The sequence below is a fragment of the Pseudopodoces humilis genome, chromosome 8 (genome assembly GCF_049639895.1).
Source record: "Pseudopodoces humilis isolate 2021_Gansu_Grassland_sample_001 chromosome 8, ASM4963989v1, whole genome shotgun sequence".
Lineage (NCBI taxonomy): Eukaryota > Metazoa > Chordata > Aves > Passeriformes > Paridae > Pseudopodoces > Pseudopodoces humilis.
In genome coordinates, this window is record NC_142207.1 from 7,380,278 (window position 1) to 7,956,993 (window position 576,716).

The 576,716-nt window shown below is 38.9% G+C and overlaps 1 protein-coding gene and 1 long non-coding RNA gene across 5 annotated transcripts; one reads left to right on the forward strand and one right to left on the reverse strand.

The window, feature by feature from the left end:
* Positions 1 to 41,514: 41,514 nt before the first annotated feature.
* On the forward strand, positions 41,515 to 477,251 carry DPP10 (dipeptidyl peptidase like 10). 3 transcript variants are annotated; one of them, XM_088058794.1, is made up of 26 exons: positions 41,515 to 41,629; positions 282,098 to 282,212; positions 290,518 to 290,613; positions 351,259 to 351,353; positions 361,684 to 361,758; positions 415,524 to 415,576; positions 415,676 to 415,757; positions 434,871 to 434,991; positions 437,772 to 437,926; positions 440,402 to 440,499; positions 443,584 to 443,707; positions 445,836 to 445,874; positions 446,955 to 447,062; positions 450,516 to 450,607; positions 452,051 to 452,098; positions 452,632 to 452,753; positions 456,475 to 456,522; positions 458,578 to 458,676; positions 458,785 to 458,854; positions 465,314 to 465,508; positions 466,786 to 466,840; positions 470,387 to 470,486; positions 471,215 to 471,273; positions 471,358 to 471,430; positions 472,986 to 473,059; positions 474,445 to 477,250. In XM_088058794.1, the coding sequence occupies exons 1-26, from the start codon at positions 41,570 to 41,572 to the stop codon at positions 474,580 to 474,582; spliced, it is 2,394 nt and encodes a 797-aa protein (XP_087914920.1). In that variant the 5' UTR covers positions 41,515 to 41,569; the 3' UTR covers positions 474,583 to 477,250. The 3 variants fall into 3 exon arrangements, with proteins under 3 accessions (XP_087914920.1, XP_005519681.2, XP_087914921.1); XM_005519624.3 differs by lacking the exon at positions 41,515 to 41,629 and adding an exon at positions 233,596 to 233,729; XM_088058795.1 differs by lacking the exons at positions 41,515 to 41,629; positions 282,098 to 282,212; positions 290,518 to 290,613; positions 351,259 to 351,353 and adding an exon at positions 360,203 to 360,257 and having other exon boundaries at positions 474,445 to 477,251.
* A 2,572-nt stretch (positions 477,252 to 479,823) lies between these two features.
* Positions 479,824 to 484,673, reverse strand: LOC148183832 (uncharacterized). Of its 2 annotated transcripts, none has more exons than XR_015773081.1 (4): positions 484,474 to 484,673; positions 484,092 to 484,187; positions 482,503 to 482,623; positions 479,824 to 482,372 (listed from the first exon to the last, which is right to left on the reverse strand). It is a non-coding gene; the product is annotated as an uncharacterized LOC148183832 (long non-coding RNA). The 2 variants fall into 2 exon arrangements; XR_015773080.1 differs by having other exon boundaries at positions 482,464 to 482,623.
* Positions 484,674 to 576,716: the final 92,043 nt, after the last annotated feature.

The following is a 576,716-nucleotide window of genomic DNA, read 5'->3' on the forward strand; positions in this document are numbered from 1 at the left end:
TTGCTCTAAGTAGCAAAGCCACATGCCAAACTATTTAACTTATGAACAGATCTGATACCAAACCCTTACTTAATTGTTGCACTGAGATTGCATGATCAAACCTGACAATGCTTTTATTTATCTGCTCAGAACTTAGCTTTGCTTGGGCATCAGCCCCCAAACACTCCCCAGCCCTTTTATCAATCCTGAGTGTGCTTTGTGGCAGCACAGGTTTTGGCAGGAGGCTTTTGGAAGCAGAGCCCAAGTACAGGAGATGCGGCTGGACCCCATCTCTGGAGGAGAGGAACTGGAACCAGACAGCAAGTGGGATTTCCTCTTTTGGGCTTCCAGGAGCTGCAATTTGGGACACAAGCTGCATTGTTTATATGTCAAGTAGTCGTGGGCCTGCACCTGTCTTTAGGGATTGCTTTGATATCTGAGATCTTGTAAGCCATTGTGTTTTCAGGTGTAGGTTTAAATCTAAACCATTTTTCTGAGGTGCAGATAGCACCATGCATTCAAAATGAAAGGCCACCTCCTGGAAGTTGCCAAGGATTTTCTAATTTTTGTCAGAATTTTATTTGTCTTGGATTTGTTTTGAAACTCACTAATTCCTGGTAGAATACATTTTTTACCTACTAGCAAATATTAGAATTGGAAAGAACTATTTCTTTTAACTATATTAATATAAACAAATATAAATTAATATAAAGAGTCTGCCTAGAAAGGCATGTAGAAAATGAACATATGAAGAGTTAACACACTTAAAAATCTCTTTGGTTGTCAGAATAATTAATGCTTCCAATAAACATGCTAATTAGTTGACATGGAGAATAATCTTCCTGTGTACATGTTGGACTTTTTCATATTATCCTGAACGCAAACACCACCTTATCATATCCTTACCTTTGAACACTACCTCTACATCATTTCCTGGGTTTAGACACTTGTTATTGACTATACAAAGAGCAGCAAAAAGACTTAATAAAATCTGACAGCAGGCAGCTTTTCCTGCCTGGAAAGATTAAGTGCTTAGCACTTTGCATTTCAATTACCTAAAACTAATGGAAAAAAATATTTTACATTTTAGCCCCTTATTTGGCAAATTGCTTGGAGGAAAAAATATTTCTGATCTACAATTACGTTATTCTTTTAAAACTGGTTGAAAAGTGGATTAATCTATTGGCTGCAATATATAACACTGCTTTTTTAATTAAGCAGATATTATGCAAATTTTAATCAATACTATTGTTTGTCTTCTCTTTGCTAATTCAGACATTGCCAGAATTTTAGCTCTTTCCTAATCTAAAAGTATATTTTAGAGCTGCTTGTATAAATTGTTTCCTATAAGTCATGACTATTCTAATCTTCATAAATTAACTAAAATACTTTCTTATGCTTACCAAGGCCCATAAATGAATGTAATCAGTAGAGACTTTTCTATTTGAATGGTCATTATATGGAATAAAACACCAACTTGAATTCCAGTTCTTCATTTGTTCTGTTTGAACTCTGAGTTTTTCATGCAGAAGAATGGTTATTTAAAGCAGCATATACAAACAACTTGAATCACACTGTTTACTGAATACTCTCTCCATAAATTATAATTATATCCTTCTTTTTCAGTACTGCATATTTCAGTTTTAACAACTGCAACAAATCTCTTGGCTTATGGATAAAGGACTTGCCAATTTAAATATTTGAAGTGCTCTCTTGCAGAGCAATCATGTATTTCCCTGCAGGTACATCTTGGTTTAAATACTGTTAGTAAGAGTAAAAAGATCATTTTCGATCATGAAGGGAATGATGCAGAACATGGCTGGAAATGATATATGAAGTATAGCATAATTTTAAGGGTAAAGGCCTTGATGTTTCTGAGTTACTCTGTCAAATATTCCCCCTGTAGCTGTTGATGACATCTCTTGAGTGATATTGCCCTTTTAGCCTGGGCAGTTGCCAGCATTACCCTCATTTATCCTCTTCCTTTGGGACTAGAAATGATAATAGGGGTGAAGTATTCCTTTGGAGGAACCATATTTATTAACAGATTGCACAAAATCTTCCTCCCTTTGAGTGCAGTGGAGGTGAGCTGCTCTTAGGGATGCCTCAGCAGCAAGTCCTTCACTATAAGGGACAAAATTCAATCTGCTCCACGCTTGCTCTTGCTACTTTCTTAGGTTTTGGCATGTCCTTTCTGCAGAGCTCTGATTATGTCACCAGTGCTGAGCAAAGGCTGCTTGTGGGAACACCAGACAGTTGCCTAAAAACCAAGGTGTTGGGGTCTAAATTCATTTTCTCACTGTAGTACAAGAGAACTGCTTTTCAAGACACAGAGGTCTGAGGGAATCTGATAATTTTGGAGGCATTACTGCATGAGGCTGAAACTCTACATGAAAATGGTTGAGACAACATTCAACCCAAAGTTTCTCTTATCTTTGTGATTATGGAGCTTCCCAAGGGTGTGAGAAAAGGCTCAAGTAGCACAGGAACACAAACCAGTTTATTCTGCTCCTTGATTTCCAAATGCAAGGCACATCCAGCTGCCAGTAATTCATGCATTAAAACAAGAGCAGCATTTTCCTTTATAAATTCCTGACCAGCTTTGTTTTAATTTTTCTGAGAAAAATGCAGATGCAATTTTGTTGCAGATTTATTTTGGTTTCAAGCTAGTGATATGCAGTATAAATACTGTCTGATATCTCCACATTACTTCATGAAGTAGAAAAGTGATTCCATAAGATTTTATAAACTGCCTCACAGGGATGTGAGCAGCAGTCTGTCAGACGACAAGGTGCAGTGGCTCGGGAATAGCTCTGCGCCTGGGAAATGGGTGATGGATCATCCACTCACCAACTCCCTGAACTATCAGGGGATATATTTGACTGATTTTCAGTTAGGGAGCATGTAATCTCAATGATTGTCCTGAAAAAAAATTAGCATAGCTCCAAGTGCAAAATCCATCCCAGGGATGGAGCCCTGTGGTCCATCCCACATTTCCTCATGATGAATACAGGTTTGGAAAAATTACTAAGTGAACCTTTACTGTAACAAGGAGTCAGTTAATGTGTTGTAGCATTGGAGGAAAATTATGATGAGAAAATCATAAAGAGGCATTTTGTAAGAGGGAACTTCTCATTTCTGATTTTTTTTTCTGTTTAAAGTGGAGATATACACTTGAAACTATTTATTTGTTGATGCTGATGAAAGCATTTTTCACCCATTGAACTTTTCTCTATCTCCTCTACTTTGCTACAGTCTAACACAAAATATATGTTTTCAACCCTATGATTTTAATCAGGCAGGCAAAGTTATTTAATTAGTACTTCAGTAGATAAGTTACTCCTCAATGGAAAGGGCTGCATGAAAATTTGTTTGGTAGTGTTTGCTATATGTTTCCCACTATCATGAATGCATTTACTTCAGAGTCTGTATAATCATAATCAACAGTTAGAAATCTGCAGCATGGAGAAGATAATAGAGTAGTTTGAGATTGCTGTTCCTGACAAGATTCTATTCTAATTTTTAAATACCTCTACAGAGGTAAGGGATGGTAAAAGGGGAAAAAGGGGACTTCCTGAGGCAGAAGAGCTCTGGGCAGAAGTTAATGCATGATCTCCAGTATCTCATAAAATGTGCTTATTACCGACAAAAAAAAGAACAGGAAAAGAGTATTGTGGAAGAGAATTATGGCTGCTGTCTCCCCCTTGTCGTGGCAACACAGAAGCATCACCTTTGAGACCACAGCCTTGAAGCAAATAGATAGTTTCAATTATCTAATTTTTACAATGAATGAGACCTGTTTATTGGAAATCTATATGTGGATGGCAATGGCAAATGGTACCTGTGAATATATCCAGTGCAGTGCTGTTTAATTTACAGCCTCCTCTGAACTATAAAGTAGCAATGTTATTTCTAGAAATGAACACAGGCAGTATAAGTAGCTGTGGCAGAATAAGCAAACTTTGTCTTTCTTCTTAATGGCTTTAAGTTGTTTGCATTTATATTTATTTGCAAGTGAGCCATGGCTGGAGATCCTCCTCTAGGGGTCAGGGACTTTTATGCTACAGTGAATAACTGAATACTATTACTGTTTTGCTGAAAGTCTGGACAAAGTTTATAACAAGATGCCACATGTGAAAAACAAGGAAATAAGGGTCACATTTGCAGCAGCAAGAGATTAATAGATCAAACAGACAAGCTGACAGCAGCTCGTGACAGCTTTACCAGGAATTGTTCTCAACGATGCAATGATATTTTACCATTAAACAGCTCATTGCAAGTTTTGCATGTGATTTTGCTCTATAGTCCCTAAGTTATGTACACAAAAAGGATGGCCAAAACCTTGTTCTTGGTCTCTATTTGACAGAGAGGCTTTTATGCAGTGAAATATCTTGCTCAAGTCAGTGAGGGATTGCTGCCCCTGGGTTAGGTAGCCCTTGTGACACAAGGTGTCTTGTCACCTGCAAAACACATTTTGACCATAACCTTAATCCTGCTGCTATGGGGAATCTCTAGGATAAGCAAAGCCCCCGATAACTTGAAGGTTAGGATAAGGGCACTTTCTGAAAAGACACTGGTGAATGAGGAACATCCAGAATGGCTCACTCCTTTGTGTCCTGGGTTCCTGTCCTGGCTATCAATTGCTCCATGTCCAGTTAAATTGTTGCACTGTTGTGACAGACAGGAACAAGTCTAACAAAGGCACACAGGTAGGTGTAAGACTATCTGATAAATGAAATTCTAGTCTACAGGGGCTTATAGAAACTACAAGCTACTGCTTCTGCTGGCTGACAGGAATGGGGACTGTGCTGGGCATCAACCACAGGAGGGGTGAAGTCTGCAAACATTTCACAATTCTTTTTCCTTTACAGTGGTGTAACTCCCTTCTCATGTGAATTCAGCTTTAACTGTTTGATTCTTACTGATGTGTTGAAATTCTTGCAGGAATAGAGAGTTTATCATCCATGTCTCATTGGTAAGAGAATTCAAGTGTTGTTACATTTTCTTTCTATGAAGATATTGACTAGGAGACCAGAAACCGAGCAGGTGTGGCATAAGCACTGTTTCCCTTCATTACACCTAGGAAAGGCATCTTTCAGATTAGGAATCAATTAAAGAAATTAGCCTTTTCCTTGGAATTGAGCTCAGGGAGACATGCAGACTCTCCTGGCCAGCACCACAGACAGGTGAAAGATAAGCCTTAATGTACTCTGGTCTGACAAATGCTCTGGCTCTGGCTTTCTGCCTGCAGAAACAAACCATTAACTAGCAAGAAGGAGAAAGTTTTGGAACTGTGGCTGGATCTTGTGTATCCCTGTAAACCTAAGGACTGAAAAAATCTTAGCCAGAACACATTTTCAGAGTAGTTCTCTTTTATGGCAGATCTTGCAAATATAAGTGTGGAAATCTCCCAGCATGAGATTGGAATGTCTCACCAGCATGGCAGGAGAGTGCATCCCTGAATGCATCTTGTGGATTTATCTACCCTTTGGTCTATAAATGAACATCAAATGGGAGTGGTACTCTTGTAGAAGACCCAACCACCACCCCTTGAGTAGTTGTCATTAAAGCCTGCCAAGGAGCCTATATGAGCTCTGGTAAAAATGCAAAGGCAGTCAAAATCTTTGAGAAAATATTAGAAAGGTGAATAATTAAAACTCTGTGTAAGGTAGTGTAGGGACTATGAGAATGAGGAAAAGCTTTGCAGAGCCTGTACAGCTACCTGCATATATGGGAGTGACACATTGACACGGTGAGCACAAAATAGCTGCACATGAATTGTCACCAACATTTCTGGCTCCCTTTGCAGCACAGCTCAAAGACTACTTCTGACCTTGGTGGGGCTGTTTCTTCCTGCTATCTGCACAACTTAGATATGGTAAAAATACAGCTAGAGCAAGCAATCCCAGGCAATGTGCTTTGGGATCCTGCTTGAGCATGGAGGTTGGACCAGATGATCCACTGTGGTCCCTTCCAACCTAACCCTGTGGTTCTGTCATTCCCTGAAATCAAAACCAGAGATTACATGTGCGCACTTCTGGTACACTAATGGCACAAGGCAATTAGAAAAAGTAGGATTGCATATTATGTTGGACAATTAAAAATGGGACCCTAGAAACTGCATTTGATCTCAAGTTTCAGTAATGGCACTCCATGTGTTTGACTTCAGAACTACTGATCTAAAACTGATCTCTATTTTTCAATGGCAGATAATGACTATTAGAGAGCCATGAAGGAAGCCATGACTGCTGGTGGCCAACATGCTACCCTGGAAAGAGGTATTCTGGAAAGAGGCCTGCATCTATGCTAAGATAGGAAGTCTCTTATTGATATATTCTGACAATTTAGATACAAAGATAATCAGTCTTTCAATAAAATGGCAGCCTAACATCCAGATCAATAACTGGGTCCCTCTCTGGCATATAGAACAGAGTCAACCTTTTGTTGATATTTGGTTAACAGATATAGAGAATGCCAGTCAAAAAGATCACATCTGCATGACTTTTACTGGGTACTGATCAAAGAAGGTCCAGTGTTTATTAACCAGGGAAATGGGCTTGAAGAGAAAGAGAAATGTAAATGTTCTGTTCAAGGCAACAGAAGGCTCAGAAGGGAACCACTCAGTATCAAGTGAATATCCCTCCTTTACTGGGAGCACTGGTGCACAGGCCATTCCTGCTGCTTTTCCCTGGCTCCTGCTGTCTGCCCAGAGTGAGGGTGTGATGGCACATAAAACCTTTCTGCATGAGCACACAACACCCCTTGTATAGCACTCAGCACTTCCTGTGGGCATGGAGAACATAGAACACTGTGTTCTTCCCTTTTGCCTGCAGTGCAGAAGAGAAGAGCTGCTGGGAACTTTTTTGGAATGGAAAATACAAGGAAATCCTTCTGTTCAACAACAGCATGTCTGTGATACTGACCTCAGAAGAACATAACTCTAATGTATTTTCACTAAAGATAAGCCCAAGATTTAATGGAATAGTTGAGCTGAAAACTCTGCAATGTTTGAATCTGGTATTTCTAACTTTGCCTTCCTTTTGCCTTATACAAGCCACAAGATTTATTAAAATTTTGTGTAATTACAGCTTTGACCTGTAAATTGTGCATGGATGATTTCAACATCAAGGATGGTACAGCCTTGAGATACAAACTTTAAGGAGTCTGTGAGTTACATCCTCAGTTATAAATCTTCATGGGATTGGTACTTGATGGAAGAGTGCAGTCTGCCACAGTGCAGGGTGGGATTTGTCACTCTTACTCAAATTTAGTGAGTACATTGCATTCTGAGTCTTCTCACTGAAATCTGAGAGAGATGATGAAACACGGTCGTTTCCAAAGAGCATCCCAGAAAGGTGCATAAATAGGTGCTAGAACCCACTGGAAAATAGGTGTAGGTAATGCTTAAAGGTTTATTTTGTGTCCTGACAAAAAAATGGATACTTTAAGATAATATGAGGGAAGATTTTCCCATGCTATTATGCATTTAATTTCATTTTTATGGCACAGTTTTTCATACTATACATGGTAACTGAATGCAGCACCTGGATTAAAAACATTTATGTCTTGTTTCCTATGGAGGGAAATCAATCCTCTCCATTCCTTGATGTATTTCCTATGGAAGAAAATCAATTTAATGTATTTTCTTTTGTGTGAGTTGGTTAGTGACTGTAGGAGGGGGGGAAATTATAAGCTTTATGTGAGTGTAATGAAAGAAAGTTCTTTTGGCTGGCAATTAAAATAATTAAATTTAGAATGAACACAATTATGCTTTCAAGAAGGATCCAGGAATGCAGTTTCTATGAGGTTTGAAATGGACTTTGTAGTGAGCCAGGACAGTCATGTGTCAGCCACCAGAATTAATTCAAGGAGACTGCAAGGAAATGAGTTTTAGTGAAAGCCAAATTTGATAGGTGACCAAATGCCAGTTCAGCCTCCTGAGAATGTTCCTCTGGTACTCACTAAGGGATGAGAATAAAACCAGCATCACTGAAAAACATCCAGAAGATCTTTAGAAAAAAAAAGATGCTCTTGTCTCTATTGTGTGACTGTTTTGTTTTCTTTTTCCCCAAAGAATTGATGATTGAAAACAGGGAGATAACTCATTGTGGTTTGGTTCAAGGCAAGAAGAGGGGATCATGCAGCAGTGAAAAAATGTATTACAAAATAAAAATAGCCTGATCAAAGTTATCTTGATCTCTGATGGAAACAGAAACTCTGCACCGTGCTGAAGGAAATGAAATATGGAAATTCAAACACCCCAATTTCAGCCTCAGCCTCCCTCTGTCACCCTGGCGAGTGTCCAGCTCTGGGCGTGCACATGAAGCCCAGAGAACGGCAGCGAGGGGCCTCCCTGGGGGGACACGTGGCAGGGGAAATGCTCAGAAGTAATACTCTTAATGGATAGGAAACTGCAAAGAGAAATCCGTGCCTCTGAGGATTTAATAAACCCATGGCAGAGGCCAGAGAAAGACTGGATTTCCATGAACAACCATTTCTTTCATTAGAAATTGTTCTGAAACACAAACTTTCTGTTGAGAAACTGCATTTCTTCAGGAGAAGCTTCCCTAGACAAATTTTAGTATTCTGAAAGAACCAAACAACAAAATTGGGCTTTACTGGTATACTCCTTTGCCAGTGGTGTTGATGTCAGTGATTTTTCAGGCATTCACAGCCATGTTGCTGCTTCAGCCACTGGTAATTATTCAGTCTTAAACAGCAAACTCTTATTTACGTAATGAGGTAATATCCTTTGAAGTAGTTCTCATAAAATGACACTAAACTTTGCTAGCATTTAATATCTTTTAATTTCTTTGTTGCAAATCTGCTGAGCCTAGGAGTAAACATTTTAAACATTTTTCTCTGCAAATCCACAAATCAAGACGCATTCTGCCTGACAGCCCCTCATTTGTAAAGATGTTGTCAGTCAGATCTTGTCTTCAGCATCATCTTTCTTATAAAGCTGTCATTTTGGGGTGTTTTCAGTCAAGAGGAGAGGAAGCATTAGAAATCAGAGCTTGGGATCTGTGTGTAATATATAGATGGGGATAAAATGACCACCAAGAGTGCTCTGCACCCACGACTGGGGCATGTTAGCACCTCCTGCTAAGGTCAGCCAGACTCACAGTTTTCCCTTTGCTTTCTCAGAGCTGCTTTCCCTCCTGCTGCCTTCCACAAGGGCTGGGGGGATGGATCCAGCCTTGGGTGGGCAGGAAGAGGGCAGGGGGTGCTCAGAGAGGTCTCACTTCAGGACAGCATGTCTCCTGGAGAAAGCCTCTCCCATGCTCATGCCCTGTAACTGCTGCTTGCTGCTCCTCAGGGTGAAGCTTCCATTTCCTCCTCTGTTGTGCTTCCCTAGGAGCTGGGAGCTGTGCTTCAGGCACCTGCTGCATGCTCTGGGTGCATTGCTGATACAGTGCCCTCATCAGCTGAAATCTAAAATACCAGTGTGACCGAGGTCAGGAAGGCTCAACAGGCTCTTTTTTTATTTTCACAGGAGCAAATAGCAGTTACAGTTCTTTTTCATGCCCCCAGGCAGTATTTAGCCAGGAAATCTCTGCCTTCTGGGTCCATCCATTCTCTCAGCTGGAAAAAAATGGTTGATGTTTCTGTTTAAACAAGAAGCCCTGAATCAGCTTCAGAGCTGGGGCAGCCCATGAGGGGCATTTAGCAGGTGCAATGTCCTGGGCTGCCTTTTGGTGCTGCTTTGGGCAGCATCTGTGGTGTTCCACCACTGTGAGACCCAGGCACAGCCCTGGGGAGGAGGAGTCCTCTTCCCACTGCCTGTAGCTGGAATTAAACCTGGTGACTGCAGCGATCTCTTTCCTCCCTACCAAGTGAGAGTATGGACAACAGGTAAAGCCCATCTGTGATTTGATTTATGGGAGAAAAGATATTAGAAGAGACAACACAAAAATGAGGATATTGCATGATTTCCTTTATACTATTTTCCCTTGATGTTTGCACCTTTTGCAGAGAACAGCAGGTAAGGTGCAAAGTACCCCAGAGTTTTACGAAGAGGAGGAGGAAATGAGGCAAATACTGCAATATCCATGAAGTTAGTGGCAAAATTTTACTGGTTTCATTCTGTCTCAGACCACCAGAATTTTTTTCAGCACTCACACACTGTATTTAAGTAATTACACTGTAGCCTCATTGGCTCTCAGCACTTCCACTGTGAAATCTTAATTTATCTGGGACTAATGTTTTACATGGTGTATAGAAAATAATTTAAAGTTTTCTCCAACTAAAGGAAGAAAGGAGCTGGCATTAAATAGATGTCTTGGATCATATGGAAACTTTGGTTTATGTCAAGGTTATTGTTCCTCTAGAGTGATAATAGAAATTAAATAACCTGAAGAATTTGTATTTTGGGGAAAAAATCACTCACACCTAACTTATTATTATTAATGACATAGTTCAGATCATTGATTTTACATCCCAAATGGTTTAGCTAATGATTACAGAAAGGCCTTCAAAGGTTGTATATTAATGACATCAATTATCACAAATGATAGTCTTTATGAATTGTCATGAATATCAAGTGACACTTAGCATATGAACAACAATAGCATGTGATATGGGAAGTTATGTGAAACAATTAAGGTCATGAAAACTTTGCTCAGTACCTCTTTTAAAAAAAGGTTATTCAATTATAATAATGGTCAATTCTCAGCAGAAAAAAAATAAATCCTTCATCTGATTTCCTTCTGGGCATTTAGTAATGGAGCTCCCACCTGCTGTGTAACATTTTATCACGTCTTTTCTAGTGAAAACAATTTGCATTGGCAGCACTAATTGAGTGGAAGCTTTTACACAGTATTTTTGAAGGAATAAATACTCTGAGTTTTCCATGCAACCACATTCCTCGCTATCAAATTCCTCACTTGTAACAGGAATTTTTAAAAGTCTAATTTTCCTAATTTTCTAAAGGAAAAGACAAAAAACAAGTGATAAGGAATAAGGAATGAGGGAGTGTGTGATGCTTCACTATATGCCTGTTGCGCCATGTGATGGGTTTTGGTTGTGCTTGTCCCTGACCCTCTGGCTTTGCCAACCTTACACACACAGCTTGTGTAAGGTTTCAGGAGCAGCACACTGCACTTCACAGCTGAGGCAGAGTGACAATTAGTGCTTGTGATTAATTAGTCCATAATGCTTATTTGTGGAGAGCCCAAAGCCCATCAAATCTCCCAGCTCCATGTCCTCTGCCCAGGGAGCTGCCCTGTGGCACGGTTCCCCTCGTGGCAGTGGGGACAGCACGAGGTGTGGCTGCCTCGGGGTTCAGGGCTGGGTGACTCCCTGCCCCCCGTGCTGGGCAGCCCGAGCTTTGGGCTGGGGGAGGGCACTTTTGGGGGACACTGAGCTGGGCAAAAGGCTGGGGGGAGCCACCACCTGTGGGAGGATGCTGCTCCTTAGGGCTGCCCTCTGTGCTGGGCTGTGCATGGGAGTGACCCTGAGTTATCTTCACTGTGAGCTTTGAACAGCTCACAGGTATTGCTGTATTTCACTGTAAAGAAAAAAGGAAGTTAAAACTGAGTCTTTTTTTAGCTGAGAAGATGAACTGTAAGAGTTTTTCTTTTAGTAGGCTTATAAATGCTTATGAGCCCCATGGATCTGTTTAATGCTCTGTTCCACTGCAGTTTCCCTTTGAAGTGAGAGACTTCTGATAAAAGTGATGTACTTTACGCTTAGAGCAGGATTTATATTGTGGTGAGATGTGAAAAGCCTTGGCTAAGGATATGGAGAGCTCGTTGCACAAGTTCCTGTGGACAGGCAGATAAAGGCTCTGTCCTGAGGAACACCCAGGCTGCACCAAATGTCAACAACTTTCTGCTTAACTGGAGAGAACAAATTATGGTTAAGGGCTAGTTCTTCAAAAGAGCTCCTGAAAAATGGAATTCATCTATTCTGCTGCCTTTTCTGCATGGCCTAATAAGAATCCCAGAAAGTACATCAAAGGGGAGGTAAAGGGAACTGCTGTGGTGAGAACAGGGTTTGCTCCAGCTGGGAGAGGACTGAAACCAAATGGGCGTTGGGGAGATTCATACTCCCTCACATATGTGACGTTAGATCATGGGCAGAGGTGAAGATCTGCACTGTTTTTCTTGGAATCATATTATTACTAACATTTTCCTACAGTTTCTGCCTTGGACTGATCCGTTGCCTCCACGTATGCCTGTAGAGATGTGAGCCTGGAGAACGTTTTGCCTGAGCCAAGAATGTGTGGAATTGCACGGGGCAAGTTCCTGGGGGTGGCACTGCCATAAGGATGTTTTTTCACTTCTGCAGACTTCCAAAAGAGTGATTTAAAGTGTTTGCTGACATGGTGCCCAGTGGCATCACGAAGGCCACTGCTCAGTTTAGAAAAGCAGAGAAGTTAAATCACATTTCGGGCTCTGGGATGGTTTCTCTGTGGTTTCAGGAAAGCTGCTTTGCTGCTGTCTGTCTCCTTTGAGGAATGGAGGGCAGTGATGCTTATCAGCTTCACAAAGACTTTGTGATAATTAACATTTTAAGATGAAAAGCTACTTTATTTTGTAACAGGATTTTGGATATTGTGTCTGCTGATTGGAGACAAGAAGAGCAATAGATGAAATTGCTCAAAGACAAATCCAAATAACTTCAAACTCCACTGAGGTTTAAATAAACCCACTGTAGCACATTCATTTTTCTTAGTAATAACGTAGAAATTAATGTAATAACTTAGAAATAGTATTATAATGGACAAATGTAAATTTTAAGTCTCACCAGCTCAGCTCTGCCTCCTTTCTTGTGCAGTGGTGCTATGAATTTTCTTTTCAGATTGCCAGCTACTGGTGCAGCTTCACATCATCTCTTGCCATTAAACTCTGGTTGAGTTCAGTTTTAAAGTAAAACTCTGAAGGGTGGGTGTATAAAGGAAATGGACACTTTGAATTTTGTGTTTGAACTCTGGTTATCCCACTTACCTTTTCAATGTTTATTTCAAGCACAAACTCTTTCTTTGGGCCCTGTGGTCCTGTATATCATCTTGGATCCAAATTAATGAAAGTACCAAAGCCATCTCCAGCTCCCTGGCTTTGACATTTTGGCACCTCCTCATTCCTTATTTGAACTGAGTTTGTGGCTAAAAATTGTAGTGTCATCCACAATGCTGAAAAATAATTTTGTTCAAACAGATTTCAGTCTCTTCAAGGATCAAAAGCGTAATAGATGAAAACAGAGTATGTCAGGGGGTTTGAGTGTTGACTTGAGACATGCCAGACCCAAATTTCCTGCTTCGTCCTTGGAGTTAAAATGAAATGCTAAAGATACACTGGGCAGAATCCAAAGTAAAATAAAAAGTTCTCCTACCATGCTGGTAGAAATCTTGTGCCCTCTGATCCCTTGCCCTGGGTTTCTGATGATAGTTATTTAACACATTTAACACATTTCAGAATACTTTCTTCTGTGTGCATGCAGCTGATGTGAACCAGCCTGCAATAGAAACCTGAGCATTCAGTGCTCTGCCTTGGTAAAGCATGAAAGACATGAAGCAATTTAATGTTATTAATTACTAGCTGGCTGATTAGATTTACAAGAAATTGTTAAACCTTAAACCCCTCAAACAATCATTTCTCACCCCCCCAAAAAAAAAGAATTTATTATGCCATTAACTTTTTTTCCTAGCAGGTTTTTCAAAGTGAAATCACTAACTGCTATAAAATTTTTATTGCACATTTTAATTTATTTTTCACTTCAGTTAGAGAATATCTCAAAGACATATTTTGGTGTTCTCTACTGTTGTGATTTGCTATTCATAAAGAAAATATTTGTAGCTACTTATTCTATCCATTCTAAATTTGAAACCTGTGCCACTTTTGTTTGTTTGTTTGTTTTGGGTTATTTTTTGTGGTTTTTTTTTTTGTTGTTCTGGAAGGTCAGAGACAAGTGATATCACTTGAGAGTTTAGTTTTTAGAGGACTGAATGGGAAGGACCAGATGCCTTTTGCAGACGTGTCAACAGAGGGGAAGGGGATGAAGGTGAAGGCAAAACAGCAACAATTGAAGGCATTTTAGTGCTAAGACTACACAAAAGGAGTATGGATTTACCTTGCTTGAGGCATCCAGGTTAGGAAGGTAATTGCATTGGGATCTCTGCAGTCAGCAGAGAGTCAGAGATTCTTTCAGGGGGAATGATCTTTTTCTGTATATTACATGGGGTCAGCTGCAACTACAATTCTACCCGAGTGCTCTAAAATGCCCCAAGCAAGGCAAAGCCTCGGTGCTTGTTAGTGCTGCTTTAAGTGGTTTATGCTCTGCTTTCTGAAGCAGCTGACGGTGCAGGTGCCTCTACCTAAGCACCCACTTTCAGAAGCTCCAGAATGTAAATTTTCACAGGGGTAAAAGTTTTCCTGCATGGGGGAAAACCATTCTGTGAGAAATATCTGGTGTGAGAATAAAGTACCAGGCTTGAATGTTTACTTTATGTGGATAACTACACAAGGGATCTGGGGAAAGGGACTAAATATTTTAGAATGATACCAACTGCTTTTTGACCTCAGCATAGATTTAATGCTCAGTTCCAGTGCAGGGGGACTCCAAGCTGCTGGAAGCCTGAATTTCTGTAAGGATGTGAAACTTCAGCATCAAAAAGGCAGGCTCTGATACTTGTAAGAGGAGTGTAAAAGTTTTTGACAGAGAAGTACATAAACAGAGACCAAGTCTGGGTGTTGATTGTATGAATAATGAATATTTCCCAAGTGCTTAGTGCAAGGTTCTTATTTCATCCAGTATAAGGGGCATCTCTGTGGATAAAACATCTCAGGTATTTTCAAACCATCAATCCTTTGCAAAATCCCTGGAAGATTTCCATGCAGTTGCAAGTAGTAATTGGCATAGGAGAATACAAAAAAAAGAATCAATATTAAAAACATCTTCATAGCTCAGAAAATCTAGTCTTGGAGTCAGATTAATCTGAGCTTCAGAAATATTTAAACAGTGAAGTGCTAGTTGCCTCTCAGTGGATTTGGCAAATGGACATTTCCACTCTCTGTTGTCCAGGCTGCCAACCCCTTTTTCCTGCTGTGTCTGAATTTGCCCTCCGTGGTGAACCACCCCAGGCCATCAGGACTTCAGTGAGTGTGGCTCTGGGCAGTGTGGCCCCCCACAAGGGGCCATTGTGCTCAGAGGAGGGGATCCAGTTTCAGGGTGCTTTCTACTTCTGCCTGAAAAATTCTGGTTGTCACTTCAGGCTCCCCCCTAGCTCTACAGCACAGGGATGTGTGGCCAGTCACACGACTGTCTGAGCTGTTAGAGCTCCCGTGCTCTTCTTTAGTGGGAACTGCAGCTGGAGCTAGGGAATGCAAAGGGATGAGCATTTCCAGCAGCTGGTACTGTTAGGCTCCAGCACTGCTGAAGAGAGTTTATGGGATTGCCTTTGAAACTTACTGCACAGATGAGACTCAGCCTGTTTTCTCTCTTTCAGCCCTGTCAAATACTGACTGACTGCGCTTTCCCTGCAGCTGATTGTCAGGATGAGACACCAAAACAGGAAGAGCAGACTTTCATTATTTACATGTCAGACAGAGGGGTATGCAGCAAAAGGAGATGATGGGAAGTATTAAATCCCTCAAGCAAAATGCTTAGGAAAACACTAAGGCACTGCTAAAGGCAACTGAGTGCTACATCTTGGTGCACCAGCTCTGCTGACACCCCCTGCACCCACACTGCAGGCAGGAGGTGTTTGTAAGAGATGAAAAATGTGGGCACGGTGTTGAGAGGTCACACATCTCTTAACTGTCACCCCCTTCATCCCATAGTAGATCATCTATAAGACAAACAAAACATAGCATTGCTTTGCCTCCCTGGTGTTCCCAGTCTGGGCCTATATCACTCCATGGGTGGTGGAGAAGGAAAGGTGGGAATTATGCTATTATAGATAATAATAATTTAATACATCTTTAATACATTTAATACATCTTTGATACATTTAATACATCTTTATTTTCCTTTATGTATGTTTTATGTGTATGTATGTATAGTGTAAGTGAAATTCAAGCAAAGTGATGATTTAGGAACTTTATAATAGCCCTTGTGGTGAAAAAATTTGCCAAAGCCTGCTTCTGCACAGGTCCATCTGCAGCTGCTGCACCTCTGCCTGGCATTTCAATGTCCCTCAGAAGGGGCAAACCCAAGTGTCACACAAACTGCACAGCAGGAGACAACTGTAAATGTGTTAAAGCCTGCTCTTCTTGCAGGTTTGGTTTCTGTCTTGGTAAACTTTCATTCTCCTGACCAGCAGAAATGGGCTGGGTGGATGGGTGGGATGAGGATGGCACACAGTTCCTGCACCACATGTGAGCTCATAGGTGTGACTGGGGCTTTCTGAAGGGCCACCCCTGCAAATGGATCCCAGTCTGACTGGGCTACAGGATGGAGTGAGAGCAGCTCTGGAGCCAAATTCAGACCTCACTTTTGCACCCATGCCTGCTATCAGAGTATGCTGGGACAGAACTGAAATGCTGCAGTGTTGAGCCCTTCCCTATAACCATTTTAAGGTTGTTTTGCAGCCACATAAAAAAGCAGAATTTCTTTAAGGAGACAGACTCAGACCATGCTGCGATGCCTGTGTACTGCAGCATGGCAGGTACAGCTGTGTCCCCTCCTCTGACATGTTCCTCAGGTGATTTTTATAAGCAGATGAATTATGAATGAGTTTCAGTTGTCAAGAGAATCCCAAGGAAAACATGACATTGAGCATCACGCCACTCGTGGCATCCAGAAGTTATTTGAAAATTAATGGAAGATTATTTCCCACTCAGCTCACACAGACATCTGAATCTGGGTACTGCCAACTACTGCAATGTTTTACATGAGAGCATGTGCAGAATGTTTTTAAAAGAAGATATATACTTCTGGCTGTGTAAAAAATAATCTTTATGCAGTTGTACAATTAGCAGTTTCAGCAGTGAATCTGCAGTTCATCAGTACAAATGTTTAATGTGCAAACACTGTGAATTCACTGAAAGCTTATTTAATAACATGATGGGAGCAATGCATATATTCTTTAGTGAGAATAAACACACATTTAATTTTATGTCATCGTGAGAGCTGGTTTTAATGTTGTTAATCCTTTTCTAAAGATGAAATGTTGACAACACATATTCCTTGCTATAAGAATAAATTAATATTGATTAATGTGAGTGACTTAATTTAAACTGTATTGTTATATCATGCCACTTACATTTTTTCTAAATTATTTTATAAACAAGAGAAGCTTCAGTCCACAAATAGATGAGTAATTATATTTATTTTAATTTTTTTATGGCTATCTTTTTCAAAGTTTTCCTTGTCTGTATCCATGAAACTTTCAGCCTTGGTAAAACTCTCATGCAGCAGATTTTATCCAACTAAACTTGTCCTTAGTGTAACACAGTAGAACATGTCATTATGGGTATCATTCCTCTCTTTCTATTTGTGTCCATATTTCAATAATTGCATTAACCTTGGCCACACACTACAGGGCTTTCTAGGGGTAGAGTAGTAAATATTTAGTTAAATTCTAAAATCTTTATGGGTTTGATGTGTTCAAGGAATTAAAATATTTATATTAAAGTATTAAAATATTTCAATGCCTGTGCTAAAGTTACTCTATCATGCTTCTCTCAATTGCTTCTTAATGTGTGAATGAAGAAGTTCAAAGCATGAAGGAAAAAGTTCCTAATCTATGTAATTTCTTAACATTTTCCCATCTCTTCACACATATATGAAAGAAAACTGCAGGCTATGTGATCTTTGAAAAAAATCTTCTGAGGTATAGAGGCTGTGAGTGTGGTGTGAACCATTGGTGTGTTTGGGCTCTTTTGAGTGAGTGTTTTGTGGCATCAGGTAATACATGAAGGAGAGAAAAAAAATGGGACAAAAAAAAATGCTGTTTATTAGGATTTTTAGAAAATTGTTGTAAATATCATCATGGCAAAGAAGGTTCTGAATACCTCTAGGATACGGCAGAAAGATTAGAAGGGATGCTGTAGGAAAGTTGTATAATTTCTCCATTTCCAGGGTAAAACTGGCAAGAATGAGAGAATTAGTTGGATAAGAAATCTTAGTGCTGCTGTGTGATTGGCACAGGCAGCCTTGTGGTGCTCTGTAAATCTGCCATGACAATGGCTTTCTACTTTTTGGGTTGCATTTCCCAGATCCCAAATCAGCTATGGAGTGTAATCACATGCTAAGTCTGTCTTTGTTCAAGATGCTCTTGAGGATGCTTATCTTTCAGGGGCTTCAGTGGCACAGAGCCGATGTTCAAAGACAAGCACGTATTTAAGTGCTTTTCCAAAGTGTGCTGCTCTCCTGAGTAAGAGCAGTGCCGCGGAAATGTTTCAGAGAAGGAAACAACTCCCTGCTATCTGCTTCTGCTTGATCACAGCCTTTTTGATCTGCATTGCCTGTACTTTTTAATGGACTGCTTTCCAAGTAGACCCATGAAATGTCACTTATCGCCGCTGAGGAGCAGAACGCTCTGGCGTTGCAGGGAGAGCGGTAATTCGGGAAAGAGGAGGTAGCTGGATAGCTGTGCCCAGGAGGCATCGTGTGGCTCCGTGTAACCCAGATCCCTGCTCCTTTGAATCCTTTCCAAGCACTGCAGTGCAAATAACTAATAATAACAGAGCTGTTGCTGGGGGAAAGAATCATCCTTGTAAGTAAGTTCACATCAGATGGAGTGCAAACTTGAACGTTAGACAGGGCAGAACAAAGCAGGAACCGTAAGCTTCTTAGATTTGCAGAGGCAGTTTTGTATGACTTTTCTCAGCTTCCTGTGAGGAGAAATATTTTCAAAATGGTTCTGATTGCTAATCTGATTATGCCAGCTCAGAAGTTAAATTGAAACATGAAATAAATGAAGGCTTTTGGAGTTATGAATTAATTAAAAAACTAATTAGGACAGATAAAAGAAATGCAAGTCAGGGGATTGTTTTTCTTATCTTGGAATAAGAGCATTTAAATTGAAAAGATGACATTAAACAAAGCCTACAAACAACTGGAAACTGTGTTAGGAGAAAGATAAGTCCTAAAAGGGGATTTTTTTTTTGTTTTACATCATGATACAGCTTTCCAAAACGTATTTCTGAAGGGGGAACAGCAGCTCAGAGGAGAGGATGCCTGTAGACTCAGGGACAGCTGGAAAAGAAATGCTGAATGGAGACTGAGTAGATGGGAGAGATACAGGGCTGGTGAGTCTCAGCTTTCCTGATGTCTGTTAAAGGAGTGGCCATTGGTGGCTGTGCTGCTGTGCATTGGGATTTTAGGGCAGGATCATTTGTGTGGCACTCACTCCCAGCTGGGTGGTGGGGAAATCCCTGGCCCTGGCCCATCCCTGCCTGCAACAGGCACTGGTCCTGCACCATGGGTGGCTGCAGGCCCTTGGAGCACCAAGAGGAAGAGGAGGATGTTTTGGATGTTTTCTAATCACAAGTATGGAAAAGTTGCATTTAGACACTTCTTTTAGAGCAAATTGTACAGGAATGTATAATGAATGCCTCAACCATCTGTCCATAACACCTTTGGTATGAAGACGTTGCTGTGCTGGTTAATATATGCTAACAGTGAATATAAACTGCCATGAAGGATGAAATATCTGTGCACTGACTGGAGGAGTCAGAGATTACTTTCAGACATCAGATGAGAAGAAACTCAAGCACTGGGAAGCAGCTAGAGGGGAACAGCTTGGACAGACTGACACCTCAGTGAGGCCCCCAGTCACCAGATCTTCCCCACTGGGGTTTGCACCGAGAGCATCCTTCACAAATAACCAGGGAGGGCTGCTCAGAAGGTGAGCTCTGCAGGACTGGGGGCTGTGCCACCCCACCCCGAAGGATCTTTGCATGCCACTGCCTTGGAAAGTCCACGAGTGTCTCACACACCCCAGGCACACCAAATTTATGCTGCTTCAAACAGGCCACCAAGTCCATTATTACAGCTCCCTTGAAATGCAAAGACTGTCACTGCTGTAATACATTTTAAAATCAGAAAGAGCTTTAAGCCCAAATGGTCTTACCAGTAAGAAAGATTCCCTGCTCAGAAAAGCTGGAAGCAGCATAAGTATTAAGGAAGTTAAAGCAATCATTAACATTAATATATTTCTCTCCTCACCTACATGAACATGAGAAAGAGAACTATAGAGGTGATCTATAATATTCATATTTCTTAATGCATTACAGGAAACTGTTCAGACAGTGCAGAGGAAAGACAGATAAAAGGACTTGTACAGGGGAGTAAATGTATATGTCCCTGAAATGTGCTGCAGTATTGGGTGATAACTCAGTCTGGAAGACAGAGACTGCATGGCAGTTACCTGGCTGACTTATTGAATTCTCTTGCTAGTAGCTTGGATTGTCTATTCCTGTTAAATTATCTATTAGTAAGCAGCTAAAACCAAACCAGAAAAAACCCAACCAACCAGCCAAACAGAAAGTCCTCCAGAAAAAAAATAAAAATAAAAAAAAGGACAAAAGGGAAGAAAAATAATTTCCTGAAGTAGTTATTGTCCAAGATCACAGTGAGCAACTTAAAAACCACAGCTCAGAAGTGCTAGCCCTGAGCCTGGCCATGAAGTTCAGAGCTAATTTAACTCCCTCTCTCGCTGAGATTTTGACTCTCACAGCTGATTTTAACCTTGGGTGAAATTTCGTTACACTTTAACTGTGTGGTGGTGCAGGGACTCCTGTGATGAAAGCAAGGAGTTAATAATGCTTTCCTGGCTGGCTGTGAGAAAAAGCACGAATGGTCAGGAAGGGAAAAGGGGAAAAGGAAAAGGTCTGTCTGAGGAAAACCCAATATATCCCTGATGCAGAAGATCATAGAGAAAACTCCATCTTGCAGAGTTTTCATAAAACTGTGTTACTACCTTATGAAGCAGTCTAACTCTGCTGTGAGCTAGGAGTTTAAAAATAACAGACAAACTTGAAGGAAAAAAGTAAAAAGAAGAATTACCATAATAAAATATATTGTATGAAGTCTGAGAAACTGAAGCCTGGCTTAACTGACAAAAACTGTCAATGAAAAATGAATGGGGTTCAATAATGGATCTTCTCACATTTTAATATTTTTGTTCTAGTCATATTGTTCAGAAACTGGAAGTAGTGAAATAGTTTTTCTAAACTCTCAGTTTCTTTGAAGTTTATGATAAGTTGATAGTTCAAAACATATTTTTCCATCATTGTAACCTACAGAATGTAGCACAGCTTCATTTGGTTCTAGGAGTTTAATGAGCACAGGAAGGATTTGGATATCTCCCAGAGTGATGAGGTATGTGTCATGTCTAAGTGAAGTAAATCCTATGACTCTACAAAGATATTGCAGGAAAATGTGATCAGAAACTCTCTGGCTCAGTAGGAACAGTAGTGACAGTCAGTGTCAACTACTCAACAATAAAGTTCTGTTCAAGTTAAATTCATTTATGCTCTGTGGAAGAATTCAGACCATATGCATATTGATTGGATGAGAGAAAAATATGAAAAAACAGGATTTAACTTCTGAGTTTATGCTTCTAGGTCATGCAAATCAGCCCTGTCTGATCATAATCTGCACAATAAGTTTGACACTGCTGGAACTTCAAGTTTAAAAGGTAGAAGTGCAGTATGTGGATTGGTCAGATTTTCAAAAATCCCTACAGTTCCTGACACTTTCACTAATGGTAATCTGCAGAAGAACTTGCTAAGTTGCAGTCCTTTAATCTTGGTTTTTTGAAGTTAAAATTCTGAAATAGCCAAAGAACGGACAATTTTCTTAGAGTTTTTGCCTCTGGAATAGATTTTGGCCTTGTTTTGATTATGGGGTAGCCTATTTCATGTCCCCTTTAGAGTGTTTACACCTTTGGGGGACCGAGACACATGACTGGAGCAGCTATGTGTGATGTTATTAACAAGTATTGTCAAAAATATTTAGAAGACCTTTTTCTTTTTGACTGAAATTGTATCCAGCAAGGTTGGGCTCATTGTCTGATAGGAGAGAGACTTTGAAAAAAATAATCAACAGGGACACTTGCCACTGGTTTACTGAGGAGATTAAAAGGAGGTGGGAACTGGTTTTTGAACCACTAGGCTGTCACCTGCCATGTGCACAGGTTTACCACATGGTAAGATGCAAACCTTGGACACAATTTTGTAGGGGCTGTGCTGCATAGAGGCAAGCATGCAATTTCAAATTGATTTTTTGAGACTTTAGAATTACCGTACAGGAGATGGCCTTATTCCACCCTCACTTCACAGATTATTATGCTTTATGTGTGTATATATAAGTATATATAAACCCAAACTGTGTTTGAATAAAGTAACATATGTTAGAAATCAATGCTAAATCTGCTCAGTGTCAAAACAGCCAGAGTGACACTAAACCATCAGCAATTTTCTTTCATTAAACTGATTTAGCACGGTACCAAGGACAGAAACAAGCACTAATTGGATAGCAAACACATTTCAATTATCTATGGTGAATTAGCAAGCAGATAACAAGCACAAGGTGTTACCTTCATTTGTAAGTGTTCCTGCTCCACTCCCTGCCCTTTTTAACTCTGAATCACTCCCGGCTCCTCGGAAGTTTTTTAGAAAGAGGTTTCTGATTACTGTGCAAGGATAAAATACAACAGATATGCACTGATCTGGAGTGATTTGTTTGATAAGCCATATCATCTACCTCTCAAAAATCTTGGAGAATTCAGTGATCTTTTTCTGAAGTGTAATTTAGCTAATAAGCAAGAGCCAGTCTGGTAATCAATAGAATCACTTGTACTACAGATGGCACAAACAAAACCTGTACTAGTTAATAAAACAAAAGGGTTTGCTTACTCAGCTTTAAAAGGCAGAATGACTGGTAGTTTCCAGCTGCTTTACTGAAAGTGCTGTATAATTCTTATGAATAAAATAGGACTCAGTTTAGGAAACTCTTGCCAGGTTCAGAAGTGGTGATAGCAGAGAGACTAATTAGCTTCCACATGTTTTGTGTCTCCAAAGAGAAGAGCATTTTGCAGGCTCACCTTTGCTTTCCTTTCTAACAGCAGCAGAGCTCTGTGATAGAAAATGACACTTTTCAGTGTTCATGTTCTGTGTGTTACATCCATTAACTAACCTGAGAAAAGATACCACACAATCAATATTAAAAAGACATCAGCTAGCAGTATTTAGTCTGGCATCAGCCCCTCTGCAGTTTACATTACACGAATGAATAAAGGATCGGGACTGTTTTCTGTCATCAGCTCCAAAGCAGTAACAAATCAGGCCAAATGTGCTGTCCATGGTCCTAAGCCCAGAATCCTGCCCATGAAAATCCTTGCTCCACTGTTGCCTTGCAGTGGCAACATCTAAACTGCATGCAGCCTTTCTCCTGTGTAGCTGCCCTGGATTCATCAGGAAATGTCCTAAACAGTAGATCATATTTAAATATTTAGAATGTGTATTAAAGATGAACAACCTTGTAAAGTCTGTGCTCATTTTCTGAGTGTTTCAAAGGTACCCAGACATGTGAGAAGTGCTGGGGTCTGCAATGGGCCAGAAAGGTGGTGCTGTATGAGCACACTCACCCACAGGGGTAAAATGTGCTGTGTGCTTTTTGTCAGAAATCCCACTGGAAAGCAGGAGATCACCACTGGTAAATCAAAACTGACATGTTATAAGACAAGAATTAATTTCAACAGACTGGCATTTTTTGATGGATAGCTAGTTTGTTGGAAACTTTATGTCCAGCTGTACCAGCAATCATTTAGCCTGTTTGGATGAGGTGCAAGGGCACAAACGCTGAATGGGCACTCGGGGGGAAATACATCAGCCAAGCACATGCCACCCCTGCAGCTCAGTGATGTACAGATGGATCTGACAGCATCTTTCTGAAAGGAGGCAATCCATGCCGCTGAGATGTTTGGAAATCTGACAACAGCAGCACTTGTAGCTGGATTCTTCAGAATAAAGAAGAAATAAAACTGCAGTATTAAGCAGCAGGTCACGTTGCAAATCACCATCATTTTGTCATCTAGTTTGGGTATGGTATTTGATAACGGGCCCAGTGACTCATGCCTTACATTTGTTTTCAGATCAGGTACTGAAATTTGAGTCAGATCATCCCCAGCAGGAGTATGATAAAGAAACTTTTTTCTGACCGTTCCACAGGCTCAGCCCAGTCCCAGTGCTTGTGAATCCATCTCTAAGGATGCAGCCACCAAAGGGAAAATACAATGATAAAGAACTTTTTCTGCTGGCTTATTTTATATCCATGCTTATGCTGGCCTTTTGAAACGCAGTATTATGCCAGAACTTAATTGCAGTGTTGTTAATTGCATGCAGAGCCATAAACACTGAGTTAATATATTGCATATGACTGTGTGTGCGTAAATGTCAGTCACAGATTACTTGGCTGCCTTTTTTGACATTAAATTTGTGAATGTTTCTTAGGAAAGAAACCTTCACCAATATGAAGCCTCTTGAACCACAGTGAGATTTAAGCCATTTGTGGAGCTGACTGCCCCATCTGGAAACAAATGGCATGGAAAAATTTAACTTTCCAGTCACTGAAAGCTCATCTCTGGGTAAGATTCAAATATATACAACTGTCAAAATCAATGAGGAATATTTCTTATGGGTTAGCAGTAATATTTTAAGAATGCTGGCAAAAATAGTTTCACAGAAAAGGTGTGCTGAGCTACTCCATGTCATAGCCAGATCTAAATATAGCATTTATATAAATTGCTTCTCCTGCAATTTTTACTTCTGTCATCTTTGCAATGTGTTAGTGTCACTCATTCAATGTGCTCTTCTGATCATCACATTTTCAGATGTAATCACAGTGTTGTGCATCCCACTGCCCAAACCCGGGGCAGTTTCTGGTGAGCTGCAGTTCACATCCTGGGTACCAAACTGAAGGTGCTGTGCTTGGGGCAAAGGGAAACTTACTTCACCCTCTAGAGTCTGGAGAAATTTTAAAGTCCACTTTCACTGTGCATGAAGCAGCATGGGGTGGACCAAGTTCTTCTGTCAGAAATCTTTTACTGGCAAATACTAATTAAATAAAGTGTGTGTGTGTGAAAGAAAGAAGTTTCTGCTTTCTGCCAAAACCAAGAGCTTGTTCTTTTTTTTTTTTTCCTTCTCTTTCTTTTAAATCTAGAATTGAAAAATAAAACATTGAAAATGAAAACTTGCAATTAAAATCCTGAAATATTTTTCTTTAGAAATTTTTCCTTTCAGAACAACAGCACAACCAGTAACTGTCTTGTTACTAAATCCTGTTGCTTTAGCAGAGATTTGTATTCAGCGGCTGCTGCTGCTCTTGTAAGCAGCTGCCCATCCCCATGCTGACCTCTGGCCAGCTGCCAGGCTGCCCTTCTGGATTCCCCCAGATCCAACTGCCTTGCTGTGACAGGGGCTTTCCAGGGGGCTCCCCTCCTTCTCGGACCAGGAGGGTGCTGGGCTCAGCTCAGTCTTCCAGTAGTGCCTTTTTAGGGAGCTGCCTTTGAGTACTTGTGTGCCTACAGCTCAGCAGTGTTCATGCATCTGGCTCTTCTCAAAACAAAATGTTATCTCTTGGGATGGAACTGAATATATTCCACTTCAAGTAATTTGTCAGAGAATTGCCATTTTCCATGCAAAAGAGGGATGCATTCTAATAGTCTTCATAATGCATTCAGATCAATCCCATGGAAAGATGGAGCCAAAACAATACAGCAAAACCCTGCTTCCAAATTTCTCAAACACTCTCAAATATTTGTTCACAATTCACTTTGATAATTTTCCTGGATCATTTTAGAGCATTCAAATTTTGTCTGGGAAGTGAATTCTAAAGTTAAAACTCAGAAAAAGGAGTTGATATTTATGTGTGCACACATTCTTAGTATGAATCCTTATGTTTACTCAATATGGGAACAGAAATACAGAAAGGAGGACCTCAAAATACACCTGGTTATACATTTCTTGTTATTCAGGGGAGTTCATACTGTAGTGGATTTGGTAAAATGCAGAAGTAAAGTGAACATAATTATGAGAGAGGTTATTTTCAGGCTCATCATAACAAGCTTCATTTACCTACCTACATCATTTGCTAGTCAAAATCAGATGTAATGAGGCAACTTTAAAACAGCTACTTGCTAAGTGTTGGCATCTTCTGTGTGACCAGGTTTGGCCTGGACAAAATGTCCCAGAGCAAAACCCACCATGCTGGGGCAGCAGCAGTGACAGCACAGCACAGCTCCAAGTGTGGGAATAATTTAGCATATGGATTAGATGATTTTGTTGAAACAGAATGGCAATGCCAAGAAAGCTGCTGCTTCTTGGAAGGTGCTGAGAACTTCTCTTCTGATGAGAGTCCCACAGTATTTAGGTGCAGGAAATTATTATGGTGCTTGGAGGAAGGGGATTTGACAATCACATCAATTTTGCTTCATTTTGTGAGCAATTCCAGGAGCATAATAGGGGTTAGAGAAGAAAAGTGTTGTTCCATAGTATGTTTACTGTGGTGTTGTAGAAATACTTTCCTTTTTCTCCTCCTTCCCCTCAGTTAAAATGAAAAAGCCTCATTAAAACCCAGTAAAAGACACTGAATTTTTTATGCATCCATATATTTGCCACTGCTTTCTGTCTTGCTTGTGAGAGTTCAGACACACTGTAATGATTCAAAACTGTCCTTTCTGTAACGCTATTTTCTTCAGTTAAATTAAACCAGGGGGAATTAGCTCCTTTGATATTTCTCTTCCAAAGCTGGTTGAAAGTGTTGTACATGTGAAAAATGAGATTTTAAATGGAAGGAGAATGACTGACATTAATTTAAAACCCAAACTAAAGAGATAATTGCATACAGTAAAACTCCTGTTACAATGAGGAGTTAGTCATAAGTGATTACATAAATTTTAGAGATTAAATGATTTAAAAAAAAATGTTTAGGATTAAATTCTGTCCTGAGTGGAACAGAAAATGCAGAGGCATCCTCCCTCTTTGGCAGTGATACTGCTGCTGACCAGACTAAAATTTATTGGGATGGACTCAGAGATTTGCTGAGGAAATATTTTGTTGCTTACCCCAGGCCACTCACTTATCCAGCCAGTCTTGATGCATTTTGGGCAGTACAATATTTATTCCTTACTCCTTAGAGTTTCTTAGACTTTGTATCCAGATTTACCCTCTGAAAGCCTAAAAGCTTCCCTAATATTTCCCTCTCCTCTTCTTTTGCACCAAAGATTACCCCTTAATTAAAAAAAACTAACAGTTGCTAATGAGGAATAGCAATATTCACTGTAAATATTTTTCCTATATGAATTGTGGGAGAGATTCCCAATTCTGAGGAGACCTATTTCCTGATTTAATTAGACCAACTGAATTGTTTTGAATTAGTGACAGGATTAGTTAGCAATAGCTATGGGGGAAAAGTTATTCTTTGTATCAGCAAGCCTTTATTCCAAATGCTTTGGTAAAAACAGATAGGTGGCTAAAGCATCATATGGGGATGAATCATGCAGATGGCTGGCAAAATCACAGCAGTGCTACATGCTGGTATTTATTTTGAAGTGTTATATGCTTTGGAGTCTCATTTCATCTTAACACCAATCAGTCTTGCCAGTACTCATGAACAAAGCCTCTTTTCAAATTTAGTGTTTTTTTGAATGCTTATACTTAGATCCTATCAAATTCCAAGTTCTTAAAATAAAACAACAAAGCAACATCTCTCCCCAGCCCAAAGCCTGATGTTTTCTATGTACTAGAGTAATTTTGTTTTAAAAGCAGAGATTAGATTTGAAATATCTCAGTAGAGGGGCAGTTTCTTTTATTGTCTTTACAAAGCTTAGTGCAGCAGCAGCTCAGATTTTTCTTGAGCCTTACTCATATTATTAGAAGCATTTCAGTGCTCTTTACTAAGTTATCCTTTTCAGTCTTGGATCTTCTTGTTTGTGGCAGATACCTCAGGGAAAGAAACAACTGAAAATGTTTCAGTAACTTAGAAGGGCATGTTCCCATCGTTTGGCTTTCAGACCTTCCACTGGCATAAAAAGGAATTTTGCTTTTAGAGAGATGTCAGTGTGACAGCTCTTAAAAAGTAGAACTGATGGGCTGCTGCTGCTGCACGGTTTTGTTTCCTCTAATAGAAAGATTTAGCTCAAATAAGTGTGTCCTGCATGAAATCACATTGCTCAGCTGGGTGTTAGGATGATGACTCACTAGTTTCTCTAGTCAGGGACATTATGGGGCCACGTGTGTCCTTCTCCTTCTGAAAAGGGTCATTTTCCTCCTGTGATACTGTGGCAGGAGCCTTCAGCCTCCCTGCCCAGCATGATGCTGGGCTGAGTGCCAGCTGCTGGCACAGCTCTTGGCAGGGGCCCTCCGAAGGTCCTGTCTCTCTTTTCCAGCCTTTTCTTAGATTTAAGGCAAGGCTACTCTGTTGCTGTGTTTGTGGATGTTGTTTTTAGGAGGTGGGATGGAAACAGTGATGTCCTGGGTTGTGACTGAAATACCAGTCCATCAGAATGGGCAGTTTCTTGGAACTGATGAGTTGTGTGTCCTTTGCCAAAAATTTGCCACCCCCTGAGCTCTGATAAGTATGCTCTTATCCAGTCCAACAGTAAACAGATACATATGTTCATCTCTTTCCTGTTTTCTGTTGCAATTTGTTATACATTAAATTGATTTTTCTTCCTTCTTTTTCCTGCAAATTCTCTCATTAAATTAAATAGTCTGAGAGAAATAACCATTAAACCTTCATATCTAATTAATTAAGTGGTTTAAAATCTAGGTCTTTGAACACTTCCCTAATTAATTGTGTAAAGCTAGATAGAAAGTTAACAGGGAATGAAAGAGTATTACTTTGGGGAAGTGCTTTACAATAATCTATCAAGCTATCTTGGTATCTATACAGCAGAAGCTGTAGGACTTTGCAGTTCTTACAGGCTAGAGGGGAAGTCTCTCTCCAGCAGTAGCCATGATGGGGGTGAAAATTCTCACAGTTAGAGCCTGATTATAAACATATGTGATACCAGGTGAGCTCGGAGTTATTCAGTGCTGATAATCCCTCTGTGTCTTGTCACATTGCACATGTGTACTCTACTGCCTTCAGCCTCTTCTTCTTCCCCTCTCCTTCTCCAGCATTTTCAACAGCTCCTTTAAAAAAACATGAAAAAAAAAATCTCTCCTGAGCATTCTGGGCTCTGCTTTTCATGCAGCCAAATATTTGCTCTGTCCCTTCTCACTTGTGGACATCACATTTCATTGGGGATTTTCTATGACAAGTCCCTTTCATTGCCAGCATGTCCAGCTATTCTGTTTCCCACCTCTTAAGAAACTTTAATACTTGACATTTTTCAGTTTTAAAATGTACGTTACTCTGCCAGTTGATTTACATAATCCAGCAGTTCCCGATATTATTGACTACCTCACTAGTTTTTAATGTTACTGTGAATTTTATTAATGATCACTTATATCTGCTTCTAAATGCAATGTACAGCAGCTCAGAGCTAAGACAGACACTTAAATTAAAATTTATGCTGTAAGATCTATCAGTTCTATAATTTAAATCCATTTAGCATGAACTTTGTTGTGTAGTGTCGTGCTTTTTTCACTTAGAGCATCTTTTGGAACTGAATCAAATGAGATACAGAACTTTGTTCCATCAGCACAGCTACTTTTACAGCCAAGTTTGTACTTTAATGGGAACACAACTTGAATTTCATTTGAGATGGCCTATTTTCCATGCACAGTAAATAAGTATATTCCTAAACCCTAATTCTTTGTTGGTTATGTGACATTGGCTATTTTTTGATCCTGAATTCCTTCCCTCCCTCCCTCCCTGCCTCTTCAATATCCTGAGACTGCAAAATACATTTCTATCAAAAGTGTGCCTGGCACTGACTGAAAGTTTCCGTAACTAGAAATAAAACTACATGACCTGAAATGTCTTCTGACAGAACAAAGCAATCCATCAGGTTACAAAATGGGTTTTATTATTTGGTCACCTGCAATGGCAAGGGACTGGACTGAATACCCCAGGATGTCTTTCCAGGCCAGTGTACTGTGATTAGAAACATAGGAAGCAGCAAGGATGTACTCCCTGACATCAGGTCTCTGCAATGATTCTTTATTGAACTCCAAAGTCAATGCAAGACCTATTGTGTGGGTAATCAAAATCCTTGCTATTTCCAGACCAGCTTCCCACAATAGTTGTGTTCCATGATAGCAGTGAAACCACAGATGAAGATTCGTGGGACCACTGGGGTCATCTAATACACTCCTTACAGTAGCTCCAAGTTATAAAGATTTTTCATAAACATATAAACACAGAAGATAAAAGTGAACTATGGAATTAACTCCTGTTTGCACTAAAGGCAATGACAGAGCCTGTTTTACCCAGAATTAACTATAGAATTCTACTCCTTCAGCCTTTTTTTTTTTCCTTGCCTCTACTTGCTTTTACAAATCCAGTTTTGATGTCAGTTCTGGCTTAGATGCTCTGGAGAGAATGGGAGAAAAAGAGACAGCATTACTGGTGACACTTGGGTAATACATTTCCACATCCAGGCTAGTCCCTTGGCAGTTATATGTCAAGAAATGGGGATGAATGAAACAGATTAGCAGAGAGTGAGATTCCCAGGTGGTATAAATTGACATAGCTTCTTTGGGCAGCTTTTTTACTAACTGAAATTGTTTTTCACCTCTTGAAGATGTGAACCACAAATTGAAGTGATATGAAGATTGAAAAAGAAATAAACCCCATATCTTTGCTGTTTTAGTTTCAGAGTTTAGCCAAATACAGTCTCATTATGAGGTCTGTTATTTCATCACATTTTCTTCTGTGGTACTGAATATTTGCAATTTCTAAGGACATTTTAATTAAAGAAAGTTATTCATTTTTTGACACCTTTGCCCCCTGAAAAGTAATAAGGAAAAGAAATCCAGCCAATACAATCAACCATCTCCAGCACAAGATTGCAAAAACTGGTTGAAGTAGTCACTTGTTTTGAGTGCTGTTGGTGGATCAGCTGTCAGCCCAGGGATCATGAAGAAGTGCAAGAAACTGCCCATACCGTGGTTTCTCTCTGCATTTTCAGAGCAAAGTCCTGTCTCCCTGTTGAGAGGTGCTGCAGCTGCCACCCGGGGGTGAAACAGAAGTGTGGTACCACGCAGGCTGCAAAAACAGTAAAATTTCCCCCTGATGTTACCTTATGTTAAAACAAAAGAAACATTCTGATCCCCAAAACACACTTAGTTTTTCCTCCTTCCTAAGCCAGTAGCACTCCTGAAGGTGCAGTGAGGCCAATGCTTTCAATGATCAGATTGACTGCAGATGCATCAGCCATGCAGAGGAGATGCTGCAGTCCTGTAGTGTGTGCCATTCTCACTCAAAACATTAGAAATCCTGTATTTCCCTTTCAGGCCTATGGACATGTTTGAGTAGAGAAATATATTGCAATGGGCACAGCAAGGGAAAAGAAATTCCTATGCTTAAGACCGAAGCATCCTATGGCATTTTGTTGTTTTGATTCAATGTCCTAGGTTTAAAACATGGTAATAATATCTAGGAATCCCTTAAAATACCGGGGATTGCAGTGATTTCTCTGGATCTGAAGATTGCCAGGGTGACAGCTATTGCTGGTGTCTATAACCCACCTTGCAAAAGAGATTTTTATATTCCTTGAATTTGCCTTTTTGGGATCCTACAAAGTGTACAGTGAATGCTTTCAATGTTTGTGTGCCTGGACTTTGGAGACTGAGGAAAGCCATAACAAAGTCTACGTTTAATAGCCTCTTTCTGTATGAACACAGCTTTGAAAGTGTACATGGATTGGTAATTGTCAGAAATACATATTCCTTCAGTTTCCCAAGCTTCCTCTCACCCAGAATGCCAAGGGCACCTTGGAGGATTAGGGAACCAGCAGCTATTTCACAGCTCTGCTTAAAGACCCATTTGTACCCCTGTGGCCTGGTGCTATTGAGAGCACTGGGACTCCAGCAAGCACCTGTAGGCTGTCTGCTTTAATTTACTGAGCAGCTGGGAGGTAAATGATGATATTTCAGAGCTACCACAGGAGGAGCGGAATTCTGCCTGTAGGCTGGTACTTAACCACTGCCTGGATAGATGAGAATTTAATTCTACAAAGTAAAAGGAAGAAAATGCAGAAGTTTAGGCCTTTTTTCTTTACAGAAGGATGTATTAGCCCTGGCTGTACTTCAGATGAGCACCTTCTGAAGTTGTATATGTCTGCTGGGCAGTGTTGTTTCAAGTCTTTTAATTTCTCAACTTCTCCATATCATTGACTAAAATTAAAGAAAGGTTCAGAACAAGCTTGTCAGTGCTTAGAATAGTCCTTAATTTGAGATGAAAGGTTTTACTAGCTTTGGTTCAAACTGCTGTCAGGATAATGGGTAAGTTTTGGACTGCAAAGATCCGCATGATTTAGACAATGCCTCAATTCCCAAGTAGCTCCTTGGCATTATTGTTTTCATATCAGCCACATCTATATTGTGTATAAATTGCTTTGGGATTCTTGGGGTGAAAGGCTGTAGATAAGTGTAAATTACTGTGTGGCCTGTAATTATTTTGAAGTGGTGATTGCTGGGCTGTGCTTTTTATTTGTATTGCAGGGGATTATGATTCTGGTATAGAGACACGGCAGCTTTGGAACTGGGGGAGAAATATGATCTGAGACTTTGATTTATGTTTTTCTTCTCTATTCTTTGAACATAGGTAGGAGGGCAAGAAGGAGAGCACAGACGTTTAGTGAACGTGCTCCTGCAGTGTAATTCATCTTTGAGGCTGAAACAGCAGGTTTATAAACTTGGTTAAGCAAGCTCCACTCTCTGCTGTTTTTCTTGCACCTCCTGAAAGCGCTTTTGACAAATCACACACTTTAATAAAAAACATATTTTCAAATCAATTTGGAAAACATACTGCAATCAAAATAATGGTTGGATTATGTGTTTGGAGCTGGTTTCCTTTTATTTTGTGTGCTGGATGGCTGTGTTACATTTGTCTCAGAAATTGTGAGTAAATGCAATGAAGAGTGTTTGCCTACAGGTACTAAAGCTATCAGCCTGCATTTGAGGCCTTCAGCATCCCAGTAAGCATAAATTGTGTTATTTTCCTGAGAGCAGGATAATACAATTTCTGGATTTAGTTATCAGGAGATTACACAATTGCTAGAGAATATGTAACTGCATGTGAGACTTGGTTGTTCCCAACAAATTCTTCTCAACACTGTGAGCCCTACAAGTCTTCAACAGCTCTCGGATTTATTAAAAGGCTTACAGCCCAAAAGAAAGAGGAAAGCCTTCTGATCTCACATCTTCCTTGGTTAATTTAAGCCTTGTGATGTTGACTGGAATTTATGCTGAAACAGTTCTTGGTTAGTTGCAAAGTACAGGAGTGGGATCCATACTGTTTTTCCCCACATAATGTTCTACTTTTTTTATAAGCAGAATATAAAATGGCTGTTAAGGCACAAGGAAGTGATTTCTATGCATGTTTACATGATATTGGAATGAGCAGCTGGCAGTAATGTTGTATCTCATTAGCAAGGTAGTATTTTCTAACTGGTTGGATGTGATCCTTGATGTCTGTGTGCAAAGGTACATTGGTACATGCCAGTAGGAGGCAAACATCATTCTAACAAAAGGAAGTAAACAAGTTCCCAATGATTTCTGGGCAGCCAAAACTTTCACAGCTTGTCAGCTGAAGTGCACCAGCAATCTTGGTGGCTGAGCAGCGTGGGCTTGTGACTGACACACTTCTGACTGAACAGAAAAACAGATAAGGGGGGTTTCAGATGCTTTCTTATTGAAAAGGCATCACAAATCTGAAGAGACTGGGAAGTTTTACACTTGGAGGAAGAGAGTTGTCTTCCATGAACACATCAACAGCAGCATTTATGGATGTGAGCAATAGCAATCAAGGGCATGGTCAAGTCTGGTCCTGGACTGCAGCCCCACTTCTGTCTTCATAGCCTGTTGTTAGGGATTATACCTAAAATGTGAGGTTGAGTTTCTCATTTGTTACTGGTGCTTTGGACAAGTTCTCCTTTCAAGTTCCTGTGGTTTGTCTTCCATTTTCATTTAAGTTTTCTTCCTCAACAGCATTTTCTTTGTACCATCTTGCATTTTAATTTCCTAAAGCAGCAATTTGAGATGATGCAGAACCCTTATTTCACCAGGTGGGCTCACTTTCAGCGATAAGCACTACCAGAGCAGCTCTGGCAGCTTGCCTGAGCCTCTGCTGTTCTCAGGGTGCTCTCTCCTGCCTCAGAGGTGAGGAAACATAGCAATGATCTCCTAACAGCCACCTTGGAAATCCAAGTTGTGGTCCTTCTGACTTGTTTGCTATCCCATCTTTCACCCTGTTTGATTAAAATGATGTTTTGCCTCAACAAAGGAACATGTTATGATGGACATTTACTTGGACCTGCTATTGTTTCCCTGATGGCCCAGGCCTGATATCTTAAAATGTTTTCAGGTAAGAGAAAAGGCTGATCTGTTACCCTGCCTCAGAGGTGGTCATAACACATGTACACAGACTAAGCCAAACCGATAAATTCTGTGAGAAAAGAATACATCGGAATATTAATCACTCATTCTTTTTTATACACGTGGCAATGAGTTAGGGCCTTCTTTAGTGCCCCAAGGGTCTTGTAAAAATATTTTTGAAGTGAGCAGACAGGAATGAATGTCTTGTAGGGAAAAAGAGACTGGGGGTTGTCTTCAGAGGTTGAGAAATCCTTTCATTTCTGATGGCAATTGCTCCTTGAGCAAACTGCTCTGCAGTGTTCCAGGGAATGTACTCATTTGATGGTAGATTATCTTTGATTTGTGAAAAAAATTATCATGTTATGTGCTATGAGATTTATACAGAGTAAAGGAAGGGAGAGTTTTTGTCTGTTATTCAGTACCATTGAAGCATAATGGAAATAATTATGGTTTAGGTTTTATTATTTTAATTTTTTTTCTCTTAGTGATAGTACACCTCTGAAATTTTGCTTAGGCTTGTATTAACCCAGATAGATAAAGGAAAATGGTCTATGTAGCCAATTTTTAGGTTTTTTTATTTTTTTCCCTGTTGTTATTGAATTTTTGTGGTTTGTTTAATCTGCAAAGTATCTTTCCTGCAGCCTCTGAGACCTAACATAAAATCCCCTACTTCCCCACTTCAGTCTCCATAGCTACAAACTATTAATTTAAACTTCAAACCTTCTAAATAATTCAAAATTTCCTTTTTTAATTTTTCATTCTGGCTTTACTGGCAGTTGATTTCAGGATGATACCTCTACATACAAATAGTTAAGGGCAAAATTTCTCATCCCAAACAATGGCTCACTGTGAAATTTGCTTTCATGAGATTCATAGTGCAAATATCCCAGAAGCAGAAGGAGCTGTAGGGTAACTTCTTCATGTTGAGGGGAAAAAGAATTTGATCACATAAAGTTCTGCCATAGTAAATTTGGCAAAGTTTTGACAAGTTTTTGGCCTACCTATTGGGTACATAAATACTTAGAATGCTGGGCTGGCTATCAAAGTAGGAATTACACTTTTTCAGAAGTTTAGCTGCTGCCTGATACCTAATCTCTAAAAAAGGAGCTTGCCTCTTTATGATTTATACTATATATTGAAAATAAAGGAAATTATCCTGCTTAGACAAAATACTGGCAGTCTTGCTTGACATTTCATTCAAGTTTGTGTCCTAATCTTGAACCTTCTGTAAATCCCCTCTGGACTGGCTTTTGGCTATGGTCTCAACCCAGAAATCCACTACTCAGGCCTGTCTTCAGTGAGCAAGAAGATCCCTGGACAACCAGCACTGGACAGGGCTGTGATGTTCTTGCAGGGCAAGTGCTCTGCATGGTTCAGTGTTTCCCATGACAAGAGAGATTTTAAGGCATAAAGAAGCACAAACCTGTACAGAAATTTGACTTTACTTGTCACTACTTTTGCCATGTCTCCAGCACTTCGTGGCAGTTCCTGGATGTGGTGCAATGCCCATGGGTAGGGAGATGGGTGGCTGTGCCCCTGTAAATCCTCACACACGCAAAAGCATTACTCAACCTGTAGCTCTTGCATGGTAGAAATGTTGAATCTTGTAGCAGTGTGAGTAATAGTTATGCATGAAATTAAATCTACTTCTCAGATAGGTCAGGTTCACCTTCTTTTTATACTGCAATAGCTTGTGCAAATAGACGGGCTAAATGAACGCAGCGAGATGGAGCAGAGTGCTCCAGGGGTCTACTGTGGAATTCATATGAGACCAAAATAAAAAGATTTCTTCTTTTCTCCTGAAGTTCCTTACCTGTAAAGCGTGTGTATCTGTCAATACACAGTGTGCTAAAGAAAATTAAAATAGCTTGGTGGCTGTGTATGTTGATTTTTTTTTTCTTAATTTTGTTTTGCTTTCTTGGATAGTATTGGCTGTTCCTTTGAAGCCTCACTTGGAAATGAAAAGGGCTCAAGGTTTCTCTTCTCTGTTTAAGCCTGGTGACAGGCACATGCAGGACAGACTGGAGGGATCCTGAAGAAGATACTCTGCCTGTGGTTCATCAGAATTAATTTAGCAGCCCACAGAGACCTGCTAAGAGGTGTCCTGCAAAGTGCTGCTCATAAAGCCACCTCCTGTCTGTGCATGTTTTGTGGGTGACACATCCAGTTCATTCAGGCACAGACCATTTTTTCTTGCCTCTGCTTACAGTTTTATATCTCAAAACCCCTTTGCTTCTCTTCCCTAGTAACAAGGCAGTTATATGCAGGCTGCTTTTTCCATCTCTTCTCACAACATACTCCCTGCATTGAATCAATGATATGTAGACATTACTGGATCTATTTTCATCATATTTCCTGTTTGCAGGCAAAATCTAGTAGAAATAATTCATTATTATTTTAACAGGGAAGATTTTTTTTCATCTTCTGGCTGTAATTCAATACCATTTACCTTCACCTTTACAGAAAATGAAGTGAAGGAATCATTGTGCATCAATGGTTCCTTTGTTCATCCGAACTTTTTAATACACCTTCTGTTTCTAAGAAAGTTGCAAATACTTAATCTGACTATTTTCTATTGAAATAAATGTAGTAAGAACAGAGAGTAATTATAACTAATGTACCCTATTACTTCAGTGGATATTAGCTAGCATAAATGAGGAATGTCTATATTTGCTTCTTCATCCATGCCACATATTAGACTGGATTTTATAAGTTTTGAGCATGTCTTTCAGCAGTGGAGTGGATTCTCCTTGATTTTGTTCAAAATTTCAATTACTGAACCATGCAGAGGTGGTTAGAAATCATCCTGTAAAACCTCAGGACAGTAAGCTGTGAGGGAATTTTGGAGTGCTAAAAGGAGTGGATGTACATATGACAACACCTGGCAGGGATAACATGGTGCTCTCCCAGTAGGAGAGGTGTCCACTCGGAGAAACTCTTCTCTGCAGTAATCAGACATTGTGGGTTAACACAGCAGCAACAGCTCCTGGCACTGCAGCCAGCCTGAAACCCAGCATCCCACTGCTTTATTGAGCCTGCCTGAAGTTGTGCTTTACTTGAGGGAATTTCCTTCACATTCCCTTCAGGAGCTGCAGGCAGATTGAAGGCTGCAGGGTGTGTGGGATCGTGCACATCGGAACACAATGTGTGTGTGGCCACAGTGTCATCCTCCTGGAACAGCTTTTCCTGGGATACCTCGAGCTGTGTGTGAGCTGGCAGGCCATGAGCAGCAGCACATGAGAGCTGCTGACCTTCCCCTAGAGAGCTGCCTGGGTAGAAGATTTTTGGGAAGCTGAGTGGAGGCAGGCTCTGCCCTGTTCTGTTTCACATGACAGCACTGACACACAGCATAGCTCCTGGTGGATAATAATTCTGAGGGAGCTGGAAGCCTTGCAGAGATCCCAAGTCAGCTTCCCTTGTGGGATTAAGACTTCTTCATCCATAAACAGGGAAGTCTGTAATCTGAATATGAAATGGTGTGAGTTTGAAATTGAGTTCACTCATGTCAATAGCTGCCAACATGTGTGAGCACAGAATTAGGCCCTTGGTATGAGGAGCAGCAGTAAGACTAAATTTTATGTACTTGCATAAAACAGAAAAGAGAACAAATATTTCTCTACAGCTAAAGAAAAACATGCTGCCATGAAGTATCTATAATTACCAGTATCCACTTTAATTTTTTATTTCTCAGGATTGTGATTATACATTTCATGTAATGTGACAAAAAAAAAAGAAAAAAGGATTATGGGGATTTTTTTTTGTTTTAAGAACATAAGGCTTAGAAAATAAGAGGCAGGAAAACATGTGGCTGGGGAACTGTATTGGGAGTTTCTAAGAGCAGGTTACTGCAGGACTTGAATAGTGATCAGGAGCTTCTGAAATGCTGCCTCCAGCAGCAGTTCAGCTGCCCACAGCCACTCGCTGCACTTGGATAGTGGGACAGGCAGGCTTTTCTGTCACAGGCAGGGATTTTATTTCCTCTCAAAATTTCTGGATAGCTTAATCAATTTGCCTGGCTGATCATGTTGATTTCTTACTAATTTAAAATATTTTAGGAAGGTTTGTTCTGTGCACTGTGGGGCTGCTCCAACACAGGCAAGTGCCACCTGCTCTATTGCACTGTGTAACGGAGGCATCTGCTCCCAGCTTTAATATTCTCCAGCATATTTTGGTAATCACTGAGTTATTTAATTGCACCTTAAAGGCACTGAAACATTTGAGAGCCTCCTTTCAGGGCTAAGGTGGATGCTTGCATTAGCAGTCAGCAGCCAGGGTGAACTGCATTTTGCTAAGCAGCAGTTCCCAAAGAAGATTACACCTATAGAGGATTAACAGCCACATCAGGGAACAGGAGGCATGGCAGAGAATGACATTACTGGAGAAGCCAGCAGCAGAGTGGTGCTCAGGAGGATTTCAGCAGGCATTTAGTGGAATCCCACTCTATTGATCTGCTTTGTTTCTGGGATATTTTATAATGACAAACCACACACTTATAGAGATTTTACAGCTCCAGCCTGTGTTAGGTTCATCCTCTAATTAGGTCCCACCTTGTGAGAGCAGGAGGTTAATAAGAAAACTATACTTTCTAGGAATAGGTATCTCAAAATTTGTAGTTCATTTAAAAACAATGCCAGCAAATTATTGATCTCATCTCTGTCTTTGGCAACTTTTTAACCCAAGTTGCTTTTTCGTTGTTATTATAAGAGATTTCTCTATTAGCTGAAAGCTGCTTTTGGGGCTCGCGTGGAAGGTCAACTACTGTGAAGCATAAAATCAAGCATGAAAACTTTACACAAAGTTCTTATAGGAGCTTACAAAACCCCACAGATATTTAGTCCAACTGAAATCGTCACGAGTTCATTCTCTTGTCTTAAAGTAGCTCCATGTGAGATTGTTAAACACAAGTATATTTCAAGATGAAGAAAAATGTCTTTGAATCTTCCAGGCTACCTCTACTGGCTTGAGCTCCTGGTGACAATACCCTGAAGTCACAATTTTCTTTTCAGGAAATGTTTGGGCAGAGTATGGTGAAAGTTAGCCTGTTAGCCCTTTACCCAAACAGCCATTACTTGTTCCCTCCTCCTCAACACTCACCTTTGAGTTGAATCATGTCTCATTTTTATGTGAGGGTGTTTTTTTTTCCCCATCTATATCCATTAAGCTTCATTCCTGTCTGCATATGATAGAGAGAGGTGAAAGAGCACTGCTGAGCCTCTGATATGCTAGCTAAATGTGGTTTTTATTGCTCAAAATCCAATAAATCTGCCAAGGTGAAGGAGGCTAATGTGAGCAGTCCTGCAGGCTAGAGACCTGCTTGGATGCCTCACTTGTGGTGCCCAGAGATGATCAAGTCTGGGCCAGGAAGGACCATCTTTCAGTGCCTTTACTTTGCATTTGGCTTGCTTTGGCAATGACATTTTTCTCTGTATCACTGGAGTAAACATTGACTGCTCTCCCCTCTCTGGAGGGGTTGTTTGTACCCAGGGCTACTTTCCCACACAAAGCTGCCTCAGCAGCTTTCTGCAGACAGATCAGACCAGTCTTGTCCTCACCAGCTCCATCTCCAGCAGCGCCTGCCTTTGTGTCCGAGTTAAAGTATGCAAAATTAATTTTGACTTTGGAATACTGTGTGTGAGATGATTTTAAGCAGATTTTATTCCAGGAAATTTAGATCTTCTGAAAATGAACCCCATTTAAAAGAGCTCTGGAAGATGTCTGAGGTCATGATGAGGTTTACAAACACAGATGAGGGTGTCCATGGGCCTCTGTGAGGATGTGTCAAGCTGTGACTGCAGCAAGCTCTCAGCCTTCTCCTTTGCAGAATGGGAAGGACCTTCAAGTAGCAAGACACAGCCTGAAATCTTTAGCAAAACTTTTCTTTTCTTGCATCACTACTTTTTAGACACATGCTTTGTACATTTTCTTCAAATTACTTTTTTTTAAGAAAAAAAAAAAGAGGGAGTGACAGTAGGGGGAGGAAAATGAGACAGAACCATAAAACAAGCTCAACCCAGGGCCTGAATTTTAAAAGTAATTTTATTTTTGAGCAATAACTTCCTGCACTAGGAGTATAACTTTTGGTATGGTAGCAAATACTGCTCAACAGCCACTCTCTTGAAAGAACAGATGCTTCAGAGATGCCTGAAGCTGGAGCCTCATGCAGTGAGAGGTTCCAAATCAGCAGTTTCTTTAGGAGACTTGTGCCATGGCTTCTGGCCATAGTCTGTCCTCGTTCTTTGCTTCCTCTTGAACCAACTTTGCCTGCTCTGGCTGCAGTTTTGTGCACTCCTCAAAGACACCCCAGGAAAGCCTTGGTGTGTGGCACACTCTGTCTTGTTTTACTGGGAGGTTTCTCTAAAGTAAGAGTCATTAAAAGATGTTATGTATATACAAAATATTGCTTGTTCATTATCAGCCTGCGGTGTCACAATCTGCTCACAGAGCTTACCAGCTTCCATCGCCAAATCCTGGCTTTGGCACCGGCTCTGGGTTGGACCCGCAGAAAGAGAATTTGTGTGTTTCTGGCAACTCCTGCTTTGGAGTCTGGAGGGTAAAGATTCTTAGCGTGTACCAGAACCAATCCCCCTGAAAGTTATTTGGGTTAAAGTCTAATTAGAGATACATTTCTTCTGCTCCACGGGGAAGCGCGGAGCTGTTGCGGTACTTAACAAGGCGCGGCGCTTTGGGACAGCCCGTGTGCTCTGGCAGGGGCTGTGAGGCTGGTGCCCGTGCCTCGCACCCGAGTTACACAAGCGTGCCCGTACCCCGGTACCGCAGTGGGCTTTGGAACTGAGAGAAGAGGCGGCAGGAGGGAACGGGAAAGGTAGAAAGGAAAAAAAACCCGCGGAGCACCAAGGAAAGAGCAGCCAGCATAAACTTTCTGCTGCAGTCTTACCCATCTCGGCTGAGAGCACTGGGGAGCTCGGCTTTCGCGGAGCGGGGCTGCTCTCGTTCCGCTCCCCAGCCCTTCTGGGTCCCGCTCGCAGCCGGTCCGGCGGGCGGGGCGGTGCCGGCCGGGGCGGGGCGGAGCGGGCGGAGCTGCCGCGGGGCCCCGGGTGCGGAGCAGCGCAGCCGGAGCCGCGGCCGGAGCCCCCCGGCCGCTCGGAGGCGCCGGGAGGGGACCCCCGGGCGCCCCGTGCCCGCCCGGCAACATGAACCAGACGGCGACCGTGTCCCACCACGTCCACTGCCCCTCGTCCCGGGGCGTCAAGGTAGGGCGGGCGGCAGCGGGGCTCCTCGGCCGCCCCGCGCCTCTCGCTGCCGCCGGCCAGGGTCGGGGGGCGCGGGGAAGTTCAGCGGAGCTCGGGGACAGGCGAGGGACGGCTCCGGCCGCGGGTCCCGGGCAGCGGCGTCTTCCGAGCGAGCCCTGCCGTGCGGGTCCGTGCCCAGAGCTGGCCCCGAGCGAGCCCTGCCGTCCCCGGTCCGTGCCCAGAGCTGGCCCCGAGCGAGCCCTGCCGTGCGGGTCCGTGCCCAGAGCTGGCACCGAGCGAGCCCTGCCGCCCCCGGTCCGTGCCCAGAGCTGGCCCCGAGCGAGCCCTGCCGTGCCGGTGCCTCCCAAAGCGCTGCTCCGCGGTACCGGCACGGCACAGGCTCCGCTCGAGGGAGGCGGTGTGAAATCGACTTGCGAGTGGTGTTTTTGGTATTGTGTGGTCGGAACGATCCGGGACGAGGCGGTGGAGGTTTGTTTGCTGCTGCTGGCGGTGTCCTCAGGAGCGGGAGAGTTGGGTGGGTGCTTTGGCTGGGCACAAAGTGGGGGTGATCGTGCTGGGGGAAGAGCCGAGGGAATAGCGGGCTCTGTCCTCTTGCCCAACCTCTGACACCATCCCGCCTTTGCATTGATTGAAAACTACTTTTTAGCCGAGTTACTGCACTCTAGAGTGATAAAACGAAATCCCTAACCAGATTGGTATTCAGTAGGAAGCATCTCTGCAGAAATAAGCGTTTGGGGTTTTTTTCCTGAAATAAAATAAAAATGCAGTCAGTGACAATATTTGATTAGTGACTTAGTCCTGAAAAAACAACATCGAGAAATTTTAAACTAGCTATTTTGTTTCATAAAATTATGTGAAAGCCAGAAGAGTTCGCTTGAGTGCTTTTCTGTCGGTGCCTAAGGGCAATGGATGCCAGGCTGTGCTCAGGTTTGTGTGGGGTGAGAAAACCTGCTGGGGTTTCACTCCTTGTGCTCAAAGTTGAGGGGTCTGGGGTTTGTTTGTCTTCTCAGAAGGAGCAGCTGAACTTCACATCATTTGGGCCCAATTCTCAGTTGGGCTTTATCCCGTTAGTGCTGGGAATAAAAATCATGACTTACAGCTGAGGCAGGAGGGGATTAAAGGTAGAAATCTTCGATTAGCGCTGTCATTTTTATACAGTCTGCTTAGGCTGTGCAGTGTATGATCAGTAACACGTCTGCAGGCTCAGGGATGGGGCAGAGCTGTGGCTCTAATGATCACTGGTGTAAGATGTAACTGTGTCCATCACACCACAGAACAGCCCCTCAGTTTATGCCCAAATGGGCAAGGTCATGGCAAGTGATGAATTATAATTGCTGTGGCCTACTTCAAAGAGTCAGCAAATCAAATCTAAAATTGCTTAAAACCGTTTCATCCTCTCTAGGTTTATTTCTGAAAGTACTAGAGAACAGAGAGCAGTACTTGCTTTGGGAAGTATTCCCTTGTTACGTTTGGAACAGCCAATGCTAATTTTTCACTGCCAGAAACATTATTAAATTAATTTGACTGGACTTCTAAGCCAAAACAACAACAACCACCAATATCAATATGCCATTAAAAAAAAAAAAAAAGAGCCAGAGGAGTCAATAGTCTTCAAAAAGAGAGAACATGAATCAGAGCCTTCCAGACATGAGTCCATTTTACAACCAACACAGTAATACTGATGCCATTAGAAAACTGTCTCATTTTTCTGCTCTTAATTCTATGTGTCAGGTGTAAAATGTGCTTTATAAATAGTTTTAAGTGCTTCAATGCTGAGCCAGTGGATACTCCATGAAAAAGTATTTGTGACTGTAGAGGAGCAGTAACTTCCCTGTGTTAATGAGGACCTTGTATTGGAAATTACTTTGAAAGTACTTCATTAGTGTCCAGATAAATATAAATTGCATTTTAAGCATGACTTCCCAAGAAACAGTGTTAGTTCTAGCGGTTATGAAGATTCAAGGAAAAAGGTTACAGGAGAATTTCACACCTATTGGAACGAGATCCCTAAAGCCCCTTCTTTTATTCCTCTTATATTTCTCCCCAACACAGAAAGCTGCTGTGGCATCTTGGCTCCTGTGTGTTAATATCAGTGTAATGTTACTTCTGACTGGTTTTTGGATAAGCTGCTCTCTGCTTTTTAACACAACATAAACTTCTGGATTCACAGAACAAGAAGTAGAATGATCCACTTGTGCACTGAATTGAATCCTGCAAACTTCATGCCAGTTCCCTCTCTGAACCACCCTGGGGCTGCAGGAGGGGTGGTGGAGGGACACTCCTGGCCCTTTCTCATGTCCTTCTTTGTTGAGGGATGGGTACAAATTTTGTGTCCGTGACTTGAGTGCACTGCATCCAAAGTAAGTTTAGTGACAGAGAAATAAATTGACAGAGGAAAATGAATATCGAAGAAGAAAAAAAGCCCAAAGATACCAAACTCCTTTGATAAAACATGTAATCTCCTTTTACCTCTAAGACTTTTTATAGTTTGTTTTGAGATGATAGCAAGCCTCATCACCTTGCTGACACTACTGTGAACAATGATCTTTCACTCTGAAAAGTACAACAAAAGCTTTTAGGGTCTAGCTGGGAATGCCAAATATCTGCCTCATTTCTGTATTGTTACATGCTTGACTCCAGGATCCCCCCATGGCTATGAAATTAGTTTTGTTCTTCACATTTTTGGCTCATCTTGTCAACAGAGAAAGAAAATTAGCTCTTCCTGGAGAATCACTGAGTTTTGTGCACTTCCATGTTGTGCTGATGGCCAAATAATTTTTCAACTTTCTTTCTCCTCTGACAGAGAAAAAATCTGTTAAAACATTGTTTGCCTTGCTCAGAGGAAAGAAAGAAAAAAAAAATCCCACAACCTAGAAAATAGAAAATAATAATTATCTTAGCGAGGTAGGAAAACAAAGATCTGTGTGAAATTTACAGGGACTGTGGAATAGAAAAGTTTATGTCCTGCTCTTAATACAGTCGTGACTACAATTTGTTCTTATATTAAAACCAAACAAACAAAAAAGGTGGAGTTAAACTAATATTTCTGTGGCTTTATACATTCTTTAATAATAAAATATTCTTTACCAGATCACGACTCTCTGCTGTTATCAACCTCATATTGATCTGACTGCGAGCTGGATCATGGAAGGAGTTACTAATTGGTATTTCAGAAGCACATAATTACTGTGTAATATAATATGTATGTTATAACCTTTTACTCTTCTTTCTTTCCTCCCTTCCTTTTACTTTTATTTATTCATTAGCTCTTAGATTGTAAACTATAAAAGGAAAATGCAGATATGTCCTTAGAAAAAATTCTGCTGCAAGTTTCATCAGTGTCCAGGGACTGTATCAGCAGTTTTTACATTCAGGTTTATTGTAGTAGTGTTTTGCACCTGCTAATTGATGGTGTACTAATAATAATTTTTTTATTTACAATTAGGTTGAGGAGCAAAGACTTTAAGGGAGTTTGTAGTGTTCCCTTTGGACTTCTATGTGTTTAGAGAAACTAATTTTTTTAAAACCAAATCTGTGCCTTAGCAGGAAACATCTGCCCACTCCTGCAAACTTCAACTGTATCTCCTCCTACAGAGAGAGATTCATATGTAACTGTTCCTGGTCATAAAGGCTGCTCGGTCACACTTTTTGGGTTGAAACTTGAGGTAGCTGGATCTTTGAATGCCCACAGCATGTGCACACACCAGGCCTTGTGCAGATAGGAGAATCACTGCGATCTACCAGCTGCTTAGGAAATAAATCCCTTAAAATGAGAGCAGCATTTCTGAAATCCATTACATCAAAAGCAAGTCACTAACAGATAATCTCAGTGAGTGTTCAATTATGAACTAGCCAGGATACACAGAGAAGGGCACAAGTGATACAGGGCTGTGTCATTGGTAGGAACACAGTCTATGGCAACATAATAATAAAAAAAAACCCACAAAAACAAATAGGTGGTACTATTAAATGGAACAGTTTTGCATGGTATTTTGTTAAAGGCAATATGGAATTTGAGCAGTGTTGTGGCATGTGCCAACATGTTTGTCTTGCTGTGTGAGGAACTGCAGCCCTGGGGGAGCTCAGTGTGGTGGTGGCAGGAGGCAGCCTGGCCATGGGGACACAGATCACTGTCACCTTCAGGATGTGGCCAGCTCTAAATGCATGCTTAGAAAGAAGTAAATATTTCTATTTCCAAAGCACGGAGCAAATGTACAACACTCCTGTGTTTATTCTGTTCTTGAGACTCTGTCTAGAGGTGTACAGTGACCTGTTAGGGGACTCCAAAATTTATAGATTATAGCACTCATCAAAGAGACTGGCTTGGAGCATGATAGAGATACCTTGTTTCCTGAATGCGTTTTTGTTGATTGGAGTTGCTGGTGTGATTTATTTGTATTTTATAGACCAAAACCACCTGCATGATGACACATACGTATGTAGGGGGAAGACAAGCTAGAGGTCTCTAGGTGGAAATTTGAAGAACAAATCACAACTTTTAAATCTTCCCATTTCCATGTTTTACCTTTCTGTATTTTTTCAGTCTCCTTGCCAATATCTGTATTACCAGGGAATAACTGCAGACTTTTCCTATTAAAAACAGTCAGTCCTTCCTAATAAGAAGATGAAGAGGCAGGAAAGAGGAAAAAAACACAAAACATTTGAAATGCTTATGTTTTCCGCTTCCAGTCTATGAATGAAGAATTGCTCCATGTCAAAGGTAACATCAAGATTAGTTAACCAGTACTAGATAAAAACTAAAAGAGAGAGAGAAAGGGAAAGAGTTGCTATCAAATCCCCAGGTGATGCTGTAAGGAGCAGCAACAGTGTCTCCATAAGTCTGGTGCTCAAGCCCAGGGTGTCCCAGCAGCAACTGCCCAGCATTCCACAGCCAAGATAGAAGTGATTTGGGTCTCTCCTTGCAGGGGAACTCAGCCCCATTGCCTGCTGTGACCTTGCTGGTGGCGTGTGTTTGCTGGCACTTCCTTGCATACAAATTGTCAATATGCTTTCAAAACTTTGCACTCTTCATTCCCTGCTCTTTTCATAAAGCTTAAAAGCAATTAGCAAAAAGTGTGAGTACTTTTATATGCGTGAATATGTACTGATTCTGTGGTATAGGTTTGATATATATAATATACAGCCAACATCCCCTCATGTACTCTAATACATAGACAATTCATAGCTTGCAGTGTAATGCTGATCATAGGGATTTAGAAGGCAGTCACTTTAAAAATATTAAACACAAAGATACATGACCGTGGTGGTAAATTAAAATTAATAATGGGTTAGTGCTTTCCTGGATTGTAATCATATTAAAATTTTCCTATGGCCCATCATTACTGTAAGGAATAGGGCATTTTGATTCTCTTTGAAGCCACTTAAGATACAGGTCTGTGAATGTTACATAACACTTTCCTGAATGGATACCACATCATGAGGAATTTAATCTTTCTCATTCTTTAATCCAAAACTATTTTACTGACCATGTGTTAAGAAAGTTTTGTGCTTATTTTGTTCATATTTTATTCTTAAACTTAGCATAGTAAGACCGGCACACAGTCTAATACCTGAGCATTGTTTTGGAATTTGCGTAGGACCTGCCCTGTTTAAAGATTTTTATCTGAGGTCTTCAAATTGAATTATGAATGTTAAGTTATGCAGCATCCAGGTTTGTGACTGTGCTGTGTTAATCATTTGACAGGTTTTTGGATCAGTGACTTTGACTTCTCACGTGCTGACAACACCCAGTGTTACTGGCAGCATGTGCCAGAAGCAAAGCAAAATTAACTTCTGTGATTCTTAAAAATGAGGCACCTGATGTGGCAGAATGCCTTGGGGGCTTTTTGTTTCAAAGAGAGAGAATGAAATAGGCAGGTTTGTTACACTGTGAATGGAACCAAGAGTGATTCACAGCAATATGCGCCAGCCCAAGGGAGTCGAGGGAAGGAACACCTAGAATCAGTCATCAGCTTAATTAAAGACTCTCCATAGTCCTGAGCTGTGAAGCTAATGCAACTGCAGCAGATGAGGGTGTGATTTATTTCATTTTAAATTTAGCCATTGAAATAGTTTGAGTGAATTATGCTTTAAAATGCTGATTTCTCAGTGCTGATGGCAAACGAGCTCAAGCTGACTGGTGGGCGTGTGCTGTGGGTCTCATCCCTACATGAGGAGTGCCAGAGGGAGAGAGGATTCTGGGACCTCAAGGGAAGCAGGATCATGTTCAGAGATGTTTAAAGCTTAGTGATATTGATGCTGGCCTTGAGCTGCTGACGTCTTCCCTGAGGATACGTCAGAAAAATAATCCAAAGTTAGAGTTTAAAAAAGGAAGCGAGTGGAACTGGAGAGAAGGAGATGGCTGTTCAGTTTGAGCTTGTGTGTGACCTTACCAAGGGAAAAGGCTGGGGAAGGCGAGCCTTGGGGAAGTTTTGCAGAAAGCTGAGAAGGAAGCAGAGATGATTTCTGAAGGACACCTTGAGGCAGTGGCGGCAGCTTGGCAGGAGGAGGCAGAGACAAGGGAGTTTCAGGGAGACGGAATCTGAGTGCAACTGGCTGCTGACGGCAGTGGCAAGTCAAGAGAGATCAGAATGGGGTATTGTGTTTTAGCTTCAGCTAAGAAGACGTTACTTGGGTTATTGGCTGTTGGGTTAGATTACTCTGCCAGGTCTGACCTGTCACACAGAAGTTGTTGTAGAAAGTCAAAGCCCTGAAGAGAAACCAAGAGACAGAGATAATGTACTTTTCTGGAGACGTGACAGAGATGAGGTTTGCAAAGTTAATTCACTGTGGAACCCCCAGAAGCAAGGGAGCAGAGTGTCTGCAGGCTTCATGCTTGGGAAAACCCCATAGATATGTGTATATATTTGGAAGAGATATATATGTATGTATTTGGAAGAGTTAGGTATTATGGGGAAAAAGAAAAATATATATACAAGGTTTGCTAAAATTACGTCCACTGTTTTGTATAGTAACATGGAAAAGTAACAAAAAAAAAGCCAAAACCATGAGTTTGTTGGGAAAGTTATGATAATTATGCAAATGCTTCCCCTTTAAGAAAAGGTTTGGGGAGCATACATGGATACTATTTTGGTAATCTTTGTCCAAATTTAGCAATAATGGTTTATCACTGTGGAAGGCAATAACAGTACACCTGTTTCAAATTATTTTTAAAAAATTTAAGTTGTTTTAAGCTTATTTTGTAATGTTTTAATTGTTGTAGATCATAAAAAATGAATATTTCAAGATAGGCCAATTGCTTCCTGTACAGCCTGAGCTGCTTCTGCAAGTAATGGATGTCAGGTATAGTCATTCAGTGACATTTCTGCACAAGGATTTCTAAGAATTTTCATGTTAGCACAATGCTGGCCAAATCAAAATTAAAGCTATTTGTGTAAAAAGAGAGTGCAGTTGTGCAGCAAGTTGCTAAGCACAAAAAAATCAATGATATTATATTAAAGGGTAACACTTAGGTTTTACATTCCTGCAGCTTGAGAAAGTGGTAACATGCTAGTGCTTAATATCAAACTTGCCTTTAAGTTTATATAATTAAAAAGATGGACTTTATCTTCACAGATGGCTGTTTTTAAGGCAGTAATCGTGTTCCTCCTGCTGCTGGGAGAGCAGTGCCTGATCCCATCCTGACTCCTTTTCACCCGTGCTGCTTTTCCTGGGGAAGTCCCTGGCTGGCATCATGTCCTGCAGCTGTTCCTCAGAGAGGAACCTCTGGAGGAGCAGTAGGGAGAGAGTTCCATACCCTGTGGATACGTGAGATGCAAACATTTTCAGCTCTGACCAAGCTGAGACCTGCTGAAGGTTTTTCACGGGGGGAGGGAAGGAGAAAGATGGGGCAGATGTCTGTGCCTGGTGGTCACACTGGTGGCTTTAAATGCTCTTTCATGCTCCTGCAGAAGGTGGAGGAGTTTCTCCAGGGCAGAAGATGGTGCTGGAGCTTTTCCCTGACATCTGCAGCACCGTGCAAGTCAATGCACCAAAGTCCATTAGCTTGAGGGGAGCTGATCTCTTGATGCCTGTGGTGAGAGCTGTGTTCCCCTGGGGACCCCATTCCTCAGCCTCTGCTGCCTGGGCAAACGATCTGTCAGAGATCTGGAACGGTGTCTCTGAATTTGCTCTCCACTGCAACAGTCAAGGAATGAAGAATATTTGTTTAAATACTTGTTTATTAGCCTTATTTATGTTTTTAAAATTGTGGTTTCAGCAGTGTAAAGGCAAGAGTCTATCCTTTGGCTTAGTTTTTCCCTGGGTATTATGGATGAATAGCAGGCTTACATTTTGAAATAAACTTTTTTTTCTTTTGTAAAATCAATTGCTTAGGCAGGAGAGTTCCTGACTTCCCAATTAAGCAATTTATCTAAAAGAAATCTTTTTTTTCCTTCCCTTCAGACATTAAACCCTTACTCAGCTTGAAAGCTGCATCAGTCTGCCAGTGTGGGATTAATGCCACAAACGTTGCTGCTCATATTTGCTGCAGAGATGACCTGCAGACATGACCATCATGTTAAAAAATAGCTTTGATAATTCCTTGTGCCTGATAACAGAGCCAAAAGCAGCCTCTGTTTTCCAGTATTTCTTCTTATTGGTTAGAGGAGGGGAGAAGGCACAAAATGCAGTGCCTGTCCCTGATGGCCCATCCATCCCTGCTGCTCCTGGGGCTTGGGCACTTTCTGGAATTGCTTTCTGGCTTTGCCACGTCCCTGTCTCTGTGGGCACACACAGCTCCACATGGGCTCTGTGTGAGCACTCACAGCCTGAAACCTGCACTAAGGCTGCTCCCATGCCACACCAGGAACACCTGGGGCTTGCTTTGCCTTTTTGGATAAATCTAGGGAAGGGAGGAGACTTTTTCTTTTCCTTTTAACCTGTTTGCCTGTTGTCAGTATAAATAAAGTTTGAACATGCTATGAGATATTAGCACAGCTCCTGAACACTGAAAGGAATCAACCCCTCAAAGCTTTTGAGCTTTCCCATCACTCACATTTTACCTGTACAAGCAAATCCAGTGTGTGTGTGGCACTGAACAGCACAATAGTGTGTTTATTCAATCTCTGTCCTAACCTTGCTCCTCTGAGATGTTGGAAGGAAATTGCTGTGCTTCTGCATTTTCTCCTTGTGGGATGTATTAGTTTCTGCTGCTTGTAAGGATCCTCTCCCCATCTCTCCTGCTAATCCAAACCCCCAAAAAACCATTCTAGTGATGCTGGAATGATTGACTAAAGTTTTTTTTTTGCTATAATTTATACACATATAAATAATTTCATAGGTTTTTTTTTTGTTTGTTCTTGTACAGAACACAACGTCTTATTGCTGGAGCTAGGAACTGGGAAATTGGAGTGGACTCATGAGTTCCTTTTCTTTTGGTGGCAACTGTTTCTGCTGAGCTTTTCGATGGAATGAAAGCTGGCTTTTTAGGTTAACTGTTTCTCTTAGGAGGTGGAGGGAAGCTTTCCATGGCTTAGCAGGCTGACCCAGCTGCCTGAAGGTCAGGGTGACCTCAGCACTGCTGCGAGGGGAGCTCTCACTCACTTTTCCTTTGTGGCTTTCTGTTTTCTTCTGGGTGTGAGTCCTTGTGGGTTGTTTGTCTGGAGAATCACGAGCAAGTGAACCACTGTGGCAGAAAAAGAGATGGTGCTGGGCAGCCTGCAGGGAGCTGGCTCTGGCTTAGTCCCTGTGTCGCTGTGTTCAGCCATGCCCACGGCAGCAGTAATTCTGGGGGGAAAGGAGGTAAAAAGAGTATGGCAGAAAAAGACTGAAGAAAAAGAAGAGAGAGAAAATTTAATCACTCGGAGTGACTCTGGTGGCCTCAGGAGACATATCTGTTGATGGCACATCATACATACCTTGCTCATGTGAGCATCTCTATGGTTTGGGATGATATTTGCTTTCTGAGGTGACAGGACTGTGCTCAGACTAGAAACCTTTTTAACTAATTTTTCACACAATATTATCTTTTTGCTGGGAGTCAATATAACCACGGATTGCTCTGTTTAAAGACCCAATATATACTACCCATGGCTCTCTTTCCTAGTGATGATTTTAAGATGAATTCCCTACATTTGCCTACAGTAAAACCTCAACTGACATCCACAGGTACATATTTTTTGTATAGATTTAGTCTGCAGTTTGAAAAATCTCAGTTTTATAATTCAACAGCTGTAATGTGTTTTCTGGGAACATTAATGTTTCTGAAACTTGATTATGCAAATATTTGCAGAGGGCAAACAAACGCTCAGCAAACAAATCCATAAAATAATTAAGCAAAGATTGGTGGTTTTCTATTTTCATAGTATTTGTGCCTCTCTAAACATTTCCCAGACTCTCTGGATGCCTCTTTCCCCTCAGTGATTTAGAAGTCCCTGGTGACATTAATTACATCCCAAGAGAGGTCACCTTTACTTTTTTGAGATATCTTTACAGATGTTTTATAGATTCAAAGAACTTTACCAGCATCATCAGAATTATAACACTAAGCACTGTTCAAATTTGAGGACTCTTAAAGAATGAAGAAAAAGAATTTTAGGTGATCATTGGCTTTGACAATAACCCCTTGGTTATTGGTGGCCAGCTGTGCTTTTCCACATCCAGTACTTAAATACCAAGTCATTGAGTTTGTGGTTATGCTGTGAAAGAGATTTATTTTCATGAGTCAGAATTTTTGATTTTTAAGTTGTTTCTTGTCATATTGGCTTGAAATTCTGCAGGGTCACTGTAGCAATCCTGAGACAGGCGAGTTCTATTTGGCTTGAGCTCCAGGCAGGTGGAAGTGAGAGGCTCATTCCCTACCAGGCTTTGTGTTCCCAGCATAGCTCTGTCATTTTTGTACTGGATTGAGCAGCAGAAAAGAAATGCATTTATAGTCCCAGGTGGTGTTCAGAATGAATGTTGTGCATGAAATTGCTTGCTGAAGTAACTTGCCTGATGCTGCCAATAGAGAATTTGGGTCACTATACCTAAGTTTTCTGTAATTAAACTGGTTTGCATTTTTACATGAAATAGTTGAAAAAGCTTTAAAGTTTCAACCTATCCCCTTTCGTCCTGAAACATATTGTTATAGCTTCAGCTCTAAATCATTTAGAACCAAATTTTGATAAAGAAAATGAATCATCATTTCAGGATTTTGAAGGACTTACTTCTCCTGTTGAGAAAGATATATAAACATATATTTTTCTTTGTGTGTGACCCTCTGAGTACTCTAGCCTTACAAAATAAAGCTGGCATGGGTTAGAGGCCATGGAACTAAGAAAGAATGAGTTTGAATGAAAAAGAAATAATAACTGATACTCAAGATTTTTATGTTCAATTTTAAAACTGTAATCAAAAAAACAGCGTGCACTCTCGTTTGATGAGTGCTGCACACACTGCAGAAAAAAGTGCACTGCAAGATTTTGGAAAAGTGCCTGCAACTGATACAGTGGGTTTTGGGAAGAATTTTATTTTTTATGGTTTGGTATTTTTCAGAACACTAACAATTCTCAAGCTGCCTTCTTGCTTAGGTCAATTATTTTTTGAGGAGGGATGCAATGTGCTCATTACTTTTCAGTATTCAATGTTGTTACTGCAGAGAAAGCAGACAGTAAAATATCTGAAACCCCAAAGATCAGTCTTTAATGATTTCTGCATTTAGAGCATAGGAATGAAACTACTTACATTACAATTTAACACAAATTTCCGTTTATATTTAATAACTGCTTTGAATGATGATTTGTGTGATTGATCATGCACACTTACACAATCAGCATTTATGATTTAACTTTTTAAATGAAAATGTTGAATATCTACAGGTATAGGCTATAATAGAGTATAATAGTATGTGATAATGTAAGAGTTCCCAGATTAGTACTATGAATGTTTGACAAAGTCTCATAATGTCAAAGTTTAAATTATTGAATAGCTACAGTTCTGCTGTAGAAAGTGCAATGTAGATCATAAGACATAAAAGGAAGCATGTTCCAGATGAAGTAGCTGAGTAAATATATCATCTAAGTGGTTGATAAAGTAGCTAAATTACTGCAAACAAACAATAAAACATCTTAGAGGAAATATCTCAGAGAAATTGCTTATTGAAAGCTTAAAAAGATAAATGCAAATTGTGAGTATGTAAAGGCGGGAGGGCAGTTTTTCCATATAAGCTGTAGGTTCTCTTGGCTGTCTAATGCAGATGATATCCTTGAACAGTAATGACTGTTCCCTCTGACAGAGTAAAGCATAGCAGATGAGAGTTAATATAAGATGGAACAAATCTATTTCTGCCATTAAATACTTACAGAAATACTTCTGGGCATTGTAATATGAAAATGTTCAGTAAAAGGAAAATGTTGAGACTGTATACATCATTAATCAATTATAAGCTATCTTAATGGTTAAGAAATTACTCCCAAGATATTTGTTTTATTAGTGAACTCAGTTCTGCAGAGCATCAATTCACTGCAAACCACACAAACAGCTTTTTTTTTTTTTTTTTTTTTCATTATCTTTGACAATTTTAGTTTCCAAGAAAATATTCAGGCTGGAATTGATTGTTCTCCATCCTTAAGGCTGAAGATGCCAAATATATGATTTTATGCCAAAAGTATTAAAGTATTTGTGGAAGCATCAAAGTTCCAGCCAGTGGCCAGATGCCATCAGCAGCAGAGGGAGCTGGGAGTTTTCAAGCTGGAGCATTGTAAAAGTGTCCAGGGATACCTTAGAGCAGCCTTGCAACACTTAAAGGGCAACACTTTCCCATCTTAGGATGGGAAAAAGCTGGGCCTGTTGGGGTAAGTAAAGGGGTAATTAAAATTTAAAGAGGGTAGATTTAAACTAGATACGAGGATCTATTCTGTAATGACAGTGGTGAAACACTGGAACAGGTTACTCAGAGAGGTGCTAGAAGGCCCATCCCTGGAGACATTGGATGCCAGATTGGATGGGGTCCTGAACAACCTGATCTCATTGAAGATGTCCCTGCTCACTGCAGGGTGGTTGGATTAGATCAACTTTAAAGGTCCCTAACTACTCAAATTATTCCATGATTGTATGAAAAAGGAGAAAATGAAAAGCACTATGAATCACAGCAGAGTTGTCAATATTCCCTCCCATCTAACGGGAGGCAGCCTGGAAGAGCTGGAAGAAATTGTGTTTTGTGCATACATTGCTCTGTGGTAACTTTTTTCCCTTTATATTGTATTTTTCACCGTACTGCCTGTGGACAACTCTCATGTAGATGAAAAGGTAATGAGTTGAGCTGATGAATCTTTCAGAGGAAAAGGGGAGAAAAGATATAAAATATTGCAACTGTTTACAGTAAGGGGGCTTACTTGAAAATACTTAATTTCTGCTTCTCAGTGTTTTCTCAAAATGACATGTAAAAAAGATGATAAAAAGTTTCTAAGATAATGAAGCTAGTTAAGAGGTAATACAAAAATGACACTGATAACCCTTCTGAATTCAGTATTATTTTACATGACTACTTTATTCATTATGATTTACGGAGAATATCCTTGGCTACAAATGCTAGATAATATACGGGTTTTATCTTTTTAATAACAGATCTAATCCCACAGTCATTATTTAATCAAAATTTCTTCTTTTCAGACATTTTCTTGCATGTGTTTTTCTGAGTCAGGTCTGTGATACTTAGCAGTTTCCATAGGTGACAATTTACATTTTCAAAAAACACATCAAGAAATGGCCATGTTCTTGCCTCATGCCACCATGATGAACAATTAAGCACCATTAATTCTCTTCTGTGAAGGATATTGAGACAAAGAAAACTTAAATATCTTGCACAGGGCTGCTGAGGGCTTGGTGTTAGAAGTGATGAGACCTTGAGGATTCCTAGTTCTGGGTATTCAATACCCAGCTGAAACAGAGTATTCAAGAGGAAAAGTACCAGATACTTTTCCTTTTTAAGACAAAGTGGCAGAAGTTCTGTTGATTTTTAAGAGGACAGAGTCCTTGGGTAGGTGACTCTTGATTTCTCTATAGGTCATCTGTAGGCTCTTGGATGGTGCAGAATAAAGGTGCTGTTTTCTTTGGGTTTTTGGGTTTTTGTTGTTGTTTTTTTTTCTTTCAGCCAGGAGGTATTTGTATTCTCCTTTCCTAAAGAGATAGAAGGATCTAAAATTTGGAGGAAACATATTCTGCAGATAAAGAATATTACTATGAACAATGTTTAATTATCTTTGCATTGTTAAAGTAATGAACTAATGTAGTTTTGATCTTCATTGCTGTGTGAAGAGCAGAGGAGGGACACAAAAAAGCTAATGAAAATCTTCCCTGTCCAACCACATTTGATTGATTTGCTTGTCGTTCAGTGAGAAATGCCACAGAGCTGGGAAATCTGTCTGGCTCTGCTGAAGGAGTTTGAGTTATGTTTCTTAATAATGTAGCTTTATATTTAGTGGTGGGTTACGGAGATTTCTGCCCTTCTTTCCTGAAGGCGATATATGATCCAAGTTCATGAGATGAAAACTGGTGGTGTTGAGTGCAATCAACATGCATCAAATGATCTTATGAGGAAACTTGATTGTACAACTTTTTGAGGCAGACTCTAGGGCTTCTTGGGTACATCATTTCTTTGAAGAACATTGAACATGCTGGAGGAATATACAGCATATATAATGCATGCTGTAGCAGCGTGCTGATGAAATGTGGATGGAATCAAATAGTAAATCCAGAGTAATTGTTGAAATCTGCTGCAGATCCCGAGTGTAATTGATAAATAACTACCAATAACCAGAGCAGTAACAGTTTCGCTATGCACACACTCAGAAGCAGTTTGTTTTCAAGGCAAGTTAAAGGATATCTGGGTTTTTCTCAGGTTTCAGTAGCAGGGCTGCAGTGCAGGTGCTCTTTCCATGGCAGCGGCTTCACAGGGCCATGCAGGGAATGAGAACACCCTGCACAGAGACATTTTGTACCCTGGTGGACTCAGATAATCAGATCTGAGTGGGAACATAAAGAGTTCCACTGTCCCACCTGATGACTCTCTCAGCTGCTGGAATGGGATCACACCTGACCATGGGCTTAAACCCTCTGTTACTCGATTTCAAAACAGTTTTGAAATGATATGATTGTGCTGGTAGTGACTACAAGGAGAGCAAGCTTAGACTTGGCCCCTCAGCCACGCTGGAAGATGCCTTGAATGTTCAAGCACATTAAATACACACAGAGTGCCAGGTGACTTCGTGATTTAGTGTGATGATAGGAACTCCCACTGGTCTTCTTCTCCTTAATCCCATTTCAGTAGGTGGCTCTTGGACAGGTAAGATTAGTAGCCTGCCAATGATTATGTGAATTTAATGCTGGCTTCTAAATTTTATTTAATTGCTGCGAGATTCACTTTAGGTTTCTGGTCCAATAACATTTTAGTAATTAGTGACCTAACAGACATACAATACTGCAACAGTCATTTGGATGAAGGTTTTGTTGGTTAAAAGAAGATCAGGCACACTTTCTATAATTAAGCACAAGGCAGCACCGGCAAGGGAAGAGAGCAGATCCTGGCTCTGCAGATGTGCTGGTGGGGCAGTGAGGGCTGCCAGCCAGAGGGACAGGCCAATAGGGAGGTGTCTAAGGAGAAGGGGAAATTGCCATGAGCCATCAAGGCCTTCAGCTGATGAGATTTACCTGCCCTCTGGCTGAGGTCTTCCTGGGAGCTCTCCTAGGGCTGGAAGGGACCTGGGACAGGTCTTTTGAGAGAGGTGTAAGGGTCACTTATCACTTGCACCTGCAGTTGAAACAATAAAAGCTGTTTGTGTGAGCAGGGAGTGATGAAGCTGGATCCTTCTGTGCACTTCTGGCTTTTGAGGACAATTCTGGGACAATTCTGAGGACAGCTGGAAAAGGACACCTTGAAGTCTGGCATAGCCATGGGGCAGAGCTGAAGGTGTAGCCACAAGCTCTGGGAAGAACTGGACACCTTTGAGCAAACTGGTGTCCCTGACCATTGCAGGGGGCTTTGAGTGAGATATCTGTAGGGGCCCTTCCGACCAAAACCATTCTGGGATTCCATGACTCAAATGTCATGTCATGTTTAAACTGGAAATTTGTAGAAGCTTTTTTAAAACAAATGCTTATATTAAATCCCCCCATATCTGTGAGAATTAGAAGTTGCTAGTTTCAATGAGTAGTTTTGTTTCAAAGAAATTTCTTAGGGAATAGAACGAAGATTTTTCTCATTTTTGTATCAATGCTTCAGTTAAATATTTATGAATAGATGCTTCTCTGTTGTACTTTGAAGCCAGCCTGTTTCTCAGATATGTATTAGTGTCCAAATCTGTCACTATAACATCCTGAATCCTTTAATTAGGTTTGCCAGTTCATGAGTAAACCAAAGTTGCTTCATCGGATGTTTGCTTGAGACAGAAAAGATGTTTCCTTGATGTTTTGAGTTATTTACATTTTCTGCAATGCAAATTCTATACACAGGCTTTCAGAAGGCTAAATGAGCTTGAGAAATAGAGGTCATATCAAAGTGATGTAGAGCTGAGTCTTGCTTGTGTTTGCTTTATATTAAGTAAAAAATATTCAGAAATGAGAACTCCTCCTTCAGCTCAAGACTTCATACTGTAGCAATTGCTGAGACTTCCCTCTCTTGTGGCAACAGACCCTTCCCCTTCTCCATCCCCTTCCCCTGAACATTTTTTGTTCCCAGATATTGCAATATAAAATGCCCCATAAACTAATACGAATAACAATATAAAAATATTTAAGTGATATGCTTCTACATTTTTTAGCAGGAACTGTAGCATTTTATGGCAAGACCATCTTCTCTGTGGATGGAAACCTTTTCAGAAGCAGGGTTGTTGCCTGTGGTATGAAACAGCATACCTAATGCCATGGAACAGTCAGAGTCAGTGTGTGGTCTGGCTGCCTTCTCCTGACAGGGCATGAGCCAAAAAACATATAAAATTAAATAAAATATGCAAGTTTTTACACTGTACCTGAGCAAGTACTGTTCCTCTGGTTTCTATTGTGTGTGTTGTTACAAGGAACATTTGAATGAAAAAAAATGCTGTTTTGGCTCATCTGAGGACCCTGAAGGTCCAAAAAATAAGCAGCATTTCTCAACTTGTCTAGATTCAAAGATATTTAAATGGAGTATGTAAAAATTTTAGGTAGACTTCAAAGAAAAAATATTTTTAAAGGACTTGTACGTTTTGCACTTAATCATACTTATAGAAGTGGAAGCTTATTTTTTTTTCCCTAAAGTAGAAATAGAACTTTAAGTAGAAGTACTCATGCTTTGCACAATGATATCCTTTTGCAATCTTTTTTGAGTTATCTGAGGTCAAATTTCCCATGCTAGTAATGAGATTGTGAAGTTGATGATCAGTAACAGCTGATTATGGTAACCAAGTGAAGACTTAAAAAAAAAAATCTTATTATTTTGGAACAGTTTCAGATCACATTTAAAGATGATGTAACCAATTCTTGGTAAAAAAAAACCAAAACCAACTAACAAATGTAGACTATTTTGGCAAAGAATATACAGGCTTAATTAAAAATAAAATGCAACAGAATTCAACTTGAATCCAAGAGGCTTTATATGATTCAACTGAAAGGTTTGATGTTGTCTCCTAGTCTGTAAGGAGATACGAGCTCAGGAAGGACTGAGAAGCATTTATTTTATCAGTAATCCCACATGTGCTTCTCACTGCTAAATTGCAAAAGTATAAAGTTTACAGACCACTCATACCTTAATTTTTTATTAGTATAGATTACAATCTATGCTCAAAAGAAACTGTTTTTTTTTCTCATGTGATTTTCTCTTCATACTTTTGTTTACATTGTATTTTTACCTTGCTTCAGGTCAACAGATAAGCAAAATTTTTTTGGGTCACATTATTCAGCATTTTATTCTGTAAAAATTAAGCTTTTCGTTCTAAAAGAAATATCAAAGCTGGTTCTATAAGTAAAACTTCACAGTCTTCCCCCCCAACTTAAATCAGTGGGGGATGTTAAGACATTTTAAGAGTAAACAAATAAATATTAATTCTCTTTCCACCCCCTAGTTTGTTACTGTTTGTAGGATTAAATAGGTGAGCAGGAGAAGGCTTGTGGGCCTTTCCAAAAGAGGAGCAGAGGGGTTGCAGGCAGAAATCCCTTTGGAAATTGGAAAATGTCAAGTACCTTTTGAAAAAACTCAACCTAATTAAAGTTTATTTGACTGAAACTGGTGATAAAACACCTAGTACACAGTGTGTGAGGGTGCTGGTTTTGACATTAAAGATATTGAGACAAATTTAAAATACCATAACAATTGTAGTGCTTTGTAAACTGTGAATAGAATGACATTTTCCTTCGTCTTCCTGGGACTGTCAGAATCTGACTTCTAAAACTCATGTTACTGCCTTAGAGTTTTTGCAAACACAGCCACCTCATGGGATCCCTTCTGAGGATATCTCTTGGATATGAAAATGATGTTTTCTTTAGAATCAATCCCATGGCAGCCCCGAAGGTATTTTTGGTTAGTTTTCATCAGAAACAGGAGACTTAAAAAGCAAGAAACAACGCTTAGAATTCATTATCTACAAGTGACATAATTTCCAGCTTCCAATGAGAAATTAGCCTCGGGATTGGATGAAATTGGTTTAATGTTTGTCCCTCAGCTGGTTACTCAAGGTTTATGTCAGGAGGAGTTGCTGGTGCTCCAGCTGTATCAACTTCAGCCAGCTCACTACATCACACTGCAGCCCACCCCGTGCAGCCATGTGCTGCCTCTCTTGGATGCCAGGTAAAGAGTCCTGGTCTAATTCTTGGTGTGCAGTGAATTAATAAGTTGAGAGATAAATAAAGTCTAAGAAAATTTTTAAAAAATGAGCAACCTGTGCATGAATATGGATTTTCTCTTCTGTGATAAGAGAATTCACATTTCCAGTTCTGCAAAAGGAGAAACCTCCTCCACTGCCAAGTAATGTATCAGGTGCAGTGAAATGCAGATGGCTGAAATAGTCTAGAGTATTTCAGAAGTAGCCAAAGTTTCTAAAGGCAACAGAATTTGTGTAGAAGCCACTATGGCTGTAGTGGACATGTTTTGGACAGTCCTGTATCACTACTGAGAGTCCAGGAAAGTAAAACTGAAACCAAATTTCTAAAGATGATTAAAAGTAACATATGCATAATCTCTAATAAGCTACAAATTAGAGAGGTGCTTGTGTTTAAAGCATCAACAATTACTGCAAAACCATGCTCTGGAATATCTGCTTATGCCTGAGGTGGCATAGATGGGCTGAGCTGGAGGCAGACTGAAATAGTAGGCACAAAAATTCCTCCAGCGTTTGCATATATGCAAATAATGCATTAGCTTTCCGTGAGGAATTTGTGGGGAAATTAGCATCCAGGTCACCAAACCTCATGTTTTTATCCCAGGTTGATCTGCTGGGGGAAGAGAGGTGGCTGTCACCAGTGCCACCCCCGTGCTGCTCTGTGGATGGTTGTCATTAGTGATTACAACTTTCATGTCTTTAATTACTGAGATGCTTTAATTCAGTCTGATACAAAATGAACTTAAGGCTCAGTGGATTCTCATTTGTGCTTCTTTAAAAACAGAGTTTCGTAACAGAGTCTGAAATTTAGTTCACTCTGAACTTTCTAGAAGTTGACTGTCAGTGAGTTTGGGACCAGTTTTGACCAAGGCAGCTTATGACTTTCTGGTAAACCACATGAAAATTTAAGGATTTGGAGACATTCCCTCTTACTCATTATTTCATGTCTGAAAGAAACCTCAGGGTATTAAACTTTCAGGTTACTGGTTTGGTTTTTTTTGAGTACAAGACAGTAAGTGCTTTTGTCCACAAGGGCCCTCCAAAATAGACATTATCTACATCCTAAACAGCAAAAAAAAAAAGGCATACAGAGAGGAAAGTGATTTATGAAGCTTGTAAGCACTAATTTATTTGTAAATTTGTAATACATCTAAACAAAAAGGTTTTCCTAAATGCATTTTCATGGCATTACCATGTAGGCCAAGAAATGCAAAATAACAATCTGATTATCTTCCTTTTGTCTTGTGGCATTCAGGGTTTGATCCAACACAAAAATGGAAGCCAGATAAAGAGCAGCAGTGAGCTAAGTAATGTAACTTACCTTTGTGGTTAAAAATGCTTATTTGCAGTCAAATCTGCAACTGTCTGGAAATGGCTTAGAGAAATGCCCTTGCTGAAAGCCTTAAAGCATCTGCTTAATTTTAACATATGGATTTGCTTTGAAATGCAAAGAACATATCGTAGCATAAAAGTAATTTTAGAATAATAAAATTGAAAGTGCCCATGTAGTCTTTTTTTGGATGTGATCAACAATGATACTGTGGCCAGACCCCTATTGCTCTTGCCAGGCAAATGGAGAAACGGTAATGGATGGAATTACTGAAAAATGTCAAGAAAAGAGTATTTTTAATGCTTTGAGGGTGTTTCTTCAGGAGGGGAATCTGGGCTTCCACAGGTACTTGAGTGAGAAATCAAAATTATGCTTGGAGTGAGGGACTACCTATAGCTACAGAGGTGGTTTATTAGGAAAGAAGAGTTTTCTCAGAACTTTTGCCATCCCTTGAGAGCTTGTAGGAAGCAACATTCTGTTGCCACCCAGACACTTCCCTGCAATGTGGGCTACGTCCCTGCTGAGCCCCATGTTCTCCTGAAACGGGTCTGTCTCTCTGGGCTCTCTGTTTGCCCCAGTGAAGCCATTTCCTCACCTTCTGAGTGCTCCCAAAGCCCAAAGACAGGTAAAACAGACAATAAAGCATGTGGGCAATCCTTGAATAATTGTGTGCCACCAGAGACTTGTTTCAGGATAACTAACTAGGATTATCAGCATACGAGGTTTTTACTCTCTGCATTTGTAAGTGCCTTACAGGAATTAGCACAGTGTCTTCTGAAACCTAAATGTATGAAAACTGGCTGGCACTGCAGCTTTTGTTCCTGTCAGCAGCAGCAAAAGCAGGAGAGCATGAAAAATGTGGTCTCTGAGCGTTTTCAGGTGAGACAAAGTGGGAGAAGAGGTGCCAAACCTCAGGTGTAGATAAATGATTTCTCCAGTGGTCAGCTGACAGGCTGGCACTACAGTGTATTATAAATCATCCTGCCTATACATTAAATACTGGTTTCAGCTGCTCCTGGTGAAAGCAAAAAGTACAAGCTACCTTACCATGTACAAATAAGCTTTCATTCTGCAGTGGATTAACAATACAGCACAATTTAGTTTCCTATTTTTAACATTACTTAGCTCTGATATTATGCCAGAATCTACTGGAAAAGGAAATATAAATCTCTACACGCTAATGTATAGTCAAATAGGATTTTTGAATATGTAAATTGTAAGCTAGGTGGAACTGGAAGCTCATTAGTTCAGTAAAAGGTTGTTTTCAAGTAATATTTAATAGACTAACCACTAATTATATCAGCAGGTTATACTTGGTACATCTATCAGTGGAATTTAGCAAGGCTGAATGGGACAATGTGTCCTGGGTTGACAAGAGCAACAATGCACTGAAAAAAGAGAAGGTGCAGTTTATAAACCACTACTGCTTACAAGGCAGAGGAGAATAAAACTTTGGTATGGTCAATTAAAATCAGATGAAACCTCTTGAGGAAAGCTGTCAGGTCTTCCCAGCAGGCTGGCCAGTCTCCCAGTGTCTCATGGTCTTTTCCATACAGCCATTTCTGTTCCTTGCTGGGACAAATCAGTACTGTTGTTGCTGTGAGGATGATTTGCTGCCTTTTTGATCTGTGCCAACTATTTTTATATCCTGAAAATGGATAAGTAAAACCACCCAACTTAAATTTTCTACAGCCTTCATTATTTTATCTGTCTTCACTTTTTCAAAATCATATATTCACGTTATTCTGCAGTGTCATAAACGTGATGCTTGGAGGGTCATCCTGTCCCCTCTCCTGTAGGCAGCAGGCTTTGAAATGTGTTTAATTACTTTTGTGTAATGTCTGATGAGTGGGGTCAGGCTGCAGGACAAGGGGTGTGTAAATGCTCAGTTTGGTGTGCACCACCTGGCCCTGTTCCTCTGACCTTACAGCAGTCAGCTGAAATTTTAATCTGCTTTATCCCACAGGCTTCCCCCAGCATCCACCCTCACCTCTTGTGTGGGGTAGGAGTGGATGTGCTGGTGAGACACAGGAGCTACAAAAGCAGGCTGTTAACCCAGAGATAAAAATAGTATCTGTACTGTATGTTGTCTAAAGTGAAACTGTAGAGCACCCCTGCACCAAGATGTTTAATTTTATCTCAGCCGTGCAGTAGTCTGTGCCCTCCAAGACACGTAAATACACCATGAAAATGTATTTAATTTTGATGCCACCAGCCAGATTTCTCTCCTAAAGGCTGGGTTCCTGGGCTGTGCTATAAAGAAAAAGAGAGGAAGAAAGGAGATTTAAAAACCACTTTTTTTTTAGGACTGCTCTCCTGTGAAACTTTAAGGGATTATAAACCATATCAGTAGCTACTGAAATCTTTAGTCATGAGTATTTTTTACAGAAAATGTCAGAAAAGCATCACAGAATGTGTTAACTGTAACTTGCTTTTACCGCCTGATCCTGAGCATACATGCAAGTGTTAAAAAATGAGTATTTTAAAAGAAAACTTGGCAGCAGAACATCCAGCATTTTCAGGAGAAAATGTGCATTTCTTTTGATGTGTATCAAGTGTCAGCAGGGAGGGATAATCAGAAAGTGCCATTACCACTCAATATCATATCATACATAATTCTATTATAAATAATTCTCAGCAGATATGACTAATTTAGCACACTCTGGCACTACCTGTCGATGCTGTGGGATATGCTTGCAGCTGTAATTTCAGGTCTTTAATGTTTATTATGTTACCGTCTCTTTTGGTATTATTAAATCTTGCCTGGTTGTTTCAAAAAGTCTCCGTTCTTTATTTATTTATTCCCATATGTGACTCCCGTTAGACACAGTTTATTAAGAACTCACATAATATTGCATGTTAAATGGTAAAGCATGTGTACTTTTGCTAGAAAGCATGGCAGTAATTGTGTCTAGTAGTTTAGATCCCTTGCCTAGCAGGGGTGTGATCACAGTAGGGATATAAAAGTCTGCTATCTTTGTGTTAGAAAAGCATTCGAAAGTCATTTGGGCAAAACACTTAGCAGAGAGCACAGCCCATTGTACAGGTGAGCACTCCATAAAAGCACTCTCTATATGTAAGCTGAGACACTAAAGAAACACTCGAGAAAAGCTTGAATTATTTATTTCCGCGTGTTACCCGTTAAAAGCACTTTAAGATCACTCCAAAACACTCCTGTCAGCACACAGTAATCTCAGAAACGGAGGAGATGAAAGACACACTGCTTGGGAGAGGCTTTGCAGAGTGGAAGTGCAGATAACTCCTGCTTAAATGGGCCAGCACCGTCTGTCTCCAGTTCTCTAGACACTGTGATAGGCCCCAGACATTTATTTCAATTTTGCAAACAATTTTGCCTTCAAATCCCCAGGCCACAATCACCACATGTCACTCCTGTTTTGATCCACACAGAAAACTTGTCTGCACTGGGAATGGGGCTCAGCTGTGCAGTTAGTTACCCCAAACTTTGCCTCAGGGCTGGATGAGCTAAGGGAGAGTTGTGTTCTTGTCCTAAATGGCTGTGAAAGGGTTTGGGCCTGATCCCAGTTTCTTCCATGAGAGGGGACAGGCAGCATCAGAGGCCCTGAAAGGACACGAGTTATTTCACTGCCTGACAGAGCCCCTCGTTCCCTTGTGCCATTTTCATTTCTCCCTCCTTATGGAGTGACTTAAAACAATTCTCTGCAAAAGGTGAAAAAGCCCCGCAGTTTTACTCCGCTCTAGGTGTTGCTGGGAGTCCCTCTGGATGTGGCAGAAAGGTTTGAAAGGGGATGAAACACAATGCCAAAGGCAGTCCCAAAGGGTCAATCCTGTGGTTGGTGGTCAAGGTTTGTGGCAGCATTTACTGGCATAAGTGCAGAGTCCCTTACCTTGCTCTGGTGGAACCACTGTGGGAGGCTGTGCACATCTGTCACCAATCACTCTTCATGGTTTCTTTGTTTCTTTGCATCAGCTTTGTACTAACATTTGTTTTCTTCCTTAAAAGGATAAAAAGAGTAGATCAGATAATGTATTCCTAACATATTTCTAGATTTATTCTGTCATTTTAAATCAAAAAGAAATTAAGAGAATGAAATTTTTGGAGAGTCAGTTGAATATAAATGTTTATTGCTAGAAAGTGTGGAATTCTACAGCTCTAGTTTCCGATGGTGCATTAACAGGCTTTTTAATAGCACAGAGAGAGTGTTGTCAAAACAATTATTTATCTGGAGCTCCAAAAATCACAGATGTGATTTACACTCTATTGAAAATCAGTGGGATACATTTAAAGTATTGTTGTGCTTTTTAACATCCCACCAAGGATGAGAGCTTCCAGGGGTGCCCAAATACAAATTCAGCTGCTTTGGACTATAACACCATTTTTGAGGTGAGTGTCTTGTTTGCTCTGTGGGGAAGGAAACGCACAGATCTGTCTTTGACAATCTGCACTGCAGGTCTGCAGGCACTGACTGAGCCTGCTGGTCACACTTAAATCTGTCTGGTGTTCAAAAGGAGTCTGTGGCTGTTCTGCCTTTTCTGTCAGAGCATGGTTTGATGACAGGTGATATGGCCAAGGTTGCAGGACAGAATACTGCAAAACTTGGATGGTTTTGTATGGCAATAGAAAAACCATTTCAGAAATATCATTGAAAGCTGATAACATAATTACCATTAACATCTATGATAACAACCCAGTAATATCTATGGCATTTGGTGCTGCTGAAAATTAGATAAAGTACTTGTAACAAGACCTTGTAATTGGAAAATACTCATTTGTCCAAATGGGAAAGGATTCTCTTCAGAGTGTTGCTTGACTCATGACATATGAGGAAAAACTTTGAAACTATGTGACTATTTTATTTAAACAATTTTGTAAAAAAACCCCCATATTTAGTATCCTCTTGTGATTCAGTTTGGGGATTAATATATTACATTAAAAAGTAAACCTAATTCAAATAAAACATTTACAAAATATTGAAAAGAAACACTTGTCTATTAAATGAGTGTGATTCAGTACATAGATAATACCTGGAAGCACTTGAGTTTTTCAACTTTCTTATGCAGAAACATGAAGCCTTAGCATAAAACAAGAACAGAATATGGATTTCCTGGAAATGCTGTTGAGCTAAAGAAAGCAACTCACCTCCTCCCAGCAAAGAACTCTGTGGAAGTCTCTGCAATCACTAAGTCAACAGTGCACTTTAAGTTTTTAGACATGACCTTGCAGAGATTTCTTTTCCCCAGGTTCTCCAGTGACCTCTGCTCATAGGTTAAATGAGATGGTCTGTAATGGAAATATCCAGAAGATAAACCTGACATATTTCTTGCACTTTACTGAAAAGAATTTCAGTATTTCCCTTCTGATAAAATAAAAAGCAGCTGAAATTATTGCATGCGGGATGGTTTATAGAATTTAAAAGATAAATTGTGGAGAAAATTCTGTCCTCCTTTAGGTGAATTTTCATCTAAAAGGAAAGCTACACAAGTAGGTAATGAAGTAAAATAAAATACAATTTGATGTAATTAGAACTTTATTTTTCAGATGTATCAGTCATCTTGTTTGCAAAATTTAGCATTAAACTTTGTGCAAAAAATGTAAATATTCATTAGTATTTTAAATGCAGCCCAACAACTGTGCATTTTTCTAACAAATTAATGCACTACCATTGTCCTTATATGCTCATGCTAAACTTCCTAATTAAAAACTGGATAAACCAAATCTTCTGAGGTTCTGGGATTACTCACTGATTGCATGTGGGTTTTTTACATCAAATTTAGTCACACCTAGATTGGTATCAAAAATCAAAAAGGTTTTTGTGTATCACTATCATCTTCCCTGCCTATGGGTGATTAAATTTTAACTTTTCATGAAATGGGATTAACAGCAAGCAGTAGGAAAAAAGCTAACAAAATTACTAAAAAGTGCTGAAGTACATCTATTCTTCTTGGTGTAAATTGAGGTCTCTGAACTCAGTGAAGACTTTTCTGGCTTAACCAGATGAAAATTTGGCTCACTGAATTTCATGTTTTGTCTTGGATTCCATCTGTTTCACTAGTTTTTAAATATGGAAAATCTGTGGGGCTTATGGCTACCTGATCCTTGGGCAGCACGTCAGAGCAGGTGAATGTTTCCTGGAGAAACACCTTCAAATTTCAGGCTACATGGCTCCTGCTCTCCCTGCCACAGAGTGTGAACGCTGTGTTAATATTTGGGAAAAAAATAACAGAAGTCACGTGGGAATTTGATTTTCATTAGAAATTCCAACATTTTCTACAAAACGAAAAGCAGCTCCACTTTGGCTGACAGCTCCAGGGGAGGCACCAACAATGCAATTAATATGCTCAATATTCTTTGAGAAGAGCAACAGGCTCTGCTTGAGTCTCAGCAGGCCAGAGATTGCCTAAGTGGGCTTCTCTGCAGGCAGTGTTGGCCCTTTTATGAAACCGTAAATCTTTAATGGCAGCTCTGCTCCTTTGCTTTTGCTGCCCAGTTCTTTTTCACGTGTTTGAGTGTGTCTCTCGATTCTGTGAGGTGATTTACATGTGTTAGCTTAGGAAATAATACTTTGAAAGGTAAGGGTGTCCTCCCCTAGCTGGAACATTTCTTTTTACCCATGAAGGACAGCATTTTCTCTTTTATAAATGTGTCTGTGGTTCAGTGCTCTGCAAAAAGAAGGAGCAGGGAAGAGCATTTAGCAGTCTTACCACCTGCTCACCCACCTTTGAACACACATCAAAGAAGAGGCTCAAGGGGGAAGGAATAACTACTTTATTTCTGTGGAATAAGTTTGGACATAAGATGACTAAGGACAAGTTAGTCATCTGGTAACTGTAGCAACAAGGGAATGTGCTTTCTTTCATGTGGATTGGAATAAAAGGAAATAGTTTCTTCTAGTGAAAATGTGGGGAGTTTTTTCTTCTTTTCTGTTGACAAAATTAGGGAAATTGTGCAAACAGAGCTGCTAAAAATGCTTTCATTCATTATACCACATTGTAACTAGCACATTCATGCAATGTTTTCTTAACATGTGATAGTTCTGGAATTTTATTGAAAAACAGTGTAAATACAAGGTGGTTTGTTGGTTTGCTTGTTTGTTTTTGTGTAATTGAAATCAGGAGAGCATGGAGTGATAGGGCAAGGAGGAATGACTTCAAACTCAAAGGAAATAAGTTTAGATTGGATATAAGAACAAATTCTCACTGTGATGGAGGTGAGGCCCTGGCACAGGCTGCTCAGAGAAGCTGTGGCTGCCTCATCCCTGGAAATTTTCATGGCCAGGTTGGATGGGGTTTAGAGAAACCTGGAATAGTGGAAGATGTCCCTTCCCGTGGCAGGGGGTTAGAACTGGATGAGGTTTAGGATCCCCTCCAATCTAAAGAATTCTTAAATTCTATGATTTATTTTGACTTAATTAGGAACTCTTCAAATTTTTAAGTAAATTCTACCTGGTAATTTAGAGGAATGCTCTGGCTAACTTGCTTCAGAATTTTCTAAAAGTTGACAAAAGAACATTGCTCTTTTATGCTATACTGTGAATAAATATTGCAGATTAAGGTCATTGTTATTATGGTATTCAGGGCTTGTTTGTGTGAAATTCCTTGTCTTTTGATACTGAACTAGAAGTGGGAAAAAATAACCAATTTAAATGCAACTATGGAAATAATTTTTAGCTTAAATGTGCTTAGAATTTTGTGAATGCATATTGTGGAGGCTGGGTGTCATTTAAAAATGCAGTGACAGAGGAATAGGATTTCTGGTAGCTAAGCCAAACTTCTGTCACTAATATTGATATGTTTAAGAGGCAATGGGAAAAATCCAGTTCTTTGTGGTATCTTATAGAGGCCTACGATAAGGAAGATAGCAAGGACAGCTTATTATATATAAACTTGATGCTTCCAGCTTGGAAAAAAATTCTCATAAAACCAAGTAAGATTATCTGGCTGCTGAAGAGATAAGGTGTCTGTTTTTTGGTTGTGGGTCATATAAAAAGATAGCAGAATTGAACATTAGATTTACTGAAAACTCCAACTTTTGCTTTAGTTCCGAAGGGAAAATCTTGCATTTAAATATTCTTTCTCAAGAGTTTGTGTGCTTTAACCCATAATATAATGTTAATTTTACTTTGAACTATAGACTAATTCAGGGAAGGACAGGGCCCTTTGGCAGGGCCAGGTGTTTGCTGTTTTAACTCCTGGTGTAGCTTCACACCTAACTCTCTGAAAATCCAGATACCAGTAAATTTATCTGCTGCTCTTTATTTCTCAAGTTTTAAAATCAAAGTTTTTTTATGATTGGTACTTGCTAGGAGCCAAGAAAGGACAAAGCTTCTCTGTAGTGTTCTAGTATAGCTGCAGTCTGAAACAAGTTCAGTGTAGTTTTGTAGGAAGATTTAGGTTCATATACCATATGTGTGTTTATCTTACCCAGAATTTAGCTGATTGTGAGGAATGAGCTCAGTCAAAGTATGTAAAAAAGTGGTTGAATAGATTTTCTTTGATATAAATGCATAAAATATTTCTTACTTTCAGATAAATTAACAAATGCCAGAGAAAGGTTGGGTGGTTTAAGTAACGGAATTCAGTATTATCAAGGAAGAAAATGTTTTGATTTGTTAATGGAAAACAAGCTTAATTCCTGTCTGGGTTTAGTTCACCATTGCTGGAAGACCTAACCAAAGCCACTGTAAATAATATTGAAACAGCATTGATAACATTATAGGTGCATGCTAAACCATGTCAATGAGCTGAGAAGCCGGTGCAGTCAAGCCTTTTTATTCTGACATTTTTAAGGTTTTGTGATCACAAGAGGGTTAATACATACTGTGTCTTTAGTAATTTCTCTCATGACCAGCATTAGTTGTGTCCTGCCTGATTCACAAGCTGTTCTGTTGTGTGCAAGATCAAAACCTAAAGAGGCGAAGGAAGCAAGGCAGCTACTCCTTGTACTCACCTGTGAGACAGGCAGGGGATAGAGAGCAGAAGCAAGGAAAGAAAACTCAGCATTCACATGCTCAATCTCGATAGGCAGCTCATTTGAATATTAGCTGAATATGTTTTTTCCCCATTGAGATCAGGGGATCAGCTGGAGGAAAGCTTTGGGCTGCACTTTAATGCTCTCATCCCCAGACACCTTGTGTTCACAAACACCAGGGCAGCACTCAGACAGGCTCTCCATGGACCCAGTGCCTCAAAAAGTGTCTGCTGGTTCCTCTGTGCAGGGGAATACCCACCCAGGCACCTGGAGCTGCTCTCCCTGCCTGCCCCAGGTCCTGCAGGGCTGGTTTCCACACTTCCCCTTCCCTGCTGGGCAGTGTTTTGCCCTTTGGCAAATACCTTTTCCCTGAGGGGCCTCAGCTGTGCCCTGGGTGGGGCTGCTGCAGAACAGGGTCCACACAGCCCCGCACTACCGGCACAGCACACTGATAAAAGTGGTGCAAATCTCAGGAATTTGGGGGGTCCTTGGCATTGAGGTGTGTGCCTCAGACTGTTTCTGGCAGACCACGAGAGGAGACACTCAAGAAACGCTGTTCCCTTCTCAGCTTTGGGGCAGGAACTGTCTGAAGAGCATGGGACCACAGAGTGCTCAGGACAGCTCATCCTTTGCCCCGATGCTGCAAACTGAGGAAAAAGCAAATGCAAGGCCAGCTTGCACTGAGTGAAAAAACAACAAAATAGGTATGTAACTTAAGTTTCAGTGATATGTGTGTGTTACTGATATGTTGATATGGCATATGTTTAGAAGCCTCTCCCCAGTAGTGCTCCTGTGGCTGCCAGGTGGGCTGCTCTGGTGGCCAGTCCAGACAGGACAAGGGGTTGTGGTTTTAAACTGAAAGAGAGTAGATTTAAATTTGGTACCATGAAGAAAATTCTTCCCTGTGAGGATGGAGAGGCCCTGGCACAGAGTGTCCAGAGAAGCTGTGGCTGCCCCATCCCTGAAAGTGTCCAAGGCCAGGTTGGATGGGGCTTGGAGCAACCTGGGATAGTGGAAGGTGTCCCTGTTCACGGCAGGGGGACTTGGAACAAGGTGATCTTTCAGGTCCCTTCCAACCTGAACCATTCTACTCTATAATAAATGGGTCAGGAAAAAAAATGGAGTGCTTCAGACTTGTTTAATATATTCATTAATGGCCTTGACATAAATATTACGAGTGTACTTAGAGAATTTGCTGAAAATGCAAAACCAAGAAGCTCTAGAGGAATAAACCTGCTGGCCCAGGAGGCCTTGTTCGGTTTGGGATGACCTGAAATTAATTTTTCATCTTTTTTGGTCATTGAACTGAAACAGTGTTTTTCGCGCTGTTCTAGCAATAATAGCATTTATTTACGATGTGCTTTCCTGCCTTTGATATAGTGCTGCTGGCAGGAGCAGAGAGGAAAGAGGAACATAAATGTTCCTCTATTTCTGGAAGAAAGCAGAAGACTGAAAGAAACCAAATGGGGAGAAAGTATGTTCATGCTAGTAAAAACCATGGGGAGAAAAATGTTATATATTTTGCCAAAGCATCCCCATGTAGATTTATCACAGTGGAGAATTTTCTTCTGGAGCAGCAGCCAGGTTTCTTAAGTTTGTATCAAAGTCTTTAAAAACACATACGGCTGCTACTGTAATAAATTTAAATATGCAATGGAAATGTTGAAATTTCTCAACTCTAAAACAATGTGGGTGTACTTCTTCACCAGCAGTGACCTGTGACTACCTGACCCCACCATCAAGCATACCTGATGGCCCTGGGTTTGGGGTTCAGCATACTTCTGGTTCAGCAGTCCCCTGAACTATTCCAAGCAGGATATATTTTGCTGGACAATCCTGGGGTCAGCAGAGGTGGCCAGTGATGCTGTGATAAGCACCACTTAGGGAGCACCCTAAAATTCTATTATAGTCTTCATGGTATTTCCACTTTAAAAAAAAAATGAAGATTACCAAGAGAAAGCTTAATTCAGTGTTGTGCAACATGTGAGCTTTAAGCGTGGGAGCAGTTCTGATGGGCTTTCAAGGTCATTTTTCTTTATTGAGCATTTATAGCAGCTGTGTAACAATTACTGTGTAATGGATACCTGCCTTCTCTGGAGTATGCAGAATTGATTTTTTTGTGAGTTACTGATTGGATTGATTTTACACTTAAACTCTACTGGACAATTTAAGTGCGTAAGTTAGTTTGATCTCAGATGTTTTGATTAATCATGGCAACCTAAAGTTTTAGGCATTTTTGTCATGACAATTGCAAGTTTGTTACAGTTCTGTTTGTTGCCTTTTTGGACTCTGAGACGAAGGTGTGGGTGGGTGCTGGCCATGATGGTTATTACTGTTAGTGGGGTGGAGAGCTTGTTATTAGATTAGAAAAGAATTATACAGATATTAAAGCAAAACACAAAAAGCTTGAATCTGTAGAAAAGGTGAGGAGGGATTCACAACAAATTGGTCACAGTGTGAAGGGTACTGTGGTACCTGTGTACCTATTTTCTTTGTTTCCATGAAAAGCGACAGGAGGGGACATTTCAGAGTGGACATTTTCACTGGGTGATTTCATAGGAAGAAGCTGAGAGCTGTATGCTCTGAATAGGCTCCAAAATAATTCCCATTTACCCTTTGGACTTTGCTTTCTCTCTGGCTGGGACTGCAAATGCTCCTCTGTGTTGTGTTCCTGATAGCACCCTCACATCCAGTCACCTTTCTGCCCTCAGTCTGTCCTTCCTCCATGGCATTTATACACCACTGCTGCAGGATCCAAACACCTCACAGTCTTCACTGCTTTTTCCTATTCTCACAGGAATTAGGCAAACACAATTATTCCCATTTGAGAACTACAGGACTAAGGCACTTGAAAACTAAAGGCTGTAAAGTGAAAGATATTTATGCACTTTACACATTTAGGTGCCTAATGTGATTTTCTAAAGCATCCAAATACATTAAGCATCCAACTCCTGCTGACTGTGATGGAAGTTAAGTGCTTAACTCATCCGGATGTTGTGGTAAATTGCAGATGGCTGCCAATCTGTCTCTCTTCATATTTATTTGGATAAATTTTCAAAAACAGTAGTCTAGATCACTTGCTCTCTGCTACACAAGGAGACCCCCAAGTGATAACCTATTACATTTTTTTCTTCAGCTTTTCTATTTCACAGAAATTGGTTATTCTATGTAGTAGTTAATTTGAAATACTTTCTCCTAAAATATTATAAACGTGGTACTTTAGCTATCGAGTTTCTTAGCAATTCAGCAATAGTACCACACTTGGTTTGAGTCATGTTTAGATTATCTCTCTGCTAAACCACCTATTTTCTTAATGGCATTTATCAAATCAGTTTTTGAAGTTGTTTTAGCTGCTGTTTCAGTTAGGAGGAAGCAGATTTTGTACCCACACTTACCTTTCTGCATGGAAGCTACATATCATGTTACTGTCATTTAAATCATAATGGGATTTGATAAAGTGATGAAATATAATGGCTGCATTTTACAGTCCTGGATTAGTTCACTTTAGTCTGGGATGCTGCATTATTGCATCTTTATGACAAAGTTTCTGAAAGCTCCAGAGAGGCACAGGTGTGATTACATCTGACAGCTCTGGGAGGCTCCTGGCCGGGTTCCCTGGGAACTTGTGTGCTCCAGCAGTTTCTCCATGTGCATTTCAGGCTTCCCCCTCCTGCCTCAAGGCAGCAGAACAAGAAGCAGCCCTGACCCTGGGTACATCTGTTCTGGGTGTGCATTTTGGAGGAAGAGGTCAGACCCCAGTGGACCAGCCCTGCCAATGTGTGGATTCAATCCCCAAACCCTGTGGCTGCACAGATCAATGCCTGATGTTCTACCTGCACATGTTCAGTAGATAGATCCTGTTCACAAAAAACAATTCTCACAGTTCTGGCCAAGTGAGAGATTCCTGACATTGTTCAGGCTCTTGTTATTCTTTCAAATTCAAACATTTTAAAGTCTTTTTCCTCCTCTTTATCACACTGTGGAAGGGACTTGAATTGAAAGTTAATTTTTAAGGGCTGCAACTTTGTAAAAGCTGCACCAAGTCTCTATCAAGTAATAGTTTGTTTTCTAAGTGATTTAAGCATAACTGAAGTCAAAATAATTTATAGCAGCAACACTTCTGCCATTGAATTCAGATCTGTTTATAGACTACAGCATTAAAATTGCAATTAAAAACTCCATGCTTGCTTTTAATGAAATGCTCATTCATCTTCTGCTCTCCAATTAACAGAATATAATTGTATTTTTTACTAAGAAAATTTCTATGCTACTGGAAGTGGTTAATGCTGTATTTGATTTTAGCCACCTTTAGGACATGATAAAAAAAAAATCCATCTTAAAAAGATTTTTGTGGGTGGCCCCTTCATGTCAAACTGAATTCACACTTCAACTTGAGACAGCTAAAATCTACTCTGGCAGTGGATTGCTTTCATATTTTTGTGCGGATAGAATTTTTGAATTTTTTAATCACTTAATAACTTTTTCATATCTTCTGCTGGAACAAAGCTGAATATATCTTTTAGTGGGATTCTTCAGGCAGGCTGTTGTGGCATTAAGGGAGAAATTGCAAACTGTAAAATCTGACTGTGCCTCCCGGTGGCAGCACGGTGCAATTCCTGCCTGCTGGAAGGCAAACGACTGCAACTCCAGTGAGGGATAAATGGATTATGGAGAGTAGGTTTAGCTGCGTGAAACTGACATTTTTCTCAGCTCTGAAAGCAATCAGCACTACTTCTAATAGATACAGAAAATCAGCATCTTTTCCATTTTGCCTGTGGCTTTCATATTTAATGAGATTTTCATCAGTATAAACATAATTCTTTTGGAATGCAAGCCTGTTTTTAGTATAAAATATGGCTTATGCATGTAATATAATAAATGTGTATTGACTCTGAATGTTCCGTGCCTGTGAGGCTAAAAATAATCACACAAATATTTATCTGCAAAACAAAAAAACACTTCATGTAATTATTTTGAAGCGTCTTTGTATTTCCAAAAATTCAGAAGACCACAGGTTTGTCTCAGTATTTCTGGGTAAATAAAAACCACCCAGCTGTTCACATTTCCTTAGGAGATTAATCCTGCTGCCTCATAAAAATCCTTCAAGCTATGTTCATGTGTGGTGTGAAAATTACTGTCAACTCATGTCCTTTTTGAAGGTTAGAGAGTGAAGATTAACTTTCCCAGGGATCAGCAGAGTAACTTGAAGTTCATAAAAAGATCAGACTGGGAGTTATTCTTAGTGCTCCTGGAAGATGAGGTAGGGAGGGCCAGTGTCCCCAAATGTTCCCATTTCCCTTTTGGGTGTGGGGTTGGATTGAAAGGTAACTTGGGAGCGAGCAGCTCCATCTAATCTCTGGGGAGAGCACCAGACCATTAGAGCAGAAAATTTCTACATGTGCCAGCAAAAGGCTCTTCATTGCAAAAATGTGATTTTAGGTGTTGCCTTTGACACTTGATATGTCTGTCATGAGGCTGTGGCTTTCAAGAAGAGTCTTTCCTTCGGTGGCTGGATTTCAGGTCAGAGGGCCAGATCCTTCTCTAGTTAAAACTGTACCTTTATTTGTGCATGATCAGAAATATTCCCAGCCTTCAGTGGGTGTCTAATGCTATGGCAGTAGTCTTGTGTAGAATCTTGGGTCTTTCTGTTGAACAAATCAAAGTCCCTCTGTTTTCCAAAGCCTTTTTGGTTTCTTAATATCTCTTCTTGCTATACATTACCTTCTCCCCATGCTTATGGCCTGCCAACTCACAGTCTCATCATTACACACTTTGCTTGTGTGTCTTGTCTTCACTTGGAATAGTTTCTCTGCTGCTAAAATTCCTCAGAGGTTTGAATGACCCCACAGCCCTTCATTTAAAGAATGGCATCTTTTTTGGCCCACCTTTCAGATGTTGTGTCTATTTTAGACGGGATGGAGGGTTACCCCTTCCCTACAATATGTGCTCTTTTGGTTTTTTTTCCACCTCCAAAGTCACTCACTCATCTTTCTGTAGTTGTCATGGATTGCTTCCAGGTGAAATCTTGTGTACAGAAATTACAGCTTTCACTGTAGCTAAAATCTGTTGGTGTTACCAGCAAACTGTTCATGGGGAGAGGCACTAGAGGAAAATAACATATTTTTGGTGATTGGAGTTACAAAATAGTATTCCTGATGATAAATATTTGTGCATCACCTTTGTATTATGGGATTTTTTTTCTGCCTGGGAATGGACCAGAATTTGTGCAGAGTGACTGAAATTTATTTCTATGACAAATTCTGACAAAGAAAACGATCTGTGTGATATTTTTTGTTGCTTTTTAAAATGAAGTGTTGAGGAAACTTAATTAAAATTATTAAATATTGGAGTAACTGCATTGTGAGGGTGATTCATGCAGAGCATCCCAAACCTGAAGATGCTTTTCCCTGGTTCTGCCCTTCTGATTTATTATTGATACTGCCACGTGTGACTCTTTCAGGAAAGGTGATAGTGCAACTGCTGATTTTGTTCCTTTGGAAATCTTTGTGCCATGGAAAATCTTTGTCCCAGCTTGTTACCCCTCATTTTCTTCCACTTTTATTTATATTTCCTCATTTCACCTTTCTGTTGTTTTTTTTTTAATATTTTCCCCCTTATTTTCCTACTCCCTTCCTAATGTACCTATCTTCCTGTTGCTTCTGGCAAGTGGTGTCCTGTGGGGGGATGTCCTTGTGCTCAGACTTCCCTTTTCCCCCCTCATCCCTTGTGGCACTCTCAGGAAGATTCAGGTGACTCTCTGGAAATCTTTAGCCCCAGAAATCTGTGAAAAATTTCACATCAACAAGGAAGCAGAAGGCAAAACTAGGGCATGGCCATATAAATGGAAATGCTGAACAAGTAGCAAGTTGGAGAAACAAGCTTTTAAGTGGTGCAATTAATTTTAATTCTTCTTTACCTTGATGTACAAAAGTATATTTAGAAGCAAGTGTTTGAAGATGAATGTAATATTTAATGATATGCCTGTGGTCCTTATGAAAGTTAATTACCAAAGCATCCATTAGAGCCAGGAACGACATATGTTTCCTCTGGAGTGCCTTTCTGAACCTGTCTAAACATTTTTATTCTAAGGAAGCCATGCTGGGAAGGCTGTCAAGCATGAGATGTCTCTAGAGAATTGTGGGCTAATTTTCCCTTGCTCAGAAGGCACCCAGTGCTTTTGGGTGAACATTATTAGGGTCCAGCATCTTTATCTGTATGGGGTATTTATTCTAGCTTTTTCAATTTTGTAATTGAGTAAGATGTTTCAGTAATTATCCTTGGTAACATTTAACAATAGTCAAATTAATTTTGCTGTAAGACTGGTTCCTTTATGAGCTTTTGTATTTTTATTGACATATTTATTTCTTGATGTGCAATGTGCTGTTTTATATGAAACCAAGAGAAAAATTTTGTTTTCAAGGAAAGGAATGCAGTGGCTCTACTGGTCCAGCTGTGATTTAAGGATGCATCTCAGGCTTCCCCAGCACAAAAGTGTGATGTGGAGTAGTAGGAGTAACTTGCTGTAGGGTTACCAGAACCACCCCAAACAACAAAATACTCCAAAAAAAGAGCACTTATTAGCTGTCAGTGGGGGCAGTGGATGTGTGCTGGGTTATGACTTCTCTGGGGGAGGAAATGTGCTATTAGATCCATTATGTTATCTATTCTGTAGGGTTGTAGTCATCTATGGGAATTTGTCAGAGCTCATCAGGTAGCAGTTTTTTCTAATAAACTTCACATTTGTCTAGAGCCTCATTGTTTTCCTCTTTACTACAACCTAAAGTGACTCTCTGGGATAATTTTGAAGTGAAAAGCAGCTCACAAGTTTGAGGTTATCAGATCATCAAAGCAGTTTTGAAGGAAAGGAATATTCAGAGTGACTGAACTGTAAATTAATACTAAAGGACAGCTTTCTTTAGGAATTCCTGTGTTTAGAAGCTGCCAGTGTCAGAGCCTGCTATAGAGACTTTCAGTGGTTTTTTACTTTGTGAATGAGAATCTGTAAGTGAAATTTGGTTGCCAGTGGCTGGCAGCACTGCACTCCTGTTGAAGTGTTTGCTGCAAAGTTATGGTCTTTCAGCAGCCTCTGCAGTTACTCCCATCAGTCCAGTGCAGTGAGATGTTCTGAATTTAATTTGCTCAAATATTTGGCTTGAATATAGCGTTTAGAATCAGGAAGTAAATGAAGCTTTCACAGACACACACACAGTTGAAGGATGTTGCTATTTATTCAGTTTATAAATCAGCCCTGTTTTGATCTGCTGAATGTAATCCAAACATTGGCAAAGAAAAATAATGATAACATACATCATTGCTGCATAATTTTAAGGCATTTTATAGCCTGGAAAATGCAGTGTATTCTATAAAAGTGACAAATGACAGATCACTGTAATAAATAGCCATAGTTTATGCATTGTGAATTGGAGTTGAGAGTCAAATGGAAATTCTTTTTCAGCAGATTGGATGTAAATTCAATTTCACAGGCTCTCTACACAACTTATTTTGGTTTTCATATATTAGTCTGCATTCTAATCAATGATGGTATGCATATTCTGTTATATATATGTAAGTACAGTAGCACTTGTATTTAGAAGATGCTTGGTATCAGTTACTATAAATATGATATACACATGTAAGACATTTAAATGAATCTCCAACAATAAGACAAACTGCCTTGACTTAATTCAGAATGACATTGATTAATTGTCTGTTTGGAATGTTTGGTCCTTACTGAGTTTGTAAGTGAATGGTTCGGGTGTGTGCTGCATCTTTATCCTGGTAATTAAGTCCATTGTACTGGAAAAAATCTATTTCCACTTCCACTTAGCATCTTATATAAATATTTACAAGGATTGAGATGTTTGAAACTCTTAATAAAAGGTAGTATGACTCTTCTGGAAAACAATATTCCAGTGGTGGGCTTATTTATATCAGACAGATGCATCACAGTTAAAGTGCTGCAGTGTTTTTATTATTCAGTGGAAATGTGTTGATATTTCTACAAAGAATTTTTAAGGGGTAGAAAACTGTGAGCCAGTATTAGGTTTGATACCTCATGGCTAATTAAACAATGCAATAAGTAAACATGAGGCTCAAATACAAACTGGGCTTTGCTAAATTATTCCACGAGTAGCTTAACTTATACAATATCATCTAATTATAGTTTGTGTGGAATATTTCTGTGGCTGCATTGCTCTTCCTGAATGAAAAGTAAACTTTGGCTGCAATTATATTACTGTTTACTAGACCAGAGCAGATCCTGCTCAGCCTTGAACAAAATTAACTTTTAATGGTGCATCGTGTTCAGGCTCCAAACTTTCCTGCTGTGGCTGAATCGGCTTGAGCTGGTGTTGGTGACACAAAAGTCTTTCAGGTAAAAGAAAAAGGTAAATATAAACTACTGTGGTTGAGGTGCGAGAGAACTTCTCAAGACTCTGCAGTGTAACAAATCTGAGAGTGAAATCCTCTTTTTGGAGAATGTTTTGCATAGGAATTGTCACAGCAGGCTGGGCTGTACCAGACCCAGTGGGGTGTTCTGCTTGTGCCCGTTGTGAGCAATATTTTTGTCAAGAGAAGGGTACAAATAATGCTGTTATAGGAACTCTAAGCTTGCCTTTGGAAAACTGGTCCCATCTCCCCGAGGTTTTGTGGATGCTAGCTTTGGAGCAGGCTGCAGGCCCCATGGCCTCTCAGTCCTGCCTAACAGCTAGCCTGAGAAATTCATAGGAGGATTTCAAAACAATCCTCAAAGACAGAAAACAACTGCCACGTGCTGTTTGTCTGTCCTCTTGTTTTCCTTGCAAGAGAAGGTCAGGGGGTGTTGTGCCACTGACCGATGATGGTGATGTGTTGATTTACTAACCAATAAGAGTTTCCTTTCTGTATTTTCCACATATCTGTCTATAAAACAGGCCTGAAGTAATAAACTAGAGAATTCTCTTGTTCTGACTCCCTTGAGAGTCTGTGTCGTCCTTTTTTGCCGTTCCCAATTAGAACGACAGGCTGCTTAAAACTATGAATTATTATTGGTTGTGCTTTAAAAAAACCCCAACCCACCAATGCCACATAGACTGCTCAAAATTACATCTGTACCTTGAGGAATGAAAGTGAGGAGAAGATCCAGTATCAACAAAAAAATTACTTGTGTGATCCAGAGAACTTATATATTGGATGAAGCAGTAAAATTAACATTGAAATGACTGAGAAAATCCATCAGAATGTTTAAGGCCTGCCTTTAAAATGTTTGTGAATTAAGCACCTATGTGACTAGAGTGATGTGTGAGGTGGTGTTTTTTTTTTAAGACTTTTATGTCACTCTAAAATAGAAAAATGCAGAGAAAATGACAAAGGGCATAGGGAGCAATTTTCCACAATGAAACACGATTTTCAAAACAATGGTACGAAGCATTGTAGAGCACAAAAGTTAATAAGAAATTTTCCAGTAATCTATATTTTATAAAGTTTGAAGTAGTGCAGTCTGTGCTAAGGAGGTTATCACAGGCTTTCAGTAGAGAGGAGTTCAAAAGGCAGAAATTGTCCTGTGAAGATGTAAAGATTCCCATGACTTGAATGCATAGATCCTTAAGGACATGCTATTCTGAGTTTTGTGACCATTTAAGCTCAAGGTCAGTAAGTCTCTTGAACTTGATCATTATTCAGTTTGAGAGCTTTTTTGAATGTAAGTGTAGAATACTTCTACTCAAGGCAGAGTATGTTCCTGAAATAGGTGTCATTTGTTTGACTCCAAATTACCACAATTTAACAACTTTTTCCCATTTAAAGGCAGTAAAACTCTGCACTTCGAGTGCTCAGAGCATGAATTTCTAAGCAGAAGTATCTAATCCGTGTAACAGTGTCCAGTGCTTCCCTGACCTAGGAAAGTGAAAGCAGCATCCAAACCAGAATCCTTTGGACTTGAAACTTCAGGAGCTGTTTAAGTTTTTTTTTTTTCTTTTTTCATTCAAGCATATTTTTTGACCTATTGCACTAATCCTAGAATGCCAGGGCACCAATAATTTTAATTGTTAACTGTGTGTGACAACCATGAACAGGAAGTAAAGTGTGATTAAAGATATTGACTGCAAGTGGCCAACTCAAAAGTACTGTAGAACCGGCACTTTCCTTCAGGTAAATAGCCAGTTTTTCAGATTATTGCCTCAATAATCTGCAGTCTTCAGAACTGGCTGATGTGGTGTAAATCTGTGGCCTTCCATGCTGTTTCCTGGCAATCCTAACTTGTATTACTGAGGGTGGTAACATCCTCCTGGGTCTGCAGAGGAGCCTGACTCTGCTGCCGTCTGAGACAAAGCTGCAAAAACAATGTAACAGAGTAACAATCTGCCTGTATATACATATTTTTTTAAAAAAAAGCTTTTATGGTAACAGTACATATAATAATGGTATATCTGTATTATGTATTTAATTCTTTTTGCACAGAATTGTTCTCTTTCAAAAAGTCTTAAGTTTCTAGAGGGATTCTAATAGTTACGCTTCTTGTATCTGAACATGGAAAGATGAACTCAGCTGGGAGATTTTTAGAGTACTTCCTGTTGCATTTCTTCAGCTGAGGCAAAAAGGTTCCATATATCTTGTGTTCCTCCTAGTGTTACTGTTAGAAAACCATGTAAAAGAGTGCATTTGGAAAAAAAACCCTTTTTGTGCTATGTGCAACTACAATACTGAGCTTCTTCTGTGTGCTTGAGGATTTACAGCAAAATAAATTCATGTGGGTTGGGAGTTAAAGATATCTTATATTCCTTTAGCTTCTAGTAGTTGGTGAAGTGAAAGTTCTTTCATAGTGTACTTTGAAAATTGCTTTCTTCCTTCTGAGATGCTTATTTTATGTAAAGTGAGTAGTTTTAGACTGTAAGAGTATAGTTGTTCATTAAGTATGAAAAAAGAACATCTTTTAAATATTGACATTACTGAGTTCTTTTCAAGTAAAGAGAAATTCACCCTGCTACTCTCTTGCTGATGCTCTCATAATTTGTCTTGAATAAATGATCAAATGTATTTAAATATGTGATGAATTATTTTGCTTTGGGGAAAAGTGTTCATGGGATTATTATCCTGATTCTATTTTTGCTGTTAGTATAATTTTTAATTTTTTTTTTTCAGCTGGCAAAGATGTCACTGTGCCCAGATCCCGAGCTGTGTCTCCCTTGACGGCAGTTCTCATTTCAGTTTTTCAAGCAATCTTGATGGATAAAAATGTATAGTATCACTTTACTTTTTTATTGTAACAAACTATTGCTTGAAATGCCCATTAATGGAAAGCCTTTTAGTTCCTTACAAACCCATCAGCTGAGTGTGAGCAGGGTAAGGAGGAATATGGCATTTAGATTTCAGGGGTCTGAGAGCCACTGTCAGAACAAACAATGCACAAATGAATTTTTAACACGGAGTTAAGATGTTAGAGTGGAAATTACTGTTTTCTGCTCAAACTTTGAGCATGTTGATGCTGTTAAGGGCATCACCACCACACTGAAGTAGCACATAACACAACACATGCACTGCTGATACTCAAATCCAACTAAGTGACAGTAAATGCCCTATCTTGTGTCTGAGGGAGTCGTGGGTGGAGGCCAGTGGGAATTATTTAATGCACAGCAAACATGAAGGACAACCAGAGATTGAAAAGAAGGGCAGAGAGAAGGGCTTAGGTTAAAAAGAAAAGGCCTCTGGGAAATTGGAGGTGATAGTGTGTTGAACTTTGATTTAGTTGCTGCATTCCTGGCAGTAATAGACTTATCTCCAATGTATTCTCTGGGGATGTAGGTACAAAGCATGGATTTGTACTGTTTCTAAAGTGGCTTTTTGTGGCTGGACAGTAAATTTAACTGGTTTAGGAGAGGGTTAGAAATGATGGAGAAGCAGTCCAAGCTGAGCCCTGCGGTGGAGGAGGAGTGGGGAGCTCCTGGTGCGGGTGACACTGGTGGCTCTGGCAGCACCATCCAGGACAGGATGCAGCAGCTTGGGGGAGGTTTGTGCAGTGGGAAGAGGGAGGTGCACATGGAATACCCTCTGTGGGCCATGGCTGTACCCTGCTGGGGGCTGAGCACCCACCCCAGCCCGGGATGTGCCAGCCTGTCTGTGTGTCACTGCAGCCCCAGCCTGGGGAGCCAGGAGGGGCAGTGGGGTTCCCTCAGAAATGCATCCCCAGCCCGAGTTAAAACCTTAGGGCAAACCTACCCAATAGATGCAACCTGTTGTACAGGATGATAACTGTTCTGTGCACATCATTCCAACAGGCAACACCACAGAATCAAAATAGTTGGAAATAAGTTTTTATTTATTTTTATTTTTTTTAGCTGTTCTGAGATGTATTACATGAGTCAAGTAACATTAGGCCAGCCAGAAGTAAAAAATCCACTGATGCATTTATGATGATTTTATGTTGAGGAGATGCTTCAGGTTAGATACTGTTAATATGTATATTTATATATATATGCATATATATCTTTTCAGCTACTAGGCTCCATTTAGATGGGTTTGTTTGTGGAATGCAAGGTTTTCCCTTTTCAATGTTACTTTAAATTCCCTGGTTTGTGTGGGAATGAAAAATTTTGTTACTTCCACTTGAATCAGATAACTTTTAATAACCTTTAATTGCTACTCTATTTATACTGACTTGAATTGTAAGGATGAGATTAAAATCACGTCCTATAATGACAGAAGGTAACTTAAATTTATAAGGCCTCGCACTGCCTTAAGAAGAAAATGTATTTTATCCCTTTGATTTTTTTAAGAAACTTTGATGTGATGGAGTTTGATTTGGCTGATTCATTTTGTTTCTCATGGAGGACAGAATCACCATGATAAATGGATATTTTATGGATTTGATGTATGGTTACTTTCTATTCCATACGATTATCAGGCAGTAGTTTCAATGAAAGATGCTGGGAAATGGAACTTTTCACTTCAGATAACCATCCACCCTGTCTGGCAAGAAAAATTGATCTCTATTTTCAACATATTACTGTGGATCAAGGCCAATGGAGGGAGGACACCTTTTTGTAGGTTGTGAAGGATAGGATGGATTTTAAAAAGTGCCTGTCTAAATGAAGTTGTGATGAAATTCTGAGGGAAAAAACATGTACAGGCAATGTTGAGAAACTGGATTATTTAAGAAAGCTGATTTTAACACAAATCCATCAGGGAAAGGATTAGTGTTTATGAGAGGCACCCAAATGTAGTGGTTCATTTTTGATCCTATATGTCAGGAACATGTCAGGAAATGTTAATAAGGATTAAATCAGGAAGAATAAAATGAATATTTCTGTCTTAGGTTAGTTTAAAAACAGTAATCTATGACTTTATTTTTTAAGTTCCATGTTTTTAATTTTCAGTTTCTTTCTGAGAAGACTTGTGTTGTGCCAATTGGTAATTATATTGCATAAAACCCAGGAGAAATCAGGTAACAACTTTGCCAGTGTTTGCCTCTTGTTATAAATCCTGTTAAAATTATAAGGAGATTGGCTTTTGCAGTTTATGGAGAAGTTCTGTTCTAAAGAACTGTGACAAGGTTCCCAAGAGTTGATGTTCCCCTCTTCTGTGTTAGGGGCCATTAGAAAATATAGATAAAAAATACTCAGTTTGGACAAAAGTGTTTCTTTTCAAATGCTACCTTGTGACCAAAGATATGGCAATGTTCTGCAATATTAAAAAAAAAAAAGGAAAGTGTATTAATTTCTCAATTTGTGAGGTCTGAGAGAAGTGCTGTGTTGGAGTTCCACCAATTTCTTTATGGTGAATGAGAAGGGGCTGTCAGTATCATTGGATTTATCTAGTCATTTCCACACAGATATTAATTTTAAACTATGTCTACATTTAACTGCAGCTTAAAAAATAACAACTTTTTTCTTTAATTTTTCAGCTTGTTTTTTCAAAGCCTATTTAGAACAAATCCAAATGAACAAATCCCACTTTTTTTTATTTTCCAACCACATACAGGAAGGGAATGTTTCCTCTTTTCATTTTTCCCTTTCATTCTTTTAAGGATTGGATGTAAAAAAAAAAAAAATAAAATCTAGAAAATCACCTATCCTTGATATTATTCTACTTGCTTAAAGGACCTCCCATTCTGTGGAATGTACCTAGATGTGTGCAGAGGGAGCCAAGGGGTGAAATGAAGATTTTACATGAAAATTATTTTTTAAATGCTTCTCTTAGTGACTGATATTCAGAAACATAAAAAAATACCTTTAGTCATGAATTCTGCTGCCTGATGTGAAAGTTTTATGCATGTGGAGAAAGAAGGTTTGACACCTGGTGGTTCAGTGAGACACAGGGGAGTGGAGTGGAATGGAACTGGTTGGATCAACAGCTCCTGCCTTGCAGTAAATCTTCATTCAGGACTTGCAGGTAAACATTTGTGCCCTAAAAATATCCAACTGCAAGCAGTTAGTGATTTGTACCATGGAAGAGCTTACAGTTTTCAGCAATAGGTGGTCAAGAAAAGCCCATGAGGAGGATAGCTATTTGTAACTATTTTTGTCTGGCAGTCCCCAGGCGTGTGCTGAGGTCACTGAGCAATTATTTCCATGAGCAGTGACACCACGGGGGCCTGTTCTCCTGGGACTCCATACCCTGAGGAGGAGGGTGTGTGGTGATTTCCTCATCAGTGCTAAAGACAGAACCTAGGATGCAGCTTCTCAGCAGTAGCATTTCTGCTTATCCTTCCTACAGAAGGTGGGAGATTTGTTGCCAGATTTGGTTGACTCACAGAAGTCCCAAAGATGTTTGGGTAAGGACAAACTGACTGATGGACACTGTGTCTGTGTGTAGAACTTAGGGCTGATTTTCAAGCTGCTCCTATACTTTTATTTTAAGCATCGCTGAAACAGAAAAGTCCACACTGAAGTGCTGAGAAGGAATTATCTTGTGGTGTGATCTTCCAGTAAATTGAAATTTATTTCTATTACAAGAGAAAATCAATGATAAGCCATGGTATCGGTACTGCAGATGAAGCTTAAGGCTGTAATACCAACATGAAATTATAAAAAACCCTTTTGCTTATCATGTAGCAATAATTATCTTAGTAGAAGTATTTAATTAATAGTAGAAATATTTAATTCAACTTCAGTTTGAATCAAATGAGATAATTTTAACCTTACAATAATATAAAGTACATATGAAGTTGAGCAAGTTTGTTTAAAAATTATAACAATTACATGAAAAGGAGAAAGAAAATCCCATGACTTCAGTTATATTCTTCATAGAGTAGTGTATGAACCAAGCAAGAAATTGCAATTGCAGAATTTGTTGTTGTGATGTGTGTTTTGATGGAAAAGTATGGAAAAGAATTTTTCAACTTGAAGCTATATTTGTGTTCCTTTTGTGATGAATGACAAATGTGCTGGAACTCAATTTGAATAGAAACTGAGTGACTAATCATCTGACACTTCCATTACTATTAATTTATATTTTTAGCAGGAATTTCATTATGTAGGGCTTCTGTTTTCAGGGGGGAGGTAGTGGTGGATTGTTTTAGTCACATGAATTACTCTCATGTTCTGTGGATTCTGAGGAAATGAAGCCAGGGTGAGGAAGGAAAGGGCTGGAGTGGCGATATGATCAGGATCACGCTTGCTGTGTGCTGAGGAGTGTGTTTGCTGCAGCCTTTGTGGGAGATGTAAGGAAGAGGGATTTAAGGGATGACAGTTATGCATGTTTTCAAGTGTAAATTAACATTACTGTCCTCAGACCTCAGTGCTGCTCTTTCAAGTGCACACAAACCAGTTCACCACAGTTTGGATATTAAAATCTGATGCTGTGGGTGTGCCTCAGTGGCTGTTTGGCATCACAGTCTCAATATTCTGTTTATTGATGGAAGAGCTGCTGATCCTGCTGAGGTTCTGTGTGCTGGCATCCTTCCCCCACTAGGGTGTACAAACAGCCTGTGCAACTCCAGGCGAAGGCAGAGACAGGATTTTAATTCTGCATACACTTCACTAGTAACAAGCCAGCCCAAATTAATCATTTTTCTCTAAAACAAGCAAGCAGGTGGAAAGATGTTGATTTCTGAGGCAGAAATTGCTCAAAAAAAAAAAATCTAGAAAGCATTGCATTTCAGAGTAAATGAAAAGCATATATTTCAGTCTCTGCAGCCCCTGGAAACTTGATGTATTGTAAATGTTACCATGCATTTCAAATCTCTTGAAAGCTGCCATCTATTATGATGAGATTAAAGGGCTGAGAGACTCATTCAAGTAAATCTCATACAAATCTGAGTGGATCCCTTAAATGTGTTGAGTGGGATACTTAAAAGGTCGCTATCCAGCTATATGTATAGGAGTAGCAATCATTATTCCCCTACCGGTGTTCACCTGAATATTTTAATGATAAATAGCACTGGAACTAGAGCTAGACTGTGTAACGACAAAGTCCACACAAATGACTACTGATTTGGTGACCTGAATTTCTATTTCCCCAGCTGAAGTTCCAATTAAAGGCTTACTTCCCAGAGGATCCTTATTGTCCAGTTTGATGTGAGCCTCAGTCTCCCTGAGCACGTGCTGGTGAGATGGTTTCTGGCTGTGTGCTGTGCTCCTACATCCTTTGTTCAGGGAGACTTCTGGTGCCCCGTTCTCTTGCACTCTGTAGCTCTGCTGGGGAGCTTCTAAACTCTACTGGGAACACTGGTTTGCTGTGCCCAGACCCTGATCCTTGCTGTGTACCAGAGGTGTGGCTGCCTTTGGCAGGTGTGTTGAGATGTGTGTGATACTCAGGAGAAGGAGTGGTGGGGAATGTGTCCTGAGGTGCTGGGAAAGTGCTGTGGGAGCAGGAGGAAAGGGAATGTAACTTGGTGTTGGTCTGTTCAGCCTTCTCAGGCCATTTGCCTGCTTGAGTTGAGAAGATATTTTTATGCAAAATACTTATATTTTCTATGCCCTATGCCCAGACCTACTGTGTTGTTTTGGTTTTTTCCTGATGTTTTATGCATCTCAACTGAGAACTTTAATGATTTAAGGTTATCTGTCTTTTCTGATATATGCCTTAATTTAGCACATTCAAATTCAACATCGATGGGTGGCCTAAACCCTTGAAAGCTATTTTGAAGCAAGAAAACTGAAATATAACACATCTGCTTTTCTGTCAGAAATTTTGTACTTAGTCACACGAAGACACTTGAACATTAAGGTCAGTCTTCGTGATTTGAGGAAGAGCAGAAGTTCAGAGTGCAGTCTAATGGGTCTGGCTGCACAGTTTTTGGAATTCATTATCAACTCATTATTTTAAGCTGGTTACTTATACTTCAGCTGAAAAATGAAGTTAAGGAGATACAAAAGGCATAAATAAAAATGTGGGGAATGCCAGTTTGCACTCTTTTATTTCTCAGACAAAAAGAAAAACTTGCACTTTAGAGCAGAACTTAAGTGAGCTTACTTGAGGCAGCACTGGAATAAATCAACTAATGTGATGGAGAAGTTGGGAGAGAGGTGAAGTACAAAGTCTCAAACTAAAGTTTTTCTTGTCTTGGGATTTTGTGCACCTTCCCTTGTGTCCCAGTCCTGCCAATTCCTCCTCTGGGACAGTGCTGTTTGTTGCTGCTGTGAAACAGATTCTCCCAGAAACCAAGGACAGCTTAACAGCAGCACACACATGACTTCATTTTAAATTGCAAAATGATCTGTTCAGTTTCCTACCTGAAGACAGGCCCACAGTGTCATGGGTCCTCTTCTGGCTCACCCCATCATTGCTGGGGAGGGCGGGTGGCCTCTGTCCAAGGCAGGAGTAAGAGCTGGGAAGCTGGGAAGCACTGAAGTGTATTGTAAAGCAGGAAGGAAATAAGAATTTTAAGGGAGAGGCTCACACAAGTTTGTTCAGCTAATTTGAACACCACCATTTTTCCAAGGGAATAGGAAAGATGCAATCAATTGACTGTTAATTTAATTATACATGCTTGGAGTGTTAATATTCTTAGTTTACCTTCTCATCTACAAAACAAATACAGTTTATTATTAAATTACCACTGAAGATTAAGGCAGCTGTCTGTAGTGCTCTCTACTTGGGAATGCATGACTGCATGTATGATAATGTGGTTTTCAAGAAGAATGTTGTAAATATGCAAATTCTTTTTTTCTTTCCTCATTTCTTAACTTTTGAGATTTGACTGTGTTATGTGTGTCGAAGTAATTTATTTTTGATCAGTGCTCTTCATCTATGACTGTCAGAGTTGAAAATTCTGGTTGATTGCAGGTACAGTTCTGTGCCGCCGTCGTGTCCAGCCCTGCTTTGCTTCATGCAGAGCTCAAACTCTTGGGGGAGAAGACCCTCTGCCTCTTGTGTGTTTGGAAACAACAGTAGAGCAGGGTCCCTGGGGGAATAAGGGAACTGAATAAGGGAACCTTCTCCCTTCCCAAGCTTTCTTTTCATCCTTGCCTGCATGCTGTGATCCTGCTGGCTGTGTGGGAGGTGGGCACTGCTCAGGTGGGTGAGAAGAGACTGAGCACTCACGTTTGGAACAAAGCCCAGAAATGCTGGCTGAACTTGATTATGCACTCATTGAGCCATGGCCACCAGAATTTAAGTCTGAGCTTGTATCTCTGGGAAGTATTTTTAGGTGCTTATGCAGTGATTTTTGCCCTCCTACCCCTTATTGACTTTTATTAGGAGACTTGTTTCTTAATTAAGAAAGCTTCCTGATAATGTTTTCAGATGTGGCTTCCTAGTGCTTTTCTTTGATTGTGTTCAGCGTAGTTTTCTGATTCTGCTTCTCAGGTGTGGTCTTCTAATTGCTTTTCTCTAATCACACAATTTGCATGCAGCTGTAAGGTTGCTTGAATACAAGCAACCAAATGTATGAATTTTTGGTTTAATTTCTTTACAATTAATTTTATGCTGACATGATTCATTAAAATAAAAATGTAGGGAAGTAGTTAGTGAGTGTAGTGCAAGACTGGGAAGAAGAGAGAACTCTTGGCAAATGGTGACTAAAATCCCTGCATTTGATCAGCCCATATCCATGGGCACAGCAGAGCCTGAATTAATCTGCTCAAATTTCAAGAAGGCCCTTCCAGAAGAAATCTTTACAGTCTTTGTTGCGTAATTGTGCCTGTGTTATATTGTTTCGTACTGAGAGTGACCAGAGACTGTATTGCTCTGTAATTGTAGTGGAATTTATTGAAAACACTTTTTGGCTTCAGTGTTGCCCCTCAGTGCCAACTGGATGGTCTTGTGGATTTATTTACATGTGGTAAGCACTTTGTCCTGGTGTTATTTAACTTCTGCTCTGAGCTGTTGTAATATAGATCTACTTTTATATCAGTATCTCAAAGGAATGTATTCTTTAATTCAGCAGAGAAAAGGCTTAATAAACTCCCAGTGATCAGAATTTAATTGAATTTGCTCAATTAGAAAAAAGCATTAAATGAATTGGAAAAAAAAAAGAAAATATACCAAAAAATTAAGCAGAAATCAATTTTAAATTAGACACCAAAGAACATTTTTATCATATTCCCATTATTAATTAAAGAGGAAATCAGATTTAAATGGGTTACAGAATAATCTGACTGGGAAGCTGCTGTGGCCTCGTGCCAGGATGGGAGCAGCAGGGACAGACAAGAGGTGGGTCCAGAATGCCTATGACCCATGCTGAACTGCACTGGTTGAACTAAAGTTACTCTTGATCCTTTTACCTTTAAACAAAGTGCCCTTTTCTTAGACTCCCACCTTTGGAATAAATATTGGGATAATAAATAAATAAATAAACACTGGCAGGGTTATAATGGATAGAATCTGATGGACTTACAAAGTTATCTCTTATTATGGATGCACAATATGTATATATATTGAAAAAGTCACAATACGCGGGGTTTGGTTTTAATTGGTTTCAAATGCTTTTAATAGTATTGCCTAACTGAGGTATTAGTTGCATTTGTGGGGTGCTAATTTAATTGGAGGGAAAAAATCCAATAGAACACTTCTGTTTTTCTTGTCAATATAAAAGAGATACCCAGAATAGATGATGTGTAAGAGTATTACATGACTTAAAATTAGGTCTAATTTTATTAATGGCATTATTGATTTTAACGTGTGGCTAGGCATGGTGGTGTGTGTATGGAGAATTGTATTCCTTAGATAAAATTTGGACAGGTAATAAAAGGATCCATTACAATAACTCAAGGAATTTGCCAAATCCGTGTGCTGGAATTAGAAATGTTTATAAATTGGCACACTGTGTCTCTGAAGTTTGTCCCTGACTGTGGCTTGGCTCATATTGTTCCTAAGCCTCTTCACCAAGGTACACAAAGATGTCAGGAAATGTAGAAGTAACTCTGCCTCTTAGAATTTTCTTCAGCCATCCCAAAAAACTCTTTATTCATGTGCCCAATTTAATGAGTGGTCACTGCTAGTGAGTGCTTTTAATGAGGATATGGCAAAAAAGAATCCACATAGAGCAGACACAGATAAGTCCGAATTTGCTTCAGTGATAATCCTGCATGACTGTTCCTCTGGCTGTTATATAATAATTTAGTTAGATTAGCCCCATGTGAATGCTGAGGTTTTCTGGGGTTTCACAGTAAAGGAGACACTTAATCTCCTCAAGATTTAACCTGAGATTTGTGTGAATGCTGTAATTTTGTAGGTTGTGTCAATACCAATAGTTTTCTGGTTACCAGAAAGCTGCTGGGTTCACACTGCTTTTGTCAGGCCTTTCATGAGGTTTGCACATTTATATGAGTGTATGAGTTCTTCAAAGACTGGAGATTATAAATTTGGTTTTTTAAGAGAAGGTGCATTTAAAACTATAGTTGTGGTACAGAAGTGCTGAAAGCAAAATCTGTGCCTGATTGCCATGAAATGCTCATGTTGGGTGGTTCTCAAGAGAAACACATCTATGGCCTCCAGTTTTGGGGTCAGAATGTGGAACTGGCTGCATTGAGTGAATTGTTTCTGGAGGCAGAAACAGCCCAGGGCTGCTGCTTTTAAAAACCTGCCAAACTTTGGGCTTGCCCATGGTCCATGCTGTGCTTTGGAGTGCCACACATGGATTTCTGAGCTATTTAATGACCCAGCTTTGGAACTGAAATCAGGCAGAGCAAAGCTGTGGCTGAGCTGCTGGATCCTGAGGGGTGGTGGGATAATTACCTTGAGTGTAATAGTGAGAAAATCCAGTTACAGCTCCGGGTCCTGAACTGAGACCAGCGCAGTGCTGCACTGAGCTGCCTGGTGGTACTGCCATAAGTCTGAACTCCTGCTTTGCCTTGGTCTATTATATCTCTTAAATTCCCCCTTTATTATTTCCTGTTTGAAGATGACCTGAGGTTTTAGTACTTTCTGTCTTCTAATGCCTGGGGAATTTGTCTGCCAAAAGGAAAAGCAGCATTAAAATAAAACACAGTTGTAGCTGCTTCACTCTGTTCTCTGGACTAGGAAATGCTAAATATGACACTAAAACCCAACCAGTTCTCTTTAAGAATAATTTTTTTTTTTCTGAGAAATATATTATGAGTATTTTAACAGTAACTTTTGGAATATTTAATTTTAATGCTAACTGTAACTGTGATTTGCAATGTCTCCTGGTGCAATTTTTTTCTCTGTTAATAACTATTCATTACAGCCAGCTACTGTGTGATGTATATTATGACATAAACTTCAAAATGTAATATACACACAGGCATTTCAAGCTGCAGTAATTCTGGAGCCTCTGTATTTGGTTATCATAAGTTTCACATACTTGAAACAGCAACATCTAATGGCTGTGTAAAAGAATTCTGAACATTGTAAAACCTCAATGGACAGCACATGAATTGCAATGGGTGTATTGGGGATAACCAGTTAAACTCAACTTCTGGTGAATTTGGATGGGGAGCAAGTTGCTCTGGGTCACTTGTAGAGGGATATTTAGTGAGAATCCAACTATTTAGAGGTGGCAAACAATTTCTCTGCAGGGAGGAATGAAGCTATGAGGATTGTTGGTCTGTTTCTTGGCACATTATTTACCTAGTACTGGTTTAGGGTTGATATAATTTATTGTTTTATTTTATTTAGTTTAGTTGTTGCAGTAGAAAGAAAAGGTAACTGGAGCTGTGGAGAGGATTTGCAGCAGCAGTGCAGGGGGTGTGTGTGCAGGTTTTATCTTTGCTCAACCACAGGTGTAGCTCGAGCTGATGATTGTGGACGGGCATACCACTTCCACAGTCCACCCAGAGCAAGTATCCTGACTGAAACCCTTCTGAAATTCTCTGCTCCTGCCAAACATCTGCATTGCTAAGGGTGGGAACAGGAAAGGAGTTTGCATGTTCTACATCTCTAAGTGTTGCTTAAGTTGCTTTAAGTGATCTTTTATTTTGTCCCATAGGATAGCTCTTGTTCTCTCTTGCTCTGCAGCTGGAACCCCCATTGAGGCTGCTCCATGGTTCTTTGAGATGCTTTTACCTTCTGGTTAGTTTTCCCTTGTTTTCCCTTCAGATCCCCATTTCCCCCTACTATCTGTAGCATAAACACTTGTTTCTGTCATCTGAAGCTCTGTTCCTTGCAGGGGAAGGAAGAATTCTTTCCCTTCCTGACACACTGACAATCTTTATCTTCTACCAAGGTCTTTCACTTGATCTTTTTCCCTTGCAGATCTTGATTTTTCTTACACCTGCCCAAGGTTTCTTTCCTTACTGGCATGGTTTAATATCTGCTTTTCTCAAGGAGCTGTCTTTGCTGCCCACTGCTCTCCTGCTTTGCCTCTGTCCCCTGTGCAGTGCTGCTCAAGGAGCTGAGCTGACCAGTGACATTCCCTCCCTCTGGTATCTTGGAAATGCTCTAAAACCCCCTTTGCTGGGAGTTGGGTGAGCCTGTAATACAAATATAAATATTATCTGATGTACTCAGGGCTGCAACTAATCTAGGCACAGCCTGACATAAAAACAAAAGAGACATAGAAACACAAAAGTCATGGAGAACCTCTAAAAATGGGACCCTGTGCATTCAAAAATCTAAAGGTTTTTTTTTTTCATTCTGTGTTGTAATGATGTTACGTGATGGTTACACAGTGATTTTTACTTAAAAAAACCCAAAACCCAAAAATATACAGTGATTTTTATTTAAAAAAAGCAAAATTTCAATTACTACAAAAATGCAAGGTCTTCCATCCAATCCATGGTAAATGTAGTAGAACACTTTTATAAGGTTTCCTGGCTAAAGCAAAAGTCTATTTTAAAGTTATTAAAGTTCCATAATGAGCTAGCTTTCTAAGCTCACCGATAAAAGTATAATATTCTGTGGCTCAATGTAATAATTCAGTGAAATTAACCAAGTAAGTGGTCAACGAAGCAAATGATTAAAAAGCAGAAGATTGAAAAATGAAGATTAAGAAAGGAAAAAATTGTTTTCTATTACTGTACATTTTGTAGGTCATAATTAAAGTCCACCAATAAAGAGTAAAAACACCCTTGTAAAATGTACAAAATTACGTAGGGGTGCTTACATCTTTGTCTGCTGTATCATACTATGTATGTGTTGCTAACTTTAAAGGCTTAAAACAATTACAAGAGAATTTGCAAACACGGAAAAAAGGGCATAAATTTTTAAATGGTCTTAAGCAGCTATTCCAGCTTTTCTGCCTTTCTGCTGGTTTGTTTTGGGGTTTTGTTTGTTTGGGTTTTGGTATTGTTTGTTTTGTTTGTTTTTTTCTGCCTGTGGGAGTGCTAATTGTGCATTAAACAGATAATTAAAGTGAGGTTCACAGACCATATTTAAGCATTTTAAGGCCATGTTCACCCCTGATATCTTCAAACTCTGCAGTGTTGGTGGCTGTGATTGTGTGACCAGAGCAGCTGCTGAAGGGAAGGATGGGAGTCAGAGATCCTGCCAGAGGGGATGTCACTGGAGATGTTTGGAAGTCAGCAGGAGCTGTAACTTGACAGTCTGGGCTATTTATTTTAAAATTGTGGTGGTGTTAGATCTTGTTGCTCAGAAAATTCATTTGGACTTTCCAGTGCTGGCTGTGATAACAACTTAGAGACTCTCAGTTGGGGGCATGAGTGTCACTTGTTGGCTGTGCTCCCTTTGACCTCGTGCAGAGACACTGCTGCGGGCTTGGGCTTTTTACATCTTTTGGTTTTGCCTCCTTCCAGTGACACCCGTGTCTGGATATTTGCTGGAATACCCACATTTATGTACTTTGCACCAAGAGAAATTTGTAACTCTCTGCTTAAAATAATGGCCTGGATTTTCAGTGCCAGGCTTCCTCAATTCCTGCTGGTGTCAGTGGAAAACCATTTGAGTTTAACAGAGCTGAATTTCAAGCTTTTAACTGTGAACATGTAAGCAATTGTCCTCAGGCAGTTGGGCGTAAGTGTAATGGCTTGAGTCATGTAACACTAATTCTGTAACCAGTTAGGGACTATTACTCAGTAATTTTGTCATTATTAATTTCTTTTAACTAATGTTTACCAATATTTCAACACTATAGGTATTAGACCATGTAGTCTTTGAAAGTCTCAGTTTTCATAATGAAGTGTGATTTTTGTGGTTACCTTTAATATCCCAACTTGGGGACTTCAATTGAATCTAATTATGTTTCACTTGAAAATAAGATATTCCTCAGACCAAAGCTGTACATGAGGGCTCATTACTAAAGCAGCTCATTATTTTTAATGAGCAACTCCATTACATCTGATTCTGCAGAGAATGAGATATAATTCCATCAAAATTGAGAAGCTCATTAAAGTTTGGTAGCCAGCAGCATATGACTAGCAGCCTGAATTGGGCAACAAAGATGAGGAGGGTTAAAAAATCCAAACCCTTAGGATTTTAACCCATCCCCACAGGTGAGTGAGTCTGAAAAAGAGTTTTGTAGTTCTTTTCTGTTGGTATCAACTTTGTTGGGCTGGAATAGTTGTATATTCCTTTTGTGGTTATATGTTCCACCTTTCCAGCAGTCTGTTTTAGAAAAGGAACAGCAAGCAGAATTCACGACAGAACATAATTTTCAGGGAAGTTGTACTCTGAAGAAGGGAGGTTACAGCGTTTTCCTGCCAATCTCAGAGCCTGCTGGGAGTGTTACAATATGTGTTCTGTTTCCTAGCGGAGCATTTTTGTGTTGGGGCTCTGAATAAGCTCACAAATGTGTAAAATTGTTACCTGACAACTGCCTGGGGAGGGTACAAATTAGCAAGGCCTCGGGTAAACACGGTGTTAGTGCAGCACAGAGCAGGTATTGGTGTGCTCCTGGCAGAGCTCGGTGCTGTTGTGCTGCTCTGAATCTGTTGTGGCTCCCCTGTGAAGGCTCAGGAGCTCTGTGCTGGGAGGGAGAGTCTGTGATTGCATCTCTGCTCCTGGATTTCCATTAATGCATTGTTGAAAAGCAACAGGTATTCTTGAACAGTGAGGAAATAGTCAGATAATGTGCTTACCTATAAGTCTGATCAGCCTTTTTGTGTCTTCTTGGACTCATAAGCTATTTAGTTCAAAATTTTTGTGTTTTTTTCTAAATTTATTAGAGAATTTTAGCATATTTCTTAGTGCTAGGGTCATTAAATTGATGATGTAGCGTTTCTGGCTTTGATGCTCCAGCCTTAGTCAGTATTTTAATAAAAGGTTGGCTGGTGAAATAGAGAATACACTTAGTAAATTTGAAGGAACTGAATTTTCTTATGTTGGAACAATCTCCTGAAAAATCAGAGTATAAAATAACCATGATAGAACAGTGGCATGGTCTAAAATCATCAAGATCTGGAAAAGTGGAGCTAAATGCCCTAATAGAAGATGGAAAGAACTTGCTGAAAAGGAACAGAGTGGACATTCATGAAGGTGTGAGCAGGAAATAAACTACATATACTTCAGTAGTTTAATGATGAGCAAAAAATGAGGCCTGATGCTGGCCAAGTTCTTTCCAAAAAAGACAAAGCTTCTCCATGTTTGGGAAGAAGTTTTATGTACTTTTCAGTGAAATAGGCCCAAAGACATAATAAGCCTCTCACTTCTGCTGTCTCCTTTATGTGTCATTTTAAGTTACTGGAATCAGTAACTGAAACAAAAACAGAAAAGAGCTTTTATTACTGCTGTGAGTAGACTGTTTCTAAAACATCTGACTCATCCCCCTACTTATGTGGTTGATAAAACAACACACAAAGAACACACAAAGAATTGCTTGTGCAATGCATATAGAATTATATTTTTCCCCTTTTGAGGAGGTTTTCTTGTTGCAGTGCGTGAGCATTCCAAAATCAGAGTTAATCTTGCAGTACAGACAATCGCAACACTGGAACCATTGTGTTAAACTTTTATGAAGGGCAGTATAACATTTGTCTGAGGTCTCAAGTGATCCTGAAGCACTGAGCTTAAGTCTCAACTAATCTGTCAAAATCTTGCTTTAGTGTTACTGAAGTTGACATAATTATCACTGTTCCTATTATTTCTTGCCACCTGCAACTTCAGGCATTGGTTTAGACTGGGAAGTGTGCTGGAGATCTCACTGGAAAGAGTCAAACCCTTATTACATGGGCTGCAGTGTCTGTCAGTGCGGTTTTGTGATTTCTTTCCTGTGCCTGGAGCTGATCACCGGCCACTGGTAACACAGTGTTTGTATGTCAGGTATGTGAAGTTTTTATGCAAATCCCTCAAAGCAGGTAAAAACCAATAGGAGAACTACATGAGAGTGTTTTCACATGCTAGAGAGTCAGGTTTATTTCCTACCTCACAGGTATGCTTTCACTGTCTTTGAACTTCAAGTGCCTTTGTTCTGTCTTTTAAGCTCATGATAAAACCTTCCTACCTGTATATCTATTCTACTTATTAATTTGCGCCTTATGGAATAGCAAAGCATTTCTACAACATTTAATCTTCTCTTGAAATGATTCCTTCTCAACCTAGAGCTGAATGAACACAATTTTCAATCTGTTGAGAAGTTTCTTTCAAGTTTATTTCCAAATCAGAACGTGTCAGGACCGGAATCGATCAGCAATGATGCTGTCTATTCAAGTCAGAAGCAATTATCAGCAGACTCAAAAGATAACGGTCTCTGTGGAACAAAGGCAGCTGATAATGAGCCTGAAATTGCATTTAAAAGGTGTATTTCATGCAGTGTTTTATATCCTATAAGATGTTGTGAATACACATAATGCCTCTGTAACAGCACCCAGTAACGTAAAATTTCTCTTCTCTAGAAATCTTGGTATCTTGGGGTCACACCTTGAAAATCAACCTCTAACCCTGGAAAAGTTGTTAATTGAGCAGAGCAATACAGAGGTCTGCACAACACACACATTTTTCAAAACTTGTAAATGTGATAACGCGGAAGTCAGACCTAACAAAAACTAGTCTTTTCTATCTGGGTTTAGTTACATTTATCTGGTTCTGTATGAGTCTTGAGGGATACTGAAAAACTGTGTGGTGAGAATTGGCAGTGCACGAGGACAGAGAATGTTCACTGCTCCAAATCTGGATCTTCTGCCTCCTTGACCCAGCCATGGGCTCTGTAGCAGGAGTGTTTTACTCTTCAGTTTTGGCACATCTCCCAGTTGTTCCCAGTAACCAGTGAGGAGCATCCTCAGATCTCAAGCTGGGCTCCTCTCTGCTCACATGGAGCAGTCATGCTCCCCAGGAGTGCAGCTGTGCTTTCTGGTTCACCCTTTGTGATAGAAACCCCTCTCTCCTGGATTCTGCACGGGAGATGGAAGAATGTTTGGTTTATTCAACTTTTTTTCTATTACTTTAGTGCCTCTGGATGTACAGTCAGCAGCTTGATAATTAGGCTTGCATTTTGATGCACATTCATGTGGTAAAAAAATTTTTAGGTATTTAAAGATTTGCATGGAATGCAACACGTTTTGAAATTTGTTCTCAGATTTTAAGAAATGGAGTACCTGTGTTTACTGCAAGGGGCTTTCAATGTTGTTTAATTGAACTGGGGTTTTTCCATGGTAGCCTTTAATCTCAGCATGGATATTCTATAGGAAAGGGGTGATCAGATTTGGGAACCAGTGGAAATACATATTTGAGTGAGTGTTAGTATAGTAACTAAGCAGAAAGAGATAGTTTCTCCCTTGGTCTTTGACTCAGTGTAGGAGCCACAAGTACAAAAATAAGACATGCATATAAGAAAAACACAGTTTGAGCAAGAATGATTATGTGTTAACTCATTTCAAGGCCATAGTTGACTCTAATTAACATTCTCATGAGATGTCTGTGCTTTGATTAGGATGGCAATCAAATACCTGAGACTTTACATATTTGCCTTCAGAATCATTTAATGAGCAAAAAAGTAGAAAATTCAGCCTCACTTTGCCAAGCAAGTCAGTTTGGTCCTCAACACCAAACAAAACTCTGTATTCAGAATGCTGAAGTGAAGCAATCACACTACCCAGAATTGGATATTATATGATATAACTAGTTAAACTTGATAATCATTGTTAGTTGTCAATTCTGTCCTAAAGGAGGTGAAAAGAAAGAAAATAGTATGAAATTTTAATTATTTTTTAAGAATAATCTGCCTGAGAAATGTAAAATCTTATTGACATTCTACATTCTCTGTTTTGAAGCTTTTTTTTTCTCCCCAGTCTCCAGAGAACCTCCAGAGAAACAAGGAATGTGGTTGGATGGGTAACAATCTGTAAAACAGAAAATAAAACTGTGGTCCCCCTTCCATGAGGAGGGAGTGAGAAAAAGTAATTAAGTGAGAAATATTTAAAACTCCCAATGAATTTAAGGAAACGTCACAGAAAGGAAGAAATAAAGTTTGTAAAGCATGGGCACAATCTTCTATGAGAAGTGTAGAAGGAAGTTCTTTACAGGCAATTCAGTGATTTGAAAGGTGTAGTTTGTTAGCTTCATTGAAATAGAAAACAGTAGTAGCTACCTTGCCTCAAAACCAGACAAAACTCAAACCTCAACCCCTCATAATGCCCCCAACAGTAAAATCCTCAAACAGAAAACACAGCTGAACTTTGTGGGTTTTTTTCTTGTAATATCTGGCACATCACAAGATCTATAGAAGAGGAAGATAACATTACTGTAGGTATTTTTAAAGGATTGCACACTTATTTGTATTTTTTGGTCAGCAAGCTACTTAATGTGAGCTCTGGCTGATGATGTGGAACTCATGGAAGGAGTCAGTGTTACCTTGTGGTCTGAATGAATTCTGAGTATTCAGTGGGAAAATTCTTGCCCAAAAAACTCCAAAAACCCAAAACAAAACCAAACCAGCAATAGGATAGTGTGAGCTGTGATTTATGTGAATTAATACATTGCTAAAAGCACTTGTCTTTATCTGTCTTTTGTGTTTCTGTGGTGAAATTATTTTTCTTGGGGTCAGGAAGGGCTCATGTACGTCATATATTAAAATCATGTAGTACATGCATTTTATTTGGAGAGGTGATGCGTCATATCCTCTGAAAATAGGCACTGAATAAATCAGTGTTTGTGCAGGAACCTTAACAACATTTGTACCTGCCTGATTGCAAACTGGTGCATGACAGATGAACAGCATTTGGAATACTTAACCTGAAGTATTTTGCTGTCATTTCTGTGCATGAATATATAAATTATTTTTGCCATTGATTTTCAGATCTAAGTGGACGCTGCATCCTGATATGAACAGATATTGGGTTTTTAAGTGTGGTGGGAAGGGGTTGATTCAGCACCATCACAAGTTATGTATATACTGAAGCTGCAGTCAAAGACTGTTTATGTAGTCTCTGAATGACATTGCTTTGGCTTGAGTGGCCCTGTTCCAAATATTCCAAGTATCTTTGGGTGTCAAAATCAAAGGATTGTAATGAAATGAAGACTGATATGCTTAGCTGAATTCTCAGACTTAAAGTGGGATGGAAATACGGATTTGTTTAATGAAATAAATTGGTTCCTGTTGAATGATAGCAGAAGGCTCCTTTTCTAATTCCTTGCAAATAACCTATAACATTTTTTAAACATGGACTTGATTATAAAAGAAATGGATTGGAATTTGACTTTCAAATGCATGATTCATCAAACTATCAAATGAATATTAGGTAAAACTAAGGTTTGTATTTTGAAATTGCTTCTGTATGCAAAAACCAGACCTATACAGCGTGACTTAAAATGAAACAAGTGATTTCTGCTAATACAGGTGTGTAAAAGATGTGGTGAACTAGCAAACCTCAGTGACAATGTTATACATAATGTACCTGATCTGCTTGAAATATTTAAGTTTTAGCAAGGCAGGAAAAAAGTTCCTAGACTGCCTCATAAAGGTGATTTTCTGAATGCGTTTATAATATGAAATGTATAAAATTATTATTAATTAACATAAATGGTGTTAATTAATGTTAGAGGTATTTTTATTCAATAATTATATTTTAAAAATGCATTTACATTTTTATTGCCAAGTTCTGAGTTTAGGTATGCAGCAATTCTGAAAACCTCACACTTTTCATACCAGTTTTTCTTGTTTTGTGCTAAGATTCAGCTTCCTTCAGAAGTTCTTCCAAATATATTTGAACAGATCAGAAGTGGGTTCACTTTAGGGGAAATAATTATAATTGATTGATCCTTTTCAGGCTGATTTTGCCTTTTTTTTTTGTGTGAGTGTGATCGATATCGTTCAATTATAGCGATTCCAGTGATCTCTGTTGGAGTGAACTGTGAGAGGAGAGCATTGAGCCAGCTCTTCTCACAGCAAGTGCCGCTGGCTGAGCTCCTTCAGGGGACTGGAAACCCCAAATGAGCGCTTGAATTGGTCACTTTTGTCAATGGGCTGCTGACAAAAAGGAGGATCTGGGTGTTCTGTAGATGTATATTAAAAATTAAGGAAAACATGTGATGGTGAAGTCAACAAACTAGAGAATTCCTAAGCACCCTGTGGAATGTTCTTGCAGTTTGTGTGCTGTAATTCTCCAAATAGAACTTAATGGGTGCTGAGCAAGTGCTTTAGCTGAGGTGATAAGAGACAAGACTCAAGACAAAAAATTGTGCAAACATGCAATTCTGTGCAATTTTGAGGAAGACAGTTCCATCTTTGTTGAGAATAAAATACACTTTTTGAGCAGAGTTTTTGGAAAGAAGCATGCTGGCTTTTTAGGTGTGCTGTTTGGTGTTTCTCAAGGAAAAAAATTGTATAAGCTAAGTAGTGGGAAAGGTTTGGTTTTTTTTTGCTAAATTTGCATTTGCCAATAGTTTGTTAGCAGCCATTTTAGTAGGTGATTTTAAAAGAAAAGGAGGTTAAATAAAAATTTAATAAAGATTTTTCTTAAAGCAGAACTTGGAAAGAAATGCTGCTGTGCAAATCATACTCTGAACTTCAGCAATGCAGGTTGTCATGCAAAAAGCCTGATTTCAAGAGCCAGCTCATGACTGGCAGAGGGACAAACTCCATGGAAAAATGTCAGAGTTTGTGGTTAACTTAGCACTGACCTTGTGCTCTGCTGTGCCAAAGTGGTCTGGTGGACTGCAAAAGGCAATGCAGACAGAAACTAAACAGTGATTAAAGCAGGTGCCCAAGTGGCTCTTGGCCATGGAGAACCAGGGGAAAAAGGGAGCTAATCATTATGGGATTAGAGTTTCTTAATGTGGTCCGTGGATTACTGCAGCTGTAAATATTCCTTGAGAGAGCCCTGCTGCCAGGGCCTTGGTGATGAATGGCCGCCCTTGGAGCTCTCCTCCGGGAGTGTTTAGAAACTGAAGGTAGAAATAGAATAAATAGAGCACACTCCCATCATTTATCCTACCTTTGCACACTGAATTTTTCATTGGTTAGGGTTTGTTTTTTTCTTTTTCAGTGGGAAAAATATAGAAGATCCCAAATAACCTTGCAGTATCCTATTCTTGCAACTTCTTTTTGACTTACGTCTCATGGAGGGTTGGAAGAAAGGTGCTACTGGGTCAAGTAGTCATAATTTTGGAAGCTCCTTCACCAGATGTACCCTGAGAATATCAGCATTTTCTGCTTTCCTCTCCCAACACTATATCTTTTGAGAAATGTTTATGTTTTGGATTAAATAAGTGTAGAGTTGAGAAGTTTCTGGATTGTTTTAATGAGCTGTGTTGGCTACTAGGAACTGCCTAGATTTCTGTGGACTCATGGATTTAAATAATCTCCATTTGCTCAAAGTGGTAATGTTAGTAACATTTTGAGTTAGAGACAGCAGACAGATGAAGAAACTGTGGTACATAAAAGCTAAATTTGTTATAAATAACAAGCAAAGATAAAAATGTATTTGTATAGATACATGTTTGTATTAATGTATTTGTATAAATACATGCTTGTGTTTTTGTTCTCAATATAACTACATTTAGTGAAAGATGACTGGAACATAACTTGTAGACAAAGAGGAAATATGAACATACATGAATATGTTTATGTACTTAGAGCATGATACAAGTTGTTTATGGAATTAATAACAATTAAGTTATCAGAGGTTATTGTTACCTTTAAAAGGCAAAACTAAACAGTAAAACTATTCTAAACTTTAGATATTTAGGAATTTGGAAATTACTCTGCCTTGCTCTTGATAAAAGCCTTTGCAGTTCAACCAGTTTTCTGTTTTTGTCTCCTTAATCTCAAGCTTCTGATGGTCTCAGTTGCGATGGGTTACCTTAAACCACGGTAGTAAAAGCAGTGTGAGTTTTCCTGCAAATGTGGAGCACATACTGGCTGTAATTCCCACAGCAAGAATTCACTAAAGGGTGATTTACAGAGGGCTACTATCAGGAGTTTTGACAGCCTGGATTTAAACCTGCATCTATATAAGACTTACTGCCTGCGCTGTAGTTGCATGAAGGAACAAAGTACCAGCTGATTGCAGCTTGTCGACAAAGTAATGGCTTTTTTAAAAACATCATGATATTTTAGAAATGTCAGTTGCAATCCTCTTTTTTCCCTCCTAGTGAAATGTTCAATTAAAACTCAGAAAGCTTCCATGATAAATAGATAACTTAATTAAAGAGGTCTATGTTAGAAGGGACACCAAGGTTCAAGTCTTTGTTTGCAGCAGAGTAGGGACTGATTTTCTAAATGTAGACTCCAAGCTGGGAGTCTGGAAAGAGGATAATTCCTCAGGGCAGTCTTTAATTTCTTCCCCATTCCCTCCAGAATTATGCTAAAAATATTTCTCATTTCCAAATTCAGAATGAAATCATGTCAAAATCTCAATGTTTTTTGTGTGAAATAGAATTCTTGGTTTCTGGCCAAACCTCTACTATTATTTGTGGCAACCACTTAATACTTATTTCCTGCAGTAAGTCCAGGAAAGCCATTAAGGGTGTGTATAATATGAACTGAGGAGTCTCACTGAGTTAGGTGGGGCAATCCTGTACACCTTGTATTTAGAGTGATTTAGGGAATCTAAGCACATATGAGCAGGTAATCAGGAATCTGCTCTAGGAGCAGTATTTAGTATTAGTATTTAGTATTTTAGTGCCTTCTCAGCTGATACCTCATGAAATTATGGAAATAACCCAATCTGTTCTCGTGTGGATTTCAGTATTTCTGAAACTTGATTAGCATCTGCAGTAACACCCCTTGCCTGCTCCATGGAGCACTTTTGGAATCCGTGCTGCCTGGGGAAAGCTTGTGGAGCCAAGAAGTTGCATTGCACTGCCGGTGCTGTGGCTCTGTAATTTAATTGATGTACTGCAGGCTGTCAGCTGACCTTGTAACTCTCATATTCTCATTTTTCTTCCCTTGTACAACTGGTTCATGACGTGTATGTGATTTAAATGCCTACTGCCTTTCTACAGCATCCTTTTTCCTAGCCTGTCCATTGTGGTGGTTTTTTTCTTGTGTGTGCTTTGCTGCCTTATCATACTCACATTTTTGTTCACCATTTATGTTTATAAACATAAATAAACGTCTGTGTTTTCCTTTTAAGGGTTATTTTAAAACTGTGTATCTTTAATGCAGAAATTTTGTGCACACTTATATTTAAGGTCATAAAGATGGTTTATGAGGAAAAAAATATTCAACCTAAAGCCTCAAACTACTAAGTGTCCTTTATTTTTAAGTCGAAAAGCATCAGCTTCTGAAACTCTAAACTGAGGTTCCTTCCTTTTCTACAGACTATGAATTTTTCAAAGTGGAATGATCAACATGTGCTGAGAAACAGTACCTATTTCTGAGCATCTGAAAGTGCTGCAACTACTACCAGAATAAATTACCACTCATAGAAACATGAGTATAAGGATATGATTAGTTGCTCTGACTCTTAAATTGATTGCTGAAGCATTTTTCATGCTGTTCATTGCAACTTTTTCTGAATAGATACAAACTCTAAAAGGGAAGGGGACATTGCAGTAGATATTGCAATTCAAGCTTGTAGAGAGATTAACCAGTCCATTTTACCCAGAAGAAAGTGACTTTTACATTTGGCATCTGTAAGAAATTAGTTAAATAATAATGATCAGCCTGGCAAATAAATATTGGGACTTAACACACATTCCTGCAAAATATATCCGTATATATACATTTATGTATAGTATACACTCAGACATATTTTAAATTCAGGCAACTATCACTAAATACTAAACTGAATATGATTGTTTTCCTTGGGGAAAATAATTGTTATATAGTGGTTGAGTTAACAAAATATATGGCTTTGGTGGTTTTATTTACTTCTGCAGAACTCACTAAAATGAGATTTCTAGCTTGACTAGGATATTTTGTTCTAATATAACACAGAGGGGGAAAAAATGGTTAAACTACTCTAATGATGATGCTGTGTCCTGCTATCTATCTTCCTGTTTGGTTCCCTGAGCTGCAAACACTTTGGGCAGATGATGATAATTATCTGTTTGACAGTGCCTGAAACAATACAGCATAGTTCTCAAAAAAATTGACTGACAAAATGATCACTTCATAAGTTAAAATTGTGACTGTCCTTGTGGGTCTATATTTCAAAGTTGTATTTAGTTGTTTTTATCTGCATTTGTTTTGGTGTTAGGACTAGCATCTGTATTTCTGCCTTGAGGGTCAGAATGAGAAATAATTGAAGAGCAGCAGATTAAAAATGAGGCTTTCCCTCTACAGAAAGGTTTTTCTTTTGTCTTGGAGTAATTTATAAAACCTGCTATTTGGGACCTATTGCTAATTAGGGTCCTTGCTCCCTTCCAGCCCACCTGCCCTCCCTTTACAGTAAACCCTGGTCAGTCTGGGGAGGGAAAACTGGCTGTTCCCTCCCATCACCACCCTGTGTGCAGCAGACAGCTCCTCTTGGCTGAGACCAGGATCCTGCTTCAAAAAACCCCAAACCAAAATCACAAACCAAACAAACAAAACCTAGGTGAGAATTCTTCCTCTTGAGAATGACCAGGACTGGCTTTGAGCCCTGGCTGATCCTTGAGGAGATGAAGGAGCACAGAGCTACCGCCAACCACAGATTTGATGTGTGGAAAGGGATGTGAGCTGGTGCTACCCTGAGCTAATCTAGCACGCACCATCCTCTTTCCTGCCTCCCAAAGCAGGTCCTGATTTTACTGAGTGTGTGGACAGTCCTGACTGAATGAAATGTCAGAAGAGAAAAAGGAAACAGGCATTTCTGTCCCTCCTGGAGCTGAACCAGCTGCCACTGAAAGCGTGTGAGCAATAGCAGCATCTGTGTTTTATTTTTTACCCTCCCTTTGAGAACTCGTGGACCTTCCCTGAAGTACACTCTGTGTCCCCACTTGTAACTTATCTGTTACAATGTGGGATTTTAGGTGCATTTTAGCTGCCTTTAAGGTAGGTAGAGCTGTTGTGACTTCAAGGAGATGACACTTAATAAAAGTTTATAGACCTTGTTTTCAGCCATGCAAGGTGTTAAATTACCCTCTCAGCTGCTCAATGTGCTGGAGGCACAGGGGGTTGTGTTCTGGGGTGGAGAGGTGAGAGCAAGGCTGTTGCAGGATGAGGAAGAAAATGGCAGTGGGGAGAGGATGGATGGAGGGAACTGGAAATTGAGACCTAAAGCTCTTGCTCTGAGATACGCCCTGAGCTCCTCTGTGACACCAGGTGTCCCTGGGGGGAGAAGCACCCTTGAACCCAGCTCTCAGGCTCGTTTTGCTGCCCTCAGCCATCCACAGACCCACATGCTGCACAGAGACAAAAAACCCTTAATAACAAAAACCCACTGGATTTCATTTTAGAAGTTCTAAGTAAATCAAAAGGTATTACCAAGATACTCTTTAGTGGAGAAACCTTTTGTTCATACTCGTGTGGAGTATTTTGAAAACATGAGTGCACAAAAAACCCCCCAAACACCAAGCCCTGCCTCTGATGGGAGCAGCAGTAATTAGTGGTGTTGTTCTTGCAGACTGACAGTAACATACTGGCTGTTTTATTTGCTCTGTAATACGTAATGAGCATTCCATTTGGATTATAAAACAACACGATGGATGAATTGGGCTGTATCGATTGAACCTCTGTACCAGTCAGTAATCATTTGGTCCCTCAAGCTTTTATGCCTTCAGAGCAGGAATTAAAAAATGGTTTAATTAGAATGTTGGGAATGATCCCCTTCAGTCAGCATCTGCTAACAATAAAGATAAAGGGATTAAAGCAGAAAGACTTGTTAAAGGAAGTGGCAAGTCATGAAAGACCACATGAAATGGTGGTGTTTGTTTCTTTAGCTGACTCTATGATTTTTTTTGCTATTTTTAAAACTGGTTTACTTTTTTTTTAGCTTTTCCTCATCTACTTAACCTACAGTTTTTCATTGAATGGCCATTTTCTTAAAGAAATGGACTTAAATTGCCAGTATTTCATTGAAACAAAAATATTCAGAACATCTAGTAATAAAGAACTAAATAAATTTGTTCAGAAATAAACACTTTTGTCAGTAATTTTCACGACCAGCTTCTATCTAATTGTATTTCTTCTACAAGTTAAAAAAAGCAAACCAAAGCAGAGCTGGATCCTTTAGAAGTTAATGGGCTGTGCCCAGGGATATGTCCTCTGTACTTCTTGCTGTTGGCTTTTCCACAGAGCTGCTGACCAACCAAAATATCTTTTTATCAAACTTAATTTTCTCTAGGGTGTGAGCATGCTAAGGAAGATAGGTGGGAATTAAGACTAATGGAGCAGCAGGGCAATGGGTTATTTTGTGTTGTGCATTTTGGAGCCTCCTCATGCAGCTCCTGCTCCCAGGAGCTCAGCAGAATTGCCACTGCAGCCAGGCAGGGCTACAGCTCCAGGTGCCAGGAAAGGGGAGAACCAACAGAGCTTTCACCAAGATTAAATCAAGAAAATTAGTATCACTCCATGATGATACTTGTCCATTGTCAGTTCTGATGCTGGGGGGAAGGTTGGAAAGGAAAAGAGAGGGATGTGTGCTCAAGTAATCAAATTTAAGATGAAGCACTAGTGATTTTTGGTAGAACACCCTGGGATGGGGATGTAGGGATGGCAGAGGATGTTACCTAGCAACTGCTGGAAGGTGGTTAACTCTTTGGTACCCATCCTTTCTGCTTCCCCAATAAACTAAGAGTAGAAGCTGAATTTCTACAGAGAAAAAATTGGGAAGGTTTCTGCTGTTTGTAGTAATGTTTTATGGAGGCTGTAATTAAAATGTTAGTAAATAAAATAAAAAAAAATAATATAGCCCTGAAATGTTATAGTCCCTGTTTAAACTGTAACTATTTTAGGGCTTGTGAGTAGGTTGTTTCCAACATTTTAGGGTTTGTGTGGAGGTTCTTTATAAGCATGACAGGAATGTCTGTCACCAGCTATAACATTCCTGCAGCATGAATTTCTCTAACATGTACATAATAACATATAATGTGATGTAACATGCATGTGTGGTGTGAGTCATTTACTCAGTGCCTGCAAATGTCAATCTCTTGAAGATCTGAGATTTTATTTTAATTTTTTTTGCTATAAACAAAAAGTATAGAATATATCAGTTCCCTACTGTAGATCAGACTCCCAGAAGGAATCAATTGTCCGGTCAAGAACAATGGTTTCTCCAGTTAAACCAGTTAAATACAGTAAAATCACAGGACTTAAACCAATTGAAGATGTAACTGTCAACATGGCATTACCTGGAAATAGAGCTGTTGTTGAGATGGAAATTAATTTTAGATGCAATGGTTTTAACAGGTTTATGCTAAGCCAGATCTCATGAAATGTGTGGGAAGATGGGGGGTGTTTAGTAAGCAGTAGAAAATACTCAACTATGAGTATTCTAAACCAAAATAAAGACAAGGTGATCTTAACTTACCCTAATACACTTTTCCCTACAGTAGTCTGCTCAGTATCTTTTTGAGGGTGTTTGGATATATAGTATTTTCGAGGTATTCCCATTGCCATATGTGTTTTATAATTGAATGAACATACCTGTGAAGAGGCACCAGACAGGACAGTCCAGCAAGTCCCCTGTCAACAACAGGGGCAGGAACCCAGCTCTCCAGTGGGTAGTTAGGTGTATATAATCTATGCTTATGTATAAAAGTGAAATAAGAGAGGGTTATACACAAATAAACACAAGTTGTTTTCCTTCTAACATTCCTATATTACTGTATTAGATGCAAATTCAGCATAGAGTTTCAGGCAGCATGTTTTAGTAGTCTGCAGTTATTAGAGCTGTTGGTTTGTGAGCCTTCATTCTTCTAAATGTTCTCATGAAAACTGAGGTGCAGAAAGTTAAATGATTTCTCTCATCTTATTTATTATTTTGGTTTTGCTTTCTTGCTTTTATTTATGTTTTTTTAACCTCTTACAGTTTCCTCTAGGTGAGGAGGAATTTAATAATAGTAGGTTTCATTATGCAAAAGCACAGACTGGCTGACAACAGGGATGAAAACTCCAAAGAATAATACAACAGGATGTGCTGGTAGCTGCATAGACAACTTTAAATTACATCAACAGACTGTAACGTTGTTACTGTCTCTATAGCTGAATATTGACTTTGATTTTGATTGCCTGAGCTAATATTTTGTTACAATTTCTCATATGAGAAATGTAATTGAAATTCTAACTTTTGGCATGTCAAGTATTGCTTGTGTTGCAGGTGACAGTTTAGGAGTCTCATACAAGAATATTTCTCCTTTATTCTTTTCCTTATTGCTCATGATTCTGTCCGATCAGGCTGGCTTTGCACTGAAGCAGAGTAAACGTGTTCAGCTGGAAATGCAGTTATGGTTTACTGTACCTGTAATGGAGATGGTCCAGACCTTCATCTTGGCACCAGTTCTTTCTGGTGAGGTGGGAGGCTCTGAGAGAGATTGAGAGCAAAAAGAGCTTTGTGTTCATCTTATGTTTGCAGCAGCTGAGGATGACAAGGAAATGATGGGGTGGTCATTGAGGTAATTGCTCCTGTTTTTAATTTTAATTTTGAACCCAAATACAAAGATTTGCAATTTGTGATTTTCTTTGCACTGCAGTAATAACAGGGATCTGTTTTTAAGACATGTTTGCCTGTGGTCACAGTACTTTTACAGTTCCAGAAACACAAAGCCAGAGCAGTGCAGGAGCTGCAGTTCACCTTCAGTTGCTTCGTGTAAGCCCTACAGAAACAGAGGCATAATGGAATTGACAATTTATTATCTGAAGCATGGCATAACAAAACATTTTTTCCATATTTATGGCTGTCTGTAATTCCAGTACTGGGAATGGGATGCACCTGAAAGTTGGGGTGCTGACTGTAACATGTTCACTTTACAACCATGTTTCTCCAAATGGGTTAGTTCCTCTGAGCAGTGTGGAAAGAACAACTCTTGGGAAGAGGATCATGGATGTGGTGATGGGGTCCAGCAGAATTCCTTCAGGATGCACTGGGACCCGTTCTCTGGTGCTGGGTGTTCCACATCCTACCTCACTTCAGCTCCAGCACTGCAGTCCCAGTAGGTTATATCCAACTTTTTCTAGGAGCTTTCCTCCACAACTGAGATGGGTATTGCAGTTCCATTGTTAGTTATTGATACAGGCTTTTGTTGCACTCTACTTATTTTCTTGACTTCATGGATGAATTTAATAAGCTTAAAATTGGACAGTTATTGTATGTAATTTTATGAAATGACTGATTTATATTCAGACTATCTAAATGCCTGTGTATGTTCTCTGTTTTTTCAAGACTCTTTCTGGGAAGCAACTATTAAAATTGGAGATGATCTACATAAAAGGATGAGATGTTATAGGAGAGTCTCAGAAATGGATTTTACTGAATACTTCCTCATTGTAAATTTAAAACCACGACATTTTGAGATTTATTATTTACTCAAGATCGTGCATTTAAATTTATAGCATGGATTTTTAAAAAATAGGCAGACAAGCCTGATGTCTTAAAACATTTCTCAAATGTAAGTTTGAAAGGCATCAGTGGTTATTGAAGACAGTCATGGAGATAAATTTCAGTTTTAAGATGATATAGAAAAACTTGCTTCCCTCCATCTGCATTATGCTTTCTTGTTTAAATCCATTAAAAGTTTTTGAAGCTACACTGATGAAGTGGAATCAGGATGTTCTGGATATTTGTCTTCCCTTTCTGCTGATTCAGAGAGTAATAAACAAGATACAGAAGGACAGAACAAGGCTGATATTAATTGCTCCTGCTTAGGAGCAATTTGGGATGGCTGCAAACAAATTCAGCCTTCCTGAGCCATCCTTCATTCCCTGAGTTGGAAATGCTCAGTCAGAAAAGATGTGTCTACTGGCTTCATCCTAACTGTGGGGTTTTTTCTTCTGTGGCTTTTCAGTATGTGTTTTAGGCTCAGTGTTTTTGTTAATGGGAAATATTGAAAGCAAGACACAATTTTAATAACTGTAGTGTGAAGGAAAATTTCCATCACACACAGTGTGACATCAGAATAAAGACCAGGTTCTCTCTGTCTCCTTACAGAGTTTGGCTAAATGAGAATTGCTGATGATTCTGTCAACACCCTGGAAGTCACTGTTGCATTTCAAAGACACATCCCAATGTAGAATATTAAATTGCACTAGGACAGTGCAAAATGTTTTTCTGTGACTGTTTGAAATGCTAAGCTACACAGATTTCTTTCCTTTCTGATTTTTTCTTATTGTCCTTTCAACAGACATTAATGCAACTCAGGCTTAGAATATAACATGACATGAGGCAACAGCAATATAAAAGAGGTCTTTGAAGCTGTTTCTTTCTGTCATGCTTTACCCTTAACAGGGTTTCTGTGGTCTAATTCCTTTGCAGTTCTAAAGAGAATCACATTTCAAGTTCCATAATTGCACCAGGGAATTGAAATCTTGTTTAAACAAATAAATAAAAAAATCAAGTATTCTGTCAAAGACTGATGTTATTGTCAGCTAGTATTGATGGTTATGTATCAAGAAAATGTTTTGAGTATTGCACAAAAATCCTGTTTATAATGAATATCCATGAAAAATACAACAGGCATTACTTAAGTCACTTTTGACATGCGCTTCTTGACCTCACTGAAATGTATTTGAGAAGTTCTGTGCTATCAGAAACACCTAAAATCTCATAAACCTAATGTTTTACAGAAGCTGAATTACCACGTTCATTGCTAATTGCCTAAAATGTGATGATTGTGATGCTGCTTTGTCTATGTACTTTTATGGTACTAATATTAATTTACATTTACTCCTAGCTTGCCTTGGAAGTACAGAGGCATAGTGCATTGGGCAAGAGCACTTACCAAAGTGTCATACAGCCATACCCAGAATGACACATGTGCTGGAATCCCTCCAACATATTGAAAATGTGATGGTACCAAAAGTGCTGCATCTGGTTGCATCCTGTCCCTTTCTGACCTGCTTGATCTTTCCTTCTTCCATTATGAGTATGTTCTATTCTAATGGCTAATTTCTCTCTTTGATCAATAAAATGACTCTTCCAAGACCTGTGTATCCAACAGTGTCATCCAGATAAATGGAGAAATGACTGAAAACCAGCACAGCTTTGTCCTGCTGGAGCCCCTGCAGGGGTTGTTCACAGCTTCCCTGATCCCACCAGGCAGCTTCCCCCCTCTGAAGGAAACATCAATTTCAGAACTGCTGATGCTGACAGCAATTCAGTGCAATTACACAATTGCACATTTCTGGTTCAGATGTGAAGTCAGACTACAACCCTTATGAAAATCAATCATATTTAGTGTGTTTGAAAATGCTACAGTTATAGGAGAAAAAACCTGAATTGCTCATGAAGTTTTCTGTAGAGTTTTTATTATCTTCTATGCAAATTTCTATTATAATTTGGCTTTTTTTGTTTAGAAGCCTCAATCTCTTGCATGTCCCCTGTACCCATTGCTTGTAGGCACTCAGGCTCTAAAATAGAGCATCTTATTTTATCTTATGTAATGGTGGGAAAAATCCATTGAGCAATATTATTCTGAGAGACAGTGGATGGCACTGTTGGGTTGCAGCTATGAATCTACAAAAATGAAGCAGGGCAGGACAACCTGAAATAAAATAAAACTGCAACAAAAACCACCATACCACTCCCCCTGTAAAACAAAGAAAATCCCCCCAAAAATACTCAAAATCAAACTAAGTCATGAAGTAGTGTCTTCTTAATCTGGATGGAGTAATTTTCAAACTATGCAGCAGTACTCATAAATTCACAGACTGACGAAGTTAACATATAAGATTCATAAGCTAGGAAAAAAAAAATAAAAGAGTAAAAGAAAAGAAATTGGATTGCTTCTGTCTGTTCATTTGACACTGTGGTTTTGTCAAAGGAGTTAAAAAAAATCCCAGCTGGCTGAGGTGGGCCTTAGTGGTGGTAAATTAATTTAGCTAAGGCACTGGAGGAGCAACATGCCCTCAGTCCAGGCAGGATTGCCAATATTTGTGGGGTTTGAGGTTTGCTGCAGCAAGATCACACCTGTGCAGACGAGGAAGAGAAATGTGTTCAGTCATTTGGAAACTACTTACAGATGTTGTGTAGAAAATAAGGTGTAATTGTCATGTCTGGTTATGGTGAGGGGGAGGGAAGACTGATGTGGTCTTGAAGTTTACTAAGAAAAGAGCAGAATGGGTTTTAAGACCCTGGAGTTGTGCTGAGCTTTGCATTAAGAGATCAGATTCATTTGAAGGTTTGGTTCTTTGTTTTTGATAAAACCAAATGCATCAATTATTTTATCCAATTTTATTCTAAAGTGTGAGGTACATCCTTGACCAGTTTGCCCTGTAGAAGTCAGTGCTGGGCATGGCCAGTCTTGTGGTGAATGTGTGGTAATCTGTCCAAATCACATGCACAGGAAATCCAATATTGAGTGAACAACTTAGTATTTATCGTCTCAATGCCTTTATGCTTGTCAAACACCAAAATTCAATTCAATTTCTGTCATGTAAATGTCATTTAAAGAGAGATTGAAACTATTAAGGGAAAATATCACCGAAAGATGAATAAGACTGTCATTATCACTAATCTTTTTTTTCTGATAGTAGCAACATCTCTAAAGAGAGAGGAAATTTATTTGTGGAAGTTTTACTCAATTTGAAACTTATGAATTTGATGTTACAACATTTCTACAATCCACCAAATATCTAAGCCCTTGAGAATCACGTTGATGCTTGGTAGCTCACAGCCATGCAGTGCTGTACGTATTTTATCCTTCTTTAAAAAGACAAAGCCTGTTTAGTTTGTTGTAACAGTGTAACCAGTTACAATTATGAGAAATTATCGCCTGATTAATTTGGCACAAAAATAAACCCAATGGCTGGAAAGAGAAGTACCCTTGTGAATAACAGTAAATGGTTTAATTCAGCCTGGTGTAAGTAACACAAGAGCATTTCTTATGGAGAATGAATGACAGGGTATGAACTATGAAGTTATCATTCAGAAATGTGTATTTTTAAAATAATTTGTGCTTGAAATTCAACTTGTTCCTTATTTGGTCAAAGAAAAAGACCCAATGGAATTAATGAAGCTTTTTGTTTCTTGCCTGGATGTGCTGTTTCACTGAAATGTGTGATTGTGTAGGGTAGTTTTGCTCCTCAGTTCACTGTTCACCTCATTACAGACAACACACAGAGACCCAGGGAATGCAAAGGGAGCGGTTTAACTCATGCAAGTTTTTAATTCTTTTGAAACAAAAGCCCTGAGTAAGTCCCAGAGGCAGCAGGTGGGGGCTGTGCCTGCTCTGCAGTCAGCACATTTCTCATGGCTGGAAAAGGTGTTGCTCTTCATCCCTTCCTCATGTGAAGAGTGGCAGGCACGGTGTGTCACTTTACTGTGCTCTCATGAAAACTTCCAGTAAGGGTTGGGTTTTTTCCTGTCATGAGATCTAGATGGAAAACTGGAAAGGGTGAATTGGCTACTTACAGGAAATGGTATTTTATTTGAGGGTATCAGTGTTGACTGTCAATCCACTGATGAGAGATTCCGATATACTCATGCTTGTATGAAAGCTATGCCTCAAAGGTGATAAAAAATATTATATAGGTTGATAAATTTGTAAAAGGAATTAGGTGGTCATCATTGGACAAAAGTTACTTTTTTCAGAAACTGCTGATGCATCATCTGTGTGATGCCTTTAAAGATTGCAAGAAAGGGCTTCTCCTAAATTAACACCTTTTAACACCAAAGCAGTACAAAATATTGATTCCATAGCTGTTTAATCTGTATCCTGTAATCATCATGAAAGCCAGTTTTTATTTCCAGAAACACATTTATAGTCTAATAATACATTGCATTTAGGGGATGGTAATGAAATTATACCACTCTCAGTGTTAATTTTCTGTATGTGAATGCCCTACAAAATCTCAGCATTTGTGCCAGCTCTAGAAACCTCACACACAATAGTCATTGTGGCTGCTTCTGGAACACATTTCTAATGTGCTGTAAGGTTCTAAGGGATGCTTATGTTTCACCTGCCATGGGGACAGTGCCTTTTTTGCATGTTTGGACCAGGAAATGATCGGTTCATTTTGTGTTTGATGATTTGTTTGGATCCTTGTTGTTTCTGTAAGAATAAATTATTGTTCCAGCTAATGAAACTTTACCTTTTCCAGCCTGGATGCAAGGGAACAGGCTGCTTTGTCTACACCAACAGGATCCAGGATTAGGTGCTAGGGAGCATTGCAACAGCCATAAAAATCCTGTGCTGGTGTCTGTTTTCCTGCTTGGTTAACTCTAATGAAATACCCACCTGAGGAAAAGAATAGATATTGGGCTTTCAGTGTTGTGCAGGAACTTTGGCTATTACAGTACCTCTGTTTTTTCTACAGTACCTTTGTTTGTTCTTTTTCTAAAACACAAAACCAAGGTGGTTGCTGTGGACTCTTATTATCAGTGTGACATGCCTGAGAGGAGGATCCTTTGAATATGTTTGCCAATTGAAAGACAGTGGGAGAAAATCAAACAGTTTAGTCATGGAGGAGGACAAGAAAAGTGCAGTGGTGAAATTCCAAGAAAGGAGAACAAAAAAAAAAAAGATAATGATGAAACAGCTAGCAGAAACTGGCTTCAAAATTTAAGTTGACTGCAGAGCCAATCCTTTTTTCTGCTTAAATTCCTGGAGAGGAAATTGAATCTGGCCTTCTGAAATGCTAGGGGAAATAGGCTGTGCTAATAGAAAAATCTCAACATGGATATCAGCCAGCAGTAAAGTAGAAAAATGTGGATTTGTGCCAAAAAATCAAGCTGGAGATAGGGAGTAAAATTGCAGCTTCAATGTTGCACTTGTCCAAATCCTGATACATCTTGTTCCTAAATGTGCTTTTTTTGACGCTAATTTACAAATATGTTGTGATTGATGTTGTTTGTTATTTAATTTATTAAAAGAGTAATTTCTTCATGAATAGTTATGCTGAAGGTGGAAATATATTTGAAAGGTCTGTTTAGATTGAGAAGTGGCCCTGGGCATCTTCTTGGTTCCAGACTATTAAATATATATTATTGTATACTGCATGAATATGATTATGTAATATGGTCTGTGTGAATAAAGGAAGTGTTTCCAGTACATGAGTGAAATCTCACTCCACAGAGGGAATCTATTTAAAGCCCTGTTGTTTTACCAACCCAGAACTTGGTTAATATTGGCTAAGGAAGAAAGGTAAATGCAGTTGCCTTCTGCTGAGGACGGTGCTTACTGCTGATGGTCTTTTCCATTCATTAGGCTTTCCTTTTTCCTCCCCACTTCTCCAAAGTGTTTTCAGATCCCTGGGACAGCTCATCCTTTACTGTACTGACACTTCACTTGCCAGACTGGTGTGATTTTATCCATAACTTTTTTTATGCTATTTTAATGCTTTCATAGCCCACTATTTGTTTTTTATTTTTAATTTTTTCAGACCTATGTTTCAATAACTGGTTGGAAAATTTATAACAGATACTTCTTGGAATATATAAGTTTGTTAAAATAGGTGTTATATTGAAAGGGCCTTGTTTACTGTTGTCAAGAAAGGTTTTTTTGGGCCTTGGGTGTCTCCTGGTTAAAAGATTCTCCTGCATTATCCAACTAGCTGACAGGTCAGAGGGGCAGGAGATGGAGAACACAGTAAATCTCTCCTACAGGAGTGTCCCTGCTTAGTGAAACTCTGGTTTTTTGAAGCAATGACCTGAATCCTGGTTATGCAGATTCATTCCTTTGCATTCTTCCTGCTTTCCTGTGTACATAATTTACTTGACATGCTGGAGGAGAAACTGGAAAATAGATGAAGTGAATTGGAGCTGCAAATCTGTGATGAGGATTAGAAGCTTGGTGACCTTTAAGATCTCCTCTCTAAAAAGCATCTTGCTTCTGCTTCTGGATAATCCCTTTTTTTCTTTTTTTTCCTTTAAATTTAGAAGTTTTATGCTTGTAACAGTGCAAAATGGAATATTTGTAATGCTTTGTAAGCAATTGAATGTTGTTCATGTCTAGATGAGAAACCTTAGTGGAGTTTTCAGCACCAGAAGTGTTATGTTTTGAATTGACCCCAGCCAGAGGAGTCTTCGTGGTAAAATGACTTCTTGTGAACACAAAACCTATTATGTCATTTGGTTGCTCTTAGTGCTATTGATGTGAAAAATAGGGCATGGAAAGGAATCACATCATAAAGAAAGAAAACCTCCTTGAATTACAGAAACAAAATCAACATATTAGAAAAACAGATGTCAAAAATCTAATGGCAAATGGCTGAGTCATTGAACATTATGTTCTACAAAGCTTTCGTGGTCCTACAAAATGTAAAAATGTATTTTGTTGTATACTGCTGAGCATCAGGAGATGGCAGTAGTGCTCACTGAATTGCAAAAGAAGGATATTGGGGAGAAAGCCCTAGAAATTAAAATAAGCTGCTTTGTAAATTTGCCAAAGTGGGTGTTCTAATTTATTAGAACTGTGTACAATCATCCTATTTTAATTGCAAGTTTTATTGACTATCTGGTGTGCTTAGCCTAGAATTTATTGGTTTTTATTTAAAAGCATTAAAAACTGCCATACATGTTTATCAATAACATATTAATATTAGGATTTGGAAAGACTTTCTAGAACAAATATCCAATTTAGTCCTTGACCAAATTCATCATTTAGGTCTCTTGAAAGGTTACAAACATCAGTCTTATTCAGGGTAGCAGCTTTTAGCAGGTACTACATAAAAGAGTAATCTCTGCTTCCTAGGCACAAAAGTATACTGCTTTATATACAGTCATTTAATTTTACTAAGTATGTCTGTGACTCAGAAAATGTACTTGAACTCATTCTACAAAATAATGAAAAGGGAAGTGCTTCTTTTCTGGGCAGAGTTGCCAGGTATGATTTTTGTGTTGTAAAGTAGCTTTGGTTCCCTTCAGTATATATTTGATAGTTAAAATTTATTTTGGAGGGTAATTATGGTTAAATGCTTTGAAATGCCCCAAAAGGGGAAAATAAATTTATTAAGTTAAAGGAAGCAAATTTCAGAGGAAGTGGAATTATATCTTATTAGTGAAATATAATTCAACAATAAATGTTGAACAATATAATGTTTAGCTAATGAATAAATGAGGCTATGTGGGGGCTTTATTTTTTTTTTTGGCATTTATGGAAGAGAAAATTCTGAAAAGGAAGATACTGCAAAGAAAATACTGAAAAGTTTCTAGTATTGTGACTATGAGGAGAGAGTATTTTTATAATTGCTCATTATTCTAAGAACATCATCTTTTGACTTAACACAACAAATGCAACACACAAACAGCCTTGGTTTTTAAAGACAAACTTATCCACTTACAAAGTTATCAGTATTAAATAACAGTGTCTAGAAAATACAGCTTGGCATTGCTGAGCAGCAGGGCTGGATTCTGAGGGAATTGTGTGGGTGAACCATGTGTGCCATTCCTGTGCAGTCACCTGCAGGACAGCTCGTTCAGGTGTCACAAGCTGGGTCACACCTGTCTGTGCTTGATCCTGGGGATGCACAGCAGTCCAGACCAGGGACAGGGGTCCTTGTGAACAGCTCTTTATTCCCTGGGAAAGACATGGACACAAGGGTGGGACCTTTTGAAAGGAGCTGCACTTGGGTTGGTTTGGCTCCATGACCAAGGCTCACAGAGCTGTGGCAGATCTTCCAGCTGTGTGCTGAGCCCTGGGCACTGCTGTTTCGCCCAGCTCTGGAGCTGGCTGCTCCTCCAGCTGTGCTCATTCAGCTATGGAGAGACCATACTTGAAATTTTATTGTGGTAGCTTCAAAGGTTAGAAAGGGTTTTGTGAAAAAATAGCAGTCGGAACACAAAATACAACACAGCCTTTGACAGGGTGCAGACCAGGGGCTTGCTAACCTGGGGGAGATTGCATTCAGCCCCTTATGTTAATCACCTCTGAGTATGTGTAATCAGTTTTTAAACCCATCTGGATCACTGGCTGCGACAATCAATCCAATAATTTATTTACGTGTGTGTGTAAATTCCTTTTGTTCTAAACCTACTGCCTGAAAAATTCACTTGGTGTCCATTAGTCCTTGTTTTATGAGAAGTAGTGACTAATCATTCCCATTCATCCTTTTTTCACTTGGCAGTTTTCCTCAGCTAAGGAGTCTGACTCGATTTGAGCTGTCCTTGTATTGAAGCCTTTTTATGTTTCTGATGATCCTTGTGGCTTTTCCTTTTTATTCTGTTGTTCTTGAGATGGAACACTCAAAACTACATGTGCTGTCCAGGATGCAGGAATAACAAGAATTAATGCAGTGGAATAATTATATTATTTTTTCTTTTTCTATATTCTTTTGCTGCAAATTCCTGGCAGTCTGGTTGTCATCTTACTGCCTTCTGGATGATGTGCTGATATTCCAAGGAAAGATCTATGAGATATTCTTGAGTAGCATGAGCTGAATACTCTGTGGGTGTACTGTGCTTACCTTTTAATCCCCATTTACAATCTTTTGTATTTATCTACATTAAATTTCAGTTGGCATTTTATCACCCAGTCTCTCAATGTTATGAAATCCTCTTGCAATTCTTTTTAGGGTTTATTACCCTGGATAATTTTGGATATTATCACTTCTCTATTCATGCAGACTTACGTGTGTCTCGAATACCCCAAGTTCCTCAACAAAGCTGTGGATGTAACCTCCATGTTTGGGAACTTCTTTTACTCCTGCTGTTCCTTTAAAGCTCTGTTGTTTATCCCTTTCAGATTTTGGGGAGATAATGAAGTAGGAGAAAGGCTTTTAAAGTCACAGCTGTTCAAGTAGTTTGTTTACTCTCTCAGCTGGGTTTCAGTTCATAATATTTTAGTCTTTGGCTATTTGTAATTTTCTTTTGGTGAGTTTTGACACTGTTAAGCACTTTGTCTTGAAATGGAAAATGTTTAGATTTTTTTAAAAAAAATTCCTTTTAATTTCAGGGATGTAGAGTTTGAAAAGCATGTAAGAATACAGTATCAGAGTGGTTACATTGTGAGACATCTTGCATGAGGTTTGTGTCTAAATCAGGAACATGAGATTTTTAGACTAGTTTCTTGGACAGTATCATTTGTGCTTATAATTTTTTTTTTTCCTGCGATCTCAGTATTTCACACTCAGTGCATTGGTTGATTGTATTTCACTTGTACAACCCTTTCTTTCTTTATGCAGGTAATAAAAGTCCGGGGGAATTCTGCAGTGCTCATTACACTGAATTTATTCCATTGGCTGTTGGCTTTCATTCACAATAAGGCATTTCTTTGACAGCCAATTCCATCATTCCTGCGATGTCAATTTTGAAATATTGGTGTTTCAGTTGTTTTCAGATACCACAATTTTGAAGTATTTTCATCATTAGATTATAACACAGTTGCTGAAAGCACTAATTTTATGGTGTGGAGACCTGACACCATGTCAATTTTATGTCTCTTTACAACTGGACATTTGGGAAGATAAATGTAGGTGACTGGGAGCTGTTTTATCTGTCCACTCTGGTCTTCTCTCTGCCAGGGATTTATTGACTTATCAGCAGAACTGGCAAGAATTTTTGATCTTTCTTCATAACACTGATAGGTTTTGGGTTTTTTGATCTTTATTTTTGCTTCAGAGAAAATATTGATGCAGTGTCCAACGCTGCTATCAACCATGAGACTGAAGGCTTATTTCTTTCTACTATTTCTCTTTGCAGCAGGTGTAAGAGTTTGGAGAGTGGCAGATGATGTGTGTTGGCTGTGTTTGACAACACAGAGGATCCAGCTCACAAGGTGGATTCCTCCACTAAGGAGCAGGATAAAATCCCTTCATGCCCCAGATATGAAACCATAGCTTGCTGTGAGAAACAGGACCAGAGCTTTCAGAAAAGACTTTCCTGCTTATTCTGGAGGATGGCCTGCTCAGGTTTGGGGGTTTTTGGCTGCTCCCTGGAAGCAAAGCTTGATAACAGCAAGGAACATTTTCTACCAAGTTCCACTAATGACAAGTTAAGTGCTATAAGGGTAATGCAAAACTTTTAACTTTATAGATTGTTAAAGTACATGACAATGTTTTGAATCTGTCAATGGGCAAGAAACATTTTTAAAATCTTTTTTAGAAAAGAGAGAGGTTCCTTGAATGAAGAGTTGTTAGATCCTAACTAAAAAGAAAGAAAAGCAATTGTTATTTGATGCTGCCAGGAATGTCAGATACCGTGTTTTCTGTGGTTTTCTTTTAGGGAACACTTGAAAAAATCATGGCAAAATGTTATGCAGAAGTCTGGCTTCCTGCAATCTTTTCAATTTTATTCTTATTTTTGACTGTGACAAGGTTTGTGTCTATTTAAGCATGGTATTGCTCAGAAACCTTTTCAGAGCAATGATCGGATGTTAGATATTCCTGGTAAGGAGAATTATTGGACATGTACTCCTATCACTAAACATATGGCTCTGCTAAACTAATTATACTGCTACCTTAATGTGGAGGGCTTCCAACACAGCAATCATTAACTAATGGTTTTGTAACAAAGGTGCAGTACAGAAACTGAAAAACTGCTTTGACACTCTTAAAACTTGACTAAAAATCCAGAGTGTATCTGAATTGAGGGTGTATCTTCAGCAGTCTTCTTCATTTCTGATCTCACTTCACAATTTCTTACCACCCTCAGGTTTACTCAGAAAGTTCCTCTTGGTCTCTCATTTCACAGCATTGTGTATCTGAATTGAACTTGGGTGCAAAAACATGAGCAGTTTGGCTTGGTTCTCTCTTTAGGGTCAAGACTTAAAGGCTCTTAACAGAGAAGGTTGATAAATGAAGGTTGCAATTTTCCTTTCTTTTCCATACTACCACAATAGATGACATGTTGAAACTCTGAATTAGGAATTGACAGAGGATGGGTAGAGAACCAAGCCCTGTCCCCTTAACTAGAAAAAGAGGAGATTTTTTTAAAAAAGGAAATATTAGAATAAACAAAATAAGCTTGTACCTCTTCCATCAGAGGTCTCAAGTGTGCTGCTTGTAACCCTGTGGCCCTCAGCTGTGCTGTCCCACCATGGAGGTGCCTGACTGCATGATCTCGTCCCCACTGTTCAGTCACCCCCTTTGCTCTTTGAGGAGTGGGAGGTGATGGATTGCTCTGTAGACCCAGATGGTGGATTCCTCTGCAGACCCAGATGATGGATTGCTCTGTAGCCCCACGATTTCACAACGTGCTTGTAACCCTACGCTGCTGCTCCAGACCCTGCCCTACATCAGCATCAATTCCCATCAAATACGATGCAGATAGTCATGGCAACACAGTGCATTAATAGAAGTCATGGTGAGTAGCCAGGATTTCATTTAAAGGGTTAGGCAAATCAGCCTCTGAGTAATCTCTGTTAGTGCCAATTGCCTTTGGAGTGCTCGTTTTGCTGCCCTGCCCTGATTTGGAGACTTTCTCTTCCACATGATTGAGATAAATCCATTTGTTGCACAGCCCATAAACAACTTTACATTGATACCTAAAGGAACAGTCCTGGGCAGGAACAGAAATCATTAATTATGCAATATGCCACTATAAACTGATGAGAAATCTTATGTCACTAGTAATAGTTTAATAGTCATTAAATGCTTTCTCATGTAACCTTTTCTGCACAGGGACTGAATTCACTCTCAGCCTTGACTGAATGGAATCTTTTAAAGATCTAACACCTTTCTCATAACATTTTCACCAATATGAAAATGTGGAATCTATTTCAAATAATGAATACCAGTGAAACTATTTAGAACAATAGTGCACTGTATGAGCTGTGATGTTTCAAGATGAGTAACGTGTTTTAGTATATCGACTTGACTGACAAGTAACCATGGTTTCTGCCTTTTTCCTGCTCTCCACTTACACACTTCCATTTACTGGATGAATATACTGGACTACAGAAAAGTAATTGTTTCTACACTTTGGGGAAAGAGAATCAAAGCAAAGCATTCCCAGAAACTGAAGGGCTACAAAAAATAGTGTATAATTATTCAAAGGAGTCATTGTAACAGCTGATTGAAGTGACATTACCAATGGCAAGACTGGCAAATAGACAGTTATCTGTTATTAAAATGGTGCCAGAAAGCTAAAGCTTTAAAGCTCAAACTTGAGGTTTAGGACAACTGTCAAGGCTACATGTATGCCCCAGGGGCAGCTATGATTCAAAATTCCTTTCCGTTCTCTTGTTGAATTATGCTGGTGAAAAGAGTTTTGCTTATTTTTAAACAAAACCACTAGAAATACAGTGATTTGAGCAGTAGGTTTCTAAGTCATATCTTAAGGGTCTCCTTTGTGTTGAATAACAATTCATTTTCTAAAGCTTTGTACTACTAAGTGCTGTTTTCCTTTAGAATCATAAAATCATGGTTGTGGTTGGCAGACTTGCTGAGGGTGCACTCAGTCCTACTGCCCATGTCACCAACAAATGTCACCAACAGTGACAGTCCCAGCAACAGCCCTGAGGAGCCCTGGCACTGGCACTTGTCTCCACATGAACATCAAACCATTGACTGCAGCTTTTTGAGTGTGAGCATCCAAACAATTCCTTATCCACCCAGTGGTACAGGCATCAAATCCTTGTCTCTGAAGTTTAGAGACAAAGATCTTGTGTGGGGTGGTGCCCAGTGCTTTGCACAAGTTCAGGCTGTCAGTCATCTAAAGATCTCTTTAGCTTTTATAGGTTTTTTTAATTGGGCACTTTACATAAATTAATTTCATGGTATCGTACAACCTGGCCAGTTACTTATCTACTGGTTTTTTCATTTTTTTCAAACTTTGCTGGACAAAATAATGCTTGATTTGAGCTGATTCCTTTGTCATAACAGTTATTATTATGGAAAAGTGCAAAAGCTGTCTCAATAGCAAAGCCATTTTCTTTACAATCAGTAATCAAAATTGATCTGATTAACATTCCTTTTAAGTTCAGGTCTTCACAATAGAAATAATGGGTTGTATTTAATATTTTTTAAAATATTAGCCTTTGAGATGTTTATCTGAAGTAATCTAAACATTCAAAGCTTTAAAGTTGATTCTTTCAACAAGATAAAGCAAAAATCTGGCATCTAAAAAGAGTAATTTCTTTTGGGTATACTGAGATTCATCTTTCTCAGACCTCTTGAAAATGCTAATTAGCACAAAATAAAGAACAGTGAAAAATGTCTGCAGTCTTCCTTGGAGACTAAGATTTGGGACAAATAATTTTGCACGTGAAGTGAATATGCAAGTATAAAGAGATTTAAATATCTGATTTTAATAGGTTTCATCCCACTGGGAGAGACACTTTTGATTATCTATGACCTATACCGATTATTGTGATTCTCCCTGTAGGCAAGTCATAATTTTAACAACTAATCAAACTAAGCCTGAAGGTTCTGCAAAATGCCAAATATGTACTTGCACTCTTGCCAGTTACAGAGTTCATACTTGCTACCTGACCTTATTTCAGTTTCTTAAACTATTGATTTTCAATCCATTGAAACGTTCATCTTTTAAAGCAGAAATCCTTGGAAATCAAAATAAAACTTGATAACATATGGTTATGGTTTGGTTTTGGTTTCACACCAAGCATAGTCATAAAATAGCAACCTCTCAGTTTAAATGAAAGCTGGCTTGACAGGCTTGAAGTGTGTCAGTAGTGCAGTGGTACAGCCTGAACTAAATTATAAAGCAATAACCCCATTAAAATTGGTATCCTGTTCACAGCACTGGCCTAATCTTGCTTTTTAGGTCAGTAGCACACCTTGTCTATTCACTCTGCAAAATAGACTTTAGGAAGCTCCTTAAGAGTCAGAACTGAAAATGGTGATCTGCTGAGGTGATTTTGCTCTTCTAAGAATACACTGGCTGAGCTGAAACAGGAAATTCTGCATTTTCTGATCACGGTGCTCAATTCAGGGAACGTTGTTGGGAAGCTTTAGGCAAGTCTGAATCTCTGTTCAGTCTCTGCAGCCTTGTGCAGTGTGAACTGGAGAAGATTTTAGTGTCTCTCTGTAAGAGACTGGGTGCTTACGGTTCTACAGCTTATGGTGCTGTAGAACAGGGTAAATTCAAAACAGCAAAGGCATAGTAAACAGTCTAAGCTGTGGATACAGTGTTGCATGTGAATGTCATACCCATTCCTCGAGGTGAAATGTTCTTAGGAAGTTGTTGCTACAGTTGTATACAGAGTGAATGCTTGTCAGTATTCTTCACAGAAACTAACAGAGTTACAGACAGTAAAAACTTGCATTTAAGTGAAAGGAAATATTGTACAGTGTAAGAATACCTCTCTGCAACTTGCAGGCCACAGGATGGATGTTACATGTAAAATTACTGCAGAATTTGAATTACTGTGGTCTAGTGATGCTTCTGCACAAATGTGTTTTAAACCAAGAAAGTGTACAGCATATTAGCTGAGGCTCAGACTCTGACTGGGTTTCCTGTCTCACTCTTAATGGAAATAAACATTTCCTGATTAGAAAGCTTTGGCTACACCAGCAGATGCTTTTGGGCTGCTGCTGTTCAATTCAGTTTGTGGTATGTCAGCCAAGACAGTACCTACAAAAATTACTGCTCCTCTCCATTGATAATTTATAAATCTAAATGCACACCAAGGTTTTCCTAACAGGATTGTTGGGTTATAAAATCATTTGGCAAAGTTTGAAGTCTTCATTGCTTCCTGAATCATCTCAGAATTTGACTTATTGATTGGTGTATTTAGTCAACCATCCAAAAAATTTGAAATTTGAAAGACAGTACATAGTAGAGGTTCTAATTGTCATCATGTTTGTTTACATTGATCTTCATTAGCTTTTATCTTGAGTAATTTTACAATGTTAGTTATATTTCAATTAACAATCTTAATTTTTTTAAATGCATACATTTTGTGTAGCATTTCATATTAACTTCATTCTGTTTAAACTTGGAGCATTACTAGTTAAATGCAGAAAACACATGGGTAAGATTTTTTTTAAGAACAAATCATGTGCCATTAAAATGCATTAAGGACAATATAAAAACACACTCAAAACTAGAAAACTTCAGTGTGAGATAAAATATAACAGATGCTAAATATTTGCTAAAATGGAACAAAAAGAAAGGTGCTACAGAGCTGTATGGAAGAATATATGTGAAAAGGGATATAATTGTTTTCACTAGACCACCTAAGGTAATTGGAAAAGCCCTGATGCCAGTGAAAATCGAGCTGAGATTTTGAAAGCTTTGCACAATTTCTTTATTGCTCAGTTACTCGTTATCATGATGCTTTTTGCATTTCTTTCTTACAGTCAGAAGCTAAGTGATGATCATTCCCACGTTGTTCAGGGCCATCCCCCTTTGGAGCAGATTTGTATTGCAAGGAGAGGACTGGACTTGTCAAAACTGAATTAAACTGAATTAAAGCTAAGAATTAAGTAGTATGGATGATCAGAGATCCTGTGTTTTTGTTTTGTTGGCAGAAACCTTTTTCCATTTATCAATGTAGATGAGGCTTAAGGCCTCACCTGGGTATTAAGAACACAGTAAATGTATTTCATCCAGTAATCACAGTCATGCTTCTATACTCTTGATTTGGAGGTTTCTTTAATATTTATGGTGAGGGCTTGCTTTGGAGCTTAATTGGGGTGTGTGATAATGAATGTTTGGCTGAATGTAAATATAATATTTTGCATGTAAATATAGCACAGGAGGCAGTAGGAGCAGCCCAACACAAGCACAGCTCTCCAGCCCTTCTCCGAGCTCTTCTGTCAATAATGTATCCTTTCAAGGACACCTGATCAGATGCTTCAAGTTGTTCAATACACTGAATCAGAGACCTGCCAGAAATCTATAAAATGTGCTGTGCAGAGCTTATGAAATCCTGTTATTTTCTCCAAAAGCTGTCTCAAGGTGAAGTGTAGGTCAATACTGGGATGACCACGTTTAAAAGTGCCCTGAGTATCCCAGCTGCTGCCACTGAGTTCATCATTGATTTGAGATGGTATTTCAGGCAAAAAACTCACTTTCTTCTCAGGAGCCAAGAGCAAAGTATCACCACTAAGGTTGCTGCACTTGCCATCATCAGCCAAGTGGGTGATGAGAGATGACAAATTTGTCTGCTACGCAAAAACAAACTTGTGTACCAGCAGAGAGAATTCTACACTAAACAAAGATTGTATCTCTCAAGAAAATAGTAGCCTCATGTAAGAATGATTTGAGTCCCTGCAATAACCCAAACACCTCAGTACAGTCAGGACTGCATTATGTGTGATCTGATGTTGGAATAGTCTGTACTGTCTGCTACACCTGACAAAATAAGTGCATCCCAGACCTTTTGTTAAGTACTGACCATTATTGCCCCTAGGTGAAAACAGAACTTTCTTAAATGGAATCTTTTGTAAAAGAAAAAAATGAGGGAACAGAAATCTTTCATACATATTAGCAGTGAACAGAGAAATTCTCTCATCATAAGTAATTTTTGACTAAAATATGGTAATTACTGATTTCCAAAGGCTATATGTTGATTATTCTTTGTAAGTGAGGTTGGGTTTTTTTTTCCCAGTGAAATAACAGTTGTTTCAATACTTTTATAGTGAATTGTAAAATTAACTGGATTGGGGAGAGGATGCTTGTATATAAATTATGTGTTTTCCAGAACAAAATCATTTGCAATTATCATTGTAGCACCTGCATCCTTGGATTTTTGTTCTAAAACTGACTCTGCAAAGCTGGAATTGATGTATAAATTAAGGAAAGAAGCTTTTCTCCATGTTTACTGAGGCTGTTCTTGGTTTGCTGCTTTATGTAAGAGGCAAAGGCATGCTGTTTAAGCAGGTTGTTTTCTCGAACGCAATTTGAAATTATTTTCTCTGAGTTAAGCTGTCTCATTAAGCCTTTTTTGTAGTGAAAAACATAATTGTGAATAAGACTTTATTTAACTTAAGAAGATACGCATTCCCACATAGTTGTCACTATAGTGCCTGAAATATCCAACTGTTAGGTTTTGGTTTTCTTTTCCTTCCAAGCTCTTAAATACGTATGTCACTTAAAAATGTTTGCAAATTTTAAAATGACTGTGAGTGCTGCTCTGGCATTTTCAACCTTGTCACCGTGAATTTTTGATAAAATACTGATTTTTATTTTTATCTACTTGATGGGAAAGAGTGTCCCAAATCCAAAGACTTCACTTGCATTTATTTGGGTTTCATTTATATGGGTTCAGTGTCCCATGTAGGGTGCTCCTGTGCATGTGTGAACGCTGCACCAAAGGACATAATGCTCAATTTAGTTTTGGAACTGAGACTTGTGTAAGCAACCATATTCCCTTCTGGATCTGATGTCTGTATAGGTGAGTCTGGCCTCAAGATTATATATTTATTTAGCTTTGAATGATTTGTGAATGAAATAAATGCCCAAACAGTAGACTTTTGTAGCCCCTTACTCAGTAATCAACCATTTTAAGAACGAAATAGTGAGTTACACAGCAGTCATTGCTTCTGCATGAGACATTAAAATAGTAGATTTGTTCAGTATACAAGCCCAAGAAGCAACTTATTTACTCTGGCCCCAAATCATCCCCTTCCAACCTTTCAGCACAGTGTGAGTTTAGGGATTTCAGAAAATTATGATTTAAGTGGGACAAGCCATGTAATAGATGTCACCAGAAGCTGAGGACTTCTGAACTGTCTGTCTGAGATCTGTGTCCCTGTGCCACACATATATCAAGAAGACCATAACTTGGGTACCTTAATCAAAAGCCTGATGTTTAGTGGGCTTCTGTTTCTGGCTTAAATAATTAACTGAATTCTTTTTTTTGTAGGTGTCAATTCAAATCAATACATGAGATGAATAGAAATACTGAACTTTGAAATAATCTGGATCTGTTTATTTCAGGAGAAAAAAGGTTTCAAGCAGTTTTCTGCTTTCTTATCTTATTATACAGTCTTGACATTGATGAGTTGCATTTGTTCACAGTGACAAGCTGACTTGATGAAGGCTAGCAGTGTACTTGTGGAGGAAGGATGAATAGGAAGCATGCCTGAAATTTTGGGGAATGATAGATACCTGTCACTGAGTGCTAAATGCAGTTGAAGTGACATTGTGGCTAGCAAACACACATTTTGATTTTGAAGCTAGTAATGTGCAAGTACCTCCAAACACATGTATCACCTGTAACAATAGATGTAACTAGATTTTGCTCTAGTCAAATGGCACAAATCTGAAATAATTGTCCTCAGTTTGGTGCAGTTGCACCTCAGCAACTACATTGCAGTTTTGCTGTAAAGTTATTATTGCCCTCTGCTTCAATGACCATTCTTTTGTGAGTTATGCTTTTCATATAAGGTCATCTGGAAAAGTGGATTCCATAATTTGGACTTTACTAGTGCTTGAATATATGGAAGATGATTGTGGTAATGGGCAGTGGTATAGAATTATATGTTAAATTTTTAAAAAATCCTCTAGTTGGGCTATTTAGGTCTAAGTAATCACTTTTTTTTGTTCTCCCTGACTTACCATGTAATTCAACTCTTACTAAGAAACTATTAGTTTTCCTAAATTTCAATTAGTAAAGGTGTAGTATTATATTAAATGCAAGTTCTGTCTGATTTCTCAGTAATCCTGTTCTGTGAGTCAGGGTCCGGCTACCCAGTAATCAACCTGGGCAATCAGATAATAAATCACTAATTTGCCATGTTCTTCCCCAAGAGACATAATGAGAAAGAGGGTGAGCTGCTTGGTACTCCACAATGTGCAGGGACAAAATCCATTTGTGCATTTGGGAACTTGTTGGAGTGGAGAGTCCCACTGGAGCTGCTGCATAAGGAACATCTTTAGTTTGTTGGCAGTGAGAGCTGTGCAATGTCCTTCAGTGTGTGGGTGGCTTTATGTGTGTGCTCAGTAACTGCAAACCCCAGCCCTTTGTGTGTGTTTCACAGTGCTTGGTTTATTTTTCTAACACCTGCTATTCCTGGTGTTCGTGGATTAGAGCTGCCTTTGGTGATTAAACAGTTATGGCTGCAGTCATCTCCCCCACCTGAGAAAGGGCTACCATGAATATTTAGGAGTAAGGGGTACTTTTAGCAATGAGAACCATGAACAGAAAAATGCAAAGACGTAGGAACTTTCAAAGATTGCTGTGCTTTGAAGCACAACACGGATTTTGGATGCAGGCAGAAGACAGACCTGCCCTACTGGCATGTTTTATAATAGCTGTTAAAAGTGCACCTTTTTTCATTAAGACTTTGCCTTTCTTCATTTACTCTGAAATGCAGAAAGTGAGGACAGTACCTCAGCAGTGCTGCAAATAGTCCAGAATGTGCCCACGTACTCCAGGCTTTCAGTGGTACCTGTATGCCTTTTCATAGTGTCAATTCTTTGAAAAAGGGACATTTTCTACAGTCTGGAGATTTCACATATTTTTGACAGCAAAAAACTGTATAAAGTATGTATTTTCAGGGATATTTCCTAAAAAAAATTCTGTTAGTTCTCTCTAGGATTGTAAAGGGACTCTGTGCAAATTCCCTGCAAGTGAAATTTACCTTTCAGCCTCTCTGTTATAGTTAGGGGCAATATACTCCAAATCTTAATCAGCGTTTCATTTCACTCCCACATTTTACTGCTGCATAAAGAATACAGATTTTTTCTTTCCTCAGTTCCACATTATGTCTGCTTTCAGCAGTAATCCATGGTTAAAATACAAAATTAAAATACATGATTGCTGAGTCAAGTTTTTACAGCATTTCAGGTGTACCAGATTGTCCATAAGTACCTATGTGAATAATGTACATTTTTGCCCAAATTGTTGCTAAGCATGTTATAACTCTGCTTAGGACTCACCAGCTCCTTTTGCTTAGAAAAATTCAGAAGAATTAGAAAGGCAATGAGCATTAGTTACCTGTTAAATTTCCACAAAAAACCATCTGCATGTACAATGAATGTAAACAACTGATTGCAGGAAATTTGAAGTACTTTTTTTGGTGTCAGTTAAGGTGATGCTGACTTAAGAATTCATAAGTGTGAACACTTTTTTGAGAGGCTGTCTGACTTCTGCTGTATTCAGGTATTGTTCATCAGTCACTCCTGGCATGGAGATGGACACTTCTCTCTGGGGTTTTTTGTGGCAGAGAAAGGTGTCTGACTGTAGCTCATTGTTTTGCTCATCAGGTCTGTCACTGCCTTCAAATCCACTTGCAAAAATTCTCTCAGGAGGGCCCATCCCTGTAATAGCAATTGATTGGATGAAAATGACTATTTTTACCTTTGTTCTGTATCACAAGACAAGATTTAAAATCTACAAGCTGATTCAGGAAGTGAAATAGCATTAGATGGAGTATGATGTCACCTATACCTCAAGATGCATATGATATAAATGAAAAATTATAAAATCCCTTCAGTTTGATCCCACAAGGGTAACAAAATCTCATGTGCTTTGGCAAAATGTTATAACAACACTAATACTGAATATATTTTCATTGTCATCTTTACCATGTTATATATGGGAGATAAGTGTAATGAAGGAGTTAACCCTCTCTCTTTCATTGGTCTCATGAAATACTTAAAGCTCCTAAAATAAATTATTCAGCAGATTCTAGTATTTTTGGATTTAAATATAGATTATTTATTTCCTACTTCAGTAGGCACTGGATATCAAGGCTGGTAGATCCCCAAGGAAGCTTGCTCAGAGTTGCAGCACTGAGCTCTCAGGTACCTTTGATCTGAGTTGCCAACATTTTCAGTAAAAGAATCAAGAATACTTAACCTAAAAATAAGACTTGTGAAGGTCTGGATGTCTGATAGGGAATGAGTGGATAGCTAATTATTAACTAATCAACACAACCAAATACATCTGCTTCTGTAATATGAAAGTTTATCTTCACTGGAGATAATTACTTTCTGCTCAGGTCCACTTTTCAATTCCTTTGCAAACTGGAGGAAGGCTGGTCTAAGTAGAGCCAGGTAAAATTTCTGCAGTCATGACCAAATTTTGAATAAAATGATCCCAGTCTGAGCCACCTCAGACAGTACAGAGGTGGGATCTGTTGTTCTCAATACCACAGGACACTTAAGTTATAATACCTATGTGCTATTCATATTGTGGGAAACTAGAGAACTTTTCACCCTTGTAACAGTACTGGAGATCTTTGGGCATTCCTATTCTGCCAGAATAATTTAGCACAATTGTAATTATAATCAGTGAAATGATTCCTTTATAATTGAAAAAAATAGGGAAAAATAAAACATGATTTACAACTCAAAATGTTTGTTTTTTGGGTAAAGTAATTTTATCTTAGTGGATAAAATTCAGTCATGTAAAACCTGATTTCATTGTGTCAGGCCTCGGTAATAAACAGGAAGCCAGGAACAGTAAATATTTAATTGGCTTATCTATATCAAATGAACACAGAGATTTTGCTGTATAGTATAATATTTCAGTGCTCTTATTGAATTTTCTTTTTAGTAGGAAAGGTTTATGTTGAATTTCTGAGAAGTTTCCTTACTGGATTTTTAATACCTACTTTAGTAGGTAAAATGTTCCCTTCAGTGAAATTCACAATAAATCAGGGAAGGTTGGTTCAGCTGCTTGAGTGTGCTACAAGCAGAGTAATCAAAGAAATAAGGAGGTGATATTTCTGGTATAACAGTAATATTTCTTTTGAACCAGGACTACAATGCATTGTGGTATTACTGCTTTTCAGTATTTTAAATACACTGCTGCCTCACTAGTGGGCTTTCTTCCAAGAATGAATTTTCAGAGTTGAATATGATGGGGGAAAAAAGCATCTATTGCAATGTCATTTTTGGTTTTGGATACAGTCTTTTTGTTCAAGTGCCTTCTTACCACCCTGCATTGATAGACTGTGTAACATCTGATTCTGGTTATAGCATTGGAGAGACAGAGCTCCTGTTTCCTAGGACTTAAAATTTTTGTTTTGCATTGACACTTTTTCTTCAATCTGAAATATTTCATACACAAGCACAGTAATTATGTTATTGTTATTAGGCACTGAGATAAGTCACTGCTACTGGTGTCTGTGTGAAATCTACCTGGGTTATGTTTTATTTTTTAAAAACTGGAATGGAAAATCTCCAGCATTTAACATTGATAAAGATAGCTAGTCAAAACTTAGTATGTACAGCTGCCTGGGGAAATGTGGTGGTAATGGAGAGGGATACAGTTCCAGTGGCTGGATGGTCCAGTACCTGTTTCCAGAGGAAGTGCCAGCACTGACATTTTAACAAAGAGAAAACAATATTTGAAGGTATTGATGAAAGAATGCTGTGGCCAGTTCAAATGGTCAGAAGTACTCACCATCCTTTTAAAAAGCTCAGATGCTAAGGCAAATAATTGGGGCATATTCTGGAAAAAAACCCAAGGATTTAACCTGATTCTAATCAGTAACTCTTAGAAAAAAATTGGTTTCTGTAATCAACACCAGTTTTTTCAGACGGAGAAATTATGTCCATTTTTTTTGAGGAAAAATCTTACATAATGGAACATTAGTTCATTAAAGACATGGGGTAAAATCCTATGAACCATCTCTGGGAGACATGGTGATATTTCCAACTTCCTCCTGTAAAAGGTGGATGAGGTGGTAACACTCCTTCTGAAACTGTAAGCTAAAATAAAACAGTGCTTGACAACTAAGGCAAAAAATGAGACTACCTCTCCAATTTAAATACTCTGTTCTTATCCACATTCACCTCATGAAAGATCTTTGAATTTATCTTTTGAATACATCAGCTTCACTTTTGAAACAGCATGCATGATAAATCACAAATTTTTAGCCTAGAAATTCTTGCAGTCTTGCTCTTCCACTTAAGAGTTTGAAGGTTATTTTAATAGCTGAAATTACACTAACTTAAATATTCTGAAAATTAGGATTAATTTTTCCTACGTCCCCTGGAGTTATGAAGACAATTCTTAGGTTAGTTTCACTAAAAAAAAATATTTGATTACCATGAAATGTCCCACCAGCCACGGTGCACTAATGTGGGAAATACTCTGCTACATAACATTCCTGAGGAGATAATGTGGCAAGACTCATTAACCTGCTTCAGCGCTGCACTACTCCTGATGAAGGAGCTCGACAGTGAAACAAAATAGTTTGATGCAAACTGTGAAATTTGGGTGCTGGAGTGCAGTAGACAGAGTTGATAGATACAAAAATTCAGGTCCTAAAAGCCTCAAGACACTAAATATTGCCAGTCACTTTTGTAAATGTGCTGCGCATTAAAGCTAAACAGAGTTACAACTTAGTTTCCTATTTTTTATTTTTTTTTTTAATTGGTTGTCTAATTAGAAAGGACAATGGTCTCTAAATCAGAGGGGAATGAATACTCAGTTTGAGATTTAGGAAAATCATAGTTTGTACCTGAACTCAGCTAATCTTAGTCACTTCATTCAAAACCTACACTAATCAGTTCTCTTTCCATGCTCTTACAATTTGGTAGCTGAGCTTAGCTTGGTTAAGTTGATGTTTTTACAAAAATACCACATGGAGCATTTTATTTTCTTTTTATTATTGTTTGTATAAAACAATATAAACATTCAGAAAACAAAAATTGCAAATAAAATCTTCTTGCCACAGAACTCATGACATGAGTCACAAACAGGAGCTTATAAAATAAGAGATGGGTAATTATTTTCCACAAACAGCTTTAGACTTATGTGTAATGTAATAGAAACATATTTAATTAAAAATTATTCATTCCTACAGTTGAGAGGAAAATCATTAAAAATATATGAGCACTAAATATTTGGATTGTTTCAAAGTATGCAAAAATTGATTTCCTAAACAGGTTTCTCATTCTGGGTTCCCATTTCAAAACAGACTGTGGAAACTGTATTGATTGTTTGCCCAAAATGCACAATATCTAACATTTGATAATAGCAAAATAGTGCTTCAGCTTCATGGAAAGCTCCTAGAAGGTTCTGGAAATATTTTTTTAATGAGGGGAGTCTCTATTTGTGGTACCCCAGTTTACATTATTTTGCAGTGGGTGAGATGAGCACAGAAGACTGTTCCAGGTGGGCACCTCTGTGAATTTTTAGTGCCAGAATCACAGGCAGAGCTGAGCAAACAGACACCCTTTACTTATATTTTATTAGGCTATTTTTAAATAGGGTCTTAGGAGGTGTTAGTACAGCTAATGCTGCTCTTGGGTTTGATTTCAGTGGATTTTCAAAAAGTTTAAACACTGTTATACAAAATCCCATTCCTTCCCTCAAATTACCTTAATTCATTGCATTCTTGGTATGATAGTTTAATTGAGTGTAGGGTATAAAGCTAATTTACTTCTCTTTTGCCATCCTAATAGTTCTCATTTTCTTTATTGAAATAGTAATTACTGCCTTTAGATACAATAACTGGGAAATTACTTTTTCTAATAACTTAGGTTATCATATCATCATCGTCATAGTAAAAATCATTGATGCACCAAAAAGAGTTTTGTGACTTCAAATTAGTTTAAAGTAGCTGATATTGCTATAAAAAGTTATATTTCTATGGTCATCATTTAACCTTTCTTCATCAGACTTCATTGTTCTGTGCAGGAGGTAAAAGACTGGGAAAATACAAGTTTATTTTTCTGTATTTCACATACCATTTTTAGGTGTTGAGGAATACATCCAGTTATTTTAGAATAAATTTGCTGTTTTCACAGAATTTATCCCTCTACCATCTATCTCTGAGTGGTACAAGTGAAAGAAACAAAGATTTATTGCTCTAAATCAGATCTCTTCTTCAATTACATAAGCATATGCTATAAAAGAAGGTTTAAGTGTTAAAAAAAGAACAATGCAGTGTTGATAATGGCTAAAGGTGATTATGTGAGGTTTAGGTTAACTACTTTAAAAAATGAGAAAACTGACACTTAAATTGTGTATCAGAAGAATTACTACATAAGCCTTTACACACTGGATATGTGAGGAATTAAAGCTGAGGCAAAGAGTTTTTGATTGCTCATCTTCTGCAAACTGAGGGCACAATAAATGGAATAGAAAATAAAATTGTGGCTTCTAGTGTATATAGAACATAAAACTGAATTTTGTTCTTACACTTGCTTAAGTAATTCATTTTTATTAACATGTTCATCAGACAAGATAAGCTATAAATGGGATTGTTTTCCTCCCTCCTGTTCTGTTGTCAATAATTATTTTGCATGTAATAATGAAATGTTTTCCTTTAGAGGTCAGGGTAAGAGGGAATCATTACACAGCCAGGTGGGACAGGCTCCACGTCCTGGATCTGAACAACTTTCTAGCAATGTAAAAAAAAGGAGATGATAAAATTCTATAAAAAATATAGAAAAAAATTATATATCTGTTCATAGGATTTGTTACCTGGTCTATTATTGAGTCTTCCCATTATTTCACTGGGCCAGAGTCCAAAAGACTTCAGTTTTGAGATATGTGTGCAATAATAGGCAAGTACACATTCCTTTATCTGGCATCCTGTGATTGCTCTTCTCTACAATGCCAGGCATGAATTTTCACAGGAAAGATGAGCAATATAGTACCACTTAATCTCATAATTATAGAGAGTTGGCAACCATTTTTAATGGTTATTCCTCCTACTTTGCAGGGCAAGGTCATCTGACATAGTTAGGCACTACTTTAACTATATCTCTGTTAAAAACAGGAATTGCAATGTCCCAGTAGGAAGCTGGAATATGTTTAGAGTCTCATTATTGAAATAATTAATAATGTTAAATTAACAAAAAACCAGCAAAAGCCAGAAAATCAACAACAACATCAAAAACCCCCACTCCAAATTTTCTGGGGGGGTGAAAGAGGTTTGGGTTTTTTTTTTTTCCCCTCCCAAGATCAGATTTTTTTTCCCTCTAAATTAGTCTCAGCCATGAGCAGTTGTTTATTTGGGACTCAGTTCCTGGTGTGACTTTGTTGGTGTGTGTGCCGTGGTTGTGAGTGCCTGTGCATCTCCAGTTTAATGTTTGTGTCTCTAGCAGCTGCTCTCTCATTTCCCCTGGGAGCACTGATGGACATGATGTGCTCCCCTGATGGACATGGACATGAAGGACCCTTCCTCTGTGCCAGGAGGGATCAGCAGCTCCATCTGAGGCTGCTGCTGCTCCCTCAGTGCCTCGTGGCTTTGACTCCTCAGAAGACCCCAGGACAGCAAAGGGCCCGTGGTTCCCAGCCCGCGGCACAGCATTGGTGTGAAATCGGTTTTGTTCCAGAAGCTGGTGGATTTTAGTGGCAAAGAACTGGTCTATCTAAAGCATATTAGAATGGGAGGTAATATGCTCCATGAGCTTTTATAAAACATGAATTACTTTGCTTGTTTTGTACCAGGCAAAAAATTAGACTGCCTTTGTATGTGGCAACATTAATAGAACTGCACAAAAGAGTAGAGTGGTTTTGCTGTCACGTGGCCACCTAAGACCTAACATTTTTCTCTCTTGTGGTCTCTTACAAAACAACAAAAGAAACTAAACCCACAGTATATGTCTTTCTTCTTATAGCATTTCATCTCTTTGGAGATATAAATTCAGTATTATGATCTGTAATTGCAATATAGCTTCTCAGGGCTTAAATTGATCATAATGATTTGCACAGAACAGGGTACTTTTATCCATAGCAATTTTGTGATATAATTTTAAATATTACAGTGTACATGGAATTGCTTGTCCTCATGTTTTTGTGGTTTTGCTCTTAAATTCTGGCCCCTATTCTTTCTACCATTTCCTGAAGCAGTACACACATCAGTACTAGTGGTAGAAAAGAAATTGATGCCACCACATGCTTCCCAGGAGCTTTGGCTTAGTTAGTTCTGGAAATGTATTTCTCTTCTATTGTGCAAGGTCAATCTCTCTTCTTTTAGTGGTAAAAGACACCAAATGCTCTGTGCTGCTTTTTTGCCTAGCATATTGGCTAGAAAATATGACACATCTCAGCTCACAGATTTCCCAGTAATAAACTATATGTTTTCAGCACTTCCTAAGTGAAGAAGATGGCAATATCTTTGAATCAAAGGCGCTGCAAATAGAGAGGTCTTTCCCTGAAGACATACATATCAAATATTTAAAATGGGATGGGAAAAGACAGTAAAGAGACTCCCATCTGAAACATTTTGCAAGAAGCACGGTTTGCTTCTCTAAAGAACGTTGCACTGTGTATCACAGAGACAAGCCAAAGCTTGTGTTGTAATGACTTGAAATAGTAAAATATCACCAGGGTGATTTATCTGTGGCATAACTCTCTTGACTTCAAATAGCCTTATGTATTTTGCACCAAAGCTCTAATTTGCCAGAAAGAACAGAGTGCACCTGGTGACAGTTATTTTATTCCAGTATAGTGCTGCTTCAAGATGTAAATAATAATGGCTGGGATGAAAGAAAGAACCTTTGATTCTGTTCATTTTAAATAACAGCAGAGCAGTTGACTGCATGCACAATGTAGCTCCTGCTATGAGATTTAGCCAGTAAGAACATTCGTGGCTTTATTAGGCACCTTTAATAAAAAGCAAACAAAGCTGTCTGGTGTCTGCACATTGTTCCAGAGGTGCTTCAGCAGAGCTGGTGTGTCAGAACCCTACAGAGCTCTGAGGGGGAAGAGTTTTCAGATCTCTTGAGGCCTGGACAAGACTCCCTGGGGAGCTGCAGAAATAAGAAAACTTAAAACACTTCCTCACTCATTTAAATGTGTGTTGAATTAAATCTTAGTACCTCAGTAAGGGTATTTTCCCCATGTTAATATATTCCAAAATTCATGTTCTGCGGGACATAATTTTGTAATTGTCAGATTTTAACCAGCATTATTACTGTCTTAGGAGGAAGTGGGAAAATAAATCAGTGACCCATGCATACTTCTGATTGCATTGATTATCTGGTGATGTATAGCTGCTTTGAAGCAAAAACTCTGACTTCTTGTCAAGACTTTTGCTGCTGTTTACCTCAATGTACACATACGATTTGACTGATCTGTCTGCTTTTAAATTTGGTGGGCTGATCTGTTTTTAGACTGGGATTTCTGATGATGAGAGCTCTAACAGTGTTGCTTTTATCAGTATCCTTACTAACTCATAATTGCTCTAGACATGCCAATCAAGCCCCATCCTCTCTTGTAAGCAGGGAGCAGACTCAGACTAGCATTTCTAACCAGCTAAGGGAGCCTTTGAGGTTGACTTACCTTTTGAGAAAAACTGGAATGATCCATAGGGCCAGAGAGAGCATAACAGGGATCTTAATACCATAGTCTAGCATTCACCTGGAAATGTGATTTCCTGGGTAACTCCTGTGCATATTTCATTCAGGTCTCCAGCAAGCACATCTGCCTTGGAAGTTAGTCCTGCTTTCAGCAGGAGGTTGGATTAGATGACCCCCACAGGTCCCATCCAGTCTAAATTACCCTGTGATTTTGTGATTTCATATTTGAAGGGTTGTTACAGTAGATTATTCTCTAACTCAGTCTGTTGGTGCTCTGGCCTGTGTTGCTGGAGTATTCTATGCAACCAATACTGCTAACAGCTAGGGATGCACACTGGAAGAGTAGAAATAATTTGATAATTTGATAATCATTGATACCTTTAAAATTAAGGTTCCCAGCCTTTCCTGCATGTTCTACATAAGCAAGCAGGTTTTAAGTGTTCAAAAATTGTAAACCTCTGAAAATTTATTTAAATACTTAGCTTGAAAATATGGTATTACTAAAAGATACATCCTTTTAAAGGCCAGGGCACTGCTGAGCATTTAGGAGAGTGTATCTTTGAAGCTGCTAGCCTAAACATTTGAGCTATGGTGCAGCCTCCTTTGCCTCTGAATTACAAAAGAGGATGACAAGAAATAAGGGCAAATCAGTCTCAATCATTGGCTAAATGGAAAGTCTGGAGCAAGAAATCCTGCCTCTGAGATTTGGCTGCAGAACACACAGATAACTATTTCACCTGCTGTGGTTCTGCAGACAGGAAAGAAATGATAAAGCTGGCATGTTATATCATCAAGCACAATATTCTTTATGGTTCTATTCCTGACTTTTTTTTCCCCATAGGGAAGTTTTCATGAGGTAAGGGCATGAACTCAAACCACTTGGCAAGTGTACAAACTGACCTTTAATAACCAAAGATAATAGGATGTAAAATCTACATTTGTATTAGGATTGTTGCACTGGTAGAAAAAGGAACCTTATTGTAGCTTATGTGCTTTCTAACTTCAAATTTTATAGCCAGATTTAATGCTACTACTGTGTCAAAGATGAAGGAACATGGTGTAATATTAGTGAAAAGCTGGACTTTAAGTGTTCCCCAGATAACTGAGAGTTTTAACAGTATTAAAAATCAAAGTAGTTTTAGGTGAATTTAATATTGAATCTCACTGTTTTCTTCAGTTCTATATTTTAAAGAAAGAATATTATTCAAAAAATTTCTCATGTTTGCCTCAGTTGAAGTGGACTTTAACTTCATAGCAGCCCTTCAACTTCATCCCCTTGTGCAGCTCCATTAAATATAATCAGAAGCTGTTGACAGGATTCAAAAAGTGGTATCTGAAATTAAGCCATGTAACCAGTCTTAGCAAAGGCTTAACAAGGGCTGCAGTTGTACATTTTCCAATTTGGGTACGAATGTTGTCATGGGAAAGGATTAATGTCCTGCCATTTTCTGTCCTTGTTACAATCTCTTTTTTTTTTCCCGAAGAGTGTCATACCAGAATTTTAATGTCTTGTATAATCTGTGAATTATATCATTGTGCTCTACTGCTTTGACCTTTTCTACATACTCAGATTTGATAGAGTAGCCATTCCAGTGCTCTCTCTTTTAACTGCTTTATTATCCCATAGGGAATGTGTAGTCTGGGAAGACATTCACAATGCACTTCACTCTCATTTTGACATCGACTGTCTGCCTTTTCTTTGCTTTTCAGGGCTGTTACTCAGGCTTCATATTCATTAATTGGTACCTAAAAGGGAAGTAGGCATATCAAGGAATGTTATAAAGAGAGGAGCTTGGAAGGAACGACGTGTACCAGAATACTGAGAAGTCAAAGTAGAGTTGCATAACATATTTCTTAAAGTAGTGTTACTACGCGTGATCCCAGATGACACAGAATTAATTTGCACTATGACAAAGGTGATATCAAAGTGGAAAAAGGAATCATTTTCAGCAGTTCTCATGATCTGGAGATAGTACACTTGTGGCCTCCAGTGCCATAATGGTGGCAAGAGGTATGATGAATGGGAGGCAGCACCAGACATCGCATTTTGGAAGGGCACAGGAATAATGTTCCAATGTTATCAATGACACGTCTGTGGTTGAATGAGATCAAAGTATTACAACTGTAAGAAAAATGGTTTAATTTCACAGTTTTCTATTGAAGGTTCATGAGGAGAGTGAGTGATTTCATTTTCTCTGATGCTCTAACAAAGTTTTGCCAGCCTCCTGTGCAAATGGTTGCTCTTTGGCATGTGTCAGAAGTGCTTTAGGTGTAATTTGACGTCCTATTTAGTCAAACTTACTCTGGCTTATTTATTGAATGAGCTTTTGTACTTAATGTACTCTTTGAGTAAAATAATAGAATTTGCTATGACTGAAAGGTGGTTTAAAAAGAAGAATGAGGGCTAAGGAGAAACTAATTTTGTGTAGCAAGGAAAGATTCTGAGTACTTGAAATGTACTTTTAAATGTTTATCAGAGGAGGTGCCTCTCACTGTTGTTTGATCACTTAAAACTCATGAAACTTGAAATAAGTTTTAAGTTACAAGGAAAAGCATGTATATGCTATTGACATTAAACCAAGATATTTCAAAATTTGGGAATGTATTTCTGACTCCTCATCCTGCTTTGAAACAGCAAATATTTTTAATAGGAACAAAAGTATTCATAATACAGAGCAACATTTCCATTTCACATCCATTGCTGAGTGACTCTAGAAATGTTTCAGCCTCTAGGCTTTGCCATTGACTAAATGCTGGCTCTGTAAGGGCTGTTTTTTGTCTCTGGGGGCAGCAGCCCTGGCTCTGAGCTGGAGCACCTACAAACCCTGTTCAGTGTTGCTGTGTAATAGTGGGCAAAGGAAGCTGAAAGGCAGTGGAGGAGCCGGGCGCAGGGCTGAGCTCCACACACATTGTGCCCAAATTGCTGCACCCCTGGGTGCTGTGAGCTGGCTCAGTGAGAATTGCTCAGCTTTCAGGCACTCTCTGGTGCTCTGGTTCACTCTGCACATAGATAAGAACCCCCGCGTTTCTGTGTTTCTTTAGGGTTGATGGCTACAGACACAGAAGGTTTGGAAAAGCAACAACCCATGGGGTGGATGCATAAAAACTTTCCCTGCAGTCACTGTGACTCTTCCCATTGATTTGGGAGTTTTCTTCAGCCCTGTGGTTTGCAGACACCATACCAAGGGGAAGGAAGGCTTGGTTTGTTACTTGCAACTAGAAAACAAAAAATAGATGCCATGACTGAGAAGATGTCTTACATCCTTCTTTCATCTTTTTGTCTTTCATTCACTTCTTAGTATTTATGTTAAAAAAAAAATAAAAAAATTAGGAGCTTCTTTGTCTGATTTCAGTTTGTTATTTTTTAATGTATTCCCTCCCTTTATTGCTATTCATTTTCCTCATCTTTTGTACATTTGCTAACCAATCAGTGGCTCTCAAAACTTCCATACAAGATTGTCTTTTACTATAATGTGCTATAATCACCCATCTTAGTGATACACTGCAGAAGGCACAATAGCTCCAAAAACAGACAGACAATTGGTGCTTATTTTCGGCCAATTTTCATTTATGTGATTTTTCTATTTTTTTTCCTCCCTCTTTCAAATGCCTGTGAGTAACAACTTGACTCTTTGAAGGTCTCTCTGATGTGACTCTGCCTTAGGAAGATGACTCATTGTTCTGACCTTCAGTTCTCTCTCCTCATTTTGATGAGGCAACTTTCCATTTTGTAAAACAGAAAGCTGTTTTCACTTGCAAAATCATTTCATTGTGCCAGTCAAATTGCACAAGTTGTAGCAGGATGAATCTCTGATTTCCCATGAAGGCTATGGGTACATTTAAAGAATCTTGCTTTCTGTGCTTGTGTATTGCTTCTTTCTCGTTTGTTTTTGAGAACCAACTCAAAACATTTGCAAGACAAATCCTCCCTTTGTTTGTTTTGGTTTTGTGTTTTTTCATTAACTGGTTGAGTAATTTTGGTGCAGATGGCTCTTAGAGAGTCCTCAGTATGCACAAGCATTTCCCTTTGGTAAGAATCAGGTGTTCTGGCAAGTAGACATGCAAGGTTTTCTTGATTTAAAATCAAGGCAAAATTCGTTTAATATTTTAAGAATGGTTCTTTGATGGAGCCTACCAGAAAGCACACAGAGGATTCTCTAAAACTGCTAATGTTAAATGTGTGGGTTGTTGCTGAAATTCTAGCAAAGGAAGAAAAGTATTAGAATGAATTTCTTATGAACTTGGAGTAAATTTATCCTTCCTTATAGTTTTATTTCAAGAAAAGTTTCTTAGAGACTTCTGTGCTTCCTAATGTTTTTATTTCCCAAAGGCCTTAGAAAAACAAATTTAAGTCTCCATTGCTATTTTAAACTTTACAGAAATAAAGAAGCAGGGTTACTTTATTCTGATCCTTTTAAGCTTTCCATAATTATGGGCTTACCACTCTCCCATTAAAAAAATCTGAATTATAAAATTTTTATAGTGACTGCCATTGCCAGTACAATGTGGGTTTTTTGTTTTAAGTGCTAACAAATTTTATACTAGCTTATCGGACATACCTTTGTCAGTGCACATAAATAAATGTCCTTGACTTCATTTTTGACCATCCTTATCTAGGAAACACCTGAATTATGGTGAATTGTTTGAGCAGACTTCAGGTATTTTTCCATATGGGGAAAAGAGGAAAAAGAGTAAAAGCATGTAGTTTGCAAGAACCAGTACTCTGGCCTGTGATGTGACTCCAAACCAAAACAGCACCAATAATAAGTCAGTTCTATTTGAGGATTTTAATAAGACTTAGTCTACTTTTGTTCAGTGTCCATGGAAAGCTGTATCACTTGTATTTTTTGTTATTTTTATTTTTTTGGGGGGACAAGGGGAAAGCAATGTATTGGTTGTGTGATGTTCAGATGACAGAAATCCAGACCTGGTTCAACGTGAGGTGAAGTTTTTCCTCAGAGAGGATTCCAGTGACCGTGTGTGTTGAGTTAGTGTCATCCCTGTGTACAAACCCCTTTTCCTGTGGGTTGTCTCAGCCTGGCCATTGGGTTTGCATGGCCAGGATTTCTCATGGAGATCTCTTTCCCAGGGGAGGGACCTCTCCTCTTCCCTCCTCTTTTGAACTCAGGAGGGCCAAGTTCTTTAATTAGGATGTAGTTCTGAAAAGAGACAAACATAATTAGCAAATTTTATTTTATTAAGTCATCTTTGCTGTTCTTTTTGATTGTTTACAAAATCTCCAACACTGACTTGTTTCCCATGTTATTTTCTTTCTTTGCCTTCCTCATAGGGAGCTATTTATAATGCATTTTATTAGCTCTATGATAGGTAATAAATACAAATGCAGATACCATTCTTTGTCATAGACACAGTTTTCCAGTATTTCAAGTTTATGAAGCTAGTTTTAAACTGTCTTTTTTTTTTTTTTTTTTTATACTTATATTGCCCTAATTTATAGTTCTCCTGAGACCTATGGAATAGGCACCTAGAATGATGAAACTGTTAAACATTTTCAGACAATTCTTCTTATAAGCTTAGTTTGAATTGTTTGCCCATTGTTCCTGATAGAAACAATACTGCTGTTGAGTGCAGTTTATGATTTCTAAAGTTTGGGGATATCATGGTTTTAAACCAATAACTAAAAAAATTACTTATTTCTTGCTGTGAGATATGATTAGAACAAGAGCAAAACAGGCTTAAAACTTAAAAGGAATAAAGACAGTTTATTAACAAACTACAAGAATAAGAACACCAGAATAAACTTCCAGAAAACCCTTTTATCTCCTACATCTTGACTATTTCTTTGTATACATGACAACACAGAGACAAACAACTTTAGAACTTCGGTGGTTAAAAACAGTCCCAATTCTTGCTACAGTCTTTTCATCAGTCTTTGTAGAGAAACAGAAGTCTCTTTCTGCTAACTTACGGAGTTTCTCACAAGAAAACGAATGCTGTTATAGTTTCTTATTGCTCTGATGTCAGCTGCCCGGAAATCTGTCATCAGTTCCTCTCCTCCCATTTCACACTGCTCTGAGGTGTGTATGGGCCATGAGTTTAGGGATGTCATTTTAAGGATGAGTTATTCAAAGGCAATCGTCTTCTTCATCTTTCTCTGTGAGCTTTCCTGGAAAAACAGTTTTCTTTTTGCCCCCCAAGGCTTCAAAATCTTAACTCTACCCAGTTCCAGCAACTCACAGTATCACAAGTACTCTCTTTTTTCTCAAAAGTCCACACTTTGAACACTCTATTCCTCCCAATACTCTGTTATGAATTAAAGGAGTCTTTTTAAACTACTATTGTCTATCTCCATAGCTTTAACAGAAAGATATTTCAGCTGTAAGCATCTCCCTATTCTCTCTCTCTTATTTAAAACTTAACTTTTTTCTTCACTGTTTTTGGTGGTTTTATGATGTCTTCTTCACGTTGATTGTCTCTCTCTTTCTCTGTCTTTCTGAGAAAAAGGAGTAATCTGTACGTTTTATCCAGGTAATAAAAGAATTAAAAGCTTTAGAAAAGCTGCAAGAGTTCATGGTGTCAGGTTTCAGTCCAGCAGCAGCAGTAACTGAGCAGCTCTGCTTTCTTTTCCTCCCCCCCCCTTTCGTAAACAAAAGAGGACAAGAGAGCTCTGACTGTACTTCTTAAGGGGGTGTTCACAGGTTGAATTCACTTTTTAATGGTCAGACCTGCTGTCAATTTTAGAAATGACTGATAATTGGTCAGGAGGAAAAACTCCCATCAGCCACCAGCAGCCTCAACTTCCTTAGCTCTCAAAACCACCTTAGAGGTAAAGCTACCCCATGACAGGGGAAAAACTCTGGAAGATTGTAAGAAGCAGAAAATGTTTCAATTATTCTGTGTATATGCTTTCGCCAACAAATTGAAGGCCAAAGCTTTCATCCCAGAACAAAATCAGAATGATATTTAATGTAGGAGGGATTAAGTTGAGAAATACAAAGTCACTAACATAATAAATAACAATTCAAATTATTTATTTGAGATACCTCTGAAATTGGGCTAAAGGTGTATCTTGATAAGGTACCTAAGATAAAGTTATCTTGATAAGATTTTTAGAAGAATATTTTATTTGTATAGAAAAATTCCAGAACAAAAGTTAACTGTCCTTTATGCCTCTTCAATGTGTATTGTTTTAATTCTCTTTGTCTATAGCATATTTGGATTCCTTAACTTTTTAAAAAGAGCTGTGTGAGAAACTCATTATAGATGACTTTCTAGTTTAAAAACATTGCTGTCTTATGCTTTAATAACTGTTGGCGGTAATTTATTTCTTATTTGCACATAGACCCTCTGGATTTGGTAGTTTATGAATGTTTTAAAAGTTAAATGGATCGATTTTATCTCTTTTTTTTATCCCACAGTTTTAATTAGATGACATGAACTCCCTTCCATCTATGGACCATAATCTTCCCACATGCTGGGTTTTCCTCTGTTTTCTCAGTTCAGGAATGTAAATCCAGATGCTACCATAGAACATATAATTAAAACCTGACTTAATGATCATTGCCTTTCAGACCCAGATGACAGGACATTAAGAGAAGATGAATCCTCTTTCTACGTAAGTCCTTCCTTCCCCTTCAAACCCTTCAGCCGGTGACACTGAGTAACAGTTGTCACCTGGCAGAAGGCGATTGTATCTCCTCTGTTTTTCTGCCAGTAATACCCCTGTACCTGTGTCCTTGTCCAGTTTGGTACCAGGGAAAGCATCAGCTGTGCAGCTTCTCTTCCCTTCTCCAGTATCCTCACTCTTGTGAATTAGACTGTTAAACAAAATGCTGTTTAGTGTCCTACCCCTTTTGAGCTCTGAAGAAGAACTTATTTGTATTCCTGCAGTGGATTTTACTGGTTAAATCTCAAACTCTTCCATTTGGCACAGCATTGCTAGCATGGTTTTCTAAGGGGCTAAGACACGTATGGTTGCACTGTGTGTCCTGTACTCCCAAATCTTCTAAACCTGTCAGCGAATTCTGTGTGTGTTTGACAGAAGACTTGATGGCATTTAAGCCCTGTTTTGTGATCTCAACCTGTGAGAATATCAGAATGCTTGGCTATACCACTGCAGGGTAGTCAGAAAGTCAGCAGTGTCTCCCCTTGGAAGACTGGGTGAGCCTTGCAGCAAAATTAGACTTTTCCCATTGCAGTTCCTGACTGAACTGATAGTTATCCTGAGCTGAATCCCTACCTCTTCCTAAAGATACCTTCCCTTGAGAAACTGTAAGGACAAGATCTGTGGGACTGTCTCTTGTCTTTCCTTTGTCCACATTATTTCAGGGAAGGGGATTTTGCTGGGATTTAGTTATAGTCAAACAAGTCTTGGGTAGAACTCCTGGTGCCTGGGATCTCATTAGGTGATTTTCACTTTTCACAGTGTATTTGCTTCCAGTGTTCCCTCACTTCTGGAATGGAAGACCATCTTTAATTGCCATTCATTTTGGCTGGGACAAGGTTTCAATCTTAAATACAAGAAAAATGTGTGCAAAGTTAAAGAAAGACTGTTGGGAAATCTTGGGATGTTTTTTCATCTTATTTCATGACAACTTTATGAAAGCTGCTCATCGGACAACCAGATTATTTTTTCTAATAGACAAAAATCTCCATAAGACTCTGAGAACCTGTGCAAAGTGGATGGACCCTCTCTCTGGTGTCCTGCAATATTGAGGTTTCTGTGCAAAACCTTTTACCCAGAACCCCAGGAACTCATCCAAAATATTGGGCACAGCACTTTCATAAATTTCTAGTAAATTTCTATCTGTCTACAACCTTTTTTGTTTTTTTAATGAATACATATTTTTCATTCTTCCTGCTGTGGAACTAACCCTATTTAAAATGTGTAGGAAAGGAGGGGAATTGTAGCAGATGGCAGATAATTTGAGGATAATAAAGTCCTTTTGATTTCTCTTGGATTATTTAGCCAATTAATTATTTATTAGATGTGTTCTATTTGGATTTAGGAAACTATTTGTGCTTTGTTAAATAATTGCTTGATCACAGCCCAGAGATGTAACTTTTAATGTTTCCTTTGGTACAATTACACCGAATGAGGTGAAATGGAAGTCACTTGGTTTACATGAAAGCTGAGAGGTAAAAAACCCCTACAGTTAGAGACAGTAATTATTGTAAACTGCTGATTTTATGAAAGAATGTTGGAAGTTAACCTGAGTATGCAAAAAAAAACCCAATAATTTCAAAATGTTTGCATCTAATGCATTGCCATGTTCCTGTTCTCAGTACTGACCCACGACAGATGTCAGCTATGGTTACACAGATATTTTTAGGAATAATATTGCTGCTGGGCTTGTAATTAGTTTTGTGTCTGGCAACATTTGTGGAAAAAAAATCATCAATTAATATTTTTGTTTTGTACTTGATGATGTCATAATTTTTGGGGTTCCAAGCAGTAGTGCTGATAATTGATCTTAAGCCATTCTCTTTCAAAAGAAGTGTAAAATAGCTAAAATGCGATAATTCCTCTGATTTTGGTTCAAATCATGCACATTTGCCAAGGTAAGAAGGACAGCCATTGCAAAGGGAGAGAGTCCAATTACCAGTGAAGTTTGGTTGTTGAGCTACCTCTGCTTTTTTATCAAAGGTATTCCAAAAAGAAGGATGACATTCTGGGGAGTGTCTGTACCTTCTTAAGGTACTGTCCTAGCACAAGGAGATCTGGGTGCAGTGTGTAGCTTTGGAAAGGTTTGGCTGTGGTATAACGTGTTCTGATCACAGTCTGACCTTCCCTATCAAGTTTCTTGCCTTCTCCAGGAGTGAAGAGTCCCCTAAAGAGCACTATTTGCAGAATGCCTAATGTGTTTGAGCAGCGCCTTACCCAATGGGCTAATATCCACATTAACATGTGCAACATAATAAAAGTAGTAACATAAGTCAAATAGCAAACCATTAGAAGATATGACTTATATGGATGAAACAATTTCCTCCTGTGTAATTGAAATTCAGGCTCTATAAAGTCAGAAGCAATGCACCCTCTTTGCAGAGCTGTAGTATCGCCATTATTGCCGTTCTTATAATTTGTATTAATCATGTGCTTCCTTGCAGTTTAGTTCTTGCTCAGGCTCTTAAAGTGCCTTTTTCTTCTGTGAGCAAAGACAGTGGAGAACAGTCTTGAAGGTAAAACAGAAATTCTTTTGGAGTGGGATACAGTTGGGTTTCTTGGACATTTGCTTCCAGTTCCTTTCGAAAATCCTTTTAGGTTTTTGCATGTCTGGCACGGGTCTAATGTAAGGGAAACAATCCTTTCTATTCAGGATAATTGATTACTACCTTGGGGAGTTACAGTGAAAAAATCCTGTCTTTTCTTGCCATGGTATACATCTTAAAAAGAAGTGGTTGTAATTTGAGGGAATGGAGACCATAATTTGCTCAGTTGCTGTTCTGATGGGGCTTATTCTTAACGTTGGTTTTATTTCATGTGAAGTCTGCTGGAGGAATTGAGTGTAAATAATCAAATTCTAACGATGCCAAACTCCTCCCTTTGTAAAAGTGACACAGCACTGAGCTCACATCTGATAGCAATGACACAAGAAATGCACTTTATAGACTGTGACCTTCACTGTTGGCTGTGTGGGAAGAAATTAGTAATTCAAAATGCTTTAGCTTTTTGACTGTTGATAAGCAGAGTGCTGGATATGGAGAACTACATTTTCCCTCCTGTCAAATGGAGCTGGGTGCTGTCATGGTTCTGTAGAGACAGGGATGGTGTTCCCTGCGGATTTACCAGACGAGAAGGGCTCTGAAATTTATGCACAGCACTCTGCTACAGCCTTTGTCCAAAGTCCTGCTCTGGTTATTTAAGGAGTCCTGTTCCTGTGTGGGTTTATGACTTGCACCTCTTGTCAGAGGTTATGTTTTGAAGACTCCATTTGGGTAAATTTGATAAATAGAAAATACCTGGCCCCCATCCTGAGTTCTAAGCATTAAAATCCCATGAGCTGTTTGTGCAATGAACATTTTGAGTCAAACATGTTCCTTTTTTCCCATTTTGAATGTATTTTGTTAGGAATCAGTCAGTGTGCAGTGCCGTGCACATAATGTGAATGTGTATTTACCATGATGGTGTGCTGTCCTCCTCCTTGAAGTAACGGGTTATTCATGAATTTGGTGCACAACTGAGCATGGATTTTTCATTTTCCTCTAAGCTACAGTGTTAATTTGCAGTGTTTTAAACCACTGCTTAAACTAACAACATTTGGTGGGAGTGGTGTAACAAGTTTGAAGATGATGAAATCGACCCTTCTGAGTATTCTGGCTTATTGTGAGGGGTTGTTTTGGGCTTGTTTGCTTGTTTGGGTTTTTTTTTTCAATCCTTGTTATTTTTATTTTCTTTAATAGTAAAATTAAAAGCAGAGAAACTCAAAACAAACCCCAGAATCCTCTTTGACACTTTTGGGACCAGATGTTCACTTTTCCAAAGCACTTAATACATTGCTTGCAAATGTTAAGACAGGACATGGCTTTGATTAAACAGGTTTTCAGACTACTGCTGTTTGTAGTCCTGTTGGTGATAAATGATGGGAACAGTATTTGATAAAAGTATCAGAGAACTAGTTTATGGATTCCTTCTAGATTCCACTGAGGTAGAAAGCTGTTAAGACTTAGTGGGAATAATACAATCAGTTATTCATAAACAGTGCCTTGAAGGTCAGTTCTTGAGGACCTGGTGATACCATTTCTCAAACAACAGCTGTAATTAAAAATATTGTGTATAGTTGTAGCACTACAGTAATTATAATTGATTCAGAAATTATTACGCTCTATAATAATCCAGAATATTGTCAGAAAATGCAAGGAACATTACAGGATCTGTAGTCCATTTTCCTACCTAGAGAAGAGGGAGGAATTAATTTTTCTTTTGTTGATCCACATAAATTTTCCTGGCTGGTTATTACAGCCCCTTCAGGGCCGCTGCATGTCCCCCAGAGGGCTGTCCTGTGGTTCCATAGCTCTGCACAACCTTTGAGTCATTTTCAAGCAAAAAGGAATGAAAAAGTGTGCCAGGGAAGTCCCCAGATCACTTTTATGGTAGACAAACCCTGACCTGGAAGGGCTGTGCTGTTGCCTGTTGGCAGCTGCTGCAGCAGGACTGAGCTCTCCATCTTCCTGCTCCACTCCCCAGTGGCCTGGGATGGCCTTTGCTGCAGAATTGGGGAAAAATAGAAGTAAATTAAAAAAGTATGGAATGTTTGGGCACTTTAATCCAAAACACCCCATCTTTATATCCTTGTTAAACACCTGTAACTGTCCAATCCAAGTTTATGAGCAGTCACACGACTGGACCAGGCAATCCAGATCAGGATTTTTTAAGGCAGCTCTTCCATGAACATTTATTTTGTTCATTTTCTTGCATGGAATGAAAGCTACTTTGGTGCCCACTGCCTGGTTTTCTCTAGGAAATTCTCTTTATTTCAAATAGTTCATACTGGCATTTATAGGTGAGGATTTACTTTCAGTCATTGATATCTTGGTGAAATTCCAAGCAGCTGTGGTGTGATAAATGTGGAATCTTGCCCTATAATAAACAAAATACATATCCCAAAATCTTACAGAGTACTGAGCAGTCGTGGCGTGTGCAGAGATTTGCAAAATGCAGCAACAGCACCAAAGTGAATTAAAGATGATTAATTTTAAGTAAGTTTTACATGGTTGCATTGATTACTTTCATTCACCTAAATCATAGGGAAGAAAAACCCAAACAAACAAAAACACCAGCCATTTTCTGCTTAACTGCAATAAATAAATATTTATTATTTAGAATGCCTGATGTTCAGTCTAGAAAAATTGTCTACCAAGAGATCAGTCAAATGCAGTCAGGACACCAAGAAAATAAATTGATATTGGAGAACAGGACAGCAGGACTTCTACTTTTTCTGCTCTCTAGGTTTAATCTATAAAATTATAGCTTTCTGCATTAATTAGGCTGCTGTCTAGAGCTGTGTCGTGAAATTTGCAGAGCAATTGAAGTTAATGAGTTTTCTCCCAAATGCAGCTGTGTCCTCCTCCACTGCCATTGGTACAGTGCAGCCAATGGAATCAGGGAATTACTTATTTTCTAGTAAAGGAGTAATGGCAGGTGCTTACATTTAAAATATGTGATATATGTGTACAAATAGATATGTGGATATATATTTTTATATAAACCAAACATGTATATATGTATATATAAACCAAAATGGCTATTTTTTAATATCTATAAAACAATATATCTATGTTTTTAAGCATTTTCCAGTACTAATTTATATATAACTATGAACACTTGCACAGCAAATCAGAGAAAGGGACATTTCATTCATTCAATAGCTGCACTCAACTAATAAAGCAGTTTTGAAGGTCAATAATGGGATTATGTAGATCCAGATTTTGCCTTCCAGCCTCACCACTTCTGTCCTCCCATTAAAACTACACAGCTTGTGCTGAAATACAAAAACTGCCTTAGCAAAATGTTTCAGAAGATACCACAACTTCACTGTGACTTTTCTAGCCATTTTTAATAATAGTGTGTAAAAAGAAATGTGAATATTTTTTTCAGCACAGGACTCTACATTTCCAAGGAAAAGCATCTACATGTCACATGATTAGTATTAAAAATGCAAGTTATTTCTATAATAAGTGATGTAAAGAACAAGGGTCTTAAATATCATGAGCTCTTTAAGAACAATATGAATTCATTACAATTCTGTTATCTTAGCCTATGGGAAACAAAGGACAGGAAAATTCTTGTAAAAGGTTAGAAAGGGAGATTTGCTGAAATCTAGTATAATTCTAGAACCTTCAATTGAAAGAGAAGAACACGGGTTTAATTATGGGATTAGTTGTGTCTGGTTATAGTGCATTTCAGAATATAACAGCATATTACAAAAATACCTTGTTGTACTTGAAAGAGGAAAAGAATAGTAATTACACTGATTCTGGACTTTAAAAAAGGAAAAGATGAGGGTTTTTTTTGTTCTAGGGAGGCTGCAAAACATAGTCAGTTTAGGGAAGCTCAGTTAAATTATAACATTTTAAATGTTATAGGTAATGTCTTTTCAAGTTAGTGTTTCCAGCCTAATGCAGATAATAGGATAATGAGGCATTTATGGAGATTATATTTTACAAGTTACAAATGTACTGCTTTCCAGCCAGCGAGATTGCACACAAAACCAGAGGGGTCATTCAGGAAACCATTAGAGATGTTCACAGTGTAGAGGAGAATAAATTGAACTTTGCTGGGTTTAATGGCTTTTCCATGTGTCCTAAATACTTATGTCCTTTTTTAAAATTCTCCCTTCTCTAGTCAAGTTGCACTGTGGGTTTAAAGTGCATTCATCTCCTCCAGCCCAAGGAATTAAGTTGCACATTTTTAACTCCTCCTTGGGTCCTTGTGGAAGGTCCCTTGCCTTGCCCAGTCAGGAAAGGGGCAGGCACTTTGCCAGGTGGGATTTTTGCCATCAGCTGCCACCTCAGATGGTGTAACCTGGCTCAGAGTCCTTCTTGTGGGGGAGGCCCAGCTCGTGACACAGGCTCACCAGTCCTTCTGGATCGTTTACTTAGCTCTGCAAACTTGTGATGCATTTTTAATTACCCAGCAGAAAGTTACTGTCTGTCAGAAAACTGAATTTCTTTCAGAAAAACCAAGATACCAGAGTTAGAAAAGTTTGTCAGTGTTCTTCCTCAGTAGCCTGGAGAAATGAAGTGGATGCAGGGTGTAAAAAGAGGTGTAATATAGCCTAATGCCCAAGTGCTCTCCACTGACTTTTAATCTGGTCATATATGAAGATTATGGAGATAAAGGAATGTGACACAGAAGGAAAAATGGAGAAGAGATGAGGAAATTAAGAAAGGAAAGCATCAGAGAAGAATAACAAAACCGTGTTCTGCAGCAAGCAGGGATCTGCTTGAAGAGGGTGTGGGTATCCATGGGGATCTCTTGTGAGACTGTCAGTGAAGGACTCAGAGCAGAATTGGAGCAGACCCAGTGCAATATTCTTCTGATCATGTATCAATGAATTAATCATTACTCGGTGTTGCTTGATGTACCAACGAAATGCATCATTACATTGAGCCATCTGAATTTTTTACAGTGCAATACATCACTGGTGAGGTAGAACCCTAATGATAAACTAGCATGCAGCCAGGCTTCATTATGTTAAATTAACTAAAACAAGATTCTTTAGGCTGATAAATATATAATGAGAGCCATCTCAGCTGGGAGACTGAGAGATAGGAGACTGGTGGACTTGCAGATGTCAGAGTATAACAGGAGAGCAAACAGCACAATTTGGGCTGGTTTGGATATGAAATATCTGCCTAAAATGGCTGTGGAAGTAATTGGATGAACCACCACTTCAATCATGAAACTTGTCACTCTGTAATTACCTCTTGAGTTCAGCATTATCATGCTGGTCTGTCAAATAAAAAATGTGGAATGGTAACTGAGAATGCATATCTGAAAATGTCAGTATTTCTCATTTTACAGACATGATCATTAAGAAGGGAGAAGGCTCTGAAGGTGCAGCCTCCTTGTATTTGCAAGAAAACAGATGACAATTTAGTCACAGAGGAAAGAGAAATTTAGTAAATTGCATTCAACCAGAGTATAATATATTTACTTCCTTCTCATATCACCTCTGCTGAAAGTGGCTCCATACACATTCAAACATGATCTGATTGATATGAAAAATAAATCATATCCGTGTGCCTGTAAGTTTGCTACGTTTTAAAATAATAACAGGAATTCTGACATTTCTAGCATTAAAGCAATAACTCCATCTGTCACTGAGTTAAGAAAATCCCAGGTGGTACTTTTAAAAAGTAACAAATTGAAGTTGTTGCTGTTGGAAGAAAACTCAGAACGTGACAAAGAAATACTTTTAATCACGGATTTATAGAGAAGTGATTGTTTATCTAAATATATAAAACAAAAATTTTCCCATTAAAACACATTTTAGTAACACGTGTAGTTATTAATGGGAAAGATGGTTTTAACTTTTATGGGAAAAAATGATTTTGTTTTTCATGTCAGTTTTTGATGTGACAAAACAGGAGATGCTTGATTACAATCAGACAAAATGCAAGTAGTCACTTGTTTCTGCTTCAAAAATATATTATAAAGAATTGAAATTTGGAATAAAAGAGAAGAACATTTTCCCTTTTAATAATTATTTGGAGCAAGGAAGCATTTTGATCAACCCAAAACAAAAGTAACAATAAAATTTCATTTACATAACGTGTTGGAGAACCATTTGGAAAATCAATACTCAACATACTACTCACTATGTGGAAAGGTGGAAAGTGTGGCCTTTTAGCATTTCCTGAATTGTAGGTTACAAACTTTACAAAAGAATCAATGCAGAGGTGTTTTGTGTGAAACCACCATAGAAGCATTCACTTCTCAGTGCATTTTTGTTAGGTGGGCTGGAAAATCATCTCTAATCTGCTTATTGGAAAAAAACTCAAAGTCTTTCGTGGCATTTAGAGATTTAAAACTTGGTCTGTATTCTTCATAAAGTATTGGACAGCAAGGTAGTAGCAACAAATGAAAGGCATCACTTTGAGGCAGTATCTCTGGCCTTTTCCTAAATTTAAATTTGAATATTAATATGGTTTGCAGAAAGTAGTTAACTAAAAAAAATCAAATCTAATTTAAAAATTCATGGGCTGCATAAGTAAAAGGATTTTGGAAAGGATTTGTGGAATATAGTTAAACATTCAAACCCAATTAAAAATACCTTAGTACATTAAAAATGAGGGAACTGTGTTCATGATACTCCTGCAAATAAATTAGTTTTTTCATTAAGACTATTTGTTTAATGTTCTCCATTAGGCTAATGAAATGCTGAGAGATAATTTGGGATACATAGTTCTGTGAATTTTTCTTTTAGACTAATCCTGTGTGTTTTAAGTCCTCCACTGATTATTTTTGAGTTGGCTGCAAGGTTTATATCCACTGAAAAGCTGCACAAGAGATGCCCTGAATCAACTATATAAATATACATTTGAAATTCAGTTCTGTTAAAAAAGAAGGTACAGGTCTAACCAATGACTGTTGGTATGAATTAATGAAATAATTTATTTATTTCTACATATTCGAGCAAATTAAGTTGTCTTCAGAACTGATGAGCAAAGTGTGTGTGCATGTGTTGTGTGTGTACACAACGTGTGTGACTATTTAAAATATGAGTATTTGCCCTGTCCTGGTGTTCCTCGTACTCAAAGAGAGCAGAAAAGTTAATGTTGATGGAGAGGATCACACTTGAAATCTGGTTCCATGGATACCTGGACAATTAAGCTCCTTTAAAATCTTTCTTCTCGTATTTGTGTTCAATAGAACCCAGAAATTTCAAGCAGAATTAAGTATTTCTTTTTGATTTGCATAGGTAGGATTTATGGTAAAGAAATCCTGATGGCATATCCATCTCTTCCCTTCTCATGTTCTAATGAAAAAAACAACAAAAAAGTAAAATTCCCTGGTTCAGCCCTGAAGGGCTGAATCCAGGATAAATCTTGGATCAGTCATCATAATATTCTATTTTTTCATGAGGAAGCAGATGCAATAAGCCCAGTACAGGCAAAAGGTCCATAATGCTTTAGCTACCCACATTAAATTAGGGTTGTTAGGCAACAGTTTAATACCAAAAATGTAAGCTATTATTTGAACTACCAAGAAAATAAGCATTAGAAACATTAGACAAGTTCTGTGTGATGATGAGCTATGCAAGCTGTTGCTTAGGTGGTCAGTATTAAGCTGAAAAAGACAGACAGGGAATAGTTTTCACCCTTTTTTACCATCTTCCCATCACTTATTGATATTATAGTTTTCACAAAAGAAAAATATTTGGTGCCCCCAAAGAAGAACCAGCGCACTGTTTAAATAGAACAAACAATGGCAAATCCACATTAAAAAAATCCACATTTCTGGTATCACAGAACGTATCTAGCATGTTAAAAAGACATTGTTCCTATGCAGTAGATTAGTAGCACTCTCTAAATATGAACAATTTCAAAAAGTACATATCAAAATTTGCCCAGAACAGAACTTGGTAGCATTTGGTGTTCTGTAGCATCATCCCTCTTCATTTGTTTTGTGTCTGAAGAATGAAGTGCAAGCAGAGTGAAATGTGGAGGATGTGTGAGGAGCCACAAGGCTTTGTCTCTAGATGTGATGTGTACACACAGATACACACGGAGAAGGAGCTGGAGTGTGCTGTGGAGATGAGAATTTGAGCTTAAATTGCTTCACTGGATTTTTCTTTTCAATGCCATTTTGCCCCTTCACTTAATTTCTTTCTCTTCTCTCTGGAATCTCATCAAGAAACTAATTGAGAGCGTAAAAGAGCATTGGCTTAGAGTACCTTTAATAGAGCTATTTTAATCAATCTTCAGTAGTGTATATGGACTCATATAAGACCTTCAATTAACTTGCACATTGACACTGGTTAAGCAATTTTAGATCCTTAACTTATCAGGAATGTTGTGTGCAAGGGATTTGAGTAGCTGAGCGGAGTTTGTCATCAAACACATTTCATCACCGTGCTCTTATTATGCTGGTCACCACCCAGAAAAGGAAACAAATGAACTGAGAATGGCATTTTTCTGAGATTTTCCATTTTTTAGGCATTCATGTTATCTGCATGTTGCTCTCTCACAAGTTTCAGCAGGTTTTCTGAAGGGAGAAGCACTTGCTCACCTTCCTGCCTGTTGACCTCATTCAGAACTGAGGGGATTCTCGTGTAAAGAAGCCAGCCTCACTTAGTGTTTTGTAACATTTAAGTCTCTCTTTATGTGGCACATTATCAGGTCTCTGAGTGGTAGCAGTAGTGAGGAAACCTCATTTCAGAGCTGGTGCTTGACTGGCCATTTGCCAGAGCTGCCAAAGCCAGTGGGGCAGCTGGCCCAGAGCTCACTCCTGTCCTGGGGGCTGGGGCTGCTCCCTACACGTGCTCAGGGAGTGCCTGAAGCAGCTCAGCCCAGTTTTTCCAGCATTAACTGGCGAGAATAAATAAATTGACTCATCTTTTAAGCATTTATTTTACAATTATCTCCATCTCAAAAATTCTACTACAACAAGAATGAGTTATTTTTGTGCTTTCCTACTTTTTAAAATCACTTTTTGGAATATATTTTTGTGTCTTATGTATGTTTCTAGGGCCTCATATGTAATAGGAGCTTACTATGGTATAGATAGAAAAATTCATAGCACCCACTGGCCTTCACCAGGAAGGACCTGGATTATTTCACAATGTTCCCATGTTCTGCTTGCAAAAACAGCAAGGTAAATCCAAATCCCCATGAATGAAAAGTATTTTCTTGAACTAAATAGGAGCTGATGCTTCTTGTTCAAAAGTGCCTACATTATTTTAACCTGTAGTGCATTAATTTCTCAAAATTACTTTGTGTCCAGTCAAAAATTATTATAACGAGCCCTTTCCCTAATCAGAAAGATAACAGTGAGTTTCAAATCTAATTATTCTGTTACCTGCTCAAAGTTTCTGATGCCTGGCTGACATTATCACCATCACGGTGGGTTCACAAGGATACTTTTTGGTGTCCTTACAGCAATGGGAGAGATCTCTGTTGCTTTGGGGGCTGGCACAGGCCTTCATTTAATGCTCCTTGGTGACCCTGCTGGGTTTGAAACGAAGCCACCTCTGAGTGGGTGTGATCAAGCCCTCTCAAGTGAAGTGTGTTAGACATGGGTTTTGACCCTGAGACTGGGACCAATCTTTGCATTTAGTTTACTGGCGAGATTTTGCGATACAAAAGCTGCTAAAATGAGGACCAGTGAACTTTATTGGAGTTTATAAATGTGTGAGGAAGCTGCATCACAAAACAGCTGGGTGCAACTGCGTGTATGAGATTTATTTCTCGACTATACTCTTTGCAGAACTCAGGAAATGTGAGCTTGGTAAAATTGTTGCACTGCTTTACTGATGGTTTTCAGTCAGGCTTTGTCATCTGTTGAACTCTGTTTAAAACTGAACCCCATTATCCCTGCCACACACTTAACTCCAGAGAGCTTGAAAACTGGTTGCAGTTACCAGATACAAGATGGCAATTGAAGGGGTGCATTCTTAAAACAGACATGCATAATGTGCTGGAGACTAATTAAAGATGTGAGCACACAGATCACTAGGAATTGCCCAGGAATAGAAGTTCACTTGAAAAAAGGTAATTAAGTTAATCTTCTGATAGTGGGGTTTTGCAGTAAGTGCATGTACTAAATATGAAAGTAAGGAACTTAAGAGGTAATTAAAACTAATTCAGGCATTAAATTAACCTTCTAGCTATATGAAGTGGTAGTAATTACAGACATCAAAATTAGAATCATATTGTAATCAGATTAACTACAGTGTAATTAATGTACCTACATCACAACCTATCTACAGAAGTCAAATACAGGGTGTTGGTTTCCCAGCAAACATTAATGCTTCAGCTGAAGAGCAAGTCTCAAAACTGGGAGCAGACATCAGTATCCCAGATCTGCACAGAACTGCCTGTGCTGGGGACACGCACCATTTTCAAGGGCTGCACCCTGGAGTTCCCAGGAAGGCTACGGAATTCTCTGCAGATTTTACTGTCCGGAGGTATCCCTGTGCCGTGGGTGAGCTTTGCAGGCTCCCTGGCAGAGCAGGAGTCAGGGCTCTGGGGATGCAGACAGAGCCTCCACTCTTGCTTTGTGCAATCGGGCTTCTCAACATCCCTCTCAGGAAAGTGCTAGTGCATCATTAAGGCTAATTGCTGGCATACACCTGATTGCCTCGGAGGCCAAGGAGAGGAGCCGGGCTGAGGGGAGGGCTGTGGTGGCTGAGCAGGAGCGCCTACCAGGCAGGTGGATGCACTTTTAATCATTTCTACAATTGACTTACAGCTACAGGAAACTTGACCTTTTCTTTGATTAGAATCTGAGCTGATGAAATTCCCCTTCTTCCCTGCAATCAGTTGCCACATGAATTAGGCCATTAGATTTGTCTATCTACCTATCTGCCCCAGGCATGTTATTAATGCAGCTGTGATTAAAGTAATTTATTACAAATTATTGGGTGTGAAAAAGGATCTGATACTATGAAGTAATATTTTAAAGGAGACATTCTAATAGGCACAGTCAGTGTCATGCTTTGTTTTCAATTGTTTTATCTCTGGCACGAAGAATAGATTACCCACTACAGGCTTTGTGTTATAGGGCAACTTGTACATGATCTGTGAAGCAAATGGAACTAAAAAAAAATCTGATTGCATCTCAGTCTTAGCAGAGGCTGTACCATTTTCCAAGGCTGCAGAAGCAGATTAAACACTATGCAGTTTGATTTCTATGTATTCCTTTATGCTAGAGTTAAGCACAAACCATTTTTCATGTCAGGAAAGGTTTCTTGTGTGCTATTCCTCTCTTCCCCACTTTTTTCTGTGTCTTAATTTATTTCATGTATTTCCCTAGATAATACTCAACTTTTATTTCAATAAAATAAAATTTCAATGTTGACCATTTAGCTCCATCTATTTATATGTGAGCAAGAAGCCCAGCCTTTGTCCCACCATATTCATTCTAGGGAGTTTTACTGTAAACTTGGCAAATTTTTGGCTCGAGGCTGTTCCCATGCAGCCAGACATGCTGAAAGCACAGGAGGGTGCAGGTGTACATCAGTCCTCGTGTCATCAGTCATGCCTCTGAAAGCTGATTTTTTGGGCTTCAAACATTTTGGAGGGTCTGGAGATTTCTGTGGATGGGTGCAGGCACAGCTTTGTTCTGCCCTGCAGATGCTCAGGGACACCATGGCTGTGTCGATGCCTTTGTGTTTCCAGGACTTTCCTCCACGGTTTGTTATGGACTCGAGCTGGAAAGATGAGAATTGCTTTGTGTAATTACACGACTGAACTGCTGGAATTGCCTGAAGGATAGATTGTATATCACACTCATGGCATTTATTACTTTTTCATCTGAGTGAAAAAAGCAGCAGAATGCTGTACAAGTCTGATCAAATCACACAACTATTCATCAGCAGTCATGAGTTAACACATAACATATACAAGATTCACTGAAAAGTGTGAATTTTACCTTAAAACCTGTTTGATTACTACATTGTGGTTCATAAATGAACTGTCTCTTTTTGTAATTGTGGATTAAAGTTAGGGGGTAATGGATAAAAGAGCAAAGAATCAGAGAAGAAAGAAAACATATTTTTGATTCAAAGATTTGGTTAATTCAGTAAAATGTACCCCTTCAATATTTTCCAAAAGAAAGAAGTCTTTGTGCTTAGGCTGAATCTGCTTTTATGAATAGGAAATCTGTCTAACAAAGCTGGAAAGCAGTTATTAAGTCTTCTTCTAAACGATTTTTTCATAATTCCTGTAAAATTCTTACACATCTTTAAAACAATCTGTCATATTATTTGTTGACACTTCAGGGCCATTTTTTTGTGAATGCAAATCACATAAGCATATATTATTTTGTATGTTTTGATCATAAGGACTCTTCGTTTCTCATTTGAAAAAAATATATATTCTTCATACAGGGATTCCAACTTTCTTTCCAGTCTTATTGGTCAGAAAAATGTAGCTGTTTAAGACCTTGAAGAAAGCATAATGACTTTTCATAGTCAAAGGCTCTATGATTTCTTGCCATTTTAATCAAAAGTACAAGAAACTGATTCCTTTATTGGAGAGCTGTGAGGAAAAAATTGGGTCACAGGATGGTTGCAAAACTGGGCATTGCCAGAATTAGTAACACTGAAGTTCTTGCAGTGGTTGAGAGGCACTTGGCTCCTTATGGAGCCCTGGAGCTACAGGAAAAATGTGTTGCTGAGTCCAAAATATCCTCACTCTGCATTGTGGTTGGACAAAATTGAACTGATTCTAGGGAGTCAAATACAGTCTACAGAACACTTCAAGATGTTAAACAGAAGTGGGTACATCATTTATTTCCAAATAAACATAAGTAGTGACTTGGTCTTTCTCCTTTATTTTCTGGATCATCTTATTGCAACACTGGAGAAAACCTTAGTGCAGCTATGTGCTGTAATTTGGAGTGATGGATAATAGGTTTTTGAAAAACCTGACTTTTACATGGGAAATAACACAAGTGGACACTTCCAGCCATGCTTTTCTAACAAACAGCTGCTCCCACTAGGAATTAGATTATACCTGTGTGTCCTTGGAAGCACTGGTGGGTACCTGGAAAAGCTGTAGAACCAGGAAGCAAATTGTCAAGGGCTTTCAGGAAGGACACCTGACCACTTCTGCTAAGTACCCTGTACTGTTAAAGAATTTATAGCTGAATGTTTTGAGTTGATTTCTGAATAGCAAGAAAACAGCATTTGTGTTTTCTTAGTTTTAGGGACATTAAGGTCTGCAATTTAAACTTCAGAATTGCGATAGTGTATCGTTTATAATGGATTTTATTTTTTAAAATTATGTAAATTTCAACCAACTGATGCTGTTAATCAGGTTTAAGTTTCCAAAATTCAAAACATTGCTTAAGATTTTTCACTACCATCTTAAATGTAGCTAATGCTGAAAGAGTCAAGTTGTGGGAGCATGGGCTGTGTATAACTAGTGGTGCAGAAATGGCTTTGATGTCAGACTTTAAGCCAGAGTTGCAAGCTGTCTGCTCTGTGTCCCTCCTTATCTGTGTCTTCACTGCTCCAGAGCCAACATTCCAGTGCTTCAGAGCTCGTCTCCCGGCACATTGGTCTGAAAGTGGGCAGCCCCTCACCAGCCCACCTCAGGGTTGTGGTGTGTGGTGACATGGATGAGGGGCAGAGGATACTGCTAGGCCCTTGTGGATCCACACGAGCCCCAAAATCACCAGACACGAGGAATAAATGAAGTTTATGGATGGTCTGATGCTCAGAGATGACACAGCCACTGTGGACCATGTGGAGAGGTGGAACCAAGTGTCAGGGCTGCTCTGGGTTAGTGACTTCTCCAGGGAAGTTCAGTCTGAGTTATCCCTCTCTTGTGCCTGACTCAGGCCCCTCAGACCAAGCTGGAACAGGGTTGGGGGCACTCTTTGTGTGGCGTGTGAAATTGAGTTGAATAACTTCCTTTCACATAGCAGTGAAGAGTAATCCTGTTCCTAAATATCATCACATGTACGTTTGGTAGGTGACCCCGCTGGGTACCAATAAGGCAGCAACCACTGATCACACCCAATCTCTTTCATTTTAGCACTGTACCGTAGGAATTAAAGCATCTCTTGACTAAGAGCTTTGGATGCCACATTAGACTGCTGTCAGGTTTCTTTTCTGCGTCCTGTTCCAGTGTAAATGGCTGACTCTTGTACGGCATGACCTGATCACCAGGACAGGTCAGCCAGAATAGAACTTCAAATTGGGTTGGAGTATCTTGAATTTAATTAACTCCTGCTGTTTAGGCCACTTAGGCCTCACTTTCTGAGCTGAATGGTTTACTCTTCTACTTTCATCTCTTTAGGATGAGAAGCTGGGTCCAAAGACCAGCGAATTGAAAGGGTTTCAGGAAACTTTGTAGCCTGTCACAACAATAATGGGGGGAGGGATTCAGAAACTTCCTTTTGAGCGGCTACGCGCCAGGTGAGAGCAAACTCAAAAGCGGAGGGCAGGACAACTGGGGTGCGCCATTCCTTAACTTTTATTCCTGGAGCTGGAGATGGATAAGGCTGGCTTCTGCTCTCTGCTCCACATGCAGCCCAGACTTTCCAGTAGGGAGCAGAGGAATGGACTGAAATGGATGAAAAGCTTCCAGGTTAGTTAAAGTTCTCTTGATTCATCTTTGTTTCGTTCCTTACTTGAGTCACGACTCAACAAACCCGTGTAACCAGTGGTGCTTTTCAATTCTCAAGCAGGAGAAGGTGGCCCTCCTGCCCCCAAATAAAGAGCTGTGTTGGCTCTTTAGCAGGGGCATTTGTGTGTATTTGGAGGGCAGTGCTTGCAGTTCAAGCTCTTTGACCTGTCATTTCTGATGCTACCAGGTGCGTTTGGAGGGTGACCATGATGGCCTTTGCAAGGTATAAGTGGCCACACAGATGAAAAGAGATGTCAGGATAAAGGCAAGTGTTTTGTTCCCCACACAGGGCTGTTGTCTTGACATAATGTGTTATCTTCATTAATTAGCAGAGTTAAACCCACAGAAGTGTTTCCCCAAGTTCTAAGGAGCTGCTCTGTGGCTGAGGTGGAAATTCAGCAGCTCCACTGCATCTGAGGCTTCGGATTCCTGTAGAACCCCATCAAATTGATCAGAGCAGGAGCAGCCTGGTTCTCTTCATGATCCAACTCTGCTTTGGAGACATCTTTCCAACTTTCCCACTTTGAAATCAAATTTTCAGTATCCATATTCCCAATCAAGAATAGGTATATGTTCTTACAGAGCCTGAATATTCTGCCTCTCCCAGAGGGATGAGTCTCACCATTGACTGAGCTCGTATAAAGCTGATAATTCTGTGTAAGGGATGTTTTTTCTTTACAGTGAATAAATAAATGTCTCTATTTTATCTTCACAGTTATGTTAGGTAACTTCCTTTTTCACAGATCTTTTTGCATATGTTGTGTGATTTTCTGATGCTGCACATTTTGTGCCACGTGCGTGTTTCTTCCGCAGTATAAATGTTTCATAGTCACTTAAAAAGTAGAAAAGGAATTAGTGTCTGCAGCTGAGCTCTCAAGGGCAATAATCTAATAACAAATGTGTGGATGAGAGAGAAAAAGACTTGATTATGCATTTCTAAACCATTATGACAGAGAACAACAGATAGGAAATGTTTTTAACCTATGAAGCTTAATTAAATTTTATCTTGCACTGTAAAATGCTCTGGCCATGGTCCAAGAAGGACTTGTGTACAGATGTCTCCTTGCTCTCAATCCCTGCTTTCTCCAGCTGGTTGCACGACCCTGTGTTGAGCAGTTTGCCCTCCTAAACACATCATGGGAAGGGCTTGGAAGAATCAAGCTGGAAGTTGAACACTGCTTTTAAATGTTGTGGGGACTTAAAAAGTTCTGTCAGTTCTGGTCACTAAGGCCTCTCCCTGTCACCTTCAATCTGCATCAGCTCCTGCCCAGCTCCCTGATGTGTCTGTGCTGTGCACTTGCGTCTCGGAGCAGTGATGGGGACACAAACACAGGGTGGACAAAGGGCAGCTGAAACCAGCTCTGTCTCCTGAAGGGAAGCCTGTGCAGGGCTTTCTCCTTGCTCTCAGTTCCATAACTGGAGGAAGAGGGAAAAGTGCTTTTCCTCATGAAAAAGGCCTCCTAGACTTGTTTTTCTTTTTACATTTTACATAAATTATATAGTTTACTTTGAATCATCTTTAAATCAAACATGCAAATATTCCCAAAGCAGTTCCTGGATGCTCTTCCCAGCTGTCAGGGAGACCTTCCTACCTCATTGCTCCAGCTCAGGCCCAGTGGCACATGGCATCCTTTCCACCGTGTGGAACAGCTTCAGGGGGACACATGAGGATGTTGCTCAGCAATAAATGTTTGCCACTTGCTGTGTATTACATCCTAACAGTGCGGTAGAAGAACCCAAACAGTGTCCACCACTGAAAAGAGAAATGCAGAGACAATCTACTCAGAGCATACTAACCCTGCCTTGTCTTGACTTTGGGGACTGAAAGCTTTGTAAAAGTGTCTTCCTATAAAAAATTCCATTCTTTCACAAAATATTTCTACATTTTTTCCTTGTTTGCCTGGACAAGACAGTGAAAATGTAACTAAAATAATATTGTATTGCATGATTTTTCAAGGATGTGTAAAGGGTGACTTCTGTCATCTGAATTTATATCAGTCTTACTGCAAAATCCATGCCCAGTACTTTGTCTGGAAGAATTGTTAATGTGTTCTCTGGTTGGTGAGCAAATATTGTTGTCTGCAGTATATACCTGTGGCCTAAGATAAGAAGCTGAATTTAATCTGAGTAAGTTTGTCAGTAGCAGAGCCAGAACACAAGTTTTGTGTATTTATGTTCCTCCTCTTCAGCTGCTGAAGCTTCTCCAAAGCTCCAGGATGCTTCTACCATTAGTGCTGCTGCAATTGTACCACTGAGATCATCTCTGCAATACAGACTATTGTACTTTATAGGTCATTTAACTGCTGAGGCAACAGCAATGTTGTAGTAGAGAAGGAAAATTTTAAAGAAATTAATTGTAAACACATCAGAAATCTGCTAAATGTGGTCCTTTAGCAGTAAATCTTGAGCCCTATGGAAATACTGCCAATATATGTGCAGGGAACATAACACTTGAAGGAAGTTAGTCTTAAAATAGTGTGAAGTTTGACAAAAGTAGTTTCTGAAGTACATTCCAAGATCAGTTCAAGGAGAAGGAGAATAACATGGAAACTGTGCTGCAAAGAATCGAGGTGAATCCTGCTCTGCATTACATTGAGATATCCAATGGAAATTTGTAATGTAAGTGAAAGTGTAAACTACACAAGAATTTTTGACAGAACAAGCATGGAGAGATGCCACAACTTAAGCCATTGTGCAAAAACAGGATTTAAAAAACAATTTACAGGAATTGTTGCTACAGCAATTGGAAATCGCAGCATAGAAGGACTGGAAGAGCAAATGTTCTCTCACAGGTCTCACTTCTTTGATTTACAAGATTAAATCCACTTGAGAAAAGCATAATTTCCCATACAGGAGATGAGAAAGAGAAGGCTGTATCTAATGCTGAGCATGTTTATTTAATGGCAAATATGTGTCTGTACCAGTGGTCTCAAAAGAAAACCCCTGTGGTCAGTGCATTTCAGTTCCTTTGGGAAACTTCTGCAATGTGTAACTTTGGTTGCATGTAGCATGGGAGGTGCCACCAAAAAGTAAAATGTGATTTTAATGATTCCAGGCTTACTGAGGTTTCTATGTACTCTGTGGTTTCATCTGAGGTATAAAATTGTAAGTGTTTAATTAAATTCTCAATGCAGTGTTAGAAAGAGCATGTGGTGGGTAAAACAAAACAGAACTGCCCAGGTCCAGAACTACCCACAAGTGCTTATGTACCACAGTCAGTTACAAGATGCTCATCTGTGAGTTCAGATGCAGCTGGAGACTTGGAGAAGTCAGCACTGGCTCAGTGTGAAATTTTTCCTATTTGTCATTTCTGTTTCCTAAGATACCTGTTTATTGCTTATCCTGGCTGTATTGTTCTGGGAGAATATCAGGAACATTTTTCTTTTTAGGTTACAGGGCTGCAGATTGAAACTGTGGAACAAGTTCAGAAGCAATTTTATGGCATACTTTAACTTCCACCAAGTTTTGCTTAGTGTTACATAGTCAGCTAAAGACAGAACAAGAGCATATTAGATTTAATTTAATATCTTTGTTGATGAATTGAAAGATGAAGAAAAGGCTTTATATGAATCATAGTTGTCTATTTTGTAAGGTTTGCATTTGTTTCTTGTCAGAAAGAACCAAAGTTTATTGTTGTTTACTTTAGAGACAGAGTAGTTAGACATATTTTTCTGTTCAGGCAAAAGCTCGTGTTTTGCACAAACTGCATAAAAAATGCAAATAATCTGCTTTTATAGGTTTGCTATCGAGGTGCTGAAGTTCAGTCTCTGAGTTAAGTTGCACTGCATAAGGCATGGCAAGAGCACAGAAAATAAATGCAACAAGCAATGGAGGAACAGCTGTTGCAGAAGATGGATGTTTTGCTGTAATGATGTTGCTAAGATTATTAATTTATTTAATAGAATTCAGAAAGGATTCATCTGTTAGCTGTCATGATTTTATCACTGGGAGTCTGCAGGTTGCCATAGGCTATGGGCATGCTGTGTGCCTGTTAACAACATCCAAGGGGGGTCAGCTGACAAATAGCTTTGTTTATTACCATTTGGTTTATAGTTCAGGATTCATTTGGAATGTCCCAGCTAACATTTGGTCCCTCAGTTTCCTAATATTGCTGACACCAGCTGTAACATCAACCTTTCTCTTCTGCAAAATCCTTCTTCCTTTGATGAGCTTGTTCCTGTAATTGGTTAGGTTGTTTTTTTCCTGCCTAGATTTTATTAATGTTGGTATTGCAAGGGTACCTGCAGGCCAGTTATGACCTTTCTATTCTAGCCACAGTCTGTACACATCACAAAACCATATGTTGTTAAATATCTTACAGTTTATGTTTAAAATGAGATAATGGGTGGATGAAAACAGCAGATGCAAGGGCTAAAAAAATGATGAGAAATTATCTTAATTAAGTGAATTTGTAGGATGCCATGGATTTGTTTGCTGCTTCTTTGCTGTTATTTTAGGTTTTGGTGTTTCTGTCAGTCTTCCAATGCCATGTAGTAAACAGGACTTTTGCTACTGTAGCACCTGCCTTAAAGTGTGCTGGTCATAGGTGGAGGCAGAGAGGTGAAGGTCTCAGTAATTTATCCTGATAGCTGTACTGATGGCATCCATATAACCTCAAACACCAGCAGTTATTGGCTGTAATCTGGGCTTGTAATTCAAGTGACCTGATTGAATACAAGGGGTGATAATGCTTCTTCTCATTGTTATTATTATTACAGAAAAAAAATACCAGCAAGTGTCCACCATCATCAAGGAACTGTGTGAATCAACACTGTCTAATTTGGTTTCTGACAAGCTGATGGAAGGATTTTTTTATTCTTTATTTCTCTATTTCTCTATTCCATATATATATATATTTTATTTTTTATTTTTAATAAAGCCTTGCATGTCCATCCTTTACTTATCCTAGCAGAAATTTAACATAGTTTTAGAAAATAAGTTTACTTTAATTTCAAGCAATTTATTTTTGGTAAATTTTCTAGGGAGGAATGTAAACAACAACAATTCAAGCCAACTTCTTACTGCAACTCGGGCAGATAACCCAGTCAAGTTCTCCCTGAGTGCTAGTTGAAATGGGGCCCAATGGTTTATGGAACTAAAGAAAAGCCACAAGTTACAGGAAACGAACATAATGGCAAATTAAGGAAGAGAATAAGACCCAACTTTAGTAAATTGATGAAAGGAAAACAAAGAATGTGGGAGTGCTGGCAACAAACCAAGCCCAACATCTTCACATTTGGAAAAGGAATCATTTTAGGCAGTGTTTCAAACACATCACCATCAGTCCCAAGACCAGGCTAAGTAACGTGAGCTCTGTGCCTGGAGCTTGCTTTGTTGTGCTGCTCTGCTCATGTGCTTGTCCTTGCCCACCTGGTTTTCCACCTTCCCTGAAACTCAGCTGAGGTGGTTGACAGGTCAGTCCTGTCCCAGGGACTGAGGTGAGGTTCACCAGCTTCATCTGGATAATTGTGAAATGAAAGTGCAAAGTTGCTGTTATTGAACAGTGCAAACTCTTGTGAGATATAAGAGGCTTCAAGTTGTTTGTTGTAGGGATGGAGAGAGGAAAAATCCGTGTCGTCAAACCAGGGCATCATTCATTTTGGTCTGTTTTTCAGTTGTGTTGCCTTCAAAATTTGTACCCAGACTAACAAGATGATGATATCTGAAGAAAGTTCTTGTGAATGACGAGGGGAAAGGACATATCTGCATTAACCTTATCTATAATGTAATACAGCAAGGCCTAATTTGTGTTAATCATGTTTTTGTATTATTTCTAAAATTTTGTCTGAGACAAAATAAAGAATATTGTCTCATTAAGAAATCTGGCTGTATTACTGTGACAGTAATCACATTTTCATTCTATTTTCATAACCAAAGCTTCAAAGCAGCTTGAGAAATATTCATTACTGATGCAGGCTTGAACATGCAAGTGAATAGCTGTATCAGTCGTGTCATATATAATTTCACCAACACTATCCAGCACAAGAGAAGTTTATCTAACTGCAGGATAAAAACAATGGACTGCTGGATAAGATTAATGAAAATATTTCTTAAGAAGAAAATAAGCCTCTGAGAAGCAACGAAACAAAACTAATTTTTTACTGAAGTAGTAAAGGCTGCTCTTTTATTGCTTTATGTTGATACAGTTATTTCCCAAAGGAGTGTAGCCTGCTGGATTTTAAAGATTTACTTTAAAATATATTTTTGCTCTTTGGGGAGACTGTAAAGAAAACAGAACTTCAATAATTTGGTTAGATCTTTTATGTTTAAAATCAGGTGCCCAGGCAGGCTGAGATGTGCTTATAGAAGTTGGTGAGATGTGGTGAGGCTGAGCACCTTGATTTGGCTCAGGTAGTGGGAAAGGTCAAGAGAGAATTTGTTTTTCTTCTCCAATATTATACTGGATGTGCCCTGGGGGGGCACATTGCTGGTTTTCCTTCATTAACCTAAAAGGACAAATTAGTCTACTGAAGTTAGAAATGAAATTGAAAAGTTTTCAGTGGTGTGGAGATGAAAAAGAAAAACCTCAAGTGGGAGATGAGTACTATTCTTTTAAATTATCCAGAGGGAACTATGGGAACACAAGAGGGAAGGTAAAATTAATCCCCACCATGGGGTCTTCCTCTGCACATTCAGGGCTGCATAGCTGTAGTTACACAAATCTAATACTAAAACTTGTGGTGATTTAAAACTATGATTTAAATCATATTTGCCTCCTGAATCTGTGGTGAGGAAGGTGGGAAGTAACGTGAGAATGGAACCACCACAGGAGCTCATTTGCACATCCTAAAGCGTGCTGCCACTTTGGCAAATTGTCCCACCTTTTCAGGGTTAGTTTTTTTCTCAAGTAGACTTTAACCTTTAGTTACGGGGGTGGAATTCTATAAACTGCTTGAAAGTGGGAAAACCAGTAAATTTGTCCTATTTATTTTCTGATGGAATTACTAAATAAAGGAGTTGGAATTTGCAGTACTATCTTTTTAAAACCTGAGATGAAATGTACCTTCTTAAGAAGCAGTTCAGAAAATGTGCAGTGATTTTGAGCTAAATCCTTTTCCTGATATTGTCCTAAGTAAAGCCTTGCTGTTATTACAGTTGTCTGTAGCAATGCAAACTTAGGTACAGCACTGGGAACATGAAAGAGAGGAGTAATATTTTCTGAATCAAATTCATTGCAGTCAAAGATCATCATGATTCTTGTAACTATACCCATTCCTCTAAATCTGTAAGTAGTTCTGATTTATTAACTTTGGGCTCATCCATGTTTTGCTTTGGAATACAGTAATTTTTAATTATTTTGGTTTTAAGGCACGTGGTTATGTCCTGATTGGTTATGTCCTTGATTTTGTTGAGCAAAATGCAATTGCAGCACAGTTTGTGGTTTGTGACCACGGTGTGATGTGACGTGCTGCCATTGTCAGCTGACTCTGCAGCCTGAAGGCCTGGTGGTCTTCTAACATGCACAAATTTCCTGCCACGCTCCATTTCTCTGCTGATTTTGGTCTGAGCTCCTGCTCTTCTGTGGGTTGTGGTTTCAAGGTTTTTGTCTCCATAACGTTTAATGATAGTTAAAGCAAGTGGGAAAAGAAACTTGCGACATTTGCACTTGTTACTGAAGATAGGTTGCAGATTTATAACTGTATATTTAAGGGTACCTAGTGAGGTGTGGAATTTAGAACTGCTAATAAAGATTTTGTCCTTTAAATCATCTCATGGTGACTGCAGTTCCATTTGTATTACAAATATTTAAAGGAGTCAAATGAAAGAGGTGGAGTGGGAAGCAGCCATAGCATTGAGGGATTTACAAAACCCAGTCTTGACATTCTGGGGATTTCCTAAATCATGTCATGTGCTTTGTGCTCAGCTGTTCAGGATAGCAAAATTGTCCTGTGCCCTGGGCTGAAATAGATATTAAGGTGCCCAGTAAAGCAATGAAATATAAGAAGCTGTTACAGCAGTTTTCCTAAGGAGTGACCCTGAATGGATTATCCTATATAGGGATTGTGTTTAGAAAGTTAGGAAAGGGAGGAAGGCTTATGAGTTGGAATTTGTTGGTGTGTTTTTTCATATGAGAGACTTCACTTCTTTCAATAAAGTTATTTTGCTTTAGCATGAGGTTATTTTTCAGACAGTTCTCCCTAAATTAAGTACCAGACTCTGTGGAGCAGCAGCTTTTATGTAATGTTCTCTGTGTATCAGAGGTTGCTGGTGGTCCCACGAGAACTGTCTTGTCATGTTTTTCATTACTTTCCAGCTCGTTTCTGTTAGATACAGTCAGTACTTTCCCAGGGTTGAAGTTCTGTGGAAGTTCCTGCATCTGCTGCCCAGGAATGCTGCATCTCTGATACTCAAGCTCTGTACATGATCATGACTGGGAAGTATGAAATAAATGAGAGTCTATATTCAGTTGTGGATGTACTCCAGCTCTCAGGGATGGGTTGCTATGTAGGAAATTACTTCCCACTGCTGTAGGAGATAATGGAAAATCTTTTATTTTGGACCAGGACTTGGAGTGTGTGACTTTGCTAAAAATAATAATTGAGACCTCATTTATTCTACAGCAGCTGTGCCGACTATTGCTGGATGTTTTTCTTTGGCTTTTCAGATATTTTTGCTTCTTTTTAAGTTCTCTCTTCAAGAGATGCCAGAGCTGCTGACCACCTCTGCAGGGCTCCTGGGCTCTCCTGCAGGCTCTGCAGGGCTCGTGCTGTGTGTGCTCAGGGCTGGGGGAGAAAGACAGATCTGGACGTGCTTGTCTGTGCTGTTGCCAAGGGCTCAGAGCTCTGCCCTGCTGGCAATGGGCAGGGCACAGATTGCCCTAAGAGATGCTGGATTTTGGGTTTTAGCATGCATTGCTTCCTGAACCAAGATGTTGCTCTCCTATTTTTTTTTAGTGTTTCCTTCCCTGGACCTAAAAATACAGCTAACTCTGATCTTGTGAACTTCATTCTATTTTTACTTTTCTTTCTGTCTTTCTAAATTTAGTTCACTCATCTCAGTTCTGAGTCTGTGTTGTGCCATTTCTGTGCTCTGACTGCAGCAGTGTTTCTCCATGCCTGCCATTTACTGAACACTTCTGTTTATAAGCTGAACTCCAGCAAGGAACAGATCCTGCTTCACTCCTCAACAGTATTTAAATGTTTTAGGGAAGAGTGATTGTCATGTTTGATTTGAAAAAGCAGAGTTAGAACAGAAAATTACCAGTGGAAGTAAATTCTAATCTATGTGTCTGCTTTAACAGGACAGAGGAATGGTTGGTGTGCATATGTATGACTTTGTAGTACATTTGTCACTATTCCTGAAAATCAAACATTACTCATAAGGAAGCAGACGTTTAATAAAGAAGAAAGATGAGATTAAAGTGGTTGAAAATAGCTCTATGAATAAATTGTATCAAAAAAAGAGGCATTGAGGGTGAAACTTAGTGACGGTGAGAAAACTGAGAAATGTGTATATTTGCATGTAAACATAATAGCAACAGTGATGAGAACATATCAGAGCTGCCCAGTAGGTAAGCCATTGATTTTTTTTGTTTGATGCAGTTCTGTTTTTAAAGTTGGGAGGTATATAAGTGCCTATGCATTCCATTAAATGTACAGAGAAACCAGTGGGACTACCTAGAGAAGGGTCAGTCTGCCACCTAATAATGTCATATGTTGAGTATTAAAATAGAAATTGAAATGCATGTCAGAAAATAAGGTGTGGAATAATGTAGGAAGAATATATAAGTGTGGAACAAACAGCTTGAGTGCAGTTGTTTGAGCTCCCATGTCCATTGAAGAATACCATAATACTGCTCATCCTTAACAACTCCATGTAAGCCAGCGAAATGAATGCTTATGCTCTTTTTGCATGTTCCCACCTCCTTCTGTCATTTAAATCTAATCAAAGGCATTTGTCACGTTGTGTGCTTCTGTTCCAGGAGTGATGGAGAATGGCCTGGGTGACCTAGATATCCCTACAGTGTCTCAAACTTTTATGATTCTATTAAAAGTGGTTTTCTCTCTGTGACTGAGCAACATAGAGATGTCTTTAATCAGTGTCCCTCCATCTTGCTCCAAGTGAAGGATAGATCTTCTCTGGGAACTTACTGCCCCCATGGTTTTGCTTCCTCCCTCTAGTTCTATTTCTGGGACCTCCAGTTAACTTTTCCCAATATCACTTGTTCAAATATGACATTTGGCTGCTATCTCCAGAGCCCAGCTTTCACATTTACACAGAGTTTAGCATTAAGGACTAAGCCCAGGCTCATATCATTCTGATTTTGTCCTTATCAACACAGTCTATCCCTTTTCCATGGATGTAAACTGTTGCGGGTGTCTGGTACACACTGGAACAATCTTGAAATATTACAGGGTAGAGGCACTTTTATCTGCTTGCTTTATACATTTTCTGATAAACACACAGGATTTGTCATTTTATTATTTTAACTAATTATACTGCATTTATATTAGACAGTCATGTCTAATATAAAAAAGTTAATGCTGTATTGCATTGGTGGGAATGTTTTCTCAGATTTACCAGTGAACTCAGTCCCCTTCTGATTGTATCTGATTATTCTGTTATGACTAATGCTTTTATCAGGACTTTACTGTTAGTCAACTTTCTGGCATCCTGTTCTCTGGCATTTCTTTTTAAAGTCAACAATCCTGAAGTTGTGGTTACAGCCATAAATGCAGCACAAAATTTACATTTGTTAAGTGTGAGGTAGGCAGGGCAGAATTTTGGCTAAGCTGTCCAGTTCTGCTTCCATGTGTTATGGTTTTTAGACTTTGTCATGACAAAGCTGCAAAATTTTCCCAGTTGCTGTTTCCACAATGACATTAGTGTTCATTATTGATGTAATAATTATTGACTTCTCTGAGGTACAGGTTAAATGCTGTAAACAGTAGAAATATGAGCCAATATCAGCAGTGACACATGTTTATAGCATTGATTTTACATCTCCTCAGCCTAGCTGGCTATGTATTTGTTAGTAAAGTATTTAACCTGGAAAGGCATAAGTATTTCTTTTGGGCCATAGTGCTGTGATAAAATATTAGTAGGAAACTCAGTAAGAAGCTTCTCTTTTTTAGCTGATTTCCCTACATAATTTTCCTCCTTTCTAATCTGCAGTCTGTTTCTTTCAGTGCCTCCTTCTTCCCTGCTGGCTCTGTACAGGCACAGTGGAACAGAGTAATGGTCCATCAAGTCTGTTATCTATCTCCAGTGGTGACCTGTACCTGGGATCTTGTGTACTCTGTGATATTTTTATTTTGGCTTTGGCCTTGATGTTTGCCAGAGAAGCATCCTGTTACACAAATGCATCAAGAAACCTTAGCTTTCATTTTTTAAAAAAAGGGTCTTGGAGCTTTCAGTTACACAGAAATAATTTTGAGTCCAAGCAGAAGGTGATTGTGGCAGCTCTGCCAGTATTGTAAAGCTACAAAAACATCAGGGACATCTGGCTTCACAATGTAATCACTACAAGTATCACCACGACCACATCATCCAGCTTTTTTTTTATTTTTTTTTTTTTTTTTGACTTAATACCTAATTTCTCCTATTCAGGAATCACACCTTCCACAGAGGTGTAGAGACAGCAATCCCCTCATTATTTTGTTTCATCTGCAAATGACCTGTGTGCAGATACCTTGCAAGCTCATGCTGAGAAAACCTCTCCACTCCCGTGTTTTATGTACTTGTTGTGCTGCATCTCACAGATGTAAAGGGAGCTAAATTTGGAGAGTTGTCTAAGGTTTTTTGAGACTGCAAACTTTGTGACCTTCTGCCTGCTGAGGGCAAATATCTCAGTCACCACAAAGCTTTTCTGAAAGAAGATAAGATATGTAATGAATAAATTAAAAAAATGTCTCCTTCACTCATTTAAATGTAATGCTTGTAAAGAGCAATGTCTGTTGTTCCCCTGTAAGGAACCTCCCAGAAGTACTGCATTCCTCAGTACAATTTGGCTCTTGAGAAGGTCTTCAAATACAACCCTTAGATCTGTATGACACTACTGTCTGCTCGAAAGCCTGTTCTCTTCAAATGCACATCCATTAAATATGACCCTGTTGCTAGCCACGGTGTCCAGGAGAGCTGTCTGTCCTAGAGGCTTCCTGATTTCACCCAAAATGCAGAGAAGAAGGGTTCTCCCCCCCACAGCTGATGTGAGCCGCTGGGTGTATTGGTGTTGGCTGGGAAAGAGTGATTTCAGACTTGGTTCTCTTTTCTGAGGAGTGAAAAAGGAACAGTTCCTCCTGCTCTCCAAAGAGAATAGGTTCAGTGTGAATGTTTGAGAGATGTGGGTATGCAAAGGGAGAAAATAATGCACTTCTTACTTTTCTGCTGCGTACTTCTGTGGCAAAGCAGAGCACACTCTGCCATTTATTGCAAAGTATTTATTTCTGCTTAGGATGATTTATGCTGAGTCCAGAATGGATTGTCCCTTTTCGTAATGAAACAAATGAAGATTGTCAATAAGTGAGGCAGAGATAAGATAGATAGTAGCTTGTTAGTGATTTGGGAGTGAGGTGATATGGCACAATAAATTGATGCTTTGCCTTCATTTGTTGACATTTAATCTCTAAATTTTGGTTTGTATTCAGTGTACAAAGTAACTGAAAACCTCTCCAATTTGGTACTTGTGAAGTTGATATTAGACCCACAAACAGTTTGCTTGCTCTTCTGTATTTCATTTTTTAAATAACTCTTTTAAACGGTGTTCCTGCAAATTGACATAATTTCACTATTTTCTCCTCAGGAGACTCAGTAATTATGAATTTGTGGCACACCTTCTCTTTTCTGATCTCCTTCCTCCTTTTCCCACACTGGCCTGGCTGGAGGTTTGCATTTTTGCTGTACTATTCAAGCACTGACACTCACTGCTACGGTGCTCTGCTTGCATTGCCCTCGCAGCCCTTGTCCTTCCTGGCACCAGTCCTCCCCTGAAGATGAGTCCTGTGGAATGGGCAAAGCCTTTCCGTGCAAATATTCCCCCACCAGAGCTCTGAATGATATAGGAGCACGCACAGGAGCAAAATTTACAACTGCAAACTGTTTTTATGAACATCTGCTTTTATGAAATCAGCTGTGTTTATGAAACTCATGATGACACAGGGCTGGACTGTTTTTCTGAAATGCTGTTAACAACAGTGTCATACTGAGCTGTTCCTGGATCCCAGCTGGAAGAAGCAGCACCTCTCCTTGGGATGGCTGCTGGAAGCACACATGGCACCCATCTTTTAAGCAATGGCTATTACAGGTGCAGTTGAGAGAGAGCTCATCTTAAGATCAGTGGTGATGGAAACTGTTTTACTCGAAGAGTCTGTGCGGTCTGGGCAGCATTAACTGAGTAAAGTCCTCCTCATCACTGCACCACCGAGCTTCACTGAGCTCCAGAGAGTTTGTATCAAACACTGAGCTGGAGAGAGCAATTAACTCTGCAGGTTTGGTGGAGGGTGCCAGCCCTGCTGCTGCATTTGATGATGACCCTCCTCTTGTGGGAGCTGTCCTTGCCATTGAGAGATTTGCTGGATGACCCATTCCAGCACAGGAGATCTGGACAGCCGGGAGCAGGGCTGGGAAGGGGCTCTGTGGGACCTGAAAAACGCTTCCTCCTCCTGCCATGTCTTCCTCTCATCATGGTAGTCACAACTGTTCCAATTCAGCACACAATATTCTTTACCATTTCCAGGGTTTTACAGGCACAACAGATCCCTAAGAAAAGAGAGTGATTTTCTGTGCTGGCACAAAAGAGCAGAGCCTGGTGCAGTGTGCTGCTGCAGTGTGTCTTGCTTAGAGCTAGTGTTCTTATTCATTCAAGAAATACCAGTTGAGGCAAAAAGCCAGTTCATTCATATGTTTGCTAGTGATGGAAACAGGCCCCCAAATATTATCCTGTCTTAATACAAAATAAATCAGTAAAGACCACATGTTCTGTGTCAGTATAAAAATAACATTTTTCAAGGGTGTTTGTTCCCTTTCCTAGGGACAGCTCTACTTGGATTTATTTTAACCACACTTCAGCAACCATGTCTGTACCTTCTAGGGCAGGTTTTCCTGTAGTTAATATGCATCACCATATTTGATTATTAATTCATCCAGTCTCTCCTAAATCAGCCTTTTGTGTGCAGAAGAATGCTAATAGACTTTTGCTTCTAAATCTTCTAATGAACTGTGAAAAAGTCTACTACATGGCTGACTCCTGCCTCTTAAATATTTAAATTCATGTTCTTCTGTCTGCACAACTGATTTGCATGACCACTGTTTGGATATGGAGCTACCTGGCTGTTGTAAATACTTCACAGCCCCATGATCGCCAGAATGAGCCTGCAAAAGCTCTTAAGAGACTAGTTAAAATGAAACTTCTCGAGTTTTCCTTCAGATCTATTTGACTTGTTTTTAAAAAGCTGCTGCTAAGTGCTGCTCTTCTCCTCTCCACATCCCACTCCAGCACCAAGATTTAATTCCTGCTGACAGAATGAGTTACCTGTGTCTAGTCTCAAAAACACCTTTTTTCCCTTTGACCCTACCAGTTTACTCACTGTGGCTGATAGACAGTTGGTTAAGTAAGAGCATTACAGGTGCCTGACTGTGCAAAATCCCCAGTAATGAAATCCCCAGCTCAGCGTTAGCTGTAGAGACCTGGAGTTGTTCTGTGCTTTGGTGCTGTTCCAAAAGGAGGTATGGAACCTAAGCATCATGATTTTAGCAGTATGTGTTTAGCACCCTGAAGAGGATCTTCCTTTGAGGACTTCCTTCTTTGGTTAGCCACAGTACAGCCTGGGAAAGAGGATAAGCAGAGATGTGGTGCTTTTAATGTGTTTTGCATCCTCATTTTTATTTCTTTCTTATACTTTTTTTTTTTTTCTTCCTTTCCTGTTTTTAAAGCAGTACCTGCAAAACTTCTACATGAATTTACCTTTATATAGAACTGCTTTAATTGTCTGTTTTGGTCATGGTTTCTGAGATCTGTTTGGTTTCTTCAAGTGTTACAACAGTATTCCTTAACTATTTTTTTTTCTGCAATCCTTGCTCTCACCTGATCAGGTGAACTAACCTGGTTTGTATATTGCCATACCCAGTTTGAATCAGAGCACACAGCTATTAAGCCTAGACACCTATGAAACTATTTTATTTCCTGTAGAAGAACTAAAATTGGAAGAAAACAGCATAGAAAATTGATTTTGTTCCAGTGCAGAGTCAATAAACAAACTCTGCCAAAGTATTTGTGATGCTGATTACAGGAAGGCTGCAAGAAAATGAATGGCAAAGGTCACTTGCTGCCTTCTTATGATGTTCATGACTCATTAATCAGAAAGCCAAGTTTGCATTTATAATTTCTGTAATCAGACAGTGAAGTCCTGAAGGAGAAGGGACCATTGGAGTGTGCAGGGGATTTAATGCTGAACTGGTTGAGCACGTGTCAGTTCAGTGTAAATTGGAGATCTGTGGAGGTCGTGCCTTGCTCTGGCTGTGGAGAGAGGCAGGACGCCCGTTCACTCCCCTGAAGTTGGTTTGCAGTTGAATTACTGCCTTAGAGAAAGCCATCAGCACCTGCCCTTTGAGGTGATGCAGCAGAATACAGATGATGAAGAGAGGAAAAATGTAAAGGAATGTGGGTGTCCTTTAAAAGTTTCAAATGGTCCTTTCAGCAAAAGTAGGTAAGACCCACGCAGATGACATTGGTTGTTTAAAGGCTCAGATCACTAACTGAGGCTTTGGAAGTGCCCTCCCAGGTCCTTTGACACGGAGGAGGAGCTGGCTGTGTTGTCTTTGGACTTGCAGAGACCACATACATGAACTGGGTTGGTGTTTTCTGTTTCTCCTGTGGCTGCAGTGACTGTGTTGGCTTCTCAGCCTACCAAGTCCCTGAGCAAACTGCAGAGGTCCATACCAACCAAACTGCTCTAAGACAAGGTCTTTATTTCACCTTAAAACTGGGCTGAGGATTTCAGGAAGAGAAGGAGGTGGTCACGAAACATGGATTAGTTAAAAATTCATGTTTGAGCAAAAGACATTGACAGAGAATTAACACTGTTGACCCTTTAATGTAAGCCCTGTGTTCCCTGGAGAGGGCCCAGAGTGCACATTTGGTCAGCCCATGTCTGTATTGGGGTCAGTGGCCATATGGCTGCTTGGATACCACTGATAGGGGTTCGGGGATCCTTGTCAGGAGAAAGTTTCTATGTCTGACTGCTGGCTGCTCTAATTTATAAACACCTTCTCTTATATTTAGGCACAAATGTAGATCTAAATTTGCTTACTCCTGGTTATTTTGGATATAAAATTCTCCTACCTTTCATAGTGAGGAGGATCCATGAGGACCTGTTGGACGTTTAGTTGATTGTGAGATGATGGATGAGATGCTGTTAATGAAGCGGCTGTTGTGTTTTGACATTTATATCTATTTTCTCATCTCAGTTAGGCCTGTTCCTCTGATTTTGCTGCCTGCTCTTCTAAGTTTTTTTTGTGTATTTGCATAGGTCTTTTCAAAGCAGTATTTATATCCAGCTGGCTTAGACCAAATGATAGCAGGAGCCTGCTGCTGGTCCTATAGACTTGCATCAATACTATAAGAATAAGATAAATAATGTAAAAGGCATGTTAAACTGATTTTTACATTCATGAATATCTACATATGCAGTCTGAGTAGGGAATGTAGATAGGGAAGGTTTCATTATGTGTCTCTTCTTTTACCTTGCCTACTGCCCTACATTTCACAGGAGTACAGTGAACTTTGCTGGCTGTGGAGAGGAGGCTGCTAATTCCCCAGAGAGAGAGATGTCTGCAGAGCTCCCTGCCTCTTCACTTCCCTGCTGTTGTGGCTGTTATAAGCATAATTGTAACCCAATATTTTTATTTTACCCCACTAGATAAATTTCAAAATTTCATTATAATGAATATTTAGACTATCTGCTGGATGTGCTTTATGATTTTTTATTTTTTTTTTTTTGTTAATACAGCAGAGGAATGGATAATATTTTTGAGAGTAATTGCTTAACTTAGTCTTCTGTGTCATGGAATTTATAGCAGCTTTTAGAATTCAATTTCATAAATGAAAATGACATTTGGATTTCATTTAAAAAAATAATCTTTTGCTCTAACTTTCAGTCTGATTCTGATCTCCTGTTTTATCACAGCTGTATTTTAATTTCAGAATAATTATTCTCAGCTCTACCTGGCAGAAGAAATCTAGATCATTTTTCAACTGAGCAGCAATAATTCTCTTTACTATAGGTAAATCTAGCTATTGAAGTAGTGTTAGCAGAGTAGGAGAACTGTTTTAAGTACTTTTGAAAATGTGTAATATTTCACATAATTGTGATCTGTGAAGAGATCTGTGTGGCAAGAAGCCACTGCTGTGCAGGTTGATGTAATGCCCTTTATAATTATTGCAAAGTTTAGCTTTTTTTTTTGTAATTGTAAATTGTAAGTAAAATATTTTTCTATTTCTGAGGGCAATTATTTGGAAAAGTTAGAATGGCAAAGTTTTGACTTACATAAACCACAAGTATTTTGTAGACAAAGATGGACCACTTCTGTATTCTAATTATGCAAGATGCAAGGAATCAACAGACTCTCCAGCTCCATCCTTCTGCAGTTTTGAGGGCTTAACAAATCAAATCATTTCACAAAGCTGCTTAAAGCTGTCTTTGATGTGCAAACGTTTGGAAACAGTGAATATCTTGTTATGTTCTTGTTGAAGCACTAATCAGCTAAAGGACAGACACGTGTTTTGTTACAGGAACAAACAAAGCTCCTCAGCTTGAGGGATCAGAGAGAAAGATACGAGGTCTGACAGCTGTAGGCTTCTAAAACAGGCTGGACTAAAATGAAATTTTAGTCAGAACAAGAGCCTCTGCTGCTATGATAATCTGTTTTCATCTAAATAACAACATTTGTACCAAAGCCGTCTCTGAAGCAGTGACATTTTAATGAGAGATCTGTGTGCTTGCATTTGAGCAGTTATGTACTAGAGCTACAAAAGCCCTGTAAAGATCTAAAATTTGATTTTGTTTTATGTCAGGAGAATATAAATGAGAAAGACAAGAAATTAGAATGTTGAAGATATATAATAAAAAATATTAAGTGGAAGGACAGTGCTTTCATGATGCCATTTTTACATTACATTGACTAAGGTTAAGATCTGGGGTTAAGCTCTAGGGTTAAGGTTAAAATATTAATCTAGTTTTGAAAAACCATGATTTTTACACTGAATGGGTTCTTTAAAGTAATTAAACCTTTCTCTTTTTTTCTTTTGTAAAATTCTTATTCCTGAGGTAATTAACTCCACATTTAATGCAAATTTTATGGTGGTTCACAGAGCCATGGGTTTCAGCAGTGCCTCTGAGATAGAAATCACATCTGTAGGCCAGCATTTGGCCAGTAATGCTGTATAGCAACTTGCAGGAAAAGAACAAGAAATTTATTCTTTTATCACATTAAAACCTCTTTACAGAGTGTGAGAGTTGGGATTTCTGATGGAATCTGCCAGGAGAGGATAAACTCCTGCATTTCCTATGCAGTGTACTTATTCAGCTTAAATATAATGTGGTATTTTGGATTTTTCCTCCCCCCAAAGAGTGAGTTAAAATATATTGTTCTCCAATATGAAATTTTTAAAAACATCCTATATATTTCTGAAATTTTCTGTCAATCACTTTGTGAACAACCAGAAAAAGAGACCTAATAAAAACTGGCAGCTGAAAACTAATATTCCAAACTGTCATCACCTAATTAATTTTCTCATTTGTATTCTAAGTACAGCCCCAACTCCTATGGACTTTTGCCAGGGAACTCAACAATAAAATGTTCATTTAAAATTTCTAACAGTAAGAAAATATTGAAAGGCTGGGAATAAACAATCTAACCTTGGATGAATCAGTCTGAAAATTTTATATTTGCAAGTATGCAAGAGACTAGTCATCATTTTGAAATAATGATAAAACCATAGCAACTCTGATTGCTTTGTATTTTAGGACAAATTGAATTGCCCTTCACACCTGTTAGCTTAACTTCAGACTTTCAGAATTTACTGGTAGGTTTTTTTTTCTTCCTTACATCTTTAATCATATCAGACAAGCCAATTGTTCATCTTGCTCTTAAAATTTAATATTGCTTACATTAAATGATTTATACAGAGACTGAGCCAACTACAAGTCATTATTTTAATCTGCAGATACTGATTCTGCAAGATATTTTTTTTTCACATGCTGACGTACCTTAAGGTGCAACTAATGAGATCTATCAGAAAACATCAAAGGAGCTAATTCCCTAAATACTGAAGTACTTTAGAAACTCCTTGAGACATTACCTGCATCACTAAATATCTGTAAAACACCAGCACTACAACCCATTTAATTGCAGATTGTCAGAGCCTGTGTTCTTACTTTCCCCTGTGAAATCTCATTCATTTAATTATCCAGGGTATAAAATACATACTCATTTGTGTCCATGATACCTGGAATTATGCAGAAGTGTTCATCAGGAAACCTGTTCATAGAATTTCTGCCTTGGTAACTTTTACACAGTGTTTTTTCTCACGTTGTTTTGTTTGGTTAAGCAGTGCATTTGTGAGAGCAGCATTGTGCTGAGTGATTGTGTGACAGCACAAAAATGCACCAACAAACAATATATCATCTGCCATGGAAAGGAAAAAAAGCACCTCACTTTTTCTAAGATGCTGCTTGGTTTGGAAATTGAAAAATTGCTTGAAACTCTGCTAAGAATGGAAAGTAAATGAAATGGAAATACAATATATTATAATGAGACAGATGTGAGCTCATTTTCCCCAGTGCAGGTTCATGGACTGTGCATTCACTTGGTCCGCCTGACATTTAAATTTGAGTAAATTCAGTGGTTTATAAGAAAAGCATCTGTTGTTGGAATGACAATAGCGAGACACAATAGCAAGCAAAAGGAATCTAATTGTTAATAGGTATTAGAGCAGAATGTGAATGAAGGGGCTCTCCTTGTGCAGAGATGCTGTCACCAGGCTGGCTGTGAGGTTGCCCAGCTCATCAGGGAGTACAGCACATTAGTGAGCACCTCAGCTCTGGCTGGGGGTGTGAGCTCAAACCTGGACTCATAAAAGTTCCCAGTGCCATAAATCAAGAACAGAGCTAATAAACAACACATTCATGGGGGGAATATGATATAAGTTACTGTGCTTTACTTCTACTAACTTTAACCTTTAATCACATTAGGCTCAGCATTTAATTTTTTATAGTGATATTCCTTCTAGTACCATGTTTTCAGTCCACTGTAACCCAGGAAAACCCTGGAATTTTGCTGTGTATTCAACCTGAGCAAGCTGTAAAACCTGCAGCTTTATGGCTTCTGCTTTAAGATCTCTATTTGGGCATGTTCAGCCACTGAATAGTGAGGGTTGCTGCTAATGACTTTTAATTAAATCAAAAAGCTTTGAGATCATAAACCTGCTGACTTCATTTCCTTTTCCAGTGCACTTCAGGAAAGTAATTACTGTACTGCACATACAGGCAAATCTTGCAAAATACCCTCCAGATACAACTCAAAATTAAGACTTCTGGTAATGAATAAAGCCAGTTATGTTTTTCAGTAAAGAAATGAACCAAAAATTAGTATATTCTTCAAAACACATTTGAGAATTTTATTTCTCTTCTATTTTTAAATAAAAACCTATAAGACCCTGCATTTTCAGGCTCGGAGAGCATTAAATGTAAATCCAGTTTTCCGTTTTCATGATTGCTTTCAATTCTCTGCAGCCAATATAGGGTCTGTGCTGGGTTTTGAGTCTTTACATTTGATATACCTTGAATTTTCTTGAATTTCTTCATTAAAATTAGATGAAGAGACTTGGAGGAACATAGAGAAACTATAGAGGACAAACAGAGCAATGGTCACAGGGATCACAAAAAGTAAAGACCAAAAATATGAAGAACAAAATAAGAGAGATTACTTTTCTGGTAATTTAATATCATCTCCAGCATCTTCTGTGTCTCTCCCTCACCAACTTATTTTTTAAATTTATTTTCCTTTTTGGGCTGAAAGGGCATTTTGAAGTCAAAGATCAGAAATTTAGAACTATGAAATAAGTTTTCTGAATGAAGTCTTGTCATGACTACACTATTTTCTGAATTTGGGTTGCAGCTGTATCCACTGAAAGCCTGCATTGCTGGACAGGGAGAAGAAAGATTTATTGAAAAAAAAAAAATCACAGTTTTGTACTTTCTTGTGGAATAATTATTAGTATTATTAGTATAAAAAAAAATTAGTATAAAATGCCCATTGCCTTCTTTCGTACTTCCAGACGTGTCTCACGCTGCAGTGGTGGGTGTGGGGCATGTGGCAGTGCCCATGCCTACTTTAATTCCCTGAGCATAGGATTCTTCAGTTGTTCTTAGTGATTTTTTCATCACTTTATCTGCTTTTCAGCAAGATTTTTTTGGGCTGTTTATTTCTCTCTCATAAGCAACAAGTACATGCCCAATTTTTATTTGTAGCTCTCTTCTAAACAACAGACAAGCTGGCACCTCCTGCCCTCTCTGGTGCTTGCATGAGTGTTTTTGCCCAAACTCAGAATGCAGAAACTTGAGATTCTCTTTCTGCATTTAGGAACATAAATAAGCATTTAATCTGTGAAGTCAAGGTGCAAGGAGGTCTGGTATCTGAATATGCACTAATTGTGTTTCACATTCTTCCACTCTTCATTGAATATTCACAACAGATAAAACCTTCTTAACAGTTAAAAAACCCTGTTCTTATTCAATAAATTGCTTTAATCCATCTATTTACCGCCTTCTTTTGTAGAAAGTTTGTATAAAGCTAACACATATTTTGTGTGTGGTTGTTTTTGAATTAAGACAACAATATTTTGGAGGCAGCGGTGTGAAATACACTTTTAGTACATAGCAACTAAAAAGAAACTTCTGCACAAGGTCAAGAACCAGGACAGTCTTTGCTGGAAACACTAAGTAGACTCATTTTTTTTTATTATTTTTTTTTTTACTCCTGCACTTTTTTTCAATTGTATTTTTACAGGTAGCCCAGAGCTGCCTTCCAGATCTCTGAGCCTCTAACAGCAGAGGCTTCCTGAGGCAGGAGCTGCTTTTTCTGTCTTTAGAAGCCTCAGAGGGTTTCTGTTCCTGACCTGGGCACCTCCTCTGTGAATCACTCCAAAGCAGCAGCAGCAGCCACAGTGTCCTGTGGCAAGGACAGCACAGCCACACATGCACCAAGGGCAGAAATCCTCCTGTGGGCTACTGCCTCCCCTTGCTGGACTGGGAGAGGCAGAGCAGGGGCCATCCCACCTCTCCCCTGGCCACCAAGAGCTCTGTGTGGTGTTCCTAGGCTGTCTCTGCAGCTGAGACACTGACCTTTGGGACAGAGATGTGTTTTTGTGTGGGGATCAGGAGAGTGAGGTGTGTGAGCAGAGCAGTTCTTTGTGGAGAGTTTCCAGGTCAGCATTGCAGATCATCACCTGGGGATGGTCATGCACAGGAGGGATGCTCAGGATGCTGCTCCTCACAGTGCAGGCAGCTTTCCCAACCCCTGCCCCTGTGATCTGCTCACACCACTGAGATGTAGAGTCTTCAGCTGTAAGAAATTCTGTTTGTTTCCCTGCAATCCCAAAATATAATTATCTAGAAAGAACAGCCGCTGTGTCACAGTGTTCTACCTTCCATTTGCACAGATGAATATAAACATGAATGTCTTGTACCCTGTGGTACCCTGCCAAGTTTGGCAGTCCCTTGAGGTTTTATTATGTTTTAGGGGTTTTTTTATGTGGGTTTTTTTAGGAGAGCTGAATTAGTCATTCATTTAAAATGCAAGAGAGGAGGTGAGAGATGCAGGTTTGCAGTTAATATTCATTTTATATCAGTTTGTGAGGAGATTAATAATTTGGTTGGAATTCAAAAGATGCTAGAACATCGAGGAGTACAAAGTATATTTAGAAAATAACAACACAGATAGATTGTTCTGACATTTATTATTTATGTTCTTGTTTTTAAAATTCTTACTCTTTAAATCACTTGGGGTTTTGTCGCACATGGCGAAGTCACCTGTGGACTTGGGCTGTTGAAACCTCCTGTGATGGAGGGATTTGGAGGAAACTTTTGGGGAAGCAGAAGATCTCAATTTTATTGTAATGTAACTGCTAGAGAGTGAGCAGAACACTCAGGATCCCTGTGCTGTGGGATGTCAGGGATGCTGAAGACTGGAAAAGGAATATAATTTATTGTAATTGCTGCCTGAGCAGTACAGCTGTCTTCTGCAACTGCTGCTTGTCTTTTCCTCAACAACAGCACAGATAACCACACTTCATCTGTCATCTAAGGCTTGTTTTATTGAAAATATTCAGGTAGTGTTGGACTTCAGTTTGGCAGCAATTACTGAGAGAATACTGTTCTCCTCTAAAACATTTAAATATTAGAATTTTGTATTGGATTACTGATCATTACCTTTTGAACTGAATAGCAAGAAAACAAGAAGATCTGTACTAGACTAGACCAGGAGGGGTTATCTGAAATTTTAAATATTCTACTTAGCAAAAATATGTATCATACAAATATTTTTTAAAAAAATATGATAATGTTTCTATTAGTTGTTCATACCTAAACTCTCCCCTATTCATTCTCTACAGAAATGGTGTTTTTCCCCTGTAGTTCTACCTTTCCCTTTTTTCTCCACCCCATTCCTAGAAATTATAATAGAGTTTCAGGAGAGGCTGCAAAAGTGCTGCTTATGCAGCTTGTGGGTTTTTTGTCTAGTGAAAATAGTTTGGTAGAAACATTTTAGTGGAGATATTTGGATCCTTTTATCTTTCTAGGCTGAAAACATTTTGCCCAGCTAGACTATAATTTAAAAAGATTGAAATGCATGATAAAAGCTATAAACACAATTGCTACATATAGGGAGATCTTACATAATCTGAGCTCTATTGAAATGTGTGTTTAGTACCCTGGTAATAGCTGAGGAATAAATATATTATTATCACTTCTTATAAATTTATATTAATAATGAAGGTTTATAAACATCTTTGAAAGTACATGGGAGTACCTAGGGCCAGTGTTTGAAAGTGCATTCTGAGCGTTCCAGTAGTGTCATGGACCAAAATCCACTTGCATAAACATCACTCCTTACCAAGCATTTAGGCTGCAGATGTCTCTAGAAACTTCTGCTTTTCCAAAGGAGCACGAGCCACAACAAATTACTGCAATTGAAATGATAGAAGAAAACGGTCTGTTATTCTTTAGGAGGAATACAAATATTATAATTGGCTTTTTGTATTCAAATATTGTTATAGAAATGCAGTAATAGCTCTGCCCTTGTAGAATGCAAACATCCCTGCCCTGGATTTGCCTGCACAGGTGATGGTGAGGTGAATTTCCCTCAGCTCCAGCTGCAGGGAGCCCCATCTCACTCCTGTGGGCTGGCTCCTTTTGCTGATAAAGAAATTTCCTTTATGCATCCTCGGTCTTGCTGGTGAGCTTGCACCAAGGAGGATGGAGGAACGCACAGAGACTTCCCAGGTGGTGATTTAGCTCTAGGGATTGCCTGGCTGCAGAGCTGCTGTTTTATAGAGCGAGTTCTGGGTGGTGAAGCAACGTCACAAAAGCATCCTCTGAGAGCAGCAATGTGCAGAGAGCTGGGGCTTCCCAGGGGTGGCAAAATCTGGATTTCTTTCTTAATGTAATTCAATTGACTTGTAAAACCATTTACACCACAGGGTTAGTCTGCTCAGCTGTACCATCAGCCCGAAACAAGTAGCATCAGCAAATAGTAAAGAAAAAATGAGGTCTGTGCATGAGTAGGCATTTATGAATTTGGCATATAACCTTTGAGTATTGAGAAGGTTTTTTACCCATTTCTCCCCAAACATACATAATTCACTCTTTTCAGAAAAAATATGCAGTGCTCAGTCTTATTAACTACTCGTTCCCAGCTTTACTTCCATGGAAATCAAGCTCCATTAAACACTTAATGGTGTTCATGGGAAGCAGAGGCAAAACCCAGGCTGGTAGGGAGTGTTCTCTTCTCCACTGCACAAACTATATTATGTTCAATGCAGAAAATAAAGTAGGACAGGGCCATTTAGGAAAAAAAAAAAAAAAAGTATTTATCTTTGTTCTAAGCAATTTAATGGTAATATTCATTCACAAATATCTGTAACATATCAGTTGGTGGTCTGTATGTAGCTTTAAGATAAGAAGTTGGATCACCTGCCTATAACATAATTTTCCAGGTTTAGATGCAATGAGTGAGAATTATTTATGGCTGTCCTTTTTTTGTAAGAAAATAAAACAGCTGCTGGTGAGCAGTCAGGTCCAACATTAGTTGGGTTGTTAAGGAAGAGGGAGGAGTTATCACATAACGTTGACTTAAATTCTTTCAAACCTTTTTTGAAAGGGATTTATAAATAGGTAGAAAACTTCAAGTGACTTTGCTGGGATGATAAGGATGGCTTTAGCAGTGTTAAAATAGCTGGACTCTATTGCTTCATGAGTTGCCAGAGCAAGCTGGGAGAGAAGATATTCTAGGAAACATTTAGGCTCAGTTTGAAGCTGTGGAGCACCACAAACAATACTCTGATTCTGAAAGTGATTAGAAACAATACTAATAATTGCAATTGTAACAATCTCAAATAAAATTTTACTGAGAATGAAGTTTGTTTTGGGGAGGTTTCCTGAGCGGGTGAGACCTTGGATAAATAATTATTTGTCCAAATGAGAATTTTTCAGCTTGATAGTGTAAAATGTGCATGCCAGTGCAGTAAGACCCACCATAGCATCACAAATACCATCTTTACTGGCATGGTTATTCCACACCACAGCGAGTTACTCGCTCCAGTGTCTTTAGCCAAGCAGTAGAGTAGAGCTAAAAAAAGATCTCATTGTCCTGTGCTGGAAGCATAACTGGGTACAAGTAGAAATCACTGAATCAGGGAGACTTGGCTTGAAAGCTCTCAACCAACCTGCCAACGAATGTGTCCTTTCACACTCTCTGATCCCCAACATTCCCATGAAATGGGGCAGTATTCATAATCAGTGGAAGCTGAGAATGGGGTAGTTATTACTGTTCCCCTCCTTTCTCCATCACAGACATAATAACTGGTGCCTTCAGCTGGACAAGGCAGGTGCCAGCTGTCCCCTGACAAATGCTGCTGCAGACAAATCCTGAGTGTTTAATGGCAGCCAGAAGCACTTCAGAGCTTTTTCACTGGGCAGTGCCTTGGGATGGAGTGGAGGTAGCGTGTATAGCCCTAACTGAGGACTTTCTGGTAGGGGTGATGAAATTATTTTTGTAGTCCTGCAAGGTGTAAATGGCTGGAAATAGGAGCAGAGCTTTCAGCTGGTGAAGAGAGAGCAGGTGGAGGTGCCTCCTATGAATCCCATCTCCTCTTGTTGCTGAGTGTCTGGGGACCAGGTGAAAACACCTGAATCCTTCTCACCTTTGTTTGGGTGTTTACTGCAGCTGAGGAGAGAAAGCACAGCGTGAGACATCAGAGACAAACCTTAGATTACAAAGTTGAACAGCAGGGAAAATCACATAATTTCCAGCTGTGATAAAGGAGAGCAAGAGCAAGGAAGCTTTTAGAAGATATTGAAAAATCCCGAGGTTTTGACAAGCTGATGAAAAAGCTGGAGATGGTGCTGAGGGTGGGGGTATCTGGGATCAGACAGAAAGTGCCCTAGCAGAGAGCAGGAGTGCTGAGTTTGCTGTGCTAAGCTACTACTGTAAATAAAAAGCTGTGTGTGAGTAAAGTACCGAGAGCAGAGGGGTGAAGTGCGGAACACTGAGCACTGCAGGATATTAGAACAGACTCCAGGCAGGGTGGGAGACAGCACTAAACATTAATGGACTGTTGAGATGGAGAAGAGGAAAACACAATGAGCTGAAAGCCAGACCAAGGGAAGTTTGAATAGCGAGGAATTTCCAGGAAAAGGTCAATTTTAGAGGCACAGAAGAATTAGCTTAGAAAATGCTTCATTGTACTCTAATTATGGCCAGTAGACTGTTCAGGTGATAGTGCATGTTCTGTTTCTGGTGATGGGCATGATTGCACGGCTTGATGTAAATTAGCATCACTTGCACAAGTACAAATTTCATCAATTACCTGATTGACGGTCTCTAGTCACCAGCTTTCATGAAATCACAGAGAAGAGCTGGCCTTTTGTCTGGTCCCTACTCTGTGCTCTCCTCACACAAAACTTGAAAAGAGGATGAATTTACTGCATTCTATTTGCTCTTTCTTCTGGGATCCAAGAATTTATTTCATCCAATTGATGCTTAAATTCCCATTAGTTACTAGTGCAAAAAGCATTTCATAATTATTCAAACATGAAGCTGAATTTTCATCTTGATATTTTGTCCATATAATAATTCCTCTGGTAATTGCTTTCACACTATCTTTTAAAATCAGGAAATACAAATGAAATAAAAAGCTCACTACTCCTCTCTTTTATATCTGCAGTATAATCAAAGGTCAATAGATAAAACTAATACCATATCCTGGTGGTTAAATAGCTGCTAGAGGTGAAATAGAGGTGAAATAGCTGTTCTGTTACTACAATAATTTGACTTGCTTATACCAAGAAACGTGGCTTGGTAAATGTTCCCTCAGTTACAACAGTTAAAAAACAGGTCTATCTTCTCATGAAATACATGGAAAAAATGTTGAGAAACTGATTAGATGAAAGTTTTCCATTGAAAATCCTGTGAAGTCTCCTTAAAAAAGTGTCTTTTGGAAAAGAAAAGGTTGCATTGTGTGATTTCTTGTTGGGAATGTGGTTTCTATGGACAAGAGATGGATGTTTCAGGCTGCTCCTGCCACTGGCGCTCTGGGATACTCCATACATCCAGAGCAACACACATATATGAAACTAGGATAAAAAAAATAATTCTAGTTTTTATAGTAATATAAAATTAAGCCTACTAAGTGATTGCATTTTCCCCTTTGGAGGCATTTAATTAGATACATTTGTTGGGATCACTGGCACTGCTTTTATCTGCTTGATTGTTAAAATTGTATTATAATTAGGTGTCACGTCGTGAAAGCTCTTCTGCAACAGACCTTAACTATTAATATCAGATTTCAAAATGAATTTCTAGAAACTAATGCTAACCAGGCTGTAGAATATTCTTAAAATTCCAAAGAGTAAATAATTCCCATGATAGCACTTCTGTTGCCGTAATATTAATTAATTTTTAAGTAGTATACAGCATGTTGTAACATGAAGAGATGATCTGGTGTAGTAAAAAAAACATAAATACAGGCTGAAAAAACTTTGCAATAGTGTATATTTTAAATAACTCTTTCAAATGACACTTTTGGGTTATGGTGTTTGTCATGGAAAGAAACTCTGATTTAGCATGTGGGCACAAAGCAATTAAAATGAGAAAATACATTTTTAAGTAAATGGTAGCACTCACAGGAAACTGGGAGGCTGGCACTTAATCTGCGAGTCCTGCTCCTTCTTGCCAGATCAGCTGAAGAGATACTGTGTGGAGTGGCTGTTGAATTACATGCTTTAGCAGTCTTTGTAATTGAAATGGTTGCACATAATAACTGTATCATGTCTGGATACTCTGTGTCTAATGCAGAGCTGGGATGAATTTTGATTTGTCTTGTATAGTTCATGTTCTCTGCTTGAATACTAAAGTATTCATGTAGAAGTGGAATTTTACACCCCAATAAGTATCATGAAGTTTTGTTGTTGCTACTGTTACTTGATTTGCTTTCATTTTGGTTTTTTTAAGAATTTTTTTTGGGTTTTTTTTTGTTTGCTTCAAGTCTCAAGAAATTTAACCCAAAATACCAAATGAAAAACTACTGGTGGATCTGGGCAGCTGTGATGACAAGTTAAAAGAAGTAGTTTCCTTGCTCTGTACTGGGAATTGGAACGTTGTAATTAAGTGTAAAATTCAGAAGTATTGTCAGTCCCTGTCACTTCAGTGCTGGGGTGTCCCAGATGTTGTGAGCAGAGGGAACCCTCTGAGCTGGGAGCAGATGTGGGGCAGAGCCGGGCTTCACCCACAGGTCTCTGTGTCTGTTTTAGCCTGTTTATTCACATCTCTGATGCTGTCCTTGTGTCCCAGTTTAGTGAGACGTACCAGAAACAAGAGGTTGATTACAGACACGAGCAGCAGGGTAACCTCTTCCCCAGCTCAGCTGAGCTCCAGGCTGATGCAGCAGTTTATCAGGCTGCAGGGTGCTCAGGTTCCCAGAAACACAGCTTGTGGCCAAAAAAGAACCAGCTGCAGGCCAAGGAAATGGGACTTGTGGATTGTTTTATTCCAGACTTTCATCTTTTGTCCCTCTTTATTCTAATTTCTGTTGATTGTACCTTGCTGTGTTACCTCTTACCTGCATTTTCTTTCTTTCCTATGTCTATACATTTTTTTTTTTCCAACTGATATCAATGGTTTCAAAAAAAAAAACAAACTCTTCCTTGTCCTTCTGTATTGGTGCAAAATTGAATATTGGAAAAGCAGAGAGCATGTGCAGGGCTTTCCTTTCACTGAATATGCAGATGTTTCTGTAGGTAGATCTGCCTCTTAGTTGTCAGAGATAAGAGTGAGCTATGATAACCCTTTGTTTGATATTAAAACCATCTGTGTTTTCTACAAATGTTTTACCACTTTTTTTCCTGCATCTAGAGGAGTCCTTTGAAGACAGCAGACTGTTGTCCTCAAATGCCTTTGGAAGTAAAAATACACTTTGAAGCTTTTTGTGGTCAGATAGCTTTAATTGTATGTGCTAATTAATTTCATTTATGTTTATTCTGCTTATATGTAAATATAAATGAAAATTGAATGGAAATTAAATTATTCAAAATGAAAGTTGAAATGGAACATTTCTGCCTTCTTCAATTGACAAGATAAAAATCCTTCATTTCATACGTTTCCACTGCAAGAGGCTTTTCATTTGATCAGATTTGATCTAATTCTTCTATGGAAAATTATTCCAGTCATTTTTTTCTAACTCTGGTTTCAGCTGTGAATACTGTAAAAATATTAAAAAACTCCAGAATATGAAATCTCTTCTGTCTTTAACACTGCTTTAATATGATGGGATATTAGAACTAGAGAATAGTTTTGTTTAGAAGGGTTGAAGGGTTTGGGAAGAATATATGAGATATATAAAGTGACAGGTAAACATCTTCCAAATCAGAAATTAATGCAAAATTCTGTTGAAAGACCATGAAGTTAAGGTTAATTTAGATTTATTGTTATGTGGTTAAGGTTATTTTGCAAGGTGTGTGGTTCTTTGCTTTGTTCATTTCCTGAATACACATTTCCACAGGTCAAACATAGGAAATGAATTTAGAAGCTCAGGACAGAGTATTGTATTTCTTAAACAAAAAAGAGCAGCTGTGTAAACTGGTAATACTAGCTGGTTGTTATCTTCTGGATTCAGGTTATAAGGAGTACATTTTTAATTGTTTATATTTCTTATTTTATAATGTATATAATATTTTTATATTTATATACTAGATCCATTGGGTTTTTTTAATAAACATTCCTGTGCTCAGCTTTGGGGACATTTGCATGCAGTACAATCCCTGGCTTGATTAATGCTGGTTAGGAGCCATCAAATAGCAATCTTTATTCAGGATGGTTAGGAACTATAACCCTGCCTCTTTCAGATCAAATATTTCACAACACTCCCTTAAAACTACGAAGTTGTTCAGTCTTCTGGAGGATATGTGAGGTACCAAGATTTATTAGGCTACAAATCTTGGGTGCAGGCAAGTCATCCTGAGTAAATGTTGTCTGCTAAGGACTTCGATTGCTAGTGGAGGTCTGCACATCTTCTTTCCAGATATGGCTGGGAAACAGCTACTGAACTCTTTTTCCCTGTCTTTGGTAGAAGTCACCATCCTGTCTTGACATAGAGTTACTTTATCTCAACATACCCAGAAAACACGCAAAACCCACCTTGTCTGTCCCTGCATCATCCTACCGCTCTTCCCCCAGCTCTGTCTTCTAATTTCTCTTCTCTTACTGGTTATCTACAATTAGAAATGTCTATTTCCTGTTGATCACTACCTCCTTTTGTCTTTAAAAGCTCCCTTCATCTCTCAAAAGTGTGCTGCTTCCTTTACATCAATCCCCTGGGTTAGGAAGATTTTGGTTTGGCTCTGGTGCTTTGGGACAGAGCAAGCAGCAGCAATGGCAGCTCAGCCCATTACAAAATCTTGATTCCCAGACAGATTCTTTTTTCTCCACAAAGACAAAAATGGACATGAACCTTGCTTTATTCACTGCCTTTTATACTCCTTCCTTCAAAGTTTGCCTGTGGGTTCATTAGAAAAAGGAATAAAAAAAACCCATCAAAAAACCTTTGTGTGGAAAGATTCTGATCTAAAGTTGTTGGTATCTTCAAAGTACTGCTGGTCAATGGGACTGATCTTTTCATGCAGACAAGGATAGATCTGGCTAATATTTAATTCCTAGAATACAAAGACTTCTGAATAATGGATAAGATGAATGTATTGCTTGTGATATTCATATCTTCCCTTATAGCAGCCTTCCAGCACCTAAAAGGGGCTACAAGACAGCTGGAAAGGGACTTCTTGCATAGGACATGGGTTGAGGGTTTTAAACTGAAAGATTGCAGGTTTAGATTAGATATTATGAAGAAATTATTTCATATGTGGGTGGTGAGGCACTGGAACAGGTTGTCCAGGGAAGCTGTGGATGCCCCATTCCTGGAAGTGATGGGGCTGGATGGGGCATTGGTGGAGATGATTGTAAAGGAGCATTTTCCATCATCTTCATTTGCTCCAACCAATGAAAAGAAGTGTTTCAAGATGAGCAGTGGTTCAAGTTTCTGATGGTTTTAACTGAGAGGATGAGCTACAAGGGTTTTGCTTTCTGGGAGTGCCGCTGGAATTTCCTGTTCTGTGTGTCCACCCTGTCCTGCTGAGTCAGACCCTGTTCCCAGGGCTTGGGTTTTAATGTTGGCACATCAGTCCTGCTGGCACAGGGCAGTCCCAGAATTGAGGTGTCACACAACCTAAAAAACCCCAGCCAAAACAGAAATGTAGGGGTCTTCCTGTAATCATCACACCTCTCTTTGGAGCACATGGATTCTGTGCTGGACAGTGGCTGTTCTGACAAGATCTAGCCATAATTAACCATTCTAATGATCACTTGGCTGGGAAGAGGGCTCTTCTTGGCAACATCCTCACGCAGCAATGTCAGCAGGCTGCACCTATAGATAACACCAAATACCACTTTTTATTTACCTCTTTGAACAGGAAATGGTGGGAAAAGGCAATACATGATATATAACCGTGTCTTCTGCTCCTGAGGAAACTGATTCTGTGTGTGAGGACTCCATCATGGGCCAGCAGCTGCAGGGGACAGAAAGGCCCCACACATTTGTGCACATGGAAAGACTGGATTTCCATGTCTCACACATGGGAGACCAGGATCTTTTATTGGGCTCTGATTATCTCCTTCCTGCTGAAGGAAGAGCGAGCCCTCATGTGCTGGCTCCCTTCCTTGGGGGTGAGTTATCTCATGTGCTCTGCTTTCCTAAACTCTTCTCACGGTGCCAGATGTTGCCATGGCCTCTTATCAGTGGCCGTGGACAAACTGTCCCTTCTGGCATTTACTGCACTTCCAGCAGTATCCAAAATGCATTTCTTAATATGCTGTGTCATAATTTTGGGGTTGCTTTTTTCTTCCCTTCTTAAAACCAGCAAACAAGTGCATTTAACCATGAAAGCAGGTACAAATGTATTCCTGTTAGTGGGTAATAATGAAAAGTCAGAGAGATTAATGTGCTGTTGCTGTTTATTCAGTACTGCATTGCTTGTGACTAACTACAATGGATGAGACCTTCTTTCTGCCTCATTAAATAAGTTAATCATGTAAATCAGGAGGAAAAACATTTTGGGTAGTGAGAGTACAGGCTGAGCATCAGATATGCAGTTTTTACCACTGTGTGTTAAAGGAGATTTGACAACACACAGGTCTCTTAACTACAAAACATTAACATCAGTCTTCTGTTATCTCTAAAGTAAATGAAAACAAAGTTAAAAAGTCAAACTGGCACTTCTTTCAATCAAAAGTGCACGACCACTGACTGGAATTTCTTTCAGAGAAAGAGGGGAACTCTAAAGGAAATGGAAGTTCTTGAAGAAGACAAATTATAATGAACATTGCAATATATTCAGAAAACTTTCATGGCTTTAAAATTACAAGTCAAAAGCACAATTCATTATCTATAAAGTAGGATTTACTAAAACTTCCAGATATTGCTCTCCTGGCTTACCAAAAACATGCACAGATTGGAACTCTGGGTTTGAAGGCAAGAGAATGAAAATGTAAATAGGGACATAATCTTGACAACCTGGGAAGGAATAGGAATAAAAATGTTTAGATTAAACCAGCAACAGTGATAAGGAAATGTAGCTCTCAGGATTAAAAGACAGAATTAGGAAAAACCCACTATGTTATCTGAGTATTTGTCCAAAACAATTTTTAAGCCCAAACCAAGCTGCTGAGACTGAAGAAATTTCAGGTTCCAGTAATGGGTTTTTTAATCAGACTGACTGCTTGCATTTTGTGCTTGCAGATGGAATGGAAGAAGTTTTGAAATATTATTTTTTCAGCTCAAGAACTGCTGAAATTTTTATTTTTCTCATCACAGGATTCTTAGTCCAAAGGCTTCAGAAACCCTAACTGGATACTTAATGCCAGTCCAAGAATAAAGTGGCTGTGGAGGTAATTGTTAGAAGTTGGATTAAAGGATATAGAAATATTGGAAAAGTATTGCCTGCCTTCCTTTGTTTTCAATTAAAAAATAAAGTTAAATCCATTATGGGTTTATTTTAGAGGCAGCAGTGAGCACAGGAGAAGCAAATAAGGAGGCCTGCAAAAGGATATTGGGAAAATGGCAGCACTTTATTGGTTGGAAGGAAATGAGTATGGATCTGAAGCAAAACTTGCTGAAATCAATGGAAGGTACTGGTTTCAGTGATATTTGAGTAAGGCTCAAGAGCTTGAGTTGATGTTACCTAATTAAGCTCCTGATGGCTTATTTGACCCAAGAAATTGTACTGATGCTTCATTGCTGGAATAATACAGAGATCTAAAAATGAAATATCCAATTAAAACCAGCCATGCCTTTGCAATAGGCTTAATCTGCATTTCAAATCAGAAATCCCTATTTTTAGCATCAAAACCTGTTCTCCCACTTCTGAATGGCACTGTAGCAGTTAGTGTTTGACTTTTACTTATTTATTTTTACATCAAACAAAATTTGCATACAATTGGGATATCAAAACTTTTTATGAGATTACCTGTCATTAATGTTAGCCCATATTTTTTATTTATCAAAAAATATTTTATTAATTAAAATTACCTTTTAATTTCATAACAATAATAGATCAAAATTAATTTTGCCAGTGGGCAGTAGTGAGACAATTGCGTTTTAAAGTTCTGTCTTAGAATTGGTAAATCCTTGGAGGTTTTGTTCTAGCTGCCTCTGTTCGGCCTGGGTGCTTTAGGCTTGGGGATGTTTTGTTGTTGTAACATTCAGCTTTGATGTGGGAAAAGTCAAAAGTAAAAATAGAAAGTGAAACTGGGGCCAGCCAAGTACCAGCTCACCTTCCACTGTGGCTGTGGTCAGACCAATCCTCTTTTCTTCATCAAATTTTGCTGTGGTTTGGATTGGTCTGGGAAGAGGACCTATCCCAAAATAACCAAGCAGTGAGATTGTGTAAGAACACGTGTCCTGGTGACATTTCTATTCAAGGTGAGAAAAAAGTGGCCAGAACACCTGTTGTAGTATTGTAAGCAGAAATGTTTTCAGAACAGTCATTGACATTTTGGCATTCCTGAAACTAATCCTTAGCTTTATTTCTTCCCTAGTGACACTTTTTTTTAACTGATAATTGAAAGAATATACACCTCTTTTTTTCTACAGTAAAAATAGGTGCAGATATGATATTTTTCCCCGTTTCTATCTTGTAGCAGTGTGAGCTGTAATACATTATATGGCTTCCAATGACAAAAAAATTATGTTTTCAATTTGGTAAGTCATTTTCAATTGAAAATATAATGCATTCCTGCATAAGACATATTGCTCTGTGGCAGGCTGTAAGTATCAGGGAAGACCTACTATATCTGAAGCAACATAATTAACACTCTTTGTTCATGATAGGCAAATAAACAACCAAGGCAGGCCTTTTCCAGTGATGGATAGCATCTTTATTAAAGAATTAATCTAGATCTCAAAGCAGGATCTATCTAGTACATAAATCAGGGCCTTGTGGTTCCATTTATGGTTTCTTTTACAACCTAAGTGTTAAGTTTATTGCCATATAGCCCCATAATTCATTGTTGAGGGATGCCAAGCCTTAGTCTTCCTATTCTCACTGCAGATGGAGACACTTCTAGTTCACAGCACCAACACTGATTTTCTCTGTTCTTAGCAAGTAGTTTGATTTCTTGCTGTCTAACGTCAATGATGTAACTATAATGAGAAGGTTTAGTTGTGCTGATGAAATATATTTATGTTTGTGAAGTATTTACTTTCCTCAAACCATATGCAAAGTCAGGATTGCCCTACCAGAGAGCTGCACTTTTCCTCCTGAAATGGTCAAGTTTGGAAGAACAGGGGGGTTGCATGAAAGCTGTAGTGATTTATTAGCTCATGTTTGGAGATGATGAGCCTAAATACTCCATTCCAGCTGTTTGGTAGCTGCAGTGATCTGTGGAAACCTACCTGAGCATGTGGCCAATATAGTTCAGTAATTTCCCTGGTCAGTAGTTCTCTGTGCATGTTGCTGGTTCTTGGATCCCCAAAGGCTTTTTCCTTACCTGCCTTAACTGCAAGATGGGCAACTAGAGCACAATATTGAAAGGTGTAATTCAGCTTTCATTGCTCAGCAGCAGATCAAACACTGGCACCATGTCAGGTCATTGGATTCGTGCATGTATGGTGAAGTGCAATCAGAATAAAGCTTGCAAAATGCTTTTGGGCCCAGAAAGGCTCTTAGATGCCTCACTTTGGAGTTTAGAATATTCTTAGTGTAAGGTGTGTAGGTTGTTTGGAATTCATTTTATCTATTATATTTGGCTGTGAGCAGACTATTAGATTATTTACTTAAGAACTAAGTGATGTTTTTATGCCTCGATGTGCAGTGGATTATCTGATGATGGTTTTGTTTAAATAATTATGAGATATGGGAGATACCTGCCTATGAGGGGTCACTTCAGCTGTTGTTTCAGATTGTTGCCAAATCCATGTAGATACAGGATGTAATACAGCAGGGATTACACTCTTGGACTGGAAAATTTCCAGGAAAAACATAGCAGAGCTCTAATTTTTTTTTTAAAATATGCTTGTGTGTTTTAGTGAAAAATGAGATTTAAGAAAGCATTTTAGAAGTTTGTTTACAAGATTCTCATACAGATGCTTCTGCTCATTAGGAAATGCCAATGTGGAAGGTTTTAGTCTACAAAGATTGCATATACATCAAGGAGAAGGAAATGGATTATTTAAGCATTAACAACAGGGGGAAATCTGCAGTCTACATAACCTCTTCAAAAGGACACACACACACACACACCAGCTTCCACTTCTCGTTCTGCTTGGGACCTTGAGAGAGGGAAGTTCCAAAGAAAGATAAAATCCTTTTCACAGAGAATTTTTTTTGTTTGCATTTAGTTTTGAAAAGACAGTGAGCAAGTGAAAAGTGTAACTAATCTGGTAACTGTGGAGTAAATTGTGAGGGGGTTTTTACTAAAGATAAAGGAATAAGAGTTTTATTTTGTACAGCCAAGATCTGCTACTTTCCAAGAATATGGATGTAAGACACTGTTAGCATTTTTAATATGAAAAGGCTTGTGATTTTCAAAAACCGATAACTTTTATGATTTTATATTGTAGCAGCAAACAAAATGATGCCCAAATTTGTGAAATAAACAGGTGGATTCTGTATAATGCGAGTTAATTTGTTTTGAGAAAAGGTGGGTAACATTGTCTTGTTTTCAAATAACACCTTTCTGGTTTTGTGCATGCTTTTCTAAATTCATATCTGGGATATCACAAGCCAGAATCTGCGTTCACATCTGTTAAATGGGCATCAGGAGGTTTTGTGCTTCGCCTTGTTTTTTCAATAACATTGACCAAATTCAGTGGGCTTCTGCTTCAAATGTCTTACCTGGATGAGGAAGTGACATGGGCACTTACTGAATATTTGCATAGCAACACCTCAGCTTCCTGGTGATAAATTATTTCAGCATATTGAAGTATAGGTAAATTTGAGAAATAATGAACCTCCCATTTTCTAAGGACTTGGAATTTTAATGAAATACTGTCTGGTAAAAAAGTGATATGCTGTAAAACCCATGCTGTACTGAAACTAAGGAACACTAAAGCTGGAATAAAATTATCCACATGGGTATTTTTAATAAGTTCAATACTGTGTTTTCCTGCCTGTTTGAGAAAATTTCTTGCTTTTGGTGCATCCTGCTTATATTACTTGGAATAAGGTATTTGACAGCTTAATCAACATCATTTTCAATCAAGGAAGAAATACCCTTTTTTCCCCTTTAAATATTGATGTAGAAGCATTCCCAATGAGAGCTTCTAAACTGAACCCAGAAAATCACAGCTGTCTCAAGTGGTGTTTGAAATGTTGTATGCACAAATTAAGGTTCACCCAGATCATTATTCTGCAGCAGGTTCTTTCCTGTGTCAGCCTGGCGTGTGGGCACCGTCCCTCTCCTGTTGTGACAGGCTTTGCAGGACTGCAGGATCCATCTGCTTGAGCCTGACTGCAGCACCAAGGCCACACAAAATGTTGGTACAAAATATAAATAATACATTAGTGTGCAACATGACAGGCACTGACAGTGGGGCTGGACAAGTGGTGTAAGTCTGAATGAGAAAGAAGACTTTAGTAGAGGTGGAGGCTAGCAAAGAACAGTTTCTTCCAAATTAGAATTTTTAAAAACAAACCAAACATTACACACTTTGGATTAAATTAAATTATTACAGTTCTTTTGTAGGAAGTTGTTTTAATTCCCATTTTCTTTCCATAAGTTGCTGCATAAATTGTGTTTTCTCTATAAATTCTCTCTGGTTTGGGCTTTGCCTCCTGGGGTTTTAATTTATCAGACTTGTCATTTCTTGACTATTATCACAGATTGAAGTGTACAGTAGACACCTGGAGGGTTTTACTTTTTTCCATCCTTGGGCTTTGTAGAAATAGGACCATCTGGCCTGTAGGTCTGGAAGCATCAACATTCACTCATTAAATGTGTCTGAAGCCCTCACTTTCAATCTGCCTCATTTAGCTACCTTAGGACTGTAGTTAGGGGGTCTGTTGTTCTCACCTGTTGTTTACAAGCAGTTCAAACGTGTGCTCCAAACTCGAGGAAAACATCTCCTACACCCATCTCAATCTTTGTGTTTTGGTACCATTTGTCTGTTCCTGGAATAAGAATCTGGGGTTAAAGTGTGGTGGTAGTTCTGAAATTTCATTCAACAAAATCAGAAACATGCAACATTTCAGAAACGCTATTGAATACAAAGATTTTAAGAGGATCCTGCTGGGTTGTCTGATGGGTGCTTCTCAAGACACAAATGGCAGGGAAGTGTCTGCTTCCAGTGACATTTGCTGGTAAAATTCCATGTGGGATGTGCCTTTGCTGTGTCAAACAGGGCTCAGGTGCAAAAAGGAGTTCAAAGGGAGCTCAGGTCTCTGGCTGTGTCTGTGAAAGCAGCAACATTTTCAGCTTGGAAGCAAAAGCATATTCTAGTTGTGAATTAACTAAAGTCTGTCATCTTGCAGAGTGTTCCTGGGAGTAGTTAGACCCCAGGAAGGAGTTTGTTTTGATTATTAGCAGTGACTTTCCTGCCTGTCAGGAGATGGTGACAGGCTGTAAAACCCCCTTCTATTTTGTGTGTGCTTGAAGAGTTGACAGCAGTTCATTGTGAACTCAGCAATGAAGTAATTACACTGTCCTGTTAATGCAGTTTTTCTTCTCTCTGTAGTTAATAAATGCTTTTTAAAACTTAAAAATAAAAACAGAGAATATTAAATTCCAAACAAAGTACCAAAATTTTTAGCTTTGCCATGTGAATGGCTGTGTGCACTGAGGCTTGTTGCAAGGGGAATCATTACAGGCATTTGGGCCAAGCTTGCTTCTATTGAGGGAGAAAAAAACCCTACCTACATAAAAGAAAAAGAGCCTGAAATTGTGCTGCTGTGATGTAAGCATGAATAAGGATTTAGCTTAATCTGGAGACTCTCAGGATCAATGAGAAGTTTTAGTAGGAGCTTCTCTGCAACACAGATCAGAGCACATTTACTGAGGTGAGGCCTGTATTTTCACAACCACAGCAGTAGCTTTAACAACTGGGAATACTTTAGAGAGTCAGAATAAATATTAAGGTTCTCTTCCTTTCCTCATTTTGCCTGAAATTCATGCAGAACTATCATTTCCTGAAAGTAGATCTGCCAAAGCTTTGGAATGTGCAAACCATTCCTGTCTCTTTGTATACTTCAGGTCTCTCTGTAATTTCTTGTTGCTTGTCCCATTTTCACTGAAGGGAAAAGCTCTCAAAATTAACATTTCATGAGATGGTTCCAGCAGACCGTAAAATACACCATGACTATATGTAATAAATATTATTTGCTTCAGTCTTCTAAGATGTTACAAGTGTGCACCTTAGTCATGCACCTTTTTGTGAAACTCAGAGGAAGTGGGGGAAGGCAAAGTGGTGGAGTTTTATTCCATCTCTAGATGCCCCCTTGGAAATAGAAGGAAGTGCCCTTTGGGTCAGCTCTGTAACCCTGCCCAGGTCCCACCAGCATTCCTGAGGAGCCTCTGCTGCACCTGTACAGCCCCTGTGAAAACTTCTGTGCCTCCACAGAGAGAGCTGACTTCTCCATCCTCTGGATAAGGCCATGAGCAAAGCCAGTGCTTTGCCCTTCAGTGGGCTCTGGGTCATGCCAATTTTCACATGAGCTAAGGGTAGGGTGGGTGCTGGGGCCAGTGTATCAGTTTACTTAGAAATATTATTTGGCAGTGAATTTCTTGACCTAAGTCAAGAGTCTCTGCCTGATTATTCTGCCTTCTGCTGTTGTACACCTATTTTTTTTTCTCTGGTGTAGCCTTCTCTCATGCAAGGATGTGCATGACACCTCAAGTGTAAGTGCTGAATGGAGAGGAGGTCACTGGGGGGTGTGAAGGGGAAAGTGGAGGTGAAAGGAGTCACTCCTCATGTTCCAGATGTCAGAAGTCTCTGTCCTTTACTTCCAGCTTCAGTGAAGTCTTTCTTCAGGCTGTCTCCAGCTTTGGCAAGCGCCTCTGTACAAGAAATACCTGTTCTAACTGCCAAAAGCCAATATATTTTTTAACCTTTTCATTTAGTCACCAATAGCATCACTTGGTCTCTGAAAGGGAGAAAGAAACTCTTCTGCGGAGAAAGGATTTCCTTTAGTTCAGCAGTCACAGCAACTCACAAAACTCGGCTCTGCTCTAACTCCTAAATTTGGGGCCAGCAATTAGGAAAGCTCAGCTGGCAGGGATGTGAAGTTATTTCTTCTCTTCTTCTACCATTATTAGTATTCAGTTTCTGTATATCCATCTAAGTTAAATCCAGCAGGCAGGATGAAATGTTGGTGCTTTCTTCCAAATCAGTAAGTAAGGCACTCTCAGAGGCATGAGCATCTCCTGCTGCCAGAGCCCGCAGACAGATCCCCAGCACAGCGAAGCAGAGAGCTGAACAAAAGCTGTCATTTAGCCCTGGTGCTATCCTTGAGGGCTTCCTAGCTTCATAAAATGCATTTTGGCTTGTGTTATGATGATTTGGTACCTGAATGGTCTGTGCACCTCAGGCAGCGTTGGCGAGGTAAAATGAGTGAAATAGAAACCGGCAGCAAATACCTGTATCAGCTTAAAGAGTTTTACCAGCCTCTCTTTTCCAACTCTTCATCTGGAGGTTGAGAATGAAAAAATAAAACCAATTTAATGACTTCTTGATTTCTAGGAGTTATAAGAAATCATTCACTGAAGTGTAGCATGAATGGGAATTTACATGGTTCAAGCAAAAAGAAAGTTTTGTGGTTGGTTAGAGATCAAGCACCAGCACCTATCTCTGAACAGGGGTTTGCTCAGAGGGAGTCTGTTTTATGAATGGTAAAACTGAGGCATAAAATGATGCAGATCCCTCTGTGCAAGCTTCCATCAGCCAGAACCCCTGTGCACGAGAAGCACAGAGCTTGTTCTGCCATGTGCAGCTGGGCTGTGCACCTGCTGTAGCTGCAGTGTTCAAGGTGGGATGGGCTGGAGTAATCTCAGTGATGAGACAATTTGCACATGAGTATTCACATTCCCAAATGCCCCCAAGCTTACAGATCACTGCTAAAATAGCAAATCTGCCTGTGAGGTTGGAGAGTCAGCTGGACAGCCTAAGAAAAAATACATATGTATAACCTTTTGAGTTTTCCATGTTCTTTTTAAGCCTCAGACTTTAATCTGGCGTTTTATAGTTATTCCAGGGAAGACTGTACAAAAATTGTTTAAATTGCATCAGTGTGCAACTAGTGTGAGTACAGAAGTGAGATTCTTAGAAAGAAAGCATTGTTTTAGCAGTAAATCAATTCAAAATTAACAATAATACATAGTAACACACAATTCATCTTTTATTGCAGCTGGTTACTTGTGAATGTGCAAGAGTTTAATGTGTGCTTTTAGCAGCTGCTTAGACTGCAATGTATAAATAAAGAAGGTTATATCACTATATAACAAACACTATCTGAACTTTTATACTTACTGTAGGAAATATCTGAAATACTGTAAACAACTGTGGTGGGTTCATTTAGCAGTAATGAGGGCTGGCTGCTGAAGCCATCCATTATATTGCAGGCTGGTTTGTGTGCCCTTCAAACAGCTTCAGCTGAGGGAGATCCCACAACTTGGAACCCTGCTTGCATTACAAAAGGGTGAGTTAGAAGTGACTGTCCCAGTGCCAAGTTACACCAGCCTGGACCTGGCGAGGGGGGACAGAATAGAGCCCTCTCTGTTCACTCGTGCCTCATGAATGTGAGCAAGGATCTTGCTCTGCTTTCAAACAGAGAGAGAAAAATGCACTGTTCACTCTGAATCTGCAAAACCATATGAAGTGAAAACTGCCGGTTTCTGTTTGCTCTGTCAGAGGAGATAAAACTCCAGTGAACATAAATCCAGGAATTCAAGTAAAAATATGACTGCTCATTGGTGCAGAGGAAACATGGAGCCGGAGCATCACGTTAATTAGCATCAATCACAGACAAATCTTGCTGTCTGATATAAACATGAGTAACAAAGAGCAGGTACCAGAAGGTCTCAAAAAAGTGAAATCATTACACAGTGGTTTTTAACAATACTTTGAACTGCACAGGAACAGAGGATGCAGGGTTGGACACCTCCAGATCAGGAGGAGGTATCCAGAAGTTGCCCTACAGCACAGATGCAATTTTCATGGATTGAGTAGACTTAGTAGTATCTTCTCCTCCCAACATTGTCAGTTTCAGATGAAATTTTTTCATACTACACAAAGTTGATGTCAGGAATGCTTTAAAACTGGACAGATCTTGGAGTGTGTGGCATGTATAAATGCTGATAGCACTGATTTCTGTTCTTTGCCATATGAAATGTGATTAACATTTTAAGCTACTATCCAAATCAAATTGTTATTTTTATAACCCATCAAACGAAAATTATGAGGCTCTTAAAAAGCCCTCAACAACAGACTCGTAAAGGGGATAATGACAGAGACATTAGCTGTTTATAAAAGCTAATATCTCATGCAAATTTGACATTACATGTCTTACTGCATGTTATTAGATGCTCATTTGCTATGCAAATATTATTCACTTTTTGTAAATGTCTGATCTTCAATCAGCATAAGGAAACATGAACTTCAGTGCTATGTTTTAGCATTTTTCCATGAAAATACAAAAGAGCTAGGCTATGGTCTTTGATCAATACTTAGAATGAAATGAAAATATTCATTCTTAATTCAAATGTTCTTCTTTAAGGTGACAATCTTTTTTTTCATGTCTGCTAAATTGTATAAGATGCTTTATATTGATAATATAAAATAGTATATTATATAAAATAATTATACAAAATGCTTTAAATGACAAGGTTGGTTCATTATTTCTAAAACTTTTTTATTGATAGTTATCATATTAATAGCACAGTTATTAAAATGCCTGTAGATTGGCATAAGGAATAGCTAACACTGACATCTTCCATTTAATATGAGATTCAACAAGACAGTGCATTTAAGGGTAGCATTTGATAGTATTTTTCAGCGGTAGTAAATATATGGTGTCCCATTCTTTTTCCATGAAAAGTTACTTGGCCAGATGGTGTAATCTGGAAGAGAATCAGGCATGAAGTTTCTTAAGACTGGATAGACCTTGGTTAAATTTAATTCCTGCTTTCAAATACAGTTGCTGGTGTAGAGGGAAGGCAGGATTCTGGGTCATCAAAAACAGTCTTCTGTTCTGGTGCGCAAATACATCATGTAATCTATTAATAAATTAAATATATCCCAGCTACAAAATGTTTCTCCAACTACTCCTCAGGAAGGCTGTTCTAGGGCCTCTCCCTTCTGATCAAAATTATAATCTCTACTGCCTAGATAAATTCAAAGCAGTTTATACCTGGTTTTTATTTTGCCAATATTTTAGCTTCTTTTCCCTTCCTGGAGTGTCTCTGAAGTATTTTCTAAGAGCAACTGTACTTCTTTCCAGCCCTTGCTTTCTTAGGCTAAACAGGCCAGGTTGTTTTAGAAGTGTCTTGGAGTGAGGACTTCCCCTGATTATGATGCCTCTCTAGTCTTGTCAGTTTTAATTCTTTATATTTTAACTGGGATAAACTGAATTGTTCAGAGCCTTCAGGGCATGAAGTAGCACCTTGTACAATTCTGGGTTGTACTTGCCCTGGGTGGTCTTCTTGGTGTTACCTCTCTGCCTACACAAAAAAACTGCTTTTTTGCCTTTTCCCTTCTTTCAGAGCTGGCAAGTGCTTGACTGACCCCTGCCATTCTGGTTCTGTGCAGTTTCCAGCTTGAAGATGCTGCCCTTCAGCAGCTCCACTGAGCCAGCAAAAGTCAGCTTTAACATGGACATTCTCTTGTTTTTATCCCAGAACACAGAGGAACTCCAGAGCAGAGCACTCTCAGTTCCCCCACTGCAAACACTGAGGCACTTTTGGGGTAAATTAGTGGGGTGGTGGAACAGGGAAGGGAGCACTGGAAATCTGCACTTGACTTGGAGCTGCAGCCTGTCCTTGTCCACACCTCGCAGCCTGACTCCTGGAGCAGGGTTCTGTCAATCCCGTGATCCTGCTGTTCCAGTTCCTCACTGCTGGGAACATCCCTGGTGCGTGCAGCAGCTGCAGAGCTGGGAGCAAAGCGAGCGCGTTGGCTGCCACAGGAGAGGCTGTGCCCTCACCAGGGTGTCCTTGCCTTAAGGAGCAGCCCTGTGGTGTGCTTTTCTCACAGGGACATTCCCTGCACCCCTGCCACGCGGGATTCCTGCTGTGTGCAGATGGAAATGTAAGCTGTGAATTCACCTGACTGCTGCACGTGTCCTTGAGTCAGCAGACTGCAGTGCACTCAGCATCATCACCATAGCTGTTCTTTTCCTGTTGCCCAGTGGGTTACTGTTCATTCCAGCCCTGTCAAAGCCTCCCAAATGCCAAATCCAGAAATTTAACATTCAATTAGCGCTTTGTTTTGTTCAGGAGGAATTCTTCAATTGCAATATTCTGTTTGTGTATCGTTATAAGATAGCTGCCCTTCTTTGCTAACAGCTTGCTGTAATCTGTGCCATAAAGGACAGCTGAAATGGAGCTATAATTATATGTTTTAATAAAGCACAACTTAGTTTGTAGTTTACCTTAAATTTCAGCATTTCATGATTTAAAGCAATGTATCTCTTGAAGGATATTATTTTTCCTAGCAGTGAACTTACACATGAAAGAATTCCTTCTTTGTTTTTTTTTTTATTTTGTTTGTTTGTTTTTTTACTGATAATAGAATTGCTATTATGATCTGCTGGTGATTTTGTACAAGTGGTGAGTTTCTACCTTGGCTTTTGCACCAACCACTATTTTTCAATAGTACAAATTCCTTCTTCCTGGGGAAGTATTTAGAATACCCTATATATGTGTCTAAAATAGAAAGGATGATGGGCTCTTTGAGCTAAAAAGTGCTTCAGAAGATCTCAAAAAAAATCTTGAGCAGCTGCCCAGAGTTGAATTACAGCCCATATGAGCTCCACATATATATTAGACACAAGCACAATAAATTCCAAAGTATAAGAAGAATTTGGGGCATACTGAGTGTAACTGAGCAGATGAATTTGAGGCAAAATATTTTTCAACTGAATGGAGTTTCATTGTTTGTTTTCTGATACTTAATTTGTTTTGCCTCCACCTGATTTGGTCTCTTAAAAGCCTAAGAAATAGGAGATAAGTTATTTGAGGAAGATCCAGTTGTCATCTGGGAAGAGCAAATGGGGAAAGAAAGCAGATAATTAAAAGGCCTACCAAATTTTTGGGAATACCAAATTATTCTCCTGTCTAGCCTTGCATGAGAGAGCTCTGTGTAGATATGCAGAAGTTCCTTAGTGCTACAGAGGCTGTACAGACTGACAGGGATTTATTATCTGCTCAGCATAACTGAGTGGGAGGCAGGTGTTCGGAAAAAAGGACGTCAGAAAATCATCCCAACATCTCACCTGAGGTTTCAGATTTGCTAGAAGCTTAAATTCAGTTCTGACATAAAACATTACCATTTTCCCACCTATTCAGTCAGTCTGGCAGTGTCTGTGCAGGCTTTCACTGTTCTCCATCTTGCCAAGTAGTCAGCTAAGAAAATGACTGAGGTTTATTAGCTGGCAGTGGCAAAATAGATAGGAAGAGCATGTAGTAAAGAATGTTCTATGTGTTGTGAGCTGAGCAAGAGTGGGTGGTAAGAAAAGGCCCTGAAAGTCCATCAATTTTCTTTTTGCCACAACTTCTCATCTTTCCTGGGATCCTACAAGCAGATAAATGGACCCAGAGCACACAAATGCCTTTCTGAAGTCTTTGAAAAGGAGTAGGATATTTTCTACCCCTTACCACAGCAGTGACTCACTGAGAGTGTTCTCCTTTGAAAGGTCTCTTTCCTTCTCCTTCTCTACTCCTACACCTTTTCTAATACTTGAAGAGGGATAATATTCCTTCCCCATTGAAACACAGCAGCTTGAGGGGTGTGTTTGTGTGAAGATGTTCTGCTCAGTATTCTTGTGACTCTGTTTTTCAAATGTCTCCTTGTACTTCTGGCTGAAAGTGAGAATTTTTATTATTCAATCATCTTTGTATCAGAAATCACCTGATTGGCTTACTAAAAATGCAAATTATATTGGAAAAAAAAAAGGAATTTGGCATTAAGTTTGATGAATAAATAATTTTTCTGTGATTTTTCAGTACATTTGTGTCCAACTGTTAGTCTTTGCAACATAGGAATACCCACTCTGCTTTTACATTTGAAAGAAAGCTTTCCATTTTCCTGGGTTTCTGCTAAACTTCTATTTTTCCACTGAGTTTCCAGTTGTGGGTAAAAAATACGTGTATTAAAAACATTAAAAGATACTAAAAATCTTCCTAAATTTAAGTAAGATGATATTGTATTGAATTGTTTGTGTCTGAAGTACTTTGATACCAGCTGTTGGCATTCCCCACTTGCTACATTGACTCTGAGTTTTAAATGGGTTCCCAATTCTCAGCATTTGGCACATTAGGCAGTGAAAGTTTGTGGCTGAAACCCAACTCTGGTGACAAACTGGGCAGTAATATTTACTGGTGGTCAGGAACTAAGGAAAAGAGAATTATTATAATAAAATGCAACACAAATCCTACAGATCAAGTAATTGACTTGTGAATGGACTCATTCTGGACTTAATGGCTCTTCCTGATAGTATCCTGGAATGCCATCATGGATTTGTTTAGGTTAGAAAAGGTCTCTAAGGTCATCAAGCCCAACTGTTCCACCACTAGCCATGTCCCTGATCCCCACATCTCCACCTTTCCAAGACCTCCAGAGATGATGATTCCACCACTGCCCTGGGCAGCCTGTTCCAATGCCTCACAACCCTTTCAGTGAATAAATTTTTCATGATCTCCAACCCAAACCTGACCCGACACGACCTGGGGCTGTTTTCTCTTGCCCCTTCTCTGGCTCCTTGGGAGCAGAGAGCAATCCCCACCTTGCTACAGCCTCCTGTCAGGTAGTTGTAGAGAGCAGCAAGGTGTCCCTGGGTCTCCTCTCCCCCAGGCTAAATGACCAAATTCTACCTGATTCTCAATGAGAAGGGCTGGGATTCCTTCACCCCTGCGTGTCCTTCCCGTGAGCAGCAGCCCAAGACATTCACTCACACAAATGATGCAGCAATGGAAGGCACAGCATTTCTTAAACCAATTAGAGGGGTATCAGTAATGAAGATATGGAGGTAGAGATTTCATCTGTGTCTGTGCAGGTGCCTGGAGCTCCTGGATTTCACCACAGATGAACCAGCCATGCCCAAAGGGCTTCACTGGTGCTTGCACTGCCTCTGTCAAACCGTGTCCTGATCCAGCAGCTGCAAGTGCACCTACATTGCTCTGTATACAGGATATTTACTTACCATCCACCTGGGGTTTATTACAGTCATCTGGGGCTTGTTTCATCTTGTACTGTGTGTGATTTAAAATAAGGAGGATGGATAAGCAGGAATGGCTGTGGAACAATTCTGGAGAGGACTATTAAAGCGAAGCACAACTACAGAAGTGCAGGGTGTGAGCACAGAATCATGATCAGGGTGTATTTACAAACACTCGAGTCATGTTTTCAAATAACATTTAAGATTCCTCAGCAAATGGAATAATTATCATTGCTTCCTCTCTTTAAAGTGTTATCTCTGTGTGCCAAAATGCTGAACAAGACCACTGGAAAGAATCCAACTCATATTATTCTTCCCTTAAAGCCTCATTTTTAAAAGAATCAAGAGCACAAGCATTACTTCAGAATTACTTTTTACTTTCACAGGGCAAACAGCAAAACTTATTCAAAACAGTGTTTTCCAATGCCTAATCTGTCATGTTTAAACTTAAAAACAAGGAAAAATGGTTTTAAATAACCAAATCATTTGTTATGTTAGGGGTAGGATATGTTCCTAAGGAAAGGCAGGAAGATCATCTGAGAATTCAAAATCTCCATAAATGCTGAAGTGTGAGAAAGATCAGCAACCTTTGAGATTTTTTTTTTGTTCATAAACTCTAGACTTCTTACTCAGTTGAGTCTGATTTTTTGTTTTGTTGTGTTTTATATTAGAAACCAAACAAATAGCAGACAGGTGCACCATTAACCTATCCCTTTTACCAGCAATTATTCTCCCCAGGTACTGAAAGAGAATTGCACCCAAAGGAATGAGATTCAATATTTTATCCACACCCTCATCATTTATGTACTAGAATGGATTAAATGTTAATCTCTTAATAATCCTTAATGAAGCAGGATCTTCAGAAATTAGCCCTATTTAATTGTCAGATGCCACCTCCAAGGAAATGCTGTTTGTTAGTCAGGACAGGTCCCAGTCATCGCTGGGTTTGAAAGCAGATTGTTTATTTCTGGAGGACAAAGTGCTGCTGCAGCAGCTGGAAACTCCATGGTTTAATGCCTGTGGATAAATGATAGGAGTGGTGTGAGGCTGCCTGTCAGAGACAGCGAGATCAGCAGCTTGGAAGCTGTTGATAAGCGGTCCTTCCTCACTTGGAAAGGGAGGTCAAGGCAAAAACAGCACACGGGATTCATGGAAGGAGTGAAATTAGAGTACAGAGGGAGGGCTGGCCACATAAATCAATCCTCTGGGAGTCCTCAGGTACGGGCTGTGAGGGAGTGAAGGAAGGGCAGTGCCAGCCCTGCTTTCTACAGATGTAACAGCTTCAAGAGCAAGAGGGATTTAGTGAAGATTTTTATGTTTTTCGGTGAACCATTTAATATTTCTGTTAAAATGCAGTACGTTTGAGCTGTCTGAGCTCTGACTCTACAGAAAGTATCTGAAAGCAGCAGACCTGCCAAAATAAGTCAAATTGCCTAAAAACTTCTTGATAAGTAAAAGGGAATATTCTTAGAGGTACTCCTAGCAGGAGGAAAAACTTGTGGCCAAGATGTATGTGTCTGCCTTAAGTTTGCTTATCAGCCATGGGGGCTTCTGCACACAAAAGAAGGAATTATATATCTGTTACAAAAATATTCTCAAAGCTACCCATCAAAAATTATCTGTTTATGTTATATTCATCTAATCCTGAACAATTTTTTAATGGTGTTATCTCAAATAATTGTCTGGTTTTGGATTAATTCATGTCAAAAATGAAGTCTATGTTTCCCTGAGTTGAGGTAGCTGTTTTCCCAAATACATTTTGGAAAATGAACAGAATAGTTTTGTATTTATAGGTGAAATGCAATGGACTCCCTTGGAGTTGAGTATGCAACTTTTCTATTTAAAAAGTAAAGCAACAGCCAGAGGAATATTCAGTGAGGGATGATTTTATTATTCCAGAGTCTTCTATCTTCACAGCCTAACTTTAGCAGGAACACTGAAAATAATGCTACAATTTGGTAGGACTAAGAATCATAAAAAAATCTTCAAAGTGCAAATGCAAATACAATGTTCATCTTTGAGCTTTATATCATTTTGTGCCACCTAAATAGGCACACAAACACCAAGCATCCCTCATTATTGTTATTTTAATGTATCACCCAATTATTTACTATTTTCCTTCCCTGGGAATGCATGAAGCCTTTATTTCTTTTTCTGTCATAACCACAGGAGTGGGACATACACAACTGACTGGCTGTTCATCATCTCTTCCATCTCTAAAATATGGGCAAGTCTCCCTTTTTCTCCATCTACTTCCAGCTAAACTTCTTTCACCTGAACCTTTCAGATAATCATCTAAGTTTAACAGCATAGTTTCCGTCGTAAATAGAATTTCTTAATTACATTTTAAAAATTATCATCATTAAAATTATGTGACTTCTAGTATTTGCAGATGTGTTGCTTATGAGCCTAAACTTCCTAAATATGCCATACTGGAAAATGGAAGGCTCTGCAAGTGAAGGAACATAACTAATCAAGGATCAGATAGGATAATTCAAATTACATACATTGTAAAAGATAGAGGTAAGGAGGGGAAAAAAAATGAAGGGAAGTTTCTTAGGAGTGATACTGGTTAAAAAAAGGGTCTATGGTAAATGTTACTTGAAAAGAAAAATGAAAGCATTTTTGTTTGTTGCTGAGTTGAACAAAATGCTGTTTGTCATCTCAGAAACCTTCCCCTGTTGTGGTTTCAAGGGTCCATTGCGGAGTGAGTTATGTGTCTGTGAGCAGAGGGCTCCCTCAGATGGGCCAGGCTCTCACCCTGCCAGGACCCAGGAACCTCAGGGTCATTATTCTTCGCTCACAGCCTGCCTCTGAAGGCACAGCACAGACAGTTCCAGCCAGGAGAGACGGGTGTTGATTCCAGCACAGGAGATGTGGGATGCTGCTGCTTTTCCATTAATGTGTGAATTCCACCCGGGCTGGAAAGGACCCACAGGACCTGGGGGAAGAAGGGCTTTGCTCCAGCTGCTACTGACTCACAAACCATGAGATATCCCTGGATCATGGAATTGTTTGGTCTGGAAAAAGCCTCCAAGCCCCACCATCACTCATATGCCAGTGTTTGCATTGTACCCCTTCCTGCTGGATTTTTGTGCTGGACATAAGGGACAAGAACTTCTTTCACTAACAAGTTCAGTGGCTGTTCTTCTGGAGCAGATATTTCTAAATAAAAAGTCTTCATCTCATAGTTTCTATTATAAAATGTATAAATAATAAATCTTAAAGATGGTTTCCAGTGAACTCAAAATTTCAGCTGCAAAGATGACTTTTTCATTCTCATATTATGAAATGGTAGATAAATAGAATTTTATTCTGATTGAGCTGTGGGTTTCTTTTAAAAGGTTCATCAATACATGGGCCTTGTCTTTCCACTAAAATAAAATTTATTGGGCAGCAAACTCTATTTCAAACTTAAATGAGAAAATTAAGATTTAAAAAGTTCTGTCTATCTGCAGATGTAATTAATGATCAGAAATGCAATTAAACATTAAAGAAGTTTTAAACTTTGTGGAATAGTTTCTATAATGAGTTCCTAATAATAAAAAAAATACTGAATAAGTTTGAGAATAGTTGAAGTAGGCAGTTGCTTTCAGCAAGTGCAATGCTATATAAGGTTTTGTTTATTTTTTAATCAGCGAATAAAATGTATATACCAATGGAAGACACCCAAGATTGATCACTGGCTTATTTTCAATATCTGTTAGCTCTAACTAAGCTGCTATGTATGGGGATTTACAGGGGATATTGGCACAAATACCAACACTTTGTCATTATAAACAGCATGATAAATTAAATCCCTATTTATTTTCTTTGGAATATCCCCAGGATAAATTTTGATCAGTAAAATTGTCCCTTAGCTCAATAAGTAGACTAAACATTGGGAAGATACTTAAGCAGAGGCTGCTGGTTTTGAACTAGGATTGATTGAGTGAAATATTTCCAAATGACATTTTTTAATCAGAAAATGCAGTTTTGTTGGAGCCAAATAATTTCAATAGGAATATGTTCTTTTCAGTAACAATTCTAGAGGTAATTTTTTCTCAAATGTAATTATTTGCTCCAGTTAAATAAAAATAAATAGCCAAGATAATAATGTTTTTATTTTTACTTGTTTAGCTCTTTTTTGGTTTTAGAGAGTCCCATTGTATTTCTGACTTTAAAAAATCATAGTGAGATTGCATCTTGTCATTCTTTTAAGTTATTTTTTAATGAGAAATCTCTATCACTAACAGCACATTTTTCCATTAGCCTATCAAAATCTTTGGGAAGACCAACGTGTTTCTAGGAAGAAATGTGCATGGCAAATTAATTTTAAAACCAAAAGAGCTTTTGGCAAATCTTTTGATGAAGTTTGAAGCACATCCCAGTAAATATGACCGAACTCTCTCAGCACAGAAGGTGCAGACAGGATGGTGAGCTTCATGACCATCTCCATTACCTCATGTTATCCTGTTTTGTAAAATGTCAGATCTGAATTTTCATGGTATGCCTCTATTAAAACCTTGGTTTTAAAAATCCCACCCCTTCCAGAGAAAAGTGTGTTAGATTGAGAGCTTGTGCTGTGTCGTATGAGAGAGAAGAGAGGAGAGAGGGGATGGGAAGGAAAGAGGTGCACATGAGGATTTGGTTTCTGAAGGGTGTCTACATGGTTTCAAGGCTGTGACAACTGTTTTGATGTCACAACTGGTTTTGACAAATTAGGTTTTGACGAGTTTAAGTTTGTTATGCTAACATTTGCTCTAAAAGTTTTCCCGGAAAACTAAAATTTGTGAAATATTTATTCATTTTTGTAGTGTCTCCTTGGATAAATCGACCTGTTCTGAATCAAGAAACCATAATCAGCTGATTGAGATTAGTATCCCTAAAAAGGGAATAAATATTCTGTATCATTTATGGTTACTTCAAAATGACTTTTTGAATAGAGTGTTTCAGGCTCTTTTTTGAGTCTTCCTCTTCAATATATGGCATCAGCACTGTATCTGAAGTAAATTGTGTGAAAATAGTTTTATTTGTGATGCTGTGTTCACAGGGATGTTCTGTCTTTATTTAATAATCTCTGATGTCTTGTTCTTTTCACATTGGGGTGATATAAATTACCGTGGTTTGTTTATGTGCTTACCTAACCCATCTGGAGATAAATACTGAACATTATTTAATGAAACAAAACTAAAAACATTACCCACACAAGTAGCCATTTCCTGTAACTTTAATAAGAACATTAAATTATGTTGAAGAATTGCAGTGTGTTTAAGACCAAGCAGTAATTTAGGGGGAAATAGTGGCTTTTCTTTTCTCTTTAATAAATGGCCCCTACATGTAGTAGTGCCATGAGTCCTGGAGGGGCTCACTCACAGTAAAAGGGAAAGCAAAGGTCTGTGAAGTTTCCACTTTGAATTTTTCCATTTTTTTGCTAGAAAACCTTGGAATGTATCTGTTGGTTTAGAGTTATGAAACACAGCATTTTCTTTCATAAAAGGAAATCTACCTGCATGTCTAGATGATGGGCACCACATCTGCCCCACGTGACATTCTGTATCTTCAGGCCTTAGAGCAAGAAAACCAAATGCATCTTTTTATTTCTTTTCCCTTGATTTGAGCATTCAGTAACTAATTTAGGAGTCACTATAAATAAATGCAGAACTCTTTTATCTTGGCTGTAGACAGGCTCTGTTAGCTTCTTGTGCCAACAGTGGAAGTTACAGGCTGATTTCCTGCAGTAGCTTCATTGATCAGAAGCCCACTATTGTCAGTATTTTGAAATGAAATCACAGCTCATCAGATACATTGTTTTAGCCCATATTATAGCTTCCAATTTCTATTTTATCTGTTTTGCCCCAGTCTGTTGAGACTGGTCATGAAAATGTGGGACTATTAATCTTCTTTTCAGAACTGAAGGGAAGGTTAAACCCCACACCATTTCATGGACTGATGTGTAACACATCTTTGTCCACAATCATGTCTGCAGAGAGTGTTGTTTCCATTAAAGTTAGGACAAAAATATACTGCTCACCATATACATCCCTACAGGTTTTCCTTCATGCAGTAGTGCTGGAAACGTGGGATTTTTTTGGCAGGATTATTTAAATTTTGTAGTACATGGTACTAATTTAATCTTATTGTCAAATGACTGTTTATTAAATCTTCTTTAGGAAGTTAGAATTGCTCTCAAATAAACTATTTTAGTGCTGTCAGCCTTTCTTAGGATTTAATGGCATTAATATGGACTCATTGTTTCTACCCCTTGCCTCTGCTCACGCTTTCGAAATTTTCAGGGTCTTTGGAGATTTATGCATTCAATTTATTTGTTGCACTTTGGTTTTCCCATAGATAAAAATCCATGGCAGGCATCTTTCATGGAGGGCTGGGTTTACCTAGACCATGTCATTATTGCTCTATGGCCATACATTGTGGCTGCTGTCAGTCAGCTGGTATAATCTGTTTTTTTTACAATGATGTGGAAAGGCTTCATCCACAAAATGCTGCTTTTCTGTTGCTTTTTGGCTTGGAATTTGCTTAGAAAATAAATGTTCTTTTTTTATACACTATACTATGTCCTGTACAACAGGTTGGTAGCTGCTCTCACTATTAAGATTTGCTGTTCTTGTGGTAAATATTGGTTTCCCCAGCAGGTTTTATCTCTCATTTTTCATAAAGCTTGAGCTGTGTTAATCAGGTATTTATAGGGAAATATAAAATTATTGATATTTTTGTACATGCTACCGAAAGACTGGATTACTCCTCTTCAGTTCTCCTTTTTTTTTTTTTTGTTTTAATTTGAAATAGAATTCTCTACCAGCAAGCAATAATTTCCAAGGATAGAAAGAAGCTAAAAGTTAATAGAGCAATTTGGGAAGAATAATAACCTTAGGTTGTGGGCTTGATTATCCCCTTGTTTACACCTTTCGGAATTCCCGGGAAGAGTTACCATAAATGTGTGTGTTGCTTGTTTTACAGAGATGCCAATGATTGCAAAAAATGCAGGAGAACAGCAAAGCAGGCTCAATGTTTGGCATTTGTAATACCACAAAATGAACAGAAGCATTCCTTCACGGGAAAATTTACTGGAGAGATAATGTGAAGTAGCACAGCTCCTTCTCTTTTTTCTCTGGGAAAGAGAAACAACTGAGCTGTAGCAAAAATGGGCACCTTTTAATGCCACAGAGGCCAACCCAGCAGACAACTTGTCATGTTAGAACAGAACAAAACTAACAAAACTTCAATAATTTATCCTGAAATCCACAGCCTTAGTTTCTAATGTGATTATTGCTCTACTTGACAAGCTCTTAAGAAAGGTTTAATAAATGTAGTGTTCTTTCAGGAGCACTAACAGGAGGAAAAGATGGAAATTCAGAATGTTTTCTTTGCATTTTTTCCTCTTTTTTTATGAGGGGTGGATTGTTTTATGTGGAGATTGGGAAGACAGAAGAACTTCAAACCTATTGTGTGTTTTGGTATGAAAGTCAGGGATTAGGTGCAAAGAACTGGCCATAACTCTGTGAGTGTGACAGGGTGTAAGGCTTCCAGCACTCCTGGTGTCCCAGAGATGCCAGTGCTGTAGTGGCACGAAGGCTGCTCCAGCTCCCACACTCACTCACTGCTGAGCCTTGATAATTCTGCTTTAAAATCCCCACCTTGCACATTTGCCACTGTTCCTCTGTCAGGCGGTTCCGGATCAAGCGCTGTAAGTTATGCCTCAGTAATGTACTCTGAAACTGTGAATTGTTTAACCAAACCTGTGGGGAGCTGGAGCCCCTTTAATCTGAATACTTTCAGTCAATTAGCATTCATATCCTTAGGATTTCAGTTGTAATGAGGTACCAAATTCTGCATTTGAAAGCTGACATAAGCACCGATGCAAAATACCTTTTGCTGGCTGGGTTTGGAGATTCTCTTCCTGTGGCAGTGTCTGAATATTTCACTGTTGTTTCCCAAGTTATGCTGGCTGAGGTTGGAGCTAAGTTACCCTGAAGAAGTGCAGGAGTCTGGAAAATGCTTTAACTTTGGTGATTGTTGTCCAGAATAGACACTAGGAACAAAATTATTCAGAATTATTTGGCATTATTTCTTTCTTCTTTAAGGGGTAAATGCTGTAGAACGTTGTGGCTGCTGGATAAGGTGGTGTAAACCTTACTGAAACACCATTAACCACCTCAAAAATGTGACTTCAAGCTGTTAATGTTTAATGAAGCAGTGGACAGCTACTTCTGTTAGAACTGTGATTTATTTATTTTTTATTTTTTTCTAATTATAGAGCAAGAAATGATAAACAAGGACAAGCCCTCAGTGGGAAATAAATCATTTTGGATGTGTTATCAAACACTGATTTTTAGCCATTAAATATCATTAATGTATTAAAAATCATGTCAAATTTTGACCTGACCCCAGTGGTATTCTAGACTCTTTAGTGCATGAGCATACATAGAATTTCTGTCACTTAAAGCTATCTTGGCATCATTGTGATAGGCTACTGTGCTTTTGCAAATTACTTTGTCTTTATGGCTTTGCAATTCTTCTTCTTGATGACACATCACTGATAATGTCACTTTTAACAGTGACTGTATGAACACTAAGAATTACTAATAATTTTCTGACAGTCTGTTTTTTAGATAAAGAATTTCCCTTCCTGTCTTTCTTCCCATGAAAATCCAATGGTGACAGATTTTTGGAAAAATAGTGTCTAAATCTTTGTGTTTTCTCCACATGGTAGACTGTGCTTCAAGATCAGGAAGATAATAAGGTATCTCCTTTAAATAAAGTCAAGCTGAAAGGTGTGATACAGAATAACCTTGTGAAGATTTCACTCTGCAGCAAGTAATTAAACACAGTTTAAGCATATCATAAAATGTGCAATTAAAAAAAAAAAAAAAAGGTTGTGCATCCTGACAGCTAATATAGTAAATTACAGTCCTGAAATGCCTTTTACCTGCTACTGTATAAGCAAACACAGAGATTGTCTTTTGTTGAAGGTCCTTTGATCAGACAGCTAAATGTTGACTAAACTGAAATATCTGTCAGTGTGTGGACCCAAGGGTCAAAATAAGGATATGTTTCGTAGGATTGGAAAAGGGATCCAGACAGGAAAATATAAAAGCATGTGGACTCAGATATTTTTCTTCTCTGCAAAAAAAAGTTGTTGTGAGACCAGTCACATCTGGTATTGTTGAGGTAACCATCTAGTCATGGTTTGTTTGTTTTTTCTAATTGAAAACCATCAGAACTTTCGAAAGTCCTCCCATTCATTCTGCTTTTAAATCACATTTGAGTACATTGCATAAAGCTGCTTTGCTCAGGTGTAAAGAGCTTGTTCTTAAATTCCTGTGTGTGTATGGGAGTGCCACAGCCTGCAGTCACCGATGTTTGGGTGAATGTGATTGAAGATAAAATCACAATTGATTTCTCTAAGAACAGGACTATGCAGAAGTCTATCATTTTCATCAGTTTGCTCTGCAAATAATGTGAAGGTAAAAAATGAAGATTAGCAGTCTTCTTTTTCATGCTTCTCCCCTTTTCCAGGTCTCTCTTATAGAAGGCAGTTCTGTTCCTGTCTAGCAATAATTTAGTCCCCTGTCACCGTTGTAATGACTTTGGAAAGCTATAAAGACACAGTTTGCAGAGTTTTAAAGTATGTGCTTAAAGTATATTGCTGTTGAGCAAAGCACTTAAGCATGTGCTTAATTTCAGGTATGTGGTAAAATGTCATTGGGTTTATTTATACAGTAATTGGGGTGGCTGAAAACAGAATTCAGGCCTGAATCCTGCTGCCATGCAGAGTGTGGGACAGAAAGGGAAGGGAATTCCAAGCACCTGGAAACTGAAGGTTTGAAGGAAATCCTCAAATTCCTTTTTGCCCCTTCCCTGAAGTGCCTGAAAAACAACCTCTGGCAGTGCCTGGTCAATTCAGATCCAGTTGGTAATGAGGGAAATTCTTTATCATCAGAAAGAATAATGCTCCTGAAGCATTCCTGTGGTTTCTGTAGTGAAAATGCTTGTCTTGTTCCAGAACAGGATTCTGAAAAAACTCAGGTGTCCACTGTCTTTTACCACCTTTTCACATACTGGGAGATTAACCAGATTCAGGGAAGTCAGATCTAATTGTGTTTGATTAAAAAAATCAAATTTCTTTAACTGCTCCTCAGATCTCAGACTTTCTTAATTACTCTTCTCTTTTCTTTTCGTTTATTTGTTTGTTTGTTTGTTTATATTTTTTAAATTATTTTTTGGTAGTGCAGTGACCAAAATTAACAACAGACCCACAAGATCAATATTAATCAAATCAGATATTGGTTTTGCTGGCATATATATAAGCCTTGTTCTTCATCTCTCCCAGGACTGAGAAGTGTTCTTGGGGTAACAGCATCAGCCTGCTGAGTCCTTGTTGGTCCTTTCCAGCTCAGGAGATTCCATGATTTTATGATTCCCACTGCAAGACGGAGCATGGGACAATGTTTCTGTGCTACTTCTGGGCTGCAGTTCATCCTCTTGTTGCTTTTCTGCACAGATTTCAGCTCTGCATGGGAAGCTCTTCACACACTTGTGATTGAGTTTCACATTTTTGATTTTGGATCATTTTTACAGCCTGTCTCCATTTCTGATTCTGTTCTTAACTGTCTGTAAGAACACTCCAATGGCTGAAATAGTGATGAATAGTGATGGACTTGCACGGAAAGTCCCTGAGAGTTCCTAATTGAAAATACTTTCCCTTTTGGCAATTCAGTATTAAGAACTGACATTTCACACAGCTTGTCAAACAGCTGTGCAACAATAATTTCATCTCAATCTCATTTTCTTACAAGAAAATCATGTGGCATTGTTCTTGAAGTCTTGCAGCACTTTGTCCTGATTATCCCTAGTTTGCCAATTGAGTGAAACTAGATGGGCTGGATATTATCTTGTCTAGATAAATTAATACTGGGTTTTTTTAATCACCTTATTCTTTACAAACCTAAGTTTGTATGCGTATTTTTTTCTTTTCTGAGATCTAACAACTAGGCTGCTTGTGTTTACTTTATTCTCCCCTTCCACAGTGTTTTTGCCATTCTCCTATTCACCAGAATTACCCTGTCTTTTTTTACTTCTCAGAGATTTCTCTTAAATAGTTCAGAGATGACTGAAGCCTCATATGTTTCTGAGTGAGATTGATTTATTGACTGGGATTTTGATTTCTTTATTTCTTTATTTCTTTATATTTTTATTCACATGTTCTGGTCTTCATAATTGGTGAGCATATAAGTTACATAAGTATCTAGTCTGAGGTTTTTGTGTGTGACAGGAGTACTGGAAACATCAGCCTTATTCCTTTTCTCCTTCTTCTTTTGGAGTTTGCTTTTGCAGAAGACTTCTCTCATTCACCTTTCTCTCACTTCTTCCTAATCTTCTCATTGGAATAACTTTACAACTTTTGATTCTTAACAAGATCTTTTATGTTCCTTCTATTTCCCTGGTGGTTTCTCCTTCCTTTTGGAAGACAAAGTACTGTCCCCAGTGAGTTCAGAAAGTTGACATAAATTGTATAATAAAAATCCTCCCTGCTGCCTGATCCATCCTGAGGGTGCATCTGCACATTACTCCCATCAATACATAGACATGAATCTCAGGATGTTTGTGGAGCCTGAGGCTTGTGCTTGATTTTCAAGGTTAAAGAGGGAAAGAATGACTCCCTCCAGTACAGCACCCTTAGTTGTGGTTCCTTTTATCTTTATGCAGTCATTCAAGGAGACATTAATTCCCTCTGGCTGGTTGAGCTGCAGACTTCAGAACCAGCAGATGTGTTATTGATACAGAGACAACGCCTCCCTCTTCCCCCTGTCCTGCTCCTCTTGAACAATTTATTGCCCTTTTACAGCAAAATCCCAGTTCCACAGCACATCCCATTAATGCTCTAGTGCAGCTTACCCTGTTGGCTGTGTGCAAGAGTTTCAACCTCTTGCAGCTGTTTTTCATTTTCAAAGCATTTACATATCACTACCTTAGATTCTTAATTGAGGGCTCCCTTTTTTCCTTTCCTATAGTTCTGCTTCAATTTCCCAACCAAATAGCTGGCCTGAGAGTTTCAGACTTTCATAATATCCCATTTTTTTGCCCATCTCTGTGATTTTTTTTTCACTGCATCAGCCTAGCTTAGGGGTGCAATGTGAAGGATAGCTCTTTTCCTTAATAGCTTTTTTTTTTTCCTTTCTCAAACCTACTGGATTCTCTAGGGTTTGAGGAATCAGCAATTCTTTATCTGCCTCTCCTGCCCAGTAGCCTGTCGAAATCCTCAAGAGGCTTTCTGAATGTAGCTCCCAGATGAGTAATGATGCTGAGGCTGGGTTTTAGATATTTATTTGAAATCAAAGTAACTTTGTGTCAATATGTGGTCCTGTGTAAGTCTCCTGAGAGGATGCTGTCAGCACACTTGGGAACTCTGAGGTTTGTGCCCAGTTCTCAAGGTTAAAATTAGTCCCAAACCTTGTGTAACACTTCTCAATGCCTCCTTCTAAGTCTTCAGCCCTATTATTTTCCCTGTCTGCATTTTTCCTTGCACACTTTGCTTCTAATTAGAGATTCTTGATATCAGCACTGAAAGGGAAAGAGCTCTCTTTTGCCTCAAATCACACTCTATCACTTCAAGTACCCTTAAGTGTCTCTGCCACCTTCTTTATTGAGCAGAAGTGCTGAAGCGACTGCCAAACTGGAAAAGTCGCAGAGTAAGATCCAAATGAAATGTCTGGTCACCATAATCAGAGAGAGTTCACTAAAATGAGAGTTCAGCCATAATGCAGTCTAAGTGCAGAGTTCATTTGGGGTGATGTTTTTTATTTTGGAAACGCTTGGTTGTGTTAACTTGTGCTGATAGGAATTGAGTAGACTATTGCTGAGTAAGCTACTGTCTCCGTCTAATTATTCCTCTCTTTTTAGATACTTCTGTTTCTGGGGTAGACTATATTGACATTGAGATTTGTTTTATTTTTATATTTTAATGTGGCACCAGTATTTGGAAACATGAAGGAAACCATGCAATAAACTAGTCTTGGTACACATTGCTATACTTGATATTCTTAAATATTTGCTTATTTCACTTAATGTTGTAATTGCCAATGTCCAAGAAAGATCCTACACTATTTTATTGAAGAATTTGCATTATAAAAGCAAAATTCTTCCTGAGTCTTGTATACTCACATATTGTATGCTTAATATTTTCCTCACAGCCTTGACTGGAGAATTAGTGTGTATTCACACAGTTGTTCTGCTTTGCCTTGGGCTGTAGATGTGTTTCCTTGATGGGTGAATAGCTTTTTGCGTGGATAATTTGTATATCAGTTTGTAAAACATTTTCAGATCCTTTGGGAAAGAAAAGGTATTACACAAATCTTGGATAATGGATGCTTGTATTATTGTACAACTGTTTGATGCCTTTCATTATGAAACATCTGCAGAGGATGAACAGGTTCTTAGCGCAAAGTTCTGTGACAGCTCCATTTCATATCGCAAAAACAGCATGGAAAAAAGTTCAGTAGCACAATTTTTCACAAAACCTCTTCTCCTTCCCTTTGATGTAGTCATAAGTCTTTTGGGATGCTCAGATCTGCTCTATCCAGTGACTGCTAATCAGAATTAAAGGTATTGAACAGAGAACAGGCCCTGCTGTTCTCCACTCTTTCCCCTCAATGTTTCAATGCATCCTAGGATTGAGGTGGCCAGTGGAGTTGCCATTTTTAAACCCAAACTGTGCAGGGTTAGAAGATTTTTGTAAATTTCAGCATAATGTAAGTGCTTGTAGTCGTATCTCTGTTTCAAAGGAAAACAATTCCCAATAGAAATTTGGTGTTTAATCACTGTCAGCTTCATGAGGCTTGTTGGTTTATTTTTAGAGTGAACTGGAGCTGGATGGAAAATATTTCAGAGGAAAATCATCCTACAAAAATGAATTTTGATCAAAAGTGTCAGGGGAATTATATAGAATTTTACAAGATTTTAGAATAGGAGAAGAGAACAATTTCTATTGGTATTGGAATATTTTCTTTCTGGCTGAAATTAATTTTGACTTTTGTAATTAAAATTAAAGTAAAATTAACATAATATTCTTCATTAAAAAACTAAATTAAATAGCATAGTAGGGGAAAAGTCTATTTTTGGTTAGTAGTAAGAAATGGAAGTAATCTAATGGTATTAAAGCATTTTACTTAGTTTTTTCTCCAAATTTAATTTTATTGTAGATTATGGCATTTTGTTATGATTCTATTCTGATTTTTAACTCACATTATTCTCTCAATTTTTTTTTCCTTTTTTCATTATACTCTTTCTCCTTGCCACCTCCCAAATTAGCAAGTGGAATTTGGTCTTCCTAATCCATCCCTATTATGTAGTGTACAAGGGCAACATTCTAACAATTGCTCAATTAATTAAAACATTCAGTCAGGGTAATTTTTAATAGTAAGTGATCTACTGAGGTCCTGTTTAATCTCCCACTTTCTTCCTGCATTGCTCGTGGTTAAATATCTGTGAATCTGACAAGTCTTACAGGAGCAGCAAGGAGATTTTGGATTCCTGAACAAGCCAATTGCATTTTTGTGAACTGTGATTTAGGTCATAACCTGGGTTTGCACATCAGTCTGAGTTCTTTATTCACCACTGACAGGGGATCCTCAGGGAACCAATTGCTGTTTCTGAATATCCATGCAGTATGAAGTTCTTTGAGGAACAGTTGCTTTTTCTGGACATATTTTTGATTTATACCTGTGTTAATTGGAGAATTCTGAGTTCCCAGGCCAGTGATTTGTTGACCAAATTTAAACTTATTTAATCTGTAAAATGTCACAGATTTGCAAATGCATGATTACACTGTATTTCTGGATTCATATATTTTACTACAAATATTCATTAGGAGCATTTTAAAGGTCTGAACCTTAATTTTTTGCTGTACAAACTGATCCCCTGTACTAATTGTATTATTTTCTCCCTCAGTTTCAGGTGTGTCTTCTAAAGAGTTACAAAGTAAGCTGAAAGCTTTTACTTGCAAACTCTGATGTAACATATTTTCATGGGTGAGGAGCTCTTAGAGTAACTTCTGCCAGTTTAAAGATACAGTGCAATGGTCAGAGGATGGGAAATGCATCTTTCAAAATCCAAGATCTAGTCTTGCCTCTTCCCAGCCTATTCCATCATTTGTATAACTGCTTTCTTGAGTAAAAAAAGTGTAAGTGATAAGCCCAAGGAGTTTTATACTGTACCATTATTTGTATTTCAGCTGTTTCATGTTAGTGAACTGCTTGTAAGATCTTTTGGTGGAAGTGCCATTAGGATTTAAATTCCAGTAATACATTTGGACAGAATTGCTCCATAGAGGCTTTGGGAGTAGGTCAAGCCTTCCCTTTGAACTTTGAACTATTGTTAGAATATGCTGTTTGTTGGATAATGAGAGATACTTTTGTCTGTACTTGGTCTTGTTCTCTGTACTTCCACTGAAATATTTGCATGTGTATTTTAATAAGTCTTGTAACTTTCCTGCTGGAATATATTTGCATTTATTTCTATTAACTCAGTGTTTGCATTGATTGTTTTATCTGAAACAAGACAAGGAGAGAGAAACACGAGTACAATTTATTCACAAAGAAAATAGCTTTTCACTGAAGCAGGTGTTAAAAAGTAATATGTTTCTAAATGCAGAAGGTGCCTGGAATTTTCCCTCTATCAAAGAATTCTTAAGAAGCAAAGTTCAAATATTCAGTTATTTAAAGCCATAGTTTAAAAAACATTCTGTACAAAACCACAATCTGTCTGTTTTTCAGCTTTATGTGACTCAGAGTGGTTTTCTTCTGGAGAACTATCTTTAGTTTTTGCAAGCCCACAAATCCGCTTAAAACACAAGTGAGGAACAGTCATCTTAACTTTTCTTAGGTTTTGGTGACATTAGTTTGATTTTTAAATTCACCTATATGATTTCAATGATATTTTATTTTAGTCCAGTTGCCAGAGCTTAAAAATAAATCAGAAATCCACAATCAGAGTTTATTCATGAGATTTGATTTGAAAAAGTCACTGGCAATCTCTCAAGCCATGACCTTGAAGCTTTCATAAAGTCATCAGCTGGACTATGCAGTGGGTGTAGTGGGTGATACGATGAGAGTCTTTTTCCCTCAGTTTTAAGAGTGCTGAAGTTCTTGACTAGATGTGATTGGCAGTCTTTTGGTCTCAACTACAGAATCACAGAATAAGCTGAGTGGGGTGGTACCCACAAGGATGATCAAATCCATCTCCTGGCCCTTCCCAGGACCATCCCCAAGAGTCACACGTGTGCCCTAGGGGATTGGCTAAACTCTTCTTGAACTCTGTCAGACTTGGTGCTGTGACCAATTGCCTTGAACACAAAAAAAATCCCCATTCTCTGTAGGAATGACTCAACTGGATGTAAAGGTTATAAGTGACTACTTATTTTTATAGGAATGCTTCAATAGGTTTTGCTTACACCTTTACTGCAATCACACAGTAAAGAGGGCCATATAAAACATACAGAAAACAAAACTGATGCAGGTTTGTACTTTGAAATTCCCACTGGAGCAGCAGCAAACTTATGGAACATAAAAGTCATTGCCAAAGGAAGGGCCTGGACCTGCACTGTGCCAGTAATACTGTGCCTCTTCATGGTGGCATGTACAGAGCAGCATCTGTGTGACACAAGGCAGTGAAATCACTTGATCACTTGTTCACTTGATCACTTTATCATAACCAGGTTGTCTGTGTGCACTGTAGCTCAGGCCCTGCAGCTCCCAGCCCATGTCCCAGGGCTCTGGAGTGATTAACAAGTGGCACACAGGCAGCCTTTGGCACCTGGCCGTGCTCCCAACATCACCCTGGAGGGGTGATAGGCCAGGAGGGTGATAAACCACCAGGGCTTCTTCAGAAAGAGAAGGGAGAGTTCCCCTTACATGTGGCATCTTGTGCTGTATTCTTTTTGCACATATGTCTGGCCCCTTTACTTCTCAAACAGTTTCCTGGCTTTCTGGCTGCCTGTCCAAAATTTTTGCTGCACGTTAGTCTGCTGTGTCAACACAACATATGTGTAATTGAGTCATGCGACGCGAGCTGTAGCAATCGGAGAATTCTCTGATGGAGCTGATATTCAGCTTATGTGGAAGATAAAATAGTCATGTTGTGTTTTGACTCATGCACCCAAATCTCATGTGTGAAGATGGAGGAAGTTACAAGGAGTCTGTAACATAAAATTGCCATTTAAAGGTGGATTCATTTAATGCAGCTGTAAAAGAACCGATTCAGACCATAATTCTATTGCTTTCTGCAGCTCTTTCACCCAAGAGCTTAGATGCTTTCCCTGGTGATACCATGAGGTGTTTGGGTGAAAATGGTTCAAGGAACCACCATAATCACCATACAACTTTATTTCTTCACCCATATGGCAGCAGTTTTAGTTCCAGGCTCCAGTTTCAAAGATGCGTCCTATTAACAGCTGTAAAATGTCTGTTCCTTTAAACAGCCCAGTCAAAATACTCTTAAACAGTAATTTGCTAAAAAAGACCTAAATTAAAGTTGGTGTGGGCATTAGTGAAAACTGGTGAATTAATTAAATATCATCAAAGCATCAATACTATAAACCAATGAACCAACATATAAAAACAATGATAGAAGGTGAGATTTAGTGCTGTAAATAAGAGTCTTAGCCTTGATTTTAGGAAGCTTTAGATAAGAATCATTGTGTATACAGCCAGTTCCCAAAGTCCTACCCCAAAAATACTTGTTTCCCATAATTCTAATTGATTTATGAAAACCCAACCCAGCATGCACAACCTTTGTGAAACTTATGCTGCATAGCTCAGTCCATTAGAGTGATAAAACCTCACAGTGAATATATTGTCAATGAATAACCAAGCTTCAGCTAAATGTCTGCTAATGTCTTTTTCCTTCTTGATTAGCAGTGGAACTCCATCACAATGGGTCTTATTGAAAACGAGCTGAAAGTAATCTTGATTGAAACATGCCTATTCAAACCCCAAATCATTAGAATTCTTCAGCTTTGATGAGGGCCCAGTAATTAGTTGAGTTGCAATAGACCTGTGCCATAAACAGCACGAATCAGAACATGTCTGCTTCTAAGACTTATTGTTTGTATTACTGTAGCACCTAGAGGCCACAGGCAAAATCTGAGTCTCCCTGTGTTGTACATTGCTCAGTGCAAACAAGACCCCAAGCCCAACAGAATGCAGCCAAAACTAAGGCAGGGTTAGCAGTGAAGGCTGATCTGTGGAAGCAAAGCAGAGCAATAGGTGTGGGAGTGCACAAGGTGCCACCTTTGCTGCCCTTTTTGCTTTTTCTTTGCATAGTGCAAATGTTAAACAAAAAGAGACAGCAGCAAGGCAGGACAAGGAAATAAAGGGACAGGGCTGACAGCAGCAGGGATGGGAAATAATGAATTGTAAGAGAGAAAATAGATATGTAAAGGGGAGAGGTAAGGGAAGAGATGCTGTGAAGAGAAGCACAGGAAATGGTGATTCCTGATCTGAGGGAAAGTAACTGTGCAGGTGAGAACCATCTTGTAGTTGGGTCTCATGCAGGGGCCTTTGGTGTTTTGCTGGAGAGGGATCATAAAGTTAGCAACAAAAAGAGATTGAGTGAGTTAATTTGGATGGTTCTCCTTCTCTAGGCATCACCAATTATACTCATAGTGCTCGAGACAGACACTTAGACAATAAAGAGATTATTTTCATTCTTTGGTAGCACCTTTTAAGCATTTGAACATAGTTTCCATATCAGCTCCCAGTTCTCTTAACTGATCCAGATTACTTTCCGTTTCCCTTCAGAGCACGTGCTCGCCACGTTTCTGATAGTCCTTGTTACATGTCTGTGTTGCTGTGCATTCCCTGACCTTGCCTCCTGTGTTCAAGAGCTGCCCTGCCAGTGCTGGCAGGAGCAAATGGAAATGATGCTGGAGAAACAGTTTTGTGGGTACTTGTTTTAGTTCTACTCAGTTGATGTTTTTCTGTACCAGATGAAACTGTCCAGATGAAACTTCCAGTGCTGGAAGCCCTTGTGAGGCAATCTAGGTGACATTCACTGCTCTTCTACTGACAGGCTTGTTAGCCTAATAAAGAAAGAAATTAGGTTTGTTTGACATGATAAACTCTTGACAAATTAATGGTGGCTATTAGTCATCATCTAGTTTTTGTCTAGAGTGCTTGCAAAGTTAATTTGCTTGGATTTTTTTGTGCCTCTTGACTGGTGGAGAAGTCAACAGGGTGATGTGTGATAGTGGAAGGTGGAAGCACTCAGTTCTCCCTATTCTGTGGCTGCCTGGTGTGTAGTTTCTCAGTCCCATGTCTTCTTCCCATCCCTATTTAAATAGTTCCCAGCACAGGCTGAAATCTTAGATCTCTGTTACTGCTATTAATTATGTTCACCATGTAGTCAGAATTGACCTTTCTTGTGAGTTTTGATGCAAAATATATTAAAAATGATCAAAAGCTCCTCTCACTATGTGCTGACAGCTTTCCTTCTATCTGGCAGCCTCTTGAGACCAGGCTGACTGACTAAGAGTGCTGGGGCTCTCTCTCCTGCCAGCCATACATTCCCATCCCAGTGCTCCATCTCCTGCATGGAGACACTCCTGTGTTCTCCATCCTCCTGAGTGCTGGGGCATGAAACCAAGCTGAATTAACAAGCAGCCCAAGCCTAGGTGTTGCACCTGCTTGGGTTTGAGGTTCTTTTCCCTTACAAAGGCTTCACTATACCTTGAGTCAGCATCTGTCTTCACAGTTCAGCCATTTACTTCTTGATGGTTAGAATGAAATTTGAGATGGTCTGCTTTATTCATCCTTACACAGAACACCCCTCGAAGCTACTGGATGATATGGCTTTGGGACACAGGGTAAACTGGGTCCCTATGGTCTTCCCTGGTGTTCTCCTTTTTCCTAGTTCCACATCAAGGCCTCCTGTGCTGAGTTCAGCTGAAACGGTCCTTGGAACCCCTTTCACAGCCTCGGGCTTCCCAAGAGGAGCATCTTAGTGCAAACCAGGGTTGTGATGCCCCACGCCGAGCTTCCCAGGCCGTGGCTGGCAACATTCGTTCCGGTACAGCCGGGGAGATGCGCCTTTGGCCGCTCGCTGCTGAAGCGCCGTGGCGGGGCTGGACAGCGGCGGGACAGCTCCTGCCCTGCCCGGCAAGTCCGGAGCCGTGCGGCACCAGAAGCGCTACAGCCGGCGAACAGCGTGGCTCGGCTTCCTTCACCCTTTCCTTCCCTTTAGCCCCTCTGGTGGTTTCTGCGGCCGGCGGGGGGGGAGCAGCGGGGGGGGCCGGCCCCCGCGGGGGGGCCGGGGGGCGGCCCCGGCGGCGCGCCCCCGCCGCAGCCGGCAGCGACGCCCCCGTGGCGGGGGCGCGGATGGTCTCTCCCGGGCCGGCGGGAGCGGCTGTGACACCTGCTGGCGGCGGCGGGCCGGCCCACGGCGGGCGGAGCGGGGGGAGCGGGGCGGGCGGGCAGAGCGTGCCCGCTCGGGGCGCTCCGCGGCCGCGCCCGGCGCTGATGCGCGGCCGCCCCCCGGCTCGGGGCACGGCGGGGCCGAGCGCCCCCTGAGCACCGGCGCGCGGGGGCACTGCGGTAGCGGCGCTGCCGCGGCGGCGGCTCCGCGCCCCCCGCCCCTCCTCCCCCTTCTCCTCCTCCTCCCCCCCCCCCGCCGCGCCACCTCCAGGGGCGGCTGGTGGCATGCGGCTCGCGCCGAGGGAGGGGTGCCCCGGGCCGCTGCCGCCGTGACGGGCGCCGCGCCGAGCCCCTGCGATGACAGCCATGAAGGAGCAGCCGGCGCACCCGGGCGGCAGGGGGAACCCGCCGCCGCCGCAGCCCGACCAGGTGCGAGCCGCGGCGGGCGGCGCCGAGGGGCCGGGGATGGACGGGGCGGGGGGCGGCCGCCGTCCCGGAGAAGTTGTGCGGAGCTGGAGAAAAGTGTGCGGGAGGGGAACGGGGGATACGGGCGCCCTCGGGGCGGTTCGGCCGGGAGGAAGAGGGAGCCCCGCGGAGCTGTCTCGGGGATGCGCTGGGGCCGCCCGGAGGGGACCCAGCCTCGTCCGGATCCGCATGGGAGCTGGGAGGTTGGCCAGCCCCCGGTCCCGCCGTAGTTTGCGCTCCGCTTCCCCGCGAGTTGCGCCGGGGGAGCCGCACGGGCCGGGGGATGCTGCCCGGCCGCGGGGAGCGGCGGTGGCACCGCGGGAGCGGCCGGGGCTTGCCGGCGGTGCGGGGCGCTCCTCATCGCCCCCCGCTCCGCTCGGGGCGGGCAGGGAGCGGCCCCGGAGGCCGGGGAGGTTTCCCGGGGGGAATTTTGGCAGCGGCCGGCCGGCAGTCACGTCCCTTGGCCCGACGGTGCCGCCCCGTGGGCTGGCGGGGCTGAGGCTGGCGGGGTGCTGATGCCTCTCGGTAGAGGTGATTCTCGGCACCGGCTCGCTTCGAGTCTCGGGCGGCGTCCGCATACGGGAGATGGTACCGGAGAGCAGCCGAACTTGGATGTCATGCTCACAAAATCGAAGTTTTTCATCGGCAGATCGCTGCGCCTGATGCTCCAGAGCGATATCGGGAGGGATGGGGCTGTCCCCCGGGCACCCTCCGGCAGCCGGGGCGGGGCGGGGGTCGTGCCGGAGCCGGAGCCTCGCACCTGCCCTCGGCACCCGGCGGGAGAGGCTCTCCGGCAGCGCTCAGCTCTCTCTCTCCCCCAAGCACCTTAAAATATGCGAACTCCAACGGAGGGTTTTTCAGTTTGTTTTATTTTTTTTGCAAATAGTCCGTGCGCGCCGCTTTTGGTGTGGAACTCCGGCACGCTGAACGGGCTCGCAGGACGTGGGGAGCTGCATTTCACGTTTTCATTCTCTGCTATATCCATCCACGGAGCTTAATTTTCCTTCGATACGCTCGCATTGGGTGAAAAACGCCAGCAGTGGAAGCTGCTGGGCTCAGATGTGCTTTAGCAAGCCAGAGGCTGAGTACCCAGTCCTGCAAGCACACCCAGGCTGCACGTTCAGCTCCGAGGAGTCTGTCCAGTATCAGTGAACCCATTCATTTAAATAAATTTAAAGATCTATGCTCTCTGCTGAAAAATGCACATTTTCGTGTAATGCTGGTAAAATAATACATTTGATCCTTCTTGAATACATTAATTGCGTAAGTTACATGATCTGAAATAGATGGGTAACTTCAACCAGTGCTTAAATTCTGTGCAAATAGTAGAATTTATGGAAAAGTGAAGATCATTTTAAATAAGCTCAGAGGTTCACAGAGCTCATAAATTTCAAGGACATTGTTTTGCTTTAAAGGGGTACTGCTATTAGATGTAATAAAAAGTACTTGAACTTAACCAATCTCTCTTTATATTCAATTCAGAAGTGTTGAATTGGCAATTGTTGTTGGAGGTGGAGGTCTTTTCAAAGGAGGATTAATATTATATGAACAAAATTACCAGTTTGACTGCTTTTTTAGGTTGTAATGAGGAACAGCAGTAAGATATCAATTTAAAGCACACTTAAATATTAAGGTTTATCCTAAATATAGAAACATTATTGCCTGAGTGCTCTGGAGTTCTCAGCTTCTCTCAGTGGTGGATGTGGCAGCCGCTGGTTTGTCTTGTGGGCCTGGCTGAGTGTGAAGATGTGAAGTCCTGTATATTTGGATTGGGTTTTTCAGAGCAAGTTTACTTATCTTGGTTAAAGTAATACTGAATCAGCTTTGGTTACCTGTTGTCTTAGGTGTCAGGGACATCATGCACTATGTAACAGCATGCCATGTGAAACGTTGCTTTTAGTGGATAGCAAGTCTTTCTGTGGGTCTGAATGCCCCTCATAAGGATGGGGGCCCGAGTCCTGCAGTGAGCTCCGTGCAGAATGAGGTCAGGGTCATGGATGTCCACCCATGCACCTCTGCAGGATCCGTGGGACACGCTCACCCTGGGCAGGGCTGGACCAGAGGCTGGGTCTGACATAGGTTTGTGCTGGAAACCATTCTCAGTGCAGCAGTGTGATGTGCCTGTGATCCTAACAAAAGAATTTTATTGTTTCAAAGCTCTTTTGTTGGCTTTCCGTGGTTGCAGTTGTGGAGTTGGTGCTGTGGTGAGCATGAGGGGAAGAAGATCAGGAGTTCATATGTTCATTCTGCTTTTCCACACCCCACAGCACTCATGGGCTTGCTCATATGGAAAATGCATCCTTCTCAGGGCCTTCAATAAATCCATCTCTGTCTTGTACTCAATGTTTCACACTGCATGTTGCTGGTGAGCTTGTGTGAACTCATAGTGTCACTGTCTTTGACACTTGGAGCTTATTGACCTCTTTATAACAAGAAGGTGTCTGCTCTGAGAAGGGTTTCCTGAGGCAGCAGGGCGGCAAATCTTTTCTGGTAGACAAGTAGAAAAAGGTTCTAGAAAGAAAAAGGAATTGTACCAAGATCTTCTAAGTGTCAGTCTCTTTCCTGATTCCAAAGTCTGGTTTTACAGATTTGTCTGAGAGCAGTCATACCAAAGGTGAAGTATTTCTGGTACATTTATAGGTAAATTTGTGACCCAAGATGGGATTTCAAATTACAGCAGGCTAATGCTGGGATTCTCCACTTTAAATAAAAGCTTGGATTGACTGACTGAAGCATCCACAGCCATCACCTTATAAATAATTGGACACAACTTCATATCCAACACGTCCTCTGGTAGTACTTTTAAACCAAGGCTCCCCTGGGACAAGGCATCCAATAACAACTTCCATTAACAGTGCTATTGATGTTTTGGCATTCAGTTTGATAAATCAGCCAGATTTATTCTCACCTCGCTGCTAAATGATGAGTCATATTTATTGCAAAAATTACAGTTTTATGTTCAGGTGATATATCTGTAGAAGGGAAAATAGCTGTAAATTACCTGTATTTCTGGAATGCTCTATCCAAGTGCTCAGACTTCTGTCACTTGAGTGCTGTGTCAGGAGTTAATGTGGCTCTTTCAGTTCCCCTTAGAAGACAAAAATGAGTGTTTTTCATCTTGTGGCTCTTAAGAATTGTCCTGGGGTCTTGGACAATGATGTTTAGTGATCTTTTTTAGAAGGCACAACCATTTAGTAGTCAGTGGACACAACATATTTGAAAAATATAATGTACCTGAATGACTTGCTGGCTGATGAATGTTGCTGCCTTTGCAGATGAAAAACTAAGATAATTCCTCTAGGTATTACCTTTGTGAGGCTTCAGTCTGTTTACAGAAAACCAGATGATCTACACCACCTGGTGCTACTTGCTGTTCTTTGTGTGTGCAGAAGACAGACCTTTGAAATTTGTAATAATTTTCTCCTGAGCCTCTTTTACTCTCCCAACTTGATGCCTTTTTAAAATTGATTTTAAAACAGAAAAAAAGGTGGTGAGTGTTGTTTTTTTTTATTTGATGGGGCTTTTTTTGTGTGTGGGTGAGTTTTTTGTTGGCTTTTTTGTTTTGTTTTGTTTTTCCTCTATATTTCTATATTTCAGAATCTACTACATTATTCTTCTTAAAACAGGCAAGGTCAAATCAGACATTGTATTGTACTAAAACGGGACATTATTTGGTAAGCATTTAAATTACATGTTTAGTGAAAAAAACAAGGACAAGTGGTTACTGTTGCTTGACTGTTGATTTCAGGAGTTGACTTTTTCTGTCTCATGACCAGTTTCTGTGGTCACCAGACAGGTGGCACATTCTAAAAGTACATCTGAACAAAAGACATCTGTATTTTATTTTTTGCAGGGACTAGAGCCAAAATAATTTCTGTTTTTATGTCTTTCTTCATTGCTTTGCTCCTTTTTCCCCAAAGCAGACTCTGATCTTGTAGTGGGAGAAGCATTGATGGATAGCTGTGTCTGTCCAGAGCAATATTCACCTTAATGAGCTTTTATCAAGGTGAAGGGGCTCTCCTTTGCCTCACTCAGGTCAGTTTGAGCTTGATGGGTCAGGCAGAAACTTTTAATCCCATACACACAACAGTTCCAGTACTTGAAAGATTTAGTCAGGTGGTCAAGTCCATGTCCCCCACTCCTGTTTGTGTTCAGAGCTGGCCTCAGACTGATATAAGAAATCCAGTTCTAGTACATAATCCAAAGTGACTTTGCATTTTTCCTGCTTACCAGCCTAGGGGAACTTTTACCTTGCTTTGTTGTGGTGCTCTACCCAACTTACTGGTTTCAACAAGCTTCAACACAATGTCACAAACAGTCAATAAGAAAAGCCAATAGTAGTGGTGAAATAAGGTTATATTATTATGCCCAGAATATTTCATAAAGAGCTATCATTTGGATCTTAACTTAAACTTTAAAATTCTGTTTCTTACGCTATCTAGAGGCCACGCTGTGCCTGTGCTGAATCCAGCAAGGGGGATTACAGGCTTGCGGTATCTTCTGACTGTGTGACCAGCTGCCCAAGAAGCTTATAGGAAAATGTATTACCTGTGGTGGTTTGTAATATTGTTCAGGATTCAGATTCTTGAGGAAGGCACAGGATGTGTCATCTTTCAAATAGTACATGTGGCCTTTATTCATTTTCTCTGTGCCTGGTGACTGTTTCGATGTAGTTCAGCCGTGTACCTGATGGTGGTGATTGGCACAAAAAACCTGAAGCTTGTCTTCCGTCTTCACTGCAGTTCCTGTCTTCTGCTCTGAGCTCCGTGGGGCAGGGGCAGGCTCGTTTTTGGTGAGATGCTCCTGATGTTAATTGGGGAGCATCGCTGTCTGTGCCATCTGGTACCTGCTCTGGTGGCCAGTCTGGGGGAGCTTGAGCCACACTCTTTTTTTTTCAGTGTCTGCAGAGCACACGAGGGTGTTTCTCTGCACCTCTCAAATTCAGAAGTGATGTGTCCAATGAGTGTCAGAAAATCACTTTCCTCATGCAGAAAACTTCAAGACCCTTCCAGTCCTTTATCCAGCCTCTGCCCTGGGGCACAACCACAAAGAGATCTCTGCTGGTGGACACAGGGCAGGGTGATGGTGCTGGTGCTCTCTTGCTCTTGGTGCCCTCCCCTCATGGTTCTGATGCCTTTTTGCAGCGTGCCTTGCTTGCAGAACAGCGTGTGGGAACCCGGGCAGCATCACACAGCACCTGACTCTCCAGCATGTAGAGCCCTCTGCTTGCAGGTGGATTAAAGGGATTACTTAATGCAGTGAATCAAAAACTCTGAAGCAGGGCAATCGTTTTGGCTCTTTTGTGTTTGAAAGAATTGCAGGCAGCTGTAGGTTACATTGTAGCCTCAGCTATTTGAACATACGCATTGTATTAGCTATTTTTAAAAACCCTGTCTGTGTTTTTTTCCAGCATCTTCCAATTGAAAGTATTGCTTCAGGCAAGCTATTTTGATAATTAACAAGAGGGAGGAACTCTTTAAGCAAACAGAGATGCTGTTTATGTTATTCTCATATTTGAAAGCCATCCTTTTAGCACTTTTTAATAACTTGGAGGCATTTGGAGATCATATGCATGTGTTAGTGACACACAAATGTGACCACAGACTCTCTTCCCATGGTGGTAGTAAACAATGCAGTAAGTGATCCCTAGAGGGGTACCATTGTTGTTGTTATTGTGTTTTGTTTTTATGTTTTAGCTAATAAGAGTTTGGAAGTTTGTCTGACCTATGGAAAGACTTGTGGGTGCACAAATTTGCATTTCACATACTTGACTTCCTTTAACATTGCACAGGTAGTCCCACCTGCTGCCACACCTGCCTGTGTCCTGCCAGCAGGTACCTGTGACTTGTTGACACTGTCTTTGGAAGTCTTACAGGACCTGTGTCATATTTCAAGTCGATGCATTAGTTACAAAATCTCAGATGTCTCAAACTCTGTCCCTTTGCACTTTAATCATGCTCTTCTTTTATGCTTCACTCAGCTGCATCGAATGACGTTCATGAATATATGATAGTAAAAGAACAATGCTGGTGGTGACTGATGATGATAAATTACTGTATTTATCCATTAGGAAGGACATTGGATGACCTACAGATCTGAGGCAGAAGCTGAAAGACCTTTTTTAATCTTTCTTAACACTGCTGGCAATAGCCACATAACTTATTATGTGTTATTTATGTAGAGAATCTGTAAATAGTTTTGACCGATTCTAAGATAAAATAGATCAGATAAAACCCCTCTGGCATTTGGAGGATATTGCCTAAGAAAAATAAATTAGGGAGTATCAAACAATGCAATAATTTAAGGAAAATAAGGATTCTTTAAAAGCTTTTGGGGGCATATTTTAGATTGCCTGTGGCAATATTTGCAATTTGCAATTCCCTTGGGGAGGAAAGAAAAGCATTTTGTAGCTTTCCAAAAAAACAAACTGGGCCAATATTGAAGTTTTGTTTTTGAGAATATGGAGGGAATTCCAAATTCCAAGGGGAAAACTGTTAAACTTGCTTGAAGTGCTGGGCCAGTGCAAGAAAGTAAATCAAGCACTGCCAGTGTGACTGATCATTAATCCCCTGTGTTTGTTCTCTCTTCCCCTGGAAGTGCAGAGACTGCTGACCTCCTTTCCCTCTTCTCCATCCTAAGGCTTCAGAGCCTGGTTAAATCAAAGCATTCAAGATTTATTGGGGGAGTCTTTCAGAACAAGGGTTTGAGCACAAGTCCCCCTAATTATGAGTGATGGTGTGCTACTGTTTTGAGTCTTAAGGAAGAGGTGTTTATATCAGTGGTCTAATATGAATTCTAAATAAAGTAATTTATACGAGTAATTGCTCTAAAGGTTGGGTGACCTGAGTCAGTGCAGTTCAAGAAGAGTCCCTTGGCCTGCAGTACGTTGCAATTGGGTAAGCCCATTACAGCATTTTAGTTTGGATTTAAAACTTGATCAGTGAGCAATCCTGACTGACCCTGGTGGATTCGGTCTTGCACCCCAGAGCAGTTTCAGACTGTGAGCTGGATTCCCTGAGGATGAAATGAAAGAAGCTGATGTGCTCCAGGAGCACCCATGGGGTGCACCAGCTCTCAGTGGGTGTTGGGTCCTTGGGATCAGCCTGGAGCTGGTCCGTGTAACCCCCAGAAATACAGAAGTGTGCAAATCAGGTCCTTAACAGGTGTGGCTTCCCTGTCCAGTTCTGCTGCTCTCTCTTTGCTACACAGATTTAACAAACATAGAAGGTGATGAATGCATGCATATATTTAAAAGCAGCTGTATGATTTTGGTTTGTTTTTATTTCACTTGGCTTGGGCCTGATACAACTACATTGCATGACTTTGTTTTTTTTTCATTTCAACACTGGATCAGTTTCTTACATGTTCGTAGGTATTTGTTTGCTATTTTACAAACATACCAGTGTTTATTGCCTCCCTAGTCGAGACAGAAATATACTGACATGAATGAGTGAGTTTGAGGTGGAGGAGAGGTCTAAGTTTCACTTAAGAGGACCGCTAAGAATCTGAAATAGACAGCATGAAACAAAAATAGTGTAAGTCTTGCTGGAGGTTTATGATCTTCTGTAACTGAGATGTTTTTCCTAGCTCTGCATGGGTGGATGTATCTGAGAGTTCCTCTAACTTGAAAGAGAATGGACATTATGAAATTGGAGGTTAAAAGCCCTTGTTCTGTTCTTGCCTGGTTGCAAAATTTCTGTGATTTAGGTTTGTCCTTGAAGGCTGCAATTTCAGAAATAATGTCAGTGTTTGAGGTGTGTTGTTGTTTTGGGAATTTGAAATGTCAGAGTTGCCTGTGATGGACCTCCAGTGCCCATTTAGGGAAAGCTGGCTGCCTTTTTGAAATGTTACTGAGCAGTGCCATGGGGAGGCAGCTGACATGTGGTGGTGTTAGTAAGAGTGGTTTGTGGTCAGCACGAGTCTGGCTCACTGATATTTGTGTGCTTCTGTGAGGAAAACACTCAGATTTAGGGGTATCCTCACAATCCAGGGGAGCTGCAGGAATGTTGGTGGTAATGGTGGTAGTCTGAGGGTCTGGATTTCTGCCCTTCAGGCAGGAGCCTGAGGTGATAGGAAATAGAGTGGTCACAGTGGCTGTCATTTAAGGTGCAGCTCCTGCTACCAAAGTGTTTCACGTCCATGTGTCTGTGTTTGCTGTGCCAGTGGAGCAGTCCCAGGTGTCTGGGAGAGATAACACGTGCTGCTCCTGCTCAGGGGTTATGGCACTTGGTTATTACTCACCCTCAAGACCGTCTATGCAGCCTGGAAATTCCAGGTGGAAGATTTTCTATTTATTTCAATACAGATTGCGTCTGTGAATGGAGTCTTTTTTGTGTAGTCCCAAAAATAAAAGGCTGTATTAGAAAATCAGTTTAATCTGATTTTCTTGTACTGTCCATACTCCATCCATTATTCTGGGAAAATGGTAAATAGAGAGCATACTTAGGAATGTTGGGTATGATCCAGCAGAGCTTTCAATGATTATCTCTGAAGTGGTTCATAGTGCTAAAGGCAGCATTTCATCTGCATAATTCTATGATTTTGAGTAGAATTAGTATTACCTGTTTATCTAACCCCAGCAGATTTGGGCTGTAAATTCCTCCTCTGTTCTTGCTGCCAGCACAATCCTGTGTGACTCAGCTGAGCAGGATGGACTCTTAACCACTCACCTATTTTTCAGTGATCTGTGGATGCTGAGGACGCAGCACTGAGTACACTTTCATACACTGTGAGTCTTTCCATCATTTCTAGGAACTTTAACTTGCACTGGTAATAAGGAGGAGAGGAGCAGCACACCAAAATTTCCAGCAAATTGCAAAAGACCTGATAAAACCAGGGTTTTTTTTTCTGCCTGTGTTGTGCTTAGTGTGCTGAAGTGGAGTATGGAGTAATGAGCCATAGTCACATTTACATGGAAACCACTTCCCTTAATGAGGGGAAAGGCGTTATCTATTTCACTGTAGTGGATTTCCATTAAAAGCAGGACTTCAGCACATCCACCATCTAAAATGTGGGCTGGGACAAGCTTGGTGGAAACAAGGCACATAAATAGGAGGGATGGGAGGGATGAGATGGAGATCTCTGACTGTGACCAGTTCAGGGATAAAACAGACACAGTGAAAGAAATCCCTTCCAGGTGCTGCTTTGTGTTTCAATCGAGTGCCTGATCTTGCACAAATCATAATGAGAAACAATATGTACATAAAATGAAAAGGAAAAAGGAAAGGGAAATAAGGAGCATATTTTTCAAGGCAGGCAGTTTAACCCCTGGAATAGAAATGCTGACGTAAGTTTTGAACTCCGCGCCTTTTGGTGTCTTTAAATGAAAAATGGTTTCCAGAAAGATGCCCAAGCAAAAATTTTTGGCCCTTGGAAAAAGGTGGTATCCCAGGGAAATGTAATGGGTTGCAGTCTGCAGGAGATGGAATGATGGGGATTCCCTGGTGAAGCAGTGAATTTCTGGTAGTTTTATTATTGTTGATAGTCAATACAAATGAACTCCTATGAGATAAAAATACCAAACCTTTATTACAATAATCTCTCTTTTTTTTTTTCCATTTCTGCTGCTTGACAATGATAGAAAGTTCCTCCTTTCCTTTTTATGTGCTACTGTAAATCTTTGTTATAATAGGAAAGGAACAATAGGTTATCTTATATCTGTGCTAAAGAGAACTTTTCCTGAAGAGCTGCAGACTGAAGTATGGAATTCTACCCATTTCCATACAGCATGTGGCAACACTTAATATATATTTATTTCAGAAAAGTAAATCAGAAAGTTGCAGCTGTGACTATGGAAAGGACTTCAGAGGTTACACTTTGGCTGGATGTGGTCAGCATTCATCCATAACCTGGCATTAACTCTCATGCCAGGACCTTGATCTGGCTGTAAGTACTATGCAAATTTTTTTTCTTTTTTGTTTTTTCTTTCTTTATTCCTCCTTGAGAGAGCAAGAATTTCAGTTATACAGCATCTCACTTGCTATGAAGATTTTGAGGAAAGGACTTTTTTTTTTTTTCCTTTTTATCGCATGGACTATTGCAGTGAAAGCAACTCGATGTGTGTCTTCCTTGCAGTGTGGTGGTTCAGTTAAAGCAGACACAAAACCACACCAGCACTTGTTTGGTGGCTTTAGCAGGTCCATGTTGGGCTGTGCACATGCAGTAATGTCCACCCAGCTCTAGTGGAGCAATTCCATTTGTTTGGTGGATCACTTGTTCTGTAATTCAGGGAGGGGTTTTCCTCCCAACAGGTTTTGTTTTACAGCTGGCATGTTGAGATTTACTCCTGAGACACTGCACATGGTAGGCAGACAAAGTCTGTATTCAACAGTATTTTTAGAAGCAACGTTTTGTCACTGAAAATGAGTTAACTGGTTCAACAGAGGCTCTTGGATTTCGCTGACGGGTTACTGGGAGGCTTTTGCCCTTAAGGAGTTTCTTGAGGTTCTTGATATGGAAAAAGCTGTGCTTTGAGATTAAATTATTCAGGTGTTTTTCAAAGTAATTAAGGCTTCTAGCATTTAATGTTTTATGTATGCAGGTTAAAAATGAAGGTTGATTAAATCACAACAAAGGGAAGTTTATTCACAAACGACAGACGGCAATGTCTCTTTTGTGACTGGTGGAATGCTGTTGAGCCCACTTCACTACATTGAATATTGAACCATTATATTAGTGCCATTTTTTCTAAATGATGGTATTGTTAAAAAGCAGGCAGTAGAATTTGATGCAGTACAGCCCTGGCTGTGCTAAGTAGTGCAGAGTACTTTTTTTTTTCTGTCAAGTATCTGATTTATAGACAATTTTTCCGCTTGTGTTTTTGGAATGGCCAGGTGAGCTATACAAAACTCAGCAAGACCAGGAGGCAGGCCAAAGTAATGATTTTCTTGTTGGAAAGTAATAGACATGCCAGTATAGCATGTAATAACAGCAGGTTTTACAGAGTGCTGCAGAACAGTAGGAGTGTGAAACACATACGTTACATAAATTATCTGTGCATACATTTCTGCAGAGTTCTGGGCTATAGTAACTCATTCATACTTTATTTTTATTTTTATTTTTTTTTCCCTTCTTTTTTCTAGTCACTGAGAGTTTCAATGCATGAACTCCTTCAGCCTTTTAAAAACTTTACCTGTCTTATCTCCTCTGGATTGAGTACCTTATCCTTTGGATATATTGATATATATTGATGTATATACTTGCTTTTCAGGAGTCAGTGAATGGTCTTTGAAATCTAACAGCAAATCAGACCTCACTGTTCCAGTGCTGTCTCTCATTATCCTCTTTCCTATCAGGAAAAAGAAAACAAAGAAACACTTAAGACACAAATCTAGAATATCCCCCATGTGTCAGTGTGAGACAGCTCATCTGTGCAAGTATTTATTAATTATTCTAAGTCCGCTTTTTTAAGGGCTACTTCCATAGTAACCCTGAGGTTTTGTACTCTTCTGATAGTGTTCCTTGCTCATGGTGAAGATCTGGAGGCACATTTTGTCCATAATTTTTTTCTTTTGGTCCACAATTTTTTGATATTTTATGTGAGCACACAGAAAGGCACATTGTCCTGCGTGTCTTGTGTTTCCATTCCTGTACCCATCTGCCCACACCATGGATTGTAACAGCTCCTCCCTCTGCCTATGATCCCTCCAGTTTCTCTCTTTCACAGCATCCAGGGAGGTCTGGAGCCTCTCCTAATAATTTCTGTAAAAAATAAAGAAACCAAAGTTGCTCAAAATTATCTGTGCAAAGCTTAGAATACGCAGTGTAGGTAAGAAGAACCGTGGTTGCTGAAGAGAGAGACATTTCAGGAGTGTAAATCCTTTAAATTTCTTGGGCATTTGAAGCAAATCCATGAAAAACTAGTGAGCTCTGTGAAATATCATAAGGGACCCTTCATCAGTTTCCACTGGTCCTGGAGAAAGCATAATCATAGGTGTTTATCAGTCAGCAATGATGGAAACTTCCAGGTGATATTAATAGACTTTTTCCACACAAGAATAGATTCTCCCTTTGCTTTTGCCCTACCTTGCATAAAGCTGTTCTTGTTTTTTATGTTAAACAGGATTTTTTAAAATTTTAATCCCGTCAGAGAAAAGGAATGTTCCTACAGAGAAAATATTTGTATGTTATGAAAATATTTTCAGTATTAAGTCTCCTGAAAGTTGACCTGGATGAACCAGTGACATTGCAATGCCCTTTCTGTTTTGGGGGTTGTTTTTGTTTCTTTGTTTTGTTTTGGTTGGTTTTCTCTATTTCATTGTTATTCCTGTCTCTGTGGCTCTTTTTGCTATAAGAAAAATTCCTTACCCATTATCATACGAGCCCTTCATGCACTTTATGGATTTAGTTTTTAGTAATACTTATGAAAAATAAGTCTACTTTCTGATCATGGAACAGTCTTCTGAGACTTGGAGGTGTCTGTGCCTTACCTTGAAGTGTTTGAAAACAGCTCTCAGTTATCAAGATTTAACATCATTTGGGAAAAATCAGAAGTTAGTTGGCTTTTAAGATATTGCCCAAAGGCAATGCATTCAGCATGCAGCCTTCTCTGATGGTGGTGAAGCATGAAATTTGAGAGTCCCCAGAAATTCACCTCAAGCATAAAACTTTTAAGTAAAAACAGGCTTTGGAGAGTGCCAGGAGGTTAATCTGGGTGAGGGTGAGTTGTTTTCACCAAGAAAAGTGTGTTCCTTTATGGACATCTGAGCCAGGTCTCGGACAGATTCAGGCCCACAGCTCTGAATCTGTCAGTCACTGAAATATCCCATATTTTTTAGTGCACAGGTTGTGGGACCTTTCATTATTTCTCTTCAAAGCAGCTACTGGTTTTTTGAGGGCTCAATTCTTCAGCTGCATGGCACCAAAGACTTGTTTCTGTGGTTTTGTACTTCAGCAGTTGCAGTTCAATTCTAAACGTTTGTGAAAGTTTTATTTATATTGTGACAGAGCTTCAATCGCCATCCAAGACTGAATTGCAATTGGAACATAGAGGGAAACAACAGCATTTTTCTGAAGTCTGAACAGACAGGATAAGTATCAAGTGGATGGAAATTAATACTGCTATCTGCATTTTCCATTTTTCTGTTTCAGTTTTTCTAAAATAGCCATGAATTGGTGTGATTTAACAAACCTACCACAAGTTTACATTGTCTGACTCTGAAATGGGGAGTCTTTCCAAATAGACAAGAAGGGGGAGGAAGAGCATTTAATTGTCTTGAAGTGATTAGATTGATTTTTAAAAAAAGTCACTACATAAACAGAATATTTGCAAACAATCCCATCAAACTGGAAAAAGAGGCAGAAAGTTTGTGTATTAGGAAAGGATAGCTGAGGGTATCCGTGTGATTTGGCTGGAAACATTTAACCAGAACTTTGGGATTATTTTCATGGTGATCTCTCTTGCTCGAGGACTTTTGGTATTAATAATTCTATGCATATAATGAATTAATTTAATTGAATGTTTTTAGCATATAGAGATACCTTCAATCTGCTGCAGTCTGTGTTATAATTATTTGTATATACTGACTTGGAGAGTTCATTCTGAATCCACTGCTGCTGTCTTGAACCCCAGGATAATAAGCTCCTGTTGTTTGGGCCAAGTGTTGAGCTGCTGGTGGTCCTGCTTTGCAAAACCTTGGGGCCAGACCCTAAGCATGGACCAGTGAAGGGAGAGGCTGAAAAAAGCCTCTGGAAACAGTAATTGGAAGATGAAGCAGTTGGTACATCTGACAAGGATTGTGAGCGCATTCTTCCCATTTCAAATCTCTGACACTGACTTTTCTCCTCCTTTTTGGGTCCATGCCCAAAGAGTCTTTCAGAAACCTGCAAAGAGTCTAATTCTGGGAGAAACATAAAGGTTTATTTTGGATTTTATTATTTTGCCACTGGCCAAGAGAAACCTTTTTGTGCCTGGATTTATGATTTATGGACGTGTATAAAAGCTATTGTCTGCACTTTTCCCATGGATTATTCATCTTTTTATTTCAAAATATACTCACATCCTGGGAAGTTATCCTAGTGCTTGCAGTCAAATCTGGAAGTTTGGAGGCATCAAATCACTTGTGATGCTAAACCAAGCTGTAGTTGGATGTAATGATACCTGCTTCCCAGGAGGGTTTACATTTCAGGTAGTGAACATTTGTGATGCAGCTTGAAATGATACAATGCTGGGTGCTTTGAAAATGTTCCCCAGAACAGTAGAAGGGCTCATAAACATGTAGCTGTTACTGCTGAGAGTTACTTAAGTTTTCATCTTGGGGCATGTGTTGTGTAAATTCAGGTGGAGATTTTATTGATATTTTCTTGGATATAAATGAAACTACTGGTACCCTGCTGCCTGGAGAGTAGCTGTGTTCTGATTCACCATGCTGTGGCTTTGGAGAAAGCAGCCTTACAGGAGTTTCTCTGTTCTTACAAGACACTGACCTGGTGAACCTGGATGTGAGCCATATTAACCTTTGCTCCCAAGCAATGCAGCTTAGAGCAAATAACCCTATCTCTAGCAGCTTTGTCCTCTGCTGTATAAACCAGTCTCGGGAGGAGTAACAGAACAGCAATTAAAAAACTTTAATCCAGTCATCCCCAACCCCTGAACATTAAGATAAACCACCCAATCCAATTTTCCTTTTCAGAAATGTTACATAATAAAGCCAGCAGCTGTCAGGATGTAATCTGCCTCTGGCTGCTGTGCTGCTGGTCAGAGTGAAGGGCTCCTGCAGTGGAATGTGGGATTGGGCAGTGATACACCCATGAAATAAATATCAAGAAAATATTGCAACAGTTTGTGGTAGTTTTGTACTATTACAATCATAGATTTTAGACAAGGTGTTGATAATTTAAAAGCTGGGAAGAGAGGTCTGGTATGGATGGGCCACCCACATGCACCATGGCACAGCCCAGTGCATACAGAGATTGTGTCAGGTTCTGTGAAACTGGGATTGTACCAACACTCCATGTTATGATCCCGCTTCTGACACTAATTTAATTTTATGATCCCACCTCTGATACCAATTAATGTTAAGATCTTCTGGAATAATGTTAGGATCCCACTCCTGAAATAATATTAAGCTCTGAATTTAAGGTGCAAATGAGACCATATGCTAAAGTTAATAGTACAGATTTTATTTAACAGCAAGGAGTGAGAGAGTTTGGAAGGGGGGGCGGTGTATAAATAGGAGGAGAGAGGTGAGAGAAAGACAGATTATATTCACCACCACACATTGTTGCTGCAGTATCCAGCTGGCCTTTCTTCTTCTGGTCTTCTTGGTGGTGGGGGTACCCTGGTGCTCTTCTAAAGGCACCACTTTTATGTAGTTCAAGTCCTGGGTATCCAGAGCCATTCCCACACTTTGGGATGGGGTGTGTGTGTAAGCAGTTTCTTCCTTTCCCCAAGTTTGCCATGGTGGGAGTTTTTGTCCAAAGTAGGTTACCCAGCTCTTCCAGGCATCTTCCTGTTGGTGTGTCCATGCTTTTCCCACAGTCTGCACAGTGGGATCTTGTCCAGTGTGCCAGTTCCACACCTTTCTTGGCAAGGTAAAGGAGCAGTTTATACTGAGTGCCATCACACACCACATACAGGATGGCCAGGGTACCAGGCCCAGCCATCATGGGTTTAGGAGAGGTAGGTCATGTTTGACCAACCTGCTCTCCCTTTATGACTAGGTGAACTGCCTGGTGGATGCAGGAAAGGCTGTGGATGTTGTCTAGTTGGCCTGCAGCAAGGCCACAGCACTCCTGGAAAAGCTGCAGCCCTTGACTTGGACCAGGAGCACTTTCTGCTGGGTTAGGAACTGGCTGGATGGCCAGGGAGTGCTGGTGAGTGAGGCTGCATCCAGCTGGGGACCAGTGACCACTGGTGTCCCTCAGGGGTCTGTGCTGGGGCCAGCCCTGTTCAGTATTTTTACTGGTGACATGGATGAGGGTATTGAGTCCTTCATCAGTAAATTTGCAGATGACACTAAGCTGGGAGCGAGTGCTGATCTGTTGGAAGGTAGGAGGGCTCTGCAAAGAGACCTGGAATGGTTGGATGTCCATCCAGATGTCCAAAAAGTCCAAAAAGATGTCCAGCAGAGTCCAAAAAGATGAAGTTTAATAAATCCAAGTGCTGAGTCCTGCATTTTGGCCACAACAACCCCCTGCAGTGCCACAGGCTGGGGACAGTGTGGCTGGACAGTGTCCAGGCAGAAATGGACTTGAGGGCACTGGTGACAGCAGCTGGACATGAGCCAGCAGCGTGCCCTGGGGGCCAGAAATGCCAATGGCTCTTGGCCTGGATCAGGAGTAGTGTGGCCAGCAGGAGCAGGGAGGTCATTCTTCCCCTGTGCTCAGCACTGGTGAGGCCACACCTGAGTGCTGTGTCCAGTTCTGGCCCCTCAGGTTGAGAAGAACCTTGAGATACTTGAGCACATCCAGAGGAGGCAACGAGGCTGGTGAGGGGCTGGGAACACAAACCCTGTGAGGAATGGCTGAGGGAGCTGGGGTTGTTTAGCCTGGAGAAAAGGAGACTCAGAGGTGACCTTGTCATTCTCTACAACTCCCTGAAAGGTGGGTGTAGGCAGTGGGGTCGGTCTCTTTCTCCAGGCAGACAGAATGACAGAATGAGAGGACACAATCTCAAGCTGTGCCAGGGGAAATACAGCTTGGATATTAGGGAAAAGTTTTTAAGAAAAGCACGATAAAGTGCTGGAATGGTCTGCTTGGGGAGGTGATGGAGCCACTATCCCTGGATGTGTTCAAAACAGGCTTGGATGTGGCACTTGGTGCCATGGTTTAATTGAAGTGTTAGGGCTGGGCTGGACTCAGTGATCTTGAGTATCTCTTCCAACCTAGTGATTCTGTGATTCTTTGGAGCTGTAGATGCCATGTGTGTGGTTTCAGCTCTCCTGGCCGTTGACAAACCTAGGAAGAAAATCACAGACTGAGCTAGCAAACACTCTGCTCTGGAGTGTGACTGATCAACATTCAGAAATGCTAAACGCTCACAACATCCAGCCTGAGGTACTTGGGTGTCTGAAAACCACTTTAAGGCAGAAATGATTACAAACCAGTAGACAGTAACCAATTTTCATGCCACTGTGACAAAGCCTTTTCAAATAATTGTATGAAAATACAACTTTGAAACAGGTATTTTCTGTATTTCTAGTGCTATTTATCAGATATGCATCAAGTTGTTAGAATTAATCTTCATTTGCAAATTTCTTTGAAGCAAAGCACTACGACTCTGACTGCATCGTTATTAATCCCTTGAGTTTACCAACATGTGGACATCAGAAGAAATGCTGTTTTACTTTGATTGGGCTTTTGTGCAGAGAGAACAGCACATGCTCTGTCTGTCTGCTTCATTAAACTGTAAACACAATTCAATTTTGTAACATTTTAATGCATGGGCATTAAATATTTTGTGGACCTTGAGTAGCTATCTGGCTGTTGTATTTTTAAAGCAAATTTAATCTGTTCTAGGTTTCTGGGTTGCCTTCCGTGCTTTCTTCTTCTTAATTTCTTTCTTAATTTCTTTTTAATTTGAAAGTTCTCTAACCTGACTTTAAGCCTTAGATGAAGTTCTTAAATCAGTGGGGAGGATTAGATAAATTTTAGGTATTTCAGCAGAACAATTCAGGTCATCAGTCTTCTGCAGTTAATTATAGAGGGAAGCCTGGGTGACTTTGCTCTTAAATTAGATGCCTGCAATGATGGTGAAATGATCTTAGCCTGGTGAAATGATTTCACATCCCAGTACAGGCGGGTTAAATCTCCAATCCAAAAATATTTTTTTTTTTCCTTCATTGCTATTAAAAATACATTCTCAGTCAATTTTTATGAACATTTCCTCTGCATAAAACATAGCCATGTCTGAGCTGGATTTTCTTCAGATGTTTGCCTGCATTTCCTTTTGAAAGGCAAGAGCATCCCAGGCAGTGAAGGAAGGGGGCTTGGTCTGCAGTGCCTTTGAACCACTGCTGGGATGGTGTGAGGCTGCTGAATCACAACCACAGGATCTGCTTCAGGGCTCATTTGTACCCAGACATAATTCTGAGGGTTTATTAGAGTTGTGTCATGATTTCAGAGTTGTCTCAGGCTGCTGGCTCCCAGGAGAGAAAGTGGCATTGTGTCACAGTGTTCTGGTGGCACAAAATATAAACCTTAGACAAAGGTGATTGACAAAGATTAATGTTTTGTAATTGGGAACATTAGAGAAAGCTAAAGACCTTTGTACTGTGTATTTTGAAAAAACAACCAGAAGGCTGTTCAGAGCAGTATAGTGTGGATCAGCATAAAACCTCATTTTTCTGATTTTTCTATGTAATGAGAGCCTTAGTTAGAGTTCAGTAAAAATTGCACTTTGCTTTGAGTTGTTTCCTGGCCCTGTTCATACTGATATGTGTGAGGCTTGAACTGAGGACCTGAGCATGCTTTGAGATCTACACTTAACCACTGTAGTACAAATATTACATTTTTCACTTCTGAGATGTTTTTCCCCCTGCAATTTAAAGGAATAATATTTCCCTTATGTAGCATTGCCCAAGCTGTTAACAGGCTTGTTTTATGTTTTGCTGTCACATGAAGAGGGTGGAAATCACCATTGTAGCTATTATTTGGCTTCAGAAGTGAAAGACAAAAGCGTTACCTTTCTCCTGAAAGCATTAGCTACAGGACAGATGGTTTTTTTTCCAAGTGCTCTCATCAAGTTGCAGTAAAAATCTTTTCTCCATTCCGTTTGTGTGCCTTCTGTTGGGCTTCAAAGCCAGTTTTACCCTTGGATGGCTGAAGTCAGGAAAAGCGTTCTGTACAGACCATGGCAAAACTAACTCCAGCAAGGAAAGAGAGAGGATTAAAATCCTGTTTATCAGAGAAGAGAGCTGACCCCAGTGCCCCGAGCTCTTACACTGTGTGAATGGCCTCCCTTGTTGGCGTCAGGGTGAGCTCTGTGTTGGCTGGAGCTGTTCAGCCCTCGCAGGCTTCTCTGTGCTGAGCTGCCTCTGCTTTGGCTCTGCAGCCCAGGAACATCTGCAGCCCTGAAAGGAAGGAGGTGACAGAGGTGAATTATTTTTGACCTGTGATCAAATAGCATTTTCAATGAGAAAGAACAGCAAAGAGAGCAGGCTGTATTGCAGAATCCTCCCGACTTCCCCTTGCCTTCCAGGCTGTCTCCCTGCGTTTTGTTGTGCTGGAAAAAGCATGTGCCTTGCTTCCCTGGGCACTTCCACTTGTCAGGGCACTGCTGCCAGCTGCTCCAGGGGCTATCCCACATCCTTGTCCCCCCACATCCTGCCCATGATCAAGGTTTGTCTGAAGTATTTATGCACGATGTAAAGGTGACAGTTTCTGCTACGTGCAGGGCTGTGGACCAAGCAGGGACCCCATGGGATAGAACCTGGCAGAGAACATAGCTCAGATACTATTGGCACCACTAAGGGCTTAAGGAGATATTTCTTCCTCTCATCAATGCCTTTTAAAATTTTTGTTTGTTTGTGGTGTAAGTGCATCTTCAAGATGCAATCTCTATGTTTTTTCCACAAAAGAACAAAAAAAAGATTTATGTCATATCAGTGCATGATTACTTTTATTTATATTATTAACAACCATTTCATAGTAAAAGATTCTCTAATGAGGAACAATAATCATGTAAAGTCTTTCTGCATGGTAATGTTGCCGGGACTTTTTTGAAAAATGTCTCACAGACAACTCTAGATGTCAGCTGGTAAAACCAAAAGTCATTTCAGTGCTTTTATCCTTGTGAGAGATAAAAGAGATTCAGATGGAAGACTTTGTGAAAGGTGCGTTTCTAAACCTTTCCCAGCAGTGGAGCCTGCAGGATGCTCTCAGCTGATACAGCACATAGTGGAGCTTCAGACCAAAGCTATGTTCAAGTGGATATTGTTTCACCAGCCACCCTTTCTGAGGTCCTAGCTATGTGCTGTTTCCCGTCTGCGTGTCTGCTGGATTAGTGTGCTACAGAAGATGAAAGGCTCCAGCTATTATGTTTTGGAGATAATAAGTTCTCAAGTGTCTCATGTTTCAGCTATTTTTTGTTTGCCTCTGGAATCCATTTTCTCCATGCACCAGTTTTGGTTTCCCCAGTATCTATTTTTTTTTTTTTTTTCTTTTTGAAAGTGGACAGCAGCAGATCCTTCACTCATAAACTGCTCTCAGAAATTACAGGTGCCATGCTACAGTTCCTTCAGGCTGTATCTAGCCTTCTTCATCAAGGCAAGAGCCCTGAGACACAGGCAGTGTCCCACTGAAAATCAGGACATTTTAGGATCATTTTTACATCCATGGCCCTTGTAATCTTCCTCTTGTTTTTGCTGTGCACTTGCTGCTGCCACAGCGCTGCTGTGCCAGGGCAGGTGCAGGTGTGATTGTCTCTTCCCGTGTGTTTCAGGGAGTTGAGGTGTCCTGTTAATGAGATGGGAAGCTCTGGACTGCTGGATATGATCTGGGTGTGGTGCAGATCGTGTGTTTTCCACGTTCTGCGCATCAGACCCGTGTCAGGATGTGCTCCTGGCAGCTGTGGCACCTTGTCCGTGGCCAAGAGCCCCAGGGGCTCCTGTCAGCTGCAGCATTTTCAAAAGTTACATGAACACCTAAAGGCAGACAAGGATTCTGTATGTGCCCATTTCTGTGAGTCTGTAATTCCCTGTCAAGGAGAAGAAGGGTAGCAGGGCATGGTCTTTGGGAATGCCTTTGTGCGCTGCTGGGGATAGACTGGGAGTGGCTTTTCCCAACTCTCCTGGGTGCAGATGTTTCCAGCAAATCCTGATGCTTGGGAAAATCTGCTGGGTTTGTGCTGCAGCCATGCAGAGTCTGTGAGCAGGCTGTGGGGTGAGTGTCTGAGACCCTGGGCCTCAGGGTCAGCTCTGGGCTGAGCTGTGGCTCGATTTGCAGGTTGAGGATGGAGCTGGTTGTCTCAAGAGGAGTGCAAGGACAGACCTCCCCAGAAACGCAGCCACTCCTCTGGCAAAGCACAGCCCCCCTCAGGAAGCATGAGTGCCCATCTAGGAAACGGCATTTTAAGAAACTGTAAAATCAGCAGTTGGGTATGATTGAATTGTGCCTCATATATTTGTTTTATCAGTGCCTCCTGTATTAAGCTGTTCAGTTATTAAGAGAAGTAAACCCTCCTGAGATGTCTCCTGCTTTCAGAAGTGCTGGGCAGGGTGTAGCTGCACCCACAGGGTGCTGATTGTCTGGGAAGTCCTGGTGCCATAACACAGCAATCTGTATTCATGTGCTGTGCTTTCATCCCAAGATCACAGAAGAAAAGGATCATTGCTGTATATTTAAGGAATTAATTATGTGGCTTAGTTTACTGGCAAGACTGTGTATTAAGAGTAGAGAGCAGTGTCTTGCAGAGGTGCGTGACCTAAGTCGTGGAGTTCATTTCTGCAGTCAATCCTGCATCTTATCAGAACTTCCTCCACCTCTGGAATCCCATCTGTGCCCACAGCAGGGTGCGGAGCTGTGACCCCCAGAAAAGAGCCCCATGGTGGATATCATACCCAGGGGATTTTCTGGACGAGAAAAGTGTTCATTTTCTCCAGAAACAGGGAGTGCCTTTTGGTCCTGAGCTGGGAAGTGAGGAGCAGAGCTCTATCCCCCCTTGTCTCTCTGGAGGTGTTTGCTTCAAAGCCATAGGTGGGTCTGTTCCTAAACTTCCATCCTGCTCTGACTCCTGGCCTGTGGAGGGGCCAGAGGTTCTCCTTGTGCCTCCTGTGTTTAATGCTCCTGACAGAGGTGTGCTCCTGCACCGTGCCAGCAGCAGCAGCAGCAGCACTTTCCCCAGACTTGTCAGAGCTTCCTCAGCTATCTCGGCAATACTTTTATCTATTTATGGATAAACGGTATTTAAAGGGAACAAATGGCCTGTGTGATCATTCTGGTGTTCATTTTTTAGTGTGTGTAATTCCCGATGCTGGCACTTGGTTTTTCAAAGCGGGATTAGGACTGCTGAGGATAAACAGTGCCAGCATTACATACGGCAGGAGTGGGGACCTGTGTAAAGCTCAGCCAGGCTTGCTTATTGACAAAGCCTAATTAAAAATGGATAAAGTTAAAGATTGTTTTTGTTGATAGTCAGATGTCCTGGAATGAACTATCCTGTGCAGCTGTTCTTTTTGTTGTAACACAGAGGGATTTAAAGCGTGAGTTGATTCCAGTGTCTGTGGTCTCTGGGTGTTCCCAAGAACCATGGGCTGAACATGAGCAACACCTCCAAACCTCTGCCTTCTCTCTATGTATTCTATTCCTAAAATAATTTCCTGGAGCAGTTCCTCAAAGCAGGCAGATTGAGCATCAAAGGATTGCCCAAAGCCCTGGGGTGGATCTATTTATTAAGGCTGATTAATGCAATGAATGTTCTGCATATGAATTCAGGGCCCCCTATAAATATTGGACCTCCAGGGCTTTATAGAATGATTTTGGAGAAGTGGTTCAGAAGCAGTGCTACAGCCATTGCTTTGCATTTATTTTTGGCCTTTTTTGTTTGCTTTTATTTAAGTAGATTGTGATTACCATGAAATTTCTTTTAAATTTTACTTTTTATTCAGTGTTTAAACGAATACCGTGCTTGTAACAGTGAGAGGTGTACAGTCTGTCTTTCAGAATTAAAAGGAATTTTTTTTTGCTTGTTTGTTTTGGGATGGGATGAGTGATGACTTCGGGACAGCTTTGTGGTATAGTGTGTTTTGCTTTAGGTTTACTGACGAATGTTTTCTTCAAGCAGCAGGCTGGCAGGGAATTGCAAACAGTGACCTCATTTATCCTACCAGAGCTCACTCTCCTTGACGTTTTCATCAGCCAGTGGGGGAAGACGTTTGCTGTTCAACTGCTGCCAGCAGAGCTTATTTTTATCTCGGCAACCTGGGTGAATATTCTGAGCACTGTGTCAGTTTAAGCAGTGTTATGCCTGTCCTACATGGTCCCACGTTTTGTACTGAGATAGGAGCAGCAGCAGGTCCACAGTGACTGAGGCAGGTTGGTTCAGTGATGGATTTCATCCCAGGTTTGTGCAGTGTGTGCTGCAAGGCTGTTTGTAAGGCTGTTTGTAAGGGTGTATCTCATTTGGACCTCACTAGCTGGAAACTGCTTGCAAAAATAATTCAGTGTACTATTGCTACTTTTCCTCCTTCATGAAAGAAGCTGGAAAATCTACACATGTGTAATGTTACTGTCTTTATCTTTAGGAAAGAACTTAATGAACCTACTGCAGAGTCATCATTTTCTTGTCTTTCTTCAACTTTTAGCAGATAACTTAAAAGGGTGTTTTGCAGAATCAACGGTTGATAGACAAACCAGTATTGAAATGTTGAGAGAAAAAACAATTACTTCTGCATTCCTGGAAACAATAAGAACTCTGAAGAGTTACCTAAAGCATCTCCTCCTCTAGATGCTTTCATTTTGTAAAATCAGGCTTAGACTTCTCCTCCAATACAGGAATTGTGTAAAGTATAGTGTGGCCTAATGTGGTGTTATGTTGGAAAGCAGATACCCAAGTCTTTTCTTGTTGTAACCTGGCTTTAGCACTGCAGACATAATCCCTACAGTGTGTGTGTTGTGGTAGTGGAGGGCAGAAGTGTCCTGGCAGATGCAGGCTTGTAGACTGCCAGGTTTCTTTTGTACATGTCCTGGCAGTGATTTTGATGTGTGTCTTATTTAATGGAAAGCCTCAGAATATTTTTAAAAATTAATTTGTGCTGTAAGAGTTCAGATAAATAATATTTATTTAATATTCTGTAGTTTAAACAAAATAATAATTATTAATAATAATAATAATAATAATTATAGTTATAATAATTTCAATGAGTTTTCAGACTTTTAAAAGTCATTGTTAATGTGCATTGTGCCTTTTCTGCCCCATTTTGCACCAAGTTCCAGCAGGATGTGTAAAGGCAGGTGTAATGCTGACTGAAGTACTTGCAGCTCGTTTTGAGTTTGGAAGAGTTTTCCTTTGGAAGCTAGTTTTTTTTAATATTCTTTTTGCCAAGAACATCTCTAGTTCATCTGAGAAACAATGCAGTGGGTGCACTGTGCAAAATAAATAATTAAAAGTGTATAAGAGAAGAATTATGAAGTGGCTTCATGTGATATCGTTGGCAAATTTGGGTAGATTTTTTGCAGCTTTTAAGGTTAAATAAAGGCAGACTACTAATGGGGTTTTTTGAGTAATTGAAAGCTCATTGAGTTTGCTAGCAGGTTTTCTCAATCATGTAATTAATTAATAGTAAATACTTTTGGAAATTGCTGCTGCTATGCAGATCACCTTTCCTGACTTCAGATTCTTCTGGAATAGGTTGAACTCTGATATTTACTCTGCAGCATTCAACTGAGAGCAAACACATCCATCTCAAAGACAGGGCTGGCTACTTTGCTGCAGTAGCATAATGAACTCATCCTGAACACTCATTTATTCAGTATCTCTGTATCAGTGTTTAATCCTTAACAAAGCTGCTTGTTGCTGTGTTTTCCTGGTTCTAGAACACCTTGCAAACAGCATAAAGTTCCCCTACTGTCGTTGCACTGGGCTTGCAAAATCATTTGTTTTGCTGTCCTGAAAACAGTACTTTCATAAAACTAAGCTGTTTTGATGATATTTGTTGTCATCTACCTCAGGAAACAATAGTGGCATCTTTGACATATAAATTATATTTCATGTTCCAGTCCTATTAAAAAAAACCTGTCATTATTTTCAAATTTAGCTGCTGCTTGTCCATAGCCACTTCAGCATGATTTTTAGGAACAGCGTTCTAAACATCCACAGTTACATATTGTTTATTTTCAGGATATTTAAATATCATAAATACCAGACTGACAGTATATATCTAAATACAGATAAGTACTGACATTTAAAGTGCACATAAATGCTTTTTAGTAGATAAATAAAGACAAAAAACAATGAAATGTATAAGGCTTGAGATACCATCCCTGCCCAGCCTGCACGTGTTTCTCCAACACTCCAGAAACAGCATGGAGATGGATTTTCAGCACTTGTGTATCTCTCCTTGCTGCTGTGTGCTGTTAAATAGGCTTTTAACAAAACAACACAGCCTTCCTTTATTTTGGGCATCTTCAACCAAAAAAAACCCCAAGTAAATAAACATGTTTTAAGGTACCAAAGATGCCCAGACCTGTGAGCGGTGAGTGCAGCAGGGATGCAGCCAGCACAGCTGTGTGGGCAAAGCCTTTCTCTGCAGAATTTTTTATGGACTAGGGAGAATGGTATGGTCAATTATATAATGTGCATTTTGAACACTTAGAATGATTTAGTGTATTACATAAATGGAAAAGAGAAAAGCTGTATCTGTTTTTTCCAGTTCATTGTTCATGACGATAAGAGGAGTTTTATTAACTTCACAGTTGGTGCTACTCTTTTAATTTTTACTGTGTTTTGTTTTAATCCATTAAAAAAGCCAACAAACCAGGATTATACTGGTTTGGGGATTTTTGTGGTTTGGAATTTTTTTTCTTTTTTCCTTTTTTTTTGTTTGCTTCCCCTCTCTGGTCTGGTGTTTCTTATTAGAAAGCTGCAATTCTTCATAAAACTGACAGGTACAATTTTGGCTGAGTATTCAAACCTGAATACTCCATAATAAGCATGCAGGAATAATGCAGACACTGAAAAATGGGGAAAGGCTCTTCTTCTGGGGCTGGAAAATCATGTATTCTCTGTTAGTCTGAAGGCTGAGAATGCCATATAAATCACATTTTTTTCAGTAAGTAATGCAATACTAGAACAGTGGAGAAGGGAAAAGGTAAACATTCATTACAGAATGTAATTATGGAATTCATTACAGAAAATATGGACAAATAAAGAGCTGAAGAAAAGAGTTTGAGAGATGTCCTTGTCATTTACCTTTGCCTATGAAGTGTTGCATTTCTGCAGAGGAGTAAGGAGGGGTTTTGTCTTTCTCTGTGTTCTGGGGGCTGGACTGGAACAGGCACTGATTGGTTGTGCTCATTTGCCTGGTTTTTAAAGCACAGAACAATCTTTATTTACATTTTTCTTAGATTCTTGTTTTGCTCTTTGGAAGGAATCCATAGCAGATGACCCATAATTCATAAAGATCTGGAGGTGTTTGTTATTATTTATAAACATTGATAGTGTGGGTAGTAGAAATCTCTGAAAATAGGTAGGAGATGTAAAACCTGAACTGGAAACCAGAATATGTGTAAGAATTTGGATGAATATGGCACATTCATAGGAAAACTAACTTGATTGGACAGTTATTTAAGAGAGGTTAGGGATATTTGGTGGACAAGAACAGCAACAATTTGCCACACAAGTGTATTAAAATATGTGAAAATGTGGAAAGTTATTAAAGGATAGGGAAAGAGCAGGGAGGGATCGGAATAAGAAAATGAATCAGGAGTGCAGATAGACATTGCTGTCAGAGAGCTTTCTGTGTGTAATCTGCAAAACAGTTCATTTTGGAAAGGAGGGTTTTTTTGGTCCAAACAGCAGCTGTAGAAACCATTAGAGGTGATTACCAGGGCAGCTTTGTTGGATGCTGCATAACAGATTATCACTTACAATTATTAAAACTTTCTGAGTGTAAATGTCACAAGTAACAGTTCAGCTTTGTGGTACATCCATGAGAGCACAATTGAATGAGCATTTAGTAAGAGCCTTTGGGGCTGCATTCATGTCCTAAGCAAAGTTTAAATACAGAAGGATTCAGATACAGCACTAAAGCTTAACCAGACTTTATTAAGAAACAAATCAAAACAAACCCCAACATTTTGAAAATAGGTTTTTGGTACTGAGCCATGCTTTGTTCATTGTTGTGATGGACACCTGTAATCCAGATACAGGTTTACCACACAATTACAGTTATTTGTTCAAATGAGTGTGTATAAATTCTCAGCAGGTTTAAAGAAACACTGTGGGGCATTTGCTATTGTCTGAATTCCAGAAGGGTTCTTCGTTTATGTTGAGAGATCCATAAAATTTAAGGGAGCATTTCAGGATGTGTGAAGAAGTCAATAAAGAATTGTCTGCTTCAAAAACTTTCTTTGTTAAAGTACTGTATGAAAAGAGCTTAGAGAAGTATAAGTCTTCAGTCCTAGAAGGTTTCAGGGCTTACTCAACCAAAGCAATAGCAGCTTTGAGGGATCATCAAGGGCACAGCTTCAGAAGATGATTTATATAGAGCCCAACCTTGAGATTCAGTCCCCATCTTCTCTGCCTGAGGTGGTTGGTGTGTCTCTCTCAGCAAAGCCCTCATCCAGAGCCTTTTGTAATGATCCCTTCTGTAGGGCCCCTCCTGCCTTTTCTTTAAAATGTGCTCCTGTCAATGCACAAATCTTTGATGTGGTTTATGAGCTACTTATCATTCTCTTGCAAGTTTATATTTGGGTGACTCCTGTGCCTTTACCTGGTGAGATACACAGAGCATCACTGAGGAAAAAATGGGCTCAGTCTGGCTTTCATCTGGAGTCATCTCTGGTTTTGGCACTGGTGCTCCAGAGCTGTAGCCAAAATCAGAATCTGGGGTAATGTGTTGTTTGAGAAGCTATTTAAAAATAGCCCAAAGCTGGTTAATATTCTTGTGAAGATGCACATTGTACCATACATCCTTCTGAAGCAGGACCAACCCTAATCTTCAACTCTGTCTTTTTTGCTTTATTTTCTGTCAAAAGTGGCACTTAACCCTGAAATAGGCTACAAGGCAGAAAGAATTATTTTCACAAATTGCAAGAATATTTCCAGATGCTGAAATAAGGGAAGAAAAAAAAAATAAATCTAGTATATCTAATTTTTCTGCAGACAGAAAATGAAGGAGACTGTTGTGAAAACTCATACTGTTCATAATCCTTCTCAAAAGTCATCTTCTTAATGTTTGGCAATATTTAAAATCTTAAGCATGTGTATGGAATACCAACTGAGGTAGTTTTAAAATTAATGTTACCTCAAACATGTTTTGAATCAACTTCCTATGAATTTAATTAATCATTACTTCTCTGGCAATTCAAATTTACATATTTTTTAAGGCTGGCTCTGATCCATGTTGGCATCTGAAATACAGAGATCTGAACTCCTCTGAGTAACAGTGAGGCATCAAACAAATACTGAAAATTTAAATGCTGTGTGAATTGTTACCTTCTGCCTAATAATAAAACTTTGGATTTGGCAGGCTGAAGAGATACTGTGCAGCCACTGAAAAATATTTTGTTTCAAACCATGCTGTGTACTCTAGCAAAGGCAGCCCTCTAGGGCACCTGTTTGCCCTGGAAACCATGGCCATAGAGAGCACCCAGAAAGTTTCCTTGAAACTTGGTAATTCAAAATATTTGGAAAGCAATGCATGACTGTTCTCCTCATATTATCTTACCTCTGTCACCAACAGTCCAGGAAAAATGTATCTTTTAGGTAAGAACTAGTGGAGAAAAAAATGTATAAAAATATCTGTTCAGATAGATGTGTCATGATAGATGTGAAGTGGATGAGTAATGGTACATCTTGTTAAATTGGAATTAAGGAAATATTTATAAAAAGAGCTTTCTTAGTGGGAGAAAGGTTTGAGGGCTGAGTTTTATTGCATTGTCTTCAGTGATGTGCAAATGAGCATGACACGAGGTAGATGATTTTACTGGCTTAGCTGCACTGGCTTAGCTGCAGAAGAAAATTTGTAGTTAGGAATTATCTCTTCTATTACTGCCATCAATAACAGAAGAAAAAAAAAAATAATTTCCTCCATTATAAGCTTCTAGGGGAGATGAAGTATCATTCCTGCTAGACTGTTGAGTGCTCACACAGGTTTGGGGTTGGAAGTGGTGACATTGTCAGTGTAGAGATGATGGAAATTGTCCCATCTCTGGGTGAACATCAAAGGAAAGTCATTTGCTGGTGTGGAGGCTTTTTACAAGACTCCTTAGGAGATCCATCATGTGTGCCCCTCATCCTCTGCTATAAAAGCACAGGGTTGTCCTTTCCCATCCCCTCACCTGGTGGATGTGTGCTGGGAGTGACTACAAGGGAGCAGAGCTCACTCCTGTGTCTGTGGGTGCTGTTGTTCTGTTTGTTCTTGCTAGGCAGTGCTTTCTGTCAGGAGGTGCAGAAACAGGGAAGTTTGCAGGAGGAAAGTGTTGTTTCCAAGGCATCCCGCATCGATGAAGAGGCACTCGCTCCTGTTTCATCTGAGGCTACGCGGCTCTGTTTGTGCAGGAGCCAGGAGGATGAGCCTCCAGGCTTTTCCTCCCCTGTGGCTCCAGCCCCTCTTCAAAGGCTTTCCTCAGAAACAAATTTTTGTAGTAACCTAGTCGAGTCTTCCCTCAAGCCAGACCTGTTACATATCATTTTTTTTCCCCCTTGTTCTTTCTGTTCTATGGGTGGTTCACTGAAACTCTCCACTCATAAATCACCCGCTGCCTATAAACCAACACCCCTTCCAAGCACCTAAAATGATGTTGTGAAGGGTTACTTGTGACAGTTTTTGCTTTGAGTCGAAACACAGAGCATTAGCAATTTGCCCCTGAGCTCTATCCAGCTTTCTCTGCAAGCAGCTTTGACTCCTCAGGTAAATATTTCCTGAGCGATGTTTCTGCCCCTGCTCTGAGCCAGGGGAGAGCACTCAGGGGAGAACCCTCCATGGGACCTGTGTTTAGGATGATGCTTTGAGTGGAACAGGGAAAACACCACAACTCTGCCATCCTCCTCCTTCCAAAAGTCCTTCACAGCTGTTCCAAGAATGCAGCCAGCCCATACCTGTGGGTTTGTGCTGGTGGGAACTGAAGGTTTTGTTGCCTTTCAGTTGTGCTTCAGTTCAGCTTAAAATGAGTTGGTGTAATTATGATATACTGTGTGGGAGTTTTGAGAATGAAAGTAACTTTGGCCACTACTTCTCTCTTCTATATTGTTTTAAAATAAGTTTATTTCCAGTGTTTTCAACTGTTGAAATACTTTTTTTAATGATCTGTTATATTTTAATTAAAAGGTCATATTTGAGGACTGAAGTCTAATTTTATGTTTATAGAATCTGCTTCTGGAGTGCCTTTGTTCATTAAAATCAGAAAATTAAAATAGGAAAAATAGACAAGGGAAATGAGGCATATTATACTACTACTTTCATGTTTGCTTTTGAAGGTAAAACTGTATCCAAATGATAATTAGGCTTTGCCCTCAAAATGGCCTTGCTACAGTACATGCACTGATGGAAGCAACTCTGGGACTTCTTCCTTTCTGGAGAATTCCCATCTGAGTAGGCTCAGCTTGTCTCCAGCCACTCTGCTAAAATAAGATTATCATCCCTGAAACCTGGATGCATGGTAGATGGAAATTTATATGTGAGGAGTTAGAGGCATCACTTGGAAGACACTGACAGTAGAATTGATTTTGCATTGGAAAAATGTTTACTAAGAAAAACTACTGTATACATTAAAACTCTGGAATCAAGCCTCTCAGAAAAATGGCATCCTTGCAAAACTCACTTTATGTTTCAATGCTTTTACACACAATTTTAAGGGCTTTTTTGTTTGGACTTTTTTTGAACTTACAATGCATATTTTGCTTTGATATGCAAAACGTGTTTTATACATCCATTAAAGCAAATCCACTAAATTACAGAATATACTGCCTCTGGTGGAAGATATTATATATTTGGGTAACTTTCCAATGTCAGAAGACACTTTTCATCTCTGGGCTGGATGTGTTCTTCACATGAGCCCATTTCAGGGCAAATCAGCATTTATTCACCACTTGGGCACACAGCTCTTGCTGGCTGCTTGGGGGCCCTGTGAACCTTTCCAGGTGAGAGGCTGGATCCCATTTCTTTGTCCATCCCTGCATCACTTCAGTTTTCTGTGCTGTGACTTAATTACTGATTCCCAGATGTGCAGAATGGCTGATCCTCTTTAAGTATTCTAAGCTTTGCAAATAAGGAATGATTCTAGGCAGGTAGACAAATCTGCTCTGATTATACAGTGGGATAATCAACCCAAAAATCTGTGTGTTAGCTCAAAACCAGTCTTGAACTGATGCTCACATTTGCTTTTAGGCTTTCTTTTTTTGCTTTTGAAAGGACAGTGTTCAGGTAGTGTAAGGTAGGTTTGCATGGCTCTGTGTGCAAATACTAAAGTGCAGGGAAATTAAAATGCAGCGCTTTTCATAGTACTTTAACTTGATTAGGACTAGAGTGGGACTGTTGGTGCTGATTTAAAATAAGCCATCTCCATTGAAATAAGGAGACTTAATTTAGGTGCTATTAAAAGCATCACCCTGAGAAACTGCTGAGGACTTAAGAGCAGAGATCTATCCGTGGTTCCACATGATTAATTCAAAATGGGTGAACCCTTGCAAAGTATCTACAGTAAAAATACAGAGTACACACTCAAAATCAGTAATTCATGTTAAAAAAAAGGAGCTGATTGCCTATAAACATGAGTTATTTTTATCTTCTTTTACGATTACAAAATGGTGCACTTCTGAAGTTCCTGTGAAGCTCTTATTTTTTAGGGGAGATTTTTTTAATTTTAAACTTATTAGATTAGATCAGAGTCCACACTCAAAACTGATATTCAAAATTCATTTCTAATTAATGACTTGTCATAAGGTGTAATATTTACCTATGATTTGAACCTGAGACATCTGCTCAAGGTCAATCCACATTTCATTTACATTTTTTCAAAGCTCCTTGTTCTTACAATTTTGAAGTTTTGGTTATTGCTGTGGGAAAGTGAAGAAGAATCATCTTTCTAGGTTAGTTATGCTGTATTTTAGTTATGCAGATGTTCATTGTGGGTGAATAAACTTTTAGTATGACATAGCATTTCCTTGTAAATGCTGTAAAGACCCATAATGTGCTTCCTTCATTCAAAAAATACAATATTAGCTCAAAAGAACAGGTTGATAGAAAAGAGTGGTCTACAACAGCAGAGAACTGTTGGGATTTAATTTGATTGGCAGCGCTGCTTGATTTTGGCAAACCCTTTTTGATGTGAGCTAATAAATGCTGGAGCATTAAATCCTGGAGATTATCAGGTGTTTGTAGAGAATGAAAATTGTCTTTGCATTGTGTGCTCCAGGCACTGCAGAGGTGCAGGAGGTGCTGGAAGTGAGAGCTGAGGTGGTTCCCACGGGGAGCACTGGGGGCACATCCCCAGTGAACAAACCCCAGGGCTCAGCCTGGCCGCTCTGCTGGAGCAGCTAAAACAATCTTACCAGGTCCACAGACATTATAACTTTGAAGATCATTAAAGATCATTAAAAAAATGTCTATCTTACTATTTAGGATTTTTTTTTTTTCTTTTTTATTTATAATTAGCTTCAAAGCACAGTATTGCTCGTAAATAGGATTTTTTTTTTAAAAAAATATAGTCCTTCTCAAAGAAAGATCTGCATGCTTATATATGTTTAAAAATGTTAGGAGCTGTTCTTATGGCCACAGGCATTTGATAAAGCAGAGTGATTTGGCTTTACCTTTCCAGTTCTTAATGGTCATTAGAGTTAACAGAACCACTTACACCTCTAGACAGTAAAACTCAAATGCATAGAAAATGAGAATTGTGGAAGGGAAGAGAGAGTTATATGGTTATATGTAAAATATGGGCAGGTGAAAATGAGAGGCAGTGTAGAGCTTTTGAAGAAAAGGAGATAATTTAAACTCTTCTATCAGTGTTAGGGGTAACAAAACCAGGAGTAAGTGTAGAATAATGGGCTAAAATGGGAAGGAGAATGAAATTTCAGTCACCTGCTACAGCAAATGTTCTCTGCAAATTATTCCAATTTTACCAAACAGAATAAAGAAATTAATTTCTGAAGGAATTAAGTGGTAGTGAGGATTTTAGTAATTTAAACAGAAATCTTAAGGCAGTAGTGGCAATTTTCAAAAGGCTTGAGTAGATATTCCTGAAGACTGAACTTGATTATTGTATTGTAAAGTAGCAAGACAGATGTATGAATCTAAGAATTATTAAAAACTACTGGTAGTAATTGTAACTCAGGTGGTCATTTTTAATGGCGTATTTGTGAAGAATTGACTGGACCAGGGCTGTGATGTTCTGTAGTGGTTCTTCTGGATGATTACACCTGTGGCAAAATGACAAAATGAAAAACCTTCTGAGGACTTAGGAAATGAGTCAAAAAAAACACTTAAAATAGTGCCAAATTAATTTTATTATACTGGTTTTATTCTGCTGAGATTTACAAGCATTCACTGTTAAAGCAAAAAACTTACACTGCTCTGAAGTACACTACAAGGTGATTGCTGTCCTCAGTCTACTGAAAACTTTCTAAAATGCAATGATTTTCTAAAGCTTTAGGCACCTACATTTGCTGGTCTTAGAAAATTTTGAACTTCTGAGTGTGTTTTGTCTTAGGTTTTTTCTTCCCTGAATTTTCCATTTTTTGGTAAAAGAAAACCATGATACCAGTTTGGCTAGAGACATGGACAGAAATCTGACAATTAAGATTAAAAACTTTTAAATAAGAATAAAAAAGAAGTTGAACTGCACTACATAGTCACATTTTGCCTCTCTTCATTTTTAGATGATCATGGTGCTTCTGTGATGGAAATTTCCCATACTCCATGCATTTTATTCTCCTTTGACCTTGTGTCATCTCTTGTCACCTGGTACATTAAACAGCAGTCAGGTTCAGAGCCACTTATAACTGATAAAGGACTTAATGAAGTTTTACCCATCCTGTGATTATCAGTCTAATTTTCAGGTGTGAAAATTACTGTTGTAATCTCAGAAGACAGTGACCCATAAAAGGTGTATGATTGAAAATCAGATCTATAATTGAAAACGTGATCATTGTTTCTTTAAATACACGTTTATGTGTCGGTGCCATCTGGCAGTGCCTGGATCTGCCTTTGCTCAGCTGTCATTGACTGGCTGGGCAGGTACAGGTGTCAGGATAGATGTGGGTCATGAAGATATTCTCCTCTGAAATGAGAGTGGCCTTATTGCAACTTAATCTTTTTCATAAGAACAAAAGAAGGGATCACAGGGGAGGTAGAGCTGTTCATGGTTACCTGTGCTGTTTGAGCTGAGTGAATTTCCACTTTTCCTCCTGCCTCTCCACTCCTATCTGACAAGGATTTCAGAAACTGTACATTTAAGCCACAATTAGTTGTCCTGATGATTTCTTCTACTCACCTGCCTAATTACCCGGTGAAGTCTGCAAATCAGCCTGGCTGCAGTCGGAGCACACCTAATTGCACCATCAGTTTGGAGCACAAGTGGAGGGCTTGGGGAGATGTGCATCCTGCCTGTGTTCATTGGGGGAACTGCCAAGGATTGCTTGTGGGCCCTTCCTCATCAGGTGGCATTGATTTAATTCTTCTCCTCCGTCCTGCAACAATAGCTTGACTTGTAATCTGAATAATATGTTTTTCTTTTATTTGTAACCTACACATTAACACAGTAATTACTGAGTGGCTGGGAGAATTGGAGTGGGTCTCATTTTTTTTTAAACAGCTTATGGCCTTTTTTTTTTTTTGCTTGGTTTGCTTAAATATTTGAAGTTGCAGCTTTAAAATAAATTATTGACAAAAGCACCAAGGGTTTCTTGCATTGCTCACTTGCAGGGTTACCTAAATATGCAACTAATCACCACAGGGAGTGCATAAAAACCAGAAAATAAAACATTCTCACTGCAGTGCCTTGCAGTGTGCTGGCTACTGATGCAGATGTATTCAGAGAGGGGGTGGTACATTTAGGGGGTAGATGATGAGTGGTAGTGAGACAGCTTTTGGATAAACTGCAATTTTTGATTCCCACTAAGGTAGGGGCACCCAGAAGAATTACTTTGTATATTTTTAGTAGCTTCTTGTTTCAGAAGCTGACATATACAATTACTGTTGTTGCAGTTGCACTTTGAAAAACTTTTCATTATCCTCTCGGATGTTTTCAGATGTTGGCTATTTTTATTCATTTTTTTTCATTCTTAAAAAAAAAAAAATCCAGCTTTTTGCTTGTAGTAAGAAGTACACACTCCTCCTAAATGCATAGAATAAAATTACATAGGTAATAAAATTGCCAAGTCGAAATGTCAGACTTCAATTCTGTTGCAAAATCCTGTTTGCAGTATGAAGTATAAATAAAAAAATGTATGCATACTTTTTTTCTAGGGGAAATAATGGAATAATTGCTACCAAAACTTTTTCCCTAGGTCAGAAGAACATTTAATACATTCCAGCTGTGGTAGATAGACAACCATTTTGATATATTTTAATTAAGAACAATTTTAACAATGTAGATATCCAGTTGTTATACTGGATTAGAAACTTCAAATTCTTTTCCTATAAGATGTATTGCTTCAATTTCTCTTGCTGCATCATGCTGAACCATCATGTAATTAAAGCATCATGTTGTTTTGCAGAATATTCCCTTGTAGACAGGTAGTCTTGGTGAACTGATGAGACTAATACTTTTATTTCACTTTATAAATATGTGGAAAGCAATGGTTTTTGCTCTCAAAGCCTTCTGTAGAAAGCACTAATGGAAATAGCTCTCCATCATCAAATATGACTGATTGGATTTTAGAAGCTGAGCTCTTTAGTTTTCATGACAAAGAAATAAAAAACCCTGCAGTTGTCCCCATTAACTCCCAACCCAGTCTGGGTGAGCAGGCTGTGCACAGAGCAATGCCTTGGGGTCCTGTGCTGCTGAGAGCTGATGGAGTGATTTGTAAGGCTTGTGGTGAGCAGTGACACTGGGCAGAGGTGAGGAAAGAGCAGATTTTCAACCAGCTGGCCCATCAGACTAACTTGGGTCCCAGTCAGCTTTGTCGGAGCCACTTCTGGGTTGTTTTGCTCTTGGGGTTTTGGTTTTGGTTGCTTGGGGTTTTCTGGTTTGTTTTGTTTTTGTTTTCTTTTTTTTCATGTATTCTGACTGAGTAGGTGGAGAAAGGATGAGCAGGGTAGAAAGGATGGAGTGCAGGTGCTGGGCTTTGTTTTCCCACTCAAGGTGCTTCACAAGAGCTACTTTAGTGCTGGTTTTTATTCTGAATACCCTGTGCCTAGCAGAGGGCCAGGGGGATTTGGCTGCACATCTCCACATGCTGTGACTGGAGGAGCTGCTTCCTCCAAGGGCCACTGCAGACAGAAATCACGGGCACAGCTCGCAGCCAGCTGCTGGCTTTGTCACTTGGTGTCTGTCAGGTCAGCTTCAAGGAGCTTTGCTAGTTTTAATATTCCCCAAAATTTGGCTCCTGTGGGAACAGCTAGAGCTGCCTGAAGTTGCAGTCTCAGAAGATTAATATAGCTGCTTCCAGAAAATTTCATCAGTTGTTTACACGAAGAAGACAGGGATGTAAAAGATGATTCAGTTACTCGGGAGGCAATAAGGAGCATGCAGTGCTATGAGCTGCAGAAAACAGGAGGAAACCCCACAGGTATAAAATCAACACAAAATGTGAAGAAGGAAATTTTCCTGCAAAAGTCAGGTATTAACTACACTGACACTTTTGTTAATGTTCCCTTTTTGTAAATTAGCTGCAAACTAATTCTTGGAGAGTTTCCATCAGTTTGCAAATACATTTGTACATCACTGCCACTTACTTATCTGTGATAAAATTCAGACTTCTGTTCTGTGGGTGGTTTGTTTGCTTTGTTTGTTGGTTTTTTCCCCCTGTTTTTGCTCTGAAAGTGGTTTATATTATGAACATTCAAGATTACCTGTGAATCCATTTCTGTATGGCATAAATCTGGGAAATTCCTTTTTGTAGCTTATTAATTAAATTATTCTGTTTAGTTGGCAGTATAGGTCTGGATTCTGAATTCCAGCAGCTTGTTTTTGAGTACACACTGAATATGTTTATTCATTCTTTGTTCAAAACTAAGCAAGTAATTAGAAAAAGGAAATGAAGGTTGATATTTTTTTTAAATTATAATCTAGGGAATCATGGAGTCTCAAAAGAATCCACTATGTTTAAGGCCTGTAGTATAAAAGTGTTCATGTTACAGCCTGTGTCATAGCCCAACACCTTCATTTGAGTCAAATAGCCTCCAGACATTTCAGTAGGAGCAGTTGAAATGGATCTGCAGGAATTATCTGGCTCTTACATTAAAGCTCAGAGCCAAGGAGAGATTTTGAGCTGAGTGCCTGTTGTGAGTAGTGGATCTGTGGACAAGAGATCATCTTTCAGTGCATTGATGGAAAATTCAGTGAGGGGGCTGCTTTTCACCCACTTCAGTGTATCAGCTCTGCCAAAGGCACATACCCACTTCTGCACTGGTAAGGTCTTTCTCTTCTGTTTATCAGAACTGTAATTATAACTCTTCTAACTTTTGAATGGCAAGAAACCCCGAAGAAATAGATATTATGTGTTTCATAGTGATCATCCTTGCCTTATTTGTCATTGGAATCAGACAGAAAGAAGATGTTACTCTGGAGAAAGTGAAAGGTGCCATTCATTTCTTTCTCTAAGTCAAAACTCCTAGTTTGGATGGATTTCTGCCAAAATTTCTAAGATAGTGATATGCTCTCACCTTTATTAGTAAAAATATTAAAGCATGCATGGAGTGCTTGACAACATCACTGCCTTTCTGGGCACTATTATTATAATAAGGATTATTTATCCCTACAATAAAATAATAATATCCCTACAATCAAAGGTTCATTTGAGTTGCTCCTTAGAATGTCCAGGCTTTGCTAGAGCAGTCCCTACAGTATCTATGTATTTCTTTGCTTTTGAGTAAAAGCAGCATCTGGAAAAGTTTGCCAATAGGAGCACCTTGACTCCTAATGGGTGGCTCACATTTTTCAAAGAAACTTAATGGATAAAGGGCCTTTGAGGTATTTTAGGAAGATAGGTTTGGCCATTAGGTAAAATGATTTTTCAGGGAGAGAAAAGCTGTATTTTTACATTATCTGAAAGTACACTGAAAAAATCAATGAATCTGGTAAAACAGCGAAGAAATTCCTGATGTTTTTTTCCTCCTAGTACTCAATTTGCTTTTTAATTGAGTGGAATTTATGTAAAGAGATGATTTTGTGACCCATTCTCTTTCTATAAATGCTTTTTTACAAGCTCTATATGTGTGTATGAGTGCTGGAAAAATGTGATGTCCTTAGTGCTGTGAGGACTTACACTGTTTTTAAGTGAAATGTCATCTTGGCTCTGCTGGGTCATAATATATATATTTATATATATTAACTCTATATAATGTAGCATAATGAATTAAATCTACAAACTTCCTGATCACCTCTCTGGTCTTTTTCTCCTAAAAAGTGCAGTAGAAACCAGATCTTTATTTCTGATCATAGAAGCATAGTATTCTACTGCTTTCAATAGAATTCCATGTCCTGGAAAAACAGGTAATTTAATGGTGAAGCAGACTGGGAAAAACTAAATGATAAATTTCCAATTAGAGTCCAGTGATACTGACTGAGTAATTTTGTTTGCTACAGTTTTGTTGACAGATATTTACATAAAGAGTTGCTGGTTTCCCTTTCTCACCTGAGCTTGGGAAACTCATGCAACTTTCTGCTGCATTAGATCACTCTAAACACAGAGACTGTGTTTGTGTTCCCTTTTCTGGTCCTGACTCCTTGTTTTATTAACATTTTTATTTATTTGTAGGAATGTTGACTTGAATAATATTTGTCTCTGTATATTCAGTGATATGTGCATGTGTATATGTATCTATGTGCACAGAGTCTTATTAAAGCACATTTGAATTTAAACTACTTGATTTATTTGCACGTAATTTATATGTAAATCTGAAAACAAATAGAAAAATACTGATGTAAATTTGCAAAATAACCTTTACAAATGTGTTCCATAGTTTGATAAATCTGATTTAATCTCACTCATCTAAAAAAAAAGTCTCTATCAGATTCATTTTCCAGGACTCTTAAATGGCATAAAATTAAGCATGTGTACAGATACCTGAACAGTGAGAAACTCCAAAAGCCAATTTTGTTTTTTCTAATCTAAAATTTAAATTTAAATTGTAAAATTTTGTTGCTTAGCTCTAAATATGACTTTATGACATTGCTGCAGTTTGGTAACCTTTGTTGTTTATCTAACCTTCAGTGAACTGCAGTGTTGTGTTGTCAAACAGATCTGCTTATTAGTGCTGAAATTGTTGAAGTCAGTCTTAAAAAACATCTGTCATGGGACCTTGCCAATAGATCAGGAAATAAAACTATGTGTTAAAGCCTTTTTTTTTTTTTTCAAGCAATCAGGAAAGGTATAACTTTGTTTCTGAGAAATGAAAAGTACAAATTCCAGCAAACATCTCTGTTAGATATGTACATATATATATATATATATATATATATATATTATCTGTAGAAAGATATGTAGGTATGCAACACGGATAGCCTGTTTTCATTTATTTTTTAAGTCCCTTTTTCTTGAGATATGTTATTTTACTTGGCTGGGGGAGTTTTCTTTAACGTGGTAAGAATGGGAGACATATTTTACTATCTTGTGACATTTAATTAAATTTAGGATCAATAGAAATATGTGAAAATATCTTTTTGGCCATAAATGGCTGTGCCAGTGTTTATACAGACTTCTTGTGTTACATTGTAGTAATGTGGATGAAATCATGTTTATGCCTGATGCTTTGTGGTCTTTTCCTGTCCTTGGCCTTACTTGCTTTAGTAAAATACTTCTAAGAATTTTCTTTAATTGTTTAAATGAAGTGTTGATTTCCTGTAGATGCCAATGGTGCATGGGCTCACTGGAAATGAGCCACTTGCTTTATTTCCATGGAATCTCACAGGCAGTCCTCAAGACACAGAGATGGCTTTTCCTAATGAGAAAAACCTCATTAGCTTCCCGATGAGACTGGTGTGAGGGAAAGAACACACAGCATGGTGTGAGCACTGGGGCTTTGGTCTGGTGAGGACACCAGGAACAAAACCTGAAGTCAGAGCAGAGATGTTGGTGAGCCTCAGCCCCCAAAGGGGTGTGAGGCTCCTCTGGACAACATTCTGTCTGGAGGTGAGATTTGCAGGGGAGGTTGGAGTGCTGTTTATTAAAGCAGCTGTTCATTAGCTGTTATCCTCAGGAATTTGCAGAAGTCCTCGTAGGCAGCTTCCTGTAGCTTTCATGTCCCACTGCTCTTCTGGGTCCCAAGAAACTTCCTCATGTCTTGTCAGAACTTTGATGTTCTCCCCAACTCTCCAAGTATTTCTGCTGGACTGGAAAGAAAGAGTATTTTTACTTCTGAAACTTTGTTAGAAACAAACTATAAAAGACTGTGAACACAGGATGAAAAGGGCTAACAATTCTGAAATGCTGAGGCTCAGTGAAGTTGCCTCTGATGCTGGCACTGCACCTCTTCATCGGAATGCCTTGCATTCAGCTCAGCTCCCAAAAGCATAAGGAGCTCCATTGCCTGCTGCAGCTCCTCTCTACATTGTGACTGCTCCATTTTTTTGGATACAAACCAGTTCTGTCATCCATTGCTACTTTATGCAAGTTTCCCTCTGCTCCAGCTACTCAACAATGGCAGTATTTTCCATGGCCTGCATTTTCCATAGTTTATTTAATATTGAGGACTGTGATATTTTTCTTCCCCCCTGCTACTGTGTTGGCTAAAAAAAAAGCAGATGGCCACAGATTTTCAGTTGTGCAGGTGCCACACTGTTTTGATAAGTTGTGCTGACCCATCTCTGCTTTTGTATTTATTACCTGCAGGAATAATGACCTAAGGTTTAGACTCATCTGCTGTGATTAGACCTTGAACAAGGGTTTCAGCAGAATGCTTTAGAAGTTAAGCTTTCACTTGTTTATCTAGTGTAATAGCTAGCTCATTGTCTTTCAGTGTTACAAGGTACACTGCAAAATGAGTGGGAAGATGTGGAATGTGTTCTTAATGCTGGCCATAATACATTGAATAGATTCCATCAGTGTTTCTGGTCCTTTCTTTTGTGAGTGCGTGGAGCTAAGGGTGTTGACAAAGATAAATACCAAAATAACCCAAATAACCAAAGTCCAGTTCATGAATGGGCGTTTGCAGGTCCAAGGAAAAGTTCTCTCTGCTTAAGAGCAAAAACGATCAAGCTGAAAGCAAGCACAACATGTTTCTTAAGTTTAATAACCAGTGTGAGTGATCAGCACTTCTCAGATTGATTTATATGTATGTGCACATTTGTTTTAGTTTATTTTTACTGAGGAGGGGTGGGTTTGGATTTGTTTTAGTTGTTTTGGTCTGGGTTTTTTTTCAGTTTGGCTGTGCAAAAGGAGTGCTTTGTTCTACCAGTGCAACCCAAAGAAATGAAAATATGAAGACAGATTGTTTCTGTATCCAAACCCTGCACCTGTTCTGAGCAGGGTAATTGCTGACAAGATGCTCTCCTTTTAAAATGCCTGTTATCCATAGAGCTGACAGAATCCTGCATTCCTCTGAAAGTGGCATTTTACAGTGACTGAAAAGAAGTGCCAATGTTTTCATGAATAAAGATATTGACCGGGGAAAGCAATTGTGTGACCATAATCATTGAGACAAGAACTGTAGCAACAGGATCTTATAACTCAGTGGATTGTAAAGGGAACACGAGGGATGAAAATGATAGGTACTTATGCAAATGGATTAGAACTATCCTGTGCCACTTTGTGGATCTGTCTTTTAGTCTCTCTTGCTATCTAGGCCATGGGATTAGTCAAAAACAGCAGGAAAGGAATGGACACAATCACTTAATCACAAAATCAGAAGGCTTGCTGGGGTAATTTCCCTTCAAATAGCACACTGCAAACCCAGGGCAGGTAGTACTTAATACCAGTTGCAAGCCCAGCTCTATAAAGAGCTTTGGAAAGACTGCAATCTTTCTATTATAAGTGTATTGAGTCTGCCTTTTGAAACATCTGAAATGTGACATGAAATTATTTGTCTTTTTTTCATTTGACACCTTTTCTTTATGTTTGGGGAATGCAAATGGCAAGAGTTTAATGAAGTGATATTGTTGTGATTACATCTAAGGTGCAGAGTGAGACGTTCTCATTCCTACTGCAAAGCAAATTACATTTGCTTTTCCTACTCTAAAGCACTTTGCCCCTGAAATTCTTGCCAAAATAAGGGGGGGCTGTGATTCATTTTAGTGCTTTTCTCTGTAGGCTTTGTCCTGGTAACAGAACAGCATTAAAAAAAAAAAAAAAAAGAGAGAGATGAAAGAAAGCAGATGATTTATTCAAGGCATCAGAAGATGCCATGCTGGCAGAAACTGACAGAGCCCCAAATTGCTACAGCCCAAAGCTCCTCTAAGATCTTTCACCTGCCTTAACACAAAACCAGGTGAGCAGCAGACACTGCTGCAGCTCAGTGCTGGTGGGTTTTGTGTTCCAAATAACCACAGGCCAGGGGTAAGCACCAATGTGCATCTGCAGACCTGGACTGGTGGAACTGGTAAAGTTCATTCTGGACTGCAGAAATTACAGCAGAATCTCTGCTTTCAATTTGAGCTGAACCCAGCTGAACTGCTTGAACCTGCTTGAATTCTTGTTCTTAATTTTTATAGAGAAATGTGTATTTTCTGCATTTGGCTCATCTCACCATTTATCAGCTGGGTTGATGCAGCATGGACAGGAGTTCTATGAGGAAAAGCAGTTTGGTTAAATGCCAGCTCTCAGGGTCAGCTTGTCTCTGAAAGCTGGAGTTTCACTTCTCCTGAAGGGGATGATGTGTTTTAAATACCCAGTGGCTTCTGGAAAAGCCTGGCAGAGGCACTCAGGAGTCCTCAGGCTTTAGGCAGTGACCTTCCATGTGTCTGCTTCCACCAGGCATTCATTCTCCTCTTGCTTCTGGCATTATTTCCATGGTGGAAATTGTACTGTGGTTTACACAAAGAGTTTTCCAAGAAATCCAGAAAATGCTGTTAGGATAATTCAGAAACCTGACTTACTAATGCAGAATGTTATGCCAATATTTTCTGACCTTTTGTTCTCTTACAACAGCCTTAGTTGTACACATTTGTTGGAAAAATTATGTCTGAAAGACTTTTTATCCTCATTGATTAACAATAAAACTGTGCAACTCGATAAGCTTTAGGGAGGAAGCTGTGATTTTTTTTTCTGGTTATGCTGCCTACAAGAAAGATTGTAAGTTTATTCAGGTAAAAATATGGAAATATTTGAAAGTTTTTTGTGTATTCTTCTACTATGTCTCTTAATTCTAAACGATGCTTTTTCTCAAATCAATATCCCCAATACTACTTAAAATATGTGCTTGCATTTTTGTGTCAAGGGATACAAAATATTTTCATATGAAATACATCTAATGGAGTTTAGTTTTTTTTTTTTTTTCTTTATTTCTATTGTAAGAGGAACTTGGGTCAGATCTTCTTTTTACAGTCTTGTATAATATAGCCATTATGGAGGCAATTTCATGTTTGTTTTTTTTTTATTCTAAATATGAAGCACCCATGTCAGAATCTGTATTTCATTCCGAAAGAGAGAACAAAATCTCAGAACACCTGAATGCGGCTGCAGCCTTCTAGGAAGGGAAAAGCACCTGCCATGGGCTTGTCCCAGGCTTTTGGCACTGTCCCACATCACATCCTTGGGACCCTCCAGCCTGCCAGGGTCTGTGTTTGAGTTCAACAAGGCCAAGTGCAAAGTCCCCTATATGGGTTGTGGCAATTCCAAGCACAAATAAAGGCTGGGCAGGGACTGGATTGAGAGCAGCCCCAAGGAGAAGGATATAGGGATGCTGGTGAATGAAAAGCTCAACACAACCCAGCAATGTGCACTTGCAGCCCAGAAATCCAGCTGCATCCTGGGCTGAATCCAAAGCTCTGGGGGCAGCAGGGGAGGGAGGGGATTCTGCCTCTACCCTGCTCTGCCGAGACCCCACCTGCAGAGCTGCATCCAACTCCAGGGCCTCCAGGGTAAGGAGGGTGTGGACCCTGTCGGAGGAGTCCAGAGGACTTCACAAAGATGCTCAGAGGGCTGGAACACCTCTCCAGCAGAGACAGGCTGAGAGAGCTGGGGCTGTTCAGCCAGGAGTAGTGAAAACTCTGTGAAAACTTTAGAAGGACATTCCCTAAATCTTCTAAAGGGATTTCAAGAGAGCTGGAGAGGGTCTTTTTACAAGGGCTTGTAGTGACAGAACAAGGGAGAGTGGCTTTAAACCAAAAGGGGACAGGCTTACATTAGACATACGAAAGAAATTCTTCACTGTGAGGGTGTGGAACTGGAATAGGTTCCTGGGAGAAACTGTGGCTTTCCTGGCAGTGTTCAAGGCCAGTCTGGGTGGAAGGAGACAGGGGGGTTGGACTGAGCTGATCTTTAAGATCTCTTCCAACCTAAACCATTTATGATTCTCTGTCACAGATTGCGATATTCAAAGCCATATCTTGCTGCTGCTTAGAGGATTTTCATGCCTATAGTGTATCAGTTCATCATCAGCCTGTAAGCTGTGTCTGGAGATGGACTATATATTTAGAAAACGGCCTAGAAAAGGAGAGAGAAAGATGCTTCAGCCTATTTGAGTTATATTTGCTTTGCATATTTGATGGATATGTTTTTTTTCAGCATTTCCCTCTGAAATAGCTTGTTTTGCAGTGGAGAGTGGGATTTAGCAGGATGCAGAAGGGTGGGAATAACTCATGTTTTCCTCAACCTGCCCTCCCCCCCACACCCAGTCTCTGCAGGTTTTTGGTTGAGCCTTTCTTTCGGTTACTGCTGCAGGATTTGCAGCCTCTGTAATGCTGTTTCACACATCTAGTACATTGCAAGAACAGTCTTTTGGGGGTCTTTTCAACAGAGGTTGAATGGAGACAACCACAGAGCAGAAACTTTAGGCTTTGTCCTTTGGTTGCATTGAGGTCCCTGATGGTGAGTGCTTGTGAGCCCTTGGTAAATGTGGTCTTTAGCATTTGGCAGCAGTAGCCATTGGGATCACTAACATTGGTCTACACTGTGTTGTTCACGCAGTGTTTCATTTTTCTCTTCGTAGCTATGGTTTAGTCAGGTAACTCAAAGTATGTTTTAGTAAAGTAACTCAATCAAAAATTGCGTTCAGAAATATGTATTACTTGAGGATTGTTTTTGGCAATAACACAATTAAATGGTTTGTGAAAAAGCTACTATAAATAATGAGAAAACTTGCAATTGTATTATTCTTTGCGCAGCCATTTTCTGATTCATTAGAGTTAGACTGTAAAATCTATAATCACATTATAGGTAGTGTTATATATAAACCACCATATTCAAGAGTTGGTAATTTTTCAAACCACAATAATAAAAGAGTGTATTTAGAAGATTAAATCCTTAAATCTCCATCTGTGTCTGCATTGTTGTTATGTGCCAGTTAGCAGATAGTTATGGGGAAACTACATGGTGTCAAATGCTTCTCATTCTATGGCTCTCTGTGATGTTTTCTCTTGAATGCCTTTATCTTCGTGTCACACTCAGAACTCACAGCTTCTGCCTTGCCAGTGATACACTGTCCAAAGATCTATTTAACTGCCTTTTGCCTATGGCCATTTTGAAAAGCAGCGCAAGGCTAAAAATATTTTATTGTTGAAGAGCTGCAGCTTACACTGTTTTAAAACTTTGTAGGTTACAGTCCAAGAGTTGCATTGCTTAGCATCAAAAAAGTTAATTGGAGATGCCCTCAATAGTGATTGTGCTATGAATTCACTTCATTGTAGTAACTTTTCTAATCTTTCATCAAATATTGCTTGTGTACAGTAACTTCATAAATGTCTTACGAGAATGTTATCACTCAATGTCAAAATATCATGACCTTTAATAATTTCTAATATAATAATTTGATATAACTTGTAATTTTTATCCAAATATTAAAACCAAATATCTTAATTTGAGACAAATCCTTCTTTTTATGCCAGTCTCCAAGTTTTCAGCTAGCTGGAAACTCTCTTCTTTCTCACTGTGGGTACCAATAAGCTTTGTATGCTCAGTACTTGATTCATTTCTTTGATACACTCCCTGCACAATTTGCAGAAGTATTTAAAATGAAGCTTTATTTTTAGAAACTGAACAATATTCATGTCTGCAGAGAAGAACCTTGTGAATAATGAGGACTTGGGACATTTTTTAGAGGCTTTGGTACATTCATCGAGTTGTTCAGCTTCTATCATTTTAAGTCAGTTCTTTGGAATAGGGTTTCAAAATGCTCTGAGGGGAACTACAGTTCTCTCATCACCACTTGGTTCTGTGAGCTTCTAGTTCTTAAACTGGATCTGCCAGGTGTCATTTAAATAAGGCTAATACTGTGATGTTTAGAATAATAGATGTTTAGAATTTGTGTTTCCTAGGCTGTGCTATTAACACTTTAAGATAATTCTTAAGGGAAAACAATAGCTTGGATCTGAGATCACCTGCAGGATGCAGAAATTCTGTATTTTTGTGGAAAAGCTGTGTATCCCTGCAAGGTCAGCGTGGCCAGGGCTGTCCAGAGAGGGTGGAACCACACGATGCTCATAACCTAGGGATCACCAAAAGGGCTGATGAAGCACTCATGCAGGCCTTGAGGACCCGTGTCTAAGGCTACACAGGCTGTGGTAATTAGTATTTCACATGGTAGAAAAGAAAATGAGGGAAGCAGGCAGGCTCGAAAGTGGTTGGGAAGCAGAGGCAATGGGGTGGAGGAAGGAGACAGGTGCCAGGAGTTCCTGTTTACACCATTTTTTTCCCCTGAGTGCTGAAGACACTTCAGTAAAAAACCCCCAGGTATCTCAGAGGTGTTGTGGGTTGTGGTAATCAGGTTCTTCCACACGCTGATCCTGGGAAACTGCGAAGTTCAGTGTGGGAGGGACTGGCCACAAATCCTGTGCTGAGCATCATCCATTGCCTGGCACGGGGCCAGTGTCAACACCCAAGAGTTGATTCCTGTGAGAATAAATTGTTCAGAGGTTCTGAAGGACGGGGTGCAGCCCAGGCTGCCGGGGCCATCGCCGGGGTTGGGGTGTGGGGCTGGGCAGGCTGGCACCCCTCAGCTGAGGGAGCTGCTCCTGTGCTGACCAGCACGGCTAGGGGAGGCACTGAGGACACAGAATGGCTGCTCTGCCACTCTGCTGGGGCTAAAAATCTCCAAAATGAGCAATCTCTGGCAGGCTGGGCAGGGTGATGGGTCCAATGGGCAGAAGATGCGTTGGGGAAGTGGGGACATTCCTTGCTGGGAGCTGTGATGTGCTAGGACTGCTGTGAGAATTCCCTGTGGGATTGATTGGAGATTGAGTGGGGCAATTCCCCTTCTATTTTCTGGAGAAGAGGACCAGGGAAAGAATCTGTCATTTACATGTAGAAATGAACCTGCAAGGGGCTAAAAAAACAACATTAAAAAGTTAAAGACACTGTTGCTGCTGTGGGTGGTGTGGATGCTGAAGTGGTGTATGTGAGCCAAGAAGGCACAAGAACATTGCCACTTTCTGTTAAGACTTACCCATTTCACACTCATTATAACCCAGAAATGCAGAATGAAATAATATGTATGTGAGTAAATTTTACCATGCTTTTGGAAGCTTGTAAAACATAGCAGGCGGTGGGTTTTGTTGTTTTTGGGTTTTTTTGCAATCTTGCCATAGCATTTAATTTTGAGATACTAAAGACACATGTAATTGTGGCAGAGAAACATTTTTGCTTGCCAAATCTAGATAGAAAAAACACTGTTTTCTGTGAGGGAAAGTTGGGGTTGTAAGAAACAATTGCACTAGTTTTGTCATTGTGTAGTTAGGTGTTTATGTGCCGTTTGGTCTCAAACTGTACCATGAATGTGGGCAATGCAGTGCTATTATTGAAAAAATGTAAATGGTGCCTGGCAGGAGTTAAATGTGTAACCACAGAGGATGTAGGCTTAAGTGCACTGGTAGTTACAGAAACATTCATTTAACATTTGTTATAAGCTACTGTTGTTTTTTTATAACTAATAGGGGAGCAGTTTACAGTTGATCTACTGCATGGAGAAAAAGAGCTTGTAGCTTCAGATGGAATACTTGCAGCCTCAGGCAGTTTTGCTAATGCTTTCTATTACAAATAAGTTTAATAGTGTGCATTAAAAAGGATGTGTATTTAAACCTTTATGGTCCATACCATGTTAGGTAGAATTACAGTAAATTGCTGCATTTCATTTCTGTAATTATCTTATAAACTGCTAGTTGATATTGTCCTGAAGTTTATGTTCAGGACATTTTAACACCAGTTGTATTTTGGACAGCTTGCATAAGATCATCTGATTGTCTCTTAGGAGTATAAAATGCCAAATATATTTTTTTAAAAAGAAAGAGATGTATTAAAAAAGCATGAGAGTTACACCTTTGGATGACTCTGTATACCGTGGAGAAGGGAGGGATCATGATCACCTCCCGTGCTGTGATTATGAATGTGCACAGAGCAATTTTCCTAACACTAATAGTTCTGGAAATGTATGTTTATGAAATGTGGTCTTTTCCTTTTATTTCATTTTTTTCCATTCCTGTAGGAACTTGGAAGTAACAGCCCTCCGCAGAGGAACTGGAAGGGAATTGCTATTGCGCTGCTGGTGATTCTAGTTGTTTGTTCACTCATCACTATGTCAGTCATTCTTTTAACCCCAGGTAACCTACTTCTTTATTTTATCTTATTAAAGGTGTGTGATTCATAATGCAGTCATCAAAAGCAATGAATGTTAAAGTGTTTCTTGCCTTTCAGCATTTTTAACTTGTGGTTATTGTAAATTTGGTGCCTGTGGGGACTCGGGAGCTCCTGGAGGCCTTGCAGAGCAGAAATGTCTGGGGTTGGCAAGAGGTCCTTAGGATTGTGTCGGCCTTGAGGGGGCTACAGCCATCCTTGTGAGCCTCAGCAGGTGTCAGCTGACTTCAGGAGTTTGTTGTTGGGTTTTGGTGTAATTTCAGATTCACAGATGAGCTAAGAGAAAATTGCATTCCATGGAAAACTGATTCTGAGAATGCAACTTCTCACTGAATGACAAACATGGATCTTCCATATGTGCATGCACAAGCTTCTTCCCTTTTCTTTCTTTCAGAAACAGAGGGGAAAGTAATGGTTCAGTCACAGAAAATAAAAAATAAAGGATAGGGCAAGAAGTAGACAAAAAGAGCAAACAATGCACAAGTTTTAAAGGAAAAAAAAATCTTTGAATCCTTTTGCCAGTTTTAGAGTGTAAAGTATCTGATTTGCGTGGCATGCCTAGATAGTAAATATTGGTCTGCAAATATTCTGCCATTTGAGTACTCAGTTTGTGTAAACCAGAAAGTTAATGAAGCTCTTTTCAGATAAAGAATGGTTCCAGGCTGTTTGGCTGTGAGATGAAATCACCGAGGGAAGCTGGCTGAGTCTGTGCATGGTCAGGGACAGCAGCAGAGTGCTGCTGCTTTAAGGGAAGGTGCTGAGGCTGAATGGAAAAGGATCAAGAAGCTCTGCTTGTCAGAGGGGATGAGGCAGCTGGAAAGAGTATGCAGGAACACTGTGGATAGTCTACTTCCTCTGTTTTGTATAAATGATAATATTATCATTTTGCTGTCCACTTAGATCATGTTGAGAAAAGTAAAAGCAAAGTTGTGCTGCTGTAGTCTCAGTGAATAGGAGCTTTCTTCAGGGAATAATATAAAAGATTTCGAGGGCACATATTAGTGGTACACTTTAAGACAGAAGACTGTTTTTTTGTTTTGAGGAGAGGTAGCTTTTTTTTTGAAGACTTGTAAAATATCAAATCTTTCCTGGAATCTACAATAATAACTTTCAGTTGTGGCTCTTATATCTGTATAGAATTATTAATGATGTAAAACCATAATATGAAGTCTTTGAAGGCACTCAGGGAAAAAGAATAAACAACCTAGGGGAATGTTAACTTTTAAAGAAAATATGTTAAAAAAGCTCAGTGAATTACAACATCTCTGAGGCCATTTCAAAATCCAGAGATCTTGGTTGAAAACTTGTGTAAGCTGGGACCTACATTTCAGTTCAAGTCATGCGAGTGAAAACTAGTTCTGTCAGCTCAGATGCTCCAAGATATCCCATAGAGACTGTGAAGCTTGATATAAATAAAAGCCTTTCTCCCAGAACAATCCAGGTCTGTAAAACTGGGCTTTCTTGTGGGTTGGAAATGCTTACCATGGAAAGCTTTGGAGGTGCATTGTAGGATAGATGCTTGCCCTGTTTTGGCCCTAATCGTTGCTGTTCCCCCTTCACTTTCATTATTTATTTGTTTGATTATTATGAATTATTAATATGTTTTGATATTTTGCTACTCTGTTGGTCTGTTGGCAGGTGCTAAGCACTATAGCTGAAGCTACTTTGTCATGAATATGTGTTAAGATCACTTTGGGATGTCCAGGATAAAAGTAGAGAGCCCCTGACATCTGGCTATTGGGAAGTGCTCACTTCCAAGTTGATGCTAATTTGTTATTATAAATATTTGGGTTTGAAAATCCTTCTCATAAAATATAATAGGTCTGAATGAAGATGTTCAGTGCAAATGTCCTTTGTTACCTTGGGATGTTTCAGCATTCATTTCTAGTACTATTCTGAGCATCAGAGTTCTCTCCCTATTTAGTTCTGCCTGTACGGATGGGTGCTTTTTAGATTCCATGTAAATTCCCCTAAACACTTTACATCAAGCTGCTTCTTTTTCTGGAAATGATGATAATTTCAGATGGTTATTTCTCAGAAACCTGATTGTTTCACTGTTTTTTTTGCAGGCAAATGGGTACTTACTGATAAGCCAAACACAGCAGTGATCTCTTTTGCCCGCAATTATTTACACATTGTTTTGTCCACAATATAAGAAACTCTCAGGTCTGTGTACACTAACAATTGTCATTTGACTTCTCTCAAATTTTGAGCAACAGCTTTCCTGCCTTTTAATAGAGGGACCAATGCTTCCATGTGGGATAGCATATTTTTAAAAGAAAGTGCAATTCATTTGCAAAAGTCTTCAAAGAGGCTTTAATTTCCACTAAAGATAGAAATGATATTAAAACTAAAAGGAAATCCTTGATTTTATTTTTGATTATCTTTTATTACATGAAATATAACTTCACTATACAATACTAAGCAGGATCTCTGTTGAAGTGAGATGTATTTTGACCTATTAATATCTTAGCTTTTGTTCAAATCTGAAACCTCTGTGTTAGAATTATGGTTGTGGTTTGAGTAAATGCATTGTGCCAACAATATTAGTAACATTTCTGATAATTTTATCATGCCTTTCATCTATGATAATACTCAGAATCTTTATAAATGTCTTAGTGCTCTAAAGAAAGAGATAGAAAAGTGGAAGAACAAACCGTCCAGTGATGTAAAACATTAGTGGCAGAGTCTGAATGAACTCTCATCCCAGTAACCACTTGTTGGGGCTCAGGAACTCTCTCTGAGCCCCTGTGGAATAAGGAGTAGTAATTAGTAGAATAAGTAGAAATTGCTACACTGCTCCATACCTGGAAATAGAAGGCTTGCAGGCAAATATCCTTGCTGGTTTTCTTCAAAATAAGAAAAGTGCAATAAAGAAAGTGCACAGAGATCCCAAAGAATCAATTTGCCCTTGTTAAAGTAGAGGAGTGGAAAAACATGGAAGTTTCAGAACAGGAGCCCGTCTGTCCTCTGTGGTAACTGCATCATGAATCTAGTGATTTTTGTTTAATATTTGGAGTGGACTGCTGGAGCAGTATTTAAGAGAAAACAAAAGAAAATACATTGGGAATAATCTTATATATATGGAATTAATTGCCAGTGCAGAGGCACAGGTGAGTGTCCATGAGATGCCATCATTTGGTTACTTGGTTTGTATGTCAGTATAAATTTAACACAGGCACCTTTCTTCTTCTGCTTTTATTCTATTGCATGTTTTTGAGGTTTCATCTCACACCTGCATATACTGAAATAGTCATAGGTAGATTTTTAGATATCAGCGCCTTTAAATCATTCCTGCCTTTGAATCAACCTGTTACTGCTTTGCATCATGACAGTGTGTTCCATGTTGTAGGAACTATGTCAAGACCTATCTGATCAGCCACTGTTGATCTGTATTTCAAAACTGACAAATGTCCAATTGAAAGTATTAGCAGCTGAAAGCTCTTATGTGAAAAACCGCTTAAGAGCATGCTAAGAGTTGTATGGATTTGGCCTCCCTTGTACAGGTGTTTTGCCACAACACTTAAATTTGTTTTTTCCTTTTGGGACTGACAGTAGTTCTACCTTTGTGTTAACTTAAATTCTGAAGGGGTGGAAGACTCAAATGCTTTTTCTAGGACTCCCTCACTGAGATATCGATGTTGGCATTTAAACCATGCCTGCTGATATGTGCACTTACTGTTGAGCAAACTGGCACCTACCTCTAATCATAGACTGAAGGAAAACTCACACATGATGGAAAAAAAGTACACCTTTTCAGAAAAGTTACTTTAGAGAACACTTAGGTCAGAGAAATGGTCAGAATATGCTTTTTGTGGAAAGGGTTGAGTAAAATCAAGCTCTGGGAAGAGAATCCATTGGGATTATGTCCAGCAGATAAACTGTTCAGGGTTAGGACTGACCTCTCCATACCCTCCCTCATACTACTCTTGAAGGAAAAGAAAGCAAACTATAACTTTTTTTTTATTTTTTTTTTTATTTTTTTATTTTTTTGTGATGTGGATATTCACTGGAAGAAAATGCAGTTTTCTGTTCAATTCTGTACAGACTCCCTGTAACTACTGTAAATTGGCAGGCAGGTTTTGATATCTGACTATTTACTGGCAAGTTTTCTTCCTTTGTCATGCTAACACAAAGTGAGCTATGCTAATTCCCAGTTACACCTGCTAGCTTGCATGCAGTTTACTAGTGGATTTTTCCCATTTTCAGATGGCATTTAACATCAAGCATTTATCCTAATTTCTAATATAAAAACTTTTTTTCCCCACAGAAAAGTCAGCAGTAGGGAGCTTCAATTAATGGCATACTACAGTACAGTACATAATTATTAGTTTTATTTGCTAAGTTAGAAGGCAAATTTTATGAGGTGTTTAGACTACATTTAACCTGCAAAAATAATATCCTATAAACTCGTGAAAAGTAGCAAGGCCATTAATTTCAAGTTTTGGAGTCTTCTAGTTTAGTAAGCACAAACAGGTTTGTAACTTTGAATTAACACATGCAGTATTTGAACTGTTTTTAATTGGATGCACAGTTAAAAAGTAGTCATTTAGTCTTTAGCATTTGATTTTGTTTGTATCTTCTGTAATCTATGTCATTCATTATACATATATATATAATTTCAGACCAAAATACAGAAATCTGTGGTAAATATTGTGAGAACATTGGAAATAGCATTTCTTCAAGGAATAATTCAATAAAATTTACAATGGAAATGAAAAAGAGATAGTAGGGTATTTTGTAATGTAATAAATATAAAGTAATAAAAGGAAGTCTTTAAAATGAAATAAATACATCCTAGAATCAAAGATTAGTTTGGCTTGAAAGGGACCTTAAAGATCATCTCATTCCACCCCCCCTGCCATGGGGAGGGACACTTTTCACCATCCCAGGTGGCTCCAAGCCCTGTCCTGGTTCTGAACACTTGCAGGGATGGGGCAGCCACAGCTCCTCTGTGCCAGGGCCTCACCAGCCTGACAGGGAAGAATTTCTCCCTAACACCCAATCTAAACCTGCACTCTTTCAGGTTAAAGCAATTTCCCCTTGTTGTGTCATTCCATGATGGTACAAAAGTCCCTCTCCAGCTTTCTTGGAGCTCCCTTAGGTATTGGAAGGTGCCCTGACATCTCGCTGGAGCCTTCTTCAGGCTGAACAGTCTCAAATCTCCTCCTGTCTCCATAGCAGGGACTTCCTCTGGACCTGCTCCAACAGGTCCATGTCCTTGTCACTTGGAGAAGAGTTACCAACACTGCATCCCAGGAACCTTCTGGGTTGGTTACGCCCTGCTGTGCTGTCCCCCCAAGAGGTATTGGGGTGGTTGAAGTCACCCATGAGGACCAGGGCTTGTGGATGTGAGGACATTCCCCTCTGCCTTCCAGCTCAGGTGGCCTGTAGCAGCCCCAGGGTGACTATAATGTCACTGTCCGTGTCCCCTCTCCAATCCTGACCCATAAGGTCGGCTCCTCATCCATCCTCAGGTGTAGCTCCGTGCATTCCAACTGGTCCCTGACACAGAGGGCATCCCCTCCTGTCCTCCCCTGCCTCTGAGTGTAACCATGGGGGGGGGTACAGCTAATTTGGGCTTGTGCTCAATAAAGATTAACCCACTACTGTTTTGAGTAGTGCTCATGGGATCATGTTTATTCATCCTGTTATGGATAAACTGAGCATTTGAGATATTGATAGAGGACCAAAAGGTAGAGTTAAGGGTTACAAACAGAGCTCTGATTTGGTTAAAACTTATCTTTGAAAAAAAATACTTCTAAAACACCTACTGAAGTTGCTTGAATATGCCATTTTTTTTAGTTTACAAATGCTAACTGTAATTTAAAAATTACTTTAAAATCCAATCCATATGGGGATTTCTTGCCAGGGGTGTGATAGAAAACAGAGGGCAGGGCTGGTGATCCTTTCTTCTCTAATAGCCTCTCTTTACTCAGCTGATGTATTGTTTTAGTGATTTTTACTTAAGCAGTTGAAAAAAAAAAATCTGTCATAGGCAAGGCAATCTTTGACAACATAACAGCTTGTGTGAGCTTGATTGCTAGTTGGCAAACTGGCAGGAAATAAAGGGTCACAATAAGTAGAAACAGACTAAGGTAAGGTTAGAAGGGGAACATGTTTGGAATCATAAACAGCATCAGGACCAGGGTGTTTTGAATACAAATAGGTGATGGAAAACAGCTTGTGGAGGGTAGGTTGTCAATAAGGTTCTGGAGAAAGGGGATAGTGGGCATGTGAAGAGCCCAGTGTTTGATGCAGTTAAGTCAGAATCAGTGTTTTGAAGGCACAAGAATATATTTGTGGGGCTGAATAGAGCACACATAACAACATGTGCTTACTTTGAAGATAAAAACACAGTGTGTGGCAGGAGCAGGAGCTAACAAGGTCCCATGATGTGTAAACAGAGGGATTAGGTATAAATCAAGAGAGATAATGTTACTTTGCTGTAAAGCTCCAGTAAGACTGCAAGTGGAATATTGTGTCCCATGCTGGACTGGCAGATGAAAAAAAACAACAACCTAAACAGACTATTTTGATTCCTGGAAGGTAGGAAGAGGGCAAAAAGCTTATTTAAGGATTAGAATTTTTGTTTTATGAGAGAGGATTTGGACAGCTCTTCATGCTTGGCCTTACAAGACGTGAAGTGTAAGAAGAGTTGATTACAGCGGTGAGTGCTTCCCAGAGCCCTGCTGTGACCTGCGAGGGAACAACATGCAAAATGCAGCAGAGCTGTGGTGTGAGCAGCTGGGATGGCTTGTGTCTATTGTAAATTCATGATGTGCATTAAAAGGGAGTTTCTCTTCAGTACACCAAGGATGCACCTTATTAATACCAGCTGAAGTGACTGCAGCAGGCAGTGCTGACATTTAAAGGCAAAACTATCATACTGCTGTTAATTCCAGCTGGCCCTCTAATTCAGAAATTAGGCTGAATAAAGACCAATAACAAAACTATTGATTGACTTTATTCTCTTTGAAGGGTCACATTTTCATCCAAAATGTTTTACAGGATATGACCTTTACAAAGCAGGTTTCTTTGTTAAAAATGTCCTGGTAGTATCATGGGTTGACATAAAGATAACAAGATTGCTTCTTGACTGCTGTGATGACAGATAACTCTTTTTGTATGTGTCTGTCATCAGAGCACTGTTTAATATCTGTAAGGACAAAAATCTGCCTAACACAAAGTTCCTCTTGTGGAGAAGGAAAAAATGCCCATAGAGAAGAGAAAGAGTAAATTTAACTAATTACAATCAATTAGTAATTCAGTAATTTATGGTAACCTGCCTAATAATACAAAATTATTTTAAGAACCTGGCTGGGCGTTTGACTGGTTGTGTGGGAAGTGCACAGGTGCATCTTTTTGCAAGGGCACAGGCAACAAAGAGCACAGCTCCTGGCATCTGCTGTTCTAAACAGCCTAAAACAGCCAGGTGAAGTGCAAGCTGCTGCCACTGATTATTGCTTGGAAACTTTGGGGGTTTGTCTTTTGACAGTAAAACTTTTGCTGTAATAGTAATGGTGCAACATTACCACTGTTAGTGTAGCAGTTTGCTATTGACTCTTCACTACTTATATTTTAGCTTGCAGCATGAAAACACATATTTAGCAAAGCTTCTTTTTTTAGTTTTTCTGAAGTGTGGAGATGATTTTAGATGCAGGAAAATGATTTTTTAAAATTTTGTTTTGTTTTGTAAGTCAGTGGTGGCTAGTGTTCAGAATCACATCATTCCTGGGTTCTGTCATGTTTGGGAAAAACACAAGGCCAATAGCCAAGTTATATTGTCCACATCCCTAGAAAGCAAGAACAGGCTATAAAATGTGCATGTAGATTTTTTAAAATTTCATTTTAAATTGTTGAATAGGTGAAGTTGGTTGCAAACTTACTTGCAGGAATTTTTTATCTAGTTTCTCTCAGTGTAAAGTACTCAGTATAATCCTTTGGCTGCCAGGAAATTTTGGTATTGCTTTGTAATTTTTTGTGGTGTGGGGCTATGGTAAGAAAGATCTTTGCTGGGAAAGTCCCAATATAAAAAATAGCCAAACACTAAATCCTGTAATTTTCCCATCCAAAAGGCATTAATTCTTTGTTTCCTGAGGCTTTACTAAACAAAAATGATACTTTTTCTTGTTGTGAAAAAAAATAAGGGCAAGGTATTGTTACCAATTTTAACAGGACTTTGGTTCTATAATTCCAGTGTTTTTCAAACAACACTGAATATATTGTTTTCAATAGTTATCTAAAATGATCTTGTTGTGTTTGTTTTAGATGAACTTGCAAATTCCTCAGAAAACAGATTATCATTGGAAGACCTCTTCAGAAAAGAGTTCATAGTTCATAATCCAGAAGCCAAATGGATTAATGGTAAGTTTATAAGCTCTCACTTAATTGAAACTAGGTAAAAATTTTAAGTATTGAATGATACTATCCAGTCACTGAGGAAATAAAAAAATCAGTTAAAATTTCAAACCCTCTTGAAATTGGCCAGTGTCCCAGTTTTCCTTGTTGCTCTGAATCACATCTCTTTCATTAATTTTTGAAGTGGCTTTCTAATTTTAAAGCTCTGTCTAGTAGAAACCCACTAAAATTATCTGTTCATGCTCCTGACTCGGTTGGAAGCAGTGGTGAAGAATTGTGTTTAAGAACTGGATCTTGTTTGTGGAGTCACAATAAGATCAACTCTATTAATATCTGAACTTTGGTTCTCTTCACATCTAGAAAAGACTTGAATATTTCAATGTACTTGTACAGTCATAACCATTTTCTGATGACCACCAATTGTATTTAGTATTCTAATTTATTAAATGATTTGCACATGGCATGTAGATTCCTCCAAAATCAAGCAGTTTTAATGTAAAAAAGAAAACAGATTCAAGCTCTTTTTCAACTCATTGGCTTCTTTTTTTTTTGATTCCATGCCTTGTTCACTCTCTCTCTGTAAGAAATGTACACGTAATGCAGTAGCAGCTGTCTGGTCTGTGCCATTATGGTGATCTGGGTGTTACTCCAGGTGATGGAATCAAAGCAATGACAACAGGAATTGATCAAAACTGGGCAAGGCAAAACTGTTCTGGAGTGCTCTGTGCTGGGCAGGAGTCTGGCAGCCTGGTGGCTGTGTGTAAATTCAGAATGACATTGCAGGGGAATAATGCTTCAATTGTTTCAACTTCGGCGTTCAACTAGAACTGCTTTACTTAGTGGGGAGCTGTGTGATTGAATTGCTGCTTTATGATAAACTCTGAAGAATGAAGTGGGTATAGTAAGGATAAGTGCATTTAAAAGCAAAAGCATATAAAGGAGAAAAGTATGGTCAGTCTTTTTTCTGCTCTGGTGTTATTTGTTACCCGTTAAGGGCTAAGAGAAGGGACACTCAGTTTGGTTTCTGCCACTCCCTTTCCCCAGCTACTCCAATGACATCTCCTCTCTGCTGAGCTGCCCTTGGTTTCTTCTTTGGAATGGTTTCCGTCTGCAGGCAGTGCAAAAAAATGTGATACTAGGTAAAGCTGGAACACTTCTATTGCCAAGATGAGCAGTTTCTTGTGTTTGGCAGAAAACTCTTTTCCTGTGAGACTATTTGCTAGTGAAATCATAAAGCAGGTTTTCAATTTGCTGTTCCCTCTTCACAAAGCAGCTGCCTCTGACCCCACCCTATCTGAAAAACACTGGTCCTAATTGTCAAATAAAGTTATCACAGACCCAGTATGGTGAACTAAAGTCTCACTAAAAGCAGCTAAGTACATAGTGGAAGAAGATCATTCTGCTGGTTCCATCTATTACTCTTCTTATTTAAAAAATGCGTGAGATGATTCTCCTAAGAACTCTAGTAGTTCATCATAACATGTGCATAATATTCTGTGCATAAAAATAGTACTGATTTCAAAACCCAGGACAATAAAACTAAATGACTGTGGATGGAGTTATGTGAAATATTGGTGATGCTATAAAACTTGTAGTTTATTTTATTTCTTAACTCTCTTCTATAGCCTATAATAAGAGCAAAGCTTTTTTTATGAGTTTTCCAGATGTGGTAAAAAGAAATGTAGAATTTGATGCTAAACCCTTGCTTGGATACAGGCTTCTCCTGTGGTCTTCAAAATCCATCTTAAAAAGCTCCTGCACTGAAATATAATTTTATTAGCATCATGTAAAAAAAAAAAAAAAGTATAATTTGTATTAGTATCATGCAAAAAATTGTTGTAAACAATTCAGTATAAAAGCTATGAGATTGTACAGGTATGAACTTCCCTATCTCTTCAAAATGATATTAGAAATGCTATTTATTACAAAGGCCCTGTATTTTATTAACAGTACATGTGTACTGATATCCAGTGTTTCTGCATTGATGGTTGTCTGAGTCAGTGTGAAAACTTCTAAGCTTGCAGTTAGGTGTTCTCCTGAGTTTGTTGGCTAAAGAAACAATGAAGTCCAACAGCACAAAAAGAAGGAGTTAAAAAAAGGACATTTTGTTTATTAGAGTATGTGTGTGTATGAGAAATAAAGAAAAAGTGGGGGTAATTAAGGATTTATGAATTATTTAGTATTTTTTGATAAACACAGAAAAAAAAATGTATAGGTTTTGGAATTCTTTTACATTTTCTTTGAAAATGGCCAGTATAGTTAATGATACCAAATATCCTGGGCAATAAAAACCCCCAAGGAATAGCCTTGCAAAGCAACATTTCTGCTTCCTGCTTCTATTTTTATTTTTTAAGACTTTATTTCCTGGCACTGTGGCAATGCAGCTATGGCATTATATGCATGGAAAATGAAATATATAACTTCAGATTCATTACTGTGGAGGAGCATTTGGCACTTTCTTTGGACATTGGCAGGGTAAGTGAACTCTGCACAGGATGATTTTAGCAGAAAATAAATAGCTACTTACTCCCTTTCACTCCTCTTGGAATAGGATAATTGGTATCCATCTGAAAGTTTTATCATCTTTACCTCCTGGGAAGGGGTAAAAATAGAGATTGGAAAAGTGGTTCCTGCTGAAAACAGTGTCTTCAGGCTCTGGAGCATGTTTTGCAGAAAAACAAAAAGAAAGGTTTAAGGATTTCAAGTGGTGGGTGAATCACTGTGTCCTTAGGAAAGGCCTGGTATTTAACTGCTGCCCTTTATTGAAACTTTCCCTACTGATCTTTGAATTTCTCTGACATTATCTTCTAAGCACATTATTTCTTCCTTTTTTGAAAGCTCCTCCACTACAAAATCCATCCCCATGTAGCTATTTCTAGATTGCTCTTTAATAAGAGAAGCCCTTAAATGCAGAAGTTTTTACAGTCCATTCCCTTTTCTGCTTGAAATTGAGACCACAATTTTATGTGCTTGCTGCCAAAGTTAATAATTATGCAAATATCTAAAGTTGGAGAGGAGATGTTGGTCTTTATCTGAGATAATCAGATGTTGCTGAAGAAAATAAAAGAAACACTATGAGCTAGTCTTAAAAGTGACAAAATATATTCCCATTTTATATAATATGTAAAGATATACCTGTGCAGAGATCCAGATTTCTTCCTCCCTTCCTTTTTTTTCTCTTTCTATTTTGGTTTATTTCAAAGGCAATATATTTTATTTTAAACCTGACTTGGATCTTTTTTCTTTCTTTGAAAGAATTTACAAAGGAAAGAGTAAGAAAATAGGGATGATAGCTAGTAATTTTGTTGAAAATAACTTAGTAGTGTACTAAGCTTTGTCAGTTATAAATCTGATCACTTTGGCTGTAAAAGAACATGATGGAGAGTACACACAACCATTAACCAGTCCAATCCCTGTTAGATGGAAAAGTGTTTAATTTCAGAAGGCATTCCAGTTGTCTGGCATAGTTTTTGAGACATTAAATGAGACTACATCTTCCTTTAGCCTTATTGATCTTCAGGTTTTCTAATAGGAAATTAGAATTTAAAATGCTGCCAATGAATAATGAAAGTAGTTGAACCTGACAGCTCATTGGTGCAGAGTGAAAAATTTGTTCATGATGTTTTCCCAATTTCTCTTAAGTTACTTAGAAATATGTATGCTGCCCTGTGGGAAATATTGAGGACTCAACAGATTTGCATTCTATTCCTGAGGTCCGTGCTTACATCTCTTGTTTCAGGGACTATAGCTCTTAATGACAATAAAATTCAGAATATTTGTGTTATTCCACTGTGAATATATGAGTTGCTTGCATCTTTTTTTTCTGTTCAGACATTCTTTGCCAATCTTTCCTGTATGTGATGGAGTGCTCTGGCTCCTTGGTGGTACTTTGTCAGATGGGTGTAGAGTCAGCACAAGGACACCATTTTTCATCTATTTTAATAAAGAGTGTTGCAGAAGGAGCTGCAGTGTGAGTGATGGCCTGCAGCAGGCAGGGCCCTGGAATCCTGTCTTGTGCTAAAGCTCAGCAAATCACCTGAGCATGTGTGGTGTTATTTGTGTGGGGGGGTTGTGTTGTTGTGTGTGGTTTTGTGTTGTGTGTATGTGTTTTGTGTTGTTGTGTGTGGGTTTGTCTTGTGTGTATTCAGTTTTGTGTTGTGTGTAGTTTTGTGTTGTGTGTGTGTGTAGTTTTGTGTTGTGTGTGTGTGTAGTTTTGTGTTGTGTGTGTGTGTAGTTTTGTGTTGTGTGTGTGTAGTTTTGTGCTGTGTGTGTGTGTAGTTTTGTGCTGTGTGTGTGTGTAGTTTTGTGCTGTGTGTGTGTGTAGTTTTGTGCTGTGTGTGTGTAGTTTTGTGTTGTGTGTGTGTAGTTTTGTGTTGTGTGTGTAGTTTTGTGTTGTTGTGTGTGTAGTTTTGTGTTGTTGTGTGTGTAGTTTTGTGTTGTGTGTGTTTTGTGTTGTGTGTGTAGTTTTGTGGTGTGTGTGAGTGTAATTTTGTGTTGTGTGTGTGTGTAGTTTTGTGTTGTGTGTGTGTGTAGTTTTGTGTTGTGTGTGTGTGTAGTTTTGTGGTGTGTGTGTGTGTAGTTTTGTGTTGTTGTGTGTGTAGTTTTGTGTTGTGTGTGTGTAGTTTTGTGGTGTGTGTGTGTGTAGTTTTGTGGTGTGTGTGTGTGTAGTTTTGTGGTGTGTGTGTGTGTAGTTTTGTGTTGCTGTGTGTGTAGTTTTGTGTTGTTGTGTGTAGTTTGTGTTGTTGTGTGTAGTTTTGTGCTGTGTGTGTGTGCCAGCACAGGAGAAGGGGTTTGCAGTGACCTTTGGGGAGGAAAGCGCCCAGAGCTCCTTTCTTTACCAACCAGCCTGAATGTGAATGCAGAATTCCATGCGAGCTTCCTGGAGGAAGTGTGTGTTTGCACTTCATTCTCTTCTTGTAAACCCCTGGGCTGGAATTAGGTTCATCACTTTGTCCACCATAAAATCCAAGGCTGTGCCAGTAATCTCAGCAGGTGCACCCTGTTCAGATTTAATTTTCAAAGCAAGTAATTTTTTCATGCACATACATTTTCAAGGCAAAGGTTCTTAAACATTTTTTCCTTCCCTTTTGCAGTTTTAATGTGTTTCTTTAGAGATGATAATAAACCCCTCCATCTAAGCCAGAAATATTTTCATTCCAGGTTGTTTTCATTTTTAACTCAAGCCCTTGCAATAACTTTGTTTAGTTGTTTTATTTTTATTTTATTTATTTTCCAGATTTCCTGTATTAGCCTTAGCAGAAGCTTTCATCTGCTGAATAATGGCTAGTTCTGATGTGGGCATCTTTATTTTCATGCAGGCAGGAGAAAAGAGAATAAACCCCTTTTGAACATCAGAGAAACCATGGGGCTGGTTTAGGGGGGAAATCCCTCTGCTTTCTTCACATTTATTGTGCAAGCATTTATTTTGTGTAGTACAGTCTGTCAAAAAAAAAAATAAAATTAAAATTTACAGTTGACCAGTGGTTTCATTGTCATGTTTTGTAAACTGTGTATTACAGTTAACATGGAAAGTTATTGCTTGGCTGAAGGAGTATTACTTCAGCTTCTCATAAAATGTTTGCTTTCCTTAAAGAGCAACTGAGACAGTGTCTGCCCATAATTTTATTTGTGGTTGTCCCTGGCTTGTTTCTCATGCTGTGCACTGCCATTGTCACCTGAGGAAGGAAATGTGCAGACATTGGTCTTTGCTGGAGCTGGTGCTTCCCTTGGGTCTCTGTTGCCTCTTGTCTATCCTGAAAAATAAATAAAAAGTGGGCCTGGGAAACCTGACATGGAAGTGGTTGTAATTGCTTTAAAATTATTTATGGTAAAAATGGAAGCGGTTTGAGAAGCACAGCACAGATTCCACAATAGCACATATGCCAACTTCGTGCAGTAAAAATGTGGTTTAATTCATTTGGTCCTTCTTAAAGGCAGCTTTTCCTGTGCATGAGATGAACACAAACTTGTTCTCACAGAGCTGGGTGTGTTGTGATGGTTGTCAGTGGATATAGGTCAAGAAATAATCCATCACTGAGCAGAAAGAGAAGAGATTCTGCTCCAGAAATTTGTTGCTGGGTTGGATTCGAGAAGCAAAGAAATAGCTCTTTTAGAATTATATATTTATATATGTTGGTATTACTCTGGCAATCAGTGATGGACATTAAGAGTGAAGTCCTGTATTATTTTTTCCCTGTCCCCTGAATGAGATGAGAGTCTGAAGTGGAATGCAGCCATTGTGTACAGGGGCATTTCTGGAGTAGCAGGGGCTGTGTTTGGTGCTCACACTTTTGCTGTGATGTGCTGCATTAACGCTCTGCCAGGGGCTTGGGCAGGAGTGAGGAGGGGTGTGCTCAGTGGTACTCGTGCCAGCTCTGCACAGAGCTTCCATTTTTTGTTGGAATCTCTCTATGCAGAGCCTGGAGCTGGAAGCCAGGCCAGGGAGTTGTTTTGTTGCCTGGGTTCTCTGTGAAGAGTTTACTTCTGAAAGGCAGCAGAGGAGGTTGGACTTTGATTCTGTGTGCTGCAAAAAGCAGCCTGTGGAAGAACAAGTAAAGTAATCCTAAGATAGCACTCCAATCTTTGGAGGCTTTCAGCTAAAACTCTTCCTTCCTAAAACTCCAGCAGGTTGTGTGAAATACACACCCAGGTTTCGCCAAGTCTGAAGATAAAGTTTTGGGAATGGTCCAGGAAATCTGAGACAATATATAGAGCATCTCTAGGCTGGCTGATGTTTCTCTCAGAAACTGCTACAAAGGGGAATAAAAGGCCTAATTGAGACCATTCCACTGATTTATTAAAATAACTTCTAAAACAAAAGAATTTAAACAGTGTTTTTGTGAAACAGGTTGAATGATTCAGTTCTCTCATTAGGGCATTGACTGGAGGAGTTTGGGGCAGTGTTTGTGCTGATGCTAAAGATTCTCAGTGAGCCAGCTGTGGGTGGGTAATTGGTCATTCAGGGAAGGCTTGTGGAGGTACCAAGTACAATGTGCATTGTGCTGTCCTTTGATCCAGGAACTGTGCTTCCTCAAGCAGTGGACAATTTTGGGTTAGGAAGAGTTCTTATTTTCTCATTAGTTTTAGTTTTTGTGGGTGGTTGGTTTGGTGTTTTGCCATCATTAAAATTCTTTCTTCCACCATACCACAATAAGGTTTTTCCCTCTGTCATTTTTCCTCTTGGCTCTGGTCTAGTCTTTAACCAGTGTTACTCAGTGCCTGTTTTACCTGATCTCCCCTGCCCACCACACTGCTGTGCCCCTTTCCACTCTCCTGTTGTTGATGTCTCCAAGGTGCCACATTTCTTGCTTGCTTAGAAGCAGATCTTGGGTATTTTCTGCTCAGATCAACAACGTTAATCCTTGCTGCTGCATCGATACTGGTGCCACTGTTAATGATCGTTAACAAGCATTAAACAGTGCTGTGTATCCAGGGCCATTAACTTGTGTCACTCTTGTGTTCTGCAAATGACTTCTCCCTTCCACCACCAATATTCTTTGTACATCCGGACAACATTGTGTTAGTCGTGACCTCTGCAGTGTCCTGTGGCTCTTGTTTTTAACTCAAGCATCACCATTATTGATTGCAGAAATGGTGTTTTTTGGCCATTTTTTCTAACATTTTGTTTTTGATTTTTACTAGGCGTGTTTATATATATATATGAATATAAATATATTTCTTCTGCAGAGTACTTGAAATATACTTTCCTTAAGAGTCCTTGCTTCTTTTAACAGCTTACTTCTAGTTGTATTTATTGAGATGTAGCCTGATTCCATGCTAGTTGAAATGTGTGGGTATGGGACAAAATCCAGAGATTGGGATATAAGTAAGGAAAAAATGAAATCAAGTATTCCAGCTAGTGGGAGGTCAAACTGCCTTTTGCCACCAATAGCCAAAACCACAGCTAATCATTGCAATCCTTCTTAAAATTTATGTCCCTATTGATTTTTTACTTATTCCACAGCCCAAAGCATTAAGAATTTAACAAAGACATCAATATAGTTAGAAAACATTTACACAGGGAGAGTGTATCTGTTGCACAGGATGTCTTTTGAAAGAGGGTAGCATAATGATTTACATTTTCTAATCAGTATTTCTGGATAGTAACCTAATGTTGAAAGGTTAAGTACAGCAGTTCTGTGTGAGAACCCCTGGGAAAGTGGACCAGGCACTAAATAAATTTTAGTTCTCCCTGTTTGTTGAAGCAAAATTCTCCTGAGTGTAGTGCGGGAATAAGTTTAAATATCCCATGGTTGCCATAGCGATGTTGGTGGAACAGGGAGGCTTTTTCTCAGTAAGGCATTTCTGGCTGAGACATCAGTCCTTAATGTGATCAACAAGTCTAAACTGAACGTGTTACATCACTACTCTTAGGATGCAACCCCTAGGGTGAATATTTTTGTTGCATGAGCAAAGCTGAGCAGTGGATAAAGTGTTCTGGAATGGTGACAGATGGTGGGTGCTACACAGCAGACTTGTCCCTCCAGACTTCCACATTGTTTTCTGTTACTCATAAAGACTTCAGGGATGTATCTATGTGCATCAGCAGGCTCATGTACACATGAAGAGTCATATTTTCACCCTGTTCAGTTTTCCCCACTTGTCATCCCTGTCCTGAGCACAAAGTGTACCCAATGCCCAGCCAGAGCTGCAGTCCTTTCCCCATGGGATGCACTTGTGGCCTGTTAAATTTTCCTTTGGAAGCTGCTGTTTATACCTGCAGCTGGCTTCATGATCCTTCTTAAAGGCTCATTTAGGTCTGCTTTAATTTGTTCATCAGCAATTGGGTTTACTTCAAAGTAGATCTGTGCAGGAGGGGGATAAACCTGGAGTTGCAGCTGTGTGCAGCAGCACATTTGGCTGATTCTGACTTGTTTCCATTTGCCTAAACCAAATCCTTGAATTTTCATCAGTTTTCTTCTTTAACTAACACTCAGTTGTGTTTTGTGGCAGATAAGTAAGCTGTACAGTGCTTAAAGTCGATATCTTTTAAAGCCAAAGTTTTACATTTCTAATCCTTACATCTTCTTGTCCATTCATATTTTTTTTTCTTGGATTAAAGGGCAATAAAACCAGTGCTTCCTATACCATTCTAGCTCAAATGTTTGCATAATGGATCCATAAAAATTGCATTTTTAAACACACTTTAATCTATGAAGACATATGTACACGTAAGTTTATTTCACTTTTAGTCCTTTTTTTAGTTTGCTCTCTTTAACTAGTTCTGTTGTTGCAGATTTCAGAGACACTGACTCATATTTGCCACTCATTCATCCATTTTCCTGGTCTGTTTTGCCCAGGACAGGGTTATTCTTCATATGAAAATGTGGTTTTCACTTGAACAATTCTGCTTGCTATCTATTTCAGTGTGATGCAAAAGGACTTTATTATGTTTAGGTTTTAGTATCTTTGGAAAAGTTTGTTTGAATTTATTGGTCTACATATACTGAGCTCATGTATTTGGATTCTTTGGAGGTCTGTTCAGTGCATCAGTTCTGTTCAATTCTCAAAATATGTGTTTGTCTTACAGATTGCAGTCTGCTGTAGTTTTAAGTGCTTTTTAGGTGCATCAGGACTATAGGGTGAAAGGCACTGGAGGATCAAATCTACAGAGTGAAAGCACAAGATAAGTAACAACAAAAACAATGAGAAAAAAGTAAAACAGCTGGGTACAGAGAAAGCAGAAGCAGGACCAGGAGAGGGAAATGAAGGGACAGCCCAATGGAGAGCACAAAGCCTGAGTTAGATCATCACCAGTGCCACAGGACAGCTGGGTTTCCTGCTGTGGAAATGTCTTTATTCCTGAACTCCACATAGTTTGTGGGAGGACACACATAAATGGTGAGAATTTCCATGTGCTCAGGGTTTCTGACCTTTGGGAGGCCCTGGTGGTGAGCAGGACACGAGGCTGGTGCTAAAGGCACTCCTGTGGTGTGTCAGGCACCTGTCGAGCCCCAAAACTGCACCAAAGCCACGCTGCTGTCCCAGTCCTGCTGAAACACTGCCCAGGGAGAAGCTGGTGGTGTGACCTGCCAGACACTTGGGCCAAAAGTTGTGCTTTACTGTGGTGGTTATGTCTTCATTTAGGGATGTGTGAATTGCAGTGAGAACATCAGTGCTATAAACTTTAAACTACTGCATTTTTGATGATCGGATTTAATTACATTTTTAATTTACTGCTGTAGAAATCAAATTGTCCCCCATACTTTCTGTGTGGCACTGTAAAGTTGAGAGGAACCAGAAGCAGGTTGATATTTGCTTATTTCTCTAATATGGCAAAGTTTATAGGCAATTTGTTTGAAAAACTTGTAGCTAGTAATCATTAGAGCGGCCATATATTGTTTTTCCAAGTCTGTAAATATAGATTGGCTTTGACCAATTAATACTGCAGTACAAACTCAGAGCCTCTTTAGTGAGATAAATTAAATTCTAGACACTTTGTAAAAATAAATTTACTCAAACAGGGGAATGGGAGAATCAGCCAGGTTTTTGACAGTCTAGATATCAGCCGCCCATGTTAAGAGCCATGGAACTTTAACCCAGTTTTTGCCAGTTTTCCATGATACTTTTTTCCTGAGGGATAAAGCACATCTTCAGTTTTGAGAAAGGAATCCACAGTTGAGACTTCCCTGATGAATGCAGACCATCTCATTTAACTCGTGCCTCAAAGGGAAATGAAGGGTGTGCTTTCTGCACTTGCAGCCTACTTTAGGCATAGGACTGACTGAATTTCTTCTGCATGTGGAATATTGATTTTTAAGTTCAGCCAAAGCTACTTGGAAGCCTAAAGTTTTCTACAAGTCTTTAAGTGGCACTTTGAAAGTAAAAATTAGAAATACTTTAAAAATGTGGCTGTGAAAACCCAGGACTTTTGGGTTGTCATTGTGAGCAGTACATAAAGCAGGTAAGATAATCTGTTTTATTGCAGGACAGACATTACATGAAAACTAGTCTGACTAATTCAAAAGTTAGTTTTTGACCCCATCCTAGAGCAGCTATCTCTAGGATGAAAAGGCAGCTTTGTTTCTTCTCAGGCCTGGAGGTTTTGTCTGCCAGATAGGGCCTGTTAATTCTGTAATGATGATTCAGATAATTATGTGTTTGTTACCAGCATCTCAGCTGGGACAGCTCATCAGTAAAGGTCACTAAGCTGTCAGATTCAGAGTGACAGGTATGGTTGGCTGAAGATCTTATTAGAAATATTTTCTGATGCTTTCTTTTTCTTTTTAGTTTTCCCTTGCAAGTTTTGTATGAAGGAGTGTTTTCAGTATAAGCTTTGTGAAGAAGGTTTAGATAGTTTGCTTCTGCTTTCTCACATTTTGGACAATGTGATTTTTAATTTTGAATGTTGAAGTCTTATCTTTGGCATAATAATTTAATTTTGACATTGTTATTTTAATGTGTTTTATATTACTTGGACACACTATTTTATTAATGTAAAAATTATGTATTGTACTATTGAAGTGAACAGTTCAACATTTAAAACCATGTATTTCAGTACATTCTGAGGAATATTTTATCCAAAAAAATAGTGAACTCTAAGGTTTTCAATTTATTCTAATTTGGAATAAAAATGATTGCACGATCCAATATTTATTCCTCTCTATGGGCAATTTAGAGAAGGAGGCTCTAAGCCATATTATCAATTACAATTCCAAACCACATTATCAATTTCCCAAGCTGTGATGTCATGTTCCATTCATGGACATGTGTTGCAGTTAATATTATAATCTGCAGCACCTCCATTGATTCTTGACGGATTCCAGATGTGATATGGAAATGGGCTCCTGTTATGAGACGCTTCAAAGGTAGATGCTAATCCTTTGCTTTCTGGGCAACTGCACATGTAATGAAATTTATGTAAGCTGTGAACTTTTATCTTTTTTCCATTTTCATACCCAGTGTTGTACCTTGTCCTCCTAGAGGCAAGGACTCACTGTTCCAGCAAGCTAGCTCTTTCTTTTTTTAGCAATTTAAAGTGGTCATATAACATGTTACATAAACGTTCCTCTCTGCTTAAATACTCCGCTCTCTTTTACAACTATTTTCTGAGCTTTTATTTTGATAAATTGTTAGTTGAAAACAATTGGCCTCAAACTTCTTTTTAAAGACCTTGATTAACTCATGCATGTTACTATAATGCAACTAACAGCAACAGTTCTGCTGTATTATTCCAGAAGAAGTTATAATGTCAAACTATATTTTTACCTACTTAGCTAAAGTCAGGGCAAAGAGTATTAAGAAAGCTGAAAGTGAAGATAAATAAATTTTTTTCTTCAGGTCCTGCCATTGCCACCATCATTGTTTGATGTGTGTGCATGGAAGCAGAGGCAGACAATATGTCTTTCAGGACTAAATTCTTTGTGTCTCACTGCCATCTTCAAAATAATCTCTTATTAATTTCCACCAAACATTCTTTGAGTGTAGGGTGTGTCTGTCCTGAGTACTGCACACAGCCACTGATTGCCTCACCCCTAGGTTAAAAAACACTTGGAGTTAAGTTGTTTTTATTTCCTTCCTCATTATAAAACTGAACAAGTCTGAATATTTAATAATTTGCATTATTTTTTTTTTGTGTCTGCTCAGTGATTTTCTGAATTGGGAAAGGCCAGACTCTCAGGAAATAAATGACATTTGAAGTGGGGTTTGCTTTTCTCTGAGTAGGACTTTGCTGAGCTGAGGAAGCAGAGTTATTGACAGCCTGACTGCAGGATGGTTTGTGAGAACTCCTGGGCACCGTGCTGAGGGCAGTCCAGTCCCTGTGTTGAAAACCATGACATTTCCTAATTCCCTACACTGCTAGTGTGTTGGGTAAAGGTTATTTTAATTCTTAGTAAGAGTGGAGATTGACTTAGTATCTGCTTTAGTCTCTGCATCCTGGTTTGTTTAATAACCATAAAAACCTTCAGAGCAAAGCTTCTCAAGCAACTTTGTTCAGTAACTCAAACTGAGTACATTGATATATCTCTAGCTACTCATTCCTTTAGTAGTGAACTTCAGTACAGTCATATTATAAAAATATATTTCATTATTACAGTGGCTCAAAAATGGAAATTTGAGCTTAAATCAAACCAGAATTTACAGATACTAATTTTTAATCAAAATTTCAAAAATGCTTGGGAGTTTTTGTTATTTCTAGTAAATGTTATTTCTAGTAAATGTGATGCCTCTGCTGAATAACAGTTTTTAATGTTATATTTGTGGAATAGATAAAAGAAATACTTGTATAAATCTTGATTTTTCAGGAAGACTCGATTTTTCAACACCCACAACTGACTATGATGCTTATATAAATTAACTTAAACATGAGAGTTTTCAAAATAGCGCTTGTACTTTCTTAGATGTGAAGGAATTTAGGGAATTCCTTGCTTGGGAGTCGATGTTCAGACAAGTGTGAAGAGCTCAGGGGTCAGGAAGAGCATTTGGTTTTCTATCAAATGTGGAAACTGATATGGAGAAGCTGTTAACAGGCACTGACTTTGACAGTGCTGCTGAGTGCACAGTGCTGAGCACAGGGAAACCTGGTGGATGTGGCAGGAAAAGATGGTTTGCTACATGCCTTTTCAAGGAAGGTTTTATGTTTTGTTTTGGTTTTTTTGGGGTTTTTTAACAGTGTTGATGCTTGTGCTGGAATAAGAATTGTGCTCTGATCCTTTTGAAGGTTAATCTTAATGAATAAATAGTGGCAGAAAAGAGAGATTGGCATCTGTAAGATCTGCTGTGCTTTCCCTCAGAGCTCATGATGGCCTTTTTCTTCCCCGCTTCTCAAGGAGGGATAAAGCTTAAAGCTTTGTCAGAGAATTTACTGAATAAATGAAAAAAAAACCAAAAAAGTTAATTAGAACTTGGTTTGTTAATTCCAAACACCATCAGTTCACCATCTTTATTAAGCCATGATTATCTGTGTGTCCATAGAATCACAGAATAGTTGATAGAGACCTTGAAAGTCCCTTAGGTCAACCCTCCTGCAATGAGCAGGGACATCTTCAATGAGATCAGGTTGTTCTCTGCCCCATCCACCCTTGAATGTTTCCAGGGATGGGTCAGCCACTGATTCTCAGAGCAGCCTGTTCTGGTAAAAAGAGTAAAAAACTTCTTCCTTCTAATCTAAATTGATCATCTTTTAGCTTCAAAACATTAGCCCTTGTCCTGTTGCAACAGACCCTGCTAAAAAAATTTGTCCCAGACAGGTAATGTAGACATACCAAAACACTCTGCTGGTGGAGGAACTCACAGTGATTCTTTGGGAGAGTATTAAAGAAAGGACCACAGAGAGGCATTGCCTGATTGTTATCTTCACCAGAACAGCAGAGAAATGTTCTTTCAATAATGGAATATTTTTAAGCATTTTACCATGACAGCCTTTAATTATAAGGGTGATTATTTTTACTGCATTTTGTGATGATTTTTTTTTACATAATAGAAAACTGATTTGCTGCATTCAGTTCTCCCAGTGAAGGAGAAATATTTTTTAAGTGCTTAATCTGAATTTAAATTAATGCAAACCTTTGTACTCAGCTTGCATAGCATGCAAGTCTTCACAAAAATACAGCTTTGTGACACATTGATTACTTTTGTAAAGATAGAAGTATATTCTTCCTTTGATGAGTGTGTCTAACTTCCATTAGTGCTAATGGGAGTTATGCATTTATGCTTTGAAGAGTCCACACTCCAATTAATTATAACACTTAAAGGAAATGTGAGATGTTGTTGAAAGTAGAGGTTCTTTAGTGTTGAAATATTTTTTTTTCTGAATTTCTCTCCTGTTGCCTCTGACTCTGTGAATGCTTTGACGTTGACTGACATATTGTCATGAAATCTTGTAAATACGAGTATTGTGTGTGGTTGAAATTACATTGTGACATATCGATAGTTAAAGTCATCTCACATGTAGCTCTTAGATATGTAGTCTACCTTCTGGCAGTCTCTTTCTTTCCCTGTTTACCTTTATGTGACAGCTGAATATCTGTTCCCTTGATTTATCAATTTCAAGGTTAACCTCAGATCAGGTTTTACCTGACTGAAGTTGAGACAGACAAGAGAGCTGTGTTCCTTATGCCTTGCCTTAATCTTCTTGTTGTGAGCAGAAAACAACAAGCATCAGAAAACAGATAAGTTTTCCCCGGATCCTGTGCTTCAATCTGATTGCAAACAGAACACAGCACTTGAGAGAAGTGTGAATGGCTTTGAGGAAAACAAGGATGAGCTGTTGCTAGAAGTCACTCACATTGAAGGTGATGCAGATGCAACAGGTTCATCTGGGAACTAAAAGCAGTTAAGCAGTTTACTCTTTAAAGAGACATTTAAGTGTCTCAGCACAAGATCACAAAGGGAAAGAAGATGAATCAGTTGGACCAAAGAGACCTAATTATTTCTTTTCTCCAAAAGTAGCTTATTAATGTTAATCTCTGTTGCTTCTCCCTGATGTGTGACACTTGGAGCTGCCCAGGCACTGACAAATCCTCTGTAAGGCTGAAATCTCCCTGTGAAACACAGGATTTTTTTGGGGCTGGAGGAATACAAATTTCATTCAAACTCTGATTTGTGGATCTCAGAGCTGAGCAAGAACAATAAGGATGTAATGATATTTTACATATTTATTCTTATTCACAAACAGTGTAAAATTTTCAGCTCAGCTTTGCCACAAGTTGGAGTCCCCAGAAGCTGTTTATTTCTTTTTGCTCTTGGCCTGAGGGACCGTGATGGTGGCAAATGCATCACCTAGAGTGTCTGCCAGAAAGAGGGAGCAGGTTTCTGGTTATGGTTAGGGTGTAATATTCAGTTTTATTATTGGATGTTGTGTCTTTGCCTGACACAGCCAACTCCTTTTTATGGCTTCTGTTTCATCTCCAGTTTAATATTACCCAGTACAAGTTCTTTCTACATTTATAGAAATTTCTTCTTATATTGGTGTCTTGAACTTCACTTTTTCTCTTGCTGACTGAAGTCAGGCTCTACCTTGACTGCAGAGCTGATGATGAAAATCCTGACACCCTTCACCGCAGCAGCGTGAATGTGCTGATATGATAGTTTAGTCTGAAAACATGTAATTATGATAATGGCAAAAGAGCCAGTCTCTGTGGGGACATAGATTTCCTCCTAAAATGCAAACAAAAGACACTCTCAAAACTGTAAGTTCTGTTGTTTCATCAGTTAAAATGGGCAATTAATCAAGGCTCTGGGAGAAAATTCCGCTGATAGTGGTGAGAGCTGGCACGTATCTTTCTAATTTGTATTGCAACAAATTGAGAGATGTAATCGCAGCAGAGGAGGATGTTTAAATAAAATTAGAGCTGTGATGTGAAATGACAAAGGGAAGAAACTGAGAGTTAGGGATGACATTCTGTCTTATTTTAAAGGAGCTGTGAAATGGAAAAAGACCATCTCAGTGGTTTGGGCTGTGCTGAAACAGATGAGCTGTCAGCCCTAACTACAGATTTCTGGCTTGGAATTTGAGTATGATATATCAATTGCTCTAACAGGATATATAAATATATATATATATATATATATTTGTATTTGGCCTGTGATTTTCTTGCTTTTATTGTGCTTCAACACAACTGGAGAATGGATTAAAATGCTTTTATTTAAAATAGGAACAAGCTGCATTGAGGCTGATTTATGAATGTACATATGATGTATGAGTATACATGTTACACATGAATGAATTTCATCTAGACCTCTGTCTGCCTACAAAAACTATGTTTGATTAGGCTTAAATAATTTTTCTTTGGTGTCCAAAACCAAGATTTGTATCTGTGGTTATGAATATATTAGATGTATAACCTAAACAAAAAATAACTTTTTTCTTCCATAAAATCAACTGTCATACCTGAGTTTGGAGCCAGGGTTTTTTTTTTTTTTTTTGTTTGTTTGTTTTTTTTTTTTTCTTCTTTCTTTGCATGTAAATGTAAAAATTATTTTAAATGAAGACTGGAGAGTGATGTAAATCTCTGTTTGGCTCTTCACTGAGGGCCATGTGCAACTATAATTCCTGGTCTTTGAAGAGAACCCGGGTGTTACAATGTATATTTTCATAAAGGAAGTTCTGTGAGACAGTTTGGATAGATTAGGAAGTCACTCCAGGCTGCAGTTCCTCCCTTTGCATCGGTGCAAAAAGAGCTGGTTTTTTGAGCAGGAGTCTTCTGGAAATTATGACCTTAGTGAAGATCTGCATCATCTCCATAATATATTTTCTTTATCATTGTGCTTTATCAGTGAGAAGCACAATCACCATCCCTGGTTGGACATGAGGAAATTAGGGCATGGCACTGAAGAAATGAAAGCAGAAGCTGAAGAGAATGGAATTATAACTTCCCTGTTTCCAGGGTGGAGATGGTGGGGTTGTTGCTTCAGACTGTCTGTGTCAACCTGAGCCTGCAGGAAAGGATTTAAAAGGGAATCAGCTGGTGTGAGGCTGGTGTTAGCATCCCTGTGTGCTAGCAGGGATGTTTTATTTCAGCTCAGCTGCTGTCTGGTCCCAGAGATGCATCAGGTGGGCTCCTGGGGAACTTTTGTTTCACCGTGCAGGACTCCAGTTTTTCTGGCTGAAGATTGTTCTGTGATGTGATGCGAAGCATTGTCAAAGGGAGAGAAATGAGATGATGACACAAGCATCTTCCAGGAGTGGTTTGCATGCAGCTGGTTCTTAGCAGAGCAGGGGAAGCTGCAGGAGGAAGAGATCAGGAGAGAAGAAATTTGAGAGGAGAATAAATGCTTTCTTGACGTCTCTTCTGGTCTGTCTTCTCTGATTTTTAAGTTCATAGAATTTTCATAGCATCTTGGGAAGGGAGTGTTTCTGCTAAGTGAATTCAGCTTTCCTTGCTCCCTTTCCTGTGCTTTCATTATTGCAGGACATTCCTCCCCACCAGGAGTGTGGATTAGCCTGGGAAATCCATCATGAGCATTGTTACAGTGATTTATCTCTATACATCTTGCATATTATGGTGATGACTGCCTTGCGGTACCAAACCCTGGGAGAAATAAATTCCAGGCTTGCAAAATGTTTCTGCAAAACAATCAAATGATTTCACCCAAAACTCCTGGGTAGCAATAAAGAGTAAAGTTTAATTAAAAATAAAAAAAATCTGCTGCTTCCATTTGCATAATACGTACATTAAATCCTCCAGGATTTGCCTGCATTTCTGGTCTCTTTTAATTGGGCTTAATTGATTACCAAGAGTAATCTAAAAATGTTTGTGGTATGTCTAGACTGACATTTACAGCTGAGTGCTAAACTCGTTGCAATGGTTATTTAATGGATTTGAATGAAGAGGAGAACTTCAGCTTCATGGTCTTTTACCAATTTCATCTCATGGTAGCTCAGAGGTGCCCTGGAGTTGATTCTGAAGCCTTGCAGTAAATCACAGTCAGGGTGGATGACTTTCATGGGCTGGGATTAAAGATTGGTGCTGCATTGCTTCTCTGAGTTAAAGCTGAGTGAAAGCTCAAATATTCTCATTTTACAGTAGGTACAACAAAACGGATTTTTGGCTGTGCTGTTTTTTCAGGATTCAATACAAAGAAGAGGGAATACTAAATAATCTAGTGGCAGTTGTGTGTTAGTTTTTGGGTTTTACTGAACACTGTGTGGTTTTTTTTTAAACATGTGCCAAACACTGCATGAAACTGATTTTTATTTAATAAGATTACTTTAAGCTAACATCTTAGTAGAAATTTATTTTTTTAAAGTGTGTGGTAATTGATGGGCAGTTTTAACTTGAATGTCATGAAAAGTGCTGATTATTATGACGCTTTTATAAAGAACGTACTCACACACTCCTGTTTCTATTGAATGAAGCTCTATAAAGATTAAATACATGGTACTGGAATGGGGCCACCTCTTGCCCGAGCCTCAATACCTAGTAATTTCTTCTTTGCATGCCATTTTTAAATAAGCAGTTCCCCAAAAAGCTAAAAGCAAAAAAAAAAAAACAAACCCAAGTCAATACAAAAAATAAATTAATGGCATCTTTGAATAATAATATCTTACAGCACTATCAAGACCTGCAGTTCCATTTTGCTGACAAAATCTTTTCAATCACCTTTTTTTTCATGTAAATCCTGTCTGTCAGTGTCTAAATGCTAGTATTTAGCACTTAGAGCAAAAAAGAAGTGATTGTGCTCTAACCAATGACAGAAATGTTGAGGGAATTCAGGTTGCTTGGAGTTGCTGTAGCAAGTGAATTTCAGTAGCTTTATTATTGAGCCTCCATATTTTCCCCTGCCCTAGTGTGCTGCCTTATCAGTGAATGCCGAATTTTAGGTAAAACATAAAGAAACTGAAGCTGGAGAAATCAATAAAAAGCCAAAGACGGAATTCTGGAATCCCTGAGTGTTATTCAAGAAAGGATGTTTTTTCTGAAAAACTAAATGATCCTGTGCACATCAGCCCCCAGTCAGACAGAGCTGCTGGAACAAACCAAGGGATGAGTGAAGCCAGGTCAGAATGCTCACTGCCCTGCTCCCTGCTGTACCTACCAGGGTAAGCACCATGCCTGGGAATATGCTGAACCTTTAAAAGTATCTGGGAAATAATGTCAAGGGAATTGCTCTGCAGGAAATGCCACTTCCCCACAGGGAAGTAATAGGAGGCAAACCATTTACTCTGTAGTTGGTGAGGGATCACAAATTTAGAGCAGTTTTAGCTGACAGTGTATCCTGACAGAAACTATCTGAAAAATAGTGCAAATTTGAAACCCAAGGGTAAAATATTTGAAACTAGTGTTTCTTTTATTTTGCAGCTCTATTAATAGATTTGAGGGATTTGTTTGTTTTCCCTCTCTCACCTTGGTTTCATAGCAGCACATGTCCAAGACTTGCAAGGGTTAATTATTTTTTGTAACAATAACATAGACTGAAATATTCTTCCTCTACAGGCTCAACATTGCCTAAGCAAGTCAATCTCATGTTTAAATTACAAAGATGTGTGAAGAAGTGAAAAATTAAAGGAAAAGTCTTATTTTCCACCATGCACTTGAAACACTGTGGGGAGGGATTGCTTTTCTCCAACAGCATAAGAGTTAATTATTTAGGTTACATACATAGAAACTGTGACTTCAGCTTATGAATTGAGAAGAAAAACATATTTTTATGGATGCTGGCTTCTTACATTTTGTAAATGACCAAGATCCTGTCTTTCTGCCAAAAAAACCCCACAGTCTCCTTGCTTTTCTTGCTGTAAACTTATGCCACATCTACCTTGAGGCTGAGCATAAATCTGTTTCCATAGCTTTGCCTCTTGTTAGTTTTCCTCTGTAGAGAAGTCTGTCCCATTTCTTTCAGATGTGCCCAAAATGCAGCAGGTGGAGATCCTTGTTGGCTGCAGGATAAGAGCTGTGTTGGTGCACACCAGTCACAGGTCAGCACTTCACGCTTGTATGACTCTGTGAGGAGCTGAATTCTCTTCCTCAGAGCACAGTGAGATATGCTCCACGCTTGCCTGTAAAACCACTGCATCCACAGCCCCACTCCATCATATTCAATGTGTCAGGGATAAGTGGGAAACCCTTAGGTGAGTATCTTGTTGAGATACACCATTAGTGATGAGTTTCACGGTAGGTGATTCTCCCAGAGGTTATTTGGGGTTTTTTTAGCTTTATTCTTTGCAATGGGAATCTTTAAATATTATTTTGCTGGAGAGGTAATAGCATTTTCTGACAGAAGGAAACAAAGTGATTAAGTGGCTAAAGTGAAAATGTCAGTGTTGCAGTAAATTTTTGATTCAGGAACTGATGTTTGCTGCACGTGGCCCTACACTGTAGACATTTTAGATCCTCTGTGCTCAGATCAGCCATCCCATTTGTGTGCTGGAGTTGTAGGACCTTGTGCACAGTTGGAGAAGAAATGAAGGTAAATAAGAATGCAAAAATTTATTTTCATTGATTATCTTCCTTTTCCCAATCACACAAAGCAGGAGGAATTAGATGTAGCCTTTGTTTCCTAATGATCTGAGAACAGAGAAGGAGCTCCTCCCTTATTAAACTGGAAAAGGGATGGTCTGAATGCACATGTGATTCTATTACCATCAGTGATGTGGTTGAATCCAAAGCAGTAGGCACCTGAATAACCAGGTGTTCTCAAAAAAGAACCATCTCTTTTTTCTCTTCTTCCTGCAGGATACATTTAGGGAATACAAAGAAGCATCAAGAGTGTAAGAAAATTCAGTTACTAACTAACACACTTATTTTTACAGGAGCTCTGATGGGCAGCACCTTGCAGTGCAAAAACAGACCTTTCATAAAAGCCTTGAAGCCTAAATTTAGGTGCAGGGCAAGAGGAATTGATCTCAGGAGAACTAATGAGGAAGACACTGCTTAGGCAGTTGGGTTAGGAGGGAGAATACCAAGCCATGCCAAGAAAAATATACCAGTAAATAATCCTAAATTTGTGAATTCCATCAGCCTGAGTGTAGTTAGAAATGTGACAGGTTGCACAGCTTGGTTTTCTGGATGTACTCCTCAGTTTTCTGTAGCAGTGCAGCTTCCCCTGTTAAAGGAGGCCCTTTGTGATGGAAGGTGCAACACATGTCTGATAGTTATTTCTTGGCAATTTTTAAATTAGTACTTCAGCTGTGTGTGGACAGGTTGTTGAAGGACTTTTCAGACATCATTTTTCTCTGAAAGTCTGATAATTGTCTAAAAAGGTGTAAAAAGCCACTCCTGAAGTCAGAGTCCCACAAAGTGTTTGTAGCATTTGTAAGACTTGAATGTTGTGAGGTTTAGTCCAAATTGAGACCTTTAGTGAAACCTTAGCTCTAAACACTCAAAGCACGATTATTGTCTTGCAATAATGCTATAGTAGGCATTGTTAAAAAAAGTATTTTATCTAAGTGGTTATACATATGACATGGTTTTATAAGATATGTGTACAGGATGTAATATATTGTCTATATGGGTGACTGGGGTCACTTAAAAATCATGCTGCAGGTGCTCCAATACAAATAATGGCAATTTTAAGAAGGGAAGGAGGTGAGCTCTGCCCTTGTGCCCCACCTCAGACTTGCTGTATTTATTCCCAGTGGAGTGGAGGATGCTGACAGTGAAGTGGGTGTCATGCCTCACTTTACAGATGTTACAGAAGGATAAGCTCTTTCAGAGATGGATTTCTCGTTCTTTGCTGTTTTGGCCTTGCCATTAAATAAATATCTAGAAGACCTGTGCAAAGTACATGGTTAAAAAAAAAAAATAAATATGTAGTGGGCTTGAAGTTAGGCATGTAGTGATCTGATCTACCAGAAATCCAAACTAGGCACATTCCTCTGTTTCTGGGAAATACTGTTTCATTGTGATCCTGAGGTTATTAGAACATTGCAGTTAAAATCAGGAGGACTTCTGACGTGTTACTCAAGGTTATGCTTTCACCATAAATGTGCTGTCAAAGCTTTGCTGGGTCTAATTACTGGTTGCCTCAAGATGTCCCATGACAGCAGGATCAAAAGGTTCATTATATGTTCTGAGGAAAATCTTTATTCTGTCCATATTATGTCTTCATTTTAATGTCAGTGAGGAAACACTTTTCTTTCAGAGAAGAAAGGCAATATATATATGTTGTTTCTTGCTGTATTTGAGGCATCATCAGGCTTTTTTTCCTGAATTGAATATATAATCTTAAATATTTTTATGTTTTCTGTTTCCAGCTGTATTCTTTTGCTTTTCATAGATTATTTTGTGTCATAGAAAGTGAAACAAACATGTACCTCTGTAAAATGGCTGGTTTTAACATTTCTTTTTCAACACATCCCTTTCCCTTATGTAGTTTGATTTTCACAGTCAGATCCCTTTCTACTCTGAAAACATAATATATCTGGTTCTCTTTGGTATTTTTTTTCCCTACAAAGTAATTGCAGTCAATTCATAACTCACTCTAGTAAACAAATTCTTTAAAATGTTCTTCCTAGTGCACACCTCTGTGCTTGTCTCTGCTGGCAGCATTGTTTTCCTGGCTTTGTGGGCTAATGCACTTTACTGGAAAACAGAAGGGAGAGTGCTGAAATACACCATGAATGTTGTAATATAATCTGTCATCTGGACAGAACTGTCAAGTTGGTCTTCACAGAACAAACTTAGACTCAAATGTGTGGTTCTGCCATGAGACCAGCCCCAGGCTCAGTTCCATAAGTAGGCTTTGGGAATGGTCCCCATTTAAAAGGGAAAGAAAAAAACACTGCATGAATTGTGTGGGCAGCAACATTGTGAACTAAAGTTGACTCTTGTCCTGGGCCTCCTTTTGGCTCACATTTTCCTTAGAGATAGACTAGTTCTGAAACTCTTTCAGAGACACCAAAACCTCATCATTGTCACTACTTCCCTCATTTTGTTGTCTGTGCTACTGAGCTGTTCCTGCAAACACCTTGGGAGAGGAAACTCAATGAAATGAGGATCTGTTTTCATACTAAAGGCTCTTCTGATTTTCATGATGTTTCTCTGGTTGCCCCCATTTCTTACTGGTACACATAAACTTTAGTGGTGGCATCAGAGGCTGATAATCACCAAAACACAGACTTTGGATTGTGTGGGAAGGAATCATTCTTGCAGTGGAGTTTTGTTAGTGAGTCTGGTCAATTTCCTCTCTTCTCTGTATGCAGAAAGGCCAAAGAAATGGCTGAGAAATGGGGTTGAGATAAGGAGAGCAAGTGGAGGAAAGTCTTGATGTGATCACCTGCAGGCAACCACCTCCTCTGTGCCTAACACTGAGATGCTCTGGCACTTGTCTTTATTGCATGTCTTTTCCTTGTTACTTATAAAATCCCAACTAAACCAAGTCCACTCTGTGGGAGCTGCAGAGTGTTGAAATTCCAGGTGAACAAAGATAAGGGAATTCCTACAAAAACCTACAAGAGTTTTTTCTATATCAAACTAATTTAGGTTGATACTGAATATTCCAGTGATGAGCAAAGACAACTCATAAACAGCTGAATCAAATATTTAAGAAAAATAATTAGAAATTATATCTCTAGGTTGTAAAATGAGATTCTGGATTAAAAATGAGAGCCAGGAAGTCTTGACTGTGTCCTTGACTTCCATGTTGGTTTTATTTGTTTAATTACTAAAATAATCATTATTACAAAAGACCAAGTGCTTTTAAATTGGTGAAGATGGACCATCACCTTGGTTCATCCATCATTAGTCCTTGGAGTCTGACTTTTGAAAATGAAACGTTGACAGTGGTTAAGTCTACCTAAATATGGTTTGATAAAGGTTGTGGTCCTAGAAGATCTGAAATAACAAATATAGCAAGTCACTTCTCTATGGTTGTGAAGGTCAGTCTCATCTTTTTAATTTTATTAAATTTTATGTCTTTCTATCTGCTACTGTATCTACTTCATTATTTTATTTTGGCAGTGTCATATATGTAAGTCTTTTGATATACTTTGGATAAATAATTATTATGTTGCATAATTCAAGAAAAGATCAGACAGTCCTGAATATTTGAGTATTTTCTGTCCAAGAGGATGCAAATAATTTCCGTTCGTTGTCATTAACATTAAACTTCTGAATTTCTTCCAAGGTTTCTCAGCCCTTCCTCCAGCCATTTGTCAGGAGCAACTAGCAGGAGCTTTTGATTAACATTCAGATGACTCCTCTCTTGTTTTATCGACAGTTTCTATGGTCCTTCAGCCTCATCACCTTTGAATTCTTTCCTTGGAAACGACAAAATCAGTTGGGTTCAAAGCTGCATCAAATGTTGTGTAGTCCAGAGGTGGAACTCGCTGTGTAATATGCAATGAACATTTTATCCTCTACAGTTTTGCATAGAGTAGGTTTTGTTGGTTGTTTTGCATTTTTTCCCCTTCCTTCTTTCCACACTGATGTGATTGTGTTGGCACAGAGGCTGTGGGGACATGGACTGTAGGGCCTGGTGCTTCCAGACTGCAAAAGAACCTTCCCTTCTGTTGGATCTGAAACTGGCTTTGGTTTCCCAGATAACTGACAGCAGAACCACCCTCTGGTATGTTCTGGAGCAGGGATTTTTCAGTGCTTTGTGCTGCAGAGATTTCATTTTGGATGGAATGATTAAGCCTTCATTGGTCCTGAGTGTTGCACAGACTGTAACAGGCAAAGCACTGGACCACGAGTGGGGTATTTGGCTCCCAAACTGGACACCAAAAGTCTCCAACATATTTTATGCAATCCAGTGCTGCATAGTTAAAAACTATATAATCATAAAATTTAGACAGGGATCCTAATCCCAGTTATTTGATCCCCCGAAGTAACAATTCAGTAAGCATGGAAAAGAAAGGATCTTTGAGAGTCTTTTAATAGAGAATGATGCTGAAGGTGAGCCCAGGAGCCTGTGAGTTTCCACATTTCTGACAAGTGACATAACAAAATGCTGTTGAGCTGAAAGAACAAGAGGAAAACAATTCATAAAAAGATATTGAAAGGAGAAATGACTGTGGCTCTGAAAAATGCCCTGTTCCCTTTTCTAATTTCCCTAAATTCTGGTTAGCTAAGTGCCTGCATGCTGGAATAGAAAGTGGTTGGTAAAAAGCTTTTATGTAATTTAATAAAAAAGGACAGCAGTGTAGTGCTGGAGTAGAAAAAGCATCTGAGGTTTCTTTTTGCTGGAATGTGTGATTACAGCACTACTGTACAGTTTTATTACACTACAATTACAGGTATGTGAAATATCCTGTGCCTGATAACAGTCCTTTCATACAATTTAATTTCTGTTCTTAAATGGTTTCTGTTTAGTAATGCTCTGAAATACCTGTTCTGTTCTCAGATTAAAAGTTTGAAAGGTGGCCTGTTTGATTTGCAGCCTAGTTCCCACTAAATTTAGCTGTTGGCAAGATGAATGGTGACATCTAGTCATAAGGAGCTAAAATTTATTTTTAATGGTACTGATAGATAAATGCTGTGGTTGTTAGTTCTGTTCCATTAGCAATTTCTATAAATTGTTGGGATGAGTGTTCTGTAAGTTGGTGACAAATGTTATCAAAAAGTTTCTTCACCAAGGCCAAGTTGTGCCAGATGCCTCCAAAAGAGTCTTCTGGGTTTTTATTTTTTTGTTTGTTTTGTCTTTCAGTGTTAAAATATCCCAGTATGGGATGACAGAGTTGTAAAAGGAGGGGGAAAAGGATTGTCTGAGAGGTTGATGTGGAATGTAGTGAGATTAATCGATTTAGCTTTGTTCTTTCTACTCAAATGAAAGGTTCTTCCAGCCCATGAGCTGGAGTGCCCTGAGCTGGCTGGTGAAAGTGCTATTGCTTGGATTTCATTTCAGATGGTGTCTCAGGATATAAAAACCTCGTAGAATAAAAATATGGTTTTAGCCTCCAAAATCCTTTGATGTTTCTGTTGTTCATAATTACAAATTTTAAGCTTTTAGCTTTTCCAATTTGATGCTAGAAGTATTAGGCATTGCAAATGTGACTTGGTGTTCTCTGGAGGGAGGCTTTGTGCATGATTTGTATAGAATATGACTAGAGCTGAGGCTATGACTGTGGTCTATGTTCTATGACTGTGAGAGAAAAGGGAAAGACAAAAATCTGCATTCTGCTGTTCAGCAGAGCACTTAAAACATTAATGTACCAGAATCCCAAGACTAAACTGAGAGAAAATTGCAATACCAAAGAATAATATCTAACAGCCTTTGGCAGATCTTCACAGCTGCAGGGTTTCTAATGGCAAAAAAGAAAAAAAGGCTGTGCATCCTGATAGTCCTGGACTATTTTTCCTGGGGCACCTGTGTATTTGCCAGTGAGGAGAGTCTGTGCACATTTTTTGTACCTAATTTGATATTTTTGTTGTAATCCTGTTTTCTTTTAATGGTTGTGTGTAAGGCCATATAAGCAACAGCAAAATCTTTAAAGCCACTAGGGTAGAAAATATTCTAATGATTGAAACACCTCTAAAACTTAGCTTAAGGAATATGCTTCTCAGTGCCTGCTGTATTGTTTGAGACCTGAAGGATCTAAAATAGTCAAATGTTAACTAACTGTACATTGTGTGTACAGAAATTTTATGACTTCAGTTCATCAGAATTTTTCTTTAAGGCTGCCTGGCAGTTTCTTAATTAGTGGAAGTAATGAATGTAATGTGAGATCTGCTGGGAAAAAAAGTGATGGTCCTGATTCACCATCAATTCAGGATTTACTACGAGTTTGGTATTAAAATATTTATTTGGCTTTAAATTAAAGATTTTATTACATTCAGTTGTAAGCCTTTAGTTGTGGCTTATAATTCAACTGACAGAAGCTTTCTTAGAGCTTTCTTAGGATTTAAAAGGATTTATTAACTTTGTATTAATCCAACAATTTAACTAATTAGATTATTTGATTCAAATACAATATTGAAGTCAGCTTTCTGGATTGGCATTGATTTGAGTGCTATCATCTTTATTCCTGATTTAATGTACAGTTATTTGCATTAATACTTGGAGTTTGATTGGTTTGTTTGTTTTTTCCCCACTCCCTCTACTGACTTAACAACAACAATAACAAATTATATCAGGTTATATTTCTTTCAAGAAAAGTGGAATTTCTGATGACTTGGTTAAAACTGAACCAGTTTTTGTTTCATTGTACATATGCTGTCTCACAGTTAGTGACAAACCTTGGGGCAAACTCAGCAGCAATCTTGAACACTGTTCCACTGAGTAGCAAATATGTCCCAGCTTATAAGAAATAAAGAATTTGCATCACCTTGTGTTTACTGAGTCTGCAGGCATTAAACAATTTGCCATTGATTTCATTGTAATAGAAGCTTAATCCACTCATAACTTAATCCATTTCTATTTAGGCATTTATTCACTCATAATTTTAGGTTATTTTTCATTAACATCTGAATTCCAAATAATCTTAGAGTTTTGAGTCATCCTTGGGACTCTGTTGCTGCACTGTATCTGTGTTTATTCCACAAAGCAGGATTTTATTCAAGAAATGTGAATGTGGTGGGATCCTACTCATAAAGTGGGGAAGGAATCTAATAGCCAAGAGTCCTATTTCTCATACTGTTAGTTTTTCTGAGTTTGTTTAGTATCCACTGTAACACTGGAAACAGATGAAGAATGTTCAGGTTCAGAGGACATGTTTTATGACCAACTCTATTCATAAATCTGGAAGAATCTGACAAAAGAAATAATTTGCTGAACTGTTTTCTGCACTGAATATTCTTCAGTGTAAACATTCTTCCCTGTGCCCCACAGAGGAAGGTTCAGAGGAGCCTGGCTGAAGGGACATTATGTCACTGTGACTTCCTTTGTCTTGCCAGTGCAGTGGCTCTTAGGAGAAGTGACGCACTGCCCTCGCCAGAATGGTCCACAATAAATAACCACTTCACTGAGAAAGAACATTTTTCACAGTGGAATGAATATCTGAGTATATAATGCTAAGATCTCATCAATGTCTCTTCTTTCAGACACAATGTTTAGTTATTACTGCTAATGACAGTGAGTTATAAATACTGGCTGTTCAATGAATATTGCCAGCTCTCTCCTGTGCTGGGGGGAGGAGGGTGGATGTTTTGATGCACTGAGAGCTTTGTGACTGTTAGTTTGAAGGTCACTTGTCCAAAAAGCAGGGAGAAAAGACTGTCAGGGCATGTGGATGGAGAGCATTTCAGAAGGCTCTGATGAAATGTTTTCTTCTTCAGCTTATTAGCATTTTCTGAGTCAAGCAAGCATTTATGACTCAGTAGCCTTTTATCCTACTGTATTTTACTATGTGGTTTCATGGCAAGCAAGGCAGCTGAAAGTCAAACTTCTGTTTAATTAAAGCAGTAAGAAACATCTGAAGGGCAATGAAGTTTTTCATCCTTCTTAGTTTGTCTTTATTTTTATCTGCAGCTACAATGAAGCTATTTATATAATAAAATATCCTCACTCTTTCTTGGTATAGAAATTGTTTCTTTGATGTCTGTTTGTTTCTTTGTGTCTACAGCTACAGGACACTGACTTCAACACAATTAAATTCATGAAGAAAACATAGTGGACCTTCTTTTGAAAGATTGCAATACTTTAAGATGCTAGTCAAAGAAATGCTAATACAAGCTTAATTCAAAAACTTGAAAAGATGCATCTTGAGATAGAAGGAGGTTTTTCAGTGGTAGCACTGTTTTGTGTCAAGAAAAGTTCTTATATTCAGCACTCGATGTCTAAAGCATTACCTGTATCCAAGTGTCAACTACTATAAGAACTATTCAAAAATTGAATAATATGGCACCTACTTTAAAATGGGTAGGAGTGCACACAGTGTGATGGTTGAAGAGGAGCTTAGAAAAATTATTTTATAAAGAAACATATTTGTATTTACATGTTGTAAAGTAGTACTTCTGTGGGTGCTTGAATTTTATAATTGGTTTTATTATCTTTTCTTAGCAGAGAAAATATTCTTTGCAATTGCTCACTGGTAGCTAAGTAAAATAATTGATTCAAGTTTATTTATTTTTTTTTTGTAATTAAAGATGATAATCTTTTCTTACCTTATTATTAATGTCATATAATACGCTGACCATTAATTTGGTGCTTTGGGCAATTGGAAGAGTATTTTCCCTCATAATTATTTTGATATATTTTCTAGGGAAGAAATAGAAAAAAAATTGGAGCATATGTCTGTGATTTCCCTGGTTATTTTTCATTCTTTAGACAGAAAGAAACTTTCAGTCTGGCAGCAGGCAATATGGTATTTTTCAGTTTTAGAGCCAACTGAAAGAGTTCACCTCCTTGTTTGCTACCAGAACCTTCGTGGTTGCACATCCAGTCAGTTTAACAAGTATTCCCTGTTATTTCATTTTATTTTTCTTGCCCAGTCTTCCATAGTACAGGAGATTTAAACTAATTTAAAAAACCTTCAAAATACAACCCCAGGAGAAGTAAAGAAAAAAAAAAATTAAAACTGTGCTTGGGGCCCCTCACTAGGAAGAAATAGCCCATACAAAACACCTCCCAGTTTATATGTCAGAACATTTTCTCCTCCTGTGCTTTGAAAGTTAGAATTCAAGACTGTTGAGGAGAGAGAACAGCTCATGAACGACTTCGTGAATGAGTTCTATATTGCAGTAGTGAATTTTACATCATTTAGTGAAATGCTGTGATAAACCCACATTATTAAATACTATGCTGCATAAATGCAATGAAAAACTATTCATGTGATTAGCATTTTCTTACTGCATACCGAGCACTACTTTATTGAAAAATCTCTACTATTACAGAACAATTTTCATTTCATAAGAATACATCCATCAGAAGAAAACTGCTATAAAGGTTAGATATGACTAAATGGCTCAGAATTTGGAAGCTCATTGTGTGCAGAAGAAAGGACAGTGGATGATAAAGAACAGGAAAGAACAAAGTGATTTGTATATACAAAGGCCTAAACAAAGAACACTGATCAGAATGTGAAATGTGGCTTAAAAGTCATCACACTTGCATTTCTCCTCCTAGCCATTTTAAATTTGATGAGTTAAGTAGATTTGTTGAAATGATTTCATGAATAAAATTCTTCCTTTATTTTTTCTCAGTTAATTTTGTGGAGTTTTGGGTATAAAATATTTTATATGAGAGTTTTTTAATGCTTTTAGGTGCATGGTCAGGCTGTTAATGCTGTGTTACATCAGCAGTTAATGCCAGGTGGAAAGCACAGGCTTGGAGGTTTCTGGGGCCCAAAAAACCCAGTAACCAAGGGTCACTGTTGAAATTGGTGACTGAATGTACCAATCAGCTGCTGATCATTTAATGTCAGGGGAGTTCTTCCTGCCCTTTAGCAAAAATACGCACATGAGCTTCTTGGGATGTGAGAAACAGAATGAGTCTTTCAGAAATTCAAGAGTCTAACAGAAGGAAAGAAAAATACTGGAATCAAATGCCAATGTGATTACTGTTGAGGTGGGTTTTTTGTTTTTTTTTGATGGCTCCAGGACAGTGGTTGTAGTTGTACACTGAGAGGGGGTGGGGTGGACATTTATTCTTAGGTTTTTGGAATAATCTCATGTAGGAAGGAATTTGGAATGGCTGGAATCTGTCTGCTTGTGTGTTTTAATTTTTAAATATCATTATTTTGTATAAGCTGCAAGAAATCATTGCATGCATGGTAGGCTGCTTACTAAAAAATCCTTTTACAAAATAAATGCTGTGAATTTACAGTAGTCACTCAACAAATGCTCACATTTTTCACTTACTTGAGCTCATTTGATAAAAATAATTTGCTTACTAAGTCAAAGACCGCAGAAAGCAAGTTGCAGTGGCAATGATGATTTTTGAACTCTTAAAACCATGTTAAATTATAAAAATATTGTTGCTTGCTATTTGGGGTGGTCATGGCTGTTGTGATCAGTCCCATCATGCAGATGTTCTGTTGTCACATCTGTGCAATCAAAGGACAGGATGAAGAGACCAGCTTTTGGATGTAGTTATTTTTGTGTTTTCTTGTAAACTCCTTTGTCATATTATTGAATTGCCTTACAGGTATGATCATATTTACCTATGAAGGAAGGAAAATGCTTTTTTCCCATTTTAATAGCTGAAGCAATGAGTCAGAATAGGCCTGATAAGTTTGCCATCAAGTGAGACCTCTACATTAGTGTAAGAAACTGAACCTCAGTATTTTATATCCCAAACTCATATCTTTGCCCAGGGGTAATGAAACCCTTGAATTGGCTCAGTCTCCTGAACCAAGAACAGCAAAACTGTGCTAAGTGGCTTAACACACCCTGCTCTCCCTCCTGCCTCTGCTAAGGGACAAATACACCAGAAATGCCAGAAAGCCACATTGCTTCTCTATCCCATGTCCCTCCCTGTGGATAAAACCCCAGGCAGCCAGGATATCATTCCTGGTTTGCACACACACAGAGCATGGCTGCCAGTTTTTCTCTCTGATCTTGGCTCAGTGGCACATTGCAGCACTGATAAGGCAGCAGAGAAGTGGGAATTGAGAAATACAACTTCACTCTTTATGGGGATTTGCTGCTTCTGAAGAAGCGTCATGTACATACAGAACCAGTGGTACTGGAGTTAGCACAGAGAACTTTGTCACTGATTTCAAAGGCTCAAAAAAGCAAAGAGGAGGAAGAAGTTAATCAAAGATCAGTTCCCAGAACTATTAGCTTTGGCTCTGACCACAGAGGTCGTTGCACTGTCAGTTTCCTTTCTTCATCATCTCTCTGTCAGGTCTGTGCTCACCTTTACAAGAGGAGTGAGTTGTGTAAAACACAGTGTAAGATAAGTCTGAAATATCAAAGCCTTTCCATTTAATGTCAGCCTCTGTCTTTCCTTTAGGTGACAAGGTTAAAGGAGAGTCTCAAAACTCCAATGACTTACTTTCTTTCCTATTAACCACTATTTAAGAACTATGTGTCTGACCCACATAACAAAGTTTATTAATAGTAATTTTGTGAACAGGACTTTTTAATATTTCTCCTCAGTATCAGAAATTAATTTGATATTAATTACGTGATTCCAAGGTCATAGTAAAATCTTTTGCTTGTGTATAATTAGTATTTCTTTCTACCACTAGGGACAGTAAATGAGATAGAGCAAAGCAAGACTTCTACAGCTTGATTTGTATTAACTCCTACCAGCTCCAGCCCTGTCTGTCTTTGATTTTAGTGGAGTTACTTTTGATGAAAAATAGTGAATATTATACTTTGCAAAACACCTGTGAAAAAATTTGTCACCATTCTAATCCAGCACTTTGCAAACATCTGGACCAAAGGCTCAGGCTTGCAAACTCTTAAGCACAGAAGCATAACTTTTGATGTGAATCACCATATTGATATTTGTGAGCCAATTTAGATTAAAAGGACCATTTGGTTATACCAGGAATCTCCAGCTATTTCCACAATGAAGATCACTTGTCAAATCTTCCTGGGGGAGGTGGGGCACTGTGACCTGAATCACTCTGTGAAGGTACAGGGACAATCTTGGGCTTCTCAGTTATGTGGATCTGTGGGGGTTTTCTGAGGTCTCCAGCACTCTTCCTGCCTACAGATAACTTCTGCTGGACTACAGCTCTTCCTGATATACATACAGCTTTCCTTTGGTCTCTGCAGAGCAGTAATTAGCTAGTAAGAGAGATTTACTTTTTTTTTTTTTCATTTAGAGGACAATGACTTCATGACATATTCAGGCTTACCTTGAAAGCTCTTACAGCAGGGAAATTGTGATATTTTAGACTGAGTTTTCCAAACTGACTTTGTGTTACAGTGTTCAGAGGATTACCCTTAATTTTGAGTAACCATTATGGTCATTGCAAAGAATTTAATTGAGTGGTATTACTGCACAAAGAGGGATTCTTACAACCAAAATCAGTCTGGGATTCTTGGGGAGCAAACTTCCTAGAGGTTTACATGGAATTCCTTTAATATGGTACTGTTTGGATCAGGGCTCTCATCAGGATTAACTGCCGGTTGTGTGTGAAAAGCAAGTAAACAAAATGAGAAATAGAGATTTCTAAAAGGGTGAGTGTTTTTTATAGCAACTCTTGGGTTCTGGGCATTTAACTGATTGACCTTCCATTCTTCCTTCCTGTCTTTTCTGTTTATTTGGTGATCCTGAGGAGATTTTTATTCATTCCGTGCCTTTGTAGAAATTGTGAAGACCCTGAGGCACATGGTGATGGCCCATTTGATGTTTTCTTGGCACACAAACATGGTTTCTGCAGCTCACCAGCTCTTTCATTAATAGTGCTCTTGACTCAGCCTACATCACTTCGAGAGTTCTGCACTGACCCAACATTTAAAATATACATTTAAAATAAAACTTCCCTATAAGTCACTGTAATACATCTGTCAATTTATATTCTGGAGGGGGACATGCATAGCAAAGGATGTCCAGGGAGTTATTAGAAACAGCTGACTGCTCTGTGTTTATCAGTGTCATCTAATAATTGCAAATAGTGTGAGATTAAAAACGATTCAGCAAATAAACTCTGCTTTGTTGCCTCAAAAAGCTGCACAAACCCAAATTACATTTGTTATTTGATGAAAGACTGTTACCAGCAAAAGTAGATCCATTTATCTTGAAAAAACAGTATTTTAATCTTTGTTTAGTGAAAATTGTATTAAAGACTGAAATGCAGTCTCTTTTTCTTTCATGGATAGATGTTGGTCAGTGCCATGTCAGTTTGGAGCACAGTGAATATTAGGCTGGTGGAATTGCAGAAATTGTTTGTTATATGATATTGGCTTTTTAAAATTTTATTCTAGTATGCTTGTTTTGACAATAAATCTATTCTAGCATAGAACATGTCAACCAGCTTCTAATACAGAATTCAATGGCAGGTGCTAAAATCCCAAACTCCTAAAATAATTAATGGTTTGATGGTTTTGGTTTTGGGGGTCTTTGTTTTGTTTTTTTGTTTGGGTTCTTTTTGCTTTGAAAGATTCACTGGTTCGGTACCAAAGATTTGATAGATTTGGAAGAACAAAATGTGCAGACAGGTGTGCACTTGCTTCATTGAAATTTAAATTAGTTATGAATTCTCAGGAATGAAATCAGCTCTTTCTGTCAGGAGTGTCTTGTGGAATTTCCCACAGAAATGCAGTTGCGATTGCCTGTGGTGAAGTGAGTGTTTGTTTTTTGAAGGAACTGAAATCTTAACGCAGTCAGAAGGTTGCCTATAATGTATATTTAATTGCCATCATGGAGGCCAATTTTCTTTTATGTATTTGGAGGCATATGTTATGGTTAATTTGTTTTTCAGTGCACAGAAACTCCAAGCCTTCCCTCCTCAGTCCCCACATGAAATCCTTGACGAGGAGCACAGGGAGCTCCTGAGAGCTCAGGAGGAAATCAGGCTGCCTCATCTCCTGGCTGGGCTTTTGAGTGGTCAGTATTTCACGTTCTGTTGAAGCCTCTAGCAGCACAGTTTCTTCTTTCTCTCTGTCAAGGATTTCTAATTCTGGGCAGCCATTCAGCCACACACTGCTGTTTCTCATTTCAAAGAGCTTTTCCAACCATCCTCTCTTGTTTTGTTTCACCTGTTTTGTAACCTGTGCTTGAGATGGAGGATTTTGGCTGTAGTTCTTAGACTTTACTGCTGAGAGACTAAAACACAGGCTTTGATTAGCTCTAAAGGTTTGTTTTCTCTAAGACTTGTTTTTAAACACTTAAATTCCACCCAGTCTGTGGATGCTTGTCTGTTCTGTAGCAGGAAAGGTAGATATAAATGGGACACTTGAGCCCATGACTATTTTTCAGAATAATATTGTCATTTAGAATCGAGCAAATTCTTTCACCTTTCACATTAAACTAAAAAGCAGTAGAGTGCATTTTAATGGATTAGGAATCGGCTGCTTGACAGACCTTAAAATGTACCTGTCAGTGGGAAGTTAAAATGTCATGAGAATGGTTTGAATGGGGCCCCCATGGGGGAGCTGTGGGTCCCACACTACCCTGTTTGTTCAATAGTGAGCTTGAAGAGTCTCTGCTGCTAAAATTTCCTGGAAATGATGCTAAGATCCTCATGAGAGTTAAAATAATAACATGTATCTGTGTATCTGTGTCATATAGAGAAACAATACTCCAAGAGTATTTTGTTTTGCCTTTTAAAACTAATACCTGTAGTCCTAGGAAAGAAATGATTGTGCTGCAGTCATACTGCTGGGCTGTATTTTAGAAACCAGTGACTCTGATAAAGGTTCACCTGCAATGATGAGCAAAGAAATGTGGGTCTCTAATGTGATACTCTGGCAAAAAAAAAACAGCTCAGGGAAGTGATACCAGCCCACAGCTCCTGCAGTTGTTGAGCAGGAGTAGAAGCAGAGAGATGCCTTCCAGCTCAGGATGTGGAATTGGCAGGTTCAATACAGGAATACTGTTTCCAGTTGAGAGGTCCCCAGCTTTGGAAGCATTTTTGAAGGGAGATAGGGGATAGAATATAAAATCTTTAAGGAGAAGATGGATTTTAAAAAAGGATTTTTCTGTATCCTGACTGAATGCTATTCAGTTACTAGATAAAAAGATTTTCTGCCAAACTGACTGTGAACAAAAGTATCTTCTACTCAGTTTGGAAGGATCCCTGTCCATTTCCCATCTTTTTTCAAATTTCTGGATTGAGAAACACAGAGGACTTCAGAGGTGGGATAGATAGTATATTGATCTGGACTGGGGCTTGAATGCAGGTAGACATACTGTTCATCTGCTCATGTAATGTACAGAAGCTATAGCACCTGGAAAAAGGTGACATTAAAAAGGAAATTCATTTGCCATTTAGGATTCCCTCTGTTTAGGAAGTAATTGGGGGCTTTCACAGTTTTCGCTTCAGGTCCTAAGGAATTGAACACATTTATTTGGAAGACTGAAGGCTCAGTTCTTCATTCTGATGACCCAAAAGAAGTTGATTATACTCTTCTGAAAATTCATCCATATCCCCCACCAAGTGAAGCCTTTTTTATTGCATTATTGTGTCACATTTTGACAACTAAATAATTCTGAGCACTATTCTCCCAGAGAAGGAGAAAAGAAAATGTCTCAGAATGATTGGCGTCTCTCAATCTCCTAAGTGCAGAGCACATTAAAGTGATAGATGACTTCTGTACAAGTTACTGAAAGTGGAAGGTTCATTCAGGGAATGTTGCCAGTAGCTCAGTGGGGTGAAAGGCCAGGGTGCAGGAGCATAGCCTAGCCAAGTGACCTGCCACAGACTTTGTGTTCTTTAAAAAAAAAACCACAAAAAAAATCCCCAAAACCAAAAGCAAGCACTTTTACATTATGTTGTTATTATTGTTATAACTCACATGCTGATTAGATCTTCAAATTGACTAATCATGGGTCAACCAAGATGTTAAAGTCTCAAGGTGCATTTTGTGGTTGTCAGAATCCATCCCCTTCAGTTCACCTGTTTACTGTGCCTGCACATGGGCAAGGCTCCTGCAGTGAGGATCTTCCCTGAAGACGCTGCCGGAATGAATGAAGGAGATTGAGGAGAAGAAACTTGTGCCTTGCCTTTATTCAGGTTCTTTCTGTCTGTGAACTTTTTTCCTAAAACAAGGAACAATTGAATTGTTTTTTTGTTCTTCTAAGACTTGGCTACTCTTCAGAAAACTGCTGCTTGTTTTTTGTTACTGAAAGATCTGGGCTGTTGAATAGCTGTCACACTTGCTTTTATTCTATTACATCTTCTCAGGGAGTTGAAAGTGAAGTTTGACATCTAGGGAGAAAAATCTAAAACCTCACTTTCAAATGTTTCTTTCTTTGTTTCATGTTCCCAGAATGGGGTTTTTTTCCCTCTTTTTTTCCCTGAAATCATGAAAGCCATGCAGAACACTTCTGTTTAGGCCCAGTCTGTATATTTGGGCTGGAGTACTGCAGTGATAATCAGTAGCCACTCTAAAGTTGCCTGTGGGCAGAGTCAAAACACAGAAAAAGAGTGATCACATGGCAAGGGATGCACTGGAACTCTTGTGGCTGCTTGGCTGAAATATCATGGCATTACTCCTAATTCTGCTTGGGGAAGGCACCTGTTCATCCTGCATGTTTGCAGATGCTGTGTGGTTGCTGCTCATGGGAGCCTGGGTTTAGTTATCTCACCACAGACCTGGAGCACTGTCTGAGAGCTGGAAACTCAGCAGGGGTCAGCCATACTCTATTGAATCTGCAGGTTTCTTAAGAAACTGGAAAAAAACCCAGATACTTCCATGTGCAGTACACTGGTGCAGTGCTGGCATGTGAAAATCTTTCTTCAGACTAACCTTAGTGCTGGAATTTAAAGCTGATTGCAGACATCTTAACAGAGATCGATAATTCCCACATTTGGTACAATCAGCTCCTTAAACTTGGAATTCTTTTCTAATATCAGTCTGCAGTGTACAGAGACTGGGCTGAAATCTGGTTATTGGAAAGCTCCAAGTTACTAACTCCTCCCTCATCTGCGGTGTTGCACACTTAAATGACAGGGTTATATAAGTTTGCCTCTTGGAAGGACAGAAAAAGTGGCAAAGACAAGAAGTAACTAAAGATATGTCTAAGCTGAGATACAAACATGAGAAATCAGCATCAGTGCTTTGAAAATATTTTGCTCTAAAGAGTGAAATTCACTTCTACAGGAATAAGGCAGACAACAGAAGTGCTGCTTAAAATATATTTAAAATATGCTTATAAATTCTGCATACCATTTTTGCCAGCATCCAGAGCATAGGTAAACATCACCTGTATTTCCAAAGAAGTAATGAAATTTTAATTTTTAGGCGGTTTTTGTTTTGTTTTGATTGTTTTTTAAGTACATCTTGGAGATTTAATTGGTGGATTAAACCCACTCAAACTGCAAGATTTGATCTGGCATGGTTACTGTTTGTATCTTTAAAAATAAAACCCCTATAAATAAAAGGCACATCCAGAGCTAATGTAAATTTGCATAGTGTCAATTAAGTTAATGATAGCATTATAATGAATTATATTACTGATGTAATTGTGTTATTTATTTTTATCTTTGCACCTTTTAGTTGGCAGAGAGAGGGATTTTTTTTTTTTAACTGTGACAGGAAAAGTTCTTAAATGTCAGCAGAACTAATAACATCAGATCATCATCTTAGATTATCACAAACTTTTAAATATTGCAAAATCTAGAGCTTCGTACATGACAGTTTTAGAAATGTTTGGAAGCAAAGATGCTGGCTCTTCCTTTTTAAAAAATCCAAAGTCAAATCAATAACTATCTAGAGCTCCAACTTGAATCAGTCTCTGTTGATTAGGTGAAATTACCCTGGCATTGAAACCAATTGGAATTGCTGAAAACTCTGTTTTGTTCTTCTGTTGGTTGCTGTTAAAAGTCTGTCTCAATGGCTTCTGTCAGAATTGAAGTGTATCACCACTAGTGATGATAAAGAAGATTTCACTGCTAGTGAGGGACTAATTGATTGATATTTAGGAGTGAATTGTGCCCTGATAACTCATTCCTTCCCCCTTTTCAAGCTTGGAATGCATCATTTGAGGGGGAACTGAAATTGAAAGAGGCATGCATTTGTGTGAGAGATAGATATGGGGATGAAAGGAATTTGCTGTACTTTTTCTTGAGTCTCTGGAGATGATACAGGAAATTATTTATTATTCATGTCAGTTTTGCAATCAAAGCTGATGGCAGTAAAATATGTGATTAATAGACTGTTCTTTACGCAGATCACCAATAAGAATAAACAGATAACGCGTAGGAGGTATTCCCATCTGCACATATGTATTAAATATTATTGAAAATTACATTTTTTCTTTGTCTCTGCTTCAACTGTATATCAATAATAAAACTTAGCCCTCCTTGAGCTCCCACCTCAAGCTTCCCTATTTCTATGTGTGCGCTTGATCACTGCAATACTAACATTATTGCTTGATACTGTGCTTGGTGTAATTGATCTTAGCCCACTTATTCCTATTGCTCAGAGTGAATAGGATTTCAGCTGTGTTCAGAATAGTTGTATTCCCTCCCAGTTTGTGATTTCATGCACATTTGAGTGACATAATAGCTGCTTTATCCGAGCGCACTGTAGTTCAGCAGGCATTATCATGGCTGGATCATAATGGCTTTGCATCTTCGTTTTGTGACATAAAGCTGGTAGGGGGAAACATAACAAGGGTAGTCATTGTGAGCAACTGCTGTGCTCTTCTGCAGACAAATAGCAAGAACCACCACGGTTCCTTACTCTTCCGTGCTGCAGCACCGGCGTAAATCTCGGCGGTTATTGGGATAAACGCCGGTAGCCATGATGGCCCACATTAAGAGACCCTGAGATTTCAAGTCTCCCACCGTTTTTTTGGAAGGCAAAGATAATTCTGCAGATAGCTCAGGAAAGGTATTCTTCTCTGCTTGTTCTGGTAGCTGAAGCTGCGCAGGATAATTGTTCTTAAGAATCCACGTGTAAAGCAGCGTTACCTTTTTAATGTCCCAAAATTGGCTGTTTCAATAGCAAAAAGCCTGTAATGTTTCCAGCTCTGTGACAGTTGTAGTGCACTGTAGGATACAACAGCACTATATTATCCTGTCCAGGAAGATCTTTGTCATTATGGTAGCAAAAACCTGCTAAATAACAATCACTGTAGCATAATTGCTTTCCCCATAACAAGTCACAGAGTGGCATATATAAGGGCAATTTTTGAGACAAAGAGCATTTGCATACTTGCAAACTTTGTCCTTGAAAAGTGCAAGAGCTAAGTTTGTGTTAGGAAACAATTCTTAACTCAAATGACCTTTCAGATCTTTCTGTGCCTTTCCACATTATTATGGGACTGTCCTTGGAAATACTGAGCATTCAGTTCTCACTGCCTGCCTGCTCTCAGAAATACTCCATCATTTGTAGTGATTCTGTATCTAATGTACAGATACCAACTTAACTTTTCCTTGTTCATGGCCATTTTAATATATCACAGTTGAAGCTATGAAGCTGAAACCTTGGTCATTACTCATTCTTCTTTATTCATACTCAAAAACAGGTGATGATCACTCCTGGAAGTGGAATTAAGTGATGTACTTTCAGACAGCACAGCCTGAAAATCTAAGGAAAGAGCAGAGCATAGCGTGCAGCCAGCATTTTTGAGAATGCATTATTGCTAGAAACAAAAGTAACATGAATTATTTACCTAGAAATATTAAACTGGCTCGAGATCACTGCTGGAAATAGAGGGAGTTCTGGGCCTCGTGAATCATTCATGAAGCTTTATTTAACAGACTTCTTTTTTGTCTTCACAGATCACTGAATCGTATTTTATAACTTTCAGGATGTTTCTGTGGGTTTCATTCTACTAATAATAGGTAGAGCTTTTTTCACAGATCAGTAAAGTTACATTTTTATGTTTGCTTTTTTCACACATCAGGAGGTGTGGAAGGGGCAAAGTGGTGTGGGGAAGGAAGAGGAGGTGTGTTATGGTTTCTGCAGATCATATACTTTGTCCCATGTTTGCAGACACTGGGAAGCACCCCAGTAACTGAACCCATGGATAGGGATGGCCTTTAGCTGCTCCTGAGGTTTGCTCAGCAGCTCTCACAACCTAAAGTGCTCTAGTGTTTACTTTTCAGGAGATTATATTAAAAATACTGAATAATGTAACCAGAAATTTGTTTTCTTACATGTGAATATTTACACTCTTAATATTTGGAGATGCAGCAGCTAATGCTGATTCGTTAATATTCAGATGTGGGCTTCTAATACTATTTTTGGGACTTACAAATCTTCAGTAGTTTGAAAATCTGAGAGTTACATTGCTGTAGGAATAAAAGGAAAAAAAACCCCATGAATTACTTTGGAATCCCAATGCAAACACTTGGTGCTTGATGTGGTGTCATGGTGAGCAGTGGGACTTTTCCTCATAAATCCTCTTCTAAAGGAAATGAAGTAAAATGAGGGGGGGAAAGAAAGTAATCTTAGCTGTATTTAAGAAAAAGAAGATAAATGCTAGAAATATCAAAACCTCTCAGTTCAGAGAAGAGGTCCTCCTCTTCCCCTGATGAGAGTTATGACTGCCTCTGACAAGAGGCAGAGGAACTGTAGGTCACAATGACATCCTGAGTCTTGCTCATGGATGTGGGCTGTACATGACAAAGGAGCACACTGAAAAAAGACTTGAATAGTACTTACAGGCAGTCTTAATTCCAGAACAGCTCATCCTGTGAAAAATACATAGCCCAGCAGGTATAATTATACAATATTTCTTTACATTTCTCATAAAATCTCTGGTTGCAAGAGAGATTTCTCAGGAATACTGCTCTTTTCAAATATACATTTAATAAAAAGTGTACAACAACCAAGATCTGTTGGTGGTAGTCAGATGATTTACCTGTTCATAGCACAGGTCAGATCATTTTTGTATTCAGTCTGACTTCTTGCTGCTGGAAATGATACATTTGTAAAGAAAAAAAATTAACTAATGAATAAAATGGATTCTTCTACTGCATAGGCTTTCTCTACTTTGTGCCTAAGATTTTTATACCCCATATCAAGACAAATTAATCCATTTGATTAATCTTATTTGATCTATAAAGGAAGAGGAGAATCCAAGTGACCTGCAGACCTTTGCATCCCCAAGGAGAGAATGGAAAAAAATCTAAACAAGAATTATTTTCTGTTGATAGTTTTAATTGTTTCTACTCCCCTGTGAACCTGCAACAGTAGTGAGAAAAGAGTTGCTCTTAGTTCTCTGCTGCTTGCCCAGTTGGGGGCTTGCAGGGGTGCATGTCACTGAAGCATGAGGCTTTTAATCACCCAAATTAAAAAGGGAATATATTCACCTATATACCTCCCTCTGAAAGAGCTTTGTTAGTATCAAATGTATATGCAATACTATCTGTGTTTATGGTTCCTGTGGAAATACACTGGTTTTATCCTAAAGTTAGTGTTAGATTTCATCATAGGATTTGTTTGGGCATCTCCAAAGAAGAATATGAATTGTATTTCTGCATTCACTGTATGCATGGAGTTGCTGTCTCTATGAGTTACACTTTCATCTTCAGTAAAACGGAGACAATAAAAAAGAGAAGGAGGATTGCTCCAGCACCTGTGTGACTGGAGCCTGTCTGGAAGCCTTTCCTTTCACAGCACTGATTGAGCCCAGGCATAATAGCAGTTCTCAGCTCTTTTTCAAAACTTGCATGTAGTTAAAGCAAGGTTTGGCTGCTGTGGGTGATGAAGTGATTGTGTTTTGTCCTCTCTCATAGCACTATGAAGCTTGTTCATTTTCAGCTAAAAAACTGATTAAATGTTTTGCTATAGCAGCTGAACTGAAGAAAAAGATAGGGAAATATGTGCATTTATGTGAAAATACTGTTTGTGGGTCAGCTCAAATGCCAAGATGCCTAAAGATTTTTGTTAAATTGGGAAACTTTGAGGTAAATGATGCTTTAAGTTATTTTAAACAAATGTGAAGGTCTGAATCACAGTGTGTTTTAGGAGAAATTCATGGAACAGGAAGGAAAACAAAGTTCTTTTCTGTGTTATATTGTTTCTGCCTTTTTTTAGAGATGTGGCAAACCTCTTTTCAGTCTTTCCAGTTCAATCACTGTGAAAAGTTATGACCAATCCCCACAGAGGCTAAGACAGGGACGGGTTATCTGTAAGGTCAGTCAGATCCTACTTCCTACAACTTGGCTTAAAGCTGTTGTGATTGCCAGTGAGGTTATTTGAACCTGATTTTGTGCTTGCTTGGGTGACAGTTCCATCTGTTATGTCAAAAGGCATAGTGGTAAAACATTTCCAGCTGAAGCACACAGCTTGAGCTCTATTTTCAAAAGCTGATCTAAGTGATCTGATTTTCCTCTTACCTTTCTCCAAAATACTTAACTCTCCTAATGATCAAACTCTCAATGTGGTTCACCCAGTTCCAAGGAGCCTCCAGCTTCTGCCACTGAGGTGATTTCTCTTCTAGAACTCAAAAGTAGTCCTTTGGAGGAATTAATGAAAACTTCTGACTGTAGACGTATAGAATTTATTATATTCCTCTTATTTTGCCCAGCTTTTTCAGACTTCTCTCTGCAACCTTTCTGCCATATTGGTTAATATTGATAGAATTTGAAGGTGCAGGACTCTTCAGTCATCACAACATGTCTAGGGAAAAGTCAGGTGTCTCCTCTCTCTGTTAAAAAAAGTCCAAACAAACACATTAAAAGTAAAGCATCATTAAAATAAAGACAGGAGTTTAATGTACTTTATAGTGACTCTGCTTCTGTTATGTTCAGTGCTAAGATCACTGTATTTCAAATTTGTGGAAGAGGTGCTAATGTTATATCTGCTATATATGCTATAAAATGTACTTTTTCCCATTAAAATAAATACCAGAGGCTAGGATGTGACTGATAGGGAATATCAGAATACAGTCTGCAGAGAGTAAAACCCAATTCTCTGTATCACTGGAGGGATTCAGACATTTCAGAATTCTGAAGCTGAATTTTAAGCTCTAAGTGCTCATTTGCTCTTGGATTACCACCGTTCCCTGCTGATGTGGGTGCTTAGTTAAGCTGGATGTAGTATTTTGTTTCAAAGCCAGTTTAATCTCAAAGCCCCGTGTCTTTTACTTAAATAATTATAGCCTATGCTGCTACTTCACATCAGTACTGGGGTAATCTGTGCTAAGAAATACTATGCACAGTTATAAACTAGATACCAATTGATAGCGACTTATTAAAACCCTCCAAATGGCCTTTTTTTAATGGGAAGCCTGCATGGTGGTACCACACACCATATTAAATTGATTAGTATGTAGCTTTAAAAGGTAAAATTACCATGGAGGTATTACATATAGCACCATATAAACTGCTGCACCTAGAATATAATGAGGTTAAAGTCCTTGCAAGATTCCGAAAAGCCAGTGGTGAAAGTCACACCGCTGATGTGCTGTTGCTTCTGCAGGAAATTCACACTTCCATTTTGTAGCCAGAGTGGCTCAGAAGTCACCAATACTTCCCTTCCTGTCATTTGCCACTTTATTTCTGTCAGAGTGACTGCTCCATGATTGGAGGGAGAGCTCTGCTCCCCTGTTTATTCATGCTCCAGGCAGAGCTGCTGTCCTTGTGCAGCCACCCCGTGCAGCGGGTTCATGACGAAGTCCCTGATTTTGCATTCAGGCTCCGACACCTCCGTCTCTGCCGAAGGTTCGCTGAGCTCTGTTCCAGAGTCACTCCTGACAAATGTCTAGGGCTGCCACACAGATATCTTCTCCATCCATTGAAAAATAGCAGCAGGAGGAAGGGAGCTTTGTCAGCTCATTTTGTCTGCTGTAAATTTGAAGTGACTGGGAAATGTTTGTCTGTAAGTATGAATTTGCTTTTGAAATCCAGTGAACTGACTTTGTACTTCAGTGCCTTTTATTTGCTGTGAATTTCCTCTAACACTCAAACGTTACCTGCACAGGTCCTTCATGAATAGCAATAACTCTTAATGTTGATTGAATGTGAAATGTAACTGTTACATTTTATGGGAATATTTTGGGTTTGTGTGTCTCTCTGTGTTGTAGGAATCACCAGCTGGTGAGCTGAAATAATCTCTTATGTCATCCATAATGACAATAGTCTTTCTTAGTGTTAGTCATTTCCTCTGAAGGGGAAAGATTAATTTAAGGAATTCACTGGTGAACAACCTGCAAGAATTTTGGCATGTTGTCTGTATAAGCGAATAAATAGCATTTTTAACCTTTTTTTGATCTAGATCATAAGTATTCATGTGCCACAAGCAAGGCCAATTATCTCCAGCAGCATTGTCCCCACATCTTTTCTATCTTCATATCAGTTAAGAGAGTTTATCTATTGCTTCTTGTAGAAGATACTTCCCACCAAGGTGAAGAACATTTGGAAACACATTTTGTGCACTGAGTGTCTTTCTCTGTAAGGGCATCTTCTCTCCTTCTTCTTCTTCTATCTCATGGTTGTATAATATGACTGATAACAGCTGCTGATTATTTGTTTGAATGTGGAATATCAAAAAACTGGATTTTTTTGTTTGTTATATTGTTTTTGGTTGGTTTATTTATTCTTTTTTTTTAATTTGATTTATTCATTTCTTCTAGCTATAAGCTTTAGAGAGAATATAAAAACTTAGATTCTTACTTTATTACTATATCTATCAAACCTTAATTAAAATTTTTATTTATCGGTTCTTGTGTCATGTTTAATGAGTTCAGACAATCTTCTTTAAAGAAAAATTGAATCTACAGATATCTTCATAGTATTAATGAGGTACTGGGGTATAGACTCATGTACACCTTTATTGCTGTTAAACATGTTCTTTTAAGTTATGCTCTGTTTGGCATATTTATGTCTTCTTGTTGCTGCCTTTCAGAAGAATTTATGTCTTTTTGATAGTTTAGTTTTCCAATATGATGTGCAACAGGTCAGGTTTGGTGACTTTAACAGTCCCTTTACTCTTCAGTGTCATCATTTCTGGTCTCTGGCTGTTTGAGTTGCTCTAGAACAGTCATCAGGTAACCAACCCCGTAAGTGTAACCCATTTATCTTCCAGCCTTCAGTTCAGCTGGACAAAATTGGATGTAAATAGAATTCAGCTTGGTGAAAAAAACCCAAATGAATGAAAAAAAAAAAAAAAGTAATCCAAGGGTTAGACTAATAAATAATAAATGCTTTATATTTCTGGGTGATGCAACTTAGGGCTATTGGAAAGGGCATCTCTTACTGCAGAAATGCAGAAGGAAAACTAGAAACTTTCTATGCATTCTTCTAGACTTGAAAACAATTTCTCCCATGAAATATAATGAAGAATCCCTTTTCTAGTGTCTCTTTCCTGGGCAGGAATGACTCCCCCAGCTGGCTCTCTGAGTTCAGGTGTTTTGCATGCATCAGTTCAACCTTTGTAACAGCATGTTACCAATGGAAGGATGCAGGGGCATAAATAAACCTATCATAATAACTGAACTAGAAATGCTGTCCATTTGATTTGCTGTCCAAATGGAAAATATGACTGGTTGGAATTCTTCTGGCCACCAAAATTTTTGCTGCCATCTAATGAAATTATCAGAATGCCCTTCCATCACTGCCGGTGGCACCATGAGCAATCCCAGGATAAAGTATTATAGACTGGTTCTGTGCTCAAGCTGCTCAAATTCTTTTTGAACTCAAAGGATACAAAGCTAGGCAGGATGCTTTTATAGCTGAAGCTGCTCTGTGTGACAGGCAGAACACTCTGGATGTGAGACAGTGTAAGTGATGTAGAAAGCAGTGCTCTTGTCGCTGTTGGGGTTTGCTCTGGGGGTTTTGCTTCTATGACTTATCAGTCAGAAGTTGCCTCAATGTATTAAGCTTTAAAATATTTTAACATTTTCTCTAAACTGACTTACTATTCAAATGTTTCATTTGACATTTATGAAAAGCATTCATTAAAGTATAATTATGGAAGAAAAACCTATTTAAAGGGGAAAAAAGTCACTAGTTTTGCACTTGCTGATACATATTGTCAATTATATTGATTATTTAGTATTAGTTTGACCAGCATCTCTGGTGCACAAGTAAATCTGACTGAATTCATGATCATGATTAAGTGATTGTTGCTGTGCCAGGGGAGCAGGTTCAGATCTGGTCTGAGACATGAGCCCTTCCCAGGCACATTATTCTCATCCTTCTCCTCTGTGCATCTGCTCAGCCACACTTCTCAGCTGCTGCTTGGTCTCACAGTGCTGGATATCACCCTCTCCTCTTCTTATTTTGCATAAAACTCAGGATTTTAGTAGGAACTGCATTTGTTGATTGCTGCTTAGAAGAGTTGACTTCACATTTTTGCTATGTGAACTGTATTCTTTTTTTAAATAAGCTGTGTGTGAAATTCTGGAATTGATACTGTTCTCTTGGTGTGTGATGAATAATCACATTATATAACACAACTGATTTTAACTGGACATCTTGAATAATCTAGTGTATGAACACTTACCAGACAGGTGGTAGAACTTCACAAAAGGATTACTATGCCCTTAAAAAGGATGAGAATTATCTTATACAAGTACTTAAGAAATCCTGATGTGGTCTACACAATGTAGCTAATATTTACAATTTGTTAACTTTTTTATTGCATTTATAATTGATGTATGAACGTTATCTTATAAAATATGTAAAAACAAATGTTGTATAGAGTTAGATGCCACATCACTTTAGCTTTTAACTGTGTTAAGGTGTGCTAGCATTGGATTGTTTATCCCCCCTCAAGTGTCTGTTTTACAAGTGAAAAATAAATGCAATAGAATCTCAGATACTAATTAGAAGTGGCACCTAGAAACCCAGAACTTGAAAATAACCCAGTGCTGAAGGATTTCAAAGGCTTTTTGTCTTAAAAAGCTAGCAGGTTAGAAAAAAAAATGGGATGCAGATTGTTTATCACATTATGCTTTATTTCTATTGCCTTGTGGTGTTTCAGAAGAAGAGTGTTTAACTTGCTATAAGACTGCAGAAGCATGAGTGACAGTTTTTTGTCTTTTCATAGCTGAAAATAAAATTATATTTCGTAGGTACTCCTGTAGGTATTGCTTATTTACTGAAAATGAATATATTTTTCTTTGCTTTATATGTTGTATACTCCTGATATTTCTTCTAAAGAGAACAGTGATTAAGTCCTGAAGCAAGTGACAGATCCAAGCTGTGCCAAACTTTGTCAGTGATGAGTTTCAAATATTTTGAAAGTTACAGTTTTCTCCCAGCTGCTTTCCTTTCTATATAGAATAAGTAACCTGCTCCTGCCAAGAGTTACTCTATTTTTTAAAATTTATTTATTTTTTAACTGAGAATTAAAGCACTTCTCTCTCCTCTCTTCTCATCCCCCAAAACCAAACATGCCAAGCATGTCCTAATCACTGAGTACAGACTCATAGTGCTGATATTTCACTCCAGGGAGCTTGGAAGCTTTTCCTCCTCTGCCTTGCTGCTGAGTAAGGAATGTAAAAAGTCTTTCTTGGAGTCCTTGGTTTCAGGCCAAGGGGTCTTGGCATCTGCTTGAAACAAGACATCTATCCTCAAATGTAGTAGCTATTTTATTCCTAGGAAGTTGTTTCCTTCCTGGGAAGCTCCAGTTCTGGGTTCTTTCCTTGGAGAAAAAACGTGGATTACCTGTTTCCTGTTCAGGGCTGTGTGCTGAAAGCTGATACAATGCTATTTTTTTTTTCTCTAAGATGAAAGTGTTACAGAGGCAGTAATGCTGTCACTTCCTGTTGGGTTTCATGTTTAGAGAAAACGCCACAGCAGAAAAAGGAATGTTTGTGCTCTGTGCAGATTGAATATGTGTGATTTTATATGGAGTATAGAAATTATATGCACATCTTAATTAAATTATGTAATAGAAATTGAGTAGTTGGTCTTTGGATACATTGCTGTAACACATAACCTGTGTTTCTACCCTGACAGTGAATTGTTTTAGTGGCATAAACTGGACTCAGACAGTTGAAGTGGGCACTCTCCGGAACAGAGCAGAATAGGCTCCAATTTCTGGCATCTCTTTAGTGTGCTTTGCATTACACTGTAAAATTAAATAGATTTCTTTTATTGCTAATTCCCCCCAGGCATTATTATAGTGAAAGGTCTTTAAGTAAGGTGTTAATGGCATCCTACTAGGATTTGTTTTTTTCGTTTGTCAGCTCACAGTATTATATCAAGAGCTATAGTGGATTCTGCACTGAAGTGTTTAAAGCAAGTGTAAGAGCTGCATGCTCTTTATAAAGGAAAACCCAACAGGAAATTACAGGCCTGGTACCAGAATTGCAGGTCAAAATCCTGTAATCTTGGCTCTGAAAGAATTCAGGACAGAAGTGCATAATGAGCTCTTTTGGCCCTGAAATCTTTGAATCTGCTGCATAAAATGAGTGCAATCTAGTCTGTTTCCATCAGTTCTGATGGTCCAGCCTTTATATACTTGGAATATATCATTTGGAAGACAATATCGAATAAATATACTTCATATGAGTATGTTGGACTGCTAAGTGGCTTTTCTGTAGTGACTTAAATTTCAATCTGTAAACTAGAATAAGTTTGTCTTTAGAACTACTGAAAGTGATCTGCAGTTGGGAAATATGGGAGCATTTCTGTCTGTGTTTCAATTAGGTGCATGAAGGGTTTGGGTTTTCTTCATTGCATGAAAAATGAAAATAACAAAATCTGTTTGACAATTTCACCATCAGGAAAATGTTTACTGAAGATGATAAAAATGAGTAAGTGTAAACAAATTTAAAATCCCTCATTTAGAAAGATATTTTATATTCTTCCAGAGCAAAATGTTTAGGCGTGAAAATATGGACGTTCTGCCAAAGGCAAAGTTACACCAGAACAAATTTTGTTCCTGCTAATGTATTTGGAGCAGCCCTTCTTGCATGCCCTTATATCCTTGGTAATGGAGTAGAGGAAAAAATGCAAGAATCTTCCTATTCAGGCTTTCCTGATAACATGATGGTGCTTATTGTAGATCCATTTAATAACTGCTAATTATGAGCAATTATGGTATATATTTTTCAGCTATGGCACTCTATTAAGTCCTTTCAGATACTTTCCTCCTTTTTTATGGTACAAAAATAAAAAAAAAAATCCAGACAGGTGCATTAAACTTTGAACAGAATATTTTCTATATGTCTAAAGCATTTATTGAGCAAGTATGGACTTACTAATGAAGTTAGTGTTTCAATGAAAAAAATGACACTTTTACTTAGGGAAAACCAGAACCTAATAAAATGAATAATGTAAATCTGAAAGGGGAGCTTAATTCAGATGGAAAATAAAAGCTGAATTGCTTAAGTTCTGTGATAAGAAGCAGGTAAGAGGTGTAATTCCAAGGAATAATTATTAGGATAAATTTGGAAGCATAATTTAAATACTTATTCTTTGGAACTCATGTATGACTAAAGCATGGAGAACAGGTCTACTGTTTCACTTGCACGTAGCACCTGGAGGAGGCCTGTGCTCCTCCATTTGTTGGGAACACTGTCAAAGTGCCACTAAATGTTCGTGCTGGTAAAGAACAGTTGGTGGCTTGCCAAGAATACCATTGTTCAACCTCTCCTTCATTTTCTTCTTCTTGTAATATTCCTGTTCAGCTACATTTTATTTTAAATGAATTGTAGAGATATGCTACACAAAATATCCCTTACCAGTGTGTCACCTTTGTAATTTTGAAAGAAGCACAGTGAAGCACATGATGATAATGTTAAGATAGAGATTTAATTGCTTGTGTCTCTTTCCGTTTGGAACCGAGACTTCATCTCTGAGCCAAATACAATCTGTTGGCGAGCGCTCCCAAATGCAATCAGAATCCTTTCCAGGCCAATATGACAGGCTTAATGCTGATGTGTTTTGATCAGAAAGCTGGTTTGTGTGAGTTTGAGCTTACACCTGAGTTTTCTGTTTGAATCCTGAGAATAAGATACTTTCTTAGGTCATTTTCTCTCCAGATCCATTTCCTGGTCTTAGGGAGCTTCCCCAGAGTGTGCCAGGCAGAACAGGACCTTTTGGGTAAATCCAAGCACTGTCCTGGTGATCCTGCAGTCCCTGGCACTGCCTGTCCAATTCCCCACACTCCAGCAGAACACTGGAATTACATGTACAGACAAAACAATGGCATCCAAAATGAATGAATGCCAAAGGAAATTCTGCCAGTGTTTTCAAATGCTGCTGCCAAATCTGTGTTTCCATATCTATGCTAATTAGATACCTATAAACTCACCATTTAATTTTCCAATTACCTGGCATGGTTATTTCCCAAGAACTTCAGTAGTATGGTAAGTGATGAACACATGTGAAAAAAACACCTAAATTGCTTTCATTTTGTGAATCAAATTTAGATACACACTATTTAATATTTCTGGGCAAAAACTCTTAATGGCACATGTGGCTGTTGAATCTGTAATTTCTATTCAAAGTACAGATGACTGATCAGTAGAAATAATTTAATGTAGGCAAGTATTTAAGGTTCATAAAAAGATACAAATAAAATTGCAAAACAGTGCTGTGATTTATATATTACTGGGTGCATGATAATTTTTCTGAGTTAATGATCTTCATTTAATCAACATTTTGTTCTCATAAATCAGAATGAGATTTGGAAGAAGCAAGTTAAATAATTGTGAACAGAGAGTTGCCTATTTTTGTTTACTTTTATAATAAAATACTTTGTTTTTCAGTTGTATAAAAGAAAACAAAAAATTCAGCATTGTCGGTGTACACCTGGAAATCCTACTCCATGACCTTGTTTGCCTTGGATGTGCTGAGTGTGCCAGACTCCCAGGAGCTGGGTTACAGAGCTTGTTAAGGACAGCCCTAGGGCCACATGGATATCATAGCTGTGATGTTTTCACTGCCCGAGCGTGGGGCTGGGCACTGAGCCACCAGCTCTGCCTGCATCAGCTTGCTGAGATGCTCTTAAGGGGACAAAAAGAAGTGAGAAAACTGCAGCCCTAGGGCTGCTCCAGAGACTGGCCTTTTATTGGGATATGTACATAGCCGCTGAATTTTAATTATCTCACTTTCTGGGCTTTTCTAGGAAACACCAGTTGCATCTGGAGCACCGCAGAGGTAGGGGTGAGTCCTCAGGAGTGATTGTTTGGAAGGCTTAGGGAGTTCACATTCCTATTGCAAGATGAAACACTCAGTTTTATTTGAGATTTGCAATTACATAGGAGTAGAGAAGCATATAAATCTCCCTTCATTGAAATCAGTGTCTTCTCCAGAGTGTAGCCTTGCCAATTCAGCAGTCTGTGTGAAACCTGGCCCGGGCCACGCTGCCGGCTCCAGAGTGGGGCTGTCCGTGTTCCATCTGGCTTGGCTCAGCAGAAAGGTCAACTCCCAAGGCTGCCAGAGAAGTGCTGCTCTATTGTGGTACTTTATTATCCCTCTGGGGAAGAGGCTGGAATAGGATGTGTGACCGAAACGGAGAATTTGTTCCCTAATTTTCTCAGTAGTCCAGGGACATGTATGCTATTTGGACAACAGCTGTCTGAGCCCATTGCCAAGCTGGCTCAGCAATGGCCCTTGGTGCAATGCAGGACAGCAAAAACCTTTCCAAGTAGTTGGGAAAACTGAGAGATTTGTCAGAATTTTTGAGCTGGCAGAATAACAATGTTTGATGTTTCACCGTCACCGTGTAATGTGGGCTGAGAAAACCAAAGTTTTGTTAGAAGTTTCACCACTCATCATCTTAAACACTTTTTAGCATTTTGTTTTATTTGAAAGCTCTCTCTGTCTCATTTTTAAACATAGAGAATGGCTAAAGAAATGTGTTGGTACCCAAAGTTGTGTGGCACTTGAGCAGTGATGTGGCCTAGAAGAAAGGTTCTGTCATGAATACAGCCAGCTCCCCCTCCCTTTCTTTTGGTGCTGATTTACTGTTAATTGCATTTCAAACAAATTGGAATGGACTAATAGACTGAAGTCTATTATCCTAGCTTTTAGCACAATAAAATCATGTTTAGTGCTTTGCTCTAAGGGGGGGGAATGTATATCCCTGACATTTTCCTCCAAGTAATGACAGAAATACAGATGGAGATTTCTGCATTATGAATAAGTGGGATGGGGAAAGCATGGGGAGGAATGACAGAAACAGTCACATTTTGTGCTTTATTCCATCAACTCATTGCTCTTTGGGTTAGATAACTGCCTCCCATTTACACTAGATCGGTTACACTTAGATCTTTGCATTTTTATTTATTTTTGTTAATTTACTTTGTAGTGCTTTGACCACTTGTGTTCTAAAATGAGGGAGCTTTAATTCTTCTTATAGGAGAATAATTATGGTGCAACTCTTATTTTCTTTCAGCATTTTCTGATTGTTAGAAAACTCCTTAAATGACATCAACATCTTGCTTGCAGATTATGGTTTTAGAAAGCTGAAGCTCAGATGTAGCTGTGTTATTCTGAGTGTGCTCTTGAAACGGAAAATGAGACAGACCCTGCTGGGGCAGCCTTGATTTGAGAAGTTTTGAGTGAGCAGATGCATGTAAAGGTGCTGTGCTCACTCCCAAGCAGAGTACCAGGGGAGCAGAAGAGAACTTCATGGCAATTTGTTCATCCAGAAGGACTGGAGAAGAAATAGCTTCAACAAGCTGTTGCTGCTCTATGCCACAGACAGCAGGACCAAAGCCCTCAAACAGTTACAATTTAAGTTATGAGTGATTTGATAAACTTCTAGGGGAAACTTGGAAATTTCTAAATTAGAACAGCTTTCCAGTACCCTGTCAGTGCACAGTAGAGGAAAATATGGTTTTATTTTGCTGTGAAAACTGAGTTGACAGTACACCTGGACTGCACAGCGTGTCTGGGTGGAGCCCCAGGACAGTTGCTGCAGCTTTATTCAGCTGCCTTCTCTGTGGTCACCTGCATTTCAGTTTGTCTGCCTCTATCTTTTGTTGTTGTTGTGAAGTAATTCCCTTGTGTTTCCATCTTTCCAACATGTCTAGCAGTGACCTAGGCAGCAGTCAGTGAAGTTCTTCCAGCTGGGCTTGTCACAGACATTACGACCTGTGGCCGCTGGTCACTGTCCTCCCTATTGCACTGTATATTTCACTGTTGGGTTGATTTGTTGGGGTTTTTTTCCTCTTCTTTTTTTACTTGTAAATCATTCTCCCAGTGGATTTGTTAATGCTCAGGAGCTGTCTGGTCCCCCTGCTCTGTCTGAAGTGGGCATGGGGATAGTGTGATACTGAGACATGGTCCTGTGCAGTTACGTGACAGGAAAAAAATTGATTTCATAAATGAATATTGTCTGTTGAGCAGAGTTGAAGATTTTCATACATCGATATGCTAAAGTAACTGGGACCACTGAAAATCAGCATGAATTGATCCTGACTTGCTCTGCAAACCAATGACCAGATTAGGAAAAGAGGAAGATACATTGAGTATGGATGGAAATTGGAATTTTCTAGGTCAATCCATGTCTGGCCACTTCATTCTGAAGTTCAAGAAGGTAGGAAGAGCAGAGCTCATTTGTTTGTGCCTGGCAGGGTGCTACTCTCACTCTGCCACCTCCATTCCTATAGCTTCTGCACCATAAGGTCTCCATCTGGGTTTTGGTTTGTTTGCAGTGGGCATAGATGGGAGAAGGAAGTAGGGATCAGAAAGAGCAGGAATTACCTGTGTGTGTAAATTTGCAAGCCATTTTGAATTGGAAATCTTCTATATACTAAAGGATTGTCTGGAGGAGTGTATTCCAAGAGTACATTGCTTTATAAAACTAGTGCAGAGTAAGTTTTGTCTTGAGAGCACTACTAATGACAGCTGAAACTTAGAAGAGCAGTGGAAATCTTGCTCAGCTGACACGTGATGTTACTAACATATTGAAATTTGGTCTGTATCTCTAATATCTTTGTAAATGACTATTTAATTAATTAGTAAACACTTCATTAGACAAAGAATTGTCTAACACCCCCTGTTTATTAAATCAGAAAGCATTCCCTATTTTAATTAGCATGACATTTTCTATAATCAATTTGATGAAAAGCCATCTGCAGTTCTAATAATACTGTGTACAGCAAAGGCTGATGGACATATGTGCTGACTGCAAGGTATCAACCTTCTTGCATGTTTGCTTTTGAAAAAAACATTATATATAAAGAAGAGAACTCTAACTTGCTAATGCTGCTGTTTGTGCTGCAAAGCAGAATTTTAGCTAAACAAACCAAAACTTAGTGAATATTTTCAGTGGGAAAACAAGCATTAACCATCTCCAGGTTAACACTGTCAGCAATTTCAGAAGACTACCCTGAGGCCTCCTTATTCTAGATACTATGGAATAGATTTTCAGCATTGCCTGAATTATTTCCTTCTCTTTCCTTCACTTTTTAGACACTACTTGCTCTCTCAAGACTTTTTGATAAATTGCCTTAATACCAAACAGTTTCTATGCACAAAACTGCCTAAGTGCTGATCTCCTTTGGGCAATTAGCTTGGGCTAAGATTTACAGCGCTCTGTGCAAATAACCAGCAATTAGCAGTCTGCTTATCCTTCTTTATAAATCAGTTTTTTCATTGAACTACTCAATATCAGTATTAGTAAATTCTAAACCACTTTTGAGCCAGGTTATAGCAAGTTGGTCTTGGCTTGTATCCCTTGAAATTCATCAGTCCACACAAATTTCTCTCAAGAGTTACCATGAAATAAGCCTTATTATCAACAAGTAATAAAAATCTAGCAAATATTTTGCCAAACAACTTTTGTTTGGCAAACAAAATGTACATTAACTGTACTGTGAATTTAGTAAGAATGAGGGTATTTTTATACTCAAAGAAGTGCTGTTGATTCTGTTGCTCTTTGTCAGTGCTAGCAGCTGCACAGATTATTCACATTAATCTCAGTGAACATGATGGCAATGTAGATTTACAGGTTAGGCAGGTTTTAGTTTTATTATAAGCTTGGGTTGCCATGATGACTTTTCAAGGGTAAAGAATAACTCAATGTGTATTCATAGGTCAAAAATCATTGCTTAAAACCTCTGAGAATGGAATAGACTAGGTAGAAATGCAAGTCTTGCCTGGCTAAGATGAAATATGCACAGAATAGTGGAGGCTCAGATTCAGTAATCTTCTGAGTCCTGTGGCTTTTGTGAGCCTGTGATGCTTCCCTATATTTTCATAAATTCTTAAAGTTCATCCAGGGCAGGATTCCTGCTTTTTATACTTTATCAAGGAAGGCCCACTTGTTCCTGAATCTGTTGATCTTTTCAAGTGCAACACAGATGGCTTTTAGTAGTTAGCTGATCATGTCTCATATCTCTACTGGTCTGCAACCTCTTGTAAAATATCCCAGTTTTAGAGACCTGCAGAAGTGACAAAACATTTCACGTGCCCTTTGCTCATTCACATGAAGGAACTTCCTTCTCTTGGCTTGCTGCTGAATTATGCAGATAGCACCTGTATCAACATCTGAAGGCACACAGGGAGGCTCTTGGAGTTACTCCATGGGAGAAAAAGAACAAATGTGATAAGCAGCCTGGAGCTTTCTGTGGCACATGAAAAAGATGAAAATACCACCAATAAACTGATAAATGGATGTGAAAGCGAATAGAACACTGGACTAAAATTCAAGAGACTTGAAAGTATGTGGTAGTGTGTCCTTTCAACTCAGTCTGTCTAATTTAAATAACAAGATGGGTTGCTTAATTTCAGTGACATGTGAAACCAGAGTTTATACTCTTCAAATAAACCACCACCACTCAGTGTCCTGCCATCAGAAAGCTAAATCATGAAAGGCCATATAGACCCAGGGCCAAATTCTTGCACTAGAACAATTTGGGGATTGATTTGCAGTGATGGGGATATATTTAAGGATGGAAGTTAGTACATTTTCCTGCTAAACAATACAGGATTTTTCATTAGAATTTACAAGGCCTGGTTTTTGGGTTTTTTTTGGTTCATGTGAACATACTATTTGTAACTGTGAGTGCTACAAAAGAATTCTGCAGCATTTAGGACATGGCAGTATGTTGTCAGTTCAATAAATGGGGTTAAATTCAATAAATGGAGGTAAAGAAATTATTGCAAAATTGATGGGGGTCAAGCTTCTTGTCAAGTAGGAAAGGCTTTGCATTGATTTATTTTCATTTTTTGATAGTTTGCCTGTACTTTGACATTCCCTGGAACAATTTATGTTACTACAGGCACAGTATAGAGCTGCATTTCCTGCCAACTCATACCCTGATCTTAAACAAAACCATTAGCAGTGTTGAACCTAAAGCAGAAGCAATAGTCTTAGTGAAGCTATTTAGAAGAAATACTTCTTTTATTTAAAAAAAATACTTGAGATTATCGTGGTGCTGTATTTATGTAATGGTGCTGTCACTGAGGGCTATATTTCTATTATTCATATATACATCCAAACTGTGATTTAAAATGTATGGATTAATCATTTCAGCAGAACATGTATTCTTTGCCTAAAGATAGGGCAGATGATGAAAATATTTATTTTTAAAAACATACAATAGCATAAGAATTTGGACATTTAGCCTCTCAATGATAAAACAAATTACTGTTGGTTCTGCAGCTAGTGCAATTCTATAAGAGGATGTTGCTGACTAACTTGAATTTATTCTGCTGTGACAATCCCAGAATTTTTGAGGGTTTTTTTCATGTAATATTTTATTTAATGTTGCATTCTTTGTGAAAGCCAAATAAGTTGAACAAGCTGTCCTGCAGATTTGTGTGTCCACTAGGCAGCCTCCTTCTCAGTTAGCCTTAGGAATAACGCCAAAAATCAAGATGGAATCAATTCTTCCTGAAGATAGTTGTGTATAATAACCCTATCTGCCTCTTTATTTTTCTTAGTGATACTCATTTTAATCCTTCTAATGTGTTTACCATTAATTCTTTTTAATGTAAGCTTTGAATGTCATAAAATAAATCAAATAACTTGGACAAAAACCCAATACACTATTTCAGCAGGGTTGCCTCTATCAAATACAACACCTCTAATTTTTTTTTTACCAAGATCTATGTTCTGTAAAGTGCTATTAGTTGTTAATTATATTGCCAGCCACTGTTTTTGTGGGAAGAATCCTGGATTTATCATGCCATTATTTGATCTGGTACTGATGTCAGGATAACTTAAGTACAGACCCTTGGCTGCCCGTCTTCATGTTTTAGTAAAACAGAATAGACTAATCAGTTATTCAAAGCTCTGGAGTTTCCAAACCTTTCAGAAATTTGAGAACTATTATAATTAGGAAATTTCAATCAGTTGTTTTTGAGACTGTTTTTGTGTGCATCAGCCGGGACTGGTGACTTGATAACACATCTTCTTTACAGAGGCCTCCTCACATTCTCTTCTGCTTAACACAGAATGCTTTTTATTCTAGTGGTGTCCTCAAATCAATAATATGGCTCTTCAGGGTGGCTATTTGTGCCCAGCTGAGAGCTTTCCACATGATACTACTGTTTGTTTCAAATTAAATGAGAATTTCTTTGAAGTAAGAACTCTGCTTCTCTGAATGTCTTTGTGAAATGTCAGAGGTCCCTGAACCTCCTTGTGGTGAAGGCACCAAGATAATAAAACAAATCCATCAGCTGTGCAGATGGATGAGGCTAAGGACTCGGTATTGTCTTCTTTTGTAGAATTTCTGACTCTACGTAACAAAAACTTAAAAAACAGGTTTTTTTCATGTATGTTCATGGCTCTTAGTTAATATTTGAGCTATCAATGAAAAAAATCATCATCATGTGGTGTGACAATCAGCTATCATATTATACAGCCTGAAAAATATTGGAATGAGATTTCGATATTAATTACTATGATTACTTTTGAAGCTCTGTGTTTACATGGGATTTTGATATAATCTTTTACCTGCAAATCTCCATACATTTTGCAAGTATTGATTTGATTTATCCACTTCAGGAGTTAACTACTGAATCCAAGTTCAGAGAGAGGTATAATTACTGTCCAGAAAAACCTAGCTTTTCACGAGGTCTGACTCAGTTTTCTGTTCTGATTGATTAAATTTTCTTCTAACTTTAGAAAAAAGGCTTTCATTTATGTCTCTCACAGCATTTGCCATTTTAAATGTTGTTTCACACCTTGTGAAGGACTTGAAGAAGAACCTTAGGACTGTGTAATTTGTGGTCCTCTTAGGAATTTTAAGGGAAAGTTCTTTTTTTGAGTGAATTGATTTTGGTAGGATTAGTTAATGAGGCACAGTGCTATAAATCCTGTTGTCAAATGACATGTAGGGGAGTAGATAAATGAGATGAAGTAACATTCTGTACTCGTTTGGATTTGGGCAGCACATTAGTGTCACGTGTGGGGTCAAAATGCATGGTTTGGAGCACTCCTGTTCAATGTCTCTGGGTTATTTATGCTGTTTCTCATAATGTGGTTCAATCATAACTAGGGACAGCTCTTTAGCCAGACAACTTCATTTTTCTATAATACTCAGCACTGTGATCCAGTGTCATTGGAGATTTCCAGTGCTGGGGTTCCTAAAAGAATACATGCAAAATAGCCTAAAGGAAGCTGCACAAACTACCATGTTCTGTAATTGGTAACCTGAAACCAAATAACTGTCTATGAAGTGCTGTTCCTTTTTATTCAAAATGAATAGTTGAAATACTTCCTCTTTAAAAGGAGCTGCTGTTAATTCCACAGTTCACAATCTGATTTGCCTTCCCAAACAGCAGCTCTAATAATACTGTCCTAAACTACATCAATCCCACCCCATTTTCCATCCATGGTCCTAAAATAGCTTAGTGAGCTCTTCAAATGAGACTTCATTAATTTTACAGAACATACCAGAGGTTATTCACTAATGCTGTATATCTGGAGTTCCTGTGGAGTCAATTAAAATAGAGCTACATTTTTCTGAATAAGTGAAGCATTTTTTTTATGATCACATAACCTTTTTCTCTAGTCATGTTTACTTCCCACTTCATAAAATTCAGGGATCTGTAATGAATATCTCAGGCATTACTGAGGATCAAGGAAGTTCTTTTGTGTTTCCTTTAGGCTTAATTTAGAACTTTTCTTATTTTTTTTTCCATTGTTATAATAAAATTGTTTCATTTAATTAAGTATAAATCTCTTACATGGGTTTTAAATAATCTGAGAGAATCATCGTTTAATCTATTCAATCTTGTTACAAATAGTGGAAAATTTGGAACTTTTTTAACTGTAGTAAATGTAGTAATGATGTAGTAATTGTGTGTTTCTTGGTAATTTTGCAGGTTTTGATATTATCAAATACAAAGTATTTTTCATAGAATGAATCCCAGTTAATTTCAGATTTCTTTTCTTTTATCTTGAGGTGTGTTAGATTATTTTTCTCACAAGAAATGATAAATCAAGCGAGTGGAAAAAGGAAAATGTTGCAACAGTTCATTCCATAGTGTTTTAAATGTTTTGCAGATGGACCTACTTAGCTTTAGCCCTCCTTTGCTAACATTCAGTTCACAAGAAAATTCAATATTTTGCGGCCCATCATGAATCACACAGAATATGGACTGTCCTAAAATAACCATAACTTTGTCCATCCAGTCACCAGATATACAGACCAGTACAGGAGTTTTGTTGGAATCACTTCTAAGATGACATGTGAATAGGATGTCCAACAAAATCTTTTGGTTTTCTGCAAAACTTTACTTCGGTATATGGCCAAAACATAGATGTACTGAATGAGATGAGCACGCTATATGGCATAAACTGGTAATTTTTAAGCTCATAAGGCAAATCAACAAAACTGTCTTGTTTTTGTGTGTTGTAATAAGGATACTCTAATTAATTTAACATGCTGGTTCTCTCTACAGATGTATTAAATTCTCAGTGTGCTTGCTAACTGCTTATTTTTTTGTCGTTGCAGATACAGCAGTGGTTTATAAAACCAGGAATGGACATGTTGTTGAACTGAACGTAGAAACAAATACAACTACATTATTACTGGAAAATACAACTTTTGTAAGTAATATATATTACCTGCTTTCTCAGTGGAAGTCTGCTTACATTTTTTTTTTTTTTGTAACAGGAAGGAGAGAGTACAATTTATAAAATTTAGAGTAGATATGTTCATAACCTAGACAATATTACATATAAATGAAAAATATAATTCATTCCTCTGTCAGTGAATACTTTCTGAATGAAGTTATTAGTTGTTTTATTCAACCTACGTGTAAATAACCAAGATGTTGGAGGATTTGCTCTTGGCTGTGCTTTGTCCAGAAGCATCTGAAGGATGGATCACGCTTGGTGTATGTGATGGGGAATCTACCTGATGTCTGTTAGGAAAAAAATATTTCATAAAAGGTGGGAATGCTGCTTAAATATTGAGAGTTTTTCACTATTAGATAAGGGGGAAATTGTTCAAGATTCATAGGAATATTTTCCTTAAGGGAAGTAATTACAAGAAATGCAAAGAAAAATGTCATGTTAATCTCTGGTTTAGCTGTTTCTCTGTGTTTTAATGGTAGACTAGATGATTGAGGATTATTCCTCTTGACCAGTAAAGGTTATGTACATGAATGGTTTCTGACTAGCAGTAATTGCTAAGAAGTACTTTAATACTTTAGTCTGCATTTTCTTTTGCTTTGCTTGGTGCTGTTATTCTCAGGGATACCACTTACATTTCACCCTGTAATTCTCGTTTATCAGGGTTTTGCAGCATAATTGTGTGGCTTGCCAATCCTTCCACATAAATACTCCTGCAGACCACTGGCTGTTATTGTTAATCCCTGTACTTTTAATTTAATAAAATCTTTTACACCTGCAGACTCAAAAGGATGATTCATTTTCATCAGCATTCTTTGGCAAAGGCTGATTTTATTCCTGGTCTGTTTCTGGCCTTTGCTGATAGAGATTCCTCTTTTCAAAGCATAAAGCCTCAGGTGACCTTTACTTCTAACTCCTCAAACAAGAAAGAGGAGAGTAGAACTTCAGGAGGAAGAATTTGATGCTGATTTCCTGGGTCAGTGTAAAGATGGAGGAGGATGGAGGAGAGAATTATATTTTAATGTTCGTGTGTGATTCCCCTTTTGTGAGCTGCATCCTTCCAAACGCTGGGATGTGCCTCAGGGTACCTCTTAGCCCAAAAAAGGCTGCCAGACACAATTAAAAGTGGGTGGAAGGGTGAGTTTCTGTAAAGTACAAAGCCTAAAGCATTAAGAAGCACTTTCCCTGTTCCCCATTTATTCCAGTGTGTGTGAGCACTTGCCTGGCCAGCTAGGCCTGGGTCAGGCCTGTGCGAGGCCTTCAGCGCAGAAGTTGAACACGAGCAGCTGCTTGGGCATCCCTGGCTGTAAAACGTGACTTTAATGACAAGACTGGAGTCTCCTCACAGAGGAATTCATGCACTTTTGGCTGGAAGTGCTGCAGAGTGTGGTGCCAGCATGACTATAGAGCTATTTCAGGCCATTATGCCACACCGGCCTTGCCAAGTGACGATGGGTTGGGAAGGACAGGCTGCTTCACACTGCGAGTGCTGCCTCGGTTTGCAAAGTTGTTCTTCTCTGGGCTTTTTATGGAACTAATTTATCCTCAATTCACACAAGCCTAGTGAGCTCTAGATACTAGATACCTAATATTAATTAGAAATGTGGGAAACCGATGCAAAACAGATAATATTCAAGCAGCCATTTAGCAATTATGGGTGGAAAAAATAAAAAGCTAAGTGTATTTTTTTTCCTGCAGAGCTCCTCTCTTTATGTAGCCAAAAGTTGAGAGTGTTATACTTAAAAAAAACGTCAATTCCAGCAATTAGTATTCATATGGAGGAAGTATAAGAAAAAGCTGAAAACAGAGCAGAAGGCCCGGCAAGTTTGTTGGTGTATGTTTGGAACAGTGGGAAATGTTCTGTTCTGTCTGTTGACACGGTGGCCAGCAATTCTAACAGGATAACATTACTGAGGCAGGCTGAAATCAAAAGCTGTCCTATTCTTCTGAGCTTGACTGTCCCCAAATTTCCACTGCTAAATGTAATCTTCTAAAGTTAGACACCTGGATCATTAATCAAACATTTTCCTCATTCAGTGTCACATCTGCTTAATCATCAGTGCATAATTAGAATGGTGGTGGTTTAATGACTCTGCAGACACGTCTTGGATTAATAAAAAATACAGCAGAGATCCAACACAGGCAGTGGCAATGCAAGTTCCATCATTCTTCCCTATCAAAGGTTTTTAGTCACCTTTTGATGGGAGTTATTAGTCTGATTTTAGTCTTCATTTGCTCTCCTGTTTGCCTTTGCTCAAGCAGCCATGGAAATGGCAGGGTTTTCTTAGAAATGTTGATAATTGTCCATGGAAAATTGAACTGCTGTGATAAACTCCTTGTGCAGAGGCAAGGGGCAAGTAATGACTCTTTGTCACCCCTGATTGGACTATGTTCGAATCAGCAGCTCAGAGGAGATTTTCTTTTTTTCCCTCTCATTGCTCAACCCCTGAAGCAATCTTCCATTGAGCACAGATCACTGGCTCTTCTTTTGCATCCTAGAGACTGCCACTCTCCTGCAAAGTACTCATCTTTTATCCTTCTTTGTGTTGCTTATTGTGTAGAAGCCAGATATCCCTAATGAGGCTCTGCTGTGCTCACTAAGTAGGTGTATCATCAAAAAGGCAGGTTGCAGTTTTTAAAAAAACCTCTATGTTAACATATATATAAAGATAACAAAATCCCCCAATCTTTAAAAATACCATTAATAATATTCATGCACCTGAAAAGAGGAAAGGCTAGTGTTTTGTCATTCTAGGCTGCCCACTTCTTTTACACAGGGGAAGTATCTATCCCAAGTTCCTGAATTAAAGTACTGCTTTCCAGTATATCAGGTTGTATTTAGAAGAAATTCTTGCACTTCATCAGTCCTTCTGGAATGGAATACTTTTCTGTAGTCAGTTAGTAAAACACTCTGGCCTTTATATAATTAAACTATCAGCAAAGCAATGTTACAGGTAATAAATACAGTGCCATAAGTGAAAAGGGTAGGTTGCAAAGCACAAAGAACATTTGTTAACATCTCTGGGTGTTATTATTTAAGGATGTTCTCTAAGACACATTTTCCTCTGGCTGTATCCATGTAGTACCTCCTGTTTCAGCTATCTAATAAACAGTTAATATCCTTAGCCAGCGGCATGTAAATGTTCACAGCTGGAGGCTGGGCAAGTCTCCTATTAAGAGGAGCCAGAAAAAGCCCTAGACATTAATCACTGTGTGGCATCCTGGTGTTTGAGATGCTGCCTCAATACATGATTACAATATGTTCTCTATCATCTATCTGGGCTGCCTATTACCGTGATCCTAAGTGACAAGCCTGCCAGTTTTTCAGCATTTGTCAATACTTTATTGCACTTTACACTTCCAAAATCAGTGGCATTATGCCACATTTAGCTAAGAAATTTCAGTATTTAGTAAGTATTTTATTTAATGCTTTTGCCATTAGCTGTTCCATAAGGTCAGTAAGAGCAGGTTACCAGCTCACACACAGCCCAGCCACAAGCTGGAGAGGAGAGCATGGAGGACCACATGCATTCTTTAGCTCAGGGAAAGCTGTCCATCTGGTTCCATATTCTAACTCAGCTTCTCAAGTCTGTTTTACAACCCTTAAACGCAAAACAAAATGGAAAAAGCAAGCACAGAGAGTATAGGAAGTATGTGTGGGGACTGTGTGTTCTACTATGGAGCTTTCCAAATGTATTGAATTCTCTGAAAGACACCTGCAGAAGTTTTGCCTTCATTTCTCCCTCTTAAAAAAGCTGAAATAATTATGAAAATGGTAAAACTTTTGTTAGCCCTCAGTTTTGCTGCTCTTGTGGTGCATATATGCAGATACCATGCACACACCCTAACAAAGAGTATCCTCTGTCAGGAATGAGTCTACTGGGACTCCTCCAGTCTTTTGAGTATGGATGATGGGATATATTTTGTATCTGTTGATTTATTTTCACTACCAGGCAATACAAGTGGAATTGTTTTCAGCTTGTGAGCTCTAGAGTAGGGTGCTGTATTTACTACAGCTTTCTCCCAGCTGTACACTTCAGACTCTTCTAACACCCAGTAATTCCTGACTTGCTATGCCCCTTGATTTCTGTGCCTTTCCACAGCTCTTTTCAAGCTCAAAGGGAAACTGCATCGTGGCGCACAGCAAGCAATTATTTCTGAGTTTCACACCTGTTTGCAGAGGCTTGTCAGGAGCGTACCCTGGAGCCTGTTGTGTCACTGTGGACCATCCTGTACACAAAGGTGGAGAGGGAAGGACCTTGCTGCCTGCTATTGGCGTCAGAAGGGTGACAGAGCAGGAGCAGTCTTGGCTCAGGGATCACGGTCAGGCTGTGGCAGCCCAGCTGTCAAAGCCCTGTGGAGGCCTTGCAGCCAAAAGCAGAGAATGAGAGCTTCAATCCAAGAGAACTTTTGGCAGGGACTGTTTCGTGGTGTTTTACAGAATGTTGCTCATAAACAGCCCTACTTGTTCTCTTCCTTTTGATACTTTTTTGGTTTTTTTTTTGTGCTCCCCACCACCACACCCCCTCCCTCTTTTGACAGGAAACTCAGTGCAGCGTCATAATGCAATTACAGTTCCTTTTGTTGATTAATGTAGATTTAATTGCAAGAGTAGTTTACATGCTTATATTTTAAGAACCTTGCATAAGAGATTAATGAAAGGGTGAATAATAGTAAATACATTAAATAACATTATATAACCACATAAATATTAACAGTTGTTACAACACTGGACATTTTAATGACCCACACATTGTAAATAGGTAGTTATGAATATTGTAACATTCTCTCTACTCTCCCATGGTCCTCTAAGTGTCCAATAACCCTCTCAGCACAGCCTTTTCAGTAGAGGGAATTATATGAGGAAAGGTTTATTGCAGTGCACCACTGTGCATCAAGGTGGGAAAGCTTGGCAGATGGAAGGGTTTGCAGTCATTGGTTTGGTGGTGGCCATTGGTTTTTTGTCCAAGTGAAGCAGCTTTCACCATAAAAAATGCAAAACTGTCAGGTTACAGCAATTCTGTTTAACATCCTTAAATAATAGCACCCAGATGTTAACAAATATTCTCTAAATAAAATTCCTGGTAAGATTGTTCTTTGATATAGTTAAGGGTTGACTATGTCAATGTTCCTGGGAAATGTGAGGGGAAAAACTTATGTGATTGACTGGTTAGAGGTTATTGTCTATCAGCAAGGCCATGGTGCAAGGCTCCTGCTTGGTTCTTGTCCATTTTTATGTCCTACAGTTCCAGGTTTGGGGAATTCGGTTCCTGTCTTTGGGAACCACCCACCCATAGCATGGATGTCAGCTGAGGTCATGTTTTAGGGCACATTTGTCTTTTAAACTGGACAGAGAACCTGAGTGTTAACAGTTCCAACACCTGGAATTGCAGCATTTTTTGGTCTAGACTTAATGCTCAGGTGACACAAGAGGCGCCACATTAAGAAACGTAACCTTGGAAACCCAAATTTTTCATCATTCCAATTATAGCACATTTTTTAAATTATAATATCTTTCTCAGAGGTTCCCTGTTTGCAGTGCTGCAAGGCTTGCTCTTCTGCTGGGCTCCACTCTGCTGCTTTCTCCTGGTCCATCTTCTCCTTGCGGTCACAGCAGTGGCAGTGAAGGACAATCCTGTTGTTCCCTGGATTGCCGGTGTCTCCCAAGGGAACTGTGACATGCCAAATGCCTTGTCCTCCTGCAGCTCCTGTAATTCCATCCTACCCAGCTCCTTTTGTGCCATTTGGCCAATGCCTGTCTAAGTTGAGCTGCATACCTGATGAATTCCACTGAGATTCTGCTACACCTTTAAGTTAAATTTTTGATCATACAGGTGTAGGTGTGTACTACAGAGATGTGTAATTTCTTGTCGTGTTGCCACCAAGCTCAAAGTAACATTCCTGAAAGTCTTAAAATAATTCATTCTGGATGAATAATAATAATTAAAAAAACCAACAAAGAAACTAAATCATAAATGAGTGTTAAGGGAACATTAGAGAAAACTGGAGAGGGAGAGTAACAGGAGTGTGGAGGATGAAAGTTTCTGGGGAAAATAGAAGCACAAGAAACTGAAACAGCAGGAGAGGTAAAACAGAAAGAAAAAAAACCCAAACCAAACAAATAAGTAAACTCCACAATAGTGAACATGTCTTTAAATCAGTTTTAAATGTGATATATTGCTTCACTTAAAACCATCCAACTGAAACTATGGAAAAAGAATACTGTAAAGTATACATGTTACAAAAATATTTTTAGAACTCTGGGCTAGACTGTATTACAGATAACTTCATCTGTTTGCTCTATACCATGTTTTTGAAAGGTTATGAATAAGGCACTGATTTAAATGTCATAGTAGTTAATATCCACAAAATCAGTAAACCAAACAATTTATAGTATGTGAAAGATGAAGAGAGTTGCCAGTACATCAGTAGCTCAGAACTAGGGTTTAAGAAAACAGGACAAATAGAAAGAGCTGATACTAGAGGCCCTTGCTGAGGATGCAAAACCTAAACCAAGGCTAAAATTTCTCTTAAACACAATCATAACAGGTATTTCTGTTGACAGGAAAACACACATAACATGCAAAGTTAGAAAAAGAAATATTGGCACTGGAAATCAAAATACGTTGTTCACTGGAATTCTATGTTCCATTTTAATCACCCATATGGAAAAGTGGAAAAAGCCAATTCTCCTTTTCCATGCAAAACTATATTTTAGGAATTCTTGAAAAGTAGATGAGAGAAGAAAACTGGAAAGCTGAAGGACAAAAGCCTGCTCAAAATCTCTCTGTCTTTTGGCCTGGATTTGGCTTTTACTGTTGCAATCTATGGTGGCAGTGAGACCACTGAGATCATCACATCATGCATCACTGTCAGGAGAAGAATTAAAACTCTTATCACATGAGCTATTTCAAAGAAACCTAGAAATACAATGTTTCATATGGTTAGACCTGATTTTCCAGTCAGTGGGGGATTTGGTCGAGTAAAGAATTAAACATCAGGTGTAAGGATCATTTATGTCTGAAAAAGTGAAATTATGTCAAATGCAGCAATATAGGAAAAATGGATAGCAGGTGTGTGAATTAAGCAGGGAAGACTGCACAAGTGTTAAAAAACCCTACATTTATTGTGTCTCAGAACCATACAATAGCGTGGACTGTAACCAATTTAAGGATTACAGCAATTTCTCCAGTCCAAGTATTTTCTGGTTGCATAGAGTTGATGTTTTTCATAGGGATTTCAGCTCTTGATGGGGCTGGGTAGAGGGATATAGGGAAATTCCCTTCCTTTTTCCCTTATGGTCTGCCATGCCTCTGTTGGGTTTGGAAGGGGATTAGGGTGTGCATGGAGTGCACAGGGTTGTTCTAGCCCAGTCCCTAACTAGCTGATACTGAGCAGTGATGCAGAGTGAAAACAGCCCTGTTCTGCATCCCTGGACCGTGCCTAATTAGGAAGCTTGATTTCTCCCAATTTCAGAGCTTATTTGTCCAAAATTCCATTTTTTTAGAGATAATGCATAGCAAACCCATAAGGTTATAGTCACACGGGGCAGCATTTAGGTCTGTCTTCCTTAATGAAGGCTAAATATCTCTTGACAAAGCAAGAAGCTTGAGAAATTGTGGATATGCAGACCTGTGGAACAGCTATCTTCCACATTTTGGATAACAAGCCACCTGGGGGATTTTAATTCCCCATGTATTTCCAATGTGGTGTTTCCCCAACACTTTAAACTCAAAAATGTGTTCTCCTGAGAAGAGAATAAACCCTTGGGGTCAGAGTCCTCACAAACTTCTTTTTAATGAATAAATATATCTAATCCCCTGTAGGGAATGACCCCATAGATAATCTCCCAGAAGTTTGTGGGGCATACATCTCTTCTCCTACAGCAGGGACTGAAACTTCCTTTTAAGCCCTTCACCAGCTGACCTAATCTCCTCAGTCATGGAGTCAGGCAGCTGTTGGTTGATGAAATCCCTTAGACATGGTTGTAGGGGGAAAAAGAGAATTTTGTCTTTTGTTTTAGTGACTCACAGATCATGAGTTTACTTGCCATGTAAGGCAGGAGGAATGAGTCACGTGATTTAATTTCCTGTTCTTAATGTATAAGGGCTTTCTCTGTGCATATGAGTAGGCAGTTTCTGAATTAATTGCCAAAATTGTGCTTGTCTTTACCAAAAAAAACCTTCCAAAACCAGAATTTTGAGGAAATTGTAATCACTTTAAGTCACTTAAATCTCTCTGCGTTTCTACTAGAATTAAACACCTATTTCATTAAAGGCTTGATTGTAAATCGAACTTAAATAAATGGGCTAATTATGTTTTCATGATAATTTAAAGAAATCAGCATTGCTATCAGCTTTGGCAATGAGCACATGATTTCTGCTGGTCTAATTTTCAGTTTCTTATTCCTGAGGTGAAGCATTCAAAAGTATGAAAAAGCTTTGTACTCCTTTTACCAAGAATTATGCCATTACACACATAGTGTGTAAGTCCTATGCCAAAACAGACATAACAAAAAGAAAACCATTTTGCCCAAACCCATTACCACACAGTTTTTGGCATTGAATGTACAGTGTGTCTGCAGGCAAACACAATTTTGCAGGTGAGTGCAAGCTGAATAAACGAGGTCAGTGGGATTCAAAAGACTTTAAATCCCAAATCCACAACACTCTGTTTGAACATGCAAGTAGTTCTTGCTGGTAACTGCCAATAGCTTGTAGCTGAGCTGCTCAGGTGTTTGCAGGAAGAGCTTCATTACCTTTGTGGTGGCATAATCTGTGACTGCAGATTTTTGTGAAATATGTGAAATGGTAGGAGCTGCACTCCCTGGGAATGAATTTGGAAAGTTGCCTGGGTTATATCATGCTGAACACTGAGGTAGTGGGGCAATAATTAATAAACTGCTAGAAAGCAAACAAATTTCACATCTGAAAATATTTGTAGTGAAGTGCCAGGAAAAGGGAATGTTACTCATAGATTAACGTTAACTTAGTTTCTGCTTAAAGATGATTAACTCATAAAAGCAAATTTGGGCACAGGAGAAATCTATTCTGGATGCTTTATAGATACAGAGGAATGGTTTAAGGTGTGTTGTCTTTTTTTTTTCTTTTTCCTTCCTTCTTTCTCAAGACTGTGGATTTTTCTTCTGACTTTTAATTCTGTTATGCTGCTGAATCAAACAGTTTATCTTCAAAAATATGTTTCCCTTTAATTCTTTTGGATAGCTTGATTCTAACTATATTACCTAGGAACCTGAGTTTAATCTATGTATCACAATATAGCATCTTTTCAGTTTATTGGAGGCTTTTTTTTTTTTTCCCAGATTTAGCTCCTTAGCTACTCTGAATCTAATAGTTTGTGGCTTCCTGCTTTAAACCCCTGTTGAATTCATTAGTTTAGCAGTAGGATTAGGCTAAGCAGAACAAGATGCTTAAGAAATAAAATAGTGGATAGGTCCTGTTCTACATAGCTATTTTTTATTTGTTTTCATTTTATGACTTTGTGGTTCTGTTATTTTTTTCTGTCCTACTTTCTTCTATTCTTATCTGCATTTTTCATTTCTTCCTTTTCCTTTCATTCTGCAAATAGATGTCTTGAGATTAATTTAAAATTATTTCCCTCAGTGCCTTTTAAAGCACTTTCCTATCTTTCTCATGCATTAGATTAATTAAATTATTTCTGCCATCAGCATCACTCCTTGATGGAATTATAATCTCGAATTCAAGACTGGGTTTCAAATAGTCTTGAGTGGATGTAAAGAATTATTAATTTTATAATGCTACCTTATGTTTCACTTGGCTCTCTGCTAGGAATTTCCTTTGTTCTAAGACAGACTTTTGCTTTGGTTCAAGTTGTTTTGCAAAATGTTTGTATATGTGATGTTAAAAGAAAAGCTCTAGAGACATAGTGCACACCTATCCTTTGTCTTGCATATTACCTTTAAGGCTAACCTAGTGATGAATCTCCCTTTTAATCTCTCCAACCAAAGTTGGAGTTCATTCCTCTGGGAATGAATTGGTTATAGTTGTTATCCTTGAGCTTAGTGCTTGTAGTGATGATCAAGAAACTCATCAGCCTCTTAATTGGTATTTAGTGTGGAAGCCAGATTCTTCTGTTGTCATTGTACTGATACCAGCTAACTAGATTAAAAATTGAGTCCTTCTTTTGTGAAAATTACATCAGTTTTCTAAAACAAATCTGTCTTACGGATGTGAAGTTCTTAAATGAGATGTAGGAAAATTTGGGAAAAGGGATCTTATTAATTTCCTATTGCAAACTCACTTTTACTGTTACTTCATTGCAGGTAACCTTCAAAGCATCAAGATACTCTGTTTCACCAGACTTAAAATTTGTTCTTCTTGCATATGATGTTAAACAGGTAAGCCAACCCTTTGTAATTAAAGTGCTTCTAAATCAAAACTCCCAAAACCTCATTGCTGTGTATGTTTCATTTGCAATTCCATATGATACAATATGACTTGTATTCTTGATTTCTCTTTACAAAACCTTCTGATTCCATGATGGCTGTATTTAGAAGTGTGTGGAGGTATTGCCTGGTTCTCAGGAAGGTAATTGGCTGTGGCTCCTCTGAAGTGCCATGCTGGTTTTGGCAGCAGTTTTCTAACCCTTAAACTGCTCTCTTACTACCTGTTCATGTGAAATCCTATATTTTGATATTCCTTCTGTTTTAAACAGCTACACTGATCATTTATGGACTACACATTAAAAAAAAAATGTCTAGGTTGAATCATGTCATGGAATTTTTATTGTTGTCTTCAGGAGTCTGAAGTGTGATAGTCTGGAAGCCTGTATAATGCAGTGTATTCTTTGTTTCTTAAAGTATTTAGAGATTTTGTAGGCTATTACATTGTCAAAAAGAGTTTTGATCAATAATACCATGTAGAGTTTTCTAAAATAAATCTCGAAACACTGAAAGGATAGCAAAAAAAAGTTTTATGAATTTCCTCTGTGTATATTGGTGCTTGTATAAAAAATGCTACTAAAATATGAACTACTCGTCATGAAAGAATAGTTTTGGATTGATGAACTCAATGGTTATTTGAACAACTTTGGGTTGTTTTGTTTGTTCTAACAGTGTTGATATAAAGTGATTTGTTAACTTGGCATTTCATCCAAATAGGGTTTTCATCTACCAGTTCTGCTGGATTCCAGATCAAGCTCTCCTTACTATATGCATATATCAATATATATCTTGAGAGAGCTGTTGTTCAGTTCACTGTGTTTTTGGTGAAGGGTTCATGTTTTATTCCTGTCTGAAAAACACTTGCTCCTTGCTTCTTCCTTTCTTGTTTGCTTCTTATTTTGTGAAAGAGTTTAATAACCCCTCGTACTGACTTAAATTCCCCATTTCTTCTAATGAATTTTTGATTTTGGATGGGTTTTTTTGATTTGTTTAAGATTTTCTTGGTACTAACATATATAGCTGATATAGATAAATAAGGAAAACGTGAAAGTATCTGTCACACTTTATTATATCTGAATTTGTTAACACCAGGGATGAACCCCTGCTCCATGATGGTCCATTGACATGCAGAGAGCTCTCGGTGTGTGCTGATTCTATCAGTTTGCAGTAGAATCCTCTTTCTGTATTTCAGTCTTGGTTTTGTTGCAAAAAGAAACTTTTCTGTCCTTTCACAGTGAAGTTACATAAAGGAAAGAGGTTTGCAGCATTTATATTTTCTGTCTCAAGGTTTTCTTTGCTCAACTGTTTTGACAAGTAATTAAAATAAGAAATGAGCAGGGGTTGGCAAGCAGTTTGTGGTGGTAATCCTGGGTGGTTTTGGATGAGGTTTGTGTTGCTTAGACTGCTCCAGCTGAGCTCATGGCTTTCAAACCAGAAACATACTGTGATTGTCGTGTCTTCTACAAGTGCTGGTGGTGGTCCTAAAACTCCTAATAGCTGGATGTTGTCACTCAGATGTAAATAATGCCTTAGCTCCTGAATCTGTTGCTTAAGGTGGAAGGAAGAAGCACCAAAAATTGTGTCAGACAATTTATCCAGACATGGCAAAAAAATCTTATTGTGAATAACTGCGGGAAGTTGTTTTTTTCTTTGTTTTTTTCTCCAAATTTTCTGACTCTTGGGATATTTGTTAGACTGGTAAAGCACTTTTGTTTCCTCCAGCTGTCTTGGAGAAAAGGTATGCAATGCCTTGGAAAGCCTGTATATTTCTTCTTAACTAATTCTTCTGAATCACATCAAGGGTTAAGTTAGTGTTAATAATTCTTGCGGTTTAGGAATTATTTCTTTTCCTCAGTCAGCCAGACTTACTGCATCTGGATGAGAGGAAATTTGCCTGTCTACCTTTCTTTTCCCCCACAGATGATAACTATAAATTATTAAATTTATTGACTATAAAATCAATACTAAGCAGCATAATTTAATTGGAGAGTTTCCAATTAGTTTCAGTAGAGCCAGAGCAGATTTTAAGTGTAACTTTTTATGAAACTGGGAATTTGCCTATTGTCAAAATTACAGCACATGGTTGAGTCTAATAATACCAGTTTTAGGAACCACAAGTAACGTATAACATCTCTCCATCTGCTATGAATTGCCACAGATCTCTGGACCTTACTAGCTATATTTGCTCCTTATTTTTCCTTCTTTGTTAAGATTTAGGTGTATAATTGTCCTGCAATGTATTTGATGAGATTTCTGCTTTTGAAGACTGCCAAGACTTTGGGTTTTTAAAATTATAATGGTTGTTTACATACATCAATCTGTGTTCTTCGTAACATACAGTAATACAGCTGGAACAGATTTATTAATCAACAGTTTTACAAATAAACTAGTGTGTTTCAGCTGAGCAGATTGGAGGGAAATAGAGACAAATACTTCTTCAAGACATTTTGTCATGAAATTGTAATTAGAAACAAGGTTATTTTGATGTTTGGATTAAAAATAAATGTTGAGTTAAATTAAATAGTCGAATATTTATTTTACTGTTGTCAGCATTTTCTTTAATCTATTTTATGCTTGGAATGGCAAACTTTAATTAAATTTGCAGTTGTTTCAGCACAATTAAGAATATCCTCCATGCATAATGAAACATAAATCTGCATGAAAATAAGCCATCTTTGAATACAAAAGTAATAATTGAATGGATCATTTAAATTACACTTAATACAAGGACAAAAACCATTTCATGTGGCATAGCAGCTGTTATGGTATAGCTCTATGAAAATATTATGGAGAAAATCCTTTTGCTAAGGAATTGGAGGTGTTGTACACTGATTTCTGGACTTCAGGCTCCCTCCTTCTCCCTCCCAGAACACAAACCCTGGGGCTGGCTGGTGTTTCCAGTTGGGACACAGGGTGGTGCTGATCCTAGCGGTCCTTTCTGTGTGTTCTTTGCTGTCGTACTCCATCACTCTCCACACTGCTTTTCATCAATTCTCCGAGGTTTCTGGCTTTGCCAAAGCTTCCATGGCTCAGCTGCAGTGTGCATGGTCTTTCTGTCTGTAGCTCACCGTAATTTGGTCAGTGTCACTGAAAAAGTCTCGTTGTGCAAGGCAGCAGATCAGAAATAGAAACTAATTTGGGAAATGAGCTCAGACATCCTTGCTGGATGTCAGGCCATCCTGATTCTTCTGGGACAGTGTGAGGACAGCACCAGGGAAACCATTGTACCTATTGTACGCAAAGAGGGGACGGTTTTGCAGGGCTGTATCTTTTTGATTTTTCTTTGAAGATTGTCAAGGTGTGAGCAATGAATGTGATGATGACAGCATATCTAAGCTGGTTGAGATTTCAAGAGGAAAGATTATTTCACTGTTGCTTTCAATAAGGACTGTGTTAAAATGGTATTTTAAACTTTTCTCACTCATCTGATGGTATAATTTACAACTACCAAAATCTGATTTATAGTTTTGATAAGAAAAGGGAGATTAGACACTCTGTTCTTGTTTAATGGTAAAGAATGGGGCAGTAAATTTTCAGAAGAGTGAGAATTAAGGTCCTAAGAAATTATTTTACCATTGGGAAACTTTGATGTTAACTTGGTATCACATCCCTCAGCAGAATGTTGCAACTTGTCCCTGGACTCCACATGAAACAAAAATAAGCTTTATTCCAGATATTAGTGATTTTTTGCTCAGACATCATGGACATGTTCTCCCAGTGCTCTTGCTAAGCATAATTTGCCACAGAAGAGCAAATGAGAAGTAGATGAGATAATTTCCTCTCTTTCCTCATGTGATGAAATCCTTGTGATTTCTTTTTTTTCCTCTCCCTACAAACAAACTGTTCTTTCCTTTTTCTCTGCTCAAAAAGCCATTTTGAATGCCAAGCTTCAGGATTTTTTTTTCCGGATTTATTCCCTTTTCTATTAATAAAGCATCATCTTCTGTTTTCAGTACAAGATTAATTATGTGTGAATTTTTTTAGCTCTTGGTTCAGAAATGTTCTCAAAACCAGATTAAAGTTCAGCTCCAGTTTAGTGACCATTTGTACTCCCTAGAAGAGGAAATATTTTCCTGAATTAGGACCTCAAACCATAATGTTTTTTAGATAGAGAATTTTAATAAAACAATATATTTAACTTAAAAAAAATATATTTTAACACTTCTTATGGTAAGATCAGGATGAAGAATGACCCAATCCTCTTCAGAAAGGAAGGATAAAAATAATTTTAGATCTAAATGTCATACATCCAAAGGAAATAGTTCAAAAGTGTATCTGTTTAATGTGATAGAGTTTAATGTATTAAAGACAAGAGTCCAACATAGCATTTGAAGCAAAGAACCCCCAAGTTACTCTCTGCTGTGTGCTGATGCCTGTCATCACTTTGTTGCTATAATATCTTTATTTTTAGAGGATTATGACAGGGAGTACTGACCACGGTTTACAGCAAATGAAAGCCAACCAAGTGACATTCTCCTCAAGCTTTTGGAGATTGCCTCTGATACAGACTTATTCAAGTGCACTGAAAGGATCTTCAGGAGTTTGTCTGCAAATTAGGAGAATGCATGAGGGGAAGAACTCACTGAAGTCTTAAATTATGATTTTGTGTTCTGTATAGAAGATTATCTTCCAAGCAGGTGGAAACTAAATGTTCAGTTGTCAGTGATATTAATTTGTGGATTTTTGTTCTGAAAAAGTTGAAAGGTAAAGAAACTACCTTGCACCATGTCTTATTTTTAATCACAACACTGGTTTTAACACGTGCAGGTGTTTTCAAGATAGTTTATCCAGTGCTTGTGGAAGTCTGGCTGTGAAGAGCATTATCTGCAGTACCAGCCAAGGGTTGGAAAAACACATAGCAAAGATGAAATGAAATCTGTTGCCTAGCACATGGAAACAGCATTTTCTCAACAAGATTATTTCATACAAAGGAATAACAAAAGACTTTTTAAACCAGCAGCGATCTGGCCAACAATATTTTATGTAGCGCTCTCTATGAAGTAAAGATCTGATATAAAATTCATGCTATCACCCTTTTCCTCCAGAAATGTATGCTTCTTTAGATAAACCTGTTTTTTATGTGTAGTTCTGCAGGTCCTCAGGGTAATCTTTCATCTCTCATTTGTTCATTTTGAGACAAGTCCAGAAGCAAATCATGCATGTGCACAGTCCTGAACTTACAAGATCGTAAATAAAAGTCTGATCCTGACATGACTTTCCCATTCATCTTTATCTCTTGTCAAGAACACGAAAGACCAATTTTTACCAGCTTTAAGGCAGCAAGAAAAAAAAAAAAATAAGAAGGGAATTTTAAGAGAGATCCACCCCCAAAATCTGAGCTTATTTCTTGTAAATAGTTCTTGTGATGTATTTTATTCCTCTCTTAGGTATGAGAAGACTGGGTGCTGAAAAGGTCAGATATTGACATGGAAGTAGACTGTTCAGATCTTTGCCTTTTCAAGGCTGTTGTTCTACTTTGAGTTGAAGTTTTAGATGGACAGAGTATGGAATTGTAACAGCTAGGGCTGTAGGTTATGTTGGCATAGTGCTCTTCTTTTTCATATATTTGACTTTGTTGAGCTCCACAGACAAGCAAGGTATTTTAAAGATGTAAAAAGCCAAGGTCTTTGCCTGAGGAGATGATGTCCTTTGTAGTAAAACCTGGCAAAATTAATTTAATGAATTATCCCTCAGGAGTGTGAATTCATTTGAATACACAGTGTCCCACGTCTGTCCAGGATTTTACCTAAATTATGTGGTAAAACGTAGTAGCTACCAGTCCCCATAAATGGCTGATGGGGAAAGAGTCTATTTGATGGTGAGAATCATGGACATTGATATTTGTTTCGTATTTTTCTGAAAAACAGACTTTACCTTTCGTTCCTGTGGAGTTGTTGTCCTTTAAGTGCTTGTGTTCAGTCCATCAGACAGGTTGCTGCCTTGCCACTTATTAGAATTAGCAGAGTTATACATAGAGGATCTGCATATATCTGCAATACTGTGTAAAAATTATTGGTGTATGTATTTGTGATGGGATGTTGGGGATGCTCTCTGTCCAGGTGTTATTATATAAAATTACAATTATATAAAATTTACAATTTCTTCTTCTAAATAAAAAAAACCAATTGAACTAAAAAGATGAGAAACTGGAGTACTATGGGGATGCTGCCACTGTTTCTTTAAATCTAATAACTATCACTTGTCACATACCAGTCCTTATGCATCCACTTCCTGTTTTTCATTAGGGATGTGTTGATTGATATATGCAAGTTCAGCCTAGTGTAGCAGTTAAAAAAAATAGATAACTTTTCTTAATAAACCACATGAGACACAGTGTTGCTGCTTTTCAAGTAACTTCCTGAGTTTTTCTGTTCTATTTATTCTTACAGGATTGCTGCTCAACCTCAGGTTTTAGAAGCAAGCAAAATAAATAATTCTAATTGAGGTAGAAGATAGCTTTATTCCCTTATTCAGAGTTTCCAGAGCTGAAAAACCAGAATTTATGTTTCAGGTTCTTGTTCAAAGCCTGCATTGAAAAACAAGATTGTTCTTTGCTGTTGTTCAGTAAAAATGAAGGCATTTAGCTTTTCAAACAAAATGTTTATTGACAGAAAAAGTATTTCTTTTCAATAGTATTGTCACTCCTATCAAGTATGAATACTGTTATTTCAGGAGGACCTAGGTGGTGTCCAGCTGAGTTTCTGAGATCCAGCAGCTTGGAAGCTCAGTCTTAACTGTGATTTTCACGTGGTTGTATTTCTACATCCCATAATAATCCATGGGGACTGGAGTCCCACTGTGCTGATGCTATGGAAACAGGCAATATTGCACTATTTAAGTCAGCAGTTCCCCTAATCTGTGGACAATTTATACTATAAAGCATAAGTTCTGCCTTCTGCTGTGAAACTGGTAACTATCACATCCTCCCTGTCCCTCTCATGTGCATGGAAAATGTGCAGAAATGACCCAAAAATGTCCATTGTAGGTGAAGAGTTTATCTGTCACAGCCCACAGAGAGAAAAACCCAGTGTTTGAAAGGTGTTGGGATTTTCTCTGGTGTTTTTAATTATCTCTTCTATGTGCTGGAAATCGTGTATGACTGAAAGCCAGTTATATACAGTGATATCGTAATGTTTGGGGGGTTTTAGAAGATGGGGTAGTAATGATATTTTTATCAAAATATGTGATAATAAGTCTTCCTCAACCGTGCTGAATGGAAAAAAAACAAGAGGCTGTTTTTATAAAACAAAGGACAAGCAAGGACAGCCTGAATAAATAACAGGGCAAGGACTGTTAGGAGTCCTAATTGGGGCCTGTATTAGTAGCTGTTAAAGTCTGGAAAAGCTGAACACAGCTTTAATTTGGACTGAGATCTGTCTGTTTTCACCACAAACAAGACTTAACTGGTGCACCCACCTGTTTTTAACAATTCTATATTCTGTGATCCTGAGAAATAATAATTCCCTTCCTTTCTACCATAAGAATATGAACTAAAAGAATATTTTCTACGTCTTTCAGTTTTGACAGCAATGAATCATTGCTACTTCAACTGCTACTCAAATTGATTTCTCAAATACAAGAGCTGGCTCACATCAAATACTGTGAATAAACGACTTCTGAGGAGCAAAATCACTTCATGGGTCTGACTGTCCCGTTATGTTAGAACATTTTACTGAAAATGCCATGTATGTTTTATCTCATGTAGATATCCTCATGCCCTATAGTGACTGATTTCAGGTCTGACTTAAAGACACACTCTTTTCATATGGCCTGCAAATAAACAAAATGGAATTACCTAAAGAATAGTCCTCTAAGCAAAGGCTTGCAGACCAGTTCATGTGTTCAATACACTTAGAAAATCCATTTTAAACAATGGGCTTTTTTTGCTTTTATTTCATTTTTCATAATAGCCTCTCTCTGAAATTCAATAATAATGTCTCTTACTGAGAAATGTGATATGCATTATAGCTTTCTCATTAAACTTTTAAATAAGATACCATTAGTATTGATGAATGTAATCCCAAATGGTCACTTAATCTTAAAATCGTCATTGATCACACATTCAGAATTTCAGTCTTGCAGCCAAAATAGTATATATTGTCAGTGGTCATGAATTTTATACCAATAGCAATTAACATCTTTCTTTGGCTGCAGTGTTATGAATTAGATTTACAAACTAGGGATGACTTAGTGAGTTTCTGGTTGATGAGTTTTTTTCCATAACAACATTTGCTAAAGAATCTTGTCAGATATATTGATATATGAAATAGAATGCTTAAGCACAGTCTAGAAACTAAAGTTGTCATCTTTTAAAATATTTTGGTTTTGACTTTTAAGAGAAATTGAGGCAGAGTTATTCCACAATGTTCACTTATGAGCCACAACGTGGTTAAAGTCACCCTAACAGTAGAGATTGTTTTCAATATCTTTAGAAAAACTGAACCAGATGTCTTTGTAAAGGAGCCATGGTGTTTTTCACATGTTAAATTTGTCATAAAATCATAGAATGGTTTGGGTTGAAAGGGACCCTGAAGTTCATCTCACTCCAACCCCTGACATGGCCCGGGACACCTTCCACTAGACCAGGTTGTTGGCTCAGGCCCCATCCAACCTGGCCTTGAACACTTCCAGGCATGGTGCAAGGATGATCCATGAGAATGTATTTAAATATACATATATATGCTTATATTTAAATAAATATCAACTGAATATTTGTTTAAAATATCCTAGAATTTAAATAACAATACAGACTAGAAGCATAAACGAAGCAAAAAGGGTAGTACTTCTCCAGTCTTCTCCATGCTCTCATACCTGTTTTGACAGAACTCTGTCAGTGATGCTGTCTTGAATTCAAAGCTCCTAAACGTAATCTGCAGTTTTTATTTCAGTTATTAAATACAATCAAGCCTAATTAGACTTTGCCCAGAGAAGCTGTGCACCTTCAGGCCTGCTTGGATCAAGCCCTGGGCTCCCTGGTGTGGGTTCAGTGCTGATCCTGCTTTGTTGAGGGAGTTCAGCTGGTGGGTTCCTGAGATCCTTCAAGTGTGGCTGAGTCTCTGAGTCAGCACCATCACACCAGCAGTGTTCCCCCTTGAGATAAAGATTCCCAAGATTTTAAAAAAACAAAGCAAACAAATGTTATATTTTGGATCAGTTTCCAAGAAGGAAAACAAATGTCAAATATGTACCCAAATGTTCAGTTTCATAAGGTTTCAGAGAATATGTAAATATCCCTTAAGCCATTTTCAATAATTTTATTTATACTTTTATTAAGATTAGATTTGTAATCTCCAGGTGTTTCCATATCTTTGTGTATATTACAAATCTCATCCTTTGCTGCTCCAGACAAATGGACAGAGGCAGTTCTCACTGTATCAATCATATTTTGTTGGAAGAAATTCTGAAATATTTCTCTGCTGCAAAAATGAGGAAAATCAGAAAAAGGGAAAACCTAAGCTTTGACCAAAGGTTCACAATCACTTTTTGTTATGATCAAGTATCAAACAGGCTGGCCAAATCTGGAAACCAATTTTTCTGAAATGTGAGAGGGGGAAAAAAATAAATATGCTTTTCAATTATTCTGCATAATTCTGTCTCTACCAGCAGTGCATATTGAATAATAATTAAATTTTGCTTAAAATAGACAGGTTGGGGGAAAAAAAAATGTAAGTTGAAAAAAATCATAGCATGATCTTATGACTTGCAGCTTCTTTTTAATTTTGAACATCAGGTTCCTGATCAGAAGAATATAATACACAAACTGAAGGTGTAACTATAACACTCTTAGCAAATGTTTTAATCTTGAACAAGAGAAACTCAAACTTTTTCAGCAGGGATGAAGTGTTAGCCTTTTTTTGTTTGCTTGTTTTTCATAAGGATTAAAAACCTAAGTATGTTGACATCTGAAAATCCTGGCACTGTTTTGGAGAAAATTAGTAACTTCAAAGACAAGTTCAAGTATCAGTACCTGTAACAATGGCAAATGGTCCAAAAAATGAGCAAACCTGTTTAACAACTGTCCCATGCAGAATGTCTGCTCTTCCCAAATGTCTAGATTCTTCCAAAGAGGATTGAGAACCTAGAGGGTGCCATGGGTGCTCCAGAGCTGCTTGTCACACTTCAGAAAACCAGTGCAAGCACATCAGAATTTAATTTTCTTCTACAATCTTTCATTTTCACTTCACAGGAAATATCATTAACTTGATATTCAAGTAGCCATCGTTATCTAGCAGGCTCCTCAAGTGCTTATCACTTTTGAACTTGATGAAAATGCAATTAAAGTCAGGAGAACTTTTTCCATTGTCTTTAAAATGGACTTTTGGATTAGCCCTTGTCTACCTATCTCACAAATGTAATAAAGTCATCTCCACAGTGTGACAGCATCAGCCATGTGGACAATGAATAAGGCACAGGATTTTCAGCAGGATCTTGCAGAGGATTTATCAATGATTTCAGCAGCTCATCTGTGCTGTGAGCTGGCCTTTAGGTCTGTAGTTTGCTTTTAGCTTTGTTAAGATCAAGTCAACTTGTTTCTCATGGTGTTCCCTCTCTTAAGGGACAAATGTGACAGACACTTCTGACAGTTTGCTACTGTCATTGTTATTTTCTGTAGCATTTTGAGTGCAATTCACTTGGCCCTGATGCACTGTCAGCTCACAGTGTTTCTAATTGCCATCTTCACTGTCATTATCTTAAAGATATTTTAAAATAGTTTTCTTCCAGTGGAAAGCTTCCTGAAGGTGACCTTCATCTGCTTTTTGTGGAAGCTGAGACAAGAGATGATTCAAGTTCTTGTCACTGTCAACTTTGTTTGCCCCTGGTTTCTTGTCTGGCCCTTCCTTTGCTGTTTTATGTGACACATATGTGAAGGTTCTGAGCTTAACATGTTTAAGAGGCTGCAGAGGGGAGAGTGAGACAATTTATTCCTCTGCTTCTTCTCCCTCTTTGGTAGCTGTGCTTGGTGTGGTACCACTCCTGCTTTGCATCAGCTCTTCTCTCTTTGGGATTGATGTTCCAAGAGTAGAAGGTGAACCTGGCCTTTGATTCGTTCTGGGATCTTCAACACCTGTGCTGGCTGGGCTCTCAGAGCAGAGAAAATCAGTAACTCATTCTCAGTGAAAGCACATCTGAATCTCAGCCTCTCCTGTGATAATCCCCTGTCTCTCTTCTGTCCTCTGGGGATGGCTGAAACTGAGATCTGACAGTCTGCTCAACAGCTTGAACTCCCATTTTTGCTCTGATGGGAGATTTATGAATTTGTATAGTTTATTCCTGAAAAAAATAATCTTTTTCTAAACTTATCTTGGAGGACAGATAGGAGTAAGAGTCTATTTCTGTGATTAGATTAGCCTGAGACAGGTTTGCCTGTGGAAAAGCTGCTCTTATTTTCCTGCTCTGTCAATTAGTAGCATAAGCTGTTGTACCCCTTGGTGGTTTATTTGTTCATACATTTAGATAGTTTGCAGCTGCAATGGACTTCTGTCTCTAGTCCTTACTGGTATCATGTGGACCTTGTGTTGTAAAGGTGCATCGAGCTATTCCACAGGATATCCTGAGTTGGAAGGGACCCCGAGGATCATGGAGTCCAATTCTAGTTTCTCTTAACCCTTTGAATTTCAGTCCATGTGAAGATACAGAAAATTAGGCTGTTAGAATTAACTTTGTGCCTCTCTAGCACATGATGCCAGTGCTACTTTATTTTTGTCTCCGATGTCTTTTTGAGTCAGCAACACTAACAGCAGTGGAAGTTTTAGTAGAGCAGCATAATGAAGATCTTAAAGGGCATGGTGTTAAATGTGCTTTTAGCTCATCAAAGTGTCCTTGAGGTTCAGGGCAGATAACTGGTATTAATGTAACCTTTCTTTGGAGGCTTCTTTCAGAGAGTGGACTGCATAAATAGTTTAATTTACAGTATAGGTCTCAACCCTTTCCTGTGAGGTTTATATTTGTCATGTCAGTAGATGCTGGTCAAAGGTGAAGAGTCTTTTTTGGAAAATGTGTTTTTTAACCTGGAATTCTACCACAGAGGCTCAGGTTTCCGTAATGGTTGAAGAACTTACCTGAAATAATATAAATAAACTGTTGTTAGATTTAAATCAGCAAATTGAAGTGGTACTTGTTTTAATAGGGAGTGTATGGCTATTTCCCAGTTAATTTTTCTGTAATCAAATCTCATACCTTTAAATTAAACAAGGATTTTGTACGAATGCTATAGGCCTTATATCTGAATTATTTTGAGGTAATTGTTCTTTTTTTTTATGTGCCTCAGATTTTTATCTGTCACCAGTATTTATATTACTATAAATATATATGTATAAAATTTTTATTAAAATATTTAACACTACAAAAAGCTCAGTTGAAGGATTCAAAAAACACTGGGCTATTTGACAGCATATTATTAGGTTTAATTCTTCATTTTGCTAAAAGATTAGGAGCATTTGGAGTGGGTGGTTAATAAGACTACCACATAGAAAGCTTAAAAACCATTAAGCTAATATATATACACATAACATAAAAATGCAGCAGTTAAATTTGAAGTTTGGTTTCCAACACCTTGAGACACACAAAAATCAGTCCTTCCCAAAAGGGCAGATATAAAGTTGAGAAAGGCAACTTGTATATTGATAATATTTCTCATGAGTGGAATTTCACCGTGACTCTCAGCTGTGGTTTTCATTACAGCAGCCATCTGCTTCAGCAGTGCTGCAATTTCTTTTTTCAGTATCTCAGATGAAATTAAATTCATCATACAGTGAACACTGCTAGGAAAGTAAAAATCTAAATATGAGCTTGGTATTAAAGTTATGGTAGCTCATTGCAATTTATGTCCTATTTGTATAGTGTTCCAAAAATAGAAGAACATCATTAACTGTTTTGAATATTCAGAAAAAGGCTGTCTATTTGGGTGGTTTTGCTTATATTAGTAAACCTTGTAACCTTACAGTGAAATGGGATTTTAAAACTTGAAAATTTGACAAGTAAATGAATGGGAAAAAACACAGAATCAGCAAAGGTCACAGTGAGGAACAGATTGCTCTTCTCTCCCGCTTGCTTTCCTATTACTGATATCCAGTGATATGTCATTCTTAACTCTCCCTTTTCCTCTGTCTCTTAATAGTCTGAAGCTTGCAGCTTTTTACGTTTATCCTAGTAGTTTGGTGTTATGTTCTGTCAGGAAGTATTCCAAATTCGAGCTGTGTTTTCTGTGTATACTTCCACGTGCACATTTAAAAATACCAAGTTAACTGAGAAATCTCATGCCTGCTTCTCTTTTTTCATTTCCCACTTCTCTAGCTTTTCTTGCCTCTGTTTTCTCTACTTCGTTCAGTGTTTGTGAGACTTTAACTTGCCTAATCCTATGCCCTCCCAGATATAATTATGCACTCTTACTCATTTAATTTTCCTTCTTGTTTCCTCTCCGTCCCTAAGAGAGAAAGTTCCCTTTTCAAATATGTTTCTTGATCTCAGAAAATCCTCACTTAATCCATATTCTGCCTACTTTATTATTTTGCCTCTTGCCACAGTTAGTAATATCTGCTTTCATTATTGCTTGTCTTATATTTGATAGTTTTATAGATAAATCAGGTGTAACCATCTTACGTGTGTTCCAGCCAAATAAAAATGGGAATTCAGAGCGCACAGTCTCTCTGCAGTTCCTTGAGATTTGGCTACAGAGTGAGACTGGAGCGTGCTTAGGAAGTGTGAAATGTGAGAAGATACCTGATTGCAGAACTCCTGTGCTAATTTTGCTGGTTTATCTAAAGCTCAGAGGTGTTAAATGACCCAAACTGGATATATTGTCTGATGGAGTGTATTTCTATGAACTGGGCAGATGGTCTTACTCCTGCCAAGTGCTGCTGTATGTCATGAGTTGGAAAGATGTCTCAGTTTATTCCAATTCCTATAAAGTTCTTGCCACTGCGATGGCCTATCAAAAACGTCTGAGGCTACAAAAAGTTCTCATGTATAGAAATGAGCTGAAATAATATTCAGAGTAAAAAATGAATGCAGTAGATGAAAAATGCTGGCAGCTAAATTTGGTCCTCTCTTCCACTCTTATGTCTGATAAAGTACTCCAAATGGATAGTGGATAGCATATCTATCAATCTATACATTTACTTAAATAATGGAAATGAAGGTCAGTTCCTGAGCTATATGTCTCTCAGAAATGTCTGAGACTTTTTCTTTTTAACCTTGAGGTGTTATATATGGTAGCATATTAAATTAGCATAAAACGTTATGATCATTGAGAGTGATATATGGTCATGTGTTCTCTTACAATGCATCAAGAATAATGAGTGGTAATTGGTTCAGGACATTGATTAAAGAGCTTTGGAGATGTAGTTTACTGTACAAATGGCCTATCAAATTTCATCTCTGTTGTACTTGCCACTTTATTACTCTAACCTGAAAATATCTATGCCTGGACATATATATATATATATTTATAAAAAACTTTTGATAGTTATTTGGTCAAACTGGAAAAAATCCATGTTCAGAGAGGTATACTCTTGACATCTCCAAAAGAATTTTCTGTGGAAGTAGATCTTTAGGTGTTGTGTCATTAATTGTGGGGGATTATGGGTGGTCACAGAAAACCTTTATTTTAGCCTCATTTTGGTGGCCATGTTTCACTGTAAACAGGTAAGTTCAATGAATTCTGTTCAGTCTGGTGTGCACAGGCAGAGTCACCATCCCTGGAGGTATTTAAGGGCTGCACTTGGGACATGGTTTAGTGGCAGTGCTGGGTTAATGGTTGGGCTCAGTGATCTCATTGCAACCTGAACAATTCTGTGGTTCTGTGAAATCTTGTGGAAGTGACACACTAATCCTTCACATAAAATAGTTTGGAAACAATAATTTTGTTACTGTTAGGTGAGGAAGATATTTAGAATGCACTGTAAATTAATAGATTCACAGAGATTTGTGTTTCTGACATGTTTCATTTATTTACATGATTTTTATTTTTTCTGTTTTATCCTTACAAGACATAAATTCTAATATGCCAAAGGAAAAACACAATTCAACCAGAAGCTTTTCTTTTGGAAGTGTCATCTTATGTTAATAAACTGCATCCTTAACTTAATCTTTTATTTTTTTGGGATAAAATGCTTTCCCAGCTTGCTTTCTGCATGCATAAGAGCAACACACTTATCTTGAATAAACTTTTCCTTGCATTTTTTTATTTGAGCAGCATATTCAATGGCAACACTATGTGGGTTTGCTCTAATAAAAATAATGGACAAAACAAGAAATCATTCTTTTTCCATTATTCTTAAAAACTTGTATGAAATTATCTTAAGGTGGGAAAGACAGATTACCTTAAGGCCTTTGCACACATCTGCAGTAAATCAGTTTGTTATGGAGATTGGGAAGTGAGCTGACATGGCCGTGCACAGGAGGGTGCAGAGGCAGCAGTCAGGATATCTGTGTTAATGTGTCTTGCTTCTGACAGTTAATCTCTACTGGATATCTCAGACTTTTCATGACTTTTTTTTAATTCTTTGAGCATTTTTTTTCGCCTTTGCTCAAGAAGTGAGGAAGAAGACCTTGAAAAGATCTGGGGAGATTGATGGGCTGTCTCATAAGAAGAGCTAAAAATGCTTGGTTTGTTTGATAAAAGCATGAGGTAAGGCAGGGCTTTATATGCTAAAGGACAGTATTGACATTAGAGCAAAGAAATGAAAGTAAACTATGAGGTAGAAGAATAAGTCAAAAGTGATAACCTCTAAAGCAGGGAAGTTTGGGGTCAGTCTTCCAGCAGCAGAGCAGAGGCAACAACCTTTACATTTGGAGGGGGAATCTTAAACAGTCTGAGCATGAAATTTTGGGAAATTCTGGGCTTTGGGAGAAGTGGGATGCATTAGATAGAAGAGAGGTCTCTTTAAACCTCATTACTTAGTACTTATGGTAGCTGTTCCAGAGATTAAAATATGTAAAAAGACTTGGTTGAGTTTTAAAAAGTATAAGCTGATTCTTGAATACTTTCAGAACCAGAGTGAGCATAGTGCAAAGGAGAAAAATAGTAACGAAAAAGGACCAATTCTGTACTACTAAGTAGGTGGACCATGTCCAATATTAAGATTTCAATGTTTGATTACATTTGATCCCTTTGATCTTTCAACTCCAATATATTTCTCTCTCATGACTTCCCACTTTCAAATAACTTGCATTCATTTGTTTCCAGTCGTACACAAAACACTCTTGCCCATCTCTGTGCCAGTCATCTATAATCTATTACCTTTCCTTTTTTCTTTTCTCTTTGGTTGTTTGGTTTTTTTCCTTAAAACATGTACTGTAAAATTTTTATCACCCAGAACCATTCAGCATCAAAGTGAGTTAACAAAGAAGTGTTTGTAAGCAAACTTTTCTGATAGTGGAATGAATTTTCTGGAGCTCTGGCTCAGCAAATTCCTGCTTTGTCCCATTGTTACTGATGACAAAGAAGAGGATCTCAAACTTTCTGGGAATTTCATAAAAAGAAATTTTTCCATCTTTTCAACTTGATTGTGTTAGTCAAGGGAAAGGTTTCAGTAGCTTAAATAAAACAAAAAAATAGCAAATAATAGTGTGAAGTCTTAGGGGCTTTTTTTTCCCTTCCATCTCAGGTTTTGGCAATGGATAAAAGTGACTGAATTAGGTTGAGTTGAATCCAGTCAATAGACTCAAAATGTACAAAGATACCTAAGCAGATTAAATAAGTTTGAAATCAAAACTTACTCAGCAACACACTTTATTGTAGACAGTGAAGGTTGTGTCCATAAGGAGACACTGAAAACTGTAATCTACATCTTATCTTGGATAAGCAGAATTTCATCTACAGATATGAGGAGAATTAGGAGTCTCATATCATTCTAAACACTTAATCACTTAGAAAGATTTTATGTACCACAGTGTCTTCCAATGATGAATTCTAAAATAGTTTAAGAATATATTTATGTCACAGTTTTGGTTTGTTTTTATTCTGAGAGCTGTTCAGTTTCTCTGATATCGTGGTTTCTCATACGAGTTTGTATCCCATCTCTGCTTTGGAATAAAGCCAAAGGATCAGGTGCTGGGGAAGCGGAGTTGGGAGTCCTGGCATTTAGTGTGGATGTGACCTGTGAGAGCATACCTGACAGGCAGTGAACGTAGCAGGAATGCAAAGGGATCATGACAAGAATTTTGCTCTCTCTGGTCAAGTCAAGGGTGACCTGTACGATTTATGCCGCTCTTGCTCTTGAGGCATGTGAGGGGCCGCGTTGGCAGGGGCAGTGGCTGTGCTGGGCAGAGCCCTGTGGCCGGGCACTGGGGACAGGGCAGGTTCAGTGGCACAGCCACACTGTCCCCTGCGTGGAGAGGCAGGGACTAACCCTCAGGACACGGGTGCTGTGGAGGATGTCACCACAAAGGGCTGCCCTGCCTAATTCCCCTGCTCCTCTCTCCTGTATTATCAGGTGTTGCTGCAGCTTCCAGTGAGTGTTATTGTAAAGTGCTGTAAGATTGATCAGGGTGCAGTTTTTTCCTCTTTTAATTTTCTGCTTATTGCTTAAACATGGTATCTCTGGTCCCACATATGGCAACTGAACCTTGGAGTGGCACAATAAGATTTTCTCAATGCACTGATGCACAGTGTCTGTTTTGCCTTTTGTTCACTTGCCTTGGAGTAACAAATGTAAAATTCGAGAGGACAATATTTGGTATTGATTTTACTTATAAAATCAATAAATAAAAATAACTTGGCACAAGAGGGAATTCAATTACAATCTTCATGAAAATTGTTGGAAGCCATAATAAAAGCTTAAAATGAAGTAATATGTATAAGTAATCAAACAGTGTTGAGTACATCTTTATGAATGACAAGCTTACGGTATAAAGTACTCTCTTAGTCCTGAAGGTCTGTTTTTATTTGTGACTCTCTCCCACTTCTCATGGGCATAGCACATAAAAATGATGTATATTGTTTAGAGAAGTGTCAGCAAGGCACAATCTTTCAGAGAAGCCCTAAAATATGCTCCTCATTTCTCTTCTGCTTGTCTGCAGCTTAGTCTTCTTCCCATTATATTCTTCAGCTCTGACTCAGTGGATGCAGTAAAAACTGGTATTCTGAGCTAATTGTCATTAGATCTTGCTGGAGCTGCTCTGTGGCATTTGATTCAAGAAAAGCCAGTATGAAACAGGTTGAAAAAAGCTATTATGCATAGTACTCTGTAAAAACAGATCTGAACATCTAGACCAGCATAAGTGCAGTCAGGATTAGGAAAGAAGACTATAGCTAGAACAGCTGACTTACTCTGAAGCCATTTTGGGGCTCTTTTGGCCAATGTAGTTAACTTTGGAAAGTCACATTGCAAAATCACCTGCAGAATTTTTGTCCTTTTATACATCTTCCTTTTCCCCCTCAACCCTCAATAATTACTCATTACATGTTTATAATGGCTGCTTACACAGAGAGGAAGGCACATTTCTCAGTTCCATATAACAGATGAAGCAAAAAGATCATGCTACTTTGAATATTCTCCTGCCTCTGAAAGTGTGGAGGATCAATAATCATATGTAAGGGTTGGAAGAATTTAAAGAGCACAGAATAAAGAATTAGAATATTTATGTATCTGTTCAACATGCTCGTAGAATTGTTCTACACCAATAAAATTGCATGTCTCTTATTTATAACTATTTAAATTAAATCAGTTGATCTATTATATAAATCAAGAATTTGCATTTGGTTGAAGATTATATGATATCCTGAAGTGTGCAGCCTAGGATCTTTATGATTTTGCAATCAGGCTTCCTGAGAACTCCTTTATACCAAAAGAGAAATACTATATAATTACAACTGAAGTTCATGTTGGGAGCACCAGTATATTGCTTATCTAATTTATTTCAGGGTTTTCTCAAGTTCAAATCAGCCATGGTGCACAGAGCTAAAATAAAACCCTTTTCAAACTCAAAACTAGGTTTTGGGTAAGATGTGAGGGGGGAAGACTTTACCTGTGTTTGGTGTATCTCCCTCAACCCCCAAGGATCTCTTCTGAGTGCCTCATGCAGTGAATAAAAGAGAAACCTGTAAGGTTTTCCCCATATTTTTGGGCTTATTTCCACTGTGATGCTACAAAGCAGGGTCCCACCAAATTGCCTTCTGTAGCTGACAATTTCATTTACCTTTCTTTTAACTCTAGCAAACGTACAGGAACCCTGGTATTTGAAACGTGCTTGTCATTTACAGCAGGAATTCATTTTTTCTCCCTTCCTTATGTAAGTTGTTAGACTGATTCATTCTTCAAATGCTTTATGTAGGCTCTCACTTTATTCCTGATTGAAGAATAATTTATCATGTCCCTGCACATAGGAATCTCCCCTTTGGGAATCCAGCCATTTTGACAGGAAGGGAGAAAAAGTGAAAATATAACTGAAGAGTGGGAATATTTCAGCTTGCGTCCCTGGACCCAGCTGTCCAGTTTCACAGTGTTTTATTGTCTGCAAAGAGCAGGGGCAGGGTGGTGAAACAAGCAAATAGGGATGAAAATATGAATATCATTTCAATGATTCAGCATTTTACTTTTTTTCAGTATCAGGCACTGTATTGCCCACCCTACAAATCAAGCACAATAATTAGACCCACAGAGATCTTAACCATGACTGTACAGAAGATAAAAAGCTGTCAGAGATTCCAGTCATTCAGGAGCACACTGCTAATGCTTATTCAGCCACAAAGTAATGGAAAATGTAAAAAGAAATTCCAAGAGTTGTAAATTAAAAACCAAGACAAAAGAACATGAAGTTCTTTTATGTTGCAATCTTTTAACTTAAAATATTGTCCTAATGATTTAAATGTATATTTAATGAAAATAAGAGCATTTTTAAAAGGAACCCATAAAAAAAATATAAGTTGGATTTAGTATAAGTAATTTTATTTTTTTCTTTCCTCTAAATAAAAAAAAAACCTTAAATCTTAAGTGTTGTCTGGAATATCCACTGTGACGATATCTTGAAATTTTACTTGTGCTCTGCAGATTGAAGTATTCAAGCTAAGTGTATGGATTTGAAAACATCTTCACTTGGAAATGGTAGCATACTACCACTAAACTAAGTGTTGATTGAAGATTACGGTTGTGAAAAGATGGATAGAATTCCGAAATGTACGTGAAACTTAAAGCTTCTAATTATTGCTGAGTGGGAAAATAGGGAAGTGTTTGTAGTAAACCCATTTCTACATGATATTTCTTGTTTCTTGCAGATCCCCCCACATATGATGTGTCCTGTGCTTTGAATCCTGTTACAGCTGTCATTTGACTTAGATAGTATATTTCTTAGGTTCTTACTATCTTACCTTTTAATAACAAAACAAAAGATACTTTGAGAAGTATCTTAAGCCTTGTTGTGTTGGACTGAATGAAAATGGTGTGTTGAAGGAATATTCAATATGGGCGTTTGGTAGCTTTTGTGTTTCCTTTGACTATTAAACCCAAAGTGTTGGTGAGAGAGGGCCCCACTCCATCATGTGAGAATTCCACATGATTGAGTTCCTATGAGCACAGCAAATACTGCTCTTGAGCCCTCTGCTTCCTTCTCCCTGATCCCAGAGAAATGTGTACTGCAGAGAATAATACAGAAGTAGTCCTTAAAGGTGTTTGATAAACACCAAAATTAGAAGAAACAAGAACACACAATCAATTGTACTGATTTGTTTTTAAAGTGGTATAGACTAGTCACACCTTTATGTCTGTGGTAGTTACACAGATGTTTGTTCAACAGAATGCACATGTTGCTATGGCAATCATTTTGTTTGTCAAATGCTAAGTAAAATCAAAAAAAAAGAAAAGGAAAAAAGCCTTTTGCTTTTTTTTAAAATTTATTTATTTTTTTATTCTGTTGTGCCTAGTATCTCCAGCCCACACACAGCTGCTCTAAAATAGCTCAAAGTCTTCTGGCATAGAGGCTTTCTAGTCTGGCAGGAGCGTGGCTGCTGTCAGAGGGGGTCTGTGCCTGTCTGCGGGCACGGAGCACACGGAGCATCCCTTCCTTCCACACTGTTCCCCACGGGCTGGGCACTCCTGCTCTCCCTGCTGGCACTTGCCTGCTTTCCAAGGGCACAGCCCAACTTTCACTCTGTGCCTAAGATCTCTTTAATCCCTGCAGGATAATTCACTTTTCTTACAGCCCTAGTGGAAAGGGTACCCTAACCTGTACCTGTACAAAGGCTGCAGAAAAAGCACAGCTTTGTGAATTTATGGGTCAGGGAAGGAAGTGTCATTTCTTTGGAGAGCTCTGACAGCCTGGCTCTGCTGTTTGCAGTTTGGGGTGGGTGTTCAGGTTGATGCATTCCTTGAATTCCATTTTGGAGGGGCAAAACCCTGATCAGATCTGTTCACCCATAGCTCTTACTGACATCACCTCTCCTGGGAGAGTAGCCGCAGTGGGAAAGGATGAAAAATGATGCTTTGCCTGAAATTTCCTCAGAGCCTGTGAATACCAGTGGCAGGGAATTTTCTCCTCCTCTCCAGCAAATAGTTTGCAGGGACATACCTGACAAATTATGTCCATAGAAAGGACCTCCTTTTTCAAAAAATGTTACAACTCCATTTTTACAAGTGCTCTCTTAAATTTTCATCTGTGAAAAACATTTTTTTTTTGTAACCTGTGACAGCCCATTGAGAGTAAACCATTTTCACCTACTTATGAGAGCTTCTGGTGGACATCTAACAGTGACAGCACAGGAAACTATTTGCCTTTTTCAAGTTCATGCATTTGAGTGCAATTCTTTGGTTCTCCTGCATCACAGCCCTGTTGAGATGTGTGTGATGGTATTTTAAGAAGGAAGAAGTAGGAAGCTGCAGCATAAATCCCTTGTATGGATTGTGCCCTTATGGGATCATGTCCAGAATACTCCTTAATTTGGTGACTACCCAGAAAACACTTGAGTGCTGTTTCTCCCTTTAAATAATAGCAGCTGTGTCAGCACTTACTTGGGTGCAGCAACATTTTCAACAATTACATGCCCATGATTGTGACCATAATTTCACAACTTGATTCTGAAATCTTTGGGAGGTGAAAGTTTTGTCTCACACAGAGGAACGATCCTGCCAAGAAGTGCATTGGCTGCAAAAGGTGGAGTTCATGTCTCAGTCAGATGTAGCCAGCTTTGACCGAAATACTCTGTCTTTTGTGTGGTGCTTGCAGGGTTGTGTGGGCAAGAATTCATGTTCAGATATCTTGAACTTTTTAGGCATCTTATAAGGATAGCTTTAAGCTGTAATTTTTAGAGGAAGATACCTTGGTATAAGAAAGGTTGCTCTAAAGAAGACACAATTGATGTGTAGGTTGGAAAAAAGAAAAGCTAAATGCATTTATACAATCTGTATGAGAAACAAACAAAACTGTATTGCCCAAAAATAAATGATCTATTTTCCCACATCCTCACTTAATTGAACTGTTCTGGAAGCTGAATTTGGAGAAGCATATTTTGTGTTGTGCTCTGAAAAGGAAATGCAGATATTTTGATTGGCAAAGGAAACTCCATACAATTTATATACTCTTAGCCTTGTCATGCCCATTAATATCAGTATGGGCACTTATAATCTCCACTAGTGTCAATATTACAAGATAAAGAAATTGGAAGAGGTGAGAGTTCTGCTCTAGTTGGCTTTGGCCTGTACCTACTGAAATCCTGGTCCTACTCAAGCAAAATTCCATATATTTCAGCAAGGTGATGATTTGACTTCTTGAGTTTTGGCTATGAAGGCTGATCTGATTTGTGCCTAGGATTTGTAAAGGGGTGAGAAACTGAACAGCACCTCCTCAGGCCCTCTGTGGTTGATTTTACTGAGCAGATCATGCTGGGTGAGTTCCAGCCATCACGGTCGCACACAGCTCGTTCCTGTTTCCAGCCTTGACACAACACATTTGTGGCTCAGAGGGAAGCTGCTGTTGGCTGGGTGCTGCCCAGGACACTGGAAGAGCCTTTAGGGTTCTGATTTCTAAGGTTTCTGATTCTGGCTTTAATAAGATTAACAGAAGAATTCCTTCAGTGCCAAAGCAAGGGCAGTTCAAGGATTTGATGATGTTAGGCAGGGCATTGAAGAGATCTCTGTGTTTTTACCCAAGTGGAATTTTTAAATTTATATGCTAATAATAGCATTTTTCTCTGTAGTATTCTTCTTGTTTTGTTTTTGCTCTGCAGTTTCACTGTGGGTTTGTTTTGTACTTAAAGTTACTGGCAGAATTTCAAATGTCATACAGGAGGTGTTAGCAGACAAGCTATTGGCTGGGAAGTTGCAGACTTTGAATGCACATACATAAATAAACAGAGGCTGGAAGAAGAAAGATGTCAGTGGAAAAGGATGGGTGCAGTGGGTTTTAACTGTTTATGTGTGAATGCTGCTTGCACTTGGTAAAGATTTCAAGTTGGCAAAGTCCTTATTTCTGTCATCACTATTCCCTACTATGATCATCATCCTCAGAGTACAGCAATGCAGGAAAGACTTTTACCTTCATCTTCTGAACTACCTCATGGACACTTGGAGCCCATTTCTATGTAGTGTCCATTGATAAATGTAATATCTGCAGGTGTGGTGGGTGCCTTAAAGAAGGCAAATTCCACACTGCTCATGTGTGTGCAGAGCACCTCTGGGCAGGGTAGACTGAATGTAGATGACAGGACTGGGGAAAATTCATGAGCAAAATGTAATCTATTTTACAACATATTTCATGTACTAATCTTTTAGATTTTTAACTTGTTTCAAAGCTCTTCACTTGGAGAAAACCAATGTGTGTTGGGAAAAGTAAATGGCACAGAGAGAATCCGTTCTGCATTTCACTGGTCAGTTATCTGTATTTCTTTAATGCTCATCTAGGCAAGTGTGGGTTTGGTTTTTTTTCATCAAAAATTGCTAATATCTGGAATTTCCTTTTAAAATTAGTTCCTGTATAATCTGCTGTAGATAGTGGACTCTGGTTTTCAAGGTAAAATGTGGTACAAATGCCCTTGACTTGAGCAGATATCATTATTCTCTGTAGATTATCTAGTTCCACCCTGTGATGATGTCTTTGACATCTGGGATCATTTCAGTGCTTGACTACTTAGGCTGTAAGCATTCAAGAAATAACGTGATTAAGAGCTGGCTCCTGTTTCCATTGTCTTCATTGACTGGATTCAGTGACAATGGATCAAGCTTTTCACATATAACATACAAGAGTGAAATAAAGACTTCAAAACCATTATTTATACTCAGTTGATGGGAATTGTTCTGAGACTAAATGTTCTGGAGGGGAAGCTCAATAGACAAGGGAGAATTTGAGGAAAGACAAGGAGGAATAGCTACCAAACCTGACTGCTACCATGTCAGGTTTGGGTTTGTCTGCACTACTCAATTTGCTATGAAAACATTTAGAGACAGCTTGCAGGTTATAAATTACTGCATGAGGTGAAAGTAATTAATTTTAAATGGCAGTGGCACTGTTTATAAGCTTTCTCCCAGTAATAGTAAATCTTGGAGGGCTGTAGTATTCCTAAATTCCAGCCAACCCTCACCATCCACAGTCTGCTGTGTGGGAGTTCTGGAGAGAGCAGATGCTGTGAGTGTTGCCATGCAGAGGATTTGGGAGTCCACATTTCCCATGCATTGGAGACTTGTCTCACATAACAATGAGTTATTGAAGAGCTTGTGTGCTGGAATAACACAGGTAGTTGTAGCAGAAAAATTCTATTAAATGTTTTTCATTAGAAGTTTGTTCACTAGGCAGTTGTTGCTTTCATTTCCAGGCTACTGGAATCTTATTACAGAACAAAGAATCTTAAATGAAATCTTAATTTGAAAATCCTCAGCTTATCAACCAGCAATAAGTTCAGGTCGTCAGAGTTAAAATTCTAGAGATATTTTACCAGAACTGGAAATGAAAAAATAGTGCTCCATGCAATTTTTTTAAAGTTATCTGTGCAACAGAAACAGCGTTTAATGCTCAATATGTACAGACTTTAAACCACGATAATTTTATAGTGAAAAGCTTGCATTTAGTGTGATACATCAGGTTCCTTGAGGGATCTGTTCTGACTCCCAAAAGCAGGTGTTGCCAAAATGGAATAAATACATACAATTAATCAAGATGTCTGGGTGCTACTCTTCATTTTAATTAACAGTGGTCTTTGGCATAAGTAAATTTTGATTATTTACTTCAAAATCAAATTATTTGTAACTGAATAAAATTAAAATATCAAAGCTGATAATGTGTAAATGATTACCAATCTTACCAGACTGAACATCACATGTAAATTTGTTGAATATATATAGGCACTTGAGATAAGTCTGCCTTGGTGAAGGTTTACTGCTTTCATGTGTACCTAATCCTGCTCTGTGACCTGGGCAGGTGAGGCCCTTGCTGCAGGGCTGCTCTGAAGAAAAAGGTGCAGATTCATCTGCCCCATGTCTTGCATTTCTCTCTTCTGAGAAGGCTGAAAGCTCAGGCTTCCCTTCCTTTAGTGAATTTCTCCAGGCTCTCAGCTCCACAGGGTCTGAGGGTTTTCATGAAGGAAGACTGCTTTGTAGGTTACTTTTTAAGGGTTTTACCTGGATGTCTATCATGCTCTGAATTCGATAGTTTGCAATGTTTAGCTGCAAATGCATCTTTGCAGTAATTAAAGCTGAAAATGAATCTGGCTACCGGGACTATTTTGTAAATTCCCCAAGGAAGGTTGGTTATCTTTTTCATGCAATGACTTAGCAATTCTGTACAATTCCATCTAATTCCAAAACAGTACACCTGAGAAATGATTATAGCTCTCATTATTTTAGTAATGGCTTTTTAAAATGTGCCAGTCCCAGTCTTCTTTTTTCCCCTGCCAGCTTTTTAATTATATATTTCTATGATACTTTTTATTTACATATTTCTGTGATACTTTTTATTTGCATATTTCTATGATACTGAAGTCTTTTGTTTCCTTCCTTTCCTCCTTTGTTTTTTCCTGAGGTAGTGGGCAACAAACAATGACAATTTTCATGAAATATTTTATAGTAATTCCACCTGTTTTATTTTTCCTGATTAAAAAGCTTGTCAAAGTGGTCAATATTTCACTTTTTTAGACTGGTTTCTTAATGAAATAATGAAGGTTCTGGGGCATGACCATTAGTTATTCCTCTCTCCCATGACCCATCAAAATGTTAATATTTCTTATCCGTCTTCTATGAAACAAAATTTGTAATACTAGAGGTGTCAAGGTTACAAATGTTCCTCAGCTTTTCCTCTGCTTGTCCTTGCATTTTTGCCAAGGCATCCAAATTAATGTGTGATGGATAATTCTGGGAGGTCCCAAACCAACCTCTTGTCTCTACTTGACTAATTTGGCATTCCTAATCCATAAGAGTTTGCAGGTTTGATATTCCCCTTGTCTGCGTTTGGTCATTCTCTCCAAGCCCTCACCTTCTCATGCTGTTTTCAGGATGCTCCTGACTTTCTGTGTGGCATTACCAAGCCACCACTGCTGAGGATGATGGGTTCATGAATTCTATCATCAGCAGTGATGAGAGGCCATTAGGTACTTAACAGGTTTTACATTCACTGCACTCAGCAACTCAGCCCTTTGCATTCCTGCCTCTTTCACACAGGGTCTCCTTTCAAGCACTGTATTGATTGATCTCAGCTTTCTCACCATCTGCTGCCAAATCAATTTCCCATTTTCTTTCTTTTACTTTAGCATCTTACCTGTGTTTTGTTCTTGACCAACCTACTTGAGTTGTACTCACGAATTTCTTAGGAACCGTGTCGAAGGCAGATGCTGCTTAGTGAGGAAGAATTGATTCAACTTAAGTCAAGGAAGTGGGGTTTATTTAATATTATATCTCTAATATAAATTGCAGCATTGGCAAGCTCCAGAACATCATGTTATTCTGTGGTGGGGAGAAGGGGTCACTTTTTAGATTGCTTCCTTGGTGAACTGAAATTTTACCTGGGTTATGCCTACCTTGCCTTTGCAGTCCAGGAGGAAAAAGAAACAAATCTCCCTGACTGAGTCACTGCTAAGAAAAGTTACCTAAACCTAACCTAACCTAAAACCTTTGACTGTATCCTGTTAAGCCAGAGGTTTTTTTTTGTTTGTTTTCTAAGACACAGGAGGTTGTAACTGTCTGTTTACAGTTTCCTAAATTCCTGTGGGGTTTTATGCAAACTTCTTATAGTTCCTTGAGTAAGCCCTACATGTTCATCATCCTTGGTGTTACTACAGCATTCTCTGGCTCTTCTTGTGTGTGTTAAGCAGGCAGTGTTGGCAGAGATGTGAATTAGAAGTCATGTCCTGTAGTAAAGACCCTGATCTCTTTGATTAATGTGAATAGTTCAGGTTGCTAACAATAAATGCAACCACAAATAAACAACAAAGTTGTATTTATTTGTAAATTTCTATTAAGATGTGCAATACTTTACAAAAGTACGTTGTTAAGTCCCAAAAGCAAGGACCTTGGGGTAAAACTTTTAGAGGCATTGAATACATATCATAAAACAAATTAGGTTCTGCTACATTACTAATTATACCTTGTCGATTGGTATAATTTTCTATAATAAAACCATGTTCCATGTTATTCTTAAATGCATGTTAGAATGTGCATGGATGAATTAACTTGTGGAGACAGTCAAAGTGAATTAAAGATAGAACTCTATGTGAATTTTAATAGTAATTTTGTACAAGTTCTGTACTCATTCTTTATGAGCTTTATGCAGTTAGGTATTTCTACCTCTTTTCAGTCTTTCTATATGTTTATGTATTTTTAATGTCTTTTGGTTTAACTGCTTCAAATAATCTGTTTCATCATCACCTGTTACGGAAAAAGAATGCGTGCTTAATTGTATTTAAATTATTTTAAGAGTCTCCAACTTATAACCATCATCTACTAAGACAAAATTTCCAACTTGTAGGAGTTAGTAACTTTGAAGTTGACATTTCTTTTCTTCAGTAATGATTGCAATCGCAGATTCTGCACAAATGGCATATTACATGAAGTGAAAGTTTAATTATAAGGGGAAACTTAATTGAATATTTCTGTTTGATTAATAATAAAGAAGCAGGGACATCATGTTTGATTTTAGACAGGCCAAATAAAGGCTGTTGAAGTACTGCTGTCGCTGTGTTAAATGTGCAGTGCTAAGGTGTGCCTTCTTTCACGGAGTTTCTTGAGGCAGAGCATGGGCTGTGGCCTCTGCTGGGGCTTGTGCTGTGTGTGAAATTCAGAGCAGTCCAAGGCAGACCAGACACAGATCATGAGGCCTTTACACAAACTCTCAGCTGCTGGTCAATAGATGATCTTCAGTTTAGTGAATGCAGCAGCCCTGCTTGAAAGAGCAGTGCAGCAGCTTTGTGTGAGAACAGACTGGAAAGGTGCAAAGGGTGAGTATTGTGCTTTCCTCAGAGCACCCAGAGAATAAATGGGACTGCAGTTTCAAAGTCAGCGGGCCCCATTCACATCTTATGTAAAATAATTTAAATCCAAAATGACCACAGAGAGCTCAGTAAAATCACCCCACAAGGAAGCAGCAACAAGAAACAAGCAGATGAACAAAATAGGGATTTTTAAAATTTTTTTTCTTCTCGGTATATCAGAATTTCAGCTTTTAAAATTTATTTAAAATTAAAGACACTTAAATCATGTCATTCTTTTCCCGGTTGTGATTATGGATTGCTGAAACCTGCCCATGTCTATTTTGCCACTGTGACATCTCCTTGCTGGAGTTCCTAATCACTAAATTATTAACTTCAGAGAAAGCTTGATCTGCTGCCAGAGACGTACTTTTTCCAGGCAGGCTGCTTATGGCATGTAGCTCCCAGATGATTGTCATATCACTCAGCAGTTGTTCCTGAACACATCCATTTAGTGAATGTACAGGATTTTTTTACTAGCCAAGTTACTTTACCAAATATTTGGATGCACAAGAACTAAAATACAAAACATTACTGAAAATTCAAACAAGTGTTGTCTGTAAAATTATGCCTGGTAGTTCCTTTGCTGAGCAAGAAGCTCAAAAGAAAACTTCTAACAAAACAGCTGTGACTGGAAGATATCCATGTCAGGCTTTACATGTTGTATAAGATGTGCGTCTCCAAAGTGCTGGGTTTTACAGCGTTCTGATGGGATGCTATTTCAATAACTAAGATATCCTAATAATTAAGAAATACTCCTGAGTAACCAAACCCGCTTTTAAGTACTTTGGTTTTCCATAGGATTTTTTGTCAAAAAAGTTATCAAACTTACTGCTTAGGGCTAAAACCTCACACAGTTACAATCCCATCACACCACATCTACATCTGTATCTTATACCCAGAACAGTCCAGTATGATCTTTTTTTTTTTCTTCTTTTTTTCCTTAAAAAAAGTACTGTGATGCACCAAAAAAGAGTGGGGTTCAGTTTCTAACACTAAAAGATATAAGAGGGAGAGAAGAAAATGGTTTATATTTTCAGGGTACTGTTGAGCTTCATTAGGCAGGTGCTTGTAAGTGGATACTAGTTTTCCTACAAAAATCAAGAATTTCTGGAAATAATCACATAGTAGTTGAGCATTAGCACTGCTTGATATTCTGATAAATGAAACTGCCCCCATGATGATGTTTTTGAATCTACACCATAGGAGATTCAGACTTACTGGCATATCTGCACTATAACCCATGTATCTAACCCTAGCTTTTTGCTGGAAAAATTGAAATAAGCCTCGCAATTCATCTGAAATCTATGCCAGGGCTCCCAGTGCATAAGAATAGCCTGATGGAGCTGTATGTGAAGGAGGAGAAGCTTCTGAACTTTTCAGGAGGGGGTTGAATGTATATTACAGCAAATAGATCATTTTAAATTAGTGTTCAGTACGTTTAGGATAGAGTGTATTTTTCTCCTGTAGAAATTGCCTCTGAACACAATTCAGAACCCAATCTTAGGCTTAGCAATGAACATTTCAAAAACGTAAATTAATATCTTCACGGGGAAGAAATATGGTTTATTATAGAATCACCTGCAATTGCCACTATAATTATGGCTTTGTCAGTATTTCTGTGAAAACTATTTATTAGGAGTTTTGGAAAAATACACTTTCAGAATGAGCTGTAATTGAGTGTGCAGCTTTGCAGTCAGTGTCTGAGCCTGAGGTGTGTCCTGCACTTGGTGCTCAGAACAGACAAATTTGACTTTTCTCCTGCGAAAGGTCATACACAAATTGTTGGGAGATTCCCAGAGATGCTGACTTTTCTCTCGAAGTAGCCTTTTTAATATCTTAAGCAGGGAATCATCCTGCTTAGGATGCCTCTGGCAGAGGTCTGTTCTTGCTGACAGCATCAGTCCCTGGAGTGTGGGTCATGCCCCTTCCTGCAGGGCTGGCAGTGCCAGAGCAGAGGAGGAATTGGCCTCTCCTCATGGCCTTGGCAGTCCTGGGTGAATGGCTGGATTGGTGACCCTGGAGATCTTTTTCAGCCTAAGTGATTTGGTGATCCTGTAATTTCTTTGTTTTCCTTACAATAAAAGATGGCAAATTTGCAGTTAGAAGACTGTTGTTGTATCCACTGGCACAGCAAAGACTTATATTCGATATTCTCCTCAACACTAGTGCATATATGTCACCCTGAAAATTAAGCCTTCTGATAATGTTTTCATAGTTTTGGTTGCTTTCCCATGAGAGTCCGGTAAACATGAGTTGTTTGTCACATTCCTTGTGAGAAATATTTTTTGATGGACATTTTGCATGGCCAGTGTGCTTGGGAAATTGGTAACTTAATTATCCAATCCCTGGTCACTGTCAAAAATCTATAAATACTGGAGTCAGAAAATAAAGTCATGGGTTTTTGTTCTAACACTGAAGGTAGTAGTGTGAATCATTTTGTGTCCTTTAGTGACACGTGCTTGATGCTCTAAATTACAAAAATTAATTTCATTCAGATTTCAAAGTTAGTTCTTATCCCAAGAGACCTATATAAGTTTGACAGGAAATTTTAATATATTAAGAGGATGCTATTTTACCACGTTGACTTTCTACCTCAAAATGGTGACTTTAATTTTTATCTCTTCTTTAGCTGGTAAGCTTGACTCTGTTTTGTGAAACAGTCTTGTGGTTCTGGAGAAGTTCCTCTGAAACTAATAGAATGAGAATTAGAGTAAAAATGAGATTAAATAAATGAGATGGAAAGCCAGACCTACTCAAAGAAAGATACTGGAAATGTTGACCAACACATAGTTAATGTGAGAACATTGATGTCTCACAATAGTCTTGTAATGTGAACTACATTAAAAGCAGGGAAAAAATAATTAGAAATTTAGGGAAAAAAAGTGATCCTCGCTTGTTTAATCTGAAATCAAGCAAGCAAATTTTAGTGAGCCAAGAGTGTTTTTCAGGATAAACATAGGTACAGATCCTGGGGTCAGGGATTTAGGGCAGGGAGAAAGTGCCTTTTATCCCACTTTTGTGGGCTTTGTTTTAGGGAGAGAAGAAAAAAGAATTCCTGCACCCCTTCAACAGAGATCATTATGTGTCAGCCCAATGAAGCACTTCTTTCATTACAGAAATGTAAAGTTATAAAGACATTCACAAGTACAGTTTTCCTCCTCAGCTGGTAATATAATTTGAGTGTTACAAAAAAGGGTGTTAATGAGTGATTAAAAATGGGCATAATTTAGTTTTTAAATGTCCTGCTCGCTCTCTCACAATTAGCAGCATGTGTTTATATATTAGTAGAGCTTAATCAGATCAGGAGGGAAGAATTTTAACTCAGAGGAAAGGAAATCCCAGGGTTGATTTTTCAAAGCAGATGTGAACATGTATTTTCATTTTAGGAATTACCTAAACAAGATAGGATTCATTGGTGCTCTAACTCTGGCTATGGAATGAAGATGGGCAGGTTCTAGATTCTGACTGTGACTTGATGGATTTCTTAACAGGCTGTTCAAAATCATAATTTTGGCATATTTTTTTAATTAGGGGCATGAAGTGTCAGTCATGGGATAATATCTGTCATTAGCATGAGGTTGCCAAGAGCTCAAAATAGATGATTAAAATGGTCACTTTTGCCTTCAAAATAGAAAAATGGAATACTGTTCTCTGTATTCGCAACTGGTACAGAAACTATGGTTTCAAAGCTCTATTTAATCTTCAAAAATAACAGAAACTAGATTTTTTTTTTCCAGTTCTGCCCACTGTCTGTGAAGAGCTGTTTTCTATCCCCTCTGTAGTATGTCTTGAGATCACAAATAATCAGTTTGTGCAGCTTATCATTACCTCTAATCCTAAAATTACACTCACACTCTAACTGAAATCATTGCAAGTGGCTTTCATGAATTCAGCTCTGTAAAAAAAAAATAGCATTGCAACTCATGAAGGAAGCACTTGAGAGAAAATGTGTCCTGGAAATGGCCAGGACTACTTCCCCATTCTGTTTATCTTGAGGAGTGAGTTTATTCTGTGGTAATACCAGCTAAATAAGCAGCATTAGTAGTTAATTAAGAGACTATTAAATATAAACAAGGCTGCCATGAACTTGGAACAGGGTAAATAGAATAGAGAAAATGTTGGTTGAAAATATAACATGAAAATTTCTAGGACTAATCCATCAGAGTTTAATAGCTTGCATTGTCTTTTGTCATAGATTAAATAAAGATTGATGGTACATCTGAATAGCAGCATTTTCTACTCAGTTTTTAGGAGGGGCTGGTTTTAGTAACCCAGCCCTTACTTACAGTGGGATGAGAATGTGTTATGAATATAGTTTAATTTCTACATGCTTCAGTCATCTTCAAATTTATTTAAAATAGTGAATGTCTGTGTGTCACACAAACCAGTGCAAGAGATATATCAAACAAGCATTTGAAAAGTGGAGGACAGAGTTACAAAAACAGCAATGCTTTTTAAAAACATTTTAAATACAGGCAAATAATTTTTTGATACAAAATGAGTGATCTTAAAATTTTTGTTTTCTTTACACAGTCTGGGAAATTTTAGGAGTAAAAGTGAATCATCTCATGCATGAAAGCACAATAATTTGGTAGTAGTAGTAAAAAGAGAAAAAAATAAAGTATTTTAATTTAACATATGCTTCTGCTTTCCCCCATTCCTGCTTCAGGAACAGTCAGGCCATGCCTGACAATAGATTTGCAGTAAGTGTATAATTCCCTTCTTACAGGCATTCATTATTACATTAGAGATATTTCATTTCATAACAAAGGCAAAGAATCATCTTAGGCATGGTATCATGGTAATGCTTTAAAACATAGAATGACATTTGTGGTTTTTGCATATTCCTTTCATCTTCTGCAGAATGGGGTATATCTTGTATGACTGTGAGTACCTATAGCAATTCCACATCTTCCTCTTTGATTTCCTAGGATGGTAGGAATTTGTAGAGAATGTTTTATACAGTGGTTGGTTTAGTGAGTGTGGTGTCATCAGAGATGAAGCTTCAATTCCAATTTCTCTGCCTTTGCCAATCACTTTTAGGAGATGGAACATTAAATAGGCGTGTTCAGTTTTCCTACTTTTTTTTTCTTTCATAACTTTTTATACCATTATTATCAGATGTGCCCAAAATACAAAGGAAGCTATTAAAAAGAAATTAAATCCCTGCAGTGAATTTTGAATTGATTGAAAATGAATCTCAGTGGTTTGTAGCAGATTGTCCCCAGTGAGGGACTGCAGAACACGTGGTGAGTGTGTGCACACACGTGTGCAGGGAGCTCTCCTCTCTCCACATTATCCTTTCCTTGAGAAGAGATTGATAAACACAATTCCTTTTTTCCTCCGTGGGAAAAGAAAGGATGAGTTTCTCACCCCAGCCCAGGCACATTTGGAATCTCATTTTGTGAGGCTCAGAGCCACAGGCTCACAGACGTGCGCAGGCTTCTAGCAGGGACTGAGGTAAACCAAGGAGCCAGAACTGCTGCTGCTGCTTTGAGAAGTCTCTTGCTGCTGTGCCACAGGCTGTTCTCCTCCTCTTCTGCAGCAAAATTTCCTAGGTTTGTTCTCAGAACTGGCAGAACTGCTTTTCTTCATCAGGGAAAGCAAATTCCATGTGTTTTTGCTGGAAGGCCCCTTTACTGAATAAAAGGTCAATGAAAATACCAACGGTTCAAGGTCTGCCAGTCCTAAGCATGTAAAGTAGTGTTTCAAATGTTACCAGCAAACTGTAGCTGCAGGCAAATACTCTATAAAGCGACTTCTACACCTCTGTAAAATATTTACATGTGTTTGAAATGAGATTATCCCTCATAATGAAGAATAAGTAGCCAACATACTTGCTTGGCTCTACTTGCATTTTAAGTTTGAAGGCTTTTAAAATTTGAAATCAGATGCAGGTTTCTTTTCTTGTCTCAGTGTAAATTAAAAAATGAAAAAAGAAATATGGGTGAATCCATACACTTTATTCTGCTATTAGATTATTTTCTCAACTTTCCTTTCAGCTCTTTCTACCAAATTCACACTTCGAGTGGATTTAATTCTGGAAAGTTATCAGCTTTATTACACAACTGTGGGATATGCTTCTCTAAATGTCAGGTATTATCTGAGCACAGCACATTTAGAAGAACTCAGACTGTATAACCCCAAGGTTATATGTATTTAAATCTGACTTCATTACATTTTATACAAGACAGAATATCTCTATCCAAAAAGGTCTGTGAGGTTTTTTTTCTCCCATTACTTGCCACACTTCAAAATAAGCTGGAAAAAACCCTTCAAAAGCAGAGCTGTGAGGGTCAGTGCTGCACAAAGCATTGACATATTAATGTTACATGTGTTTGATTAACAGTGAGATACAACACTGTGTTATTCATCGTGCCAAAAAATACCTCTTCAAGAACCAACTAATTTCTTCTCTGGAAAGGACTGGCAAAGGATTTAGTCGTTGTCAGTGGGCAGGGAGAGAGTGTTTGCTGCAGGAGGGGAGAAAACCCCTCTTGGTCCCAGGGCTGTGACTTCTGGGGCAGCATTTGGCAGGGCAGCAGCGGCTGCTGGGGTGTGGCACAGGTAGGTGCAGCAAGTGCTGGTCTGAGGATGCTCAGCAGGGCCAAGGGTTCAGCTGCTGGGGATATCAGATCTATTTTATGTGTGACAGCAGAACAATTTAGCACCTGTTTCAAAACTGATTTTTTTTTCTCTTCAATGTGTGAGGAATTTTAATGCTAAAATGACATCTCGAGGAGAATTCAATAATGGAGTTTCTACCAGTGATTCTTCTTCCCTCAGGGCTGCACTATTGGGTTGCAGTGGCTATGATCCACTTTACAAACCCAGGTTCTGTTTACATCTGCCTGTTAAAAATATTCTGAGAAAGGCATCCTGCATTCACATAGGATTCCAGCTGAAATTAATAAAACAACCGACCTCATGGTGCAGTTAACTTCAGTAATGTCCATGTAAATCTTGGTGCACAGGTGCTTAGCTGGGCCACAGAACATGCAGCACAGTTGTTTTAAGCTGTGTGAGGCATTGGTAGTTGCAGAGCAATAGCTGATTCTTATTTTTCTTGTTCTTTTTTTCTGTATATAACTTTCTTTTTTTTTTTTCTTAAGCAGTAGCTAGAAATCAGACTGTTGCCTGTTTTCATTCATCATCTCCTTTGTTTGTTCTTGCCTGGGCCTGCCTGAAAGTCTGGATAAAATGTGTGAATCAAAAAAAAGAAACAGATGCCTTATGCTGAACTTTGTGCAGGAAGAGAATAATGAGAGCAAGTAGAGAAAATCAGTCAAACACCACAGGCAGGGGTGTGAAAGCTGAGCAGGGATTGCACTGCAGATGGGCTGGGTGATCAGGAGAGCACCTCGCTTCCCCTGCCAGCACTGTGGCCATGAAAGGAGAAACAACAACAACAACAACAGGGGAGTTGATGCTGATTTGTGTTTTCTGTCAGTGTGTACTTATGGCATGGCCATGTGGGATGCAGCACCAGGCACTTGGGATGTTTCCCCAGGCTGAGTGAGTGAAGGTAAAGAGCCCTTAGAAAGTGAATCAACAAAAATGAAAGGAAAAATGAGGGAAAAGTCAACCTGTCTGTTGGAGAGAAGAGGAACTGCTTATAGGAGTGAAGGTTAAAGTGCTGTCTCTTCTGCCCCAGTGTTCCAAAGCATGGTTAGCCGTGACCTGGTTAACCTAACAAATGCTTTGTTTAAGAGAGTGAAATAAAAGATTAGAATTGCCTTCCTTGTTCTGATAAAGATTGCTGCAGGGAAGTCCCTGAGGTAAAGTAATTGTGATGATTTTTAATCTCTGAAGACATATGGAAGATAGACAAGATCCATAAAACTGGAAAGGACAGAGTGGCTTTCCCCCAAAGGAGAGAAAATAGGAGTTTCCTAGGAATTTTGGTAGAAAAATGGAGTGAGATTGATTTTTTTGAGAGAGGAGTTAAACTGCTTGAAAATACCTAGAATTTAACGAAGAGTAGGTAACTGCCAAGATTATTCTGTAAAATCATAACAAATCAGTTAATTTCTTTGCAATTGTACAGAAAGCCTGGTGATAAGGAGTGAGTGGCCATGGTAATGTCAGCAGGGGGAGATGAGGAAATGTGGTCTAAATGTGACCACCATAATTAAAAGCAGATTGCAGTTCTGTGCTTGGAGTGAATGCTGGCAAATAAATGGTGCACTGTCAAAAAAGATGGATTTATATCTCATAGGGCTCTGGCCAGAGACCAGTAATATTCAGCATTTTGATAATTCCTATAACAGAAAAGAGAATACATCTATTTAAATTACCAGATAATATCAAAGTGGGTTACCTCACTTTGCTATTATCTGTTAAGCCTCAAGAACAAAATTAGAATTGAAAGCTATATGAAAGAATTGGGAGAAGTGACTTGTGTATGCAGGTTTCAATTCAATGGATACAACTGCAAGATCATATACTTCCTAGAGAACAAACCTAGTAGAGAATTACCTAATAGGCAGTGTATTATAGTCAGTAGTATTATATACAAATATATGGGGATATGGGTCAGGGAACAAACTGAACACAAAAGTAATGTCTTATGCTTTAGGGGAAAAAAAATGAACTCTCACACTTTAGTGTTTAAACTTGTGTTTTCTGTAGGACATAGTGAAGTCTTGAAAAGAATATTCAGGTCAAGAACTGAGTTTCCTTAGCCTCAGCAGGGGGAGGCTGGGGATACAAGTCTTCAAATATGTAGCAGATTCCTTTGTATGGTGAGATGTTTTTCTTTTGTATGATTTTATGGTAGGAGATTAGGATTAGATAGATTAATTTGTAGCCAAAGAGATTTTGGTTGGAATGAGGAGAAACATTTCTAAATCATAAAATAGTTAAAAGCTGAAGTAATTTTTTTTTTTTTTTTAGAAAGTGTGTAATTTCCACATTTGGACATTTTTGTAACCTGATTAAACCTGTTTCCTCTCTATGCTTTAGCAGCAGCTCATTTTGTCTTGAGGTAAGGCTCAGTCAGATTCTTCTTCCATTTTTCCACCAGTCATTGATATTTTGGATACTAAATCCCACACTGCTTAGTATTGCAGTCCCCTTCTCAGTCTGTTTCAGTGCAGGGGATAATCCAATAACAGAGGAAGTCTATTTACGTACATCTTTGAGACTTAAGAAATTCCCTTTTCCTACTGAATGCAAAACCTGTTTAGGTTGCATTAAGTATGACCAGAATGTTGATCAGCTCTTCTGCATTACCAGGCAGGGTGGAAAAAATCCTGTTTCTTATTACACTGAGGTCTCTTGCGTTTGCATGTTAAGAATTACAAATTATGCCAAATCTGATACTGTGGAAGAAAACCACGTGATTGGTAAAATCAGGTAAGGAGAGGAGTAAAAAAATTGCCCCAAGAAGTAATTTAGATGATCATTACGTACATACTGTTTGCTTTCAGATCTAAGTGGAAAACTTAATTTAAAGCTGATATTCTGTACTGAAAGTTATTAATGTTTTTAGTGTCTTTTCTACTGAAAAATAACATATGTAGTTTGCTGTATTGATAGAATATAGAATTATAACTTGGTTTTAGAACTATAACTTGGTTTTAGCTGGCTCTAATTTTTTATTACTCTAAAGTTTTTAAAACGAAGTTGCACATGAGAAGTCCACTCAAGAATGTCAATATTCGGGTTTTGGGTGTTGGTTTTTTGGGTTTTTTTTCCCCAAAAAAGGGTGTTTTGACACTTTACACACAGCAATTTAATACTCAGAATTAATTGTATGCTCATTTAATTAGAAATGGAATAATTTGTCAGTGTTAGAAAGTTAAAGTTAACTTGTAACTGTGCACAGGGCAGTCTATCACAAACCACTTTATTTCCTACAGTGTATTTATGGAATATAATGCACCTCTTTGCTGTGTGATAAATACCCTCGAGAAGATTGTTCAGGAATTAAATGCGCTGTTATCAGCATGGAACAGAGCAGATAACCTTGCTGTACCAAGCACTGTGGTGTCTTTATCTCATCTTTGTGCTGCAGAGCTGCAGTCACCAGCAGGGTGATTGCTCCAGAGGTTCTGTGCTCAGATCAGCTGCCGTGGGAAGGCCAGGGAATTCCAGTGGAACAGCTAGTGATGGGCTAGCAGAGATTCAGTCAGCCAGGAGCTATGCCAGAAATGCAAATGGAGCTTTACAAGGGCCTCCTTGGGAATAATGGAAAATGCAAGTTCTCCTGGATAGAAGCAGTGGTAGGATCCCAGGCTTGAGTCCAATAGATCAGCTCCACCAGAGCAGTCTTCTGTGGGAAGCTCCAACACTTAATCATGGGAAGGGATGATGATAGAGTTAAAATTTATTTGACCAAAGAAGATCATTAGCTGCCTGATGAACTTTTCTTCTGAAGTACTGATGGAGAAGTGTCTGCTAAGAGAAAGAGCTCAGTAGCATTTAGTTATGTGTGCCTTAGCTCTCGGGTACCACTGACCTAATTGGAATAAAAAAAAAAAGGAAAAAATGGATGAGAAAAAAGAAGTGATATCTGATAAGTTCTTAATAGACCCTTATAAATTCCTAACCCACTAAATAAATATGCAATTAATAACTTGCACCAACCTATAAGCCAGTTGCAGGCTGCAGAGGTCTGGATGTGTCCTGTATTACCTTGGTAGTGCTGTGCTTGTGGGGTGCGTTGCTCGTACTGATGATCATTCTTAATACTGAAAAAGAGAAACGAATGATCAGCTTTTTAACAAGTATGGACTGTTAGGGTCACATTTAATGTCATTTCCAAAGCCTTTAACTGTAATCCATATATATCTGTGTTCATTTCATATTAGCTGGAATGGGAATGGTGCATAGTTAAGGTCACAGACCATTATAAAACATTTATTTGTTTGATGGAAACCTGCAGTCTATATGTGTGAAAGAGATGCCTGAAATGTCTCTTTGTGATGATATCTGCTCTGTACCACTGAGCACCACGAAATTTTTTGTTACTGAATTGAATCAGGGAAGATTCAAATCTTGAGGAAGTGTTGAACCAGTTACACCACTCAGTCTTGGGCATATAACCAAATGTGGACTACACTTGCACCCTCTGAGAGGGTGGATTTATTGTGAATCCTATCCCACCTCAACATCTACAAAAGAGCTTTTCCACTTGCATAATCTAACACAGGGTTCTTATCCTTGAAAGAATCCTGGATCAACATACATGATTCTCTGTATTTTTTTTTTTTAATCACAGCTTCCTTATTGAATTTATATTTTGTACAAGTAAAATTTAATTAAAGGGTGTTGAGTAAGAGTCATTTGAACTACAGCACCATTATTAGTAACAGAAATTCTGTAATGATTTTGCTAAATTAGTGATAAATTTCTGTAAGGGATGAGGAGTTTTCAGGGTCAGTCTCCCTCTTGAAAATGTGACCTATTGTGCATCTCTTATGACAAATAAACCACATTTAAAAAACCAAAAAAAACCAAAAAAAAAAGACAAAAATATTTTAAAAGGGGATTTAGATCTAAAAACAGACATAGTGTAATCGTGAACAGAGGTTAGAAATCATTACAGCAATTGAGAATTTGGCCAGTGGATTTTAGTCAAATAGCCACTGCTTAGTTAAAAATCTAAGCAGCTCAATTTGATTCAAGTCAATATTATTTTTAAAAGAACACAGATGTGAATTTGACTAGGTAGTTCCTCATATTAAAGGTGCTTAAATAATTTTATAACTCTCACTTAAATTTAAAAAAAAATTGATCTGTTTTTGCTCATTATGTACATCATCATTTTAGGTTTAATCATTTAATTCTGCACACTGAATTACAAAGAAGATGAATTAAATATCAAATAAGTGTTATATCATGGAATTTGCTCCACTTGAGTATGTGAGAGGACTATAAGCACTTTATATCAGGTATTTGATGTAAAATCTCTTGAATTTCATTATTTTGATTAGAATGGCTTTAGTGCACGTGGAAAGGGTAATGATAGCAATTTCTGTGGTTTTATGTCACATTTATGGAGGTATTTGAATGCCTAAAGATGCAGCACCAGAGATGGTCCGTAAGAATCCTGCTGGAGCTGTGTATCTCATTCTCTTACTGGTATTGCATTGGCTGCATCTGACACCTAATGCATCCATCTTTAGAAAGTTTAGGATTCTATTCCCCACATATCTTTTCATAGAGCAAATACTAAAATTATGTCAAATGTGGCCCCAGTACAACCTTGGTGTTATTGTTGTCCCTGCAAAAGAACTACAGCCTAGACTAATCTGTCGAATTTATAACTCACACTCATGGGCTGTTGGCTACTTAGTTCATCTCCATGAACAAAGAACTCTGTAGGGTTTCATAGTGCAAATAACTGAAAATCTGCAGTTTGATCTTTGCTTAAAAAATATGTGTGTGTATGTATATATACATATATATATCTGACATACTGTGAGTATATATGTCAAATTAATATCAGTGTGTATTTAAATTAACAAATCACACATTGATGAACTAAACAAAGTTTAAAGAGATAAATAAAAAGGTTTTCATCACGGATGTATTTTCCTAGCCATCTCTTTTCAGATTTGTCCACATCAAAGGTGGGAGTGGTCAACAGGATTGGGCAGTAATCTATTTTTATCAATACTTAGATTTTCCTAATAGATGTTTCCTTCTGTCAAGATTATTTTCCTTTCACAAAGTTCATAGACAGAGCTCTTTTTATAAAAATAGTTCTATTTACTGGTGCAGATTTTCTCAAAAGAAAGCCATCCTTCTGAAGATGACATTCATAATCATATTCTCAGTAGGTACAATTATAAATACATTGGAAATTAAGCCTGCTGACCAGAAAAAAACATTGCAAAATGAATGTTCTGTGTAATGAATCATAGAAAGATCTGGTTTGGTTGTCTAAGATTTTTTTTTTTTTAATTTCTCTTAAATCACTAGCTTTCTCACAATTTTTTTTTTTTGGATCACAATAGGAGCTGAGAAAATGTTCAAGTGCTCTGTCAGGAGGTTTTGAAAGTTGACTTGTAGCCCACACAGTAGTGTTAAAAGAACAAATCCAGATGAGTCCTCAACTTGGTATAGTGAAGCTGGAACGGTTTTGCCATTCTTCAGTAAGAACTAATAGCTGATACAATTCAACAAGCAGTTGATACATTCTATGACAATTTATTATGTAAAATCAGAGCACAAAGTAGTTCTCTGGGAAATATTCAACATCGAGAAAAAAAAAAGTAGTTAATTATTTTTAAAATAGAGCAAATGTTTTGTAAGAACATTCTACAAATTAGAAGGATGAACATAGATTTTAAAAAGTATTAAATGGAAAGAACCCCCCCAACCACCTCCACTCTATGAGTCACTTCCCGTACAAAACAGAAATAAGGCAGTGAAGTATCAAGCTAGTTCCTTCATCACTGCAATCTGGAATTGCTCATTAAACAAATACTTTAATGGGAAGCCTGTGCCTTTCTATTTGTAAAAAATAACTTAGCCTGAAGGGAAAGGGTCAGCCTGACCCAGGTCATTGCTTCAAAAGTGCTAAGGCAGAGTTTTCATTCTCTTAAAACACCACTGTACAGCTTAATTGAATCCACCATGCAAGTGGATATCAATGGGGATGGTTGACACTGTTTGACTCTTAAGAAGTAATACATTAATCCAGTGGCTGAAAACTTTATCCCAGGGCAGATGTCCAAAGATAAAAACAGGCTGTGTGTTTTTCAAATATTTTAACTTAAAAAATGTTTAAAGACTGTCTCACAGTCCTTTTCTCTTAGCGCACTGCATGGCAGGGGTATTTCCCATCTGCATTATGCATGAGGAAACCATCCCATCTTTGTCACAGAAGAGGAATTGGCCCCATTCCTGGCTCCTTGATCACAAAAAAAAGTTGTCTGACCACCTCTGACAGGACAGTTGGGAAAGCAGATAAATCTGCTGGTGTTGGCATTTCTCAACAGTGCTGAAAGAAGTGCTGGATAAGTGAATTTCCATAAATGAGAGTTAGCAGTTAGTTTGATACAGATAGAATGAAAGAAAGATCTTTTAAAATACAGACATAGAGTTGAAATACCTTGAAGTAGGTGGCAAAGACTAGACCTTTATGTAACTGTCCCAGAGAAATGTTTTAAGCTGTCTTTGTTGCACATCACTCTTTAAACCAAGCTTCCATCTCAGGCTATGAGTAACACTGATAGTGTGACAGACCTAACAGATCAAATGGTTGAGTCCACTTTTTAGAGAAATATTAAGATGTGCCCTTTATTATCCAATTTTTGTGTTCTTTTTAAGTAAGGACAAGTCCTTTTGGGTATTTGAGCATGAAAGGTTTAGCCTGGGGTCTTAGGCAATAAATTAATGTTCCAGCGAAGGCAGTCAACCACCTGCACAAATTTAGCTTTTATAATTCTATTTATTGTCTGCAAATATAGCACCAGATTAGATGTTTCCTGGAGAGACGAGTTTGGTGTGAGGTATTCATCACTTTGTTACAGCTTCTTTGAGATCACCATGAAGCACTCCCTTGTATTAAATGAATAGCTCTCTTATCGTGACCTTTTAATCACTTCATCATGAAGAGGTCTTTTACTTGCTACAGGAGTCTACTTCATGATACCACCATCAAAAGGACTGTAATATCATAAAACAGCCACAACAGAGACCAGTACAGAAATATGGCACAATACAAGAAAATTAGTGAAGGTAGACCTAGTTGGCTGCAAGCAGCATCATGGCTTGCTAATGGGAAGTGCTGGAGAGGATAACTGGCTGTGAGCTCCATTGTTGGGAACCTGGAGGTGATATTTTGCTCAGTTTTGTAACCGGGTAGTGGAACAGAAGGGGAACAGTGTAAGCCTGTTAGCAGGGCCAGCAGCACCAAAGAAATCATGGAGATGTGGGAGATGAATAGGGCACGACCAAAAAGGAAGTTTAAAGACGACATTTAGCAGTAGTGATACTTGCTGTACTTACTCCTATGGAAAAGATTTTCTTTTCATGCTGTATTTAAAACATGAAGATACTGGAGTTCACACTGCAGTGCAGAACTGATGTAAGGAGGGGAGAAGTCTAAATTGTGGTGTTCAAATGATTTGAAGAGTTTAAAAAAGTTTTCTAGAGAATGTCTTGGAGGGATGGAGTCCTGGCCATGTTGGTTGCCTGGAATCATAAAGGTTTGATTGCAATACAAGAGCACTTTAAATACATGGATTTCAAAAGTAGTTGTGAGAGCTGTTCATAGTTCAACCTACAGGCAGATAAATACTCAAAGAGAAACAAACAGTCATTTTATCATGAAAGCTCTGTAAAATGCTAAATAAGGTATTTATTGCTATTAAAAAGCTCTGCCAGTAGCAAACAAAGATTCCCTGGACTCTCCAACACCCAGAGTTACCATTAAAGGTGTCTTGATGTCACAGTGGGAGACCAGGAGAGAGGATGACTTATCAGAGAAACATCCCCTGCCTTCCTGCTGTTCCGTGTGTCATATCCACAGTAAGCAATTAATGCTGATGGTAATCAAGACAGGTAGTTCATGTCCAGGTACTGAACTGCCAGATTACTTAGAAAACAGTTTTTCATTCATGTCTTCGATCCTCCAGAAGAGAACGGCTCTAGGTGCCAGTCTGTTCTAGCTGAATTCATTCATCGGTTCCCTGAGCTGCATGCTCCAGCACCACGCCTGCACACTGCAGGTCTGCTTGCTGCTGTCCTTCCCTGCTGCCTGTTCTCCTTTGATCTCATCCTCTTCATTCCCAGCCCTTTAAGGGTCTCAGCTCTGTTTTGTTCTGGATTTTTTCTTTTTATATGGCTCTTTTTTCCCATCCTGATATTTTTAGCCGTATCTTTTTGTCTTCCTTCTTTCATCTCGCATGCTTGCTGCTTTAGCCATCTGCTTCCCTCAGCCCAGTTTCTTTTCCATTTCCCCTTTGCATTTCTTCAGACCCACAGGCCGTTTATCTCATTGCTTCTTTCTCCAGCTCCACAGGGTCTTTTCATCTCCTCATGCAATTTGTAAGCAAACAGCAGATGAGCATCCGGTATCTGCTTCCTAACTGCTGCCTGAGTGACTCAGATTGTCTGGAGAAGAAAAAGAGTTATTGAGACTATAGTCTTTACTTCAAAATTGACTCATCACATGCTCTGATTTCCTTTTGTATCCTCATCATTTCAGGACACCTTCAGTTTTGTTTAGTTTTATGCTCAGAACCTGGACATTTCATTTATATGGAATGTTAATTTAGAAAATATTTTCTCAGTAGTTTTTTAACCTTTTTTTTTTCATATTTCACATGAATCAGTTTATGCATATTTTTGTAAATATCACAACATGAAGAAGTGTGTCTCTTCAAAACAAGGTGGTGTTTTTTTCTGCATTTGGCAATTTTCTCTTTAGCAATCTGTTTGAATAAATACAATATGTGACTCACTGTGGAAAAGCTGAAAATAAAACCAAGTCTTGACTTGATTCTTTCTTCCACAGTATCTCAAGGAGCAACTAAAGCATTGCAGATCACTCTGAGAAGACTTGATGAAGCTTTGCCTTTAAGAATCAGTGTTTTGAAACATATTTTGTTTTTAGTTAACAATTTTAAGTACATGTGGAGACACTCAATCCAAATTCCCTGTAGATGATACCTTTTGTGTGGGATATGAGTAATCCGTAGGACCCTGTAAAGAGATTGGATGGTGTAAAGTGTCAGGCATATTAAAGTACTTAAATGTGTATTTTAATAAGACAGATTTGGATTCTATGCTGCATTGACCAGGGGCAAACACCCTAACCCATCTCATATTTCCATGGAGATAAAGTTCTGGTTGTGCTATCAGAATTTATATCTTTTGTTTTCCCTTACGCTTGTCCAGACCAAAATATACAGGCACCCTCTAAAGCTGCCTGCGAATCAGTTCAGGAAAAGAGAAGTTTCTATAAATCCCTAAATACTCATTATGTCCACATTTTGATCACACTGAATATGAGTGGGAGCATATGCTTGAAAAGGAAGTGCACATACCTATGTATCGATACAAAAAAAAACACAAAAATGCACCTATTATGCTTTGAGGCTTGAGATTTACCAGTTTGACTGTCATGTAACAATGATTTCAGTGCAGTCATTCCTGGTTTTTAATGCTGCAGGTGAATAAGCCAGAAAAAAAAAAAAAAACATACAAATTTTTGTCATAAGTCATCTCATACAAGACTCAAGAAACATATTTTACGTGATAGTGTAACTAATAGAATTTCAAATGACAGTGATATGTGAGACTTTCAGAAGTGGCAATGCAGAACATTCTTTCTTGAATAATTCACTCATCTGAGGTTATTATATATTCAAAACTGATTGAGTTGCATATCCAAATGATGGTCTATCAGCTGTTGATGCAGGAGAAGAAAAAGAAGTTTCTGCATTTGTTCTGAGCTGTGGTTTGTATCACGTTACTCTTGGTTATATGAACTGAGTTTAATTGATTGTGATTTAATTTACATTCTGCAATGGGATGTCTTTTTCTTGAGATAATTAATCTTATTGAAAAAATTCTGTGTGAACAGTTCAGGCTCTAGCAGATTTTCTAGAGGTGCTTTTTTGTTTAGGCTTCCTTGACAGCCTTTTTTCTTACAGATAAATTACGTGTCTCAGAATGTCTCGCCTTTATATTTATTTTGATTTGGCAGCATATAGTTATGGCTGACAATATTTCATACCCCAAAGTATTAATGTTAACCATAAATTACTACCAATGATATGCAGTGGTTCTTATCAATCATGAGAAATAATCAATGCTGATTGAAACAAATAAATATGATGCTTTTCAAAGTTATAACCTTGTCATATAACTTCAGTGCTCAAATACATCAAGCTCTACCTTAAATTAACTCTGCAATTATATACAGAGATTTCATAAACCAGGTATTTCACCAAAAGGGCCAAAATTGTGCAAGACTATATAAAGATTTAGACATCAATAGTGGCAAAATTTACCCCTAATTTTTTTTTTTTTTTGGCTTCCAGAATTGGGCAGAAATAATAGGATTTACAGATGGGTGGAAATTCATCATCTCAGTATTACAAACTCTTCAGTTGATTGTTTCTAAGAGTTTGCTCTGAAACCAGTTGAAGAACATATTGTGTCACTGAAATGAGAAGTCCCCATTGCTCTCTCTATCCCAGATATAATCAGTCATTAACTGATGTGGCTTAACTTACTGAATCTAACACCAGGAAAATTCCAGTTGAACACTAGAGCTCCAGGAGCCAAAGGTACCACTTCACTGGTGCATGGTGTGAAGCATTTCTGGGGTGTATCCCAAAGTGAGCTGAGCTTTGGTATCAGTGCATAGTCTGAGGTCTCTCTGTATTGCCATGGCATGAAATCAGCAGAATTCCAGACTTTAATCAGTATTATCTTCGTGGATATGCAGAGGCTGTCACTTATTGGTATAGAGTGTGATTTTTCAAACTCTTCACTAATAGCATAGGTGTTTATCCTGTGGTTCCACATCCCTCTGTGGCTCAGAATCCAGTGCTGCAGAGCTCTCTCTTCACTTCTTACACACCCAAGGAACCAATTACATGAAACCCAACCATGGCTGTGCCATGTTTAGCTGTTCAATTCCATTTAGCAGCAGTTCCTGTGCTGGAGAACACATGGAGTCAGACTGGAAAGAGACAAAGGGGGAGCATTTGAGGTGAATGATAACAGAATTTTAGAGAAATTTGGATCTCACCATAATGTTATTGATACCATTAACATTATTAATTTATTTAGCACATAAATTGCAAAATGGATGGAAGTTTCATCCAGCAGCTGTGCTTTGCCTTTGGCTGTAGTCATGCTGCTCCTAATTTAATCTCATTAACTCCCTCACAGGTTTTACTAACGGGGTGCTGAACATCTTGCAACACAAAGATAAGAAAGGAATATATCTTTTTTATTGTTTTGTGATCAGCACATTAGATACTGATTCCATTCTCTTTGCACTGCAGTCCCAGCAAGGTCACGTGTCTTAAAGCTCATAAAAAGGAAACGAGGAATAGGAGCTGGTTGTGTGAATGTTAATCTGGATTTTTGGACAGCAAGAAGTTGCTGTTTGGAATCCTGATGGCATAAAGCAGAGACTGCCCCCTCCTACTGTAACTCATTTGCTTTCAGCAGACTTTCCACAGTGGAGGAAGTTGGGCCACAAATAGTCTGGTGTTCTCCAAACGTGTACCAGAATAAGGAGTTTGTACACGACATTAAAGACCTGCTGAAAGTATTTTCTTATTTTCATTGCTGGAAATCTGAATTACACCAGTGTTCCCTAAGCAAAATTGATAGTAAAATATCACTAACTACTGGAAAAATAATTTCAATAATTATTTGCATAATTTATATAAATAATACACATAGATTTTGTATAATTTAGTATAATTTGTATAGGCTATGGTTTTTGTATGGGGAATGAACTTGAATATGTGTTAACTTACTGAAAATACATAATACAGTTATTTTTTCTGGCCACAAGCACACTGTATTTATATCAGTAATCACTTCAAAAGATCTCCATAACCATCCTTTGCCTCATTATGTCCCCTCATATTCTCTCTACTCTGCATCTGGTCCTTGCTCATTATTTGTAGCTCATGACATGTTCTGGATATTGCATTTTTCTTCCAAGGTACTTTTATCCTAAAGGCAAAATAGGAAGCAATATATGTTTACATTTCTTTTTCTAATTTGTATTTTTGAGTCTTTAGTGGAGGTGTTTTTAAAGATTTGGATTTCTGAATGGGATTGTTTGTCATTGTGTGTGAGTACTTGATTGCATGAATGGCAGATGAATGATGGGGTACTTTTTGCTTGGCCTTCTAATCACTTTACCACAGCAAAGGCTTTTTGGTTTTCAGCATAAGTAGATTTTTCAGTTATTCTTCAAATGCTTAATTCAACTGTAGAAAAGAGAATAAAAGCAGAATCCCACTCGTGCTGGTGTTTTTTACAGTGTGCACGACAGACAGTAGTTCTGTGGCTGGCACCCACCGAGGCAGTTTGGAAACGTGCCAGAACATTTTACTAATGTATCATGAAAGATCTTCAAAAGTGAGAAGGGCCACGGATGAATGGAGAAGTGAGTGTCCTTGGCAAGATGTATTCCTGTTTACTTCCCTGCTTCACTGTGTCCTGTCCCCTGGTTTCTGGGTTCACATACATTTTATGATTTGCACTGTAATGCAGGGTATTCATTAGGAAGGATCACTTTGAGTTGTAGGGGTTTTTTTTTCAGCTGGGCTTAAGAATATTTGTTTCTCCCTAATGTTGTTATAGATGTGGTGGCCTGAAGAGATAAACGAGACGAGATTTGTGGGAAGAGGTAGTATCTTTTATTAGGCCAACTGATGTAGCTGGAAAAAACAGAAAAGCTTTCAGGCACAGAAAACCTTTTCCAGGTTGGGTTCTCTCATAGCTTTGAACTGCCTAATAATTGACTTGTGCCTGTGAAGCAATAAAAGCAGTTTTTTCATCTTTCTCTTTTTATGAGTAATACTGTTTGGGAGGCATCCATATATTGCAGGAGTTACAACTTTACTCAGCTAAGGTCGATTATCCTGTGTCCAAATCTGATTAAATTCTTTAATACAAGAATATAACTATTTTTCATTCAGACTAGTAGTCTCTTAAAATACTAGATTTTGGTTTTTGTGGGATCAGAAGTGTAAATTAACCCATGAAAGATCTGATACCTCACTGGTGAATCAGAGAGATCTGCATGGCTTTGAACCTTATCTGAAAAAGTGCCTCTCTTTCCAAATCAGGTTATGTGTTTGGAGATCAGTGGGATGGGGACGATGGCAAACACTGTAATTTCGGTTATTTAATGAGTGTCTGCTGCTTTTTGTTTTTTATTAACTAATGGGAAGAGAATGGCTTTTAAATAGTATGTTGTGTTTGCTATGTACAATACAAATAGATGGATATCTCTGTTGTGTGCAAGACACAGACACCATTTGGCTGTTAAGCTTTGGAATAACTGAAAGTACTACTGCAGGTGCTGAAATTTTCATTATATTTTGTATACTCTCACCTTTTATAGTTCTTGCTCAGACTGAGTGCCTTTATGCCCTGTGAGATGTTTTATTGGAACCTGAAAGGGGAATTTACAGAGTATAGCAGCACTGAGAAATGCAGGCGTGTGTTCAGATTGCAGGCGTGTGTTTGGGTGAAAACAAAAATACAGGACAGACACTCCACTGTGGCAAAAAGCCATGCCAAGAAGGAATCATTATTGCTCTGAATAAATAGCACATGAAAGAATGTAATCGGTTTATAATACAGGAAATGGATAAAGGATGCATCAAGGTGTCTGGCATGCCCAAGCATTTTGGGATTATAGCACTGCGAGGTTCTAATGTCATCAGCTCTCTTCCATTTCCCTGGAGCTAAGAGCTCTTATCACACTGTAAAAATACTTCTACTGAGGTTTTCTTGGCAGCTTTTTAGCAAAAACACTATTCTGCTGAGAAATGTTTTCCAAATTACCCAGGGACAGTGAACTGGATATTTTCTGGAATGTATTGCAGAATAAGTGGAGCGTGTTCGGCTGAGTGTATAAGGCACTGTTTTCTTCCATCTTGTTGGGCTATGCACTGAGTTCCATGGAATTATTTCATTTTTAGAAACCGCAGAAAGAAAAAATAATTTCTTGAAATGTAGGGAATAAAGGACACATGAAACCCCAGAACTCAGTTGTTGAAAGAATCACACCTTCTTCTAAATGTGTCATCTAAAAGTTCAGCTCATGATTGATAATGTGTTTTTTATTGTTGGCTGTTAGCTGAGTAATAGATTGTTATTTCAATACATTTTGACTGGAGCAATTTGTCTTGAAATACTTTTGTCACCTTTTCCTTTTAGGTCCTTTGTAATGGAGTTCTGTAATTTCATTTTTTTCATACACAAATGCAGCTAACTTTTTCAGTGTTGAGCGGCACCAGATGAAAGCTTGTCATCACTTTATAAACTGATAAAAGAATGAATTCAGAAGAAATATTTAATATGCAGTGGTTGTTACCAGCTGCATTCTGTGGCAAAAGAAAAATTAAATAAATTGTGCTGAGGAGGAGGTGTACTGTCTGTCTGATCTAAAAAGCCATTTTCACAGTTCTTAACATTGCGGGGAGCATTTTCCAGCTTATCATAATAGAAGCAGCCAAGTTATTTACTTGCCAGAAAGGCCTGAACCCTAGCAATCATACATGCCACTTCTGAAGGCTCCTCACAGTGCCCAACCTTAATATGTACAATTATTTTAATAAATTAGACCAGGTCATTTTCCTCTTTTTGTTTCCCTCAGTTGATATGACCCTGCAGAAGTTGTTGTAATGCATTTAATATTTTAAAAGGCTTTTCTCTCCTACACTGCTTTTCTTCTTTGAGATGTTTTGTGTGTCCATAATCTTTAAGTGATTCTCTCTGTACGTAGAAATGAGTATTTTTCATACAATCAAACCCTTTTCCTCAGTTTCACATCTCTTATTTTGGTCAATTGTTGCAATTCAATGACCGTGTTTAAATATTTGTCTTCTTTCAATCTTTTGACAGCACCTCCATTAGAAGGCATGGGATACAAGAAATGTCTGAAAGCATTATGGAAAAGGAATAGTTGCACTTTGGGTTTGACTTGCACACAGTAGCCAGTGTTTGCTGTAAATACACTGTGAGAGGCGGCAGTGCTGCAGAAATTACCAGGTTTTTTCTGCTTAGTTGCTGGGGCATAATTCGCCAAGCCTCCTTCTCAGAGGACACAGCTAGTGGCCATGTGGGAGGTTCGATCCAGGTGTTCTGAGGGTTGCTGGTACTCCTCCCTGTGGTGCCAGATGTTGTGTGACGATGTCAGGGAAGAGCTGTGTCCCAGCCACTGACACAGCCCTGTGCAAGAGGAAGCCAAACAGGTTCAGCCTTTGTACAAAACCACAAGAGCTCCCTAAGCACTTTCTATGAGAGCCAAGCTAGAAAAAGATTTTCTACATCCTTTTTTGTTGATTTTGTTTCGATAGTGATTGTGTTTCAATGTGTGGCTCTTGCAAGCAAGATGAATTAGGAAACTTCATACTTGTAATTTATACATGGTGTTCCTGTTAAGAGCTAAAACTAATAAGAGTAAATCAAGAAAAATGTCAGCATTCTGTCTGAAAGTGACTTCAGTGTAGTGTTGGTCTCCACTGGAAGTGGAGCTCTTTCACCTTTTTTCAACAGATATTAATGTTTCTGCATAAATGTTTAGACAGAAATGTTACACAAGGCAGGAGCAGAGTTTTCACATCATATATGAAGTGTTGTTCTTGTTGTTACAGTATATTTTCTGTTTAAGCTGTCAGAATGACTTATTAGTTTAGCATTTCTTGTTGAAATATATTCTGTCAAATAATTTACTCTAAAAATATTTCTATTCAAAATATTTATCAACCCTCCCCACATTATCTTTGATACAATTTTCCCTTTTCCCACGAGGGTAAGAGACCCATTTCTCTTCTTTGTAACTGGCCTTTAAAAGCTGCTGGCAAGTGCCTCTCTGGGTAACCTCTGGCAGTGCACACCCTGTGCAGAAACCACCATGATTTAACCATTTGTCTCTGGTTCATTCACAATTCTCAGAAGAGGCTGGTACCTGGCATGAAAAAACAGTTTACCTTTAGCTGTAATATAAAATATTAAAAGAGTTTGGGACATACTTATTGATATATGTGTGATTCTTACTGAAGCAACAGTTCTGACATTAAGCATGTTAGACTTGGAAAATGAAAATTATTTTTGTCTCAAAGGGAAATTTTGCAGAAGGGATGTTCAGTTGTTGCACAAAGTAGAGTTACTAATCTTAGGGACCTTTGTGGAATTCTTGCTGCATCAGCCAGCAAAGATTTAGGACAAGCTAAATTCTTGCCATGTGTTGGCAGAGAACTAATAATGAAAAGGGAATCAGCGGGAGGATGTTTTGGATGGCTCTGTTATTGAATGGCCTCCAGACAAAATAACAACCTCTGAAACCTTTTTGTGTGCCATAGTGACAAATTCCAGTGGCTCTGTCCACGTAAGATCCCCCTTTGTCTGTTCTCTTTGAAGGAGACACTGAAAGGTTCCCAGAGCAGAAAATATAACCTGAGGAGTTCCCAATATATGTATCCATGTCAAGCTTTCTGCTGTCCCCAACTAACTGGGATTAGCCTGTCCAGAAATAAATCCTTCATTTGCCCAGCAGAGATGCTGTTACTGTAAACATGAAGCTGCAGGAAGTCTAGTGGGTGTCATCTAATGTTTTTTCTGACAGAAGTTTACATTAAAAAGATTTTTGTTTAGTACAGTAATAACTAGTGACAAATACATTTCATATTCCAAGACCATGAAGTAATTTCAAATCATATTAAAACTAATACTATGGAATTATGATGCTTTCATGATACAAGATGTAGAGGCAAAAAATGAGCTAGGTAAAAAACAATCACTCAAGCCTGGAAGAGAGCAAAATGTCTGTTACTCACTATCTGTGTATAGACTAATGTTTGACTAGACAGAATGTGCAATGGTTTGCTTTGATTTGAGCCCTTTGGTGTGGTGGTCCATCACATTACACACTGTAAATGCTCTTCTGTTCCCTTCAGAGAATCCTACAGGTTTGGAATCCAGAAGTCACTGGTAACTTGCTGTTGAATGAGAAAGGTTTACTGAAAAATAGTTCTTTGTTTTACCCAGACAAAAAGTACCTTCCACAGACTTTTCCTGAAAAACAAAGGAAGTCAGCCAAAATCAGACCAAAACTTATTTAATGAAAGTCACAGCAAACAGAGCCCTGCTAAGTACACAGCCATACCTGAGAGGTCCTTCAGGCTGCTCATAGCAGGTGGTCAGAAAAATACCATCTGACCCTCTATTGGTCTGCATTTCAAATAGAATAACTGTGATGCCTGTGCAATCATTTTGACACAGCTTGATGAAGAAAAAAAAAAGTAGTTTTATTTCTTAATGTATATTCTCAGTGTGTTTGTTGGTTTAGGTTTTTTTTTTGGGGGGGGTGTTTCTATTGGTTTTTTTTTAAACAGGAATGCTGATTTTTCTAATTGGGGCATTTTCTGTCCAGTTGTTGTACTGTTACAGTGTCTGGTTAAATTAACAGGTGAATATGTGTGTCCTTCCTACAGCTTTCAAAACCTTGTTCAGGTCTGTTGGTTATAATTAATTCAGTAAAACATTCTTTCAGTAACAAAGGTATCGGAGTTTACAGGGGTTAAAAAGACTGTGACTGCCCTCATGGTAGTCTGTATTGAATCCTGTATTTTGTCTTGTAATTCTTTACTTTTTCTTTTTTTAACAGGTTTTTCATTACTCTTATACAGCTTCATATGTGATTTATAACATACACACAAGGTAGGTCACATTGTTTGTTCCATACCGTGTCGTTGTCAGTGGCTCTGTACATGAGGTGATGCCAGTGTGTTCAAGTAAAAATGTTCCCCTTTTTTCAAGGGAAGTTTGGGAGTTAAACCCTCCAGAAGTAGAGGATTCAGTTTTACAGTACGCAGCCTGGGGTGTTCACGGACAGCAACTGGTAAGCACAGTCATTAAAAATGTATGGACTCTAGACAGACTGAGGTAAAAACAAAACTGAAAACCTTAAGATGTGTTATGTATTTCTGCACTATGCTAGCATGCTCCTATTACAGCTTTTAGGAGAGCCCTATTTATTTATTTTTTATTAAAAATATGTTTTTCCAGGCTGACCCCCAGTAAGCAGATGGTACAGTTCTTGAAATAATCACACCTGCATCTAAATAAGCACCCAAGTGATTTTCAGGGTTACCATCTTTATGGCTACTGCTATGTGGGAAGGAAAGTTAAAGGTGAAAAGCAGTTTTCTTTTAAGTGCAATATCAATGAAAACTGTGGGCAAAAGCTTAGCACCCAAATGTGATGTGATGGACTCACGGAAAGTGATGTTTTCATTTCAGTATGAAAATTACTGCCAAGGTCAGCTGTGCTGTGTTGAGTTCATAATAAAAAAACAAGATGCCATGTTTCATGTATAACTTTTTCCCAGAAGTTTTACCATTTTTAATGAACATTAATCATCCATGGTCTTCATAATATGAAAAGAAAAAAATTGTGGTTTTAGAACAGCAGTGGTTTTGAGCCGACTTGTGTTGGTAGTTGAAGGCAAGAGACTGATTAAATCTTCAGTTCTGCATAAGAAATTCAGATAATCCTTGTTACAGTGTTCTAATAACCTCATTAATGCCCCCAGGCATGATCCCAGGGCCTCCTTGCACATCCAGCTTGTTCATGCAGAGAGGCTGTAAGCTGAATGCCTAGAGAATATACCCTGTTGCTTTATATATCATCAAGATCATTGGAAAGTAAAAAATGTTTCTGGTTGGAATATTTTGCATTAAGGAAGTGGAGACAGGTGAGAAAAGTAATTGAAACATGCTTGGTACATGCTTGGTATTTTAATAATTAACCACATTAATTTATTAATAATGCGAGCATGGCACCAGGAGTAGTGGTAACAAATACATAAGTTATTTACCAGGAAGCATTATGGAATGTGGCAAACCACGTAGGTTGTAATGGAAAGGAGAGGCATTTGCAAAATTGGACAGTTTTAAGAAATATTTTAAATAAATTTCATTTTTTTAAGATTTGTCTGTGCTAGACAGAGTATCTGAACATTTGTGTGCACTGATCAGAGAATCAGTAATCTGAAGTAGAACTAAAATTAAGTGCAGTGATTACTGAGAAAATAACTTTTCCTGAGATGTGTCATAAGAACAGGGTCAGATTTACCAATCATAAGCATCAGAAAAATAAATCAGAATAATGCTGGCCTTAAGTGCTTTGCTTAAAATGTCATTCTGAAAATATGTATGGATACTTTCAGATACAGGCACAGGTGGACTCCTATTACATCTCAGAACTGGGAAAAAATAGGTGATCATTTTAGGTACAACCTTAATCATCCAAATTTGAAAACATTGGCATAATTCATACTCGAGTGAGGATAACATTACTCATCTTTGTTAATGTCCCTAGTAAAGTTAATGTCATGCTTAAAAAATATCTGCTCTACTGTGGGTTTTATGATGCCATATGGTCTGCAGAATTAGGAAATAATAACTTTGAGCACAAAATCTTGTGTGCACTCTGAATGGCACCGAGTGTTGCCATAGTGATGTACACCTGCAGGAGCAGTCCACTGAAGGTGACTTTAGGAGTTGCCAATTCGAAGGTTGTCCTCTTGAAGCTGTTCATGTGGCAAAAGGAGGTTTCCAAAGTGACAGAAGCGCCTTGCTGCATTACCCTCCCACTTCAGCAGCAAGCCAAAAACGTAGAAGGAGCATGAATGAATAAAGAGTGTTGTGAGTAATGGTTGTTGCTGCTGTCCAAAGGAACATCTGCCTCGAGCAGAAACAGGACAGGGTTCATCCCAGCAGAACAGGTTAGGCAGAGGAAAGATGTGTGCCTGAGGACACATTGCCACTATGCTTCTGTTATAAAATTTCTCATTGGAACAAACACTGGATTAGTGGGTTTTGAGTAAAATAGTACAGGAAGCAACCAGCAGTAAAACAGGGCACAGAGGATGACGTAAAGGGAGAGATCTGATGATGAAAACCCATCAGTAGCTACCAATGGAATGTACATGGGGGCAGAGCTGCACTCACAGACCCATGCTGCCAAACACACTATGAGTGGTTTACCTTCCTGAACAAAACTTACATGTCTTTTCCATGGAATCAGGAAACAGTGATAATTCATGAGTAAAACAAGCAATGAAATACTTCCTCTAAATAAATTAATCATAGTATTCACCTGGGTAATCTCCAAGAGCCATTCTTTACAACTGAAGAACAAGTGAAGAACAATTGGAGAAGAAATTAATTTTATATACAAAAATTTGATGTAGAAGGACCCATGACATGTGCTGTGTGCCATCACAGAGATAGAGTGTATGTAGTTCTCTAAAGTGAGGGGGAATATCCCCCTGCATCTGTGGTGCAGAAATGCAAAGCAATCCTACAGCCAGGACTGGTCAGGAAAACTAGCAGAAAATGTGAAACACAAGGCACAGCTATGTCTGACTGAGCCAAAGATCCCAGCTTTACACTATAACTATTTAAAAATTCCTGGATTAAATCCAAATTATAGGGGGATAACACATGGGCTTAGATCAAGTATTTTTGATAGTTAGGCTGTAGTATAAAATAAAATATTTCCAGTCCACTGTTCTGCAGATCTCAGTAACAGTTACATAATTATCTTAAGGTCTTCCGATGAGGAGGAACTGGCAAGATGTTCAAACAGATGATATAAGAATATGAAGGAAAAAAAAATCAGGAAGGAAAATATGTATGAAGCCACAAACTGCTTATTGCATAGACAGAATATGTCTGCAGTGAAATCAAGTATATGCAGTATTTTATATCCTTGTGGAAAGCATGCATCAGTCAGTTTACTGTTAGGAATAATTTCTGGGGCTGTCTAATGGGCCAGCAGGCCCCGTGTGGCTAGTGAAGAACAGAGTTTTCTGTCAGAAGCCAGGTGACTGAGCCACAGTACCACTGCTCTCAAGCTACCACAGTGGTTGCAAGTTATTTCAGTTCCTTGCTATTTACCTAGAGTAGAAGGTTTTGTAGTGATTAAGAGGAAGGCTCAGAGAAACATCTGCTGCTTGAGTCATGACATTTTGGTGCTGAAATTGAAAATGTTTGCCACTGGGGAGAAGAAACTTTTATCTAATGAATTAATGTACCTTAAGGTCACATAGCTCTTAAAACAAGAATTGTTTTCAAGGTCACACTCATTAAAATGCTGCTTTTTAACTGTGTTAGAACTGTGCCATATCTAAAATACCATTTCTGTGTCGAAGTATGTTAGGGAGCTGTTTATGTATTTGCCAAACATTATTCATGTTTAAAATTGTGCAAGTCATTAGTTGATTATCTCTTTACCTCCATAGAATCCATCACTGCAGCATTAAGTAATTCCAGGAAACCCAACTAGACATCTAATCTGTTTCATCAACATTTTTCTGCCTCCAGTTTATTGATTAAAGACCTCACTGCTTGTGTCTGAGAAAGATATCCCTTACCTGGTGGGAAGGCTTTACTGAGAAGAAGAATGCTTTGGGGTTTTTAAAGGGCTGCTGTTGTTGAATACCCAGTTTTTTATCCGATGTTCTCCCTTCCTGAGCTTTATCTTCTCCAGTAGTTTGTAGCAAAGGTTTTCATGTGTTTGTGCTGGACCTGGTTGTATGTGACACAGGGGAGACAGCTCTGGATCTGTATTGCAGTGGGAGCCTGGCTATAAAAATTCAGGCTGGAGACGTCTCCAGTGTTGCATTTAACAGTGTCTATTAACATTGTCGTGTTCTTCTGCTCCTTGTGATACAAATAGTTCTTCTGATCAGTTATTGAGTGGGCTACTTCAACTGGCTCCCAGTGAAGCATGGTTAGAAGTTGTTCAGTTTGACATAGCTTTTTCTTAAAAGTCACACATATTTTATTATTTTTTTTTTTGCCTTGGTAGTACCTGTTTAGCTTGTATAAAGTACCTTATTTCACTTTATTCTATGAACATGCATCCATGCAAATCACTTTGCCTTTGTATTTATAATAGATGTTTCGTGTTATTTATTGCAGTGCACTCATTTTTCTTTTGATATTTTAAATGATTCTGAGGAGAGTTGAAGTTACATATTTGGATGGATCAGTATAAATAATGATGTATTGTCTCACAGATGAATATATATACGTAAATTTATACATATTTTAACCAAACATAAATCAATAAAATAGTGAAACTATCCAGAATACTAAAGAAAATTATTTCTTAGAAGCTTTGAAAAAAACTGATGCTGCCAACAAAATATAACACTATCAAATTGTAGGACTGAAGATGAGCTTTTACAGTGCTTTGTTTTAATTGAGGTCATCATTGAGTCAAATTACCTATTAGGCTGTATACACTAAGAACAGTTTGGTGACTGTAGCTGAATTTTGGATTCAGAATGTTCTCATCAATTTTTAGAAAGTACTTTAAATATTAGAAATCTATAAGTTGCCCTCATCTTCGGAAAATGCAACAAAAAAAAAAGGTTACTTAAAAATAGATATTAGAATCTGAAGCTTTTACATAAAGAATGCAAAAGATCCAGTGAAAGAGGACCTCACCTTGTATTCAAACTATCTAAAAACCAGCTTACAAACAGAAACACAGAAATAAACCAGAGCAAAATGTGCTTTAATTGCTGTTTATAAATGTACCATTTCAAGAACTCTCTGCCCTTTTGCTCTGTGATCAGTCATCTTTATCCTTTTTTCATGTTTGGGGCTTCAGTTTCTCTTCACCCCCCCATCAATACCTATTGCCCCACAAAAATGGGAATATCCCAGACTGTAGTAACATGACATTGCCTTACAGTTGCCTTTTGCCAAAGTTTTAGCCTTTTTTTCCTAATGGCTTTCAAAGACTGTTTTAGATAAGACAAATAGTGGAGCAGCAGAGTTCTTTGATGTTGTATTATTTCCCATGTACTTAGATAAGCACTGGAGTAATTTTAGTAAATGAGGAATTAGCAGGATTGTTCTTGGACAGTTACCTTGCTCAACACATGCTTTAACAGCCATTACTTGCTGAAAGCTCCATTTACTGTTTGATCTATCAAGGTAATGTACAACTGCTATAAAACATGGTTATTTGTCTTTCTGTAAAATATTTGCCATGTGTTTTCTTTTTGCATAATTAGTGCTGTGGGTACTTGGCACCCCCTCCTGGCAAGAACACTTGCATATGCAAATGAAGTAAAAGCTTAATTAATGCTAATGAAGTAGGTCCAAAATAAATATATTTCTTCTGCTGTTTTTATCTGCAAAGTCTTCTGCTCTTTTGACTTACTGTATTTTAGATAAGTAACTTAAAATTACATATGGAAATGTCAAGGCTTTATTTCATCTTTCCTTTTAATGACTATGCTAATGAGGCAAATGGCAGTGAAACAGAGAGGGAAAGGTCTGCTTGAATTTATTCTGAAAACTAGAAATAAACAAGAACACTTCAATGTGGCATTAACCTCAGGTATGATACCTCATTTAAAATGCATGAGGGGTTCAATTACCAAACTTCTGTAGTTCAAAGCACATTTGGAGATCCTTTGTCCTGCTGAGGATGTTTCTCTGAAGGAAGAGAGCCGTGGCTGAGCATTGCCCACCCAGCTGAGTGAGTCCACAGAAGAACTGGAGTTACCTAAAAGACTTAGTTAAACAATCTTCCTTCTAAGCTGCTGCTACACATTGGATTTTTTCCTTGGATTCATCAAACTATCATTGTAAAATCTAAATGTGTTTTGCCTTTTAATTTAAATTATTTGATTCAAACTATTCTTCAAAGAAAAAAAATACTATGAATTGCTCTGAAGGTATTCTACTAAAGTAGAATATTATGATAATTTCAGATAATTATATATAATTCCTATTATGAATTTCTGTGTGCTCACTCTATTTAAATATGGATTGGAGGAGGATTTAATGCATGCTCTCTAGTTCCAAAAGTGATACTCCATTTGAAAGCTTTTGTTCCCATCTCAGAAAAGGGGAATGGAGAATGCAGCCAGAAAACACAGGCAGTTTGGCAGAGCAAGAAAAAATACATTTTTACTTGTGAAGGCTGGATTTATTCAATAAAAAATTCGTGAGCTCTAGAGACCACTACAGCATCATAAATGGAACATTATAAATGGAGCAAGGGTAAGCTAAGAAAAGAAGTTTCTTCATCAATTTGCTTGGATGAAATACAACAAACGTGTTCCAGTATCAAAGGCAGTTTAAAATTATGATTATTAAGGATTAGATATTGCTGGCCCTTTGTGGGAATAGCCACTTGGCTGTGTCGGAAAGAGGTGAAGACATAATGAGAAAATCATATGTTTTATAGGAGCATTATTCCTCTACTACTGTTTGTCATGTGGAACAGTAAAAGGCCCAGCAGTTCTCTAGTGAATAAATCGAGAGGGGAGGTAAAAGATGTTTCTTCTCCCTGGTTCTTATTCTGTTATCAGTGATCTAGCATGCAGCTAATATTTGAGTCAGAATGGAAGCCTTGCACACAAGTAATACATTTTTTTTATCCAGAAGCAAATATATTGGAAACTAGATACATCACTGTGCTAAAACTCAATTAGTTTTTCACATGGTTACTTGTGTGGGTGTGTATATATATGTATATGTAGGTAGGTATGTATATTTATTTACATACAGTCCCACAAAGCCACAGAAACAAGTATAGACACACATTTGATAGGAGCAGTTACAAGGACTTTTCCATGCAGCAGCCTGCAGGGAGCACTGAAAACAGCAATATGCACCACTCATTGTGTTGTTCAATATGTCCATGTGTAACAAAGCATATCTGAATATTCACACTTGTGTCTGTTAGCTAATATTAACTGCAAGTCCAATGGCTCATAAAATAGGGCTGCTTGTGCAAGTGCTTCTTGTGTGAAAAATGTGTGGCTTTCTGTAATGCAGAAACATGAACATTATATTTCAGAAGTCTGAAATTCTTTGGAAATAGCCACCCATAAAAACTGTGAAGCAGAGCTTGAAATCTGATGGAATCCTTAGCTAAACTGGAATTGGAAAAGACTGGGTTTTATTATGGTCTGGATTTCTATATAACTTAAAAATCCTGCCCAAAACCACTGCATGCTTACTTGTGTCCCTGGACCATATAATCATGTAGACACTTCATATTTAGTGATTAAAAAAGGTACATCACAGAGTGGGATGGAAAATTTGTTATATCCATCTTTTGGTAATGTAGTGTAAATAACAGTTTTATCTGGGAAATAGAAAAAAAGAGTAAAAAACACCCAAGAAAGCAGCTATATTCTATGCTCCCTAACACTGTGGAAGAGTCCAAAGAGGAAGGCACCAAAATGTCAAAACAGAAGAGTCTGAAGATTTCTAATGCCTTTCCTGCTTCAGGTTCTATGCCAGAGGTTATTCTAATCAATTGTAAAGATGACTTTCATTTACCTTTTGTAAAGTGTTTGGCAGAAGACTTGTAAAGGACTGGAGTTTGTGTGATGGAACCAGTGCCTACAGAACTCTGCTAGGAACAGGTTGAAGTGGCAAAACCAACTTGACACAAACTCCTCTGAGCTCTTGCTCTGTGGCAGGGTCCTTCCACCTCTTCCATTTAGAGGTTCTGTTTGCTGTATGTTAAAATCTATTTTCTCAGTCAGCACATAACATCCATCAGAAATACAGACAGGTTTCTATCAGTGGAACTGATGGTGACTGTCTTCGTATGCAACGTTGAACAACTATGTTCTGTTCTCCTGGGTATTTCTCTCTATTTTAGCCAAGTCCCTCTGGAAAAAGAGACATTAAATTCTATCATCACCAGCCCATAAATATCCTTGCATATTTCTTTTTCCCTAGAGTGGGGTTATGACTTCCTCACTGTGCTTGTGCTGAAAGATCAGAGCTGATTAAATTTTTGCTGCATTGTGTTCAAGTGACTTAGGCTTTCATGCTGACTCAGCCTGAACCAGACAGTGAAATTCCAAGAACTGTTTGTGGATGTGTAGTTGTGGGGAATGTATCTCCACTGGCAGTTCCATGGCCTGAAGAATAAGGATTAAAAAGCCAGGTGTACTGCTGATATCTAGGAGAAAACATTGCATTGATTTCCTTCTGCATTTATGGCAGGCGACAGCATGTTTGCAGAAACAAAAGGGAAAAGTTTTGTGTGGAAGGAAAGCAAACAGATATTTTCAAGTGTTGTTTCCCAGATGCTGAACTGTGCCAAGCAGATGTGCTGTTCTAAGAGCTAGTCAAAATTTCCTAATTCCTCCTTGTCTCATTCCTAATGAGATATTTTAAGACAAACTGTGTTTCTTGCATTAGTTAGATATGCTGTGTGGAGTCTGTATATAAAAGTTTAGTGGATGTCATCCACTAAAATTTTGGTCCATCATAAAGGCAACAGGCAGCTTGAGCCCTGTGTGCAGTGGGGAGATGAGGGCACACACCCTGTACAGCAAGATGGGCTGGGATAGCAACAGCAGCTGAAAGCACAAACCTTAGTGTTCGACTCTGCTTGGGTTTCTCGTGTAGGAGATGCTCAGAGGCACCCTGGTCTATTGAATTCCATACAAAGTTCTCAGGGTTTGTGCACCACCCTAAAAATAGTAGAAAATGTGAGCATGACTTTACAGCTCAGAATTTTCAATTCTGTATCTTTTTACTTTTGTTCTTGCAGTTATAATGCTACTTTCTTACATTCTGTCAAAGAAAACAGAAGATTCTTCCTCTGATACCAAGCCCTTACAATTTCCTTAGATATTTTTCTGTCTCCCAACATTGTTTTTTTTTCTTCTGGAGTAACTAGGTTGAAAATTTTTCATTTTAACTTGTTATGGATTTATCAGTCTGGGCATAATTGAAAGCTTGATATCAGTGTAAGATGAGCTTGAAACAACCAGAGATCATTTTAAAAGATTTTATGGTAAGGACAGATTATGATTTTGTTATAAGCTCCATGCTGGCTCATTAGTCAGAAGCAATCAGCAAGTGTGAGGAAGGAGGAGTGTGAATTCCTGAGCATGAACTGGTTGTAAATAAGTCTGTTCTTCACATCACTTAGACAAGGATCAAAGGGCTGAGCATCCCAATGCTCAGTGACATTTTGCACAGTGCTGCAGCCAGCAGAGCTCTTCAGGCAGCCCCATGGGAGGAAGCAGCAGAGCCAGACCATCAGCTTGGGGGAAAGGCATTCTTGCTGTGATCTGTGCAGCAGATTTATGAAGCAGCTTTCTGCCTAGGTCGTAGTTCAGATATTATACGTGATTTTATTTATACAGCATATTACACTATGTTTGCTCTCCTGGGTAAGCTGTCATGAGATGAGGCAGGGTGTGAATTTAGTGAGCATCATGATCCAATATCATTGGAAAGGCAACATAATTAATGTGTGTTGAAACAAAAGAGGGCAACACTTCCCCGCATTTATTGGAAACCAAGGACATAAACATCAGAGTTACCATGGAGTTGCTGATAGTCTGAGTTCATGGCCTGGTTTATGTCATGACATTAGTAACTAATCTTATAGCTTCATTATGAGTGCATCCTCACTATTGTTTACAGTAGATTTATAAACTATCTAAATAGCAATTAAATATAATGGCCTTGTAGATTGTTTGTGGTTGTTCAGAAACGATTGTGCTAACACATTGCGGTGATGCAGTGGCATTAATCTAGACAGAAGAAAAGTGGTGCTTCAGTTTTGTGTTCTTCCTGCTATGTCTGGCAGCTTGATTACTGCAAAAATAAAATTAACATATTGTAACTGACACCAGGAAAACGTATTGTGTGACATTGGGGTGTCTGTGCTTTGAGGTCTTCATCCTCCTAGTGATCAACAGCTACTTCCCCTCTCCCTTAATTACAACATAACCTAAATGCTTGAAAGTTTCCTCTGAAAGAACTGTTGTGCAGGTCAATCACAATGTTTAAAAAATTAGTACCTTTAAGAGTGAATATAGTTCTTATTGCTTACAATTATAATAATTTTGTTATTATCTATTATTTGATTTCTGCCTCATTTGCAAAGTCTCTGATGATTTTTGGAACATGGATCATGTAAGGGCAGATTTTTATCCACTGCCAGGCATTGCTTAGGTAGCTCATGGGGCCTGTGGTTCCTAGTACCTGCTTAATTTATTGCTTTATGGAGCAAGTCAGAGATGAATGGCTCTGAAAATTTTGTACCAGTACAGATTGACCTGCAAAAGAAAAAAAAAACATCTGCAGAGAAGAGATCAGAGCCATTATGCACTCCTGGAGACTTGCAAAGAGCTGTATTCCAAACTAGATCAGACATTGTAGCCTGCAATCCTGCCTGTGAGAGCTCACAATCTAAATAGACTATAGATATAATGTAGGGAAAAGGAATAGGAAATAAAGCTGCTTTTCAATACCATCCCATAAAACTTTCCTTGAAATTGTCATCCTGTAACATATGTGATCTGTAAGAAAATTTGTAAGATGTGAGAAAAAAATAAAAGGCTTTTGGAAGAAGTCTGCATAATTGTAACTCTCTAAGTCACTAATGAATATTCTAACCTTCTAAAAGTCACACCTATAAAAGCTTTATAAGCCATTTTTCTATGGTTTATATTATCTGAAATATAATAATTCTCTTTGGTTTTAGAGATGGCTGCTGGACCTGTAAGAGAGACAGCAGGATAATCAGTCCCACCAGTGAAATGCACTATGAGTGTTTGGGGTGGTAGTTTGCCACCTTGCATTTCCCTTTCCCCTCAATAAGTGGATGTCTTCTTCATCACCATGGAGCTTCTTCCACAGCTGATTACTGTGGGCAACAATGGCAGACACCAACCCTTAATTTTGCTCCTTTTCCAACAAAGGGCCAAGTACCTCCTGGAAATGTGGCTTGTCAATGTGATTTTGTATACAATGTGTGTACAGTTCATGTGAGTGGAGCAGTAAACCAACTCCTATCTTGGAAATCCTCCAGAGCATTGTCACAGGAAGACTGGTGGTGTACCTGTTGTGCTGGCCATGGGCAGTTTGAGTCACCCCTGTTCCAGCAGAGTCATGAGTCTCCAGCTGTAGATAAAAATGAGCCAAATGACATCATGCCACCAGGTCAGCACAGAGCACAGGAAAAGCCACCTCTTTCCTGCTCCCAAATAGAGCCCTGAAGGATTTCTGTGGCTCTCTCCACCACGTGCCCCGTGGATCACGGCCACAGAGGAGCTTTCATAAAGGCCAGGAGGTTTGGATTGCCATCATGGAACTTCTAGTTTGGTATAGCAAACAACTGTTCCTGTTTAACACTGTGTGTCCAGTCCTTCTGGATGATGTTTTCATCCCCAAAGGAGCATTTATCTTTTCTGTGAAAGGGGAAAAAAAAGAAAATAGTGTTTACACTGTTATTGTATTGGCACACAAAACACATAATCTTAACTAAACCTTGATTTTCAGTGGGAATCTGCTTTAAGTAAATAAGATTTTGGCAAGGAAAAAGGGACGGAAGGGGTGCTCATCTTCTGTAACAGTGGGTATAATAATGGTCTGACAATCTCAGTTTAAGTCTGTGAGTCCCAGGAGTATAGTAAGAGAAATCACAGATGACAAGAAAATGTTTGCTCAGTTTGAACTTGAAGAAGAGAGTAGATATTACACTGTGACTAAAAATAACATAATCAGTGGCTCTCAGGAAAAAAGAAAATTGTCTATCAGAACTTTAGAAAATGCTGAATGGTGGCAGAGAAAATGCCAAGCCAGGAATTAATTTGAAAGCTACTGCATTGAGAGATCCTATGAGTGATTTGCAGTATATTTTAAATTGGTGAAAACTAATTGCAAATTTCTGAAGTGGAGCTATTTCTATAATTTTTCATATCTGTGAAACAGGAGGTAGAAACAAATACTTTAAATACTTGAATGAAAACCAAACTTGCTACCTTAACAGCAGGTGTTGAAAACTGGCAACCAAACTGTCTTGATGTGGATGCAGGGCTTTGATTTTAGTTTCTTCCTGCAATCCAAAGTTAGTTCTAATATTACTTACAAGTCAAAGGAAGTGCATGGATATCTGCATTTTTCCATAATTATGGTGAAAGCAACAGCAGGAATTGAGACCACATTTTTAGAATAAAAATGGCTTCAAAATAATTCTAAAATTAATTATTTCATTTAATATGCCAGTTATTTATTTATTCTATGCAAGACTGGTTTTTTGTGCTGGACTTTCCGTATGTTCTAGAACAAAAGGGCATCAACCCTTTGGATATATACTATATAAATATGTGAATACATGTTATCACGCAGTACACTTGTTCCTAGAACTGGAGAAGTTGTGGTTTAATCTCTGAAGAGCAAAGTTCAATATTTGCAAGGCAACTAAGAAAATATTCTTTATTTGACTTTGTTCTGCTCATGAATAGCTGATATTATTTGTATTAATGGCTTTTAGTGAGAAAACACATTTCATCGGAAATCTTAGCAAATGATCTGATTGGGGGCAGCTGGATTTGGCCCTGGCTAATGTATGGTAAGACAGGAGACAGAACAAATGGTGAGGCAAGCCCAGATGGAAAAGCATCTTGAAGCTTTTGAAGAATTAATTATCCAACTAATTGGCTGGCAGTCTCACAAGAAGGGACGGAATTTTGCTGAATGTTTAGGAAAGCAGCAGCTCTGGTGGAGCCTGTGCCGCGGTGCAGCCATCAGCCCTGCAGCTGGGCTGGGCTGTCTGTGTGGGGCACAGGCTGCTGACACTGCTTTCTGCAGCAGGAATGTTCTTACCCCTCTGCAGAGAGCCCCAGGTGGAGTTCAGTGCTCTGTGACAGGGAATGCTGGGCTGGCCAGAGAGGGGTGACCTGTGTGTCCTTGCCAAGGTCACAGGAATGCAGCTAGGGCTGGGCTGCCTGAGGATGCCCTGGGCCGATGTCTTTAGTGCTGTCATTAGCAGCTGCAGGAGTTCTGCAGCAGAGACATTTCCTGAAAGCCTGAAGGTCTCCTTCTGGGCATAATCAGAAATTCCTTAGTCTTGTCATAGCTCGTATTTAGAGCGTGAAAGGTAAGGAAGATCGTTACATTCTCTGGGGTATTAAGTGGGAGCGCTGAAGTTGCTCCAGATTGGAGTAGTTATTTATTTATTGGTCTGAGATTCTGTGGAAGAATCTGATGATCTTGCATTACAGGTAGAGCTCTCACCTGTACAGAAAAGAGCCCAGTGTTTGTTGTACGGATTTCTTTTCTAACCAAAGATGTACAGATACTGGTGATTTTGTTTCCTTTCCAGCTGCATCTGCTCTGTAGCTTTAGAGTTTGGTTGGCACTTTCCTTGAGGAAGGTGTTTGTCCTGATGAATCCATGTAATTCAGTTCCTGTAGCCACACTCCACAGTTTCTTTCCTTCCAGCCTGTTCCAGTCCCAAACCAGCGTCTGGAGTGACGCCTTGAGAAGGCTGACCTAGAGCAGAGGCTGGACAGAGTTAAGAATAAAGTAGGTATTTATTGAAAGGCCTTAAAGGATATACCTTGGGCCAGGGCTACACCCAAGATGGCCCTAAAATTGATCACAAAATGGACAGCTGGTCACGAGGTCTCACATTTTTATAAGTTTTGGTCCATCTGAATATCAGCGTTAATTGTCCAGTAACTGCTTCAGGTTATGAAGTCCCATCCTTGTTTTCTCTCTTCAGTCCACTGTTGTTTCTGCTTTTGGGCCTTGTAATGATCATCCTTCTTATCAAGCTAGAGAAGGAATTGTTTTGTCTACCTACCCTATGAAGAGAGCTCACTAACACTTAATATGAAGCTCAAAACTACACTAGGGAAAAATATGAAAGCTAAAACTTACGGCATCAAGGGGAAGAACCTTCTTCTAATACCCAGCCTAAACCTCCCCTGCCACAACTCCAGGCCATTCCCTTGGGTCCTGTCACAGAACAGATCAGTGTCTTCCCCTCCTCTTCCCCTCCCAAGGAAGTTGTAGCTGCAGTGAGATCTCCCCTCAGTCTTCTCCAGGCTGAACAGACCAACTCTGCTTTTCTTCCAGAAAACCTGGGATTCAGAGTGCCCTGCAGCAGCTCTGGGCAAGGCGCTGCTGCCCAGCTGGAGCACAAAGGGCTCGTGCTGTCGCTGAAGCACTGCCCTGCAATCAGAGCAGGGATTGAGTGTGGATGTGCCATGCAGGAGGCTTCAGCAGAGCAGCAAAGGGGAAAAAGTGGAGTACTTTTCTGTAATTTAGCAGCTTTTCTCTGCCTGTAGTGTTTGAAATGATTAAAGACACACGGGGGGCCTGTCCAGCTCCTGGCACTAGGTTTGCTGCTCAGCTGGGGAGTGCATGTTTTCACAGCTGTGTGCCATCTGCCGTGACTCGGACTGGGTGCTCTGCTCCAGACCTCAGCAGCAAAGAAAATCCTGTAATTGTGAAACGTGTTGCCAACAGTAAATAAGTGTTTTGGAAGGAATTACTTTAGAAGAAGGTTTATGAAAAAATGGTTTGGGGGATGCCAGATGTGGAAGTATGAGATGGATTAGTGCTGAGGTAGAATATTAGAGCAAGCAGGGCCTCAAATTCTTCACAGTCAATGGAAATAAATGTGATCATTACCAAGAATTAATGTATCTCACTAATCCAAAACATTCTTGCAGGTGTTTTTCATTAATTGGAAAATACTTGATAAAATAATTAAAGAAATTCTGTGGGGTTTTTCTCCATTTGGTTTAAGACTTGATATGAAAAATCTCTAAGCAAACAGAAAGTCAGGTAATTTTGAAGGCAGTAGATTTTGACATTTATCCCTATTTACAGCATTATGAGTTGGGGGTCTCTGCTAAAAATTGTTTTAAATTTTTTAAGAATAGTCATAAAAGATGGGTAGAAGAGAAGAGGTTAAAAAAAGCGTAAAAATAATTTCCACATACAATAGCATATCCTGGTTCCACTTTGTGCCTTTTTCAATTTACTTTCTTATCATCATACCTGAAAGCTGTGAAAGCTTTTTGGGCACAAAGCCATTGATGTATTCTCACTGATGAGAATACCTGATATACAGTTAGCAACTCCTTTTTTAGCAGTTCAAGAAGATTCAGTAGTTGCAGTCAACATTTTCATACTTGTGATGTAGTAAATAGAGCCAAGTGTATACTAAGAAAAGCCTTTTACTATTAACGTGCTCCCATGTACCTGAGTGGAGAGAGACCAGCAAGGGAAATTTTGGGTTATATAATGTTGCTCAAAACACAGTATACAAAGTGATGAACTATGTGAAGTCCCCTTCCTGGAAACCTTTGGGCACATCTTTAGTTCTGCTTGCTGAAGTCAGGTAAGGTGCATGTGTTTGCAAGATTGTGCTGCAAGGATTTGGTTGGTTTTGTTTGTTCTGATCAATTATTCTTCTCCCAGCATCATGATTTGTTATCTACCTTGCAGTGGTAGAGTTTCAGTCTCTCTTATAGGAAAAGTAGCTGTCTGAGTTCTCTCTCAGCCACTTTCTCTCTCATTCAATTTTGAAAACCAAATTATGGGTCATGAATTCAACTTCCAGGTATTCCTGTACTGCAAGTAATCATCAGGAGCAGCTGCTTCTTAAAAAATAAAAAAATTCATCTAGTCTCTGTGTTTTTGAAAAAAAAAATAAAGATTGGAAATAAATTTTAGTGTAGCACAAAGCAGAATTGTAAGTAGGCTTCATCAGAAAGCTTTGGTGGTGATGTTTAAATTCAGTAAGAAAGAATAAAATATGTGTAGCAAAGAAAAGGATGTTGGGTATTGTGCAGGGAGGGGAGGGCTTGGCATTTAAGGACTTCCCTTCCTCTAGGGATTGATTTTTTTCTGCATGTTTCAGTTGAGGAATAACTCCATTTCTACTCTTAGTTTGTGAGCTCTTGATAATTCACATAAGATAAGGTCAGGGTCTGTTTTCCTCCTGAAGCCACTTCACATTGACCCCACCTTTTGCTGCTGGCTGGTGTTGTATTTGCAAGCACAGGATGAAAGCAAGCAGGATCTACTCACAATCTTGGGAAGAGAATTAATTCCAAGGGGCCATCTATTACAATTTCAGTATTTTAGAGCTATGTGTAAGATGCATTTGTATCATGTAAGTATTATACTGGGAAGAAGAATTCACAGTGAGTCTGCCTTTTGGAAATGCCTTTCTTGGCTGCAAACTGTGGGCTGTGTGGCTGCATAAAGCACTTGTGCTTAATTGAATCCACTGCCTGCATTCCCTGAGAGGGAAGTGAGAGCCTCTCAGGCCATGGCTAAGTAGCCTTCACAGTAATGATAGCGCTCCTGTTGCACCTCTGCTGCCTGTTTTGCTGCACAAATCAACATTTTAACTCACAAGTTCTTATTTCCAAGTGGTGAATGGGTTAAATAGTTACAGATGAGCCCTTTGGCATGGAGGGGAATGCAGCCCTTGCTGCAGGGGCCAGGCTCTGTCCCTGTAGGAAGGATGCATTCCTGTCAGTGCAAACAGCAGCCCAGGGGCTTCCTGGAGAAAATGGCACCTCCTGAAATACAGCAAATATTCCAAATTACAGATGAGATTAAATGACTGACCCTAATGGAGAATCTTTCTCAGATGATTTGCAGGCATGGGGATGTTGATCTTTTGGAATGCTGCAGGCAGTGAGTGCAGGACCATCTTGACCAGAGCACCAAGCACTCATCCATGTGCACTTAGGTGCAGCTTAGTTGTGTTGAGGAACATGAATGGTTGTATTTCATAAATGTTCTGCAAAGGAACATGAAGTCTTCCTTCTTGATGTTAAATTCAAGTAATCAGTGAGCTCAAGGCTTGCTTGGGAGAGAGCTGCTGTGTGACTTGGAAGATTTTCAAGAACTTTAAAGTGTTCCGATAGGTGCATTCAAGAAAAAAAAAAAGTGGGTTTGGATCAGCTTTCAAAGTTGAAGGAACATGTTTTAGGAGTGATGAGGAAAGAAGGGAAACTTTGGATGATAGAGTAGACTAAGATTATGAGGATGTCCAGAGGGTGACTGAGAACTGGTTTAGGATGGAGACAAAGCTGCTTTATGAAATGAATGAGGAATAAAGATAATACTGCCACAATCAGTGGCACAACAGTGAATTTCCTTCAGAGATATTTACTTATCTGAGGTCTGTCAAATGGAATGAGCAATGCCTGCTAAGTAGTAATAACAGGATTAAAAACCTTCTCAGGGTTCAGTCATAAAACAAGTAATCCTTAATCCTGTTCTTTGTCACTGATCATTTGAAATGAAAATTTTCACTGCAGAGACAAGACAATGTGAGTACTTTTACCATTAAGAACACTAACAGCCTGAAAAAGGGGTAGAGAAGCAAAAATCATACTCCTGATCTTCAAAAATTAATTAGATTGATTTATTTTAATTAAAGAAGATTAAATAAAATAGAACCATTTGACCAAGCAGGCTTTTTTGGTAACTTTTGAAAGCTGGTGTTAAATAAGAAGAGCTTGTCAGCTGTAAGAAGTTGTTTCATAGGAAGCAACAGTCATTGGAGTGGTTCACTGCTTAGTCTACCTGTAATGGAGTCTGGTAGCAATAGTTTTAGTTGACATAAATAAAAAAATACTTGGTTAAATTGTTTTGGTTTTCTAGGTTAAGCAGTTAACTATGCCTTTCGTATTCATTTCTTTTACATTAGAAATAAAAGGGCATTTTTAGTGTGGAAATAGGCATTTGCAAGAAGTTCTTGTTGATGTTATTTCAAAAGCTTGATACATCCAGCATCGTTGTTTTCTTTTGCTGTTGACATTGGGTGATACATCGCCTTCCCAGAAATTCTCTGTGCTGATACAAAGCTCAGTACATTTTGGATTATTCAGACTGGTTCAATTTGAAGTAAACTATTTTTGCTTCAGGTTTGAGCTCACGGCTGAGCTTTGAATCCTGACACAAAGGACTTACTTCCGTGTCACCCCTGGTTTCCAGTAATGGTTAAAATCATTGCATTGCTCATGGTATGAAAAAACCTTCAGATTCAGCTTTCTGCAGCAGAAATCATGAGGTGGCTACTGTTAAAAATCATTAGTTTGGGGACTCAGAGGGAAATCTGTTTCAGATGGTAATTTAGAAGCAAAGGGAACAGCAGTAATAGTGATAATAAAACTATGCTCTTTGGTTAGTGTTTTCCCATAAGTCATTTATTATAGAAGTATGAGAGAATGATAAATGACCAGGCTTTTTAATAGTCTTTGGTGGAAATATATTTGCTTCCTGTTACACTCCCTGAGATGCTGCATATCAGTGTACAGTGCTGAAATGGTGCACAAAAATTTCTCTGGCATTTGGCTTCTTTAATCCTGTCACAGATGCATTTTCTCAGTGTGAATTGAGCTGGTGCATAATCTTGCTGTTGCTTTGATTTTTGTGTTAAGCTATGGAAGTGTGCACGTGGCCACTGTAATTTACTGCACTTTGTCATGGAACCTGGAGCTCAGCTGCTCAAAATGAGTGATCTGGGTACCCTTTGCAACAAAGTGAGCAGGGAAAGAGGCGCAGACAAGGCAAATGAGTGGCAGTGAAGAAGGAAAAAGGAGGATGAGGAGCCCAGACTTGAAAAATAAAATTGAAAAATGGTACACTTGAGGTAAAACATTGGTGTGTCAGTCAGAAGTCATTAGCAAGCTGAGAAAAGTTAACTGCAGGCTGTTATTTGTTTTTGCTTCTCCAGTGTGTTCTCACACCATGATATAAAGCTGTAACTTACACATTTATGATGTATGTACTATGCTGTATGTCTTTGCAGAAGTGTGTCTCATTTCACAGTTAGAAAACCAGATGAAAATTTCTTTATTCATTCAGCTGTTATAAAACTTGTCTCCTGTATGATTTTGAGGAATGTAATAGTAGTTTTTAACATGAATAGAAATGCTTCAACTGGAAAGACAATTTCAAAGGAAGGATTTGCTTGCCATAAATATTAAAAGTTTGTTTAGTTTGTCCAATTTTATAATAAAATGGAAAATTAAGACAATGTTGGTGGAAACTCATGCTGAATTATTCTGTACACTGTTCTGAGCCTGAGGAAATTATGTATTCATTGCTGAACATTCATTTATATCTACCAAAATGTTGGTTTTTCTCTCCGTCTCTCTTACCTCATCCAGATTTATATATTTGAAAATAACATCTACTATCAGCCTGATGTAAAGAGCAGCTCATTGCGCCTGACATCCTCAGGAAAAGAAGGAATTATTTTTAATGGAATTGCAGACTGGTTATATGAAGGTAAGCTGGATGAATATATCTGTTTATTAAAACAGATGAAAGGTCCTTGTACAGACCCAACAGCACAAATCTGTTCATTTCAGAAAATGCTGAGGTTGGGTTTGCTCCTTTCCCTTCTCATTTTCCTACAAGATTGCCTTTATATCTGCTCAGTCTTTGTGTTGGCTGCTGGTTTGCATATAGCAGTATTTTCTGGGAAAGAAGAATTCATTTCCAAGCTGAATGTTGCACATGAACATTGGTAACATGCAGAAGTGAGCAGGGAAAGGGCTCAGTTTGATGCTTTTAGGGGCAACAGTGATGATCCATTTGCAGTTAGAACATCCCCATAGAAGAGGAAACCCAAATTTGAGTGGGGGGTAGCTCAGTCTGTCCTCTACAGCCAGTGGCACAGAATGTTTCTCTCTGCACCCAAAATGCTTTTAACATAATGATTAATTTAAGGAGAAAAAAAAAATTAAAAAGGGAGGAGATTATCTAACTTGGTATAACTGCTTAAAATTAATACACATTTCAGCTATTTCTATGGGACTCATGTGTTCCATAGATAAATAGCTTGGGGTTAAATACTCAGTTACTAGAGGTATAGAATTTCTTGTGTGAAGAGTTTTTTTTTAGGAATGGTGTTAATGCCACACAGCATGGAACTTCACCTTAAAAATGGTCTATCCACACTTCTTGGCATTGCAGCAGTTATGAGCAAACAGCTCCTTGTGGGGTTTTTTTAAAATCTCTGCCCAAGTGAACTCTGAATGGTAATTTGCATCCCTCAGCCTGTATCTGATAGTTACCCACTTCCAAGGTTTTCTTTTGTTTTGAAATGTTTTAATGTGACAGCACATTTCAAAACAAAAGAACATTTTTTAAATGGAATATCATTTTATATGCACTTAATAATCCTAAAATCTACCATGACAGCATGCAAATTGAAGAATTTAAGCAGATACAGCTCATTGGAGTTGATGGAGTTTATCAAGGTTTTGCTAAAACAAAGTGAAGTTAATAGGGGTTGCAGCCAAGAGAAGCAAAAGTTGTCTAGTTTGGGGCTAGAAAGTTTTTGAGGTGTTGTGGGAGATGATGCCAAAGCCTTCCTCATGAGGCATGTCCTAAAGCCTTCTTTAAGTGAAGAAGCCTTCTTTGCTCGTTATTTTCCATGGTTTTTAACCCCAAGTGGGATGGTGCATTTCCTGACCTGCAGAGGACTTGCTGGGGTCCCAGGGCTGCAGGCAGGCAGGGAGGGACCCCTCCTCAACCCCAGACACCGTGGAAGCCACGGGAGGGGGAGTTGTGTCTGTGCATTCTGGAGAGCCCCAGTGGCTGTTGGCACAAAGGAACACACTGCTCCTTTCCCATTAACCTACAGCACTGCTCCACCTTCAACAGAGCTTTTTAACAGCATCAGAAGCTGAGCAGGCTGAATATTGTCCAGGTGAAGTTGAGAGATTTTCGGTTGAATCGAGCACTCTTCCTCTTCTGACCTCATTTGTTTTCTTTTATCATTTCATGAGTTTGTTATTAGCATTTTACCTTACAAAGCATTTGGGAATAGCTTTTCTTTGTGTGAATAACCTTGTCTAAATGCAAACAGTAATATTTTAAAGCAAACATAATTGTGATATTTTGCTATCTGATATTCACCATTTGTTCTCTGCTCTTCTCCTGTGTAAAAGGTTTTAGTTATCCAGCCAGGGAGAGAAGCATGACCCAGAATATATGACTTTGAATATAGGTCCCAGCTTCATTTCACCTAACCTTAGATAATTCAACCCATTAAGCTGCTTCAGAACCCTCAGAATCCGATTAGCAACTTGGAGAGTCTCTGTTGACAGTTTAAGTAGTTTTGTTAGGTAGGCTCTCAAATTAGGTATGCAGTCAGACCTTTTCCCTTAGTACACTATTCTCAATTAGTTTTCCAGCCAAATTCTTCAGATTTAAATACAAAATCCTTGCTAAGCAGGCCAACATATCAAATACATAATGAAAATTCTAAGTCTTTTCACAAGTGGAAGCAGAAGACTTGAGCAGGGAGAATTTGGAATTGCTCAGGAGCTGCTGTACTGGGATTCCAGGAGTTTGGGTTCTGTGCCTGTGGCTGTTTCTGGTTTGTTTCTTTTGACTGTGATATACAATGACAACAAATGTAATGACATTCTTGATGAGTGACATTCTTGAGAATTGGATTAATTTGGAAAGCAAATAAAATTTGGATAAAAAGAAAAAGTTTGGTTCAGATTTTCAAATAGTTTCACTCCAGAAAAACTGAACTTCCCAAGAATTAAAGCGGTCCACTGGACTGAGACAAGAAAATCATAATAATGCACTCCAAAAATTATTATATGAATATGACTGTGTGAAGATCTGCATGTTATCAGGTTCCACACCTCAGAGAAATCAGGTATACTGAAATTCTGTATTAAGAGGAGAAGAAAAAAAAAATTGGAAATCCCAAAAAATACGCCAAGCCCCCAAATTATTTAAAATTTGAGTAAACACATGTGTTGGAATGCAATAGAAGTAAGCATATGTCAGTAATAATCATCTCTCACATTTATGTGATTTATTGATGTTAGTGGAAGTATGCATTTGAGGAAAATGCTTAAAGCTTGGTCCTTCAGTGTTCCTTGTTATCCAGCCATTTAACCCAAGATGACGTGAAAATAATGAAATTACAGCAGACACATTTCAAGTTGGCACAGGGAGAATAACTTGGTGCCAGCTGAACAAGCTGGACACTGTGTGTGAGGTTTTCTTATGGACCCTAAGGAAATCTGGTTTTGCAGAGGAACTTCTTCATTCCCACATTGCCCACTGGTGGTCTCCAGATGGGGAAAGATTGGCCTTCCTGACCATAAATGACTCTCTGGTGCCCAACATGGTTATTCCCCGCTTCACGGGAGCTCTGTATCCCAAGGGAAAGCAGTATCCGTATCCTAAGGTAAGATGAGTGGAAATGCAACCCCCATCTCCTCCTCTGTGTTCACTGATAATATTCAGCAGTGTGAAAAGAGTGTTTCCAGACAGGAACAGAGGCTGATTTTGTTCATGATGCTTTTCAGGAAATAATAATTACTTTTTTTTTTTTTTCCAGTAGATTATAACACCTGAAAAGAATCTATCGGGTGAGGGGACAGCAGAGAAACTAATTTGGTGTAATTTCATCACTGATATTTGGCTGGGTAAAATCAATCCAGCACCTAGAGAGAAGGGTAATGCATTTGAGGGACTGTGTAGGGAAAAGATCCAGCCCCAGCTGTGTTGGAGTCAGACACTCTGTGTGCAGAGCACAGGGCAAGTTCCTTCACAGGCACAGGGATCTCAGTAGGCTGTGCTGTTACTACTAAATGTGACAGACTGGCATTGAGTAAGATAAGCCACAGTAACATATTTTCATGGCCATCAAAAAGAGAAAAAAAAAGAATTAGAACTATCAGTGTTTTAGAAGATTTAGAGGAAGGTTTTTAGATTTGCTTCGGAAAGTGAAAGAACAGCCCAGACAGGGGTAATGCCTGAAATCACTCCTCATTTTCTGGAGATTTTCTGGTGAAGTGCCTCCAGACCTGTTGCTTTGATCTTCCAGCTGATCAGTTTATCCAGCCCTTGCACACAGTTTCAAAGTGGCTGGGTTCCTTTCTGGCAGGTCCACCTCTATGGTACTCCTCTGGCATTTCAGGGTAAGTTTATTGAGAGCTTTAGAAAATATTCCTTGCTATTCCTGCTTCTGTTTTCTGGTGATGAACCTCTATTCTTGATGTCTGAACAGCTAGAATGTACCAGGTACTATGAAACAATAACATACATTAAATAAATAGAATATCTTTGTACTATGAAATAATACTCTGAAACAATGAAACAGCAGTAATTTTAGGGGTAGGTTATATTCTTGCATTGGCAAAAAGCCTTGAGTGACAGAGCAAAGAAAAAAAATAAGGAATATTTTTAAGTCAGCTTTATAGACGAGAAACGAGTAATTCCATTTCATTAGCAATTCAGCATAAAAGTGATACACAATGCTACTTCAGTAATCTCATTAATGAAAAAACATTATCTTTATTTAATGTCTCCATTTAATACAAATTTAGCTACTCGTTAAACATCATTAATTGGTAATGAAGCTGGTGGTGTAGCAACAGACATTACAAAATAGATTTGGTCCTTGTTATAGAGTGCAACCATCAGAGAAAATTATAACTAGGATTAAAAAATAAAATGAAACACACATGTTTTTGTAAGCACTGGAACATGCTTATCTATATCTGTGTATATGTCATACACACAGACTCTATTCTTAAAAAAACAAGGTTTTAAAACGTTTTGGTTTTTTTTCCTAGCAGTGTTAAAAACACACAAATGCCACTTCTTTGTCTTCCATAGTACTCAAATATGAGCGGATAGAGCATTCAGACTTTATTTTGAGATAAGCCAAATTTCTGAAAGGCATTTTTGGGTGTATTTCAGCCTGTGAAGAGCCAAGTATACAACTTTGTCATTTACTATAGTAAATCTGTAGAATCAGTGATTTTTACCTTTCCTTCCAGTACTAAGCAGAGGTCAGCCCCACTGAGGAACACATTTTATTTTTTGTAACCCAAGGGGGTTATTTAGTGTAATTCCTGTGACACAAAGCTGAAACTTGGGGTTGGCATGTCTAGGACAGGGGTGTGACAGTAGCACCTCCTTGCACCCATCAGAGCCTCTCTTCCTATTTGCCTGTTTCCACTGCTTTCTCTCCATCTCAGGAACATCCCTTAGTAACGAGCTGTGTTAGGGAAGAAGGATGATTCCCACCTCCCTGTAGATCCTCAAGATTTATCAGACTCTTCCCAGTGGATATCTATCAAGCTGCCACGTTATTCTACTTTAGCCACAAGAAGCATTTTGTTTCCCTTGGAGCTGGCCTGCCAAAGCAGCTGGCTCCTGGTCCAGGCCGGAAATTGAGATTTTCAGCTCAGCAAACAAGGGAAGGAAGACTGAGGGAAAATGGTAAAGAAGAAGAGAGGAGGGAGTGGAGGAATGCTATCCCAGAGTGAGGTAGTGCAGCTTTTCAGGAGAAGGAACAATAGCATCTGAAAATGGCATAGCTGGAGGCTGGATTTACCTGCAGATTTAGGAACTGACTGTGTTTTGGCAGCTGACTTCACTGAACTTGGCAAAGCCACTTCTAGTGCTGGTCACTTGCTCTGCACAGGAAAGTCTTCCATCAGTAAAGGGTGGTGAGAGAATCACTCAACACTTCATATTTTCATCTGTGTGATTCATATGGCTATGAAATGAATGCTTCAGATTTAAGATACTTGAACTTTAATAACTTTTCATTATTATAAAGATACTGAATTATATTAACAAGTGAGTCTGCTTAGGTGTCTCTGATTCAGTGCCTCTAAAAGTCCTATTTATTTTTTCTTTTCCAAAGGCAGGTCAAACAAACCCCACAGTAAAGCTGTTTGTAGTTAATCTGTATGGACCAGCACATACCCTGGAACTGATGCCACCTGACAGCTTTAAGTCAAGGTATATAATTTCATGGTGAAATGTTTTATGGTAATTGTTCCCAAAACAATCAGGATGTCAACAGTGGCCACTTATTCACAACTGTTGCAACCAATCTTAGGCTGGTGTAGCTCTCTTCTACACAAATGGAGGTACTCTAATTTATTGCAGGAATAATTTAATAGTGAATTATGCCTTGCAATTATTAGTGTCAACTGGAATGCTTTCTGATTGTGTTAGTAATAGAAATTACTTTGAATGAGTCGAGCATTTTGAAGTATTTTCTTTCTACTGATGGGCCACTGCTGAAAAACACAATAAAATCTGCTGCTGCTTGCTAACCCTTCCTTAATTTAAACAGTGCTATAAGTTCTGAAAGAGATTTCTTGCCATCAAGATCAGCATCTTCAGTCTCCTTATTGGCATTAAAGTTGAACTTAAAGTGTCAGAAGGCACAGAGAAGTTAAGCAAGAAAGTAGTGTATAAGAAAAGATCCCCAAGAAACAGATTATCTTGAAAATGTTCAGATGTTATGGTTTCACTTCAGGGTTTTCAGATTTATTCTGTCTCCTCAGCAGATGCAAAGTAATAGTAGACTCAAATTTAAATGTTAGTATCTTAAAAGTTTTTTGTTTTTTTGAAGCTGATGCCAAATCTCTGGAGCATCTTTGCCAGTTCTTGATAAAGATATTGTTGTTGATAAAAAATTCTGGCTTGCTAGTGCATGAGAAGACTGAGTAAATCTATTTAAACCTGTGGGAAAAAAAGTTAGTTTCTTCTACATTTTAACTATTAAGGTATAATTTCCATGCTGATGGAAAATCCATGCTTAGAAATTCCATGCTTAGAAAGATTGTGTAATTGTGAGACAGTTTTACTGTAAATTGTGAATTTGACTCTGGATTTCAGTAACAGCCTTCACACTGGTCATCAACCCATATGAGTCTATATATCAATATATAGAGGTATGAAAAATGTGCTTTAAGCAGGCTTTTCTACAGTGAAAATCTTTGAAATTTGTAATGGTTGGGAGTTGTGTTTTTCCTAAAGTATCAGCTTTTTTAGTAAAAATAGTAGCTACCTTTAGCAGTCAATTTATTTCACTTCATTTCTCAGCCTTTCATTATGGAGTTATTGGTAAATAGGTCATGGGTGTTTTCAGAATTAAAATGAATGGTTCATTATCACATGTAGTTATAAGGATCTTTCAGGGCAGAATCATTTTAGAAATAGGTAATGTACAGGTCATAACCATCTGCTGTTATGGAGAGATTCACTCCTACACAGAGAAACCACAGAAATGGGAAGGGAAGGGGAAAGAGGTTCTGTTAGTTAACCTCAGAAAGTAACATTCAAATTCTCAGCCTGTCCCAAATTGTGTCTGGTGTAGGACCTTTGAAGATATTAAACTGTTTCCCTGATTTTTAGGACATCTGGGAACTTGATGTAAGATTGAATCGATTAAATGAAAAATTCAATTAATAAATCCAATGAAAAATTAATTTTCTTCTTTTAGGGATCCTGTAAAGGTGCTTGGTAATATTTCCCAAGTCCTGTTCAGGCTACTCTGATACAAAGATAGGGATAACACTTGCAAATTTTGCTCCTGAAAGTTTCATTCTGTAGAAAAATTTACCACCTCCTGTGCACTGTTAATGCCACAAAGGGACAGACAGTCTTCCTTCAGATAGCTGGTTGTATTTCATGAAATTACTGTTTCCCCCTTGGTGCTTCCATTTCACATGTACAGTTATGTTTTCTTCAGTGACAAACATTTAATATGAAGCTTGGGAACACAAACTGACTGCTCTCCTGCTTGTGTCACGTGGTGTCACGGTAGATCTTGTTTTACTTGTGCATACATTTTTGCCCCTCAGTAAGATTAAACACTTGTTACAGAAAGGAAAAAAAAAAAAAAAAAGTAAATATTAGACTCAGAACACACTTGAAGTCCCCATTTCTTTTTATCATTCTGGTATCCAGATGTGCAGCTATCTGTTTTACCAGAAGTCACGTATGAAAGCCAAAGGAATCTGTGCATGCTGGGCTGTGCAGGTATGTTCTGCAAACTGCACCAGGCTGGGTGAAGCTGCAGTGAACTCCTGTCTCCTGCCTCTCCTGTGTACAGCCTTGCAGCTGCTGCTGCTGCTCAGCATCTTTCATCTAGTAAGGAGGCTTTTGAATGTATAATTAAAAGCCTGTTGTCAAAGAGTAATGAGATCTTTATCAGTAATAGATTAAGAGCCTAATTATATTTGAGCTAAGCCCCTTGTTTTAAAGGGGGTCTGAGTTTTTTCCAGACGAGCTCACTCCACTGCTGCACACAACTCAGCTGGACTGCGAGAGCTGCCAGCTGCCAGCAGGGGAGAAGGGAAGGAAATAGCTGGGCTGGGATGCCAGCCTGCAACAGGTCTGAACATCCCCAGCCTGCCAGCCCAGCAGGATCCTGGGGGGAGGGAGGAAATCCTGCACAGCACGAGCCCAGGAAGCCTCATGTGCTCAGCCAGGGTTGCTGAGGGACAGACAGTTTGGCCAATATTATGAGCTGTTTGTAAAAACAGAAACAGAAACACATTGATAGTGAGAGGCACCTCCCTTTTATCCAGAAGTCCTTTTATACAATACTTGTTATTTTATAATTTTGAAGTGGGCTCTAGTAGCTGCACTCTAATATTACAGATATTACAGAACTTTATTTTTTTTTTTTTTTCCCTTTGGCAGTAGTATTGGATTATTTTGAAAAAATGGGTGTTGTATGAAGTTATTTGTTGTAGGCTGGCTTCTGTTGGAATTCACTGCTTGCTTCTAAGCTGGCTGGAAAGTACACAGTTCATGTGCATTTGCAAGTATATGTTTCACAGTCGGTAAAGTTTGTATATATATACAAAAATTTTCCAGGGGAGGATCACACTGAAGGACTGAGGCTTCCCACTTGTAGGAACACAGATGCTGAACATTTGGGGTCACTTTCTCCATCCTTTAGTAGTGGCACTGTCATGCAGTACAAATTCAGCATTTGAATGAACTGCATATATTAGATTTTTTCTAATGTCTAATCTGAAATATCAATGATCTGAACATTGTGTTTTCAAATGTTTTGCTTAGGGAATATTATATCACCATGGTCAAATGGATAAGCAACACCAAGGCTGTGGTGAGATGGTTAAACAGAGCTCAGAATATCTCCATCCTTACAGTTTGTGAAACCACGACTGGAGCTTGTACCAGGGTAAGTTGTTTGTGTTTTCTATTTTTTTTCCCAAGGTCTCTTTTCAAGGTTTCTTCTTCATTTTGTTTTCATATTCAGGAAAAGATATTTGGAAATCAGTTTGCAGATGCAGTAGTTGCAAGCTGAATATAATTAGTCAACAGGGAGGAAATGGATGTGAGAAAATTCCGAATGTGGTGAAATGAGTTCATGCAATTAGCAACTTTGAGTGACATTTTCAGAATTACTAAGCTTTGTTCATACATTAGCTTCATTGGAAGCTGCAGTTGCTGAACATCATGTACTTGGGATATAGCTAGAGCAGTGACAAGCTTGTCCTCTGACAGATATTTTCAGCTGACTGCTTTCTCCTCTCTCCCCCTGCAGAGTTTCGTTTCAGACCTTTCTGCCTCTCACTGCTTACATACACTTAAGGAAAAGGTGTAAAATTCTTATAACTCCTTCAAATTTGATCACAGAATTAAATAACTTTAGGGAAAAAAAATAAATTGTAAGGCAACAGGGATATTTCATTTTTGAATGTGAGCCAAACTGAAATACATTTTTCTCTTTGAATGCAGACACATTCCACCCCTGAACCCAGACTTTGACTTCTGATGCTCCTGCATTACATCTCCCCATTTTCACAGTCAATCTTGCATCTTGAATGCATTTGGCTGCTTTCCCATTCTGAGTCACAGTCTCTTCCCAGAACCAGCTAAAAGTATAAATATTTTCTATACATGCTGATATCAGTACCAACAGATGCTCCAAAGCAGAGGGTATAATTTGGCAGTGTAAATGGTTATGAGTGATTAATATTGGCCTCTGAGTCACAAGGCTCCCATCAGTGCTGACTACTGAAGTCAGTCATATTGAAGTGTTAGAGATTATTTCCATGCTTGTCTCCTTCTTTTGCTGCACGCTACAGGGTGCTTTTCCTCCCTCAGAAACTATGACTGAATCCCCAAAGTATGGATTAAGATTGTGACCATGGAGATTTGATTGCTTTCCACCGGGTTTCTGTGGGCCTTTTGTCTTTTTATTAAGAAAGTTGGTCCTGAACCACTGCAGCTGCTTCTGAGAGGGAAAACTTTATGTTCTCCAGGGTCAATTGGACTTGTTGGAAGTAGGTATCCAGGGAGCTGTAATCCAGGACATAATGTAAGAGAGAAGGACTGAGAAGTCCCACTCCAGAATACTGACAGTGCAGCAAAGGACAATTTTAGGGGGTGAGGAATGACATTAATGTACTCTCACTGTTGTGAGCACAGCCCAGGCCCTGCTCATCCTGCAGGGTTCCTACACTGCACCCTCTGGATAAGGTGATGCTCTTGAAATCATTAATGCATGAGGAAAGGCTAAATATTGTGAGAATTTAGCATTTTATCACACCATTTGATTTCATCTGTAAACCCTGTTTTTTCTCCCTAGGATGTTGCACACATCAGTTTCAAAAAGGAATGTACAGAACCAACTGCTGCAATAGCTACAGATTTTCATTTTTCAGCCCATATACATACAGATTCTTCTATAGCTAATAAATTTTCATGACTTCACTGTGACTATGACAATTTGCAGCTGTTGATGTATATTATATATTTTTTCCAACAATGTGTGCATAATATTTAGTTGTTTTGTAGGGGTGTTTTTTTTTTCAGATGGCATGATGAGAAATATGAGTATGAACAATAAAACTCAATAATTTGTTTTTATTTTTTTTCTCATCACTAATGCCATGCTACAACCCATTAAAGCACAGGATTGTGATTTGAAAAGGTCTCACAATTTGAGCTTGAAGCTGGCTGTTTGCCCAGTGTTGATGAAGGACCTAAAATATCCAGTTGTCAGATGATGCCTAGAGGTAAAAAACAAATAGAACTGCCTGTGTAAAGCTTCTTGATAGCTAATCAGAAAGGACTGAAATGGCATTCTTAGTTCCCCTGTGGTATTCTACCAAAAACTCTGAATAAAGCAGCTGACTTTGTAATTAAATTATCATTTGTTTCAAGTGCCAGCAAAGAGATGAGATTGTAACACAGTAGAAAAAATCCCCATGAAATAGCTAGAGACCTTTTGCTGAATGTGGGAAATATTTTTATCTATAGCTATTCTATAAAAACAATTTTTTTCCTTTTTTTTCTTTTAGAAATATGAAATGCAGTCAGACCTGTGGCTTCCTAAACAGGTACAGCATAAATGCTATTTCTGGGTGCATAATGCGTAATTGCTTCATTGCCATTTTTATTTAACTGTGTGTTATTTTATAAGCTAATAAAATCCTGAGACACCTGTGAGGGTTTTGGAGGCAATATTCCCTTCAGTTTCTGGTCTGTCTGGATTCAGTTCAGTAAGCATTTAGATGAACAGCTGATTAACTGCCTAAATCTGGGATGGTGGAAGACAGACCAGATGAATCCCATTCCAGGCATGTCCTACTTACTGTGATTTGTTTCTGATTTAAAAATGATCACACCAAATTCAAGCAGAAGGAGTTCAAAGATTAGAGGTCATATGGGCTATAATTGGAATGAGAAAGTAAAATATTTCTAAATTCATACCCAGAACAATATGTTTAACTAATATGTCAGCTAATTATTCCACTTTCATAGCTTCAGAAGAACTGTCCAATAACTGGATGAAACACATTCTATTTAAACTACATTTCAGGCTTCATTTTGCAATGTGCAAATGAGAAATCATTTTAACAGGAAAAAAAAAAGAAATGCTTTTATAGCCAGCCATTTTCCTTTAATATTTCTGTGCAAAGCCAGACATGGAGAGATGGTATCACATCAGGCTACAATTTGTGGTAAAACCCTGATTCAGAATATCACTTCAATGTGCTTATTTTTTCCATACAAGTCTATCAAAATCAGTGGGTGTTAAACATGTACTCTGTGAGTCCAAACCATTGAAACTTTTGTTCTCCTCCTCAGCAGTAGGAGTTATCTCTGTCGTTATTTGTATGTCTGTAAAGGAAACTGTCCCCCTGCATTGGGAATGAGATTCCCAGAGCTTTCCTGGTGAGGGAGAGTTCTGCAAGGGCTGTAAGCCGTGCCTTAGCACAGGATTGCACATGGCATGAACTACACTCAGCTTTAACCGCCACATTTTCGTTAAACGTAGCAGAATATACTTAAAACCTAAGGATGGTTTCTCCAACTGACTTCTGTGCAAAACCAAGGAGACAAAAAGCTTTAGGCTGATCTTTTGTTAAGAGGTGTAATGAAAAGTGTGCCAGACTGCCACGATGTTACATTTGCAGAACGAAGAGCCCGTTTTCTCCAAGGATGGCAGCAAGTTCTTCATGACTGTGCCAGTGAAGCAGGGCGGCCGTGGCGAGTTTCACCACATAGCCATGTTCATTGTGCAGGTAAGGCTCTGCTCAGGCTGCTTTTAATATCCTGCTGGTTATCTGGGACTTTTACTGTGGCCCAGGGAAAGGCCTGAACCTCAGTTTAATCACAGCACTTGTGTCGTGGTCATTTGTCCTGCCCAAGTTGTCTCCCTGTGAAGTGGGACGTATTTATAATTTTTTCCAGAATAAACACTAATACTACCCTCTCTGTGTACAATATACATGCCTATTTTTAAGGAATAAATATTTTTAAATGTTTATTCAGAATCTGCTCTTACACAAAACAGGAAAGGGAGGCAATACCCAAACTTAAAATTTGTGTGAAAGTTAGGACACTTTTATTACCCTTTGCAATAGTTTTTCAATGGCTTCCATTTCCCAGGGTCATTACTTTTTCCAAAGAAGAATCTGAAAGAAGATAAATTTGCAGTGTGACTTTGAAGGTCACCAGTATGAAGCTGTGATGAACTAATAAAGGAAATTATGCCCTGGAACAGAACACTCCAAGGCATCTATTTAAATCATCAGAGCATTAATCCAGGTGCTTTAGTGGAGCCATATGACATAGGAGGGATTACCAGGGTACCCAAAACATCAAAATAGCAGATTTGTGCCAGGCAGTTCTGTTACCTGCCTTTATTACAGTGTTCTGGTATGAACATTATTAAGTCTGAAATATGTTCACAGAGCACTGCAGACAGAACAACAACAAAAGAATTTTAACGACAGTTTAACCTGAAGAAACAAGAACAAAAATACTCCTTCACTAGAGTAAATCATCATTAATATCAGGAAAGAGTCAGTGAAGATAAAAGGGATCACAGACATGTCAAATTCTATTTCCTAAAGAAAACGGTAACTCAGATGACAATCTGGCAAAGATGTATTGATATAATAATAAAAATTCACACCTGAGCAAAACCATTTAGTCAATCAAGTCTTATTTTGGTATCTTTCACAGTATGAATAAGTACCTTTAAAATACATGAAATAATAATCAGATCTGGATCTGAAAGGTCACTTGCAACATGCCCAAGGATGTTACAAATACAATCAAGTGTCCATTAACCTTGTAGGTGCTGCCATTTCTTGCTACTAAAAAGCCCAGGAAACTTGATCCTAATTCAGGAAAATATTTAAGCAAAGATTAAGCCCACTCCTATTCAATAAGGTAATTAAATACATGCCCACTTTTAAGCACATCTTTTAATTCCAGCAGAATAATGTTTAAAGTCAAGCTTATGTTTCAGAATTTACTATTCTGTCCTTTTCAGGCAGAATTAGAGCCCTAGGTACTGTACAGCTCCAAAACTAATACTTCTATTTTGCCTGCCATCAGCATGAATAAACAAATCTGAATGTTACCACCAATGACAAATTCAGCTTTGAGCATGTAGCTGCTCCTGAGAAAGAGGAAATGTGATATCCCATGTATCAGCCATTATTCATCAGTAAGCAATATTCTGCGTGGTAATGGGGCTGATACAGAGCAGTAAAGGGCAGGAAATATGTTTATATGATGTGTTTTACACACTGCATTAATCTGATTGTCCATTATTTCTAAAGCAAACACAGAGGCATAAAAAGTATATTAGCCGTTGCACATAAAGCCCTTTGTCACATTAGATGTTTGTCACACCTTGTGAGAGCCACAGCAGCACAGCAGGTGCCCTGCAGAATTTAAAGCAGTCAGCAGATCCCCAGTACCCAGATGGTCACAGCATTTCCATGATGGAAAAGGGTAACTCCAGAGTCTGGCACTGGGATTCTCATCCCTTCTCTGGTGCCACTCAGTAGAGACATCAGCCCATTGACAGAAATCAGCTTTCGTGTGGAGGAAAGTTACACAGAACCAATGTGGACCTGCAGGGAAAAAGAAGCAAATTTTAATGGCTCTCTTTAATTTAATTAAATTCATTTCTCTCAATCTTACAACAAATGTTGGTCTTTCTCAGGCTGCATTTCTTTGCCTGCACTTCAGAAAAGCACATGTCAATGACACAAAGCACATTAGCAGAGGCATCTAATTAAATCTTTATGCAGGGAGAAGTAACTGTCTAAAAGGCTACTGTCTATCATAGATTATTTACTGTCTGAATGTAGAGGGTTGGATGTGTGGGTTATTGTTTTCAAATGCTTTTAGTAACTTATGAAATATTTAAAAGAAACTAATCTCAAAATGGGATTGAATCATGTCTTATGTATCTAGACATTTCTTTCATGGAGTTTTGCAACTCTAGAAAGTCTCTTTTTTTCCAACCACAAAATAAGAATTATAAAGTAACTTTAATGGATCAAGGCGATAACTTTCTGCAAGCTTCATAAATTATGTATTACGGCTGTAACCTTGAAAAATAACCATGTTTATTAACGCTTGGCTGCGCTTTTTATTGCTGTTTCTTGTTAGATTCTGTGATCTTAATATTTAAATATCTGTTTCAATAGCTGCAGCTTCTCTCTCTCTCTAGAGAAGAAACAGTCACTTACACTAAATCACTAATATGTATTTTAATCATTGCTGGAGACAGCACTGAATATCAGAACCTTCCTGAACAGGGAGCCCTCAGCATAAACATATGTACAGCACCTAGCACGATATCCTGATGCCGTTTGGTACTTGCAAGGCTTTTCACTGTGTTGCTACATCATTCTTTCCTCACGGATCTGTTAGAAAACAGATCAGTTCCAAGGATCTGTCTTGTCATCTCAACAAGTCTCATGTGTCTTTGAGCATTTGCTTCTTTTTATTTATTGCTGCTGTTGATGTGGAGCCAGGGCACAGTTCAGAAATACATGGATTTAAAAAAAAGGCCAATCTTTTTGCCTTTATGACTTTTTGTAGGCCTTATAACCACTGAGTATCACCTCTGAAATGTTGCCTTTTTTCTTTATAAAGTTTGTCTTGAATTTGAAAACGAATATGTGTATCCAGGCCAAGTATAAAAACCCTAGTATAGAAAAATCCACATAAAGTACATCCAAGCTGTGAGGGCTGAACTTTTAACCTTCAGCAGGCTGAGCCATGATTTTCCCTTTTGCAGTAGGAAACACCCTCAGATGAGCTTCTCACTTAGGTTTTGTTGGTTTTAACCTGTGTCTGATGAAGAGTCTGCTGCAATTTCCAGACAGAATTGGTTTTACCTGCATTTCATCCTGACTTCTACTGTTTGTTGACATGGGGGCAACTGAAAGAAAAATTGTGCTGAAAACAGATTATTTTAATGACTTTGAAAGGCTTATAGATGGGAGAGAAAGGATAAGTGAAGTTCAGGCCTGTCCAAAGGTGAGGTTTGTGGTTTAAAGATGTTATGTTGCATAATACAATATAAATAAATAAAATAATTATATATAAAATGTGTAATTAAAGGTAATTATATTGCATTAAAGTTTAAAAAGCTGTAATCAGTAATGACATGTGCAAAGAAGAATGTAGCAAGGTGAAAGTTAATGTTTTCCATCTCTCAACAGGCTAAAAGTGAACAAATCAGTGTGAGACACCTGACATCAGGGAACTGGGAAGTTATCAAAATCCTGGCATATGATGAAAATACTCAAAAGATGTAAGCACTGTTCTCTTCTTTTTTGGTAAAAATATTCAAGTTATTAAAGTTGAATCCATTTAACTCAAAATTATGCATCAAGATTTCGTTCATTTTGGAGCATTACCATAACTTTGACACACCTGAGCACGTAAGGTACAGCTGTGAGACAATTCATCTGCTGTTCTTTTCCTAAATGCTTCTTTATGCGGAGGGAAGGATTCACACCATGATATCACTCGACTCTGTATTTTTTTGAATAAAAGGAGTCAACACACAGTGCAGCAGTAATAACATTTTGGTAATTTCTTTCCTGGAATCCAGATGAGAAGTCGTAGTAAATTTTGGTGCTTGGTTAAACATCACACCTTTACTGCATGAGGTCTCCGAGTTTTGGGGTTCTGATCCAGCTTCATAAATTCAGATTATTGGTAGATTATCAGAGCTCCTGATTCTCACCCACAGAGAAATCTTTCCACAGCCCATCTTAGTGTTAGAGTGGAAGGAAATGCAATGCGTATTTGGTGGTTTTGGGGAGTCTACAACTGACACAAAATATCTGAAGGCTTCACCTGATTTCAGTGGATCTTGATTAATTTTCACTTCTATCTGTCCACGACAAAATATGCAGAAGCATATCTAATTCTCATTTGCTTTAAAATAAATGATATTTCAACAAGAACATTTTTGAGGCTCAATAGGTCCCATCTTTTCCACTGGTACCAGAGAAAACCCTTTTTAGACAAGTCTTTCTATGGGTTTTGAAAATATATCCATAGAGAATTTTCTGGTACTTCTGCAAGGCCCAGGGGTAAAAATGAGGTCTGGATGCACTCAGGCTGCAGGGAGGTGACAGATGTCACATGGGCTGTCTCAGCCACTTGAGGGGATTGCTTTGCTCTCCTTCTGCCTGTCAAGCAGAAACTTTGTGGGGATCTCATCAGGGAAACACCAAGGCCTTGTCTCGGTGTTTTTGCAATGTCTCTTTCCACCTATGCAAAGTAGATAGGAAAAAAAGTTGGTTTGCAGCTCAAAAAGGCTCTCAGATCTCATAAGACTTATTGTAATATATGACATAATTTCATTGTGACCTCTGTCTACTACTTGGATTTATATTGCAAACTCTTGGAGAGAAGCAGAAACTTTCTCTTTGGTATTTTTAATATGCAGAAGTGTCCTGGTTGCTATTGGAGCTCCTGGGCATGACAGGAATTAGAGCCATGAAATCCTGTTTTCATCACTGTTTTAACAGGAAATTGTATAGCTTCTGAAATAACTAATCTGTATATTGGATCTAAGTTTAATCTTGGAACTTGGGTTCATATATAAGTATTTGATCTCCGTGGATATTTGTGAATTTTTAATTTTTAAAAATGTTACTTATGGTGTCTCTCTCCTCTAAACACTACCCAAATCAGACAGTTTACCAAACTGAGTTTAACTTTTTTCTTCTTTTGGATGCAGTTATTTCTTAAGCACTGAAGAGTCCCCAAGAGGAAGACAGCTGCACAGGTAAGAGGTGCATGGGGCTGTGGTATCAGCTTCTTCATCCCAAACCATATGGTGCTTGGGTAATCATTTACATCATGTAAAAATTTGTATGCTCGAGCTGCAACAAGGAAAGAACCACAGCTTCTCAAAATTAAAATTTCCAATTTCTAAAAAACGGAAGAGTTTCTAACACAAAATGTTTTCACCACTTACATCTTCACTAGTCCTTATAAACATCTAAAGAGTTAAACCTAAATACAAGCATTAAACATGACTGTGTTTTAAAAGTAATCAAAGTTTCCTAAATAAAAATATTTAGAGGGTTTAATCATGTAACTTAAAGTGTGGGGGCAAATCACCTCATCTTCAGCACTTAAATCTGAGGTTAGTGAAGTTTGCATGGTTTCCTACTCATGCTGATGTTACCCCCCAGCAGTGTGAGTTATTGCAGTGCCAGTAGTGCTTTGGGCAGCTTTTGGATCCTGCCCACACAGCCAAGTTTACTTTATTGTATTTTGTTCCAGTGTAAAATTCTGATCATTTTCTTCCCCCAGTGTATCAACAGTGGGGTCATTGAATCGTCAGTGCCTCTCATGTAACTTCTTGAAGGACCAGTGCACATACTTCAGTGCAAAGTTCAGCCCCATGAACAGGAATTTCCTCCTGCACTGTAAAGGTAAGGCAAATGCACAGGGTGCAATGCTGTCTGCTTCTGAATTAATGCATTCCCTTGAGAAAGGCGTTAGTCTGGAGTCTAACATTTAGCTCAGCAGTGGATTACTCAAAGTTCTGTACAGAGCCTGTTCTAAGACTGCAAGTAAAGGTGTTCTGTGAAATAGATAAATTATGAGTGATGTCAGAAAGCTGCTCCAATCCTGACCCCTATGTCCAAGTAAAGGGCATCAACTTCCATCCACTCTAAATAGAAATCCTTCACCAAAAAATCCAGAATTTTGGTGATGGTACTGTGGCTTGTAATAGTTTATTATTTTATATGTTGGGATTGATTTTGTGTGACTATACCTAGTTAAAAAATGAGGTCCTGTGTTCTCTAGCAATGTCTGTACACCCCCATAATTATATGTATGGGTATACCTACCAAAAAACAGCTGTGTTTTAATCCCCAGAGACAGATCCTCTATATCAGTGCAATTGTAATAAATAACTCAGTGTTTTACTGTTAGCTGCATTTCAGTAGCATTAAATGACACCAGTTGGCTTCAGAATTTCTGTATAAACAAAAAATTAAAACCATCTCACACAGAGAAATTTATAACCTACACACAGGAAATAAACACTGATATATAAGTGATAAAAACAGGGTTCAGAAAAGCAAGAGACAATGCATAATAAATTACATAGTTGTACATAATAAAGTGCCTGTTGTCCTTGAAACTTGCAAACTTTTACAGACACCATTCCCCCAGTATGTTTTCATAGCTAGGACCAGAGTACAAAGAGTAGAGGACAAGTCATCTGAAATACATATGAATAGCTCATTTTATATTCATGTTGTTTCTCTGTTTCTTTCACAACTCTACTTTTTTTTTTCCCCCCGCACAAAAATAAAATACCTTCTGACTTGAGCATTGAATGTATCCAAACAAAGAAACTATGAATAGATATTGGCTAAAATAAGGGGTTTGGCTTTGGTTTTGTTGTTTTGGGTTATTTTTTTTGTGGAAATGCACCTGCAGTACACAGCTGATTAGAAGAAGAATGTTCAAACTGTATGGTTTATACATGGTTAAATCTGCAGCAGAAGTCATGGGGCAAATCTTGAGGTCCTTCTCTGAGTAATGAGCTCCTCATGCTTTAGGCAGAGTTTTCCCTTGTGCTTGATGTAATCCCTATGGGGTAATTCTTGCAGAAGAGAGGGCTGATAAATTGGGAAGAGTTTTTTGTCCTGAATCAGCAATGTGCCGGGGTCCAAAAGCATCTTGTTGCTATTTTAGCAAAGTATATTCAGCCTGTAATTTTTAATGTGCATCTTTGATATAAAAATGTGGATGCCAGTAGAGGGTTGTGCATGTGATTACTCACAGGCTCACGACTTTCAGTGACTTTGGCAGTTCTCTGTTGGAGCTGGAAAAGCTGCAGATCATCCTCCCTAAATTAAACCTACACTTCGAGTTGCAGTAGCCTGCCCTGAGCTGTAGATGTTGGGATGCTAAACCACTGTCATTAATTTTTTCTGCCTCTAGCATTAATGTAGGGTTAGTGCTGGCTGGGAGTTACTCAGGATCTTCTCCTGTGTTTCCTCAGAGCTTGGCAGGTGCAGCAGCAGCGTGGCCCCCGTGTAGTGCCAGTGCCAGGGCTGGGCATTTGGCAGTGTCAAAGTTGATGGCAAGGTCACCTAAAAAGCTAAAACTCTTCTGCTTGTGAGAGGATGAGGTAAACTGCTTCGAGGAGACAAATGACACATCTACTGAGTGGATACACACTTGTTTTCCTGCAGCAAAAAGCCTTCACCACATTGTTACAAAAGCAATTTGCCCAGAAAAACACTTGGGGGACTCTGAACCGGTTGGATCGGTATAAGTTTCAATCCTTCAACCTCCTGTTTACCCACAAGCACCTTTATTAGGATAGTTCTTCCTTTTTAGTTTCCCTCAGCCAGGAGATCTGTCTCATTTTACCAGCTGTATCCATCTCCAGAGACTCTCCTGAGTGAGGAGTTATTTCTTGCCTGGTAGACGGAGAACTGGCTCCTCAGCATCTCAGTTTTGGCAAGCATATCTTTGCACTCATTTCCCACACTGCTTGTGGATTTTTTCCTTTAGCACTTCACAAACACTGGCAAGATATTTTTCTCCCCACTCCAAAAACATAGTTTAGAGAGGTAGTAATTGTTTCTCTCCTTTTATACAGCAGGAAATAAGCTGTGGATTTGGGGTTAGTGATAGGAGGTCAATGGGAAATCCAAGTGCTGTGCTTTGTTCTGATGCACTGTAACACAATGCTTGTGATACAAATTTGCCCTCTTTTCCCCTCTGATCAGCATTTTAATCTACTGCAATCTCCTTTTTTTTCAAAATGTCATCATCCTTCCATCTTTTAGTACGACAAATAGAGATAGGCTGGAAAATGCTGGTGCTTTCCCCTTCAGAAACAGTCTTAAATAGGAATTGAAAGCAAAGTGACAAATTCAGAAGACATAAAAAGAGCTGGAAATAAAAACAAACCAAAGCAAAAGACACATCTGAAGAAATTATCTTCTTAGAGAGCTAAGGCAGAAGGCTGTGATTTGTCAACAATCTACCTGTAAGCTTTTTTGTCAATTGTCCCCCTTGAGGGAGAGAGTGAAACTGATAAAAATCTTCAGTGAAGGCTGTGAATGTCATCATGCTATTTATTTCAGGTATTTATATTTCCCTAGGCTCATGCCATAATTAATTGAGAGCGACAGCCTCTCAAAACACATAAATTAAGCTCTGTCTCTGAACTCTCAAGGGGAATTGTTTTTTTCTCAAAAAGAGAGTTGTAGCTCCTAATTTCAAAGGGTCCATGCCTTCATCTGCCATGGGGTCCTCAGGGACTTCAGCTTTTCTGCATTGTTCTTCCTTGCCCAGTGATGACTGAATGCTTGTAACTTAAACACTGAGGTAAAAAAGAGCTTCTCATGTGTAAGTTCCATGTTGGGGGTGCGGACACAAGATTTTCTTCTGCAGGTTTAGACTGGTGGGAACCTTCAGAGCAGGGACAGCAGACTCAGCCACTTCTGGGTGTGCTGAATGCTTGGTCATGCCAGTTTCACATGCCACCTTGTGCATTTGCACAGTAGCTGTTGAATTATTCCTGATTTTCAGTTTCTTAGTGGTACGATGAAAATAACGTGAAATAGGATTAGACTATATCACACCTAGATTTAGCTGTGATGTTGTTGGTTTTGCGGAGTTGCCATATCAACGGAGTTTCTTAAACAGATAATTATGTGAAATATATTTTTTCAACACCTCTATAGCTTTTCCACAGAGAAAATAAGTGGATGTTATCATTAATTAATTTCCCAGTCAAGGGAAGCCTGAAGTTTCAGAATGTCAGACTGTTATATTTTAAACAGTACTGTTAAGTGCGTCCATAATTTTTTATTCTTCACTTAAAACTAAAACATGGAGATTATTAAAAAAAAATAATTCTCCTTCTGGGTGCAGGGTCTGGGCTGCTGAACAGGCAGAAGGCAGTGTCTGTTCCACACCTGGTTGGTCCTGTAGCCCAGCCTGTGTCATTTCCAAGAGGTACCAGTGGAGTTCCTGCTGTGTTTGAAGGGAATTGTGTGTATGGAGCTTGCAGGATTCTGTCTTACCAGTGTGGCAACTGGTGCTCCCATTCTTTGTCACTGAACTACAGAGTACAAACTACCTCACCCTTCCTCTGTTCTTCTCTCCTCAAAACAGGACCAGGTGTTCCAGTTGTAAGTGTGCACAGGACAAGTAATACTTCAAGTGAGTATACCTCATGAAATGAGTCAGTTTTCTTATTGTCCCTAATTTCTTTGGGGAGTGTGGGAGAGGAAAAAGTAAGCACATGAAAATGTCATGCTAGTGCATGAAAACTAATTCATGTAAAGTGCTAGTAATTACTTTTTAGCAACATCCACATCAGCAAATGGTAAGGAAAGCCATTAATCAAATAACTAAAACTTTTCCAGATTTTCAGATATCTGTTGGATTAAATGCACATGAATAATCTTCTGTTTACACTTGAGTAAATTAGATGGCAGGTTGCTCTTCATCCTTTTCCCTTCCTGTGTAGATCATGCTGCCATTGCAGTACACCTCCTGAATTTTCTGAGATGTTTTTAAAGTTACAATCCAATTATGTTGGAGTCAGGTACAGTCCTCAGATGATTGATCATAAAAGCTGACCTACATATGGTGATTTAGTCCTTCTATTTCTGAAATCAGAACAACTCCACTGACATCTTCAATGAAGACAATCCAGTAATAAAGGCTTTTAGGGAGGGTATTCTATACCTCTGTTTGTCAAGCTTTACTCATTATTTTCTAGTGTATTGATGCAAAATCTGTTATTGTTTCCTGGCTGCTGAGAGACTTTTTTAGTGGAAAACTGTCCTTCAGCACTTGAATTTTCCTGGTGCTGCAGCAGAGGTAACAACTCCACCACCTCCAGCTCCACTGTGACTCCACTGGTATGGAGATGTGGATTGCAGGAATGGGGGACAACTTGTCATTCAAAAGCACTAAAACAACTCTTATATAGCCTCATTTCATTAATTGGATTATCCCCAGGATTTTTTCCAGAATCCAGAAATGCTGAACTGTACCTGTCTGCATCCCCTTTGTCCTGGGCCAGTCACTGTTCAGTGGAGCTAATCTTATATATTGAAGTACCATCCTGATAAATAGTCCGATGCTAAGAAGTCTTAATTAATATCTGCACTTTAGTTTTGTTGTTTATTTTTTTTTAAATGCCATTTTTTGTGTTTGCAAAGCCCAGTGCCACAGCACACCCAGGGCAGGGAGTTTTATCCAGCTCAGTAAAGGGTAGCTATTGCTCAAATAAATGTGTTTTAGACTTCTGTGGAGCTTCTCAATTCCATGAAGGCAAGCTTTTGCTCTTTATTACCTGCATCTAAAGTACTATGGAGTGTGAATTACTGAAATAGAGATTTATGTGCAGCACCTTGGAGTAAAATAAAACAAGTCAGGATAGAGGGACGTTGTTTGTTGTAGCAACAAAAAGCCAAATAATAGGAGAGATAATTTACCATTTGTGTTTCAGTACAAGATTAGATTATCCACTTCAATTCATAAAAGAATGATTAAGGATTATTTCAATTATTCCATCCTCAGACTATAATTATACTATTTTGGTTGGCTGCCCGGAACAAGCATTCTCCTCAGATTATCTGTTTTGGCCCTAAGTGAAGAGTTTATTATTTAATTAAAAAAAACTAAATTTTGGAAGCAAGATTGGTAATTTGAGTTAAAAAAAAAAAGCCAAAACCAAAACCAACAAATTAGTCATTCTTTCCTGGGTAAAAGGGTTGCTTCAAATTAGTCTGCAGCTTTAAACCAAGCTGATGGTCTTGCTCTTGGCTGAAGTGCAGAAGATAAATGAGGACATTAATTGTGCTGGCTAAATATTGCCCTGGAATAGGTAATGTTGGGGAAAAGGATGTCTGCATGAGATGTAGGATCTTGCCCAGCAGAGCAGCCTTGTGCTGCAACAGCTGCTGTTAGGATTTGTCAGATATGCTGATGTTCATGATGGTCATCAGAAATTTCCTTGGTAGTGCTTAATGAGAACAAAGACTGCCAGAAAAATGAACTGGATGTGTATCTTTTTGAATTGAAAAGTAGTTGCATTATAAAAAAAGTATTTACAGAAGGAATTAATTTGTGAGATTAATTGCAAGCTTTAATTTGCGAGATCACTGCATGTTTGTCTCTTTTTCTCTTTTTTTGAATCTTGATTTATCTCTGGTGTGATGATTCTCCATGCCTTTCAACATGGTTTTTCTTCTTGCTTTTTAGAGTTTTATATTTTGGAAAATAACCCTGTGTTGAAAGAAGTTGTTTTTAAGAAAAAGAGTTACAAGACAGAAATCAAAATGCTTCACATTGAGGACTACGGTAAATCTGGCAAAATTTTATTTTAGCAAGCCAAAAGCTTTCTTACAATGTTACTGTTTTTCATCTGTGTAACTACCAGCCTTTAATGTTTTGCTCTTTTCTTAAAAGAATTCCCATTACAGTTGTCACTGCCAAAAGATTTCACGGATCGAAACCAGTATGCCCTTCTATTAATAATGTAAGTATCTGTTTGGAATCACTCAAAATAATAAAGAATTACTTCATAGAAAATATTTAAATCTGAAATTAGATTTTTGTTTGTTTGTTTGTTCCTTTTGTAGGAAAAAAATATCTCATGGATTTGGGTTGAGAAATCAAAAGGCTTGTTCTTGGGAAGATTTTGTGACAGGTGCTGTCTGGTAGAGATGCCTGGGGTTTTTTTGAGCTAGTCAGACCTGACTGTGCTTTGCTGTACTTTCATGTTTGGGAGGCACTGATGTTTCTGATGGTGTAGCTTCAAGTAGCCCTGCGGTGTTTCCTGGACCCTGACTGATCCTGCCCACAGGATCTCACTCAGAGCATGTGCTCCTTTTTATCCCTGAGAGGAATGAGTAGAGCTTCCAGAGCTTCTCAGTTGAGATGCATGAAGCAAAACTCCTTTTAGGAACATCAGAATGAAATAAAAGTTACTTTTGATCATCGGTGGTTGAAGGCATGATGATAGGCGTGATCCAAAGTCTGTTGATTTTTGTAGAAAAGCTGCATGGGAGGAAGATGGTATTCCCTGGAAACCTGTGCTGTTCTTTTAAAAGGAGATGGGGTGCGTGTTTCTTGCAGGGAGAGTCAGCCTTTAAGTTGTGTGTCTGCACATGTGTAGCAGAGGAAAAGAACAGAGTCATGAGTGTGCTTGAAGCCTCCATGGGAAAAGTGGTGATGGCCAGCTCAGGGCATCACTCCTTTCTCCACCCAAACTCAGCACGGGTGGAGAGAGCTTTCCTGGACCTACGGAGCTTCTTCCAGTCCCAGCTGGAAAGAACTGATGGGAATTTCAGTAACAGACATGTAGGAGTGGGCTGCTAAAGTCATGAGAATGCCACGTTACTGAGCTGTGTCACCTGGAGCAGATATCTCCTCAGTGACAGCACAGATCCTTGTTCTTGGATGTGAGGTGTTTATAGACCTGAGAATGATCCCAAATTCTTCTGCTCAGATCAGAAAACAGGACAGAAAGGCACAAGCCTGCTTATTTCTAAGCCCAGTTTGTGTTTTAAAACTCAGAATTTTCAGTTATAATTATCTGCAGTTGTGGAAGCTCTATGCTTTAATAGGCTCACAAACATATTTTTCTTTTCTTCTGGAAAACATGACACATGGATTTTATTTCATCTTTGCAGCATTTCCTGGCATGATCTTGGAGGCATGATCATATTTTAAGCAGCTCTTATACGAGTGCCAAAGGCAAACTGTCTCCGTGAATTGACCCCAGCAGCGCTGCAGGGACTTGCAAACACTTGTGCTTATTCCTGTTTCTGAGAGCAAGGAAACACAAAGGTGTTCACAGTGCAGCACTCCCTTTTCAAGTATCCTAGTAAATACATAATCTGCCATATACAGCTGTGGGAAAAGATGGGGTTAGAAACTCATGTAGAACTGAGAGAAGACAGATGGGAAAGATCAGAAACCTGAGAAGTCCAAGGCCAGAAATCATAGCATAAAGGAAAAGAGAAAAAAAAGCTAAAGAAAATACTATTTTGGTTTGATTTTCGATATCAAGAGTTGAAAGAAATGAGAAGAGGCAGGGTCTGAATTTAAACTTACCAAAGTTGTTGGTATCCAGTGAGCAAATAGTGTGGCCAAATCACACTATTTGTGATTTATGGATATGTTTTATAATTGTTTTGGGGTTTTTTATGGTAGGCATGTGGGATAAAAAGGAAAGTCATCAAACTACAAAAACATATTGTTGTATCTACATTTGCAGTATAAAGACTTTGGTTCTTTTAGCTCAGATTTTTATCTTTGCAATACTGAATTCTCAATGCTAGCTTTAGCACAGGGGATATTTTTAGAAAACCCTATACACTAGTGAAAATATGAAACTGAAAATTTTAAATCTGTCTTGGCTCATGTACTGTATCTTGTTTTGTGTCCTCCTCTTCCCTAGAAGAAAAAGAAGTTACATTAAGCTGTATTTCTTCAGCAGCTTTTTACAGACTTAAAGCTAAGGTTGCCAGCAATCCCTTTTTCTATTAAAGAGGTCCCCAAATGAAATATAAAACTACAAACTGTCACTGAAGTTACGGGAGGTTCCCTTGTGGGATGATTATTTGAGCTTAATAAATTCTGCCTAGCTCTTGAGAAGGAACAGTTGGATATCTGTGGGCGTATAGGGGGTAATTTCTTGACCCACAAAGCTCCAAATTGACATCCTAAGGTTTATTTCATGACCAGAAGTACTACTTTAAAAAAAAAGAGAAAAGTATTCAGGTCCAAGGAGAACATGTAGCTTTTATAGGGAACATTGATTAGTTGTGTAGATGATATAATTTCCCAGATACTTGACTTTTCTGAGCCCTGAGTGGTACTGTTGGGACTGATGGAGAAACACCCTGTTCCTACTGCCAGCAGCGTTAGATGAGAATTGGGGGCTGATAACAAGTGCTGTCTTTTGTACTGTTCAGCTGCCCCTGCTTGCTTTCTTCCATTCTCAGCTGTGATATGATTATCATTATATTCCAGCTATTGAGAGAAAAACCTTTGAACATGAATGCTTACCTATGTCCTTGGTAAGAATGTTGGTTTAATTACATGTCCATTTTTTTGGGAAGGAGATCCTATAAAACAACTTGATCCAGGCAACATGTACTTGGATATATAAAACCAGAGGATATAAAAACAGAAAAGTGGAGTATTAGCACAGAAGTGGGGTTTGCTTTCCATCTCAGTAGTGATTCAAAGTGCACTTTGAAGAGGGAAAAGGGGAGGGAGGGAGGGAAGGAGGGAAGGAGGGAAGGAAGGAAGGAAGGAAGGAAGGAAGGAAGGAAGGAAGGAAGGAAGGAAGGAAGGAAGGAAGGAAGGAAGGAAGGAAGGAAGGAAGGAAGGAAGGAAGGAAGGAAGGAAGGAAGGAAGGAAGGAAGGAAGGAAGGAAGGAAGGAAGGAAGGAAGGAAGGAAGGAAGGAAGGAAGGAAGGATTGATTTATTTATTTTATTTTTGGGGTTTTTTTCAAATCACTGAAATCTAGTAGCCATTTCAAAGGTGCATGGCTATGAAAAGACTTCTGTATTCATGCTGGGATGTCTGCAGGTAAATTTGAACTGCACATGGCCCCCTGATGCCTGAGTGTTAAGGCTGAATCCTGGAAGGAAGCTTGCACCAGAGGAATCTGGCCTGAACTGAGCACAGTTCCATGTAGACACAAGTTCAACTTAAGGACCAGGACCTGATTATGCTGTAACCATCAGCATAAGGATTGTGTGAACATTCATCCATTAGCAGCTGCAAAGCAAGCTGCAATACTCAAATAGTGGCTCATTGTATTGCTGTGTTAAAATTTATGTCCATCTGTATGGCTGGACTGTCTAACAGATCTCGTGTAAAAACCAGTTATGTTGGCTGGCACTCTTTTTCTTTACAGAATTGTGATGAGTAGCCCATAAAATGTTAAATAGATTAAAACACTTTCTTCCATTTGTTCTCCTAAACCACTGATAACAGTTCACACTCAGTTTCCTTCTGATGTAATACACACAGTGTAGCTATATATTAGAGAGCTGCACAGTAATTGCCTGAAAAAGTGATTACCATCTCTTTTCTATATAATTAAGATCAAAGTTTAAATTTCAGATCTTTGATTTCCTCATTATGGTTCACCTTACTCATTAAAAAAGTTGGAAGATACACTTCTTGGTAACACACAGGAAATGATTAAGTAAAGACTCTGGCATTTAATCTGGGTAATAAAATCAGAGTTGGTAATCATTCTGTATTTTTCTTTGATTGTAATTAACCTCATTCCTTCAGATATGTAGATAATGTATCTTAAATATCAGTATCTATTATTTAATGCCATTTAAAGTTGTCCAATATGTAAGCTGATATTGTAAAACTGAATCAGTGGAAAGATTGTCCTGTTATTTGAGGGGGAAAAAACCCTGAGTATTCTTCAAAGTAGCAGTGAATTGTCTCTGAGAGGTTTCTGTTTGTTTATTTGTTTACTTGTTTTCTTATATTTTGATCATAAGCAGGACCTGGTTTACCTGGTTTTGAACTGATGAAAGTTTTAGGCCTTACACAAACAATCAAACCTATTTATGCCCCCAGTGAATGCACTCTGATAGCGAGACAGGACGGTAGGGTTGCAAAGAGAATCTTCTGTGCAGCTTTGAGAACAAGCCATTAAAAAACTAAAAGAAATATAAAGAGGCATAATGCAAGTATTGGGAAATATATGTCTGCTGTCTCTCTGTGGAGGACAGAAACACACCTCAGATACTCAGTATCATTTTATAGCTAAAGAGTAGAGAGACCTTTTGGTGCTAATGGGAATTTTGATATTGATTATTGATTATTGAAATAAACTAGCCACTGGAAAATTGCTTCCTAAAGCAGTACATCAAAGAACCCATCATGCAGGGCTGGATGATGTGTAGTGTTTAAACTCTGAGCCCAAAAGTAGCCCAGCTATGACCTCCAAAAAGGAGCTTGAGAAACCATCACTGTCAGTTCTCATCCACTGAGCAACTGGCTGAGGTTCTGTTTGTTGTTTCTTCTTTACTGGGGAAATTCATTGTGGGTATCACCTTTGATTTAAAACAATTTTTGGTTTTAAGCACCTGGCTTAGGGAGGGCTTACAACTGTAATGGCTCTTCTCCTATTCCTAAGTGTCTAGAAATACAAGATACCTATATCTATATATACCAGATGTATGTATAACCTAGATACAGAACACGTATCAATCAAATGTGAACACTGTTTTAGCTTTGCTCTCATATTTAAAGGGAGGAAAGCAGGCTGACTCACGATATTTTCACTTACATGGAATGTGTTAATCTGTTGGAAAGGTACCTAGTCAAACATGGATATTTCTGACATATTGTTGTGGAAAGTTGGAAGAACTTACAAATAATTGTGTCTGGTCTGAGGCTCCTATTATTGAAAGTAATGATAAATACATTGTGAAAACATCTGTGTCAATGTGCAGTGCTTCTGGAAACCTTGCTCATGCAATGAGCAGAAATTGGAAATATTGCTCTGCTCCTTATTGCAAATAATAATTAATAGATATTTCCTGAATTGTGTGTTTTCTGCAGAGCTCACTTGACAGAATTTCCAGACTCATTGCTTCATAGTGTTAGTAATTAGTGTAATCACAACTGAATTGGTTAAGCACACCAAAAATTGCCCTTCTTTTCTTCTTATAAAGCCAAGCCTAAACCTGATGTGCAAGATAATGGTAAATCAAGCATAACATGTTGTGGCTGAGTCTGTAACCAAGTAATCCTGATTTCAGTACATGATATAGCAACTAAATAGATAGGTCTGACTGAATTTGAGAACACACACGTTCATCATATGCTTGCTAATTAACTGAGTGATTACCTTGAAGATGGTCTATGTTATCCACAGCCAGATACTGAATCAGCATATTATTGTATTTAAAAGACAGGACTTATTGTAGGATATTTTATCTCTTTCCTCCCCAGGGTTTACATAAGTCTATTTGGCAAAATAATAATTTCTGTCTTCATCTTTCTTTCACCTTAGACAGGATATTCCCACAGACCATCCAATTCAATTTCCATAAGCCAGCACAGACACTTTTACATTTTAATTTGCATTCCACTGGCAGATGCAGCCTGCTTAGAACTATTTTGCATTTTGTACAACTTGATGGTAGCCTGTTCTTTTATTCTGTGTTTATCTTGGGGAAAATAATGACAAACTTCCCTTTTAAAACTGACATTTTATTTTCTTTGAAAAGAAAATAGTGTATTTGGCTTCAATGGAAAATCTTATTGTTCTTCTAGAAACTATATTCTCCCATTCTATTTCACCTTTTGTGCTGTAAAACACCTTTTTTTTTTTCTTGGTCATAAAATAGACTTATCACTCCTGCCTGCATGCGTTGCTTCCTATGAATTTGGATGGAGAAAATATAATTTTCTCCAGTGTATGCTTTAGTCTTCTTTGTACTCTATTTCAAAAAATCTATTCAAGGATACAATAATGCAATTATTTTTGTTTTCTCAGATGACATCCTTCTTAATAGTATTGTATATCCTGCAGAACTGTAATAGGGTGCTGAATGAATTTTACCTTTTTGTGTGTTCAGTGAGACTTTGCAAATTCTGCATGAGCCTCCTCAGAACCGAGCTAGCCATTACTGATTATGTTTGGGATTTTTTCCCTTCACTTTATTATAAACAGCCCTACCTGCTTTAATTTTCCGTGCCCTTCAACAGAGTGTGTTCAGGTATTGGCAGCGCCGCCGCACAGCGGTTATAAAGTTAAAGAAATTACTTTGCTGCAGGGCGTGCAGCCCTAATGGGATGGTATTGATGGAGGTGACAGTAGCTCAGCAGGGTTGCATAACCAACTGAACTCTGCCACGTAGGTTAAATAAAATATCAGAGCTCGGCACAGCGCATCACATTGTCAATAGTCTTCGTTTGTGTCTGGTGTGTTGGTATTTGCAGTGATGAAGCTCCAGGCAGCCAGTTGGTTACAGATAAGTTTCACATTGACTGGGACTCAGTGCTTGTCAACTCTGATAATGTCATCGTAGCTCGATTTGATGGCAGAGGGAGTGGATTTCAAGGCCTCAAGATCCTACAGGAGGTCCATCGATGCTTAGGATCAGTGGAAGTGAAGGACCAAATAGCAGCTGTAGAGTACGTATGTGCAAACTCCTCTCTTTCACCCTGCCTCCACCTGAATGAGCATTTGGACTAAAACTGCCCAGAATGTTTTCTCTGCATTGTTAATGTTTGGTTTTTAAATCAGTTACAAATTTTGCAACCGTAATCCTTCCATTACAAACAGCAAGTGAAAAATCGAAGAGGTGTTTGTGGGGTTTTCTCTGAGTTGGTTCTCTTTGGTAAAGCTGTCCTGCTCTGTGCAATCCAAATATGCCACCTGAGCTAATTCATGCTTGTCTATATTCTGTAGGTAAACTTCTTGCTGTCCACATTAGCATATAAATGCATTATGTTACAATATTTTAGGTCTGTACCATAGGATACTGCTCTCATTCACACCACAGAGCTCTGGAGTAATCACACAAAGCAAGTGGCATTCTTGTGGTGTAAATGAGAGCAAAATTTTGAAAATTGCCTCTTATTTCTCATTTGCATTATCATTTTTAGACTGATATAAGCCTACCAGCTGCAAAAAAGAGTAATTTCTGTCTGTGGAGTTGTCATGTATAGCTTTGACAATGCTCCTTACTCAGGGTGCTCGTGTCAAAATGGCTCATACCAAGGTCTGGATGGACTTTTCTGGGGTTTCCCAGGGAAAGACAGATTTTAAGCCAGATATTTTTAATTCTTTTGAAAGAGGCCAATGCTTCAATCATTCCATGAATAAGCAGCTGTGTCTGATATTTCCCCTCAGGTTATTCTGTCCTTTCTGTATAAAATTCACCATAGATGATGAGAGCCTTGATGAGAGAATTAATTATTTGTATAATTATCTAGATTCAAGAAGCTCCATTGATCTTAGCCTCCTTTAGCCGGTGCTAGGCACCTGGTCCAAGCCTGTCATTTAAGCTCTAATCAGTGGAAAATCCTGGCACTTCTGAAGGATGATCCTCCCCAGACTGAGAGAAGTTTCCAACATGTGTAGGAATGCTAAAGATTATCTCTCTTCTCTCCATTAACTGAAAAGCTGATGTAAATGGATAATTTAGACAAGATGCTTAAATTCAGATATCTAAATTAGGTGAGAGGGGCCAAACACCAGCTGTTTACCTTATAAAAAAGCAATTAGGAAACAAATCACATTTCCCAGTGCAGTACTACTTGTATGGATGTAATTCTTCTTCTACCTGATCTCCATGTCTGTCAATACTTTAATGCACAAATAATTAAAGTTCTTTACATACTATATTCAGAAATTAAAATCCACCATTTTACTTTGCCAAAATTAAAAACCTTTTTTTTCCTTTCAGATCACTTCTGAAACAGCCCTTCATTGATCCTAAGAGGCTGGGTATATTTGGAAAGGTAATGTGCAAAAATAGCAGGCTATATCATGATTCTTTAAGAAAGTGCTGTCAGTTCATAAACAAATATATTTATATATTTTCCTAGGACAATTTCAGTTATTAAAATGGGGAAAAAGTTATCCATAATTTACTGTTTGTTCTGTGCAGTATTTTTTTTCTCAAAATGAGTAGTTAAGTCAATAAAATCAGTTTTATGGTATAACACTATTTGCATTTCAGAATCTGAAGGAGAAAGCATTTGTTAAAAATTCTGCTTTCTGCTTTCTTTAGAAAATTTTCATAGGGACTTGGTTTTTGTGAAGGCTTCTTTCTTACAGTTTTATATTTGGGCTGCAGTTAAATTGACAATGTTGTCCTATAAAATACAGGTTTTATATCTGCATGTTTTACTGACCCTTGAGCTTAGCTGAGCACCTACTCTGTGGTGCTGTCAGCAAGTTCCTTGTTGCACCAGTGAGAAATCTTGCCTTTGCTGTTTTATCAGCTGCATGTCATTGCCCCTAGCACAAGATGCAACAAGGGAAAGGTTCAACTTTTAGTGGCAAACTAAACAGCATTTTACTGGTGTCTATTAAAAAGCAGCAATTAGAAACACCACACAACTGCTGCTTCATCTCTGAACCGGTATGTGCAACCTTTTAATTTTTTTTAAGATTTTTTATTTTTGTATTAAAAATGAAGCTGTTTTCTGCCTTTGAGCTCAAAGCAGCAACAAACCCTGATCAAGTACCCCCCAGTCATCACTTTAAGGAGCAGCATGTGTTTCACTATGAAGTGCCTTAGTTCTCACTCTGATGCTGAGTTGCTGCACAGCCTCAGGCAAGTCATTTAACCTGCCTGTCTCAGCCTGTCTGGATGCAGGATGAGGAGACTGACATTTACCTCCTGCATGGTAGCATTTTGAGGACTGGCTGATGTTTGTGACTGTTATTAGCATTTCACATGAACATGACCTTCCTCAAAGCTCTGAGCTCCTGCTGCAGTCCTTGAGCTGAGAAAGAAACTCTCACTGCAAGAATTTCACTAGGGTCAAAGCCAGTATTTGGCTTGTAAGGGAGCAGCCAGAGATTTTTCAGCTGAGGATGCACAGGCAGGGCCAGTTTCATCCAGCAGGTGATCGTGGCACACACTTCTATTCAGGTTTTAATGCCTGTTACCAATGTATGTGGAAGTACACATAGAAGTAAGCGTAGAAGCATCAATGTTTCTCCGTATCCTCTTCCTCTTTCAAACATTTCATTGAAAATACTGTTTCTGGAATGAAATCCCTAAGCATCCAGAATTGCTTGGTTTTGACTGCAGAAATGCTTTTCATTGCTACTTGAAAATTCCCACTTGTTTTCTGTCAGAGATTCATCAGTATCTTTTTTCCTAAGAGAGATGTGATGAGACAGTAACTGAAGGGCATGCATGGAACCATGGCTTTATATATCTGCCAAAACCCACTCCCAAATTTCTTTCCTTTCACAAAATGCTATTGATTGCCATGTTCCTGCATTTGTTTTCTGAAAGCGGTGTTGAGGAATGATGAGTGGGAAATTCAATAAGCTTTAAACACTGCTTTGAATTCAGGGAAATTTCCCCTTTCCAAGTTAACTTTTCAGAGTTGTTTTTTTACTGTCAAAAGAAAAAAAAATCATAAAATTTGAAAGTCAGTTTTATAATTAATAATAAAAAAAATCTATTTAACAGCTTCTTAGGGTTAACTGTATTTTCCTCCACTCTGTTTTAGAGTCAATTAAAAATCTACTTTAAAACTCATTTCTTTTTTATCACAACAAGAACGTGGTAGGAAAACAAGTTGTTTTTTTTTCTTTCTATGCATTAAATTTGCTTTACTGATGGAAACAGAATATGCACTTTGCTTGAAAATAAGTTGGCTTTGGAATGGCTTAATGCTGATCTCCTAAATCTGGACCTACGTACACTTTCAAGGAGCCCTTTAAGAGGTTTCAGAACTACACAGAAGTAAAATTCTTTTCACAATTGGTGATGTCAGTGAGGCACAAGAGTAAGAAACTGTCCAGAAAGTGACAGTGGGGAAAATCTGCCAGTGCCCCCTTGCTTCTCTCAGTGAGGGGGGTGAGCCGAAGTGATGCATGATCCAAGGGCCTTTCTGACCTGTTAGACAGACAAGTGTGGCTCCATGGAGTTTGTGGTTTTATTCATGGATGTGAAAAGAGACTTTAAAAATTAATTGCAATTCTACAGCCAACATCTTCCTTGAAAATGTGGCAATTAGGCTGTAACCCCAGAAACCCAGCGGATGAGTGAGGCACCACATGTTCTTGCACCAGGGAGTATGGAACAGCAATGTCACTGTGAAATGCTTCTAAGAATTTATAAAAAAAATCACTCTGTAGTGTTTTTGTCCTGGAAAGCCTGGCTGGAAGCAAGGACACAGGCACAAAGGGAAGAAGCTCCCAGGAGAGTTAAACAAGCTCTTAATGAAAACATGGAATAAATAATAAATAACCTGGCAATACCTATCCTTGGATTAAAATTGTGCTGGAGCTACTGGGAAAGACGCAAACAGAATATTAAACAAAAGTAAAAGCAGAGAAAACCCAGAGGCAGAGGAAAGCTGCTATTCTCTTAAACTCTTTGAATTATACAAATTACAGGCACCTGCTCAGAAATTCTGTCTTAGGTGAAATCTACTCCAGCACATGAGCATATCTGGGTTGCTCTTGGCCTCCTGGGCTCAAATTTGTATGGGAAAGGAATAACTCAGCTCTTCACACTCCTTTGAAAATCCAGCTCCTATTTGGTATTTTCTTCAGTGTGTCCACTCCCACTTAATATGGATTGATTGCAAAGAACAGGAAACCTCTGTGCTTGTATTTCTTAAATAAGGTTAGAGGGGTTTCAAATATTATCATTTTTCCATAGAAATCGTCTCTTCAATAAATATTTAGACATGTAAAAAGGAGCAGGCAGCATTCATAAAAGTCCATGAGAAAACTGTAAGCACTTGATGCATAATCTTCTTTTGGATCAGCTGATGTTTTGCATTATATTTTCTCTGTCATGGGATAATTTTATCTTCCTGAAGTGTGTTGTGCCAAACTCAAACCAACAGAAAAAATACCTGAAGAAATACCAATTTTTCAGTAGTGATGAAGGGAAAACAAAGATGGCAAGTAGAGAAATTTGAGGAGCCCATAATATAAAAGAAAATCATCGATTCCAGGCGCCATAATTCAGAATTTCATCTTCTGTGAGTCTAGAATGATTAGAGGTATACAGAAATGGATTGCCATTGTCATTTCAAGGAAATCTGTGTTCTCAAGTTAAAGCTTTCACAAAGGTTTTCTGACTTGCTGGTATCGGCTCTTCCAGGAGAGATGTGTTAGACTTTGGAGATGGTGAAGAAATTTGCATCGCTCGTTGTTGTTAGCTGCATAGATTAAAAGTCATGACCAGGCCAATGAGATCTTTATGCATCCTTAAACTGTAAAAAAGATACCACTGGATTAGCACAGTGGCCTTTAGCTTCATTCTTGCTAGAATGACATAAATCAAATTTCAATCCAATTGTTAGGGATACGGTGGCTACATTACATCGATGGTCCTGAAATCCAGCGAGCATCTCTTCAAGTGTGGAGCTGTGGTGGCACCAATCACAGACATGAAGTTATATGGTGAGTGTTCCCTGCCCAAACCTGTGTGATAGCTCATTCAAAATAACTCTTATTCATGGAGCTGATATTTATTTCAGCTAAGGGCAGATAAAGTAACAATGTTAGTGAGATTCCACCTCACTGTCTTGGTCTCTTCTTTAAATGAAAGTAAAGCTGACACTGGGATGGTTCCCCAAAACCCACAACAGACGTGGTATTATTGACAGCTCTGATTTTGCATTACCTCGTTTCCTAATAATCCTTTATGTATATCAGCATGAATCAAGTCTTGTATTAGGAACAAATCCTTTAAGGTTAGAAGTGAGTTCCCTATAATATCAGCCGTGTTGTCATTCAGTCACAGGTTATTTTGTTCTGAATGTGAAGTTTTGGGCACAGGCTGTGAACTGTGGTACACAGGAAACCAGACCAGATTACTGTAATTGTCTGTTGGACTTTTATTTGGGTTTTAGCTTGTGGTTTTTTTTGGGTTTGGATTTATTGTTGGTTGGAGTTGGGGTTTGTATTTTTTTATGAGGGGAGTTGGTTGATTTTTGGTTGGTTTCTTTTTTTAGCTGTTTAAAAGTGGGTTTAGATGGTAGATCAAAATCGTACATTCTGTGTCTCTAAATGAACAACTCAACTTCATGGCTTAAATAGCTTCTGACTCTAGGTCAGAAATTATGAGTTTTAAAATAGAAATAACTTGGAATTCATAAGGTTTTTAGGGGTTCTTTTAATTTTTACAGCATCAGCCTTTTCAGAAAGGTACCTTGGGATTCCATCAAAAGATGAAATTACCTATCAGGTAAGTTAGCATAAACAAGTAACTTAAAGTGACCATTTTACTCTTAAAACACAATTGAATTCCAGCTCTGTGTTTGTTCACTAGGCATCCAGTGTATTACACAATCTTCATGGTTTAAAAGAAGTGGATTTGCTAATAGTTCATGGGACAGCTGATGGTGAGTATTTACAGATGCAACTAATTTGGAGTCAGAGCTTCTAATAGGCAGATGTTCAAGGGCTGATGGGGCACACGCAGCAGGTACATTTGCAGTTTCACTTTCCCTCTGATAAGATTTTTTAATTTTGTTTCAACTGTCACTTCTAACTCAGAACTGGTGATGCTCTTATTTGCTGAGGATTTGCACCTTTTAGATGCTGTATGCTTTAATTTGTTTAAATCATGTGGACCACTGTGTTGCTAGTGAAAGGTATTACATGTATTATTAATAGAACAACATACATTTTTAATGTTGTTTTAAGTTCATATAAATTCTGCAGAATTATCTGTACAGCTGGTGAAGTACATCACCAAATGGGAAGTTAATCTTTTCATCTAATTAATTACAAGGTACTGCCAAACCTTCAGAAACTGAAGCTACACAGAACATTTTAATAGCAGCAATACTTTTAGCAGTAGATTAAGACAGAGAATGAGTTACACAGGGTAAGTTTTAGCACTTTAGATGGAATCATAAGACACATCAATTGAGATAATTTGTAATTGCAGATTTCACTGCAGTGTATTCTTCTGAACTTTCTTAACTGATGTCTAAAGAATGAGCTTTGATGCAGGCACAAATTACAGTGATGCAAACAGCTGCTCTATAGAGACTGACGTGCCTGCTTCCTTCCCAGCATTTTCTGGTGGATGTGGGATAGTACAAGGTTTCTTTCTCAGTCTGAAGGGAGAAGTGCCTCTCACTAGCTGAGGGCTGAGGTGACAGTGCCCATAGTGCCAGCCTGTCACCCCTGACTTTGCCAAATCCATGTTAGAGGGGTGCAAACCCTGTCCAGTGCTTCTCCCCAGAGCACGGGGAGGGGGATGAAAATATACTGGGTGCCTGAGCAGGCATGAGGGGCTCAGGCTTTACTGATTGCAACAGGCAGCAGCAATTTCTGCCCCTCTGAACCTAGCACCAGAGGGAACTGGGGCTCTGATAGATGTCTGAGCAATGTCAGAGATGTCTGTGCTCTGGCCTGGGAGTGTGATTGTCTGCTGCCCCTGCTCAATATCACATCCAGTGACACTGCCCAGCCCACTTGCAGCCTAAACTCTGCAGGGTTAGGACATGGTGATCATGGTTTTGGCACACAAAGGTCAGGTTACTGGTAGATTCCAGAAAGCCCATTGCCTAAAGAAGAGTGGGGTGTAATGACCCCGTGCAAGCAGTAGAAAATGCAGTGTGCTTCCCTTCAAGCAAATTAGAAGATGCCACAATGTTCAAACAGAATGGTTTCACACATCTCTAAGCTGCCACAGGACATGTAAATTAAGGGTAAACAGAGGAGTCCTCACAAAGTGTCTGGAAAGTGAGACTTCCCCTGGGGCTTCCAGCTCCTTCTCCAAAACCTCTGCTGTAACACCCTCTTCTCTTGCTGGTGGGGCTGGCCTTAGAGATTATCAGCTACACACCCAGAGCCTGGAAATGTTTTCAGCCAAAGCTGTGTAACAGATAAGTATCTCATATTAATGTAGCTGTTTCTAATAATATCAAATGTTTTTTTTTGCAGCTAAAGTTCACTTCCAGCATTCAGCAGAACTAATTAAGCGTCTAATAAAAGCTGGGGCTAATTACACTATGCAGGTACGTGCACCTGGAACTTTTCCTATAAACTTAGTTGAACATTTAACCTCCTGTTGCTATTTCTTCACTGCAAAGGACCCTCTCTACCACAACACAGTGGGTGAGGTATTACCTCAATTTGCAGTAAGCACTCTGTTTAATCCCATTTTTCTCACTGTTTGTATGGATGTCAGGAACTATATCATCTTGTCATTCTCCTGGGCTCTTTTTCCTCTCTCTCATCTTTCTTTTTTCCTGTTTATCCTACAATTCTATACAGAGTGCTCTGGAATCCATGGGCACTCTTGTAACATGGAGATTTCAGTACTTTGGGTCCCTGTTTACCTGAAAAGGTATCAGGTCAAATGAGAGTAATTTCCCCTTCTTTTCAACATTTAAATTTATTGAAAGGGCACAACAGAGCCTCTGTCAAGGCACAGGCTTGCCTGGGACCCCCCTGGAGTACATGGATGCTGCTGGCAGAGGGTTTTAATTGAATCAGTATCTCCAAACTCTCCTGATGCTCGTTGGCCATCACAAACCTCGACTTGCTGGGCTTAGGGTGATCCTGTGGTTTGCACTGGAGTGTGAGCTCGTGTCAGGGGGGACGTGGCAAGAAGGGGGCTGGTGCCACTTAAGGAAGGAAAAAGGACTTTAAATGTAGAATCTGTTCCTGCTGCCCGTGTGGTTTCAGCTGAGGTGGTGTGAAGGCCTGTGGAGAGAGGCAGAAGCAGGAGTGACAGAGTTCTCCCAGAAGAGCCCTGTAGAGCCATTCTCATGTAGCATGTGATAACCTGGGTTTGAGGAGGCAGCTGAAGCTTTTTGCCTCAGTCCTCCTCAGGTCTCTCTTCTTGTGGCCTGGATTTCTTCATTCAGCCTGCAAATGTTTGCTCAGCCTCACTCGGGAGAAATTCCCAGTGGTATTTGTTTTAAGAGATAAAAATGCCCACATCCACCCTAGGAGGGAGAGGAGATGGGCTTTAGACCAGATAGGAAGATGGTTAAGATATGAATGAAATGGGTTTTTGCCAAACACTTAGAAGCTGAAATATTGAGAGGTCCCTAAAAGCATGAGGTAATTAATCCTTGTGGATGTTAATGGGATTTGGATGCCTAGGAAGTATTGAAAATGCCAACTAAAGTAAACTGTTGTAAGCACAGTGGCTGAGAACATAAATTTTTTCACTTCTGCAGATCTCACTGCAGTGCTTGTTTTATTTAAGTTCAAATTCCAAGAGAATGAGTCTTACTTTGGGTTTTATTAGCTTTTCTTGATGCCATAAAACTAATGTTATCATCCTGTTGTCATCTAAAACACGTTGAAGATCAGAGAAAGAAAATTAGAGTCCTAAATATTTGAAAAGCCTTTAAAAGCTATTTACTATTTTTCCTTTCTCCTCTGCCAGATCTACCCGGATGAAGGTCATAACATTGCTTCCGAGAAAAGCAAATATCACCTTTACAGCACAATCCTTGGGTTTTTTAGTGCTTGTTTAAAGGAGGAGACACCAATTTTACCACAGGAACCTGAAGAGGATGAATAAGGAAGCCTATTTGTGTAGTACTGAAGGGGACTTACTCTGCGGCTCAATAAAACCTTAAATAAAAGTGACTGTAAGATTGCAGATTCTGCAGAAGCTCAAGGGCAGCTAAAGGATACCACAGTGGAACAGCACATTTACAGACAATGAGCTAATAAACTGGAATTCAACTACAAAGTCCAAACATATTACCAAGGGACAAAAACTTTACCTTTGTGGAAGGTCAACAGTTGGTTACAGTTTCCTGGAAGAACTTAGTTTTGCATAAGTGTAGGGTTAGTGCATGTTTGTTATGTTAAGCCTCACTGTTGGTTCTGTAAGTGGTTGCTTGTTTTCTGTTGTTTTTTGTTTTTTAATTTAAATGTACATCTTTATTCATCTTTGCATAAGGCACAACCTATCATAAGTATTACCACCACTAATATTCTAAAAGGTGAACTGCAATCTAACACTGTAATGTTACAATAAGTGCAATTCTTCTGCTGTCTATTACACGTAAGAAACCACAGAGATAATAAAGGGCACGATATTTTCTCTAGTTTTTGCTCAAAGGGGATATTGTCTAGTGCATCATATAACATGGCTATTGAAAATTATTTCCCCCACACAATTTCAGCATTTACAATTATTGCTGTACCTACTAGTAACCGATAGGGGACTTTTTGGTGGTGTGCTCTTGGTCTTTATGTATATACCCACAAATCCCTAAGCAGAAAATCTTACTGAGCTTGAAGAAATTTTTTCAAGATGTAATTGACAGCTGTATTTAAAACAATAATCTGCAATTGAAATCATTCCCCATTCAAAAAATGTATCTATTGTTTCCTTAAAATATGTTTGAGTTGTGTTTTGGTATTGTTTATAGTAGTTAATAGTTTGCTGGTTACACTCTAATTTTAGAATATGCTACTTTGTCACATGTAAATTAGATACATAAATATTAAATTATAGTTTCAGATAAAGAAAGTTTATTAACAATGTATAATGCCATTGAGTAATACTTTGCTCCTCAAATGAAGAGATATTTTGTATAGTGCATCTTCCTTTCCTCCCATCTGGTCTCAGATGTAATTCTGATGTTCATCGAGGTGGTGATGTAGCTCAAACACACCTTTAGTTCTTATTCCAGGGCTGCTCATTCGGTCTCTTGCAACAAGATTTAGTTTCAACAGCATCACAGAGGGATGAGATGTTTCTCATTCGAGGCAAAGGAAGATCTGTCGGGTTAGATTTTATTATTTATTTCAAGGGCGAGCCCCTCATGCATCCATTTATTTGCCAGGGTGAAGTACAGCAATAGAAATTGAAACTATGAAATAAACAAGGCAGCCAGTTTGGGTCTGCAGAATATTAACTCTGATCACAGAAAGTAAGTTTATTGGTTTAATTTGAGATATCTTCCTGAAGGTATGTGAAAACTCCTGACAGATGCTGTGCCACTTATAGGGGAATAGCTGTAGTTTTTTTATTTCTGGATATATTCCAAATACTTTCCTATCTAATTAAGGTTTAATTTCTTGCAAGACTAAAAATATAGTAATTTTTGAAGGTAAATATGCTATTTAAGATGTAAAGTTCTGCATATTTTATGAGAATGGGAATTGTTTTTAATGTAATGAAAAATCACTTGAAGCTTTTTTACTCATCACTTCCTTCTGGAATGTTTTCTTTCACTGTTAGGATTTTTTTTATGATGGAAATAATTAATTTGTCTGAAAGGCGTGGTTTTATGGAACACTGAAAAGTCTCTTGTCTTTTAATGTTTAGTATTTCTCTTGTTTTGTTAGCAATGTTCAACTATTTTTCAATTAGTTTAATGCAGTTTTAATGTGCAATGATATCTTGTTTGGGTCCCAGTGTCACCACAAAGTATGGCTTTCCTTTGTGGTATTTATAGGACATATGGAGAACATATGTGCAGTGTAGGTAGGGTATAATTTATGGGGGCTACAATGTGCACTACGATAAGATCACACAGAATAACAGAGAAAAAGTGAGAGCAGAATTCAAACAAGGTTTTGCAAATCCTGTTTTCCATGGAGGAGCGGAGTTTTCAAGTCTTTTGTTGGCTGGGTCTGCTGCTTTGTGATTTTATAAATTACACCCGTCAATTAATAAACGCTCACCAGACAATACTGCTGCTGCTCCTAGCCAGACACGGGAAATGAGGTCCCAATTCCATGGGAAATGAAATGAGGTCCCAATTCCATGGGAAACGATGTTCCTGTCCAGCTGAGTTCACTGAGGTGGTTTTTCCCAACTTGAGCCAAATGCACATGAAGGAAATGCAGGCTGTGGGCTCATGCTGAGCATGGATTTGGTGTGCCAAGGATACGGGAAAAGGCCAATTCCCCCAAAATGTGCCAGTGTTTCTCTGCACAGCAGCCACTCCATGCTCGTATTTGCCATGTGTCACATTTAGTTGTGTTTAGCTACCTGCAAAAGGAAGCAGAGAAGACTTGTAGTCTCAGCAGCAGCCAGTGCTGAGGAAATGTGTTATCCCAGATCTTTGGATCCCACACCGTTTCCTTATTTCCCTATAGCTCTGTTTCAAGTCCCCATTCCCTCTTCATCCTACCCCAACATCCCACCTCCAGCTTTCCAGACTTTGAACCTGTCATAGCCTTCTGTAGGAATGCCTTTGGCAAGACTGCTATGCTTAAAAATCGTGTTATCTGAAATCTGGGTGGAAATGTGGTATGCTTTTAATGTTCTCATGATTTCTCACACTGTCCTACAAATACAGGTATATTTATGTAATTGTGTACACAAGGGTGAGCATCAGACACAAACTAATTTTTTTCACTGATATTTTTATGCGTGAGTTGATTTCAGAAACTGCAAAAGCGTTTGCCAGATGCAGGCTCTGCTAGTTAGACTGAAGAATTTGGTGTAGGATTTTACTTTTCCCTTTACTTTTGCTGACCTGTTGAAATCATCCTTCTACTTACAGCACAACTGACCAGTGTTACCTATCAGATCATGACTAATAATAATAACTAATCTACATTGTAACTAATGGCAATCATTAATTACTCTAGGTGATCTACAATAGTGAGCAAGAGTTAATACACATTGCACTGAAATAACACAAGTGCAGACTTTTTGTATCTTATCCATTGTTAAGCACCGTGATGACATTTTAGGTCTGAAGAATTGCTGTTTGATTCAGCTGTCCTTAAAATATGACACTCACTAGAATAGACCTATTAATTTATGGAAAGCTAGGGAATCAGCATATCCATTTACTGCTTGCTAGAGCTTATCTTTACCTTCTTGATTTCCTCTCTCCTTTTTCTGCTACTACAACTTGCAAAATCTATGAAACCTGTAGGTCATGTTGAAATTTCAATTATATTACAAAACCGGGCATAACTGCATGTCAATTGGAATACTTTCCCCAGATTGTGGAGTACAAAGAAAGGCTGATATTTTCTTTTAATTAATTTATTTAATCTTTTGGCAGCAAGGATGGAATTATTTATGACCTGGTTCTATCAATGTCTGCTGTGATTTGCTATAACCAACTGCTCCTTGTTGCTCAGTTTTTGGCATATGTAGATCTCTCTTGGTGGCTCAAAGTGAAGATGATTATCTCTGTTCTCTCAGCTCTGGCACTTGAGTTTGGAGTCAGTTAGGTTCAGTTAGTTGAGAAATCACACCTTTTAAGATAGAAGAGCTTTTATTTGATCTGAAGCCAGAGATTCTCCTGGGAAACTTGGAATATTGAGAGTTGGCTCCTTCAATTAAATCAGAGGATACAAGGTGTGACCTCGTATCCCTCCTCGCAGGTTTATTAGACATTACTGAAGAAACAAGCGAGAGGAGGATGCCCAAAAATCCTGAGTGCCACTTTCTTCTGCACAGTTTAAAAGCACACAGGCAAGGTGCAGTGGTCCTGGTGTTTCATATTTACTGCAAGTAACTCATCCTGGCAAGTCAGTTGCGTCCAGGAAAGGAAGAACCTCACTGGTATTGATTACTGATGCATCTTCTGCACTTCTTCAGTGGCATCAAGATTCCTTCTCTTTATCCTCTGGATGATTTTAAGAGTGCTACAGAGAATGGGGAGCTCCTGGGATGTGGCTAAGGAGAGTCACAACTTCCCAGGTGCCTGGAGCATTGAAAAGGAAAGAGAATTTAGTTAAACTTCTGTCTGCTGAATTTCAGACATGAAAGTGGAGAAGGAGCCCAGCTTCAAGGAGGTAGGTGCATGCCAAGTGTTAGTGATTGTCTCATTGGGGGAGTAAAACTACAGGCATCTTACAAATGTAGCACCTAAATGTGTAGTGGTGAATAAAATATTTGTTTTCCAATGTCTGCAGATTACAGTGTTGTTAGACTGGGTATTTGGATAGGATGAAGGAAATTAAACCACCTGTGTGTGTGCAGTCCAAAGTTTCCATTAAACTCGGGACTAGACCTGTTTCCTGTATAATTAGGTTAGAAATCCAATATCCTATTTTACCTGAGTGGAACTTAACAACAACAAAATTGATTTAATTATGCCTATACTCCATGAAGACACAATATATATATATATATGTACATAATGTATATATATATATATATATATATGTGTGTGTGTGTGTATATATACTCACACAATTATTTTTAAATAAAATATCCCATAAAGTGGTAACAGCCCTTTTTTAGATTTCATAACCAAAGAGAAAAAAAAAAAAAAAAAAAAAAGGTTTCTGACTGATAAAGCCATCAGAGGGAATATAATTGGTAGGGAGATACTTAGGAAATATTTCCCTAAGGAAATTGATGTTTTCTGCTGTAATGTATTTTGTGTCCTGAGTGCAGCTGTCAGAGGTGTTTCTGTGGGAATTCAGGTGTTGATGTCCCAAGGCTCATGTGGGAAGCAGATACCTGTTCAGGCAGGTGTTCCCATCCCCCAGGCAGTGCAGAACCTTCGCAGCTCTCCTTGGAGAGGGGTCACAGTCTGAGAGTTCAGTCCATCAGAGAGCACAATTGATAGGAAAAGGTGTGAAATTGTTGCCTTGGGAATAAGAAGAATATTGTTAAAAAATGAGAGAGCAATATGGGCATCCTGCTGCTCTCCAGTTTGTCTGAGGTGAGGGTGGGACCTCGGCCAGGGCAATTGGTGACGCACTCCACACACCCAGCTGACAGAGCAGCTGGCAGCAATTCCAGCTCCAGCAGGCTCTGTGCACGCTCCAGCTTCACTGTGGAAAAAAAGGAAAGGGCAGATAACGTGTGGACAGAATACCTTGTGTCTGATAACGCTGCAGAAGAGCTCTGTGAATAAAATGATGCCTCCAAAACCCTAATGGAGAGCAGCACATGCCTGAAGAAGTGCTCCGGTTTGTTCCACCCCTCAGCCTCTTCCTGGCACATACATTTGATAAATGAAAGAGTGCACAGAGTCCAGTCCTAAGAAGCTTTTCAGCACCATTAGGAGAGGGTTCAGAAAGAGAAGTGTTCTGGGAAGACAAGCACAGAGACATTTTATTGCAATATGTTGCTCTGTATTGAGCTGCAGCTCCAAAATAAAGTGGTGCACTGGTAACCTTAGAGACAAGTGTAGCCAGTGCTTGATTCAATAAACTTCCATCTAAGGCAGGAAAGCCAGATCATTCTGTTATTTCCACAAAGGAATGATGAATTACGTGGTTTCCTATGGTTTTGCAGCCCTTTTTGTTTGTAATTTATATCCTACATTTCAGATAGTCATTATAAAATAAGAATTATGCTGAATATAATTCCACATTTGAAATGAGCAGTTACAATAAAATATTTCATTTCTCAAGGGCACAAATTGTTACATTTAAAGGTATTTACATTGCCAGGTTAAGTGTTCTTCCTTTTGGGTTGTAGTAGGCACTAAATTTATTGTGTTCACAGGGTTTTTTAATTGCAGTGGAAATTGTACTGAGCTTAGACAGAGGAGTTTATCTTTTTTTTTTTTGTAGGAATTGCTTATGGAAATACAGTGAATCTGAATATTTGAATATTTGAAGGAGGGTTTTTAGAACAGCATATGAAAAATATAGAACCTCATACAAAAATACACATCTGGGAAGGTGAGGAACATGAAGGAACAAGTACAGTAATTTGCCAGTATAATCAGAATTAAGCAAGACAAAAGAAAAAGCAGTGTGGAAAATTGATTTAGGCAGAACTTTTAGGCTTAAAAGGGAGAGCACAGTGAGAGAGCATTTAAAGTTTTGTAGCTTTGTTTCATCCTAAATTTTGTTTGTTCTTTCTGAGATGAGGCTGGAAGCAAAGTTGTGGGCAGTTGTTGTCAGGGACCTGAGTCTCTATCAGTCATTTTCTTATTAAAAATCAAAGCCCAGAGTGTAATCTAGGAGCTCAGCAATAAAAAATTGGAAGAGCAGGGGTTCAGCTGATTTCAAGGAGCACAGTGCTTCAAGAAGAGGCCTCAGCATAGTGGGAAAATAGAGCAAGGTGCTGTTTATACCGAGTGAAAAAGTTGAAATGTGGTTCATAAACAGCATTAGGATGAGACTCTTCCTGTCTTACTATGATGTGATGAGAAGGTCCAATTTCTTTGGTATGCTAATGAGTTATTCATTTAACTCATTCATTATGGCAGAGACCAAACCTGAGAGGCTGAGTGCCAGACTCATCTAGTGCTGTGTGGGTTCATTGACAAGGAGAATGCATCAGTGCTCTTTCAGTGTTTGCCTGGCTCTCCCACAGCCCTAGGGAAGAGTTTAAAAGCAGCCATGGTGGGAGCAGTGCTGGCAGCAGCAGCCCAAAGGCCTCCTTGGGAAAGGGAGGAGAGAAAGGGAGCTGTGCAGTCAAAAGGAGAAACTTCTCCTCTGCTTGCCCTTCCTGGGGAGCAGGGAATCTGTCCAGGGAAGGATTTGGGGTGATATTTGAGGCTGAAAGAAGCTGGTTCATGTATCTCCTCTCGTTGCCCCTGCAGGTTTGTTCTGGAAAAAGTGGGTGGTAAAATCCTGCTCTTCCAAGGGAGAAAGGAAAGTTTCCCAAAGTGGCCCTTCGACATGTGTTTATGACCCTGAAGTGTTTGGGAAATGGGTGGTGGTGCTTGGCTGGGGAGAAGGCAACTCCCCCAGTCCCTCAAGCACTTTGTGCTCAGCAGGGAAAGAAACTTCAGTGAAAACTACACAGGACCAGCGTTGTAAGCCAGCTGCAGGCAGAGCTACAGCTTATCTAACCATGGATTAATTATGGTTGTCCCTCATCCTTCACACTATTTTATTATCAATAATGATATTCTTTCTCTGAGTCTTAAGGCTCACCACAGATTTAAACATATCCAACTGGTTGTACACTTGGAATTGTTTTCCTACTGCACAGTCTGTGTACACGCTGTTCCAGCTGGGCTCTCCATCTTCCCAAAGAAACACTTCTGGCTGCTCTGCCCAAAATCTTGTTTGTGTGCAAGGAGGAATTGCCTCACATGCAAAGAAGTCTCTGTACAGCAGTGATACCTACTCCCTCCTGATCATGGCACTAATTGGGCATTTGGGACTGTGGCATCATCATCTGGGTACAACCAGAGCTAGAGCAGACACAGGGACAGTGTGCAGAGGGGAGAACTCTAGTATCCAAAATTCCCCATGAGCTGGGCTGTTGTCCTGCAAGCAGAGTTGTTGCCTATGCCCTGCATGAGGTCCTTCCAGCAGAGGTGGCACAAAAGTCCTCAGCTCCTGCAGGTAAGGACCTGTCTGTATCAGCTGCTTGATCCTGGAGAGGGTGAACCACTCCTCACCTCTGCTGAGGTGGTGGATGAAGGGTATCTGCCATGTCTTGCCATGTCTTGCCCCTTCAGTCTGTGAAACAGGGAAAATAGAAAGCAAACTTATCTCTTCTGGTAGTTCAGTTTCGAATTATGGTTTTGATGAAAAAAATAATGCAGCCAACCTGAGCATGTTAAAAATAGATTCAGTGATAAGCACCCACTTTTTTTCAAAGCAGTCTCTTTTACAGTTTAATCCATCTGCAGAGCAAACTTGGACTGTCAATTACAGTTTCCCAGCACATCAGTCTTGGTTCCTCTGTAACTGTGTGTGAGCGTGGCACCCTGGGAAGGGAAGAGAGCACATCTCAGAAATACTGATACACAAATTGCAGTATAAAACATGGCTCTTGATCAATCTAAAAGATTTAAGAGCCCTTTTCCAGCATCCTAGCTGAAGCTTGTAATTTCTACAGATAAATATTGATGTTGTTACCATAGAAGCCTTCAGTTCTTCCTCAAATCCTGATTTGGGTTTTGCTCAGTGGCAGGCTTGGGGTGAGGGGAAATACGTGAGGGTGTGTAAAGAGGAAACCAAGTGTGTAACACACGCTTTGTCAGTGTTGTCCCTCCAGTACTGGTTCTGCTTTCCATCAGTTTCTGGAACCGAGTGTTGAGTACAAGGAAGCCATATCTGCACTTCATCCAGCAACTGCAGTGGGACTCTGGAGCTACACACATTTTATTTATTTATTTATTTATTTTTGTAGATGAGGAAGAACAGCTTGATGCCTGCAGAGATCATTCTGTATTTTCCTATAAATGTATAAAAACACACTGATGCTAATTCAAGATACCTGTGTATTCTGAATATTACTTTGAGGGGGGGTGTGTGGAAGGAGTGGAAGAAGTTTTCCAGTTTTTTCCTTGTTTATATCACTGGAACTGGCTGCTTATTATGGATGCTGTACTGCATTTGTGTTCTGTCCCAATTAACCTGCCACCTTCTTAAATGAAGCTTGTACAAACGTTGTCGTGCATGACCACCAAATGTCACTGCACCTCAGCACACTCAACAGAGAGTTGGCTGTTTTATGTTTCCTTTATTATAGCATTAAATTGATTATTTATACATTGATTATTAGAGCAAGTTCATCAGTTTAATGCTGCAATAAACCAGACATTGAGCAAAGTTTTAAACATGTCAAAGTATAAAAATATGCATATGGCTGGACTTTTCTAAATTGCAGGTTTGTGAACCAGAGAGAGAGAAAAAACTGAAAGCTATGTGTGACATTTAATGGCCATATTAAAATTCCTAATAATAGATGACAAGGTAATTAAGGCTGGAAAAAAATACCCCAGCAAAAGTGGTTCAAGCAATTACAATAATGTCGTGGAAGTAAAAGAACACATTCAACTTGCAGAGGGGGCATATCAGATTGTCCAAGTAAATTGATTATTCAGATTATCAATGTCTCATTTAAGTGTCTCCAGCTGTATAATGTAATGTATGAACTGGCACGTGTGACCATTTTAGGAGCTGCAGAGAATTATAAACTCCACTGGATGATGCAGAAATGTATCTACAGGTGATGCAGGGACCACAGATACAGAATAGATTAACTTGGATGAGGAGAAAAGGAAAGGAGGTTTTATACATTTGCTGCTTTGTGGAAAATCTGTGCCAGATCCAGATTACTGGACAATCTAAACCCAAACCTAAGGATTTATATAGAGATAGGAGGGTTATATTAGATGTACTTGGGTATTATAAGATAAAACAAAATTAGGAGTTATTTATCCCACTCACCTCCTTTGTTTCCTTCTGTATTTTAATTATTCTGTTACTCAACATTCATGTTGTTCCTTCATACACCTTTTCAGACACAGCAGCTGGACTGTCCATCTGTATGAGTGAGAGCATTTGAACAAAATGTTTCAGAAGAACACTGCTAAACCAAACTTGTAACTCTCTCCAGGTGAATGCAGTAACACTTTATTGCACATCTCAAAATGCCTACAACGGGAAACTAAAATTCTGCTAGAGATCATAAATGTTAAAACCCCTACTTTTATGATGAACTACAGTGCTCAAAGGAAAGTACCCAGAGAATTTTCCTGCTCTCTTCCTCCTCCCTCCCTGTACAACCTATTTGTCCTTCAGAAGCAGAGGGGGCTCATGAGCTCCTTACCTGTTAAAATGCAACAAATAACACACCACAAAGCCTTTTGATGGATAGCTCAGGAAGGAGATCATCTAGGTACTTAATTTGTTTCTATAGCAATTTTTAAAAAATGCATAAACCATCAAGGCTAAATTTTTCTCAATATAATTGCTCTTAAAACAAGCAAAAAATTAACCTGCCTAGTTGACTGTCTTGACATCTTTGCAGCTGTATTCCTCTGTGTTCTACGTGTAGGTTTTCTCTCCAAGTCTCTCATTCAGCATTTGGGGTTTAATTTGGAGCAGCTGATGGTGGGAGTGTGGGAATTGTCCTCTGACTCCCTCCCCATTAAGCCTCCCCAGCCTTCCACCATCAGCTCTGCAGTGGGATTTCAGCAGTGTGAATCCTGCTGTGGTTGAGGTTTGTGGCCCTCTAGGAGCTCTTGTAGCAGTGTGAGTGATGCTCCAAGGGCTGCAGTCAGAGCCCATGAAGTCAGCAGGTACCCTGCAGTTCCCTCAGTGTGTCTGGATCAGACTTTTCCTGCTCTCTTGCCCTAACACCCCTGCCCTAGTCTGGTGCAAATTCTACAGTGACAACACAGCAGGAACCGTGTTGGTCCGTTTACAAAATGCTGGGGAAATGCTAGTAAAGGCTTCTTTTGTTTCCTCTGAGAGGAGAAAATTACCTATTGCATTTGCTAAGGTAATTTCCTCATAATCTGAGTGTGCTCAAGGGGATCAGAGGTTTCTGGGTTTGTGGTCTGTACATGAATGAAGCCACTGCAAACTCTGTTGGAGATTTTGGGCAGTGATAGACACAGTACTGTCCTCTACTGCAGATGCCTCGTGTGAGGCAGTAGCTTCCAACATGCTTATTCTGTCCTGTGACAGGGAGATGTGTTGCTGTGTGCTATGTGCGTGCTTCTCCTGCCAGAATAAAAGTATTAAATGTGGGAATCCAAGTCTTGCTCACCCATTTGTAAACAGCCCCTAAGGAGGAGTGATAAGGGTTGCTAATGTTTCAGCCAATTTAGTCTGACTTGTTCACAGTCTCCCTAATCCATTTCTAACCAAGGTGAAGCACAGCTCTTCCAACCTGAAAGACCATGCACTGTGTCCAGTGGAATTGCAGAGATAGCTGTTCTCTCGAGCTAAGTTTACACCATAAATTTCAAAAATGTATCACATGTACTTCTTGTTTTATGTCTGGCACAATAAGAACACAGCCTAGCTACTGGGGCTTCTGGTTCCCCATGTGTGAAGCAGAGGAACAGGCACACAGTGATGTGAAAATGCACAGGAGTGATGTGTTTACCTTAAACACTTCAATGTATTGGCATATTGCCTGTTTTTGTGAGGGTAAGGGCAAGGGGAGTAAACAAAATAAACAGTCTGCATTATACATATGGTTAAATAATTATTTATATTGATTCTCAGAGCATTTATGTTCAGCAGAAGTGGTGTATACTACCAATGGATTGCATTCTCTTTTATCAGAAGGTGGGAATGAAAAGCAGGAGGAACATTCCTGCTCCCAGCTGGGCATCTCCTGGGTGCCTGGTGAGACTGGAGCGTGGGGGGAAAGCTGAGCACTCTGACCTGGGCTCCTCCTGCTCCAGGGATGATTTCATCCTGGCTAAAGACAAGACTGAGTGCTGTGTGGAACAGTAAATGTTTAATATGAGAGAAGGAGGAATAAACAATTATCATGGTAATTAAGTAGCCCAGAAAAAAATCTTACTGGACCTTACTCCATCTTTTTCTTTCAGTGGCTGCCTTGTCTCATCCCATGTCTGTTACGGTTGTTGCCAGTCTCATTCCTCTTAGTTTCAAAAGTTTTGAAATTTTATGATGGACTCAATGAAAAACAAATGAGAAGTGTCACCTCCCTCCCTCCTGCTGTTGCCCACACTTCTCTCCTCCTGGTTACGATTGAGGATCAGGTCCTTTGCCACCCTGATGGAAGAGCTTCTGTGTGACTGCTTTGATTTTCCATCTCCATCCTCCCCAGTACCTCTGGGGTTTTTTGAGATTTGTATTTGTCAGCTCCTATGAATGACAAGTTACCAGAAAGAAGAATCAGGGGTGAAAATATCTGTATTCTAGGGGGAAATCTGCTCCTGCACCCATGGATAGAAATGATTCTGTTTGGTATCTGCAATGGTAAAAACCATGTGGGCTATTTAAATCAATCCATTCTGCAGGCTACAGGTGTCTGAGGAAATTCCTTCAGGATGGGCAAGAAAAGTTTTTTGGATTTGTTGGGTAAATGAATCCACCAGTGTTTCACTTCCAAAAGCAGACCCCTTTTCCTGGTGTTTATAGAGACACTCCTGCCTGTGTAAGAGATTGAAACGCTGCCTCTTCAAGAGATTGAAGGTCTTTGACAGCAGCAATCAGTGGTATAAAAAATGAGGAATGGTTTTCAGGACTCATCCATCCCTAAGCTTCTCTCAGTGACATCCCAGCTCTCTCTTTAGGAAGCATCTCTTGATGAACACATTTTTTCTCCTGCTGTTGACAGCTCTGTTTTCTGCCAAATTTTTACTTTCAGGAAACTTGTATATTATTTTAAGCTCTTAATTCTGATGAAAAACCAATGAGATAAACTGGTGTTCCCTTGTTTGATGGGCATTCAAAACATGTATCCTCCTTCTTTATTCATGCTTAGTCCTCCCAGGAACTGAAGCCATGAACCACATTCCCTGGGAACTGTGGCCACTTTGTCCCAAATTCTGCTCAGCTTCAGGGGATTGACTGCACAGATTTCCTGGAGCCACAGGGACTCAGGGTAAACTCTTCTCATAACACTGGCCAGTTCAGAAAAGCAAAGTAGCCAGATTATCAGTGGGATCAGAGTGGTTTTCAGTCGTGCTGGGAATCTCCAGAGGACTCTGTGTCCTGCTGCCTAGGAGAGCTGTCCTCAGAGAGCTGGTGGAGGGAAGGCAGTAACAGGATTTGTGCTGTCTGTAACAGGAGATTTTTGAGAGGAGATCCTTGAAGAAACCCTAGTTTTCATGTCAGTATCAGCCTATAATTTCAATGGCTCAGATTTGTATTGAGAGGCATTTATAGGTGAGTGAGATTGTACAGTAGGTACAACAGGGATGTGCAAATACACATTGGTAATGTGCAGTGAAATTCAGTATTTATTTTAAAAGGAAAAATGACAAAGACAATTGGGGCATGTTCCCCCACTCACATTTGAATGGTCTTTTTATCAGCTTTTGGTATCCCTGAGGTTTTGCTTTGCTGAGTAAGTCTTTGAGAGTGCTGACACTTCAGGAAGCAATATGGATGGTCAAGGTTTAATGCAGGAGAAAGCATTATTCTGTCCTTCTCTTTGTGCCCCTCAGTTATCCTACTCTCATTTACAAAGTACATTTGAATTCAAATTACTAGAGGTTATTTAAAAGATAAGATTAGAATCTAGAGATATCTAGACAATCTTCTTCTTCTGAGGGCAGGAAGTACTTTCTGTTCCTATGCCACAGAGAACTTGGTGGAGAGGTGACCTACTTAGAGATGCTAATAACTCTCAGAAGCTGGAGGAGGAAAATCAGGTGGTGGTTTAGTTGTGAGTAGTTCATTGACCCTGGCATGTGATTTATCTGTAGAAGACCCTATCTGTATCAGTGAACTTACAACATTTCTATGCAACATCCTCAAGGTGGAAGACACACACCAAACAGCATGGCATAAAATTGAGAAAAAACTGTTCAAGGAGCAGCTTAAAGGCCATAAATGTTCTAAATTAGAACATTGTTTAAAATGTTCTAATATATTCCTGGAATAAACACCCTGTTAAAAGGAAAAAAAAATCTCTTTAGAAGGAAAAAAAAAACCCCAGCCCTTCAGGTAAAAGAGCATTGTGAAAGATGCTATTAAAAGTAATAAAGACGTACTTTAAAATGTGAATAATATTTAAGAATGGGAGAAAAAAGAAAAAACAACTGGTAGCTGAAATGTAAAGCACAGCAGATGGATTGGAAGACATTTCAAGACATGATTTCCTGAAGACCTAAAAGCTGATGATGGAAAGCTTCCCAAATCCTGGCGAGGCAGAGAGCCTGCAGGATGCCCTGGGGGCTGGGGTGGGAGTGGAGGGGGGCTGTAAGGGAGCATCGTGGGCAGGGACAATGAATCTCTGCAGAAGAGTTCAAGGCAGAGATGGGACCATGCTGAGACCTCAGCAGAAATGTTTTTAAAGCAAATCAATAAAATTTACAGTAACAAATTGCCAGGCTCAGATGCTGGTGCCCTAAAGCTCTCAGAGGATCTGAAGTGTAAAGCTGATGAACTATTCCTGGCATTATGGAGTGTTTAAATACATCTTAGCAGCAGACAGGAGAGAGACAAATGATGCCAATCTTTAAAAGCCCATGAGGAGGGCAGTGGAGTTCTGCATCCAGCATGGAAACAGGAAAGAAAGGGAGGGAAAGGCTTGTGGTTTGGGATGATACTGTAGGAAAGAGGTAATGTCCTGGGGTGACTTTTGGAGATTTCCTTCCTAATTTGCCCTAAACTAGGACAGGTGCCCAGAATTTTGCAGAAGCCCCCTCTGCCCTAAGAGCCAAGGCATGTGCACAGGACTGCTCTGCCATATGTCACTTGTGGATTTTTTATCAAAGTCCTTTACCAAATTCTCTTGCTGACTTGAACTTCTATGTCATAGAAGAGTTAGTAATAAAACTACATAAAAAATGTGAAACGAAGCTGGGAGCTAATTATTTAGATATTCCAGGAAAAACAGCGTTGCAATGTGTTTGAGATGTTCATAAATGAAGGAAAAAGACATGAAAACAAAGCCAAAAAAAAAAGGACTCTGCTGATGATACAAAATTGCTTTGTTCTGACAAGCCCAGAGCTGACTGCCAACATGTACAGGAGGATCCTGCAGTCCTGGATGGCTGGGCAATAAAACTGCAATGAAATTCAGCAGCAATAATGCAAATTAATGCGTAGAGGGGAGAAATTGTTCTATTTTTGTGCATGGTAGGCTCTAACTGCACTATTACTATGCAAGGGAGAGATCATGGAATCATTCTGGATTGTTCTCTGGGTACTGCATGAAGTTCAACAGCAAGAAGGCCAAGTAAAGCATTAGGGATTATAGAGGACACATAAGGAATAAAAGGGAAAACATTATTATGCAGTTGTAGAAATCAGATTTTAGAAAGCCATCCAGAAATCTTAAATACCATGTGTATTGCTATGCTCCCTCAAAAGAGGTGAGATAGAAATAGAAACACTGTTTTCTAGTCAGAAATTGTGAATATTTACTTTATAAATATGATGCACAAAGCAAGTAAATTTCTTTTTTCTTGACATATAAATCTTGAGGTCTGAGTCACTAAAGATTTGCTTGAAATGTTGCCAAGAGGATGTATCCAACAGATTAGCCTATACCATGAATAAAAAATATTCAGTTGTTATAACTCTTATTAAATTAAGTGAAAATTCAGGCAAAGTTGGTCTAAGAGCATTGAATATTTTTCCAGTGAGAAATCATGTATTTTTAGCCAAAACACATTTCTGGGTTTGTGCATTTTTTACCAAAATGTTCCACCAGTCAGGCATGAAGGGTCTGCTGTGTGAGGTGACTCATGGCAGGTAAGTGAGGAGAGCTGGCACAGCTGGCATCGCACAAAGATCTTCATTAAAGATGAAAGAAAGGACTTGGTCTGAGAGGGGCTGTAACCTACCAATTGTGGCATTTCCCCATCCCCTTCTGATGGTCTAGCACCGTTTTTCTTGCTGTTTTTGTTTCCCAAACACCGTCTTTCACTCCTGCTGGGTCAGGCACATGCCAGGTGATGCAGTGCTCCTGGTCCCTGGAGTGCTGCTGTTAGAGGGCCTAATCCCTTGTGTAACATCACAGTAAATGTCAAACTGCTTCACCGACATCAGGGATGTTCCCAGTGTAATTTCCACACCTTTCAGCACTGTGCTGTGCTAAATCTGACTTTTATGTCAAAATAGAACAGGAATACAGAAGCAGCAGAGTAGTTGTTGCTCTATACGATGGCAGATAAGCCAACAGAAGTTAATTAGACTTAGCTTAAATTAAAATTTATACAAGCCACTAAAAATATAGGTTATGAAACATTGTTTAATACCAGGATTTTAATTCTTTTTTTAATTTTTTATTTTTTATTTAATTTTGTTGATTTGCATGGTATGACTTAGAAGGAATCCCCAGCTCTGGCATGGAATTATATGAGAAACTACACATAGATGAGGCAAATTAGAAGTTAATACAGCATTAAATAATTTGAAGTGTTTCCCATTCCATAAAAATAGAATGGAAAAATGCTAAAGCATGCTCTAAACTGCCTCTTTCATCATGCTGCTGATAAATTATTAAAGTGGTAATTTTTCAAGTACTTTACTGAATAACACCTATCATTATGGAGCAATAAATGAATTGAGGAAAACAAGATATAGAACCAAAGACTTTCCAAATGAACAATAAAAAGTCAGTTCATAATGCAAGTAAAAGGAAAATAGACATGGTCTGTGACATTTGGACAAAATATATACACCTAGAAATGTGAAGTGCCATTGATCTGCCAGGACTCTTGAACTGAAGCCCTGCTGAAAGAGGAGTTAGAAATAATTGCTATTCAACATCATCCAGGGGAGGCCAGGGTGCCTAAAACCCTGATAAGAGATGTCTCAGACCAAGTGGCCTGACAGGTAAAATAGCTTGGGAATCACACTTCCAACCTCAGCAGCTCAGCAAGTCCTCCTCACAAGGTGGGTGTTTCTGTTCCTCACTTTGGGATCCGAGTACCTGAAGTGTATTTAAGCACTTTTTACCTCTCAAAGTAAAGAGGGACCTGATGTTTTCTAGACAAAACAGGCATTCCCATCATTCCAGTTCGTTGCTGCTTATCCAGTGAGCAGGAATTTGTTTTTAATGGTGGCTGGCTTGCAGAGTTATAGTGAGATGGGTTTGACTTGGAAGTGCAACATGGGTGGGAATTCAGCTTCCCAATGAAGAAAACAGTTATGTGACTGGGCGTTTCTGACCATCTGAAAATGTATATAATTTTAAACCATTTGAGGTAAAAATCACTATATGACATAATTTATTTCTTACTGCTGGGAAAATGAGGGGCAGGTACCCAGTTTACCCTTTACATGAATCCTAAGAATTAAAAGTTGAAAAATTACTGAAGATGAAGGACAAAAAGAAGACTGATGAGTTCTATTTTTACATGTGCTGAAAGAGAGCCAGCTGTTGGAAGGTTTTGCTCTTAAAGCCAGCTATCTTTTATTTCCTAGAGATTTTTACTGGGAGCTCCCCCATGGTTACTTAATTAAAGAAAATGATGAGTTAATCCTGAGAGGAAATGCACCTTGGATATGTGATCTTCTAATTTGTACCCAGGGATGAGGACTGGAACCACACTGGAGCACAGCAAGGGTCCTGCAGGTGAGTGGGTGACTTAAACTGTGCTGAAGGGAGAGGATGCTGTGGAATTGCTGCCTTTATATTTGTATTATAAATATATATGTGTATTTGTACTTGTCAAGAGAGAGAGGAGTGCATTTCACAGGTGGAACTTCAGGGAAAATGGGGTCTGGTGTTTTGTAGCTTGTAAGATAGGGGAATTTGGGTTGTGTTGTTGCAACTGGATACATCATAGCAAAACAATGATTTTTGCCATTGGATCAAAAGTAAAAAGAAAAAAAAAACAACAAAGCACTGTAGATTAAGTTATTTTAAACAATCATTAAAAGTCTAATGTATTTCTTAACAATGGGAGAATGGTTATGATTTCTTCATGTCTGTGCCATGAGAAAACTCTACAGCTTCTTACAAAAAATTGAAGAATGATTACAAAACTCTTGACTTTTGTCCTCTTCTCCTCAGTTTCTCAGTGTAAGGCCTGGCTCTAAAAGCAGTGAAAATTACCATATTTTATTGTTGGCTTCCTATCTAAAGACAGTTCTGAGGCTGAAATTAGGCTGTCTGAGGACACTAACCCAGCTCAAAAGTTGTATAATCATTGAAAGACCTTTTTTTAATTTTTCTTCCCAGAAATGGAATAGAAGTCTTTGATTCTGTAAAATTTTAGGATGATTCTTACAGTGCAGGGTTGCAATCAGTCATAAAGTGACCTTCAAACTTGCCCTCCCTCCCTACAAGGCAGCTGGGGAGGCTGAATGAGACTGATCTCTCCGTGAACAATTGAGAAGTGCCCAGCTAAATTAAACTGTCTTTTGTAAATGTAGCTCAGGGACACAGGCAAGAACAAATCTGAAATTGCCTAACAAAACTAGAAAGTGGCAGCATGAGAGGGAATTGACCCTCAAAAGGACCAGTGGACACAATGGATTTTTCAAAGCTCTGATTTTCTGTTGTAGAACCATTCTCAGAAATGTCTCTCAACCCGCATCTAACATAAGTAACAAAACCAAATAATTAAATTACATGTTTTAAAGGATTTAGAAATCCTTAGAAGTCTTTGCAGAATAAGAGTATGTGTGTGGAAACCTAAATTCAGTCCCCAGTAATAGGTTTCCTTCTGCATCCAGTTCATTCTCATTTCTTTCACATACAACCTTGGGGAGATTTCTAGTGCAGAAACTGCAAACTCTTATGAACTACGAATCTTTTCTTTATTCTCCTGCTCATTTAAAATATTCTCTCAAGCAGTTCATAATGTTTATTTGGTTTTGTTTTGATTATTAAAGTTTCTAACATTTCAATACATTAGAGAATGGGTAAAGCTGTTTTCTCAGTGCAGTGAGACAGCATAAATTAAATGAGATGTGGAAAGTTTATCTTTTGCCTTGTGAATCTGTTCATTTGCAATGGCTGAATTAGTTCATTTTGCATGTTGATAGAATGTCTTGTTCAATCTTGAAAACCACACACAGTATCTTTTTTTTTCATTTATAGAAGGTGGCTTGTGCTGTGCACACCATTAATTTGAGAGGAAGATAGTATTGTCACAGGGACAGATTGAAGGGACAGATTCTGATTTGGCTTCACTTTGGGTTGTACATTTGTATACATCTGCCTGAGGAATTGCTCTGGATTTTTACTGTAATTCATAAAGTAAGACTGCAGTGAATCTATTTGCTGATTTCATACAATTCTCTTAATACTTTCCTTCTCTGAATGATCCTTACATATTTTAGCACTGCAGGTCCCTCTCTCTGGGCTCTCCTTGACTGGCTCTTCTAATTTTATTTTGCATCAGGTTTCATTCCTATTTCTGTATTCCTACCCAGGATCCTCCAGAAATACACCTCTTCACATTCCCCTAAGTTTGATTGAGTCAGTCACTACCAAAATAGTCAATATTTCTACTGGGTGTTTGGATGGTTTCTGAGAACTGTGATGTGCAAAACATAGGTAGAAAGAAAAAAAACAAAATTACTTTTTTAATTAAGTTTGGCCTAGTTGGGTTATTATCCTTTTTGTTTAATATCTCTATATATCTCTATCTCTTCACCTGTATAATATCCCCCCCACATAAATATATTCTGTCTATCTATTTATCTCCTGTTTATTTGATCTAGTCAGCATTGTTATCTGTGTCAAATGTGGGCAGCTGCATATGTTCTCTCAAAGAAAGTGTTTTACAGTTTTCCTGATGTCCTTTGCCCTTGTTTCTTGCTTTATAAGCCCTTTGAAGCTGAGAACTGCACCATCCTCTCTGACCTGCTGACACAACATTTATTGACAGCCTACCTAAAGGAAGGGCTGATGGATAACAGGAACAGGAGGAGGTTTTAGTTTGATGGATGGCTTGGGTCCCAAAAGCTGTGATCAGTCCAGCAATTGCCTTTGTCCATTTGAGTTATTCAGGAATCATGTTAGTCCTTTCCTTTCTCAAAACTAATAAATCTGTAATAATAAATCTAGTAAGTTTGCATTGTGACAAATGTGCCTCCAGGCAGTGTGGAGGTGGGGCTGGGCCAGCTGGGCCAGGGCTGGGTCATGGAGAGGGGAAGGTGACCTTTGCAGCTTTTCATCTCCAGCCTCATGCTCTCCCTTATGTGCTGTTGTAGTTGTCAGAGATGTTTTACACAGGCATTTAAGAAAAATCACATTTCCCACAACTCTTTCCAGAAAGCAGTTCTGATAAAGACTTGTGCCAGTCCTAACAGGAATACTCATGGATTATTATTTTTTGCTTTTCAACAGAATTCCAATTTACCAGCTTAAGTATATTAAAAAAATCACTCTACAACTTAAAGAATGCAGCATGAGGGGACCAAAACCTCTGATTTCTCTATTTCTGAGGGATCTCTCCTTACCAGGGTGCCTAAGCTCTCGCTCCTTATTCACATTTCTTTCCCACTGACTCTTGAATTATTTTTCAGTTGTTATTGTAACTTCATGGCAATTCCTGGAGTTTGTTCATACAGCTGCCCACTGGCCAGGCAGGGCCAGAGAGTGCAGAGGAACATCTCAGGCTGCTGGGGCACTTCTGCATGGGCTGATGAGGCTCAGGGGTGAGAATGGGATATGGGGTACAGATGCCCTGACTGGTTTCAGAATTAGGGTTTACTGAAGAGTTTATGGCCAGCTTCTTGTGGAGCCACGAGTGAAAACACCAGAAAAGCTTCTTCTTTTTCCCTTTCTCAGCCTCCTTCCCATGCCTCTGGTACCTGTCCTCATTTCTGGGGAAAAGGGGGAATTCAAAGCGTGCTAAGATGAGGCTGGAAGCCGTGGGGAGGCCGGGGTGGAGGTCCCTGGCCATGGCAGTGCCAGCCACAGGGAGGAAAGGAGCAGAAACCCGGGCTGGAGAGTCACTGATAATTCACAGAGCTCTGAGGGCTGCATGGCAGAAATGCCAAAGGAATGTGCTGGACAGATGCAGCCCTTCCCCCGAGCCTGTGTGAAGCCATTGGTGAATCTGGGAAGTGCTAAGGGAATTAATTCAGAGCACCATCCATCAGGGGAGGGCAGGAGCACAGAGCTCTGTGCTGAGCCAGAGCACACTCAGCTCCCTGGGATGAGAGCACGGACAGGAATTCCTGCCTTTGCTCTTGGACAACTCCTCCCCTTTCTTCCCTCAATTCCACCTCTGCTTTCTGTGCTCACACCAAAATTCTCACTCTCAAAAATATAACAAAAAAGTCACGGTTATTCCCATCCCCGCAAAGGCAGATAATTTACGCAATGATGAAAATATTTCTAAGGTGACAATCTGACTTTTCCTCTGCTGCTGCCTGCATCACACTGTGCCTGAGAGTGGAGGAGTGGGAGTGCCACTGGCTTCATCTGCTGGGAGTCCTTCCAAATATAAAGGCATGGCAGGTGTTGAACTTTGGCAATTTTTTTTTACTATTTTTTAATCTTTATTTTTTGCCTCATCTTAGATGGTTCAAAACAAATCACCGTCTGGCACTGTCATTTATGACAGCAGCACAGGATCCCAGAAAATTACTTTCTGCTATAAAACTGACCCAAGACACTTCTTTTAGAAAAAAGGGAAGAGTATTAGCCCTACATCTACTTTTTCTCTTTCCATTTTTTTCTGAAGAGAAACAAAAAATAATCATGGCTAATTTATGACTTCACTTGGCTTTCTTGTATTGGTTTACAGAAGCAGCCCCACTCAGAATCTGATTTAATTAGCCTGCATGCAGAAACCACACATGTAAGCACAATTTTTTTTTCTCTGATCAGTCGAGGACTATACTTCCAAAGATACCATTCATACTTTTGGCCCTTCCCACCTAATATCTATTTTTGAAAAGAAAATTTTAAAGGTCAGTTGCAGCAGCCTTTCTTACCCAGCCTCCCTAAAGGCCCTAAATGCCTCAGACAACCCTCAGCCCTAAGACATGTTTGGAAAGGGAGATGTCAAACACTAGTGGAGCCTATTTCTTATTTCCAGTTTCACCACGAGGAGGAAGGAAGCAAAGCATTGTCGTGTTTGGGACTTGCAGAACACTGAATTAGCAACCCAAGGGCAGCAAAAGAGGTTCTTTATAGAGATTATGAGATGCTGTTCTCTGAAAAAGCTGGAGCTGCAGTGCCTGGGCCATGCATGTCACTGTCCCTGTGGTGGAAACAGGGGCAGTGTGCACCAACACAGCCTTTTTGGGGGGCACAGGAAAAAGGTGACACAGCCAGTCAAGCCAGATGAAGCAACAAAGCCTGTGGCCACTTTGGGGATGCAGGAAGAAGCAGTGCAGCTCTCAGGTGTGTCAAAGAATAGGTAAAAAAGTCCAAACAGCAGTGTTAGCATGACATGATCATTAGTATTTGCCTGTCTCTGGGGATTTTAGAAGTGTTTTGTATCTTTAATAGTGCTGTGCTGTCAGATGTGAGACCTCAGTGATTCTCTGGGGGGTTACAATGCACATCCTGGCTTCTGCTGTTCTCAAGGCTGATTAGCTGAGGGCTGATAAGCACTGATAGGCACTGCAGGTGTGGTGTAAATATTAAAATCTGTTGAGATGGCATAACTTAGCCTTCTGATAAGCCCACAATCTGAAAGCTTTTGCATGCAGAACTGGTTCACTGCGCACGATGGCTGATAAGAATCACCTTTCTCACGCAGTACTCCCTGAAAAACTTTCTGTGGGATAAGTGGTTGAGATGATTGAATGATTGAATCTCCCTGAGTGGCAGGGAGGGATTCAGGGAGCTCTGACACATCCTGGGGAGGGGTTCTTGTGTCCCCTAGACTCTGCCAGTGGCCTTATCAGATGGCTCTGTTGGCATGGGTGTGACCTGGCTCACTGTGTGAGATGGGATGGATAACACCCTATATCCCTCTGTAGACATGCTGATGTCTGGAAGACAAAAAAAAACCAAAACAAACCCACTCAAATAAAGAAAATGTATGTGATCAATACAAGGTCATCATTTGCTCTGCAGGAAAAATAGGCAATCTATGCTCTTTTGCAGAAATACAGAAAATAGCACAAATTGCACAGGTTTTGGATTGAGGCTTCTTCAGTGAGTGCTGTGTTTGACTGACAGGTGGAATTTAAAAGAAGAAAGGATGCTATAAATATTTTTAAAGACAACATAGCTCCATCTCTGAATATAGAGGTCTTTCTGCCTCACAAACTCCATATAAAGATGCAAGTCCTTAGGAGACAGTAAGTAAAGTAGTAGTGAAGCTTTTATCTCTCCAAACCATTAAACACAATGACAAAAATAAGGGTTGGTCACATAATACCTTACAAATGGAAAATGGAAGAGCACTTGAAATGATGCTGTATGATATTTACAACCTGTATGCTGAAACTATGACGTTAAATTTACCACATTTTTGATTGTTAATTTAATCAATCAGATGTAATCAGTTTAATTATCAGGGATTCCTGAAATGTTTTGGTGTTTTTGTTGATAGATGTGATGAGTGATATTTTCAAATGTTGGCTTGTGAACATTAAGATGCTCACACTGAGCATCTCTGGTTGAACTACTTGCCTTGTGATGCTGTGGTGAATCTGCCCCCAAAGGCTTTATCCCCTCAGAAATCCTGCATTAGGCAACAGATTCTCACGATGAAAAGCAGAGCTCTCCAAGGGAAAAATATTATAATTCACCACACAAACAACCCAGTTTGTTCACAGAGCATTGCTTACAGATTCCCGTGGAAAATCCTTACGAAATCAGTGCATTTGGGCTGCCATACCTGTTTGAAAGGCTCAGTCTGAGGAATGAGATCACAGGAATGTAAGCCTGAATTTCCTTACCAGAACTGCCAGCTGCTGGGCGATATTAGGCCAGTTTGTTCTGAACCCTGAAAGGCCAGTGTGGCTGACCCTCTGCTCACCACCGGATGGTCTGTGTGTGTGGTACAGTCCCCCCTGATAAAAGACTGAGGAAGACCAGTAGGTTTCACCAATTGAAATTTAATGAGGAGTGAAAAGAGGTACAGGTTTGAAAGACGCTTTCCTGATTTTTTTTTTTTCCATCTTCAAAATGACCTTGCATTTTAATGGCTGCAGATTAACACCAGTAATGAATCCCAAGAGCCTAATGCACATCAAGGCTAGGTTCAGGAAACATTAAGGGATACCTAGGAAGAGTCATAGATTTTACACAGGGAGTACAGTAATGATCCTGCAGGCAAAAATTAATGATTTAAGAAAAAGCAGAAATGTTCTCATTCCCAAGGTTAGAGAAGATAAATCAGGAACGATTGCTTTTCCCAACTGCTTGTTTTGGGATAAGAAACTTGATACAGCTGTAATGATAAAACATGGGAAGACTTGGGGCCTGGATCAACACTCATGAAATTCAATGACTGCTGGCTGATGGCAGCAGGGTGCTTTCACAGCCAGCTCCTGTTGGAGGGCTCGTGTCCTTAGAGAGGCACTGGGGAATACTGCAGTGTTAATATGGAAACACAGATCTGTCTGCTGTGATGAAACTCCACTCTTCAAGCTCCACTGAACAAAATGCATCAATTTCAGAGTAGGGAGAGGTAGATATGGGAGAGGAGCCATCCACTGGTGCATTTGAATGGGCTCAGAGGCTGATGCCAGCTGAGACAGGAATAGTCACTGAGCTGTTCAAAAGGAGCTTGATTTGAAGGTGCTGACACCCAAGAAATGGAGGTGGAAGGATGCTCATTAGAACTAAAACCTCCACAGGAAACCCGTTCAGAGCCAAATGAAGAGGTGGTAACTGACAGGAAATTGATCCAAAAGTAACTTTAGAAACAATGGGAGATGTGGCTTAAAAAATATTTTTTCAAAGTTAAGGGAAAGGTTGTTTAGAAGCCCCAAAAGAAGATTTGCTTGGAGTTAATGAGCTTAAATTAAAAACAAAAATCATTTTGCTGTGAAAATTATAGATAGATTATAGAAAAGCTGGTGAGAGAAATAACAGAGTAATGAAATATATGATCATATTTGACCAGTGAGTGCTTGAGGTCCTATGTTGTGGACTTCATCAAATTGTTAAAAGTAAAATATTTTAGGAAATGCTACAATTTGGAATGAAATTACATATTCTATCTACAATTGGAATTAAAATGATGCCCTCTGGGCAAATTTTGAAGTGAATATCAATCAATGGGTCTGATCCCATCCATATCTGCTGAGTGTCCTATCTCTAAACCAGCAAAAGTTGCATTCTTTGCAGCGTTGAAAAACTGTTCTGCATGAAGTCTGAGTGACTACAAAATACTCCTTGAAGCAGCAGAAAGCCAGGGTGTTGTACAGAAAATGTGATCTTTTCTCCAGGTTCAGTGAGATCTGCCATGGGGCTGGGAGTGCTGCGAGGAGCCGTCAAGCAGGGATGAAGGATGACTGAAACAGGGCTCTGCTCCTAAAGGAATTGATTCTGCTTTCCTCAAAGCCATGATGATCTGGATATTCTGTCTCTTTCCTGTGATAGCTCTGGTTTATCTCTGCTGTGGAAAAGAGGGGAATTTCCTTGGCAAGTCTCTGAGCTCTTTGTGGTCTGGAAAACCGCGAGTGCACATCCCAAGCCATATCCAGGTTGTACATCCCGGTTTCTGTGGTGTGAGGTACCTGCTCTGAGCAGGAGGGGGGCTGAGCAAAGGTGTGGAGCCAGGTCCCACAGCAGCCCAGGCAAGTAAACATGTTTTCATCCAGGAGCTGGGTTCACTCACCCAAACACGATGTTTGTGTCCTTGGCAGTCTGTGCGTCCCTCTCCGTACAACACCTCTGCTTCTACAGCCCTGCATCGGCATCATGGTCTGCTGATATACATTGGGGTTCAGTCTTTAAACCCTTTTCTGCCTCTCAGTTTTCCCCCTACTGCAGCCTTACACAGCAATTGTCATTTTTTGGCACCTTTCATAACACTTAAACACAAAGTGAATATCCAGAAGCTTTAAGTAGATGATAAACTTAATTCTAATTCTTTTGTCTGCACTAACAGAGTACTTGTGAAAAGGCATTTCTCAGCAACAAGATACTGAACTTTCTGCTCTGGCCCAAGAGAATTCTTATGTATCAGCAACTTGAAAAGGGACACCGGTACCCAGCCCTAACTTGCATTCATGAAAATCTCATTGTAGTTATTTAGTCTGATCAAGATAGTAATTGCCTGAACATTCCTTGCACATAATTTTATGTCAGTCAAGAAAGACACTGAAATCTGTGTTTGCAGATGGTGGAGTATGTCAGTGCACCTTTTCAGATTTTTTTTTTCATCTGCAGTTTACACTTGACTCATCAGTGTCATAACTGAGAAAATGTTAGCTCAGATTGTATAGCCACTACTTCCTTCTGTCCTCATTCTTTCTCATGGTCCCTTCCCCAATGACCTGGCATCACTATTTATTTTTTTTTCATGTGAGGCATTGAATGAATAATAAAAAATTCCTAGGACAGGTGCAGTTAAAAGATTAGGAAGTGCTAGAATTTTATATTGGCAAAAATAAGTAATTGAGGCTGATGTATAATCATATAGGAAAAGACTCATTTGTTGCCAATTTAATGTAGTAAGAACAGATAATAATACATCTTAGAGTTCTCAAGTGGAGCAGGAGGGTGTTTATTCTTTTGTGGCAGGTGGTGCTATGCCCAAGCCTGGGTATATTGCATAAATATTGTCAGCATCAAACATATCTCAGAGAAGCAGACAGATGATGAATCATCCACTTGGAGAAGTCCCAAGCCACCATTTAGCTTTATTTACCTGCGTTTTTTACAGGCATTTGATGCTTTTGCCTCTGTTGAGAAAACTATAATATCTGTAATGCCTCTTCTTCTTCTTCTTTTTTTTTTTCTTGTTCATTTTTACTATGTTAACAGGAAAAAGTCTTGGCAAGGAACCAGACACCTCCAAGATGGAAATTCTGTTCTACAGCCAGTAAGAGCAATTGCCTTTTAAAAAAAAATAATTAAAAATTAAAAATTATTTCAAAGCCTGAGAGATAACAATTTAGAATTTGTCTTTCTAATTTGTGTTATTTCCTTACTCAGACCCCAAGAGAGTTTTGGAGAGTAACTGGACCAAATAACTATATGAAGCCTCATATGCTTTTCTAAACTTACAGCAACATGACTGGATGGTTTGGTATCACCCTGGGTTTGGGAATCACCCTGGGTGACAAGGGATGCAATAAATGCCTAATAGCTTGGAGCATCAGATGAAGACAGGGAAAAGCATTTTGTCCATATAAAATCCCAAATAAGTGATCACAGGTTTATGGATGGCAGCAGGAGGAGGTGTGGAGAAGGTGGAGCTCCTTTTGCTTCCCCTGAGGACCAGGAGGAGCTCCATGGTCCCCAGGGATCAAGGTGAAATTCCTCAGGAATGAAAATACTGCCATGATTACAGCCTGACCCCCAGAATTCAGCTCAAAAGTGCTCAAAATCTCAATCATGAAACTGTTTTTTGAGGTGAACTCCTTCCTTGGACTGCTATTATGGAGAAAACCTCTTAAATGTCAGTCAAAAAAGCAAATGATAACTTAAGCTCTTCTCAGTGCTTAATTCTAAATTTAAACAGGTGTCACTGAAGGATGAAAGGCCTGAGGCACAGCTAAAATCATGATATTGTAGCCTACATTTAAGAAAGATGCAAGAAAATAGAGGTTTTCAAGGGTTGTCTCTCCTTTTGTGGGGACAAAAGTAATTTCTTGAGGAAATAACCAGGTTTTGTCTCCTTACCATTGTACCTATCTTAGACTGTGACCTTGGGGTATGTTTTATATTATTATACCTGCCTTCTTTCTGGAAACAAATAAAGATAGAGGAGGTTAGAGACATTTTCACCTGCTCAGACATGCAAAGATGGAATGAGATATAAATCAGAAAAAAGTCAGTTGTGTGTCAGAGGACAAAATGCCATTAAAACCAGAACTCCAGAACACGTGGCTCCCTTATGGTATTTCTAGAATTAAAATACCTCATTGCACAGCTCATGGACTTCTTCCAGTACCACCAACATGAATGCAGAGCATTTCTTTGTAGATCAATTCAGTTATCTTGAGAGCAGAATGCATCCCCCTAGGAACAACTGTAATAAAAGTGAAATCATAATTTCACAGTGCTTCATCACTGTGATTGCACAATCACAATTTTGACAGTGCTTCATTCCCTTAAGGTACAACTGAAGTCAAAAAAGCCCTTTGCTCCAAGCCCTTAAACTCTAGGAGATTATCATTAAAATGCAGCACATCTTCTTTCTAAACCTGTAATTGAAAGAACTTCTCACACACTAAAAATGACGTTCAGGTAGGTGAAGAAATCAGAGGGGAATTGACAGCACAATCCCTCAAAATGCAGAAAGGCTGATCTGTTTTCTGACTGTTCTTAAATCTGGATTAAAGGCAGTATGAGGTGTGTGTGCACTAATGAGGGCTGGTTTAGACTAGGCCTGGGCTGTGCATGAGGTTGGCCATGTGCAGGTAGGGATGAGTCGAGGAATTCTGGGCAAAAGCCCTCCACAAGCAGCCTGTGCCACTTCTGGAGTCAGGTGTTCAGTGACAGCCTTAAATCTTTCACTCCCTGTGGCTGCAGGGACTCAGCACCGTCTTCAAAGATGAGTTTTGGTGCCTTGAGTGAGAGCAAGCACTTCACAGACTATGTTGGTAGCAGTGCTAAGCTTGTTTTGTCTTAGAAGAGCCTGTTCTTGTGCTGGCAGACTTTTTAGTTTTAGAAGCTGGTATGCTTTTTTGCCATTTGGTGAGCCAAGCAATACTCATTAATTTTATATGCAGAAAAATTTGATATATATCAGGATTTAAAGTTTGTTTTCTGCTTTTGCTAAATGACAGATTAATTTCTGTTATTACATTTAGCTCTCCCTCCCCAGCAGATTTACTCACTGGTGCAGTGACTGCTGCAGCATCCACTGCTTAGTTATTTATCTCAGAGCTGAGCACAGAAACTAGTTTTAAGTAGCTGCATAATCTGGATAGTGCACAGGAGGAACCAACTCTCTGCTGTGGGATCCAGAGCCACCAGAGGGAATGAGCTATAACAAACCAGGCAGGATGAGAGAAGGTCCTTGCCTCTCTCCTGGCCTTGTGTGTCTTATGAATGGTGAAACTTGGTGTCCCTTGCCCTGGATGGGTTCTTTAGACATTGATCAACAAACAAAGAAGTAGCACATCCAGGATTTGTGGCCTGATTTCCAGAACTCTGGGGAGACACAGTAATGGTTTTTATATCTCTGAAACACCATGCCATGTAAGAGTGTGTCTCCAAGCTGCCCTCCTGCTCCTGCAGAACCTGCTGGCTTTGCATAGGGGAAGGTGAGTACCCACATTTTTAAAGGCAGCCAGGAGACTGCAGTGAATCAGAGCATCTGACAGCTGGCCTGGTCAGAGCTTTTCTGCCTAAAGCAGTTCCATTTTCAGGGTAAACTACGCACTCTGAATATGCCACACATTTTATAAACACTACTGAAAAATGGGGAGGCGGCACAGAAGAGGCACAAAGATATTATTTACAAAGTCTGGCAGCAAGAGACAGGAACCCAATCTGTTGTACTAACTGCCCTTAACTTGGTAGAGAAAGGTAGAAGAAAGAACCTACATATATTGGGGAAACATAAATTATCCATTTTGCAAGGGTGAAGACCTCTAAATGAGACAAAAAGGGGCAGATTTGAGGGGTGGGGTTGGGTGTTTGTAGAGGTGGAGAGTGAGAGGATGAAAAGAAATGAAAGTGTGTGGAGAGAATTACCAACAGAACAGCTGCTGCCAGGTGATGGTGGGTACCAGAGCCTGCCATCTCCTCAGATGTCAGCTGGATAACTCACAGGAAAATGTAAATTAACCAAGAAAGGGTTACATTTTGACCAAAAGCAAGTTGTGCTCAATACCCAGCTGCTATGTAGTAGTCAGTCTCACAGAGAAGGTCATCTTTGGTAATTTTATGGTTCTGTCAAGCCTTGAATTCCTTAGTTAATCCCATGAGAAGCTCTGCCCTCCCAATCCTTCCTTGGCAGAAGCAGCCCCTTCCTTCTGCCAGCACAGACTCCTCTCATGGTGGAATTTCTGCCATGAAGGCTCTGGTTCAGGATTTCTTCCAGTGAAAACAAGCACAGAACAAAGCCAAATTTATCTGAGGCTGTGCAAAGAAAAGAAGCAGTAAATTAACTTATCATGTATTAAAGAGTTTTCACTAAATATCAGTACTAGGTGCAGGAACATCTGAGTACAGATCTTGAAATTAAAGAGGTTATACTTCTTCCAAATGTCCATGAGGAATGTAGCTCTTGTTCTGGCAGCAGAAATCTCTCCAGCAGGTAAACTTCTGCAGCTACAATGAGGCTCTACTCAGATCTAAAGGTAGGAAGACAATGGGAAGGGAACTCAGAGATTTTCAGCTTTCTCTCTCTTATTTTTAAGATGTATAAATGATATTTACCCTCCATAGCTTTCCAAGAGCTACAGGGTTTTGTCTTTTTACCATAACCATGAAGCAATCAGTAATTTTTCCTGTGCTTCATAGCAGCATTAAATATGGAAGAACTGGTGCCAGCCAGCCCAGTATCATCAAACCTTAATCACAAAGCAAACCTAGAGAGAGTCACCTTTTATTATGCTGCAGTACAGAAACCTCTGAGCCTGATCTATGGCCAGGGAGGTCAGAAGAAATATTCCTGTTGTGTCTCGGGGCTAGGAGACCATTCAGTCTTCCAGTGAGGTCAGATTCTCTCCTGTGCACCAGGCAGAACATGAATGAAGTGGTATCAAAGATGTAACACAAGCCTTAAGCAGAATAAATATTATATATATGTCAAATCTATCACTTGGCATTTCTATAGAAAGTATTTTATGCATTAGAATCTGTCAGCCTTTATTGTCTCTGTTTGAGTGAGGGTCTCTGCAAACCCTTAAGCTAAATATTGACTTTTTGCAAAAAGAATATGACAATATACGTAGGGGATGGGTTAACAGGCCAAGGAGGAAATGCAGGCTGGGCAGCAAATCAATAGAGAGATTCAGTTCTTCAGGGCATAGGATGAAGCCAGGCATTGTGCTTGTGAAATTATTTGCTTTGCAGTTTAGAAATGCACAGAAACTATTTCTCCAAATGTGGTTATCTCATCTCAGTGCCGTTCATTCAAATTTTTTAATTCTCATTATCCTGGACTGCTGAAACCAATGCATTTGGGAATCAAGGACAGAAAGGTTAAGGCTTTTGGTGAAAGCTATTCCTCTGCTTTTTTTTTTCCCTTTTCCTTCTCAGCAGTAGATGCACTTTAAAGCAACTAAATTCCTGGGGTACATTTCTTCTCTCATTCTGGGATCCTTCTCATACTCCCTTCCAGTCTCTGCTTGGAAAATAAAGCCAACTTCCTGTGAAGTAGTCTTTATTCAGCTATAGAGGTGTGTACATACATACATGTATATCTATTTGTATTTGTACAAAAAAAGTCTTTAGTCTAATACCCTAAAAATCTGCTCTGGGCATTTGCCTAATGTGCTATAACAATAGAAGTAGATAAGTAGGCATAAATAATAGACAGTGCTGCTAAAGGCCAATTACAGACCTTTATCATCAGAATAGCAATCTGAAGAATTTCCCTTTGATGTGTCCTTGATTTTGGCAGAGCTACACAAAACGTGTATTGTCAGTCTGTGGGAGTCAGAGCTCTTTGCTGGAGTCTAGCACACGTTCTTCCATTTCTCATTACATATTTCTCTTTTATCTACCCAAAAAAGCTGTGCCACTTGCTTCCAGCTAGTGAGAAATTTGAGCAAATATTGTCTCCATTGTCCCTTTCTATTTTTGATGCTCAGATGGAAAAGTCACTCTTTGGCCTCACGCAATTTGCTTCGTCATACTTAAAAAATCTAAAGTAATTGCAAAAGTGAATGTAATTCATTTTCCCAATGCCCTAATGGGGAAGTAATAAGTTAATGGCTTTTTCAAAAAAGAAAATGTAACTCGAATAGTTTGGATTTTACAACCTGATTTGGGTTGGTTGTACATGAGGATGTACAGCACTTGCAGGAGCAGATTTAAACAGTTGCTATCCAAACACCACAGATTTCTGTAGGGATCTGTGGGAAACACAGGGGCTGAAGGAAAAAAGGCAAAGCTTGATCCTATTGCAGAGTGCAGTGGCCCCAGAGCACGGAGCTCTCTCCTGCAGAGGCTGTGGGTCCTGTGCACAGCCAGACGTAGCCCTGGAGTAGTTCCTCCCCTCCCAGGAGCAGGGGAGAGACAGGGATACCTGAATTTTAAACAAGGTGGGTAAACATCCATGTGGTTGCTGCAGCTATCTGCACAAATTTTAGAATAAATTGCTAGATTTTGGTGTTATGGTCATACACCAAAGAAAGAGCTGAGCAAGCAGCTGAGAAAGAGGTGTGAGCCTGAGCTGGAGCTGCCAAGTGCTGGGGCTGGGAAACCCTCCTGAAGCCTGGCAGGGAGCTGTAGGCAGTTATTTCATTACCTGCTGCTCCCCAAACATCCTCAGCATTCAGCCTTTATGAATCCACTACAGCTTTCCACTCAGAAATGGGGAAAGAAATTGTTACAGATATGCACAGCCCAGGGAAGTAACCAAGCACCAGCCTTATTTTAATCAATGTGCTTAAGCAGCTTTCTTACCCAAAATCATCATAACCGTGCACATACAAAAACTAAGCATTACTTACAATTCCACAGAGTACTTATAACTTCAGGAATTGTTATCAGTCTTTTTTCCTAACCATGTTTATTTTATCTTCAATCAGTTGTTGCCCTGTGCCCCACTAATTTTGAATCACTCAGCTGTAAATATATGGGAATAATATTGCAATTGCAGGTAAATCTGCTGTGGTTGACCTCCTTGATAATGAATTAAACTAAAAAAATTATTAACATGGTTTCATATTTTATATGTATTACTTTAAGGAGTGGGATTCATTATCTATATATTATTTAAGCTGTGTTAATTTTCACACAGTAGTTAACCTTCCAATTACCTGATTTAGTTAAAATTATGACCATCAAAAAGCATATGTAACATAATTAGAGCCATTTTAGCGTTATTGCAAAGACAAGGCAATAAATTATCTTCCATGTCTACTTAGAACAGTATAAGTAATAATAGGATTAATTTTCAGCAAGCAAGACGTAGGTTAGGCTTTAAATAGATTTTTTTAATCCTGAGCATAGTGAGCAGTCAAAAAACCCAACAAACTCTTTACTTTTTATTACTGGAGATGGCAGATGAGACAAGCATCTGTCCTTAGCAGATGAGGGGCAGCACAGCCTCTCTTAAGGGGTGCACCTTGCACCTCTAGGAATTCCTCTCACCCCTAGGGCTTTTCTATTTTTGCTTTGAATTTTCAGTACAGTTTTTGCCTTTTTTTACAGCTGCTTTAAACTTTTTTTTTTTTTCGGAAGGTTCATTGTGCATTTTCTTTGTTAAGCATTTTCTGAAGATGTGTTTATGAATAGCACCACACTCTTGAGAACAGGACAGGTGATGTTTGGTTTTCGTTTATGTGGATATATTGAGAATGGAAATTTTCAGTGGTGCTCCTGCTTAGTGAAAGTTGTTTTCTAGAAATGCTATTTTAATAGGGAGTTTCACCTGACCTTTTAACCTTTTTATTTCAGGGATGGGCAAAAAATATGGAGAACTTTTGCCCTAGATATAGTTGACATTGTGTTTACTCAGGACAGTCCTACTGAGAGCTTCATTCAGAGTGAGACCACTTAAAGAGTCAGTAAGTGACCAAATTATATACTCATTATTATTAAAGACACTCATATGTTCAGAGCATCACTTTTCAGGTTGTTTGTTTTCCCCAGAAATTATTTTTCAAAAGAAATGTATTCCCTTCCCTTCCCTTCCCTTCCCTTCCCTTCCCTTCCCTTCCCTTCCCTTCCCTTCCCTTCCCTTCCCTTCCCTTCCCTTCCCTTCCCTTCCCTTCCCTTCCCTTCCCTTCCCGCACCTTCCCGCACCTTCCCGCACCTTCCCGCACCTTCCCGCACCTTCCCGCACCTTCCCGCACCTTCCCGCACCTTCCCGCACCTTCCCTTCCCGCACCTTCCCTTCCCGCACCTTCCCTTCCCGCACCTTCCCTTCCCACCACAGACCAGAAGGAACAGGGAAGAAAAGAAAGATGATTTTCCATTTAGGTAAATTGTGATCCTTTGGCAGCTTTCTGAAAGATTTTCAAGTTTTGCATTATGCAAGTAATTGAGATAAAACCAGGATTTGATAAGCTTTCTTTTGTGTGCTGCTGACAGTGCATCTATTTCCTACACTTACCAACAGGTGCCAAAACTGGTTGCAATAAATAGCTGCCTTCTTATAAGACAAAATGTAAAAACAGGATTGTATTATTATGCAAATGCTTTTCATTTATTCATTATAGTCTTTCTGAGATTTGTGCCTCTAGAGACACTTTTTTTGTTTAAGGCAGAAGAAACTCAGATACTTAAAAGATATGCAAATCCTTTATGAAGTGGACTCAAAACACCAAATGACTTTGGAAACAGCTCACAGACTACTGGAAACCTGTGAGTGAAGGATTTTGCCACATCTAGTGCAGGAAGTAAAGTAGGCTTCAAAAAACCTGGTGCTCTTTCTAAATAAACAAATAGATAAACAAGCGTCTCAAGATACTTCAGCTATAAATAAAAGTACTTATGATCAAGTGCAGAATCTTCCAGGACTTCTGGTGTACCAGGTTAATCAAGATGGCTTTGTGTGCACAGAAACATTCAAAGGTTGATAGTGGCAGGTTTTCCTGTTCCTGGAAAACTACAAGGGTAATAAGAAATATTTTGTAATTATGATTATAATAATATATATATTATAATATAATATTGTAGAAACTATTTATTTAAAAATTTTAGATAAATTTTAGTATATATTTATATATAATATAATAAATACAATATAATGTAACATAATGTAATATCATGTAATGTAATGTTATTAATATAATATAATAAATATAATATAATGGATATAATATAATATAATAAATGTAATAAATGTAATATAATATAATACATTAAAATAATATAATACATTAAGATAATATAATACATTAATATAATACATTAAATAATATAATATATAAATATAATGCAACTGGATATTTTAAAATAATAATAATTTTAATGCAAGGTAAAAAAAAGCAAACCCTACAAGGAGAGTATTTTAAGCAAACCCCCAAGAAGAGTATTTTTCCTTATCTGATATTTAACATATGTTTTCAGTGTATGTAGGACTCTCTCAAATTGGTCTCTCATTTTTATGAGTGAGGGCAGGATGAGAAGTAAATTTACTCCTTGATGTAGCTCATGGAAAAATAGAATGCTTAAAAAAAGCCCACCTAGGTTAGGCTGAATAAATCTTCTCTTTGAGACCACACAGGGTCTGAGCCACACATTTTCACACACATTTTCAGCAACATCAAGCAGCATCTTGTACAAGTTTTGGATTCAGTGCAGAAAAGCACATGGAGATCTGGCCCACTGCATCATTTGCCTTGTATTTCTTTGCTTTTTGGAGAGGCTTTGCTGGGTTTCAGTGCTCCAATTCTTCTTTGACCTAATTGCACTTAAATTCTTTTTGATCTTGAAAGAGCCTCAGCTACAAAGAAAACAAAATAATGTTGTTAAGGAACATCCATGTGCATAAGGAAATGGGTGTAATTACATTGCTTGAGTCATATGAAAGAAGACTTTTCAAAGTAATAAAAATTACATTAGGGGAAACAGATCCCATGGCTAATCTGCCCATACATTACATTATGTTGGGATTTTTTTTTCAATTCTGAGTGCACAAGAAAGAGCTTGAGAAGCCAGGAAAATAGCACCATTATTTTGATTTTCCATACTAAGAGTGGAGCCACTTGGGAAGGCACAGGGGACTGTGAGCAGCCAGAGCCACTCTGCTGGTGGGAGTACAGTCCTCGAGCAGAGTGTGACATCCTGGCACTGTCCTGCCAAACCCTGCTGCTTCCAGATCAGCCCTGCCCCTGTTTCTTGATCATTTCATGTTGGGAAGTGAAAATAAATTAATGGAAATAAAGAAAAGAAATGGATGCTGCTGAGACATCTTTTTGAATCTTGTACAATCACAGCTGGCAGAAAATATATTTGTGTTCAGCTCAGAGTAAGAGAAATGCTGTGGATGAACTGGTGTTCAAGGTCAGGCTGGATGGGGCTTTGAGCAATGTGATCCAGTGCAAGATGTCTCTGCCCACAGCAGGGGGGTTGGAACTGGATGACTTTTGAAGTTCTCTTCCAACCCAAACTGTTCTGTGATTCTGAGACTTCATGAGTGGGGCTCAGAAGCAGAGCACAGCTCCATCCCAGTGTGTCCCAGCATTTATACTTCCCACACAGACATTGCCTTGCCAGTTTCTTGCAGACTTTTAACAGTGCTCCCACCTTTGCCCCTTTCTTAAAGATAGTTTATCTCTTTTTTCCCTCTTGTCATCTTCCCCTTCCCTGTCTGTCGTGCTCAGTTCCCATCAGCACAGCTCTGTTCTGCTGGTTCCTCCTTGCTGAAGCCCTGCAAGAGCTGTTCTTTCCCCAAATGAAGCTTCACTAAATCTGGCAAACTGCTGCAGTGTTTCTGTTTATGAGCTGACACTTGATGCTCAGGAAATACTTCACTGTAAAATCTTCACCCAGCTCTAGATACCTCCTTTATATTTTGTTTTCAAGCTCCAATCACCCTTCCAGGCCTTTGCCTGAGCAAGCTGGGGGAGGAGAAGAGAAAGCAACAAAGTTATCTTTGTTATTTATTTTTTTGCTAGCAGAGAAAAATCTAACAAAGGCAAAAGAAACCCTGCTGAGACCATTTTAGCAGCTGTGTATCATTGGAGGGCAAAGCATCCCTAGCTGGTGTAAATAAAGGAGGAAAATACAAACCAATCAGTATGGTTCCAGTTTAATATAATTTCTGCAGCATTCATGAAAATTATTTCTAGGGACGTTCATTTTTTATGAGAAGTCATCCCTGGCAAGTTTTGTCTTTTATAAGAGTAAGCCAGACAACAAAAAGATTCGTCACAGTTGTATTGGATGGGCTTTTAGTGTTTGCTGTCTTGCTTCAGATGCTGCATAGTGTGAAAAAGTAAAACTTTGACATCACCTGCAGCAAATTGAGATGAGCTGGGTAACTGTGAAATCTTGAAGATAATCTCGCTTGACATGCAGATTGTGCAGCCTAACCAGGGAGAAAGCTAGTTCCTCATTTAATCTTGGAAAATGCAATTTGGGCTGCTGTAACTGGAGCTTTCCAAGAGATAAATTTCTCAGAATGATTAATATCTCTGGCAGAAAATTATATCAGTAATATGTGTAGAGCACAAAAGAGGCTTGGAGTAATGTAATTCTGTTCAAATTTTTATTTTTTTTTTTTCATAGAAGGGAAGGGTAGATTATGCCATCTAGTTAAGCCTTTACATATTCTAAGTAGTATATTCAAATTTTAAACTCTGCTTAAAAAGGAATAAATTTGTCCTTGCAGGTTTTCAGGCCCTCAAGGTAGTGGTTTAAATGAAAAATGACATTTTGGAATGGGGTGAAATTTTAAAATCCCAGCAAAAAGAAGATTCTGAGTTCTTAAAATTGTATTTTGCCCTGCAAAAGCTGTTGATACCGCTGCAAACCCAAAGGTAAGTCGCTGATGGTTCCTTTTTATTTTTTTATATATGTTTTTCAAAGAACAGACTTTACTAATCCTAAACTTTTAATGCTGATCTAAAAGCTTAGAGAAAACTGCAGAAATTATGTTTTTGTAAATAACATGACCAGTTTAAAATTAATTCCCCTGAAACTGTAGATCTACTTCAGTACTTATTTGGAGAGGACCTTCAGAATCCAGAGAGATGACCTGAACCTTGGGATTTTTTAGAGGGTTTTTTCAAGGAATGAAAGGATTATTGCATTGGACACGTGAGGTTGAAGGCGTGTGTGGGACACTCTCTGTTTTACCTTGTTCACTAGCTATAGTACATATTTATCAAAGAGCAGGTAGATACTCTTTGCCAATTATTTAACACCATTAACAAATGATGAGATAAAAGGGCTCTATCACTTTCTCCCAGGTTATTGGTTTCACTTGATAATTAATTATAGCAATGTCAATTCAAAAGAGGGTGTACACTGCCTAATCATGTCTTCCATACATAAGAAACATAAAACATCAGTAAATCCTTCCCCAGAGTGATCCTGATTTGATACTGGTGGGTGAGAAGGAGAGTCAGGCCTGACAGTGAACTGCTGACCTGCATTGCTTTTACTTTCTTCATACAGACAGTGCTTCAAAGTGCTTGCAATAAAACCCCAGTGCTCTGATTTACTGCCTCAAGCATCCTGCAGAAACATGGGATGATAACCGTGATGGTTGTGGTCCTTCTCTGCCACCAGCCTGGTCAATCTCCTATTTCTTCTTATTTCCCTTTAAGGAAATATGGGAACTATTCTGCAGTCCCCCAAAAAAATTCTTTAGTAAACATTAACATTATAATGTCTTTAAACAGCACCTGATTGCTAAAAACCAAATCCAGAACAGATGCCAAGATCCACATTCATTTGTTCCTTGCTGATAGGTTAAAGAATGGAGAAAGGACAGAGATGATCACTTCTGCCCACCTGATCTCAACAGATTTCTGCTTGCAGATATCTGCACATGTCCCAGCAGTTCCAATTTTAGACCATAAGAGCCTAATGAACCGAGTAGGAGATTGGGAATCTTGTTGTTAAAGCTCATAAGTAATTGGCTGGATTTTTCTTCTGGTGCAATTTGTCCCTGCTCTACCAAAGTTGTATCATCTTCAGTGCATTAAATGAAGTGTAGAGCTGTAATTCCCCAAACCTTTAGTGTGAAAACCGGCGTGAACCAATAAAATTTTGGACAAAAAAGATTTACCACTGGGAAAAAAGGCATGGAGTAAAGAAACCGAGGCACTGGCAAAGTACTCTGTTTGCTCCTTCAACTACAGATATCCAGGTAACAAAGAGAAATAATCTCTGTCTGTGTGCAGGAAGGGTGTCTTCATCTTTCCACCTGGCTCGTGTGACTGGCCATTAGTCAATGTGTGCCAGCCTCATCTGGAAATTTTACTCCCTTTTATGTCTGAATTTTCTGAAGAGCAGAATCTCGTGCAACCTCTCAGATTGAATTGCAGAGCATGTCAGTAGAGTCATGTTGACTGGAATGACCTCTGCTTTGAAAGGGAAGGAGGTAATTGGGTTTCCAAATTCAATGCTGCATCTGACATCAATCAGTTGTCAAATTTCATTAACTCTCACACTTTGGCTTCCAAGAAGATTGACTGCACATGCCTGTATGGCTGGGAAAGCACTGAAATTCTGACAAGCCTTGATAACCAGAGCTGCTCAAGAGAATGTCTTTAATAAATGTTCTCTCACTTTCCTGTATGACCCAGAATACTTCAAGCAAAGGTTATTATCCAGAGATATAAATATTCATATATAAAAATTAGCATATATTTGGGTATAGGTATATATGGAGAGTTGTCACTCTCTAGATAGATTATACAGATATATTATATATGTACACATGTAGGTACATAAACACAGGTCTGTATATATACATTCTAAAACATCCATTCCATTTTAATTTAATCCAATCTATTCCAAACTAAATAAAGTCCCCCTGAAAGGGAAGTCTCCTGTAACTTACCAGGGGAATGGACCCACAACACCCATTGCTTTGTGGAGAAAAAAGTTCTGGTGTCCCTGCTTTAGGGCACATAAAGAGTCAGAGGCAGGGATGAGTTAAAAACATGCTAAAAATAGTCTTGAGTTTAAAAGTGTACTTTTCAGGTAGGCAAAGATTCACAAAGCCAGAACAAGATACCTTGGGCCAGGTATAAAAATAATTCAGGCTTTAGGAAGGAGAACATTAATGCCAACTTCACAATATGGGTTGTTATTGAAAACTGTGTTTCTAGCACTGTAAGTAATCTGCTGTCATGGACCTGAAGATTTCTTTATTTTTTGAAAGACATTATCAGAACAAAAATTTAGTAAAGGGTAAATACTATCAAATTAAAAAAAAAGAAAATTTAAAGGCTTTTTTCAGGTCCCTGCTGCCTCAGTGCTGCTATCCAAGCACAGACAGATCTGCTTTTGGAAGAGTGCTGGGCTCCAGCAGGAGATAATTACAGCTTATGCTGGACATCTGTGGTCCTCAAAGAGCTGCTAAAGCTCTGGGTGTGGAAATCAGGTGAGCAGAAAATAGCTTTTAACTTGCTAAACCAAGAGCTACCCAATTAAGGAACCTTAGCCCCAGTTTAGTATCCTTGCATAATTGGTTGAGAAGCTAAAAATCTAAGTATTTATTTGTGGACTTGGTAGCCTACAGAAATGCAGACTGGAGAATATGCCGTGACTCCCAGCTTTGTCTGTTGTGGCAAATAAGATCACTAGATATTTTTTAAAAGTCTGACTTCCTCTATTTTTTGTAAATATTTTATTGTCACACTCTTATCTCCACAGTTAATTTAATTTGCTATTACACCACCCGCAGTGGTTGTTTGTTCATTCTCTTTCATCTCCCTCTGTATCCCACAAGAACCTACAGTCAAACTCCTGTCACAGTTCCATTTCACAGAAGTAGCTGGTCAGAACAGCAGAGCTATATGTTTTATGTGCTCCATTTGCATCACCAAAAGTCTTGGAAACTCAGTTGTATACACTGTTTGCTCAGTTGTATACATGCCAGCAGCACAGAACTCATTTTAAATTGCAGTTATTTATGCTTATGCATGGCAACAAGTGCCTGTTTTACCCTCCTGTCATCCATTCTTCACCACAAGTTGTGATTCTATTTTTGACTCCCTGGTTGTTACTTCTGGAAATGTTTGGAAGGTTTGTGCAAGCTAGAGAACATTTGAAACAATCAATCCAGTTAAACACATGGCAAGCAGCACTTCTCCTGTAATTGCTGCTCTGCATCACCTTTCTCCTTCAGCCCTTTCGGTGCCAAGATCTTCTCACAAGGAAAAAAAACCCATAACTTGAAAAAAGCACGTTTGTGATAAAGATATTCATTATAAATTCCATACACATTGGCTGTTTGCAATGATTTTGTTTTTCCACTTGTTCCTCAGGCAGTAACAGTAAATTTGGGTGCTTGTGACATTTCTGCAATTCTAACTTTGAATGAGGCTCATACCATATATTGCCTTATAAATACTGACTTAAGTCCCACGCGTGCCTCTCATGTAGAAATTAAATCGACAGTTCAGTCATTATTCAACTTAATTTGCAATATTTATTGCCCTTGGTGGATACAAATGTATTTGTTACGCTCACAATAAATGACCTCTGGGTTTCAGAGATGCATTATGTTAGGAAAAACTTGCGAGGAGTAAATAATACCTTTCCCTTTCTCTCTATGATTATTTCTACAGTGCCACTATTGTGTCCTGTACCTAAATTTAATTCATGGTAAGCTGAAGGACTCTTGCTCATGCTATAGCATGAAACAAGGGTAACATTTGTGTAAATGCAGTGAGAAAAGAAGCAACTGTAAGACTTGCCCTGGTGACATTCAGAGAAAAATGCTTATAAGGACCAGCTGGAGAGTAAATGTGGCATAAACTTGGGAAGTGTAAATGCTGCCTTGTCCTTGGGATGAGGAGTTAATTGTCACTCACAGCCAGGTGGATTGTCTGTGAGCAGGGAAAATGAACTGCATAAGCACGGCCATGAGATCGGTGTCAAGTCCCTTATCATGAGCTGGAAACCACAGGAGGAGCAGAAGCAGCAGCAGAGTGGCAGCTACACACCTGAAATAACAGGCTGCTCTCCTAGTGTTTGCCTCTCTTTGAAAGCCGTGCCATTTTAGTGGCCAGAGCTAAAATATTTCAATATTTTAAGATCAGACGGAAAATGTCAGATGATTAGATTATGTGTAAAACTGTATTCAACATTCATAATTCATAGATTAGTACATCTAGTACTAAGCTTCCCAATAAATGTCAAGAGGAAGAAAACGTTATTATTTTATTTTAAAGCTGAAAATGGAGTGATAAATTGACTTTCCTGAGGTCCTATGGGAAGTCCTATGTGCTAGATGTGTATTTTCTCTGAACTATCCATGCCAACCTTCCCTTTGTTTCTGTGGAGTAAGCCTAATTTTTATACTTTTCTTTACCCTTTAAAGCCCCTTCTCTCCAGTCAAAAGACACATATCAGAAAGAGATAATCAGAACATTTATGTTGGAATTATGGGAACAGACTCCAGTAGGTGCAGTCCCCTTTGACTATTTTGCATTTGCTAACAAAGGGTAAAAGTTCTATCAAACAGAGGCACTAATTATTTGATATGCAAAAGAGGCTGATTCAAGAACTGACAGAGAAGTTGGATGTGACATTTTAAGGTTATTTTAAATTAGATATTAATAACCTGGAAATGAAGAGAGGAGGGGAAGAGAGTTTCTGTGTTAAACACAGAATAAAAAATAAGGTTTATTCTTGAAAGAAAATTCTTAGGATACACTTCATAACTCCTCATGTTTTTCAGCAGAAAAGAAAATCTCGGTCTCACAGAAATTCCTGTTGCAGAAGGTAATTTTATTCAATTCATAAATCCTTGTCACAGGGATTTTGCTTTGCCAATTATCCAGATATTCATTTCACATGAGATAATGAAGTATGTGGTAAATGTTTCAGCTGATCTTATTTTAACATTTCACCATTCATGTGACAAAATGCCGTACATAAAATCTTACATCAGGTTTTTTATTGGTGTAAAAAAATGATACCTCAAAACATTATGTATGCCCATGGATGAGGGTCTAAAATCAAAACCCATAAAATGTGTTATTGGAGGTTGTTTTTTTCATAAATGGCAGCTGTGCCCTCCTCCCATAATGTCACTGCCAAAGCAAAGTGAGATAATAAAAACCATTTTTCTTCGGCTTATTTTCTTTATAAATGATATAAAAAGAAGTCACACACTTATTACCTTATCGAAATGCTTTTTAAGATTTGATATTTTCAGAGAACTACAAAATGTCCCTCCTGTCTAAGACTCACAGTGGCTGACTGAAATGAATCCACAGGTTTGTCTGGCTTTGACTGTTAGACAGGATTATTTGCTTTTAAATCAAAATATGGATATTGTAATTATCTGAGAAAACTGTAAGGGGGTGTAATACATCGTTGCCTACATCTTTCTCCAAAGCAGTTATCCAGAATAATTTAAAAAGTAGAACAAACCCCTATAATTCTAAAGAGCACAACTGAAACAGTTAAATTTAGACCAAAGAAAACACTTTATCAATAATATAATATACATATAAATATATATATATATATAAACATTATATATATATATATATATATATAATATATGAATACCTATAAAAATAGGTAGGAAAATGAGTGACAAGTGTCTATAAAATCAGCTTGGAAATAGCTAAATAGAATCTGAATTTCCATTATGATCTTTGCAGAATATATATATATATATATATATATAAATTTTTCCAGCTCCGGTTCAACTAACTGCCTTCTGGAGCATATGTGGAGCTGTATTTTCAATTTCTATGCTATGACATAAAAATAGACACTTTACTCCAACTCTCACAGAGTTTTGTTGGATGAAATTTTATTTGGTGGGAATACAGAGATGGAGTTTCCACAGCATTTATAGCCCTTGAAATTTGTGTGTAGTTGCTCTAGAGAAATACTCAATTTCTGCTTCATCATGGCCAGGTGTGAGAGCTCAGTGAGCTCACTGTGGAACTCGACAGAGCTCTTTGTTGAGAGGGTCAAGTTCAGAGCAAAAAGTCCTCGGTTTATATAGTGTACAAGCATCATCTTACACTCATCCCTGTGGTTTTCTGGAGGGGCTTTTTCCTGGTAGCTCTTTTCTCACTGTTCTCCCTTCCAGCTTTTCTGACCTGATTTTCTCCCTTTTATGGTCCCATTCCTCTCATTCCTGGAGTCGAATGGGGCTGCAGAAAGACTGAGTGCATTAACAACTGGGACAGGGTTATTGCCTGGCTGTCTCTGCAAATGTCTTTTTTCATCTTTACTAACTAACAAACTCACTTAAACCGAGTTTAGTTTGCATTTCTAGTGAGCTGAAGCAGATGCAGGTTGTCCTCAGAGAGCTGTCTAAGGGACACTTGAGATGTGTAAGTGCATAAGATCAAGGATTTGTTTTTCTGCTTCAGAAATCCACCCAAAAGCCACCTAAGGACTTTTACAGATTTAAAACAGTGTCAATTCCACAGCCACCTGGAGAAACCTGACAAAGCTGCTGCAGTCTAAAGGGATAAACAGAAATCAGCATCAATCACTCCCACCAGTGCATTTTGTAATGAGTTATTTATAAATTATCCTTTTTTTTTGTTTTACCGTGGGCAGGGACACCTTCCACTGGACCAGGTTGCTCTAAGCCCCACCCAGCCTGGCCTGGAACACTTTCAGGGGATGGGGCACCATCATGTAAAAAGTGATTTTAGCAAATTCCTTCATTTCAGAGGACTGTTTTTGGTAGTGTTTCAAACTTACCCACTGCATTTCCTGAGGTGTAGCAGCACCAATAGTGCTTGGTGAATCACAGGAATTATACTTGGTACCAGCCTCCAGGTCTGAGCCTCTAATTAAACAGCTGAAATGTGGCTCCCTGCTGTTTGTCCTGCTCAGCCAAACTGCTGGGCCAGTGCCTGCTTTTTAAGAAACTTAATTTCTTTCACCAAGCCTTTTAAATGTAAAATGAACTGGATTTATAAAGCTCTCAATGACTTGCAGTTCTGGGTTGAATACCTTGTGTTACATGGTTATTTATACAGCATTGAAACAGCCGTGGGCAAGATTGTAAGGCAGCACTCCTAGTGAGCCCTCATAAAGAAGAGATGTTCGTCTCATCTGGAAATTGCTGAGAACAAAAGGAAAAAAAAAATATAAATGATATTTAATAGTGCCTGGAAATGCTGTGTGCTAACAATAGAAGCATAATCCCTCTCTCACACCTCCCTTCCGTGCTTCCTCTGTAACATCCTCGGCTGTAACCTCGGGGTGGAGCAGCCTTTGCAGCACACGGGGTAATGCAGCACACGGGGTAATGCAGCACACGGGGTAATGCTGCCAGAAACAAGCCTTGCATTTGCTTTTCCTTTCAGGAACACTTTGTTTATCTGAGCTCCGTACTGGGACTATTTGCAGAATGTCTTAAAACTTTCAGGAGAGACCTTCTCCACCTAAACCAGCCCTAATAAAGCAACTGTTAAATTTAATTTCTGCCAAAAGAGTGAGTTGCCTTTTGCTTTACTACACCAGTAAAATGGATGCTAAACAAATGTTGATAGGTCACAGATGGAATTGAGGGAAGGTTTTTTTTAATCCCTTAAAAACATGAAAGTACTCTGCATACGTGGATAAATGCAGATTTTTTTTTCCTTTCTACAGCGTTAGGTGTCACATTTCTGTGATCTTCAGCTCTGCAGCTTTATGTTATTGTTGTACAAGTATATCCACCTATAAAACAAGTACTGACTGAGGTTTTTAATGCAGGCTGAGGTGCGAGATGCCACGGGAAGAACATAAACCCCCGCTGCCATTAGACACCTGCTGTCCCTCAGCTGCTGGGGGTCCAAGACTGCTCACCAAAGGCTTCCACTGCTCCTGTACCAAGAGCAGGTCCCACCAAGGATGAGCAGACCTCAACAGGGGTTTGGAAATTGTGCCACAAATAGCTCTGCCTGCTCAGACATTCTCCACAGAACCCTGCTCCCATGGTGGCTGTGGGTGCTGTTTTAAGACCCCTTCCCTTAGGAAGCAAGGCTGGAATTGCAACTCATGACTGGAGTTTGGCATAGCTGAGCTTCTTGCTGTCAGAGAAGACAAGAGTGAATAAATCAATCATCTGTTTGCAGCAGCCCAAACATATCAGGGAGCTACATGGGATGTGCAGATGTGCCAGACCAAGCAGGGAAGGTGAAAGTTATTTTGAAGCTGATTGATCCCAATCATTGGTCAAGACACAGCAGTGAAGAGGCAGTAAGAAGCAAAAAGATTTAAGACTTATTCAGCCTGAAGATGTCAGGCTTTATACCATTAAAAATGCAATATTTAGTGATTCACTTTCAGATCTGTACTGAATTAATAACTGAACTCATCTATAGCCTTTTTTTGGCTGTCAACAATGGAAAAATCAGCAACAAATACAAGATCTGCATGTAGGAGAAGGTAAAGTTTAAAAGGAAGACCTTGCTATATAAATTCAAGGCAGTTTTGACTGATGAGGGAATAGAGACAGGCACTGGCAAGGAAAAAAAAATGATGCTGAAAGTGTGATGGATTTGTTGAGGCACACTACAATGAAAATAGTATAAAAAAACTAGTTATGAAAAGAAACATTCACAAATGTTTTCATTATCGACTTTGGATACATTCTGCTGACAGACAGAAAACACAAGAAGAAAAAATTACCTTCCCAGGAAGATTAGAGAGGCTAAAAAAAAGAATGAGTGTGTCCCTCAAGAATGTTGATCCTTAGCTGAAGAGAGCTAACAGGAAGGTGTTTTCCTAAAATACCCTTGGTAAAAATTGGGTGGATTCAGAACTATGTTAATTTATTTTAATTTATGTGGGAAGGAGGAGGAAAGTTAATAAGGTTTCAGTTTTCTCCACAAAGACCTAGTAATCAAAGGTCATTAGACTATATATCTTACCATAATTAATGTGAAATAAGAGCAATTAGTGATCCTTCATTAATGAACCTGTTACTTTGAATTAGTAAGTTTCTATTTTTGTCAGATGCTATTTAACACACTTTAAGAGAGTCTTTTTTTTTTTTAAACTTCAATCTTCACAGAATTCCAGCTGGGAAAGGTTTAGAAATCAGAATTACTACTGATCAAGTTTTTCTTTTAAAGTGAAGTGTCGTGACTGACATTGCTGAAGCAGATATCTGCTGAATTATTTTGATTTTGAGGTTCTAGGGTTCAATTTTCTAGGGTTCAAAGGTGATGAGGTATCCGCATATCAACAAAACAATGTGTGTTCAAATTCCACTTGTGCTTTCATATTTTTACTTCTCCAGCTAAATATATGCTGGGAAAGAAAAATATCCAAAATCACCACTCAGGTGGAAGCTGAGCTTCTCTTTGGAAAGATTTATTATATTGTTTACAAAGGACATTGAAAAAAATGATGAAAAATAAAATACAAGTGCAAATTATAATTATCACAATTCCAAGCTATTTAGTATAAACACCCAGTTAAAAGAAATTACTCATTAACTGACTGACTGTTTTTGTGGTTTTGCTGAATCTAGATATTCAGTTGCTTTTTCCATTATTAGCAGCAAAATTGGAGTAGGATCTCTTACGTGAGATTTGACCCTTTCATCTCAGCTGTTGCAAAAAGTCTTTTTTAAAAATCAGAAAAGCTGTACTTGCATATTCATTAGTGATAATGATTTACTAAACAAAGAGCTAATTTTTTCCATCATCACCTTGTCCTTTGCTTATTCCAGACTGTGAAATTCTGCTGTTAGCTCTCTGTCGCCGAGCGCAAGGCAGGTGCAGAGTCTGCAGGGAAAAAAAAATAAGGGAAACTCCAATTTAATTCAAATTTTACTGATGATTGAGACACAGCCTGGATGTGGGGGTTGGTGAGTTTCCCCACAGTGTTTTTAACCCTAATCACTTATGGCAAAAATGTGTGCATGAAAACTTTATTTCCATCAATGCTGTGATATACCAAGAGGGTAACCAAAGCTGTAACCCAAGAGAACATCGGCATGTTTAAGCTTCACTATTCAATGAAATCCAACAGACACTTTTATTTTCACTCAGTCAATTAAGCTTAAGTACATACTTAATTGTTTTCTTAACTCAGGGACCAAATAGCCTCAGTTCTCAATGGCAAACTGAGCAATTGCATCCCGTGGTTCCTGCAACAGCAAATGTTGTGTGTTTATAAACAAAAGAACAATGATTAGGAGAAAACCATTGAGGAAAACCATCCCTTTTACTGATCCAAGATTAGTGTCAGCTGTTAAAATAGAGAAATCTGTACACAGTAAAGCATTAAAGGTTTGGAGTTGCCAAGGCAAGGCAGGATGTCTGCTGTAATTCACAGGGATGATGCTCCAACCAAAGATGTATGTACCAACAAATCCTGCAGGAAATGTTCCACTGAAGTCTTTACTTATTCTGCAGTAAGATTCAGCCCAAACATCAGCAAGGAACTGGAGGAAGGGGAAGAGCAATATTGCACAAAGCCTACAAAAACTGTCCTTTGATGAAAATACTGCTTCTATAGCCTACAAAATCTGTGAATAAAAACAAGTCTGAGGTTAGAATCTTACTGGAAGTCAACAGTTGATTACCTACTTCTAAAACATTGTTTCATGCCTTCTATCAGTCTAAATGTCAGAAGGCATTATAAATCCCTCAGAAACATCTTTTTAATTTTCCAGGTTTTCAAAGCCAGTGAAAAGGAAATTTAATACTGAAATCATGAAAAATCTTTAAGGGCAGTTATTTAAGGTTTTAGGATACATTTTCTTTCTTATTTTTCATTCCATCTCTTTCTATAAACTTTAACTTAGTGTCTCAATATAAAGGGAAAAATGTTGAGAGTATACCACAGCTGTCAGATTCAGAATTTATCTGAACTTTGTTCTGCAATTATCTATAATGCTAAAATGTCAAAGAGGGGATTCTTTTTATTCCTAAATACTACTCATTCTGACTTTTTATATCAGATGAAAATTGCTGTGAAACTACTTGTGTATTTATCTCCTATGTGCAGCATTTAATTTGGATTCTTCCTTTATTCATGTAGTGGTATTTGCTTACTTATTTTCTGATTATAGTTAGTAATGATATTTGTGATTACACAGCTTGCAATGTGGAAGTGTTTCTTGCTGGGACAATAAATTTCAGCTCTCAAAAATATAGATATTAGATTTTGCAACAGTGAAATTTATAGCATGAGGATGAGTTGTTTCATTGGAAAAAAAAAAAAATATTTGAAGTCTCTTTCTGGCCCAGTTCCCCAGGTAACACGACCACTAAATACTGAGAGAACAGGAACAGGTCTGTCAGACTGAGAGGTTTTGCTGATGCTTAGGAAGAAGAACAAACAGAAGTTGGACATCTGGAATAACTCTGTCCAAAATATCAATACAGGTTATTTTGCTCCATTCTTCCTTGGCTCAGCTAAGACAGTAAACAACTCTTTCTTAATTTCCTTTATAGCTATATGATTATCACCAATTCTTACACAAAGAACCAAAAATAGGGAAGAAATTAAGTCATCTCTTTACTCTAGTGAATGAGAGCAATTTTTCTTTTTATCACCTAATAAAGTGAAATAATCACTGTCCTAAAAAAGCCTGTTCTGGTTGGGCTCTGGAGGTTCTGATGTTTGGCCTTGAATCATCCATGAGAACGACCTGACTCCTCTGAGCTGATATATCTGCTACATTTTGTAGAACCTCTTCTGCTCAAAGATGTTAAAATGTTTGATACATAATAATTATTCATATCATTAATTTGAATGAATCTCCTAGAAATCCAGCCATGAATTTCCAAAGCACCCCCCAGCTAATCATGGCCTAGACAGCCACCTCTCAACTCTGAATTGCTTGGCAATATCATGTTGTCCGCATAAATTGTGTCAACCTGTAATTAATGAAAAAAAAATAAAAAAGAAGCAAAAATCAAGCCTATGAACATCCCAGTTGCTGCTCATGTCTACATCTTCAGTGTGCAGAGTAGGTTCTTATGTCTGCATGGATCTTCAATTCATATTTAAAATTAATTATGCTTAGAATTGAAAATATGCAATGTAAATCATGATTACATTGTTATTGAAATAAAAGTTGTGAAATGTTTCAGTCTTATCCCTGAAACATTTTATTATAGATAATACCTGTTCTTTGAGCTGCTATACACAACAGAAAGTACCTAAAACACCACAAAAACCCAATGAAGAAAACCAAACTAACAAAAAACCACCAAACCAAAACAAACAAAAGATCCCGATGCAAATTTTTCATTTATTGCAGTAACAAATTTCTCTCTAATGAAAAACCCTTCAGGTTTTCTTTAGAGAACTGAATAATGTGTAATTCATAGGCAAAATGTCTTTCTTTCCTGCATTCACTTTTGAAAAATTAAACAATTCTTGGCTTTTTCCAGCTACTGGTTTGTTTTGCATTTTCCTGGGATGTTCCTCCAGCAGTGACATCCTTAGGAAAAAACAGCCTTTAAGTATTGGTCTGATTAGCAGGTGGATTGTAGCATGTCAGCCTATCTCACAGCACTTCCTTGAGACACACAGGACTAACACTGAATTCTTAAATTCCTAAATCCAGACGTGATACAATCCTTTTTACATACAGCTCAAGAAATCTTTTAGAAGTAGAGCTTGTTTACTCAAATGGGAAGACCATGACAGTCTTGCTGATTTGATCTTCAAGCATTTTTTTTTATTCATTGCCAATTAAATATCATTAGAAGTTGTTTTTTTTTTTTTAATTTTCCTTCATGATTTCTTTAGATTAATAGAGTTGTGTGTTTCCCCCACTCTAATGTTTATGTTAGGGTTTTTTTCCTGTAGACAATAATCACATCCTCTTTCCATATGAGTTTTCCTAAGCTAAAGAAGTGGAAGAAGGCATTTTGGCCTCCTGTTTTCAGATTCTTCATCCCTCAGATCACTCTAATGTCTTTTTCTGTAAAATTTCTTATGAAAACTCACCTTTGCTCTTAGCCTGTGTTGCAGAGGACATACACCCAAGTTTCTCTGTTCCTTCACCACCTGGATGGTGACACTTTCATGGATGATGGGGAGGTTCATATCCTGTAATCTGCCAATACTGCAGACTTCCCTCAAAGTACTGCTCCCAGTTCTTTATCACCTGTGTAATTTCCAGCTGATTTTAGAACAGAAATGTGCACAGTTGAACACCATGTGCTTGGACTTGCACACCACTCCCCAAATTTACACTGTCATGTAATTCAGCTAGAATCATGAAGAAGATTTTGGTTCACTGGCTGTGTACCTCTTTCTGTACAGTCTGCTGCTTGTTGTTGTATTTGTCTTTTACAGTCATGCCTTTAATTACTCCCTCAGAATAATGAATCAAAGTCAGACTAATAAACTGAGGTCAGAAGTGATTTCCTGAACCTCTTTCCTCACTTATTCCTCTTCTAAAAGGCAGGTACTTTATCAGCTGGTTTTGGTTTTACAGTGCTGCTCTAATGGCTGTGCATCTATTATAGAAATGCAGCAGAAATGCACATTGCCCCCCAGTCCTGCAGGAAGGCAGGAACAGGAATGTTATCCTCTGTCTCCAGGGAACAGGAATGTTATCCTCTGTCTCCAGGGAACAGGAATGTTATCCTCTGTCTCCAGCTGTTCCACCATTCCTTTTCCTGCCTTTACTCATCACCTGTTTTGCCATTTGCATGAGGAAAATCTCAAAGATAAGAGAGTTTCAGTACAAACCTTCAGCAGTTCTTACAAACCTGAAGGAAAATCCAACATCACTTGGGAGTCCACAGCTCAGTGATGCTTCAGAGCTTTTCTGGACAGGTCCCTAAGGGAGTCACACATCATCTTTGTGTGTCCCCATTGCCAGTGCCACTGTCCCAGTCCTGAATGTGGCTCTCAAGTGCTGCACTTGACCACCCCATGATCTCAGATATTTATTTTGCCCTCAGTTTTTCAGCTTCCTTCAGCAGCCCCAGCCTATGCACTCACAAATGGAGTCTATGACATGAAAATTAATTTTTGTGTGTTAAAATAAGAAAAACATTTCCACTATCCATTCTTCTGAGGATTTACCTTTTCCTTTATACATTCATTGTAAGAATATGTTTCACTGTTTCCTTAATGATTTATTTCCCTGAATCTTCTCTGATTAAACACTGTAAGATTTATTTCTTCAGTGTTATATTCCATACAGAATTTTAATTGTAGAGCAGTGGGAAAAGAGCTGGAGCAGAATAAAAACATACTGGTGTAATTCAATTTTTATACACATTCCAAGGTTTTTTACCTTTGGGGGATAACTGTGTTTGGGGATGGTGAGGGGAATACAACTTATAAATTCTACTTGAGTGATCAGTAATAAAAATAAATGATCTTATTAAAAAATTTACATTAAACAGTGAAATGTTGAATGAGCATTTTAACTTGACAATAGGTGCCATGAAGCATATATATATAACAAAGTAGTGGCAGAGCAGCAAAAAACTTATTTTAGTCAGAGAACATTCTCCATTATCTCTAGAAAATATGGTGCTTTTTGGCATACTTTTGGATTCACCTTCTTTTAAATGGAGCTTTGAAATCAATAAGTTACCAACAGAGGTCGTTTCTAACTGCACAGCTGTAAAAATCTGAAGAATTTAGAGGGAACTGTCATCAGGATTTGCTCATCTTGAGATATTTACAGCACAATTTTTTTTTTATTAAAAAAATATTTCTTAATTCTTCAGTCTAAAATGGTGATGAAACCCTTTCATCCTGGCTAAGGTTCTCCTCTAATGGGTAGTGTATCACACAGGGTAAAGCTCTGAAGTGAGACATTTTGGAGTGATGTGCAGAGAGCTGCAAATCTCATGGTTTCTTACCTTCCTTCCACCTGGCCCCTTCAGCACACTTATTTTTTGCTGGGTGAAGTTCACTCTAAATAATCCTTGGTATTTTTATTACTGGAGCATTTGGAGTCCTGAGGCATGCCCTAGGTCCCAGGGCTGCTTGGTGCTGTTCAGAGCAAAGAGTGGCACCACAACTTTAAAAAGTTCTGTGTTATCAATCAGCTTGCCAGCTCTTGCAGCAGCCCAAAAGTTAACCCCTTGATTCCCAGCAAAGCAGGACCTGCTGGGGCAAGCTGTGATGCTGAAGACATCAGGTGGATGCAGCAATGCTCTCATTGCAGGAGGCTGCAAATTTTCATACACTTACATATTCTAGAAGGAGAGAATAACTGGGTTATGCCTTTTTTTTTATTGTCACTTAAAAAGATTCATCTCAGGATCTGGTCTTCATTATATTTCAACTTTTATACCTTTTAAATGACAGAGAAAATAATTATTATTTATGTTAAGAGGCAGGAGGTGTGGTTCTGCTAAATAGTTAGAAAATGAGCAGTACTGTGGATTTGATTTTAATAGCTCTGGTGCCACAGTGGCTCTAATAGAACCAGTGGACTATGAAAACTAAACACAGAGATCTTGGTTTTTTCCCCCCAGGTTTCTGTCTGTAGAAGAAAAAAGATCATTTTAATTTTATAATTCCAATGGGATTTTTTCCCCTTATCTTTTATCCATATTACCATTTTCAAATTCTTCACCTGAGTTACAGACATGTGGATCAAGTGCTAGTCTCCATCCCAAGCATTAGCACTTGTTCCTGCTCTTTAATCTTGGGGTTTTGGCATTTTACCATTGACTTCATGAGTCTCATGTTTCCATCCATAGTTAATAAGCAAATATTTCATACAGTGTTGTCAGTGGGTAATCTTATAATATTGTACATCATGAATTTAAATCAAAAATAGACAAAGACTAATCTTAGTAGACTTTGCATATGTCACACAGGCTGGGAGATTTGAGAACACTGTTTTTAGGGCAAAGATAAAAGTGTTTCACAGCATGTCTATCTGTACCTGAACATGAATCATTAATGTACTTTTGGTCCAGCTTTAGCTGGACTTTTTTAGATAAGAGCCAAGAAACAACCTCTGATCTCATATGTCATATCTATCAATAGATCAAGAGACAGATATATATATATATATATATATATATATATATATATTTGCCTTTATCATATGTCATTTCCTGCATTATAAACCAAAAAAAAAAGAATGCATGGAGATGCCAGATTTGTAATGTATGTCTTTTAGTATTTATTAATTCTTATTTTCACTTTTGACTGAGAATCACTTGATATATATTATCTTTTCCCAAGCTTTCCTGTGTATTGAAAAACTGTCAATGCTCCCTGAGATGTATTATAGAAAAAATGTCAACTCCTCATTAATCTGTGTAAAGTGAGCCTTTATTATGGAGTCGATTTTTTAAAAAAATCTTTGCTTTCTAAGAATATAAGCCAAAACAAATAAAAAGAAAAATTTGAAGTTGACTAGAAATTTGAAATGAGGAAAAAAATGGGGACAAAGGGTGATTAATTCTTGCTAAACAATAGGGACTTCCCCCAGTATCTTAACTGAGCATCAAAGACTTCATGTTTCCAAAGAGAAGGAAGAGTAAAATCGAACTTAAAATTGATATATTCAGGAACCTAAATTTCTGCATTAATCATCTTTTCTGGAAACTTGCATGGAATTTTGTATTTATTTCTCCATAGACTACTGTCCAAAGATACCCAAATCTGTCTTCCCTTTTCCCTATGCTGTAATTTCTGATAAATGAACCTCATTATATCAACAAAATAATTCTGCTTCATTGCAGACTGCTTTTAATGCCTAGATTATGTTTCCAGTCTAATAGCTAGGAAAAAACTCACTGCTTTGAGAACCTTTCAGAAGAATCTGAAGTCTTGTAACCAAATCAAACTGCAAAGAATGTGTTGGTGAATGGCACACCTGAATGCTGTTTATAGCTGCCCAAATTCTTGTACACAATTTTACATCCTGCTTCATGTTGGTATTGGAAAAACAATAAGTCAAAACTATGGTAAATATGTAATCTGAGTAATTTATTATGTCAGCCTGAAACATTGCCTGTCACATCCTGCATGAAGCTGCTGCTTTCGTGGAATATTTATGTTTCTATCACAGTAATCCACTGCAAAAGACAAGTAAATATGGAAATTATACTGCCTGAGGAGAACCTGCCACTCTCAGTACAGTGAGAACCAGCTCAGGCAAGAGGCATTTGGTTCTGTTCCTCTGCTTCAGAAGGGCACTGAGCTTGGCCACATGGCAGAAGAAATTGGATTACTTGCAGGTAAGAAGGTCTGGGACAATTGTGTGGCTCATGTTGTAGAGATGAAAGAACTGCCTGCACTTTTTAGTGCTGAAAACTGAGCCCTGGCCCATCTAAATGCTCCAAGGCTGCTGGCTTGTTGCTGGGGTCTTTGGGTGACTGAAAACTGATCTGATTCCTGTTAATATCATTCTCTCTGTACCTACAGTCTCAAGTGGGAATTAACAACTTCTCTCATGAGTGTTTGTCAGGCACTGGAATGAACTGGTGTGAAGTGAGGCAGCTGACAGCCTGATGACAGCAACCCAAACAGGGCTGTGGATACACCCAGCTTAAACTGCTGGCAGATTTTAATCACAGGCATCTGAACTCAGTTCTCTAGAAAATGATATTAAATTCATTCCCCACCACCACTGATCAGTTTAAGAACAAGACAAGGCATGAATTACTGGTATTTTATTCTAGGGCTTTTTGTCAGATCAGACTTGGGCTCTGCATATCTTGCTGTCTGCCTGTCTGTTTATCCATCTGTCTGTCTGTCTATATCAGCTCTTTGGCCTGTCTGATAAAGCAACAAGGCTGACATTTCCTGGACATCTTTGGAAAAATGCAAGCGATAATTCAGGAGCAATAATTCATTACTTCATTTTTCAATGAGAGGTTTCTGCCAGAGATGATTACATGAGGCAAAGCCCAGCCACAAGCAATGTGTGAAGTAAACAGACTTTTCATGGAAGAGACTATCTCATCCTCCTTGTGATCCTTGAATTCAAAATGTAAATCCACTGGGATTATATAATTTCATAGCTCAGAAATTAATGTGCCACATTTCATTAGGGTCTCTGACTCCTTCACTGCAGAATGTTTTCTCCTCTTTATTCCATCTGTGACTTGCAGTTGGAAATCCAAAATGGACCAGTCTGCGATTCTGCTTCAGCGTCATCTCACCTGACAAACTGTTTAATAAATGCCCTGAAGAAGGGATGTACAGCCTGCTCCTGAATAGCCTTTCACCAGATGCCAACAAACCTGTGTCCATCTGCCTGATTATAAGAGATTGTAATGATTTTCTTGTCATGCAGCTTCCCCTTTAACTGAGCTGAACATGGCTGCTTGCATGGTGTTGAATTGTTCTTATGTCAGTAGCCAAAGACGTTGAATTTTCTGGCCTTGAATACCAGAAATTGTAAACATTGCATGATGTCAGTGGATTTCAAAAATTACATAGAATGAACCATCATTCTCACTGGCTATAAAGAGAAAGATTCTCTATTATTTTAATATATTTTTTAAAGATTATCCATGGTGATTTATTCAGGTTTTCTTAATGCTCTCTATCATGAAATATGCACATTAAGGACCCTGTAAGTGTTTTTGGTCAGTATGTCATTTTAGAAAAGGGTTTCCTGAGTTTATGCCAGCTGACTACACTGCAGTCACACTAAAATATTCAAGTATCTTCACTGGAAACCTTTTCTCTGGCATTTTATCTTTGATTCTGTTTTGATGTGACAGCCTCAATATGGTGATACTTCAAGATTTAGACACTAAGGCTCTGCATCACTCATGTCAGCATTTCTGACAATCATGGGGCTTCTCCCAGGCTGGTGAAGCTTTAATAATGTTTGCAATATACTTCAGACTCCTCAGAACAGAACAGAAGCTCTTGTTTTTAAAAAATTCCCTATCATAAAGTTGAACTCTGAAAAATCCCCTGGCATTGGTTTTCATCTGGCAACCACCCACTAATGAAAGATGTACATGTGTTATCCACCTCTATTTAAAATTAAAACTCTCTCTTTTTGCTGTAATATGGGTAATTATATTATCTGTATAGTCCATTATATGGAAGTAGCTTTTCCAACAAAACTGTCTCTTCCAAAGTGTTACTTTCAGAGAACTAATATAATTAATTTTTTTTCCCATTTATATTTTCTTTTCTTGCATTAATATAATTTTGGTTAAGTTCAGAAGCTGAAAAATGCAATCCATCCTTACCCCATCCCCCTGAATAATTTATTTCTGTCACATGCCCAAGGATCTTTTCCAATCCATGTCTTCTTCATTGTTTGGATGATGCTCCTTGTTACGTTGTCATCAGGCTAGAGGATCTTGTCTGAAAAAGATATGATAAAATAATGAGATTTTAGTAATCTGCAATGAGGAGAGAAAGTATATTTGATTTTTCTGTCTATGAATCAAAGGGATTTCTCCTCCCTCCCTAACACCTCCTATTTCCTGGAGGGACCTAATGAGCGCTCCTCTTTTCTCTCTTTCCTCTCTTTTCTCTCTTAACTCTTTTTTCTCTTTTCTCTTTTCTCTTTTCTCTCTTCTCTTTTCCCCCTCCATTGTTTTCTCTGCACAAACTCCTCCACTGTGAAAATGTTATTTTTACTTGACATATCCTTTATAAATATTCCCTAAGGACTCTCAGCTAAAATGGTCTGGTAGTTTAGACACCTTTTTCCTGTTGTGATATTTAACCTTCTTACTTGCCTAACCTGGTGGCAAAGCTGTTATTTTCAGCTTATTAGACAAGTTTTTAGGTTGGTCTTCTCTTGCTTTTTCTTTATTTCTTTTTTTATTTTTTCCCCCCTATAGAGCTATAGTAGCAGTCTTCATAAAAAATTACAGACATAAATACTCCCCAATACAGTCAAGTTTCATTTTAGAGCTTTAATTTAGCTTTTAGTAACTTTGTTTACAAAAAATGGTCTGCCCTGAAAATTTCCCAGACATTTTAAAGCACATTCTGAGAAAAATGTTGAAATGGTTCTCCATTTTTAATAAGTCTCTAAATTTAAATTGAGCAACTGCAATTCTGCTTTTTAAAAGGGTGCTATTTTTGCACAGAAAGTGAAAAACGCAATTGAAAATGAGAAATTATGGAACAAGACTGGACATTATCTGTTACATGAAGGACAGGCAAGCCATTTATCAGTTTGATTTGCTTTAAAGGGACCTGCTTTGCAATGCTAACCTACAAAATATTTTGTCCCTCTTCAAAGCCCTCACACTGAGCCTTCACACTTGTCAGTGGTTGCTGGACAGCAGCACTTTGATCTTCTGATTTCATGGTAGACTGAACTCCCTGCACCAGAACTTTTATTTTATTTTATTCTTTTTAAATCCAGAATAGGCTGGGGAACTGCTGCTTGTAGATTTAGTGCTTTGCTTTATTTTTGACCAAACTTGCAGGTATAAAATAATTGTGTTTCAGTTTGCAGACCCTAAGAGAAGTGCTGAAGGTGCTGAGTGAATGTTGGTTATTTTGTAGAGGAGTGAATGTAAGGTTTTATTTGTGTGCAAGGATTCAAAAGTGTGGTGATCTCTGAGAGTCTTGGCCCAGAATTTTAAAAGAATATGTCCCTTTAGAAATATAAATAACAAACTTGCAGAGTATCCCTGGTTTTAGCCCTGGTATTTCCCAGTGCAGGTGGCAAGGTCACCTTGTAAAGCACAGACACAGCTCCTGTTTCAACTCCCCTCTCTTTCCCCAAAACATGGCCCTTTCCATCGAGGGCAGGATTTGCTGAAATTTGGACAAGTTGAGTCAAGAGTGAAGATTTTCCCAAGGATCAGACAGCCCTGAGCAGGCATTGACACTATTCACACTGATTCCAGCAAGCAGGGACAGGAGTGCAATTCTGCTGAGTGCAACAGGAGTATGACAAAATATTTCTGTTCAGGACAAGGCTTCTGACTGGGTGGGAACCCGGGTATGTGTGTGTAAAGTCTGACTTTTCTTATAAAAATAAAGAAAAAACTCTCCACTTCCTATAGAGTTGTTAGAACCTGTAAGAAAACACATTTGAAATCCATGGAAAAATATCAATTTCATTGTGCTCTATTTCTTGAGACAATGCAATGTAATAGCCCTAGAAATGCAAGTTTCATTTTGATATATTGTTCTTAAAAATGTGCCCATCACCCTAAGTAGCAATATCTGCATTAAATGATGCATAGTTAAGACTGTTATGTTTAACAGGATATCATGAGACATTGTACCAGAAGGTAAAATACAGTAAAATAATATTGGTTCTCTTAACAAATCAATTTAAGCAGAAGCATCAATTGCCAACATTATATTTATTCAATATGCTTCCATTAGCAACCAAAATATAGATGCATTTGACATGGAACAACAAAATTTCTGTGGGAAAAACTTAATCCCATCAGATAAAAGTAAAATGTTATCAGTATTATTATTACTGCTCCTGTTGTCAGTCATTGCTGTGTGACATTGGAGATGGATGGTGAATAAGATGCAGACTACAATCTAGAGACTGGGACTAAGAGGTAATGTTAAAAAAAACATAAAAAAAGTAAAAATGAAAAAGTAATTTCCTTGGGGTAGCAATTATATTTTTTAACGGAAAAATTCTTTTGACAGAAATGCTTTCAGCATCTGAGCAAGAAAAAGGATATGAATGTCCATGGTCTGGCCATGTCTGTCGAATTCATTGGAATTTCAGGGTTGCGTTGCAAGTCAGATAAAATAGAAAGACAGTTGTCACAATGTTATCTACTTTCTCTTGCATGCTTAGACATGTCCAGTCCCTCTTCCACCCACAATGGATGGATATCCCATCTTTATTCCCATGAGAAGGAGTGCCTTGGTTTTCCTGTGGCAGGCAACTCAGCTTTTATTTCTAGGCAGAGAAATGAAGTCTGCCTTGGAGTTAGTGAAGCCTGCTGAAAGTAGGATGTCTGAAATGGCCCAGCACAGCACAGCAGTGCCACAAAATGCAGACAGGCTTCTGGAAATTGCAGTAGTAAATGGACTACTCTAATTTCTATTGTCAAAGTTTGCTAGTCTTATGCTGAGCAGTCCCACTTTCTGTGAATAGTTATGCTGAATTTAAACAGGAACTTCTGCAGAATAATATGACAGGAACACTGATGAGAGATTTAATAGAGAATTGTGACTACCATATAGTAAAGCAGAATGCATTAGAGCTGGAAATCTCTGTACAGTGCCCAAGGTGTGTGAAGGCATCCTCAGGAAGTGCTTACAATGGTAATTAAAAACTGAACCACATACAACTCCAAACAGGGTAAGAAAAACTGTTTTTGTGAGGTTTTTACAGTTTGAGTGAATAAAGACAAAAGTAATGGAGAGCTGCTTTAGCTGTTGGAGTCTGACAGATATCAGGGAGCCTGTATGAGGGATGGGTCCTGAGAGTCCTCTCAGCAGGAGAAGGAATTGCTGTTAGCTCTTAGATCTGCAATATTTTACTTGAATTTCTGCCTGGAGAACAAGAAAGTCAGCCAGACTCATGTGGAAGAATTTCTAATGGAGAAAGGGAGCACACTGATTTTCAAACCCCAGCTTAATTTGTGGAGGTGGAAGTCAAAACAAAGACAGAAACCTTCCCTTATATTTCTGACTTTTAAACTAAGCAGATTTGACCTGCCACTGCTATGGAGGAATAAATAAAGCCACCCATGAGATTAACCTCTGAGACATTTTTGTGACCTTGCCTGATCTTTTTCTGAAAAGCAGCAAATCCTCCACTCCTGAACAAGTTTCTTTTCCATAGAAGAACAGATGGAAATACCACCTCTAGCTGTACTGTTTAAGGGTTTTGTCTCCATTTGCAGCAATATGATAACGCTTCAACATCTTTTCTCCTAAAGCCTAATTGTTAAGGAAAAATAGTAATTAATTTTTAGTAATTGACAAGTTCATTACTTTAATTTTCCATGGCAAAGGAAATTTTCCTAAGGAAATTTTACTTTGCTCCTACACTTTTTATGTACCTGCAAATCCAACTGGGCAATAGTGAAGATTTACCAAGCCCAAATGTCCTTCAAAACATCTTCAGAAAGTGAGAGAATGGAATAAAGGGAACAGAAATACGGGGCAAGTGGACTGATGAGAAACAGAAAATTTGCCATTAGCTTTGGATTTCATTTCAATGTTAATAACATACCTCAAGATACTGAGCTGGCCCACATGCCATGGTTTTATGGTAGCCCAGAAAATTTGATGTACAGTTCTGTACAACCAAAGCACCCTGTTCAACAACTATCCAGTTCCTCTAAGTGTGTCCAGTCAGAACTTCGGGGGAGCTGTCAGAGGACAGTGAGGTGAAGGAACAGAGTCCTTCTGGCTATTGGGATTCAGATCAAGGAGTAAAAACATCCATTAGCTCACAGGGATTAAAAATATACATGCATATAGATCCTTATAATTGCAGGTATGAGAGGAAAAACAAAAATATTTATGGGTCCAGAGGGCAGTAACTTTTTTAAGATTAATATCTGCTTGGAAGGATATCTTTGGTGACTGGAACAGCTGCTTTGGCCCTCTGAAGGGCCAAATAACACAGGTCATTCAAGTGTTATTTAATGCTAAATAGCACTTGAATGGCCTGCCAGGGGTAAAATCAATTTTCTGGCTTCTTTTTGCCACTGTCCTCTCCTCCTTCAGTGTCAAACACCATTACCTTGTGGAGGAAGGAGAAGAAAGCTTTTTGTTTTTGCTGTCTCTGTGAGCCTCGTCTCACTCAGCACAGGGCACTGATCCCCTGGACTGGAGAAGAGCAGGAAACTCCATCCAAGGAGCCGATTTTAGGACTTTTCCTTGCTTCCAATGACCATGAAATTTTGTATTTTACTTCTGTTAGTCCTTTGAAATGCTCTCCTCCCGCTGTGTGGGCCCAGGAGCTGGCTGGGTTTGGACCCCACAGTCACTAAGGTGTGGGACCATTTTGATGAATGCACAAGGAGATTGGTGAAAGCAATATGCAGAGGCCTGACAAATGAACAAAACAGGCAGCATGACACGGAGAAACCGCTTTTCCTTTGTGAATTTTTTAAATTATCTTTTTAACAGGCCTGGCTGGCAGGAGTAGTGGGCATGAGCAATTCAGATGAGGATTTGGGTTGTAAGAAGACAGAATATCTGTAACATTCATCAGTCTCCTGACTGCACTGAGGATTTTTCCTTATACATAAAAAAGGCAACGTCATTTATTCTTGGCTGAGAACCACTGATACATTTTAAAAATGGAATTAGTTATTCACTGCAGTACAATGACTAGCTTTCTGTAATTTGACATTAATATGCTTCTACCTGAACAGTGCAAAATGTGAATTAAATTGCCACAGGGAAAAATGATAAACCTATTCTTTGATTTAATCTAAAAGCAGACAGTTATGGTCTCCTTCCTCATAATAATGTTCACCCCTCTCTTCCCAAAAAGTCTTACTTTAACTTGCCTGAGTTTTCTTTTAAATGCATGAAAAAGGGCACTCTGCAATGTGACCTTCTTTTTACCACTTTTTAATTTATAAAACATAAATATTTTAATAACCTATACAGTTATATATTCTGTATAATTATATATTTAAATAATTCTTTAGATAGAATTATTAGGGTTGGAAAAGTGCTCCAAGATCATTGAGTCCAACAATTAACCTAACACTACCAAAACCATGTCCATAAGCACCACAGCTTATGTTTCTTGAACACTTCCAGGGATGGTGATTCCACCACTTCTCTTCAGCAAAATATTAAATTTTAAATTATGATAAAACATAATTTCTTCATTTGGAATTAAAAGTGGAAACAATACTTACAACTGTTTTTTAATCAAGTCTTTCTCCCCCTCTCCCCATTCCCACAATGAAAGGGTTAAGTCAACATTAAGGATTCAGCTGAGGCTCACAAAAAACCCCCCCAAAGCCCAACAATGGGGAGATCATGCTGAAAAGAGATTTTTAAACATTTTTCCTAGTCCATAGCATATCTCTGGGATATGTCTAATGCTGTACCTCTGTAGAGTAGTGCTTGCACACCCTTTTGCCACAGTCTGACAAAGCACAGATAAACTTTGCTCCCTCTCCCAGCTGATTTCTGTCCCTGTGGAAGGCAACAGTCAAAGGCATTTAAAAGGGAAAACATTCTTATATCTGTGGCTCCACCAGCTGTCTGCCTCTTCTCTGAAACCAAGGAAAGAGAATATTTCATGGCAAACTGTAAAATGCAAATGTTCAAAATACATAAATATGTTCTTTGAATAAGGCAACATATATTGATGATGTTTTATGCATAATGTTTTTCCTCTCTCTCAAACTGTTATTTGTTAGACATTTGTAAAGATCTGAGGCATTAGACTCCTTTTTATGTGATATTTTTATGTGCATTGCTAAGTGGTCTGGCTGGAAAACAAGATTATGTGATCTGTGTTGCATTTTTGGTACTATGCTTACAGACATAAATTCAGCTTATTTGTGATAGCAGCAAAGGTTTTTAATAACACATCCCAAGATACAAAATAGCTAACCTTCCCCTGTCAGCTGGCATCAAACCTTTCCCCTCCCATATCTGATAGGGCTCCTGTGTTCTTTGATAAGCCTTGGTACAGACTGGGTTACAGGTGGTCTTCATAAACATTAGTGCTCTCTCTATAAATTATTTCTTCTTGCTCCAAATTCTGCTTAGCAGGACATGTATTATTTTCACCCCCTTCTCCTAGTTTCCTGTCCTGCAGTGAGGAAAATATTTTGTTGGTGATGGACAACATCACATACGAATAAATCCACCTATACATTTTAAAAATTATTATTTCTCGCTTTTTATCAGCTTCTGTTGGAATGCAGCACACAGAGCAGGCATGGTAAATAAGTCCCTTTTATCAGTGAACATTTCCCCATATTAAATCTCTCATTCATTCTGGAATCTACAGGCAGCTTAAAATAAGCCTGATGTCTGTGCCTCCAGAGCCTGGGGACGTTGCAGGGCTGGGAAGAGATCGACTCTCTGATAGGGATCTGTTTGTGAGGAGTCGTGGAAGCTGTGCCAGTCACACTCCCCACATCTGCCCCAGCTAGGAGAGGGAGACAGGCTCATCATTTTTTATGGCTGGCATGAGTAGACAGGGCAGAACCCCAGGAGATAAGCAAAAGTGATGGTGTCGCTCTCTTTCTCTCAGTATATATTCATAATATATTATTCTAAACATTCTGTTCTCTAAAACCATTGCAGACAATTCTGTATTTGTTAATAATTCCTCAGACAAGTGTGGAGAGGCCTCACTTTCCATTTCAGCAGAACCAAACCACCACACTGCAGTGTTTCATCTCCACTGTGGCCCTCTTTATACCTTGGTGTATTTCCTTACCTAGAATTTAGAATTTAGAATTTGCCCTTCCAAAAACAACTGCTTCTCTGACTGTCTCTCCAGATGTCTGTTAGTAGCCATTCAACCAAATACAGGAGAAAAAGGCATGTGCCTCTCTCTTTTGGTCACTTGCTCTAAATCACTTTTAAACCTTCCTGTTAGCAGCAGATTGCATAAACTACACAATTTTTTTTCTCTGCATCTATTAATCAAATTTTAAAAGTCTGCCAGCAAATTCCTGACCACAGTAAATCAGCAGGGTTTCACTGATTTAAACAGGTTTGATCACATCTTGCATCTGAGGGGTGATTACCTTGGTGGTGGTCTCTCACACAAAACCTCAGCAATTATCTCACACATTAATTTTTCAACTTCATTTTCATTGCTAATGGAATGTGGCAAGCTTTACCTTCTATGAGGTCCTCCTGTGGATCTGGATATAAAATGTATTTATCTGGGTTCCAGTGCACAGATTGATTAGAAACCATTTAATCCATCTCAAAACAATTCTGAGCCACAATATTATAGCAATTTCACATTCACAATACTATACCGATTTTTATGACATATTTTTATCAAGGCTATCACTAGGAGATCTCTAACAATTTTTTAATTACATTCAGGTTTAAATTTGGCTTTGTCATGAACTAAAGGCTTCACAAATTGACTAGGATCCTTTAAAGATCATAAGTGTCAGCTCTGTGAATCCATTCTTTTAACTGGAGCATCTCTTGAGCATGAACAGAGAAATCCTTGAGGTGTTGGTATCTTTACATAAGGCATTTTTTCTCTAATATTTCTGATTTCCTGATTAGCTTTCCTTTAATTTTATGAAATACCTCTAATTTCTAGTGCAGGGCTTCTTACTGACGTCAATATTTCAGACAAATAGTTTTGTTGCAAACCAGAGCACAGAGTTTCTTTAAGCCTGTCCATGAAATTTTCTGTGCCAGATAGGCACATTTGGGGATGTTCTCACACTATTTGAGAGCTGTGTTTGAGAGCTCTTTGGTAAAACACAGAAAATTTTGTCCAATGCAGAGAGGAACCTTTCCTTTCCCTTACTGGACAGGGAACTTGCCTCGTTCACAGCTATTTGGAGAAATAAGTAAATCTGAGAAGTTCCTGGGGGTTCTCATGAAGCTACCTATTTTCAGTCAATGATGGTACAAGAAATATTTTTTGAGAAGCACTATTTAGTGCATGAATTAATTAATTAATTTTATTAATTTAATAGATTTTTTTTTAGTTACAAAAAACAGTCCAAGAAAAGACAGAATTAGGCATAATCAATGTTACATAGATGGCAATCTGCCCCATAATTTGTCAGTTGTAACTAAAGATAAGATTTGAAATTTCTTTGTAGCATTTTCCAGTGCCTATCAGGATATAAATCTAGACTAAAATATCATAAAATAGTTCAGGTGTCCAAATACAAAATGAAAAATAGGCTGTGTTTGTTTAAGACGGACTGACTGAAATAGAAATAGAAATTGAAGTGAACCATGGCTCATAAATGATGAAGACATGATTGCACATGCCAACTTCTCTGTACAGTTGGTAGTGAGTTAAAAAAGGCAGTTAGGCACACATCATTTAATCAGAACTTCCTCTCCTGCTCGGAAGAGTTAGCCAGCACAATCAGACACCCAGAATGAGATAAATAATGCAAGCAGATACTCCAATACATTTTAAACAGCTGCCAGGGGAAAATGTGTTTATTTCTTCAGATACTTTCAAACAAAGATCTGAGCTGCAAAATCTCTTTTTCCTTTGCTGTATGATCATGAGTTTCCCTCATGACCTACCGCCTAAAAAATATTTCTTGAAAGACTTCCTGATGGATTCACTGTCAAAACCCTACAAACTCTCACAGAGTTATAAAATTATGGTCTGGCTTTTCCAGAAATGTCCAATCCCCCTGACCTGCCTTGCCACCAGCCCAGTATGGGCAGTGCTGGAAGAAAAAAATCCTTTAATCCTTTGCCAGACACACTCTGTTGCACATGGAAGGAGAAACTCTGGCAGCTCAAATGCAGTAGGAATGGAAAAAAGGTCTCCACTGTAATTTTTTGGGTTTCATCCCAGGAGATGTCAAATGATCATGGAAGTTCTGCTTTCCCTGACCCTGACTTTGGCCCTAATATTAGAAAGGGCCATTCTCTGAAGCTGAGCAAATTAAAAATCAACCAAGGCTGAAAGGAGGTTTATCTAGAATATACAAAAACTGTGAATTGTCAAGAATGTTAATGGGCTTTTGTCAGCAAGGAATAAAATGGACGATACAATTTTTAGCAAACATCTCTTTCTCTTTACCATATTAGGAGGACTTTTGAAGCCTGTGAAAGCATTTATTTCAGGGAAGAGCCCACATTCTTCTGCAAATGGCCAATCATTAGCTACAGGATTCTTTTTTTCCTTTTTTCCTAGTATTTTTCTGTGATTTTACGGGTAGCTTTGTTACTTATGAGGGATATTGAAGATTTTGGGAAATGCAGTGATCAATGGCACATTCTCTCAGACCAGGTTGTTAATTCCATGTCCAGAGCAGCATAGCTGGCTGAAGAACAGGAGGAAAGAAAGGAGCACCTGCTGAGGTCTCACCTTTTGCCCAGCACTTCGACAAGGCAGGAGATCTGAGGCAGCTTTTGGAGCTGGGTTGTCCCCAGCCTCCTGTCCTTGGTTCTCCTCACTCAAATCCAGGTTGAATATCTTCTCTATTCAAGATTGGTCAGTTCAAGGGCTACTCCACAATCCCAGGATAAATAATTTGAGGTCAGTTCAGATGCAGCAAACCATCACTAATCTCTGTACTAACAGTAAGAACAAGTATTATAACATTGTTGAATTGCTGCATATCTGCTGAAAGCACCTGTGAGATTGAGCCTTTTGACTCCATATGTTAGACATAATTACCAAATACTTATAAAATTGATAAACATAATAATTAATATTTTAAATACTCTTCAAAGTTTTGACTGGAGTTTGACCTTGCTGAATTTTCTTCAGAAGTCAATATACAATTAAGATTGCATGAAGTTGATAGAGGTAACAGTTGTTAATATACTCAGAGAGCATTTTACAATTGCCTGATGAAATCAACCTGCTTAGGCCAATTTGCATCATCCTTGGTAAGTAGTTTATATGAAAAAGGTTTCATTTTTTTTAAACCAAAAAAAAAAAACCACAAAAAACCCCAAAACCACAAAAAACAAAACCAAAAACAACCCCAAAAAACCCCAAACAAAAAATAAAAACAAAACCCAACAAAACATAGATATATAAATTCAAAGGGAAAAAAAGACTGCAGATGAGGTTTCTAGAAACTGGCTGTTCAAGAAAACGCTGAAGCAAAGACAGGGAATTTAGAATAAGTATCTACAAGTTTTGTTTTGATGTGGTAATGCAATGAAAGGAAAAATGTATTATTAGATTTTCAAAGATTAGGAGGTGAAGAAAGATTTAAATTGAATACTAATTTAGTTTGGAAAGCCTTGAGGAAGCCATACCCTTCATGTAAAAAGTCTTTTTTTGAATTAGCAAGGTGTTTCATCTGATAGATAAGCATAATTGAAGTAAAGAGTTTATGCAGACAGAGAAGGAGCAAGCCTTGTTTTTATCCTCTGCATAGCAGTCACAGCTGGAGGCTGGTGAGGTCAGTGTTTGTGAGGAAACATGAAATGCTTTTAATCTGGCAAGTGGCTGAGGGAAAGAGACTACTTGGAGCTGAGCCCACTGGTAAAAGTTGGTGGTAAAATTCAGAGTCTGTATCCTCTGAGCTTAGGGAATGGAAAAAGATGCAAAAATGGAAGAGTCTGGCAAGCAGACATTACATTCACTCTTTTGTCAGCAAAAAGGGTCTTGGAGAGAGCTCCCAGTTGAACTTATTGAAACCATCACTTTTCTCATACAATATAATAAGAATATATAACAATATAATAAGAAATCCTTTTAAAGCATTCATTCATCCATGGCTCCAACAGCACACAAAATAGCCATAATTAGAAAAATAATTTTATCAAACTATGACGGAACAGAGTTTGACGTGACATTATTTGCTGCTTCTTTTCAAACTCCAGATGTCTTTAGGATATTTTGGCCCAAAGATTTGGAAGATTTCTCCCTGCACAGTCACCCCCACAGAGGGCCGTGCGAGGCCTCGGCTGTGCGAGATGACAAACTGACAGCTCGGTCACAGGACGAAACCGCCAAAGTTTCCCTTCAAAGCTTCAATCTGTGATTACCTGCAAATCAAACTTCCTTGGTTTTATTGCTTTTCATTCAAACTATGATGGGTGAGGTGAAGACCAGTTTCTGTGAACTGAGTGATGAAAAGCAATGGGCACCCAAGGGAGCCAGCTGGCCAAAATTACTTTTCATCATATTCTGGCATGACTAGATTATTTTGTCAATGACTGCATTCAAGTGTTGCAGCTAAACCACACACTTAAGATGTTTTTTTGCATATTTATAATAACATATTTATAATTAAAACAACTGTGACTTACTTAAGAAACCTCAGATTTGACCTTATCAAATAACAAGCAACTAAGCTCAGCCTCTATGAGGTGTCATGAGGTACAGAGCCACGTGAGTGATCTGAAAACATTGAAAAACGTGGTTTTTGTTTGGGATTATTATTAAAGAACCCCTTGATAATCAGAAAAATATACCCACAAAGCAACATTTAATTTATTGCAAAAAAGAAGGCAATTGAGGTCTTCTGTTTCAGTAAGCAAACACATTTGGACTCAGCAATCTTAAGGTCTTTTCCAACCTAAATTATTCTATGACTCTGTGATTATTTAATCTACATGGATTTAGCTGAAATTATAGAATCACAGAGTGATTTGGGTTGCAAGAGACCTTAAAGATCATATAGCTCCTGCCTCCTTTAGCCTTCTCTATATCCCAGGTGACCAAGTTTTCTGGTTTGCTTCTGGGCAGGGCCCACATTTCCCCTATTCTTCCTTTAATCACTGATGTACCTATAAAAGTTCTTCTTCCCTTGACATCTCTGGCCATATTTAATTCTAAAAGAGCTATAACTTTCCTAACCTTATCCATGGACAAATTCTCTGTGTTCCTCCTGGGCTGCTGGGCCTGACTTCTGCTCTCTGCAGATCTCTCTTTGTAATATGGAAAATCTCAAGATTTTTATTCCTGCTGTCACTATGTGAAATTCCCCCTTAGTACAAATACATCAAACAAAAGCTGGTAGGCAAGACATAACATTTATCTTCTTAATATAAAGAAATGTTTCCATCCCTATCAACAGCTAAAATTTTTCTTTCCAATGATTCATGTCTGCACCAGACAATATTTTTTGGCTACTGTAGAAGTTTAAAAGATGTGAAAATTATTCTGCTTATCGATTTCCCTTCATATGTAGCAGATAAATCAATAGGATGTGAAGATGAGGCTCCATTAAAATGATTTCTGGTGACATCACTTTTGCCTGAAAGTTTCCACAATAATGACCCTTGAGTTTGTCAGAAAGAGGTCATTCAAACAAAGGAACAAATAAAATCACATGCCTCTTGTGGGTTTAGGCTGTAATTTCATCTCTCAGGGTAATTGTATGTTTTAGCTGATATTTCTGCTATGATGTAATTTTTCCTGATAAAAACAGAAAGTAGAAGAAGGGAAAAAAAACCCTGTAAATTTTATAAATAACCCCATCTGAGCTCACTTTTCAAACTTATAACTGATAACAGTCTAATGCAAGAAAACCCATGACAGAAATGCCTCTCAGAAGAGCTGTAGATACACAATAGTATTGAGATGCCAAAGATGCTCCATCCTTTGTAAAACTGTTATAGAAGATGGAAATAAACAAAAATTTGCAAACATTGTTCCCTAAAAGATGCTTAACTGGAAGTTTCCCTCAAGAGTCTGGTCACCAGGCTGCACAAAATTTACAATTTGAGGTTTTGTGCTTAGCAGCCTTTGCTTTTGTTCCAACTTCCAGAATAAAAACCTCCACAAGGCTCAGGGTCCCTTACCTGCAGAGAAAAAGGAGGGTCCACACACAAAACCCTCAATGTGTGTGAAATGAGGTGACAGGGAACCACTGGAAGGGTGCAGAAGGAGACCAGGGGACTACACAACCTTACACCACAAAACTAACTGGTAGAAATTTTACTTTTATAACGGAAGAGGCAGACGGAATTGAGATGTAGATCATGTTATCACAGAGTAAAAAAATGGTTTTGTTTAAAAAAGGAATCCTGTGGAAAAAGAATGAGTGAGTAAACAGCTTGGAGGAGAGCTAGGAAAAAATTGAATCATCCAGGAAAGGCAATATTTCAGGAAAAGGAGAATGGTGGCAGTATTGAAGGCAGCTGTCAGGTCACAGAGATGAAGACAGAGCACAGGTTCCGGGACTTGGGTAACAACAGGCCATTAAAAATTTTGGCATGAGTGCTTTGAATTGATCGAGTGCAAAGGATACAAGGCAGAACTAACAGGCCTGAGCAAGGAATTGAGGGGATTGAAAACAGCAGGGTAAATAAGAATAAAGATAAATGAGAATGGGAAGGTAGATTGGTCTCTACAGAAGCAAATGGTCTAAAGTGTGAGAGTGTTTGTTTTTAGTAGAAAATACCGGAGCAGGATTGTGTAATGAAGACAGGAAAAATAGTACTGTGGTAAATGAGAAACTTAAGGCAGCAGTAACATGACAGTGAAGGAAGGAATGGTCAGCAGATGTGATGAAATGCGATACAGTGCAGAGGCTGGATGGTGTTTTTGAATTGGAGTCAAGAGGAAAGAAAGCAGAAATAAAAAATAGGCAAAAAGAGGGAATAAGGTCATGCTACAGTTTGATAATTTTATCTTCACATCAGCTGTTAAGAATGTGAGAAGACAGCAGAGAGGATGCAGAAGAATGATGGAGATTTAAGAATGTCTTCTGATGGAAACATTATAAAAATCATGTATGAGAGGTAAAAACATAAAAATCAGCTACAAATAAAAGTCACCTATGAGAGGGATGGGAACAGTCTAGAATTTATGGTGCTAGTAGATTGTTGATATCAGAAAGCTCAAGTGACAGGGTCTGATTGACAAAAGAGTGGAAACAAAATGTTCTGGGAGAGTAGGACGTGGTGAAGATAAATTGATTAAATTCTCTCTGCAAGAAGAGAAAAACATCATGAAAATCTAGACAGACTGTCTACTAGAAGGCTTGAGGGAAACTCCCCTGCAAGTGCTTCCAGAATGTCCATGACCATAGTGCCTGTATAAACCAGAAAGAGTTTTGGGGTGAATGGTTTAGACAAGCTCAAAGATCACAGCAGGTCCCCAGTGATCATGTTCCAATGTCTGAATGCCTTCTTTGTGTGACAGTCATCTCCTCAGACGTGAATTTCACCCAGACAGAAATGATGCAGCTACTCTGGCTATTCTGATCTCTTTTCCTTTGTCTAGCAGGAGAAATCATCATCTGACACTTGTACAACACCAAGAAAAGGTAGGAACAAATGTAAACAAGCTCAAAACAATTGGGTCATCTCATGACTAGAATTTCATCTGGCCTCTGGGTTACAAGACACAAAAGTGCAGTTTCTGTCAATTATGGATTACTTTAAATGGCAATTTGTTCTAATTTTCCAACCACACAATTCTTATTAAGTATTCAAGAAAATTATCATTAAAATCACTGCACGTAGATTTGTAATGAGCAAGAGAAAAAACATGGAGTGCAGAAATACATGTATTCAATAAGATAAGATTCTAAGGTATTTGGTCCTGCTTTTATTCCATATTAAGTACCTTACAGAGAAAGTTTTGATAGGCAAACTCAAGAGAAAGTGTTATCCCAAGCAGGCCAGATCATCTTCAGGGAGAAAGATATTACAAAACCAATCAGTGCAAAATTTTCAATATAATATTGAGCCCACATTGTTGTCTCTGGAAGAACAGCAATATTGCTTTGGAAGATGGGGACCAGCAGCTCCTGACAGGCACTCTAACACTCTGCCAAAAAGTGCCCTCCCAGAGCACAGCACTAACCTTGGATTGTAGCAGTGCAGAACCTCCTGGACTGGGACATTTTATCAGCTTGGATCCAAGAGCAGACATTTTTGTATTGCCCATCACAGTGTGGTGCTTCTGGAAACTCTGCCCTGCCGGTCAGTGCATAAGGAAATCAGATCCAAAAGCTAACTAGAAAGTGTTATTAATGTAACCATCTTTCCCTGGAGGGATCCTCCTCGTGCACAGCAGTCTGCTATTCACTACCTGAAGTAGTAAAAATGTTTTCTTGCTCATTTTTTATTATATTCCTCCCCTCCCTCTGAAGCAGCTGTTATTGGCCAATTTAGCCTGGCAAATCCCATGTCCTTTGTCTCCTGAGAGATCTGACCTTACTCTGGGATCACACATTGTGTGAAAATCTCATCTAACCTTGTGCCATGTTCTCATTCCCTTTGGATGTTCTGCTGCACCAGGGCTGAACCAGTGGCTCAGAGGATATTCATTATTTACATTCCTTCTGGATAACATGTAAAAATAGGCACTAGATGAAGAGGACATCAATTGAACAGATCTATATTTATTGAGAGGATCTGCATTACTAATTGAAGCTGGAAGGTAGATTTTGCAATAGAAGTCTCTGTGCCACAAAACAGGCAAAGGACCCCTCCTCTGTGGGCCAAACTCATGACAACCATTAGATTTCCAACATCCCATCCAATATTTTGCTGATAACAGATTTTGAGTGAAATCACTCCTCCCTGGATTGCATTTCTTCCCATCCAGACCCCTGTGACAGCAGCTCTTCCTCTGCCTGTGCCCCTGAGTGCAGCCAATCCCACCTGGGCTGCTCTGGAGTAGTTAGACCGTGGTCAGATGGTCCTGCTCTGGAGATTTGCCACATTCTGGGGAAAAAGGCAATGCTAGAATAGCAAAACAGATGAATGGCGTCTTAAAATCCTCTCCTTACAAGACATATTCTAGAGCAGAGGTGCATGAAGGTGTTACAGTCCCTTCCCTAATTTCCCAAGGTGCAGCGTAGTCAGTGACCTGCCCCAGCATTTTCCTGTTGTAGTGATGTTTTTAGGGTGAAAAGTGTTGAACAAAGCCTGCAGATCCTTTTGGGATGGTGCCTTTAGTCTTTAGGGAGGTGCCTGCCCTGTTTTGGATCCTCAGATAACATTACACAGTCGAGCAGAGTTGAGTTAACAAAGGTTTGTGAGGGGACGAGGCCATTAATCAGCATTTTGGCAACCTCTGCTGTCACTCAGGATGCAAATGGTGTTGCCATCTGCTTTTCTCTGTGTTCTCATCCAGGCTATGAGATGTGCCCTTGAGAGACTGAAAAAATAAAAAAACCAGGAAAGAATAAAAAGAACCAGCTTGATTTTGGCTGCAGGTTGAAGTTTGTGCCAGTCATTGGCAGAATGCTTTGTTTGGAGGCAGCCATGGGGTGTTAAGACAAATGACTGTTCTGCTATGGAATATATTTTCCAAGAAAAATGTTGGGATTTTGCCACAAAGCTCTCTGGAGGTTTTGAATCATCTCCTTCCCTTCTTAGAAACATGTTTTCTCCACTGGCAGGAATATATTTGCACTCTTTCTGTTTGATTGAGGAAGCTCTGAGGCTGATTTTGGCACTCTTGTTTTCAGTGTTGGAACTTCCATTACAAGGGGTGTGATTGTGTGGACCTGCATTGTTTCCAGCCTCAACAATGTTACAGCTCTTTGTGATCCATTCAATTATGCACTTACCTTCTGCACAAGAAGCAGATGCACAAGATCTTCTTTGTCTAAACTTTCTTATGTGAAATGCATCAAGATTAATGGTGGAAAAACAGCAATGAAAAAGCTCACAAGACTTTTTAAACAAAATTGAAATGAAGTGTCTGCAGCAAATAACCTGCTGTAAACTAAGATAACTTTCCAGCTCAGCTAATCCAACTAATAAAACTCCTGAGAGCACACCAGTCTTGGGAGTCTGTGGTGAGCCACTTGAGCCCCACTGAGTAACCCAAGTGCTGATCTCACTGGGTGGGGATTTACCAAAATCCTTTCCCTGAGTGCTTTGAACCAGGACCTTCAATGTCTGTCTCCTTGTGTCAGTGTGAGATACAATGAATGGCCATATCCCAAACCTTAAACCACTCTCGTTTTTCAGTATACTAACTTCTAAGAGTACTTCAAAGGTAATTCACATCAAGCTTTGGCTGTACATGATGGAAGCTGCCACATTACTCAGCTCCATATCTCCTGCTTTTCCTTCCGTCATTTAAACTTTTCAATTTACCAAAGCCTTCAGCATGGTATTTTCTGCACAACACTGCAAAAATATGTCTTTTCCCAGAAGAAAGATCTCAGAAAATGGGAAAAACCCCCCGTCCAACCAACCCCACCTCAACACTAGCTCTTTTCATCCATTTTCATTTTTTCAAGGAAACATTATAAATCTAATTTTATCTAGTGCAAAGTTCTCTAGACTCTGAGTGTATGATTGTTCCCCATTCCTGAATTAACTAGCTCAGCACTCTTAAGAAATAAAATAGGGAGGAACAAGTTTTAAGTTAATAGCTTGCTACACTGTGTGCTGTAATCCTCACTTTTTGAAATAATTGAACAATGGTCAATGTAAAATTCAACTGAGGACGAAAAAGTTCTTCTCTAATGTGTGCACATTGAGGTACCACTGATAAAAGCGCAATTTTAAGACCACAGCTCTTCTAAACTCACCCTTCAAACTAAACTAATGTTGATTATTGAATTCCAGACAGCCAGAAAAGCACATACTGAATTAGTTTTCCATAAAAGTATGTGGATATGATGGCCAAACCACTTTCTTAAAGTGTTAAATATTTACATAATCTTGGTCTTAGATTTCTTCTAAGGGGAAGATGTTGAGTAAAATCTTTGCAGCCTTCAGGTAGGCACTGTAATGACATTTTCAGGCATAAAGCCAATGCATATCATGCTTCAGAAATCTTCTGAGAAAGGGAAAAATGAAGGTCTGACTACACCTTGGGGAAGGGAGGTTGTTCAAGTTGAGTAGTAGCTTTCAGAAAATCTAAGGTTTTCTTCAAATGAGAAAAACACAGAATACAGGTATTGGCAAGTTGAATGTAAGAGACACAGAAAGATAGACCAAAAATAGCTTGTAATTGAAAAGTCTTTACCAGCTGTGTTTATACACTTAATACATTGTCCTTCAAACACATTAGCAGTAAAAAGCCTTCCAGAAGGTCTCTAGAGTCAATAGATAATAAAGGTACAAAAGGATCACTCAGGGAAAAAAAGGGGCAAACCAGAAAACAAAATTAATTTTCTACCTTTATATTTGTTGTGGAAGAGCTTGGGGAGGTTTCTGCACTGTAGCCCTTCATTACGGGGCATTCACTGAAGAGCTGAATCAAATTGAGGTGTCAATACATTTTACAGGGCAAACAACAAAACTGGACGGGGACAAATTGCATCAATAAGAACTTACCTAGGAATCCAAAAGAAGTTCAAGGACCAGAAAGTGAACAACTGTTAGTGGTGCATAAAGTGTCCCTTAAACTCACTTCCATATCTGAGAAGGAGAAAGGGGCAGATACAGGAAGGATGAAAAATTTTCAAGAAATATACTATGAATGATCAAGGGAGATACAAGCCATTAAATGCAACAAAAAAACACGAAATTAGGAGTTTATCCAATTTTTTTAAAAATTCCTTAATATATGTGAAAAATTTTGCTGAAAATGCAGTTCTGAGGTTGTAAGATCAAGAGATTGTTGCTGCAAACATTGGCCTAAGGGTACTGAAAGACTGGATCTGGGAAACAAAATGGACAAATAGAATTCAATCTGGGTAAATGTTATATAATGTACATGGGTGGGGGGAAAAAAGGTTATTTTGCATATAAAATTATTTTGCATATTAAAGGAAGAGATCTGTGCTCAGCAAAGTTGCTGAGAGTGGGGTTATGATGTGTAGTTCAGGTACTTTCCATAGCTCAGAAAGACTGAAAAAAGAAAATAGCATGCTAAGACCTTTTAGAGAAAAAAGAGAACAAATAGGAAACTTTTATGCTCCTGCATAAATCAGTGCGACACAGCTCTCATCCTCCTCTACAAAAAGGCTCAAAGAAGGGCAACAAAGATGAAAAGGAATATTGAATACTATTCTTACTTTGACTGAGAAGACAAGGACTTGTCCTGCTGGAGAAAAGACGGCTGAAAGAGGATTTGATAAAGGTCTGGTAAATCAGGCTTGGCAAAGGCGAAAAGGAATTGATTATCCAGCGTCTCTTCCAGTGCAGGAGTGAGGAGACATCAAGTGCAATTAGCTGTGAGCAGAATAAAAAAAATAAACCACGAAAAAGCAGCTTCTCCTACATCTCATGTTAGAGCTGCAGAGTTCCTTGCTGCAGCAATTATGGGTGCTAAAATTATAGAAACCAAAGGAAACAAATTCATAGGAAAAAATGCATAATATGACCTCCAGCTCAGGAGGTATCTGATACTTCAGGTTTTGGAGGGTATCTTGGGAGGAAAAATATCCTTAAATGAGATCTTTCCTAAGTTTTAGACTTCTTGTTGTGTTAGGGTAAAAAGAGTGTTTTGACATGCCTTTGGTGTGACATATCACATTTCTCTTTATCTTTCAGTTTGCATCCTTACCTCCAAATGTTTAAGACAATAACAAATCAATATTTTTATCTATTTCAGAGACAGTGAATAAAAATTTTGGCTGCCTGCTTTACAAGATGAGTTATTCAAATATGTATATTGAGGGGAGAGAAAAGGGTAAGCAATATAAGAAGTAATTTTTAAAATATAGTATTTTGATTTCACAAAGATAGCAAGGCAAACCATTATGTCATTGTTTAAAATAAAATATTAATTAAGATAATACTTTAAAATGAAGATATGGGTGACCACTTTCACATAAAAATACTTTCAATGAAAGTGAAATAGCCCATGATGAGAATTTGATAAATTCTTTTTCCTCAGTTGAAATACAAATCAAATCTGACCCATTCTACTAAGTTTTGCAAGTTTCAGAACAAACTGTCTTCAAGCATTTCAAGAGCATCCAGCATATTCCAGAGTCTGCTGTTTCTTTCACATTAGCTAAGTAATTAAATTTATCTTCTCTTATTATAAAATTATTTATTTTGACTGAATTTCTTAAAGGGCTGTAAAGATTTTGTCAAACATTACCATCCAATAAGAGATGTTTCCTTTCACTGGCATCATTCAGAAGAAAGCATTAAGGTTCCTAGACACCTCAGGAACTTCATCCATCATCATTCTGGAAATCTGATCATCTAACGTGAGTGACAGTGGGGATTGTTTCCAGTTTTCCTGGAGCAGTGAAAACCCTAAAGTCAGGACCATCAATGTTTATGTAAAACCTACAATGTGTTGCTGAACAGGTTTGGTGCACAAAGCACACAAAGAGTGAAAGCCCTTCTCCAATTCTTGTGAACAAAGCACTCCAAGTAGCCAAGAGCCCAAAGGCACCAATGTGCTGCTGCAGCTTCAATAACCTACAAGCTCAGCAAATTATTTCATGTCTTCCTTTGCTATCAAGGAAACATAATCACAGCTCTGCTGGGTAACAGTCATGATCAAAAGCTTTCATTCTGCTTTGTCTACTGTGCCATCTGCTCATTCCTTCCAGAACCCCGCTCTGGCAAGTGACCCACCCACAGCAACACAGCTTGGCAGAGGAGTGACATCGCTGCACACTTTGTTTATGTGTGTCTCTGCATGCTGAAATTTATAAATATTCATAGGGGTGCTTTTTAATTGAGCTTAAATAGAAAGCAACACAGCAATTACTTGTGTAGTGAATCTGTAGTGAAACAGATTTCTTGCGTTTACTCCTAGGAAAAAAAACAACACAAAATATAAATAACATTTTTAATCAGGAGTTACAGACCAGGTCGTGGTAGATTTTCTAAGACTCCAGGCCTGTGCTGGGGAAATTTTGCTTCCTACTATATCAAACTAAAATTCATGAGTCAGGGAAACTGAAGGTGAAGAGGGAGCTACATTTGTTTCTAAGTTATAAACCACAGTAATTGTAACTAGAGATAAATTCACCATATGTAAACTCGCCTTGGAGAGCAAGAGCCTGTTTGGAGGGATGGCTGCTGTGCACAAAGATCTGATGACTTCTGTCAGTAGGCAACTGGACAGATGACAACACCCTAGCTGCTAAATTACTCTAAATTCTTGACTACCATTGATTAATATCAACCTTGTCAGACAATAATAGATGGAAAAGCAATACTATTATTTAATAAACTGTATTTTCTACACAAACTGCTTAAAATGGCAGACTCCTCAACCACGGGGAACTTGTTCACATTTTTTCCCTTTATCAAGTGCTAAGGAAGGCTTTAATAAAAATATCAGCCTGTTGTTGGCATTTCTCTAAAATCCTTGGCTAGCCACCCTGAGTATCATGGGTCAGCTCTCCTACAAACACATGACACAAGGAGGGCTTCAGGGTTCTTTGGTTATGATGTGGCAGAAGAGATGTGCTGGCTGAATTCTGAAAAGCAAGGTTTGCAATGTGTACATGAATTTTGACTGTGTGTTTGGTTTCACCCTAATTTCTCCCCTTTTTACTCTCTATTCATTAACATTCTTATGGGTGTTTGTGGTTTGGGGGGGGGTTTGTTAACAGAAATATTTGAATAGTTGTGGAGCAAGTAAAAAAAAATGTTTTTTCTTATGTTATTTTTCTCTCTGTTTATTTCTGTTATCTTTTGTTCATCTATTTGAGTTTCAAATGTGCCAAGGTAAAAGCAGAACTTACTCTGTGTTATAGCTGTAACATTCCTCTGAATAATACCTTATGAACATTTAAAGTGAACAAAATTCAGGCAGATTTTTCAATAGAAATTTTGAGCTCCAAGTGTCCAAAAAATGTTTGTAATTTGCATTGGGTGACTATGACATGAGTCAGTCCATCCCCAGAAAGAAGATCCACATGCCACCTGATTTCTTTTTGAAAAGCATAAATCTTGCTGGGTGTTTTATACATGGAATTTCCTTTCTGTGGATGAGTTTCTGGGTGCCTCTTTGTTCAAAGTGGGCTCTGGCAGGGCACTCTCTGTCCCTGGCTAGGATGGTACTCTGAGACTGAGGAACATTCATTAATTTAGCAAAAGAATATATTCCTCTGGATGATGAAGAAAGTACTTATTGCTGTACTCCCTCTGAGTAATAACAGAAATAAATAAATAAAATAAATAAAGAAATTATATCATCAAAATACTAACACTGAAAACTCTGATTTGGACAGGGAAATCCTTATGATTCATCATTTTCATGACAAAAATAAACTAATTCACAGACTGAAAGGAAGGAAAATTGACAATATATTGCTTCTTCAGTAACTTCAGCTTCTACTGATTTTCTTAACTGAAGTTCAGAATAGGAGTGCATATGGTCTGTTTAAAAAAAATTCTGAGAGGTGAATTTCTGTGGACTAAATGCCAGAATTGTTTATTTTTTCTCTGATCTTCTTTTCTAATGTGTCTAAATATTTCATAGGATAATGTTGTATCAGATATTCATAGTCTTACATAGGGATGCATTTAAGAGTTGAAGAAATTTGAATTGCTGTGAGCTGCTAATGTGTTACTGCAATTAATTCAAAAACTATTTGGCTTTGGCAGAATGCAGTATTTTTCCTCATTTGTGCACAACCTTCATTAGCCAAATTATCTAATGGGAAGTTAGTAAAATATTAGTGATAAGTGCCAAAAATTGCATGGACCCTTTTATACGGGGCCTTAAATTTAGAACCATGATATAATTCCCTTAATTCTGTTTTAAGAAAGTGAAAAATAAGTGCAGTTTTTCAGATGTCTTGGCACCCAGTTGCCTGCTACCACTTATATTTATAATGTTTCTATTTGAGAAGTGAGATGGAATTAGTCACAAAACCTTTAAGAACTTCCTCAGCTCAGCACACGATTAATTAGGATGATGCAATAGACAGAGCTCTGAGAAACATCGCTAAAAAATGTGCTCCATTTCAAAGGTGAAGTCAGGTGCACTTGTTGAGGAATCATAAACCTACCTCCTTCTTTTCCTGATGCATTATGCTGTTATGATTGGCTAAAACTACTCTGCTGCTTCTCCAGAAGAAATCCATCAGAGCTAACTAAAAGAGGAGACTGGGGTTTTTATTTATTTCCTAATGGAAATGGTCATTCTAAGCCAACTTCTACTCATATTTTTTATGTATTCAAATACCATTTCGAGCATTCTCTATGATTTCTTTTTCTTTTTCATGATTTGCTTGCTAAAAAACATCACATTTTGCTTTTAGAAATATCTGAACAGCAGATAATGATGTGAATATTAATTAGTTTTATTGCAAAGAAAATTGCATTGCCAGTCATTGTTACTGACTAATGGGTGATGACGTGCAATTGCAGTAAGATAAATTGTTATTCTTGTTAAGTAGCATATAGTCTGTTCTGCAAAACATAATTTTTAAAAACAGAGAAAATAGAAGTGCAAAAGTAAAAGATGCAATATCTGAAGAAATTAATTTCACAAGTTATCAAGAAAGATGAAGATGAAAAAGAATTAAAAGTGAATTTGTTAATTGAAGATACTGCTGGAGAACACAATATAGCTATTTCTTGCTGTTTCTGAGTTTTATTTAATTTTTCTCTCCATAGTATTTTTTCTGACTCAGGAATGCAGATGTAGAAAACAAGTAACTTTATACCTGACCTGAAGCTTATGAAGTTCTTTTAAATGAAGAAGGCTAAGAGAGCAAAGGCTTTTGAACATGGGCTACAGCTGCCTCTCCAAAAAAGCAGTAGGGAGAGAAGACAGGAATACCAGCTTCAGGCTTAAACAAGGCCATAAAAAGCCTTAAGAATGTCAGCTGTGATTATTGTCAGTGGCTGCCTTAATGAGAACTTGAGTGTGACTGATTAGCACAGCTCTCTGTGTTAAAGCCCCAGCGAGATATCTTTGCTGTTGTGGTTCAACCTGAGGAAACAAATAAATATTAGAGATATTAAACTTAGAAGTATGAAGCAGAAGATTCTTATCTGCCAAGGTTTGGGTGTGCTCTGAGGGTATGAAATAAAGCCTGGAGCCAAATCGAGTGGGAGAGACATGAACAGAATGTAGTTACCAAAAGATGATTGATTATGTTTGGTATAAAGGAGTCTACCAAGCTTTGTAAAGGAAATAAACATTTTTTACCTTTGTAAAGGCAAATGTTGTTTTCCTCCATTGATTTAGGGTGATGCACAGACAGGGCTGGATTCAGTGGCTGCTATGTGGGCACCATGCTGGAAAATCCCATCATCTGTAGTGCCATGGGACACACAGGAGCTCTGTGTCCTCCTTGAACCAAATGTGAAGGGCAGACAGGACACCCTGGAAACCCACAAATGGCCTCCAACACTAAAAACCCACAAATGGCCTCCAACACTAAAAACCCACAAATGGCCTCCAACACTAAAAACCCACAAATGGCCTCCAACACTAAACCTTTCCCTTTACTCCACAGTGCCCAAACTGCTAAGATTGGCAGCAGCCTGGTGCTCACACTGTCCTGAGGAAAAGAAACCCACCTGGCAAACCCCACATCAATCCTCCTACATGGTGGGACAGGTCTGTGGACAAGGTGGGCCTTACTGAGAGGCTCTATTGCAAGAAATATTAATATCAGCCTGCTTAAAAGAAATTAAGGTATAATGTCCAATGCTAATGTTCCAACTGTATTTATAGGGCTCCCAGCACTGGACAATCAACTCAGAATAAATTGTGTAGCGAAAAGATTTTTTTAAAAGGAAGGATTTAAAAGGAAGGATTTTTTTTATTTTTTTTAAAGGTATCTTTACATGTGGGAACCAAAAAGGCCCACAATGGAAAACTTTGTAGGAGGATAGAATTTTTCTTTTCAAGCTAATAGACATAGCATTATAGAAAAAGTTTCTAGAGAGCAATTTATAAAGCAGTTACCCCAAAAATATATTTTGAGCCAGTGAATAGATAGTCTATCTAAAATGAGCTTGCATGTGCCAGGGGAAACCTCCCACACTGTGAAGAGAAGAAATATTTTTAAGTACCCATCTTTCAATCAAAATCAGAAAATGCTTTGTAGAGACAGCATGACACCTGCTCAGGAAGTGGGACAGGCCTTGCAATATCTGTTTTTTCTAGCTGAGGGAAGAATCCTCTCCAGTGAAAGATGTCTCTGCTCCCCACCCATCCCCAGAGGCAGCACGGTCATCTTTGCCCCATTTGGCACCTTTTGGTTTTGCTCAGCACTTGCAGAGTCTGTGGCAGGAGCAGTGTCCTCCAAGGATGGCACGTTTTAGAAGAGCCATGCACTTGACTCACAGCATGATTTATGAGGAATTTTGGGGTCTACAGTGTAGCTGTCAACCACAGTCAACAGGAAATTTCCCCAGGGCAAAGGAGAAAATAAAGCCTAAACCTACAGCTGTCCTCCGAGAACTGCAAAGGCTATATCCTGTTTTTTTGTAGAAGTCTTCAAAGAATAAGGACTTTTGCAAGCAGGGCATAATTTCAACAGTATTTGACATTTTCCTAATGCCATTCCCATAGACCTGAGACTACAATTACAATCCCTGTGTTTGCAGTCCCACTGTCAGCAGAGGCTGATAGAGATAGTGTACACAATATTTACCATTTCAGTCCTTCTCACAGGGCAGCTTATCCAGGTCCAGATTGTATCCACCTTTTCAAGTTCACTTACACAATACAATCTCCTCAATCCTTTTTCTGCAGTCCTTCTTCCCTTTGTTGTCACGTTTTGTTGTTTTTTCTAAGCTCCCATTGTGTTTCCGGTCTGACAATTATTTTTGGCTGCCAGCAAAGAATAATAAATGAAGAAAAAAAGAGAACCTTTTACCTAACAATCTGCACAACATCAACAGGAAAGGAGCTGAAAGGAATCTGCCTCTTTTTCCATTGGCAGGCTTTTTCTTTCACACCCTTTTGTCATACTCTAGTGAGCCTTTAACAATTGCAGGAGATGCCAGATCATAATTATGTTCAAACTGAGCAATGCAAAATGTACAATCATTTTTTCGCATAAAATCTTCCTTACTTTTGTGACTGTTTGCTCCTCTGCCCCTCTAAATGCAAGGAAAAAGCACAACAGAAAAAGAGTAATGAGGATGAACCAATTCCTTATGAAAGATTTTATCCTTGAGCTTCTGGAGACTCAGGGACTCTGAGAAACCTGATCTGGTTAAAGATGTCCCTGCTCATTACAGGGGGTTGGACTCGATGACCTTTAAAAGTTCATTCTAATCTTAATTAGTCTAAAATTCTATGGTTTAGGTAAAGCAACACAACACTACAGTGGAGAAGCCTTACAGGTCCCAGGAAACACAGATCTGCAACAGCTGGGTGTGGATTCTGTCTATGTGGAAAAGGAAAGCGTGTCAATGTATTAAAACTACATTTAAATTCAGTTTTCTAATAAAAAGCTTTTCGTAGTGCTGTTCCTTAATCAAACCAGGTTAGTGCAGGATGTGAGCACACAGCACACTCCACTGGAGCTGCTTGATGCCAGAGCCTCCAAAAGGCAGTGGGAACCAAATTCCAGCACTGTGGTTTAAAGCAACAAAACTGAAAGCACAAAAGACACAAGCAAATATGTAAGTGCCATCTGTTTTTCAAGGAAATCTGCTTTCCCCCTGCTCAGTTTTCTTCTCACTGTGTTTCTTTGCTTTTCATGCCAAAGTTGTAGGTAGCTTTTGCAGCGTTTTTGACAGGCCTCCTAGAACAAGGGATGGTGACTCAAAAGGGCTAGCTAACCTATCTTCACCACATTGGCAAATGCAAAATAGCATCTGTCTACACGACTGACTGAGCCTCATCACATTTCTAAAATAATTTCCTGAGATATAACAGAGGACCTAATTGCTTGCACTGGAGTTCACAACACTGTGCTTATGATATTGCAGATGCATAATTATTAGCTATTATAGAGCAATTACAGAACCATGAAAGTACAGTCATTCTCCATTCTCAGAATAAACCATGGAAGATTTCATTGCATTTACAAATCTGAACTAAAGGGAGGAGGAGATGTATGGTTGTACCAACACTTAGAACAGATGATTGGAACTTCTCAGTGAAGCCAGACTGCAGATAAATTCCCTGGTTCTAACTTTACTTCTGTACTCCTAAGGAGACATTTCATGTATAAAGAATTCCTCACATTTTTCAACACTCATGCCATTTGGCTTTACTGTGTGTATAGAGTTGCCATCCTATACAAACGTGACAAGATGTACTCCAAATGAGAGTATTAGTGCTAAGAAATTAAATTACAGTGCAAGATTATTGGAGGGAAAAAAAAGGCAATAAATCCTAATCCATCTGAAATCACTGGTAGGAGTCTCCATTAATTTCATTTTGGGCTGGGATTTTGCCTGGTGTCTCTTGTGACATCTTGCATGGCACAGAACCAAGATACTGTTCCTCAGCTTCACCATCACTGATTAAACTCACAAACACCTACCCATTGCTTATTCTGCATACTAAATCATATTACTTATTTATTCTGCATTCAGAATGGTAATGATTCAGAATGGTAATGACTCAGACCTTTAATAGCTGTCACTGCCTCGTTTTGTTTATTGCTTGTTTTCTTAGTTTAAGTGACTGTATTGCCTCCACTGAAAAATGGATCCCTGCCTCTGCTCATGTATGCCTATAGGTCCCTTCTTCCCTCTCCATAAATTCTTGTGACTTCAGCATCCCTGGAATAGACTATGATGGATAAAGTCTGCAGTCACTTCTGTTAAGGAGTAATGCACATTCCAACCCCTTCCTGACAGGTTTCTGAACACAGCATAAATTGTTTCCTTTGGACTCTTTTCAGGGAAATATTCATTCTGACCTGAACTGGCAATGCTAATTCTGTCATTATGACAGCTTTGATATTTATTAATCCAAGAAAAGACACAATCAAGTCTTAAGAAGATGAAATTATATTTCCAGGGGAATTTGTTACCATTAATATATGCTCAAGTTCCAGAGTGTGGAAGCATCTAGTGACCTGATCTAACAAAAAAGGCCTTGTTAAAGGACTCTTCTTTGCCACCACTCTCCCATTCCCAAGGTACAAGATGAGGCTCCAGGGAGATCTTATTGCAGCCTTTTAGTGCTTACAGGGGGCTTAGAAGTACAAATATTCAGTCAGGCCTGTTGTGATAGGTCAAGGGGCAGTGGTTTTAAATTAAAAGAGACTGGACTAGATATAAGGATGAAGCTTTTTACAGCAAGGGTGGTGAAACACTGGCACAGAGAGGTGGTGGATTCCACATTACTGAAACCATTTAAGGTCAGGTTGGACAGGGCTCTGAGAAACCTTCTCTAGTAGAAGATACTGTCATATACACTCTCAAAGTCTCAAATACTTGGTAAAACATCACCCTTCATACAAAGTCTGTCATAGAATGTATTTCTATCTTCATATGCCCCTGCATTTGGAAAACAGCCTTAAAAACTTCTGTGTGCCTCTGCTATCTGTTTTTCCTATATTGCCTGTGCTTGTAACTGATAAGAACATGCTCAAGCTCTGGGATGAATGTAAGTTCCATTACAACTTTCATTGACATGCTATGTCTCTATGTTTGCAGTTGCAATCTGATAGATTTTAAATTACCAGTATCACAAAGAACATTAATTAGCCTGTGGATCATTAGGAATAATGGCATTACATTATCAGAGGCTCTTTTTCAGCGCTCATGTTTGTGAGCTGAGCAATTATGAAAATATTTAAATAACTAATGTAATTGCCTATTAAAATGATTATTGTGCAAAAATATTTATATTCCTAATCAATGATTCCTCAAAGGTATAGCTGTAAATATACAAAAAACCACATGTGTGTTGTACGTGCAGAATCCTGTGTGCAGCTCCTCAGCTGGTGTGAATCATCCTGCTGGAACTGCTCTCACAGGGACACCATTCTGCACAGCTTTTTCAGCCTGCACTGATTATTTCTGGGTCTTGCTTTCGACTGGCCAATGTTAGACACCAGAGCCTACGGTGATTTTTCAGACAGCAGATACCCAGTGCTCTCTGGCAATCAGGCACCTCTGTGGGTGGCATCCCAGCCTCCTGCAAGTCAGGGCAATTTTCCCCTCCTACTTCAGTATATCTGGATTCTGCACTGAGACAAAACTTAGCATTTAATACTTGCAGTTATTTTCAAAAGGCCAACCACGTTCTGTTCTTGCTTTGGGTTTGTGACCACTTAGGAGAAATGCAAATTATAAAGAGGAATGAAACTATAAGGGGAGATAATTCCGTATGCCTGTTTCCATAAACATTGACAAAAACTCTAAAGGAATAAGTTTTTATGTCTACCATCTTTGAGTTCCTCCAAATCCAGCTCAATTGCACCTTGCTCTGAAAAACAACCCAGAAGGTGACATTGGAACTGTGCAAGGAGCATAAAGTTTAGAAGCTCAATGCTAAATGTAGCACATTTCACTTGGAAAGTTGGTGAAGAGATGGTGTCTAATTTCTTTTTAGCTCTGAAATTCTCCAAACTGTTTCATTAATTCCCTGCTATACACTGTATTACCATATGTAAATAATGACATTAACCCCTGTGCTCTCCCACCTTGTATCATATCACAGGGAAGAGCAGATTGACAGAAGAGTCACAGCAGGACATAAGAGAGCAGGGTGAAGAACAGCAGATGATTTCTAATTAAGAGTCAGGAGTCTTAGATGACACATTATTACTGAAGCTGAACGAGGACAGGAGATGAATGTCTAGGATAATGGTGTGATATCTAACAACGAGGTACAGCAGCAATGCCCTGCTAAGGTACCCTTTCCATTCCAAGGATTCCTGTTCATTTCTGGGGGTCTGGAGGACAGGGAGTACCTGTGTGTGCAGAGAGCTGTGCACATTTGAGGGATGACTGACACATATTTTGAGGTTACCCAGAATCAGCAGAGCTGAAGAGAAACCTTACAACTGACAGCAGCCCCATGGTCTGAGCTGTCTCAGGAGCAGAATTTGGTTACAATTCAGCCTTGAAGGCTGAATTGTTATTTACTAGAGTCACCATGTTTTGGTTCTGGGCATGCCCTGTGTAAATGGTTCTCATTCTTTCCTTTAAGGATTGGTATGTGCCTATGTGTGCCTGAATTAACCTGTTGGTGACACAATATATGGTTAATAATAGTTTTCAAGAGAAAATGTCACCTATCTTTGTAATCATAAGCTCTTTTCAACAGATATTCAAGCATTTTGTATATCATCCTTTCAATGCTCCAGTCAACCACTATTTGCCATTTGCAAGTAGGACACTGAGGAAGAGGCTGTTAGGTGATTTATCAAATATTTAGTAGTAAAGAAATATCTGCAGATGAGGACAGTGAAGTGAATCTTTGCAGGTATTACGTAATAAATTATGGTACTTTCTCACAAGTTTACAGAAAGATCTGGAATAACTTGATAACAATCTGGAGCTGTTCTTTAGTTTGCAGCACAATTTCTCCCAGGGAGCAGCATTCAAGTTCCAGCTATAGCTTGTGATAAGGACTATCTTCTACTACTGAAATCATGTTGTCATCTGCTTTTTGGCAAGAATAAAAACACTATAGTTAATTCCAATATTCAAAAAAATATACAAAACCTAGAGGTGCCAGGGAAGAGTAAAACTGGGGCTCTTTTCCAATGAATTCAAGGTAAAAAATTCCCATTTTCATTAATGGCAAATCCAAACATGAGAGGAAATATAAGTTTAATGTTTAACATCCTGAGCTTACTGGCTCTGTAGCAGAATTTTCTAGTAATCTTTCATACATAATTTAGGGAACGTTTCATAATGTACTTGCAGTTGGAAATTTAGTTTCAGGCTTTATCTAATTAAGAAGTGGAAAAGGCATAGATTAATATTCGCTTAGCCAGAGGAAAGAATTAACCCCACACCACATTCTGTAATGCTCTACAGACCACGCTTAGAAGCAGAGGAGGGGAGGAAGTATTTCTAAAGATCTTCAACAGGACCATAGGACTCAGTGTTCTTGAACCTGACTACAATTCTCTAAAGACTTTAAATTCCAGTTTTACCCTTTTGGCCCTTTTTTCCCATTTCAGAGCTGAGCTGGACTGCCTGCCAGTTGTGTTGCGTGTTTTGATCCAGCTGTACCACAGCATCTGCTGGGATGTGAATTCCTCACACAGACCTAAAATACACATCCTGGGGGACCAGGTACCCAAAGAGTTTTGATGGAAGGGGACTTCCAACCATGGCAGGCATTCTCTACTATTGTGTGGAGATAGACCTTTAAACAGTTGGTTCACCTCATGAACACAGAACAAATGCTGATTCTGACTGAAAAAAATTGTGCTTAACTTTAAAGAATAAAGGCCAGGATAGATATGAAGAAACAATGGAAAAATGGCATTGGGAATATAAGATAAAGCACTGCAACAGCTGATGGTACTTGTGCAAACTGCATCTTTGGAACACTTTTTAATTCCTCCTTACAAATTATGATTATGTAAATATTTATAAAAAGTGAGGAAATATACAACAGTGATAAAAGTTTTATCCCTATTTTAGTGTCAAGTAGAGACTTTTTAAAGAACAGACAAGGAAGCAAGAAAAAAACCCCAAAGACTAAACCATCAACTGAGCTCTGCAGGAGAGTTAAGATCTGTTACCACAGACACAGCAATTTGGTTTGTAGATTACTTTTAATTTGTAAAAAAATCCCCCTTTGCAGTTCATAAGGCTTTAGATATTTTAAGTACTTTTCAGTTTCTGTTAAACTGATTGGGAATTTACTTTAAAACTGACCTAAAATGATAAAGAAAGACCTACCTGCTCTCCAGGTCAAATTTGCTTGCCTCATTAGTCATGGATTTAACACTGAGGGACAGTGAATGAAATCTATTATTTTCAAGCAAATAGATTGTTTTTATCCATTTCAAATGGTATCAGCCTACTGTGTCTCACTTTGAAAACAACAGTAAATATTGCCACAAAATGAGTTTTATGTACACATCCATTGCTGCTATTATTGAGCTATCTAATTTAGATGTATACGTGGATCCCCAAATTCATTTTTATGTGACATTTGTTTCTGTTCCTAGGTAAAGCACGCTTCTTGGTGCACAGTGCACTGTTATTATAACAGATGGCTTATTTCAATTCATAATGACTGGGAAAAATAACAATGAATCATGTAAGCAAGAACAAGCACTTCAATTTCTCTACAAGTTACCCAGTGCCTGCCAATTTGAAAAACAGCTGAGCACTCTGGCTCCTCATCAGAAATGCAAGGCTGCTCTCAGATTGGACTGCAACAGTACATCAAATAGGGGAAGAGTAAAACTAGAAAGGTGTAGAGCCCAAAAAGCTTTCCATTTGGACATTCTGGGTTTTCTTTCCTAACAATGAGAGGAAAAAGTTACATAAATCCCTGGCATTGTCAGGTAAATCAAGGGAAAGCAAACGCCGGTGTTATTTCAGGATATGTGGACTCAAGCACGTCACTGCATCCACCCAGCCCAAATGACTTTTGCCTCTCTCAAAAAGGAGGGTCTGACTTACAGTCCCACTGCCACTGCTCACCTGTGGGTGATTTGGCCTCTGTCTCAAGAGGCATAGGAGTGTAGAACCTCTAAATCATTGAAAATTAACAATTCATTTGAGGAACTTTATCCTAAAAATTATGAATTTGATCAGATTGCCTACAGTTAATATTCTGCATCAGCTATCTCAACACACAAACAAGAGTATAAAATGTTGTTTACCTTGACACATCTCTTGTCTATCCAAAGCCTCAAGATTTATCTCCATTTCTTCTTTCTCAAGTCTTTACATCCTTCTCCCTGAATCCTGCAAGGAAGTGCATACTTTGAAAAGGACCCAGAATTTAAACAGATGATTTCCAAATTACTGTAAAATGTGATCCAATAAAGAGTTCTCCTTTATTACTAAGTAGCACTAGAGTGATTCTGATATTTAATGGCTTGAAAAAACAGTAGATTAATCAATAGAAATCAACTTTTAGAAACAGAACTCTGTTTATCAATTGTTTTTGCACTGCTGAAAGTTGTCTGAGTCAATGGAATAACTCAGTCTTTCTCTTAGGTACACATTTTCTTGTGCACTTCTTTCTTCCTGTTTTTTACCTCTTTCTTCCTATTTTTGATTCCTTCCTAAGGCACAAATGTTGCTGTGTGACATTATTACCTACATAATTCACAAATCCCTTTCAGAGCTCAGGGTATATCATCCACAATTAAATCAGGAATTTCCCTGTCATTGGCTCTTCTCTCCCCTGAGTAGATTGGAATAATTTCGAGTTTCCTGTTTTAGTGGAAGATGTCCTGCCCATGGCAGGGGTGTTGGAATGAGATCATCTTTGAGGTCCTTCCAACCCAAACCATCCTCTGCTTCTATAAGTTAGAAGGAGCAGAGAGTATAGGCAAAAATGATCAGAATAAGCAGGAAACATTATTTTCCCCAATAGCATTTAGAAGAAAAATCAAAATTGAAACACCAGTCTCTCAGATGAAGTCTGAGTAAAAAGCAATTATTTTCACCTGACTCAGACAGAAGAAAAAAGCTGGCCAAAAAATAAACTTCTAATGTCATTTTTTGCTTCATCAGGATATATGTCCATAGTAGCTGGGCCAGTCAGGAAGGCTTTTCTGTGCAGCTCTGATGGCATTATCACAGCTCCTTGGGCAGCAGAACTGCTTCCACAAACGTAATCATAATCTCTTCGTACTTAAGACTTTTTACTCTTGAAACTAGAGTGCCTGTGATGAATAATCAAATTGCTCCTTGATTGGCAGTCTGGTTGGAAAAACAGACAGAAGGAGTAAGGACACAAAAAAGGGATTTAAATACGGAAGGAAGGAAGGAAGGGAGGGAGGGAGGGAGGTTAAAACAGGGCACTAAGCCAGTGAAAAGGAGGCAGATTTCTTTGGAAAAGAGAAGCATTTTGTGGTGATTCAAATGATTACTTTTGTAGCAGTTTCTCTGCTTTAATACTATCCTAGAAATCTTTACTTTTCAGTTCAATGTCCACTGCACATGTTTTGCCAGTGAATTACTAAGCTGAAAAATGTATTGCTTTTACGTTCCTCTCTCTTCCCTTGTTGGTTTCTGCTAAACCTCATCCTTTTTTCTTGTCAGTGGCTACTGTGAGCATGTCCAAATGGGATGTACAGAGGTGATGTATGAGCTTAAACTACTTCTGAATTTCACTCATAGCTCATTTTTCCCAGGAAAAATTCAGGAACAATACCAGACCAGATTCTAAGCAACCATTCCCCACACACTTGGACATATAAAAGTGTGTGGGCACTACTTCATTCTTCACAGTAAAATGTTTTCTATGCTATATATTCCACTGCATATTTATGAAGAGTGTGGGTAATGGTAGATGGGAGCCTATTGTGCCAGCAGTCTTGTTTATCCCATTTTCTGTGATCTGCTTTTGTTATCTCCTGGTCTTACTTCTTTTAGTGAATATTGCACTTTTCATTGCTTTACCAGACACATTTTAATGTCTTTCTTTTCCTGCAGAAAACACATACTGGGCAGCAGCTGACTTTAGGAACATAGTTTATACATCCATATACACAGATAATTGAAGATGCTTTATAAATTGGGGTAGCCTCGTGATACCAAACTTATCCTTGTAGCAGATAACCAGGAGGTATTCTATGTGTTAAACTGTGTTACATCAATAAAAAGTCTCAGCACATATATATCAATCCAGTAGGAGAGAATGTGTTAAAAATTATGTATTTACTTGCCAAGGCACTCAATTATTTACAGGGTATTCTTCTCTTGTGCCAAAGACTGTAATATGATAGTTCTTTAAATCTGCCCTATAAGCCAGATCTTCCAAGAATTCTTTCTGGTTTTCCTAACAGCCCTTCCCTGCATGGCAATGGCTCCACAGGTCTGCCTGTATCATTTGCAGAGCAAAAGCTGACTCAAGATGCAGCTGAATGTGCCTGCAAGGTGCTGCTCTGGATGTGCCTGGGGCTGGGATAAACCAGGTGCACAGCTGGAGCACTTTGTGTGCACAGCTGGAGTGTGGCTTTCAGTTTGGTGTGGTGCACACGGAGCCCAGCATCCGTGCTGAGGCTCCAGCAGGAATCAAAATGGGGTTCTCAGAGCTCTCTGGAAATTCAGGAGAGCAGATCTGAAGCAGGCTGCTAACACAGGTCTGTCCTGACCTGCTGAACACAACACCTGCTGCTCAGCAAGGAATCCTTAACACAGCTTGACATTAAATCTGGTTAGAGGTGGAGTCAGCTGACCTTGTCAGCTAAAGGGAAAATGGGTGTCAAACATCAAATTTTCCTTTGCACTTTTCTACCCTGTGGCAAATAAAATTACGAAGCACTAGGAATTGTATTCAAACTGGAGAATACTTGAATTGAAACATGTTAGGAATACACTGCTGACATTATGCAAAGTGAAATATCACTGGCATCTTCTCTGTGAAAATGTGAGGGAGCTTATACTCAGTTTAATTAAAAAAACAAACAAACAAAAAACCAAAAAAACCCTATAGATTTTGTGCAAGAGAACTATAAAACACACATGAATGGTCTCTCCAGCAGAGGAATGGAATTAGTGCACACAGGGGGCTTGATTTGAGTAGCTCATTTATTTGCATGATAATAAAATAATAAAGGGGATGTTTGTGTATAGGGGCACACAGAAGTTTTTGGAACCCTGTTCAGCTTATAAAATGCCCATATTCTCTATTTTATGTAAAAAAATTAATTAAAATTTCTTTGATTTACCTGCTGTTTCTAATTCTTTATGGGTTATCAATATGTTTTCCTCTGCCTTGTATTCAGAATTGATGTGTGCTTGGTTAGAGAAAACGATTTATTACATTTTTAATATTGATTTTAATATGCTAAATCTAGAATATGAAAGGTGTCATGACAGCCTCAATGTTATATGCATGAAACTTTGTTTACTAAATGCCACACCCATCTCAAACTCTACCTTCAGTGCATAAATTGTAGCTTATGTTAATCTGAATTCTGAAAAAAATATATATATATTATATATAGTGAGGGATAAGAATGAGAAGTAAATGACAAATCTGGCAATTTTTGATTTTATCTTGGCAAATCCTGACTTCTTTATCATTCACTGCAAAACCCCTCTGATTATACTGTGCAAGAATTTCCCTATGTGAAATGTGATTGATGATCTGATTTTCACTATAAGCATCTGATTACACTTCTGTGTAGTTTAACAAAAACCTTCAATTCAGATCTTAAATTTGTTTCTGAGCATCCTAATATCCTCTTTCCCAAACTGGGCAAATAATGTTTTTTTCCAAATTATTCCTAATGTGTAGCATTGAAAAAATAAAAGATAAAGTAGTATCACTGGAAAGGTGTAGAAGTGGTATGTTCTGTCACTGAATTCCTGAAAGACTTTTCAAAGACTTTTCAGGTTGAGGGGGAAATTTCACAGCAGTTATTTCAATATAAATTAAAACATTTGTTGAAGTCTAAACCTTGCTTTTTGCTTGATCTGAATAAACCTTGAGCTGTAGAGTTTAGCTTGCGTAGTAATGTGCAGAAAAACATGTTGGTGAGACATGTGGAAATTTATCAAAAATGCATATTTATCAAAAAATGCATATTATCAGCTCTGTATTTACCGATTTGGAGAATGGACAATGTGTCTTGCAGTACAAACTACACGTCATAACTAAACAATGTGGATTAGAATTGACTTTACTGGGCAGTGTGTGCTATAAATCAACAAACATGCTGAATGTCAAGTATGTCAGAAAAAAGTCATTCATAAGTTCTCTTGGATCACCAAAAAAAACCCAACAAACCAACAAAAGGTGATAGTTATCAGCTAAGGTTGCTGCTGTCTGCCAGGTGATCACCTCTAGCTGTTAACAACACACATATTGTCAAGCCCTGTGCCAACAGGTACTAGGCAGAGAGGTTGCTGTTTCACCAGCAGAAGTAATTCACCACCCACAAAATCCATTTCTTTGCCAAATAATGCTTTCTATCCAAGAAAATTCCCATGTCACAGAGGAAAATTACAGGGAAATCCTTCACCAGGCAGGACTGTACAGGGATAGATTAAAAGAAAAATAAGATGCGGCTGGTACCAGTTCCCAGAGGGAAGTGACCTATGAGCCAGACAGCTCCTCCATCACAGCTGGAAACATCACATGCTTCCCAAAAGTCCCCTAAGGCATCATTTCAGAGGGAAAAACTAAAATATTCCTCCCATTAAAGGTAAACAGGTGGGCTGCAAGTGCTACAAGGAAGTTCACCTGTGAGAGCCTGAGGAAGTTCAGTAAGGACAAGTGTAAGGCGCTCAGACTTTGTTCTGTACTACTTAAACTGGAATATGAAGTTTTGACCTTTAGGAAAAAAAAAAATTCTATCTGTGATAGACTCAGTCTTAACTATCTGCTCTGGAGGATGAAGTTTGATCATAAGGAGATTAAAGAGGCTTAACCTGACATGCTGAAACAACCCCCTGGGATCTCAAATCTTGTTATAAGTAGGAAGACAAAAGAGTTACATCGAACTAGAATTTCATTTTCAGTCTCTGGGATCTGGCAAATGCTATTACACAAGATAGGCCTGAAGGTTACAACACCCTGGTCACGTGCCTTCCTTATTTCAAACTCCTTTCCAGAATAAGGATGAAGTGCCATGGAATTTTCTGCCCACAAAGTTTACCCATCTTAATGACATGTCAGAAAAATTCACTTAATATCACATTATGGTTTCCAAGCTACATCCCCAGTTATTCAAATTTCTATTCCACTCACTTTGAAATGCTGCAATAACTTTCACAATAAAATGGTACAACAGGGAACAAAGAGACCAATACTAAAATGTTTGATCAGTGCTCATTAGAGGGAAGCAAACACCTTAGCAAAAGTTTTATATTAATGTTTATACTATACACATCTCCAAAAGATTATTCTAATGACACTGTACCATTTAATGACTGTATCAGCATTTTTAATAAGTTTTTGTTTGTTTGAGAAACTGAGTAAAAAAATCATATTGGCATCTGCTATTAGAAGTCAGAAGATAACCCAGTTATTTAAAAGGCAAAACACTGATATGATTCTCGTTCCCTGTTAATTGATGTTTACAGCTGTGTTTTTGCTAATGTGTGGGCTGGGGCTGTCACACTTAATGTTGAAAGAGACAAAAATTTACTCATGCTGATGAACATTAACATGGATTATATTCTGAGGAACACAGAAAATAATTTTTTGATTTTTGTTACTGACTGCATGAGGGAGGCTTCTTATACTTTACATTCCTTTACTTCTGTGTAAAACACAGGTTTCATGGGAAAACACACATTTCAGTATGTGCCCTAACGCTTCCTACCATGGAGCATCTAAACAACTTTCTGACAGTGAAGAAATAAAGAATATTGAGAGAAGAGATTGATCATGGGTAAAAGGGTGTCAATATGTGCTTAAAAACTAGTATACAGGTATTGTAGCATCTACATCAAATACCTTTTTTTAAACTCCCTTCAAATATCCATCTCTAAATCTCTGCATAAGCTTTCGGCTGAGTCATTTTGTTGACAAGTTTCTCCATGACTCCATCAATGGAGAGATTTAGGGAGATATTTAATGGAAAATTATCCCCACCAATTATAACCTGAAATAAATACACAATGGAAATCATCAAACTGCTGTTACTCAATAAACAATTCTCAGAAGTTAGCACCCCAGGCAGTGAATTTCCCTGCTTTTTTCCAAATTTACTTGCTTATGCATGCCTGTTTTAGCCTAGAATGCATTTAACAGCCATCTTTTTTAGGCATTTGCTATTAATTATATATAATGCAATGTCGACTGCTCATCTAAAACACAGCATCTTTCTGATTGCTGCCATTAAGGAAACAAAAAGATATTAAAACCAGGAACTCTCTTGAGACCGAAGTTTGCACAAGTCACATTTAGATGTTTACATAAATGAGTCTCCAAAGGAATTTTAGCATGGGAAGAAAAGTCTGGGGTTTCTATTGAAATTTCCTTCCTGGTCATTAAGTCAAATTTTCTACAGGTCTAAAATCCATTTTCACATTGAAAAAAAAAACAAGAAAAAAAATAATTCTTAAAGTGAGAATAATAAAATAACAACAACAAAAAAAGTTCCTTTAACCTTTATTTTCTTGTCTTCTGAAAAAAATGCACCTTCCAAGTCTTTAACACTCAACCTTTTTCAGTGAAGTTATCATGTAAAGCAGAAAAATAGTGGAACAGAAAAGAAAAAGAATAAAATACGGTGCAAGTGTCACAGGAAAACTTCCCAATTCCTGCAGTTTAAGGAACTATTTAATAATTTTTTCTGCTGGGTAAATGAGTAGAAAAATGTAGAGACTCTTTCTGGATTAATCTTCCATTGGGGATAACACAGACTAATCTCTCACTGCTGTATTTTGCTTCCACTTTCCCCCTGAGCCTCTAGTAAGATTAATGTGTGAGCACAGCACAGTAGCTTATTTAGCTTCACAATGATTCTACTTGGTGGCAAATTATTAATATTTGTAAAGAAACTGTGGTAGCAGAAGGTACTCTGTGCTGGATTAGCCATCTAGGAACACATTTATAATTTTGGAACTAGAGGAAGCACCTCAATGAATACCCAATTTTTGAGTGCCCCAGCAGCCAAGGCTAGAAGCCATTTGAAGCACTGATTTCTGGCATGTGTGCATCCACACCTCTGAAAACTCCACTGGTTTTGGGATTTCTCATAAAATATGCTGAGGCTTAACTTGTCCCTCTTTCCTGAGCATCTCCAGTGCATGACCTGGAGGCACCTTGACTCTCTCACAGCCTCTCTGGCCACAGGGCATTGCTGGCAGGGCATCACCCCCTGCCTGAAGCTCACAGGTAAGACTCGTGCCCTGACTCCTGTCCCTCCTCTGCAAAGCTGGCAAGACGTGTCTTTGTAGAGCAGCTCTTTGCTTCTTGGCTTCTGACTAAGGCACCTCACCAATTTACCATCAGGGGGGTGACAAACAGGTCACAGCCCTGTGTTTTGCTCCACTAGGCTTTGGTGGGGCTCAGTGGATGAATTGATCCTTGAGTATTTAACACAGATCCTTAACAGGGAAGGGGAGATGTGTTACCTGGTTCTGCAGTCACTCAGTCTAACTAATTGCATGAAGGGTCATGGCTAGATTAGTTTTCCAAGCTAAATTCTTTTATTGCTTGAAAGCAATAAATCTAAAGCAGAAACCAATGTCTATTCTCTAGAAATAGATTTATTTTCTGCTTTGCAATTCTCAGGAATTGCTGCTGAAATGGTGAACTTTTCTAAATGCCACTAAAAGGTTCGTTGATTTTTTCCTTGTTTTCTGAATCCAATGTGTGTGTTTGTGCCTGTTGCTGTACCTAACCCTGCTTTGTCACTCTGCAGGAACTCCTCTGTCCACACTTCTCTCCAGTACTGTCCCATACTTACCCTTCTTTCCTTCCCCTGCTGCCTTCCAAAGATTAATCCATTTGTTCATCAGAACAAAGTAACTAATAAATTTTACTGAGCAGCTAACTGCTTTAAAATCTGCACATTTGAAAAGAATATTTTTTTTTCCCCTTATGTTTACTGATTATATATAGACTTGAAAATGCCTTACCTTTGAGATTTCCATTTCAGTCATTTTCTTGTTTTCATCTCCTTTTACTTGTCCTTAAAAGCCTCCTGGATGCCTTCTGTGCTTGTGTCTCCTGTTTTTCCCATGGCATTTGCACGCAGCAGTACCTTCAAGGACAAATGTTTAAGATGTAACAGAACAAAGACTCTATAAGCATCCTAACAATATAAAGAGACACTACAAATAAACAACATATCTTTCTGGCTTTCTCTTTTCCCTTAATTGATAAATTGGACATGTGAGAACAGAATTGATTTCTAAGGATATTGGGAATTTTGTTCCAGTGGCGGGGAGGGAACACAGCCTAGAAATTCTTTCTTTGTAACAGATCCTGAAAAAAGAATGGAGGCCTCCAAAGGGTCTCCAGAGTAAAAAACGAAAGGAAAAGTCAATTTTTATCATTTTATCCTTACACTTCAACAAGATTTCTTTCCCGTTCAAATTAAGGAAATGTTGATGTACATTTCTTTGGCATTGTGAGTGAATTTGATTCATGTTTATTCTCTCTTGGACAGAAGGAGGAAAATCAAAATTGAGAAACCAGGTCACAGATGGGTGTTTTAACACCCACTTTTTCCCTCAACTGGGACTTTTAAAACCAAGCTAGAATAATTGCAGGCCAAAGCCACGTTGCAAGGAATGAATTGCAGAAAAGAGTTTAGACAAACCCACAGGTGCTCCCCAACCGTGACTGGGAGCACTGAGAGACCTGAGAAATCCCATGTTTCTGTTTTGGATAGGTTCAGTCATGCTTGCCCCACTCCTGAGCATCCTGCAGTCTCTCATCTCCTGGAGCTGCCGAGGACCCGCTCGCGGGAATCGTCCTCCGTGGGCTCTGCAAGAGCCAGGGTAAAGCTCTGTTTGTGTTGCTGCACCCACTGCACCGCTCTCTGCGGGACAAGATCCTGCTGAACCACCACACTGAGCGTCCAGCTTTAATCTGAATGTCTGTGGCTGAGCAACCCCACAGAGGAACTCGCCCTAGGATCAATGGGATCGCATGAAAAAAGCACATACTCGGCAATTTGGCTCCGAGCTGTCAATTTCTTTGGGTTTGATGTTTTGAAATTTAGTTGTGGCCTTGCTGTTGCTATCCTAAAATTTTAGTCCTTTCCCAGTTCCTCTCTGTATTGCTGGATTTCAGCCAAGTTTCTCTTTACTCATTTTGTATTCCTTCAAAGTCTGCCTCTGTCCAATCTATCGGCATTGCTGCGTTCTCCGCAGGCTTTCACCAGCATGTTAAACCCCACGATGGAGGGGAAGAACGAAGAGTCAATGTGCTGAAAGAAGGCTTTGGGTGATATATGTTTGAAAGGGATCTTTGAAATCTCAGTTAGCTGAAATTGCATGTGTGAAACAGCCTGCTTTCCTGAGGTCGTCAGCAAGGTGAACTCTTCTCATCACAGCACAATAAAAATGCCATTGTTTTATGTATAGCAATTCTGGATACACTCTCCCTTGCAGTGAGCAATTTGTCCAAGAATAAAAGGTAAGTGTTCACACTATACTTTTTATATGATCATTCCTGTTTGAGGAATCTTACCAGGCAAACTGTGTTAAAGCAGGTGAATGTGAAGAGGAGAAAAATAACATACAAAGAACAAAACAGGACAATATGCAGGATCAGGGGGGGAAAAACACAGGACTGTGTTTTTCTTGACATCATTAAGGGGAACTGAACTAGTTAAAACCTTTTATTAGTGAATTCTGCATGGCATAAATACACTGTTACCTGCTTTAATGGCAACAGGTTCTACCAGCAGTGTTCAGCCTATGAGCAAGACACTTTTAGCTCAGTCTCATGTCCCAAACAGCAGCTGGAGGTGGAGGCTCGGGGGAGAGGGTCACAGCTATGCCACCACACAGCTGTGCCTCCCTCAGACACTCTCTCAGCTCCAGAGGGTAGTTACCAAGGCCAAGGTCATTTGTGCTTAACAGTCAGCCAAGAAATATTCCAAACACAACACCCAACCCCATTCCTTAACACTTTTTAAAACATGTATAGGCTTTTTTTTTACACACACAACACTGTGTGGAAATAATTCCCCTGGCTTCCTACGCTGCTTGTAAAACAGAGCCTGGACAACTTCTAAAAGTGGCACGTTTTTCAAATGTTCACAGGACATTTGAAGGAGCATCAGGAAGAATAAATCTAAGTGCCTGTAACACAGTATGAGTCTGTGCAAGCTTTGAGCTTCTGGAGTCAAATTACAATAAATTCTGTCTTTTAATAAAACATGTTACTTCTCTCATTTTTTGGAGCCAGGGGAACACTGTGATTAGACAATTAGAGACACTCACACTGAGTGACTCAATTACTCTAGATGCAATTTTACGAGCTGATTTAAATCTTTGACCACTTAATGAGGATTGAGTATTTCATGCCACTTCCTATTAACAGAAAGGGACCCTCTGAGCAATGGGAACTTCTGCCATCAGGCCCTTGCCCTCCCAGGGTGGCACTTTTCTCTCTGTTCCAGCACAGCCCTCACCCCACTGCAGTGGCACACTCTCAGCAGCCACTCTGAATGTTCATGAATAGCAAAAGGCAACTTATAGCAACTTATATAATGTGCCTCTTGAGGAAGTCCCTCTCCTCTGTGCAAAATGGTTTCTCTTGCTTTAAGTTTTAACTGAAGGATTTGGTGCCTGATTGCAGCCTGAGAATTGCATTAAAATAAAAAATAAAAGAAAAGAAGAGTTTGCAGTTTACCTTGCCTTCTCATTTTAATGTCTTCGTGTCTCTGCTGAAGGGTTTGGCCCTTTAGGACCTTCCTAACACCTTCCTCAGTACCTTCCTGTGATTTGAGAAGGAATATTTTTGTCTTTTTACTCAATATACAGCAGGGTCATCCAGAGAAACCAAAAATCTATTGCCACCTCCTAAGATGCCATCTGTGTGTATCACTTAAAGCTTCAAACCATGGACTGTCTCTCACACAGAGCTATTTGCACCGGGAAAATCAGTTTTCAGGAACAGGCAGACCAAAGAAACATGGGGAATGATTTCACAGAAATTATTTGACAGCTTGCTTGGTCTTCTTTTAGAGAAACATTTATAGATGACACTGTCTTATTTGGATTTTTTACTGTCACTTTAATTTACATGTCATTTTCCCTTTTGCTGAATGAGGCTGCTATCCAGCTTTGCTCTCAAAGGCCAAGGAGTGCAGGACTAAGAAACATCTGGCCAAGGTTCGCAAGTCCCTGGTGGAAATTTGCAGATCAGCTCCTGCAGAACAGATCCCTTTGGCAGATTCTGACTGATGGCCAAGAGCCACCAAGTTGGAGTACACAAAACAAACAGTGTTTAAAGCTGTGTTTAAAAACATTAATTCCTGAAAGATGTCATTTGCAACTCTGTTATGCATTTTATGAGCTTTGGCTTATGCACAATGTGGGCAGAATACAGCAGAGACAAATTTATGGGGAAGGAAGAGGCCTTTAGACAAATCCACCTCTAGGGCAAAACTACTGAAATGAATTCCATTCAGACACAGAGGCAACTTTTCAGTGCTGCCTTTGAGCTGCCTCAAAGCAGCTGTTTGCCCTGATGCATCCCTTTTAGCTCAAGGCTGGCACATAAGAAAGCAAGAACAGATATTTCTCCTTGTTTAGGGCAGATTTCTCTCTCTCTTTGCAGCCCAGCAACTTTCCTCCTTATAGCTGAATAATTTTCCTCATGCTTTCCATGGTATTCTGTGCTCTAAGGTATAAATTATTTATATTTTTGAGCATTAAGTGGCAGAACTCACTGCTTGATCACTGACAGAACAACAGCCAACAAGGAAGGCTCTGCTACCAGTTGTCTGGGAAGAGGGTCAGTCCAACAACCCTTAACTGGACAAACTTCCAAAGAATCCAGAAATTCCAGAAAAATTAAATATATTACTAATAAAGAAGAGCAAATATTTTTCAAATTATGATCTATTTACCTACATGACCTCCTCATCTTCTCCAAGCTATAGGTTACAGCCAGGCTTTTCATAAAGGTCATATTTTCCAATTCTGCAGTTCAACAGTGATAAAAAAAGGTTTAATGGATGAGGGGGGGTGTTTATTATTAATTTTTCTTAAATTCTCACACAATAGTAATTTAAGAGTGAGATATGCACCTACATGTGTGATATCACCCATATAAAATATTTCATGCCATTAACACCTGAGGCCAATCACATCAAAGCACATGATCTGTTCCACACCAGTGACACACAGAAATAAATCCCAATCATTACAGTTTCCCCACACAGATTTTCTTTTGGGAAGAGAAAAAAAATTTAAAAAAAAAATCTTTTTATAACATGATGATTACCTGATAATCAGTTCTGTTAGTTCCTTGTGAACATCCAGATGCAACAAACACACATGAGCACACACACAGTGCCACCAGGCTGGAGTGGTGTGGGACTTTGTTAAAATGGAAGATAAACAGTGAATTAAACCATTACAGGGAATTTTATCTCCCTTCACAGAACAGCTGCTACATACATGTATCACGAAAAATTTCAGTTCTGTGCAGGTAAAGGTCATAGAAACTTTAACCTTTTTTATTTCCAGCTTAGAAATGTGCTGAATGGCCAGGTCTTTGTGTTTTTATAACTATTTAATATTTCTCTCAGCCTGTCATACACATA

Excerpts from the sequence above, each read along its gene's own strand:
- DPP10 (XM_005519624.3), top strand. The coding sequence starts at position 233,658 with ATGACAGCCATGAAGGAGCAGCCGGCGCACCCGGGCGGCAGGGGGAAC. Across the intron at positions 452,099-452,631 it reads AGAGGAAGACAGCTGCACAG|TGTATCAACAGTGGGGTCAT; the intron begins GTAAGAGGTGCA and ends TTCTTCCCCCAG. Across the intron at positions 458,855-465,313 it reads TATGCCCTTCTATTAATAAT|TGATGAAGCTCCAGGCAGCC; the intron begins GTAAGTATCTGT and ends TGGTATTTGCAG.